Source organism: Paralichthys olivaceus, chromosome 2 (genome assembly GCF_024713975.1).
Source record: "Paralichthys olivaceus isolate ysfri-2021 chromosome 2, ASM2471397v2, whole genome shotgun sequence".
Classification (NCBI taxonomy): domain Eukaryota; kingdom Metazoa; phylum Chordata; class Actinopteri; order Pleuronectiformes; family Paralichthyidae; genus Paralichthys; species Paralichthys olivaceus.
In genome coordinates, this window is record NC_091094.1 from 19740220 (window position 1) to 20316935 (window position 576716).

The following is a 576716-nucleotide window of genomic DNA, read 5'->3' on the forward strand; positions in this document are numbered from 1 at the left end:
TACAAATAAAATACTTTGTCTTTAGTCCAGTCAAACCTTTGAATTTCAAACGTAATCAGTGCAGCAACATCTGTGCTGTGTTGCATCTCACTAACACTGTATCACAGCTCCGCTTCCAAAACCATGACAGGATCATTTAGCTTGAAAAGCTAGAGGCAGTGGGAGCTTCGAGAAAAACCTGAGTTAATCGAGGTTACAGAATATGAATGTTAATATTTTGATTTATTTTGTGGATGGAAACCCGACAAAAAAATGATGAACTGTATATTCCGTCCATATTTGGACCTATTTCTGAGCTGACTGTCCTACTTTTGATTACAGAGTTAACACAGAAGTGAGCACAACACCCAAACATCTGTTTCCATCTGTTTCCACGGGAACTTCCTCCATACGATGTCCTCAAGTGGTATAAACTATTCAATATTTAGAAATCTTTGATTGGCACATGGTTTCAGAGCTCCAAGCAGCCACTTACTCCTGGTATACGTTAACAGATGTGGTTAAATAGATTACATGTCCAGATACAGATCACGTGTTGATAACAGGTTTAAATGAATTCTTAATCTCTTTTTTATCAAACCTGTTCTGCTTATAGGCAACAAACCATGAAGATACAAGGCTCAAGACACAATTTGCACATTATCTGTATGTGGCAGAATTTCTTGGTTTTCACGTCTATTTCATATCATGCTGTTGCGCCATGTCAGCAAAAATAGACAGGGAAAATATCTGCAGTCCTACAGGCATCTTTACATTATATAAAACTGACCCCTATAAGTATAGGTTCAATGTCTGGACTGTAACTGATTAAATAAAAGACATGGCAATATAAATATACATATTTATGTGTTAATTGGCATCAGAGTGGAGGATGCACATGCAGGCATATTGTCATAACAAAAAAAAAACAATCATTATAGGCTGTTATATTGTGTCATAAAATGCAACAACTCTTTCTTCACATCAAGGATGGATGACATTTTTCAGTTCAGCACTCAAGTATGCACTGATTGTGTCATTGGTCAGTATCTGTCCCTCCTCCTGTTTTCACTATGTGGTTGTAGCAGCTGTGGGAACACTGTGAACAAAACTGGGGAAAATAGAGCTTTTGTAATATTCACTTTAATGTATCCAACCCTTTGTCCTGTGTGTGTGTGTGTGTGTGTGTGTGTGTTATTATCTGGAGCAGCCCCTTGAGAGAAGAGAAACATGGTAAAATAGAAAATCAGTATGTGGCAGTCATTGTTTATATTGCAAATCTGTGTGCAGGAAACACTGCAGCGACAGACTGGCTACTGCCACAGGTGAATGTCATCTTATTTTCCAATAAAACAGTAAAGAGGGCAATTATCAACCAACACTGGTGTTCATGGTTATATACAACATCTACTGCCAAGTGCCCTCGTCCCTTTTCTATCACCTCAAACCTTGTTCATGTTTGAGTTAAGACATATCTTCTTAATTTATCTATGACAATTATTATCGTTATTTATGTTACATACATACATATAAATACATCAGAAATAATGTATACTAAACAACAACACACACACAAGTGTGAGCTGCCGCAATTCAGAGAGTCAATTGTGACACACAAGCAAACAACAGAGAAAGTGTTTCTTAAACATCAGCGAAGCCAAGTATCAGTCCTCTACACTCCAGTGTCCGTATGGCTAGTGCTAGTCAACAGCACATTGTTCAATATTTGTCTATATTTATCAGTCTCTCCGTTAAGCTGGCACATACTGATTCTTCTTTTGAAATGAGAAAAGCATCCACACTCTATATCTCATTTGTGCACATTGTTTGTTTCAGCCTCATTATTTCCACTTCTGGACTCGACCCAGACTCGACCGATTAAAGTAATGAGTAATATTTTCCTTGAGCTCCATTCAGACTACAGTGATTGGTAGACACTACGACCAAGTAAATGATAAATGGACAGCACTTATATGCTGCCTGAAAGCAGTAAAAAGCACTTTACAAAGTACTTTATATTGCCTTACAATCACCAACACACACTCAATCACACACCAGGGGTGGGTGAGCAAACATGTAAAGTTCTTATTCATGGGGTTAAATGTTTTGCCAAACAACATTTAAAATTTCTGATCAAGCTTCAGGGCAGACAAAGGGATATTTCTGTTTTTAGCTCTATGTAGCAGGGATGTTCCCAAATCTGAATATGTCATTAAGTAAAGTACAAATAATGCAATGTTTTTTTTGTTTTTTATTCACTAGAAATTATTGAAAAGCATTATATCAACTATATTCTGTATCCGCCCCAACCAAATGAGTGGGTTGAGATCTGACCACCTCCGGGAATCTCTCACATCCAATAGAAGGAGTCAGAGCCAGGTAGACTAAAGCCTTGTGGCATCTACATTTCTTCCTGACCCCTGTAACCTCAATATTATTTTTGAGTACCTGTGTTAATGTCATACATTTTAAAAAAAACAGCCAAAAGTTGTCTCATTTACATTTACTGCACATTACTGAAAAGTGAGTGCTGTATTCTGTAGACGCCCCCACCGAGTCAGCACACAGCAGGCAGCTGGCAGAGAGCTGACTGGCTATCACTCAGAGAAAGTCTCACATCGAGGAGGGAGAGGAGGAGGCAGAGCTGGCGAGACAAACGCTTTGTGTGGCAGCTGAATTTCTGTCAAACCCCTGCAACCTATACATCTGAATGAAGCATACAACCTGGGGGGGGGTGATACATTAAACAGGAACAAATAGTTGATGTAACACTGTTATTCAATTACTGTTGTAAAGCAGTAACACAAATGTACCTATAGCGAACTGCTGCAATATGTATTTTAGTTCATTATTCCTTTTAAGTAATGGATATTTCCCTATGAAACAATTGTGTTAATAATTTATTTTCAAATGCAGAACTGAATCTTTTTCTCTATTAAACATTTAGTCCAGTTTCTGTTTGTTCAATATCTGGAATTTAGAACACAACAATTCCTGGTCTTCTTCGGAGTTTCAGAATTACAATTCCCCAAAAGATAAGGTGAAGTGGCCTAGAGAATAATCCTTGATGGGTTTAGTTTTCTCACAAACTACAGGCAGAGGTCTGTCCCGCAGCAAAGTCAAGGATACCAAATTTTGACCAGGATTGTAGACTGTTAGTTATCTGTTCAGTGTTGTTCTATTTAGTAGTTTGATTGTAGCATGCAAGCAAGAAAAAAACAATACAACACACAGAGACATTACACTATGGATGCAACCAAAATAAATAAATAAATAAAACTCATATCAACATAATAAAGACTTACCTAGCCTTAACCGTAATATATATAATTCATTTTCTTAAAGGTTAAAAGTTCAGATTATTAAAATGTTCTTAGACTTTTTTATGGCCCTGCAAAACCCCTGTCAATAGGTTGAATAAATACACTGTTTTCATCAGTGAGCACTTATTTTCCTGTGAGCCAACATGATTAATTGTATTTATTTCTCACTGACCCGGTGGGATTACAAATGGAAGATAATGACTGATGAATGTCAGGTAGCACAACCTTTGTCTTCTAGTGCCCTGCATCACTCGAATAATCAACGTTATCAAAACATTTTCTGAAAGCAGGCTGTTGAATTACATGGGAATAAAAAAGCCAAGTGATTGGACATTGTTTCACAATGTCTGTACACATGCAGCCACCAAACTTCCTCCCTCATACTGGTCATTCATACTGTGACATGATTTCCACAGTAATCATTTTCTCACTCGATTGAAACCATAGAATGAAGAGTTTTGATTGTTCCCCTACTACCTCACTCAGCAGCCGACCAGATGATTTGTTTCTCTGTGGGATTCACAAACAAGAAATTACCATTCGTTTACCAGCACACTGCAAAAAGGAGAAAAAAATATTCAACAACATAAGTCTTACTTTTGAACTGTGGACACCATTCCAGGGAACTGAAACATTTTGGTTACAAATTGACTGCTGGGAAATCGGTATACAGTGTCACAACCTGTTTACGGAGGTCTTCAGTCAGTCAAAGAACTATTTTACGCAATCAGATATGTTGAAATACATAATGTAAATTTGATAATTTGTTGATATGAATAGTTAAAATGAATTGACCCACAGTTTATCTTTGATCTATATACGTAGATGGTGCATTTCTCTTTATTTTTACCTCCCAGTAGGTTTAGTTAACATGGCAGAAGCGATGACTTTCTTCACAACCCGTCACATTGTGTGATTGCTCATTTGCTTGGCCTGCTGGGCTCAGTTGTGAATATGTGTCACTGCACGTCCAGATCTCAGCAGTTAGACCAGTCAATTTGTCATAGCAACTAAAACTATTAAGTAGGAAACAGGTTGTAGGAAAAAAAGTGTTTGAGTGGCCAAGGGTTCTTAAAAAGTATTAAAATTTATTGGATTAAATTTTACAAATTAAAGACTAACTAAATGTTATAATGTGTCTAAAATACAGATTGGATGGGTCTTAATTTTTAAGGCACATTACCATCAAAGGTTAACATAAGAGTATCTTTACTCTGCTATATTGAACAATTATTAGCTTTGGTACGCACTGTGTTAAGATAATGCCGTTGTAGCTAGTTTAGTTTAACATGGGGAAAAGCAAGTTTAGTGTCTTGAGGTTATAACAGAGCCTGGAAGTAGCATTGAAGCAAGGAAGTGGAGTCCAATGGACATAAATGTATTAATCTGGAACAAGTATATTTTTAACTTTAGGTGTACTGCAAGTATCGGTTTTACATTTCATTTTAAGTAAAGGTATTTTCAGTTGCTGCTAAAAGAACTACAGGGACCTGTTGGTTTGTATTACAGAGTAAAGTACTGTTAACTGCAGTTATTTTCTTATTTGACCTCTGTGAACAAAGTTGAACACTAAGTTGAGCAAACACTCAGTAAAACTAGATTCTGTAACTGGGACAACAGATACAATAAAAAAGAAAAACAGACAGTTGCGTGAGTGACTTAGAAGTCCTGTGCGCCTGTGCTGATTCTTACTTTATGAGTGCTGATTTCCTCAGAGGCACAGGATAGATGAAAACATCAAGGTGTGAAATAAATAACACATGATGGGAAGTGTGTAAATACTGCATTCTCTCGACCTACCCACACACACACTCTCTCACACACACACAAGCGTGGCATGTCCCCGGGATGAAAGCAGTAACTGGCATCTGAGATAAGCAAATGCCTATGAGGGGCGTCCCTCACATCCATGCCGATGCATTATTGATCATGACTCCCCATAGTGTGGGGATTTTACCCCAGCTAGCAGATGCCCCCAGGTGAACACCACCAGATGAGCCACTGGTTACGTTTCATTTCTGCACGTCACTCTCTGCTTCCTCTTTGCTTTCACTTGTTTCTAATTGATCTAAAACTGGATGAATGAGGGGGTTTAATGGATAAGAGTGTGTAGAGGTTTTACACTTTTACCTGTAAATGGATAAATATAGAATCAAGTGGGTGTAGTTTGGTTCCACAGGCCAGATGTGCAGTAACAATGGTGATGCAGGATTAAAGACCCACATATATTTTTGATGTGGGGACAATCCCAGGAGGTAAGAGTAGCAAACATCATAAGGTATGTTTGATACAAGTAACTTCTTCAAACAACTGTCGAGTTTCTTTGTAAGTTAATTTTTTTCCCCTTCTTTCTTTAAAACAGAGCCTTAAAGGAATAGTTTGACATTTCAGGACGAGAGCTTATTCCCTTCCCTGCAAAGGATTTGATAAGAAAAGTAAATATCTCTTATCCGTCTATTCAATATGAAGCTAAGAAATAAGTGAATACCGCAACATGTTGAACTGTGCGTTTAATTGAGCAATATACAGCTCCTTACTAATAAATAAATAAGATAAAGAGACTATGAAATAAATCCAAGGGCTCTTTATTAGTTTTTTTTAAGTTGCTTGTCCATTTGCCATTTAATTGCTGGGTTTGAATGAAAATCTCTTTCTTCCATTCTCAGTTTACAGGTTGAGACTTTATTGCCTTGGTCTCCCAGTGCTAGTACACTGGAATTCGCCTGTTCTCATTAGCTTGGTTAAGTAGTCCTGGCTATGCTTTAATTGGTGTGAAAAAATTAATGATGTGTAATTCAGTTTTTCTTTGAATGATATACTATATCAACAGGTTTAAGTTAGCCCAAACCCAACCCCACCACATAGCCATCTTAACCTAACACCTACTGTATCTCTCAATCCCTAACCTTAACACAAACTCCTACCTCTCTAACCCTAATCACCTGTTCCCTAACTTAATTTTTTGTGTTGGGGTTGGTCTTTTGATTGATGTGTTGCATTAGGTTTTTCTGAAAGGTAGGAGGTCTGTAGAGAGAGGGAGGGGACATTTCTCGGCTCCTTCCCCTCACCCCTTCTGCTGGGGTTGGGACCTGTGGGGGTATTTGAACCTGGGTCTCCTCGGGAGAGAATGGTGTCTCCACCACTGAGCTACCCATCCACTCACATTCTGATACACATAACCCCAACAATAGCCCAAGAGGGACCTTCCGAGTCACTAGGGCTGGAACATCACTTTTGAACTCTGTTTGACTGGTTGTTATAATGAAAATCATAATCTTCAGTTGTACCTTGGCATCATCAGGTGTTTCAGACTTTTAAATCTGACTGACTGTAAATTGGAGTAAGATAAAAATGACTTCAAATCTTTCATTTAGGCCTACCAAATAGTTTATATTCAGCAAATGAAGAGAAACGTACAGAAAAAGTTGTATCTCTCTAAATCCATTCTCCTTCCACAGGGTCTATAGACCAGATCCTCATCTCTCGTTTTCTGCTTACCACCTCAATACTGGACTCCTCCTCTCAAATGGTCTTATCCCCTCCTATAGACCTGCTGCTTTTCCAGCAGTCTTATCTTGGCCAGAGCCCCCAACCCCCAACCCTCAAGCTTGTCGCTATCTTTACCAGTCGGGGTAATCCACTCCTCCCTATGTGTCTGATGCCTGCTCCACTCAGTGGTGCCCAGGATTATCTCCCCCACAGCCCAGTGCCACAGCTGCAGGGGAACCCGCCACTCTCACAGCTACAGGCTGGTTGGTGAGCCAGATCCCTCCAAGACCTTCAAAGCTGACTTCGCGTTTTTTTGCTGCACATGTGGATTCCAGGAAACGAACAAATCAACCTTAGTGTGCTGAGGCCAAGGTGTTAAAAATGTTGGGGCTAAATATCCTAATTTGTTAACTACTATGCAAAGACTACTCCATCAGGACATCAACTAATATTTACAATGACGATACAATACAATTACTATTAGGATGCAATGCGATACGATTGCAATACAATATGATACGATAGTATATGATACAATAGAACTACAATACCCTATGATATAATACGATATGTTACTATCACAATATGATACACTGCAATACATTATTATTTGAATACAATACAGTACGATTAAAATGAAACAAAAGAATATGATATGATATGATTAAAGTAAAATACAATACATTTTATTGATATGGACATTTTCTTAGACTGCTATTTAACAAATGTCAAGTCAACGACATACGAGTATGTTGAGTAATGTGTATTAAAGTGCGTATCATATTACGTGGTAAATTGTCATTGTTGTCCATTGGAAAAATGGCTAAATTCCAATCCACATATAATGATTTGGTCAGTGGGGACCCCTGCAGTTTGTTAATTTTAAATTTGTACAGTATGTGATAAATAAATAATAAATGCAGTGTGTGCTACATTACAAAAATGTAATGCAGTATATATGATTATCAGACACTTATTAACACTGAATATTTCATGATTTTTTCCCCTGCTTGAGTATGATATCATCTACTTTAGTTCCAGTTTATCAGTCAGGCTTAATGCCACAGAGAAGCATTATGTTTGTCACCAAGGTAATGCAGCTTTCACATTGCAAAATGGCCCTTATACTGCACAATTGCATTTTTATACAATGTAATTTTATGTAACCGTAAACGATGGCACCATAAATTCAGCCTGAATGGTTGAGCTTGTGAATTATAGTAGTAATTATTATGAAAGTGTATAATGTTATGTGCTTTACTATAGGTGAAGTGAGGAAAAAAGAGGAAGAAATGTCCTGTGTTGTTGTAGCATTAGCCTATAGGCTGCAGTAAATTCACAGTCCATTGTGGGTTATATCTGATTTCTAATCCATATATTCCACTTGCTGCCTTCTTATTCAACTCTTTCTCCCCAAGACACTTTCCCATCCAATTTTCTCTCTTTCTCTCCCGTTCGCTCGCCTTCCTCCCTTCCCCCCCTTCCACCCCTCGCTGTTCAGTTTAGATTCGGGGATGGAAAGCTTCATAAACAATTTTCTCCCCTTGCCGTTGAGCCACTTTTACCCAGGCACTGTGTGAACGCCATGCCAATTTCCTGAATCCATACTTCACAGCTGTGCCCCCCCCCCTCACACTTTCTTCCTCTCTCACTCCTCCCTCCCTCATTCCCTCTGTCCATCGAAACAATGTCCATGTCAAGACAATTATACCCACTCTCTGCCACACACACTAACTCGCTGTGTTTACCACCGAAGGGCTGGTGGCAGCAAAGCAATTTCCTCCTGATGTGAATGCTGTATCTGCCCCCCCAACCCCCACACACCTCCTCTCTCTCTCTCTCATTCTCTCTCTCTCTCGTTCACAGTCTCTCATGGCTCCTCGCCCCGCAGACATCTGATCTCATAAGCGATATATCTGCTGTTATAGACACTGGCACCTCCTCGCATCCGGCCACCAGCTCTGCCAGTGCTGGTTATTTCTGCTGGGAGGTGGCGGCAACGTGACAGGCACAGCAGCAGCTCCAACCGAGGGGGCCCACCAGCTCTAAGCTCTGGGCTCAGTGTGCGTTGAGATTATCACCAAAACCCGCGGGCTGTACTAGCTCCACTCTGCTCCTGCTGCCGCCGCCGCTCTCCTCCTCTCTCAACATGTGGCCATCTTGGTTTCACAAGTCACATACATTCTCCTCACCCCCCCTTGCACTCCGGGCCTAGTTACAGAAAAGAACAGCCTCGGTCACAACTTTATGACACCGTCCATCATGGCTGTGTGTTGTGTATCCTCTCCGGGCAGACTGTGCCTCGTAGCTGCTGTGTGTGCTTGGAATAGGTGGATACGGGACATGATTTAGCCCGGTAGAGATGAGAGAATATTAAAAAGTAAAGAGGTTAGAAACTACGGCCTCCCTGCAGTTCATGGAGGCACATGATAGCACCATGCAAACACATCCACAGAGACCAAGTGTAGCCATAAGGCATAAACACACACAGATGCAGAGGCACATGCTGTATGTGAATTTTTTTCTTTGTCCTTAAGGACAAAAGAGGTACGTGTGTATACACATTTGTGTGTGTCTTGGGTCATTGGGGTTGCAGCTAATAAGGTAGAAGAGGTGAAGCTTAAATAAACCTAACAAAGGGGAATATAGACCTGGTCCCTTTATTCCATTTTACTTTGAATGTTCTTAATGAGGGCATCGTGGAAAAATAGAACAATGGCCTCATTATTAATAGTAAGGAATATACAATTATATGTATTATAATAAGTTATCTCTTCAAGCATGCAGTTTTATAATTGGCATCATGTTTAGTTTATAATTGGCATAGGGTTTAAGATTTTAACGTGGGTTTATTGCTTTCATGATTTTGAATTCAACTTAGAAGATAAGAGAAGTAAAAGGGGAGCGACAATCCAATTTCAGACACTGTGTCCACGTTAGCGGTGTGTTTGCACGCCGAAGCTTGTGGTCTGCAAATGAGTTTGATCTTGGCTGACAGCTCCTGAGAATTCCTCATGCTTGGGTCACATGCATTTTCCTCAGGGCTATCCCAGGCGGCAGCAGGAAGTATTTGTGATTCATGCTCTAATCCCCCCCTTCACAGATGTCATATTGAGAATCAAATTGGACTCAAGCATAAAACGCTGCAGCTTCTGTGATGCATTCTTGGTGGTAACTTTACCTCTCATGCAAACCCAGATTTCATCACAGGGATATAATGAAAGTGAAACATTTTAACTGAAATATTCATTTTAACGGCAAATGTGCTGATATCATTCCTTTTTTAATGTTTCTTTCTTGTGTTGCCATACGATTCTACTAAAATGTCCCTCTTTTCTCTGTATAGCCTATTCAAATCATACAGTTTATTGTGTATATAGATATTTTATGTACCATAAATGATGAAAGATTAGTTCTTGGGTGACATAGACTCAGCATATAATGGCCTTGCCCAGTTCAATCAGGAGGACTGCATCCTCAAATCTTTTGTCCACCTTGACTTCTGAAGAATAAATTGTACTGCTTCTCTTTGCAAGTTGGTTCAAAGTTCAAGGTTGGACCCCGTCTCTGTTAGTATCATGCTGCGCACACACCAAATATACAAGCAATGAGATTATTTACCAAGTCAATGCTAATACACTGATAGCCACAAATCTAAAGCAACATGATAGATGTGATGCCGTGAAACTCACATCATTTGCTTTATTTGATTCACATTCTCAAGTCAAAATATTTGAACTTGAGTGAAAGATGAGGGACGCCATTTTGCAAAAGATTTGAGAATGAAACTCACTGGAGACAGATCCTGGCACTGACCCAGGCTACTTGGTCATAAAACCGGCCATTAGCGAGCCTCAGGTAGCGCTGGAAACAGCAGTCATCCATATGTACTTAAGAAGATGATGAAATCCCCTGATTCCCTGATTCTGTGCCATGTCGCTCTCTGCGGCAAAGACCAAACTATTTACCCCTATCTTAAACTGTCGCTAAGGAAGTCATTTGGCAGCAAAGGAAAGGTTGCGTTGCTTTAAGGCTCTGTCAAGGTAAAGGAAATAGTCATGCCTCCCCTGCGTATCCTGCTACTTCTACCAGCTGCACCTTCAGAGATGCATAATCACCTTTATATGGTCTCACTTCAACTGCAGGATCAAGTGTTATTCCTACATCTTCACTGACTCACCAATAAGACCTGTAGTGCTAGATTGTAATCACATGGAAATATGACTTTGCAAGAAGGTTCAGTTGGCTGTATAAACACAAATGTAAATCATGAGTTTGCTGAGCTTCAGTTTTAATGATTCTGTGTACTTAGATGCAATGAAGATGGTAATGACTTGCTATCGGCTGTCTCCTCAGTTGGGTTCCAACCATTCACCTACAACACGCTGGCAATAAATACAGATCATGATAAAGAAAAGAAAATGTTTTCTTTCCTAACAGCTCTGCTCAGCGATAATACATCAGACATAGCACTCCACGCACTTATTGCTTCCAAAAAATATCTCTGAGATTGAGCTGTAATTGTTCCTCTAACAATCCGATCAGTCATGAAGCTTCTTAAATCAAACTGGAAACCTTGTTCATGCTCACTTACAAAGAGTGCAGCTACTTTAATCATCTTGGTAACTTACGCTCATCATGAATATTGCTGGTGACGGCTTCACTGGCCCTTCATCAGCCACTTGGCAACGTGGGACCTTCATCAAGCAGCTGGTGGCTCCGGCAACACAACTGCCAGCAGCACATGTTGTGTGACTGTGTCCATCTTAGTTTGTTGTCTGAAGTTTTATGAGTCTCTCTATTTTAACTTGTCTGCTAAGAAATGGATTCTCTAGAGGGTAATTGACGTCAGTTGAACTGAACTGAATCATTATGATGCATACTTCAAATTATTAATATATTTCAAACTCAATATCTTTGCTGCTACAGAATTAAGGCAGGATATCCCTTAAAATTAGAGAAGTATAACCTACAGTGTGTGAACTTGTCCAAACTTATTTAAGAGTAATTTACTTCAAGCAGAACACAAGTGTATGACTATAACTCTTTGATTTCATGAAAACCAAGGTATAAAGCCAGATTCATATATCACCAAATCAAGCAAACTAAAAACAGACTGCTCTGTCTCTCTTTCCCACCTGGGAGACAAACACCAATCATAGTGCCATCATCTGCTCCTTTATCTCACTGTCTCAGGCTCCTGACTAATAACCACTCACCACCATCAGCATCAAGAATCCTTTTAGAAACCGGAGCAGTGACGATAAAGAAAACAGGGCTTTTTCCCTGACTGATTATGGGCTTCTCATCCATTATTGCACTTTAGCTCCTAAACAGTCTATACCAAACCTTGATTTACATGGATGTTAAATCATTCAAAGTTTAAATTTGTAAACAGTCTCTCCTTATAGAACTGTCTTGACAGTAGAAAATGGGGTAATGGGGTAATATAATCCAACTATGTTGGATTTTATTGCTGCAAATAAACTCAAACCCATACATTCTCTTTACACTCAGTATGCTTAACAGAAAAAAATCTACTGCTTTCAAAGAAGGTGATTTTTCAATGTGCCTATATCCTTTTTTGAAATCCCAATGTTGCTATAAATACAACTTAGGTGAGTCAGTATTATTTCCCTTTTCTGTAAAAGGGAGCTTCAAGTCTTTTTACTGTGGGGCCTTTTCCTATATTCCACAAAGCCCATTACCAAATTAACAAATTACAAGCCCACCAATGTTCATGTTAACGAATGAAAACTTCTGATTAAAATACTGATTAGAGTGAAAAGTGTGAGCTTTATTATTGCTTTGATACATTTTAACAGACATAAATGTCAAATATGATTTGTCACCAAACTATTTTCAAAGAGGGCTTGTGCTGTGAGTGCAGGGTTGCAGAACAAAGTGGTCTTTTTACTGCCGCTTGGTCTGTGGCCTCACTCACTGAATGAGAACTTTCAGAAACTAATTACAGAGAAACCATCTTCATCACATTGCTGTTATAGGGGGAGAGGGGACGGGCCCGCTGACTCCCAGGGCTCCTGCAGAGCGCAAGGCTCTGATACACTTAGCCGCAACCCTGCTTTAATTGTGCAGAAAATGTGATTTGTGCCCCAGCTTCACTTTCTAGGGAAAGTGGTGCTCGCAGTTGGGGGTGTTCCATCGCATGAATAGCTCTGGAATTCAACCACCCAGGGACCCTCGTATATGTGTGTTTGCGTCTGTGCGTGCATGTGCCTGTTTTCTGTCCGTGTGTGTTTGTCAAAGTGAATGCTTAAAGTCATTTGCACATATTCTGTTTGGCCTTCATCAGTAAACAATTTTTCCACAATGTGATTACCCACTAAATGCTGAAAAATGGGCTGCAAAAAAATTAATTAAATCGATATAGATTTATATATCATGAACAAAAAATAACACGTGTGATGTATAATCCTTAGATGTAAATGCAAAAACAACAATATTCAATACCATGATCCAAACCTGTAAGCCATATGTTTTGAGGAGTGCCCAAAGAATGTCACAGATTGTTTCTCTTTTTCAGCTGCAGACAGAAAACCATGACAGAACAAAAAGCAAATGTAGACTTCAAATGTAACAGAATATGTTCACATATATGCACATAGTGTGGAACAAGATAGTTTGGGGAACAGAGATCGGAAAAGAGGGGGAGATGAAGCGACTGAAAAGAGTGATACAGGCTTTGAAAATTCTTGAGGGAGACAGAAAGAGAATTGTAAAGTGCGAGGAGGAGAGGGGGAGAACGAAGGAGAGACATATTGGCAGACGGTGAGAAAAACAGAGAGGCAGGGGTGGGGTGAGGAAGAGGAGTATAAGAGTGAAAGAGACTGATAGGGGAAAAGGAAGAAATCTTTAACATACACCCCTCACCTGGATATGGTGCTTGTGAGCTTCGCTAAAAAACTGCTGATGTGACACAAAGAGCGAGAGCTAGCTTTCCAGCGTAGAGAAAAGTGCTTACTGGCTCTTCTTGTAAAGAAAAAGGCTTGAGGTACACGCCTCACATATCCTCTTTGTTTGGAGACTTTGCAGTGGCCAGCACTTTCTATCTAGCCCCTATCTGTTCTCCATTTTTTTTTCATTTTCTTATTCATTCCGTTTGTTCTTCTTCTCCTCAACACTTTCCTAGGACACAGTTGAACCGCCTGGCAGGCTACTTTTGGATCGATTTGTTCCAGAATAATCTCTGGCAGTATAGCTTTGGCTAAAGTTGCTCTTCGTATTAACAGTGATTCAGTGTGTGGATGTGGCTGTGGATGGGAACTGAGGAAATGTTGTTGTTTGCTTGGAGAAGAGGGCGTCTCAGTGCCCCACTTAAAAATCCTAGCAGCATGTATTTGATTTAGAGTCGCTCACAATACTTTTACATACATGTTCTCTTACTTTCCACTTCTGTGATGTAAAGCCGATAAATTAAACCAAGTAAAAAGTAGAATGCCCAACAGTCCCCTTGAATTCCGCACCCAATCTGCTGTTTGTTTGGACGTAGTTCTGAAACTTTTGACGATAGACAGAAACTGTTGATTCCCTTCTGAGTCCATATTGTTTGAGCTACACTTTGTTGGTAGTTTCAGGTTTGTAGCCCTGTTTATTACCATACAGTGGCTGAACCCCAACATGAAGTCACATTTTAGGTCCAGACTTTTATTTGGAGCCACATCAAATTGTACACACTCATAGAAATTAGTCCCCTATGTTTCTTGTTTTTTTCCCATATCTTGCAATGTTAAAGAGGGTCATTTAAAAATGTCTGGATCTGAACCAAAATGTAATGGGTTCTCATTTGACCCACACAGCATCCTTCCACCAAGTCTATTGATAATCAATCCAGTACTTGTTGCACAATTTTACTTACAAACAAACACACAAGCCAACAAACAAAAGTCCTCTGCGGAGGTCATTTCTAATTTTTAAATAATGACCTGAATTCAGCAGCATATTGTTGTATGTCAGTAACAAAGCAAAGGAAATCCACACTTTTCCAACCTCTTACTGACTCATCTAATGATAGGTCTGTAGTTATGGAAATAGCATTTGTTTTTATGATATTTGGTTATGAACTTTAGTAAAGAAAAAGAATGTTCCTAAAGGAGCACTGTAAAAAAGGTCAGGTTATGTAGCAATCATCTTCTGGGGACCAAGAAAACTGTACTTGCAAAATGAAATGGCAAACCATCCAACAGTTGTTGAGATATATACCCTGGATCTGTAACACAACTTAGACTTGCTGGGGATACTCTGACCAAAAACAGCATTGTTAGCAGTACCACCTTGATAATGAACAGGAAGGCTGTAAATACAAATAAATGCCTTGATCCAGTCACTTCTGTTCTTCCGTCTGTCCCATCAAACACTGTTAAATCTACAGATTCTCATCAATTCAAAAGGTTTTGTTGGACTCAGTGTTGATTTTGGTGCGCGGCTTTATAGTAGCTAGTGTGTGAGGGGAAAAGTACAAGGGATTTATTCCATCTCAAGGTTTGTCTTTCCATTCCTAAACCCCTGTGGTTTTGTAATCAGTCTTTCTAAACCATCTTAAGCTCTTAATTCACTTGTATCACTCAAATGGCCAACTCTTTCTCTCCACCAGCGGCACTTTGTAGCTTCTAATCCTCTAAACTGCAGGAGATTTCCTGACCAGCACCAACGCCAGCACACATTAAGAGACATAACCAAAATATATGTTCACGAGGACAGGATAACAGCACTCACTGGAGGGGACATGGAACTGGCTTTGGGTCTTGTGGTCAGCAAATCTCCTGCAGTGATTCTGAGAGTATGTAATCCCATTCTTGTTGAGACAACCCGTTTTTTCTCCACAGAGATAATGGCTGATATTTGGCCATTAGTGCTGGTACACTTTGGTTGTGGTTACAGGAGATCTATTCTTTCAGCCGCTGACCTTGGACAAGTTTGACAACCAGTACAAGAAAAAAAAGGATGTGTATTGTATTATGGGCTTAAAAACAATGGAACTTGAGAGTTCGAATGGCAAAAGTTTTTGATCTACCTTAACAAGGTTTCTGTGTAGCCCTTAGGAAAAATCAATGAGCTTTTTGTCCACTTCAGCTGTTACATGTAGAGAGAGTGTAAGTGTATGAAAAACTCAAATATTTAGAGGTCATTATTTTTGCGTAATGGCTGCTTCAGATAATTCAAGACAAAACAAAACAATTCTTCGTTATTTACATGCTACATTTACACCAATCAAATTATTGTTTTCCTCACAGTAGCTCCCTCTAAAGAATAAACTCCACCAGGACATTGGGCTCAGGATTTTTAAACTACTGAATGGATTTTCATGGAATTTAGTACAGCCATTCATGGTCCCAAGAGGATGGATGATCATTTGAATAATATAATTAAGAGCTAGGGCTGGTAAGTCCTGAAAAGGTAGCAAGAGCAAGGAAAAATGCAACCAGCATGGGTAGTGAGAACACTGTCATGGTGTACACAGGCAGGCGGGTTGGTGACAGACAGGTTACCCAGATTTAATTGGTCCTAGTTACTACAGTCCTGACACAGACACTGTCCTTAATTTAATGATGCCTACACGACACAAAGATGATTTAAACAAATAAGATAAAATGTGTTTCCGAAACAAATTACCCGACCTTTAAAATGTGTCCTCCCCTTTTTTCTGTCTTTCATGTCTGTGTTTTTATGCATATATTTATTTGGAAGTGAAGTATAAAAGGAGTAAGACCCTTTTCATTTTCTTGAGGTCGACGTGTCTCATCAACTTCTATCTGTCCGGGTTGCCATTTCATTTGGTATGGAAATATCTGCTCCCTTTGGATGAACTGCAATAATGTATCATGCCATACACTCAGATGCTAATATTATTGTTATTCCATGTAAATAGACAGCTCTTTTCTAATCATCACCATATGAGCAGCCCTTATGTTTATTTTAATTTATTGCTCCATTTCTGACACGTCCCGTTTTTTTGTCTTCAACGAGTAAATGGCTGCTGATGTCTCACCTCTGCGGGACCTGCTCCCCCTCTCACAAATAGCATCCTCCTTTTATCTAACTGAGAGGGAGGGGGAAAAAGAGAAAATGTTTCAATGCCTGTGTCTGACGGGCAAAATAAATTGCACTTACAAGATCCAAATTACATTGTTTAACCTCAAAATGATTGGCCCAGGCCTCTCTCCTAGGGTCTGATCAGTTGGGTGATGTATGGCTTTAGTTTACTCCAGCACTGCAAATCCCACAGTACTCTGCAAGCCCCCAGGGCAAAGCTGGAAAAGGGTGGGATGTGCACACCGCAATGAAGCCTGAGGACATTTAATGTTTTATAAGCCCCTTTTCTTGCACTCCACTTTAATTTGGAAATATGAACCAGCACGTGTTGAAAGAGGGGATTATTAGCTGGTGCTAATCTTCCCCCTCCACCCTTGTTTACCGCAGCCCTCCTCCCCTGCCCTCGTCCTCAATCCTAAACAGAATGAAAGAAGAAAGGAAATGACAGTAAGGGGGCAGAAGAGGGAAAAAGAAAACTGAAATTGGTCTTCTTGTTTGTTGTGCTGTGTTGTGTTACGAGCATGTAATAAGCCTCAAAATGTCACTTGTTCAAACAGTCAGCCTCCGGCAGTGTGGGATTATGGGGATTTGTGTAGTGGCACATGTGTGCGCTGATTGGATGTGCGCATAATTTTGTAGGATTACGAAAGAATCAAATTATGTGGGAGATTGTTCAATTGATCTCCTCAGTTTTATTGTTGAGTGTAATCTTAACAGATAAATACCGCTAACTTGATCGTCACATGATGGATGTCTTTTAGATTGAACAATGAGTAAAGTGGTGAGGAACCTGCTTTAATATCACAAGAGTGAGAAGTTAGAGGCAGAATCCTACAGCTGTCATCTGGCTTTCCATCTTCACTGGGAAATAATTTTAAATTCAGCTTTCGGTTTTCCCTTTTTCACTCACTTTTGTCCCTGCCTCCAAAACAAGGCCCCTCCCTGTCTGCAGGCCCAGTGGTGGCATCTTTCTGCATTGTAGGAGGTACCATCTGGATGAGGGAAATATTAATGGCAAACCCAGATCCCAGCATGTCTTGCTGTTCTAATCAGATCGCTTTCAGTTTGACACTGCCCTGGGGAGTAAGGAGGGGCGTGGTGTGTGTGTATGTGTGTATGCTTTGTTATGTCCTGGTGGAGACTTCAAGCTAAACACATACACATGTTTTAGGGTTAGGGTTAGAATTAGGTTTTGATTAGTGTAAGGCATTTAGTTGTCTTAGTTCGGGGTAAGGGGCTCAGGAGTGTTTTATATCAATGACTCTGTGTGTGTGTGTGTTTGTGTGTGGGTGAGAAAGAGAGAGAGTGTGTGAGGGGGTTGGTGGGCGACACGATTGATGGTTTGTGTAGCGACTGAATGCAAATGAAGGATTTGTCAAACTGCAATATTTTGGTCCCAATAGATTACCATACGGCACTAGGGTAATTATGCACACAGTTGATTGAATGGAGTCAAAACAGGGGGAATGTGTAAACTTATGACTGCTGCCGGATTTGATTTCCATAAAAATGGAGGAGGTGACACACGCACATGCAAATACACAGACAGATGCATATGCACAAACACGCACACACACAGGCACGAGTAAATGAACACCTACTGTATGCACACACATACACTGGTTGATGTCTGCATAAAAACTGAATGAGATGTCAAGGCACACATTAACATGCAAATATGTATAGACAACTTTTCAATTAACAAACATCCACGTGAACATGCACACACACACATGTACACGCACTTGTGCACAGAAAGAAAGCAGCACCTTAAAAGCACAGGTGTTACACAGATTATAGTCGTAATTAAAATATCTGTTCACAACAGTCATTAGCAGTCATGTGCATGAACAGTAACACTTATGTTTAAAACATGCTTGGCTATTCAACTGCTTTTTTCATTTATTTGTTTTTACAAACAAAAAAATACACAGATTTTCTATTTAAAAGGATTTTTCTCTGGGCTGAAAGTTGTTTTCTGCAGCAAGAAGGTGCTGACAAGGACAAAATGGAAAGAACGTGGAGAAAATGCAAATAAGCTACTGATTATTGCTGGGAAGTGAAGAAAAAAAGAAACCAAAAAATGTTTCACGATAAGTTTTCAGCACAGATTTTCTCAAAATGTCATTTTCAGACCTTATTGTAAATGAACAAATATCAAGCCCTATATGTGGTACACACATGTGCTGAAGCAAACTGGGGGGTTGTTCGGAGGAAAAGCTGGTAGGTGCACTGGAGGTCATACGCTACAGTAGATAGGAGGGTGATTTATTCAGCCAACCCCCAGTTAGGGCTCAATCATTCCCTGTAGGAGACCAACAGCCCATTCCGTGGCTCTCTTTATTGTCTTCACACACATTTTGATTGTTTCATTTTATCATTATTCCGGCAGAATTAAACACAGCATGAAATAAATGCTACTGGCAGTTCTATTATGTCTTATTGTCACACTGCAGCATGCACTTACTACTTTTGCAATCATCATAAAGACTTGTTTTATATTTTAATTCTGTCACTATGCAGATTGAAGATTGAATTTGTCAATATATAGCGATTCATACTTTCATTCATATGTATTATGCAGAAATAAAAATTCCGACGTCATAAGAGAAAATAGCAGGGAAGACTGTCTGGCTCATTTTGAATTATGTAAATTTCACTGACATTTGTTCTGTTTCAAATGTTTGTTTTTTCAAAAATCCTTCCGTTACATCTTGGCCTTTTACAGCATGTGCAATAATTTCAGGCTTCACTGAAGTACAATGTAAGTATTGATCATGTGAATGTATGCAATGTGCAGAGAGGTTTAGGTCATGTCATGTTTCCCCTATTCAAAGTTTGAGATAATTCTCAAGTTCTATAATGCGTTAAATTCTTATTCAAATGCCATATCACAGGTGATATTTTCCTTCAGAATGGCATTCCTTTATACCCATTTTTATTCCTCCACAGTTGATTCCCTTCACACACTTTCAACAAACTCAATTTTAAGCCTGAGCCATTTAAATGTGTGAGATGTTGAAAATGGACTTGGGTCAGTCTGAGGACAGTCTTGTTTTAGACAAAACATTTATAATTTAATTTTACACATAGGTTAAATATAAATGAAGTGAACAGAAATTGATAAACTTGGGATTTCAAACCAAGGAAAAATAGTCCCTCTTAGGAAACAGCACAGAGATCAGGTGCACAAAAAGCTCCCCTATTCCCCTCGGCCGAGGAGAAGTTGATGTTGTCAGACGATGTCTCTGTCTCTCTGTGTCCTTGCTCTACAAAGGTTATTCTGTAGAATCAGATAGGAGGATGGCAGTAAAGAATCACTTCTGTGGCTGCTGCATCGCCCACGTATGGTCAATGCCACCTGTCCCCAGAGGATTATGTGTGTGTGTGTGTGTGTGTGTGTGTGTAGAAAAATGTGTGTGTCTATGTGCTTGTGTTTGGGTGTGTATGCGTGCATATGTGTGTAAATGGAGCAGGTGGTGTTCCTTGTATAGGAAACGTCTATACCAATCAACAGACACCCCCTCAACCTTGGGAGCCAGGGTCCCGCCCAAGCCTCAGTCACATTGTTTACAAAGTGAGAGAGACACACAGACAGAAGCTGTTATCCAGCCTTATTTACTCCCCCACTCAGCAACACTCTCACTCTTCTCACACCTTTGTCTAATAAAAGCAGGACGCCCTCAAAGAGAAAATCAGCTCAATAAAATACCCTTGGTCATTGTTATTAAACTTTATTCACTCGGTAAGTTAATTGAGAATACATTTTACAATAAGAGCTGGGTTTGTTCCCTCGGGGTTAATACAGACTGCACTAACTTTCTTATTGTTAAAGCTTTTTGGGGGCTGAATGCACACCAGGCAACATTCAATCCCTACTCAGGCCTGACAATGAGAAAAAAATATGAATTTTTAATTTGCACTTAACAAAATTTAACCATGATATTTTCCTACAGAGACACTAGAATTGAACATCAGTGAAAAATGAAGCTGTTCGCAACAAATGACCAGTAGATTTCTGATTAAGTAACAGAAATCTGCTTTAGACGTTCAGCAGCTGACAAACATCCCCTTCTTAAATCAGATGCAGTAAATTGATGTTTGCTTGGCATAGAAAAGACTCGAGTCTTAGTGGTATTGAGTTTATCAGACGAGGCAAATGATTGGTTGAGGCAAATATTGGCTATGGATATAACCCATGGGATTTCAGCCAGTGAGAGTGACAGTTCCAAACTCAGGACGAGTTGAGCAGTGTCACAGTGAACACGAACTCAAGGAGGAAGAGCACGCTTGTATAGTCACACCTTCACCACAAGGTTTAATATTGCAAGGTAGAGGTACAATCCCTGGACAGGTCGCCAACATACAGAGACACACTACCTTTCACACCTTCTGACCTATTCTCCAATCAACCAATCAACCAATCACCATGTCTTTGGACTGAGGAAGCCAAAGTCCCCTGAGAAAAGCCACCCAAGCACGAGGAGAACAGAAAGACAGAAGGACCCAGACTGAACCGGGATTCAAACACTGAACCTTCTTCCTGTGAGGCAACAGTGCCAATCACCATACCACCATGCAAAAAGTAGTAAGTTATAATGGTAACGATAGTAATCACACGTAAAATACAAAAAGGAGCAAAGAAAGTATGACAAAAAAATTAGGTTGAAAAAGAGTCTCACAATGTCTCCCCCTCTTCTTGCTCACTGAGTCGTCTCGGTTTCCCATCTGACCTCTGGTGCAGGTGTATTATTGGTTATTGCACCCACTGGGATCATTACACTATGTCACGTTTTCAAGATATTTCCTGAAGTCACTCGAGCATTCCTCATAAATAGATGGGTTTCCTTTAAGATCAAACATTATTTTTTCACAGGCCCGTATGAGGCCATTTCATCGAAACCACATGGAGGAGAAGGCAGGGTCCTCATTCTTCCACGTCACAGCTGTACATTTATTGCCAGCAGTTAGGGCCGTTTTAATGAATTGTGGCTTGAGCTTCTTGTCCCCTGGCAATACTGATTGGTCCCCAAGCAAAATGAGTCTGGTTAAGCAAGGCATATCAGCTTCCATGATCTACTTGATTGTGTCTCTGATGGAGCCCCAGCAGTGGTCGAGTTTTATGTAATCCCAGAACACGAGTCCCTGTTTGCTGTTTTACATCCAGGACACAATTTAGAAGCAATATTGTTCTATTGAAGTACATTATATGAAAGATGTTAAACTGCAGCATCTTATGGAAGAGACTGGGATTCTCTACATATTGATTTCTTTTTGCAATCAGTAGAAAACATGTCCAAACCTTTTTCCACGTAGCTTTCACTGTTTCACTTCCACTGAGTTATCAATTCAGCAATCTATTGAAAATGAAAGATAAGAAACCTCTGGTTAGTCGATTATCTTTAAGGACATGTGTGAGGTAGCACAGTTCTAGTGAATTACAGGCAAATGTCTTACCTAGATACATAAAGTGAGATTGTTGGAGGAAAAAAAAAAAAGTAAAGCAGGAGTCTCAAACTCGTGGCCCACGGGCCAATTGCGGCCCACTGGACGATAATTTGTGGCCCCCTACTTGACATCAAAATTTAGTGTCAGTGCGGCCCGCACGTTTTTCTCAAACGCACCTTTTTGTCCAGTCGTTGCGCGGGCCGTGCTTGCCCTGACAGCTTCCGGTGGCGTTTGTTGTAAAATAGCCAAAGCAAATTAGCAGCGTTAGTCACTTGATTGAAACGTGATTCCGTTCTGAAGAACCGTTCATGTTGAAGAACTGTTCATCATAAAGATTGAGAAGTTGGATAAGTTGTATGTTTTGGAATAACTGAAACCCTTTTTTTGTGGAGTACTTGATGCGGCCCAGCCTCACCCAGACTCTACCTCCAGTGGCCCCCAGGTAAATTGAGTTTGAGACCCCTGCACTAAAGGGAACAATGCATGAGCTGTATCACATCTTGACGATGCCACCTTAAAGAACAGGTACCTCAAGTGTTTTCCTGGACTTCTGATTCTCTCAGTCACATTTTGCATTTGTTCTACCAGTGGCTCAGATGTTGTTCCTGTCAACAACTTGTTGCAAATTGGAGAAACATCATCCAGCATCTCTGCAGGCAGGAAGCCAGTGACATTATTGAACTGTTTTAGAGGGAGAGAGATCAGGAGTCCTCAGACATTTTTGAGGTCAAAAGTTTAATCTCTGCTCTAAAGCAGAGAAATCAACCACATTCTGCACTATAGCTATTTTAGAAATATACTTAAAAATCAGCTAATCCCAAACTGTCCTATATTGAAATAAAATTGTCTGTTATTTTAAGTGTCTGAGCTGGTAGAGGAGAGTCAATTAAAAACCAGAGAAGCAGAACTGCTGAATTCATGATGACTACCAGATTATGTAAAATAATCTGCCTTCAAAATGCACCAAGACATGGTTGACCCAAATTTCCGCTAAAACTGGACTAAACCGAGACAAGTGTCTGAAATCAGAAGTGTTTAATGTGCTCGACTGTTACAAGGTAATATCCATGCAGGTTCAGAACTAATTCTTAATTTCAGCAACAAATGAAGCTTTAATGTGAAGTTGTTTGAGACACCGTTTTTGATTGCTTTTACAATAACTTGTCGGGATATAGCAAAAACTATGGATTTGTTGGGTGAGTTCAAAGCCACACTAGACACACAAGTCATCATGGTGTTAACTCAACATTAAATGCACGTATGGTTGTGATTGATTCGATTTTTACAAACATCATGTAATCTTTGCAGCGTCTCATTTCACAAATATGATGCAATTATTTGTCACAATTTCTTAATCTATTAAATGTACTCCAGAAATCTCTGTCAGTCTGTGGAACAGATATCTACACATATCTTCCGAAGGAAGTGCAGTCTTGAATTCGGTGCGGTTTAGACAAGCGATACAATCTGGCTGGGACTCATCGACATAAGCGACATTATAAATGGTGCTTTCACAACAACGGCCAGATCCACAACAACAGCAACGACAACTGATTATCCTTGGTTCTGCTTACCGGGTCAAGCTTCTCTGAATTTTAGTTAAACTGATGAACAGCTCTTTGAGCAGCTGTGGTGGAGCAGCTTCAGGGTTCTGCAGACTGAGTCCGGCAGCAGGTCCTTACTTGCCTCAGCGCAATTACTGCAGGACACAATTCCAGTTTCAGAAAGAAAACTGTAACCAGCATCACCACTGACCAAGCACACAGCCCATTCCAAACAGGCAGGTTTACAAGAGGCTCTAATCTAGTAGATTCAATTTCAAGCATTCTAAAATCTGTTTTAATTTTGGGTTGATTATCCCTGCAGCTGTTTGTTGCATTTGAATCTCTTTGGCTTGGCTCCCATTTAAGGTGCTTATCAGATGCTTTCAGATGTGTCTCTGTCACCTCCACACGTGTCTTCTCAAATCTCTCAGTTTTGCTCAGCACTCAGTACTCAGAGGGAGAAATGTACCTATGTAATGCTGAGCTCTTAATTCATTGGTGAGCAAAACATCAAAAAAGTTAGTGAACAAAGTTCTACCATGAAAAGGGTAAAGAAAAGAGACGCCCTCTGTCTGGGATTTCAATTATAATCTTTCTTCCTCCACCTTTGTTTCTTTAATAGAGGTCCTAGATTAATTTCTGAAAGGTTTTATCCCATTTTTCTCTCTGCTTCCTCATTTTCATTAAATGTCCCTGTTGGAGCTCTGCACACTGTGTGTCGCATTAGCCAGTTAGCCAGAAGAGAGCAGCTACGTTGGCTGAAGTTTTATTACAAGCGGTGTCTTTGAGATGCAATGTAAATCAGCGGGTCGGGGGGTCAGCAGAACACATTAATTCAACGCTGTGGATGAAATGATGAGATGAGCCTTGCCTCCAAGGCTGTGTTTCATTGCCCCGTGCTAATCACATGCAATAATATCTAACACTGAACAAGGACCTTTTAAAACAGTATATGGTTAACATGAAATGAATCCCAGCTGTAGATTCTATGACATTATAGATATGTGTCACTGGCACACCAGAACAAAAGATGAGTATTTGGAGAACTGCTATTAGACACTATTTGCACTTTCAAACCAGTTTGACTATAAACACATTTAACTGAAACAGAGTCATGCCTGTCTCTTTTAAATTTCCTTAAACCAGTTTGTTGCTGGCTCACATAATCTAGAATATTTCAGACAAACAGAAAAAATTAAGGAGAAATATTATTGGTGTTTGTTGCTTTTTGTCAACGTCTTCCAATTTTTTTCTGTGTCATCAAAGGAGAAGCTGTGCCGGTAAAGACTTCACATGTCACAAAATCTGGGGCTTTAACTCCTGTTAGCCGATTTCTTGCAATAAAAGCAAAATATTTTTTTCTACTCCATCTAGTGTTGCTCAGCCAGGAGTATTTCCAGGCGAGACAGGACACTTAAGATTTTTTTTCTTCATGGCCAAAGACAAGTTATCCATTGCATTACACCTGCTTGGTTTAAAAAAAAAACTGTTAAGATTTGTTTGTGTTTTTATCTCTAATCTCTATCGTATGTGGAATTTTCGCTGGAATGATGGATTGCAGGCGATGCAGTCAATCTGAGAACGCCCCTCACTGGACTATGGCATTGAATCAGAGAAGTGTGCTTTATGAAAGTGAAAAAAAAAACTGTGAGTTATAGGCTACACTTTCACAAAGAAGTATTTATTTTAATAGAAAGATATATGGGCATATTTCGATTTGAGCACAGAGGGAAAATATTTACACAAGACAAAATGACCACAGTGATTAGACATCTCTAAGTTGTCATTTAAGGGTAATTTACTCACACAAACTACCACCAAAACTACATGTGCTTAGTGCTGCAGAGAATCAACGGCTGTGATGCAAACTTACCTAAGTTACCAGGTTATAGACTGGGGAGAAAAATACAACTGTAAACTGTGCACCACCAATTCCCCAATGAGATCCTGTGACTTTAGAATCAGCCGTATATTTGATGGAGTACCAGGTGCAATCACATGAAGAGAAATACTCGTTTATACTGTATTCTGACACATATTTTTAAACTGTGTGTGCTGAATGAATATCCTGAGTGAATCTCAAGAATATGAAAAACGAGTTACCAGAATCTGCTTTTAATAACACAGTATTTATCAGGGTTTACGTGACACGGCAATGCTTCAAATCACAGCGGAGCACCACGCCCCAGCTCCGTAAGAAAGGATCCGTTTACTGACTCATCTGTCTTTAGGTAATGGAGGGTCAGTCTACACACGCAGGTTTATGGCTGCATATTTCGTGTGAAGGTGAGTAAAAACTAAAGGATCGTGTGACAGATCGTAGAAGAATTATGGATGTGTAGATGTATCATCCCAGCAAGACTTCTACTAATGTTTTCTTACAGCTGAAATGTGAATATGAGGAAGAGGATTTAAGAGGCTGTCAAAACAATGAATCTCAGATTTATACTCTGAGTTATTGTAATAGCTCAAAAATGCTATTGTTGATGGTATGAAAATAACAATTTTGATAAGATATGAAGATTCAAATTTTCACAAAAGTCAATTTACTATGATAAAATCCTCATAATTCCTAGATGTCATATAAATGTCATATAAACAGTCAGTTCCAGCTGCTCCAGCTGTTGGCATCTATACAGGTTAAGTATTCTGGCGAGCAGTTTTTCTTTTTTATCTTCAATTTTACTCCACTGCAATATTTCCCAGTCTTCCCTTTTCTTCTTTTCTCCATCAGAATATTACGTACCACAGAACCTGACACACTAGACACTTATAGTGGAACACAGATGCATTTTATATGAATGAGGATAACAACTGTGATGTGGGCACCAAAAAGAGCCAGGCTAGAGAAAACAAATGATGGAAACGGTGTAGTGTGTTCAGTCATCAAGCACGGTGCATTGCCTGTACCTTTGCGTGTGTGTATGTGTGGACCATGCAGCCTAATCACCCACTGCTACAGTGAGTTCAAACCCTCTCAGCAGACACCTCCTTTGGGCTGCCTCCACCAGCGCCAGCTCTCCTCTGAGTGCACACTTTAATTAATAATCAAGCTAATTGGATTGAGGTCCCCCACTGTGCAGCCGATGTGTGTGGGTCTGTGTGTATGTGTGTGTGTGTGTACATACAGTATGTATAACATGAGCACATTTGGCTGCATTAGACAGTGTGTTTCTGTGATTGTGTGTGTGCCTGAGAGGGAACAGCAGCTATACCGTTTAGGTTCTGCTCTCCTTGTGCAAGCTAAAGATGATAGTAAAACTTGATGGTGCTCAAAGGCAGCTCCCACTTTATAGAAATGTCTTCCTCATAGGTTATAAAGCATGTACCTTTCACTACCCTCCACATTCCAAAGGTACAAAAAAGTGATAAAGTAGCACATCTATTGCATTTATTGCATAAACACCCAAGGGAAAAAAAAACTGTGTTTTGCCAGCGAAGCTGGTTTGGTTTTTCAAGGCCTGATATTCCATCTCTTTTACCAGACTGTAAATACATTTAAGAAACCCTCCTAAACCAATTATTGAACAAAATTATCATATCAAATGTGAAATTTAACGCTAGTTGTTTCAGTAGCTGCTTTGTTGGAATCCGTTTTTATTATCTCCACCGAAGAGGTTATGTTTTTCACCTCTTTCCATTCGTGTTCTGGCTGGTTTGTAAGTCATGTGGTTTTTTTGTATGCAAGATTACACAAAAACAACAGATTACCATGAAACCTGGCAGAAGGATGTATGCCAGGGAAGAACCCAATAGGTGCATAACACAGTAATGGATGGATGGATCTTGATGAATAAAAACAGACGTATTTAGGGGACTGATTTCTGTAAGTGTGTGCAATTTGCTGCAGCTATTGGGTTATTTCCTTCTTCTCTGCCTGTGAAGACATACTATTGTGTTTGTGTTGTTTCTCTATTTCTTTCTAATTAGAGAGAACTACTCAGGATTTCAATTTCATAATTTCACCTCTTTATACATCCTGTTCTACCGCCTCTCCTCTTCTTCTCTCTCCCTCGCTCTTGCCTGTTCGCCCACCAGGTCATCCCATCCACTACCCCCCCTCTTTTTCACGTTTCACCTCATCACCCTTACCACCCACCCCACCTTTCTTTCTCTCTCTTTCTCCCTCTCTCTCCCGCTCTCATTCTCTGCGTGGACGTTTGGAAGGGAAGGCGGTGGGCGCTGCAGGCCAGTTCTCTATATTAGATGTCAGGCCTCAGACAGAGACTCAGGCCTGTGGGTAAACACTTTGACAGCTTCTACAGAGGATATTTTGTCTGTGAAATGGAGTCTGCATTACTCCAGGTGAAAAGAGACAAGAAAAGAAACAGAGAGGCACAGGAGCAGGGGGTCTCACTCTATCACAATGGCTCCATTTCTCCCATGAATGTGAGTGCATTTGTTTGAGAGCAGAGGACAAAAGGTAAAAACACATCTACAAGGTGCTGATTTCTTTTTCATTTAACTATATCATACTTTGTTCTGACAACATAGCATTGGTGATTCCACCAATTAGACTACACCAAGTTTCATGTTGCACTAAGGGATAATTGGTGGATTGACCCAAATGCTAAAAAATTTATTATATTTAGGAATCCAGCTTTTCAAATAACTTAATGTATAAGAAACACTAATTGAGAATCTTTGTGTACATCACAGGATATAATCACATTCTGCAACAACCAAACACTGTCAGTATATGAGGTTTTATATGTACACACAATAGCATGAAATAACAGCAGCAAACATCCCAACCCCACAGATTTGTGAATATAGGGACTTTATGCTTCACTGTTTATGATGGTATTAAAAATCATGAGCAGAGGACGCATTGGTGTGTGTATGAGTATATGTGTGCAACACAGGGGGGAGGGCATACAGGAAGATTTCCTGGATGCATGAGCTTCAGTATGGCAAATTAAATTCAAATGCAAATGCAGCGGTATTTCTTGACAGTCGGTGATAAAAACCCTATTATGTTTAATGATATGCTTTGTGAATGTGCATGAGTGGAGAGTGGTCTGCAACTCAGGGGGCCATCTTCAAAAGTCTGCCTACTCTCTCTGCGGTAGCTTTGAACAGAGGATGTGCACATACATGTGTATTGCACTTCTGTCCGTGCATGTTTTTGGGTCGATGGAGTTCGTAACGCAGCAGGTTTTTCTCATAACAGTGCCTCACCAGAAGGCTAAAGATTTCCTCCAAAAAACTGTTATATTTAGCCAAACTCATCCAGACCTCTGAAGAATTACACAAAGGCCTTCACTTTCTGAATAGCTCAGCTAAAGCTGTGTCCTTCACACACTTTCATGTTTTTGTTTTTTTTCTTCCATGGTGCTCTCTGAGTTTTCCTCGAGAATGATGATTCACATATTTCATGCTTCCAACAACGTGGCTTGAAACAGTTCCTTGAATTCATTTATAGAGTAAGACATCTTATTTGTCATACCTAGAGGCGTGAGTAGAGATGAACAGTGAATATTTTATTTAGGATTACTTATAATGTAGCTTTCCCGCTGGAATACTGAAAAGGGTTGGGTGTGTGTGTGTGTATTTTCTCTCTACCTACATTTGTAGTGAAATGTATTTGTGTGTGTGCCCATGTGTGCCTCTAAAATATGAGCTGGTTGTCTTAATGAGGGAGTGAGTGTTTAGTGACCTGTCCATTCACAGCCTATTGATTTGGTTTGATGTCTCTGTAAACAGCCAAGCACTTTGTGGAGATGCATAGCAGGCAGGATCATAAAAACAGACGCATCAGTCATCGCACAAACATACCCTCTTGTGTCACCACATGGCTGAACACAGCAACCAAATCCATTCCTTAAAAACAGTCCAGTGATTTTCAAAGTCCAGCCAGAACTGTAGTTAAAAATTCAAAGTTTCCAAAAGATTCATGTTCTGTCGGGTTTAAAAACTCCTTGAAGGTGCCGCGGATTGGTCATTTAGGTTTTTGTTTGAAGTTGTTCCAGGCTGCAGGAGTAGTATATCTGAAAATGTATATGTATATACATCCACTTCAGTTTGAGCCTTACTGACAGAGAACAAGCCTCTTAATGGCAGGAATTTGCTGTCTAAAGTAATGGTGTAGGCATTTAATGTGAAATATCTATATGGACTGCTGGGTTTCATTAAGATCTGCTAAATACAAAGACAAAGAACTTCGAAGTAGAAGCTACTAAAAACATTTATGTTCGAGTCTGAATTGTGCATAGTGTTTCTGTGTGGCTGCCCCTGTGTTTTGAGCTGAACACTAGCATTCCACATGCTTACAATTACAATGCTAACTTACTGGTGCTACAAAGATCACCAATCCTAGAGTGTAGGTACGCTAACACATTGCTAAGGCTAATGGGAATAACATTAGCTTTGCAGGTATTTTAGAAGAGAATCTTCATGAAGGGAATATGGGAGGCTTTACCAAATGTCCTGACAGCTCATTCTATAGTTGGTGGGACCTTTTGTTCAAAATTGAAAAAAGAGCGAGGGGATAACATGAGTAAGCAGGCTTCATCCTATGGGGACCATGAATGCCTGTGCAAAGGATTAAAGAAAACTTTGATCAAGTGGTGGCACGACAGAAAAAGTTTGAAGATTGCAAACTTGGTACTACGAGTGCTTGTACAAAATATAATTAGAATCATCATCAGTTTGTTGAGATATTTATCAAGATAAATGTGACCTGCTGTTGCCACTACAGGAAAAGGACGGATGATCAGAGTTTTCATGATTTATAGCCTTGGCACCATGAATGCTTGTATCAAATGTAATTGGAATCTGTTCAACAGCTTATTGACAGTCTGACCCATAGAGGTGGATTGACCAACCCTCCAACCCAACGATGCCATCCACAGAGTGAGAGGGAATCTTTGCTTCTTTAGATCATTTTCCTTTATGTTGTAGATCTCTACATGTGCAACACATGTCGCACCCACATGTGTCTAGAATAACTGTTGACATAGCTGACACATCTGCTCATTCCCCATCAGCAGTGGCCATAGCAACCATAAGCCCTCTGAAGGAAAGATGGAGGGGTGACGAGTGGAAGAGTAAACAGCCATAACCAACAGTCTTTGTGTCAGTGTCTCTTAGCCAATTGTTTACACAGGTTCTCTCTTATGAGGACAAAAGTACATAATATATATGTGAGGTAATGTTCAGGCGTTTGTATCTTCACACTCGACTCTCAGCACAGAGAGAACACAGCATACTTGTGGGGGCTCTTCAGTTAAAATCATTTTACATTCACAACTAAAAAATAGCTGATTCAGACACAACACCTAGGCTGGGAAATGTCTTCGGAAAAGATAAATTGGAGCCAAGCTGTCAGACAAATATGGTTTTATGGACTAAAAATGACAGGAGCTGGACAGTCGCATTCAAATGTTTCAGGACAGAACACAAGTACAACATGCATCAATTGACAAATGGTTCCGACAGTGATAGTCAGTACCATGCCTTTTCTTACACTCGTGTAACATGAATTTAAAAGACACAGTGGTACAACCCTACACAAACAAATCTAAATACAAAGGAGACAGCACCCCAGACAGTGACACATGCAGGGGCAGAGATGGACTTGAAGTTACAACAGATTAATGTAACTTTCTGATCATTTCTCCAGAGACAAATACTAAGATGATAAAGAATAATCATGAATGTTTCATGCTTGTTGTCCTTGCTCGGCTTGCTCAACCTTTGTATAGAACATATGTGTGGCCACTGACACCATAGAACTAAATAATCCAAGCAAGGTTAACAAACTGTACATACTGCTGCCCTTTTTTCATTGTTCACTTCTTCTTGGTAGAAAACCTGCCAACCTCTTTGTATTCATCATTGTTTATGACTCACTCAACACACAAGCAATGAGGTGGGATAATCGGGACTCATCCATGTCATGTTAGTTGTACGAGATGTAGGGTTGTGAATTGATTGTCTGCTCCATTGTCATTGTTTTGAAAGGAAGACAACAGTTAAACATGGCTTAGTTTGCATTTAGAGAAAACAGCAAATACAGTACATTACACAAGAGTAGATAAGGAGATGGGGAGGTGTAAAAATGTATAATCTAAATCGGCTAAATTAGAAATAAAGGTCTGCATCTATTCAAAAGATAAGCAGTAAAGATAATGGATGGATCTAAAAATGAAACCTTTGTCATTTGAGGTAAATGGAGCTATTAGTGGGATGACATTTTGTTATGTATATAACATAAAAATGTTAATATTTGCATCGTATTATTTGTACTTATTTTGGGGATTTTGTTTTTGAAAGCTGTATTTTATTTATTCACTTGGAGAATCAGTGGTTCTTGCCATAGCTTGGATGAACTGGACAGTGCATTAAGTCTTGGCTGACAATATGAATGAGAATGCTTTATTGAGGTGTGTGTTGTGCTGCTTGCACAGTAGCAGCTTTAACCCGTGGTGGGGCTCAGGGGTTGGCTCCAGCCAGGTGGAATGAGAACAAACAAGCTGTCAGAAGTAATCACATCTCCAAGACTCTGGACATGTGAAGGCACCAACATATCTGTCCATCAACGCTCCAGAGCCACTGGCCAGTGTCTGGGGCCCCCCAGGGCCACATCACAGACTGACAGAAAGGTTTGCACTGATGACGACTGTTATGTTCCGCAAGAGAGGGAATTAGGATTTTTTTTATTTATCCTGCCTGAATCGACTATGGACTATGCTATAAAAGAACTGTCTTCAGGTTTACATACGACAAATAGACAATGTAGATATAGTAGCTGGACTTTAGATCATTTTATCTTCAAAACTCACATCTAACACTGTCAATGATAAGGGTTTCCAAACAACACAAGGTGTTCAAGAGGAAGTCCTCCAGTTAAACATACTAATTTGTGAACAAACACTGCAATAATTCATAAATTAATCCCTTAAATACTTGTCCCTGGCCTTGTTTAAGCTACTTATCATTATTTTATGTTGTTAATTCATTCTTTTGCGTCCAAACAAGCTAATCGGGAGGGCGGGAGGACTGCAGAGAAACAAATCGAGTTCATAAACATCCTTCTCAGCTAAATCCACCAGGGAGTGTCCCTCCCTCAAAACCTGTTTACCAGTGAAAAAAAGTGGACTTTCTAGTTTTAATCCTCTCCTTTTGAATGACAGGATTATTTTTTTGTAGCAAAAAAACATTTGAGATAAGTATCACTATCTCTTCTTCCATCACTCCAACTGCAGGTTATTGAATATCCCAGTGGAGGGGAAAAACTAATTATGAAACGTGTCTGGCTAAGAGAGTTATCTGCGAGATAGCCCGCAGTGCAGCCATGTTTTAGCCCTTTGTTTTTTTGTTGTGCAAACTAATTAGTTTTTTCTTTCTTTTTTTTTTAACAGAGAAATGTTCAGCTGCTCCCCAAACTAGTAATGACCTTCCATCGGAATTATGACACCGGCAGATGCAAAGCTTTTGATTAAGCCCATTTACATGGAGCCCGCACTGGTTTAGATGTTCGGCTCTGATGCTCAGGATTTCAAGTCCCATTCTGTTTTGCCGTAGGTGGAGTGCTTTTCCAAATTGCTTTCATTATGAACATTAAATCTCTCCCTAAACTTTGATGAAACCTTGAGATGATTTACTTTAGTTTACATTTTTTACAGCCCTTTCTTGCAAACTTTGTTTAGAAGCTATCACTAGCAAGTTTCCTTTGCCAGTTATTAAAGTGAACTACTTCAAACATAAGCCCTCTATTTAAAACCGAAATTGACTTGGCGGGAGAAGGGTGTCTTAGTTCAGTATTTTGGTCCTAAACTTTGGGATAAAACAATACAATTAGCCGCTCCAGTGGATGACTGAACAAATCCCTGAAATGTGTTCTCTGTTATTAATACAAGGCCAAAGTCATGTTGACCATTTTCACACCCACCACAGATTACTTATTGCATGCTTAGGTAACTTAAACTACAGTATACTAATTAAGAATGTGCACTCTCTTCCCAGGAAGTTGAATTTGCTCTAATATATCTGCCTTTACTAGTTAAACACATGCAAGCAAAATAATTAAAAACCATAATCACTATTTCCATGAGAAAATATTTATATAGTATGTTGATCCACTAAAAGAGAAGAATCGGAGGAGAAGGGGTCAGTCGGTGTGTTTTCTTTCTCATGTTTTTTGAAAAATAAAAAAATAAGAGCAGATTAGTGATGATGCTCCTCTTGTAATGTTCGATGTAGTGAACAAACACAAGGCAAAGATAGAAGAGACAACTGAATGTTATTTCAGTGATAGTTTGCACAGATATGCTTTAAATCCCAACTAAAGAAATACTATGATGTTTAATACTCTAATTTATTCATTTCCTTGTTGACCTCAGATGCACTTTATTAACTTTACTATCACAAACTTATTATGGTATTCTGTCAGTGTCGCTTGACATGTATTATGTTGTTTGTGGCTAACTTGTAGTGTGTTGATTGGCTTTGTTCAAAGTTCAAATACAGGCTGCAGTAAATTGGAGATTTAATATGGAGCTTGATGTGAGACATGTTTCAAGTGTCGGAATATAAGATGCTCAAAAAGAAACATCTTTCTAATAATTCTTCCACTGAAGAGATTCCAATATGACTCCTTCCTAATTTTATTTTATTATATGCCTCATTAAATCAGACAATGAAACAATCTCCCCCTCTTTCAAAAGCGTACCTTAGCATGTGGTTTCCTCTCTTTCTGCCGTATCTGCTCAAGATTTTTTTTTTTTTTCATAATTCGTTATTTTTGTAATTTTTTGAATAATTGTTAATAATAAATTGTTATATCTCTGAGGCAACACACCAACCTGTATTAAGAGAACAGTTCTCTGGATTTGCCTTCCACAATATTTGTGCCGGATTACTGAGCATATAAACTGCTGTCATCTGGTTTCTCACAGTAAAAACCCAGTTGTCACCTACTCCACACAAAACAATATAGATTTAATTTTCCAAATCATTCTGGACAACATAAGTCAATAATGATCAATTTGAACGTTCTTGCCTTGACTCTACATGTCACATTTAGTCCAACAGAGGAATTTCCTGTTTCAGTGACCTTTACAATACTAAGGTTTTCGTCTCTTTCACTTAACTATCAGTGAAAACAGTCCTGCCTAATAGCCATCTTTTAATTTTTTTTAGATCAACCACTTAGTATAAAAACAAATTTAGCAACTCTCCAGTTGCTTCCTGACTCTAAAATCATTTTGTATCTGGATCTCAATCAAAGACATCTCACCTTAGCCATCTATCATTAAATATACCCTGTCTCTGTGATTCTTGAAGGAACATCGGGGGATGACTAGGAAATGTGACTGATGACAAATAGACACACATTTTAAAACTGGCTCATTGCAACATCCTCCTCAAAACTCTAATGCGGCTAAAATATTCCCAGATTTACATGACTGCTGCTACAGATGTAAACTATCACCTTCCATCCACATGCAGTCGCGTGCCTCAGGTAAACGGACCACTGGGCAGGAATATTTGAAACCTTACAAAATATATTTCACATTCCCTTAGTTCCCAACCCCCTGACAGCTACATTTGGAATTTCAGTGGAGGACAACCTTTCCATAGCAACACTGAGGCAATGCATTCACGATGCTGTTAGCCAGGCGCCTTATTCTTCTCAACAGAAACATGCTTCTCCTCCCAGCTATAGCAGATGGATCACAGAGGTCCTGCACTGCATTAAACTTGACAAGATTAGGTTCTCTTTAAAAGGCTCTCTAAAAACTTTTAGTGAGACCTGAGGCCAGTTTTCACACGACATATAGACACACTGTCTATGTAGCCTGACCATATTATGAGCAATAGTTTATGCCTTTCCCTACATTCCCACTTCTCCTGATTATTATCTCCACCAAGTAGGTCATATTTCCATCTGAAGTTGTTTGTATGTTTGTCAGCAGAATTACACGAAGCCGGGACAGATTACTATGAAACTAAGGATGATGTCAGGGAAGAAGAAATACAATTTTAGTGTGGATCTGAATCAAGGGACGGATACATAACTTTTATTTTCCCTTTCTTTAACATCGCATTTGATTTTAACATTTTCTTTGATTTTGACCAGAATTTGTGGATCTTGATAAAAAAAAATCAGACATGACATTGCACACACTCAATTAATCAGACATGAGTGTGTGCAATTTTATGTGAATCCAAATAAAAATCCAGATCAAGTAATTTTTAATGTGGTGCCATTCTAGTTATTATTATGATTTTCTCATTAATATTTGAATGTATTTATATTTTCATTGCTTTGTTTAGTTATCTATTTCTTTCATCAAAATAAATTTAATTGTATAGGTGTAGATGTATGCCAGGACTATGTATATGCAAGTACACCTTTTGTCTCCTGTTTTTTCTATTATATTTGATTGGGTTTGAAGTCTGGTGGATAGGAGGACTGGGTCGAGGTTTCAACCTTGATTGGAGAAAAACATGTACATGTCTATGCATGACAATATATTTGTTTTTGCACGGTAAAAAAATGTGCAAAAACAGAAGTCACACCAGAGACTGTGTTGCTGATCTCTGAGTGGCTGACATTAAAACTTTCTGCACAGAAGCTTTTTGCTGCAGCTCCTGTCACAGTTTCATCATTACGCTGATTCCTCAACACTTGGCAAGGAAACAAAGCAGCCCCCTGCTGGTGTGGATCAATCCTCTGACGCCAGGAGAAACACTGAGACTACATCCACAGCACTAACACAACCCACGGTAGAGTGGTAGACTGTAGCACTAATGAAGTTCTGTGAATCAGTGTGGCTGAGCTTTCATGACTAATCGATGGGACAGAATACTGGTTTCCAGAACCAAAAGGATCCTGTTGAGCAGACTAAATGCTGATGTTTTATCAGGATATGAACAGATAATCCATCCATCTTACAACACGGTCATCTGCAGACAGACGGCACCCGTTAGCTTCTGTTTGACAACTTCTGTGCGTTTGTCAGCAGAGGATTTCTTTGATCAGTCTTTGTGAAAATGTTATTCCTATGGGTTTGGTTTTACGTAAATTGAAAACTCTTACCTCACTGCACACTAGAAATGTGAGAACCTTTATATTGTAACAACGTTATCTTTTTATCTGCAGCTTGACTTTTGAGATCATGTTACTTAACGACTGTTGTCACTCGTGTTACATTCATCTGAATTATGCCAGTGTTTTTTGTACATCCCTCACTATGCAATCACTGTATATTACCATGATTTTTTAACAAAACATTTTGTTAATGTCTTCTGTGGCCATGTGTTGCAGCGCTGCCCTCAAGTCAGGTGTTTTAACATCCCTTTTTAACTCCTCATTCTTGAGCTGGCACAGTCCCAGTGTTTATTTTTTGGGTGTAGGTCGCACAGAAAGACAGACTGACCAACAGGGAGACTAAAGAACAGATGCCATCTTGCCTTACGTGGACTGAAGGAAGAAAAGTGACGCCAAGGAGACAGAATATTTTACCCTGCAATTGCCCACCAGGCTGCACACATCCATGTGTGATTGCATATTTATTATTGCAACAGGAAAAAGTGCTGCCCCGAAAGCCACTGTGTAATCTAAACACTGGGCTTCATCAGTTTTACAGACTTGTGTGAGTTAGTGTCACACTAGAGCACATTCATTGATCAGTAGAACATGCAGCTGCTTCAATGGATTAAAAAGCAGGTAGAGCAGGTTGTTCACCAAAAAGCATGTGTAGGAGCATTGTATGAATGTGTCGGAGCATTGTATGAATGTGTGTGTGGTTGGGTGAATACAACTTTTGTGTTTGCGTGGTCAATAAGACTAAAAAACCTTTTTATAAACAGTCCATTTACCATTACAAAACTCTAGTTGATTTCACATACTACCTCTTCATAACTTCCCTGCACACTGTCCTTTCTGTTTTGTGTCTTAATGCGTTGCAGTACACCAGAGCTACATTGTGCAGGAGTTAGTTTCCTGTGCACTTTGGGATGAGGCTTGTCAGTTGCTATCACATTTGGCTGAAGAGGTACTGCTATTAGTGCCCTGTTCTCAGCAGGGTCAGTGCCTCTACAGTGGTTTCCCCCTGCACTTACAAAGATTGCTGCGTTTGTATGGTCTGTTGTGGGAGAATATGAAGACCCGGACCCTCTCAGAGGACAAGACCCTGCATGAGATGGAGGTGACAAAACGTAATTAAACATGTGCTGTACCATCTGTAGGGCCTGGGAAAGAGCTCATATGTAGTGACCGGAATGATATGATGGCATGCATACAGTACTGAGGCTGCATGGCTGATGACTTAACTTGTTATCAAGTTAACCAGTGGATAATTCTGATTGATGTCACCGTGGGCCAGTTTTACACTGTAACTACTGCTATTCAGAAGCCAAACGGTCTCCGTAGAGTAATCTGTTTCAGTGCGGTAGGTAAGTTAAACAGGATTCGGTACATCTGTGCTGTTCTGCTCTGTAAATTGCTGGTTAGAGAGCCCAGAGACTATTCATGTTGTCAATGAAGCTTGCACAAGTGAAGGGCAACAGAGAGAGTTTCTGTCGCAAATCTCATCCTCTCCTGACACCTGTCATCACTCACTTTGCAGAATAAAAGCAGTTCATTCGTTGGACCCAGGAAGAAAATAGTATTGAATAACCCCCTTGGTCAAATTTATTTTTGAGGAACTTCAGGCGGTGTGATAAATTAGGTGGCCCCATAGATCGATAGCACCTCCTTTTTTCAAAGCTCAAGATGGGATTTGTCAAATTCAGGGCTAGAGAGAGAAGTCCATTAAGTTCATCACACCGGCTGACTGTAATTTGGAGGTAAGAGGAAATATAAAGATTGTGTGTATGCCCATGTGTGGGTGTGGGTCTGAGTGTGTAAGGTTGGGTTTTGTTTTATTTCTTTCAACTTTGATCCTACTTCAGCTCAACCATTGAGTTTTAATTGAATACCATCTCGGATCCTTCGATTTTTGTTCAATAAATAACTAGTCTTTTACTTCTTTTCCTACACGTCAAATTGAAAGACCCTGAGCTCTAAAATCTCACTGCAAGTTCATTACCCCGCTGGAAGGGTTATGTTTGCAGTGTTGTTTGTTTGTCTGCAAAAAGTCAAAACTAAAGAACCAATTTCTAAAGAATCGTATGGAGGGATGTAGCATAACCCAAGGAAGAGCTTATTCAATTTGGAAAGTCAGAAAATCAGGTTAATTGAATTCACTTTCTAGAACATGGCAAAAATAGGTTGTTATAGCCTTGGTCAAGGTAAACGCTCCATATCTGGTTATATAAAAGGCATATAGTTTGAGAAAAAAATTAAATAAACTGTCTGTAAATGTGGAACCAACAGTTGAGTTGAAAACTGGAGAGTTGGGCGAAAACTGTTTGGGTTAGTCACTAATATCAAGCCTTTATGTACATGTTTTACTTTCATCCATTGTTCATGTAAAAACACTGATTGTTACAACAGCAATATTTGCATTCAGCCATGTTCAGCCAATTAAAAATAATCATGATTTTCTTTCATCAAAGAGTGAAACTTGATTTGTATATATATATATATATATATATATATCTCGTAGAGGAGTAAACATTTGAAATAAGTGAAAAGTTTAATTAGATAAGTTATTTGCTTGAAAGAAAAAGTGATTGCCTATAACAAGAAATATTATCATCCACAGTGTACAACAGTTCAGAGGAGCACTGTATGCTGGGGCTGCAGCTTAGTATTGTTTTAAAGTGTGTGTTCTCATCAAGTATTCATGAACTCAGCTCAGTTAATGATGGAAAATTGAAGGGGAAACACCATAACAGGGAGGCACAATTAAGGAGAAGAATCTTTGCAGAATTCAATATGAAAATAAATGAATGTTTCTTGATTATGCAACATATACAAACTTGGCCCTTGATTACATAATGTATACAGTAATGTTCTAGATCACGGTCTGAGGAATACTGTTTTTTCAGTCCGCATACTGCTATCATATTGTTCCATATGTGAAAAACACAAATTCAACAAAAAGCGGCATCATTTGCTTTTATATAGGCTCCTTTCTAACAGTCCAACTGCTGGCATGCTAATGGCTGAGAGTCTTAATTAAAATGTCAAGGTGGCGTGATGTCCCATTAAGGCTCCCCTCCCCTCCCCTGTCTTTTCTGCTTCTGATCCTCCCCAGGGACCTATTAAGCCCAGGCCAAAATGATTGAAGTTCAAAGAGGTGAGACCGAAGGTTGGTCGCTCATCGCTTCGCGCTTCGTCGTCATCCCAGCATCCTCCAACCCTGACCTTTAGCAAGACAGCCGTCCCCGCTAATGTGCTTGCATATCTAATGAGAGAGGGCTTTAGACTCAGACCTCCCTGTCAGGCATGTCGGCGATAATGCCACCAAACTGCTACACACCCTCCTCCTGCAACTTGCCTCCATCCACCTCCTCCCTGACTAAACAAAAAAAAAAGGCTGGGTAATTTGTCGAGTTCCTCTGTCCCTCATTGTTGGATCATGCTTTGGCACTTTGCGTCTTTTTGATTTCTTTTTTTTTCCACTTTTTCTCTCCCTACTTCCCGAGCTTTCTTTCTCTTTTCTTTGCCTGTTTTGTCTCTCGCTGTCATCTTCCTTCCAAGGAAAGGTTATTGGAAAGGACAGGGCAGCGCCTGCTTTTCATAACAGGCTCCCGTGGCTGTCAAAGAGTGGCAGGGCAATTCTAATGAGCCTCTCTCTCATACAGATGTAATGGCACTTCAACCACATAAATCAGAGTGTGAGAGGGTGTCAATAATATTTTTGTTAGTAAAACGAGATAGACATCATCGAGCAATTTGGTCAGGAGTGTAAAAACTCAACTTACTGTCCAGTTAGAGCCGTGTACCAGGAGTCCAGACTGGCTTGTGCAGTCTTTCCTGTTAGAGAACATAATGTAATGTGGTTGAATTTCAGCTCTACCACAGATTTTTCTCTGTCCTTTCTGACGCAAGCAACATAAATGAACCACCAGATTAAACACAACATGGGTCTAGCTAATGAACTTGTGTCCATGTGTGTGTGTGGGAAACCTCTCTTCCCTGGAGAACTCCAGCAAGGCAGGCCAGAGTGGTTGTGTTAATGAAGTGTGTGAGCATGTGTGCGCGCAATTGTGGGCAACAACGTCTTTCAACGAGCATTGATTGCATCTCTTACCTTGTACCTCCAACCCATCTCCACCACAATGACCAAACAACGTGTCCACACAAACACTTTCTCTCTTGTTCCATGTGACTGGACACCTTTGGACCCGCCCCAACCTTTCCTCTTGACCTTCCCAGGCACAATTTCCCCCACCCAGCAGCCCCCTCCGCCCCCACTTCTTAATGGCTGTGGGTGGGATGGGGTCAAGGCAATCACTGAGCCATGAATATTTGTACCCACTCACTTCATCAGTATGAGATTACCAACAGGGAATGCAATGAGCAGTGCCCTAATGAAGGATCTACACTTGTGCCCAATGGACCTGTTAGTTTTTATTTTTTCTCCTAATATCTTATCAATGAGGTCCCCTAATACAGCAGCTCATGTATCATACAGTACACAGCGTTGGAGCGCACATCGTCAAGTAGCCGTTTTCAAACTGTGCAGAACCTCCATCATATCCAGGTTGTTTCAGTCCCACATTAGACGACGCATCAAGCAGCAGGGTGACTCTCATTAGCAATCAAGCAACGAGAGTTTCCACGAGCTGAGTGGGCCATGTTCCATTGATGCAGTAAAATAACTATGTAGTGTGTCAATAAAAATAATACAGCTCTGACAATGTTATTAGGGGATCATATCAGTGTTTTATGGTCTTTGAGAAATGATCTTTGCTGAAATAAGCCAGCAGACATTTTGTCACTGAACACAAGCTCTTGTAAACTCTACAGAATTTGTGGGTTTCCCAGTGTTGTGGTTGATAAATATCTCGTAAACAAAGACGCTAGAGAAATATTGCTACAAGAATCCCCGGAATGGGTCGGAGCCGTGATTTATATTTTCTGTCCGGTTTACATTTCATAAGTTCCAACAGTCTGTAGGCAAATGGACCTGCCTTCATCTGACGTGTACTGCACATGCAGCACATACACACACATTATGCACGCGCAGAAGCACTTAGATGGAAACGCACATTCATGCACAGTCCTAAGGTGCAAAATTCACGCACGCACACACACACACACACACACACACACACACACAGATACACAAACACACGGAAGTGCTCGGCCCCTCGGTCTGCTGCGCTCCAGCGACCCTATCTTATTAAAGCCTGTCAGCATAGCTAGCACTATCATAAGCTTTTTATTATTGACTCGGAAAATATGATAATTTGGAAATCACAGGCCGCCTCCTAAAGACTCCACCGTCACTTTCAATTTTAGCGGCTCTCCCTTCTTTTAATGGGAATGATGAGATAGCGGGAACTTCACAAGCTTTATGAGTTCGACACTTTCTCCCCTCTCCCCGTTATATTGAATAATTTATTTATTTGTTTTTTTTTAATTAGTACATTATAATTGAGGTCTGTCACCTATTGCACCTTCAAAGAAAGCTAAAACAAATTTAATTAAAAGTGGTATCTGCTTTCATAGGTGAAATTGAATTATGTTTGAAGTAGGGGAGATTGCTGGGTGACAGTATGTTTTCTGTATTAAATCAGTTTCTTTACCATTTACTTCACTTTTTATGGCTTCCTGAAAATAATCCCAGTGAGAATCCATTCCTGATTGTGCAGCGTCACTACCTTTTAAGATGTAATACGTGTTAAATAAGTACGTATATGCAATAGTAATTTCAGTCATCCAAATGAAATTGAGCATCACTGATCTGATGCTGAACACACTGTTTATATTGCATTGTGTTAAAACAGGCTTTCGAAAGAAGCGGTTGGTTTACAGATGAATAAGTTTACAGTTGAAAGTACATGAAGATGCCTAACTCTCATCCACCCACAGGTTTTTTTTACTTCTCCTATCAGCTCTTGTCTCCCTCGCCCTCTCCGGGCCCTCAGCATTCTGGGATTACCCTCCTATCTATTCTTTGCATTCCCAGAGGCTCACTGTGTGATCCATAATTCAACAGAGCCCCCTATTTCTGGCCAAACTAGAATTTGAACTATCCCATAATCTCTATCTGACACTTGGAGGCTTAATCGGAGTAAACACTGTTGCTTCAATATTTTATTGACCCTCGGTCTTGATAAGACATAATTGGCATTTCTAATCTGTGGCGAAGAAATCTCGGGAACAGGTCCACGGGTCCGCGGCTGAGTGGTGCGCCACATGGGTGGTCACTCTGAGGAGAGGCTGGAGCGGAGGAAGGAGAGATGGAACAGTATACAGTAGAGTAATCCTTCTCTCAGAAAACATTCATGTGTTTATGGCAGCACTGCTTCCTCCTGGATGGTCCAACAGTAAGTTCGCCCTGAACTTTGGTCGAGAACACTCAGGCTGTGTGATTGTGGCCATATAATCTTCTCCGTTTGAAGATGTTTAACCTGGAGAAGCTGCTCCAAGAAAAACGCTATAGGGCAAGAATGACTCTATAAAAGGCATTTAAAACAGTGGGGCAGTGGTGACCCTATTAGATATTACTCGGTCAAGACATAAGAATAACGTCTGTAATAGTTTAAATGAAGAACTGTTTTTAATCATCCCTAAAAACGCACTTTTAACAAATGGCTTTTACTCTATGGTTATTTCCTACGTTTCTGTCATTTCTTATGCCATTACTTTCATATGATATATTATTTTATCTGCTGTCTTTAATTATAGATTTTGTATCATATATTTTATTTTTATTTTAACTGACATCGTACGGCTGTTTTAAAAGGTGCTACATACATTAAAAAAACTGTCTAATAGTCCTATTATATATATATTAATGTGCATTTTGTGATCATAATATCTGCAATTTCATCTTGCAGAAATAGATCTTCACCAAAATAGAGAGTACATTTTTAATTAAACACGTTTGGTGACTGGTGGTGCCTTTGCTTTCATTGTGTGGGCTGCGGGACAAAGATATTACAAATATCACCTTAAATACTGCCACGCTTTCTGAGTCAGTGATGCGATTTGGAAGGTGGCTCTCCAGCACTTCACCCTCCTCTCTCCCCCACTTCCTTTTGATCTCGCCTGTTACTGTCATCTCACAATCCCAGTTTTTGTGGGGGTGGCTTTTTGGCCTCTCGCCCATCTACAAGGCTTTTCTGGGCAGGCTCACCGCAGGCGCAATTCCTAAAACTTCTCCAGAATGGGTATAAAACTTTTAACTGTGGATAAAGAATGAGCAGAGTGATATTCTGTTAACAATCCGCACACCTGCATACAATTTCACACCGACTTAAACAACAAAATGGGTTAGTGGGAGGGGGGAGCTTCCAACAGATATGTATCCATGGATATTTTGCATTGAAAACAAATTCCATTAGGGCCAAAGGTATTTCTCCCTGGGGCAGATCTTGTGAAAGTGAGAAAGATGGAAAATTGGCTGAGAGCTAATGGATCAAAATTACCCCCGTCACAAACTTTGGACGAGAGCTGACAAAATTGCTTTTTTTCGCTAACCCCTTTTCTCTCCCATCCGTCCCTTCCCCTCCTCTCGTACACCACGCATCTCAATATGAAACGCAGACAGAGAAATCCATCTGTAACGCAGGCATTGTCAGCGACTCGCAATTTACACCCATCTTTCTCTGCAGCTGTTCCTGTGCTTGATGGCGTGATAAATTAATCTTTTTCCATGCCACTGCGTCAATTCTTTTAAAAGAATACATTAAGACACGTTAGAGACAATTTTTTTTTCCTGAAGTAAACATTTTTTTTCTATGTCCTCTCTCAGTCACCATGACAAATCATATTCTCGGATGAAGAGGGAGAAAGCAGAGAGAAAAGAGGGGGAAAGGAGAAATGAGAAGCAAGAGCGACAGGGACGAGGAGAAAAGGGAGATTTTGGGTAGCCGGCGCACAGAGCTGCAGACTCAGGAAAAGCGTGTGATTTAAGTATTCGTCAACATTTCCTGCGGGCAAATAGTGGTCATAGCTGATCAAGCATAATGTCTGACATTCATTCTCGTTGCCAGAGATGACAGAATGAGCAGTGCTCAGGCTGATTCCCCCGGCAGTCCAGCCTACAAAAATCAACAGGCGACCACCATTTGTCTCCGTTTTTAGTCTAAGCACCACATATTGTCCCTCAACTACCATGCATCATACCAGAATTTATATTACACCTCCGATCCTCATATATTTTCATCTTATGGATCTTAAACCCTAAAGATACCACCAGCCAGCAAAGACTTGATTAATTCTTAAATGGCTATTAGCTGAAATGTATCATAAAAAGACAGATACAGGACTACCACATGCATTTTTAGGATTAATGTTGCTGTTATGACTGAACTCTCTGCATTTGTTGTATTCACAATACAACATACAAAGGCACTGTACACCGTGATTTCTTACTAATGTGTAATTCTGCACCACAAGGCCACTTCTAGTTGCCAGGATGGTTGTGGAAAAACTAGGGCTTCATCCTGACTTATATAATTTAGTGTTAAAATAACTTTTGCCATGTTTATGGCTGCTGAGTTTTGAAGACTCTAAAATTGAGAACTTTTTTAAAACACTGCTGAGCCCCTTTTTGTTAAAAACACCAGGGCTGCATTTAAGTCTGGACAAGCAGGAATGTAGGTTTTTGGAGACAATGATGACTTGACTAACAGCAGGGGGTAACAGATACACAAATCTGTGTGATCTGCATAGTGAAAAAGACCACACCAATGCTACTAGTTACAATATTATGCACACTTAAAACAGTACACAAACTATCCACAAATAAAACATAGCAAAGACTGATGAAGGCAAAGAGTTGCGGAGTTGAACAGCTAAATAGTAGCTATTAGTAGGTAGATACAAATGATAGTGTTGAGATAGAACTACCTTTTCATAATGTTAGAAAACATCATCTACAATTATCTTGAAAGAACATATGTGGAGCATATGGTGGAGTTAGTTGGTGTACATCTTATAAAATAGGTTGACATGATGACTGCAGGGGGACTACAAAACATTTAACTTAAAGCAAAGTGAAGTGAATATTCATCACATTTTGAAGATAGGCGGTATTGCTTATAATTTCAGTTCAGTAATTGAATTGAATTAGCTTTTTCAACACCATATCAAACCTTTGAACGTCACATGGCAACAGCGTGGTCCAGAGTTGGACTAACCAGGATGCACTTGGCTTTCAGTTCAGAGGGAGAGATGCTTTGAACAAGACAGTGCACAGGTGCACCTGGAGATGGATGAGAGAGGGATCAAGATACCCCAGGGACCCTGAGATCTCCAACTCCCCACTGAGCAGCCGCCCCTGCTGGGCACTCAAAGCACCTTAGACCACTTTAAAAAGAAAAACGGGCACATGAGAGCACAATAAATCTACTTCACTGAAGATTTATGGGCACACAGGAGACGGACACTGACGGCACAGTATTCTCCTACAGTAAACAAAGAGAGCTCAGAACATGTCTCTGTGTACGCTACACAGTTACACCCACACAGAACCTATTTAGAAAATGAAAAAAGTACCTGCTCATACAGTGTATTAGTAGATGGTATGTTATAATATATAAAAGTCATCTATTTAGACCAGTCTACCACACATAACATCTTATCTACCCCTCACCTATCAGATATTAACCTTTGGTTTTACTTTTAGTCACTCTTGGGTTCACATATGATTCACCGTAGGTGTTTTTGCCTCTTTACCTGATTTTAATGTCCTTATTTTTAAACTTGTGTTACATATGTTGTATTGATAATGGTTTGCATCTTCTAATCCAATTTTACATTTGGTTTTACTTTAAAAAAAAAAAAAAAATTAAAATACAAATATACTGCCCTGTGAATTTAAATGTATAATTAAATATAAATAGTGCAAGTCCCATGTAGTGTAGCATTAGACTGATGTGAATTATTATTATTATTATATTAAAATGGTTTTGTTGGAAAAAGGCTGTGTTCCAGAGCCAGTCATCATGGCAGAGTGAGCTGTTAGCACTTTGTACTGAACAGACAAAGTGTTCCCAGGAGACAATATATGTACATTCAATTCAGTGTCTGGAATTTACACATGTACCCTATACTGTATATGTCATATATTAATTTAGGGTCCTCAAATTCAGTTCATTGTGTGGTAGTGCATACATACAGTATTAAATTACCTGTCAGTTTGTTCCCCATCCGACTGAAATTTAAACTCAAACTCTCTTAAAAAGCAATTTTCCTAAGAATTTCTCACACACTGAGGATATGGTGCTGCAGCAGGGCAGGGCCATATGTGGATGTGAGGAACATGACAGATCTATAACATATCAGTTTAAGGTAAAACTGTCACATACACAGCGTGTGCTTTATTATTACATCCCTGAGACCACACAGATTGTCGGTATAGCTCCTGTACCACCACAGTACTAGTCTGAACTTTTTCCCCCTGAAGATCTTAAGCCCCTCTCACCTTAGGTGCTCTGGTTATGAGAAACAATTTCCTGTGTGCCAGTTCCCATGGAGACTTACTGAAGACAGAGGTGCAGGTGTGAGTCTCACAGTAAGGAGAAGAGAAAAATGTAAATCCTGCAATACTCAGATGGTTTTGGAAGCCTGCTGAAACACACAGCTCATCATAAAACATAGCAGAAATACATTCTTTCCTTGTTAAAATATAAAAAAATAGGTACGACATTGTAATAAAAGACACTGTTGACTACGAGATACTGTATTCATAGTCACGTTCATGAACTTGTGAGGTCTAACAACTCATGTGGGACATTAGGGGAGCACTGACTTTCCTCGCCAGAATGTATGCGTGCAGAGTATAGTGGGAGTCCCCCTGTTGTGACCAAATTAAAGGATCTTCTTTTGTTTGACAAACTCAGCGGGGGAGATCAAGCGTAGGCAGAAAATCCTTTTTTGCTGCTGTTTCTGAGATTTCTCTCTTTTCCTTTTCTGCGGAGGGAAGGATGTGAGACACTGTCAAGACGAGCCCCCCTGCAAGGAAGCAATTAAAAACTGGGCCCTGTGAAGGTCTCTCGGCAGTGCAGCCGGAGAAACAGCCTCATGGTCAGGTGAAATGGAAAATGAAAAGCTTCCATCAGTTGTTTGATAATAGTTGTTCTTTTTAGAAGTTTACCAAAACAGCATGTGAAATAAAGGAGAATCACACATGCTTGTCAATGATAAAATGCACAAGACTAAGATAAAATGTATTCTTCTGTGAAGACACAAACCAAAGTCAGACTTCAAAAAGCAGGAAACATAGCTTTGATACTGTAAGTAAGTATCTGACTGTTGCAAAGGAAAGGAAATATCCAAGCCAAGGTTTTTTATTTTTCACACCTTCCTGCAGATATTTGGTCAAAGTGTTCCTAAACGTGTTCCTGTGTTGCCAGGTTTGGTTAAAGAGGTCTGTTGCAGTTGATTCTGTACTCCTGATGCAATCCCGGGTAAGGCTTGCGCGCATTAAATTTCGTTTTGTCAGCTCCTTTCTTTGTTTAATTGCAGTGCCAATCACGGCGGGGAGTGTTCGGGAACATGTAGAACATTTATGGTAACGATGCTAAATTGCTGTCGTGGTGAATTAGCATTATTGTGCGGCCTGTGCGTAGGGTGACATAAGAGAAACTTGCCTCCGCATGCCGCTGCCAGTTGGCGTCAAGTAATGGGGTTCTGAGACACAGAGGAGTGTGGGATGGAAAAGAGGATGAGAGAGATTTAGAGAAGAGAGGGGGCACGATTATCGCAGCACTATGCCTTTAGATGGATGAGGATTCATAAAAGCAGACACGGGAGAGACAGAGACAGAGAACGGTACAAGGCTGCTGCATAAGCATCAAAACGTTGAGGGAAAATTCTCGGCAAGAAAAGATTCTGATGGAGGAATGAAAATCACTGATGTGACATAATGGATAAACCAGTGTGTGTGTGTGCAATGTATTATCATGGTGTGGGGACAAAAATGTGTTGGCACAGTTCAAACATGCTGATCTACCTGTGATCTGAGGACAAAAAGGTCTCCACAAGGTAAACTATCACATTTAAGGGTTAAGACTGAGGGGTTGAAGTCAGGTTTAGTTTTTACATGAGTGTATTCTCATCATGACTACCTCTCTGTCCTGCATTCATTCCACATCCTCACAAATTATTGCTGTGTCTGTGAGGTCAGCAGCACTTTTGGGTCCCAACATTAATCAGCTGATGTAGAAGTCTATGGATTTAACCTGCGATTGGCTGCATGTCTCAGTCCAACCAACCGATAAACATTTACATATCTTAAAAGTATAGATTTTTTAAAGTTAAGAGTCAGGGTTAAGCATGCAGGTGTAGTTAGCTTTAGGGGGAAACTCACCAGGGGGAGCTACATTGGATTCAGTGTCCTCCGACTGTAAAAATAGGTAGAATGTGTTTCGCAGCAATGATCAGCAGGTGAAGATAATTTCAACCCAAGAAATAACACTAAACAACTATGTAATCCCTCAGTTAACATTCAAGCAACACAAACACTCTGTGGGATTTCAATATTAAATTGAATGGTACTGTACACTGTCTTTGTAATATATATTAAATATTGAAGCACAGAGAACCTCGATGTTAGAACTGTATATGGGTGATTGGCCTGCTCCCCAAAAGTGAAGCCAAAGCGTCTCAATCACTACCTGGTGGCTGGCTTTTGTAGAGGTCATAACCCCCCCCCACCTTTAGAGCAGAAGGAACATGGACCAAACTAAAAGCCAAAGAACACGTCAAATACTTTTCTCTCAAAGTTGGTTTATGTCATATAAGGTAGTTCTCATCACACTTAACAGCAGAGACCAACTTGCAATTGGTTCAGCCTCTATAGGCGGGACATTGATACCGTGGCTCCATCCCCCCAAACGTTGGCTCTGGCTCCAAAAGAAATGATGACACAAATCTCACTCAACAGTGAAGTTTGAATAGTGATTTGTATGTAAAACTCAGCAGTGACTTATAGTCTATATTTGCCACAATTACTTAAAAGTGCTCATTAGTACTGGATGGAGTGAAGAACAGAGCAACAATCCCAGAGTAATGAAACTTATTAAATATGGTATTATGATTGGGAGGGTATGGCAGTATAGATGTAAAGTTTGGTAAACATCAGGCAGTGGTTGGTTGGCTCATAGTCGTATACTTTCTGCAGTGACTTTAAATTTGGAGCCGTGCCTTGAGGACACACAGATCTGTTGCTGCCTCAATGTGAACCTAACATCTGGTTGTTATTTTGAAATATGTGTATAAGCTGTGGGTCAGGTGAACCTGTAATTTCACTTTTATGTTGTGCTCCAATTTAACTGCCACTGTTTGTCTTATTTTCAGTCGAGTTCCAAATAATTCGATTTTAAAAGTGTTTGTTAGCAAGGGCTGTTTAGAATATTTTATCAATGTTTTCATAAAACTGTCTCTTTTGTCTCTGGCCAGGTTTTTCCTGATGGCAGCCTGTGGCTGCACCAGGGGCAGATTCAGAGTAGTGTTGTGGTTTAGAGTTGCTATATATCAGACCTTACTTGTTTCACACTGTAAACTGTATCAGTGCTTCAATTGGTCCCGTTGTGAAAAAGTTAAGCATATACACTGTCAAGGCCACTGTTACAACACTATTGGAGAACAGCAAGTATTTACATTCAGCTGTATGTGATTTACATGAATGGGAACTTGTGATGGTGAGCCACAAGTGGAATGTAATACATATAATTTCATATATTTACCTTTGCGTTAGAGGTTATGTTTCCGTTAGTTAGTTAGTTAGTTAGTTAGTTAGTTAGTTAGTTAGTTAGTTAGTTAGCAGGATTATACACATACTACTGAATGGGTTACCACAAAATGTGAGGAAGGATGTGGTATGGTTCAGGAAAGTACACATTAAATTGTGATTTAATGATTTCATTTAAGGCATTTAAAGGAGAGTGATATGTATGACTATGTGGAATTTGGTGCAGATCTAAATAAAAATCTGGATCTAATGAATTTAAATTTGGCTTCATAAGGGGACTGTGTGTCCTTGGCGTAGGTATGAACTCTACTGAGTGCCATTCTAGTTTTAAAAGTGAATGCATCTGCACTCTGTCAAGACCACTATTGAAAACTAAAGCAGAGCAGCTACTATTTGTATTTAGCTGTGTGCAGTTTACAGGAAAATGTTAGTGAATGTGAACCAATAAAATACAGAACACTTATATATAAATATATTTCTATTAATGTTTTCTTATTCTCATTGGCATAGCTTTACCTTCTATGAACCATCTATGAATGGTTTCTTTCCCTTCGAGGTCGCCTCAGTTTTACCATGACGATCATGTCTCTCCCATTATTCCAGCAATTGTAATTTCTTCCTATTCAGCATAATGCTCGACTTTATTTCTCAATGTATTGCAGCATGCAGACTATACCATTCCCCCAGCCTGCTTTCATCCCATTCTTCTCTGTTGTACACCAGAATTTCCTTTCGAATTCTCAGCTCAGCCCAACATACTGTATCATATGCCTTAAAGCAAATGCTACAGCGTGGGGAACCAAATTCATATTGCTTTTTGCTTTCCATGTGTCAAGTCGTTAATGGACGGTGAGTGGAAGTGAAAAGCAGGAGTGTTTTCATCTTTCCATTCTCAGTCTCTTTTACACTCAGCAAGGAAGCACGTGTAAATTGGCCGCGAAAGGAGAGGTAGAAAACAATTACGGGAGCGACGCGCCTGAGAGAAATGAGTCTATTGCTTGACCTGTAATGAAGTGGAAAGTTGACAAGCCGGCTTTGTGCGACTCGCAGATTTGAATGCAAGGAAATGACTCTTCTGTACTGTCAACCAACGGGAAAAGATTGCCAATTATAAGTGCTGGCCTTCTACTGGCACCTAGCAGGCATACTGATGGACGTGGATGGACATGAATATTCAGTGGACATGAATATTAATGCTAACATTTTATAATAATGTCAGGCATAACATCATAACAAACTATTAGTTAATGATTAATTAAACATGAAAAACAGTCATTAATCATACTATAAATGTATGAACATAAGTGCATCTTGACGTGATAAGATCTGTTGTAAACAAAGAAAATGCACAGTATTCAAGTTCAAATCTGAAAGCACCTGAATGCGTCCTTAATGCATCCTGCGATCCAATCACTCAGACCACATTCAGAAGTGGTCTGGGACACATGTGGCCACATTCTTTTTGCTGACCCAGCACAGTTGACATGTTTTTATGCCTCTCTGTGTCCATATATCAATTTGATACACAATGATTGATAATTTTCCTTAAATTGGTTCAATCTTTACTCTAGCTGCGTGAATTCATTTATGTAATCCATCCTGATTGCGCTCGCTCGTTCTATCTCTGTCTATCTCTCTTTTGTTCACCATAGCTGCAGACACACACGGACACACAGATCCTTACCATCATCATCGGACACATCTGTATACTCAGGTTTGGTATTAAAAATCGTTTAGTCTTTGCAAATACAAATGATGGTCATTTGCATATCGACTGGAGAAGTGAGATCTGATCAAAAGTGGCCACAGGAGATGTTTTAATGCCAGGTAGGAACAGACAAACTTAACGCAGTCCACTTATGATCAGATCTCTCAGGACAGATGTTAATGCTAAGTCTGAACAGGGCCTAAATTAGTTTTAACTAGGTGTACCTAATATAACAAAAAATGTGTTTCTATAATCAGTTAAAAAGGAATAATGCAGAAACAGTTAAAGTTCATTACTCAGTTAACCTGAAACAAAACATCCATCCATCCATCCGTCTGTCCATCCAATCATGAAGTACATATTTCCACTAGTGTAGCGAACTGTCTGTAAGAATTGGATGTGTTCCCTGGGATTCTAAAGGGGATTACAGTGATCACAAACTGGTCAGCTGAAGTGATCCGAGAGGCCTTAGAAAGTTGATAAAGTCCACTTTGCACCACATCCAGCCCTAGTTAACTGAGCTACTGAATATCTCTGAGTCACACACAGCTGGTGCTACTGCAGCTCTTGGGATGTGGCGCTTGCCAGATTCAACATGAGGTCCCTTTTTCTTTGCCAGAAAATTTCCCCCATGCAGCTCAGATTAAATATCAATTAATAAAACCCAGGTAGGTTCTTAAAGATTGTGTTTATTTCTGTTAAAATATGCACATCACTTAAATATTTTGGGATGTGTGGAGCCTGAACCCTTTGCTCACCTGGTTCTGTCTATCTGGAAGAGTGGGATGTAGGGATGTGTATGCGAATTTGTGTGTGTGTGTATGTGGGTGTGTGGGGTGCCTTTGTGTGGAGCTGCTGTAGGTTTCCAATTCCAGTGTATTTAACGAGATATCTCACTTCCTCCTTTTTTTATCTTGATTCCATTTCTTGCCAGCACTCAGGGGAGCAGAATTCATTCGCACTCGTCTTTTTCCCTTTTTCTCTGCTGTGCAACAAACTGTTACTCAGCCCTTTCTATGCGGCAGGAACCGTCGTCAGCGAGTGATTGTCATTCAGTTTCAAATGAGCTTGGGCTGATCTACCATGCGGTTAAAAACTCCACACGCTGGACAGAATGACATGCTATTCACTGTGATTGTAATAGGCTGAAGTTGACATGGGATGTGCTGTCATTGTCTTGGGGTTTGCATCACATTATGTTTCTTCAGGAAAGTTACAACATGCTTCCCTGTAAGCTGACAGCCCTGCTGTTTCTTCAGCATGATGAGTTTGCAAATGCACAAATATCTGTTTACGCATTCTGGTATGTTTGTGCTTGCATATACGTGCTTCCCCTTGAGTATATTAAGCGCATGTAGAATATACAGTAAGCTGGGTGTTTCTGCATGGCTGTGAATGTGCCACAGTCTGTCTGTCTGAGTGACTGACTGACAAAAAGCCCCCAGAGGATGATGGCATGACAATCGCTCACCCTTCCGGTGTCATTCAGCATAGTACAGGAGCCATTAACTTTTAAAGCCAGGCTTCTCTAACAGCGGGCCCCATGCCGTTTAGTCTCCCCTCTGCAACACTTCAAATGGCTGTGATGGACAGGAGTCAGACCTCTGTGTCTCAGCAGGGTTGTGGGGTGGAGCACTATGCCCCTGTCCCGCACTGTGGCACTGTTGGCACAGTTGGCACCTGGCTCTGTGAATGTGTGTATGCATGTGTATGCATGTGTGTGTGTGTGTGTGTAATCTGTTGGACACCGAGGTCGAGAGAATGCATCTTGATTGACAAGTCTCATCAGGGATAACTTAATGGCACCACCACCTACCAATTAGAAGTCATCAAGGTCCCCAATTGAAAGTGGTTAATAAATAATGTATAGCCACAGTAATACCACATAATCTGGATATCAGAAAGTCAAAGGTGGATGCATTATTAATGGGGCCAAATTGGACTTTAATAACTGTTCCACTGAATCCCACACCGCAGCAGAATTCACTTATGTTAATATGCCTTTATTATTAATGGGCAGCCATTTTCTAAAATGTTAACTGACTGGGGTGCTCGAGAGGCAGTTGCCAAGATTGACGAGCTTCGCGTCTGGGGAGAAGGAGGTGGGGGCAGCGGGGGCTTGCTTATTTATTTATTCACCTACCTGTAGCACGTCGGCCCACATCATTGTGTCAATAATTCCCTGGTAAAGCCATTAGGCATGATCACAGAGGCCCAATTAACTCTGCAATGTGTGAGATGACAATCATACATCATTAGCCCTATAATGGCATGCAGTGCCACAGCCTCTTTAAAAACAAACACCAAGGCTATTACTGAGAAAATATGCCATCGTCAACATTGCTGCTCCAACCGTTCTGACTTGTGCTCAAATACTCTGTTGGAGATGTGCATGTCAAGTGTTATGGGACATTACACCGAATGTGTTTCAATGAACTACTATGGGTTTTTCAGATTGAATGCATCTTCATCAATGCATATTTGGGATGAGCAAGGATGTGGTCTCTGCCTGCAATTGCTGCAGGGAAACAAATTAAGAGATACACTGTGTTGGCACTCATTTAAGTATGTTGTTTGGAATAAGAGGCCTATACATTTGTAAAGGGGGAGCGGTAATACAAAGTGTCAGAAAGGCTGCTCTGTCACCCTGATTTAAATTCACCCATTCCTTGGCTCAGTGGGAGCTCACTGCGGCTTCTGAGACAATTTGGTGGAGGCATCTCTGAGGGGAACCGATAGACTAGCTAATATGTTCTCTTATGGTTTTTGCATAATGTCCATGGTGCATCGCCAGAGAGCTGTTCTGCTCCAGTTCCTCCTTGTAATATATCTGGCAGCGCTTCTAAAATGCAGTTGTCGCTGGCACTGGCTTACAAATGAGACAGTGAAGGCCCATCCAGAATATGAAAGGCAACACAGCTTCAAAATATTCATTTACCATCTGCTTTTGGACGATGTCCTGCCCAAATCAACTTGATGAGACTGACTTGTTTTTTTCATGCTGTACGAGTCCACAATTTATTTTCCTTCACAAAAAGGTATTAAACCAAGAAGCAAAACACTGCTGTTGTTGACAGGAGAGCATACAGCTCTTTACATTTGTTGGCACAGTCAATAAAGATTCTCTTAAAAGCTCCCCTGCCCTCACATTCATTGAAATGTCTCTCCTCTAAATTGGTGGCAGAGGTGGGATCACTTCTGCATAAATTATATTGGGAATGCTCGTCAGTGTCAGTTTTATCCTACTCAGTATTTTGAAGTTTCTCTGCAGCGAGATAACCAACCTCATCCACATTTGTGTCTTTGTATCATATGGTGTCATCCCTGTGTGGAGCCAGTAAAAGCAGTTTCTACAGCACATGTCGAATGTTAAAATCCTGATCTTGGTTTAATGTCATCTACTTCCTTAAGATAGTGATCTTGCTATTTACCCAAAGAGGTAGTATCTATATTTGTCTTGCTGTAAGGTTGTATTGTCCATAAAAATAAAACAGAAAAAAGTGAGCTTTGTAATTGTTGTTTTCAGCTAAAAAGAGAAATAATCCAACAACACCATTTTTGCTTTGGAATGAGGAGGAGCCTTGCCCTTACCAGAAACTACAATTCTGCATTAAATAGCGCTATGGGTTATTTTTCAGTTGATATAGAAACTGCTTAAACAATTCCCTCAAATAACAGAGAACCCGCTCACTCACACACACACAGACACCCACACACCAACCATATAATGATGGTAACCACAGTCTGAAAACAGCCTCTTTGAAAAAAATAAGGTGGAAATACCAAAGTGGCACAATAAACAACATCTGAATTTAGTGGCAAATGTCCAAAATTGAGTTTCTATATTTGGAATGGTAAATCAGCTGTAAGTAATGCAGTATGTCAGAGTTAACAGGTTAGCAATGCTATATTTCCCTATATGTTAGAAAGACGCACAGTTATTTATCAATATACCTTTTTATAAAAGTTAGCCTGTACTCTATATGCTGATTTTTCTTTTTCAGACTCAGAGTAATTAATATATGTTAATCGTTGTGTCAACATAACTCTTATTGAAATGTTATAGCCACACAGAGACAGTCAGGACAATTTATAAGGCAACAGCTGCTCGACAAGGATAAATCAGGCCTTCCTTATTGTAAAGACAGCGATCGACAGGATGAAATCCATTATTATGGACAGAGACTCCCTGTAGTGTTATCATCAGATAAGTGAGTGAGACCTCCCTGTGCCCTACAGCTCCAGCATCAGATGAGGCAGTCCCTGGTCAACCCCCCAACTGCTCCAACAGTTTAAAATACTACCCATTTCAATGAACTCCACAATCTGGTCTGTTAAAATTTGTTGTGAATTTGAAGCATGCGCTTTCTGTGCAGCAGATAGGGGGGGGTCCTCAGGTTAGCTGGGGGTCTCACGTGTTTACATTGCTGTTTATAGTACATTATCACTGAGAAGCAATTTGATTGATTTTCTATCTCTTATACTGCTGCAAGTGTCCAATACGTATATATACTGTATGTTTGAAAAAGTCTGTGAAATAAAATGTTTTGTATGCTAGCTGGGCGCCCTTTGGAGGGCGGAGCCTATTTCAATTATAAGCAGTGAAACATGGCTAAGGCCACCAATTGCATGATGTAATGTATGATTGGCATCAACAACATTGGGCATCCAGGGCTTTAGCCAGGAATGCTTTTTGACAAGGACTAAATCTTTCAGACAGACGAAAAAAACCTATTATCATCACGAAAGGTAAACAATTTAATCCCTGACCACGATGAACCCTCGCTGCCGCCTGTGGGTGGATGGAGAGATACAGAGGGAGTGGCTGGGTCACGTCTTCTTGTATAGAAGCTCTCTGCAGAGTTCTTTTGGCATGGATGGCATGCAATGCTTCTGCTGTCATGTACAAACAGTCACAGTAACAAGAAAAGATGTATTGACTAATACTAACAAAGTAAACACTAACTACTGTTATTTCTGTTGCTGGTGAAATCTGACATCTGTTCCAGAGAACAGTATGACCTTCTTCTATCCTACTAATGATCCATTTTCTATAGCGCTTATCCTTTGAGAGGAGCCGGAGCCAATCCCAGCTGACAGTGGGCTAGAGTCTGGGTACACCTTCGACAGGTTGCTAGCATTCACACTCACATTCACACCTACTGTCAATTTAGCGTCTCCTATTTGCCTAACCCAAGCCTGCATCTCTTTGGACTGTGGGTGGAAGTTGGAGTACACAGGGAAAGCATGAAAACTCTATATAATAGTATCCACACACTCTATTGTTCCCATACATTTAGAGAAAAGTAGAAGAACAGGGGTTTGTCTCTAAAAACAGGCTACTACTGCTGCTGGTGGTTAGGAGTCACGTTAGGACATCAGCACTGGAGCGTGCCACATGGCTGTCATGTTCCATATGTAGTGTGTCAGGCCTGATTGTTAGATATTGATCTTGAAATGGTGGACTCTCCAAACGTCATCACATGGGTAGCCAAAAGCATGGGTGCTATTTACAGGTTAATATGAGGAAGCCAAACAGCCAGTGGACAGGCAGTGATTCCTTAATCAAATTAAATTTCAGAGACGTAAGGTTCTCAAAGCCACATATTTCCATTCTAAGAGCACTAAAGGTTAATGTTACACACACCCTGTCCTCAGCCCAGATGTTTTTCATATGTGGGTGTGAAAATCCAACTCACCCAGAACTTTCTTACAGAAACTCAGAGCCAAAAATAATCTGTATGTTTTTAAAAAGCAGGAAGCAGAAATAAGGTCTGTCCTCATTAGTATCTGAGTACTTTGGGTTTGGGAACTCCGTTTTTTTGATGTCTTCCTTTTGCTTTTTTTTCTGTTTCCCAGTCTTGCTGCCTTCATCAAAGAAGACTGCTTACTTCTCTAGAGACGTTCATATACTATGATCTATATATAGATATATTAGCACAGTTAAAAATAAACAGCCTCAAACTATTGCACTTATATGACACTCAAAGCCAAAAGAAGAGTCATGCAGGAGATTGAGAGGGGTCACAGACTGATTCAGGCAACTTGTCTACTGTGACAGTTAATCCGTTGTTTATCACAAACAGTGTTTTACTGCACGCTGCCCTGTCGCACTGCTAAAGCAGAAAATCTTGTTTAGTAACAACTAATGTATGTTCGGGTTGATGAACTGCCAGTATCGATGAAATAATTGACATAACACTCAGTCTCCTCCTCTGTCACTCCCTCCTCATTAGTCATCTTGCCTCAACACTCAGTTGACTTTGCTCCTCCTGTCAGTGGAGGCATCTAATCGACTAAAGCGGGTGTTTTCTGCCTCGGTAACAGAAATTTGCAAGGGTATGAAGAGACGGGGCGGGGGAGGAGGTGGAATTAAATGTACTGTGGAAGGTTTGCGCGTGACAAGGCTGGGCTGTGTAAGAAAATCCTGTTTTCCAACTTTTTGACATCCAGTCAATATATTGACAGCGTTTGTCACTACAGTGCAGCTTTGGCTGTAGAAGCACGATGCAATCCAACCCAGGCTGACCTGTCATGCTTCGACTGGCTGGTGCACCAGCTCTTTGCAGGTGGAAATCCTGAAGCATGGAAGACAGGTAGCACTGAGAATGTGGACAATTCTTCCCTTGCATCCATTACTGACAACGTCTCTTCGAGCATCACAAAAACAACTGTTAAAAAAAAAAGTCTCTTTAAACATTTTGGATGATTGTGCCTGAATAAGGTTTCCCTATGTGGCATTAATGAGAGAGTAAGAACTGCTTTTTAGTCCAAATAAAAATTAAGTTATGTTATTGCATTACATATTACAGAAACTAATAAATATGTTTTTATTAAATGTTAGAAGAAATTATTTAATTGTATCAGTAGGAAATTAACCTTCCACTGAAATGCATAGTTCCATTTACCACTGCTTATGTTTAAAGAAATATTTTGTAACATTTTGTCCCGGCTGAACACAGCCCAGGTTTGTCTTCCGCTTTTTGTATTGTGCATGTTTTGTTTTTTTGAGACTTTAGAGAGTAGTCTCTTTTTAGGCCTGTCCAAAACAAAAGACACAAGAGCAGATGTGTAAGGAATGTATAAACAGTGCTCAAATATAATCTGCACTTGCTTGTGTGTCCAGCTAACTAGCTTAGAGACCTGATGTTACTTCCAAAGATAAGGGTTTGCATATCATTAAAAACTACATGAGTTTACAATGTTAAGTTGAAAAAGCAACATTAATGACTCACACAGTCACTGTGTAGTATTTCTTCACTGTGTAGGAGAGGGTCCTGGAGGGTATGACATCAGAATATAAAGTAACGTTAAAAGGCTCTGTCCTGCTCATTGACCTCTAGACAATGTTATCTGGGATAGCCTTACATTTAGACCAGAGTATAACTTCAATGTCCCTGAGAGGCTATTTGCTTTTCAGGCAATAGTCCAAAACAATACATACAATACATCATACACATACCCAGCAGAGATTAATCATGGCTTCACTGTCATCATGAATCTTTTTTAACGTAAATTACAAAAAAACAATAGCAGAAAGAACAATCTGTATCCATTGGTTCTATAGACAGACTAAACCTCCACCCTGATAGGAGCTACTGATCATCATTTAATGGATTCCACAGGTCCAACGACCCAAAATATTGTTCCAGTAGTCTCACAGCACAGTTTGACAATTTTTACCAGTTTGTTCCTGCAAACCAGTAAATCATAGGACAGACTCAATTAAAGACGAATGAAACATTTTCATCACTGTCATGTCCACATGAAAACTTTACAACTCATTCAAAGTACTAATTCACTGCTGGGAGGATGGCCTTGGAATAAAACTGCGTATCTCTATGTTGTAGAAATGTGGAGAAAATAGTGCAATATGATAAGAGAAAACAGAGAAAGAAGACTGTGGTATTCCCTTTTCCAAAAAAGGTAGAAAAACTACAACACCCAGAATGCCCCAGACTCGCAGGTCTCACTCCTACTGGATTCTTGACCTGAGCTTCAGGTATGTTTACAAATAGCAGTAGAGCCTGGGTTGATATACCGCTCATAGGAAGAACAAATTCATAGTCAACGATACAAAGCACATGGAAAGTTTCCATTTAAAAAAAATATATACAGTTTATAAATATATTTGGCTGTGTTTACCAGAACACACATAGTAAACAGCAATCTGATTTTACATTTTAAGTTTAAAATTGGCACAACTTACAAGTTCATAATAATGTTGATACTTTTCACATCTCTGCAATCGTCTGTTGAATTTAGAATTACGTCTCCTAATTGAGATGCCACTCACAATAATGCATATCTGTCTCAGAGTAAATGAGGTTCTGACTTCTGACAAATGCACAAGATAAACAACTTATTTTGTAGCACACAAACTACTGCACTGGATGATTCTATTCAGATAGAAGTGGCTGCGTGTAACTTCAGAGAAATAATGGGTCTGTTTCATCTGTGTGTGGTGGGAGGTGAGACATTCAATAACTTCATTAACATCATGTACGATCAAAGGGTGAAACATGGATCATGAGTCACATGTAATTGAATTAGAGACAGTAGAAGGATGGAAAATGCAAAGAACCTGCCCAAAAAAATCTTACAAGCGTGTATGACAGCCTTCATGATGGCTCTCACATGGCCTGTGGTCGCAACACGGATAATTACTTCTCTCGGTGGCACCCTTTCAAATCATAACCAAAGCTCCTAAACACGAACACAGCGCGAGGTTGGAAATGTCAAACGCTCCTATTTTCTAACCTCCCTTGGTATTCCATCAATGTCTCACAACTCCATTTTTCCTTGCCTCTTTTGTGCCTGTCCTCTCTTCTTTTCAGTGGAGATGGAGAGGGTGAGGGAGGGGGGCCAGCAATGTCACGGCTAGAGAAAGCTTATCCTGGGTAGAGGGGTCTGTGTATAGAGTCAATCAGAGCTGTACAAACCCTTGATTGCCATTGACATTTACCGGGGGCCCATTTCCAATTAATCTTCAAGGGCCTCCACCTCTTGAAGCCTGATTACGATTTTCCCCCGACAAACTAGCTAATTTGTAATTGGCCATGTGTCTGGCAGAGGAGCCGCTCCTTTATCACGGCTAGATGGAGACGTGGGTAAAAAGGAGACAGATGGGGAAAAGATGCTTGCCCACTGAATCCTAAAATTATTTTCATACATGCAATTTATAAACTATTACAGATTGTTTAATATATATGCTACACATTCAAAATACAAGGATTTCATTCCGATCTATTGCTGCACATTTATAGGGGCACTATGTCTTGTTTTTATGTGATCATAGACTCTCAAATTATTCTGATGTATATGTTCTATTGGTGGAAAACCTACTCATCTTGCCTCATGTGTTTTCATCACATTTATCTCTAGCGACCCCAGACATGGTTTAATGATCCCTACAGATGAGCTCCACCTCCTGATAACCAAAGAACCCCCTGTTAGACATCGGCTATATATTCAGTATCACAGCGTCATCAACATTCACACTTTTGACTTGAACATTGGCTTTTTCCAAAAAATTTAGAATTTTGGTTCCTTCTCTTTGACTTGATCAAATATCGAGGCATCACTGCAGCAGGGATCCCACTCTTCAAACTGAGAGTGGGGCTGTGTGGAGTCCACGCATATGACACAGCAGCAGCAACTTCATACATTATTTACATCTTCTGTGTCTGCCTGTATCACCTTATTACCCTCAATGCTTTTCTGCACAGCAAAGAAGGTAATTTGTTGCACACAGTTTCCACATTCATACGAAGGAGCAGTGCTCAGGATGAGTCCGCCACCATCAAAGCTGTTCCTCCATTTTATTATATTTTCCTCTGGCGAGTAATTAGGTTTTTCTCTCTGGCATGTCAAGTGGATTATGAAAGATAGTTGTTAGTTCTGCTGCATAACTTCAATGTATATTCAGTATAGTGGCATTAAAAAGTACAAACCTATGTAATCACTGAAGTAAATACAAAATAAGGCAACAGATAGGTCTAATAATGAAACTCCTATTTACTCAGCCCAAATAATAGGTTATTGTAGATACTGTTGTTGCCTTGGAGCAAACATTATTTTACTGACAGGAAGTTTTATTTTTTTCTTGAACCACGAATAAAAAAAAGAGAAAAAGAATACTGGCAGTGATTTGGGGTCTATAGGCCTTTGTACTCGGGCTTCAAAGAGCAGAACTTTTTTCACTCTCAAAATCAGTTGATGGATTACATCATCCAAATAACAAAAAATAAATCGTAAAAAATCACTAATCGTTTCTATCCATTTGTAAAAATTTAGATAAATACAGAAATTAGATTTCGGTCTATGAAATTGTACCAATACAATGGAGGTGAATGCTGAACACAGTGTGATTGTGACTGTGTATATCTACACAACAGGAGGTTACAGTTTTCACTTCTGAAGAAATAGATCCTATGAAAACGCAAAAATACTCAACCCACTAAACTCATTGGACACGAGGCCCATTAAACCCTGCTCCCATGTCAGATCCATGGAGAGGAGAGCACTACAGCTTACATTGTACTCAGTGTTTTTTTTAACAGGCTACGAGTGGGGTGGTGTATGGTGTTTCTAAATTATAAACTTCTAAAATCTAAAAAAGGTGTTGTCAAGTAGGTGAAGATGTTTAGGTCTTTTGTTAGCTTTTTGTCTATTGACTCATCATTTACAAGCTCTAGTGCACCGACCTCTCTGCCATATTGTTAAAGATGGAGACTTAGACAATGATTTATGTTTTTTATTTCTTCACCTCACATCCAACAGTTCAACAGTTACGGTGGAAATGTTCTCTTGGGACAATATATGGGGGAAATTCATGTACCCGTATTGAAAATTAATTAGCTTAATGCAGTAAATTCCAACATAATGTCTCTATCTGCACCAAAAGCACATCAGGGCTGTGAACTAGATTTGACCTACATCTAGTGAGTCATTTTTAAGATTACTTGCAAACAAAAACAATAGAAATACTAGAGAGCGCACACCTTCACCACGGCCCAACAGCCCCCTGGAGAGCAATTTAGCTGCACCAACTTTCACACACTCATAGATGTGGGTCTTCTATATGTGCCTGATTATTTTTCATCAAGCTCTATGAATTATTCCCTGGGAAATCAGTGAAAATGTCAAAAACAACCTATATTGTACCGTGAAAGAAAAAAAAGAATCCTCCCTGACGCATCCTTCAACCAGGTTTCATGGAAATCTATGAAGTTGTTTTTGTGTAATCTTGCTTACGATCAAAGAACATTAAACAACATTATTTTTTATGACATTCACACTATAAAAGTTATTGTTTAAACTCTCTGTTGTGTTGCAGCGCTGCCTGCACAGAGCTATGGTGAGGCAGCAGGCTGCATGTTATTTGGACCCTCGCATATAGAGAGTAGATCATAACCTGCTGTGAACACAAGACACAAACATACAGGTGCACCGCCTGCATGCTGGGATATACTTATTCAGACTGCAAAGACATAGACACACACACACACACACACACACACACACACACACACATAACAGAAGAAGGAGAGAAAGGGCAGGATGAGTATGAATATATGTGAAGATTTTAGTTTCACCAGGGTCTTTCTCTCAGATTCAAAGAAATCTGCCTCTAAGTCTGTGGATAATATTTTGCAAGCTTTCCCACACACAGCACACCATTGTTATCAAAGCATCAGTGCGTTCGTTCACAGCCTGAACCTCTTTGTGAAACATCGCTTACGTTTTCTCTCTCTTCACACTGTAGGGTTAGAAAGGAACGTTACATCCTTCACTCATCTGTAAACAACATCACTTGCAGACATGTATACTCCCAGAATCTCACACATGAACCCCCTCTTTTAAAGCTCTTTCTTTCTTAATTTATTTTCATGCTGTTTATCCTCTGTCTCACCACCGCCACTGGATCACAGAGGGAGGGAGGGCAGTAGTGGAAGTGGGATTCCCAGACTGCCCATTTGCTCAGCCCAGCCCCTGCACCGGCTTGATAACACCGTCCCTGCCTACCCCCTCTCCCCCACTGCAACCTCCCCCTACTCCTCCCTCTGCCCCGGGCTGCTGTGCTCTGCAGACCGGTGCCCATGGCAAAGCCACCCAGGAATCTTATCTCCTGCCCAGGCTCATTCCTGGTCCTGTCTCACTGTCTGCCTGCCTGCTGCTATGCATGCCCTCTGCGTGCGTGCGTGTGTGTGTGTGTGTGTGTGTGTTCCCTTCTCCACCTGCTCATTTGCAACACTATCTCTCTCCCCCACTCTCTTTTACCTGTCTGTCCTCTGGTTTCTCCATCTTCAAGTTCTCAGTCTTCCCTAAATTCCTGACCGTCTCACGTGTCGTTCGGGTCCTGACCTGCTCACGTAAAGCGGTCACAGTGTGTCTAAATGTGTGGCTACCTGGATCCTATGTCTGTCTGTCTGTCGCTTGTCTACCCACATCTGTGTCTTTTCCTCCATCACTGTATATCTGCCCCTGTGTCTCCCTGCATGTTGTCTACCTGTCATCTTACTGTACATGCTTGGCTGTCTCTCTATCTGCCAGTGTGTTTTCCTGTCCACAGCTACCAGCTTGTGTATCAATCGTTCTACCAGTCACATCACCATCCATCTGTCTGTCTGTTTTCTTCACTTTCCTCCTAACTGTCTGTTTTCCTTTCTCTGCCTGTCAGCTAATGTTCTTGTCTTTCTCTCAATACACCTATTTTTATTTTGAATAATATTCAGAAAAAATATGTAATATTGTTATTTTTGTCATATTTATTTCAGTCTGCTTATCTTAGTATAATATTAGAAAGATACTGCTCTAGAGGGAGGTATAATATACACAGTACAACAATTGCTAGAATCAATAATTTTTAAATAACAATGATTCAAGTCACTACCATAATGGAAAAGTGGTCAATTGTAGTGACGAATGCACAGTGGGGTTTTTTAAATTTATAGAATAAGGCTTTACCTTTAGTTTTAGCTTTAGCTTTAGTTTTGATTCACTCTCACCAGTATTGTCAAAATCATTTTCAGCCACAACTGCTTTTGGCAAAGAAGCTCTAATTAAGCAACAGAAAAGGTTTACAGGTGGCAGGTGACCAAAGTATAGAAAGAGCTGGCAATATTTTCAGAAGTGGGGGGAGTGGAGACGAAAACAGAGCAACAACAAGAGGCAATATTAAACATACATTCCTCAAATAGATTCTGAGTCAATGGTGATGTGTCTGCTGGGCATGTAACTACGGCCGTGTTTGCTAATGTTTTTGCCATATCAACTTTATAAGACATTTAATTTAACTCTTTTAACTGTGCAATACTAATTTCCTCTGCAGTTCAATGAGTAATGTGCAATCACTTCACTGCATATAATCTCAAACGGTATATATATTTGAACTGTTAATATATTTCTATTCCATTTATCATTTTGAAATTGTCTTGCGTTTATGATGCATGTTCACTGATTGTTACTTGACTGATGTTTATTTTCCAACTGCTCTTTTTGCTTGTTGTCGGGCTAATAAAGGAGTTTCTCATCTTCTCGTATCTTATCTAATATATTTGATTGTTTAGTGATCTTCTCACTCAGGTTTAAAAGATAAGGCTGGTGCTTATTTTTGTCAACAAATGCTATGAAATGATTAAAATAGTAATACATTTGACCATCTCAAGACTCTGTACCCTGCTATGTTAGTGGCACTCAGCCCCAAGCTTATTTGTTCCAGCAGATATAAATCAAGAGATCAAAAGTACATTGTTTGACTCTTAAAAAGGTAAAAATTAAAGTAATTTCCTCAAAACTGTGGGCATGGGAGTATTTAGTAAATGTTGAAACAGAAGAAAAACATTTGTTAAGGACCATTTTCCCATTTTGTGAGCATGTATGGCAACACAAAGGCATTTGTGGGATTGACACAAAATACCATACAAAGGTTGTTTTCAAGGCAGCATATTAACAAGTCACCCAGTGTGACAGTGTGTCATAGAAGAATAAAAGATATATAAACTTTGGCTACAAGGGCAACACTATATCTGTTGACAGAAAATTTACGGAATAGCACCGGCTTTTTCTTTTAAAGGGCCAACACTGTCTCCTGGGACAAATAAGAGCTGGTGTGTTTCTGCGTGACAGCGTGTGTGTGTGTGTGAGAAACTAAACCAGCATTGACTTTGATTTCCTTGTGTCACTTTCACCTGCATGACATGTGTACTTCACCCATTATTCAATTACGACAGACAACAGTATGTAGGGTGTTCACTACCCCGCAACTCCTGGATATGACATGAAAAACAGCGAGAGCGAGAAAGAAAGAAAGAAAGAAAGAAAGAGACAGAGAGAGAGAGAGAGAGAGAGAGAGAGAGAGAGAGAGAGAGAGATGCCCCAGAGCATTCATCGTCTCAACAATTGACATGAGTAATAATCAACGTCTCCACCGACACGCCATTCAAATCTCCTCCCATCGACATCTTTGATATTGCTCGAGGCGCTATTCATTTGTTGTTCCACACGTCCGTCATGGTACAACTAGCCCCCCCTGCGACAGCCCACTTTCACCCGCCCCTAAATACACACACACACACACACACACACACTCCTCATTCTTCCCTGTCTGTGGCTGAAATGACTATTGACGTTTTGGTTTGGATTTGAAATGTGTTGGAACAGAGAAAGGTGCCGGGGGGTGGAAGTGGTGGTGGTGGCGGTGGTGGTGGTGGTGGGGGGGTTAGTTTGGACATAAAACAGCTCTACCCTAGGATGGCAGTGAGAGGGCCATTTCACAGAGGGTAGCCTCGGATATTATGTTCATTGGCTTTCTTTGTAATTTTATTAATGGGCAGAGCATTAATCTTTACTCAGACTTTACTGAGACCAGACGCTTGGCGGTGGAGCAATGTTTGGTGGTGGGTTTCAAGGATTCAAAGATTTGTTGTTCCTACCAAGAGGGGACTAGTTCTTATTATTTCTTATTATTATTGCTTTACATGGGCACCAATTTTGACCTTATTCAGAACAAAACATTGATATAGGGAGTTTACATGAGTTCTTAATAGAATATTTTTCCATCATGCTTCATCAAGTAGTTGGTACCTGCTTTATGTCAATGTCTCAAAATGCTCCAATGCAACGTTATAATGCGATTAAGACAAACGTTACTACATAATGCAGCTTAGATCGGAATACTCCACATGCATTAATTTGATTATTTCTCATTCTGAGGATGACCTTATTCAGGTAATGGAAATCAGATGATGCTGTTTACATGGCTGTGTCTTATTTAGACTATTGGTTTAACTAGGTTGGAATATTGGTGTGAAACATGGTGTGAAATATGAATCAAGAATGGGAGGCAATGAGGGGCTTTTAAGACACCACGGTGTGTGTGTGTATGTTTGTGTGTGTGTGTGTGTCTCTTGCCCTTGTCCTCGTGTCTTTGTCTTTACCTGTCTCTTTTGGTCTGTTTACTTCTCTGTGACGGAGGTCAAGCTTATTATTACTTAATCAAAACAGTGATCTCGTAATACCGATGCTTTCCCAGTTTCACTTCATTTAACAAGCATAATAGAGATGGATGTAAATATTCCATGTGACATAGCATCCAGCTAATGATGTTTGGTTGATTACCACATCAGCTGCTCTAATCCTACCTTCATGTGAAGAATTACAGCAGGTTCGATGTTAATATTCATGTCTGATGAGAATCCCTAGCTTCTATAGGTATTTCCATGTTTATTGAACCGTTCTTGTAACAGAGGAAAATTAGTATGGCTCATACTAAGGTCAAAGAAAATTTGACATCAATAAATCATTATTGTGCAAATTTTTATCATTATAAATTGAGGTAAACAAGCAGGTTCATCACCTAGAAAATTGGCAGGCTCTACTGCTAAAGCTCAGATTCTGATGTGACAGAACAAGTAAAAGTTTGAAAGTTTGATAGAAAAAAACTTTCAGCTTGTTTTAAATTGCAAGAAACAGTAACGGGATGGAATGAGGCTTATGGGAAACATGGTCTTCATTTTAGAAACTCAATTATCCTACTTGTAATGTCCTCATTTGTGATGGTAATTACACAGTGCTAAGGTATCGCACAGAGGCTCAGTGGTTAACATCACCAACGCACACAGAGAACGGCCTGGACTTGGACACAAGTTGTTGGTCGGCAGAGAACATCCATGTTCATGTTTTCCTATTGTCTTCATTTACTCAACTATGGTTTGGTACATTCTGAGGTACTTCTACTTGCTGCACATAAGCATTGCTATTTATGTTAGTGTACTGCACACTAAACTGTTACTTTCTGGTTCACAGTAAGATTTAGGAGGATCTATTGGCAGAAATGGAATAACATCATAACTGGTCCTCTGAAACAAGGATTCAAGTTATTTGTTAGTTTTTTTAAATCTTAGAATTAGCCCTTTATATGTACACCAGGAGCAAGTCCTCCTCACTGAGTCGGCAATGGTGCACCGTCATGTTGGACCACCCAGACTGCACAAAATAAACACAGGCTGTCGACAGTGTCTTCTGTGGTTTTTGTTTTGTTTTATTGTCCACCCTTAAGCAGCCACACCACTGTCTCCCACAGACAACTCGGCATCCAGCCATCTACTGGGAATCTGTTAAAGCTGGGGGACCAACTTGTTTTTAGTAATCTGGAGGAACAACAGCTGTGTTCAAGTGTTCGCAGCTTTTACCTTTCGCCTCAGAGATAATAAAATCAAGTTGAATTATAATTGAAACAAGTGTAAATTTCGTTGCAGAAAACTATGATAAAATGTTTTTGTTAACAACCTTCTTTTTCCCAACTAATACAAGAAGATGACAAGACACCACAGATGTCAATAAACACCAATTATGTCAAGTGTAATAAATCAGTGATATCATTGATAGAGTGACGGAATTGATAGTTGATTTGTCAGTCTACAGATTATTCAAAGTCACTCCATATAATTTATACGGTTGTTTCGGGCTTGAATAAAATCTATGGGGCAGCAATTAACTGTTACTTTGCTTGATTTTTGAGCAAAGAGGTTTCAACTATTTTAGTCATGAATGAATTTAAGTGGCAATGCACAGATGTCCTGTGACTCAGCACAGAACAATAAAGCTTAGTTAAAGTTACAGAAGAGCTCTTTAAAAGATGTTTATCTTTCTACATTGTTTCCTTCATTTAGATGTTGTGATATGATGCCCCCCCCCCAGACCTTTAACATGATATAGAGAAAAGATAGATAGAAGAGAAAAATCATACTTGCTACAAACACAATTAATTGATTGATATAAATGATTGATTTAAAATGTTAAATGTTTTTTTTCTTGCAAACATTAATTAGTACCAGTATGTTTTTTACTTACTTACATTTTACATATTAGGATTATATCATCACAAAGCTCTTAAAGTTCATAAATGATCTTGAACTTGACTTGTTGAACATATTGAACCCAATGGAAGACCAATAAATGCATTCACACTACTTCCTACTCTCCTACATCTTTTCTACTACCATCACGTTTCTTCCTGGACAAAGCAGAGACTCACGGCATCATATTCACATCTATATTCATTTGGATGGGAGTGGAAGCATCAATTCCACAACACGCCTCAGAGACATCTGGTTCCCTGCAGGCCTCGTGTCAGAGCCGCACTTCCACGCAGGTGCATTCCCTTTATGTTGGAGATGAGCAGAGCACAAGCGGTGCAGAGGAGATCGATCCGCCCTGGGAAACTCTGTCTCTGCATGACATGAGCTTCTAACATAAAGTGAGAGGTCACCCAGCCAGAGTCAGGCCGGCACACATGTGCCCATTAGACAAGCGTGTGCAATGACGCAAATGTAAACACACATGTACAAGCGTGATTCATCCTCTTAATCAAACTTCTGAAATTCCATTATTAAAACTTATATTCCTAACTCACCCATATTAGCTTCTAAAATATCTTAACTTTAACATTTTTCTGACAACAATCCCAATGTTGGATGAAGTTGCCTTGCAAACATCTTCCAGCAGCACCACACCCAGTTAACCTGCCTAAGTCTTAATGATTCAACACCTCAGTAATGAGGTCTAGGTAATTAACAACAGTATCACTCTTTTCTCTTTTTAAGCAGTACAGCTTGTAATTGGAGGAAAATAGGATTTCTCACATGATATTCAGCTTTTTTTAAACAAACGACATAGTCCTGCTCTAATCTGATACATACAAATGTAACTATACCACATTAGTTAGCATTCTTTAGAGGCACCACCTGAAAATGAGCAGCTCCCATCGAGCTGAACAATCTTTCTGTTCATGCACACCACTCTGAATTGTGATCTCAGGGTGTAGAGTCGGTATAAAAGTGTTACCGTTTATAACACAGTACTCTTGATACATTTTTCTTGTCAGCTGCATGAGTGAGTTGAACAGAGCGATAGTGGGAAGTCAACACTGAACCCAGCCCCTGTGATGTGTCTTTCCCCATGGGCCTACTATATCCAGATTAAGGGAGAGTTCACAGATAGGCGACAGGCTCCAGCACCCATATCCAATCAGACGGTTCCCTCAGGGGAACCATGTGCTGCACACATATGTGGCCACAGCCTCACAGCATGATACCATGGTGTCCTCCAGGAGTCCTCCACGAGGATCATGGGAGGCTGTGAGCGAGAGCAAAGCATTTCTGAGTGAACAGTGGGTGATGTATTTAAAGATGAGGCAAAGAATTTATGAACAAAATGGCAAAATACGCCATGGTTTTTATCATGTTCTCGCTGCAGCACGAGTACAAGAACAACGAGACAAGAGGAGGAGGGAGGCAGCAAGCTCATCTGCTGTCGTCTACTTTGCGAAGACTCGCACTCTTCAAGGCTTTCCTTCCTTCTGCTCAAAAGCCTTTTCTGAAAGTCTATTTGTAACACTGCTTACTTCTTTCCTGCTTCCTTTATCCAACGACACAGTGTGGGTCTGTATCACATCTCTCTACTTTGTAATGAATACGTGCATGTATGTCTGTGTGGAACTGCTTTATGTGGTATGTATGTATCACCGCCAGCTGTAGAGTGAGTCATATTTTCCCTATCAAAAGAAAGGAGACACAAACTCTATAATGTACATTCACCTCCTGACTAAGATATTTGGGAACAGCCTCTTCTTTTTCTCTACCTTTCTTTATGAAATTTCTTCCATGCATATACACACACACACACACATTTCCACAGTTTTAGGACTGCATTACCTTTTATGAAAAACCACACACAATGACATCGGGCCCCAGAAAACCAAATAACCCAGCACCACTCCCCGAGCCATCACACTTGATCCGTGTATGAATGAATCACACTATGCTACCATTTCCCTCTCATCTCCCTTCCTGCCCCCTACAGAACCAGAGCAAAGGCATAGCTCATATTTTCACTGACAAAAGAGGTGACAGTGAAAGGAAAGTGAAAAGGCTATAATAAATGCTACGGCAGAGGTACAAGGAAGAGAGAGCGGCGTTTGAAAAACGGTAACCTTTTTCAGATGCTGATTTAGTATTCATTATTAATGACCTTTCCGTACCTGAGCAAAGCTGTTGCCAGGAAGTCCCCTTCATGTTTGTGTCTGCAGAAGCTGAGGGCAGACACTGCAGCCTTGTTGGCTGATGGATTTCAACACTTTGTACGCGTCTTTCACACGTACACTGTTTAATTTGACCCAGTAAGTACACACGCTGAGTAAAGAATAGTATGAGCATAGTGAGCAAGATGTTAAAGTTCAGAGCAGCATGCTAAACACAAATTAGCGGTCAGTGGAGATTTATGTGTCAGTATTTCCATTGTCTGTCTGTACCTGGCAGGAGAGAAGACAGAACTGGATACAGGCAGACAGGATACTGTCTTCCCTCCGTTCCCCCTCACTCCTCTTGCATTTAACGCTTTCTGTCTCATCAAAAAGCATTCTCATGCTAATTGAACTTAAAGAGCAACGATGCGTATAGAGCACTGCGAGCGCACCTGTGAATGTGTGTGTGTTTGTGAGCTCGAACGATCCCCTCGATTGTGCTCATCCAAGCTCGATTTTCTATTCACAGTGCCTACACACTGACAATCATCCCAACACCGTGAAAGACATACTCCTAAGCACATTCAAACTTCACTGCCAGCCAGTACAGTAAAACTGATCTATCCATCCATCGCTCCACCTGTCTGTTTATCCAGCAATCCCTTCCGTCAGTCTGTCATCCTTTTGTCTGTCTGCCTCCATTCATCTGTCATTATCAGACCAAAAATGTAACTCATACTCCCTCTCCCCAGCCGATAAGACTCTACACATGCATCACTCAGGAGCATTCCACGGGGGACCCGCGATGACACACGCACCAGACTCTGCGAGAACTCAACTCACTTATCCCACTGTTTCTTTTGTTTTCAGTTTTCAGAGACATGAAACATATTTCTATGCAGCCTCCTTTGTCTCACCAAATGCCAAATTATTACATGCAATCATAGGCTCCTCTCTGTGCCGGGGATTTAACTGCACCGTCAATATTCGCTACCAATTCCCTATTTGCAGCCATAATTAGACTGCTTACTGGGATTGCAATGTGAAGAACTTCAGCTAAACTAAAGACTCATTTAGTTTTGACGAAAACAATTGAGAGACCTTGTTTTGCTGTCATCAAGTTATGGTTATAGTTATATAAAAGGCAGGCGCAGCAAGGCTAAACAAAAATGGTGTTTGGTTCTGCACTGTTAGCTAAGCAAGGCCAAGTGTATGAAAGGACTGCAAGGTAAACAGGGAAAGCTGACGATGACCATGCCAAAAAAAAAGACAATAAAATATGATGAGGTGTATCTCCCCCTCGGCTTCACCACTACAATGCATGGTGGGTAATGAGGAGACACCGTAGTGTGTAATGTCTCATAATGTTAGCGTCTGACAGTCACACAAATTAGGACGCTACTTAGAGACTTCACATTCAGAACACAAAGAGATTCTTGTAGAAATAAACCTACTCGACAGAGACGCTTCACTGAAGAAGCATCTCTACTCGCCTCCTGCAAAGTAGCCCACGACGATGCTCAGTGTAGAATGCAGCAAACTATAGCCGAGAGATTAACACTTCTGATTGATATGGTTTCAACTAGGCTTACATTTATGACATATCGAAAGCTAAATGTCTGCCAGCTACTTGCCTGATTTATAACTAAATGTCATACTTTCTTTTGTGTGCCCCACATTCACTCAAGGTCAATGGTTGGTGGTTGCTCCTCTTGCTAAGACTGAGACAGTTAAGGGTGAGAAAAGCCCAGTTTTTCACTGTCAACATTTTCACCATTGTTACCTTATTATAGTCCTCTGCGTGTTGCCATAGCTGTAGCACTCCATATAGTGTGTATCTACAGAGGAACGCAAATTAAGACACAACCTAAGACGTTCAGTCCTGTTTGTTTTGTGGACACTTGTGGTCATGAGGATAGTTTATCACTACAGGTTCCAGAATTCTGAGGTCAGGAAAAAATCTGAGAGCTTCTACTTTGTCAGAAATAGAAACAGGAGCCGGATGTACCATCTGATCAATTGTTCAGACTTAGCCTAGTAACATAATACAGTGTTTACTAAATGAAGTTTGATGCATCACCTAATGACAACCACACAAAGAAATTACTACATTTGGATTAGTTGTAACCAAATATTTGGAGCCAGTAACCGTCAGGTAAATCTGACAAACAGACCAGTGTAACATTAGTTAGATAATGTTTCTGCCCTCACACGGAGTTCGTGATCTTGTGGTTATGACGTACTGCGTACACCTTATGCTTGGTGCTGAAGTGATAAAGTCATGAGGAATCTTTTGCTCTGCATCAGCAGCATGGATGCTACTATCAGCGTCAGTGTTGCCATCTTGCCACAGAGGATAACAATTCAGAAAGCTAAAGCATAAAGTAATACGCTAACATAATGCAGGAAATGCATGATAAGAGGGGAAGTATGAGCCCTGTGGAAATATCAACATTTTTCTCTGACATGTAAAATTCCTAAGAGAATCTATACGAATAAAATGTATCCACTTACCATGTGACGAAAATGACCTTCCTTGGCCTCCACCATTTCTGAAAACGTCAGCAAACACGTCACAGCTCCTGAACTTTGACCTTTCAGATGTTCCAAACATGACGTTCATATGGACACTTCTTATAACCAAGGTAAACACGACTCCACTTGAAGGCAGCATTCAATCTGTTTAGAGTGAAGAGACAAAGATAATATGGAACACGGTTGAAATACAGTATCTGACCAGAAACTTATAAATGAGGTTTAATGTCATGACCCTTTGACTAAATTAGTAAATAACGTCTCTTTAGTTAACATAAGTCTATTCATTCCGAACTGTTTGAACACGATCTACTCTTTTACACATATTTCTCTGTGCACACAGACATAGATATATACATATATAAATATATTATACATACAAAAGATAAATAAATTGTAAAATTGTACTGTAGTTTGTGTACTCTATTCTTTTAGAGTTTCTACCTTGTGATCCTACAGTGACATCTTGTTTACGTTTCTTTTGATATTACTATATGTATAGATATGCATAATAAATCACCATTCTGAAACTAGTTTGTAGCTGTAAAGAATTTATTTATTTATCCATGTTTAAACTTGCACATCATAGCTAGTCCAGATGAAGGTAACACTGTTACTGATGATGAGAAATACTACAGATAAAGGAAATATGATATAAATACGGTGAATGGCTTAAGCTTATAAAAACACTGTCCACGAATAAATAAATAAAATAATGACCAAAATGCCAATGTACAAATAAAATAATGAATAAGAAAACACTCAACACACTACTATATTACCTGTCGTATGAGGACAAGTTTTGTCATATTATCACTATCTACGTATTTTTTTCTGTTATAGTTGTTTACAAATACATTAATAAACACCTACTTACAATGACAGTATACTATAGTGTGTTATGAACCATTTATTAAATGTTTTTACTCATTTTACTGCTTATATGGGCCTTGAAATAGTGTTGCCAGGAAAATCAGTGATGGATTTCGATTACTGTCCTGTTGCCTGACAATTTTTGGGGGCTACCGGCCTTAAATATATATAGCTTATCCATAAACCTGTCACTGCAGCATTGTTTCAGCTGTGTGTGTGTGTGTGTGTGTGTTAACAAATAAATTCTCAGTTGATAGAGTTTCTGGGTCACATGATTAAAGACAGGCTGTATTTGCTTTTGCATTTTGTTATTTTTCACTTTTCTGACAACCATCATAAGTGAATTTGAAAATTTGAAATATAATAAAAATACATATGAATAAGCGCATGCACAAAGTGTTCTCACACACACACAGTCACACACTTCCCCACATGCAGCGACAATAGACTATACCTCATCCTTACTCTAGACACTTTTTGCCCAAGGGTATACCAGAGAACCAGGTGTTATCGCGCTCCCCTGTGAGTCCCACTTTTCTCCTCTGAGCAATTAATGACACAGTGGAGCCAGAAATTCTGGCCCCAAAATGGCTGCCTATCTAGAATGGAGGTGTCAAATCACCCTGACAACCAGGTCAAGCCCTCTGAGTATCATCAGTGTGCACCAACAAAGCCAGGGGTCAGAGTTCACCTCACCTTGTGACCTCTCTGTGGAATTGATCTGTTGTAGTGGAAATAGGATTTTGGGGCTGCATAATTCAGACAGCAGCCAGACGCTGAAGACATTTTCTGTCTTGAATGAATGACCAGATGACTCACAACAACATACACGACTGTATGGTCTTACAGCCACAAAGGAGCTGCAGCAGATTTAGGTTGATTTTCTGTTGGTTGTTTTGGAGTCTGAAAGCCTGTGTGTAGGTGCAGCTATGTACGGAGTCACTTTCCCATTCACTTGAATAGGAATATGGTCTCAGACTTTTGGACTGTATGTGTGATGTTGTCACAAAGCTGGAATTTGTCGAGAGGCTTGTGTTTTCAGGGCAGGGAGTCAGTCGAGGAGAGGAGCTGTCAGCATGGCTGTGCAGCTGGCATTCAGCACGAGCAGGGACGCCCACCCATGTCAAATGTCACAGCACTAATCTCTTTCCAATGCAGCCCAGGTATAACCGCAGGGGCGAGAGACAGACACACCTCATTGCTCCACAGAATGAGATTCCCGGGAGGCTCTTCAATTCACAAATCAACAGGCTTTATTTGAATAAAATTCATAGCATCCTGTCAGTATTGTTTTGTTCTCAGCTGTGTGCTCATTTTAGGAATTTTAGGCAACAGATGTAATACAGCAATTTTCCAATTCTTATTTTCCTCCATTCTTTTGCATTCCTTCTGGTCACTGGAGTGTGATGCCGTGTATGATTATACAGTTTGTTAGATGTGAGCTACAATACTTTATATTTTTATAAGCATATCATTTTCTAGAGTATCATCTCTGTGTATTAAAATAAACAAATGCTGAAAGACATATTTTACGGGTTATAATGTGAGAGTGAGTGCATTTGTGGCTTTGTTTGTTTTTGCCCAAGGAGATAATATGCTGCTTCTCATCCCCGTGTCAACTAGATTCCACTGTATGACTGTTCATTCCACACATGACCCAATAAAATACATTTCTCCTCAGGAAATTAAGAAATATTCCATCTCCCAATTACAGGCTATGATTGTATGAGTCGCGCATATTTGTTTGTCCTTTCTTATTAATGCCTTCATAAACAAGTCATTATATACGTAAACTTGAGGGTTTTGCATTTAATGAATATGATAATTCCACATACATAATATGTAAAATCCTTTCCTTATGTCAAGAATGCTGTGTGCTTTCTATAAGACAGCACACACATTTTTTAATGGCTGCTTTATTTTTTTCTCGGTACATCCCCCCCAATCTCTTACAAATCGGTGCTAATCAAGTGAAAGGGGACGCTCCTGCCCTCCTTGTCCCTCTGAACAACCCGAGAATGGAGTCATGTGCCTGCCATTTCCTAAGTCCTTTGCGCTCTTCCCCCTAAATTACTGGGAGGTGATATACAGCCCGTGTGTCCCAAGGCTACAGGAGATTTAGAACTTTGTCCCACATGAAGGAGAGGTGAAAAAAGACATTACTATGCAGAATAGGTAATATTAAAAGGAGCCCTTTATGGTACCCCATGCAGATTATCAATCTATTTGTGTAACTTGGCTACCCGGATTTTCATTTCCCCTTTTCATTTATTTGCCTTACTGCAACCGTTTACAGTGCTGAAACTAAAAATTGAAGCCATGATGAGCGGGGGAGCAATATTTCAAGGGCAAAATAGACCTCCTCTGCTGTGTGATTGCAAAAGATTCATTGTGGGTGGGGCGGGTGGCGGTGTGTGGCTGAAGTGACCTCTTTTTTGAGGGGCTCAGTGGAATATTTTGAGAAAAGCAGGGTATCCACATAAGGCCATTTACACTTTGTTCATAGAGCCTTCTTATAGACCCTAAGCTTTGTTAAGTGTTCTTGGAAATTCATGCAGGCTCCTCGTGTTTTAAAGGAGCACTACTTGTCAGTGTTGCCTTGCATTTAATTCAGAACCATGGACAGAGGCTTACATTTGTTATCATTGCCGTATGTTAGCTTCAGCACCAAGGACAGAGGCACAGCTCCCTCAGTATTTCTCTGTATAATAGCTCTTTGACGCTGTCTTATAATTTCAATCTAATATGGCTGCAATATTAATACAAACCAACCTTGATTTATTTCATGAAGGAGCTTTGGAACCTAAATAATCATTTAGCTATCTACATAATAAATCATTTTATCGCATCACACAGATTTGGGGGGTTTAATGTATTGAGTTTAGAGAAGGAGAGAGTAAATGTGAAAATACTTTGACAGACTGGGGTGCTATATTGACCTCAGCACCACAGTGCTGTGAGCACAAATGATTTGCTACAGCCACACAGTCGTGTCTGAGTAGCCAAACGGATTGAAATAAGTACCATTTGGGGAGCGAGGACACACTGTTACAAGTCCTGCTCCTTAATTGCATGTTATTATTATTATTATGATTATCATTCTGATGGGCCCAGTCCCCATCTCACTTCAGGGTGACACTGAAAACATTTCACAGTGGCTCACAGGTAGGTTGTGTGACGAGAGAGACTGTGAGGGGACCATCATGGCACCATACCTTACATAATCATAGCGGCAGTACCCACTGAACATAATTACTATGATTTGTGCCCTCCCATTTCACGCTTGTATTAAAAAATATTGCTGAAGGTAAGTCAGGCGTGAGCGCGGCGAAGGCTGTTGTGGTGAATGGAGTGTGGCCCCGGGGAAAAGCTTGGAGAGCAGAGCACGGTGTCATGCCAAAGAAAGCCAAGTCCCCCACCACCACCACCACTACCCCTCCATCCCACCCCCATCCCGCTGGGGCCCGGTCATGCCGTGAGAACGGGATGACATTACCGGGCCATTTAGCTGGCGGAAGAGCAGTGAGAGGTGAGAGAGGCACTGTGTGTGTCGCTTTTGTTATTTAATGGTTGGCTAATGTCTAGGCAGAGGGGGGTGTGCCTCGTAGCCAAAAATGAAAACAAATAGGTCAACATTATGAGCCTTGGATGTCGCTGCTGTACTGCGAGGCCTTTAGGGTGCATGATTTAACTGAAGACACTGGAGCATAACTGGAGTGGCATTACCATTTAATTTTGCTCAACACTCGAGTATAGTACAATGTCTTGTGACTCATGTACCCTACACTTTACTCTGTGGTATGATATGAATGTGACATATTGCATCATCATACCTTCACTTTAGCAAGGACCAAATACTCTGTATGGTCTTACACGCGGTTTTCTGTGTGTGTTCCATACATATTGGAATTATATATATATATATATATATATATATATATATATATATATATATATATATATAATTCTTCTTCTTCATCTTTCGGCTGCTCCCTTTCGGGGTCGCCACAGCGGATCATCTGCCAATATATCCACTACCCCTCCTATTTGTGATCCGCATGTTTGTTTTGGCACAAGTTTTACGCCGGATGCCCTTCCTGACGCAACCCTCACCATTTATCCGGGCTTGGGACCGGCACTAGAACCACCCAAAAGAGTATCTCTAGTGGCTGGTTTATATATAAATATATAATTAAACATGTTTATTTTTATTTTTTGTGTTTCTGTGTGAAATTGGGGCCACATTGTAACCTATACCAGAAAGTATAATACTATTCTCAATAATGTTTTCAATACTATTTAAAAGGACCACCCAGTTTGAGACACAACTCCCAGGTTGTCATTATTCACCACTGTAATTGATTCAATTTCCATCGGCTGACTTTTGCTGTACTGCTACAAAAGCATTCATCAGACACAGTAGGAATATCAGCCATATCATCATTTACAAATATCAGTGACCCCAGGTCCTTTGGGAATTGAGATAAACAGCCTCCCGAATGAATACACCAGAATAGCCAATGATCTTCACTGCAAGGCCACACGGGTGTTGAGACATGTGGGAAATGAATTTGATGTATTTCATATCCAAAAATAGTTCCTGTCATTTTACATTTTATCCACTTTGACAGTGAATGTTCAAACCTAACCTCACTCCGTCCTCACCCTCTTCAGGTCACTCTATCCGAAGAAGTGTAACCTCACACATTACGGTTGAGACAGACTCCTGTTTGTGGCTATGGGAGTCAGATGGTGATCATTGCCATGAAATAAAGATCACTGTGCCCTTGGCGGGATGCTAAAAATGTGATGTCTTGGACCTAGGAAATAAGAAAGTTCTTTCTTTTTCTCTTGTGAAATTCTTATAAGGGATTATCCATATTCATGTAAATCAGTCACAGACCAAAACATCCTTTTAATTTATGTATGAAGTGTTATCATTACTAAGATTTTCATAAATGAAGGGCTGTGCTACAGTAATCTTACTGGCACGTCTCTAATTGATTTAGAAACTGTTTGTTTTATGCCTATAGGCTTACAGTGAGCTCAACATTATTCCAATGGTAACTGGCTGAATATTGGATGTCCTTCCAAATTAAATTAAAAAAATAAATCATTTATTTCTGCTTTGCATTTTACAGTTGAGCTGAGTTTTCAATCCAAAAATATAGATGAGATAGACATGTATGTTTTTAGTGTTGTGTTTTTCCCCTCCTCGTGCCTTTTTGACAACTTAAGAATAGGAATAATAGGGACCATCAACATCGCTAAATATGGATCTCTGTGTATGCTGTCAATTTGTCACTGGATTATTTCTCTTGTGTGGTTTTTTTCTTCCTTTCCGTGTGCCCCCTCTGTACGCCACTCGGCGGTGCTCACAGACTTCCCCTTTCTGGAAATCAAATCATTCTAATCCATATGCCTTTTTGGAAATGGCAGAGGAATCTGATAACACGTCGCCCTCATCGTTGTAAAAAGAAAAGTCTCTGTTTGCTCTGCACGATAACGAGCGGCCGGAGAACGTCAGAGGAAAATCTCCGTCAGTGCGTTTGTCCTGTGGGACCGCATTTCAGCACCACGGAGCTGTCCACCGTCCTGGAGCGGAGCGACTCGCTGCTGAGGATGAGGAGGATGAGGAGGAGGATGAAGAGGCTGTAAGATAACAAGAACTGTGATTTAAGCACAGGATCAAACCTGAAAGCGGCACACATCGTTTTTAACCTCATCCATATCAGCAGCGAATACTTATTTCTGCACGAATCTAAACATGGAGGGGTAAATTCTCATTGCACCGTTTCACAGCTTATTGCAATAGTTGCATGTGTGTGTTTCATTAACGAAGTGAGGCATTCTTGACTTCGTGCAGCTATTTGCTCCGAGTAAGAGCACAAAGGACCGTATTCTCTATATTTCTCTATTTATAGACCCCTCTCCCCTCAGTGGAATGTACCACTGTGTCCTTGCATAAGAAAAGGGGGGAGGCGAAAACGCTGGGTCCGACATATGCCGAGTTTATAGCGGGACCCTCCTCTCAAACCACCCCGCCGCTCTGCCGGAGACTGAACCGGTCCTGTCCGTTTAAACCGAGAAGACACCCATACCGACTCCTCAATGCAAAAAAAATAAAAGGGTGCCAAGAAGCTGGGACGAGGGAACGTGGGTGTAAATAGACAGTGAACGCTCTTGGTCTCTCTCTCTCTCCCTCTCTCTCCTCTCTCTCCCTCCCCCTTCTCCATCTCTTTCTCTCTGTCTCTCTTTTATGAAATCAATGAACGAGTTATTGGGTAGGACATAAATATAAGGAATCAAAGCCTCCACCGGGACCCTCGGCACCGCGTCCTCGCCAAACGCTTACATGTGTTTTCACATCAATGTAAATATTGGCTTTGATAGGACGAGAGCGGAATCAGCTCTGGCACGACTTGGTCTCGGAACCAAATTTTGACCAAGACTTGCACCAGCTTCTTTTTTTTTCTCTCAGCGTAAAAAAAAAAAAAACGATTCTCCACCATCACGATCTGCTGCCGCCGCTGCTGTGCTCCCATCCCAACTCACTGGCCGGTCCGAAGATGGCAACTTTAACCAACGGGCAGGTGGACGGCTCGGTGCACGGTGTCGGTGTGGTCTCCGTCAGCACGAACGGGCTCGTGAACGGATTAAGCCACAGCCACAGCCCGGCGGGCTGTCCGGCCACCATCCCCATGAAGGACCACGATGCCATCAAACTCTTCATCGGTCAGATCCCCCGCAACCTGGACGAGAAGGACCTGCGGCCCCTCTTCGAGGAGTTCGGCAAGATCTACGAGCTCACCGTGCTCAAGGACCGATTCACGGGCATGCACAAAGGTGGGTTGTGTCCATGTATGAGAGACAAGTGTGGCTCTACTTTATTTTTCTGTCACACATTGGTGAGAGTGAGGATCCCGAATCACGCGTGATTTGATGGGCATCCTACAACTGCACAATTGTTGGCAGTTTTCTGTAGCGCTGCAGCCAGGATGACTTTACGCACGGTATGTGTTGTTGAAAGCGTTGATGGCACCGAAAATATATTTATTTTTCTGAGACATGCCATTGGCTCTGAAATTCAGTGCTTTACCCTCTGGAGCACACATACCCAAGCATGAGAGTCACGAATCGGGAGTCACGACGGCATGAATTCATGTGGGGTGATATTAGGAGGAGCGATGTTCCTATTTGGGGGCTGCGTGCACGGGAGTGTTCACACGTCTGGTCCAGCGGCTGTAAACGTGTTTTCATTCACAGCGCCGCTAAATCCAGGCCATTAACCTCACGTTTTCCCGTTGCAATAGCGGGGAGGCTGTGTTTGATTGCCCGCAGCACAGAACACTCTGTTGCCCGTAACTCTCTCAGTGTGTGTGTGTGTGTGTGTGTGTGTGCGTGTGTGTATGTGTGCGTGTGTGTATGTGTGCGTGTGTGGGGGGAGTGGGTTCGCGCGTGCACGTGTGTACGCACATGTGCAACACAGAGGGGAGTAAGCCTATGAATGAATATACTGTACTTTAGCACACCCTTTAAGGGTTGTCAGTTGTTGGTCATCATGGTTATTCCTCCATGAAAATTAGAAATAGACAATAAACCACAGAGGATTAATCATTTATAATTTCTTCAACTTTACAGCCGTGCACAGTTCATCACCAGGGTTTATTTTTATAACTTTCCCTGTAATTGACACAGGGCTCAGCTCTTTGTTACAGTATCGGTGCCAGTGAATTATCATTAACTTTGAAGTGACAATGTAACACAGCCTCTTGGTGTTAATATTAACGACCGGCCTTGCACTTTTGGTGCAACGGGGCACGATGGTGCCTTAATCTTGTATTTTATTTTCTACTCTGAAGGGTCATTCTCTGCAAATCACCACCTAATGAGAGGTCACTAATTGATCTGCTGTACCTGCAAGACATCTCCCCGGGGAGCAAAGTACTACATTAAGAATGAGTGATCACTTTTTGGGCCCTCCACCCCATCCACCCCCGCCACCTCTCTCTCTTCCCCCCTGCCCCGTGTAAACAATGTGTGACATGCACCATGTGTCAGGAAATGATTATGATATAGAAATAATTCCAGAGGATGGAGACTGTCTGCAGGCACTGGGGCAAACCAAAGAGGGGAGGAAGGGTAAGGGGTTGGGGGGGTTATCTCTTATTAATAGCCCAGCTGTAGTAGCGACTCCCCGTTGGACAGTTAATCACCAGTGGGCCCAGAACTATAGGCACAGCTCACCAGCTGATTCTAAGAACTGTCTCCTCACCGCGATATACAGCCTTGCTTCCCGGCTTGGGCCCCTGCTTTCATTAGCAAGCCCCCGCTGCGCTCATATTTTAACTAGCTGCAGGCACTAGCTACTCCCCGGCTCACCAGCTCACTGGCTCACAGCAAGCTGTTTGAAGGCCGCGTTCCCTCCACAGACTCCTCACGCCTTCCCAAGGTTTCCGTAGATGATTCCCAAATTAGCAGTAAAAGACAACATGTCCCACAAATAACAGGCAAAGTGACTGACTGTGTGCACTGCCGTCACACTGGTTTTATTGAAGACGACACAGCATTATGTGAATCAGGTAGAGTGTTTAATCGCAGCAAGAGTTTGAAACAAAACTAAACACACTTACAAACAAATATATGAATATTTGAAAGAAAATCATTTGTGTTCTTTATACTTTTTTTTCTCTCTGTGAAATTCATGCCATTAAATCCATCTTTAATATGGATGACAATTTTGTGCTCAAACAGTCAGTGGAGCACTTGTACTCACACTGACTCGTTGCCTTTTCAGTGACAGTACATCATGTTCTGTAATGGCTGTGGGAGTACAAAGCCTCAGCTTGAACCAGAGATTGTGGATGCCATTTCCTTTGCACATTTGTTCTACCTGTGCTTTTTCAAATTGCACATTCTTGGTAACTGTCGTCGCTAACAATGTAATACCTTATCTGAGGATACTGTTGTGTTCATTTAACTTTACGCAAAGAGACAGAGCACTTTTGCAAAGAAAGAGGCATGGTTTTCAGCTTGATAATACAGAGCTTTTTTTTTCTCTGCGGCGGGTAATAAAAGGCCCTCGTCCCATTCTGCTGTACATCAACAAGACTAAAGAAACAGCCTTTGCTATGGTAATGCTACCTCTGAAGAAAGAGACGCCTATTATAGCCATTGTCAGCCGTGCCTGTGATACTATTGCCATAACCCTCCCCATAATGACTCCATGTATCACTAGTAATCTAGTCTTTAGGATTCTGTCCCCTTGGAATGGAGGGGTGGAATGGGGCAGGGAGGAGGGGAGCACGGGACGGGGGTCTGTGGAGGCTGGGAGTGGGAGCAGGGACACCAGTGCAGGCCTACATTCTCCCAATGATTTTATTTCTCCCCCCTCTGCGACCGAGCCATGCTAATAGAGGCCATTTATAATGGTCACCGGCTGCTGCTGCTGCTGCTACCGTGCACAACGGGGCTGAGAGGCATGGCTAGCACAAAGAGCCAGCCCTTTCTCTTTCTCCTCTTTGGCAATGCAGCATGGGAGGTGGGGATCTATTCAAGAGGAGGCTGTGTAGATATGACTTCTAGCAGATTTCATGTAATAATCACAGGGGACAATTGAGCTGTGACGATAAGGGGAAAACATGTAATAAATGAAGGTGTTACCTATTGTTTACGCCTCTCCCATCTTCAAGCAGTGTTGTGTTCCATGGCAAACCCTTATTGTCTACATCACCTTTAAGCAAATGCAAGTGTCAACAAGTTTGTTTTACTGCTATTGTTTCATTTGGTTTTAATTTAATATGATTAATGCATTTGTCCTTGCCCCGATTAAAGTCATTAGCAGCTCTCACCATAGAGAGTTGTTCAAAGTCAAAGCAGGTGGTCAAACTTGATGTAGTTTTGTGCCAAATACTCCATATTGACTCCGACAAGTAATGTAAACAAAATGTCACAGGACTTTAGTTCAGGTCACCGACTTTCCATTGGTCTTCTGATGGATACCACAAGCCCATACGAAAACGATGAGTGGTAATAAGCGATACCACTATGGCAGTTAAACCATTTTATAATTTCATATCAATACTTGAGAAAATTATTATTCGATCATATAAGGTTTAATATGTCTGAAATCAAACAAGTGGAAACATTGTAATGACCAATAGTAATCTTGTTTAAATTTACCCATACTGCAGATGGTTTATGCTACAGATGGCGGCTATAATCTGTGCAGGTCATAAAGGGAGTTATTTCCCACTGAACTCCTGCGCTTTTGATATTTCAGCTCTTTTAACTGATTATGTCAGGGAAGAAGAAGGTTCAGATCTGATCGTTGAGCTTAGTGTGTTTGGTGAGGCCAGGAAGTCATGATGCCAAAAACATGAAAAACTCACGCTGTGTTTCATTTCAGGCAATTAGATGTTACAGGTTGCCATCTGAGATCTGCAAAAAGAGAAAGGGATAAAACCAAATCTGGCTTTGAACAAGGACAGAAAGGAGGAGGGTGTGTGGTTTTTTTTTTCATCCTGCAGGTCTGCGTTAATGCAGCATGCGTTCCGGCCGAAAAATTTCACTCCAGTTGCATCATCCTCACCGTGGGATCCTTCCCTCTCCTCCTCTCACATTTGGTTTGGGATGAGTGTGTGTGTGTGTGTGTGTGTTTATGTACTCCTCCTCTCCTCACTGGCCCAGAATCCTCCACTCAACTCAGCTCAGCTCAGAATGCACGCTCAGGCCCCACATTGTGCCCTGTTTCTATGAAGACGCATCACAATCGATTCTGAGTGTTTTGTCAGGGAGAAAGGCAACATGTGTCACGGAGGAGGTCACTTCTTGAAAGTACACTCCACGGGCGCCGTGCCGCACCCTTGTCCTGGCAGAGCCCAGAACTGCCAAGCAACAAGAGGGAAACAAGAGGCGGAGCCAGAGCAGGGAGTACAGTGAGCCTAATTTGTCAGGAGGACCGTTGTCAAGGCAGCGCTGCTTCTGTTGTCCATTATTATTGGAGGGGACTGTCAGATGGGGGCCGGGCTGATGGCCGAGCGGGGAGCCAGTTAGTCACAGTGAGAGATGACCGCCCTAAGCCAAAGGACGGAGTGCACATAGAACTCGTGCAAGGATTAGCATGCTAACAGCAGGTTCGGAGTCAGGATAGCTGGAGTCCTGTTGCTCCTGTGACCTCAGCGGTCCTCTCATTAAAACCACTGGCCTTTACGTAGAGATAATGTAAAGGGATGGCTGTACCGACCCATTCATCTTATCTCACTTCCTACAGACTGACTGAAACTGGCTCTCGTTCAGCAAGCTCGCAAAAACTGGTGCAAAAGTTTGGAGCGCACATGAAAAAGAGTATATGCACATTTAAGTGACTGTCCACTTTTAGTAAATTTCTGATTCATTAACTTAGAAAATCCTTAGGAAGAGTTTTAAGCCTGGAACCCGGCCGACCAGCTACAAGATTAATCTTGATAAAACCAAAAAAAATTGAGAAACATAAAAAAGGCAAAGGTGCAAGGCTGTGTACATAATTATTCTGAGAGTAAAGGAACTACGCATCCCATAAACCATTGCAAATTATCCCTTTCCGAGTGCTTCCTTTTGAATTTAACCTTGTTTTTAATATGCTGTTGCAATATATTGTTGTTTGTGACTTGTATGTATGAATCTAGCTTTTCATAGTGTATAGTATCGTAACACACATGATTTTCGCTGTTGAGGTAATTTCCATGGTAACAGCGAGCTCTGCCAATAGATACTTTGCAGTTACACCTGGATTGTGGGTAGTTCAATACTTCTCCCTACCATTATGATCAATCTCGTAGCTTTTGGTAAGTCTACACTGGATGGTTACAACATTGTGGCTGATAAGCTGATAATCAGAATCTTCATTCAGAAGTGTGGAGATACTTGTTCCACATGGCAACATCATGATTGTATGTAGCTATTGTTACAGGTCATAGAGGCTGCTGATGCTGAAGTCAACAATTTACAGACAAACAGATATATAGATAGACAGATAGATAGACAGATAGATTTTTCGTTCGAAATTTGGCCATCTGTTTTCCCAAAAAAGAGGCTAAGCAGCCTGGTACCTTCTGCCCTTGCTCTTGATCTCCAGTTGCTGCCTTCATTGTCCTGGTGTACCGTTCTTTCAGGGGATAGTAGAAAAGCTTCTTTTTTTTTTTTTAAATGCTCCTAAATATTTTCTGTTTTCAAGGCTCTTGCATCAGCTACGTATTATTGTGCTTTGTGTTACATTTTTAAAACGTTGACGCTTTGGGCCCCTTCAATCCTTTAGCCCCCCCTAATAAAACACACACACACACACACACACACACACACACACACACACACACACACACACACACACTTCAAATGCCGGTGACTGGATCTGGAGATGGGGAATGCAATAGCTTTGAAATGTTGGAAAGTCTTACATGTTATCTCAGAGTTTACTTTTGTTCTACTTATGGTTGCAATTATTTGTGTCTGTATTGCTAATAATAAAACTACCTGAGGGGAAGAGCCCTGTTTTTTTGTCTTAATAAAAGAATTTCTTTACAAGAACTTGGAGGATGTAATAACTATAAACATGTTAATATAGTTTTACACGTACTGCTTCCGTTACAATGTACTACATGTGTTTTCTGGCAATATCTTACTGAACACCAGATATGTTTGTGGATCTCTTATCAGTGCCATGCATTACACAAGCACTGTACTCTATATGTTGTTATTCATGTAAAAGGCTTTAACGCAATTTATTTTGTTCAATAGTCAAAAGGTCCTGAATCTCTCTCTCTCTGTGTGTGTTTGTGTGTGTGTGTGTGTGTGTGTGTGTTTTGCCTTTTGGATTAGAGCTGCAGGCTCCTTTTATCAAGCTTTGCACAGTCAGAAGGCATTATGATAGGGAATATAATAATATCCATGCCTTGTATCTGTGTGTGCACAGTATATGTGGGATGTGTATACATTTTATCTGTGTATTTGTTGTGTGAGTTCATCCTTATGTGCGTATGTTCTGGATGTGTGTGTGTGTATGTTGTACTGTACTATATTATATGTGCCTATCATATACATATCAGCCATTTATCGTGGTCACCATTAATGTTTATAGTATAATAATAGTAAGATTTAGATTTTAAAACTGACTCAAACTCTTCACTAGCTGCACATTTAAATTGGTCCAGTTGCAGCCCGACTGCAGAGGCTCTCCACAAGGAGAGAGAAGCATGACACAGCAGCAATATGAAAAATAGAAGCAAACTTTGTCACAGCTAATCACGGCAGTGGCACATTAATGCATATCCAGCAAGCATTGATTTTTGTTACACACTCTTCTCCAAATCTCTTTTATTAATTTCAGACTCCATCTGATTACATGCATATTTTTTCCACTTGTATCCTTGTCCTTATAAGGTCAAGCAAGTTTTGCTGTATTTAAAAAAAAAAAAAAGAAGCAAATCATTGGAACAACAACGCAAACAGTTTAACACTGACTCACATTTTTTGCCCATGCAGAATTGTCTCATGCACACTGAACAAATTGTTTGGCTTTGGAGATTTATGGTTCATAGAAAGTTGAATTGATGTTTATTCTCAACCAAATTGCTAAACGTAACTCGAAGTGGCGTATCTGGGTCTGCCTGCTGGGATACTCTAAAGCAGGGATTACATGAGCCGTGTACTATTTGTCCCAGACAGAAACCCCGACAAAGACTGTTGTGCATGTGCCACTTGTCAGGCCGGACACACACAGTGTTTGGCCTCCTCTTTATATGCATGTATACTGTATATACAATCACCTATATGCTGTGTGATGACTGCCAGGTTTGAGTGTCCCTGATTCATTTCACTTTCTCCCCAATCTCCCTTCATGCCTATTTCATGTCCCCCAATTAAAAATGCACCACGTTGACTTGTAAAAGGAGGGTGGGAATGGAGGTTAGGGCTTTTCAAAGATCCCTCTCAATTATTCAAGGCCAAGTTTGATTCAGAAAATGGAGGATTAATAAGTCGTGCACATGTTTTTGAGGGTTTGGGTATAGCAAATGTAAAGCAAAACAGAAATGTTTGTTGTAGATTTAAGTTTCGACTTGAGTCCCAGAGCCAGCATCCTATGTTTAAATTACAATCTCTTTTTATCAGATGAAAGAGGCATATCTGAAGTTTGCAACCCAGTTTAAAGAAGCTCTGTAATTATATCTTAGAAACGTGGTTAGTTGGTGCAGCTCCGAATGACACGAGGCAACTGATCAGCTTTAGATTTGTCAAACTTTGTTTTTGTTTCTGCACACCCGTGGGGTTCACGCTGTTCCAATTTCATTCTCCCAAAAACTGTGTAGGTCAGTGTATTTTGTTTTCAGATATTACCATTCAAATCATATTGGCATCACACTGAGAGAAAGTACAACAAAGCTTTATCCTATCCTGCTGGTTGGAGAGCAGATAGACCAAAACATATCGCTGCAGAGGGAGATGGTGCAAGAGTGCGTAAAACGACAAGGAGCTCAAGACACAGAGAGAGAGAGAGAGGGAGAGGAAGAGAGAGACGGAGAATTAGAGGGATGTTGAAACACGGATGATGTAAGAGAATGCGTGAAAAGAGGCAAGGGAGATCCGTGGAAGAGAGTTCGGGTGGGGGGTGGCACACAAAGACAAAGGGAGAATATCAAGAGGCAGGGAGATATAAAAGAACGAGAGCAGAGATTGTTAAGACAGGTGCTGACTAAAAATGGAGGCACAGAGAGATTTTTCAATGACAGGCACCGAGTGAGCAGAAGGAAGAGAGGTAAGAGGGGCCCAGGCGCAAAGACTGAAGAGCAGGGAGGCAAAACGACAGACTGAGTGAGAAGTAAAAAGAGTGAGGGAGTCCCAGAGACAGATGTCGCCCTCACTGGCCCCAGCAGATTGATAGCTTCTGGCCCAGTTCCATGCCAGGCTCTGACCCCTCCGTCCTCTGCTGTAATTTATAGGCTGCGTTTAGCCAGATTTAAGCACTACTCTGTGGCCATCATGGCTCGAGAAGGAGAATGACCTTCCTGGGATCGGAGCAGAATTAAACCCCTGCAGCTCCCAACCTTCCAGGGGTAAATAAGCAAGTGCCCTCCATATTAGCAATCTCTGATAACATGCAAATAGGAAAGGTCTTACTGTATAATTGTCGATTTGGTGTGTTTGGAACATTTTTTTTTTTCTCCATATGTTACCTCCTGCAGTGTCTTAATGTATGGTATCACATTCATAGGTAGCCGGTAAGAGGATTAACATCTTTAATTCATTTTGCGTGATACTGCAGCTTCTGATTTTGACCTCACACAGTGACTAAGTCTCATTTTACTCATTTTGTTTTAGTCAGTTCTGATCAGTCAAGCAAGTGGACTCTATTCTTGACTCTGTCTGTCGTGGCTCATTTCAAACACCTGAAAACCAGAAAGGAAGTTCTATCACGTGATGTACAACAAGCATGTAATCTGTAAAGTTGCCTCTCAAGTATTTCTTGATAAAGTTAAATATGAAAGTAAATAAGTAATTAGACAGGAACATGTCTTACGATTGAAATATGACTTTAAAAACAGTTTAACAATCAAAAGCTCTTTCAATCACCCGCCAGGCAACTTGACTAGACAAATGTTGATATATCTTGACTTGTGCACAGTATGTGACATTTTCCAACAAAGCACTGCCCATTTAAAACCAGTAAGAGGAGCACATATAAAAACTGAGAGAGTGAACAGAGCGTTCTTGTCGGCTGCCATCCCTATGTTTTAGGGAGTTGATGGAGATATTTGCAAACAACGTAAAATAAAAGTGTTGATATTCTTCTAGATTTAGTCATATCCATGGGTTTATTAACACACAACTGAGGAGGTAAGGCACATTTTCATCTATTCTATTCAAAAACTATATTTAACTAAAAAAAGACCAGTAGTCAAACAAACGCATGGTCTGATTGCTTTATTTTATTTACCCCAAACACAGAGCAAACAAGGAGCTGTGGCTGTGGTTATTAAACTTAACCTGAACGTGGCATTGACTGAGCTGTTGATGCTTTGAGCTGACTTCATTTCAGTGCCTTTAGAATTTTAAAAGCAATCTCTTCTTTTACTAATTTCATTGCTCCTCATTACTAATTTCCTGAGAATTTTATCTAACTCATTTAAATTTGGCCAGAAGTAAAGATAATCTAAATAAACTGACATATTTTGTTAATTAACTTACAATAGATCAATTAATGTCTTTGCAATGTATGTCTTTATACATTTATTTGAACATGCCATCATTTTTTGACTATTATCTGCACCTTTTAGTGTTTTATAAGCCCTGCTTCTCTCAGAGGAGCAGCCTATAGTTGCTTATTGCATGATTAACTGCCGTCTTCATAAATCAGGCTCTAATTCTACACAGATTGTGGGCACAAATTAAATGGAAAAAATGCCCAGCACAAGTTTGCATCATGGTTTCGTGTAAAGTAAATACAGCCCTGAGTGAATGTAGAGCGTGCCCTCTGGTAGACTAACTTGGCCGACCAGCCGGTGGCCTCAGCTGGGCTTGTGCTTTGGCTATTCAAAGTGCTACCTCTATGTACAAATCAGCCCAGGGAATGATCTGGACAGAAAGCCTTCAGCAAATTATTACAGATTTGCAATTTAATGGCTTCTGAGGTCTCTCCCAGCCTCATGCAGGTTCCCAACGAGACAGAGCCTATTAGTTTGGTTCTTTAATCACAGAACAGGAGATGGGAATCCTGGCCAAACCTATACATACCCCGCTTCACTTGGCGTGGAATGATTTCACGGGGTTTAAAGATAGAGACAGAGAAGTCTGTGTGTGTGTGTATGTGACAGAGAAAGAGAGAAAACTGTATTAGTCGATGGATTGTTCATCAATACCATGAGGACACAGTGGGCAGTAGCAATTAATTTGGCATGGGTTCTACCCAAAGTCAACAAAGACCATTTTCACATGTAGAAAATTAGGAAACTGCTTTCCAACACTATGTCCCAAAAGTGCTGTAATTATAACAGTTTTTTATTTAAAACTCAATATTCACACTTGAATTACCTTTTTTTTTCAAACTACAGCACCGTCGAAGGAATATGGAATAAGCCATTAATTTACTGTCAATTATGCACAGCAAAGTTTCTATTTAAAAACTGAGTTTTTAGTTCAGGAGATACTGAGTGTTACAGACTTTGAGCTGTAAATAAAACATTTTCTTGTGATTTATTATACATTCTGTAAATGTATTGGCAGTTATTCTCTCCAGCTAAGCTCCCATGTTTTGGTCCATTATGGATTTACAGCACAAGACTCTACAGGCAGAAAGAATGCATTTGAGATAATGACGTAACTTTTGTGATACTATTTGCAACAGACAAATGGCCGGCTTTTCACGGGGCGTTTAGGCAAATCTTTTCCCATAGCTATAGTTGTCCTGATTAATGCGCCATCAATGCAAAATGTAAAAACTATCACTCCAATCTGCCTTTCAATGTTCCAATTTGTCCAAGAGGAAGCCAAGCTTTCTAAACGAGCTGGATAAAAGTGACTGCCAAAGGGGATGAATATATATAATTATCTGTGGTTGGAGCGCCAACAAGGGGACTTTGAAAATCAACTTTATGCGCCAAAGGCTTCATTAGTCGGACGACAACAAAATGTCTCCTCAACTTGGAGGCAGAAAGACACAGGTATCTCCAAAAGCTATTAAAATCATGCAGCCTGGTGCAGCCCTATCGCTATCTGTTTGGGATTAGAAGCGACTTAACACGCTAATGTTAATATGCTAATGTGTTAATGTTATGTTAGTGAATTATTAGGTGATTTGAGAAATGGCTGGCTGCTGTTTTGTTGGTCTTATAACACGTTGACGTTAGAAAGGACGGATAACTGTGTTTACTTTACATATGAAAATCCGTGAACGTCTTTCATCTGTCCTTCTTATAGCGACTACTGGTCCATGTTCGCTTTGCAAACATCTTAATTGTGTTAAATGGAGGAAAGGGGGGGGGATTAAAGCCATTAATGTGTGTTGTGTGAGGGTATGCTATTCCCGGGACGGTGCTTTTGTTCACTTTGACAAAGCAGATGAGAGTTTCACCTTGAAACTCAATGCACACCAGAAACATTGTCATTGTGTCTACCTAAAGCATCTCTCTCTCTCTCTCACTGTTTTATACACTCAGACTTGCGTCGCTCCTCTTTGCATTTGTTTTTGTGATCGCCTCTCTCCATCCTTCTCACTGTCTTTGTGTGTCTCTCCTATTTTCTCTTTGTCTTTCCGTCTCTTGCTTTTTCCCTTTGTAGGACTGTTCCTCTCTATCGCCTTCTCTCTCTCTGTCTGTCTGTCTAAGCGTCAGATAAGCTCACTGGGGGAGACTTTAGAGGACTCTCCATCTGTGTATAAATAGCTCTGGATGAATTATTGAGGGACCTGGGGTTGCTAATAATCCCGCAGGACCCATCTGACAATGACACAGAAGATGGAGGGAAAACAATTACGCAGGCTTTCTCCTTCAGAAGACTGGGAATGGGGTGGGGGGGTGGGGAAGGTGGCCTCTGGGAGCCTCCTCGTGGGGCCCAACATCTTGGCTAATAAACCCAATTAAGTCTCCGGAATCAATCGGAGCCCCGGGGGCGTCCTCTCTCTTCCTTCCCCGGACAGCATGCAACAACAGGAAGTGTAATGATTCATGTTCCCCCTTCTGTGTTTGGATCGTCCTCTCATCTCCATCTTGCAGGTTGGCAAGGCGGACGGGACAGGACAGGATGTCCGCCGAGGCCAGATAATAGGACAGGGAGAGGAAAGGAGAAGAGAGGAGAGTGGAGTGGAGTGGAGAGGTGCACAGAGGAATATTAATGGGAGTGTTTATCCTGTAAGTGTTTTACCAGGGGGACCAGACATGGGACCACTCCCATGACAGAAGTAAAGCACTTTGTCTTCTTAGTGATACATGATTATCTACAGGCAGATTTTTGATTAATCGGCTTTGCCAAGTGCTTCTCTTATATCTGTCTATCTATCCATTTATTCATCCATCTTTTCAATTATCTATCTATCTATATATCTATCTATCCATCCATCCATAGGAAAGTGCATTTCCTGTCATTCTACACATTTCCACATTCATAAAATACAATACATTTACTACTACAATGTATAGCACATTAACAATACTAGACTGTAAGTAACAGTTATTACGAGCAGCTAAGCTATTCACAGAAAGTTTCTAACACCATTCAAAAATGTCACACGCTTCATGCATGACAGATAAATTAAGTATACAGCCAGGTCAATATAAATATAGATAAAAAAACAGAAGACATGGATCCCACACTAACATTTTGCCACCAGTGAGTTAACTAACAGCACAATCACATCACCACCATCTCTGTTTCTCTCAGCGGGCATTAGTTTGGTAGCTGGAGAAAAAAAAGTATTTCTCTTTTCACTTCATTATTACAATAATTATAATCCATCTATACCAATTATCCTTTGAGGGTCTCGGGGGGAGCTTGAGCCAATCCCAGCTGACATTGGGCAAGAGGCAGCGTACATCCTGGACAGATCGCCAGCATATCGCAAGGCCAACATGCAGAGACAAACAAATGATTGTTCGGTTTAGAGTCTCGAATTAACCTAAACCCAACTTACATGTTGTTGGACTGTTGGAGGAAGCTGGACAACCCACTGAGTACATGCAGACTCCACACAGAAAGGCCCTTTGTCCAACCGCGAATTGACCCACAACAATTATAATAGTAGATATAATTAGTAAAACTCAATCGTAAGGCAGATAACTTTCTGCATTGTATAGATGTAATTCTTTTGATTACTGGGCTGGTATATTCTGTCTTTTAAAGTCCTGATGAATATGAGAGTAAAACAAACCACTTAAGTGATGAATACAAACATCCAGCCTCTAAGTGTGGAGTCTAGTTTTCAGAGGAGAGTTTTCATGTCCTGTGATGGTCTGAACAGTTTCAGAGATTTTTCAACTCTAAAGGTCCGAAACATGCAGGACCGTTGTAATTTGGGCATAAAAGTGCTGCAAAAACACAGTTAATAATTCAAATCTTGAAACGCTGAATTTGGGTCAAAATGGCTGAGGAGAGTGAGGTGATTGGTCTGTGTGTGTGTCTGTGTGTGTTTTTGTGTGTCTGTGTGTGTGTATGTGTGTGTGTGTGTGTGTGTGTGTGTGAGTTCAGTCACAATTTGTATAAATATGTTATAGACTTGTGTGTTGTTTAGAAAAGTGTTTTACTTTGTTGCATGAGAGCTCAAGCATCACATGTAAACCCATTTTATGTAGTGTGTGTGTGTGTGTGTGTGTGTGTGTGTGTGTGTGTGTGTGTCGGTATGTTTGAGTGTGTATTCTGTCCAGACCTTCGAGGGGCTATGGGGTGCTGGTGGTAGGTTTGAAGGGGTAGGTGTGTATATGTGTGTGTTCGGATGGGGGGGTGACACTGTCTTAATGATGCATTTTCTACTCCATTGATTCAGTGGCTCTGCTCTCCAGTAAATCCTTCACATGCAACACATTAAAGCTGGCCCTTTTTCCTCCTTCGCCAATCGATTAGCACAGCTTAGAGACGGCCACTCTGGGAAGCAGGGCGAGAGATGGGACTTGTTATCTTCAGGGACTCACACTCTCTCTCTCTCTCTCACACACAAACAAACACACACGCATGCACATATGTATCCACGCGCATATAGAGTACACGCATGATTTTTTTTTTATTTAGCATGCATTTGCTATTATTACCTGTAATTTCTGACTTACTTGTGCATTTAATTATGGAAGTTGCCCACATCCAACTCACTTGGTCCATGGTATTTTTTGGTTTAGTTTTGTTCTTTGAAGCCTCTTAAAGGTACCAGAATTTGCAGATACAGTGAAAGTTTTCAGTTTAATATACATATAGAATTCTCCAAATCAAGTTTTTATTTCAAAATTTGTTGTATGCTTTATAATTTTTTCCACAAATTAGTCGCCCACACATTTTTTGACAATTTTTTAGAAATTTGTTATTTTCAGTGTTGTGCTGAAAAGAACCAAACAAAAAAACAATTGTATTTGACACCTCTCAGTCAGTCAGAGCTTTGTATTCACCTGAGAAACATTAAACTAACTTCTACTTGATGATCCTCTTCCCTGAGAGTAATTTAGTTACAACTGCAGCCACTATTCTTCTAAATTACTTTGCCCTTTGCTTTCGAGGATGAGGTAAGAAAAAAAAGAATGCAAGAGTCGTGCTGTCCCTTTGAGTTTCATTTATCACATGGTTATTAACTTTTGATCTGTCTTCTCCTCAATGGCTTTCGTAGTGCACGTTTCTATATTACACATTCTTCTTGTTAGCCTGAAGAGAAGGAGTAGATCTGCATATAGTTGCCTATAGGAGAACTGGGACTGCTATTATACTCCATTATAAATGAATTCACCTCTTCTTTCATAGCACTGCCCCTTAGTTCTGGCTCACGCAGCTGAAATAATATCATACTCAAGACCAGCATTCATTAGTCCCTAAAACAGCTCCTGAATTTTTAAGGCCTATTTTACACAATGAGAAAAAAAAAAGCTTGATGTGGCCTCTGAACAGTAAATGAAGAATTTTTGCACACACACACACACACACACACACACACACAGTCCAGTGCCGATCTCTAAGCTCATATTGTGGACTTCAAAGTGTTTTTTTATTTAATCAGGGTTTACAGCTGCCAATTAAAGATTTTAAGATGATACGGGGGAGAAAGTTGGAGTGTTCCTGGAGACCTTGGCCATGTCCCCTAAAATAGCCTCCATCCTCTGTCTCTTTTTTCCATAGTGAGTAATGATCTGAAAGGTCAGCAAAGGTGAAGAGGATATGAGCGATTACGATTCCTCGCAGAACCAAAAGTGTGAGGGCTTGTCTGGAGTTTTTTGTATTACTTTGAAAGTAGAGTTAACTCGAAGCAATCCAAGCTATTTAAATATAAATATGAGTAAAAGCACTATATTCATTAAGGTTGAGAAAGGTTAAGGTTAAGAAAAACAGCTGTCGAGAACATATTTTTCTGTATTTTCTCTACTATCAACTTTCATTTAATAGTTTTTTGAACGAGACATGAAGTGAATAGTCCCAATCAAACGGCTCATACTGAGTGCAAGGGCAACCAGATCATTCTTGAATCAGAAACTCTGTTGAAACAGCACTTAGTATTCCTCTTTGCGTTCAATGGTACTTTTTTCATATGACTAAAAGACCAAGGTTTTATATGCACAATAATTTAAGATTTTTCATCTTTACTCTGACCAATTTCAAGATTGAGTAGAAGAGTGTTATCTAAGCCTTATGGCACTCACAAAAATCCCGTTCGAACAGTCTTGTCTTAAGGTCAATCTTTTAAAAAGGACGGAAAAAAACATTCCTCTGTTTACTGAGCAAAGGCTGTCCTTGGTGAACCCTTTTCAGGCGGAGATAAGTGTTAACAGAACTGAGGTAAGGGGGGAGACGTGGAGATTTCTATTGACTGACTGAAATTTTACAGCCTCAAACAAAGTTTCGTGCCAAAGTTTTTCGAGGCAGAGTTCCAGGGCTATGCAGCGTGGAGTTTCAGCTGCGCTGTGGATAAAGCTTCTTAATGCTATTGACTCTTTTTAGGCTCTTACCAAGATGTTCTGAAATATTTAAATGATCACTGGGAGTTTCTCTCCGTCTGGCTGGGAATAAAAAGATGGAGAGAGAGGAGGGAACTTTTTATGTCAGCCTTATAAAATCCCTGAATTAATAGGCACAAGATAATTAGAGAATTCTGTGCAATAACATTGTCCCCAAGCTTTCTAGTCGTGGGTGGCATCAGGCAATACATGCTAGTAGAAAGCGCTTTATGTGTCCAGTAGCGCTGCAAAGTGCTAACTCAGGAATGTGTTTGTAGTTTTACTTTTAGTCAAATTATTATTAGTTTCAAAGTAAAACTTGAAGATAGGAGTGTCCCTATCCAGAGCCGCATCTATAGCACGAAGTCCCTGGTCATGGTCTATGTTATGTTTCAGGGAATCTAATTTTTAATGATTTGAGGAAATATTTACACTCTGTGAATATGGTGGGACTAAATATCATTAAATCTGATCACCTTGACGTATAATCCTAAATTATAAACAAGTTTTAGTATTTGATTAAACACATAGCTACATATGGTAAAACATCATTATCACAGTGGTATAAAATAGTCAGTATTTTGGAAGTACAATGATTCACATATGTATGTGAAAGGTCACTCACACTAACAAACCCACAGAGACTCACCAGACTCTGCACTTCCCCTCCATGCTGTGTTAGTATTTCAGCATCTTCCTACTTGTTATTTGGGAATTAAAACAAGTTTACTGCACAGTGTTTACTCTGCTGCTCTCATCAGGACTGTTTGGCTGTGGCTCAGTCCACTAATCAGAAGGTCAGTTGTTTGATCCCAGTCTCCTCTAGTCCACACTTCAAAGCGGCCTTTGGGCAAGATAATGAACCCCAAATCACCCCAATGTTAGCATCAGTGTATGAGCTTATTGTCATATAGAAACGCTGGCAAAGGGGTGAATGTAACTCGTAGTTTTAAAGGATTTGATTGGTCATTAAGAATAGAAAAAGCACTAAATAAATGCAAACATCAAATGTTTTTAGTGAAAGATCAAAAAAACTTTAAAAAGTTGGACAGAGAAATTTAGCAACAAGCTTCCCTCTGAAGCTACTGGTGCAGGTATATTAAAAGTACCCACAGTTGGTGGGGACTAAACCCATAACGTAAAAGAAAAACTAAGGTGTTTCCGTATCTGTCAAACACATAAAAAGCCAACTGCATGCTAATGCGTTAGCCATATAAACTTAAAAGTGCTAGGTCAGTGTTCTATGTGCATCTTATTTTACTTTCCCCAAGTGTTCAATAAAATATTGGAGGTTTGAAAATCAAAGAAAAGCAAAAATAGCTGTAAAATCTTTGTTAATGTCCAATGGTCCAAATGCTATTTCAGCCAACCAAAGCTAAAATATCCATAGCCATGATATTAAAACCACTTTCTGGTTCCAGCGTCATGGCTGATTGGTGTAGATGCTAACACAGACACACACAGACACACACACACACACACACACACACACACACACACACAGAAAGTGACAGTCAACAAACGTTCAATTTATCATCATTGTTACAAGTCAGATGCTGGCAGCAGCTCTAGTATCTGACTAAGACCCATATTGGCCCAGGAGAGAGAGATAAGCTGTTTGTTTCTGCTGTCAATGCTGCCAATTTGGTTTCCCATCACTTCAAATTCAAATCAACAGCAGTGCAGAGGGGGTCTGTGGGAGCGAGGAGAGGGGAGAGAGAGAGAGAGAGAAGGGCAAGGGAGTAAAAAGAAAGGGGGAGGAGAACAGCAGAAGAGGAAAAGCAACAGAAGAGCAAGGGATGCTCGGTAAGACAGGGAAAGAAAGTAGATAAGATCACCTAGCTTCTGTGAACACCATCCCCCTGTGTCCTACACTCGCTTCTTATCTCAACCACTGCAGACACCCTAAAGGGACACACACCCACAGAGAGAGAGAGACAGAAAGAAGGGGAGAGAGAGGGGGAGAGACAGGAAAAGAGTATGGGACAGAGAGAAAGAGAAAGGGGGTATATAGGAAAGAAAAAGAGAGAAGATGAAAGAAAGCAGCAAGGGAATGGTGGAGACTATGAATACTTACTGGTGGGAGAAGAAGAAAGACACAAGCTGCAGTGGTGAATTCCACCAACTGTCACCAGGCCTCATTTCAACGACAGCTGTGTTAGACACAGAGCTTTGACCTTGTTTGCTATGTGAATCATTCACTTGATCATCCTTCTTTGCTGGATGTAGTTTCTCTAACAAGTTGACTATGGGCCCAGACTTACACCGTTAGTGAAGTGTCTTAGCCAGTTTCAGACCGAGGCAGGTGGCCTTTTCCCCGTCCAGGTCCCACTGTGTTTAAATAGCAAATTAGGCTTATCTTGAGTATATTTATTGTCACAGTAAGTACAACTCACAAGTATATACTTTCTATACTTAGTATTTTTGTATGGGTTTTTGCCTGAACTAGATTGTATGCAGTATAGACTTGACATGAAATGAGGAAAGGCAAAGATGGGGAAAAACATGTAACAAAGGTCACTAGCTGAACTGCATGGTCAGCACTTTGAACCTGGAGGTCAACAGGATGACCTCAGCTGTAACAGGCTAACATCATGTGCTAGAACCATGAGTGCATGGAAATTAGTAAATGAGCAGTAGAGTATAAATAGCTGAAAAATAAATAAATGATGGCGAGATGGTTGAAAAGCAGAACTTCTGCTACTCAAATGGGAGCAGTATAAATTTAGAACTGATGAAATGAGGATTAAGACCCTATAAGTCTAAACATCAACGATACCAGAATCACCATGTCTTGTAAACATGCGAAATATAAATGTAATCGGTTTTCGTGCACGTAATCAGTACATAAGGGTGTAGTTAGTTGGATAGCGGGTGTAGAGGGAGAGAAGCATGCAGTTAAGCTCAGTTGAAAAAAAAAAAACAATGTCGGTAAAGATTATTTAAAATATCGTGGCTTTGGTTTTGTGTGTTGTGTCCTCTAATGTCCTCAGACTTTCTCTAACCTTAACAAAGTGCTGCCAGTGCCTAGATTTAGCAATAACAATGTTAAATTATGCTTTAGATGCAAGAAGCAAGAATAGATGTTCTAGAAAAACAAATAAAATACACTGTCAGCGAGTATTTTATTGATGTGTTCGATATGAGCATATCTGACTTTGCATTGTTCCTTAGTAATCCTGGACCCCTGGATATATTGGATGTAGTGGGTACCTAGGCTGCAATCATGCGAGTGAGTGTCAGGCGTGTGAATCAGAGGCTCGCGTGTGCTTCCTGTGGGACGGCGCCGGCATGTAGCTTTAACACGACAGGCCCGTGGAGGATGAGGAGGTAGCCAAGCTGTCAGCGGCCAGCTCCCACTTCGCCTAATGAGAGAGAGGCCCGTTAATTAAAAACACCAACAGGCGGAGCTCCCCAGCGTCCCGCCACCAGAACGACCCAGGGTTAAAGACACGGAGCCAAGAGGATGAGACGCACGCTGCTTCTACATACAGTGCAGTACGGTGCTGCCCTCAACAATAAATAGCCCCCGGTATGCAAAAAAGAACAAAGTGAAACTGGGTAGAGCTGCGAGAGGGTGGGGGGCGCGCTTTTTATAAACTGCAGTGTTTGTATTTTGGGGGGAGGGGTCTGTGATAATCATCTAATGTTCAGTCCTTGATGTTCTCAGAACAAACTGTGGTTCTTTTGTCTCTTTGCGCTCGTGTGAGTTGCACGGCAGCAGGGAACAGTTTATCAATGTCTTCATGCAGACTTCTGTAATTCAAAAAATGTGATGTTCCTGTCGACTCAATTGTTCAGGAACAGAGCTCTTTTTCAAACGCTTCAAATGTCTGTTAATATTGTTGTCATTGTGCAAACACAGACACTAATCATCCCCTCATGCATGACTTTTTCTTCTTTCATTGAATTTAATTGAATTCTATTTAAATGAATGCTTCTTTCATTTAGAGTCTGTCTACAGTCTGCATCAGAGCATACCAGCACAACACCTGCATATTTAGTGCAAGGCAAATTTGCCTGAAACCGATTCACGTCACCGCAGCCTATTGTGCAATTGTATTTGTAAGTGTTTTATTAAACTGTCAAACACATGAATCATTAGCCTTGATCTGCAGATTGACAGTTTGTCAGCTCTCTGACAGTGGCGCGCGCCTCGCTGTCAACAGGGGGTGGCGAGGGAACGGCTTACACGTTCCCTACGGCTCCCTCGTCTTCTCCTTCTTCTTCCTTGCCTCCTGCGTCTCCATCTTCCTTTCCACCCCCACATGTCAGCCCAGGTGCTAACAAAACCGAGGATTGTGGGTAGTCTTGGAACATATGGAGCAGAGAGACGGAGAAATGAAGGGTGGAGGGATGAGCGGGGAGGGAGGGGTGCGAGAGAGAGAGGAGCTGTCAGGGAAATGTCTATCCCTGTCACAGCAGCCGGAGGAGCGCGATGGACAAATGGATAACTACTATTTCAGACTGCCAGGGAGGAAGCGCTTTCAGATGCAATGTGTTTTATGGGCAGCGGCTCTCACGCAACAGATCTCCAAAGCGCCACGGTTTTTTTTTTTGGTCCCACATCCATTTCTGTCTCCACATGTGTATGGATCATGTTTGTATACAGAGGAATGTTCAGTTTATTCAGTTGCTGAAATGCTGTTCGTTGTGCACAAACCCTCACAGGCACACACTCACAAACACAAGCAAATTCCCTGTGCGACCATGTAGACAGAGTGTCAGAGCTGTGGCTGCAGGCTGGTGTGTGTGTGTGTGTGTGTGCGTGTGTGTGTGTATGTTGTCTTTTGGCTGTTCGCTGATGATTGGTGCATCCCCCTCCCATGGCTGTCTCTGCTTCTCTGTCCCCAGTTTCCATCAAATAATTATCTCTCCCTCTCGCTGTATTTCAGGCTGTGCCTTCCTCACCTACTGTGCCAGAGAGTCGGCCCTGAAAGCCCAGAATGCCTTGCATGAGCAGAAGACCCTGCCAGGGGTAAGTTGTATACCAGGAAAGCCATGTCGACCCAGAAGCGGGATCTTACACAAAAACATTGCAGATGCAGGTTTCATTTTTAACATACAGTATAATGCTTTATATTTATTTCAAATCAAAGTGGACCCACAGTCTTCACCATGTCTGTCATGTGCTGTTTATCACTGGTTGTACACCAGAGATGAGCACTGCTCTTCTTTCTCTTAAATATCCCTCCTCTTCCTCCCCCCTCTGCCACCACTCCACAAACCCCTTTCACTGCCCCCCCACTCTCTCTCTCTTCACTTTGACAGTCACACACACAAACCCATAGGGAGAAACCACACACAGCATCACATCATAGGCATACTATTTATAGTCCTTCCTCCGTTTGTATAAATGAGTGTGTGCCTCTTTCTCTATCTCTCTCAATGTGTGTGTGTGTGTGTGTGTGTGTGTGTGTGTGTGTGTGTGTGTGTGTGTGTGTGTGTGTGTGTGAGAGCATCCATGTGTGTGGGCAAGTGTGCCAGAGATAGACAGAGAGGGATGAAAAGCGGGTGGGCGGGTGGATGTAGGCTATTTGTACATTTATGTGCACGCTCTGTGTTGTGCCCCTGACTGGCAACAACATGAGTGTGCATCGTGAATCACGACAGAATGTCCTCACAACAGATGCTGTGGATGCTCACATGTACGATGCAGCTCGATGTAACGCGTGTCTCGTTGTTACGCTCAGCTCCTGTTCATGTATGCTAGAATGAGGGAGCTGTGACATTGTCGTAGAGAAGTAGCAGATATTTGATTGTCAGCTATCGTGTGCGTGACTTTATATATGTGTGTGTAAGAGATTATATGCATCGTGAGCATTTTCTTGCGTGTACACATAATTGAATGATTACATATATGTGTGTGTGGGTGTGTGTGTGCATGCATTCCTGCAATCGTGTTCTTAAGGGTGCATGCACCTGAATGCACATGCATCCGTGCTTGCGCGTGCACATAAATGTGGCGCCCGAGCCTGACTGCGTGTATTCGTGTTAGGAAGTTTTGATGCGTCTCTGTCAGGCCTGGCTCAGTTTGCTCTGTTCGTTTTTAATGACGCCTCCAGGGAAGCTGACAGTCGCCGTGTTGAGCGCACAGCCTTTGATGTGAGTGATTATGACATCACAGACGTGCAGCCGAGAAGAGCGGAGGAGTGGGGATCCGTGCTTTCCTTTTTTTCACTTCCCAGTGGCATATTATTCAGAAAGAGAGAGGGAGGGAGAGACAGAGACACGCGCACAGAGAGAGAGAGAGAGGAGGAGAGATTAAATATTTGGCCAAAACCAGAATGCGATTTTGTGTTCACACAAAATGTGCTGCCGATTGATGTTTTTGCCTTTGCTGCTATTGTTTGACACGGACCAAAATATATGGGCACAAAAACAACCTCTTTAAGGATTCTGTCATTACATCTTCAAGGGAAAGGGAGTGTGTTTAGCTTAACATGCCACACAGTAATGCATCAACAGCAAATAAATTTAATCAGTCACTTGCGATCAACATTGTTTTAGAGGGAAATGGTAATTAGCGATGCCTTTGCCTGTCGAGGATGGTCTCAGGTTTGCATTTGATCGATGGCGAGCGTTAAGTAAACAAAGGTAATGCCACAGGACAGTCCTAGATGCTCAATAAACCCTGAAGCCGCGCGTTGAGAGAGGAAAGACCAAGAGACTGTCTTCTGTTGCTGGTGGAGGTAAAGCCAGCAAAACAGAATAAATGAGTTCATTAGAAACAGAGCGAGGACTTGGCCCTGGGAAAGGCAGTGGGACGTTTTATAGCACACGACTACACCCTCTTTCCTCCGCTTTTTTTCACCTAACCTTTTCTCTGCATCTTTCATTCCCCCACTCGCAGGCCAACACAACCAAAACCCTGCAAATGAAATCCCTTTTTTTCCCCTTAAAGCTTCTTTCCCCTTCACTTCACGTCCTGATGCGCTTTTTATCGTCAAAGTTGCTTCCCAACCCCTCACATTTAAAAAGTTTTCTGCCATCTTTTTTCTTTCGCTGCCAGGTGAGCCGAGAGAAGAGGGGATTTGGCTTCCTAGTGGAAATGCCCTGTAAGCATGGCTGTAGGCTGTTGGTGTAGCTTAGACAAAGTATTGAGGGCTGCCTTGTGTGTATGTGAGTGTCTGTGTGTACGCAACTGAGTGAGTGCAGTGTCAGGAGAGACTTTGGGTAAACAAGCGGCAATCAAAAATACTGATGTTAAAGTGACACTGACATTGACCTACTCCTGTAGATGACAAATTGTTTTCCCATCCCTCGTTCCATCATAGTGTTAGAAAGTACAGGTACACAGGATTATGCTGATAGAAAATAAATAGATGTTGGCGTAATTAAATCAGACTGGCACTGAAACCCACAATGAAAACAGCCAAGAGATACGTTTGAATGATAAACCCATACAAGCCATAACATTCATTCAATGGATGGATGAATGAGCAGATCTTCTCAGCACAGGACCAGGGACTCAGGGTTTTATTTGCCCTATTAAGCAAGAGCCACTCTTAATGAAATCTTTGGGTGAAAAAGACCAAGGACTCAGTATAAGTTTATAAACGTCTCGATTGTGTCTTTATGTTCTTGATCGCAATCTAAAGGTTTTATATACAATACTGACTGCCACTAGATGTCCCACATACAGTAACTACAACTCCGCCTACCTTTGTGTTCTCAGCAAGCTTTTGCCCTTATGGTCTTTTTGGAGAATTTTAACACAGCTAGCTTCCTGTGCGGACAGATGAAGTTGATCCGTTTGAACCCATTGAAAAATTTGTGCTCCTACCAGTGTCAGAGTCTCCACGTGAGATATTTAAGTTATTAAATGTTTGTTTTTAAAGCTTATTTTAGCGATGCACTCATTCTTGCAACACCAAGTACAGCATATCTCGTGGGCCTGCATGACTGTTTATAAATAAGGTGGAGCCAGTGTTTCTGGGTTCAGTACAGTGGTTGAACTCATTCATTTATTTTCTTCTTCGTGTAGTGTTCAATCAACTGCAGCACTTTAGAATACTGGTAAAGCTAAAAAATATTACAGGAATTACAGGAAAGAACTACCATACGTGACATGGTTGTGCCTCTTTCATCATCTGTCCATTCCTGGAAATAATCACAAAACACAAGCATGAGCATAGTAAATTAAATGCAAGTTATCACAAGTGAAACAGATTCTGGATTTGAAGTACACAACTGAGCTGATAAATTTGGTTTTGGTGGGGTTTTTTGGGATGGTATGTGAGACAGGCCAAAAATGGGGCGCGTCCCAAACGTCAGGTCCCTGACTGCTGTATTTGTGATCCCGCGCTCCAGTTTCAGACTCATACTACAGAGAGAGGCATTAAAGAGCCTCTATTGATTCTGGCAAAAATCCTCACATGTGGGTGGATGTGTTTTCGTGTGTGCACGTGTGTGTGGCTGTGGGTGTACATGCAGGTCGCAGGGTGGAGTTGCAAAGTTGAGCTAGCACAGGGTGCAAATACCCACCAGCAAATCCTCCCGCACACATATACTTTCAAATGCAAAAAAACATAAAAATAAAAAAACTGATCTGGCATTCACTCAAACACACTGTCAGATATACAATACGGTCCTCACTACTACCATATACCCCCACACAGTGCACAAAAGGACATGCACTATTGAATAGTTAGCAGTGTATTTCAAGTTTTTTGAAAAAGTAATGCATATAAATACACATAATCATGCACAAGTACAAAACATACCGCTGCTACTCACAACACATGCACTCAACACTCCAAACCCTACTCTTGCAGCAGGAATACCTCGTAAACACTTCCATTCAACTACCTGATACTGTGATACCCATAGAAAGAGAGAGAGAGAGATGGGGAGAAATACAGAGAAAGTAAAACAGAAGAAGAGAACGAGAGAGAGAGAGAGAGAGAGAGAGAGAGAAATACGGCGTCGATTGACTCGCACTGTAATAGTGAGCCAGATGAGAAAATATAGAACACTGTGAATCAATGCGTCATTTCAGAGCGCTTTCACACACACAAATACACACAAACACACGCACAGATAATGGAGCACATATACACACAGAGTTTTCAGCCCTGGGGCAAACAAACACCAGAAAAGACGGGAAAGCAAATGAATAGCAGGAGGGAGGAAAGAGGAAGGGGCTGATGAAGGCAGGTTGGAGAGAGTGGGTGGATTGAGAGAGTGGGAGGAGAGGTATAGTCGGGTGCCTCCATACTGACTGATTTGTGTATGTTTCTTTTTTCATCCCCCCCTCAGTTGAGATAATGCCAGGGCGAGAAATCCATGTCATTGATTGGCTCCTGCGACCCAGTTTCATGGCAGCTTTTTCTCAATAAGTTGCCCTTATCGGTCGATAACTGCCAGGCTCCCCAGGTGAAGTGGGTCAAGGGGTGTTTGGTGCAGGGGAGCTTCGGTGGTGCTTGGTTATGATTTGTTTCCCGTAAGCGTGCAAGTACAATATTTCGCTACTTCTTATAGATTCAGATTAGTGGTGCAGTGTGCAGCAGGCGTAGCTGCACGTCCACATGAACAATGCTGCAGGCCTTCGGAACTAAAACATCCCCTTTTCTCCCCACGCCGTCACATCTTCAACTATCATAATCACCCAAAAATATTTTTTTTTGCCAAATATCAAGTTCCAATTAATGAATCCACATTCACTGACAGGGTGCACAAGCAAGTATCAATAGGTTTCAAAAAACACAGATTTCTGTAACCTCATACACCTATTTAGCAGCTTATTTCACTCTTGCATGCCTAACAGCAGAAACTAGTGGGCACTGTCAGTAGCCGGTGCGACAAAAGAATAAACAGTATCCAATGTCCAAAACCGGAGCAAAGCTTTTAAGTGAGGCAGTATGCTGCCTGAGTCCTGGCAGGTCATAAGCCTGCAATAAAAATTCAAATGAGTCTCCACAACAGACAGTAGAAAGCCAGAAAGACTTTCTGAAAGTAGTGTTTGTAATAAATTCAGAGTTAATCACAAATTCTGTTCAATTCATGGGACATCTTAATGCTACAGCCTGCAATTATGTTTTAAACTAGTGATGAGAATTATTGCTTTCCTGAAACAGCTCTTTGTTTTTGTTTTCTTTCTTGACTGGACTGCAAACCAAGAGCAGCCCCATAAATGAGTGTCTCTCCGTGATTAAGTGATGAAGTTACACCATTGATTGGCCAAGTGTTAGTTTCCCAATTGGCTGCTGCTATTTTCAAAATGCACACACCCATACATGTGTAAAATTGGTTTAACCAGTTTGGTGTTGGAGAATCTTGACAAGACTACACAGAGCCTTTACTTCAACCCAACCAGATAACGAAAATAACAGCCAGCTTTTCGTCTCACTAATGTTATTGAGTCTGAATAGGAGCCATTCCCTGCAGCCAAGCCAGAAATATTATGGAAATCCTTCATAGAAGAGGAGTGTAGGCAGGTCCAGGGTTTTGGTTGAATTGTTTAGGTGATTGATTGATGCTTTGAATCACATGGTGTCCGCCGCATTTAGGCGTCTAGCAGGAAGTGAGTGTTTGTTGGATAGTTGAATCCTGCCTAGAAAACTTTTCAATGTCTGAATTGGGGGCCTGTACTTGTCAATGGAAATAGGAAATACACAAGGTGTAACTTTCTCATTCAAGCTTTCTTTCATTCTTGTCTGTCTAGAAGTTAACATCCATGAGTGGATGGAATGAGCAGCGATGAGCAGAGGCCTCACAACATAAGAACTTTGTCATTTCAGTCATAAAGCCCATACCTTTACAAGAGACTAGACAGCAACAACAATCAATATAAACCATCTGGCAAATCATAAAATACAGATCCCCAAATTCAAAAAGAGGCTTTGAAAATGCCCAGTTTATGAGATTACATATGAGTTTAATGTGTGGTTGTCTGCATACTTTTGGCCATCAAGCGTGTCACATGAATGTTGCCACAATTATAATAAAGATTATCACAGCCTACACACCATCTATTAAGTCTCCTATTATCTTTGGGCTTTAGACCTGATGTTACAACCTCACAACATTGCCATGGGGAGTTTGAGCAGATTGTACAAAAGTGAAAGATTCATCTGTCTGGAGGCAGCAGTTCCCTTTAGTCCAGTAATCCAACTCATTTCAGATGTGGTGCACGCCACTCGCTGGGTCAATAAATTGATGATCCAGTGTGAAATTACACACCTCAATGCCTCAGAGCAATATTGCAGTGAGCGTTTTTGATGTTAATCTCATTTAAAACAGAGAGCTTGGAGTTTCGGCCAGGCCTCTCCAGTGTAACTATACAAAAATAATAATTTAGCAAAATGCCCTTTTATCACACTTTAGGTGTTTAGTCAGGTTGTGATTCAATAATGGTTATATTTTCATATAACACATAACATATACCCTTGTTAAAAATCCAGTACAAATTGTTGCTGACTGAAGAGTCCTCTGCCAACTATCCGAAAAAGTGTGATAAGCTCTCTAAACGAATGGATTGAACTGTCAGAGCAATTCAAAACACCTCTGTTAAGTGCCATTATTGGGTGATCCAAAACTTGTTGTATTCTCTCTAAAAGCATGTCCCCACTACAGAAACTTCAGAGGTGCTATTGCTCCTTTCAGCATCTAATGCTGGCTCAAGTTATTGTCGCAGTCTGAAATCAACTTGTCCTTCCCTTGAGTTTATATTGATCCACAGAACTACAGCCTTACAATGCACGAATGAGACTTCATCCTCAGTATCACACTTGACTGAGCATTTACAAGTGTTAATGTCACTACTGGCACTTCAGGACTCCTACATGTACGATCCAGCATGGAAGGAGACAAAATCAAGCCCTTCCTGGACAGTACTTTTTTTTTGCTCTTTTGTAAAGAAGATATTTGACAAAAACATATTTTCTTTTCTTCTTCGAGAAAACATTGACCCTGGATTTCTTTCACAGCCCAAAGACATGCAGGTTGGTGTAAATTTAATTTACTAATAGTCTAATAGTTAGATAGTATAATAAAGAGGACAGTGGGCATAGCTGCTTTCATACATGCACTGCAAGCTCAAATCCAGACATTTCCTGGGGGAGCAGCGTGTGACAGTGCAAATGTCCAAATCAGTCGGAACGGGCATTAAATGGACTTTAACCTGCCAGCTCTCGAGCACAAACGCCAATGTAACATACGACTGAATAGAATGTGATTGGATTCACAGCAAGCAAGTTAGCGTGTTGATGACATTTCAATCATTTTCTCCTGCACGCTCTCGGCACTGCCCCTCCCTGCCTTAACAACATGGAGTACGTCTAGTAGGTGAGAAGGCGTCTGACACAGACAATCTCCGGTTGTGTGCTTCAAGTGTGAAAGGGCAACTCCAGACAATGGCCCGACCTGATTCTCCAGACATTATTATGTGAAAACGTCTTTTGACTGTGACTGGGGAAAGGACGTAGGCATGGGCCGCTGCAGCTGGAGCTATTTCTCAAAAAAAAAGGCTTTAATAGCATCCTAACCAGTGTGCGTCTGGCTTCAGCCCTGGTCATGCGAATACTTCACAGATTTAAGCATCTCCATAAGCTGGTTGTGGTAGTCATTCTGTCATTGTCATAGTTTTACCTCCTGCTGCTGCTGCTGTATTGAGTCTGCCTGACTCCAGCTGCTTTCAAATATCCTGCCAGTCCGAGGGTTTTTTTTCTTCTTTGTGAATAGCTGTATGTCACACTGCTATATTGCCTTATCTTTTTCATGCCCTTAAGCTCCACACACACATACAGTACACTTCGCCTTGCCACAACAGTAAGTGCGGTGTTGTCTGATCTTTTTATTGTAGCCTGTTCAGTTAATTTACCGTGCACATTAAATGTCGAGGAACAGAGAACAGATAACTGAAAACAATAAAATGCAATAAATCAGTCACACCTACAATATAATTTATATATTAGAGCAGTGTTTTATTGATCGTTGGAGAATATTATGGTCTGTACTGTATACCTTTTCTTTCTGTCATGCATTAGTGCAGCTTGACTACTCATCCTCTACGCCCGGTCTCTCCCTTAGTTGTCAGTGCGGTACGGGGCCAGGGCTTTGAAACACCAGAGAACATTTTCATTCAGTGATTTCCTTTTTTTCCTCAGGCTCTTGTAGCTGCTGTATCTTTCTATATTTCTCTCAAGGTCTTTCTATTAATCAAACTTTTCCCGTTTTTCAAATGAACCGTTCAATTCGGACAAACTGCCAGTGTGAGATTAGTTTTTCACATCCCTAACACAAATGATTTTATTGCAAGTTTCCTTAAGATACTTTGTAGTAGCAATGAAGATTTTTACAAATTGGTTTTTGTAGAAATTTGGAATAAAACTGCTCAAGTGTTGTAAAATGGATGATGATGTTGAAGTTGCTTTCTGCAATGCTGCCTCTCTGGTAGCAGTTTTTTTAAATGCTACTTTTGTCTTATACTATATAACAAATAACTTATTTCCCAATGACAGCAGAGAAAAAAAATCACAAGCCCAGTTTGAACAAGGGTTTTTATAATGAGAACAACTAAAAGAAAAATTATTGTGTCAGTTCAAAGCAAAGGGCAATTATCATGCAATGCTTGCATTGCTGTTTTCTCTGTCTCCTTTCATCATAACCCTGATGGCAGAAACTACTCGAGGAATGTATAAGTGATTACAGAACAGCTAACAGTGTAGCAAAGAGGGATATATGGGCAATGATTAAAAGACAGTGAGACGAAGCAGGTTAGAGGTAGAAACAGTGGCCCATGCTTTCGTTTGCTGGAATGAACGTTTTTTAAAAGTAAGGCCCAGCGGTGAGTCTCACTGCAATATTAATGTTGTTTTTCTACTTCTCAAAGTTCCTATAAAGCGCAAACTAACTGCTCACTTTTTACAAAGGGGGTTTTACTCTTCTGTAAATACAATTCTCATTCCAAGAGAAACCACAAATCCACTTTATTTTGTGACCTTCACCAGCCTCACCTTCGCTGTAGCCTTCGGAATATATAACACAGAGATTTCAATTTCTTCATTTGGCCCGTATTATCTGATATGTTCGACAGAGCGGGAAGTGGCGCTCGCAAATCTTGTTCCGGGCCTGGCTATAGCAGCTGGCGAGCTGGTGGCCGGGGGATGTGATAATGACACAACGCACCAACTGAGGCTGGATAGCGGGCCGCGACTCAGGCAGCTTTTAATAATTGATGGCAGCCAAGGCCCCGGATTGGCCAGTAATTGCATTACAGGTCACTTCTCAATAGCAATTTGTGAAAGTTGTGGTGATGTGTGCTGGGTGGCGATCAATAGGCACTGTCCAGAGATGTAGTCCCCCCCCCCCACACACATACACCACCTCCCCTCTCTTTCTCTCCCTCTCTCATGCTATCTTTCTGTTTGTACCAAAGCAAGAGGTCCGCTGGAAACACGTTTCTTTCATTGTTCTCTGCCACAGCAACAATGTCTGGAGATTTTCTTTAAAAATCAGATTAAAATACTGGCTTCAATTGAAGTTAAGTCGCTGTGATCAACTACTACCCACATTAACACCTTAAATACTCTGAACACAAATGGCATGAAAATACTATAGTTTTCATTAAAAGTATCCAAGACTGTGGAGAATACACAGAGGAGCTTGATTGAGGGAACTCGTTTTACAATATTCATTTTGATGTCATGCTAATGTCAGCCTTTTACTTATTTATTTATTGCATCTGGGGTTAGTTTGCCCTAGCACATTAGTAGTATGTGTAGAAGCATTTGAGTCGACACACTAACTGTGGTCGTGTTTTCTAGGAGCCATTAAATTAAATGAGTGTGTCACAGATTTATCATTGCATAACAACATTGTCTCTTGATGGACATGTTTTTAAAAACAAAATCAATGCTGCACATCCCAAGATACTATCCTTTTTTATTTATTGCATTTTTCTTTCTGGTGCCTACATCACCCACATGCAACTCAACCGCCAACAGTTTGGTCAGAGGTTTGGGTGTGTTCTACTAGTAGCTGACAATATAGCTTCAAGCCAGCAGCCTGCAGAAGAGTGTGTATTCCTGGCAGGCCTTCAGATTTTCCCTTATTTATCTTTTTTTTTTTCATCTATAATTGTTGCCACTTTTGTTTAGATAAACTGTTTTAATAATTGATGAAACTGCCATCAATGACCCCAATAACAGACCCTATACACACAAAATTCTAATTTTAAAAGAGCTATGGCTCTTAAAAAATAAGTGTGAGAAAATAACACGTGACATAATCATGTTATCTCAGGTGGAGATCAGAGATTTAACTGGGATGTGAGGTTTAACAGATGCTCACCAGGTACGGAAGGTTAAACAAAAGTACTGATATGCATGAACAGAATATAGGGTCTAAGTTTAGGTCTTTCTTTCTATCTTGACCCATATGACAGACATCTGGAGTCTCTCTGCCAGCGATATACATTTTGACATTATGTTTTTGGGCGTGAAGTAGAGCAGGTCGTCCACTGAGCAGAAGTCGGTGGTTTGATCCCCATCTCCTACATTCCTCGTGAAGTGAAGACGGCTGTGCCAGCAGTGTGAGAGTAATGTACGTTCGAGAAAGTGCTGCACATAGATGCACTGCATGAATGGATAAATGGCAAAACTGTACTGCACTTTGAGTGGTCATCAAGACTGGAATACAGACCATTCACCATTTAATCTGTCTCTTGTGAGACCAGTGGAAGAGCAATACTAAATCAATGCGGCGCCCATTTATAGTAACAATATGTGGCTGAAACATAAAGTGAGTGAAAGAAAGCCTCGGGTTCAGAAGGTTACAATAGCACAAGAGTTCAAATCCAGCATCATCACAATGCACAGAGTGCTTCACTTTCAACTGTAGTACAGACTCTGAGCCCTGTGCCCCCTCTGGCTCCCCGGTTGCACTCGTTCTCATGGAAGTTATTTACTGTTCCAGCCACAAACGCTCCCCTGACAGACTCACACACAGACACACACACGACTTTGCTTTTGTTTTTCTCTTTTCTTGCTCCTATTGTTGACATCTCACCCACTTTGACATTTAAACTATCACTGTCATCTCTCTACATCTGCTGTTCATTCGTTTTCCTGGCTCTCTGTCTGTCCCTCTCTCTTTCTGTGTCCCTCGCTCCCCTTTCCTCCTGCTTCCTTTGCTGTGGCGTGGAGAGGAGTGGAGGAGAGAAGAGTGGAGGAGACAGGAGATTTTGCATGCTCTAAATACAGCCTCTACGTGTGTGGGGTGCTGTCATCAGAGGAGAGAAGGGACAGGGGATGGTTCAGTTCTTTTGTGAGAGTGCATGTGCGGGTGTGTGTACAACTGTTTGCCTATGTGACAGAGTGCGCATTAATTCCAGCAAACATCAAAGATGCTCCCTCATCCATCTCTCTGTCTTTCCTCTTCTTCTCGTCCTCCCTCCCTCTGTCACTCCCTCTAATCCTCCTTTAACATCAATTTGTCTGCGTTGCCTTTTTGTGTTTTTGTCGTCATACCCTGCCTTTTGCTTGCCTGTCTGTTTTGGTGTGTCTCACCTCTCTTGCATGTGCTTGGCGGAGTGTGACAGCATTGAGAAGTCACCAAAGAGGTAAATGATGATAGGTCATCCATCATGCTTTATGGACTCTGTATGGCGCTGCTGTGGAGAGTGGCTGCACCGCGCAGTAACTCAGAACACTCTGTCCCTCCATATAACCAGGCAGGGGCTCTCTGCTGCTCGCCTCGCCTCTGCTGGGCGAGTGTTTGTGTACGCGAGACACGGGAAGAGCGTCGGTCTGACTCACCCACTTAAACTTTTCTCTGTGTGATTCAATGTGTGCGTGTGCGTGCACGTGTGTGTGTGTGGGTGAGAGAGGGGGGTAAAACAGAAAGAGTGTTTGGTCCGCACTGGCAAACTGTGAGTAACAGGCCTTCATTATGGCCTGATGTGCTGCTGCTGCTGCTGGGAGCATCAACTCTTGCATCATCAATTCTTAATAGAGTGTGTGTGTGTGTGTGTGTGTGTGTGTGTGTGTGTGTGTTGTGTTTGTGAAAAAGCAAAACTCAAAGATTTCTAAGTAAATGTAAGAAGGTATTTCTCAGAGTTTTTTAATGGTGTATGCTGCGTTATCTGTGTGTTTGGTCATTCCTCCTCCACACTCTGGCCCTGAAGTGATCTCCTCACCTGTGAAATTGAACCTGTTAAGTCGTGAATTGGCTTTTCTATACGATATTCTATCTTTTTGTCCCTCCTGTACTCTGTTTTCTTGCTGAGCCAGGGCAACATCAGATCCCATGTATGTTTGTTGCTGGGAGACTCAACAAACTTACACACGACCAAACTGAAAAACTTTTAGGCCCGGTCTATACTACTACAGACAGTTGTTTCAATGAATATTTCATTCTCAGTTAAAAAATAAAAAAAACAACAACCACTACAGAGGAGCATGTCCCACCCAAAAGTGGCAATAATAAAAGATACAGTATCTGTCAAATACCAGCAGAGAAGAACATGAGAATGCTCATTGGTATGTAGCCACTGTTGTTGTTCTTGTTTCCTGTGCCTGCTCCTTACGCAAAGCAACAGCAGGCATGTGTGAAGTACGCTGTGCTTTTCCTCAGCTCTCCATTTTAAACCAGAGTTTTTGAAAATCTGCACTTGGTAAAAATCTCTGTTTTAGAGATTTGAAACTTGCGTGGATGAGAGGCCCAAGCTCAGAGGGAAAGGTTTGTTGTAAAATATCTGCATTTTCATACACAGGGCCTATTAGTCCCCCATTTTCTAAAGTGTAGTCGTGTTAGGAAGGGATTACTAGTGCTCTCAACACACATGAACCATGTATTTTGTTATGAGAGATTTGAAAAGCTGATTTTTCTAACATCCTCAAACATACTTTCTTTTCTCTCTTTTCCTGCCTCTCCTACAACTCTCTTTCTCTATGGTGAACCTGTTCACACTTTTCTTTTGTCACCTTTCCACCTGGAAGAACAATTGCTCTGACAGAGTTCACTCTATCTCTCCTTCTCTCTCCCTCCCCCTTGTCTCTCTGCCCTCCTCTCCCACACTTCCTCCCAGCGCTATACCACTTTCTTAGATCCAGAGGGAATCACACTGTCTGAACCAAATGTGCCACAAACTTGTCAGATGGTGTTTGTTTTCCACCCATTTCCCATACTTCTTTTTCAGCGCACGGGTGTGTGTGTGTTTTAACGCCGTCTATGTATTTGACAAAGTGCTCTGACATGCGCCGCGCCCGCACGTCAACAGAATGAGAATATGCAGGGTCATTATTGAAATAGGAGTCTGCAAGGGGGAAAGGGGGTTGGGGGTGCGCCAGACTGAGTCACAAGGTTTGTGTGATGATAAGGTTTGTATGTTCAGACAGCTTGTCGGCATATATGTGAAGACTATAAGTAAACAACCTCTCCACCGAGGCTCCCTGGATACTTTGAACAGAGCATATTTCTGCTGAAACAAAAGGTGTTTAAGGGACTGAACAGCTGCGTTTCTGCCACCAAAAGTATAAAACGATTCCACAGAGGTACAAACTCTCTGCATAACAAAATGCAGCACAGAGTCTAGCACAGAAACACTGAGAACATTACATGCCCGCTATATAACCAAGATGATCCTGATTCATGAGGAGGGTTGCTTTACAGTAAAACTCGAATTGATTGGGAGACAAGGATCTGATATTTTAGACCCTACACTATTTAGCACAGTTTAGCTTCCAGTTCAGAGCCTTAATTATCATTACTGTTTGTTTTAACTCCAATAATCCATTTGCTTTGATCAACTGATATGCATAAACTAAAGCTAGACCCTGGCAGTGCAGAGAATGCGGCCTTCCAAAGGTAGCACCACTAAGGGCTCATATCAGAGTGGATCAATGGTCGAAAGAACTAAATGGTGAAAATGAAAAGAGCAGGGCAAAAGAAACTGGCAAGAAGGACACTTAGAAGGGTAAGTCTGCCGAGGAGCATTGTAACTCACCTCTGGCAATCCCATACTGTAAGTACACCTCTAAAACTCATCCCAAACTTTGGCAAGATGTGGCACCTGCACCAGCATCCTTTATGAATGTCACACCCTGTGAGAGGAAAATGATTACGTTGCAAGGAAGACGGGGGTGAAACAGGAGGAGGTGGGAGAAAGAGAGAGAAGAAAAATCACTTTGATGGATTATGCTCCTCGTGGGACAACCTTGTAACGTTTTTGGACAGGATTCGAACGCACACAGATTCTCTGTTACCTCAAAGATTCTCTTCTTTTCTTCCATCTCCTTTTGTCATCCCAGACGTGCACTGACTGTGACAACTGTGTCAGAGCTGATACCTGATGATACCGCTCGCAGGAACTAATTACAACCAGTAATTAAGAGATGTGACGTGGCTCCTACCGCACATGCTGTCTTTGGGTGGGGAAAATCTTATTTGTCGTTGCCACATAAATGATGGCCAAAGACGCATGGACCCAGGCTTGTTAATGGAATCTTAGTGCTTAGTAGCAAAGAGCAAAGACTTCAGGGCCATTGGCGCCTCTTGCACACAGATGGTGCTGCCTGTTGTTGATCGGTGCGTTAAGGGCACCTGTGAAATTAAACAGACAAATGAGTTCCCCGCCGGCAGCAAAACAGAACATCGCCCTTTTATGTAAGATGGCTAAACCGAGGCATGCATTAGCTGCTTTTAATGCTAAAGGGCAAAGCATTTTCAAGTAGTTACTCAAAGATTTGGTTCTGTGAAGGAAGCAGGGATAAGGTTGTAGTAGTGGTGTATTCTCGGCTGGATGTTGGAGATGTGGTGCTTGTGCAGTTTTCTTAGCCCTCAAGCACATCTAGACCTAATTAACAATCATGTTCCACAGCAAGGTTGTCTTTGGCAAGGATCCAGCCCAACCTATAATTAATTTACCTAACAGTAACACATATTCCTAGGCAGTAAAGGACTTAAAAGTTTGACATGGCTCTTGCAGGAGCACTTAGTGGTAAGCTACCTAGTGTATAGTTTCTCCTTTAATGGCTGCTGTGAGGAGCTCTTTCTGCACACTAATAATTAAAATGTCTGCTTCTTCACCTCGGTACATTTTTGAATTCTAATCTTCTAATTCCTGCTTATCTTTTAATTGATTTGGGGGACACCTTTGGTTGTGAGAAGGCATTGTGTTTGTATTCTGCCACTGCATTTCCCAGAGATTCATTGGAGACTCTGTCACCAGTTCTCTGATTGGACCAACTGCAGCGAACAACCTAACATAAAGGTAACTATTGACACTGCTGAGGCACGCAAAGATCACAATTGAATACGACCATATATACGGAGACATACAACATCTGCACTGCATCAATACATTTAACAAGATGACGTGATGATTGGTATTATTGCTTAAAATATGCAACAACTGCCTCAGATTCTTAACCAATAATAACATAACGTCAATAAGTTTGCACATGGAGCTACTGTACTGTACATTGTAGCAATACATCTGAATAACAGCATTTTAATCCAGGCACTTGTCCAAAATGATAATATAAGTCAGTATTGACTGCTGCTAAGCAGCGACAGTTCAGTCGGTTCAGGGGGAAATCTGCATCTCACAGTCACCATAGTGGTTTTTCTTCTTGTTAAAGAGAAATTCATCTTGACTCTTATCGCGAAGAGAACTGCTTCCCTTAAGTTTACCTCCCTCTGAGTAAATAATGTTATATTGCGATTTTCATGACAGTAGCTGGAGGAGTGATGTTCTCAGGTTTTCTGACTGTACATCCATCTGACTCATTCATATGAACGCAATATCTCAGCGATACCTTTAGGGAGTTTCTTCAAATTTGGCCCAAACCTTTTACTTGGACCCAATAATGAACTCTTTAGATTTTGGTGTCAACCTCTCATTAGTTTTTGTGTTTTTGTAAACACAATATATCAGGAACATCTTGAGGAAACTTAAATACATACACTAATGCCCACTTGGACTCAAAGATGAGATTTTAGTGGTCAAATGCTCAAAACTCAATTAGCTAATTACAACACAATTTAATGATAATATGATGATGTTGATGAAGTTATATTCAATTGGCCAAAGGTCAACTTCACTGTTCTGCAAAACCACATTTCTGGCCATTATCCAACTCAATGAGTCAGTAACAATAGGGGAGATTGTGACCATATTTCCATCAGCTCTTCACTGGTTGGCAGAGGCATGCAACCGCGAGGCAGTAATTATAGTTTTTCTATACTTCACGTGTGGGCTTCAGCAGATGGCACTCTGTTCTCCATCCACTCCTCCTTAGTTACCACCTCTTCTCATACTAACCACACAGTTGTAATTTAATTGTACCATCACAGAGGGTTTTTTTTGTGTTTTTACACATGAAACAGCTAACTACTCCAAACAGATGATTAGAAAATCCTGTTAACAGAGCTGTTGATATACAAATCCTTTTGTTGTGAGCTGTGAGCAGGCAGTGATTCTGGTGAATCAATAGCAATTTAAAAGTGAGTTCTAGCTGGGTATGTGCTTGTACTGGACAGCATGAGCACATTATCATTCTGGTGTATATACACAATGGATGCTGAGTCAGCAATAATGACACAGCATTTCTTTTCTTGTAACTGTCCCCCTTCACTATCCCCCTCTTTGGGATTTCGCTGTTATTTTTTCTATTTTCCTGATCTCATTACATCATGACTTAAGGGCTTTATTCATTAAAGTTTAAAAGTACAATGCACTCCAAAGTCACTTGCAGTGAATAACAGACCCTGTTAGTCATTTCTCAGGCTGCCTGCTCGCTCCATCTCCATGTCGTCACTCCTTCCTGTGTTTTTGTTTTTCTGTGGCATGCTGAGGACCTGAAAGTGCCAGTCTGTTCCTTTTGCTCTGTCTCTCCTTCACCGATGAGGCAGACCACTGAGAGAATCTGATGTTGACACTGGCAGTTGACTCCTGATGACGACACTCCTGTTCTGTAATTAAACTTTGAGAAAGTTTTCATTTCCCTCAGAGGAACCCGCACTGACAGTGTCATTTTATATGTGGGAGTAAATGTTTTGGCTCTTTGATAGTTGCTTTCCTTTTTTTATTCCTTAGGCCTCAGTAAAGATTCATTTTATCCCTCAAACAACAGAACTTGACTCATCAACTGTGGTTGGTTTTCAAAAGATAAACTTACGTAACATGGGCCTCGGAGCAAAGACATGGCAAATGAATTGCTTTAAATGGAGGCTGACAGAGTATTTGGCTTTGTGCTGTCACAACTGGGGATGTAGCTGAGGAAGACAGTTTCATATATAAAGTCTTCCTGCATTTAACCAAGACAATTTAGAACTATACTTTATAATTATTATTGCTATAATTATTATGTGACTTTCCAAAATGATAATAATAATAATAATTTCAAGACTTCATGTTGATTCTTTTATGGGCATGGCTACTCTCAAAATTTTAACAACTGCCTGGCAACTGATAGTCATCTTATTAAATCCAGAAATATTTGGCATGTATCTCTTTTTTAATCTATTTTCCAACTCTTTCATTTCTTAAAACTGCAGGAACAGCCCGGTCCAATTATGTGGCATCAACTGTCAGTGTATGCAGATCAGACAGACACACGTGTATAAAGCTATTAATCATTGGATGTCATCTTTGGGCAACACAAAATGCGTGTGGTGATGAATTATTGATATGATCCTGGAGATAACAGTTGTGCTCTAATTGCATGTCATCATTACCAGGTTGAAACCAGTCTTCCTGTCCCCTTAATGTGATTACACATTCATAATTGAGACATTATCAGCTTGGTTTATTATTCACAACAGCAAAGCCTACTAATTGGCATGGGTCTGCAGCATGTTGTCACTCAATTTCTCTAAAGGTATATGTTGAATTTTATATAACAATACATTTTTCATAGTCAATACATATCTGTTTGGGCGGCAACAAGAAGGGTAATTATTTTGCCCTATGGTTATATTAAGTGAGATTTGACTTGTTGGTCCATGTAATCATATAGCTTTACCAGATAGTGCTTTATGAAAAAAAAAAAAAACAGACAAAGCAGATAAAATGAGAATCAGACAAAGGAACATGAGCAGAGAAGAAAAATAAACCCAATACAATAGATAAGCTCAAACAAATATAGGAATAGTTATAAATAAAAACTGTTGTCACCCATTACCAAAAGCTTTCACAAAAACAAAAGTTTTAAGAAGAGATTTAAAAGAAGCTATAAACTTGCTCTAAGTCCATAAAGTGGAGGCTGTAACAACAAAAACCAGGTCACACTTTCTCACACGCTGTGACCTGGGAGTAACCAGCAGGGCTCTACCTCTGGATAAAAATCTAACAGGGAGCCAGTGCAGCGAGGGAGAGGTGATGTGGTTATGCCTTATTGTTGCGGTAATAGCTCTTCAGGCCATGACAAAGGTATTTTAAAAAGTAATTGTGGTAATTCCTTGTTTCCTTGCAGATATTCATGCTCCCCAGGGGAGACACCACCCTGTTGATAAGTGTAATATCTGCAACACTGTTGAGTTCTATAGTAGCAGCATATGATACCTGCTATGGCCATTTTCTACAGCTGCGTTCAGACATGCACTGGACCCCGCAGATCCTCTGTATTTTCTCTGGAGGAGGTGCATGTGTAAACGCAAATGTTCAAGTGAGACGCTCTGCAGAAATCCAGGAGAAGTCGATGCGAGAACACAGCAGGGGATCCCTTCTGGATTCACTACAACCAAGGGGGGGTTGATGACACTTCTAAAACAAGACATACGCAAAAAGAAAAAAACAAAAAGAAAACAAATATCTCCTGGTGGAATAAAAGTCACATACACGTAGAAGGTACCGATGAAGATGTGGAGAAAATTTGTGAAAAAGAGCTGACGACACTGTCGGGAGGGGTTGTAAAAATGATCATGTGAGCTACGCAACAGAGTTGCTGCTCCTGGCTGCAGACAGAGGCTGGATTTGTTGCTGTTGTGAATGTGTGAGAGAACCTCCCACTGTGTTAGGCAAACTCTGCGTAAACTCCATAGCCAATTCGTATTTTACCCGGAGGTCATGTCTGAAAACGGCTTATGTAATGTAAGCCCACACACTGGGGGTATCTTGTGCATCATTGTTGCTTCATGAGTGTAAATGAGTAGTGATACACTAATCTTTCACTAAACCCAACCATGTCAACTCTAATCAAACTAAAACCAACAGTATTGCCACCTCATTTAACAGATGAATTTCTGATTTTAAATGTTATTGTGTCTCCCAAAACAACAGTTGTTGTCCTGCCGACTGGGGCGTGGACGAATAACTTATTTTGTCGTTTAATCTTGGTGGACTTGTTGGACCTGTTGTATGTGTCTGGTCTGAGCTACACACACTTTCAATTGATGCAGCACTCCGTGACATTAACATGATACACTCGATGTATATAAGTTGTAAACTCATCAGCCTCTATGGCACTAGCAAGGCTTTAGATTGCTGTCATGTTTTTTGTCCCGCTTCACATTGTGAATTGAGGATGCAGATATATAATTTCGAGGTGCAATTTTCACTACTTTTTTTCCCCTTGTGTTGGGCACTGCACAGTCTCACAGGAGCCTCCTTGCAATTGTTTTTCATCTGTTATAGTAATCCCATTCCCCTTGCTCTTCCCCAGTCTTTTATTTCTTTTTGTTCTCCATCAGACCTCACTTGTTATTTCTTCTGAATATGTCCTCATCTTCAGCTCTCGCTCTGCTCCGAACCCCCTCCAGCTCCTCCATCTATGTCCATCTCCCTCTCCCTCTCTAGCTCACTAACCACACACCCTTCCAGCCTCCTCGCCATATCTCCCCACCTTTCCCCTCATCCTCCCCACATCCCCCTCTCTCACACTCCATCACCAGCTTCTTATCTGCCTCTCTCTCTGCATTTGCATCACCCTCACTTTTCCCCTCTCCCTTCCTCTAACTCTTTCCCAACATGAACTCTCTCTCCCTCTCTCTGTCCCTCTGAGGCATGTTTAATTAAGCGTAGGGCTATGTGTCAGAGAGTGAGAGAGGGGGGAGAGAAGGGGAGAGAACTAATGCTATCTGGAGCACCAGGCTAGACTAGGCAGGGTCTCCTCCTCTCCTCCTATTTTGTCTTCTCCTCCTCCGCCTCCCCCTCTCCCTTTGGCCTGGGCCAATCGTAATTACCCTGCTCATTAGCAGAGGGAAGAGGTAGGGGGAGAGGGGGAGCCAACAGGGGAGAGAAGGAGGACAAAAGGAGAGGAACAAAGGAGCAGTGGAGGACAGGTGAGAGGATAGGAGGATACCTAAGATTGTCCTTCAGGGCCATGAAATGCACAACTGGGTATTGTCAGTAAAGACAGGATGCAACTCAGGGATTCATATAGAACTTAATTCGTAATATCGTCTACTGCGATAAGTCTTACCCTGCAAACAGAAGTTTGTTTCATTCATATCAATGATGTCCACCAACAGCATAGACTGCAAATAAAGATGGATAACTGCTATCTCAGGCTTAGATGTCATTTGAAGCCAGTCTGTGCAGCATTGTTCATGGTGTAGAGCCGATACACATGTTCAACCAATCGCAGTCAGTCTGAGCTGTTAATTCACATTGTTTTTATAGCATCAAATAACTAATTACAACCAAACTTACCGAAAAATTAGCACTTGAAATGACATTTGTTTAATAACAACTACCTACCATTGTTGAGAAAAATGTATTTAACATGTAATTTATATATTTTCTAATCATCCAGCGACCCTTGTACTAATATGAATGAGGCATGTTGTATGACCTATTCTGCAGCCAGCCACCAGGGGGTGATCCATATAATTTGGCTTCACTTTTGAGGAACCATCACGTTGTCCATTTTATGACCAACATGTTTTTCGAATGCAATTTTTCTAACTTTTTTGCATTGCTCTCCTCTACTAGTTATATTTAAGTCCTTCAGGTGCTCGTATGACTTTTTGCACAATAATTCTCACATCAAAGTAGCCTTCAAACTTGCTGTCGAAACCGGGAAAGAATAAAATGACTGATTAGTGTATATAATAGAAGAGTAGGAAGCGTCAATGTCATGTATCAAGCTACATTTTCTTGTGCCTTGCCAAAACCTACAGAGCAGAGACCTGGCTGGTGTCAGGTGTGTTGATGCACAGACCTTACAAGCTTACTCTCTTGTTCGCCCAGGCAAGGTTCCAAGAGAGCAAGTTCATCTGGCCCACATGTCGGGAGCTCTTTGTCTGTTTGGCCTCCAGTGTGCGAATTTGTTCAGGTTACTATTTTTTCATTACTCCTCTTGAAAATTAGTGAGCGCAGGATAATCTCATTCTTGAAGTGTCTTGTTTAAACACATCTTCAGATCAGAGCACTCAAAAATTCCCCTTCGTCAAGTTTTCATGCTCCTTTGATTCATTTTCATTTGTCAATGAGGGACTAAGACAGGGAAAAAAATGTCAAATTTAAAATATTATGTGTCAAAATGTGTTCAAAGTTAGCTCAGCATAACTCAGCTGAGTCTTATAATGCATCTCACTTTTATCTGGGGGAAAGAACGCTGTTCCTATTTTCTTCTCCCTTTATTTCTCATTTATTACCAAGCATGTATCATCTCATGTCAGCCGCAGCTCTTTTTGCTCTTTCCCTTGAGTGCTTTCCTCTTGTTCCCCTCTCTGTCCCTCAGCTCTACCCTGTGCAGTTTTCGTCGTCTTTATTAAGATTCTCCAGTTCACAACAGTTTCCTAATAATGGCAAGTAAAATAACATCCAGCTATTGTCAGTTCTCAAACCTCTGCAGAGGCAAGCAGAGTTTATTTCATTCCTGTAGTTGTGCACACCATTTTTTACTCCTATAAGCTAAACTTCAGTTGACCTTTTTGATGTGGAGGAACATTTTGAGCAACAAGAGTTTGCTATCAAAAAAAAAAATCTCATCCATGCTTCTCTCTCAGCTGTTAATGAAATGTGACTTATTCAGCCCACATTGTCCTGTATTTAAAGGAGCAACAAAATCTCTTGAAGTAAGTTTTCTAATGCACTGCAGAAATCAAACATTTCTAGGAAAGTAAAAAAGTTGAAATTAATATCAACATATTATAAACCAGGCACGTGCTGTTTGTATCTCTGCAGGCTGGAGACATCCCATTAAGATAATTCAGAACTCTAAGATAACTGCATCCGAGTGTTATCAAAAAGGTAGTGCGGTACTCCGGCTCAGGATTGGCTCCAGCTAACCCATGATCCTCAAAGGACATATGATGATATATATATAACGTAAAGATAATGGAATTGCAATAACATCTTGCTGCACATTTGTTTTGTCGTAGAATTGTTTAAAATTGTTCATTACATGTTTGGCTACCTATACAGAGTGAGAACTCTTAAGTACACCAAAAGTTTTAAAACACCTTTTTTTTCAGCTGCGATAAAAAAGTTGGATTTACTTCAAATCATGATTTTTTTGTTTTATTATTTCAGCAGCCAAAAACACTTGTGGTCTTCCTATAAAGGAAATCAGAAAGTTTGACTCAACACTGTTCCAGAAAATGTGTTGCATTTGCAGGTTGTTTTGCCTTCACCTTCTGTCCAGTTCATCTCAAACCAGCTCAGTGGGGTTAAAGAGTGGAGACTTTACTGCTCCTCCATCCTACAGCCAACAGTAGTTCTCTACGTCTTTATTTCGCTGAAGGTTCAACCCTGATTAACCAGCCTGTCTTCCTCTGCTTGCTCTTTTGATACCAGTTTTGTATGGCCATTCACTGTTCTACTTCACCTAGTGTGTTATTGTCCTGATAATGGATGTTGTAGTGACACAGTTTGTTCCAACACTGCCATCGTACAGGGAGAGAGCTTATAAGTAGGCCAAGCATCAAAAACCAGTAGGAATAGATTGTATCAACTTCCAATGCTTTGTTTACATCCATTGCTGCAGGAAAGCTTTAAGTTTCTCAAATATCCAGAGTAGGTACTACATTGACTAAAGACCTTTGTATTTTTTCATTTATAATGTACTCATATTGAGCACATTCCTAAATAACACAGACCACAAAATAACTAACACAACAAATCAGAAATCTGGGTGTATAATTACAGCACATGAAAGCTAAGTGGTTCCTGGGTAAATCAGTAAGCCACCATGTACACTGGGGTTTGCTGTGACATTCTCTGCTAAAAACCAAGAACTTGGAGGTGACATGGTACATACGCAACATACACAGCTATTTTACCCTGTTTTCTTTTTATTCCTTACGTCCATGTATGTTACTGAGGAAGTTATAACCAAACTCCCCAAAGACCCCACAGCTGAATAGATTTGTCAAGCTCTCTTCATCATCTTCATTGATGACCAGATCGATGTTTGTATGATGGTGATGTGCTTTTAAGTCAATGACTTGACAGAGACGAGCCTGAACATGCATCTTCACCGAATAAAAATCTGGAACACTATTTATCCATCAACAGGAAGCCCATGGTACATCTGAGAGTAAAGAAAGATGCAAAATACCCCAAAAGCTAATGTTTTCAGCAAAGCTTTGAGGAGAGTGGTTATATAACTCATCAAGTGCAGAGTCAGAATCAGTGAAACAGTAGGGTTCAGTCAGGTTGCTGCTGTTACAGCCTGTTAAAAGACGCACACTCATCACTGCCTCATGAAGCTCAGACTTGTGTCCCTCTGTCAGCATTTGCACTGTGTCATATCAGGCCGTGTTCTCTTCCTTCCAGTCTCACGAACAAATCTCTTAGACCAAAGCAACCTCCAAACTGCTGCGTGAATATGCAATAGAGTCCCCTGAGGAACTTGTTAGACAATTATGAGACCCTTGATTCCAAATCCACTTACACCTCCAGGCCATGCCGCAAAACTTGCCCTTAAAAACAGCAGAAGTGTAAGCGAATTCAGCAGCTATGTCTCTACCACTCAGTGTTTTTATTCCTGTGAGCCTGCCCTGAAATGCACTCGCGTGAAGGAGAAAGGTACAATTTACTGATTACATGCAAGGTGGGCTTTCCGATGACAAGCAAACTGCTCTTCCAGGCCAGTGCGCTTGTTTGATAAATAGCATGCGTGTCTCCAGGCACGGACCACATTTGAAAACAAGGTAGAAAAAAGCCTCGGTAAATCTGTCCCAGTGTGTCTGTTTATCCATCAGCCGTCAGTGCTGACTGGCATCTACTCATCTAACTCAACACAAGAGTTGACTGATAGTTTAAAGTTTTGTTGCCCAAACCAGCCAAAAATAATTGGTTCACATCAGCCCTGAGACCCTGTGTGGGCAAACTAAATAACATTGCGCTAACGTGTTGAAATAGCTTGTGAGAGTGGGAAATGGAGAAAGAGCGTTCATACATCCCTCGTGCACTTCAACAGCTCAATGTAATCAGCAGCTTCTCTCTGTTATGTTATGTGTTTATATTATCCAGGATTAAAGATTATTGCACCTATATAGGAAGTGTTAATGCTTAGCGTTGAGTGGTAAATCACAAGTTAGAAATAAGAGATACTTGTTTCCCTTTAACTTGTTTCCCTTTAAGCTATGCCAGATATACCTTGAATATAACAATTATCACTTCTCCTGTATGTTAAACTGAAGCTGCATAACTTACCACATAACACGTTTAGCCTCACCCCCACTTAATTATTTATTTTTGTCATATTTAATTCTCGTTCTGTCACTTGGTGTGAGTGTGCGCTGACCTACCACAGCTTGGAATGAGAAACTCCAGAAAAGTTGTTTTTCTCTCATGATTTTATCGAACAATGATAAAAAAATGTATCTCCTGCAACGCTTACACTTAAAGCGGCGAAAATGTAATCTGCAGGGGTATTTCTTAGAAGTAACAGAAAAGTAATATAGAGGAAAAAGTAATACACATGTGGCTTATGTGACATATATGTTCGAATTACTGCTCCACAGTTGTATTATATACTGGTTTTAATAGGATTACAGGATCAGAGAGCTCTGCGCTATTAACCTTTCCTCTCCAGGTTTCCTTTAATAAGGGCAAAGTGGTTGTCCCTCAGCAAAGACGAGCCAGCGTTGCAGCGTTTTCAGCCATTGTGATTTTAATTAGAGAAATTTGGCCGCAGCCGACATCATCAGATCCTCTCATTTGTAATCTGAGTGAGTTGGCAGGTGTTGATGAGCTGACGTCCAAGACTCAATCGGACTCTTTAACCCCTCTGAGTATACAGCTTTTGTTTGACTCACCATCTTATGGAAGTGCTCTGCTGCTGGAGCCTTGTTGCAAAGTGCACGAATCCAAGAAAACAATAGACAATATGCTATAATGGAAAAAAAAGTTTAAAAAAGTAAAATACAGCTAAAATGGTTTTCAATGCATGAAAAGTGACAGAAATGTTTCTTTTACATTTACAATAAAATATTGCGGAGACAGACTTTGTTTAGTTTAGTCCCAGTCACTCAACAGATTACCCAAGGAATGTTCCAGTCAGTGGGTTTGAACTAAAGATAAAATGACTGTTCTTGCTGTGCGCTCTATACAAGTTATGCATCTCGTCTCTTCCAGCACTTGGCGGGGGATCAGTCAGTGCCACGGGGGGGTGGGGGTGACGCTCTGTGCCTGCCATCTCAGGCGAGTGGCAGGCTTTCACCACGTGGACCACGTCTACTTTATTAGATTAGACTCTGGCCCTCCTCGGGTTTGTAATTGCATTTGCCTGATGCTGTGTATTTAAGAATAGAACGGCCTTGGTCCCCGTGGCCCTCCCCTACCTGATTTCCCAGCTGCCTCCGGAGGGAGCGGACCAGCCCCAGGATAAGAAGTAGTCATGACAACCGGGAGGCAACTGGTGAGGGGAAAATGGAAATACTTACTTTAAGTCTTCCTGTCTCTCTCTGTGACTTTGCACTTTCTTTCCTGCTGTATTTCTACTTTATTATTCACTGTTTCTTAACATCTGTGAGGCAGTTCTTTTTGGTGCATGTCTTTGCATCCTTTGTTCTTGTTCTGAGAGGGACAAGAAATAAAAAAATAGCAAATGTTTCATTGTGCTGGGTCTCTCTGGGAGAGGGAAATGAAGGGCTGTCAAACGGGGGACTCGTATTTCATCCTGTCCATAATTTATGGAGAGACTAGGTTTAGGAAGGGACATTAGGCTAACATGGGGGATGCTTGTCATAAGCAACTGGAGGGGGTACAAATCGATGATGACACATGTTTCTGTTAGAGACTCCCATGTTTCACACACTTGATGCCATTTTACCATCTTAAGCCTTTGCAGCATAAGTTCCCTTCAACAGTCATTACGTGTCAGCGATACTTTGAGCCACTGTTTTGCAATCAACTTAAGTTCTACTCAACTGGGCTAGTTAGGGTTTCCTGCAAACATGCCGAAAACTGCACTATGCAGTGTTGGCATTTTGATCTCCTCCTCTCTGCTCGCGTTGGACAGGGACATTCTTTTTGAACTGGGAGTTGCACGGGCCGGGGGTACAATATATCATAAAACACAACCTTTCTGCTAATCACAAATTACAGCCAGCCTCTCTGCTCCAGTCGTGATTCAGCTCCCTCCAAAAGGGACGTAAAGCCAGGGCCAAGGAGAAGAATACTAGCCCCTGCCAAGTCCCCAGCACCCCCTCCCCACTACAAGGTGCTTATAAATCGGCATCCTCACAGATGGGTCAAGGTTTTGATTTGGTCGTGACCTTAGTTCATAAATCTGAATGATGTAGGGGCCTTGGTTAAAAGGCTGCTGGATCAACTCTCGGATGGGACATCCCTTGCTCGCTTCTGTCTCTTTCCCTCCCTCTCCGACTCTCTCTCCTCTTCCATCTTTCCAAACCTCACGTCCCTTTTTTCAGTCCCCGCTGCAGTCTCGAGTCCCCAGAGCCTTTATAACAGGCAGTGAGAGGGAGAGGGAGAAAGAGAGAGAGATGGCGAGGAGGTGAAACAGGCAATCAATAAATCAATATGTTTTGCGCCACTAAGCTAGGGAAAGCTCAGTCTCTCAAAGCTATGTGTGCATGTACACACACACACACACAGACCTATACACTCACTTACCATCCCTGGAAATTTCTTTCAACACACACACACACTCACACATATACACACACCGCACACAAACAAATGAAGGCCCAGGACAGAATGTCCCTTGCCAAAAGACATTTTGTTGTTTTAGGGACTTTCTTTTTTTCTCATTCTATTTCCTGTTTTGGATCATTAAGCCATTGATTTTTGTTTCAACGGGTAAGTGGTGGTGGGAACCCCCTGGGAGCTGGCTGAAAACCTCAACAGAGTGGCCCCAGCAGGAGTTTCTCTAGTTGTGACAGGCTGCTCCCAAGGGCCAGTAGGCCCTCTTAACTCTGCTGGGGGAGAAACTATCGTCTGAAATCAGTCATTCTGCCTCAGCATTCCCAGGCACTCCACCATAAGGGTATTCACTTAGATATTTATAGATTTCTTCTTGTTAAATTTCTTTGCAACCACTGGAGGAACAAACTTGTGCATTTAATGATAGATTTGGAATCAGGTTCTCAGAGAAATTGTTTGAAGTGAACAAATGGTTGGTTCTCTTCATGGATTTCAAAGGACGTAAAACGTTGGATGGAGCATCTGCTCTCCTATCATTGGGATAGAGGAAAGAGCTGGAGAGATACAGTGAGATACAGTAGCAAACCTGGCAGACCAAGATTCAGTTGGCCAACAGCCAGCAAGATATTACAGTTAGATATATAGTAACACAGATGGATGCACTCAGCCTAAAGAGGCTGACATATTGGCCAGCGCTGTCATAAGAATGACATAATACCTATCCTGACAGGTAATGAAAATAAAGGCAGCTCCACTGCAGAGTTGCATAAGCACTTTAACTTTAGCTCATACAACGTAAAACATTACCCCTGACATATGGGATATCCCGAGGGGAGTTTTCAGAGTGGTGGGATGTTAAAGGTGGAGGTCTGAAAAAGATGCTGAAGATGAAACACTTGATTTGAGCTTTCACAACCACAGCATCCACAGGTTTCCAGTATATCAGCTCCCTGGTGTAGAGTTATCATTATAAAATGCATCTCAGTTAATTGATTTGTTTCTCCCTCAAAAATTCCGGGAAACATATCCAGCCTGACTAATATTTCTTTAAGTGAAAATGCAAAACTATTAAAATATATGGAGACTTAATGCATGCACTTTTTATTAATTCCCAATTAGTTTTATGTCTTGTAGAGCAAGCAATTACTGGATATATCAGTGGTGTAAGGTGCAGAAAGTCTAGACTTTTTAAAATACAAATGGAACCACATTAAAGAAGAGAAGAACTCTAAACTATACATTTCTCATATGTAGTTGTATCTGAACTTTAAACCCTTCTGGATGGCCCTGTTATATCATTATGGCCAAACAAATCCATGAGGTGAATGGATTACCTATTCCAGTTTGTCTTTGGTGCATTTAAATAACCACTTTTAGCTCAGTCTAGACAAAATCATTTTGTGCCAGATGTGAAGCGGGTCTGCTTCTTAAGGCGAGATAAATATGAAAAACTGCAGCATTCCTCCTAAGTACATATAGGACTCAGTACCAAGGGAGAAGGAAATGAGATCACAAGCTGGGCTTATCACTTTAAGTGGGCTTATCATAAAAGAAAAATAAGTAAACTGATGAAGAGTAACTGTCGTAAAAACAGTAGTAGTACAGCTAACAAACAAATGCAGAAATTCATTCAGTACCAGCTGGATAGTATAATATCTATCTCAAGTTTGCTATAACATAGATAACATTAGCCCCCATTCAACTGGTCATACACATAGTCTGTATATAAAGATGGACGACATGACAGCTCTCCGAAAGTGAGGCCAAAACATCTTGATCACCCCCTAGTGGCTGGCTGCACTCCTGGTCATAAACTCCACTTCTTCTATGCTAGCAGATGGGACATGAACCAAATTAAAAAGTCCAAGTAAATATTTTTCTTCCCAAGATGGTTACTGGAATTTTAAGGTAGGTTTAATATTCAAGGTTATAAAAACAAGGCAAAATATCATGATTGACAGTTGAAATTGACTTGTGATTGGTCGAGCGGGTCTATCGCTGGAACCGCTTCACTCCACATTTCTGACTCTGGCTCCAAATAGTGTCACCAATGCAAGATGGCGGCATTCATACACGGAATAGTTTAGCTTCATTCTTGTAAAGTGGGAGGAAGTGGAGACGGGTCATCCATCTTTATAGACGTCTATGGTCACACCAGATCAAGTGAAGCCGTATAGCAGCAAAACCCTTGAACTGAGCAATGGTGAATTTTAATGCAACTTTTCATTTGTAAGTATAAAGTGTTATTTCCCTTTTTAAAAACTTAAATAGTCTCTGCTTTAAAGCTTCCTTTATGCATGTCCACTTATGATGCCTTCAAAGACCAAGACCACTTTGACCCCCTGGTTTGACTGCATAATAAGTGAGGAAATAAATGCCTCTTATGCAAAACTAGACTGCGCTAAAAGGAATGTAAATCTCTTTGACAATGCTATTGCCCCGTTTTCCTTGCTTCTCCTCGCTACTTCTTCATTCACCTCCTCTCCCCTCCTCCTTCTGTCCCAGTCCCCCTCAGCTCAAAAGGAGAGGCACCTGGAGATACTTTATAGGTTCAGTTTGAAGGAACTTTTCCCCCATCAATTATGAAATCTTATTCCCCTCCCCTGTCTCTCTCTCTCTCACTTCCACCCTTGGATGAAGGTATAGTGCTCCTACTTTAAAACTCTTTTTCACATTTAGTTTCTAAACTCTCTTCCTCTTATCCTGCTAAACATTCTTTTGCAAGAGGAAAGACAAAATAAATGTTGGTGACAAATGAAACAGGTGTTAATGAAGAAAGACAAATACAGAGAGAAAGAAATAGTCAACTTGCATTGTAAAATAGAGTCGAACAAGAAAATATGGAAACCTGCGGTCCGCATGGTAACCGCAGTTCAATTTCCTCTTCAGTGCTACATTCATTTTCATGGTCAGCCGTCTTCCTTTTCAATCTGCTCTTGGCTTTTTCTTGCATGTGACATTATAGAGGGAGCGAGCTTTGACATTATGACAGGCCGCTGAATAGCTGAAGCCATCAGTGTGAATATGTGAACGAGTAAGATTAATAAAAGACAAAGATGAGACAGTCTGACATTATGGCTCTCGCGTCCTTGGCGCTTGACAAGGACGAAAGATCCTTTCATGCTGTCGCGAGTGTGTTTTGTTGTTGGCATTGTGTCTGTGAATTCCTTCTGTGTGTGTGAGTGGAGGCAGGCTGGTACAGCACATGCAAACATCCGCGCTTGTGTGTGCGAATGTGTACACTGCATTCAATCACGTGCATGTGCATATTTTTGACTCTTAAGTGTGTGGGAGTGAGAGAACATTCACATCGCCCACCTGGGCTCTAGCTGGGAGCCAGTAGAGCTGTCTTACTGAAAAACTCCCTGTTGTTTCTTTGGCGGAGCCTAGCAGGCAGATCTGACTGTATCACTTCCTTCTTACTCCTCCTCCACTCTTCACTCCTCTCCCTCGTTCTGCTCTGTGCCTCTGTTACTGACACTCACCTCCTTCTCTCTTCTTCCTCTCTTCCTGCCTTTTCTATATTTAATCAGCCAGGGAGTGTGGAATTAGTGATTATTTGATGGAAAATTGCAGGCAAGAGAACGTGTATGTGTGTATGTGGGGAAGAAGAGAGAAGAGTTGATCTCTCACTCACTGTATCTGTCTAGATCTCCTCGTTTCAGAGTTTGCAGAGAGCAGAGGAGCACAGAGGTTAATGAATTGCATAATAGTTCTCAGAGTTCTCTTGCAGGGTTTTTTAGTTGGACACTCCAGACATGTATGACACCTCTGTGCTACTTTCCCTCCCTCTACCTCTGTGTGTGCATCACTCTCACTCTTCCTTTATATCTCTTGTGCCTTCCCACTCTTTACTCAGGCTTCGTTCACAAAAGGCCATGTCCAGACCGACATTAGCCGTGCATGAAAAGAGTTATTTATGTCAATTAGAAAACTACATTGAGGCAGCAGCAGTGAAGCCTGCGGACTCCAACAAAAAAGAGAGACAAGGTTGTCTGGCAAAAAAAGTCCCACAGTGCAATGCAACATCATTTGTAACATGCTATTGAATAACTGGAACTGTGCATCCCTGGTTTACTTTGTCTTGTGAATGTAGATCTACTGTTTCCAATGTTCACATTATACAGACCACATTAAAAGATTGGGATACAATAATTGTCTGACTCTATATCTATTAGATTTTAAATCTAAAAACTAAAATAGAGAGTTGGTAGTCATCTTTTTTGCTGGGTACCTGTTTGCTTGCTTTTCAACATCACCATTGAATAACATGCTGTTCAAACGGCTTCTGTTACCTTGCTGGTTTGGAACAGATCTGTGTGATCCTTTTTTCTGCCCTTGCAGTTGTTGTATGTGGACTGACAATGCATTTTGCATTTACATGTGTTCGAGGTGGTGACAGTGCACCCCTGACCACCTCCGGAGGTGGTTTGATCTCATCACAATCCATCCTGAGTGCATTCACACCGGTATTGTCATGTGGTCAAGCTCTGTCCAATTGCACACACACGTTTTAATTCCATGTGGAAATGGACTAACGATGATCAAACGTTCGATTGTATTTCTTTTCACAGACGTACCCGAGGCAACTTAGCCATTCTAATCTAAGGCTCTACGTGCATCGACAATAACCTTTTTTTATACTTAAACACCAGAACAACAGGAACTATTGGTTGTTAATCAAGAAAACCAACGCAACAGTCTCCTACATCTCTCAACTGGTATATTAGTACATACTATTACATTCAACAACCATCAGCAGCCAGTTAGCTTGTGTTAGTGAAAAACATGGAAACAGGGTGCAGAATCTAGCCTGTGTGTTTGAAGGTAATGAAATAGTCTTCTATCGCCTGTAAAGCTTCAATGTGTGGTTTTATGGAGATTTATTTGTAGGAGTAGCTCTTTCCCAGGAGAAGGGACTCCCTGACCAGTCTCCACTAGTGTGCACTTGATACAAAATGTCGAAGTATGTCTTTAAAAACTCCATTCTGCTCATGCTTGCTCTCTATAATCACGTCTACTGTGTTTTAACAAGGCTCCGTCCCAATTTAGTTGTTCTCATTTGCATTTTTTTTTTCTGTTCCAGTTGTTAGAAAACTGAATGAGCATGAAATAATGATTTGATCAGGGCTCAGATCTCCTGCGTGTTAACAAGGCAAACAGTATTTCCTGTGCTACCACGGTAACATGACAATAAAAGTGTCATTGTCGTCACATAGAACAGTAACAGTGGACAGAGTTGCTCTGGTAATATTACTCTTTTATAACTTTGCTGCACATTAAATGATGAGGCAGGCCTTTTCAGATGTAACCTCTATGGAGATCAGTATTGAACAAAAGGCATCTACATCTTTATTTTTGTTTTTCATAACTGTGTGTCTCTCTGTCTTTTTCCAATACAAGAGCAGGCCATTGTGAGTGACAGCTCATTACAACACCATCTTCTCACCCCCTAACCCCCTGAGACAGAAACAAGAGTGTGTGTGAGTGTGCGTGGAAAGAAAGCGTGCATGTTTGCATTTCGGTGTGTATCTGAACATTAGAGAAGTTGCATTACCTCGGCAAGTGTGTTTGCCCATGCTGGTATTTGAATCTATATTTACATTTGCATATGCTTTAAGGTATTCTTTCATATGCACAGGCCTTTCAAGTCAGCTCTCACTCTTCTTCTTATGCACACACTCACACATACACAGTCCAGCGATATGCAGCTCATGAATACTCCCGCAGCAATTATGGGAAACCCACTCATCGTCTGTACCTCAGTGATCGCTGTGGAAAAGGACAAAAGTTGTGAGGGGATGGAAGTGAAAGCAGTCTGCCCAGTTCTGAATATATGACAGCTTTTTGAACTTGTTTTTTTTTCTTCATTAGATAAGTGAAAAGCAAAAACCCAGTGATGGCACACCAGTAGCAGCCATGATTTATGTTCACCTCTGAAAAGAGAAAAGTAGAATTTATGGCTTTCTCGTCTGGCCTAATCTTTATTATATGCTGCAAAGCCCAGGAAATGCAGTAAGCTTAGAGCGAGAGCGAGCGAGAGAGGCTGAAAATTGTCCTCTACACCTTCTCTAGTTAGCCCCCCCCCCCCCTCCCCACTAACCAACTCTATCAAATTTTGTCCTTGTCGCTTTTTTTTTTTTCATCCCTCCTCCTTCAAGTCTACATACAAAGGAGAACCTCTATATGAGAGGTTTGAACACTTCTAATCACACACATGCAGGTGCACTATGCACATAGAGGCATGCTCGCACATAAAACGAGAGCTGCTCAGCCCCTCAGCGACACCTTCACTCCTTTCGCACCAATTTTCTCACACTTTTTCATTCTCTGCGTCTTCTCCTCTTTCTTTCTCTCACCGCCTCGCTCCACACCTCCGCCCTCGGCCGCCTCCACATATAGATCCTTGCTTTTTATAGTCAAAGCTATAGTCCCCATGGCAACATCAGAGTTGTTGATTGCCATGGTGCTGTACATCTAATTATGTAACTATCGCAAGGGGTCCTGCTGGTGTGTGTGTGTGTGTGTGTGTGCAGTCTGTTTCTCACCCCGACAGTGTCCTCTATTAGCAAAGCCTCCTTTTTGTGATGGATCAAGCTGTGGTGTGATAATCTGCCTCTGTTCAGAGTCAGGTGCAATGTTTTATGTCAAAAGCATCACAATATAACACTCGTACAAGCTCAGAACTGAATATTTGATGTGTTTTCTGTGTTTGCATCAATATGTGCGTCTCATTAGCACATGAGGTTTGAGTGTGTGAGGTTGCAGACTATCTACAAGTGCACGACACAGGCAGGTGCGAAGCTATAACAGGTTTTGATGAGGTAAAATAATTTGGAGGTAGAGATGATGTGCTGTTTCTCTCCTGCTTCGTTGTGACAACAGAGTTCTCAACTGTCCATTCCTATGAAAGCGTTCAAGGGAAGCGTTAACCCCATCCCCTCCGACTCCACATTGATTCTTATCCAGGAGGAGCATTGAAAACATGGAGGGAAACAGGGCGAAACGCTGTATTATGCATTAACTTGCAGTGGGGGGGGGGGAAATTGTTTTCCCACTGACACTCATTTACTCTATTTGACAATAAATCCGCGCGGAAGAGGAGGAGGGGAGAATAACAAGGGAAAAAATAACAAGACGTGGAACGAGAATAGAAAGGAAAAAGAGAAAGAGCACCGTATTTGCATTTTAACCTCTCATTCAAAACTGCTCGAAAGCCGTCCCACTACTGCGAGCGCTCAGGCTGCTTGCCAGTGAACGAACAAGAAAACAGGCGGAGGAAAAAAGAAGAGGTGGGCTGGTGTGAAATGGATCAAACAATGGATGTGATAAAAAGCGATGCTGATCTCAACCGACTGCAGGCGAACGAGAGGAGTGGAGGAGGAATGGGGGTGTGTGATAACTTGCAGCTTTTAAAATGTTTTGTAACATTTTTCCAACAACAGGTCTTGAGAAAGTTGGAGAAAGTACTTTCAGAGCAACAGTATTCAGTGTGCAAAAAGAACTACTCTTTAATCAGGAAGCAAAAGCAACATCTGCCAATTAAAGAAATAAGAGGAAAATGGCAAAAGATAATTAAAAGTTGTCTTGATTTGATATTATTTTATTGTAAAAATACTTCTCCATCACGGATGCATTTGATTTGTGTGCGTGTGTGTGCGTGTCTATCATTCTCTGTTGTCATGTTCAGTGTGTAAAAGCCATGTTGATGAAGGAGCCAGCTGTGATCAGAGGGTTGTTATGATCTCTGTGGGTTTCCCTCTCACCTGCCTTTGTGGAGACATAGTGATCTTGGAAAACACGACTGGGACAGCGGCACGCTGGAGCGAGCAGTAGCACATTGAAACAGGCTGCGTTTTTCATTCACACTCTTGCAGTTGACTTAGATTTCAGCGTTACAGACGGCAAATAAATTCATTATGGTTTGCTCTGCTTCAGGATGATATATTTTGTGGGGTGTGTGATAATTTAACATCCAACCTCTGCTGTTCAAACTCATCCGTCACTATTATTCAGTGTCATTAAATTTCTGCAATCAAAATCATGTCAGCCGTAAATGAGTCAGTAACAAGTCATTAAAACATTTGCATGTGCGCTATTGTTCAAGTTTTGGTGCAATACTTTATCATCCCGCAGCATTTTGAACTTGAAGAAATACTGATAAATGAGGCCTGATGTCTCATTTGCCATAATGCACAGTGCGGCCATGTTTTTCTCCGACAAGCCACCTCAATGCTGTGGCGTGATCGTCCTAAAAAGCACAGTCTGTGCCAATTCATAATTCATCTGGTGATTCGTTTTTTTCTTAGTATTTATTTTGCTCCTGTCCACTCAGCCTCACTGCAGCATGCCACTCAATTCCAGCCCAAACAACTGGGCCAGAACCTCCCATTGTCAGAAAATACTCCTCTCTTCCTCGATCTGACGTGAAACAGATTGCCCCTCTCTGTTTGTCTGTAAAGATGAGGGATAAAGGAGAAGAGAATGCAACAAAAGGAAAAAGATTGGGATGTTTTTTGCTTTACAGTTTTCTTTACCCTCCCACAGAGACATTGATCTCTCTGAAATATGTTTACCTTAAATATCTAAAGAGAGGTTTGTGTTTGGCCATATGTCAGGATGAAGTACTACAAGGGATGAAGGAAAGAGGAAAAAAAGCCACAGTAGAGCTCGGAGAAGTCCCGGTTAGATGGGCAATAAATTAAGTGAATTATACAGTAGTTTGAAGAAAGATAGTCTTGAAATATCCTGAACTCTATAAACAGATTCAGCATGTGAATATGCACTAAAAGATCTAAAAGATTTTGGGCCGGAAAGATTTCTAGTGACCGCTTCTCGTTTGACCAATCACATTTGGGCAATAACCGATTGGCCCAGAGATTGGAAATATCCAAACCCTGATGCAGCTTTATTTTAATGCAGGATTGTCAAGAAGACATTGATACAATAGAAAATTAAAGACAATGTTTTACACAGGGCAAAATTAAATGGAAAGTTCTTTGTAAGTTTTGCGATCTTACAGTGTCACTGTGAATATAAATTATAAATAAAAATCCCCTTTTATCCTGCTCGCTTTTACTATGCAATATTATGGGCCAAAAACACAAAAGGTCCAGGTGCTGTGCAAGTAGCTTAGCTCTTAAAGTAATTCAGTTTTGGAACAACACTGACTGTCAAGATGAGAAAATATGTAGTTTGCAGCCAAAACAAAGGTTATGTTTTTTTTCTGTCAGCTAAAACGTTCCACAAGCTTTGTTTTATAATATTCTGCACCTCAAAGCAGGATCTGCTTTACTGTTTAAGCTGTTTTTTGTAACTTGAGCTGATGTATTTACAAGTGCATAAAGGTCTTTGAGTGATCACTGCATCGGACTCAGCATGTCAACAGAGTGAGCTAAAAATATTTTAAACAGAAACAATCGTCTTCACTAGCTTTATTTTCATTTTTGAAATAAGTAAAACACTTTTCGTCCAGCATATATCAAGAAGTGCATGAAACAACAACTGCACCTCATGTCCTATGCAGCACTACTGAATAGGACATGAGTTAGCATGTTGCTAGCATTATATATTTCCCAGCCCTAATGTTTTACACAAAGATGCGTGCTCTGCTAGTTCTGTCTCCTGAGCGACTTGTTTGACTGGAAAAACATTTGTTGCCAAAATTAGCCCGAGCACTTGAGTGAGAGTGAGATGAGGAGATATTATTTGACTGACTGACCTGAATTTCACTCCTGATGAACACATCTCGTGCCGCTGAAAAAATAACTTTCCCTTTCCTCACACAAGCCACTTCCATTAGTCACATTACAGCTCTGCTCTCTGCAGTCTACAGTGGCCCAGTAATAGCGGCGGGAGGGGGTGTGAGCTGCCCTTTCGCTACAGATGCTGTAAAATACTTCTGTGACTCCAGAGGCTGCAAAAGTCAAATTAAAAAAAGGGAAATTATCCACGTAGTCGTTCCATGTAGGAGCTTTGCTGGGAATGTAGGAAGGTATCCCATGCGATTATAACGCTTCTGTGAACTAATGTCAAATCAATACTTTTAAAATAGGCTGTCCTCTTTGTAAAATCTATTACATACCTGCTAAATGTTTCTAGTTTGTTCAGCTAATCTTCCAAACAGGATTTTTTTTTTCTACTGCTCCATGCAAGGGCCCAGTTTCCCAAAAGCATCTCAGGGTTATAACCATATTTGTTCAGCTAATGTTTCCATTGGCATGTTTCCATCCCACGATGAGTGTTGTGTGTTGCATGCTGAGATACTTTTGGAAAGCAGATCTGGGTCGAGTGCCAGTGATTCATTTGACAATATGAATACGGGCATTCGGTTACACTTAGACCCATTGGTATTGTTCCAGCACAGAATCATAAAAAAACAACAACTTCTAAATATGTAATTTTGAGGACGAGACAAGTTGTTGTTTTTTTTAAATCAATGCCAAAGAGAGGAACTTCAACATAGCTGCTCCAGATGTCTTCAAAAACACTTAAAAAACTGTAAATATATGTATGAAGTGAGAGCACGAAAAAAACTCAACACACCTCAAATGGGACGAAGACGGAATGCAAGCATTTGGAATGTAAAAGAAAAAAATGGGATCCTTCAGCTGCAGAATGTAAAATAGAGCAAGTTTTGACAATAGTAGAGGGGGAACATTATGAAGGCAGCCTTCCTTGCTTCCCTGGGAGAGTTTCATGGAGTGCTTTCTCACTGTGATAATGAAATGACCTGGCCTGCACTGCTCCACTCTCTCTCTCAAAAACACATCTGCCAGAGGAGGGTGAAAATGAGAAAATCCTACCTCCTCTCCCGTGTTTCGCAAAGCATATTTTCAATATTCTGCTTTTTCACAGACAATGATGGCTGTGTGAGCGACTCGTGCGTGTCCCTGCCGGTGTGTGCTCTGTGTGTGTTGTTGTTGTGGATGCGAGCGCTTGCACCGTCTTGGGCAACTTGTAATAAACTGAATTTGAAGCACATTTGACATAACAAGCTACTGCACAGAAATTCAGCGGATAGAAATCCCATAGAGTTGTCATCATAACGTTGTTTTTGTAACTTTGTTGTTGTACTTCATACGCAGTGAAATCAATACAGTAAGCAGCAAAACTCGGATCAAGAACTTCAATTTTGTCCCGTTTCAAGGTGGAATCAAATAAAGCAAACTGTTTTCAGCTAATCTTGTGTCCCCTCGCTACACATTCAGGCCGTGCGAGACTGATTCAGAAGAATGACTCACCAGTTTGGTACAGCACAGACTGCGTGCAGACCATGAATTCCCTCAGCTTCTAGTTAGCAGAGAATCTATGGCAGCACTGAGGCAGAGCGCTGTCATTGAGTTACATAATCAACAGAGAAGTGTAGCTAGAACGTGCATGGTGTGTCTGTGTGCGCGCCAATGCATTTGTGTAGCCGCAGTTCTTTTTGAGCTGTCGATCATGTGGTACACCAAGGCCACTCTAACACAAGGCTGCTGAGGTGGACTTTGAGCAACAATGGAGCTTTGCCTGTGTTGGCGTGTGTGTCTGTGTGTGTGTGTGGAGCTCCATCCTGTTCTTAAAGGCATGTGTATGGATGAATAGACGGTCACATTTACGAGGCTGAGGTGGAAAAGCGCGCTACAAACAAGGTATTAGATCTGCATGCTGAGAGATGAGCCAATTTGCTGCTTGTGTTGACTTGCAAGAATACATTTACATATCTTTTGTGTGTGCGCGTGTGTACTTATGTGTTATATGTTTCCATGAATGTTTGCATGCATAGGCCTATTTGTAATTTTGCATGTTTGTGCATGGGCCAAGCTCGTGTGTGTGTGTGTGTGTAAGCTTGCATGCCTACTCATGTAAGGTTACATTCTTGTGCCTGTTCGTGTGTATGGGTCTGTCTCTCGGTGCCTTTTTGTGTCAATGTAGATGAGATTTTATTTCCATTCCAGCGTTAGGCTAAAGAGAGCTTGTCGTATTGTTTATATATTGTGTCGCTTCTGCTGCTCAATGCTGCCATCTGGCTATGGCCAAATCCAGCACAGACAATCCTTTGGGAGTAATCCGTGCTAGTCAGCGTCTGCTCTTAACAACTGTTTTGGGATCAGTTGTCCAGTGGGCTGGTGCTAACTCACCCTATTATGAGCAGGATGATAAAACTGACCATGAAGCAGTTTATGTGCCCGGGATAATGGAGGCCACTGATAGTCAGTCCATGAAAGTGCACTCAGCTGTCATTGACAAAATAATGGTTTAGACATTTAACTTTTTTTATTTTTGAACTGTATCTAAAAAAAATTGTGAGAAGACATTTTGCATGTGTCTGCTGAACAAGTTGTGACAAATGAAGGGATTCAAGGGTGAATATGTGAGGTCGCTTCACTGGTTTCTAGATATTAGGGAGAAAGAGGTGCACATTTATTTTTAGAAACGCTTCATAGCTGAAAACAGTTATAAGGCTCAGTACAAAACTTGCTAGGTGAAGGGAGGACAGACAATAGCGATGGTATTTTAATTAAAATTTTTGCTGACAGAAGGACAGTGTTTTTTGGGAGAGCAGGGAAGGGTGTTTTAAGTTTTTGGTATCCCATCCTATTCCATAGGGTAACTTTAACACGAGGCATGGATCACAAACGGAGTTGGTCTTCAGCACTGTTATGTTGTTTTTATGTAAAACCTTTAAAAAGTAAAACAAAGTTCATTTCACACATTTTCGTACAGTCCCTAAAATCTCGATGCAGAGATTAAAACCAGGACGAATTGAACAGAACCTTGGAGAGTTAGTGCCATTAGAGTGCAGGTTAACACCAGTGCTTGCATATAAAACCAGTGGCAGTGGAACACAATTAGGTCAGATTGAGGCCAGACCATTTGTATGGGTCACGGTAAAAGCGCTGATATGTATGCAGGCTTATAGGCCCCATGGGAGCACTGGGTTGACCTTGTCCCGTTCTCTGATCTATGTCCTCACACCCCCCCTCATGTCCTCTTTTCCTCATTCCTCTGCCGTGTCTCTCCTTTTACCCTCTTCCTTTTTTATTACTACATTCCTCTCTCCTCACACCCATCACCCTCATTTTTTTTTTTTTTTACTTTTTCCAAATTCGTTTCTCTTCTTCCCCCCCCCACCCTGCTTCGTTTCATCCTTCTTTTGGTCACTTTCTTTCCAATTCAAACTTTTTTTTTGATTCGCTTCCCTCTTTTTTTTTTTCTTATATTTTTTCTCTCTTCTCTCTTTTTAACTAATTTTTAACTCCCTTTCTTCCATTCCCCATTTTCTTTATCCGCTCTCATCCTTTTTCCATATCAACAGCCGGTCTGATAAATAATGCATCACAGCACATTAAAAACATTAGTAGGGTTCTCTTAGCTATCCAAGAGAGGGAGGAGATGAGGGAGAGCGAGGAGCGACTAACTCCATTTTAAATAAGCGTTATGGAGAATTATGAGATTTAATATTAGCAGCACAAAAGCTCCGGAAGAGGGAGAAGGTCTGAGTATTAATTGTGTTTGTGTCGCAACATCATGCCCTCGCGCTCAAAGGTTTTTTTTTTGCCTTTGGTGAATCATCTGAACACTTAAAGATTCATTATGAGGACAACTTTATCAGCAAAACCCAAAATAAAAAGATTTAATGACATTTAACAAAACAATGATGCTGCATCACACAGAACCTTGACCTTTCCCTCCTCCCTCTTCCCCCTCAGCTTTCTCCTCTCCTCGAGCCCTCCTACACCACAACCACCCCAACCCTCCTCCGCACGCACATACACCCCCCAACCCTGTCCAACCCCACTGCTCCCACTTCGCTCCCCCTCCGCTCCTCCTGGCAGTGTAGCGATTGGCATTATTAAAAATTGATTGCCGCCGAACGTTTAGCAGAGTGGAGAGGTGGAGAGGGAAGGTTTGACATGCAGGAGTGAAATGAAAGGAGGGCCTTGGTGGACACACTGGGGGAACAGTGTGTGTGTGTGTGTGTGTGTGTGTGTGTGTGTGTGTGTGTGTGTGTGTGTGTGTGCCAAGCTAAGAGAAGATGGTGCAAGGAAATTTTGTAGTGAGGCCCAGGAGTTTGACACTTTGTTTGTGTGTTGACTTTTCTGCATATATGTGGGTGCAAGTGTTTGTGTGTGTCTACATGTGTGCGTAGATCCACAACAATATACTATCTCATGCACATAAACCACATGAATCATGTTTTGCATCCAGAAGCAGCCACCAAGATGATACACAGTCACAGTAGCACCGCTGACCCAGAGTTACCTACACCATCCCTCTATCAGTCATTCCCTTCATCCCTCTGCTTATCCCCCCTTTCCAACCCTTCTCTCTCCTTTCATCTCAGATCAAATAATATTTCCAACCCATATTCCCAACCAGCTATCCCCCCAATGGCTATAAGTGCTACAGCTTTGGAGATTTTCAATACACTTTACCCGCAATTTGGCTGAGTGAAACCAAAAAAGTGATTTTAGAGGGGGGAGGAGGGTAAAAGCATGTGATATTATTTGAGTACTTGATGGTAACTGGCTTCTTTGTCTCTTGTTTCCTTCTTTTTCTATTATTTGACCTCTCTCTGTCTCTGTCACAGATGAACAGACCGATCCAGGTGAAGCCAGCAGACAGTGAGAGCCGAGGAGGTACTGTATGCCCTTCCTTCTTTTCCCCTTTTTCTCTTCTATTTTCCTCCTTTCGTTGAAGCTCTACAAACACACTGCCTGTACATGTCAGCCTCTCTATCATCTGTCCCATCACACGGTGCCCTGCTTCAACACATTCTGGCAGCATGGCTGGAAGCTCCAGTATCCACATGTTATTTTGCTGTATGCTCTTAGCTGGTATGGCCTCATTTCTAGCAGTTTCATCATATGCACTGATGCACATACATGCAACTTACACACAGAAACCTACACAAGTGTGTCTTGTCATGCGAGGGGGAGGGGAAACAAGTCACTTCTTTCCGTCAAACACCATCAATAATGATTAATGTCACAAGTTTGTATTGACCAAATGAATTCAAATGACAGATGTGGGTGAATGACAGTGTGGCAGCCTGTCTGGTGTGGTATATGTGTGTGTGTGTGTGTGTGTGTGTGTGTGTGTGTGTGTGTGTGTGTGTGTGTGTGTGTCGTGCTGTATTGACAGCTAAGACAGCTTAAAGCTGATTTTCAATGTCTAGACATATAGTGACCCGCTCCTGACACCAATCAATGGACTGTACAAGAGAAGATTGATGTAGTTTAACCGTTTTTGGCTGGAGACTTTCAAACTTTGCAGTTGTTAATATAATTGGCACCAGAGTGATTCTTCAACCACAAGAAAGAAGGAAAGCAAAGAGAGGGGGTAGGAAAAAAAAGATGGAGTTGGAAGGACCTGTAGGTTGATAAGCGGGGAGAAGCACAGGGACTGAAAGAGAGGTGTTAGCCTGTAAAAGAAAAAAAAACTTTTAAGGAATGGAGGGGAGATTGTGCAACATCCTCTTCTATTTAGTTTGGTGGAGCTGTGAGTATGATTGATGGAGTGGGATGGAACAGAGGCGAGCACCGAGTCTGAGGAAGCAAAGTGAGGGCAATGCAGGACGTCCATACCTCTGTCGGTTATTCGTGTCTATCTTTCTCTGCATGTATAACCTCAGCGCACTTCTAAACTACTCCTCTATTCTACATAGGGTCTTTTTCTTTGCTGTTCTCAATCCCTCCATCCAAAGATAGTGCCAGAGTTGTGCATTTCTAAATGGTGGACGTAGAAAAAAAAAATATATATTATTCATAAAGTTTACTCAAAATACAAGTTCTTTCCTGCGATTAATTTGACATTAGACTATAATATATTATTAGGGCATTAATACTGACACATTAGTGTAAATAGCATTTTACTATCACAGCTGGAGTTGGTTCTTTATTGAAATATGACATATGAAGGTATTTGGCCCAGTGGCTCTTAAATTAAGGAACGGGCTCGCTGTGGGTCAGTTAGTGGTCAGAAAGATGATAAATGAAGAAAAGAAAGAAGAAAAACACATTGTTATTTTGGGGGAAATAATTTATAATTTGACATTTATGGACCTTGAGCAGCTATTTTAATGTTTGAGTTTTATTTGGAAAATCCTTCTTGGGCCCCAACTAGACACTGCTCTTTTGTAATGGACACCAAACCAAAGAGATTGAGAGACAGTAGTTTTGAAAATCTTTTTTGGATCAAAAACATTAATCTGGACATTAACAAATAATTACTGGAGAAGTGCATTGGAATAAAAAGTACAATATTCCTCTCTGAAATGTGAATGATGCAAATGATAATGTTATGATAAAAATAACTACTGTTTACTACTGTGTTAAAAAAATGTAATCAGACACAAATACATTTATGATTCTTGGTAATACAACTGCCTCTAAATATTACAGTGGAGGGAAATCAGGGAGAGTCATTGTCAGATGCTGTCTCAGAGAGAGAGAGAGGTTTACATCGTTGTCAAGACTCTGGTGTATATTGATTTGCTCTCCAGCTGAGTGTGTGTGTGTACGTGTGTGTGTGCGTGTGCGTGCGTGTGTGCACGAGTGTGTTAACAGTCCTTTCCTGAGAAAGATGTAATGTTTATTGGTGTCTTCCCTGGGGAACTGTAGACTTTGGCCACCAATGAGGTGAATGTGTATGTGTGTGAGAAGATGAGGGGGGAGCAAACAGACAAAGATTTGTGTGTGCGTGTGTGTGCATCCTCCACACCACTCATGATGCGTGCTCCACTCTCGTAAACACCCCCCCCCCCCCACACACACACACACACACACACACACACACCACCATCCCCAATGCAAGGCCAGAGCGCAGATTAGTCTTGTTGACTCGGCAAGGACACCCTGTCAGGCACAAGCAGGGAGGAACGGACCCTGGGCACGCATGCATGCACACACATATTTACCCACACCTATACACATGTTAAGTCACAGAACGCATTCTAAGGCAATTGCACTGAGGCTCATTAATTTCCGAACATATACATCCATTTCCACACAGCTAAGAATCTGTGTAACGTAAAAACAGACGGTCCTGCACACTGACACATCTGCTGCTGTTGTGCACTAACACACTTTCACCATCTGCCTCACGATCTCCCTCAAACACTTATTCAGTGACTCAATCACGCCGTCATGTGCTCACACTAATGAACTAATGCTCGACCTCCGTCTGCTCGTATTTCATTTAAGCCCATGCATTTAAAACGTGTCTCTGATTATATCATTCAGAAATTATTTTTGACAGCATAAAAAGTTTAATTGTAAAGAAAAAAATGGGGAAAATAAATGTGGTCGAGGTTATGAGTTGCTTCCGTTGTGACTTCATGAAATGTTCTGAAATCTCCTTTTTAAGATCGAAGAAAGCTGCAATTGCTAAGTGCAAGTGGATGGTTGCTATGCTATGTGTATTAAACTGGTGATGTGTGACTTGATCATATGAACCATGAACATATGTAAATACATGTTTTAACTGATGCACAGAAAAGTGGGCATTTTATTCTAAATGTGGTGTGACCATGTTGTCTGATGGAATAACCTCTGACTTACTACTATTCTTCCACTTTCAATATATTTATTGTTGCCTATTTATCTGTTTCTCAGTTAAACTTGCTGTCACATTATTGTGTAACAGGCACCAGCATCCTTAATGTGATGCACATTTAACAATAATCACAACGACGACTGTGACGCTCCGTTTAAATGAAGCCTCTCGGATAAACTATGCAACTTAACTCACAGTTCAATTAAATTTTAATTAAATGTGGACCTGAGGACAGGCAGACCACCACATCTGTCTTATCTAATACCTGTGATGGGCACAATTCTTTAACTATAGGTGGTGTCCCATTAGTGTGACAAGTCCAACCAATGGATTGTCATTCATGTCAGTAGTTAATATCACGTCATGTCAATTCTGAAAGAGATACAAGGATGTTGTGCATGAGACCCTGCACCATATTGTTCTGTTATTGCCTTTTTCCTTTGTTGTCCACATCCATAGCTTCATGTCTGTTTCTATATAAGTAAACTGAAAGTCAAATTCCTTGTATGTTAAGACATACTTGACCAATAAAGCCGATTTTGATTTTCTGAAAAAACATTCACAACTTAGTAAACATTAATTACAATAAAATAAAGCAAGAAAATATTTCAGACTATAAGAGATTTACCTTTAGTACAATGCATGGTATCATTGTTCTTCTCATGTATGACATTTCCAAAAACCCTCAGGTTTTTTTTCTCTCTTATTAAGACCATAATATCGTTCCCCAGATCACACCATTGTCCACAAAAAAGAAGTAAATGCAAAGCCTATTATTTTTTACAAAAGCGAAAAGAATTGTTAAATTGAGGCTGCCTTAAATTAAAAATGAAATGAACAACCAGAACATTCACTCATTGTAGAAGTGTGTTATCTAAAACGTGGAGCTCTGCAGCTTTAGGCCAGAACTTGTTGGTAGCTCTGTGATTGTCAGAGAAATATCAGCTTTTAATAATATTTTTTCTCACCAGGGGTTAAGGCTCTTGGTTGTGAACATAAGTTTCCTGGTTCATGAATGAATATGATGTGAGTGGACATTGTGTCATTGCCATTAGGCAAACTTTGCCAGGCTTCATCATGAGCATCTGTGACAAGAGCGCCTGCTGAGGGCAAAGTGCCAACTGACCTCCCCGAGGATAGAAACTGAACTAAAGATCATTTTGTTGCCTTAATCAGACACTGATTCCATTTCTAATTGAAACACAGAAAAACAGGGGGGTGCGTTTTTAACATTAAATCACAAACCCGGAATGCAAAGACTCCTTCGTAAATATATAGTGGCCCACCAACAAACACCGCAGCAGCAACTCAGACCATCAGCGCAAATCTGAGCAACAGAGCCGACACAATTACCGCCATCACAGCACAAAGCTGAGCAATGCAACGTGAACGTCAACTCCCATCACTGTGCCGTTTCCCAATGCACCGTTACAGTCACTGTGTATCCGATGCACATACCATGTCGCTGCGCGCTCCGTGCGCGGCGTTTCCGTTTGGCACGGTGCGCTCCTGCTTTGGCACGGCTGTACTTTGTATTGCGTGGCTCTCCTGGTCCAGTGTTTGTCGCGACGGTGAAAGCTTATCTTTAATAATGTGCGCTGAAGAATGCACATCCACATGAAATCCACAGAATCCAACAGATGTTCCTGTTTCCAGTTTTCTTCTTCCAAAGTTCTTTTTTCCAAGGGTGGGATTTGTTTTACTTTTAGTTTTACTCTTAGTGGCTGTTTGTCCAAAGGATGTTTCTTCCTGAATAAACTTAACAAAAAGCCACTGAGGCACCAGTGTAGCTGGGTTGTACTCAGGCAATTAAAGAAGACTATTGTCCATGCTGAATTCACGATGTGGTAGATTTATTTTCCCATTGAAATACCAAGATAAACACGTGCTTCTCCTCATAAGAAGCCATTTCTCTTCCTGGTGCTTCCCCTCATTAACACACCTGCTACCTTTATTGTGAATCCTGCCTGGTCTAGTGCTTAGTGCCACCTAGTGTCTAAGAATATAAATGCAGTTATAACAAATAATAAGAATCACAATATATCAAACTAATGAAATAGCTCCTACAGTAATATTAATACACAAGTAACTCCATCCAAAGTTGTACTTTGCCACAGATGTTCAAGCAAGTACCACTGAATATGGCATGAGCCATTAGAGCCATTAATATTTGATGCTGAAGGTAACACATTTCAAATCCCACGTTTGGGCTAAATGTAAAATCAAGACCTGTATCTGTTGATGTTCTTATCGTACAATTGATTTCTGTTTTTCAAATGGAGCTGATGGCCTATAAACATAAAACCTTTGTTAACTAGAATAGCACTCAGAAGACCTCAGACCTTTGCCAAGGCTCAACAGTTCCCTTAAATTAAATCAAAGTGTACACACGCATCCATAATATCCTAAATATGCCTGATTATTTTGATCCAGTACCATGAATTTTTTCCCTGGGAAATTAGTGAGATTTTGCAATTTTAGAGAAAGTGAAATAAATGTCCTGGATGCCCATTAAAATTGAGTGAGTTCCTCCGTGATCCATATCCTTCAAGCAGGTTTCGTGGAAATCCATTTAGTGCTTGTGTAATGCTGCTATCTGACAGCAGACAAACACCAAAGAAAATACAACCTCCTTGGCGGAGGTAAAAATACTAAAACCTTGAAGCTGCACTCATTTGTTTTTTTGATGGAATTATTATGTGTAATGTGAAAAAGGGTCACTTAGACTGGCAAACGCAGAAATATCACCCAACTCTGCAGCAGCTCTACTAAGTGTTTGTCTTTCAAGTAATTGTTTCGGTTTTACAGTCTGAAGCTTTTCTGTTTAGGTGCCGTCTTTTCTGACAAACCTATTGCACTCTACACATCCGGCAACAAACAGCAGGTGGAGAAAGTTATTGACTAGCTGCTGAAAACAGTGAAGCATGTAGCAGCTACAGAAGCTGTGGTTTTTCAGGAAATAACATTAAAGTGCCGCTATAATGAAGTGCAAAGATGTTAGTAGCATGAACGAACAGGTGAACATGTCATCTTTCATTTCCACAAGGGAAATTACTGCACGATATAGAATCACAAATATTCTCCCTGAAGGTTTTTACATGTAACTACAGAAGAACACACCTCTGTTTTAGTGAATGTCGTCATGTAGAATATCAAAAGGCGCTGCTGCTCCTCTGATCGTGACCTATTCCTCTTCCTTTTAGAAGACAGAAAGCTGTTTGTGGGCATGCTCAACAAGCAACAGTCAGAAGACGACGTGCGGCGCCTCTTCGAGGCCTTCGGCAGCATCGAGGAATGCACCATCCTCAGAGGTCCCGACGGAAACAGCAAAGGTGAGTTTCTCGCTGTTTATGACTTTGAGCCCGCAGACGTTTTCACAAGCTGCCGCGCAGGAATGATTTGGCCTTTTAAAGATGGTGACTTTGCAAAGTTTTCTATGTCGAGCGAGGCCAAAAGAGGCTATTTTCACACAGTGCTTACATAAGTATACTGTACGATCTGTACGTTTCAACAGCAAGTGTCATCAGAAAGCTTTGCCCACAGTGATGAAGGACATGAACCAGCTACTCTTTAGAGATGAACCCTGTTCACCTCATGAGTCAACAAGCGCCTGATAAGGAGAAAAGGAAAAAAAAAAAACTAAGTTAACCTCCTTATTAACCATCAGGCTTAATGTCAGGCCAGAAAATTGTCCCTTCAAAATTTTTGTGCAACACAAGTTCACTGCACGAAGTTCATCAGTGGGCTTAGCAGCCAATCAATGAGGTCCGATAATAACTAAGCCTAATGATTACAGTGGGCTTGATCATTCTGATTCCTCCGTGAAGCTCCATTAACAAGGCCTCATCAGCCAGCTTACTCGGCTAAGTGGGTTTTAGCTCAATAATTACTGGGAACTTGATCATTCAAATTCATCAACGGCGCTTGTCAATAGTAAGCGACACCAGAATGCTGTGGCATTTTAAGCCCCATCAGAGGATCCCAAGTTGTTAATGGTGTCAGAGAGGCATGTTTAGCGTACTTACTGAGTGCTGATCAACTCTGGAACAAACCCGCTCAGCATAGAGGGCTTTGTTTACTTGTTGTTGTACAAGCTGTATAGGAAGATAATCCCGGGTGAGGAAAAAACAGGAAACTTTTTGCTTTTTGTCTTGTTACTGGCAATGTTTTGCAAACTTTTTCTCTTTTGTCTTTTTCATCCATTTTCCACTCTCTAGGTTGTGCATTTGTAAAATACTCCTCTCACGCTGAAGCTCAGGCAGCCATCAGTGCACTACACGGGAGCCAGACAATGCCTGTGAGTACGCTGTGTGTGAGCCTGTAGATTTATGTGAGAGAGGTGACTCACGTAGAGAGATGAGTCACACAGCGCTTAATTACCTTCTTAAAGTAAAGTTATACTTTATTAATCCCAGCCAGGAAATTTGTCCCTTATATATGACCAATCCTAACTATTTCATTGCAATGGGCACCGGCTACAGCACGAAGGCCGGTGCTTTGGCAGGATGTATAGGAGATGAGTGTGTGTCTGTGTGTGTGTGTGTGTGTGCATGGACAGGTGCAAGCTTATGTCCTGTATCTATAAGTCCACACTAACATGCATTGTTGTGCGTGTGCGGGTGTGGGTGTGTGCGCAGGGGGCCTCATCCAGTCTGGTGGTAAAGTTCGCCGACACGGATAAGGAGCGCACCATTCGCCGCATGCAGCAGATGGCTGGTCAGATGGGCATCTTCAACCCTATGGCCCTGCAGTTTGGAGCCTACGGAGCCTATGCTCAGGCAAGGCATCTTTTTCATCTCCAGTAATTCATTCAATGAACCACAGAGATCGAATTGAGGGCTCAAATCTCGCTCACTTATGAGCGTCTTATATCTCCCCAGGTTTAAAAACTCTTTGTTAATATTGGTTTGGAAAAATATAACACATTTCATAAGATTTAATACCTGGTTAATAGTGTCTGTTTCCTGCCTCTATTCTGTACATCACTTTCCTTTTGTTCACCCAACCCTTCCAATTTTTCCTTCCTTCGTAACTCAGCAACCTCTAAATCTCTTTCCTCTCATTATTCTACACCCGCTGTATGATCCCCTCTCTTCTGCTGTGCAGGTGCAGCAGCAGGCAGCATTGATGGCGTCTGTAGGCCAGGGAGGCTACCTCAGTCCAATGGCAGCCTTTGCTGCTGCTCAGATGCAGCACATGGCGACCATCAATGGCCTCCCAGGAGCACCGCTGACCCCCACGTCAGGTAAAACCAGTGGAGGACTAAAGGTTACAGGACCTCACTGTGTTTCCATTTCTGTGTGTGCCTTGAAAATAGGATATATTCTGCTGCACACATACGGTGCATTATCAAGGATTTCCTGAAGCATAACATAGATTTGAAGAATGCATTTTCCTTCACCCAATGCAGTCATTATGACAAATGTGATCTTTTAAAAGCTTTTGCTCTCAGTTGGCTTCCAATAGCTCTGCAATCACAAAGAGGGAACCTTATGATTTTTAACCTGGGTATAGACTTTTCAAAAACATTAAAATTGGACAAATTCAAAGTGAGGAGTAATTTATGCAAACTGGGACACAGCACACATGCACTAATCCTAAACTACAATGTAGGATTTACATTATTCCATTCAAACACTGGGTCTCTGCTGCATAGACTAATGCTGTTGGAAAGTAACTACATTTTATAAAGTCAGAAAACAGCCTTAGTTTACAATCTTCCAACTTTGGTGTTAATTCAAATGCCTCCTCACATTTCCTCTCTAATGGTATCATGATTATCTGTTCTCCATTCCAAGTTAGCAAGAGAACAAAAACAGTCTTGCAAGGCAACAGAGTAAGCAATGGATAAGAGTCCAGTGCAGCACAAGGTTCAACCTATTGCACTTAAAAACCTACAAAATATGAATTTGAGCAGATCGCTACGAATCAAACATTTTTTTGAACAGTGGTTGCAATTTAAATCAAACATGACTCTCAAAGTGACAAATCCAGGTTTAGTAATAACATACATTGTGCAGTTTCTCTGTCTACATACTGCACAGCTGCATTAGTCCCTGAAGAGAGAGAGTAATCTGTAAAGAATAAAAAGAAACCGTGTGTTGCAGTTGAAAATACAGTAGCAGGGAGCAAAGAGCAGTGGATTTAAATGGGCCTAAAAAAGAATCCATACTGTAAATGTAGATGAGTTTTAGGGGTGCAAATGAACATGATGCATTGTGGCACCACATCCAGTCATCTGAGACAGATAAAGAATCGGTACCAATTTGATAGCATCAACACTGTGTTCCCTGTTCTCATACAGTATGTCTGAAATTCACATCTAATAGCTGTTGTGTCACAGTAAAGGCTCTACTGGGACAAGAAATCACCCCTGACATTTAGTGTCTTCACCGGCCCACTGAACCGGCCCCTCTGACATTTCCAAGAGTTACTAGATAGCCGGTCAAAGTAAAACTTCTCCATAATGTCTTTGGGGGAAAAAAGAATCCGTGGAATGCTTCTGTTTCTCTCTCTCTTTGCCCATGTGACCCGTGGCTGCAGGTGGCAGCACTCCTCCAGGCATCAGCGCCCCCACAGTGACCAGCATCCCCTCCCCCATTAGTGTAAATGGTTTTACTGGCATGCCACCCCCCCAGGCAAATGGACAACCCCCTGCAGAGGCTGTCTTCACCAATGGGATACACCATTACCCTGGTAAGCCTGATCTATTCAGTTAGATGTATGGAAACATAAAAAGATTCTTAGAAATATGAAATGATTTTTTTTTTTAAAGGATAATGCAGTATACATTTGATACACCGTGCACTGTTTGATATGTAAAACCATGATTTCGTGAAACTGAAGCTTGAATCCCTATTATAAGAGGAAAGTGTGCATGCTGCTGGCCTACAGGCGTGACTCGCCTCGGAGCATGTTTAGGAGGCTGAGGCCAGACGTGCGTAGAACATAGTCAGTGCAGCATGTCGAGGAGATGAGTATTTGGCAAAGGTGCTTATGGGCTGCTGGAGCCTAAGTATGCGCTTGTGTCATGAGCTGTGGCTGGTACCTCATTGGTTCCTTTTGTGAAGAGGTGGAAGAAAAAATCTGTCTTTTTTTTTTTTACACTCTTGTCTCCCCAGTGTTGCAGGAGGTGGTTTTTAGGGAGGACTCGGAGAAAAACGGCTTGGGCGTGGCTCCGCGAAGTTGTTTTGGGGTTCAGGGTGGCTGCTTCCTGTCCTCTCTCTCTGAAGGTAGCGCTCCCTTGTCCTCCCCCAACCTTACATCCTGCCTATCTATGGGCTCAAATAAGATTTTGAGCTTGTAAAATAATGTTAAGAAGTGATTTCAAAAGCCTGGGGTTCTAGCTGGGTAAACTTGCACAAGAAATTGGAGTTTGTGAATGTGTCAAAAAGTTTTGTAGTTGCAGAAAACTAAAAAGTTAAAATTCAAAGCAGCAAACTTCAGCATGAGGTTGAAGTTAAACATGCACATTTACACCGATCCGACACAACATTAAACATCCATTGAAGTGGATAACATTGGTCATCTCATTACAATGGAACACCACAGGTCCTGACATTCATCCTGGTGTTACATGACCACCCAGTGGGAAAGTGCCCCCCCCCGCCATGCTGCAAAAACTACTCAGAAAAGGCTCAGAGAACACGACAAAGAACCCGCGGCTTTGACCCGGCCTCCAGACTCCCCAGATCCCAATCCGATCAAGCATGTAGGATTCGCCGGAACAAGCCACATCCACAGAGGCCCCCCCCAGCCACAAAACCCACAGGACCCTACAGATCTGCCGCCAATGTCCCAACACCACAGGACACCCCCAAAAGTCCTGCGTCCATTCTCCAATGGGTCAGAGCTGGTTTTTGTATCCTGTGGTACAGGGGGACCTACACTGTTTTAGACAGGTGGTTTTCATGTTGTAGCTGATCAGTGTAAATTACAAAGTTTTGACCCTGATTCTACATCTGGAATTACTGAGACTGACTGACACACATTTTAATACCTGTATTATTCCCAAACTGAATCAATATTATGTTTAAATTCAGTTTGCAATGTTTTGGTTACAAATGTAGAATAGAAAAGAGCCCTAAAAAAGTATAATTTATATATTTGGACCATGTGTAATTTCTATATAAAAAAAATAAAGAGAGAATTAGAAAAAAAAGATTATATAGACTGATGTTGACCGAGGCTTTTTTTATGTAAACTCCTTTTATTTGTACATTATTGCTACACTAGTACAGACAGTCTATCTTCTATGTTGCATTTGAGTTTATACGCAATGTGTCCATAAATATTCAGCATAAAAATAACAAGTATATAATATCTAACGTAAAGTAGTAGGTATCTATATGTAAGTGCATGATTTATTTTTTGTTATACCAACAATACCAAAAGCACAATTTAATTTCATCTTATGTCTGCCTCACGTGACCACTCTTCTACACATTCACAACCTCTCAATCTCTCATGCAAATGTATTTTCGCAGGTTTACGGAGAATGACACACAATCACAGCCTTTTGAATTTATTTCCGAACATGACTTCACAAGCTGTAAAATGTTTACAGACCCTTAATATTTGAGCCCCTACTTCTCCTTTGTTGGCTATCCTGCCGTCTCTCAGCACTGTTAGTACACGGTGTGTTCAGTATCTCTATGGTTCTTTGGTGACAGTGGGGTTATTGGTGTGTGTGTGTGTGTGTGTGTGTGTGTGTGTTTGTGTGTGTGTGTCTGTGTGTGTGTGTGCCTTTCTGTTCCCTCAGTGGTATACTTACTGTGCATGTACTATGTATACAGATGGGTGGTTATAAAGTGTGGCACAGCATCTGTGGTAGTTACCAGTGTGTGTTCAGGAAGAAATGTTCAGTTTTAATTGTATCTCTTACGTGTGCAGTCATAGCAACAGGTGCATCCAGTGTTGTGAGTGTGTATGGTACTTGTGCTGTTTTCCATGTTTTAACTGCACCAGATTGTCAGGGAGATAAATCCATCTCTTCTTAATAGGATTTGTGTATAATAGGTTTATGTTCATGAAACTTTCTTTTTCCTTTCCTGTGGTGACAGTGGAGACGTGTGTTGTTTTTCTTTGTTGTTTCGTTTTACCTGTGGTCCTTAAACGTGTGCAGTTTTTCTGCTTGTCTACCAGGGGTTGGGGGGGTGAGAATGCACTGGATGGCGCATTAATTAAAAAGCCCAGCAAAAGAGAGCGAGAGCGAGAGAGATTCAGAATTCAGTTCCTCACACATTGAAAGCAAGGAGAGTTGACACCACAGTGTTCCGTTCTCTAACCTTTCTGCTTTTCTTCTCCTATCTGTTCTTCTCTCTCTCCATCCCTCCTCCCTCTCACCCTTGTTATATATTACTCCCGCCTTCCTCCGTGCCCTCTCCTCCATCTACATTCTCCCTCCGTCTCTCTCTGTGCCTCACAAACCCCAACACTCTCACACACACACGCACACACATACACATCCATCCATCCATACTCCCCTCCACCACCACAACCACCACCTCCCCCTCTGTCTTCTCCCTCTCTGTGTCTCTGTTGGAGCAGCTCAAAGTCCCACTGCAGCTGATCCTCTCCAGCAGGCTTACACAGGAGTCCAGCAGTATGCAGGTCTGTCTGTCACTCTCGCCGCAGCACTGATCTGTGTGTGAACGTTCATGTGAGCAAGTGTGGGTGAGACAAAGAGAGAGAGGGAGAGAGAAAGAGAGAGAGAGGAAGACTGTGGGGATGACAGACAGAAATAAAAGCAGGGAGATAAATATTTGTCTTTGTTTTAATTTGAATTTTGATCATGTAACATTAAGTGGTTCAGTCGCTCCACATTAATGTATTCTCTATGTTGTGTTCACTTTGTGTGTGTGTGTGTGTGTGTGTAACATGTAGACTCTATTGTCTGTTATCTGATCGATTGCCTGCTGTGCCCCTGCATATATCACGTTGTTTGTATGTATCCAACTGTGTGTGTGTGTGTGTGTGTGTGTGTTAGTCATGACTGTTATCTGATCCGTGCTGTGTGTGTATGTGTCTCAGCAGCCTACCCCGCTGCATATGGCCAGATCAGCCAAGCCTTCCCCCACCCTCCACCCATCATTCCACAGCAGCAACGAGAAGGTAACGCATGCACACTCCCACCTTTCACTCCTAAATATTCATGTATGCTGCAAACATATACTTATATTTACCTCTTCTCTATCCATCTTTTATGTAGCCATGGAATAAACAGGCGTGTTTAAAAATATCAAGGGAAATCACAGTCCTCCCTTTGTTTCCATGTATGATTTCACATGAAAAATATTCAATACAGTGACACGAATCATATATAATATAGACCACAGTATGGAATTATTAGACAAAACTTGAATTCTTCATTTTTATATAAAAATTGTATAATCATTGTTTAAAAAATAACATTCAGAGATGATTGATTGTATAGTGTATATCTTAGTTGTCTGTGGGTAACTAACTTTACTAACACTCCGAGTGTTTCAAACTGAGCTGTAAACCTACTTGTGAACTCAATGACCTCAGTGACTGGATGCCTGGGACACCCATGCTCGGGGGCTTACTGCCCTCTTGTGGAAAATAAACAAAATAATACAAATCATTAAACGGCTGTGGCATCCCAGGGGTTTCCATTTAAGCATTGAGTCTTTCAATTATTTATACTTTAAAGCTGTAAAAATGAAAACTTGAGTTTTCTATTAAAACAGAAACTGTCAAACAACCTAAAAGGATTTTCCACTGATGACGGCATTTTGACTTGAAGTGCTTATTTTGTAACTCCCATGCCAAACATGAGGGAGTGATGATGTTTCAAGGAAGATAATCACAACGCAAACATAGAAGTCAGTGAACAAGGTATTTTAAAATCCCTGAAAAATTGGTTTCAAATCTTCATCTTCTTTTCTGACAGTGTTGGTGTTTGCTTGTGCAAAGGATACAGTGGTGTGGTGTTTTTTATGAGTTTCACAGGAAAGCAAATTATCTCATATTTGCAAATCAAAGCTTCCGCCCCTGCTTCATCAGAAAATAGAGGAAGTTACCCATCACACTTATTTAAAGCACAGTATGACTTTTCTAAATGTTTCATCCAACCAACAGTTCAAAACCCAAAGATATAATCTACCATCACCTAATATAGAAAAACTGAAAGGCATACTTGGCACATTTGCTTGAAAAATGCAAATAATAAATCTATATAATCTAACAGTTCCAGATTGCTTTTCTATGATTCAATAAGTCAATTAATTGGGTTGTTTAACTGTGTCCAAATTGGCCCATACTGCATGATATGTATATCATATCACACTTTACCAACTAATTGAATTCAGTGAGAACAACACAATCGATGTTCTATCCTTTTTATTTTTTTAATCTCTACTTTCAATATTTTCTTGTATTTCTATGATTTAGCATTTTCTTTCTGCTCCTGCCACGGTCAACCTTTTCCGATTTCTTTTTTCCTCGTCTCTCTTTTTCTGACCTTTGTCCTTTATCACTTTTTTTTTCTCCCCATCTCTCTCTCTCCATGTCTCCCTCTGTGTTTCCATGTGCAGGACCAGAGGGTTGCAACCTGTTCATCTACCACCTCCCTCAGGAGTTTGGGGATGGAGAGCTGATGCAGATGTTCCTGCCTTTCGGTAATGTCATCTCCTCCAAAGTGTTTGTGGATCGGGCGACAAACCAAAGTAAATGCTTTGGTGGGTAAAAATGAACAAAACCAAAAGATTATTGGTTATTTATTCTGATTATTCTTTTTACTAATCACCTTCTTTACTGCAGTCAACACCCCCTTTCCTAACCTCTCAACACCCTCTCTTTAAAAACTGAAAACAGTGGAGAATTTCTCAACAGTTGTGCAAAAGCTGGAATGGAGAATGAGCGTGTCTGGATTTCTCTATTAATCATTAAAGCTGTTTTCTTTTGAAGCTCTGACTAATTTTTTATTTTGATAAATATTTCAGTAATATACAGTGCACTCACAAAGTATTCAGACCCTTTCACTTTTTCTGGTTCATATTGCAGTCTTATGCTAAAATTGTTCATCAATCCAAACTCAACACCCAAAAATAGAATTTTTGGAAATTTATTTTAAATGTATTAAAAAGGAATAACTGAAATATCACAATGACATAAGTATTCAGAGTCCTAATTCAGTGTAAGTTGAAGAACCTTCTGCAGCGAGTACAGCCTCTTCTTTTTGGCTATGACGCAGAAAAGCTTTGCAAACCTGGATTTGGGTGTTTTCTGTCATTCCTCTCTGCAGCTCCTCTCCAGTTCTGTCAGGTTGGATAGGGACAGTGAGTGGACATTTTCAGGTCTCGTCTGAGATGTTCAAGAGGGTTCAAGTCAGGGCTCTGGCCACTCAAGGACACTCTCAAGGATAGTTGTCCCGATAGCCACTCCTGTGCTGTCTTGGTTGTGTGCTGAGGGTCGTTGTCATTCTGAAAGGTGAACCTTCAGCTCGGTCTGAGGTCCTGAGCGCATTGGACCAGGTTTTCATCAATTTTATCTCTGTACTTTGCTCCATTTAGCTTTCCTTCAACCCTGACCAGTCTCTCTGTCCCTTTAACAAAAAAACCACCCCCACAGCATGATTCTGCAAACACCATGGTTCACCTTTGGGCTGGTGTTGGGCTGGTGTTGGGCAGGTGATGAGCGGTGCCTGGTTTCCTCCCGACATGACACTTAGAATTGAGGTCAAACAGTTCAACCTCTGTTTCAACAGGCGAGAGAATCTTGTTTCTTAGTCTTGAAAGTTATTTTATGTGTCTTTCACTGAGAAGTGATTTTCGTCCATTTTGCCATTAAGCCCAGATCAGTGAGGTGCTACATTGATGGTTGTCCTGGAAGATTCTCGCATCTCCGAGCAAGATCTGTGGAGCTCAACCAGAGTGACCATCAGGTTCAAGACCCTTATCCCCTGTTTGCTCAGTTTGGCTGGGTGGTCCGTTCTAGAAATAGTCTTCTTCCATTTGGAATCATGGCGATCACTGGGACTCTGGGGAACCTTGAATGCAGCAGACATTTTTTGCAGCACTTCCCCAGATCTGTGCCTTGCCTATCCTGTCTCTGAACTCTGCAGGCACTTCCTTCGAACTCTTCGTGATGTGCATTATGAGCTGTGAGACCCTATAGGCAGATGTGTGCCTCTTCCAAATCCAAACCAACTGAATTTACACCAAAGTATAGAAACATTTCTATGGCAATCAAGATAATGGGAAAAAAAATCTCAAGGGTCATAGTAAAGGGTCTGAATACATATGTCAATGTTTTATCTATTTCCTTTATAGTAAATTTTGATTCAAAATTCTGTTTTCACTTTGTCATTATGGTGGATTGAGTGTGACAGATGAGGGAAAATAATAAATGTAATCTTAGAATAAAGCTGCAACATAAAATGGCTGCACTGTGTATTGTGAAATGAATCTGTTTTAATGTCATATTTGCACAGTCATGTTTGTCATTGTGCTCTTTATGACATGGTTTATAATACAAATACTCTTCATCTCTACCTTTGTCTCAAAGCACTGCATGTTAAGAATACTGGAGATAAAGAACTGCTGTCTCACTTTGTTCGGTGACAGCACAGTTTAGCCGAACATATAATTATGTGGAAAATTATAAATGGATTGTGGAGAGTATTCAATGGAGAGTCCGTCAGGTGCAACCCATTTGCAAAGTAGCTTTTGCTCATTAATACAACTCAACATTCGTGTTGTATTATTCATGTTGCAATTTTGAAATGCTGGTTTTAATTTGTGATTTGATGCTTTTTCCCTTTCAAGTGGGAATTAAAAACCGAAACTCAAAAAAACAGCACAACCATGTTGATGTTTTGGTTTTTCCCATTACCAAGTTCATGTTGTGATTATTTGCTGCATGCTCTGTTTATATTGTGAAGCTACTGTTGTTGTGATATTGTTTTTATGAATACAAATATGATTTTTGTTATATTAACGCTTGTAACTCGCACTGCATTTTTTTGTGAGAAAACATTTGATGTTCATTGTTTTTATTTGTATATACGTATGAGAGGATTTCATTCTTGTTGTAAAGTTTTATACATTCATGTTAAAAGACTGCTTCATCCTCATGACTCATTTTTTTGTAACCCTAAACTGTCCTTGCCACTTCAACTAAACTTATCCCTCTTGCTCTCTCCTTTTTGGCCTTTCCCCCAGGGTTTGTGAGCTTCGACAACCCAGGTAGTGCCCAAGCTGCCATCCAGTCAATGAACGGCTTCCAGATCGGCATGAAAAGGCTCAAGGTGCAGCTGAAGAGGCCAAAGGACGCCAACCGCCCCTACTAGCCCCCGCCCCAGCCAGCCACCGCCATCCTGGTGGCCTGGGGCAGCCGTCGCACACAGGGAAAAACAGGTCAGACATCAAGCTCGATGTTTCTGGAAAAACGTTTAGCTGTCGCTTCGGTTTTATAGGTGATTAACCAAGCCAGTGCATCCATAACAAATGCAATGTTATATTGACAAATGCTCAAATGGCAAGTCGACTTATGGTGCTGCCTGATGTGGTTTCAGTAACCTTTTATAAATGTCATAAAACATTTGCAGCTGCCCAATAACTAGCTGATCATCTGCAAAGTACTTGTAAAGAATAGTGATGAAGTTTCACCCCTGAGCTCATAGTTCAAGTAATTCCACCCACGTCAGTATGACTCATTATTGTATAAGATTTATTGTAGTGTCCTGTTAAGCGATACCAGTTATCTCAATGGAACTAGAAATGAAGCAACATAAAAACACAAGATATTAAAGTTAAACTTGCTGTGTGTGCATGAGACATTATGTGTTGTGAAAATCTATACCCTCCACCAAAAATTTGAAATGTCTCTGCTTTACTTCTAGTCCCAATCGTTCAAAACTGTACAGCATTTCCTGACATGCGGCCTCCTCTATTTGTAGAACAGCTTTACAGTAGGTGACCCTGTATGCAGCCTGTAGGTAAAAGATAATCAGGAAGTGGTTCAGTGTGTTGCACAGGGAAGGAATTGCTTCTGAGGGAGAAGCATTTATTACCCCTCAGGCGGGTAATTGTGCCGTTCCTCTTTGTCTCCTCCCTTCATCTGTGTGATGGAGAGTTTAGGCTGCATCGTTCATTCACCACTGATGACTTCATTCAAGGGCAACTTATCACCCACTCACAAACTAACTGAACCATACCAGACAGTGTCCTGAGGCAAATCACTGCAGGAAGAATAGTGCAATCTCATATGAATGTGTCACAAAATACGTAGCCCCATTGCTTTTGATATATCAAAACATTTTCAGCATGATGTCTTGGAAAATGCCTTTTTGATTCTTTTTCTTCTCGCCTGAGATTGACAGTTATTGCATTGTTTGAAATTACAACTGACAAACAAGCATATACCGCCATCCTTGTATTACTATTATTATATCCATAAAGAGTATTACTGTCTTATTAAGAGTTATCAGACTGATGGCTCCATATACAGAAAGCAGACTTGCCGCTTTAATTCTAATTTCGCAGAGGGGTCAAGATTTGTCTTGATTAAAATCCATTCATCATTTTAAAAATGGAATTAAACTATTTAATTCAAATGGATATGAAACTGATGCTCTCCGCAAAATGATCTTTGTTGATCAATTCTAATACATACTATGTTATATATCGCTTATACTAGTGATACTTATAATAGTGAATACCTGCAAAAAGACAGGCATCTTGTAAGTATGTTACCCTGCTCCTTCTGCCATAGAATAAAGGATCTCTTCAAATTACTTAACAGAGATTCTCCTTTAAACATACTTTAGTGAAAATGTAGCAACCAAAAACTTAGCAGCTGCAGCCACGAACACCACAAAACACAATGTCTGATGGGAATGTTGCATAGCAGTGTTACATGTGTTATTTGACATATTTTTACAATTCACCCTGAGGGAACATAAATGAATGTTCCAAGATCAGGACAATCTGTCCAATCGTTTTTACAACATCTCACTTGAACATAAAAATGTTTCAAGTGGCATCAAAGGAAAGGTCAGGGTATCTATCAAGTTATTAGGATTAATCCTCTGGGAATCACAAAACCTTGGTCCCTAAGCAGTATCTGTTGGGATATCTCACAAGATAAGTCCAACTTCTGACCCAGTCTTTGTGTTGTCTGGGAGAACCAGAGTCATTAGGATTAGGATTTGTCTTCTGAGTACCTTGAATATTCTTAAATATCAAACAAATTTGAGGGAAATTGATTCAAAACTCCCTTAGATATTCGATTAAAAGTTGCAGATTTAAGCTTATGGTGGCATGAGGCAAAAGTTGTGGGTTACCTAACATCAGTAGGATTCATCCCCTGGGGACCATGAATGTCCGTGCAAAATTATATGTCAACAAAGTGATGACGATCCGAGGGACTGACAGCTGTTTACAAGCAACACTAAACCTTTTCCTTTATATCACTCAATTCCTAATTCTTCTTTTCTTCCCAGGTTTTGTTGAGCTGAATCATATGTTGACTTCTTGCTACCCGAGTGCAAACTCAACATCTGGACCACTGAGGCTGCTTCAGAAACAGAGGAGAGAGAGAGAGTGATGACCAAGTCAAGGACACCTCCTTTTTGGATGTACTAAAACTTTGGAACTCAGAATTTGTACCAGCCTGGTTACCCCCAGGACCTTTTTCTTCTGCACACATATACACACTCTTTCCCCACAAAACCCTGCTTGAATGACAGCTACCTTTTCTGGACCACAAACAACTTTTACTTGAACAAAGGGATAAGAAGTAAAAGAAACTATATCAAATCTACTTACAATGACCAACCCCGCTGAACATTTAATGGGAATATGGATGTCAAAAGTCCAACAAGAACAAAACAAACTTTTTAAAAACTGAATAGAGGATTGCCGTAGGAGATCTTTCTGTAAGATGGTTTGAGTTTGGGGAAATTGACTTTTGAAGACCAATTTATAAGGCTTGAAACAAGAAGGGACTAATTCCCAGAGACAGAAGTTAAGTAGGGAATGTGATATTTTTCAGGACACAAATTGGCTTCGATTTGGGATGGCCATCTTTAGCTCGGAGTGCCTGTCCGTTTCCAGGGGACACCGTTGCCAAGGAGAGCCATAGCAACGGTCTCTAGGGAGTCTTACCTGTCATTCCTTAGTTGTTTTAGGGACCAAAAGACCAAACATTTTTATTGCTGAGGACTTGTAGCTCTAATATACTCGGACCACTGCATCTCTTTCAGTCAGTGTTAACTGGTTGAGCGGTTGCACTTAAAAGAAGTGTACATTTCGAATATATACAACACTTGTATATATACATATATATTGCTGATATGCTTTTTGAATACAGGCAAAACTATTTCCGATGACCAAATGGGGTCTCTCACTTCGCTAGTTTACAATTACTCAAAATGTTTATTTTTTTCTCTTCTCATTTTGTCTCGGGAGGGATGGCGAGTGCATGGGAGGGGCTGCTCCGTATCACAGCCTTATCTTTTTTAACTTGACATCCTAACCTCATAGATAGAATAACATCAGAAGCGTTTGAAATATAGGAACTTGTTTATATTTGCAGTACATATATATGTATAACAAGCATTCAAGCAAATGCATTCATATATACAATATATATGGATAAATAGATATTAATCACAAATATATGTATTTATATGCACATATTTTATATATGTGTGTCTGTATATAGAGCGGCTACTGACTATGTTGAGCTGTAATTTTTTGTAGATTTTAGCTGGAGTTTGAAACATTGCTCTGCTTGGGAAGAATCGCAAATCTGGCAGCTCCCAAAACTGCAGGCATTCCTATCTCTGATTACCTATATGCTGACACACAATATATTGATAAAAGATACATGTGTGAAAAGTACACGTATGGTGTAAATATTATCTGAAAATGCAAAAAGCCACATCTAAGTAGCAGGCTTTAAGAGAATCAGGCTAAATGATTTTAGAGGAAAAGGACAATTATCTTCGACTCTATTCCAAACATATCTTTTGCGCTTTCACACACACACACACACACACACACACAAGCTCACACAAACTTCTCTTTGAAACTTGAACCAAAACAAATACGTCTCACAACCCTTTGCTCTCTTTTGCATTCAGTAAAGTGCATGTAGCGTATGGGCTGTCACCATGTCAAGGTGTGCCTTGTCACCTGCAGAATCTGCCATCAAGCACTGTGCTCTCAGAAAACAAAGAAAAAAAAAGAAACACAAACAAACACACTACTGCAAGCAGCCAACGCGCTATTATGATGTCAAAACTACAGCCAGATCCATATCATTTCTCAGCCATGTAGAGAGCTGCAGTGCATGTCCTATATAACAAACCACCTGACCACTGTTGGTTCATTGCTGTCTTTGGGGAAAAAATACTTTTGGGACTCATGCATATAAATGTCAGATAAAAGCGGGCATTAGGGAACCTGTGAGCACAGGTGCTAACAATCTGCTGTTCCACTGGCTGGAGTCAAAACTAGGCTAAAGGTGAAGGTTGCGATTGACATGGCTTGATGAAAGTAGTGATCGAGCTTACTGGACCTGACATTCGCTCATTTTAATGGTTATGACGGTGATGTAATATTGATGAATATGTTATGACTGCAGAGCTGGCTTCCCACAGGGCAAGGGAGAAGGTTCTATGTTCTTTTTCATCCAGCAGTAAATGTGTGGATCTCTGTTGGTAGAACTTGACAGGAAGCATATTGTCTTTAGCAGATGTTATATTGCCTAATGTCATATGTCCTCATACAATTAAATACAAACACAAAAGCATAATGAAACTGAAGAATGAAGCAATAAGTGTGAAAAGTGAGTCATTCATTACAACTGTTGTATCAGAGGCTGGTTTCATATTGTTTTAGTGTAGTTTCTCATAGTAGTCGACAAAAATGGTACACCAACTACGTACCTGCAAGGTCAACAGACTTGGATTTATTGGAACTCGCGTTCAACAAATATACAGCTGGTGGAGATTACTCAATGAATATTTATACATATGAATATTTATAAGGCTATATGACACTTTAGAAGACAATGCTTCCTGTTGGGTGCTGTTACTAGTTTTCCTGTAAACTGCTCATTATGCCATTTCCCTGGTGTCTGTGTCTAACCTTTTTAGCAGATTGCATAATTTAACATTTACCTTCCAAATCCAGTGAGGGTAAAAGACGCCACAATCACATCCCCGGAGGCCTCTGTTTGTGTGTGCCACATAACAATGCTGTGAGCATGGCCTGTCGTGCCAGCCAGTTGACCATCACAATCTTCGTTTTCTTTCGCTCTCACAGAATCCATGGTGGGTTAGTACAAAGCATATTGTACATCCACCTGAGCTGTATTTGAGTTAACAATAACAACTGAAACTAAATGTCATATGTCTGGTATCCCTGATCGCCACACTGTGTGCCCTCTCTGACTGCCCCCCGCTGCTGAGAAAATTGAAAAATGTGTCGACACGGTCTCTGCTTTTCTAATGGTTTGTTTGAGCAATCACTCACGTCTTTCGCCAAACCGAGCCCACGTTTCCCATGTCGGGTGAAATAAGAAAAAAAGGGGGTAAGAAGAACAACAACGAGAAATAGAATGTCAAGCACCTCATCTCCATTTGCTCCAACTTTGAGCTGCAAGTTTACACTGGAAAAGTAAAAACAAAGAATAGTGGTTCAAAAACAACAAGAAACAGAGCAGAAGTTTGAGTATAAATATATATATATAAATATATACATAAACCGATGAATATACTGTAAATTGTTTCTTTTTTTGCTCTGTTTTCCTCTGTACATAGGTTTGCATATTTTATAGGACTTTTACTTCTATCTACAAGGACTGGATAAAGTACTTTAAATACTTAAAAAAAAATATATGAATGAAAACATGATAATGCTCATTAAAACCAGGTACAAAAAAAAACAAGTCACTAGGATACGGTACAAACTGTAGGACCTGACCAAGGCATTTATCCAGAATACAGTCAGGGAGAGCATTGACCTCAGTTAGAGCTTAGACACACATTGACCTATTTTATAAAAAAAAATACTTTGATGGGTTCTATTCATTTATTGATTTGTTTAGATATTTATTTCTTGTCTGAGATGATATGCATGCTTTCATGGCATTATTTTTTTATGAGTTGGTACGTGACCAAATAGTTTTTATATGACATGCATGGGCCACTGTTGTGGTCCACAGATGATCATTGTTCCTGTGTGCAGGACCATGCCTTCAGCACTTCTTTGATGACAGAGGGAAAAAAAAAAGCTCCAATTGACCAAGTGATGTCAAAGACAGATTTTAGTCATTTATTTATTTATTTGTGTGTTTATTTATTTGTGCATTTATGTATTTATTTATTTATTTGTGCTGTTTGACTCAAGATCTGAGCTCTACTATTTCACCTGCAGTATCACTACATCATGTTACAACTTCAAGAAGTGGCTAATTCTGATTTCAACAACCTCAAAGACTGATTTTACATCTGTCTGATGCTGATTAACTATTCACAACGATGCAGTACAAAACTAAAGCCTTATGTATATTTGTAATTATCAACTCACGTTACTCTGTTCTAAAAATATCTTTGTTAAAAGATCGTTTGAAAAAAAAAGATGCCAACTTGAGGTTCCTCTTTGATACAACACTCCCTGTTAAAACAACTGCTCAATCAGATACGTACTCAACAATGCACATTCCTTGAAGTCACTATAAATTGCTGCTAATTTGTAACGAGCCATCTGTGATTTATCTTTAATCTCAGATTAACTGCTTGCTTAAAATGTCGGTTTCGGTTTCTAAAACTTTACACCCCTCCTCCTTATTTTCCCATTATGCTGTGTATGGGTCAACAGAGCTCTGATCTTGTTCAACTGATGTGTTCTACCGAGAGCAAAATTCAATGAAAACAGCACTATGTCAACAAAAAGAGTTATACTATCATTTCTTTCAGTGCTGTTATCAGTGGTTTTATTTCTAAAGCTCAGTAGTGCTAGAAATCACATCTTACTTCATACGGTTTTCAAAGTATTCTGGAAATCTGTTTCCCAATTTCAGCACATATGGAGGGTGGGGAAATGAATGTTGCTTATTAAGCTTTGCCAGGGTCCTGACGAGCTAAGCTTCTGATTGGGCAGTGCGCTTTAGGCTCCCGCCCCCGTCTCTCCAGACTGCACCATTCTCTGGTCCCCTGGACTCTTTTTTTGTAATTTTAAATGAATGATGCGTCTCAGCTTAGCCCAATAATAAAGCACAGTCTAGAATAAAGTGCCCTGTGTCGTGTCATAATTACTGATAGAAACTTATCAATACAAGATCGCTCATGTTTCACTGTGGAAAAAAAAGTGTCCCCTTTGAGGGTAATGTCTGTCATCGATAGGTTACATCATAAATATATGATTTCAGCAGGAAGATGGGTGATGAAACCAGTGGCTGGATGCTAGTGGTGAATCTCTATAACACTATGCATAATACATTTTAGTAAGATTGACAAAACACATGAGGATCATTTAGCATTTATGCTTTCAAGGTCTTCAGACAATCACATAGCTCAGTGGTAAACAGTTATCCTGCGGCAGAAAGTGAAGATTTCAAATTAAAGACCAAGAGCATAACCTCTTAATAAATAATTGTTTATTTTTATTGAAAATTACAACATAACACAAGGTCATTCTTGATCATTCTGATTTCGAACGTGATTGGAAAAGTTAATATCAAACGGGCAAATGTCAGGTGACTGGAATCTTGTCCTTTGTACATTTTCTTCTTTGTCAGTAAATGAAGAAAATATCCTCCAGTATTTGGCTTTCCTCCAGGTCCTGCTGGGTACTTTGTGGATGAGGTCTAGCAGGGGTAAGCAGGGTTCTGCCCATTGGTTTAGGGGTAGCAGATGTTGGAATATGTTGGGAGATTTTGGTCCTTCGAGTGGACGGCTTGTTGTGCTCAGGGGCAGAGACCGGACTAAAGATATCCAATAACTCAACCAGAGAAAAATCCAACCTGAAAGAATAAAAAAAGCTGTTTTTGTTGCTTGATTCATTTTATCTCCACCCCCCTATGTGACTTCAGCTTATTTTCATGGTTAAGTTGGCATAGGCTTTAATACAGAATGCAGTGGAGCCCTGTTAACAGGCGACGTTGCAAATGAGCATCCTTGTGCCGTTTCATTGTAAGAAAAGCACACAGACCGCCAGTTACACTACCTTCCACTTTAAAGTGAGTAAGGGCAGGTCTAACAGACATGCACAAGGCTTAAGTCTCCTTAAAGATCAACGCTTGTTCTAAAATATTTGTCATTCACCTTTCACTTGTTAACACAGACAATAGAAAAGAAAATCTCTCTTCAAAATGTTAACAAAATCTTTGTTGTCGAAGTACCTACTGAACCTTAACAAGCAGCCTTAACAACTCAAAACCGCTGGGGCGTCCCAGCAGAAAAACAGTTTCTTGCAGGTGCAAGAGAAAAAGAGGAAGAGAACCCGGTGCTTTCTGCTCTGGAATAGAAATGAGGGAATGTGCAGTGAAATAAATAAACCAAAACGGGGGAGATTAAGCTAATAGAGATTCAATCCCTCAGTCTGGCTGGCTGATAAATTATTCAGTGTATACACAGTCGACAACGGCCATTCTAGATACAAAACATGAATTCTTTAAAGCACGCTCCACCGATGTTGCTAACATAATTCTCTGCTCGTTTAAAGCTGCATCGATTTGCATTGCGCAGCTCACCCAGGTAAGGGAGATCTTTGGCTTGTACTTGTTGATATGCATGTAGGTGGTCAGCAGGCAGCAGACACAAGGGTGCAACTTCCAAACAGGCACATTTGTGTTCCCCCACACGTAACTACAGACCTTGATATGTCATGTTCTTACATTGATCGGAGGAAGCGGCACAAAGCAGCGGCTGAGAAGCTTTAAAATGCTTTATTCGGCTTGAGAAACATGAAGTAATGTATGCATATGTTTGAGCGTGAGAGGGAGAAATTTAATGAGGGCGAAGTTGGAAGAGGATGATAACAGATAAAAAGAGACTGAAGCTAAAGTAAGTAAATCTGTCTTCCTCATTTGGTCTCCTGCCTGTCAAAAGCAAAGGGGATAGAGAGAGAGAGAGAGAGAGAGAGAGAGAGAGAGAGAGAGAAAGAGGGCGAGCGAGCATGAGCCAGAGTGTATGTCCTGCCTGTAAGAGAAAGACTGGGAGCGAGAGAAGCTTTGTGGATAGAGACGATGGCAGGAAGAGAATATGGAGGAGGGACTTTGGCTGGGTTCCGTCTCTCGAAATGTGAGAATTTGCATTTTTATTTGTTGATTTATTTAACGGACAGGGCTCTCAAACAGCCATCCATCAACAAACGACATGTTGGTAATGAATAATGCATCACTTACCGGGCGGTCACAATCTATAACAAGGGGAGAGCGATCGCGCGGGGAGGGGGGTACAGTTTGGGCAAGAATGGGAGTGGGTGGGGTGGGGAGGAGGAAGGGGGACACAGAGATTGCATGAGGGCTAGAGAGAATGCCAATGGATTTTTCAGGGTATACATTGCTGCAGTGAACTTCATTTCTTGGCGTAAAGTTGTGAATTGCTGCTCGATATTAATGTCCCTCCGGAGAATCCTGGCACATCTCTTTTACTGCCACATGCGACCAGAAACTGCAGGAACAACAGTAGCGTAAACACAAGATTCTGACACTGTAAAAGAAAACTGGGAGGTTGGGTCATTTTGAGAGTATCTAGAGACACTACATCACCAATATTTAAGTACTGTTAACTTCTTAAATCTTCTGTGCCCCACACTGGAACTGTAAGTAGCCTCAGGGAGAAACCCTGACTACAGACTGTGGATTTTAACAGTATTTTATTGATACTGCACAGACGCTTCAATCACAAACTGAACTATGATCCCGTATGAATTTAAAAAAGTCTTATCACAACTACTCCAAAACAATTATTAAGCATTCTGCCTTTGAATACTTTTAAAGGGCTTCAAATAAAAACCTTTGGGCTTCTTTCTCCCAATGCACCAGTACAGTAAGTATTTTTCTCTAACTCTGCAAGGCCACATAATAATCCACCACTTCTTCTTCCCACTCGTAACTTTCCCTGCATATTTGGCTCCTCTCTTCCATTAGAGATAGCATCTTAGCCTGCGCCCCACAACCACCTTTTCATTTGCAGTCCAAACAGTAAGATGAAAAACCTATAATGGCCAGTGTGTATATTCCGCATGTCAATTTCCCAACCAATCAATAGCAGGCGGGCAATGGCAGGAAGGATGGAGATGAGATGGGCGGGGGGCACTGGAACTGTCTCATTACTAACTAGCAATGGGATTCATGAAAGGATTAGGAAGGTCACTTAATGTTAACCCCAGCTTCGTTTCACATTTCAATATCAAGATTGAATTGGTTAACATTAGACCATTATAAGGGGCACGTGTGTGTTGCAGTCAAGGATTCAGGTAACATGACAAATCTTACAGCAAGAAAAACTATTCGATACCAAAGGAAGCTGCTTAACTTCATTTGCATTACCAGGTTAATGTTAATGTACTGTTGATGAAACTGAGAGCAATCAAAATAGCATGTAGTACATTTCTCTACACAACACAAAGCATCGACATTCAGAACCAAACAAGCCGTAACACAGCTGGAACACCAGCATTTCAGAATTCAAAGGCATGATGGGTAACACAGAAGCACTGGGGTTGGCCCCATCAATGTGACCGTCCTTTTTACACCCATACATTCAGCCAGTCTTCCTCACAACCCCTCCACTGCCAAGAGAACAACACCCCCTAGTTCCATGCTCCTACCTTTTATACTGATTAGTCAGGCAGAATCAAAGTAAAAAATAATTTCTTGAACAAGCTGTGTAAAAAGAAAAGTACTTTCTGCTAAATTGATTAAAAAAGATGAACCACAAAATATTGTAGTAACAGCATGTCTAATCCAAATCAGTGAATCACCAAAGGATTACAACTATCTGAAGAGATACACATGAAGAAACACAAAAGTATATATTAGACAGATCTTCTCATTACTGGCAGTAAAAAACAACAGTGTATCGCTAGGAGTGCAACGATTTAATAGGCTTTGGCTTAGGTTTTAATGGATTTCAAAAAGACCTGAAACCCAGGGTCCCCTGCTGGAATTTATTGGTATCTGCCAGAGCACACAGTTAAACTTGGACTTTGCCCTGTAAACTTTGAGCAGTTTTGAAAGAAGTACAGTTTAGAACAAAGAGGTTGTCATAACAGTTACTATGTTGCTTCTCAACCACCACAAGAAAAGAAAATATTAGCTCGACCTTGGGAATATTCATTTTTAAAAGTTCGGCATTATCATGGTTACAAATAGCTTCTCAGCCTCAGATTTTTTTAGCATTTACAATTCCAAAGCAACTTAGAAGTTGAAACACAGATGCAGGGGAATGCAGACACACACACACACACGGTAAGACGACACACAGTCAGGTTAATTACCTTTCCGTGTACTGGGTGTAAGAAAAAAAAGGTAATGAATGTTCTTTCCTTTTTAGGAAAGTCTGATGCTTGCACTCAGTTATTCATTCCTGTCCTCAGAACCCCCCTCTCCCTGCTTATGTCTTTCTCACCATTTCCATTTCTATCCATCTCAACCTGCTCTAACTTTCCTTGCTTCCTATTTCTCACTTTATCCAATTCCCTTACCCCTCACTCACCCCCAAACACACATTTAACATCTCTCCCTCACCCTTGCTTTTTCTGTCTCATTACTGTCGCAGAGAGAGAGAAGGGAGGGCAGTGTGTGCATCCAGAAGTCTGTTCAATTACACCAGCTGCACGGTTCCTGCTAGGCCGACTAATGGAACGCAGCATGTCACCTGACAGGCTGGCCACAGCGCTAGCTCGACCAGTAAAAAGCTTCATTTAGCTTCTCACAGCTCGAAAAGTTAGCTAGACTAAGGAAAGTCATAGCTTCTAACACTGCAGCGACTGCAAAACCCAGGAAAACCTTCAATATTCAAACTTTATATCAAAACTTATATCATATTGTGTTGTAAATATGTCTGGTATTTTGAGAACTTCAGTTATGGCCTTAAGGAGTTAATTAACTAATATTTTTTAATTAAATAATGTTTCAATGTTTGTTAGTCACTCTGTTTATCCAATGTAATTAATATATAAAATATGTAAATAGAATGAATGGTAAATATGTATTAAATGCATCACTGATGTTGAGTGTAGATTGGTTACCTGGCCTCAGGGGTCTTATGGATGGCAGAGACTGATGTGGGCTTACTCTGGCTTGCAGGGAACTTTGTAGTGGCCATGTCCCTTCTGGACGACTCTGGGGGCTCTGCAAGACAAAAGAGTTTCATTTGAAGCAAGAGCAGCAAGACAGTTTCAAGGATTGCCCCGTTGGTGCACATTGCCAAATTTTTGCATTCATATCGAAGTACTCAAATTTACACAGAAGAAAATCTAATTGTCAACAGACTTGATGTTTTGAGCTGAGATGTTCCTCTGTGTGTAGACCATTAAGCACATAACTCTGATTAACTGAGAATACAAGATTACAACTCACCATGTGTTTGTACACCATTATCTACAGGAGCAGGTGTCGGTTGTGAGCATTTTTCATGCAGCTTCTGTTCGGCAGGATGTACCTCTCCATCTCCACGCACACTGCATGCCATGCACACAACATATTAAAATGGCTTTCATGTGCGACTTGAGTCAGTGCATATGTATGAATTTGATCTGTAAAAGGTAGGGCTGAACAATGAAAAGCTTACAATAATTATTGCAATATTTATTTTCATCAATAGCAATATAACAAATATATATATATTTATACATATCAATATATTTTGTATGCATTGTGCAAGCATGTAGAGAAGGTATACTACAAACCACAACCTTCACTGAGGAGCAAAAATGTGTCTTTAAACTAATGACATGACATTTATCAGAATTACCCATAAGATTTTAGTTATATCAATGTGTGAGAAACAGTATTTGAAAAAGGTAGTTGCAGTTGGTCTGTCTGTCTTCCTGTCTACTCTGTTTACCTGGAGGGTAAATCTTGGCGGGAGGGACCCTCCAGCTGTGGATCTCCAGTCCCAGTGTTTGAGCTGCTGAGCTCAGCTTGAGCAGCTTGTTGAAACCTAACAAGAATAAAGGAGGAGAATAAAAAGAGAAAGGCCAGGTTCCACCAGTCTACAATGTCAAAGACTGAAGAAGGACAAGGAAAAGGAGAAAACCCAACATGGAGGAGAAGTTGCTCCTGTCCAAGAGGTAACTATCATATCTAACAACCAAGGACTAGAACAATAAACTTGTGTTAGCTACCAGTGTTGCCACATTAATTCTACCTGCTGTAATCGAGACGCGACTGTTGGAGCTGCTGACTCTGTCTGTTGAGCCTCTCTTCCTGCTCCTCCAGCCGTGCCTGCAGCTTCTCTCTCTCTATCTCCAACTGCATTTTCTGTAGCAGCAGCTGGTGCCTCTTTTCCTCCCAGTCCTCATGACCCAGCAGAGGCCTGGTCAGGGCTTCTTTGGTGTCTGAGCCCAAAGCAGTCCCATTATGCAGCCTGTGAGTAAATACAAATCTTAATTGCTTTACATACCAAGATTCTTTCAATATATATCTCGATAAAGTGCAAAATTTGGTTAAAACTGGAGTAATTAATGTAAATCATGTGGGGTGATAATGACAACATAGGCTACATCCATACTGCAACGTTATTCATCTTAGAACCCTGGTAGCCAATGCAAATTCCAATTTTTTTCTACCAGTAGTATGAATGGAGCCATAGAGTATTACTCTACCTTTCACAATCATGTTGGCAATTGTGTAGACTAGAGCTATTATCACTTCTCCGTTGCTGTGTTCCATAGCCACTGTCTTGACCACTGGCTATGCAGCGCTCATATCTGCAGCAGGACTCCACGTGTGGCGCGCTGCACTCCTTTTTGTGAAGCCTGCGCATATTGATTGGCCCATCATTTGGACAGAGCTCATTCGCACAGGAAAGGGAGGCAGGGTTGCTCGATGTCTGTGCTGCTCCTCTACCTCTATTCCCACTCCTGTGCACTTGAGGCTGTCGTGCTTGGGCAGCAGCGAGGCCGAGGTACGAGCCATCAAAGAGTGAGCCATTAGCTTTGCTTTCACTGCTGAGCACCTGGATGGAGAATAAAGAGGACAACAAATTCATTTTAGCCAACTCAGGAAGCCTCTGAAAAATGTATGAAGTATTTCAACCAAAAAACATTAGACTGCTCAATAAAACCCTAATGTAGCTCTGGGCAACACAGCAAAATTTACCAGCACTGAATTAGAAGTCACTTACGAACCTAATTTACTCATGTTGCCATGTGCAGTAAAAGCTTTTCCTGTGTGTTTGCAAGAGCTGTTCACATATCACTTGCACTTAATGTGGTTTACTGTGACTTGAAGATTCTTTTAAGGTTAGATTTTCTTTTCTTTTTTTTTTTTAAATGCTACAATGATTCTGTGTTGGGCTCCGAGCACTGCCAACATGCTGCTTTCACCGCACACTTTGTATAGACGTGTTGTTGGACTTTATAGCAGCATAAATGCAAATCATCCTTCAAAAGTGTGAACTAGACATTAGATATGAGCTTAAGACGACTGTTTTCAAGTGAGCATAATGGCAGGTAAGACAAGGTTAGGAGCATTATGAGGAGGAAAGCCCATCCCATAGTCGACTGGGAAAGAGACTGTGACTAATTTGCTGAGGGTCAGAGAGCAGGGAAACACACATTACTCAAGAGCCACCGCGGGACGACGAGGTTGGCCAAAGCATCTATTCTTACAGAGGCTGAAGCCAAAGAGGCGTCTTCACTTTCAAAGTGTCACCTTGACAGAGTTTTCACTACGCCGCAGTAATACCAAACCAGTGACTTAAGTTGATTTCTATAGTGATTTGTTATGCATTATTATGGCACTTGGCAATGGAACAATATGCTGTTACATATGGATGTTCCTGAGCCTGAATGCCTGATGGATGGCAGGCAGGGGAGTTCTCTGATGATATGAGCACATCATCTTTACTACACATCTTCCACTGCATGTGCATGAGCTAAAACATACTATACACTCAGCCTTAACCATACAGTACCTTGTTGTGGGCTGGTGCCTGGCTGAGCTGGGCGATGGACTCGTTGAGCTTCGTTTGTTGCTGAGAAAGGTATTTTTGATAGAGACCGAGCAGCTCCTGGCACTCTCTGTACTGCTGCTGCAGGCCTGGATGACCAAAGGTTAAGTAACTAACAACCAGAATTAGTAGAGGTACACACGTTCTTTAATGAAGCAAAGTTACTGACACTTACAACAAAGCTCATGTCGCATTAATTAACATAAACCACAGTTACTTCAAATATAATTTAAAAAAATAAGAACATGGGTCAAAGCAGAACATTTGTGAGCATGAAAAATACTCCAGTTGGAAATGTGAATCTTAATTCAAATAAGGTCATGGATTGGAAATGTTTTGTTGCTCTGCTTCATCATCGAGAAGTTGTCGACATTATTAGCAATTTTACATGTTGTTACACCTTGGCACCTCTGTTCAGCGTTAGAGTCTCCCTCTCTTGTCTGTTTCGTCTTGATAAAGCTTTTACGCCATATTATGTATAGTTTGCGTAATATGCACGGATAGCTTTACGACAAGGAATTGTCTTTTCTGTATTACTGTCCATTTAGTTTGAAATCAGTCTTGATGGGAAGTTGGCACTCGATGATTCCAAATAAAAATATAATATATATTACATAATTTCCCTCAGTTGCATTAAAACACAAGTAACTTGTCTGTTTTGGAAATGTGAGGATTAGAAAGTAGAGATATTTGTTTAAAAATGGAGCAGGTAAAGTAAAAAGTAAATATAAAAATAAATACTGTACTGTACTGTAAAGTCCAGATACTTAAAAAAGATCTACGCTAATACAGTTAAATGTATTTGTACTTTGTCTACTCTGCTAACAACCTCATTCAATAACAAAGAATAGAAACTTTAGTCTCAGGCATAAAAATACCTATTGATTAAATGAAAAGTACACCAAACCAAAGCTGGGTTAAATATTTTTGATGAAATGGGAAATTGTTTCATAAAGTAGGGATGAAAAGCATCAACTGAGAATGTAACCTTTTGCACAACCACCTTTTTGGCGAGGAAAAATCTCTCTTATGCAGTTTAAATTAAAAAACAATGACAATCTGAATTAAACGCTTGTTCTGCAATCGATTACACATTGGACGAGAAAAGTAGAGAGAACAGCAAAGTTGAAAATGGAGAAGAAGAAGAAGCCAGCAAAATCAAAGTTGTTGTTGTGGCACAGAGCTTTCACCATCTGGGTCGGGCCAAGCTGCGTTGAGCTGAGCTGGGCAGTGCCGTGCCGTGCCAGGCTATCTGCCAGACACAGAGCTGGCAGACACAAGAAAACTAATCTGGAGCGGAACTACTGCTGCGCCTCAGGAGCCCACTAATGACAGTGGCAGCACCACACCACACCAGCACATACAAAGATAATGAGCGAGAGAATGGAGAGACTACACACAGACACACTCGCACACGTCCAATAATCCACCTCAGTCTGACTAACTTTCTAGAACACACACAAACAAAAACAAGAATGTGAGTTCCCCCCCACCTGCACTCAAACAACAACCCACACAAAAACACTCCAATAAAGCAAGTAGTACACACTCTCCCACCAAAGCTGACCATAAAGTGTGTTCCTCCAGGCCATATCTTTTTATGATGGTGGCCCTGCTCCCCAAGCTGATGAGTTTCTCTGCATCCGTTTGAAAAAAAAAAAATCATTCCCCTATTTTAAAGAGAAAAATCAAAGTTCAAAGTGGAGTCTTATTGAAGGAACAGTTGGCGGAACACTTCATAAGAAAACACTTTGGATGTTAGGAGACTTCAATCAGGCTGTGGAAATGAAACAGAGGGAAAGAGAAGAGAGCCGGGGACGACTTTGAATTGGCGACCAGACAGCAGCAGTGAAATGCAATGCAGCGGCTTTCATAAACATTGGGAAAATGTGAGAAAACACTTTGATTGAACCTGCCGTCAAACTAAGGCTCCTCTACCGCTGCACTGATAATGTCCATGGAAGTAGGTCTATATGGAAAGCTTAAGGACATCACAAGGACATCACACCGTGTAAACCAGTGCTAGGAGGTCTGTTTATGCAGCATGAATAAGGGTCTTGAAGGGGAGATACTGAATATGTTTATACGGCTACACCTCACTTCAATCTAAGATAGAGGGCTGTGTGTCAAGTTGCAAAATGTATGCTGCTCATATTTTACCAGAGTCGCATAAAACAACATTTCCATGTGATTATTCAAACCTAAACAAAGTTCTAGACATAAATGTAGTATTATATGCTAATATACAAAGTCCAAATACCAAGTGGGTATGGTAGGATAAAGTCTATACTACCAACAGGACTGCAGCATCATAGTGAGCTAACACCGTAATAAAGGTAACGTGTGTTAATGTGTTGACAGGTCCCTGGACAGCGAAAGCTAGGTAATCTGAACCGAGTGGAGGAACACTGATAAGATTGCACCTCCCTGCCCGTCGCTACACTAAACATGCTTCCTCCATAGCCTTGGATGTCAGCCAATGGGGCCAAGCACTCGGCAAGCCCCTACTTTACATCAGAGCTGCAAAGTGCCAACAATGAGTTACTCCTCCCCCCTGCTCCAAAAATACTCAGAATCAAGGGCTCGGGTTGAAGAGGCTTCAGACGGGGCCTGTCAAAATGATTCACTTCCCTGTCAGGCTGAGGCTCAAATGAAATAATGAAATCCACTTCAAGGTGGAACAAATTTGCACAGGAGGGGGGAATATTTTAAAGCCTGTTTTAGCACAGTGTGCCAAACAGATTGAGCCCGAGCAGGAGTGTGAGGGGAAACGGGAGGAGACTGATGTGTATGAATGTGTGTGTAAGGAGGCAATGACGGGGAATTAATGGAAGACGACAGTTTACATAACTGCTTCAATATGACTGAATCAGGAGAAAAGACACGAGTGCAAGTCACACAATAAAGCAATAAATAACTCCACATGTCAGCGAACAATTATTTTGGAAACGGCTTTAAAATTCCAAGAGCAAACGTACAGAAAACCATTCTCATCAGAGACATTCTCAGCCGTCTTCATTGTTATGATCACAACTAAAATGTAATGCGAGTTGTCACAAAGTAAGTGGTGTCGGGGAGAATGGGGAGACATGACATTTGTATAAATTATCGTGTGTGTGTGTGTATAGAATATGTCAGCTGCAAGTTGACATATTCCATGCACAAGCCAACAATTCACAAAGCCAAGAATCCACACAATACATAGTAAAAGGTGTGCCAACACCAACTCCTTTCAATTTTGATTATTTTATGAGAGATTGAATGCATTATGTATTATTTATTCCACATTAAGCTGACAATAGTTTCACTTAGATTTGATTGCATTCATTTAAGCAGTTAAGCAGTGTCAGTCAACAATAGAAAACACCCATTCCATGAATAAATGACATTTACCTTCACAACTAAACTTCAGCTTCAAATGGCAGCAGCTCAGTGAATTTTTATATTTTCAAAAACTTCCCTGATATTCAGCTCAATATACTGGAAGGCTCACAAAAAAGTTCTTAATTCAAAAAGGTTAAACCCATGGCATCTACCATGCATCTTATCTGTGCAAACACTAGTCAGAAGGTAGAGCTTTGAAGGGAAGAAACAGATTAGAACTGGGTTTAATTTGTTTTTAACACCTGCAATAAATGAAGTGCATCTTGCACAGCTCACAGCTTTAAACACATAACTCATTCCTGCAATAAGGTAAGATACACAACACTCAGAGTTGATATCAAGGAATAATAGAAGCTTAATTTGTTGAAAAAAACTAAAGTGCTAGAATTTTCCAGAGGCAATCTTCTAATGTACGTTTAAAACAAAAAGCACACTTGATGGAACCAGATTTCCAAATCGTAAATGCCATCCAGCCGAAACCTGGGAGGTTATAAAGGGATTTAACGCTGGCAATCCTCTATCACAACATGTAGCACTTTTCAATGACATACCCTAACAGGGCTTTTATTCCCCTCTCTATCGCCTCAGGATTCCCTCCAATTATATCAATGCAATAAATTGCATTAGCCGCAGCATCTGCTGTGCCTTGTTCTGGATACAGCACGGAGAATGGTGCACAGCGTTAGGAACGCCACCTTGACTTCTGCCCATGCCAACATGCCTTGAAGTACAAAAGGCAACCTTCCTTTGTGAAACTCAATTTTCAGTCTTGTGTGCCAGTCGCTTCCAAATGTCAGCTGAACACCCCAAATATCAAGGGTGCTTTTTCCCTCTCATCCTAGATGGCTCGGGGCTAAAGTATAGCCATACATTCTTTATATCCCTGACAACCCTGAATCTTGGGTAGATAAGATAAGCTGGGGCGTAATGGAATTAGACTTGACAAGACCAATTCAGTGTGTTTGCCTTTGGTGTCTCCTTAACCTTTCAGAGAAGTGCCGGACCCCTCTGCCTGAGAAGAGCCTTCATGACTCTTGCATGCACTTTAAAAGACTACGTTATCCCCCGGAGGTGTTTGGATCCCAACACTTTTTCCTCTCAAATACCTTTTTAATGGAGTTTAGAAGTTTGGTGTAAATGCCAAGTCTCCGAGCCAAAGTGCCCTTAATTGAGTTGTGCTTTCCTAATTTTCCCCGCCGCCATTGCCAATCGTGCAATTTACCAGCCATGTCAATTACTCTTCATATTTCGCAGTGTTTTTAACCTAAATTGACTGCTGGCCATGATATGGTGTGACCTGAGCGGAATTGTTAAGAAGACAGTAGGTTGCGGGCTGCAATAAAAAGCATACTATTACTATAACTCTTGTGTCAAATCTTTTACGAAATAATCAATAAATTGGTGATAACTTTCATTTCACTTTGAAAGGAGGAACTGAAAAAATATCATTCAGTTAAAATGCAACATTCCCAGAGAGATACAAAACCATATGATGAAATGAAACACTGTCATCCTCTCAGGATATATCAAACTTTGTCTCTGGATGACGATGAGTTGATTTAGAAGGTTTGAGCTATGTCTCCAACCATGAAATTGATTCTGTACACAACAACAGATAAGCTACAACCACTCACAAAAGACAACTGCAAAAGCACAAATAAATTTAAATGCATCTGCTCCATTTCTCTGCCTTTTGTGTCAGATTGAATAGTTTCAGCCCAAGACTGTAAATAGCTTTACTTAAGACAACACTGCCCCCTGCAGACTACCCTGTGGAATAGCTCATTCAGCACTAGAACCATGTAGCCAGCAGCAAAACATTTGTGGAACTGTAAGAACATCTTCCAAGCACAGCCACCCATGGTTTTTATATACAGTGTATGATCTTTTTGGTTCCTCCTTTTAGGGTGAAGTTATCTTATCTCTTATCTTATCAGGTAGCATTATCAAACGTTATATAAACATCTTCCATAGCGATAGAACCATCACACCCTGGAATTCTCAAGAGATGCCTGGTTTTCTCAGTTGACCACAGTTTAGATTAGTCAGTAGTACAGACACTACAGTTAACTGAATAACAATCAACGCACCAGACAATTAGGTTAATCAAACAAAGTAAGTGTTTTCAACCCCTGTGGCTCAACAGAACTGCATTAGTTCACTGCTCTACTTTGAACCAGTCTGCAACTTGCAAATGAATATCCAATGCAGTATTGTTTCATAAAAAAACAATATAAATATAACAAATCATCTTACCCATTACTGTCAACTCACTGTTGAGTTTCTGTTTGTTTAGTTATTTTAAAAGGATACTCTCCCTCTCCTGTGCAATGACCACGTTCTGTTGCTCCAGTTGTTGGATTTTTTGTTCAAAATGTTCCTGCTCATCTTTCAGACGCTGCACTGACTCTTCTTTCTCCTCGCTCACTCTGGAGAACAGGACACAAACAGTCATTAAGGACACTGCAGTGGAAAATTAGACAATCTGGTGTCACTTTAAATTGTTTCATTATGCATCTATATCAACCTCAACACTATCTCAGAGTTCAGTGTGATAAATTGTTGGCTACCTGGCTAGTTCTTCGATGAGGTTTGCAATTCGACGCTTATCTTCAGAACAGAGGTCCTTCAGGCAGACCTGGCTGCTTCCTCTGTTGGTCACAGAAATAACCTAAAAAATGATTCACAGGTGTAAGAAGACATTAACACAAACTAATGATGATATTCATTCATATTCAGCTTCAACGCACTCCCTCGTTAATCAGATTATCTAAATGTCTCCCTCCATATATTCAAACATTTGATCCTACATACACAGGACAGAGGACAAAAAAACTATACAAGAAGGTTTACCTGTGGTGGGGGGAGAAAAGCATCAGATGCCAGGGATGGTGTGTGGCCTGACACTTTTTCCTGAGTATCACCCCCAGAGCGATCACTTTGTAAGTGGCCCTGTTTTTTGCTACTTCTCTTTAAAGTAACATCACTCTTGCCACCAGAGCTACGTCTCACTGCAACCCGCATCTTTGTGCCCCCTCTACTGAATGAACTGGTGCTTTCTGGTCCCAGGCTGAAAGGGGTCCGAGTGATCACTCCTCCATCCACTCCTGAGACAGTTGATGGGCAAACAGAAGTAGAGGATCCCATGAGGTAAAAATACATGCAAATCATCAGACAGTGCTAAAACAATGTTACTGAGACTCACCAGGAACAAAAGCCAATGGTTGCTCGTCATCTGATACTGAAGAAGACAAGACACTCATATTAACATGTAGTCAACTTTGATTAAACTTGGCAATGCATGTACTTTCTCACCCTAACTGTAAGATTGATCGTTTCCTACTCTGAGATACTACTCAGATAACTCTTCTTCTACAGTCACAAGAAGAAAACAAATACAGAACACTAGCTTTACTACACGTGGCCTTTGTGTTACAGCTCAGCAGCATGATGAGATCTCAGGGTAATGACAAGAGTTGATACTATTCCCACGGAGTTCCAATATAGCATAGGCAGCGATAAAGTCTAATAATAAATTAGCTTAACTCCACGTAGCTAACGAGCTCTCGCTTCCTCAGAAATAACAAACACGCATTGACACAGAGGTTATTTCTGTGAGACTTAGCTTTACCTCTCTTCGTGGGATATGTACGAATGTGCACTGCGTAAGAAAGTTAAGGGAGTTAAGTAAAAGTTAATATACCGTCATTCATCCAAAATATTCCCGAACTTCCACTTCTTGTTGCTCTTGCCGCCATGTTGAATCAACCGCCACCACTCCCTGAGAGCCAAGCGCGTTGCTAAGGAAGCCCGGCCCCGCCTCCCCGCTTCAACTTAAGAGCCAATTGGTTCTGCTGCAGAGAGGCGACTTTCCATTGGCTCAGACACCTGTCAGTTATGTGTCAAACCCGACTTGTTTCCCCATCCGAGGCGCGTAAAGACCCGCCCCTACGCTGACTCTGATTGGCTATTACGATAGTGATGCTGATGATTGGTTAAAAAGAGGGAAGAATATCAGGATAAGCCAATCAGATGCACTTTGAGGGCGGGTCTTCTCCTGCTTGGGGAAGGGGACCGTAAAGCGTTGTCAGCTGATGGAGCCGCAGCGAGGTGACAGACACAGAGCGGATAGAAGAATATCAATGATAATATTGTGAGGAGAAGCTCACTCTGTTCTCCCAATGGAAGAATCTAAAGGAAACCTGGCGTTCAAAGGTGTCGCTGAGAGACTGACGCTCGGCATCACAAGAATACTCGGTGTGTATCCGCAGTCCACGTCCACATGAGCTAGCTAACACGGTGGTGTCTTGATGTGTTCACTTATGATCTCCCTCATGTGTCAGAAAACATGCCTGGTGTCGTCGACGTGCGGTTCGCAGAGAGGGAGCCTGCAGAGAAGAGGAGCCTGTTGTCATGGGAACAGGTGACCAATATAGGGACATCTCAAATATCACTTCTCGTGGTGTGAAGGTGGTTAAACATTTGAGCAACATTGTGCTCTGTGTCTCTACCTTTTAGAAAAACACGTGTATTTTGCCAGAAGACCTGCGAGATTTCTATCTGACAACCGATGGATTCACTCTGACCTGGAGTGTAAAACTAGACAGTAAGTGACTATTAGTAGTTTCATTTTTTCATATTCCATCTCACAATTCTTCAAATTACAGCCTATTACTTATCCCTCAATCACTCTCTATCTTCCTGTGTGTGTGTTTCAGATGAGTGTGTTCCCTTAGGATGCATGATGGTCAACAGCGTGGCCAGGCTGTGCCCACTCCTCCAACCCGTGTCCCTATTCTCTCTTCCCAACGCCCCCTCCCTGGCAGACCTGGACTGGGAGGAAAACGACACTAAACCTGGTAAACGCTCACCTGTCAGAATGCTGATGTGGGCTTAACGCAACAATTACACCGTGTCCCCTTCGATTAAGTCTGTTTACATGTGCCCACTTGTGCAGAAAGCAGGCTAATGAATGGAATTTTGATTGGAGAGTAAATTGTTATTTAAGATTCATTAATGCTGCCCGCCAGGGTCGGAGCGAGCGCCTGCTGTGCCCCATTTTGATTCCCGGAGCCGCATCTTTGAGCTGGATTCCTGTGGTGGGAATGGCAAAGTGTGCTTGGTCTACAAAAACTGCACAGCAGGTCTTTTGTTTATTGCATCTTTCCCTCTCGACATCAATATTTTACCTCCTCGTGTAAAATAATTGCGCATGATAGATGTTTTTCTTTGTGTTTTCCAGGTGTAGTAGCCCAGCAGAGTGAAATCTGGTTCCTCGATTGCTCACTGTGTTGGCATTTTCTGACAGCAACTTTCACCTCTTACTACCGACTGATGATAACCCACCTGGGCCTGCCTGAGTGGCAGTATACCTTCACTCCATATGGCCCCAGCCCCCAGGCCAAGGTAGCAGAAGGCCCAAATCACTCTTAAAAGACAATCAGCCTCTGCATGAACCAGTCAAATGAAATGAAATGATTAGGTTTTAAGTGGCACATGAGAGCTGACTTCACAGGGAGGAAACACACACATATGACTTAATCACTGCATAGTGCCTTTACTTCCTCAGTGTGAATTAATTTATCATCAATATCACAGCTTGGCAATATACAGAGAGGATTCATTAAAATTGTATTATTCTCATCGGCAAATTTAGTCACAGCTTCATTTTAGTAGTTGGTGGAAAGATCACCTCACTTCTGTCGGTGCCTCAGGTCTTTATCCAGGTCACTGCTCAGTATCATAATCTGTTGCACCCATCACTGTAGTAGCACCTACTGCACGCTGCAATATGTCTAATATATCTAACTTCTCAGTGATTGTCATTCCCACTACTTTGCATATTACCCTTCAGAATTTCAAATAGCCTAAACCATTCCCTCTTTATTTCTGTCAGAGTGTGTAGTATTAGTCTGTTAACACATCACTGATGGATGCACCATTAACATTCTTTGATTATCTTATAATATGGTCGTATTCATCCGTCGGAAAGGAATGATATATTATAGGTTTTTGCGATAATATAACTTTGGTGAATCTTCCTCAAAACACTGGTAAGAAGAAGGAAGGAGGATTTTTAGGACATGAATACAAAAAAAATAATTTGGCCTAATGTGCAAATGTTCAGCCCATTGTGCTGTGGATTAAAACCTTCAATTTAGACTTTGTGTCTGTGTATTGAGAATGTATCATTAATAACACTTGGAATCATTGCAGGTGTATAAAATACATTTTATTCAGTTTTTACCTTTGCAGTATGTTAAAATATACATTATAATAATATAACAACATTGGTTGATCTAACATTTTAGAGACAAACAAGGGTTTTACCTTCACATTTGATTTTTCAAGTCTTCTTAAGTTTTATATGCACGGAATCCTAAAATTCCTGACATTGTAAACTATAATAGAACATAGAGTAATGTAGGTAGTGAGACCTATGCAATTTCTCTGTTGTGTTCCTATTGTTACCTCCAGTTCCTAATGTTTTTTTTGTCCAGATGACCAGGCAAGTGACACCCTATCTATGTGCTGTTCCCTATGCAGCAGTGGGCATCACTGTACCAGCCGCTGACCTTCAGCATTGAGCACAGCGTGGCTGATGCTGCGGGAGATTCTCATCTTAACAAACTGGATCCAACCAAGGCCTTCAAAGGGAAAGCAAAGGCGCCCGCACCCAAGAAAAAACCACCATCACAGTGCAGCTTAGGCAACGCTGCCAAGAGCCAAGGGAGCACAGGGAGACAAAGTGGGGCAAAGCGGTGAGATGGTTCCCTATCAAGGAAAATGTTGTAATCATGTGGGCATCATCAACATGCCTTTTAAAAAATTCATCTTGGACTGCAGAACGTCGGGACAGACAACCAGGGTTTTCCTGCCTCTACACATGGCTGAAGTGGTAACAGCTGTTGGAGGCAGTGCAGCATGTAAACAGTTATTCTAACCTTATATATGTGTTGGTGGTTTTTACATTTAAATCACAATAATTCCATTTTTTTTCTTTTTACCTTTCACTGATATTATGATAGAGATGGAGAAATTATGCTTTATGATACAACCAAAGTGCTTCAGCAACAGATTCATTATCTGCACCCTCATTTAACTCAGTGCTCACTGGGGACACCTGCTGGTAAAAACAACTCAAATCAGCCAAGTCAAGAGGTATGATCATGTGCTGCTGGCATAGTAATACTGACACGTAGCAACATTATGTACCATTACTATAACTACAAAAGGACTCATTAATACTCAATAAGGGCACTACATTACTTTATAACGGTCAGCATTATCCCTAGATTTGGTTTGCTGTTGTAAATATTTCAATTTGAATGTAATATACAGCAATAACACATATATATATAATATATACATTTATGAAAGAAGTTTGAAAAGAATTGTTCAATAAAATATCTGTGACTGTGAAATTGAAAGAGCAAGACTGAAAATAATACTGTTCAGTTGGTCATGCGAATCACTGCAATTAATACAACCCACAATTCAGAGCGTCTGGTGACTAAAACGTTTCACAATAAGTGTGTGTATGCAAAGACTGGTAACAAACCATCGAACAAAACATCAGGCATCTTGGATCCACTGTATTTCTGCAGTGCTTCACTCATACTGTGTTATAATCATGTAAACTTAAAATTTTTAAACATGTTTGAGTCGAGGCCTGTCGATATTAACATGAATTAATGACATCTGCCCTAGTAAAAAATGTTATTTCATTTATTAGAGCAGATAAAATGTAGGGGTTAGATGAAACCCACTAACTAAATTATACACACATTTTGCCTTGAGGCTGCTGAGTGCTGGATTGTTGCACAGAAAAACTTATGTTATGTTTGAAGCTACCATTCCTATTTTATTTTCAAAAGAATACATGTTTATTTTATGTGCAATGTATTGGGGCTGTGTGTTTTTCTTCACATACACTGTAATTTCCAAGCTCATGCAAGTGGTCTCCTGCTGATTGCTGTAATGGATGATACCAAGGTTACATATGCTGCTATAGCCTCAATAATATACACGTTTTCAACCTATTTTTGATTAGGCACCATAAATAGCATGGTTAGGAACAAACCATAGTTGATGTCAGTGTCATGGTTCACATTGTCATATAGTGTGTTCTATGTACCACTGTAGATGGTTATGGTAAATGTAATCTCATAAAACACACTAATTTTAAAATTGTTTGATAGATTCAAAATAAATTTGTGCCATCTTTTGTCGAAGTATCTCATTTTGGTCTCTAGTTTTTTTTAATTCCAATAATCATGGAATATTTCTCCTATTTACAGATATCCTAGCTTAGCCTTTGACATAGCTGAGTTTCTCACACAATTGCATTTTCACAATTGTTTTATGAACAGTGTCCTCATTCAACTCCTCCAGCAACCCCTCACCCTGTTCAGCCTCGTGTGGGTGGTGTAATTCCACCAAGGTCCTGTAGATCCCTGCACCCAGCACACCTCCAATGGGGGGAGCAACTAGGGGCACCCACCACCATCCATTTCCAGCCCTATAGATAAAGACAGAGAGGAGAAGACAGAAAAACATTTAGTATGTATTTTAGCTTTTTTCCCCCCCTTTGTTCAGTTAATAAACAACCAGCGATAACCTTGCTTTGTTTGTTGAAAAGCAGAACAGGTTATTTAATTATTAACAAAGATGATTGGGTGTCAAGTGACCCTAAGTTGGGGTGACATTCAGCGACAGCAAACCCTCCCCTTAAAGACAATACATCGCCCCTGTGCACCTGAACACATCAGTTCCCCAGCCTGCTATGGCAGTGAAGACCCTGGGTGCGATATCTCTGTTGGGGTTGATGGCGTAGCCGCTGTTGCTGCCCAGAGAGATGCCGATGAGCAGCACCAGGAGACCCACCACGGCAGGTTCGCTGCCTGCTGCGGCCGGCTTGTTCCTCTGGTCGGACAGAGCCATCAGGCACAGCAGCAGCATGGCCGTGCCAAACACCTGGCAGACACACACAACAAATATAATGTCATGAGAGATGAGTGTAAAATAATAAAATGATGGAGGTTTCAGGCAGAGTGATCTGTTCATCCAATTACACCATACCTGGTCAATGAATCCAGACATCACAGAGAGGTATGGTGCTGGATATGTGGCAAAGATACCAGCAGTGGCCCTGTCACCAGTTACTGTCAGGTTTCCTCCACAGTACTCATGGATAGCATCTGCATGTGGAGACAATATTGATAAGACAAATATGACGACAGATATTACAGCAATCATTTACCAGTAATCTATAAGATTTTATAGCAGTACAGGGTTCAGTGTTTCAGTGTGCTTGAACATTCAGTGTCCACTCACCATAATAGACAGCATAAATTGTCCCCGCTGCCAGAAATGATCCCAACAGCTGCGCAAAGACATACACAGGCAACATCTTCCATGCAAGGCGACCATACGTGCACATTGTGATCGACACCGCAGCGTTCATATGTGCCCCTAATAGATGAGAAACACAGTATATGAGCTTCACAATAGCTGTTATAATGTTTATGAGGTTCTGGACGAGGTCATCTACCACCCTTACCTGAGACTTTACCGCCAACATGTGCCCCCATAGTGACACCAAGTGCAAAACCCAGGTTGATGCTGAGGTACTGTCCGAACGCTCCCTGTCCTGTCACTACCTGGGCCACAGACCCCAGGCCAAACGCCTGAGAGCCAACAATAAACAAGGCAGGGTCACAGATGATGATTACAGAGAAGGGATGATAATGAACTAGGAAACACTCCAACAAGCAGCACATAAAAAACTACCAAACAGATGTTGGACACACAAACAGTTCAGCCAATTAATTCAGTGTTAGAGAGTGTTTTAGTTTAGAACAATGTTACCATGCTGCATTCAAAGAAGTGAAACGGAAGAATTTGATTTCATTTAAAGGTACAGTGTGTAGAATTTTGTGATATCTAGTATTGAAATTGCATGTTGCAGCTGAACACCCCTCACCTCACCCTCTCCTTCCAAACATGAAAAAGAACCTGTGGTAGCCTTTAATTGTCATTAAAAACTCAAAAGGTGTTTAGTTAGTCCAGTCTGGACTAATGTAAAAAACACGGTGGCCTCCGTAAAGAGGGTCCCCTCAATGTAAATATAAAGTATTTGAATATAAAGAGCCTTTTCTGGGGTAAAGAAAATTACAATTCATACAAATTAGATTAAACGAACTAGTGAAAACATCATGAGGATTATTCTACATTGAATTTCTGCTAATAGATCCCTTTCACCTGAATCTTACACACTGGACCTTTAAGTCAGTGAACGTAGGCAGAGTGGAAAAAAGCTGACACTGACAAACTGCACACAGGAAACAGGAAACGTGTAGTTCCTCTCATAAGACTCGAGCATATTAAAAAAACAAAACAAGTCTGGTTTCCAATGTGCAAACACAGCAAATATAAGAAATAAAATGTGACCATGCATGAGCTCATATGCTTATCAAGCTATCTTGTGCTCACTGGTTATGTGTAGTTCTTCCATCCTTCTAAGTATAGGGTTTTTGTAACAGCTGACAGATAACATGTGACTTTTGCAACCCTCTCCATGTGGCCCGTTGCCTGACCACTCCTCTGGTAACCCTACATTTCCTGGTTCACTCACTTGAATCCACCCGTCCCAACATACAACCCCCGTCATGTGACTGCCAAACGTGCCTGTGTTTGGACGAAGGCGCGCGTCATCAGGGTCAAGAGCATGACATTAGTAAAAGCTAGAGCCACAACGTGGTCTTAAGAAGAGCTTGACAGTTAAAAGTTAATAGACGGAGAATAGTTTAAAGTCACATACTATTACAACAGAGGCTGTCAAAGTAAACATGACTGGGAACATCTTTTATAATAAAGTCTTACCATCATGACAAACGTGCAAAGACATTCAGCGAGTCCAACTCGAACAAGGTTGTTCTTCAGCCAAACTCTGGGTCGAGTTACTTTAGCTCCTTTCCGCTGAGAGACCCCGACTTCTACTGACAAGTCCTTCATTTCCTTTTCCTCTCTGCTTTGCCCAAAAAATAGAGCTCAAGTTCAAACCTCCTCTAAGAATTATTTACGATGTTCCTCCCATGTCAGGTAATAGTCCACAAACAGCAATCTGCTCCTGTTTAACCCCTCTCCTCGAACTTCACTCCTCTCACTTTCTCTTTGTATAAGCCTGTCTCCCTCCCCCCTCTCTCTCCCTCTCTGTCACACATACCCATTGAGGTTTGTCCACAGTTTATAGCTCTGACCAACCCCCCACCCCTGCACAGTCACACACATCCTCCAATGGCTTTGCATTATCTGGGGATACTTGGCCAATAAGGGAAAAGGTTTAAAAAGCAGTGCTGTGCAAAACAAAAATATTTGCTGCCACCTTTAAATCGACAGAAATGCTAAGACATACTATCTAATTCAACCTTTTTCTTTAGGATGAAAACAAAAGCATATGCAAGATATTTTGAATTATATGCATCCTGAGTTAAATTCCTACCAAATGTAATGCTGACTTCAAGGCAAGCTGATGTTTTGTTTGAGTTATTTATCAGTGAATGTATATGGGCAACATGTGAAGGTTTATAGAAGCAATAACATAGACCAGTGTGCAAAGAAATGTATGTTGTTGTAGTAGAGATGATTTCAACCTGTGCATCTAACATTGTTTAATATGTCATATTCAATATACATTCTACAAAATGTTTTACAATATTAACTCGAGTTTAAACATTAAATTAAAAAACTTGGTTGATTGAGGCAAACATTCAAAACAACAGAAAGTATCATGAGCTCGCAGTCGAACACAAAACTGCTTATGCACTTGAAACGGGGCTCTTTTCATTTGCTAACAAGTTCACAGAGTAAACAGCAATTGATTTTGTAGACCTCTGCTCTTGGAAAGTCACTTGTCAATGTCACTTGATGGATAAATAAACCTCATTATCAAATCAAAATTTTTACACTTTGTGTTAAGGATGTTCTGATGTGTACAACTAAAGTAAAATAAGTTATTAGTGATAAGAAAAGCTGATGGACACCAGGGGTCTGATTTGAAGCAATTCTTGAAAGTTTTAACATTTGTAGTTGTATGATTCAAGGACTACAGAAGATACAAGTTATACATGTGAGACCAGTGAGTTCATTATTTAAAGTGTCTCCCGATATATCACATATTTAGGTTTTTCAGTGTGTTTTGCATCAGTATTTAATATTTGGTCTATTCAGTAACTTTTAACAAACATTATAACTGCTTAACATCAGCATATTAGCATATTAACATTAGCATTTAAACCACCCCTGCCTATAGCATGCCTTCATACTCTTTCTAAATGTGAGATTTGGTTGTCAAACAGGTGATGATCTCAGGTGATGATCTTCCCATCATTTGCCCATATCTTTTTACATGACAGTTCTGAACAATCCTACAGTGGTCTTCATCTCACCAGTCAAACAGGGGTTCTGTGTCTGCTTGTTATCTGGTGTACCCAAAGAGTGATAATGGGGACCCCTTTCATTTTGCATTCTCCCTTTTATACACATTCTTAGCAAACGCTTTCTTCCATGTATATGCTGCCTGTTATGAAACTACCAACCCTGGACAGCTGAGTCCAGGTATTGCTTGCCTCAAATAAACACAAGCAAAACAAACAGAGTGTTCATGGGAAAGCAGCATGTGACAAAACAAATTCTGCCATCTGCTGGTTCGCTGGTGGAATATCTAAGCCTAATGCAAGGAATCTTGGTAACCCTTATTTTAACTTTTAAAGACACAGAGACCATCTTGCATACCTTCATCTCATCTCAACATCTGGATAATTTTTATCTGCCTGAACCATACAACTATTGAGTGTATTTGGAGACTTGGAGTGGCCTCAGAGTTGGTTCTGACCCAGCGCTTTGCTGGGCACCACCCCCTCTCCCCATTTCACAATTACATGGTCATCTCAATAGTGGCAAAAAAAGCACAAAATATCTTGTGGCAATGGATGTTGCCACCGGGGTCTTGCCACAACAGCCAGAGTCAAACCAGTTGCTTTTCAACAACCTTTTGACTTTATAACAGGTAAAAACATGAATCAAAATAAACATAAACTTGCCAGCAGCTTAATCTCTCAGTGTCTCTTTCATCATGTCTTTACGTATGTCTCTTCGTGTGTCTCATGTGAGTTCCTCATGCATCCCTTACGTCTCCCTTCTGCAGTTCTGCTGCTGCCTTTTGTACCAGAGGATCGATCAGCTAACAGTCTTCAGCTGGCTGATTAATCTTCTGGTACAAGTGGAGGTTCTCCCCGGGTCACCTCCATGCCCACATACCCCCATCACCAACTTTAGGCCAGGGAGCCTTACTCCCAGCAAGGCAACAAAATTCAGTTTGATGGTGAACATTCAAGGTTGAATCTAAAACATTCGGTTGTGAGTTGAGCTAAACAAAGGCGTGAGAACAAAAAGGCAAATGCAACTCAGGAAGTCCTGGTTAGCCTTATTTACGAATAAGTACTCTCGCAGGTCCGCTTCCTGGGAAAGTTGATTCCATGTCTAACATGTACCTGATAATAAATGTCTCAGCACAGACCTTTGTTTCATGTAGAGAAAAAACGAAATGGATCCAGATGCTTTAAGAAAATATAAAATAAAAATGAAGTAATTGTAGCTGGGAATTTGACTCCATCCGGGCCCCCCTCAGGCAACTCTCTACACCCCTGATTAAGACGTTCACCGAACTTGTATTAGAAGTAAAAAAGTAAGTTTGTGCTCATCATAATGTTTATTTATGCAAAATTAGCCAGCTACAGAATTAAAACCAGTTTAACCTGCAGTTACTGTTTCCAAACGTACTTATGTATGATATGTTTACATTAAGCTACATTGGGTTTCTTCTCTGACTTTGTTTCAGTTTTTATTACGTATAAATTTAACAACATATGGCAGTTTCAATAGCATCATACAGTATATGGGCTTTACATAGAAAGATGCACACCATGTAGGCAATTATATAACTTACAGAGACAAGAAGACAGGTGAAGTAAATTGGTACCAAAAGAAAATAAGATAATCAAGGGGTTTCAAATTATTCTAAGGCATCAGTAAAACATGTGGCCTGCTTTTTTGCATTCACGAATCTTCTAAAATTGTTTGAAAATATTTTTCTAAATAAATATTGTAAATTGTTTAGAAATATTCAGAATTTAACAACATTATTTTAAAACATGTATTTAATTGTCAGTGCAGATACTCATTGGTAACACCTTGTGTTCAAAACTATTTCATTTCAAAATGCCCAGAGTCCACCCTGAATTATGAGAAATTTTGCATATGAAGTTAATTGAATTATTTATCAAGACGACGGTAAATGGGTTTTCATGTTAGATAATGTGGTGGAGTCTGTCGGAGATTGACAAAATCCTTCTCTCTGTGAGAAGTTTTTATGCTGTTGATTTCATCTGATAATAATAACCAGATGTCCCGAGCAGTGATGAGGTCTACAATGCTGTATATGACCTTTGCCTTTCAGTGACGCATTCCCCTCGGACTGGAACAGTTTGAATCACAGCTCCACGACCGGGAGGGGCATACCTACTCAGTAGTCACACCTACTTTGAGAGGACGCACTTCAGGAGCTGCTCTCTCGGTTCTCGGGGTCAGACGCTCTCAGCTCAGATAGTGAAATGGTTTTGCTCGATATTCTCTGTCACCCTCTGTGGGCCATCTCCACGGTGCTGCTGGCGCTGGTCGTGCGCATTCAGCGGAGAGGGCGCTGGGATCCACTGGCCTGCACCGTGCACCTCAGAGGGAAGACGACTATAGTGACAGGAGCCAATACAGGTTGGTTGTATGGGACACCGCTCTTCATTCTCACGGTCATATCCTGCAGGAGAATAACCGAGCTCCTCTGGCTGTCACAGCCTGTACATGTTGTAGGTGTAGTGGATAAAGTTGTCTCTTTCCTCCTGTTGCTGTGTGAATAGTAGTTTTGTTAAATTAAAAACAGATATGACTGAAAATATCAGTAAAAGTGGATGTAGTCTTTTTCTTAGACACACCTTTTACTTCCATACTAAATATATTATTGAATACAGCGTGTAGAGTGATATTTTTGTACTAAATTCCTATTGTATTTTTTGTGATGTGGAGTTTGCACTGTTAGATTTGTAAGATTAGACTGCATGCCCATATGCCACTGACACTCTGATGCCACATTCTTTAATCTGGAGGAAGAAAGGAGGAATCCTACCAAACAAGATGTTGCTCACTCTGACCTCTCAAATGAACATATATATATCATTTACTTATTCAACTTTCTTACAGCACCATTATATAAAAATGCAGCTCAGTGTGTTTATATGTTGATTTGAAAAAGCAAAGCAATGTACATCGTGAAAGTAGAGGAGCACAGAAGCACATAACAAGTTCAAGTAAAGACCAACATTTTAGTAAGATGCTGACCGGCCACAGAGCCACCAGAACAGCTTCAGTTTGCATTGATCCCACAAGTCTCTGTATCTCTGCTGGAGGGATTTAACAGCATTCTTCCTCAAGATATTCCCTCATGTGGTGTTTCAATGATGGTGGTGGAGAGCGCTGTCTAACACATGAGTCTAAAATCTCCCATATGTATTCAGTTGAGTTCACATCTGGTGACTGTGAAGGCCACTGCATGTGAGTCACATCTTTTTCATCCTCCAAAAAGTTCATAACAGAAGAATAAAGCCAAAATGCATGAGCCATCAATATAACATCACGGTGTAACAGCTCAGACACTACCAAAAAGTTATTAAAGTTAGAAATCATTCACCTGCAGTTTCTCAGGTTCTTCTCCACACCACTGCGTCTGCTGCTTAACTCTGAACCTGAACATTCATCCAGTCCTTAGTCCTAGACCTATAAATGAACAAAGGCTCAGTTACTCAATATTTTTGTTTGGACCTTAAACATGGATTTTAACTTTTTGGATGTGATGTGTTTAGCAGCTGTTTAGCATTAACCAAGAAACAGCAAGAACTGGTGAGTAGAGGAAACCAACTGTGGGTTTCTGTTTCGTTAGAATAACTTGGGTCCTCTCTTCATGTCCTTCTCTATCAATAAATACAGAACGTGTTTATCTAATCATCAAGGTTACACCTTGCACAAAACTGGCTAATGTCCGTCTGCGCACACAGTGAAGGGGGAGGTTGTTGTAGCAGTATGACCATACGACACTTTGACCTTATACAAAGAGAAGAACAAGGAGAAGTCCCTGTTGAAACAGTTATAATCAATTTCCAGTGTGTTCAGTGTGTGGCCATCTGGGACACCCTTTATACATTCACTGAACAAATTTGTGTAGGTTCACAAAAAACCCTGCCTCCCCCTCAAGTCATATGGGATCAAGCATTCAGCCAAGACACAGTACTTATAATACTATATTTTATTTTAGATTAGAAAATGTCTACATCCAGGAGAGCCAGTTGGAATTTGCCTAATGAAGCTGATGAAATTAATATTAATGTAGTTAGCTTACACATGTCCATTCCCATCCTGTGTGGATCCCTGCACTTATTCCTGTCATCCTGTTTCTGGCTACCTATATTTTGGATGTCGGATGAGTGGGTGGGTGGGCAGGGGTCTTCTGTGCCAGCTGGTAACACCTGGGCCAAGTGTTTCTGGGGTATAATGTTCTGGCTGTCATTCTCTCACTCCTTCCCTGTGAGCAGCTGCTGGGTTATGTTGTGTTGGTTCTCAGTTTCCATGCACTCACATCCGCACAAACATTTCCCTCTCTCATTTCCTACACTGCTGATTCTACTGACGACAGCCAGTGTGGAGGCAATGTGTTTTCAGGTTGAGGGAATGTCCTCAAATTTGAGTCGATTTGGACTCAGGGATGATCTGATCAGATTTTGGTGGTCAAAGGTCAAGGTCACGGTAACCTCACACAGTAACTATTTCTCCTTGTGAAGGTGATACCTCTTGAACGCCATCGAGGAATCCATTCACATTTGTCACAAACATTCTTTTGTCATGTCTATATCTTCTGTTTTCTAAGTAAATTCTATTTTACCATTGGAAATGATCTGGTGATCTTTCAGTGATAATGGTCTATCACTATTCGTCCCAACTGCACAAACCAGTTTGTGAAATGTTTTGCAACTGTATCATCCGATCAAGGTCGTAGATGTGATTATATTTTTGTCGGGACTTTTTGTTAGATAAAATACCATGCACACTTGTTTTCTTTCTCTCTTGTCTCATTCATACACACATGCTCACAAACACACACACATACATGTATACATAAAAAGCCAGACTCCACAGAAAGTTCACCTTAATTCAATGAAACAGTGAATCAGGAATTTTTTCTCTGCTTTTTTAAAATGAATTTTAGACTATTTTCTAATTATTATAAATCTTGACATTTATCCCAGGTAAATAAATGTATAAAGCATAACAGGTTGTGTTCTACTCTGTTTGAACCAACTATCTGCTCAGAGACATTTTCAAATCTCACCTTAAAGGACTGTCGTACATATGTCTGTTAATAAAGACAGATTGATCATATTTAGTAAAGATGTTCTAATTTAAGGCAAAACTTCCTCAAGCAGCCTATATGGGTTTATGTCGAGAGAGAGAGGTTGCTTGTTTAATTTTTTTTTTCTGTTTCTCTCTCTTAGGGATAGGGAAGTTCATTGCCATGGACTTTGCACGACGTGGAGCCCGTGTCATTCTCGCCTGTCGCAGCGAGGCCCGGGGGATGGGAGCAATGAACGAAATCCGGGAGAAAACGGGAAACCCCGACGTCCACCTGCGTCTGGTTGACCTGTCTTCTCTGGACTCTGTCAGGGAGTTTGCTCAAAGGATTGTCAAGGAGGAGAAAGCTCTGCACATCCTTGTCAACAATGCCGGTGTATCAGGTGATACATGCAGACATTTATCTTATAGCTGCATTGTGAAAGTACAAGACAAAGAAATTATTCAGTCAGTAATTGCCCATCTGCCCCACAGTAATTCAGCAATTAAAACAATCTATTGAAAAGTGGCTTCTGCACCAGCAAACTGTTTCCTAACAGCATTTAAAGGGATAGTTCACCCAGATAATAAAATTCACTCATTATCTTCTCACCACTATGCCGATGGAGGAGTAAGTGAAGTGTTTGAGTCACAAAAAACACTTTTGCAGTTTCTTCTTTTGTTTTTCACGTTGAAGAAGTGGTCACCATTTACTTCAATATTGGATTTGGCTGCAACACTGTTGACCTTAGAAACTCCATACGTGTTTTGTGGACTCAAACACACTTCAACCACCATTTCATCGGCATAGTGATGGGTAGATTTTTATCCAAAATTCTCAGTGAAAATGGAGCAAAACTGAGAACCACATTTAAAATTAATAAAAAAAAATTTTGAAAAGCGTTTCTTTGAGTTGGGTAGATATGGGTGAATCCTATTTTTTAGTTAACTATCCCCTTAAGGTTACTTCCACACCCCTGATGCATATGCACAATTAATGCCTGTAGTGTAGTCTAACATCAAATACTGCCATTAATATACAGAACATTATTCTGTCTTTATTGGCATTGTTACTGCAACGTCAGATTTTGGGTTTGTTTATCATTGTTTTGCATTCAACATTAACATACACATTTCTCCCTCATTTTCCATTTTGAAAAATTCACTACTCCTGCAGCTACTGTCCATATGTAATACTATCTGTAAAGAGTTTCTGTGTTTACTTTCTTATATGACTATCGATCTCAACCTTAACCTGACTTTCCCTTGTGTGCTGGTGTGTAGAATAGAAGAGCATAGAAAGCATTTATTGTCACTGTGTGATACAAAGTACAACAACACTAAGGCTGCTACTCCCCCGTTGGTGCATAAAAGTGAAATAAAAGTTACAAAGGACACATAACACACATTATATCATTCATGGTGACAGTCAATAAAAGCGATGTATACGTTTCTCTCGTCTTTTACAACCATTTCTGTTGTTGGGATTTGTGCAACTTTGAAATGACGGAAAAAGGAATCTCATATATTCTTGTCAATGTAGTCAAAAATAGCTCTTGTTACCTACAGTAGCCAATCTGACTAAACCATAACAGGAATTTTAAGTCTTTAAATGTCTACTTCGACATAAACAAAGCTCCATGTTGACCTTTGTGTCTGTGGACTTATCCTGTTTATTTAGAATATGCCTCAAAGGATTGAGTTAATATTTGTTCTCTAAACTGAAAAAAAGATGTGTGCACCAACATATAGATATATATTTTTTGTTTACTCTTTATCTATTTTCCCCCATCAACAACAAGGTTTACCCAGGCAGATAACCAAGGATGGTTTTGAAATGTCTTTTGCCACCAACCACCTGGGGCCGTTCCTTCTCACCAACCTGCTGCTGGGTAAGACTTTGTGGTCTCTATTTCTTAAAACAAGGATTTTAATGAATTTGAAATGTTGATTATAGACAGCTGCATAAAAGACTACGCCTTCCATTTTGTCTCCATGTGCGTATTTCCTTTACATCCCAGATCTGATGAAGCGCTCGGCTCCGGCACGTATCGTCACCCTCAGCTCAGTCAACCATAAGCAGGGTGTAGTGGACTTCTCTCATTTTCATGGCGAGAACCTCAAGTATTACATGGACTCAGTCTACAACCACACGAAGCTGCACAATATCCTCTGTACCAACGAACTAGCTCGCAGGTTAGAGGGGACAGGTAGGTGCTGCAATCAAGTTATTTCAATATTAACTATATTAATGTAGCTCATGCAAGTTTTTTTCATCAAACGAGAAGCAATGACAATGAATGGATAATGATCTGAAAATTATATTGTCCATTTAGATTCAAATGTATAGTTACAAGTATAAGTTTAGGAATAAAACTTTGGGTGTCGTGTTTCCACTAACTGATACACAGCACATGTTTTCAGAGAAATTTTAAAAACTTTTGAACTTCCAAATTCATGAAGACCACATGTGAGTCTGCTCAGGGCCTCCAGCTTTTAGCAAAATACTGCAGCTGAAATTGATTTTCCTCTTCTAAGTCATGAAAATACCAAAAGCAATCTACGTGTGTAAACTCTGCGTTCAGAGACTCGCTTACTGTTTCTCTCTACCACTCTCTATCCCTCTGAGTTTAATAATGTGAGTCTATATGTCTCTGTGTGTCTATGTGCATTTAGGTGTCACTGCAAACTCCGTTCACCCTGGTATTGTCATGACAGAGGTTTTGAGACACTATCCGTTTATGATCCGCTTCATGTTCAGGCTCATTGGATTTTTCTTTTTCAAGGTGAGTTTTGTTCTTTGTGAAGATCACTCTGATTTAGCGAGGTATGCTGAACTTGCTCACCAGATGTCAGCCTCAGTAGCTACTCCGGAATTTCTGCAGATTTTCTCCACCTGGCTCCCTAGAAAAAACTCTGGAGGAGCCGATGTGAGAACACAGCAGATCATCTGCAGGATTCACCACTTGCGAGTGTGGGGGTTAATAAGTTTCTAACACAAGACTTATGCAAAAATGTATTTCTTATCTAGCTAATCAAGCTGCAGACTTAATTTGTTACATCCTGTCTCTGCCTGCTGCACCACCCCTCATGTGAATCCTGCAGGGAATGTGTTGCTGTTGTAAGCAGATAATCTCCTGTTTTGTAGTATATGTGTGAAAGGCAAACTGAAAGAATGTCCGAGCCCAATTCTCCATCTGAAACTAGTGAGACTGGTGACACAGACCTGCTGTTCCCTTATCAGGGAAACAATAATCACTCCTTGACAAACAGGGGAGTTCAGTATTTTGATATACACCATTAAAAACATGTGGCCTGTTTGAGAGAGTAAACATTGTGTCCTATTTTGCACCAGTTGAAATAGACCAAATGTTAATGTTAAGCTCTGGCTGGCAGAGTTCAATGTGCAAACCAGCTCCTGCAATGGAAAACACAGGAAAACTGGAGTTGAAGTGTTCCCACATGTTTCACAAAACACTCATCATGAAACTAAATTTAGAAGTTAGGGCAGGCAGCAGGCATTGTTCCAGTAATGCCAAATGCTTCAGGAAAGTTACGCAGGCTTCCTGTGGTGTGTTTATCTTGTTTGAACATAGTTTAATGTTATTAGCTTTAATGTCCTAATTCTTGGCACTTTACTAAAGGGAATAGTCAGATACTCAGCCAGTTATGCTAACAAACTCAGCTGACGTCCTCTGAGCCGCTGTCTTCACATTACAGCTGCATGGGATTCATTCAGACTTCCCGGACTCATCTCTCTACCTCTCTTTCACTCACTCCTGCCTTCACATGAGTTAGGTAATGTGTTATGTCAATGAGTGTCCTCACTAAGACAGAAGTACAAACGTGTGTGTGTGTGTGTGTGTGTGTGTGTGTGTCACATTTGGGATCCTTTACCGGACAGGAGTGTTTTTTCTCAGAGTTTCTGATGTTGCTCTGTGATGTGGTCAACAACAGGTCTTTTTCTACCAGCGCAGATTGCAGAGATATAAAACTGCAAGTTTCTTTTGACTGTTATCTCACATTTCGTCTCCACCACCCTTCCTCTCTCCCAGTCTCCAGAAGAGGGGGCAGTCAGCTCTATCTACTGCGCAGTGGCGGAGGATACCAAGGGGATAACTGGGAAGTATTTTGACTGCGACTGCTCTCTGGTTCTACCCTCGGCTTTAGCACAAGACGCTGCCCTGGCGGTCAAAGACTTTGAGATATGTGAGAGACTGACATCAAAGCTCTGAGACTATTCAGGCAAATGGCAGCTCGATGACAGAAAAGTCACCAGGAAAAGTCTCCACAGTCGCCAAAGTGCTACTCTTTGTGGGAACTGTTGGGTCCCTATAAATTTAAGGTCTTGACCTTTTTTATGTAATTCATTTCTCATTTTGCAATGTTTTTTCTTTTGTGTAAGGTACATTGTAACCTTGTTTAGATAAGTGCTATACAAATCAAGTTATTACCATTATTATGTGGGCAAAGAGCTTTCTGTATACATTTCCATCGGTCATTTGCAGGGACATCATTTTTTAAGGGAAGTGCAAATGAATGTTAGAGTTTGGGTTGGTTACTCAAATGCAATTATTGGATATTCTTATTAATATTCTTATACAAAGATCTTTAATAAATGTCACCTGATTATGACCACTCTGTGCTTTCTGTTCATCAAAGAGAAGAAACATTTCCTAAAATGTGGCTTGGTGTGAACAACATGTCAAATGTGGTTAATCACTTTGTCATATTCTGCCCCTTTGACCATTTCATTATTTCCTGTTTTATATTGGGAGGATTATCTTCCTCATACGGCCGCTCTGGATGAACTTCCTGTTCCAGTCGGTTTCCCACCTTTGTTGTTACCTGCTCTCAGTGGTGAAGGAAGTACTCAAACATTTTACCCAAGTAAAAGTACAAATAATTACACAGGAATGTAAAAAGTAAAAGTAAACATAAAAGTACCACTTCAACTTTTCTACTATGACTGTGTCTCCGTCTCTTCTGAATCCTGTTTGGAGGCGGGGTCTAATGTTACCTGCCTGACGCCAATTCGATCAGATTATTCCCCTCTCATCATTGATTACTTTAAAAAATATAAGAACTCATGTGAACATGTAAACTTAATGCTCTCTTGGTGAATTGATGAATTGTTTATTCCATAAAACGAGGTTGCAACCCAAAGATGTTTAGGTTACTGTCATATAAAACAAAGAAGAGTCCTGACACTGGAGAAGATGTAACCAGGAAACTGGCAAGAAAAGAAATCAATCATCATCAAGAGTTGCTGATTGATTTTCTGGAGTAGAAAGCACAGATATTTCCGATATATGTAGTGAAGAGTACCAGAAAATTGGGAAACAGACAGACAAACTTCTTAGGAATTAGAAATTACATCAGAGTCTCGCATTAGTGATATGATAACTTCCCTTTATTGGTTGATTCATTAAAATACAATAAAATATGTGAGCATTTAGTGCATTCGTCCTCCGGTGTCGTCTGCCTCGCTACTTGGCTGCAGAGAGATAGTGAGAGAACATCACGTTTACAGAGAGGTTTTTTTAAATCAAATAACTATCACTTGTGAGTCTGTTGATAATAAAAGTAGTTACAAGGACACGGTATGGGATCTTCAACAAAAGTGTCACACCACTGTGTCATGCACCAATCAAATTCTTGTACCTTTCTCCTCAAATATTTCCTCGATATATTCTTCGAGCAGCGGGGCCACATGATCCAGCTGTTTGGGTGACAGATGGATGGCGATTTCCACTGTTTTATCCTGAGCACACACAAGAGAGCTGTAAGTGGCCGGCATTTAATGACAGCAGGACATTGGAATCCAGCAGGGTCATCAGCTGTGAAGGTAATGTGCACTCACAGGATTTCCACCATGTTCCACCTGAGGAAGCTGTTGCACAGTGACTTGTTCAAACTGACCATCCTCCGACCGAGGCCCCAAGTCCTTTGCACCCTCTCTATCCTGCAGCACAAGATAGTAGGAGAAAACAGTAATAGGGATTTTACAGCCTCCAAATATGAAGATCCACAGACAGTTTATCAGCCTCTTATCCTGATGTGACACTGCAGCGACCTCCTCCTCTTGAGTTTTGTAACTTTATCATCCAAACTAAAACATTACATTGCAGAATTAATGACAACTCTTACTATAAATGTGTCATTCCTTCTTTCCTGTTGGATAACGAGGACAAAATAATGCTGCCTTTTAAAAAAGTGGCTTATACTTATTATACTGTTATTACCAGCCAAAGGTGATTTTAAATATTTACTAATCTGCCAGTTAGTTTTGTACGAAAGGTTGATTAAAGTCATAGAAGCAAAAGTAGTGATACTGCCTGCTGCAACTCAATTTGTGTATTTTGTGATTATAGGCCAACAAACCAAAACCTAAAATATAATCAATTTACTGTTGCACATGTCGAAAAAATAAATAAAAAGTTGATGGGTATTTATGATTGAAAGATTATTTATGATTAATCATCAAAATATCTGCTGAGTAACAATCTTTGGATTCACCAATCAATGAGTAAGCTCATCATTTTAAATTATACGCAGCAAATGCAAAATCACTCTGTATAATCAAATGAATGCTCATCCAGTGGCACCACAGGACAAAATAATGTGAGATAAATAAAGTATTCAGTATTAATATGATTCCACTTAAAAGACATCATGCACTAGCATTTAATCGTTGCGCAGGTTCGGGGCTGCAAAAAAAAATATTTCAAACATCTATTAATATGACTATTCTTTTCTTGCCAAATTGAATATTGATTTTGAAGAGTGAAAATGCACAGCATAATTTAACATAACATGAGATTTTCAAATTTCTTGGTTTATCTTTACCCTCATCTGCTTCATCTCCTTTGGGCTGAAGAAGGTGATGTGTCCCTCTGTCCTCTCGGCCAGCAGTGCCACCAGGCACGCCAGCACCAAGCAACCAGCCACTGCTCCACGCATGCTCATTCTGCTCTGTCCTGGACGCACGCACACATACACACACGTATACACATACTGTACATGGGTATACAGGTGCTGCAGAACAGTATGGGTTCATGCAGATGTACAGTAAAGTCAGTGTTTCCACATGAGCAGGGGTGAGTGGCACTGAGGGCAGGTCGCTTACAGAAATTAGGGAATGGTTTTTTTAGCCGTGGGAAAGAGGTGGCAGTCAAAATAGGTCAAACATACAGTTTTTTACATGAGGTGCAGTGTGTGTGTGTGTGTGTGTGTGTGTGTGTGCGCGCGCACGCACGCCAGAAACAGAAAAAATGGAGTTCAGAAGGACACAGGCGAACATATGTGTCATTATGCAAGGGAGAGGTTGACAAATAGGCAGCAGATAGGGGAAAGAAAGCAGTGGGGGGAGTTAGGGAGAGATGCATGGAAGTAACAAACAAACTGCTCCACTGACAAGAGAGATAAGATGCCGGAGTGAACCAGCCATACTTACAACAGCAACACAGCTCTGTGCACTCGTGTTAAAGAATGAAGGCAGGACGTGGACGGGGAGAAAGACAGGAGCAACAGAGGGTTTTTAAGGTCTGAGAGACAGAGAACATGAAGGAGCTGTTTGTTACTCACTTGCTGTGTCAGCGCTGGTCAGTCACTTGGGGGAAGTGTGCTTTAAGATGAGCAGAGCTCCACCAATGTGAGTGTCAGCTTGTCCCAGCCAGCCTTTATATCAAGTCCTCTCCTGATCCCTAAGCTTTTTACTATCCTGCCTCACATCCGCTCCTCACCAGGCTCCATCCAGCACTCTCCACACTCCTAGAGACACACATATTACTCAGGAATCTGGCTTTTTTATTAGGGCACTAAGCTCACCACTGTGTATGTATGTGGGCCTGTGGCAGGACGGACAAAATGACACATTGATGGAGAAACCCCTGCGGTGTCTGCCGTATTATTAGGGGGGCTTTAGGGAACAACACAATGCAATGCCCTACACGTGCTGGATAACTGTGGTGTGATATTAGATTACATTTCATTTAGCTGACGCTTTTATCCAAAGCGACTTACAATAAGTGCTTTCAACCATGAGGGTATAAAACCTAGAAGAACCAGAATCAAGTAAATACAATTTGCTTCAAAAAAGCCAAACTACAAAGTGCTACATGTAATAAGCCATAAGCCATATAAATGCAACAATTTGTTTTTAATTTATATTGTATTGTGAATATGAGAAATCACTCTTCATTCAAATTCCTTTTATCACACATGGCAGCAAACAAATATATTTTCAGTTATTTGACCTTCAAACAACTTAATACGAAGTTAAAACTGCAAATTAACTTGATCTAAACTCTGAAAATGAGCAGCAAAGTTTAATCTGTGCTTTTTTTTCACTTGTGAAACAGTGGACACTTCACATTATGGGGACTTGTCTTCCTTATGGGGACAAAACGCCAGCCCTCAAAAGTATATTTTAAGGTTAAGGTAAAGTTTTAAGCTGAGGTTATGTGCGTGAGTGTGTGCATGTGTGTGCATGCATGTGTGCATGTGTGTGTGTAGCAGCAAGGAGACAATCTGCCCAAAGAGGTCGGTCATAAATTCTCAGAAACTAAACTACTATCCCACACAATGTGATGTTTATGACCCACCAGTAATTTACTTGTGCACAAACAGAGCCACATGCACTCGTTCCTTAGAAACCGTCATGACTTGAGAACTTTAATGATATTTCTCCCCCAAATATGACACTCTTTTTCCTGCCAAGTGGTGACATGTTATTGCAGGTTGGGTTTGTCGTCAGAATACTCAGCTGAAGTGGACAATTTTCAGTATTGTAGCTGCTTTATGTGGTTTTATTGTATTTATAGTGTGTAGCTTCCTCTGTAACACTTCATCATAACACTGCCACACTGACGACAAGCTCTTGTTGCATTTTTCCATCACCTAATGTTAGGTCTTTTATAATGCGTTGTTAAATCCCTGGAATCCCTGTCCTTTAGAACTTCAGTATCCATTTTGAATAGGGTATGAATTGCATATACCTCTATTATCATAGTTATGTAACTCATGTGTATAGATAAAGAGATATTACTTGTTATCTGACCCTATGCTGGATAAAATCAGCATCTACAGACACAGACAACTGTGACCCTGAGCTGGACTTTATAATAAGACTATATAAGGCTTTATAATGTCATTAATGACATGTTATTTACGTGGTCCAGACTCAATATTACATCCAAAATCATAAAATGTCTCATATCTAATTAAAATCACAGGGGTGCTTGTTCTAATACTGATATATTTCTATTTATTACCTCTGCCAAGGACTTAATGTTTTCACTCATGTCTGTTTGTTGGTTTATTATTTCCAGGAAATTTAATGGAATGATGAGACATAGGCCAAAAATGAACTCATTCAATTTGGGGAGGATTTGGACAAAGAGGCAGAATTCCTTTGGGAAAAGGTGAAAATGCTGCAAAACAATGTTGCAGAAAGTGATCAAAAATATTCCTGTATGCACATGATAATCTAATGGGTTTTTAACAAACCAATGAACAAAGACTGGAGGGAAAACATAACCACTTCGGTGGAGGCAATAAGGCGAGGCAAATGTATTTATTTTTAAGGACATTAAAAAAAACAAATAGATACAAAATAAAAAATAAGAAGTGCAATTTAAAACAATTTCCAAGATTATAAAAAAATACAAGATTAAAAAGAGCAGTGTGAAAGAAATGATAAGATTAAAATAGGTACAAGAAATAAAAAGGATAGATCTGTATCCAAACTCGAAAATAAGTAGAAAGGGGGATATAATAGAAATAAAATGGATAATGAAAATAGACTGAGCGACGATGATGGTGGGACCTTGTGAAAAGACCAGCGTGGATGCACAGAATCATGAAAGCATAATTTTCACGTATGTATCCAGCAGGTGGGGGCCCTCGCTGTGATCTCGCGGTGTTCAGCTGATCTCGCGGTGTTTGAGTCAGGTTAGGTTTGGCTGAAAAGAGTCGACGCCGTCTTTTCCCTGCAGAGGAGCAGCAGAGCGGCCACGCGCTGCCGCAGAGAGCCACTGATCATGGTAAGAACTCACGAACACCAGCGCAGCTCCATGTGTGGACTCACTGAGCAGCTGTGTCACACGGCTCTCTGAAGCCGCACACGGCTCAAGGCTAGAAAAAGCAGTTTTAATGTGTTTACCGCCGTTCAGCCGAAGGCCTCTCAGCATGAGTGCCGCAGTTAGCCGCCCATGATGCTAACTGTGCTACTTTCGTGTGAACTGCTGTCAGAACTGACGCTGCACAGACCCAACACCGAAAGCGTTACTTCCATTCATACAGGTTACATGCAGACATTTGTATTTTTTAGCCCAGAACGCGTGTTAGCGACAGTATGCGTCAAGCTAATGTTAGCTCGGCTACTAGCACAAGTTAGCTTTAAGCAACTTCACACGCGGGCCCAGGTCAACACGTGGGTTCAGCAAGACTACCACGTGGTTGCGTGTTAAAGTTATGGCAACACATTTAGGTCACTATACTGGAATCCGAAATAGTATTTGAGTGTTTTATACTTTATCCAGACAACACCAGCCTCCACTTTGCAACTAAAAAGATGCTAACTCGTGCCTTAGCGATCACCACGTGGAGGCTGCTAAACACGTAGCATCGAACATGAAGTTTTGACAAACGGGTTACCCTTGTTTTTTTGGGTATTCAGTGTTATCGATCGTTAGCTGCATGGATTTAAAATGTATTTTACCTCTTTCAGGTGTTGTTACACGTGCTGTTCGAGCATGCGGCGGGCTACGCGCTGTTCGCCGTCAAAGAGGTGGAGGAGATCGGCATGCTGCTGCCTCAGGTGGGTCCTCTGGTCTCCTCTACACGCGCTGCTGTGCGGAATCAGTTAGATTATTCAAATGGGGCTGACGTGGCCGTGTGTTTCAGGTGGAGGAGAGCGTGCTGAATCTCGGGAAGTTCAACAGCATGGTGAGCCTGGCTGCATTCTTCCCCTTCAAGTCCGCCCAGACTGCCCTGGAGAACATTAACGCCATCTCTGAAGGTGTGTTTGATTTTTCTTCTAGCAACTGACCCTACTGTTTATTTTCCTCAGCTGTAATGATGTTTTCAAATCTGTCAATCCACTGAGTCAAAGTGCTGACGCTTATTATCAACCCTGAACATCTGAGGAAAACATTTCAATATAAAATGGCGTGGTTCAAAATGCTGATCAGTCTGTAACAGAGAACTTTGATTAGCTGTATACATCTTATGTTGAGCATATTGTGTTATCAAATTTAATAATTGTGATACATTAAATTTACCCCAGCATAAAAGTGTTTTTCCATCTATTGCTTTCGATACACGTTTAATCTGCCTTTTCCCCAAGTTGCATGATAGCTAGTTAGTTGCTAGTAGTTGAAGTAAACGGGTCTGGCTGCATTATTGGGTACATGAGCACCACTGCCTTCAAATGGTGTTGCTGTGGAATCACATGCACATCTCATGAGTACACAGAAATAAAAGAACATCCTGTCTGTCACCCGCAGGTGTGGTTCATGCCGACCTGAAGTTGTTCCTGGAAACTAATCTGTCCCTGTCTGGGAAGAAGAAAGCCGTGTTGGGTGTTTCAGATGCCAAAATCGGAGCCGCTTTACAAGAAGAGTTCAGCATTTCCATCCAGACCAGTGGTGTGGTGGCTGAGATAACCAGAGGTGAGGTGCTGATTCACCCATGAACAACTTGCCCCATCGTGGCCTGTTGTGATGTGATCTTCTGATCCTGAAACTCATGAGGGTTCATACTGAAAATCTGAACAGCCACTGATCACACGCTGTTGTTCTCCTATTCCACATAATGCCAACAAACCCTTCTATCTGTTGTGTCTCCTGTCAGGTTTACGTATGCACTTCCACTCACTAGTGAAGGGTCTGACGGGCTTGGCTGCCTCCAAAGCACAGCTGGGTCTCGGCCACAGCTACTCTAGAGCTAAGGTCAAGTTCAATGTGAACAGGGTCGACAACATGATCATCCAGTCGATTGCTCTGTTGGATCAGTTGGACAAAGATATCAACACTTTCTCCATGCGTGTCCGGTAGGTTTCCCTGCATCAAGCCTCTACACAACAGTGCCTGTCTGTGCAGTTTTGGATGTTAATAGATTAACATGCCAGTCCCATAGAATGCTTGAGGTAGTCTTACATACCTTTTTTCTAAATTCTTTTAGTTTTCGTTCAAAGCATTCATCTGTACCATGCAGCCTCCTAGTGCTTACCACAGGTGGTGCCCCCTAGAGTGCTGGCTGTATAGAAACAGGAGGGATATTAATCTCACAATGCAAATCCTTTGGGTGACACCTCCATTGTGGTTCAGGGGTGACCAAACATGCTGGGGCTTTATGTTGTATAGTATAGTTTTTACTGCCCGTTTAAGACGATGACTTCCCAGGTGTAACAACCTCTTCCTTCTGTCTACAGTGAATGGTACGGTTACCACTTCCCAGAGCTGATCAGGATCGTGCCAGACAACTCTATGTATTGCCGCCTGACTCAGCTCATCGGAAACAGGAAGGAGCTGTCGGAGGAGAGTCTGGAGGGCCTGGAGGAGGTGGTGATGGACGGTGCCAAGGCTCAGGCCATCCTGGAGGCATCACGCTCATCCATGGGTTAGCATGAAATATTCTTACTTAATGCTTTACTGTAGTTATCTAAGTGTTTAAGATGTCACACCCTGCCCCTTTTTTGCCCACCCTGGATTAACAATTGTCCTTGGTGTCTAACACAGGGGGGCAAATTAGCTCTCTCATAAACCTGTAGTGAAGGAACAATTCCTCACTGCGGATCCTGTCGGGAGAAACATCCACACTTTGTTTTAATAACCATTTATAGAAATGTACCTATTAGTCGCAACATGTCACTGACCAGTTGTTTCTCCTGTTGCCTCCAGGTATGGACATCTCTCCCATCGACCTGATCAACATAGAGAGGTTTTCTAATCGTGTGGTGTCTCTGGCTGCCTATCGACTGGAGCTGCAGGAATACCTGCGTTCTAAGATGAGCCAAGTGGCTCCAAACCTGGCAGCCTTAATTGGAGAAGTGGTGAGTAGAAGTTTTAGTCCAGTTTGTTCTAGCATTACTCATGGGACCAATGATGTTATACCAAAATCTGTCAATCCACTGAACCTTTGTGTTGAACCATATATCCGGTGCTGATGGTCCTTTAATGAAATTGTATCAGTTCTCATTAAAAAAATCTATTCTTATGATATTTTAATCACTGAGACGGTCTGTTTCCTTTAGGTGGGAGCTCGTCTGATCTCCCATGCCGGCAGTCTGACCAACCTGGCCAAGTACCCGGCCTCCACCGTGCAGATCCTGGGAGCAGAGAAGGCCCTGTTCAGGTACTGGGGCGCCCCCTCCCTGCTGGGGAAACAAGTGGTTGCAGTGATGGCAGGGCTGGGCTGGAGCAGAGCCGGGTGACCGGAGCAGACAACTCTAGTCTTCTCCGGAGTGATCCCTCTCTCCCTATTGCACCCCCACAGTCTGAGCAGCCACTCACAGCACTGAGGTAGCAGATTGAAAAAGCTTCTTAGAGCTCATATTGTCTATAATTTATTTTTAATTACTTAATGTGATGAGGTGTTGGTTGTAATATTAATGTTTCTTCAACGCCAATACACATGATCATAGACTTTTGTCCTTTGAGGCACTTAGTATTACAGTTAACCTGATGTATAGCCATAGTTTATAGCCATATATTTTATTTAGACATGTATCATAATCCCCATGTTTTTATGTGCACTTAAATGCCACAAGTGTGTGTGATGACCTATTAGTTGTGTGAGATGCAGAGCCCCTTGTGGACCTGGCTTGTAACATTTGGTAGCTTCTCCACAAGGTGGTGCTGTTAAGTCATTGTTAGAGTTTTGAGTTTTCATTAACTCAGTGCATGTAAAATTTTAAACTTAAAATAGTTTTGCATTCATGTCACTACTATTGGATAATAAGTTCTGTTTCTATAACTTCAACCTGAATGTGAAAGGAGTTGTATTTTTGCACAGAGCTCTAAAGACACGTGGCAACACTCCCAAGTACGGCCTCATCTTCCACTCAACCTTTATCGGACGTGCTGCCGCCAAGAACAAAGGTCGCATCTCCAGATACCTGGCGAACAAATGCACCATCGCCTCACGCATCGATTGTTTCTCTGGTGAGTGACGGGACGTTTGCAGAATAATAGTGTTTCAGCTTCAGCACAAAATTCATGTGGTGAAATTGCTGTGATGCTCATATTTTTCGTCAACAGTATTCATCCCTTGGGTTGATGTTGAGAAGCTTTTTTCCCTGAGCAAAGCCACATTTTGTTAGAACACTGAGTTTATACTGAACCTAAACTGGATTTGTTGGATTTTTATTTTCTGTTATTTTACTTGTATTTCAGAGGTACCAACAAGTGTGTTTGGTGACCGGCTGCGTGAACAGGTGGAAGAGCGACTGTCTTTCTATGAGACGGGCGACGTGCCACGGAAAAATGTGGATGTCATGAAAGAGGCAGTGAAAGAGGTGAGCTCAGATCACTTACTATGGTTATTCAAATTCTCTTATGATCCATTCTTAGTCTGTCTATGCTGTGATTGATGAAAAGTCTCTTCCTGACATGACTGTGAGGGTAATACTGATTTAATGAGCCTGACACAGCTTTACCTTCTGTAAAAAAATAAAAAACACGGGTTATCTGTCTGCACTTCCATTGTTAAAAGATTTTCTTTTCTTTTCCACCTCATCGAAGGCCACTGATGTTGCAGCTGAGATGAAGCGTAAACTAGACAAAAAGGAAAAGAAACGCAAGAAGCGTGAGAAGAAGTTGCAAGAACTTGACACCAATGGTGAAGCTGAGGTAAGCCTTCGTTTTTAATTTGTGGCAACGCATGTCTTGATTTGAGATTTGACCCACATGGTCCTGTCTCAGTGTACCACATGCTACATCAGCCTGACTCCGAACCATTGACAGGCCCCAAACAATGGACCTGATCACTGAAGTGAGTCAGACATTGAAAAGCATTATTTAATGTTGGTGTTTTGTAATAAAAATGGCAACTTCCCCTTTTCTAACTATCTTCTCTTGCCCTCTGCAGGTGGAGAACGGAGACGCAGACGCCACCGTAGTTAAGAAGAAAAAGAAGAAGCAAGCAGCCGAGGAGATGGAGGTGGAAGCCGAGGAAGCTCCTGCTGCAGAGAACGGAGCAGAAGAAACTCCAGCCAAAAAGAAGAAGAAACGAAAGGGGGAGGCCGAGGAGGCAGGAGAAGCAGCGGTCACAGATAACACAGCGGAGGACACGGAGACTCCATCAAAGAAGAAAAAGAAGCGAAAGACTGAAACCGAGGAAACAGCCCCAGCAGAAGAGATCCCAGAAACACCTGTGTCTGAGAAGAAGAAGAAAAAGAAGAAAAAGGAGGCAGACGAGTAGAGAATATGGGCAAAGACTAAATCTTTATTTTTTGTACAGTTTTTTAATTCATTTTACTCCTTCAGAAGGTAGTTTGTCCACAGCGTCGTCTCATAACCACAAGAAAGAAGGCTATGCTTGTAACTGTGCCTTTAAAGTCAATAATATTTACTTGTATTTCTGTAAATAAATGATCAGTTCAACTTTTTGTCACAACATCTCATCTGTCGAAGGTCATTTTCAGCACCTACACCATCACTGATTCTGTAGTTCAGTTCTAAAAATTCTCTAACATTTTTTTAACAAATGGTCACTGATCTTTTCACATGATCTACTTGGATTAGTGTATCAGCAGTTCTATCAGCTGTTCTCTCAACTCTGGTAGCCAATGTGTGTTTCCACTGAATGTTGGCCACACAGTTTACACAAGTCCAACTCTGCAGACAAACCTTTGAGAAAGTACAGACTGGCCACAATGTCCTCACTCCATAAGATTTATGCTCAAAATGGTCATCACAAATAAAATAAGTATATGTAAGTGTATACACACTCTTAGAGGAAATGCTGGAATACTAACCTGATTCAATAAAGGCTCATCTAAATCCTAACCATCCCATCATGTTAATGTAAATTGTGCCAAATGTTTAGTTTGTATCCAACTGCATCTTGTGTTAATGGTGTAAAAGACTTTATTTTGATAGTGTGGATTTTATCTTAATTATTCAGGCTATTTTAATAATTGTTATTGTAATTCAAATGGCAGACTGAATCTTTTTTAGAATTAGGTTCATTGCTCTTTGAAAGGCTGAACATGCATGATAATACTATAATCTCAGTGGTATAAAATTATGACAAATCACATTTCTGGGACAAAATATTGTCCAACAAAATGTGTTACTGTGAGAGGTGCACCTTAATATCTTTAATGATGCACCATGTTAGAGGTTCCTTGCAACGTTCACAGCTTTAGATCTCTGAAAATATATATCCAGGAAAAGTTTACCACTTCTTCCAAAAGGGAAAAAAAATAGTTTTCATTAAAGATGGATATTGGTGGGGTGACAATCAAGTTCTGCTGGACCGAGATGTACTCTGTGTACGTAACATGGATCAGAAATGCGATACTAGATTGCTATGACGGGAAAGTTATCAAATGAGACCTTCAGTACTAGAATACTTGAGTGGAATTATTATGTAAGAGCATCACTGAAGAAGCTCTTCCCAGGCTTAATTATTTGTCAAAAGCCAGGTTGGTTTCCAGAGGTGCTGAAAGTTCTTTATATCCATGAGTCAAAGTTGTGAGAGATGGTACAAAAACTATGAAATACAAAAAGATGAAATGACGAGAATGAGATAATAATAGTCATGACACAAATGTAAATAGGTTATCAATGATGCGGCAGAGTATAAAGTGATACTGAAGCATTGCCATGGGTTCATTTTCACAGACAATAAATATTACTAACCAGCTCAAGATACTGTCAGTTGACCTTTGCCACTGACATTATCAGAACTACTCAGCTTTCTGGCCCCAACAGACAGTTTAAAGCTCGGCAGCCAGAAATGCTTAGTGGAGGTAAGATTTAGGTGAAAGGGATCTATTGGCAGAAATTGAATATAAAATAATCCTTTAGTGATGTTTTCACTTGTGTATTTCATCTAAATTGTACAAGGAGTTTTATTCTTTGCCCTAGAACGAGCCCTTCCTCTCCACAGACGCAGCCAGGTTTTTTACAGTAGTCCAGACTGGACAAACTAAACATCTTTTGAGTTTTTATGACAACTGAAGACTACCACAGGTTCTGTCATGTTTGGAAAAGGAGGGTGAGATAAAGGGTATTCAGCTGCAACATGACACTTCACCACCAGATGTCACTAAATTCCACACACTGAACCTTTAAGTTTTACTGTTTCTGGACCTTCCTAACTTGTCCACTGGTATTTAGAGTTCATACATTGTGTATTTTCAAGCCCAATGCTGCTGTGGTCCATAACTGTTTACACTGACCCCAATATTCTGTTATTAACCCAATTAAGACAACAGCTTGGATTAAACACTGCTATGTAATCAGTATTTTCTGATCATCTGAGTAAGGTCATACTAGAATAAGCATGATTATTCTGACCGTAGTGACATCATGTAGACATGTATACATCTTAAACACATTATATATATACATCAACATACAACAGTTACCAACTGCTTGATGACACTTGCTGTGTTAGAGTGTAAACAAGCAGTAGGACATAATGTTGGCATGAGTCATAATCAGACTCTGCAACATGTAAACAGGAATATGAATGGAATATTCTATTAGTGACTCAAGTGAACATCAACAAGTAAAATATCCCATTCAGAATATTCAGTAGTTGGTAAGTTGCTGTCCATGTAAACATGGTAACATACACCATTTGTTCATGTACTTGTAACCCTGACTGTTACCCTGTACTATCAGACACATGTATGTGAATGAAATTTCTGGGTCTAAATATAGAAATGTTGTGTAAATATTAATGCCAGACTCAAACAAACTGTTCAGAACTTTTAATTTGGACAACGAGGATTAAACCAATGTTAAAATGACATCAAATCCAAGGCCTGGCTGGTCAAACCAGCCAACTACTAAAAGTTTGAGAAATGAGACAGATGGAAGGAAATGGGGCAAAAAGAAATGTCAAGCTATCAACTTAAGTCACCCTCAATATAAGGATTCACAGATGCGGGAGACCAAAACTTACAAAAACGTATTTCTTCTAAAATAAAAAAAGGCCTTTGCCATGAAAACGATGCGTAAAATCTATGTACATCATTCTCAGTTCATGTATGCATACAAAAGAAATCCACATCACAAGATGCTTGTGTTCAAGTATATTCACCAACTTCATCTCCGTGAATTAGCATTCTTTTCTTTTCCACATTTTTTTGAAAATGTCCTTCAAAATAAAAACAAAATTCAGAAAACCACATTTTATGTCCTACCAATACATATATACTGTATAAATACATACATAAATATATTTTACATACAACAGCCATAAATTTGAAAAGGGGATATACAGAGCAAAGGGGAGGGGGTGGTAGTGTGTGTGTGTTTTAGCTTGTGTTGTAAAATGGTTTGTCCCTCTATGATCTTGTCAGTCAGATACGCCGGTGTGTGTCTGTTCGTCCATGCACGTACACACAAACACACATCGTAGGTTCTCGCCACCTCAGTTAGCCCAGTAGGGGGAGGTGCCATAGCTTGACTTGTTGACTTGGCTCTTCTGCTGCAGGCTGCTGGACTGGCCACGCTGGCTGGGACCACCCTGAACACAGAGAGAGAGACAGACACACACACACGAAGTAAACATCTGAGACACAAATCAGCTGTGAAACCTGTGAAGCTGCTGAAAAATACAAAGCCAGTTACAGACGTGAGCTCCCAAAAGTTGGGTCCGGACATTTTTCTGGACTTTCACATTTGAAGATCCCAGCAGGAGACTGTTCGGTCAGACGTTCAAATGTTTTTGTTTACAACACATCAACACTGCCCTTATCACCAAAAACCTTCTCATTGTCCTTCCAAGTTGACATCTTTGTCAGCGTCTTCTTCATGTATGACACCACTTTTTAATCCTGAGAATTTTACATCCATCACATTAGAAACATCATCAACTCACCTTCTCGCTCACTGCGAATTCTACTGTTTTCTCGCATGGGCTCACTTGGACATTTTACTAGAAGCAGTTCCATTAATTGGTCTAGAACAAATACCTCTGATCATGTTTAGCTCACAGAAAATTTCAGGAAAGTGTCCGAAAGCAGCTCTGGTGTTACCTGTCCATCCTGAGCTAGGTGATGGTGCAGCAGCTGGGAGTGTGGTTGCTGGTGAGGCAGGATGTGGAGGAATGGGGCTGGTGCATAGCCTCCAGGAGCTGCTCCAGGGTTCAGAGGGCCTGGTCCCCCCAGCGCTGATGGCAAGCTGAAGGGAGGAGGGGTGCCCGCATGGAAACCCTGCTTATCAAAAGACTGTACACAGAAGAGTAATGACACATTAAACTCCAAACTTGATTATTTATTGGTATAAATAAAGCAAAACTTCAAGGTAGATGGAGGGTTGAGGTGTCTGAGGCTCACCTGGGTCTTATTGTAAACACTTCCACTGATGTCTGGCACTCCCGAGTTACTGGATGTCACAGAGACGCCTAGCAGAACAGCAGCAGCATTAATACACTGTAAATCCATAAATTTTAAATAAAAGAAAATTATGAAATTAGAAACAGTGAACCATGTTTCCTCCTGACCTTTGCCAGGCCCACTAGCAGCAGATTTGGCATGTGCCTGTGAGGTGGAGTTGTAGCCTTTACTGTAGTCCACTCCAGCCGGCCCTGCTGTCAGCTCCTCATAACCTGCACAGGAAAACATCAGCATCAAAATTCAACCCTTACAGCAGCTTCTTTGCTGGATTTTTTTGAATCAGAATCAATTTGCTAAACAGCATAAATTAAAAATCAATGCGTTCCCCCAGTTTGCTCAACCAACCTGAGCTGAAGGTGTGCTGGCCGTAACCGCTTGGCTGCTGCTGCGTCTGCTGCTGGAAAGGACTTGCCGGGGGGTTTCCAAGGCCGAGGCCCATGCTGTGCTGCTTGGCCGAGGCTGGTCCCCCGGGAGGAACAAACATGGTGGGGCCATACTGGAAGGCAGCAGCACTGGGAACGGCACCGGGCACTCCGGGGTAGTAAGGCAGGCCTGTGTAGCTGTAGCCCGGAGGCAGAAAGGCCTGCTGACTGCTGTGGTGCTGCGGCTGGCCCTGGGGCTGAGGCTGGGCCTGAGGAGGCTGAGGCTGGCCCTGGCTCTGTCCTTGGCTCTGGCCCTGGGGAGCCTGTTGGGCCGCCAGGCTTGTGGGAGGTGCCGGGGAGGTGGAGTCGTTCCTACCAAACTTTGTGACTTCACCTGAGCAACAGGGGAGATGCCACGTGAGAAAAGAAAACACTGGATCTTTGGATGTATGAGGCCAGTCAATGGAGAGGGTGTATTACCTGAGTAGTGGTTGTTGGCTAGGCTCCCGTCTCTGCCAGAGAGAGTTGCTGTGGGACCGGGGAATGTGATTCCATAGTAATCCTGCAAAGAGGGCTGAAAGTACAAGAGAGGATCGACTTAAGAAACAAACAATAGCCAGACAACCTCAAAAAGTAAAATGTGATTTCAAGTTCACTCCCAAACATGTAATAACAGGTCTCACCATTGGCAGTCTGGACTGGAGCATGTGGAGGTCCTCATAGCCATAGATTTGCTGTGGGACACAAAGGACAGGCAGTGTCTAAGACCATTCTTGGGGTCAGACTCTTGGAACCTCATATACTTTCCAAAAATACTATTTTGACAAATGCTTCAACTTTATATGATGATTTAATTGAAGATAATTAGTGTATCAAACGTGTAGTTTAAGGACTGAATGCTAAACTGAAATGACTGCATAGATGAAACTGGCAAGTACATTAAAAGCTACATTACAATGGTTCTAGATCCTGAGGGCTACTTACTGGGTATGCTGGCAGCAGCCCCCCTGGGCCCATGATATATTGGTTGGGCAATAGAGGAGGGACTCCCTGGGACAGGTTAGGAGGAGCTTTACCTGGGAATTCATTGGAAAATCAACTCACTTTCATGTATTGAAACAGCTCCAGTCTGGGTCTATTTAACTTTCCTCTTATAGCAAGTATTTATAACTCAATCATTACAAGTGGTAATAAAAACTATCACACATAATGTGCCTAGTGTCTGAGGTGTGGAGGTGTGCGTGTTTGTGTACCAGTGGAGGAGAGCAGGGGCGTGGTCCTTGGTGCAGAGAGGTTGGACGTGGCAATAGCTCCATTGGAGCCAAGTCCAAGCGCTGTGCTGGTGGCGGCAGAGTGAAGTCCGCTGGTGCCAGCAATACCGCAGACTGCGCTGCTAATGTTGCTGCCCATGTGGGGCATGTGGGGTATGTGGGGCATGTTGGCCAGGTGGCTGATGCTGCTACTGTTGCTGCTGTTGTGGGTCGAGTGGAGTGCTGAGGCTGAGGGCTGCGATGACGTGTAGGGGCCAGAGGAGGGGACCAGGGAGCTCATGCTGCTGCTGTCGACACTGGTGTACTGAGGACAGAGAGAAAGGGAAACATTTGAAACCATTCTATATACATTTGAAATGTGTTTGTACAGTATGTCATCTCCTATTTTTTTTACACTGTGGGATCCCCTTCATATTTTCAGAGTATTGATAGTTATTTAATTTGGCTGTACCATTCTGAAAAGGTCTCCTCATTCAAATTGTATATTTGCATTTCATCTAGTTCTCATTCCCTCAAAAAATAAACACTTCTGAATTGCTCCATGGTGATCACACAACTAGCTGTTGGCTTAAACAGCAATGAATAAACAATGCTTGTTGAAGACTCTGAAAAATTAGTGATTCCTTGGCTGTGATGCTGATTTAAATTGTATGAATTGTTGTTTTCTTTATCCGAAAATGGGCCTTTTATATTTAAATACTTTATATTTACATCGGGGGCGGGTCCTCTCTGTGGAGGCCGTCATGTTTTTACTGTCGTCCAAACTAGACAAACTAAAACCTTTAGAGCTTTCATGACAACTGAAGTTCACCACAGGTTCTCTTTCATGTTGGGAAGGGGAGGGTGAAATGAGGGATATTCTGCTGCAACATGAAACGTCACCACTAGATATCACTAAATTCTACACACTGAACCTTTAAATGTGATTACAGAGCTACCACACAGAAGGTCTTAGCCATGAGGTACTTACAGTGACAGAGCTGGAGCCCAGAGCTGAAGCTGAGGAAAGACTGCTGACATGGCTACAGGCAGAGGAGACAGCGATAATCAGCAAGTGCACAATAACTTTGTAGTATTTCAATTTGATAAAAAACAAAACTCCCTCAATCATTACGCAGGAGAACAAATTTTACTTTGCCCATTGGCAGAAACACTCAAGAAATCTTACCCACAGTAACAGGCACTGACTAGGGTGCACTCTCTTGAGAGTTCAGTGTGTGTAAAAATAGTCAAAATGCTGGTACACCCAACTTTATCTTTTGACCAAACTGTTCAACTCACTGTGAGACAACAGCAGAGAGAAGGAAACACAAAGTTAAGATTTGCCTTGTGGATGTTTGTGGACTTACTCTTTAAAGAGTATGACTAAAGACTGAGTAGTGTGTGTGTGTGTGTGGTGTGTCACCTATTGAGTGAGTTGAGCTGGCTGGCAGAGGGAAGGTCTTGTGCCAGGTTGGAAAGAGTGGCGGAGCTGTGTGCAGGGAGGGAGGAGGTTAAGTGGGAGGAGGGTGCTGGGCCGCTGTTGATGTTCAGAGATGGCGACTCTGGCTTTGGTGTGGAGGACGCTGATGATGCTAGGGAGAGGAATGTCCAATGTAATTGAGTCAAAGTAGTATAGCCTTAGAACACATAATAAATCAGTCAGAGGCAACTTACTGTCGAGAGCAGCAGAGGTCCTTACACCATTTAGACCGTTCTGGGGATAAGAAAGAACAGCAAATGGTGTTTGCATATGCTGATAACAGATCAAACTCTACCATTTCTATCAACAAACAGAATGAATAAAACTTAGCTCAGGGCTGAAAATCAAACTGAATTCATGTCAATCCATTTATGCTGATAACTGTCTTTATTTCATTTCAGTCTGACTTTCCAATGCAACGCCAACAGGCAGGTATTTACACTCAGTGGTTGCACTCACCATGACTGGCCCTGAGGCCTCTTTGTTCTGTGAAAAAGCTAGTCGTGTGTGAGGGGGCATGGTCCCATCGTAGTTTCCTCCCACTGTGGAGAAGGGGGACGAGGAGGGTATGGAGGTGGAGGTGGTGGAGAGTGTGGAAGAGGACGAGGGTGGATTGGTGGAGCTGGCAGTCCCTAATGAGGAGGTGGTGAGGCTGGACAGCGCCACCGATGAGGAGTGATATACTGGCTCTGATGAGGAGAGGGGCGGAGGCAGGGTAACGGAGAGTGGGCTGCCCAGGGACTCACTGCAGGATAATAGAAGATGAGAGATGAACCAGATAAATCAGATGAGTCAAGAAAAGAATTAGTTTATCAGGAAATTTGTGAAATGATCATGTGAAAAAAGCAGGATTTTATGTTCAACTAACGTCAATCTCGTATTCTTTGTTTATGAAACAGCTTTATTGAGGCTTTTTGATTATATGCATCTTTTATATGCAATCTGTCGTGTTTTATAATTAAACTGTTCAAATGCCAAGTGTATGTATATTACACTATAGAAATGTAACTAGTTCATCAGCAGTGACAGTGGTACCTGAGCGGTTTGGAGTACAGGCTTGTTTGGCTCTGTGTCCCTGGTCCCGGTGCAGGTGGTGCTGGAGCGGGGGCCGGAGTCGACTCCCTGGACACTGCTCCCACACAATTGTCCACGACGCCAAACTCCGGCAATGCCGACTCTGAGCCAAAGTCTAGAGCTCCAAACTGGAGGTTTAGACCAGGTACGTCAGCTGAGCCTGGCATCTCTACCGCTGTGGAGGGGATCTGCAAGGAGTGACAGAGCACAGTTGGGTTTTTCAGAACCATGACATTCACTTTCTCAAGTTCATACAAGTACTGGTGCTAAGTCATATGAAAAAAGATATTTTCCATTTTGCAATCGATATGTCGGAACTTAGCTCTAAATTAGAGACTTATAAATTATAACTCCTGTGGTTAAAACTGGAGCTGCCACTTCCTGCCCACCACCATCCTTTCCTACCTTCGATGTGGGAGGTATCCTTCGTTTCTGGCCTTTGAGCTGTGCCCGTTGCTGCTGTGGAGTACTGCCACCCTGAGGGTCCAGCCCCACATTGGGCGCAGGAGGTTTAATACCAGAAACAGTCATCACTGTCCCTGCCTGTGCTGGCATGCTGGTGTGCTGGGGAGCAGGTGAGGCTGAAGCAGGGAGCGTTTGCTGTTGTGTGGGCGGACTTGACTGACGTGCCAGAGGCAACGAGGGGCCGTTGTGCCTCTGAACCAGCTGACTCAGCACAAGAGAGGGCTCCGGCTGCAAGCCAAACTCACCTGCAGACACAGACACACAACCATTTAAAATAGGTAAATATAGAAACAACACATAATAAAATTAGATTTAAATGCTTGCACATGTGCACCAATTGAACTCTTACGGCTGAACTGTGAGGACAGCGAGGTGGTGTTGGATTCTGAAGCCTTCATGTCCCAGCTAGAGGATGAGGGTGGAGGTACAGGTGCTCCCAGGCCTGGCAGTCGGCCGATGGAGGTGTTCCTTCCTTGGGTGCTGGCAGGAGGCACGGCCTGTGATGAGGGTAGTGGACCCAAGCCCGGGCCCTTCAGCTGTTCCAGTATCTGAGCTCCAGCGTTGGGTTGAGTCCTCTTGGCCTGACCCAACTCCCCAAAACCAGCTCCCAGAACTGACGACTGCCACAGGCAAGAGGAGAGTGTGTAATTATCGAAGGTTGTCTGTATTCTATTAACAAATGAGGAGTTTGTATGACAAGCAGGCTGTCAGATACAACTTTTCTTACCAGAGCAGCATGTGCGTAGCTTGTGCTGCCGGTGGCGCTGCGGCTCGGGGGTGGCTGGTGGTGGTGATGGGAGTTGGTGAAGACCAGACTCTGAGAAGATGAAGATGGTGGTTCTCTTCCTCCACCAACAGGCTTCTGCAGCAGAGAGGCGAGGTCCAGACTAACAAAGGGACGGTTGAACTGTTAGAAAATGCTTCTGGGGCAGACATCAAAAAGTTGCCAATGAAAAGTATAGCATCTGTATGGCATCAATTTTCCATTTCCAATATAATCTTGGAGCCCATTGGCTGACGACAAATTAGCCTCTGGGAGCAATAGCCAACATTTTGGGGATTGTGGTGTAGAGAGCAGATATCTGGGCCAAGACTCTGGCTACATCAATGCTGTTACGTCTTCATTTGAAAAAAGTGTTTTCAAACTAAAACGATCTCTTAATCTGTTTTAATCCCTGTTCATACTAACACACCAGAAAGCGCATATCAAGTGAACACTCACATACACTGGACATGCATGTAAACAGGAAGGCAGGCATGTCCCGCTGAACACAGAGGTTATCGCAGATTGCTCAAATAATAGCTTGTCTCCTACACATGTAAACAGTTTTATCATTGTAATATGATGCATTTAACTGCACAACAGCTGTTGTTAGCAAAGACGGTAACACTTGTTGCGTTCTACACTGGTTAGCAAAAGCTGATGCAGGGTGTTTTCTCCTAGAAGGGGGTCATGTGATAAGGTGATGAATCACCGAAGGCTACGTCCAAATGACCAAAAATAACCCAATCAACAAGCGGTTGTGAGTGTACACATCAATGTTTCCAAACATCTCCATTTCTGCCCATGCAGAGTAAAACACAGCCCCAGAGTTTTCAAACTAAAGTGAGGCCAACAGCATTTCCCAACATCTTCATTTTTGCCATTCTAATTCTCCAGAGTGGCGTGAACGCCAGGCATATCTGTAGCAGGGTTGTTGCCTTTTCAAGTGTGGATGTAGCCTCTGTCTTCCATTTGTCGTTTACAGTCTGACGAGTCCGCCAGTCGAACATTTCTCCACATAAAACACAAACAGTGATACTTGTGATTTAAGGTGTTTTAGGTCCAGATGACATTTTGATTAATCTCTATCAACAGCTATCTGCATATGAATGCAGACAAATAATGTATTTCGGTCAATGTGTTCCACCTCTTTTGTTCTCCACATGGACTCTTCACAAGCAGAACCTGTTTATGGACATTATTTCTCATACATACTTCACAGTAACAAAAAGATGACATCCATGATTATTTTTTTACACAGACCAACTTTATGAATGGATGGAACAGTTGGAAACTGCTGTGTAAATAAGTTAGACTCCAACAAGAGAACCGGGGGGTGTATATTATTAACAAGGCAGTTAAATACCTTTGCCCAGGTGTGATGTGGTTCTCAGCAGCAGTTGCACATGAGGAGGTGAACACTTTGGTCTCAGAGAGCTGCAGGAATACAGAGGCACAAGAGACAGAACTGTGAAACTAAAACATTCTGTTGCGATTGAAAAACATCTCCTGTAGAGTGATGGCCTTTGTGTCAACTCACACTGACATCCTCACTCCACTCCTCAGGTGTCCAGTCATCCATGGTGGTCCTCCAGGCAACTAGAAAACAACCAACCAGTCACAAATTGAAATAGGGTGGGGCATTTAGTTTAACAAGATGCAGGATACCTGGAGCTTATGTTCGTTTGCATAAAATATCACATGTAGAGCGGCCGAGTGCACAAGGCAAATGAAGTGCTACTATAAGTCAAGATCAACACGTGTACTGGAGCTCACCTGTCCCATCTGTACTGTTGTTAGCCACTGTGTCCCACACCTCACTCTGTGTGGTCCTTGTACCAGCCTCTGAGGTATAGTCGGCAGGATTGAAAGTCCTGGTGAAGAGTCAATAATCATTAGTTACAATGGAGAGTGGGTGAAATCAAAATGAGAACATTATTTTATTTGATAAAGGTAACAGTGTGGAAACAGTTGTAAGATAATGCAACTTTCATCCAGAAAACAAACACAGTTTTTCTTTTTACTTTTTTTTGGAATAAACACCAGCGTTGACGATGGTTATTGCACCATCTTCATAACCAAGGTGTAGTCGCAAGAGATGTGTCTATATTCTGCAGAAGAAGATGTGTAGACTTTCTGCTGTCCTGATTTCAATGGGGAGCTCGTTGGATGGGCTGGGGTGTAAGGTTTAACCATGTCATGGATGTAGGCTGGGCCCACGGTACGCAAGAACCTTCAGTTAACTGTGAGCCCTGTGACTGTGCGTGTGTTCTTGTTGCCATACCCCATGCCCTGGGCTGAGAACCGGTTCCCTGCTGGTGCTCTACCTCTGCCTCCAGATCCTGCATAAGATCCACACATAAATTAGCAACAAGTACTCAAACGTTTGACACAGTGATGGTGTTTTGCTGAGCAGCTGCTCACCACGGCCACCTTTGACTCTCCGACCTCGATCTGAACTTCTGTCCACTGGTGTCACCTCCACGCCATTCTCTTCTGGACGCGCTGTGGAGTGAAATTGAAATATACATTATTAACAATATGATATAATCAAATGTGATATTGAGAGGCTGAGGATTCTACAGTAGATGTGAATTCATATTAAGTTTAAACTCGTCCGTACCCTGGCGGCTGCGACTGGCCCCCTTGCCCCTGCGGTTAGCAGCCGCGCGGCCTTTACTCGCCTCCCTCTCTCCTCTCTTCTCCCTGTTCTCCTTGTTCTCCTTGCTTTCTGATGGACCCTCCTTCACGAGCGGCTTCTTCTTCCCCACCGTCTCCCATGAGGTCTAAACAAAGAACAAGAATGACATCAGAGAGGAAAAATCTATTCAGGGAGTTAAAACAAGTACATGCAACAACATAACACAGTTCCCTAGCATAATAGAATAATGTTTTTGATTGCATTTTCTTATAAATCTCTAGCCAGCAGCAAAACAGGATGTCATGCTGACAATGTGCTTTAGAGAGCAAAGCTGACAGAGAGGTTTTTAATGTTGAAAAACATTAAGTTGCCTTCATTTCCGTGACATATCACAGTTGTAGCATGCGGGAGTAGCCTCAGGCGCTCTGCTATTGGTTGATAAACACATTCGAACATAACTGGGATTAGAAAAGCTGTGATAGCAGCTACATTTTTGACCAACTTGTTATGTAAGTGCGCACCATACAGCTGTGTCGTGCAAAGACAGAAAATAACAATATTACACATCTTATTGACAGACAATCAAAATGAATTGACTTAGATTCAGAACATAGTGTGTTAATTATTTAAAAGGCAACTCTTCTCTGATATTACAGCTACTCTTACAGCCAGCCATGACCATTTGTTTTGTTTATAACAGTTAAGATCTTAAAGAGAACAGAAGAAGCAGATGTTATCAGAGGTTTGAAGTGTGTGCCAAAACAATAGTGTCTTCCATGTAAAAGGGAAAACCAGCTTCTTGCTATTTTTAGATTTCCATAAAACTGAACCAACAATGTGTTATGCTTCCTGGTTGCCAGTCACACCCTACAGCCTCTCCTTGCCATCTGGTATTCTACACAAATGCTGGGACACTCAGACACGAAGCACACAGGTAGAACACTCCTGTGTTTGGCAGATTTTTTGGGAGCTTGTTTGACTTTACACTCTGAGCAATGGAGGGAGAAAAGAAGTGCATCTGATGTTAGAAAGAGCAAAGTGCCAAAAAGTAATTGACTGATTTTACTGAATTCAATTTGAGTGCCATGTTTGTTATTTACAACCACATACACAGAACAAAATTAAATCTAACACAACTTTGGTTTTGACTTTTTACGAGACAGAATCCTTTATTTTTGGTTACCTAGGAAAACAGACAAACACAGATGTTTAATATTTCTGTAATTTTGCTCTTGGGCAGTTTCTGAGCAACTTTTAGAGATTATTCTATTTTAATCAATACAGATTTTTCAAAGGCTGCACAATGACATGTATTTTGTTTTATATGCAATTTATTAGTTGTACTATAGGGATTGTGTATTGGACTTTGAGCGCTCTACCAGAACATAGATTCCACTAATAAGAAAAGCCTCTTTCAACTTTATGCAGAGCCATACAGCAGTAACTTAATGTGAGGCATGCTGGACTTAAAAATAATCAATGATGATTAAAAATTGTGTGTGACGTTTGCCAGCGGAGCAGAACGTCTCCATGTAAGTGTGCGGAATAGCCGCAGTTTTCTGAGTCAGATGCTGCAGCTGCTCTTCTCCAGTTGCACCATCTGGGAGCCACCTCTATGATGACCATAATCTGTGACCATAATGAATTTAAGGGTTCACTGGAACGAATTACGTGTTTGTTTTTGTTCTAAGAACATTAGACCCATCATGTTTTAGGGTTATAGCTTCCTCAGGGGATGCAATTTATTCTTTGTTTATTCTAGCAAATTGTATTTTAACATATGCTCAATACACTGTTGGCCTTTTTTCACAGCAGATACTTTGACATATCACAATAAGAAAAGCATGTGTGTAAATAACAAAAATTGCTTCAGTTTCAAGGTCCTGGTATTTCTCAAGCCATCACTATTGTATCAGTAGAACTTGTGCTTTTCCTATTATGACATGTGAAATTTCTGCTATGAATAAAAATAAAGCTGTAAAGACTGTTTCTTCTGGAAGTTTTTTGTAGTAAAAATAAGTTATTACCCTATACGTCATAGATTTCTTTTTGGACAGTTTCTGTTTGTTGTCTCCTGTTAATATAGTGGAAATTAAACAATAGACTGGTATGGGGGACTTTTTTTTCTCTCTTTTCAATTAATTGAGAAGATGTAATTTACCATGTCAGAGGTACTCTCCAGGAGGAAGTTGATGGCTTTGCTAACATCCTCATTGCAGTCATGGAGCGCTATCATGCACTCGTCCTGGTTCTTCCCAGTCACCTCCATCAGCTGTAGAAAGCAATACACATGCATCACATTAGAATTGTCAAGTTTATCATTAAAAGTAGGACTGGGCGATATGACTTCAAATCAATATCATGATTAGTGTTATTATTTTATATATATGTGTTAACATAGAGAACCACAATTATGGAAGAATGTGTCAGCACAGCCTGACGCTGCTTACTAATCAGACAATAAGCCTTGTATAGGCCTTTTTTCCACAGAAGACCCTTTGACTTGTCACAGTAGGATAGACACAGGTCTTCCAGGTAACATTAGTGGTGTTTCTGTTACTTTCCCAGTAAGTCATTTCATTAGTTACACCTATGTTTTTCCTAATGTGACATGTGAAAATGTCTGACCTGGTTAACTTTGTCCTCAAAGTCAGCATCATTCTTGTCGTAAATCATCTGAGCAAGCCGGATCTGTTCTGCAGTAGCCTGCAACACAAAGACAATGAGAACAAAGGGTAAGCTTTTGGTTAACAAGAGAAACATAGAAGAGAAGAGAGTGTATAGAGGATGAATTCAATTGTTTAGCTTGCTTTTCATGGTCTAGGATCACTGACAACAAAGAAATTGTTACTGAGCAAGTGCCTCCTATTGATGCCATTATAAGTGTGTGGCACTAGCAAACAAAAAAGAAAGCCTTTTTTGATATTGACCTATTTATAATGTTTGCACTGCACTGTGGTTTAGTTGGCACGAGTAGTTGTGCCCACTGGTTTGCATCTCATTTTATTCTCACAATGTTTTTTTCCCCCATTATCATGTTATTGTTGTGTCTCACCTGTATCTGTTTCTGTGGTTGAGATGTGTGAGTGGCAGAGGGCAGCACCTTTTCCCGAGGGCCCCGGGCCTTGTCGCCGCCCAGCAAGCTCATCATATACAGTATATACAAAACTCTGTATGTACAAAATAGAAAAATCTGTAAAAGAAGGCAAGGAACATGGAAGGATTACTGAAATATATCCACAGATTATGTCAGACACATAGTTCCTTTACAATGTTTACACCACAGACTCAATACTTTCTCTTGTGGGAGTGTGAGCATAGCTAAGCCTTATTGCACATTAATGAATACTCCCCTTATTGAAGCTGAGAGACACACAGGTGGCCTGGTGATGCAACAGCTTTGCTGAAAATCTAGGTCAAGGAAGGAGAGCGACCCAGTGTCCTCTTACAAATACCACAGACCACAGTGTGTGTGTGGAGCAGAACAAACACTACACACCCTGACCCCAAGTCCCCTTGTGTCGCTTGATAGTTCAGGGCAACAGAGATTATACTTACACACATACACACACACCTTAAACACTAAGCTACTGCAGTGAAATGCTGAATAACTTCTCTGTATTTGACACTAAGCCCAGAACAATTTGTACCTCACTGCCAGTTGTGTGCGATCCAGGGTAAGCACAAACTTATAATTGTCAGAAGCAAATACTGAACATTAAAATGACAAACACACATGTGGCTTTATCCACCTGCAAATACATGGAATAAGTGGCTGCTCAACACAGTAACACAATATACCCTGTGGCTGAATTTGTGCTGCAAAGACTAACTGTGGTGTCCTTTAGTAAAATATTAACTATAGATATCCCCACTGACCCATTTGTTTGATATCAGCGAACAATAGCAATCCAGTTTACAGTGTCTGAGTGACGCTGCCAAACACTCTGCTCCCATTGGCTGCTGGGCGGAACAAAGCTAACTAATGCAGAAGGATCAAGTGGCTTTAAATGTAATTTCAGAGGAAAATCTTCGAATCCGTTTAATTTCCACGAGCGTGAACTCACCTGCAGCAGCTGCGGTTCACGGCTCATGAACCAAATGTTGACAAATCAGTGCAAGTGTGTGTCCGTGTTCGACACAAACAATAACAAAACAATCCATCAGTAAGTGTGAACCTCTCTATTGTTCATCATTTATCAGGACACACACAAAAAAACACAGAGTCCATTTCCGCCCAATTATATGTTGCTACGCTTTAACATAAACTTACATCAATCTGATGTTAGCTAGCTAGCTGACAGCTATTATAATTTAGTGCTAAAGCCAATGGAGAGTTGTTTTGAATCGATGCTAACGTGAGCATGTAGCTGTAAGGCTAGCCTGCTTGTTTTTTTAACCTGCCTTTGGGGCTAATTCTCTCACAGTTAACGGAACATGTCTGCCTCACAAAAACAACCCGCTTTCCCGCTGTGTCTCACGCGACAACACTGACCGACTGAGTGTGGCTGGTACCGGGGGTCCCCCTTTGTCCTCGCTAGCATGAACCGACGTTCGCCATCGACATGCTAACGCTGCTGCCGTGAATAAACGATGCGGTACGGCTGGAGCTAGCCAACGATGCTATCTAAATCTGCTCCGAGCTGTTAGCCGAGGACCTGGCTCGCTTTCTAGCCCCACGGGGGTATTAATAGACGGGTACGGTTATCTAACGGAGAGCAGGGACACCGGGCTGGTCCGCGACATCAACACATGCTAACAGGCTAAACAACAGAGCCGTGTCAAATGTGAGGGGAGAAAAAGGCCTCGCAGCGGAGCACAATCCCCGTCCCGACATTACTCGCCGGGAAACAAGACAACAGAAAAATTGCGAAAGACATCCCTCACAACAGCGAGGAAGCTCCGCGGATAAGTCGGCGTCCGGCCATTTCAGCCACAACACACTCGAGTGCGTGGTTTAAATGCAACGAGACGGAGAACGTAAAGTTTATAAACGTGGTAGGAATGGTGTTTTTATTACCTGCTATCACGCTTCAATCGCCAGCAGCAGACAAGGTGGTCACGTGACGTGCTCTGCCGCGGTGGATGCTCGGCTCCGCTCCTCGGATCACAACTTCTCCACAGTCAACACGCACCTTTTACACTTTTATTTAGAAATGTTGGTTTTTCTGTTGTGTTCTTTGAAAATGCATCTTCATTCATTCAAACTGCAGACAGAGCCAGTGGCGGATTCCAGGTTTTTTTCTAGATCAGGGGCCATAGAGGGGTCAACATCCATGTACAATTTCTGATTCATCACATGAAGTCATTCCTTTTTTTACTGAGCTCTATAGGCTGCTTCATAAAAGATAAAACATCTTAACAAATTGTCATATTAATTGTTAGAGAAGCTGCTTTCAGACAAGCACTGAACTCCTGATAGTGTCCTGGATAAATCCTGTGTGACTGTTATGTGAGAACACAAATGGCCGAGTGAGTTTCTCCTGCCAGCCTCCTGATAAAAACTCTGCATGTCAGTGAGCCCATGTTAGATTCTCCAGAGGCTTCACCTCTCGATGACGTTTCTAACACACAATGGATGCATAACTGGAAAGATAATTTAAAGGAATTCAAATATCTCAAAAGTAGTGACATATGATCCCTGCAATGGAATTTAGAAGTTCTTCCTGAACTCTCTGGAGGTATCTGTGTTGTTGTGAACGTGTCTGAGCGGAGAATCACCTGCTGTGTTGATCATTTGTAAAAGGCAAAATCCAAGGAAAGTCATTCAAAAAATAACAAGTGTAACATTAATATACATTTCATTTTTATTATTTACTCTTTTTAAAGATTTAATAGCTTGTTTTTTCCCCAGATGTTTATCTTACAATATCCTCAGTTTCAGTCATTTGTAAAAACATTCATGAGGCGTGTATAAAAAAAAACAGGGCATCACCAAATAGACATTAATCCACACACTTCCTCAGACATATACATACAAATGTATGCAATTGTCCCTATGTATTTTACACATACATATACACATTTATATATAAAATACACTTTTAAAGTGTTGGTTATTTGTTCAATTCGTGGTCATAATCCAGGGGAGTTTCTCTTTTTTCAATTCTGTCATTATCATGAAAACCGGTGGAAAGTTCCATGTAGAAAAGGAAAACAATGATCGCCTGTGGCAGTCTTTCACAGAAAGACTTGAAGGCAAAAAAAACCCAAACAGAACTTGAGTCTACCCTGCCTCTACCAAACAAGGAAAAGAGCAGAATACTCACTCCTTGAAACAAAAAGAAGGGGAAAAAAGGGAAACATTTACAACTGTGACGACAAACAGATATGTGCCTGTAGCCTCCAACTTCTCAGTACAGTCCAAACAATTCTCATTAGTTCTTCCTGCTTGGTTGACAAGAACAAAGTGAGCTACCACGTTATCATCTCCCCAGTTCCTGTGGAGGAGTCCCAGAACCACAGAGGGGTTTAATCCAGTGATTAAAGGCTCCTCTATCAGTCATCATATCTGATGACACTTGCTACCAAAACTTAAAATCTTAGGGCGATTTCTCTAACAACAGAATGGTACAGTTCAGAATTCCAGCACTCGACCAATCTGCTGAAAGCATTCTGGTCAAAGAGAGCAGGAATACAAGCAGAGGGCAGAAAGACGACATATCATTCAAAAGAAGCTTATATAAATACCCCTGACCATTTGAAAAAAGGTGAGGAAGGAGAAAATAGATACACAAAGAAAATAAGGATATCAGCAGGGGTACACCTGTCAATCACACAAAAATAAAATAAGCATTTGATGGGATTAAGTCATAGCATAACAGCAACACAGCATTTTAGCAATCTTAATATTTCTCCTTTACATCATCTCAGTGAGAAAAGTTATGAACACAAAGTCCCATTGTGATTGGCTTCTTCATTTTACTTCCGACAGGAGAAGAGAGAAGTTTCTCAGTGATTGTTGCGAAACTGGACAGGGGCTGTTCCAACCAGTAAATATTCTCCATTAAACTGCAGTCAGGTTCACTCCCTAAAAATGAATCGTCTCTTTAGTCCTCCTTCCTCTCTGCCTCGCTCTCTTATTGCCATCCATTTTCAGTGAAAGAACAAAACAGAACTCCACGAATATTTCACAAAGACACCGTCATTTATCACAGACAAAGCAACGGTAAACACTATCCTTACGTACAAAAGAAGGCCATAGCCTAATCCCTGTGCATGGGTTGGATGTTTTAAATTATGAGAATATGTATAACTTTATCCTTAATGTTTTCCAAAACTACTCATCAGTGGCAGACTCCGCAGCTCTTGAAAATTACTAGTTAAATGTTTGTACATTTTTATATGGAAAAACAAATTAACCAAAAAAAGCAGAGAAGTGGAGGAGGAATAACAAAAGGTATTACTGCAGGAGGAGGGATATAATAATGGAGGAAACAAACACACACAAGAACAATATTCATGCTCCTGAGTCCACGTGTGAGCAAAACAGAGTGAGAGTTAGCGGGATACACAAGGACAGTGATGTCACGTCAGACTGGAAGAGGGAGAGGATTGGAGGGACTGGTAAAAGTAAAAATCTGGACGAGGGTGAAGTGGCAGTGGAGGAGACGAAAGAGGGCTAACTCCACAGTCCTGCGTAGTTCCCATGCAGGCCAGAGCAGAGAGGTCCACCTGCTACAAACAGCTTGGTGCCAGAATCGTCGTAGCAGTGGGTGTACACTGCATTGGGGAAGGAATGAATGTCCGAGAAGTAACTCCTCCACGTCTCATCGTGATTCTGAGAATGACAAGGAGAGGGGGATGAGGAGGGAAGAAAGTAAAATGTTAAGAATCTGTAAGTAATTATCTCCGCAAAGGAAGGTTATGTTTTTATCTGCATCTGTTTGATTGATTTGTTTGTTTTGACATAATTGTATAGCAACTACATTTGTCTGAAACCCTGCAGTTCAGTAGCTCATCATCATTCCATGATAAAGAAGATTATGCAAAAAAATAAAATAAATAGATAATAAAATGTATACCAGCCAGCCTTTTCCAGTGGTGAGCTTGATGATGCCATCTCCTGGGCACTTCCGGTACCCCCCTGCTGGATTCAGAGGGTTCTCCAGGAATCTCTGAGCCCGGATGTCGTAGAAGAGGAGTGAACCTTGGCCAGTTCCAACTGTCACAATGTGCTCATAGAAACTCACTGAACGGATTCCTGCACAAACACACACCAATATTTTAAATGCAAAGCTCCTCAAAAGTAAACACCACCCCTCCCTGTTTGTTTGTGCTCTCCAACTTAAAGGCTAGATCCCATAACAGTTACTCTGTACTAACACTGAGCTCTGACACATCATTTATAAAACAGAGAAATGACAGAACACCCACAACTATTGAGCAAAAAAAAGGGACCAAATGGGAAAGGTATTTAATATGCAAACATCTTCATTGAGTAGTTGAGGGAGATCAGCAGCTCTCTGCTTGTGCGACATGTTTACAGATCACTTACCGCTTCCTCTCTCTCTGGAATTGACAGACTTGATGCTGTGTGTAGGTTGCCGTGGATCCAGAAAAGAGACATGGGCCTGAGAACCCACAGCGTACACCGACCAGTCCTGTCCATATGCCAAACACACATTCTCTTTGCAGTGAGGCAGCTTGGTGGACAGTATCTGGAGGGAAACACCATAAAATGAAGCCTTTTGAAGCATTTTGAAGTTTCTCTGTGTTATTTGAGCACAAGTTGGAAAAAGGAAACTTTTGCTCCATTAAAAGATGTAAGAAAATCTAAGGGAATCACAGAACTACTTAGTACTACCCAACAGGCATAGCTAAATGTTATGAAACTAAACACAGGCTGTAATCACCTCCTATTTATAATTAGTTGAATGTATCACCCCAGTAAGCAGGGGAGATGCGTCACCTCATAATTAGTCAAATGTGTAATTTACCTTGCACAAGCTGTGCTCAGCTTTCCAGAGGTGGAAGTAACCATCCAAAGACACAGCACCCAGTTCCTATAAAGAGAAAAATAGCATGAGAAGATGAGAAATAAGGTAAATGACTGAAGCTGAGGTGAAGCTGTGGAGAAGAAACCAGAAACAACAGCTACTTCAAATCAACTTTTGTTTTTATTAGAATGCAAATCACCCAAAACCATAATATTCCAAGATCACACTTCCCCTAATGGGCACAAAAGCTAATAGGCCTCATTCACCAACCGTTCGCATGTGCCCCAACATTCATCGATTCGAAACGAGGTCATTTACACAGTTTAAGTGTAAAGGTCCACTACCGGAAGTGGCAAAGCTAGTGGACATAGCCACACGGACGCACACCCTGCACATGCCCTTGGGCGAGAGTGTGTCACCTAAATCTTACACACTGAACTTCAAGAACAAATTTAAGAAAATTCATAAGAAGATATTGGCGGGTCAAATTTATCACAATTGGCTAATTCTTCTGTATGATACTCCTTGAACGTAAAGGGAAAGGTACCAGGGTTAAGATATAGATGATATCACACTGCACACTCGCTAACTCTCTCTCTAACGCATTGGCGAGCTGACGCACAGACACACAAGACACCGACTCAGCGGACATTTCTGATTCGCTACAGTTTAAATGTCGATTTGTTTGAAATGACGCCACAATATCAACACTGATCATCACATAATGATCAATACTTTTCTTGATCATGGTTTCCCAACAGCTGCATCAGAAGGAACCTTACTTTATGGTTGTTGTTGAAGGCCAGAGCGCGGACTTTACAGTTGTATGGGTTGGTGCACTCCTTTGGGATGTCCTTGAGGGCACGGTGGGAGATGTGGGCGTAGGAGGGTACTGCCTCCTCTGTCTGACTCCTTTCAGCCTGACTCATTACTTCATCGGTCACCTCCCACAAGCCCATAGAGCCATCTCTGGACCCTACGAATTTAAATATACACAGTGTATTACTGCCAAAACTGTTCATCTACTAAATACATCCCAAAGTGACATAAGAAAAGATAGGATTGTTAACATAGAGAACTGACTTGGAATCAGAAAACTTTGACCTGCACTTAGTATTACCCATTCACACACGGTAGGTCATAAAGACAACTCACCAGAAACCGCCATGCTGTCACTGATCCATGCTATAGAGAAGATCCAGTCATTGTGGCCATCCTGAAAAACAAATGTTACTATGAGAAAAGCAAAACAATAAATTGTGTTCAACGTTGTGTGCTTAGCTTGATGCCACCATGGTGCATGAATGATCTACCAATAATCTTCATATTCTATACTATTCCTGGAATTCTTTGATAAACCCCAGCTCTGCTTTGATTTAAATATTATCTGTGTTATCAGTGTCTTGAACAGCTACACAAACAATGGCCGACCTGAGTAACTCATCAAACATGAAACATAACTGCAAGTGTGTCCCATTTGTTACCTAGATAGTGGTGGACCTGACCCAGTTTCATTCTGATTCTTGAAAGTTTTTACTGCTCCTGGCAAGCAGGCAGAATTTGACATAACATTGGAAGCTTCCATTCTACGTGTGTGCAGTCCTGCAAACGGGCATGCAGATTTTCACTGGGCAATCACAATAATCAACGGTCATCGCCCTGACCTCAGTGCAGCCCGCCAATGGATGTTTGTAAAACCAAACTAATCCAAACCACTTACATCTCCAACACAGACAGGATCCAGTGTGGGCAGCTGGTAGATGGCCAAGCTGTTGGGGTTGTCTCCTCCTGTGGCGAGCAGTGTTCTCGAGGGGTTGAGTTCAATAGCATGGATTCCACAGCCCTGCTGGTCCATCCGTGAGCGAGAGCCTCCAGTGGGGTAGTAATGCCGGCCCGCCACCACCGCACCCACAGCTGCTGAGCCACCACCATGACACTCCCTGTCCTTCAGCATGGGAATGCGTGTTATCTGCCCTGTCAGGACATCTGCTACAAAAAGCTGTGGGTAAAAACAGTAAGACACATGGTTAGCATAGAGTTAACACAATGAAAAACCGTAAACAGGTAAATGATAATATGTGCATCAAACACGTAAGAGGTCAATAACTAATGCATGGATATTACCCTCATGTTAAAATTAGCTAGGAAGCTTGTCACATTTCTTTTTTGAATGCTAGAGCAGGACTACTATTAGACTGCCTTCATTATTCAAAAGAATATGCCAAAGCAAATCTGGATGTGAAAAACTGTGGACTACTGAAAGTTTTTAAATTTTAAAATGTTAAGGCCAATAAATGATCTCTGACTCGCTTTTAAAGGCACAATGTGGCTAAACTGGTGGTGAATCACACTAACAACTTGCAACTGAGTAGTATAACCTCGGAGAGAGAGAGAGAGAGAGAGAGAGAGAGAGAGAGAGAGAGAGAGAGAGAGAGAGAGAGAGAGAGAGAGAGAAGTTTTCCCAGCAGATTATGACGAAACGCTGTGTTTTAACTCATTGTCGGGGAAGAAGCAACTTCCCATTTATCCAGGGACATAAATATAAATCCAACAGGTTATTATTACATATCAGTTCTACATGTCATTTCCAGCATCAACCGAAGTCAGCAAGTCTCCAAGATGCAGGCGCATTTGTTGTATGTTATAAAACATGGCGCAAGGAGCAGTGGGCAGGTGGGGGCTGTAACAGGAGAATTGCAAGTAATCTCTGACCATAGCTAACAAATGCTAACATCCACTGTCGCCACATTGCATGCGTTTAACAAACGCTGATATTCTGTCCCAACGTCGGCACTTAATGTGACCTTCAATAAGTAATGAAAATACTATAAACTTTATTTATTGATAATACATATATTGAGTTTATGTAAATCTTGGTGATATTACAATAGTTTGTTTATCAGCAACTTTTGAAATTTGTAGCACATTTTAACAGTACCGCAATAATACTGAGAATCATGATAATTTTGGTCACTGTAATCATGATACAAAATGTTCATACTGTTTCACCTGTAACCATGACCCCAACCTCTTTTTGCTGAATGTAATGTTTTACTCCCTCATCAGGGTTTCCAAAAATGATTCATGATAGAGACTAGGGATGTCACGAGAACCAAGTCGATGGCAAAATTCTAAAATCGTCACGTTACTCTTTTTTTTTTTACAGTACCGGAGGTACCAAACAATACCGACCCGCTGCTGCAGGATGGTTGCCGCTGATGCTTTGGGATCTGGGCAGGTGCATATTGCATGTCCGGTGTCCTTGTACTGTCCTGTATTACCCTGCTGCATGTCCTGTGGGATTTGCTTTGTGTTTGTTTGGTTCGCTCTGGAGTTTACGAGACACGTATTTAAACAGAGAGACAGAGATAAGCAGACACACGCGTGCTCCTGTCTGCCATGAAAGTTGTTTACGCATGGGTATGCCTAACCAATAAATATAGGTTTGAACTTTAAGGACATCTCACCGTGTTGCACTTGGTCCCACACACCACCTGCCGGTGGTTGAGCCACTGTGAAGCAAACACCTTGTTGAGTCGTCCCAGAGAGAACTCCCTCTCCTTGAGGATGCCAGGGAGTCTGCCCGCTGCAAAGCCCCGCAGGCTCCGCTGGAGACGCAACTCATGCTGCTGCTGAGGTCTGAACTCCCGCCCACGGAGGGCACAAACCACCGAGTGCCGGCTGCACCACCACTGCTGGGCATGACGTGACGAACAAGAAACACGGCTCCGCTTGTGTGGCGCCTGACACCAGCCCAGCTGAGGAAAAAGAGGGGAAAGGTTTTCAAACCTTGAGATTTTCTACAGGGAAAGCAAAAGACCTTTGTCATATCTGAGACAATCATTAATTATGTTTAGCATAGAAATGTGGAACATAGCTTATGATTACATTGCTAACCAATAGAACATTTGATTCATTTTGAATAAAATTATTTTAATTAAAGAAATAAATAAGTATTCAAATAATATTATCTAATTCAATCACATATTTTAAGCTGTCTTTGTCCCTTTTTCATATGACAACTCCACTGTGCACACTAGCACAGGTTTAAGTGAATAAGCAGATCATGAAAGTAGTACAGCTAAAACACACACAGACACTGTCACTGACCCTTTATCTGACCGGTTCAATACAGACCTGACAGGACTGAATGTGATACTCTCCCTCATGTCAGTGCTATAGTGAAGGTGTAGACTACAGCTAACATTATACACCAGTTAGAAGACAACAAAATGTTTTTTAAACAAACACAAGCTTTTCTCTTCAACTAACTTCAGGCAACAGCAGTTGCAGCTTAGTTTTTGTGAGATATTACACATTAATATTGTCACAAAACCAATCAGTGTAAGTGCTACAATAATATGTTATGTGGTTATTCATATATATACAAAAGAGGAAACAAAGAAACTGACACAATCGAAAGAAAATATCATCATATGAATGACTTCCTTCCGTCATTCATTCTGCACTGACAGATGTGGACACAGTATCTCATCTCACAGATATAATTCTGGAAAGCAAACATTCAAAAAATCCTCGCTCTTCTAAATGGTCATAGTAAATATCACAGTTGATGTTGTCAGTCTAGCCTAATCCATTCCTGTCCCCTGCTGGTGATCGCATGTTGCCCCACAGGCCCCAGACAGGAGCTGACATTGTTGCCATGCAATGCAGTAAAACACAACGTATGACATTTAGAAAACACCACCACTAATGGTACCGGCTAGTTTCTGGTTAATGTCAAAGCTGTGGGACAGTTGAGCTCAGTGTCGACTGCACAGACAAGAGCGTCCCGCTGATGAGGACCGCTGTCTGTCAGTTCAGCAAATGTCCCCCGTTCATTACCTACGGTAGACTGCTGTGTGTCGCTAACAGCTCATCCTCCGGTTAACGTCAACCGGAGCTAGCTAGATTAAGTGGTACTCCTGCTAATTAGCAGCTTTGAAGCTAATTCAGTTTTCAGTGATGAGTACCAGTATTCTAGGTGACAGCTAGATAATGACATGTGATGAACACAACCAAACAAGCGACTGTCAGTGTTGTCTACCTACAAAATTGTTCTTTAATCACTATCGTATTGAATGCTAGCCTTTAGCTAGCGGTTTGGATAACGCTAGCTGTCGAACTGATAACGGGCTACCGTTAGCTAACGCCAAACTAACATTAGCGGACACTGACTTTCACATAGAAACACACTAGTGTTGAGTAAACGTGATCACATATACATTTATTCTGCGTGCGTTTTACAACAGTTCGTCTGTGATAACTACTACGAGCTGCAATTAGGTACTCAATGTGTCCAAACGTCATCGATATTCTGCCTCTGACATACAGTACACCAGCTAAGTCTGTTAGCCCAGTGCTAGTTAGCATGCTAACATAACTGACTGGCTAGCTAATATGGACCCACACCGGTTTCCGCCTACCTGTTGTTGGTCCTTGGGCTCTCCTGCCTTCCTTTTCCTGCTAACTGTTTTTCTCGCCATAATCCGACACACACAGCTCCCTCACCCACATGGAGGGTAAAAGTGACGCTGGACACTGGGTCATATAATGGCGATATGCTATTACTGTTCCTTGGCCCTCGCTGGCAGCGTCCGTCGACGAGGTGAGGGCGATCACATACGGGAGAGGTGGGTTCGTCGCTGGCTAAGATGATCGCTCCTGTCGTCCCCGAACAATGTCGCTCTGGAGCCGGCTGGGTTTGTAGAAGATGTTTCTCTGAGGCTCACACTCCTTTTTTCTTGCCAGCTCGCGTCAGCAACGGCGAAAGCATTGAGCAGCGCGCAGCCGCACTCACATTAGACATCAACAAAAACAAGGTCGTACTGGAACGCCAACGTCATGCGTGCTCGTTCACGTGAAACGCATGAGGTCATTAGTCAGGTGATCAGGAGTCAGTGCGAATTTGAATGAGTTTAGTTTCAGTGACAGAAGTGATGGTGCAAGTAAATTATTTTCTATAATGAATCATAATGTCCATTATTTAAATCCATTTTCCATTAATTAATAATATTTTACAATAAATTATGCCTTTGCATTTCATTATTTTTATATCAAATATAATTCTACCCAGAATAAGTGTAAATAAATTCAAATATAAAACAATATACTAATTTTAATCTCTTCACTAGTGTAGTTTTGCTGACTATTGTATTATATTATTCTATTGTTACGCATTATTCATCACTCAACGTGACGTCAACTGTGAGCATATAAGGCTTCACAAGCAACCTGAGCAGTTTTGGAAGGTCAACAGAAGACATCACACATTTGAATCATAAATTCTTCTTAAACTGGGCTTTCTCTTAAGATGGCCATCATTTGCATGAGCAAAGACACATGCCTGATGTGGAAATCTGAAATCATCATGATCATGATCCATTAAAAGGTACTTTGTAATTGTCTGAGATTATTTACCCTGGTAAGCACAGGCAGGGCAAATATTGTCTCTATTCTTATGCATATTCATCTTTTTTCTGCTGACTAGGCTGCACAGCTGGAGGTTTGCAGTTCTCACTGAATTAACGTGGATGGATCGTCATCTGTATTTTGGCTATCTTCTCAAATGAACAGAACTAAAAGCTGCATTTGCTGTAGAAGAGAAAATGAGGAGCAGGACAATTGCATTTCTTCACTAGCTCCATGTTACACATTTAAAGTTTTGTGAAATATCTATTAGAAAATGAAGCTCAAAAAGCAAGAACTGAGTCTCACCACTTAAAAAGATGTGCACATTTAATCATGTGGATTTTCCAGATGATCCAAAAGGAAAGTTAAAATTTTGCAATTGTTTGAGTAGCTTGGGAACAAACACTCATTTCACCCACCTTTCTTTATACTATTAAGATCAATGTTAATTTGATGAATTACAGCCCACAGTGTTCTACTACGAGGTGACTTGAAGTGGATCTGATAAATAAACCTTCAAATGCAACCCCTTAAATAATAAGAACCTAGTTGCACTTCATCCCCACAAAACTGAAAGGTCACAACAGAGGTGGAAGGGGGCATTGATGCAGAAGCTCCAGAACCTGCTGTACTGATCTCAGCCAAACTTCTGTGGCTGCCAGAGCAAGAGAGGCAAGTGGACATTAACTATGCTTTCGTAAGATCAACAAAACCAAACTTGAGTTGTGTATGAAGACGACAACACCACTCATGTCATAATCTGTGAGGTAAGAATGATGCTCTCCTTTATCACAGTAAATTAAAACAGAAGGTAATTGGTGACAACACGTATATGCCAATCATGGTGTAGAACATACAGGACTTGGCTGAAGTACAGAGATTATGTGAAACATGACACTTTACTCATGTCACATCTGCCTGCACCAGACATATAATTAAAATGTACTAACACACTTTTAAGAAAATAAGGGGAGTTTTGTGATATTACTTTCAGGATGCTTGGATAAACTAGCCAGGCTGTTTTAATTTAACTGAAAGCACATGCTCATCCCTCTGGTTTGAGTGGTAATGGGCATTCCGCAATCACGTGGTCGCTAATAATTCCAATCAAACAAATAGTGATGTCTGAATAGACAATAAACTGCACAATAATTTAATGTACCAAACACCCGGGCTTTTGTAAAATTCCTCAGAAATTAAAAAATATTCTATTTGCATTTGTAAAGCAGATAACAAGTGACTAGCCCAGCTCTAAACTAAGGACCAGTTCTCAAAGTCACATTTTGCCAACCTAAAGCCCTTAATCTGTTACCAAGTCTCTCTTAATTGTCATCAGTACCACAAGAGCTCAAGATTATGAAAACTTCTGCCATTTTTGCCCCTTGGTGCAGCTGAGCAGACATTATTTCTAAACATATAGGTTCACACTATAAAAAACAAAGGATGACACCCACTCGACACGTGTGAAAACACTTTTGGCATGTGGTGACTTAACTTTACATTTAAGACCGTGGAGATGCTAACACACATGAAATCAAGATGAACTCTCATTTCACATTTCCATGAGAAAAAAAGTGGACAAGTCAACAAATTTAAAGTCATGTTTGATTCGATTTTGTGTCATGAAATCCAATAACAGAGAATAAATGATAGAAACCACTGAAATCAAAACCTTTCTCTGGTTACATCCAAATCTCCAGCAAGGCTTGAAAATAATTTCCTGACCTCCCAACACTTACTTGCGGCTCAAAATGTCAAACAGTCACACAATATGAAATATCTCTATTGCACCGTAATGAGGCTGCAGGAAAAATCCTCGCTTACATTTTGTTTCTTGTTAAACCACTCACTCTTTTCCAGTCTGCAAACAGAGGTCCATGAAAGTTAAGAGCATCACTTTTGTAAGTTAACATATCTTACATCAACATATCAAACTCTGCAATTCTTAAATGAAAGTGTCAGTGTACTGTTTTAAATAAGTTGATAATTATGAAACGTGTGTGCAGTATGGGACACCACAGTGCCAGAGGGTTATGGGATATTTCTTATCTCTTGCAGAGGAACTTCCCCACTCCTTCAACAGGCCATTCCAGTGCAAGTCAAAGAGCAACACTGGGGCAGTAGTATCCTTTATGTTCTAAGTTATAATGACTAAAGCTCAATTATGTAGTTCCCAAAACAGAAAGCAACGAAATGGAATCTTTGAACTGACATGAAAAAAGTGCTCAAATGAAAAGGAAAACAGACGTGAATGAATGAAAGCATTGAGTCGAACAGAGCTAGTTGCAGGGCACCAGAGCAGAGAGGGCACTTCCAGAGAGTCATATCTCTGTCTGGTGACTGCCTGGGTTTTTTCCTCTTCCTTTCTTAATTTTTTTTAAATTCTTTTAATGTTAGTTGGTTCAGTTTGAAGAGAGCTTCCTCAGGCCCCCTATCCCATCCACCATTTACTAGAACTGCACTGATCAGTGGAAAATGGCAGCTTAATTGTTTGGGAGTTTCAAGAGTTCAAACTGGTCTGTCCGTGTGCACTAAGTGTCACCGGCTCCCCGTTCGGTCCTGAAGCTTTGCCAGCAGAAATATAAACACTTCCAAGTGGAAGCAAATCAGAATGGCATCAAAAACGCCACAGCCCACTTCTTCCAGTTTCTCCATCAAAGCTCAGTCGTTCTTGAATAATCAAACGGTACCAAATCCTGGAGCCCAGTATTTCTCAAAAACCAAAAGAAACCTCCACCATGAAGAATTGTTACACTTCAACCCCCCTCCAATCTAGGCACACCGTCTTTAAGAAGTGCTGAGACACAATACGTTTAAGCACAGAGAGAAAAACAACTGTTTCCCAGCTGTCCCTTCCACAGCCAAGGACAGGGCATGGTGTGACAGGGTAGGCAGAAGGAAGGAGGCTGTGTCAGGTGGTGGCGGGAAGCTAGCCCTGGGCTGGGCTCCGTTTGGCTGGTTAGCTTGGCTCAGCTGCCTGTGGCACGAGCCATCAGGTCCTCTAGAGCCTTGTCCTGATCATTGTTGTGGACCAGCAGCACCTCTTTGATGGCGTCCCGCTCAAATCCCATTTCACCAAATCTTGACATTAGTTCAAGGAACTGCAAGGCCTGGAAAGAAAAAAACATAATACTACTATATATATATATATATATATATCATATGATCTATGTATGTAATTTAAACTTACACAAAAATAATTAACACAGTGTATTGAAGCAATATCACACAAGGCATGTTTTTCAAATGTTCAGCTACCTAAGAACAAAGTGTACAGACCTTTTCCTCTGAGCATTGGTACATCTCTAAACATTCCGCCACTGCACTTGCATCAAAGCCCCGATCACACAGACGTCCAGATAAAATAAGATAATCCAGTACCTTAAACAAACAGTAATTCCAAGTTTATTATATTAATATATTAGTTTATTATTATAAGTTAAATATATTCAAAATGCATCTCCTTTAGTCATTACATTGATTGGCTAAATTAAACACTACATAGAAGACAAAGAAAAGATCAATGTGAGGTTTCTAGGGTTATTTTGTGAAAACAATCAAAAATTCTATCATAGACTGAAATTTGATGATTTCAATGTTTTGTAAGGTTAATTTACTGCCCTCTTGTGGCGTATATGGCTGATGTGTTATTAGTTAGTGATGCTCACTGCTGGTTAATCTTTGAAATGCAGTTGGTACAATTTAAAACTGGCATACCAACCCTGTGGAACTCGTTACACTCTGCTTTTATTTTACCCAATATTTCCTGCTTTTCATACATTGAACAATGGTTGCACAAGTAATATTGTTTAATATTAGCTGCACATATCACAGAAACCGATCCATTCCCATAACCTTTGAGACAACAGACTGTGCAATGCAACAACTTTATTTCAATTTAAGGCTTCATTTACAGATGTACGGGATTGATGTTTCACTGAAAACAAACACAGAAGCAAACACAATTAATTGTTAGGCATGTAGGAGAGAGAGAGTAAGCTAGGAATCCAGATGTCTGTGCATTGGGGTTAGAGGGAATCGCACCTGCTCCACGTTTTGTCCTTGCCTCTGCATGGCCCGTAGGACACCCTCATAGGAGTATCCCATGCCTACAAGGGTTTCCACACATTGACGCTCGCTGGGAGTCATGCTAAGCAAGGCCCCGCCACACGGCAGACCAGCGGATCCTGATCCTGGGTTAGTCTAGTAAAAAACAAAGTAAATACATCAATGATATTTCTCACTCACCATCTCTTTTTATTCCTTTAATCTTTATTGAGTCTTCTTTCTCACTACTAAACTACCTATCTTTATCTAATGGTCAGTCTCTGCTGTCAATCATGACATTTCATCCTGATTTACAAGTATAAAATAAGCAATGAGCAATTGTACAAACATCAGTGTGATAAGACCTAGCTAAAATGACAGAAACCATCTTTGGGAAATAATCATTTGTAATGAACATTGACTTTTTAGTTTGGCTCATTTCCCATTCACTAACATAGGAGTATGGTGTTTATGACCTAAACTGCAGCCAGTCAACAGGTGGTGATTGAGACGCTTTGACTTCACTTTTGGGACGCGGACATGTGAACCATTCTTGTAGGTCTACTCTATGGTATGGAATGACAATAAACATCTTGGATCTTAAGCCTAGTTTATGCGTCACGTCGACGGCGCACCTACGGCGTCAACGTGACGCAGTCGTTGAGCATTCGAAGTTCTGCGTCGAGGGAACGCGTTGCTCTGCAATTCACCGCCATAGGGGGGTGTGGCTGTGTGTTTGTGTGGTTATAGCCGAATCCTCGCTTTTTCTTCCGTAAAGTAAGTGCGCGTCAGGCTACGGCGTCGACGCGACGCAGAAGCATAAACTAGGCTTTACTCTGAAATGGTGTACCACAAAAATCTATACGTATAGAATTTGTCATACAAGCAGTCTGCACTCTTATACTCACCTGTTTAGGTGTACCACTCTTTATGTGGCTAGGTGGCTCAGGGGCAACAATAACTTGGGCCTTGGGAATGGTCGGAGGGCTTCCATTGGGGAGGTTCTCTCTGTGAGCAGGAATGGGTGCAGGGAGTGGGCTGTACCTCACTGGCTCTGGGTCACCAGAATCAGAGAGCTTGGGAAAAGTCAGAGAGCGGATGTTACAGGGTCGGTCATCTGTGTCAAATCCCACTCTCCCAGGATGCCCAACCCTGTCCATGTCCAGCAAGGCAACCAACCCGTTGGGTTTGTGGGAGAAGCCTTGTTTGGCTGGGAGGCTGGTGTTGCTGCTGGGAGGAGATGGGCTGTTTCCTCGAGACACAGACCCTATCTGGGACAGCTCTGGTGGGGATACAGAGAGAGGCGGCTGAGGTTGGGGCTGGCTCTGGAGAATGTTCCTAAGCTCCTCCTTATCGTCCAAAGTTTTGAGCTCCAGCTTGTCAAAGGGGTCCTCTTCCCGCTCAAAGTCTGCTAGGTTGAGGCAGTTCAGCTGCGGAATACTAGGCTGGGTTTTCCTGGGGCCAAGGCTTGGGGCAGGCAGTGGAGTGAGGATGGCATTATGGCTCAGCCCCGCCAAGACAGGGTTCAACGCTGGTGGTAGAAGGTCCTGGTCATCTGCAGCTGACCGGGGTTTCTTCCCTCCACCACCATCAATGTCCTGGGCCTGAGCCAAACACTCCCTGCTCTCTGCCTCTTGCTTGGCTGCTGCTGCCTCCTCTGCTCTGGCCTCTGCTGCTCTGGCCTCAGCCAGTTCAACCCCCCACCGCACGCTACGTCTCTCCAGAGAAAAATCATACTGTTGGGGGGGCATGAATAATTGGGATGAATAATTATGAATACAAGAGTCACATGATATTACAACTCCAGTTCAACAGTTAAACCATCAAAAAAGTGAAATAAAAATAAAAGGAACTTCAACTTTTCTGGCAGGTATGAAATTAATTCAGGGAACATATTATCCCCCATTTGGTAGACTAAATCTCTCCATCTAAATAAGTACAAGCAAGGCACAAGGAGACTTTCTGGCACGACTATTTCTGACAACAAATATCTTTCACTATACAGGACTGAGGGGAGAGCCCATAATAAGCTGTGCCATATATTTGTAGGTCAGCATTTAAGTGCATCATGACACAGAACACACCAGTAGAAAATCTTACCTGTGTGTCCACCAACAAAGAGCCACAGTCAGGCAAGCAGAAACCAACAGGCAGCCCCACTTTGGCTGGGCAGCGGAACTTCTCATTAATCTTGAAGGGAACTTCATCAAGGTAGCTGATGGGTCCTGTGTAGAAAAACAAAGTGCTTATGTGTTAGATATAGAAACTAATGGCAAGATCATGAAGCTAAACTTAACTTAGAACTCAAAACAGAAGAAGGCCCTCACCATTGTTGTATGCATCTGATCCAGACTTCCTCGCAGCCATTTAGAGACTCTGAAAACAGAACTGTGGGGAAAAGTTAATAAAGAGCAGAAGTCATATATTTTCTATTTGGCATCGAGTTGACAATACACAAAGTTTGAAACCATCTTAAAGTGAATTATCCCAGTCGCACTATCACCAGGCGTCATTGAAATTTTGTTGGATATTTGAATAATTTTGATTTACCTGACTCATTGAGCTCAGAAACTGGTCATACAGAACAGTTTTAATTTAAGCACACAAGTAATGACCAAATCACATTGTTGTACAAACTGTTCCTTCTGTTCCAATTATATCACTACCTCAGTGGCTTTGTAAATTCCAATGCTTTGCATTTGAGATCACATAATCTCATTATTTGGTCATGCTGTGCAACAATGGCTGACATTATCAACACAGAGACACCACTGTTTTCACATCTGCTGACAAAGAACTCTGATCTGTCTGATGTAGAGCCACATTCATTGATTACTTATACAACGGGAAGTGCCTGGTTTGTTAGTAAAAACTTCTTAAAGCTCAAATAACTGATATATAATTATATAAATAACACCCAGCTCTACAGCTGATTACTTTTATGTGCTTCTTGATTAAATTACAATCCAATCTCACAAATTCCACACGGGACTATAGCCAGCTATTTCCATAAAAAAAAAAAAAAATCACAATTGTACACTTCCCACCCAGCACAAAAAAGTACTAAAATAGACAAATACATCTACACATCAATGAAGCCAAAGGGACACAAAGCACTTTCAGACATTTCTGGGATCAAACTTTTGCTCAAAGGAAAATGACTCAATCTATTATGGATCTAAATGACTGCACAGATGCACGGCTACTGGACATGTGTGGGTCACAGGTTTTTTGCACAGAATAACAAAAGGCAACTGATAACCTAATATTTTTGGTTAACAGCTTTGTTTCAACTTCAGTCATGATTAGTCTGTCAAAGAGTTTTCAGGAGCTGCTTTAGTGCTGCTTCTTTTGTGTTAAGATAATCATAAAGTAATAGATTTACTACTTACTACTAACCTTTGAAACCTTTTCAGATTAGAACATCATTATGTGTATTAGTAAAAAATAAACAACAACAACATGGTTCTAATTGCTGAAATTATGATTATATGATTGATTATGGTCAAACTGAAGACATATTAGACATTAAAACAGTTTTCTGTCTGTAGCCTCTGGCAATATTCCCACATTAAATGCCTATGAGTATTTTGCAATACACACCAATCTGCTGATTATTCCCACCATAGGTCAGAGGTGCACACATGTGAAAACGTTTTACTCTGAACACATCTGTATAAGTGTGCATCCCACAGGCAGGTGACATGTACTACACTAACCAGGCAAGTCAACACGTCTACGTGAGAGTTGAGTCTTCAGACTTATCACTAACTACTGTTCTGTCTCTTCTGTGATCAGTGGGTCTTTCACTCTCTGCCAGATCTCCTCAGCATTCACTCATGTTGTTTTAGTGGTCAACCTATTGATAGTAGCTTACAGTACTTGGAAATCGAGTTATATAATAGTTCGTCACTTTCTGTTCTCCACAGCTATTTTAACTTAGTATAAGAGCACAATCAAGACGAACTAGGAGGAATGTTCCAGTGAAAAACACAAAACAACTCGTCATGGTGGAGTGTTAGCTCGCTGTCTTGGTGGTAGGAAACTGTTCTTAACTTAAAACGATGGCGAAATAACACCAGTAACTGTAGTTCGTCACATTTTCAGGAAAGTTGCGATAAATGCGAACATGTCGAGGCTCCAGACAGACACGTGTGGCTCGTAATATTGCCAAGAGACACACAGAGGTACATGTTTATTAGCGAGTATCACATAAGTTATGATAGCGTCAATTAGCACCAAGCTAAGCTACCACTATCTTTGGTTACTGTTAGCTCAAAGCGCTAGCAGCAAACATACAGGCTAAGAAGTCCACGCCGGGTTTGACATTCGTTGAATTTGAAGGAAAATCATAAAGTAAGACTGGTCTATTCACCGACACGCGCCACTAGCCACTGGCTAATGTTTTTGGGGAGAAGCTACCGTCCACACCAGCCCGCTGAGCCTCGGCCGTGGCCTGGCAGAAGCGCTGTGGAGCTGGACAAGACAGACCGCTGTCTCCGCTGCCACCGCCCCTGAAACGAAACTGAGTCCCGGAGGAAACACACGCTGCTCTCACCTGTTTCTGCTCCGTCCTGTTCTGCCGAAATACAACCGACGTCTCTGTCGAAGCGCCACTCGAGTCTGACCGTCCTCCCAATGAGCTTTATTTATCTGGAAACCTCTTCGCTGCTTCGGCGTGGGACGCCATCTTGATTTGTCAAGCTCCCTTCCACTGGTTCCTGTCTGACGTCACTCACCTACGTGACGTCAGAGCTTCACTTCCAGCTGAGTCAAAGGTGTCAGCAGCGCAGAGGTCCAGAGGTCCAGACACACTGCTTTACCAAACATCATTTCATCTAGAATCTCATCAATAAATGCTTCTGAAACTCCCTGAATTTAACAATAGGTGAATTTAAGGCAGAACAGGAAAATAAGAAGAACACACAACTCTTATTTTAAGGGAGCTAGTATTAGATAAAATACACAAGTAATGAAGATTCAAGAGGTTTTATCGTACAACGAACTTGTGTTTGTTAGCTCTCTGCTAGCCAACAGCAATAACAATACAAAATAAAACAAATATAAAAATACAAATAACAATGGCTATAAAAATGTACAGCAGGTTTAAAATGTGCAGATAGTGCAGTGTGCAATAGTGCAATGTAAACAGGACTGATTGATATGCAGCTACAGGGGTGTGTGTGTGTTTGTTTGTGTGTGTGTGTGTGTGTGTGTGTGTGTGTGTGTGTTGTTGTCTGACTATAAGACTGATTAACATCATGTTCCGTTCCCAACCTTGAAGGAAAGTTGGTTGATTTATCCCCTTTAATGAGTATAAGCATTGACGTAATATTGGTGAAATTGAATTGCAATTAATTCAATTTAATCTCTTCAGCAAAACAAGCTTGAGCTCAGTAAAACTTTCTAAATAAACATCTTAACTCACTGAAATATGAATAACCTTCCTAAACTTTTTATTAGGTCAAAAAAATCAATGGGGCCAACTTAGAGTTAAACTTAGGTTTACTTGAAGTAAAGTAAACTTCAAAAGCAGGAAGTAAAATGTGTGTTGTTTTTTTAATTGAACAATCATCAAATGTACAAACAATATGGCTCTTCGACCAAGATGCTGTGTGACAAATACGTTTTTTCAGGTTTTCAAAGTTATTTATTTATTTTGTTCAGCGTCGAGTGCGCGCACGTCACGTCGAGAGGCGTACGTGCTTTACGTTCTGCAGACACGCGCAATGATAGCCGGAAGCATCGATGGGAGGAAAATAAAAATCGATTAAATCCACCTGAATTCGCGAGTGTAAACCTCTCACTTACTGCTCGTTTCGCCGTAAATCATCGGCCTCTGGCGCTGCCAGTGTGCGGGAGGAGCCGGCGAGGAGCGGGCGAGCTGCTCCGTTTCAACCAAGTTGCTCGGCAGGGGTTTAGCTGACGTGTGGAGAAGTTGAGACTGCCACCGAGCAGATAAACAAACATAAACAAGTGGCGATCAGCTGAGCGGCGGTCCGGACCCAGCCAGCGGCACGGAGCGGTGTCAGGGAGAGCGGCTCCCCTCTGCTGGAGCCCCCAGCATGATCCACAGGAGACGGTGACTTTACACTGATACCAGGGTCCATGTCAACTGTCAACACAAAGAATATCCGAGGCTCAACACGAGGAGCAGCAGCAGCCACAGGCTTTAGCAGAAAACCCCACTGCTCCTGTCACTGTCTCTTTATCAAGACATAGCCAGGCTAGCATGGACAGCCGGTGAGGTTAGCTTCCAGTGTGCAGCTGTAACTAAACGAATCCATATCACAGTGCAAGGAGACGGAGGTAAACACTTTTCATAACTTTGCTGTTTTCTCCCATAGAGGGCCTGATGGCGAGCTGAACCACTGACCCGAGCTAGCCTGGCAGGCCACATATCCTGGCTGTGTTTGGATCCAGTGTGTGTGGTTCAGCTTGTCAGCAGGGCTGGGATCTGTGCAGGCTTCCTTATTTGTCTCAGAGTCATGTCAATGCAAACAAAGCTAACACATTGCAGGTGTTTGCTGCACAGTCCAATCTTGCCATTAAATAAAAAAAACATGCATTCATTTAAAGTAGAATGCTGAAAATGTAATTAAGCTCATTTTTTTCCCATTACTCTCTTTACCTCCTCTTCCTCCCTGATCTGTGGTCATCGGTGTCAGACGTGGGATCACCATGGCCCACCAGGCAACCCCAAGTTCCCAGAAGGCCCTGATGATGGAGCTGAAGTCCCTGCAGGATCAGCCGGTGGAGGGCTTCCGCATCACTCTGGTGGAGGAGTCAGACCTCTACAACTGGGAGGTGGCCATCTTCGGGCCCCCAAACACCCTGTACGAGGGGGGCTATTTTAAGGTGGGAAACTAATTCTGGATCTACCCCTTTAATCACATCTGCTCCAAAAGTTAATTGGTTCTTCCTTTGGCCATACTCCACCCTTCCACCTAGTTTCAATGGAATCTGTTCTGTAGTTTTTGCATATACCTGTGATAAAACAGACAAACAGCAATGAAATCACAATGTCCTTGACAGAGGTAATATTTATATTACAGGTGTGTTGCTGGGCAAGTTGTTTTATCACTGTGGGATACACAGTACACTCAGAGGCTCATGCTGTTTATGATAAGTTTTTGGTCAGACATTAATGTTTAATTTTATTTCTATGCTTATTACAGAAGTCTTAGTTAAAGGTGGTGTTGTACCGGACTACATTATGTTAAAGGTTCTTTTCCCTCCCATTTACACTCATCGAATATTAAAAACTACTCTGATCATAACGCCTATCCAATGGAAAACCGGCACTAACCATGACCTTACAGTTAAATTCTCACCTCTTTGACAGTGTCAGAAAAACCCTCTCAGTTATGGTAGAGGTTTGGATTGCATTGGTCTTATATGTGTAACCTAGAGTCAATTGCTGCGGTTATTTATGTCTTTTTTTTCACTCTCTGTCTTTCTCCCCTGTCTCTCCTCTCTCCTTGTCCAGCCCAGTCCCCTCTCACTGTGTAATGGTTGTGCCTCAGATGGCTATTTTTAGCTGCAAGACTGATATAAATGGCATCTTAGCACAGAGAAAGAGTAAGAGAGAAGGGCATGATGAGACTCCTCTTTCTTTTCTTTTTTAATATTACTTATTCACCAAATTGAGGCTGCCGTACAGCAAGAGCACAGCGGTCAAGTCAGGTCAATGCAGATGTCGCTGTAGCCCTCCAGGAACGCCAAAATCAGACAGAGCAGTTGTTGCTGTCGACTCACGTAGGTGGTCGCTGTTGATTAATTTGTTTAATTATTAATGTTTAGCCTTTACATTGGCGTCCTTGAGTTTTTTATTGTCATGTTAAGTCAGATGCATGTTTTTTTATAGCCTTGTATCACATGTTAGTTTCCGAGGGTTTTTACACTATAGTCAACTCCTTATTCTTAGACCCTGGGGTCTACTCGACCTTGAGAGGTTTCCAAAATAATATACAGCAAAAAAATTTAAACAAACAACCACATTCATGGGAAAAAAATAGCTTTTATCTAGCCTTCTCATACATTCTAATCCATGACCATCCTACTTTGAGGCAAATTCCTCACTGTGATGCCTGCATTACTACATCAATATATCATTTTTAATATACATTATAATCATATATTGATGAAAAGGTGTGAAAATTCAGTATCACGATTGTCACTATTATTGTAGCATTGTTAAATTTAGCTGAAATGTTCAAGAACTGATACACAATCTGAAGTAATTTCACCAAGTTTTATATTTAAATAATATATTTATTAGTAATAAAAAATAATAATATAGCACCAATACCATATCAAATGTGCAACATTAACGTTGAAGAAGGAATAATAGAATAATAAGCATGGTTTTATCTTGCTAAAGAAGCTTTTTGTTTGACAATGAAACCTTTCCATATTGCTGGTTTTAGTGAAAACTTAAATAATTAAATCAAGTGTACATATAAAAACAACACAACCATTATGTACATGTAACAACAATAGTTTGACAACTTGTTTCTTTAAGTGCAGCCTTCTGATTGACCTGTATGGCTTCTGTAGCACAGTGGAGTTAAAAGTGCACCATGCACAACCCTGTGTTTGTAACAGGGACAAGATCTTTTGGCATGTGTCACTGTCTATATACAGTATGAGTCTGGTAACTGACAGATATTGAAAAGAGAAGCTTGTGCCAGTTTGACATGACAGTGTGTTTTAAACGTCCCAGGGCTGCAGTTGTGTAGTGGCTAATTGTGGAGTGGTGATAGTCGTATCTGAGTGGCAGCAGTTCGTCGGAAGCATGGGCTGGTGTTACAAACACAGACGCACACGCACACACAAACACACACACACATACCCACCCAAGCCTACAAGCCTTTCACCTTGATGATTGTGCAATACATTGGCAATAAAAAATAACCCCAGAAGCACCTCATGTTACTTCATATAACGTCCAGCTCTGTTAAGCGTTGTTAGGAATTATTGATAAGCGAAAAGGTGCGATTGATTGATTAATGTAATTTTGTCTGTTTGGACTATTTCAAAGGAAAAGGTACAGGAAGATGCTTTGCTTCTTTGGTAAACACATATTTTAACCACCATCCTCTGTTTGCTCCTCCAGTCTCACATCAAGTTTCCAGTTGACTATCCATACTCCCCGCCAACCTTCCGCTTTCTCACCAAGATGTGGCACCCCAACATTTATGAGGTGAAACGTTAAGTCTTTGCCATTACTAGACTGACACTCAGCTTCTACCTATACAATAATAAATATGTCAGATCTTTCACATCAAGATTGACATGTTACTATCAGTTCAAACAAACAGACACAGATGACAAAATAACTTCCTTGATGGAGGTAATAACAAAGAGATATTCATCATTTAAAGGTCGTTTCTTCATGACAGATGTTACACTGTATATTTTTTCTCTATCCAGAATGGAGATGTGTGCATCTCCATCCTGCACCCTCCTGTTGATGACCCTCAGAGCGGGGAGCTGCCCTCTGAAAGGTGGAACCCCACCCAGAACGTCAGGTATATCCTACCTCACATCACTACAACATAGACAGGCTGTCCAGTTTGTCTTTTCATAGATCCAACGAATGAGCCAGTGCTCTCAGAGCGTTGGACCCCACTGAATATGTGTGTCCCTATTCATTTCAACACTGGTTTAAAGTACAGTGGGCTTAATTTAAAAACGTGCTCAGTGATATCATAATGCACAATAATTTAGAATTGTCAAATATAGAACATAGGATTAAAAAGCTGAGGTAGAGATATTGCCGTACTATATGGAACAAATCTAAAGAAAAACAAGAAATCTGATCTCTATAATTTTGAAAATAAAGAACACTGTTCACTTTAAACATTGCTTTGTTACCTCTAAAGAACAAGACACTATCGCAGGGAAGGTTTCAGAAATTATTTTAAATTCAGCGAGTCAGCAAGACACATATTTTCGAGGTGCAGAGATAAAGTGCTGAGTCTGTGTTTAAAAACCTGAGCAGATTGGCTGCAGCATGTCACTGGGCTGCTAATAGAAAAAAAGTGAGGTAACACCTCTGTCTGGGCTGTCTTACAGTTACTACAGTTTCAAAAAGACTGTGCAGATAGAACCACAGGATGTGATGTTGGAGTGTCCTCATCGTCTGTCCATCTGTGACTCTTTGTGGTGTTTTTGATGTTCAGGACCATCCTGCTTAGTGTGATCTCGCTGCTCAATGAGCCCAACACGTTCTCCCCAGCCAATGTTGATGCCTCTGTCATGTTCCGTAAATGGAGAGACAGCAAAGGCAAGGACAAGGAGTATGCGGAGATTATCAGGTAATAAACTGTACTTACACTTAATAAGTACAATATGGCGGACCAGAAAATATTTATAATTTGGAAATTGACCTCATACGCAGACTTTAATTTTATTGCTCTCGGCTTACAGGAAGCAGGTGTTGTCAACAACGGCAGAGGCTGAGCGAGATGGTGTCAAAGTGCCGACCACGCTGGCGGAGTACTGCATCCAGACCAGGGTTCCCTCCCAGGACAGCAGTTCCGACCTTCTCTACGACGATCTCTATGACGACGACATGGAGGAGGAGGATGACGAGGATGACGAGAGCGAGATGGAATCTGTAGGCGAAGCCGGGGGGTTCAGCAGCATGGAGGATGGCGGGATGTCCACCAGACGCTACGACAACCAGGACGACTCTGGCAACGAAGACTCGTGATGATCTGGATGATAACTCTCCCCTGCCAACTCCCACACCACTTCCCTTCTTTTATGTGTTAAGTTACAGTGTGTGTGTGTGTGTGTGTGAGTGCGTGCGTGTGTGTACGCGTGTGTGTTTGCGCACACACAGTGGGGTCAAAAGTCTACTGCCAAAATCTTTTCATCATTTATTAAACTAGTACAGAGGATTGGTCAAATAATAGTTCTGTCAGGTACTGTTTTCACTGAAAGTCAGATTTCCACCGTTTGCCTTAATTACAGCTTGCACTGCATCGGTCCAGCGTGAAATGTCTGGCAGAGTCTGAGAATGGAAATGAATCCAGTCTTGTTTAAGGGAACACAGGGTGTGTTTCTGATGCGTTATATTTTCAGATTTTTCTATGTGGAGGCCGAGAATCCATCTTCTGCCTCACAGTTTTAAATTAGAAATGATGGCATGCTTCTGCAGAGTGGAGCAGTGTTAGTTTATTAGGAAAAACATCCACACACTTTTATTTTCATCTCCATTTTCAACTCAAGGTTTTAATTCCCCCTTTTACTTTCTCATGCAACCAGCTCCTCTCATACTTTATTGTAAGTGGTTAGGTTGCAACCATTTTTTTTCTTATCTCTCAACATTGAAATTTCAGTCAGGTTGAGTCATAACCATTTAAGTTTTTTGCTGCAGTTGATTGACCTTTTAACTTTAGCTTTGTTGCACCGATATGCATATTGGATGCTGATGCAGTTCTTTCTAAAGATGCTGGGTAGGTCTGTGTGGTCCCTGTTTGGAGGAAAACAAAGGAAATTGGCATTAGCACGAGTAACCACCACAAAAATGCAACATTGTTGAGGAACATACAGGTGTTGATATTTGAAATTGAATTCAGCAATAATTTAAGAAAATCTTTCCATTGCCAGTAATTAGTTTTAGGAAATACCTAAAGAAATAAAATCACATTTTCAATATAATGTGTATTTAATTGGCAAACTATTCAACTTAAGTTAACAGCTCATTTTGGATTTTGATAAATGATGAAAACAAACTGTCTTCGTGGTGGTCTCTTGAACCCCACTGTACCTGGACGGCTCTTTGTCTCCTGACACATCAGTCTGTATGGTTTTGTGTTGAAAGGCTGTTATGTACATCTCTTATTCAATCGGTTGACTTTTTTTCTTTCTCAACTTGTCCCTTGTTTCCTCTGGGATGGCTCAGACAGTCTGGTTAATGGACACTTGCTGTGTCGGCTCATCAACCAGATGATGAACTGGGCACCTTGTCTCGTTACTGTCCCGTGTCTCTCATAACACCTTTCTATTCAACTTTGATGCAATCAACTTCAACTGACAAACACAGGCTACGCTGTGCCACCACCCTCTTGTACCCACCTTTACTTGTGTCCATAACATCTGTTCCTCATGATTGCTCCAAGCAGCGTCATTTGTTTTTGGGGGTGAACAAGGTAAAGACCTTTGTTAACATCGCCTCCTAGACCTCTCTCTGCCTCTTAAACCTCAGGGCCTCTATAGATTTTCAGTGAGAGAAAGAAAATAGAGATAGAGAAACTAAAGACACAAACTGCTACTCACCGGCACCATTTTTCTTATTTTCTGGGTGTTAGTAGAGAGCAGAGAGTGAACTGAAGTCTCCAAACCCACCGCCAGCGTGTTTACACATGACTGAGTGTTGCTGTTGGTCCTGAATAGGGTTATTTGCAGTTGTTTTCTTCTTGGTAGGCTAGAGTCAAAATTGAAGAAAAAAATAAATACACCTGTAGGGACTTTGTCCTCAAGCCAGTGGTCGCATTATGTTGCAATAGAATATGTTACATTTCGTGCTGTGACTCCAAATCATGCTTTAAATAGTGAAAACTGGACGTTGTTACTGTGCTGAATCACTTGCAAAGATCAACAGGGACAAAATCAACATGCAGCTTAGCTACACACGCATTTGAATGAATATGACACTGATTGCCTGTTGTGTGTGTGTGTGTGTGTGTGTGTGCGCGCGTATCTACATTTACTATTCATCCATTGACTGTGATGTCAGGGTTTATGTTCCTGTCTCTGTGGAATCAGTCTGTCACACGAGTGAGTTTGCCCAAATGACCCTTTGAGCTTTGTCCAGTTGAGAAAACATTCAGTGTGTTTTCCCTGTGCTGTTTCAGTGGGTCTGAATTCACAGAGGATTTGACTGATTTAAAAAAATCTGTTTTCAAGTATTAAACTTGTGAACACATTGAACAGACTAATATTACCTGTATGGCATGGAGTAAACTACACGTTGGAGCTGGGTAACAGTTGTGGGTGTGAATCATTTGCCCTGTTCAACACGACGGAGCACTGGGACAGACCTTTGATTCACACGGCTGGATTTTATGCAAAGTTCAAATAAAACCCCTGCGACTGCTCATGTTAAAGACTATGGAGCAATGGATGCATGTAGTGGATTTAACGCTGTTTGATTAAACTCTCTAAGAGATTCCTGTTGGATTTTAATGTGAAGCCAAAGGAGAGAAACACTTTCTCCCGGCCCAGCCGGCCGCTGTGCTTCGCCGGCTCACAGAGACTAGATTCTGTGAAGGACTCGGAGAGGACGTCTTCTGAACCGGATCTTACGTGGATTTGATATCAAGGCACAACAGGAAATGGAGTGATGCCAGAGATTCTGAACTTTTAACTTTTATGTGGTACCCATTTTTGCCCATTCATCACCATATAGAGATGTGAAATTATAGTCGTTAACAGAAAGAACCAATCTCATGTGTGCCTTCAAAAGGGATATTTTGAAATTTGGGTGAAAATGCTTATTTGCTTTCTGGTGGCGAGTTAGAGAGATCAATACCATCTCAGTTCTGTTTGTGTGACTATGAAGTAAGCAATTAGCTTAGCTAATCACAAAGACTGGAACAATCCAGCAGTAACAACATCCACAGCAGCACCCCTTCAACTCAGTGATTAATATATCTCCAACTTAGGAGCAAAGATTACAATTTGTCATTTGTCAGATCTGCTCATAGCCTGACCATTGCTTTGAGCAAAGAAATCGCCCACCACATAAAATGGCATAAAACAAATTTGGTTTAGATAAAGATGTTAATGATTGAGCTTTAGGTGCTGGGAGGCTGCTCGCTGTAGCTTTATAGGCCACAGGCAACCATGATGAGAGTGGTATCAGTCTTCTCATCTAACTCTCTTCCCAAAAGTGAACATGCATATTTCTTCAAAACTATTCCACTTTTTACCATTTAAAATTGAAACTACAGCCAGCAGCAGATTAGCCTAGTTTAGTCACAAAGACTGGGACAGAACTGTCTCTGTCCAAAGGTAACAACATCTACCAGCACCTTTAAAGATCACTAATTAAAAAAGCATGCAAGTGGTCTCCCTCTGTTTCCAGTACTTGTGCTAAGCTAAGCTAACCAGCGGATGGCAGCAGCATCATATATTTTACTGACACACATGAGAGGGGTATCAATCTTTTCATATAACTCTCTTGTAATCAAAGCGTGTCCCCCAAAATGTGGAGTTATTGCTTTAAAGCCCGTTTTTGCTTAAGTTAAAAAGTAAAAAATCTGAATCTGCACTATTTGTTTTTGTTAGTGTATAATCCAGGCGTAGTATCGCCCTCACGCTAGTATTTCAATGATCAGTTTAGAGCTCTACGATATTAGAATCATCCCCTTTTTGGAACTTTAATGTTTGCCTTGAGTTTTAATGAGTGCAGGTGTAGTAAAGATAAGGAGGGACACGGATTCCCAAACTCATCCCGAGTAATGACACACACTAAAAATGGATCACAGTCTAAGATGTTGAGATGTTATTCTATACACACCGTTAAGTACAAAAAAGACTGAATGACATCAGTTAGGTCATCTAACCTGTGTGTGTGAGCATGTGTGTGCACAGGTGTGTGTTTTTTGAAGTGGGGGGGCGGGTCAACACTGTGAGGTCCCATGAGGCCTTCACACAGTCACACATGTAAAGGACTGAACTGTCCACAATGCTACCACTAACGTGTACACACCTATTGATGTTAATGCTGTCCTTGTTGGTTTCAACCTTTGATTTTATTTCATTATTTTCCTCCAGATTTTGTGTTTTTGAGGATGAAAACATCACTCATAAAGTTTCTATTGTAAAAAAAAAAAAAAAAAATTCATTGTTTGGTTTGTTGCGAAATTGCTATGGTATCTGTTGCTGAGCCTACATGTCTTGGAGAACAGGCAACACAGCGACCTGGTCTTTGGGGTAGAATAAGGAGTGATATGCAAGTGGAGGGGTTTCAGTTATTGTGGTTAAGTTGGAAAATGATTCAAAAATAAATCAGTATGTCATTGAAAAATGCTGGAAGGGTTTCACCTTATTCTGCCATTGATTGCCACAGATTATTACCACAACAGACTGTAGTTAGTGGGCGACTGAAAATATATTAGCTGAAAGCTTGGTTCCCCTCAACTGCTGGATAACTTGACCCTTGATATATCTAGTCATGTATGCCTCATTTAGTTGAATGGAAGTTACACAGTGTTAGATAGATCACATTTATTATCCTACAGCACCGTGTTTCCAGAAATGATGGCCTTGTTGCTGTGGATAATCTATAGATATCAGTGTGAACAGCTTTTAATTGGAACCACTTCCCACTTAAGAAATACATCACCTCTAAAACAGTGCGACATTGTTCCCAGAAATTCATGCTGCTGCTGGATTTTTCTTCTTGAATAATTAAATTTCAAAGCTTTGTGTGCCACATTAAAAATCTATCCATACTTCCCTACTTTCAAATGACCTGTAACATTTTTATGGCCAATTTTATGCAGCATTATGGTCCATAATTGCACCCAATTTGAAACTAATGACGATGAATGCGTTTAATGATATTCAATAACTCATATAAAGACAACACAATAACGACCATGAAGATAGATGGTTATTTTAATTCAGAACTATTAGTTGTCTCCTATCATTGAGGGAAGGACTTAAAGTATCTTCCAGGCTTCATATGAATTGCTGCGTTGATGGTGTGGTGATTTTCAAAGCAATATACCAGCTTGTGCTGAATGGACAGCTATAGTATTTATATCATTTTTTTTAATAGTCTGTGTATCTGATGTAAGTCTAATGGCCACTGTGGGAAAGTTTACTGACCTCCACTTACTGGGCTTCCCATGTTCTTATAATAGCTATCAGTTAATTGAAGTGAGGGTTTCCGTTCTGCAGTGCGAGTAAAAGAGCACATGTTGTTTTAATTAATCTTATTTCATCCCTTCAGCAGAGGCCATCTGTAACTGCAGAGTGAAGTCCAGAGCAGAACAAGCAGTTATATAAAGAACAATGAGGCATTATGCCAATTACTATAGGGTAAAGGTTTTATGTCCCATTTAATTTCAACATTAAATTGATGTGTGTGTGTTACTTTTCAGGTTTTGACTGTTGATAAAGTATAATTTGATTACACAGCACTGCTAGATTCTTGTCCAGTATGATGTTGAGCTGACTGACTTAAAAGGTTTTCATTGTTATTACCTGGTCTATATATCAAACCACAGGATGACATATGTCAAATGACCCAATTCCTTTGGTCATTTTCTCACAGTAGATGATAAAAACGTCACAGTTATAAGGTAGCACTGCCTGTTTTCATCTCATTACAAAATGCTTCATGATATATAGTTTGTAAATCATCCAAAAAATTGGGTTGTCAATTGGTTATGATCCTAAATTAATCATGTAGAATCACTATATAAAAACAATTTATGACCATCATTTGTTACATAATAAAATTATCTCCACCACTGGCTGTTCATTTCTGAGCAGGAACTAATTTGCAACAAAGACAGTCATATCTAATTTTTATTATGAAGATAAGAGCTGGAAAGAAAAGCCTGAAAGATGTTAAAGGTCATCTGAGGTGAGTTGCTGCAGCCTGTAGTGTTGTACAGCATTGTGAGTAGAATTTAGTTTTTTTTTTGTCTCCACCCTGTGATAGCATCTATTTTTATTTTATCAAGTTACTTTTTTACTTGAGCAATAATACTTCTACCTGAGTATTGGATTCTGGTATCTGGTGTATTACTGACTTCTAGCAGGATTAAGAGTCCAAGTGAGTATTTCAGTTTATTTATGTTCAGATCAGCAGCATTTAAGAGAATTTAACTACATAGATAATCATGTTTTTGTGCAGTGACTTAACCTCAAATCAGTGATCTGATTTTCAACCGTTGATTCATTTCCAGCTGTGTTTTCACAAAAGACTACATAGCACAGGCATGTATTAACAAAGACAAAAATGCAGTTAAAGCAGAAAGAGACATTATTCAATTAAAAGCAGTCGTTTCAGACTGGATGCCGAGAATGGATGTTTCAACATGCCAGTTGACACATCATCTTGAATATGTAGCTATCTCTCAATTATCCCCTCTGTTCAGTCTAAACCCTGTCACATCACTGTTTGTCTCCCTGAGCCTGCAGGTGTCTTTGTGCTGATCTCAGTGTGTCCTGCAGGTCTTTGTACTGGGCCAGAGTGCAGGCCTCCTCCAGCCGGGCCCAGCGGTAGTCCTGGTGCTCGTCAGACAAAGTCACTGCTGTCCGTGGGTCTCTGAGCTCGGCCAGCCAGTACAGCACCTCCTTGGGTCTGCCTCGCACTTCATAGCGCAGCTCCTGCAAAAAGCCGTCAATCACCTGAAGATGATCTGCCCCAAGCCCTGCCTCCTCCTTGGTCTCTCTCAAGGCTGTGGTGAGGTCATCCTCCCCTGGGTCCACATGACCTGATGGTAAACATGTTGGGCGCAAACATATTTTATTATTCATCTATAAATTCAACATTAACAGAATCTTGCTGTGAATCTCAGAATCTAGTTTTTGAACTTGTAAACACCTTTAGGTGGAGTCCAGTGGTGCTCGCCATAGGAAGTCTGCAGGAGGAGGTACTCGATGTTGTCTGGTGGGGGAATAGAACTCGCCAGACGAAACACTATGAAGCCACAGGCTCGCACCGCCATCTCTCTGTTTAATAAAATTATGTACGCATGAACGCATTTTGTGTTCCAGATTTCCAGAAAATAAAAGACATTGAAGTGAAACGACGAGACACCTTTAAAGCTTCAATCTATTGAAACTTTAGTCAGGTTTTTAACTACTGATTTACAGACAAATTACCCACAATGCAAGCTTCTAAGGCATTGAATTAAAGCAGTATGTTAATTTGCTATCAGCATAATTACTAATTTTAAATTCATCTTTATTACTTCATATCTTTCTGCCATGATGAGGACATCTATTAGGCCACAAGTGGGAATTTCTATTTCTTGAAATATCTTTAAAAATCGAGGATAGTTTGAGAACCAGACTTTTGATTGAAACAAGTTAAACCTGCTGTGTTTGGACTTCCAGTTCAAACAGCACACTGGTCTAATTTGAGCTTTTCTCTGGTGTATTAAAGAAGCACAGTCCAGCAGTGAGTCTGAGCCCCGAAAGCAAACATTAATGTGAATAGAAAGGTAACTATTAGGGGCCAAACACTGCCAGACTCCATAACCAGAAAGAAATGAAATAAGTCTTAAATCCATGTATGAGCATGTTAGCTAGCTTTCTTTCTTTCTGCTTTCTTTCCAGCACACTGGATCTTTCCTAATATATTATGGTTTCTGTTGTTAGTGCAGATGTTTTAAAGACCACATTCTCTTCGTACACGAACACTTGTCAGTCTGACTGGTTCTTATTCAGACACTTCAAACAACCTGCAAACACTCAGCGACTTACCTTGCGTTCACTGTCGCTCTCTGTTTGTTTCACACGGACCGGGGACCGCGGTGCACAGCGGTACAGTGAGAAATGGCTCCGCCCTCCAATGAAGAGAGTTCCGCTTTGTATAATTACAGTTGCAAACGCCCCCTACTGAAAACAACTCGGTCGCATTGAAGGTGAATTAAATTACTTACTCTTTATAAAGATTGTATTAAAGTGTATTTTTGTATTGTTAAATGTTTTATTAATATATTTCACACGGATTCATTCTAGCCTATATAAAATATACTGCTATGTTATATTGATTGAGAATTTATATTATTAATGATTATTATAATGACTTTATATATTTATCATCATAATACATTTGATGTGTCTTTTGTATTTAAAATGTACACTAGGTGGTAGTATAACTGCACTGTCACTAAATGCAGTGGGGAAAATATATACTGAAATGTAGTGGAGGTATAAAGTAGCAGAAAATGTAAATACACAAATATGTCCAATAAAATTATACTTCGGCACAATGCTTGAGAGGATGTACTTGGTTTCTCAATTACTTTTATTACTCAGTCTGACGAAGATGCTTGAGTGAGGAAATATGATAATTGAAGGATACAAAACAGGTGAACTTATTAAAGTAAAATGGCCAAGTAATTTACAATAATAATAATATGTAAATTCTATATTCTTACTTTTGAATTGCGCTTCATTCTGTTGGAAATGTCTCCCAGTGAAAGGTCGAACACATGGTTTGGGGGAGTCAGATAAGAAATGTACTCGGTGTCGAGAGGACCAACTGAAGACAGCTTGTGTGTGAAGATAATGAAGAAGAGCCTCCCCCCATCACACACAACCCTGGCCTGTCAGACAGTTGTTCAGCTTGAACGGAGGAGACACTGCTGCTGCGTTCAAAGGTAAAGCGAGGAAGAGAATGTGTTATTTTAATTTTGAAGCAAAGACCAAAAATATTTAGGGAGAGAGATAGACACACAGGCAGAGATACAGACTGAGATGATAGATAAACATATCATGCTTTGAGAGGGAATTTAACAAAAACATTTCAAATTCAACCTATATTGTTTTCTTGACATAAATAACTATTTCTTCTTTCTTCCTTCAGATTATGTAGCTGTCTTTGGTTTAGCCAGAGGCTTCAGGACATGTGACTCTAGCTGCTACTACTACTGTGCTTACTCAGCCTGCACTGAAGTGCTCATTATTTCACTCCGCTATACATGAATCACACTTGGAATCAGGTTGCTCTGCATCCAGATATTTGGACAGTCACTGAGATTTTTTATTAAGATGATGTAGGACTGTGGTCTGTAGATGACCCTGATCTTTTCTACAATGATGTCAAATGTTTCATGCCATTTTTTTTGCCGAAACTGCAATCACTTGATAAGCTTCTTTGATTGAAGAATGATGCTAGATAAAAAAAGAAATCTCAATATTTGGATAGTTGAAATTCACATTTCAGCTCTAAACTTCTTGAGTCTTTTTAATATCTCAACTTGATGATGATGAGTCAGATATTGAGGGATTAATGTTGCAGGACTGTGTGTTTGGAGTGGAGCAGATCAGTGCCAGGAAGTGTCCCTGCTTGGATTCTTGAAGCTAAATGTTCTGGAGGTGTTGTGGATTTAGTTTAAGCTGACAGCTGTGATGGGACGTGCCAACACAAATTACGGAGACAAATCCAAAGGATCTGTTTTTCTTATGTAGTTAAAGTTTTAGTGAAAGTTCTCACCCAAGAAATGCAGTATGTTTACATTGCTGCCCATATGACGTTGACTGCTGGTGAACTGTGATTTGGTCATGAAAAATAACTTTCCTCAGTATGATAAATTGGTATATTTCCTGCTTCCCTCTCGACAGTGTCTCACAGAGCTATGGGGGACAAAGAGCAGTCTACCGGAGGGCCTCATTTCGTGGGGACTAAAGATGAACTGATTGCAGCGAAGCGCTCGTTCAGAACACTGGAGGGTCGGGACATACTTATCATCTACCAACAGGGGGTCTTCTATGCTTTGGACTCTTACTGTTATCGTGAGTACAGTTGTGTGACCATTATGTTTTAGTTACCTCCACCAAGCAGGATATGGTTTCACTCCTGTTCATTTATTTGATTTTCAGAAGGATTATGCAAAACCTACTGAACATTTTGTTACAAAACTTTGTGGAAAGACGGGATTTAGGTCAAAGAAGAAGCCATTCAAATTTCGGCAAATCTGGACAAAAGGCTAGATCTGAGAATATATATTTTTTTACTTTCTTTAATGCTGGGATAAAGGGCATTTTTCAGGGAAGAACCCATTAAATGTTGTTGAATCCGAATTAAGGAGCGGATTTTTTAATATTGAGAGACAGGATTTTTTTTTTACAGGAAATGATTCAAGGATCTTAATGAAAACAATCTGGTATTTTGGGGGACTGATTCGTATGAGTGTCATGTAATTTGGCGCGGTTTGATTTAATCAAAGGGGACTGTTATATTACAAACTGTTAAACCACTAGTATAAAACAATGTGTATTTTCAATGGAATTATGAATGTTGATGACAAATACAGGCCTCCAGTAATCCACTTCAAAAATATTTGGCTAATAGAAATCCTGTCAGGGGGTACTTAAAGGTACAGTGTGTAGAATTTTATGACATCTAGTGTTGAAGTTGCATGTTGCAGCTGAACACCCCTCACCTCACCCTCTCCTTCCAAACATGAAAAAGAACCTGTGGCAGCTTCAGTTGTCATAAAAACTCAAAAGGTGTTTACTGTGTCCAGTCTGGACTAATGTAAAAAACATGGCAGCCTCCGTAGTGAGGGTCCCTTCCATGTAAATATAAAGTATTTAAAGATAAAGGAACTGGGGTAAAGAAAACCACAATTCATACAATTTAGATGAAACAAACTAGTGAAAACATCATGAGGATTATTCTCCATTAAATTTCTGCCAATAGTTCCCTTTCACCTAAATCTTACACACTGGACCTTTAACACCAGGCTACCTCAAATTGTTATACGTCGTACATTAATGTGCCGTTAGCAGCTTGTTAGTGTGCTGTAAAGTGTTTTCTAAGTCTGTAACAAACTGCTCATTCATTGTTCCAACAGATGCTGGGGGGATGCTGCAGAATGGAGACATTGAGGTGAGGTTAACATTTAACTTAAGATAAATTAAAATACCATTAAAGTTAAAGAACTGGACACCTGTTTTTTTTTTCATGCATTCACACATTATTCCATCTGCATTTAACATTCTTAATAGCAAATACTGAGCTAAGGCCTGTAGGAAAACTGTATTTAAGATATAAAACCTGCATAATATTAAATGTTATAATTGAAATGTCAAAGAAGTAACACTTCCTTTGTTTACTTGTTTTCTCCTAACACACATAGGAAATAGATGGCAAGCTGTGCATAATTTGTCCAAATCACAAGTACAAGATCTCCCTTGCCAAAGGGGAGGGCATATACAAGGGCACCGACCCCAGGGAAAAGCCACCTGTGCCCAGATGGTACTCCAAGGGTGTGAAGCAGCGGACCCACGCGGTCACAGAGACCGACGGGGGAGTCTACGTCAAGCTCTCCACGGAAACAGACTGGATCGACTCAGACTACTACCAGGGAGAAAAGGGCAAAGTGGAAAGGGCCAAAGCCATGGCTGCTGAGAAGAAAACCTCCTCATGAGGAGGCAGATAGATGCAGATGCCAGTCTCTTTTTTTATCTCCCCAAACTTCCTGTAAAGGATGTGTGTATACAGAGGATGTCAGTTATCTTTAAACACTTGAATCTTTACGTCGGGAGAATCTGGAGTTTTTAATTGTTTAAATTGTGGTTTACTTGTTGATAACAGATTAAAATGTTTTCCTACAAGATCTGGTCAAATATTTTCATCTTACACTAACGATTCTTTCTTAAATCTATCCTGTAGTCCACTATTGAATTTCTTTAAGGATGAATTTAGATTTCTCAGTATCTATATATATTTGACAGTGGTACGAGGTAGCTGGATACAGGACCATACTGGTGCATCCCTGTACATTTCAATACTCTGTGTATTATACATACACAAATCAATAAGATAAAATGGTTAATGTGGATCAATAATGCCCTTGAGTGGTTAATGCAAAATTTAAAGCTCGTACCGTATCGACCACTTCCTGTAGTATCCATGTCTGCATATTCCCTCAGATATAATATCAGAGCACATAGGCTGCACAGGTTCAATCATTTGGGGTTTATGTTGTGACATGTTTCTGGTCCGTTAACCCTCATGAGCAGTCCGCTGCACATGGGTGGAGATATTTAAAGGTCCACTGTGTAAGATTTAGGTGAAAGGGAACTATTGGCAGAAATTTAATGGAGAATAATCCCCATGATGTTCTCAGTAGTTCGTTTCATCCAAATCGTATGAATTGTAGTTTTCTTCACCCCAGAAAAGGCCCTTTATATTTAAATACTTTATATTTACATCAAGAGGACCCTCTCTACGGAGGCCACCATGTTTTTTTACATTAGTCCAGACTGGACAAACTAAACACCTTTTGAGTTTTTATGACAACTGAAGCTACCACAGGTTCTTTTTCATGTTTGGAAGGAGAGGGTGAGGTGAGGGGTGTTCAGCTGCAACATGCAACTTCAACACTAGATATCACTACATTCTACACACTGTACCTTTAAGGTTCATTGTGAAAATTCAGCAAACATGTTATTCTACTTTAAATGAATTGTTTCACATTTTCATGAATGTGATCATTTGCCCTCTTGCTCAGAGATGAGATCTGGAGCAGTCCGTGACTTCATGAGGTCAAATCAGCAGCATTAGCTAAGAACACAGATATTATTCATTTGATTAATTTTTACTTTGTGTAGTAGAATTAATGGTGGAATGGGGCTGCACACATTTCTCTCCTCTCCGCTAAGGTCACTGTTTTTTTTCCTTTTTCTCCTTCATTTCTTTCCATTATTTTCTTTCTTCCCCTCTGCTTCTCTTTCTTTCTTTTATTTGCTTTTCTTTGACACACCCACACATAAACTTAGAAAAATAAATATCTTCATTATAATGTATAATATGAAGGGCTCTGTATGTACTAGACTTTCTATTCCCTGGTGACTGCATGTAAACAACTTTATTAATAACAGAAGATACGTACACACTCAGTGCTATTGGCCTCTTCAGTTTATACAGAGGGGACATTTAACCATTAATCACTTATAGAAATCTTTCCAGTTGTATTTGTGGGATCTTGCATATACGTACCTGGTGGAGGTAACTACCCAAGCCATGCAAAAGACATACAGCGATCACTATCCTTATCACTGTATTATTACTGATATGATATGTCGCAACACTCACATTTAACCTAATTTAACAGGTTTTATAGTTGTTGAGCAAAAACAAAGGCAAGTTTGTTTAATGTGTCTTTTCTGTGAATTATGATTCGTTGAATACATCTTTCCTGTTCTTTTCACGCACTGCAAGTTATTTGAGTTCTATCCTTTCTTAACCATTTGATGTAAAAGGTGCAGACAGCCTGTCACATTCAGACTCTTTCTCTGTTTCTGTGCCAACAGTGCAGGGTAACTGTGACATGGCTCCATGAATGTCAATGGCATGGGTTGAGCCCACGTGGGCCGTGGTGTAATGATGCTGCTGTGTGCATGAATGATGTTGGTCTGGCCCGCAGCGCATTCCCCACACAGTCTGAGGGGCCTCGGCCTGTGTGACGCTTTGAATACAATCAAGAAGTGCTCAGAGCCATGGGTTCCATGCAACTAGGGTGGCTGAGTTACTGCACATTAAATATTAAAGTGTGATTATGTAGTCAAATTGAGAATCTTGATGCAGGGCTTAGAGCATTAATGTGCAGGTGGTCATTTGCCGCAGGTCAAGTGGAGGGTGGCTGTTTGTCAGGATGAGGAGCAGACTGTCTGAGGGCAGCTGTTAGCAGGGCCAGCGTCTCTTACTCTGGGAGGGTATTGCACCGCATGTAAGCAGCTTGGATTTATAGTGAGGCCATTCAAACCACAAGGCCTCAATGCTCTCTGTTGCTTCTGTGTTGGATTATTTATTGTGGTGGTGAATGACACAAGAGGCTCTGATTAAACCTTTAAGGCTGAGGCTGCTCCTCCTCTCCTGAAGCTCTGGAGTTAGTCCAGGATCCAGGGACTGTAGATCTCATTATCACCTCTTATCAGCCACCAACTCCCTCAGCAGAACAACAAAGACTAAGTGTTACATTATCTTGCTGTATCAGGAAATTCTTCAAACTGTCATTTGCTCTGGGTTTACCTCTGGGTTTATTCCTTTGTGTCTATATATATATATATATATATATATATATATATATATATATATATATATATATATATTTGATTGTGTGAATTTGTATGCAAATATCATTTTGTATGTAACCCCACAACCAGGGGGGAGGTTAGGGCTGACATCTGATTGGCCCCCTGAAATGCCCCTGTAGTCTTTTCTTTTAGATAAACTAGTCTTTCATGAACAATAATAACAATAAATATGATAATTTTATATTCTAAGCTCTTTCGAAGTAGATATGTTTTGAATCAGGAATTCATATTCCTGATTCAAAACATATCTTCAATGACGGGGGGGGCTTTGAAAGGACTGAATGCAATGTTACTGAATCATGTGCACAGATGCTGGACATGTAATTGGGCCCCTTTATGTGAATTGTGACCCGTGATCTAGAAAAAACATATATCCGCTACTGTGAATGTCCGCGTGCGTGTTGCTGAGTCAGGCGCGACCTGTCTCTTTCTCTGTGTGTGTGTCTCTCTCTCTCCATCTCTCTCTGTGTCTCTCTCTCCATCTCTCTCTCTCTCTCTGTCTGTATGTGTGTGTCTTTCTCTCTCCATCTCTCTCTCTCTCTCTGTGTGTGTCTCTCTCTCTATCTCTCTGTCTCTATCTCTCACTCTCTGTCTGTGTGTGTGTGTGTGTGTGTTTCTCTCGTCCTATGCGTGTGTATCTCTCTCTGGCTCACTCTACCTTTGTGTCTCTCTCTTTGCCTCTCTCTCTCTCTCACTCTCTCTCCACCTCTGTGTCACTCTTTCTCCCCCCCTCTCTATCTCTCTCTACCTCTCTCTCCCTCTCCCCCCTCTCTCTCTCCCTCTCCCCCCCTCTCTCTCCCCCCTCTCTCTCCCTCTCTCTCCCCCCTCTCTCTCCCTCTCCCCCCTCTCTCTCCCTCTCCCCCCTCTCTCTCTCCCTCTCCCCCCCCTCTCCCTCTCCCCCCCTCTCTCCCTCTCTCTCCCCCCCCCCTCTCTCTGCCTCTCTCTCCCTCTCCCCCCTCCCTCTCTACCTCTCTCTCCCTCTCCCCTCTCTCTCTCTACCTCTTCCCCCTCTCTCTCTACCTCTCTCTCCCTCTCTCTCCCTCTCTCCAGTTGTTCTCCGCCGCTGGGACTTTTGTCTTATCCGCCGACGTCACCCTCCGCACGGTGTGGACCCACAGTCTGTGGTGTGGAGTCGGTGGTGTGACGCTGCCTCTCCCGGTCGGTGACAACTTGTGTGTCCGTTAGCGCAGTGTCTGCCCATGGGCGCTGCTGCTGACACGCGCCGCTGCTCTCGGTGCCCGGTGGGCTGCTGCGGTCGGTTCGGGACGGTACCGGGCTCCGCGCTTTTATGAATGAATAACGAAGGGGGAGGACATGCGAGTGAATGCGAAACTCAGCAGCAGCAGCAGCTCCCGGGGGGGCAGCCGCTGATGAGAGGGATTAACGACGGAGCGGAGCCGCGGCTCGTTGCGGAAAAAGCCGAGTCTGACTGCAGACTGGCGAGGAGACTCACCGTGAGGGGACCGAGCTCCGCAGCATAGAGCAGCAGCAGCAGCAGCAGCAGCAGCGAACACCGAGGTTACACCATGTAAGTTTCCCTGAAGCTGCAACTCCTCCAGACACGCAGGAGAAGCGCTCCCCGCTGTGGCTGCATGCTTTGTTTTTCTCAATGATCAGAAATAATCCCATCAAAGTGATTTACTCAACCATTACACACACTCAGATGCAACAAAGGCCATGGCAACCTTCCTCTCAGTCTCTGATGCACTGTCTCCGTGATAGACATGAATAATAAGCACCAGAGCTCAGAGAGGTGAGCTGGGGATCATCACCATCATCAACATGCTCATCATCCTCCACTTGTCTTTGCAGGTCCATCCACATCGTGGCTCTGGGCAGCGAGTGCCCCGGAGGAGTTGGGCCTGGGGAGGAGATCATGGGCCAGGGGCAGCTGCAGGGAGGCCTGCTGTGGAGCTACCTGGGTCACGGTGCCCTGGTGGGACCCTGCGACCTGGAGAGCAGCCTACACAACCCAGCGTTCATGGAGTACACCTCGCGTGTGTTCGGAGACGTCACCGTGGTGGTGCGGGATTGCCCCAGCTGGGTAAGAGACATGTGCCGGACAGCATGAGAGAAGCAGGGAGAGGTGATTTTGGATCATGTTGGCTCATGCACATGGCCATTGGCATATCTGGGTTTGCACAACTTTGTCTGAAGTAATGTGTGTGTTTCAGGGGCCATAAAGGGGTCAACATTTACACACATGGGCCATTTACATGTCCAGTATCCATGAACAGTTCCTGTTTCAGTAAAGCTGCTTTGACACATGCACAAATGATCTCCTGACATTCTCTGTAGTGGCTGTTTGTGAGAACGCAAATGTCTGAGTGAGAGGTTCTGGACTTCCTCCAGAATTTCTCAAGCCAGCCCCTGTGAAAACTGCAGATAGTGTTCAAATGAGTCCATGTGAGGACTCAGCAGGAGATCCTCTGGATTCACTGTTAGTGAGTGAGCTCCAACACGAGGAAGACGCAAAACTGTGTCAAAACAGGTGTCAGCAGAGCCTTTGGTGATAAAGGCTGATGCCAGTGTCGATGTGCTGTAAACATGTGATCTCAACAACAGAATGAACTTATTTCTTCCTCCAACACCTGAAAGCTTTCAACTGGGGTCAGTGGCCCCCTGATCCCGGCCTTGGATCCACCCCTGTCCAGTATACGTGAAAAAATGAACAATTCTTAAGTGTTGCTTTGGCTCTTACGTTACACCTCCCTACTTGCATGACACCAAATCACACTAGACTTGCAGAAGAAGGTCAGGACAGACCAATAGGAAAAAAGCATGCCACAAAAAAGTGGTGCAGTTTTGCTAATTGTTAAAGATGTTTACTTTTCCTTCGTGCTACTTATTCTCAGTACATTTAAACATCGAAAATTCGAGGCCACTTGCCTTCCAGTGCTGATTGCAGGCTTCATAAAAACTTCTCTATTCTTAGGCAGAGGCTTTTAACATGCACTGCACACAAAAAAAGAAACGATGAAAGAACTTTTGTTCTTAATAACATATGCATTTGAAATGAAAGCTCTGTTGTGATTATTGTAGCAGCACTGTATGCGTCCTATTATAAGGCTGTTTAACTCTGGCAGGGGGTGGTGCTGGGGAAAGTCTGTCAGTCGAAATCTACGACTTCTTCTTTCAAACTGCTCCAAGCTCTCTGAAGTGTTGTTTTTTCCTCCTGCCTAATGAGGTGAATCAGGCTGGTTCAGATCTGCTAGCCACACACATCCTTAGGGGCAAAGTCCCAAGAGCTATAATAAGGTGTTTACACTGAGGAAGACTCAGAGTGGACAGGTTAGGGTTATATGGGGTGAGATTCATGTACTGATTGGACACACGGACAATCCCACTCCTCTTCTCATCATGTTATATTTGTTGTCCTTTTTCTCACCTTTTCCAGGACTTGTTGGACAGCGACTGGGCCAGCGTGCGGAAAGTTCTCGAGCAGGCAGACATTCTGGTCATTAAGTATTCAGTCACTGACAAGCTGGCGTTCCAGCAGGTCAGGAACGGCTACGCCCCGAGACTGCGCCCGCTGCTGAGGCACTGGGGCGTACCAGTCATCCTCGTTGCAGTTGGAGCGCGTCTGAATGGTGAGGACGCCTTTTGTTTGTTCTGTCTTTTGTCAGAGCTGGGGTGAGCGTTCAGTTTTTTGCCAGCAGCGCCTTGACAACTGATGGCTCCTCTAACAGTTTTGTCTTTGTTGTAAGGAAACAATTGAGCTTGAGAGCGGGCTAATACAGAATGCCACTAAAGTTGATATCCTGGTATCTCTGGGGTAATTTGCTGTTGGCTCAGTTGTTGATTTTCAAGACAGTATCATGTTCTCTCTGTCGAGTTGGTGTGATGACTGTCTGAGTCTCGTGTCCTCCAGCGTGTCCTAGCAGCCACGAGGAGGACGCTCATGATTAAATCTCCTCATGGCTGCCTTCAGGCTGTCAGTGCTCATGTTTCCCTGTAGGAAACACACCAAAGACAGACAACAGATTCATGCTTTTTGCCCATTAAAGCCTCCAAAGTGAACCACAGCAGTGCTTAAACTCTAGTGTAGAGGTGTGAAGCCTCATATATGCTGCTTAGGCATTAATGTGCATGTGTATGTGCACCTTAGTGAGTTTACATGTGTTTTGCACACACACATGTCAAATTCAGATTCTGTAAACAAGCCCATCAATTGCACCAGTGTATATTTTTAGCTCGGCCTCTCAACATTCTTTGAGCTCCTGTCTTCGCTGCAGGATGATCACAGTGGAAGTCGACTCTTTTCTGGGAGAGACATATAAAGAGCGAGGCAGTGAGAGTTGGTATCTGTGGAACCGGGGCCTGTGTTCGTTTTTCTTGCTTATGGCTGCCGTGAGTGATATACAGTGCATGTTATCCCCTCATGACTGCAGAGAATGAAGCCTGAGCTCTGAGCGCTTCCTGCTGCCGGACTTCAGGCCACCTGAAGGCACAGCTGTGGCAGAGAGAGAGCGACACCACACATGCAGTAACTCAGCCATTAAAGAAGCGAACACAGGAGGACAAACTGCACACACACTAATGTTGCACTAATATGCCAAGTCACCCCCTGTGAGATGCTCACACACACTCTTCTTTTCCTTCTGCCTCACACACACACACACACACACACACACACACACACACACACACACACTTTGTCTTGCTGCGTCCCTGTGCCATGCCTGCAGGTTATTAGCCATATGATTTATCAGATGCCTCAGCTTTTAGCGGTATGTCCTGCTCTTTCTCTCTGGCTCGCTCCTCTTTTGTGCAGTTTTTCTGTCATTTTTTTTCTCTTTCTTCCTCCGAGCTAATCCTTCTAATTTAATGTCTGATTCCGTTTCTTTGGTGCCCATGCACACATGCCACAGTCAGGCTTGTGCTAGGGCACATGTCAGAGCAGATTTAGAAAATTTAGACAACCTTATCCTCATGTTGCTGTTCAAGAAGTTTCTTTATTTTTTGCTAAAAAACTTTAGTAAAGATCTAAAAATGAAGGCCTGGAAGTGCCACAGCAACATTAGAAACCCACAACAAAAATGATTAAGATAAAATCCCTTATTGGATATTGGCAGTCATTGTGAGAAAATAATTTGATGAATTAGTGGGAATCTGCATCATAAAGCCACATGTGGCTGTGGCATCAGGTTTGTGTTTTATGTTCATCATAAAACAACTTTTAGTTTGTGTTTTTTTGCCTAAACACAAACTATGAAGCACATTTGGAAAATAATACTGTATTTAGAAAATATGCTTCATAATTTGTGGTGGTGAATGACACAACATATAATATGTTTTTCTATGAGGTTTTCTAAATTGTAATTGGTGTTGGTGTTAGTATGATACTTTTGTCCTTAAGGAGTGTCAAACATTGTTACCCAGCACCGCTCTGATTGGTCTAGTTGGGTAATAGTTGATTTAGGTCACATGAATATGTGAAAAACAACAATGTATGAATCAACAGTGTCCTCTGAGTCTGTTTTGATCTCTGTCTGGTCACATTAACTTTATGAATTAAAATGTTGTGCTTGAAGGTGTTTTTGGAGGTTATGTTTTCACCACAGTCCGACTGATTGTTGCTTGGCTTGTTTGTATGCAAGATTACACTCGTAACTACTGGACAGATTAGCACAAAAATGTGGAAAGATGCTGTATGGGTCAGGTAAGAACACATTCAATTTTGGTGTGGATATGGTTTAGGGGGAGGAATGCAGGATGGATCTTGATAAAAAAAACTAGGCCCATTTAGGGAGCTAGTGTCTAAATATTCGAATAAGTATAAATGCTGTGTAACTCATTTTGTGTATCATAGTCTATTGCTGCTGATTTTGGAACAAGCATTTCCATTAGCTGTCTACAATAGATTCATGCATTGTGAAAAGCTGCAGTATCAGTGACTCATGTATTACTTCTCTTATTTTCTTATACTCCCAATAACCTTTTTTCTTGTGTACACATCTTACGATGTCAAATTCTCTGCCTGTCTTCAGATGAGGGTCCCCCCTGTACATGTCCCCTGTGTGCCTCAGACTGGAGCAGCTGTGTGCCTCACAGTGAGGGTCTCCAGCTGTCCCGGGACCTGGGGGCCACCTACCTGGAGTTGCCCTCTCTCAATCACGTCTTCGTAGGGCGCTACTTTGGCAGCGTGGTAAGTGATGACGCCAAACAGGAACTAGACGATCAGACAAATGAGACAGTATTTAGCTGCAGTGGTTATTAATTAAGAACTTATATGATCAGCGATGCTAAATTAGTTTTTGATTGTACGTATTTTCAGGTAAAAAAACATGTGTGAATAACAACAGGCTGCAGTGACAGCAGCAGCTCTTTCTGTCTGATCAACATTTCCACATATCAAGTAGAGGAGAGGAGGACAGGCGGCCACCTCGGTCCTCTCAGGAGGCTGTTTCTGAAGCAAAACCATGGAGATGTAACAGCTCTATATTTGCACACCTCTGTCTGAACTAATGTGTTTCTGTGTTGTTCAGCTGGAGTATTTCATGATCCAGTGTCTGAAACACAAAGCCAAAGAGAGGCCGGAGAAGAGGCGAGGAAACAAAGTGAACGAGCTTCGTCCCCCTCACTTAGAACAACCAGGTCAGAGGAGTACTATGGAATCTAAAAACTAATACTGCTGATGCTAGACAGCTTTTATGTATTTGTGTCTTATTGACTCCTATGAACAGTCAGGCAAGTTGGCTTTTATTCAGAAGATATTAAAATGAAAGTTATTAAACTGTAATTAATGATATGGATACAGTGTTAAGTCATTTTAATTACTGTCGGGTTAAATCATTTTCTATGTTGCATAGAGAGTATTCAGACTGACTGTGGCTCACACAGCCATAAAAAGAGCTGAGCAAAAAGGTTTTATCCAGATCGATATTCTCTGGTCCAGTCTGAAGATAAGGAGGAAGAGAAAGAACTCGGAGGACGTCTTTTATTCACTGATGTTTGATTCAGATTTGCTGCAACAACTGGCCTTTTGCAAAAACATTTAATTATTGACAAATCGTTTAAGCTCTATTATTTACTTCTAATATTCTTATTTGAAATTCAGAATTCCAGATTCAGTTTTAGTCAGGCTTCAGAACGAGCCATGCCGAAATCAGAAGAAGTTTTTGCTGGTAGCAGAAACACAGTCAGATTTATTGTTGACATAATCAACAAAAAGCCAATCAGATTCTGAAAATGCTTAATGCCAACAATGAGGAGAGACACACGACTATGCCTCTCATGATCAGAAAAGGCTAAAGAAACTTAAAGAGTCACACAGTGTCCAGCAGAGACACAGTAAATCTGATTATCGAGGCAAATCTTAAGAAACAAGAGTCAAGAGAAGACTGTTGCAATTCTGCTGCTTTTACTTTGTCGTAATGTTTTTTAGACTGTCACACTCTCCCTCCTAATTGACTGAAGGACAATCTGATTGAATCTGGAGTTGACGGCCGTGTCTGACCGCCAAATGTTGCCACAGACCGAAAGCTTTCTGTGTGCCCAATTTGAAATCGTACAATGGAAATAAATGATTTGGTGAATTTCAGTAAGTGTAAATGTGAATGGTTGTTTGTCTGTGTATGTTTGCCCTGTGATACACTGGCACAAGTCCAGGGTGAACCCCACCACACGCCCAGTGTCAGCTGGGATTTATATAGATAATGGTAAGATGTCCATACTGCTTATCATTTGAATGTAGCGGGGGACTGGAGCCAATCCCAGCTGACACTGGGGGATAGGTGGACAGAGAAAGCCCCTTTGTGACCTGGGATTCAAACGAGTAACAATGCTAACCACTGTACTGCCCCAAATAACAGAGCAGACACCACAGACGGATCATGTAGAATCGCTTTTTATTTTGAAAAGGAGGGAGTACTGTCTCTTGCTTTACAACAACTGGTACGACCACTAGTGCCAATTTTCCATGTTATTTTTTTAAGAATAAAACACCTGAGAAAATTAAACACAAACTGGTGTTAAATATTGAATTGGGCACTCTGCTGTGTGTGTGTGTGTGTGTGTGTGTGTGTGTGTGTGTGTGTGTGTGTGTTTGTGTCAATCTGATGCAATGACTGACAGATTTGAGTTCTGCCAAAAAAGGCAGTGAGTGCTGTAGAATTAATTAATTACTGACCCCTGCTTCTGGTGTAGTGTGCTTTAAATATGACAAGCTGTGATCAGGAAGCAGAGCTGTGTTCATGGTCAGATCTGAACAACCATAAAAAAGAAGATGAGGTACACAGAGGCAGAGTGTGTTAGGCATGAATGAGGATATAATAGGAAAATGTTTTGTGGAGACACCTCCCCCTCACTTTCTTCACTTTCCTGCGTGGTGCTTTTTCCGCATTTTTATTTAACTGAATTTATGAATAGATGCATCACTCAGCGTCATCTTTTTTTGTCTTTACTCTTTTTGTTTTTCCATGAAGTTTTTATTTATGGCTTGTTTCTGTAGACAGCTTTTCCAGTTTGTAGTTCTATCACTACCGTGTTGTCTTGTGGCTTCACTGCTCATCTTTCTGCAAATCATTTCTCTCTGATGATGTATTTTATTTTTCTTCCTTAAACACTAACCTTATTCAAAACAAGCTGGGTTAATTTTGTGGCTTGCTGACTAAACGTCAACTTTTTGGCGTCAGTTCCCCAAGATCAAAAGAAGCAGAAATAAATCCTCTGTCGACGTGAAGATTTTTACATTTCTTCAGTGGAACAGAATCCAGCTAAGCTCATATCTCTGCAGTTCTGCTGTTAGTGCAAAGACAAATATATCTGGCAGCATTTTCTCTAACTTAAAGGTACAGTGTGTAGAATTTAGTGACATCTAGTGGTGAAGTTTCATGTTGCAGCTGAACACCCCTCACCTCACCTCCCCTCTTCCAAACATGAAAGAGAACCTGTGCTAACCTTCAGTCATAAAAACTCAAAAGGTTTTTAGTTTGTGCAGTTTGAACTACTGTAAAAAACATGGCAACCTCCATGGAGAAGACCCACACCTGATGTAAATATAAAGTATTTAAATATAAAGGGCCCATTCAAGGGTGAAGAAAACCACAATTTGTATAATTTAGATGAAACACGCAAGAGAAAACATCACTAGGATTATTTTATATTCAATTTCTGTCAATAAATCCCTCTCACTTAAATCTTACACACTGAACCTTTAAGTAACATCTCTTTGCAATGATGTCTTGACAAAAACACCTCAAGACATTTTTGCAGTTAAAATGACTTTCTCCACATACAAACCCCATTTCTTTCTGTTGTCAAACGTCATTGTTGTTGAAAAAAGATGGATTAAGGTAGATGAGTCTGCTGCAAATGTAAATTACAACACATCTAGGGTGCTTTGAAAACTTTATATACTCATCCTACTAGTCTTTCTCACACCGTTTCACCATCTTGCTCCCTCTGTCCAGCTCGTCTTCCTCCCATCCGTGTGGAGGAGTCCAGCTTCTCCCAGGACATGCAGTGGTTGTTGGAGCGTGGCGTTCAGTTCGCCGACGTGGCTTTCTATGCCGGGGAATCCGGGAAAGAACTGGGTTGGGCACACGCGGCTGTGCTGTGTGCTGTCAGCCCCTACTTCAGACAGCTGCTCCTGGGGCCTAAGACCAGGTAGGAGAGATATTAGCAGCAAGTCCACGGGATGGAGCTTAATAAGCTATTTCACCACCTGAGCCTGCAGATGCCAGCTGGAGTTAAACACTTCAAACAAACTCATTTTTTATTTTCAATTTGAATTTCATCTCTGGTTGCACAGGGAACGCCCACAGTCACGATGTGTTTGCAGAGAGCGGGATGGAGGCCCCCACTCACTGCTCTCCACCTGGGATGGGGGGATTATTGATGACATGCCACGATCAGAGGGGCACCTGACGGGACGACTCTCCCGGCTGGTGGTGAAGGACCCCCTCCTGTGTATGTGCTTGTGGGAGACACTCATGTTTATTTACAGAGGTAAAAACAGCAAGTCTGCACTCATCCATTGTAAAGTTTACCTACTTTTCTATTCGCAGTCTAAATATGTGGATTTATGGTATCATCAGTATAATATTTACACTGTTGAGCATGTGGTCCAGTGGTTAGAGTTATCACCTCTTAGCAAAAAGGTTCCCAGTTCGAACTTCTCTGTGGGTTTTCTCCAGGTAGTCCAGTTTCCTGCAGAGACTCTTAATTGACTGTAGGTGTGAGAGCGAGTGGTTGTTTGTCTCTATATGTTGAGATGGAGTGGGGACCTGTCCCCCTGTAAACTGAAGGTGATTCAATTATTCCTACATCAACGTAAATCACAGCAGCAGGGCTGCCACAGAGATTGGTTCCACCAGAGTGACGTTGCCCAAACTGACACTCTGGCATCAGGATCAGTTGCACAGGAGGAGCCAAATAGAAAGTGGAGATCAAATAACAAAAACAGCCAACACACAGTCTGTCCTGATAAATCTGGACTCAGCAAGGATGGCTCTATCAGTTCACTCCCATCACTCTACATGGTTTCTGGGAAATTAAATAGTTGTGTGTGATACTAAATGCTGGTGCTATTGCTATATTGGACACTTTCCACACATTACTACTGAGATTTAAATACAGCTACCAGAGCCGGGCTGACATCCACAGCTCAGGAACACTACTCCCTCGAAAGGAGGAGCTCGATTTTTCCAATAGTTGAGATGTGATGATTAATGTCTGCTGGCAGCAGTAGGCACTTTTCTTGCCGTTGGGTCTGGTCCAATATTCCATTACGCTGAGGAATAGAGATCAGTCAAATTGAAAGTGCTTGATAGTAAGCAACAGTAGTATTTCTAATCTAGAGCCTGGTCGTTCATTGTGTAATAGTCTGATCTCACGCTGCTTTTCTTAACCCACATTTGTACTTGGATGCCTTGGACCGATCGGGTGTCCTTTATCTTCCCCATCTCGGCTCTATTAAACTCTATTGGACATAAGTAACAAATGGTTATGTGCACTGAGCGACGTCTCTGCAGAAACGGAGTCTCCATCACTCTGATGGCTATCGATAGAATCTGTCTCTGAAGTCCGTTGCACAAGCCTCATATTAACAACAACAAATAAAGGACAGGATAAAACTGCCCTGTAAAAATAATTGTATCATATATTAACCTGGCTTAACAAGGATCGTAACAACAAGAACATTTGCAAATTCCAATCGTGGCACTTTCACGCAAAATGTTCTCCCATCATTTACGTGAGTTAAACTGTGGTGTGATATTCTCTGCGACTTTAGTGCTGCAGTAAAAATCTTCATTTGTCTAAGTCTGGGGCTTAGACTGCTGTATGTTCGCTCACAGCGCCTGTGCATGCCAGCACTTCATCCCAGGCTGCCAGTTGTGCGTGAGTCCTCGTGGCAAAAAGCTGTGCCAACATCTGATTCATGCCTGCCTCTTTACATGTATGTGAGCAGCACTGATGGCCTGAATGAACAAACGTGCACACACACATAAGATGAGTGTGCATGTGCTGCTTGTGAAGAGTGAGCGGAGAAGGGAAGATGATTATACGGTTAGACCAAGTCTCTGTGAGTGACTCCATGAATAAGAATACGAATGGAGAGAGCAGTGCGTATTTTCACGCTCGTGTGGAAGATGGAAAAGTAAGGAGTGTAAAATCGTAAACAGGGTGAAAAACGAAGGTGGTGGGATGTGAAGGTGAGAGAAAGGAGGGGTGGAGTATAAGGTGCTGCTACTGTGGTGAGGGTGTTTGGGTGGTGGGAGAGCTGGGCATTAGAGCATAATGGCAATGCATGTGTGTGTTTGTGTACTTGTTGTCACCTATTAAGGACCTGTCCAGCGTAAACACTGACCTTGTCAGGACCAGTAAACCTCAAAAGGATGCAAAGGATAGCTCTGTGTGTGTGTATGTGTGTGTGTGTGAGTGAGATCCTTGTGAGGACCAGTTTCAGCCTACAACCTATGGAGTGAGGACATTTTGGGAAAGTGAGGACATTATCTTCACTTTCTGACTTTTAATAGACTGTTTGGGGGTTAGGACTTGGTTTTAGGGTCAGAGCTAGGGTTAGGTTAGGTTAAGGGTTAGGCATTTAGTTGTTATGGTTAAGGTTATGGTAAGGGAGTAGGGAATGTAGTATGTAAATGAGTGTCCTCACTAAGATAGAAGTAAACGTGTGTGTGTGTGTGTGTGTGTGTGTGTGTGTGTGTGTGTGTGTGTGTGTGTGGCCACAGTCACAGGCTGTGACTTTGCTTGTGTGATGTTAACACTGTGGGACTTTGTCTCCTTGTGTAGCTTTCTACTGAATTATTGAATTTGTCACTTGGTTGCTAATGTGTGTATGTGCATGTTTACCACGTGTGTTACATGTATGCGACACAGATGAATCATTGTGTCTCTTATGCTCATCCAGGCCTGATTTGAGGTCATGTTTTCTACCACTGACCAGTTGTTTTTCTTGTCTCACTTCTAGTTTCCTTGCAGCTGAGTTCAGCACAGGCGTCGCTGGTTTCTGTCTTTGTTGGCATTTGGTTTAAGTTTGGATGAGATTAAGAGTCAGGAATGCAGCGGTTTTGGATGAGATTAAGGAACAACGTTGGGGGAATGAGTGTTAATCTGTACAAATTGTTCCTAAGTGTGTTTGTGTAGGTGGATAAGAGGAAATACATCAACACTCAAACTCACAGCATTTTTGTAATATTATGTCATAGAAGCTTATATATATATATATATATATTGTGTTTTCTGATTATATGCCTATGAAAACATGCACCAGCCCTTTCAGTGCTGTTTCTTTGGTTCCTGGCTGCATCATGTGTCAGCACCACAGCTCCTCAGCTAATCTCTCACCCCGCAGAGAAGGTGCCTGCGCAGTGCGGTGTCATTATCTGCGACCGTGTGCTGAGGTATAATCCCTCTATCACACAAAATACTGTCATAATGAACTAATGATGAGCTAAATCCTGCCCAGTCCAGCTCCCTCCTTCCCTCGACAGTCTGGTTATGTCCCAGTGAGACAGAGAGAGCGCCCCCCCAATCAAGCTGCAGAGTGCTGTGCAGCCTTTGGAAAGGAGTATAACTATATACACACACTGAAATGCAATATTACTTAGACATGTCTGTGTTGTAATAGCTTCACAAGATTAAACTCTCATTATATGTCACAGTTTTAATGACATTAATTTAATGTGTATGACAGTAAATTTCTGTTTCCCATGTGACCACAGGGAGGGCAAAGTCAGTCGGCCATGATTCTACCGACTCATATTTGTGGTTTTTACTGAATTGTCTCAACAGCAGATTTTGGAGGCGTCATGCATCATTAGTTCAAAATTTCATTCAAAGACATGTTTTGCTTTTTATGGCAAAGCATGAAAAACAATTTGCTGAAATGTTGCAATCGCCGCTCAGTTCCAATGATCAAATATTAGCATGCTAACATACTAAACTAAGATGGTGAAAACATTACTCACTACACAACTGTGAGCATGTTAGAATGCTGGCAGTGCTGTGCCTGAATACAGTATCACTAATATCTGTGTGAACCGTGGACTGTATGTAAAGATGGATGACATGACTGCTCCCAAAAAAGGGAGCCAAAACATTTCAATAGGCTGGCTGCAGTGCAGGTCATAAATTCTGCTTTCAAATGCAGAAGATGGCAGCGTTCGAATCCGTGATATTTTGCCTTGATTGTGGGAGGAAGTGGAAACGCTTTGTCCATATTTATATACAGTCTATGGCTGTAGTCTGTATTTGTATTATTGTTGTTTAAAAGTCAAACTATTTCATTACACTTGTGACTAGTATTAATACTAAATTTAAATTGTATCAAAGCTTTAAATATCATTTGAAGCTTAAAAATACATTTATTGGGTTAAGGCTTTATTTGTAGCCAGCACCTAAATGGAAAAAGATTAAACCTGCATAAAACTATTAAACAACTGACTTGGATTCAGAGTTGCAAAGATCACTGGTTGCTGTTCAGAGTGGATGTAACTCCCATAACCACTATACATTACATAAAGAGACACATTTTAAAACAAGCCAACTCTGTCAAAACCAGGCTGTGAATTGGGTACATTGGGTGTACAGGTACGTGGGTGGGCTTTGCACGGTGCCAGCTCGAGAAAAGTTTGTTTCTGTGTTTCTGTAAACGAACCTATTGTGGGTCCACAGAATGTGTGTTTATGGATGTTTTGCAGGAGCGTGGGAGTGGGAGCACCTCCAAGAGGCCCTGGAAGAGAAGCTTAAGAGCTCGCTGGCTGTTGCTCAGCTTATGGAGCGCATTCGATCTCTTATCGGGAGAGAAAGGGTGAGGTCTTCCTCTCTTGTCTTTCTTTAGTGGTATATCTTATATATATCGTATGCTATAACAGCTCACTCCAGCGAAAGAGGTTAAATACCTTTAATGTGTCAAACTTGTTCTTTGAAGGTATAAACACATGTTTTTGCAGTTGCAGTGTAACAGGGCCTTAATTAGCAGGACCTTGTTTAGAAACAGTAATAATGAGGCTTTAATTAGCATATTTACTCAGTGGCTGTGATCACCTCTCACACACTGTGGGAATTAGCACAAAATTAAAAAAACATACTCTTAAAGGAGTTAAAGCACAACACAAGGTCTGTATAGGAGTTTACACTGGACATCAGTCATTAAATCTAACATTATAGAATAGAATAGGAAGCCATACTTGTATTTGTATTGAGCAAAATATGATGCGAGTCTAGGTTGATGCATAAAGATTAAAAACAACACATTGCATTTATTAAAATCATGCAGGTAATTCGATCTAATAAAGATTTAAAAATAACAAATATAATGTGCCACAGTCGAGCATTCACTCACCAGAAAACACACAAAAAACCACAGATTGTTAGAACTGCAACGTCACACTTGTAATCTCTTGTCAGGATTTAGAATTATATGAGGCGGTGCTCTGCGTAATAGGAAGTTGCCCTGAACACTTAGAGAGACAAGGAGATATGACACAGTTGTGTCTGACAAGCCTTTGCCACCGTGCATGCTGCACCCACCCATTTGTACAGAAGTAGGTCTTCACCTGAGGCAGCGCACTGAGATGTCACGATAGGGCCACTTTAATGTGAGGAGACACCCTGAAGGCCTGCCATGGTTTGATCTCATCCTCTGTAAACAGCTCCAGGACGACTGACTCCAGCAGACCAGCAGAAATGTGCTCCTCATAAGCTCTCCATTGTTTTACGAAATAAAAAGAGGCTGTTGCTGCCTCAACTGAAGACTGAGCTCAGCTGAGAATGTGGAGTTCTTTGTGCTTCAGTTGACTGAGAAAGGTCACGTAATGGTAATGGGAGCCTTTGACGGCACTTAACTGTGGAGAGAGGCTCCTGAGAACTTGACAAAGCATCTGCTTTTCATGCACTTGTGATTTCACCTGCAGTGTAATGTAAATACATTCGAATATTCTGCCTTTAAATGGCTTCAAATGAGCAGTAATGTGTTAATAAATAGTCAGCTTGGACGACTGTCTGTTTCTCAGTCTGTTCTCAGTGTTTGCCAGTTTCATCGTGTCGTTCTTGGCATTGCAGTTCAAGTATGTTTTGGTAGCACTAAGCAAGACTGGCAGAGAAGCCATTTGTATTCCACAGACAAGGTGGGAGAGATGCACTGAATTGTAATTGGGCTCGTAACTAGTACCTGACATCCAGCACAGGAATGTTAACTCTGTTTGTTTCTTTTTGGCTGCCTCTGCACTGTTTGGGTTTGTGTGTGTGTGTGTGTGTGTGTGTGTGTGTGTGTGTGTGTGTGTGTGAGCAGGGCCCCAGGGATACCCCGAGTGCACGGGCAGCTCAGCTCGGCCCCCAGACGCTTGTCAACCTCTTCAATTCTCCTCTCTACTCAGATGTCATCTTCATGGTGCAAGGTGGGGGGATCGTGTTGATCTATTAGACGCACACACCCTGACAAATACATGCACCGTCACACAGCGGAGGAAGGTCACACTTCAGTGGCTGTGATTGAATCGTGATCTCAGTCCCGGGCGTGGTCAACCACTTGGAAACAAATTAGGATATAAAAAACGGCAGGCTGCCTTCTCTACCTCTTGAACTTGATCTCTGGAAAAAGCTTCCATGAGCTGCACAGAGAAATACAGACATAATGACCACATGCCTCTACTAATCTATATTTATCTCATAAAAAGTGCAGTGAGCTTAACTTGTCCTTGCACCTTCGAACTGAGAGTTCAGCTCCTGGAGGTTAGAGGCAATTTCTACAAGAATTTTTGGGGAATTTCCCCCTAATAACCTGCTGATGATGTGTGATGAGAGCTGTCAGTGGCTGTTAATGGCATTTAATGAAAGCGGACCTGTGACCACATGTCACTGATTTCTTATGAAGTAGTTCATTTAGGTTCGGAAGCAGGGCCACACTTCAACCACACCTCTAATCACCTGTGGAGCCTTCATATACCCAGTCAACCCATCACCCTCAGTTTGTCTCAGATTCTTTGACCCACCCTTTCGCTTCACTGGGAAAAAAGAAAAAGAAGAAAAGGGTCAAAGCTACCCTCATCTCTTCATCCTTTTCCCTTACTCCCCACGCATTCCTTCATCCTCACCCTCATCCCTTCATCCCGCATCCCCACCCACATCTATTCAGCCTTCTTCTCTCTTCTCACACACATCCCTATAAATATCCAGTTTGGTGTATACCTCTTGCACGTCTAGTTGTAGGCATTGCCTGGAAGCACAGGTGAAATGATGCCTGTGACGGGACCCCCCACACTGAGTCTCCTGTCATGCATCCTCCCAATCCAGCCTATGAGACATCCTTTACCTCCACCCTTTATTTCAATGTCCATTGATTTTTCCTCAATATCTAATATATCAATTTTCATTCAAACCTTTAAGTCACATATTGTTGGGGACCATTTTATCACTTATCACAAGCCAAAGTCAATTATGGTCTCTGAACTTATGTGATTGTCCAGAACCACAGAGGTACATTGTGTTACTATCATTCAATAATCATTATATCGATTATGAATCTTTTATACTTTCTGGCATCACACTTCTAAACCTTTATTTTGTGTCCCAGGGAGCGTGTTGCCGGCCCACCGGGCGGTGCTGGTGGCACGCTGCGATGTCATGGCGGCAATGTTCAGTGGAAAGTACGCAGAGGCCCGGAGCCGAGTGGTGCCCATCCACGGAGTGTCCTCGGATACCTTCCTCTCCTTCCTTGAGTACCTCTACACTGACTCCTGCTGTCCTGGTGAGTTCACTGCACACAACCCAGGTGCATGTAGACTCATAAAACTATTACCACTGGTGGAAACAATAAGAGTGGTGCTAATTATAGTAACAGTGGGAGCCTCTACTCTTCTTTATCTTGTCTCGTGGATAAATTAAACGGTAGCAGATTTTGTTCGGTGTTGAGATATATTGCTCTCTATCTATAGTATCTAGTGTGTTTTTCATTCATCTGGTTTTAACTACATTCTCATATTTTGCTTGAATAAGAATAACTGGGAAATGGAGAAAAGACTGACCAACAGTGTTAGCCATTTATAGAAAGACAGTGGACCTCTGATTTAATTTTACAGAAACATATAACCTTAAATAAGCCTTGATCAACGTTTAACACAAAACACTGCCTAAAGCAAAAGCATGTTAACCATCTGCGTGAGTGCAACACGCTGTCAGTATCAGTCTCAGGATGCTTGCGTGAGAACTGCATTAAGCTTAAAATGAAATTAGCTTCTGAGATGACAAAAACCAACCAGTGGCTTCACTGCCTCATGTGCGTTTTTGATGCTCCCAAATCACGACCCCAGACACATTGTTGTTGTTGTTGTTTTCCTCTGTTGTCACTGTTATTCTCTGTTATCTGGCACATTGTGCGCAGCCTTTTCAAGGTAATTAGTGCTGATAAATCTCGGACGGCAGTGAGCTGCAGTAAATCAAACGAGGACAATTTGAGGAGCTGCTACCACATTAAAATTGCATTAAGGAATTTGCTATCATGTGAACGCTGCACTGATACTGTGGATCCTACTGAGAATCAACGCTCTGAGTTTAGCTCACAGCAGCTTTCAGCCTTGCTACATTCAAACCAATACATTCAAAACTAGATTAGATTCAACTTTATTGTCATTGCACATGTCACAAGTACAAAGCAACGAAATACAGTTTCAAATCCAGTAATCATATTATAGAGGAACATTTAGGAATATATTTTGAGGAGTTTGTTAAATCAAACCAGAAACATTAGTTAATATTGATCAGGTGGCTCGAGGGAATCCAATGTTAACGCTCTGTATCTGCTCCTTGTGTGAGAGGGGAGTTATTTGTTAACATATTTGCCAAAACAACTGGATAAACTGATATATCAAATTATGCTGTGTATATTTTTAATGATCTGCCCCCTAGTGGTTAAAGCTTACTAAATGCAGCATTAAATGGCAAGGCTATGCAGTGTTGTCAGAAAAGGCTTTGTGTGTGTGTGTGTGTGTGTGTGTGTGTGTGTGTGTGTGTGCGTGTGTGTGTGTGTCTGAGTATGTGTGTTTGTGTATGTGTGTGTGTGTGTGTGTGTGTCTGAGTATGTGTGTTTGAGTGTGTGTGTCTGAGTATGTGTGTTTGTGTGTGTGTGTGTGTGTGTGATATTGCTCAGTTTGTGGGGACCTAAATCTGTTGACACAGTCCCATTATGGGGACTTGTCTTCCTTATCGGGATAAAAAATATTAAATTAGATTAAGATAAGATTTTAAGGTGAGGACAGGTTTAGGTTAAAGTTAGGTTAAGGTTAATATTAATGTTAGGATTATGAGTTAGGTTAAGGGTTATGATTAAAGGAAATATGTCAGAGTTAATCCTCAGGAAATCAATGTAATGTCCTATGAGACAGGACTGTGTGTGTGTGTGTGTGTGTGTGTGTGTGTGTGTGTGTGTGTGTACTTTCACTACAACCATGGTGACATCACAGCTGGACTCCCTCTTGGTTTAAGCTTCACAACACATGATGACACATTCAAAAACCAGAGAAGACTGTGTCATGTTCATTAGTTTGAATAATAGATAATAAAAATCTTAAACTTTTTGTCACAGAATGATGACATTAATTATAACGCTTGCTGTCATCTTCATTTACAGTATTGTTACACAGTGAAGCTGCTGGATCGACAATGTAAAACTTCAGAACCATCATGTTGTGAATAAGTAGCTGACAATCCCACATTTCTGCAGCATGAGATGTTCTGATGGAAAACAAACAGCCTCTAAGACCCAGCTCAGGTATGAGGAGGGTAAACAAGCTGTTTCCCAGAGATACGGCTTCAAGTTGAGCCATGGAAACAGGAAATTAAAGCCATGAAGCGGCTCCAGAGGCTGCAGCCGCTGCACTGTTACGTAAGAGCTCAGTGCTCAAGGTCAAAGCAAGGTAACTCCACCAGCAGCAACGAGAACAAAGGGGGCGAAATCAAAGCAGGGGCGCGATCCGAGTCCTTTCATTCAGATCAATAATGTATTACGCAGAATCCGTTATTACTGCTGATTAAAATGTTTTGGCTGATTGTGCAGTGAAACAGAACGAACCCTGTGTAATGGATGCCGCTCAGCTGACGTTGCAGCAGCCTGTCAGAGAGTCAGTAAGGATGGGGGGGGGGGGGCAGGGAGGGATGTTGACGTTGGCGTTTGACTCACATAAATGTCAGGAAACATCAGGGGTAATTTGATTTGACGTGCCGGCATTACATAACAGGATTGGCACCACTTGTTTGACATTTGCATTTATGTATTTAGGGATGTAATTTGACAGCATGGAAAAAGAGCAATGAGAAAATGTATCCGTTTGTTTCATAAAGTGGGATTTGACAAGTGAGCTCTGACCAGAAACACACAGCTGAGATTGAGACCATGTAGTTGGAGGAGATTTCCACGAAATCTGGTGCACAAAGGATGTACTGTAGACGGTACTGATTGTAATATGATGAGAAAAATTAAAATGTCTTACATACATGATGTTTGTAAACTCCAGATGAGGCTGTAGCCAAGCCATATTTTGCACTTTGGTTCATATGTACAAGTGCATTAATTTTTCATTTAATGCTTCATTCATTGATTTTCTTGGCCACTTGGGAGCAGCAGAACAAGCTGAGGAGTCAGTATCGACTCATTTTCACTTTACATAGCTCCATACAGTTATTGGAAATGTGTTAGCAAACAATTAAAAACATATCCAGCAATTACAGAGCAATATTATCATTCATTTGAATTCATGTTAACATGTTAAATGAGTCCAGTATCTACTCTTTAAGCCCTGTAAGCTTTAACTTAGTTTAATTAAATACCTGCTAAATGCTCTGTGTTCTCCAGGCGGTTGCTGTGTCAGTCTGCCTGGTCAGGACATGTACACTTTGTTTATGTGTATTCATAAAAGCAGCTTACTGCTGCGACTGATGAGAGAGTGTGTGCTGAAAGGTGCACGACAGACACGTGATCTATTGTTAATTTTCATTTATTTAATTTGATTTATTATTTAAGATGATTTTGTTGTATATAATATATAATATCACTTTTTGTCTTCCATTAACAAACTTGAAGTATTTTGTCAAAGAGTTGTATTAACTGATAGGACTGATGTCTCATAAATAGACACACAAAAAACTTTTATTCTTATATGGTTGTTTTTAACTTTCGGTGTCTGTTCCAATTTAACTTTTAAAACGATAAACATAAAAACTCTTCAACATCAGACCTCTAATTCATTCTCGAGGCGTTTGTGTTTTTAAATGTCTTCATCTGCAGCACACATCAGGGTTCAAATGTGACATAGATGGTTTTATAACAATGTAAGTGCGTATATCACCTGTGTATCTCGTGTGTTTGTTTGTGTGTCCAGCCAGTGTGATGCAGGCCATGGCCGTGTTGGTCTGTGCCGAGATGTACCAGGTGAAACGTCTGCAGCACCTGTGTGAGGTCTGCGTGTGCGCGTACCTTCAGAGCATGCCCAGTAGAGAGCTGGCATCCACAGGGATCAGCGTGGTGCGACTACTCCGCAGGGCAAAGGTCCGTGAAATGGTTCATATATGAGGATAAAATATGGAACAAGAGAACTGTTGACTGCCTCATTATAATATACAAAATGCAGATGATTCGCATTGTAGAAATCTACTTTTGGTCGAAAAATTGCTCCACGCTGTTTTTTTGTGAGAGTAACTGTTATTTACCACGTTGTTTCTGTCGACTCCCAGTGCCACAACGCAGAGCAGCTGTACGTCTGGCTCCTGCACTTCATCGCCAACAACTACCTGATCTTCAGTCACAAACCTGACTTCCTGGAGCTCTCAGGTCAGTGCCAGAGCTATTTAAAACACGTTCGACGATTGTAACTGAGCCTTGTAAGTGATGATTATGCAAATTGAAATTGTTGCATTGAAGGAAAGCTAAATGAAACTGCTCATTTACACTTTACGTTTTCACTTTACAAATGAGAAGCATCAGAGGGACAGCTTTAGATTGTCCGTCTCCTTTGACTGATCAGCTCCAAAGCCCGATCTCTGGAGATATCCCTCCCAACTAATATTCACACCAACTATAATGAAAATCTGTTTTTGAATCGTCGAGTTAGGAAACACACACACACACACACACACACACACACACACACACACACACACACACACATCAAAAGGATATCCTGCCTTGGGCTATGCTGCGCAGAGTAATAATTAAGTGAGAATGCCTGCAGGCTTTTAACACAGTATGTGCAGGTCAGGCAGCATCTGTCTGATAAACGCTGTGAATGCCAGGCTTCTTGTTTTCTGTCAAATGGCCAACAGCATACAAAAATACATGAGGTGCAAGGTTTCCACTAATAATTGTCACTTTAGAATCAAACATGGTCGCACTCATCCTGTGTAAACCTGTTTCCTGCATTAGCAGATTTGTGAGCTGTCAGCCTTTTTTAGACTAAAGCCTCCTTATAGTGCTTATGTTGATTACTTGTTACTAAGTTTATGCTTGAGTTCTATTTGCCCCCTAGTTATTTGAGTCCTGTGTGTCAAACCGACCACATGAAAGCAGCTAAAGACGGAATAATGATCCACGGCAACATTGCTCTGGTTTGAAGCAGTAGAACTTTTTATTGACATCACAGACACAAGACTTATTTCAGATCATTGGACGGGTACTGGAGGGCACAAGCAAAGTCAAAGGTCAGATAAAGAGACAGCACATGATCGATCACTGTTGGTCCTCTGTGGCTTCTTGGTGTACACAAAATCCTCAGTCAGACATTTCAGTCTCGTTGGAGCTCATGGCAACAATCCAGGGAGTTATTACTGTATGTGTGTTTGAGATTACGTGCCGACTGCAGTAAATGTGGTTGTAATAATTTTTCCACAGTTGTGTATGCAGTAAATTATTGATAAGCGAATGTGTGTTCCAGATGAGGAGCGCGAGCAGGTAGAGAGGCTCCGCTGGCCATCCAGAGGCTACCTGCAGGAGCTCAGCGAGTACCAGCAACGACGTCGCAAACTACGCAAGTCCCGCTGCATAGTCATGTGACCCCCACATGTGGATTCCAGTGGCCTGCGGGAAAAAAAGCAGAGTTGGGGAATCAAAGGAGAACATAATAAACTGCTCATCAAAATGTGGGGGAACAGAAGAAACAGTGTTTGTGCTGCTGGATGAAGGGCTGACTAAGGGCGAGGAACATGTCACGAGACTCCTTAACCAATCGGACAGCATCGTATGTACAGTGTGCTGCAGCGGTGACGTGCACCGCTGCAGCACACACATGCCTCTCCTCCCCTGGAGGAATGTGTGTGTGCTTTGCATAATGACTATTCCATTGAGGGCAATAAGAAATGACTGATCCTTTAAAGCCAATGTGAATTTAAAATGACTGTCTGGTCACTGGCCAGTGGCTCCGTGAGTGAAAGATAATTTTTTTTTCTATTGGCTGCTGCAAAATGGAGGATTCTGAAGACGAACACTGACACAAAATGGCTCCATTACAAGTACAAATATACTGAATCAAACCACCACACATGAGTTAAGACAACAGACCGGGATCACGTGTGGACGTCAGTAACAGGTTGAATGACTTCAATGCACGCTGGACTGTTCCCTCTTGAATTAAACCCACAATGCATCTGTGTCCTGTTGGATCTCAAGAATGTGAACATCTGCAGCATTTCTTCCGGAGCTGAAATAATTCGTGAGCCGCTAACTTCTCAGCGAGTTATTTCATGTGAGCGGTGACCTACATTAACACAGAGAGCAGAGTGGAGAGCAACTGGTAACGCTGCTGCTCGCACAGTCAAACTCATTTTCATCTGTAATGTACCAAGGCCGCAGTTAAGACGAGCAGGACCAATTTAATTATAATTCTTTTATTAGATTCCTTCAGATCTATAGCAAGACATCAGTGAGCGCTTCAGAGTCAGACTGATGTTATTACAGCGTGCGGTGGAATACATTCTGCCCCGAGTCTTGTGTCAAACGAGGCAATTTCACTTTCATTGAGAAATGACTGGAGAATTAAACTCTGACATTAAACTGCACACATTTCCTCTGCAGGATGACATGAAATCATTTAGAAACTATTCCTTATATATCTGCAATAACAAATAATAAAAAGATCTGTCTGCGGCACAAACAGGCTCAAGCCTTTTGTAGCGTTTACTTGTACAGATTTAGGAAAAACAACCATATCATGAAGAGGGATGAGCGTAATCAGTCGACTCTGGTTAAACGCTGCTACCCTCACTACTCAGCACCAGAAATATGAGTCGGTTCAATGAATTATTACCTCAGTTAAGGAGGTTATGTTTTCACCAGAGATGTTCTGATACCAGCATTGAAAACGCCTCTGATCCGGCATCTGCTTGTACACAAATGTACATGTGATCCATTCCCATGTCTTTAAAGTATATAAGTTTCATCATGATACAACTGGAATTTTCTTTTCCTGGAAATCCCATCTTCTCCACAACTCAAGTCCCACAAGTAAAATGATGACAAGTTTTAACACTAGTGCAACACAATGATATCAATCATCACTTCCATACAGGATTAGAAGCATTCAGCGGTTTCAGTTTTTTTGAATACACTGGTATCAGGAAGGCAACTGGTATCGGAAAGGAAAAATGGTATCGGAACATCTCTTGTTTTACCCTGTTTCTCTTTGTTGCTTCATTTATTAGCAGGATTACACAAACACTACTGAACCAATTTCCCCCAAACTTGTTGGAGGGATGGAGCTGAGCCTTGGTCTGAGAAGAGTCCTTTACATTTTGTTACAGATGTGGATTAAGATCCAGCATTCAGGATTGTTTTAACATATCATGTATAGGATTGTTGGGATGTGGTGGAGGTATGTGGTCTACTGAGTGCCATGAGAATCTATACCGTACTCATGTACAACAGCGTCTAACTGTGGAGTCAAAGATGTTAAGCAGCCGCCTGCTGCTCTTGTAAAACCAACGTGGTTTAGCAGCAGTTTCATCTAGACAGTAAACTTAAAGTTGTGTGTTTGCTGTGACAGAATAAATTGGAAGGGATGCATCACTACATTCAGCACAGACACGTGCACGTTAACCTGCGAGGTGAAAAGGCTGCTGGTGTTAAACTAATATGAAGTCCGTACATGCTGTGATCCAGATTAAATCGTGTTCAATTTTGACTGTTTTCTGATTTGTTTTTCTAATCATGGACATGAACATGAAGTTGGTACAATAAAGCCAAAATGCCTCTGGGTGGATACGCAATATTTATTTTATCCTTTTGATTTTGAGACGTTGTTTTGAATCATAATGAGATTATGATTTCTTGGTGCTGCAGTTATTTTTGTACACTGTGCTGTATGTGGACATTTATGATTTTTTACATTTGGAGCAGACACAGTTGGGTCATACTACTTTACTGTCCAATGTTTCACTGACATTTACTTTAAAAGGATTGAGAAATTAAAAAAACAACACTGTGGTAGAGAAGACAAAAGAACTTTATAGAAAAACCAAAAAGAGCAAATGGTACTTATAGTTCAGAAGTGACTTATACAGTGGATCGGTATGAGTCAAACTACATTTAGACATGTGTTTATCCAGTTCTTGCAGCACACTGTGTAGAGACCACAATCACTGTCGGGTTCTGACACTGAAGCGACCCTTAACCAGTCAGTGTGTATTTAACCTTAGTGATAACCAACTGCTGCAGCACAACAGTGCAAGTGTCTAGTTCAAATGACAACAGAAAAAAAAAATTCCCGGTCTACTGTGAGTAAGTAGCAGCTGAAACACTGGATTGTGAAAGTAGTGAATCCACACAGGAGACACATGAGGCTCCACTGAGTCAGAGCTGTACAGACTGTAGATAACATGACGTCTGACTTTAAATAAAGACATGTTTTAGAATGAACAGAGACTCCATGATTAACTGCTGTGTTGGTTGATTTGTGTACAGGTGCAGCCGTGTCTTTGTGCACTTTGTCTACATTCACAACTTTACATAAAGTGCCTGAGCGCTTGGTCAAACAAAGGCGGATGTATCAGGTGCACACCTTGTGGCAAAGCAAATTGTCTGGAATCAGCCATGTGTGTCAGGGAAAGAAACACAGACACAGACAGCTTATATTAACTCCATCAGTCTCAGGGAGTGCCTGTCAGGTTTGGATCAGGCTCGGTCAGTTTCCTCTCGGGAGGGTTCAGACAGGAAAATGTGAGCTACAGACTGTTTTTGGTGATGGTGGTGATGATTATTGCATTTTAATTCTAGGATCAGCTGAATAACATCTTTGTCTTTCATACCAACAGAATATGTGTCATCAACTCCTACGGTGACTCAATCCAAAAACATTACAGATCAACCACAGCTTTTTCTCCTTAAAGATTGTTGAATTGCCATAAACCGACTGTTCCATCTGATAACTCTGACGACGACCGTTGTGTTGTCATTATGTTCGCAGAAGGTGAAGTCAGACCCACAGCACACCCTGTCAGGAAGTATCTCTGTCTGTCTGTTCATTCAGGTGTTTCCTTTCATTTGTCCTCTATCTGTACATTTCCATCAGGATCAGGTGCAGTGTGGGCTCAGAGCAGATCTTCCTCCTTTACTAGAGTAATTACATCTCACCTCTCTGATCAACACCTGAGGCGTCTTATTACCTGTTTATTTATTCCTCCACTAATGAGAGCCTACTGTTACTAATTTACACACTTGATGACTTGCTCTGGGTCTTTAGAGAGGTTCCTCCTTTTCTTGCCTGCTGTCACAAACTACATTGTATGAGTGAGTGTGTGTCAAGAGAAAGAAAGACGCATCATGAGGGTCTGTGTGGTATCCTGTACCTGCAGGGCTTGGAGCAGGTCACTGCAGGGCTCCAATGGACTGCAGCATGCCCTCCAGTTTACCTTTCTTGTGCAGCGCCTCCACATCACTCCCGCCGCCAATGCATTCCTCACCGATGAACACCCGAGGGACCTAGATTAACAATCGATACGAGAAAAGTAGTTGGCGAATATGCAATTGCAGATGATATATACCACCAGGACACATTATGGTAGCCCTGAAGTGCAAATCACAAAACACGACAGCAAATACATAAACACAAGTAAGAAAACATAAAATAAGACAAAAACCTTCTCAGTACTTATTAGTAATTTGTTGTCAATTCTGTCCTATTTGTGATACATTGTTGTGTTTTCTTATTTGTCGTTTTTGTTCTGTGATTTATAGATTTTGTCTTGAGATTTGTCGTTGTGTTTTGTATTTCGTCGTATTTAGTGATTTGCTATTGTGAGTTGCACTTCAGGGCCATCATACATCATACATTCGTCTACGATCACACATTTTACCATCCTGTTCAAACTACAGTAACGTTCGCTTTAACTGGATGTGTCAGATCAACTGACAAATGAATGAGCAGAACTTAAGTAGCAGATTTTAATTCTTTACATTAATGCGATGAAGTATTTTTTGTCAGGGAAATCACGGATGTATAAACAAACTTTATATAATTATATCATATTCTATCCAAAATTTGATGAAAATAATCATCTGCCAGGATAAAGTTATTTATCCACACACACACACATTAATAATAACTGAGCTGATAAGTTTGGAACCTCTGATCTGACAGAGCTGGAGTTCAGACACAGACTTTCAGACAAAAGGCTGAGTCATGTGTGAAGCTCGCGCAGTTCTTTTAGTGAAGACGCCCTGAATTCAAAACAGACCTTTATGGACAACTAATGAAAAATATATATTCAGAGTCCAGGAGTGTTTTTCACCATAGCTAACATGAATATCATTGCTTAGCTGTTACAAGTTATATTTTGCTTTATATTTAAATGTAACGAGGTTTGAATGACGTCATTTAAAAAAAAAAAAAAAAACATGTTTCACTTCCATTAGACAAACGAATGAAAGCTCTTTTCTCACACTGATCAAACTGACTCTGTTCTTTTGTTGTGTGATTGCAAAGTAAAGTACAGTGTTTACCGTGCGGGCTCCGGTGAGCTCCAAGAAATAGTCCTGCATGCTGCCCATGTCGCTTCGGCCACTTATGTCAATGCACTCCAGATGTCCGGGTTTGAACTTGTATTTGGACAAAACGTCTTTGGCCGTGATGCAGTAGGGGCACTTGGGCTTGATGAACAGCACCACTTTGTCTCCTTTGATCTTCGTTTGAACAAACTGCTGCGCCATGCTCGGAGCTGAAGCCTCACACGGAGGGGAAGGTGCACGGATTGGGGAGAAGAAAGATGATCGCTCTGCCCTTTGTCAATTATGCTCATGAGGATGACGTCAGCCAGGCCACTTTCTTCTTAAAGCGGCACTACACACCGCCGCGCGTGCACACAAGCGCGTGCACAAACGGTGGATTTTTCAGTGCTCAGTACTTGAAGTGATAAAGTAACACCACTGCAGCTCAGAATACACGGCCGGATTCACCACAGACTGTATTTTCAGATGGACGACGTGTCTCCACTTCCTCCCACTATCCAGAAATGAAGCCAATCACTGTGGCTGTGCCTGAAATCACTCACTAATCAATTTATAGTAATGTTGCCATTTTATAGTGCTGTCTGAAGGTTTCGTTTCCCACAATGCATCGTGAAAGGTAGTGCACAATCAATGCTCACTAACTGAGCAATATATATCATCATGCATTGCTGGTGGAGACCAGAGGAGAGAGGGAAGCAGGAGCAGCCCGACCTGTCGTACAAATGTAAATAAAGAGCAGCACAAGTTTATTTCTGCATCTAAATAATGACATTCAACTTGCTTTTTATTAAAAGTGTAAAATAAACATTTACAGTTTATTGTGGGATTTTACCCCCCTCCAACCCACACCCCTGTGCATTGTGATTGCACCCTGAAGACCGCTGAATCGAAAAAGACACTTCATTTAGTTGATACTTGAGTCATCAAATTATAAACCAACAAAAGCAACTGATATGCAGTTGGTCATGGCTGTCAGCTGCTTGGCTCAATAGCAAATCTAGCACTGATACCAAGTTATTAGAATGCTGATCAGACAGATCAATTTAATTTGACGATCAGTGAGGAATCCATCAATCTGTAATTGTTAAATGAAAAGCATTTTACCACCAAACAATGTTTCTATCACTTAGTATTTTTATTGGACAGTCTGTCAGTTCTTAACACTTGAGATACGACATAACTGTTTTCGCATGAATGTCACAGAGCCAGAACCATCTTCTAACTAATGACTGTTAACTCTGTTTGTGATCACTAACCAAGAATCAAGATAATCATAAGCTCCTGGTTCCTCCAGCAGGGACGTAAACTAACCACTGAGCCAAATGTTACATGAAAAAGACCATAATGAATCTGTCCAGACTTATAAAAACGTTCTGAGGACACGAGCTGAATTGGATAAATGACCTTTGTCATGTCTGTTGACAGCCAGAGCCTGAGGGTCTGCTAATGTGACACTAGAGGGCTCCCAAGACAGCTTGAAATGTTTGTAATTTATTTTGTCAATGGTATCAGGGCTGGATTTACTATTGAGCAAAGCAGCTGACACCAGAGCAACTGCATATCAGTTGCTTTTGTTAGCTGATAATTGTAGGGAGCCTCTGAACCACTAAAGTATTAAAATAATAAAGTGTCATGCAAAAACACAACATTATTTATATATATATATATATATATATGTGGTTAGTTTATGCAACTGGTTCAAGCAATCCCTGCTGCCTCTGTGAGATAAATGCATTTGTAACTTGTGTTTTGGGCCCTGATGACAAGTGGTGTTAAAACTCCATTCTACATTTTAAGTATACAGTCTATGGTTTTATCCTGTTATCCTGTTATTTTATTTTATTTAATATGAAACTTCCCTGCATTAAAATGTCTAAAACTCACTAAACTCAAATTGTATATTTCTATATATATTTTATATTTTGTTGAGTTATGTTAATACACCATACAAAATGTTTTCAGTACATTTCTAACCAGGATAATATGTTACTTCCCACACCTTGGAGCTCAGGCCTCAGAATGACGTCACACCCGAAGAACCCGAGTTGACTGCATTCCAGTTGAACAGGAACAATGGTTACCAGCTAGCCAGTGTTAGCAAAAACTCTTAATGTATTACGCTGCATTTCATGAATACAAACACTAATTAACAGTAGAAAGCTTTCACTACCTTCCAAGACGAAATTCCAATTTGAGGGGCGTTCCATTTTCAACTTTGGACTCAGGGTTTGGAAATTCCTAACTCCAAGGTTTAATGGAACGCGGCAATAGATCCCTCTCACGGCAGCCATTTTGACATGAAGTAGTAGGTAAACACAGGTGTTACTAATCACATTCATTAAGGTTGTGCTCTTTCTAGACAGAGGAATCTTTAAATACTTGTCCATTTCATTTGGTCGTCTGCTAATGTCCTCATAGACAGTGCACGCGATACTCGTCTAGTCCAGTTGTAAGCCACATTTTTACAATGGACCTTTTTTAAATGTTGGTGGTTTTAACGATAAACTTTAACAGGATCTAAGATGTCAAAGAATCACTCAAAGCCAAAAGTTCTGTGTCATGTGTCTGACTGAAGTGAGACCACTGTCACCATACCATCCTTTGAGATAAGATTTGGATAGTGAGACCTCTAGTGGCAGCACATTACACACTGTGCATTTATAAGCAATTTCAAAAACCGAATTTTATGAAGAATCTTTTTCCTCCAGTGTGCAAGTGAAAGCTTTGGATTTTGCTAACGCCGACATAAAAGTAAAGAAATAAATACAGAGCTATCTGCACAGTATTTTTCATCTTTATCTTTGACTTTTATGTCTAGAGACCTAATCAGCACGCAGGACCTCGACATCAGGATGGAGGTATTCTAATGTCACTGGCAATCTCAGTTCATAAAGATATAAGGAAAAAAAAAAAAAGATGAGACATTTTCCAGGTTAAACTTGTGACTTTTTTATTGAAATGTCTTCAGCAAACATTTTCAGCTGGGAAGGATCAGATATCACTTAGAATTCACTGGATTTTCAGGTGTCTCTCATCTGAGCAGAGCTGGAGCACCTCTTACTATCTCACTTCCTGCCACTGTAATAAATTACTGTAATTCCTGTTGTTCATCTGTTTTGGAGTAAAACAAATCTTTGGAGGGCTGAGAGGAGAGTGGGGATGGACAACACTTTGACAGCTTTATGCAACACCCCAGCTTCCAACGTTAATTCATTTTGTCACAGTTGCCCTTTGCGATGCTCTAAATTCTGGGAATGACCATTACCAAGGAAATCGGGACAAATAAATCAAAACACAGACCCTGTGCCCAGAGTGAAGCGTAAATCTCAAGTAGAGTCTGAACTCTAGTGGACATTTTTTTTTAACCGGCCGTTGACACGTCCGAGATAAAAGTGCCGATATTCATGTCCAAAACAACTTGAATGACATCAAGCAAGTTTGTGATCATGTTGCATTGATTCTGACAGCAGATCAAAACAGACCGTCTACTGCAGAGACGGACTCTTTGACTGAATGCCCCAATCAAAGTATGAGTGAATGTGGCCAATATTAACTTAAATCTCTAGTTTGTGCCACTTTTTGTTTCCACTACAGGACATAGACTCTTAGAACACATTTTATACTAAACTGCCAGGAAAGAACTGAAATGTTAATATTTCTAGGGGGAACATTGACTACGTTTCCTTTTCACATCTGTAAACTCAAGGGTCTTTTCCAATGAATTAAGAGGTTCTTAATGTCTCTTTCAATTAAGCCTAAATCAGAAATTTTACTCCATGGAAGCTATACCAGAAAAGTCTTTAATTTTTGGCAAACAATTCTAACACAGTTTTGTAAACAAATTTTCCCTTGTTGAAATAAAGATTAAGTAATTGAATCACCCATTGAACTAAATCTGCATCAATGTTGACCCCAAAAAAAAAAGTTACCCTGAACTCCTTCACTGCTCTGCAGAACTTAAATTGAGAGTCAAATAAATGAAACATCGTGATACAGATTAAAGTCCTGTGGTGGACGACAGGTTTTTGCTTCTTTCTAGAACAGAAATCACAGACTGTTTGCCGCAGGATAAAGCTGAAGATGCAGCCATGGTCCTTTCCAGGTTTTTAAGTGTGAAACAATCTGGAAAATCAGGATCTTCTACATCTCTTCAGTTAAGATCAGGTACTGTTACTCCAGCCAGGGTGATCCTGAGTGCTCTGGCTGGTTTCAACACTGTAGCAGCTTTTTTTGTTGTCTTTTTCATATTTCTCACTTTTCTCTTTTTTTTCTTTCACTCACATAATGCACAACCATACACACAGACAATTTGTAACACTCGTTCCAGACCTAACATCCCTTCCTTCCTCAACTGCTCTCGCTCCGTCACTCACACACATACACACGCACACAGACACATACACACACACAACCTGTTTCCAGGCAGTTGTAGTTCCTTTGTGTAGACTGTGGCCCCTAAGGGTCGGCCCAACTCGACATATTCGAGTGTAAACACCTTAAGGCACCCATAATGCACCGTGCACATTAAACACTGTTGGTGCAGGGAATACTGCCCCCCACTGATGGGAGGGATCATACTCCATTTATTCACCCCACCCGCCACCTTGTGGTCATTACAACTAAATTTACAATCCATGCACACATACTGTTGCTGCGTCTCACTCGGCTCTAGAGATTTCTCTGTCCTGTCTCATTTCCTGCTGCTTTAGCCTCAAACTTGGAAATGACAGCGATTTGTTAAAACGTGATCCAGTACAGTTTTATGTGAGGAGACAGGAAATGAGCCAGGAGAGACGTCTGTGCCCAATGAGAAGACAATTAAACTAGCGTGCAAAATGGCTTCACAAAGTCAAAACACATAAGGCCGCTGTAAATTTTTTTGCATTGTTTTCAAGAAAAGTTAAACAATATATCATCTGCAGACTCATTTTTGCACTGCGAGTCTCAAAATAAATAGATCTCCCTCTCTTTTTTCTTTTTTACTTAAATACATGTTAATATTTTCTCTGATGCTCAAAAATACTTTTTTTGTTCTTTTTTTTTTTGCCTCAGGATAAGTCCTTCAAAAGTTAGAAGAGTTGAAGTTTTTTTCCCCCAAAACCTTCACACATGCAGGCAGCTCCTTCCACTGATCCAGTGGTTTGAATTTCAACAGGAGCTCATTGTGAAAGCCAAGGACGGGGGAGGGGTGAAAATTAAAAGTGAGATTTTCAAGAACTTAGGCAACAATGAAACCTGTGGAATCAAAGATTCAGAAAAGGAGGAAGGAATGAAAAAGGATGAGGGGGAGAATGAAAGAGGGAGGGGGGGGGGGGGGGGGGGGGGGGTTGTGGAGGCAGCAACTGAAGAGGTGTTCATAAACAAGAGCCAGTAGAACGCCCCCTCCTGGTTCAACACTCCGTTCTCAATACTGATCAGTGAAGACGTCGTGTGCCATGCTCTCAGCACCAGGCCTGGGCTCTGCGCTGGTCAAAATCAGCTATTAGCCGCTTGATGTGAGCCAACTTGTTGTGCAGGTACTCGCAACGCTGTTTCTCCTCATGGTAGTTGGGGTTGTGCTGTAAAACAAACGTGTACAAAAGATTAGACCACATTCATCATCCCCCCAGCAGCTCCTGCTGTGGTTGATAAAAACAAACCTAATCATAAACAGACAGACGTATGTGTAACTACTTACTTGTTTCATCTTTTTGTACTCTTTCAAGACTTCCTCTTGCACTTTCTGTAAAATTCAAAATAGATAGAGTTTACTAGGTTTGAATGTTTAATGCAACTTCATACACAACTATTGCATTCATTCATTTTGTAACAAGAAACTTCGAAATTAACTTGAGCAGAAACTATAACACTAAAGCTGCTGTGTGGTAAACTGGGTGGGACTCCAGCAGGAGCCAAAGCACAGAGTTTTACACTTTTAACACTAACCATCAGTGAGCTGCTTGGTGGCTGCAGATGTCACTGGATTGCACAACCAGTCAAATATAACAACTACTAAAAATATGTAAAGCACGTACACAAAATTCACATTAACAAAAATGTGTGCTCAGTTTCTCATATTGAAAAAATGATCAGAAAACATGAGGACTTAATGATGCCATCTCATACAGTGCAATACAATGAAGCTATCTGTTAATATGACCTGGAATTCTTTGGTGCCAGGCGAGAGCTTCCGGCACTGGCTATCCAGCTGGGTAAAGCGGCGGGTGATGCTCTCCACTCGGGCGTGCAGCAGGCGGTACTCATCATACTCTGCATTAAAGTCATCCTTGTAGCTTTGCCGTTGGTCTGTGGACACTAAGGGCATGTACTTCCTGTAAACACAGAAAAAAACATTAATACCTCCCATGCTCATGAGGAGTCATGTGCAGGAAGAAAGCAGCAGTCTAAAAGGAATTGATTTAAATTGGAGGAAAGTTGGGAACTGTTTAAGAACAGCTGAGCTTCTGTTTCTGATGTGCAACAGATAACATGTCCCAGTGACATGGAAAGAACAGAACAGTCCATGTCGAGAGGAACAACAGACTGCACCAAGTCAAACGCATTTGGTTTTATTCCTGAATCTCCTGAGTCTTAGTTCTCAGGTTTGTGTCTGTTATCACCATCTTACTCAATGACAGTCAGATATTTCTGTGTCTTCATATTGTGTTGAATGTACAAATGAGATGCTTGAAAAGGGAACGAGGGTCACACTGTGGAAAAAGAGGAAGGTACTCACACTACATAGTCAGGCATCTCGATAGTGGAGGAGAACTCAGTGGCCTGGACCGGTTTGTCTTTGTCTGAAGAGTCTGAGGAAAAGAGAAACGTGTATGAATCTAAATATACATCCATAATTATCCATAATACACAGTATCAACCATCTGCAAAGATGGATGACTGTACTTATCTGCATGATCAACAGCCAAAATATAAAATAGTCAATAAATTATTACGCACATTTATCAGTGATTTTCTATATATTGATTTTGACTTCATGTAGTCAAGACATTTTTGCCAAATAGACTAACACATTAAAGATATACAGTAAATGATGCCATCATGTGCTGAAACCAATTCAGGTGAAAATATCAAACATTTTTCTTCCTCTACAGAATTTCGGGTATGAATGCTGTAGATAAATATTATGACGTCAAATATTCCACAGTCAGCAACTGTTTCAAACTCAACTGTCACAACAAGTGTAGTCAAATCTATCACCAACAGACAGACTTAGAACACACGTCTCAAAAAAGAGAGAAATACAAACACAGACTATCAGGAAGCAAAGTGTCACAAAATACAACCACACCATTTAAATGTCAGGTCAACCAGATCTAAAGACTACAGAGAGAAAAGCTAATATTAACATGTTGAGCCAAAATGCAGTGTAATCAAGGAAGCTAGTCGGGCTGTAAAATACAGAACTGAGATAAACACTGAAACCTGGTGAACAACAATCCAAAGTCTGAAAGATAAACTGTCTGAAAAGTCAGGCAGAGGAGGTATGTCAGTCACAAGACACGCCAATGCTGCTTGATTTACTGTCCGACACACACACACGTTAAAACAGCTTCATAGAAACAGGTTTAAGCTACATAATTTGTCTCATCTTTTCACATACTTCTCCGAAGCTTTCTCCTATGCTGGATTACATGAAAGGCTTATTTACTACATGTCTGACGTGTCTTCATGTATGTTAGCATTTTTTCTGTGGAGATAAAAACATTTTTCATTTGGTCACCACATGAGGCTTGAATGATCCACAGAAGTCCTGTAAATTCTCTGTGGGATGGTCAGTATGAAAACCCCCTCTCCATTAAATATAGTTGGTTAAATTCATTGTTGATATCCAACATATAAACATTCAGTAAAGTAGAAAGGGAGAAACTGTATGCAGATATGGAGCTGTTTCTCTGTCTTTCTCTGCACTATTCCAGTGGTTTGAGTGATGTTCACATTACATATGTTTTATTCAGACTGGCTGCCGGGTGATTTGACAGTTGTTTATAATACACTGAAGGTGTATAAATGGTTATTCAGCGTTGCTGACTTGGCAATTCTGAATGTAACCTTTAACATTTTATATTAGAGGCTGTTTGAACAATTTCTCTGAGAATCACTTTTGTATACAAGCAAACTTGTTATTGTAACTGAAATATTTTAAACTGAATTAATGTTGACTCCAAATGGTAAGTGAAACAAATTGACCTTGAGCAGCTCTACTACACATGCAATGAAAGAGCTGCTATGGTTGTTCTTGAGTATGATTGTGCAGGTAATTAATGAGCCAGAAACAAACCTCGATCTTTGTGAGGATTTTTGTCGATAACTTCTCTCTTGTCCTCCTCAGCACTGCGTTTCTTTTTGGCTTTACGAGTCTCTTCTGTCAGCTCTGTCACACTGGGAGGGCTACTGCTGCCTCGTTCCGTCTGTTTCCCTTTGTCCTTCTCCCGATCCTTGTCTTTGTGCTTCTTGGATTTCTTTTTGACCTTCTTATTGGTGCTGCTGGACAATGGAGGGCTGGTGATGACAGTGGAGGTAACTGTGAGTGAGGTGCGGGGAGGAGGGCTTGGTGAGGAGGCTGTTCTTGGAATTGGGACCGGTTGCAGAAAGCGGTCCTGCAGGGTCCTATCGGAGGGGAAGGGGCTGGGTGAAGGGTCTCTGCAAGAGGAACTCTGGTCCATGGGCAGATCCTGTGTGCCACAGCCCTCTGGGGTGCTTGGAGAGTTGGTGTTGGAGGCCGGGCTGGGCTGCTGGTGAGAGGGTGCGGGAGGGTGGGAAGAAATGGGGAGATGAGTGGGAGGGCCCGAGGAGATGGAGGGTAAGGATGAGCGTTTAGAGCTGGGACTGCCTTCATCCTCATGGCGGTCAGAGGAGGAGGATGAAGATGCAGCTGGCCCTCGATTGCTGAGGTGAGAGATGCGGGCTTTCTTGGGCGCCAATGGGTCGATGAAGTCAAAGTCTGGCTGCCGTTTCTGTCAGAAAATACCCAGAATTTAGCCGAAAATGTCACACTTCACTGCAGGTGTGTGACTTAGTTTAAATTTGTAAAGATACCTGAGGGGATGTGGGGACACCATCTTTGGGAGAACTGCTTGAGGACAGCGTCTCAGTGGGAAGACCTAATTTGCTGTAAAAGAAAGGAAGAGTGAGGTAAGCGGGAGCATTTTTATGTTGTTAGTTTAAATAAGTTTGTCTTTAAGCTGATGGGCGATTTCTGTACCGAGCTAGGATCCGGTCAACCTGGGTCTTCTCGTCTTCAGAGTAACCAGGCCAGTCTCGCTGGACATCACGATAAATAAAGTCCTTCAGTGAGTATGTGTTGTCTTTAGGGTTCAGGTTTGCCACCTGTGCGCACACACACACATTCAAAGTTAAAAAATGACAGAATGTATATAGAAAACATGAAAAGAAACTTCACATTTCCTGTGCAAACATCTGGGAATGCAAATAATGTTCAACGATCAAGTGGGAGTTTTCTTTTCAATGAATGAAGCGGGTTTCCTCCGGCAGATTTGTGAACCTCGAGCTCTAAGAAGAGTAAAAGGATCTCAGGGATCAAATTAGACACTTAAAGAACCTATGTACATGTCAAATGCCAAAATATAAACTTTAGTTAAGGTTTATTATAAGAGAGGATGTGTAAAGGCTTCCCTTCAAAGTTACTCTGGAAATATTGACAAGGTATATATTAGGGGTGTAACAATTCATCTACTACATCGATGTATCGATTTATATTCCTATGATCCAACTACATCGATCTGTGCTCGGCAAGTTGGCCTTCCGGACGACATATATATCGATCTAACATCGTTTTAAAAAGTAATAAATCGATTGTATCGATACTAGGAAATAACACATTGGATTTTAGCACTTTTAATGATAAAGGCATTAAACATTACTCGATTCAGTCTGCCTGTCTGTGACCTCATCGCCACGCGCCAGCAGCGGCGCAACTATAAAAACGTAGCATGATGGCGGATGGCAGAGGAGAAGCCGGCGAGCGAGAAATTATCAAGCCACCATTGCGGTCCAGTGTGCAGCAGCAGCACAAGGTGAAGTCAGCTCTGCAGAAGCCTCGCCAGCATGTTTAGTCAGAGACTAAATATGTAAATATAATGGATATAAACATGTTTATATCCATAATTTATACCTGATTCCCTTACAAGAAACAACAGGAATCTAGGAAACTTCACCTGCACTGTCCAGTATCCAGGTATTTATTTCAGTCACACTGGTTGAATTTTTGGCTAAGAAGTTACTGAATCGATTTCAAGTCACTGAATCGTTTCGAATCGTGTCGTTCTAAATGAACCAATATTGTCCTTGAATTGCATTGGAAACCATGAATCGTGATTTGAATCGAAGTTAAAACAAATCGTTACACCCCTAGTGTGTATATATATATATATAAAAACAGTACCTGTTGCAAGGTCGTCCCCAGTGAGTTTCTGTCCTTCTGGTTGATACCATCCCGCTGCAGACGGGCGAGCACTTCCAGCTTCTTGTAGGACCTCAGCGCCAGCAGGTGGATGATGCGGTCCCTGAATGGCCGCTGGGACACAGGGTTATTGGAAAGGCACTTGCGAATAGTGTTGGCTGGGTTGATGGGTGTGGAGCGCTTGCGTTCGGGGACCACCTCTGTGTTTGATAGTGCAGGCTTACGGATATGGACTCGTTTTCCTAGAGATAGAAGGTAAAGGTAACATTAAACTTCTCTGCATTGCAGCTTATAATCATACGTTGTTCTAACATTTGGACAGTTTCAGGCAGGAATTTGCTCAACTCTTCTGTTCACCATCTTCAACTGACTGATTGATATTGAGTTACACAAATGCACCTGCAAAAATGTACTATCACACGATGTGTAGCATGCCTGAAACTGCAGGCAAATGAAATAGGATTGAAATGACAAAGTCCTTTTTCATACTAGAATGGCACTCAGTAGAGTGCAAACCCCAGCCCAATATGAAACCACATTTAAATTCAACACGTCAAGATTTTTATTTGCATTGCACCAATTGCACTTATAAATACCAGTCCCATAAACATGCCTGTTCACCGCCCCCCCCCATCAAGACTCATTAAATATTCTGAGAAATCTATGAAAATGTGGCAAAACACGATCTCAATGTTAAATGAATTCCTTTTTGTGAATTCACCCCCTGATCCAGATCAGCACCAAAACAAGCTGAGCAGTTGTTGAGTAATCCTGTTAACTAACAAACAAACCTAAGTAATGCAGACAGAAAATAACCTCCTTGGTGGTGATTGGATCTACAGGTTAAGAAGCAAAATTATGAGTCGTTCCTAACACGTTAATTGAAACACATTTCACACAGAAACTGCCTGCTTTTCCTTCCTTTTTCTGCCAGTTACCTTTAAAAAAATGACCTTATGGTAAAGAGTCAGTCATAAGAAACAGGATCCCTCACCAAACTACAGTGAACTGTGATCAATGCCTCTGTTCTGTGTTGCTGAGCCATGTGCTTAGTCAGGGCGCCTTCACATTTCTTTATCTGCTTCAGGGTCATTGTGAAATTTTAAAGCTCTTTAAGAGATTAAGGTTAGAGAGAGGAAGAGTAAGGAAAAAGTCCCCCCCCCACCATCCTTGTCAAAATGAAATTTAGGAGCTATGTGAGGAGGCGTAGGCTTACAGACGCTGTTGACAGGCCAGTGACAGTTTGCTGCTGGCTAAAAGCTTAAGTAATTAAATTTCCTCCTTCAGAAATAGTCAGTCTATATTAGAACATATAGAACATATAGAGATCAAGAGCGAAGTAGCTTAGAATGTTAAGTGCCACAGCTTTTGAAAAGACACGAGTTGGAGCTCTCATTTTAAGATGCAGGCTACAGACAAAGATAAAAACACACGTTAGGGGCTGTTGTCTGAAATTAACAGCCTGTGAAAACCAGAAACTAAAAGCCCACTTCGCATTCGTAAATAGGGTGCTCGCGCAAAACCAGCTGCTACAAGCTCCTGTTCCACCCCTTTTCTCTGCTGCTCCTTTCGTTTCCTAGTTTCTATCTGGGGCAGTGAATGCAAATCTTTCTCCAGAGCCAAGAAAACCAGGCCCGAGGAGATTTTAAATTGTTATATTGCATTGAACGTTTGGTGAACTGAGCTAAACTTAATTTTTCGACAAGTGCTTGTTCTGGCTGACAAATGATATAGATTACCATTGATAACTTTTTATTTGACAGATATTTTTAGACCAGGATGTTTATAATAGAGTGATCAATGCCTGCCTATAGAAGAATAAACAGTGACCACAGGTTGTTGCAGCTTGAGGTTTCTGTTTGACTTGCAAGCATCAAACAGGGGAGGTTTCTTTACATTCATTAGCATTTTGACTACATATGAAATATGTTCCACTGTGCATACAGAGTTACTTTAAGGCGGAAACTTTATTTAAGGAGAGAGCCCTAAGAAGAATCCTTAGAGCTGAAGTTGTCAAACCAGCAAGAGATGAAAATAAAAACTGGAGAAAGATAAAAGAAAGAAAGAAAAACTTGTTTGTAAAAAGATTTTTACCTTACAAGTCTAGAAGAATGTCTTTTTATTGGTGCCCTTTAATCCAATCTCTTTATAGTAGCTGATTAACTTGACTGTGTAATATATGCATACTTAGTTGTAATTAACACAGACCAACAAGTTCTTGTGAGCTGTTTAAAAGATCTTTAACAACCAAACTGTTTCCATATGGTGAGCGATTAACTTACAATACCCAGATCTGCACCGAGTTGGATAAGACATACAAGTGAGTGTGGAGAGAGTGAAGCCAAATTAGATTATCAAAGATTAACTTTTCTTGTCAGCTTGTGTGACTCAAACCCAGGCACTGAGTGACAGAGCGGACAGGAAAGTGTTTTCCATGCACTGATGTTCATCAAGTATAAGGGAAACAAGTCCTAAATGGTTGCAAGTGACATTAAGTGCTGGTGTATATATTCTGGTCATTTCCACCCTTTAGTGTGTCATTTTGGTGTGTTATGTATCTATAATATGGAAAAACCTTCATATGCCACGCTTGGCCCTTATCAGTGAGACTGCTAATCTGGAAAAGGCTGAAAAGGCATAGTGGCTCAGTGGGTTGCAATAATGGCTTTGAATAGATTGAGGCTGTCAGCTTTCACCTATTCAGTCCCTGAAAAAGGGGCCGAGTCTGAAAAGAGAAGAGAGGTGCTGAGAGGTGAATGGAAAGCTGGGCTAGTGAGCTGGGATATAACTTGGCATCTGTTTGTGACAGTTGCAGATAAGGGAGACCTCAGTGACTGCCTTACCTCTGTACTGGCCCCCAGGTTTGATGACTTTGGTCCCACGTTCACGTGTATCCTCAACAGCCTGGGTCATGCGTTCCCGGGTCACCTGGTAGGAGTCATTTGTGGCGCACACTGTGACCTTGTCCTGTACAGTCGCCAACAATGCCAGGTGTGAGGCCCCTGAGCTGGAGACAAAAAGGGGGCATGAGAAAAAAATGTGAGGCAGAGAGGGATTATGTTCCAGCAACGTGTGGTTAAGACAGTTAACAGATGATTCAGCTGACCAGTGATTACCATTACCTCGACACATACTGATGGATGCACTCAAAGCTTCCCTGAGGGTTGTCTTTGCCCACATTAGACAGGTAGAAATCAAAATTGTTGAAGGTGTCAGATGAGGAATTGGTTTTGGGAATTTTAATGCGCTGTGAAAAAGAAAATTCACATATAAATAAAGAAAAACACAACACGTAGTATAAATGCACTCCTACGTGTCAGAGAAAATAACTTGAGCTGAGTTGGATGATCAAATACACACGATTGGTTAACCCAACTACGTGTTAAAACATGTTCAAACCTTGCCTGGGGTTTCTACTTAGCGTTAAATATGCTTAGCTTCACATACTGTCTACATCTGTGACATGGGTTTCATGTAAACATAGGAGTTATGAGACAGGGAGAGCTCAGCAGCTAAGGGAGTCATAATTATTGTTGAATGCAATCAGTGCAAAATGGTGTTTATACACTTCAGATGAGGTCTGAAATTACTTTGTGCCTCCTGCAAAAAGGAAAGAGCTCATTACAAATCCATAATTAATTCCTACAACTTCTTCTTCAACTTCATCTTATATAGGATAGTATCAAAAAACAATAACTAGTATCAAAAAAACAATAACTAGCTTTATAAGAATTAATCAATGAAACAACTTGGGTCAATGTAGTGGAAGGTTAAAGTCGCAGTACACAAAAATGGGTGTTTTAGTGAGTCAGTTCCACTGTACTGCAAGTACTGTTTTTAGAACAGTGAAGAAGTAGTAGTGAAGTAGTAATTTCCAGTACATTAGCCAGAGCTAGTTAAAATGTCAGCAAAATTCACTTTTTTAAAAACGCACTGTTATCGGACTGTACTCTGTATCGACCGTATTGGGAAGGGAAATAAATGTGTAGAAGGAACATCTATAATTTTTAGATATGGTAAACTGTTTCTGAATAAACACTGATAAATGGGGGGAAAAGTTCCAGGATGTGTTGTTGCTTATTTAATACTTTTAAACAAAATGTATTGGATTTTTCGACTTAATAAATAAGCAACTGATGCACTAGTGATCAAGCTATAATGGGCCAATAATGGTGACACTAACAGAGACAGTGATTAACTGAAAGTCAGAAAGAATCTGTGGTTTTATTTAGGACAATTGTGTAACAGCATCTCAAAGAATAATGAATGTAACTCATCAGATTCAAACTAAAACTTTACATTGCCAAATGAATATATAAATTACTTGTCATACTAAATTAATCTAGCCGCTGACAAACAAACAGAATTTGGGTTTTACCCATTCCACAAAGTACTTACCCCTTGGAGTCCCTTGAATTGAATTGTTGGCCGTGAAGAAGGTACATTCTGAAAGGGAAAAGATGCAAGAGTTTATTTGAACAGTCACTGTGAATGTAAAGGGATACATACATGGAGAGCAATGCTAGTTGGGTAGTAAGCAAACAGCTCCACCATATTGAGTAAAAATAGTGGTGTAGAAGATATTACAAAAACATTTGTATAAAAACATTCAGGTGTAGAACAGCCGAGCCTTGGGATCCCATGACACCAAGCAGGCCTCGAAACAAGCACTGACAAAAGCTGACTGCACATATTTTCTGTTAAAGTTAAAGCACTTAAAGACTGTGTAAAAACTGAAGCTAACAGCTACCTGACGGCTCACATGCACATACCAGTTTATGCTAAAGAGAAAACCTAAAGAACCAGCAGAGCAGACTGACAAACAATCTCCCTTATTTTGACCGGGCTATAAATGAGGTGACAAGCTGGTGTCATGACAAGGACATGAACTGAGGATGTGTCTGATGCAGGGCCACAAATAATGATTACTGTCATTATTGATTTATATACAGACTACTTTATTAATTGTTGAATTAACTGATCAAATAACAGCAAAATGTGGCATATCCAACTCTCTATAGCCAAAATTGTCTGTTCAGTCTGAAATCCTCACTATTGAGACAGAGATTAAGCCTCTTTATTGAAAAATTATTTAAATGATTATTAGGTTTCAACGAATTATATGTAATACTTACATACTTACAATACTGTAATAACAATTTGGCAAAAAGTACAAAGGATATGGAGGAAAATCTGACTCTGAGCGATATTTGCTAAGTAAATGAGTAATTAATTGGCATTCAACTGCTTTCATTGTAGCTTGTTTTCCTGACTTGTCATGCCACAGGTTCAAAATTTGAGCATTTTCTTCCGACAGGTGAAGCAGGATTAGATTCTTTTTTTCTTCAGCATGTTTATACAAGCAATGAATGTACGGTTCTCATTGACTTATGAATTCTAGAAGTAGTTATTTTTAGAAGACAGGAGTTGCCACGTTAGCCAACACAACACATCTGGACACACAGGCTGGAAGTGCTTTGATAAATTCTGACCAGACTGCACAGTTTACAGTAGTGGTGATTGGTTCCAGCTTGGTTTGGTTTTATCGTGTTGTTTTGTTAAAGCCTGATCTGAAAAAATGTTTTTCCAAAAGCTAATGACACGAAATGGAATTTTATTGACGCAATTTAACATTAGTTTGTATTGTATTAACTCATATGCAATATTTTAAGACTGAAAATGTAGATAATTGGATTTTAAACTTTTAAAAGGTAACCCTGATAATCAGTTATCCAAATGGGGAAGTTATTCTTCTATTGATCAATAAAATAATTAATCAAATAATTTCTGCTATAGTCTGATGCACTGTAAATAGGCACCGTTTACTTTGCTGGACAATGGTGAGAGGCAGACCACAGTTTCTCATGCACAAAAAAACAATAAAAGACCAACTAGTGCCGACCAGTGGTGCTGGAGAAGCCAGAGGTAACTGTCGGCCACAGACACCTAATGACAGTCCACTGGCAGCCAACACTGGGCTCAGTGTCTGAACGCTTAAGGTTTTAAATCTACACAGGGACCACTTGAGTAAGCTTCACCTGTATCTTCTTAGGTAGGAGGAAGGTAAAACTGTTTGCTTTTATCTGGCCACAAATAGAATTTGGACATGAGTCAAATAGCAAATATTTTCAATAGAGCATTTGTGATGGCTATGTGGGTTTGCAGGTATGTGTTGGAGGTTACTTGAAATGGAGATGACAGTCATAATTATGCTGTGGCAGCTCTGCTGAGGTTATAAATTTGGACAGGAAAGCACAGGACTCCTAACTTCTACACAAGCATGAAGCCGACGGAACAATGGATCATAGGCCTCTGAAACGTCAACTGGTTTGAGTGGAATGTGCATTTTATTAAGAACAGCTTCTCTGCATTCCTGGACATGCTTACCAACTCAAACATGAAACAAGATGCAAATCATTCAGGTTAAAATGTACATGTTTAACTGCACTGAAAGAACGGTGTTATGGTTGTTAAAGCTAGGCTACTTCAGGCCACTGACTGACTCCCTCCCCCACTATCCATACACTCACAGACACCAACCAGTCCCCACACACAGAGTTCTGATCACATTTCACATCGCCACAGAAAGACAAAGATAGCCAGCTTCCATAGTTCGATGACTGGTTGAGCTACGGCACACATTACTGAGAGGGAGAGAAACAAAAAGCAGGCGGTTTTGCCTGCTCAGTCAGCAAGAGGTGGCAGGCTGCCGCTCAATGCAGCGTTCAGACCAACATTACCACATCCAAAAAGGCTGTAGCATAGGCTGTCACAAAAGAATCCTTCAACTTCATGATGACTCAGGGGGCCCGTGGACAGAAAACAGAAATTATCATTGAAAATGATAAGCTAAATATCTACATCTCAAACGAGGGTTCCTCTGAGGGCATCTGATGAATTACACAGGGCTGACAGGGAGAAGAGCTTTCACATACATGAGGTGGGGGGTTGTGTGTGACATACATACAGACACACAACACTCCATGCCATAAAAAGCTGTGTTGGAGACCTCTGAACATGCTTAGCTACAGTGCATCAGACCCCAGTGGAGACCTGGGCCTTGTCACAGTTATGTAAGAGCGTTGTTGTTGGCAGAGTTGAGGTCAGGTAACTTGGCTTTGGGCCTCGTTGACTCAGGGCTACAGGGACCTCTCCAGATTAGTTCACCTGTGTGGCACCTCAATGAGATTACAGCATTTGTGCAGTTCAAGATTAACAAATTATATTTAATCTGCACAGTTATGCAGTGTCCTCTCGGCACAAAGGCTCCTCAGTTAGTGGTGTCGACGTGCTGAGATGGTTTGTTGAGACTTTAAAAGTGCATATACATCTTGTATTTAGACCATAATGTCAAAAGGTACCATTTAAGACAATATCTGCAATCTACTTGTTTTAAAACAAGATGATTTAATGTTAGCGGACGCCATTTATATATACCTGCAGGCCTGCAACCCTCATACAAAACTCAGAAATTTGTCAACCAAGTCCAAAAATAAATAGCTCACATCCTGTGTAGCCACACGACGGAGGCTCGTTCGACTGCAACATTTTTATGTTAAGATTTAAAATAAACTGGTTAAAATAAAGCTAACATGTGCACGCTAGGTTGTAATGTTGGGTTTTAGGATGGATCACAACTTTTAACCACCTGGTGAACTAGCTAGTCAGACATGATTGAATTAAGGCCACTAACTTGCTAGTAAAGTTACATTAGCTTTCATTGGTGAGGTTGGACGCTAACACAACCTCGGTGAATTAAAGTTCACTGAGCTGTTAAGATGAGTGATCTTACACAAACCACCACTTCCCTAATTTGATTAAAGTCACGTTCGGCAAGAAGGATTAAAAAAAAATGGACTTGGCCAGCAGAGCTAACACAGGCTAACCGCAGCGTCTAACTTTACCCACAGCTTCTCTGCGATAAATAACTCGTGTCAGTTCGTAAAACCAGGTGCGAATAGAAGGCGAAGGTCTAATGTACCTTCTCCCGTGTCTCTATCCACGGACACACAACACGAATGGAGAATAAAACAAGCAGAGAGTCGCTCTGTCACCAGCTTAGCTAACTTCCTAGCATTAGCTGTGCGTGGCAGTTGGGCATCCCCGGCTTCAGTCGAGCCGTGTCAGCCCGAGAGGTCCCGACTCCTCCGCCTTGTTTCTAAAAACCCTGGAAATGTCCCGCTTCACTCACCGCACAGTTTTGGTAGCTCTCTATGGCTTTCAGGGCTGTCTCGGTCAACTTGACGTGCAGTACGGTGACTCTGTCGGCGCTCTGCTGGCCACAATTTAGTCCGTACCTCCCATCCTCGGAGAGCGCCGCCGCCATCTTTACCAGCCCTCCACCATCGTCCCTCTGAGGCCGGAGCATTTAGCAGCCCAGGCTCCCTGCGCTCACTGCGAGCCGGGGAGGGACTACAGCCGCTGCCTCACGGCCCCGCTGCTCTGGATTGGTCTTAACTTGTTAACCTGTTCCAGTTTGTCACTTTCCACGCAGCCACAGTCAGTTTCGACTGCTCGTGCATACATTAGACTCACACACACTGCTGTGTTTTGAGAGATATATGGTTGTGCTTTGCAGGTTTGTTTCTGCAGCTCTGCAGATCTCTGCTGTGCTTCTGCGAAAACACAACAAAAGTGTGGGGGTCAGACTCTGTGTTTGAAAGTGGTTTTTTTTATTAGAAAACCAACTCTAAAGTCACTAGTTGGTCTTTCTCCTCAGACCCAAGGCTGTCAGACACGTTAACCTCTGAGCAGCAGGAGTGCCTGGGCCTGCTCCTTTCTGCTGACATGGAAGAACTAATTCTAGCCTGGTGAAGCTGTTAAAGGTAGCTTTTGTGACTGTGCACACACACACACACACATGCATGTCCCTCTATAGTTGTGAGGACACTCATTGACTAAAAGCATTCCCTAGCCCCTTACCCTAACCTTAACCATCATAACTAAATATCCAACCCTAATTCTATCCCAAACCGTCCAACAGTCCTTTGAATTTGCGAAGACCATCCAAAATGTCCTCACAAAGTCATAGTGTCCTCACAATGATGGGATTGAACCAAAAGTGGCCCTCATAAGAATAGATAGACATGTGCGCACCACACACACACTTCAGCAAACATCTAAATAAAGTGTATGAATGAACTAATCAACCACTCAAATAATCTTTTGAGGAATAATAATTGTCATCACTAGCAATATAACAGCGAGTTACTGTTTATTCAGATTTAGGTCTATATCAGTATGAAAATGAAATAAAATGAATAAATGACAAAAATACAGCGCAGACATATGGAATACATTTTTCACATTTTATACGTCCACAGGGACTTTTAAAGACTTCTGTTGTTTGTTGTCTGTTTCCAAAGACAACCTGAGTACCTTTCATCTGGGTTAAGGCCCTTAGATCTTGTTTTTGAATCAGTTATTCTAAACATAAAATGATGCATAAAATTCCTCAGCAGAGCATCAACCTTGTGGACATCGCTGGCCACAAACACGTGAATTGCACTTGTCCATCTTGGAAGCTTGAGTAAAATTCAGAATGCTTCATTATATGCCACCTGAAGCTGAAGGTTCAGCATTTAACTATGTAGAAGCATTGTGTAAGCACAGCGAGGTCCCCAGTCTTTAAATGTGATAATTATCAATATTTACTAATAATAACATTTTGTTCTGATATAATTTTTGGCCATATAGCCCAACCCAACTATAAACACATACATCAACCAAATTAAAATAACATGAGTCACCATGGCCAACTATTTTGCCTAAATGTTGCCCTATAATCATCTTTCATGTGGTTCCTCTAATGATATGCGATGTCACGTGCCATCAGCTCAGTGGGCACAAGTGTGTCCTCCAATGCAATGCTGCTCCTCCACTATCTCCCAGTGTCAGTCCCCTTGACCTGGTGATTAGGGCAGCGTGTTTTTGTGTGGCGTCGCCTCGGGCAGGGTGGAGAAAGGCCTGTGTGAATCCAGCAGATTACCCTAGCCCTACACACCCCACCCATCCCCCTGACGAGTGTCTCTCTCACACACGCACACACACAGACATACACACACACACACACACACACACATTGATATGTGTTCAAAACTTCTTGCACATTACCCTTCCACTAATTCTTCTTATCTCTCAAACATACCGCTCCACACATACAGTTGATGTAATGATTAATTCAGAGCATTTGCAGAGTGTAAAAATTTGAAACATGTATTAATGTAGCCTTCGTCTGGTCACACTGACAGACACCCCTGTCTGGGTTGAAAACCTTGCATTGTGCCTAGTTTCTAAGACAGTCACATTTTAAAAGCAATCTGTTTAATTCCAGAGGTCCACCAGTTTGTCAGACAGGTCGCCTGCTGTGCAAACAATTAAATAAAGCCTTTGGGGTGGATAGGACTCATTGATTTTAGTGCCTCTGTGTTTACAGAAGCCCTGAAGGTGTCACCCGATGCAAGATTAGGAGCACAGTGTAAAGACTAGGTTAAATTTACACATCCTTTGTTTAAGGCTAAAGGAAGATGACGGCTAACTTAACAGTGATGTTCCTGCTTAATGGTGTTACCAGGAACAATATTAATTTGTATCTTTTTTGTTCAACATAGAGGAGCAGTCACATCCTGCATTTTAAAGCACTTTTCATGGCAGTTCTGTGTGTCAAACCTAAAAGCTGCTCTGCGTGTCTCCAGAGGTTAATCATTCATAGTTGCATTATTTGGCCGGGCTCCACATTTGCTGCTAATCAGAGGCACATGTTTTAGTGGCTGGGGCCTGGAGCCTACAATCAGCAGCAGTGATAAAGATGCTCTTTTTTTCTCCAAAGGTTTTATATTTAAAGTTACAACCCATGTGATCCTTTAGCATATTGCTAATGAAGTAACTCCAACATGTACAAGTGTTTCTCGCACCAACTGAAGTGACCTCAGAGTCATTTCTTTATGATGAATATTCAAAGTTTCTTTATGTGTTAATATGACTGGTAATTATCTCGTGAACTCAAATTTCTTGCTAAATTGATACATTTTCTGTGAAACGTTGCTGCTCTTTCTCTTGGTTATATGCACAGATGTTTCTGTTGGGTCAAAAGAAAATGAACACAGATGTTTGCCAGAGGTTGAATAGTTTTTTTGTAACTGTATTTGCAGAGGAAGCCTATTTTAAAACATTATACACAAGGTATGGGCAACATTTGTCATAGACAAACACAAAGATGATTCAATTCAGATCTAAGGTCCTTCAGTAGCACCTGGGCTGAAAAGTCAAAACTGTAACTTCGATATGAGATATATACAGCAGATAAGAAATGAACTGCAAAGTGATATACATGAATTGTTTCACCGTGCATCTGTGTACAGTTAAAGACAGGAAAAGTAAAGTATAGGGAAATTGAATTATCAACAGCTACTTGGGGCTGAGTAATTGCACCATCATCAACAAGTCTCCGGCTGTTTAACTTACCTGTACGTAACCTGTAATTGACGCTAATAAGCAGGCGCTGCTGTGGCACAGTGGCTCATTAGCCGGCACTGTTGCCTTGCAGCAATATCCTGGGTTGGATTTTCTCCAGATGCTCCGTCGTCCTCATTCTGTCCAGACACAAGCAGGACAGTTGAGCTCCAGATCACACCAAATTTAGGATTACCTCTTAGAGTAATTGATAACATGTATGCTTTTTCTGCTTTATCTGTTCAGTCACACACACATATATATATTTCTCTGGATTTAAAATGATATTGTAGTATGTCAGTGGTGAAATAATTTGAATAATCTCATTGATATCTCTATAATCTTATATCTCTCCACTGGCTATATTCTTAACTGACTATTAGAGCCTATTAGCCACAATGTTTTATTAACATCACCCCAGTTTAATTAATACTCATTAATTAGGCAAATTACTTCTGTCTTACATAGTTACCCCTAAAATCCAACAGCTATTCACCATCTCAGTTTTAGTAGACTGGCTAACATAACTGCAGTTAAACACATGGCAGCTGGTGTTTAAGGGCTGTCTCTACATGGTCTGTGTATTCAGAAGAAACATGCAAAATCATCACCACATACCAGACACATTCACATGGGCAAATGCTAAAATAGACCAGAGGAGGTTCAGTTCAACCCTTCAGCACATCTTGGATGCTTCTTCTGCGAGATTCATTTTTCACTTATGATAATACAGGATTGCATGTGTATACATTCTCATATTAAGGACTGGTATACTGCCTCCTCATCTGCCTTAGGTCCTACTGACCACCAGTAAACCACATGGCAAGGATTAAACCAATAATTCTTTAAACTGCTTTGCATTGTGGCATTAAAAGGGGGACTCAGCATGGATCAGGCAGCCTATGTAAAACAAAGCTTTCAATACAAAACTACAGCATGTAGAATATGTATAGGAACATCTGCAGATGGCAAACACATTGAGCTGTATTTATATGCTGATATGTGAAAGCACAGTATTGAAAGATAAAAAGTTTTATTCTATTGGGAAATTCAGTTTACATTTGAAGAGAGATCATTAAGATGAATCGGTAAAGCTATGGTGTGTGGCAAACTGTAATCATTTAGATTTTTGTGGAAAAGAAAAGAAAAGAAGGAAAATTGGCTTCAGAGGATTTTCTGAAGTTCACCTCCAACTTCACTCAACGTGGCGATCTGGCCCTGAGGACAGATTCTCTCTGGCAGTGAGAAAAAGCCATCTGCTGCTGCTTAACCCTTCCATTAAAAAAAAACAGCACACACGGAAGAGAAAGCAGTGTGAACGTGGGAGTGTGTTTGTGTGTGTGTGTGTGTGTGTGTATGGGAAAAGCTGAGAAGACAGCTGACAACATAACAACCACTGAAATCAGGTCATATAAGTTTAACTTATTTTACTCCAATTCATAATGGGGGAGACAATCTTAAATGGTAAATTACTTCAGCACATCCTGAACCAGATTCTTCAGTTTGCTGCTCTTCAAACATGGCAGCCTCTGCTCATGTAACCCGACAGCAGCAGCATCTTGTTGTATCCGTTCTGTCCCCACCTGGCATTTAAAGACCTTGAAACAGCAGCCCTTCCAGTTAATGATTGCCCACTGTGGGGAAAGTGTGCACTCACATTGTTGACTCTTATCGCTGCTGACCACAAAGCCGCCGGAGCAGTATCTCCTGGGCTGACATTAATGGAGAGCACAGTGCTTGGTTTAAAGAGACAGGTCAATTCGTTTTTTTTGTCTGCAGTGGGAGATATAGCAGAGGTGCTGTTCACTCAAATGGGCTTTTAATTGAGACAAGGTTGTGCACTTTGCATCTGCCTGTCTGCAGACTGCATTTATAGAACATAACATTTTATTGGAATATGTGTTTTCTCTTTGTCTTCTGCCTTCGTCTTAAAACTACTTGCTTGTGTTACCAGGGATCTTCTTCATAGGAAATGTGAAACATAAGTTCTTCATATATACGCAAGATACTTTGGTTGATTGAGCCAGCACAACCCACCGATCCTTCTTTTTACGTTTATTCAGCATCTCCTCTCCTCTCTTGTCTGTTTATCATAAGACTCACATTGTCTTCCCAAAGAGACCAGTCTCTGTACTGGCACATCAGCAGCCAGCGCCGAGTCCCACCAGCTGTACTCTGGAGACAGCACACAGGTCGGCCTGTGGTCGATCAGGTAGCGGTTCAGGTAGCTCTCCTCGAGGCCCCTCGCCACCACCCCATTTGCCTGGTCTTGGAAAATGAGCATGGAGCAGGCGCGGGCCATTTTGTACATCTCAGAAACCAACCCACCATACAGTTCCGAGGTGTAGTAGTAGTCCCCTTCGTCCTCATCCACACAAGCAGATGAGGCCTCTTCGATCTCGTAAGGAAATGTATTTCGAGGCATCCCATAGAGCTCTGGATGCAATGTGGCCACCAGGTCTCCGAGGATCTCCTCCCCCACGGGGGCCACAAACTCTTGGTCAATGTCAGCGCAGAAGATGTATTCAACCTCGCTGCCAATTCGGTTTCTAATAGCATCGGCGAGCAGGGCCATGCGACGATGGGCCAGCCTGTCCCATCCGGGCAGCTCTGCGACGGGTACCACCTTCAGCTGTCGTTCAGGCCCCAACTTGACAGGGGGGTCCATAGAATGGGGGCTGTCTGTGAGGATGTAGTAGGTGACTGTCTGACCAGGGAGGAAGTGGGTTTCAGCTGAGGAGAGAAAACGTCGAATGAAGTGGCTGTACGTTCCCACCATGAGGACCAGCAGACCTGTGTGGATTCCACGTTGTGCCAATTTAGCTCTGCGCCAGGCGGAGTTGCGGGTGTCCCCCCACACTAAAGGAGCACCCCATGGTGTCTCCACAGGAGTTTGAGGCACTGCTGCTTTGACGACCATGTCTGTTATTACGCCTCCTCTGTCCATTCCCATGGCATTAAAGATAGGATGAGACGGCTTCACACCAGCAGCTGCTCTACGTCCATGGAGGAAATCTGAGGTAGAAAAACATTATTTTTTAATTATTTCAAAATAAAACAACTGTATTTTCTCTTTGGGAAAAATCTACCTTTTACAACTGGACTTATTTAAACTACTTGTCTGTGTCTTGAATATTTAGAGGAAATATTATAAATATATATTTATAATCTGTTATAATTAAAAATCATGCAAACATAGACATTTCAGCACTGCTTAAAATGCAGCTCAAACAACAAGGTTTTATTTTATCTTTACTGGGCCACAGGATCTTTTTTGTCTATGTGCATTCAGTGTCCCGGCACAGAATGTTAGAGTAGAATAAACCCTTCTGTACACTTACATATGATAAGAGACAGGAGAAAACAGTACATGACCAGTTGTATTCTGGTCACTCTGACCGGTCCTGTGTGAAGGACAAACACACACACACACACACACACACACACACACACACATGAAAATGTAATGACAGTAGCAGCAATTTGTACTGTAGCCTACCCTTCAAGAAAGCATGTGTTACTTACACGTGTCCCTATGAACCCTGATAGGTAAAAAAGCATAGACAAAATATGTTGCTAAAGAAATATAAACCTGTGACTGTACAAATAATGTCATCTCTGAACCATAGGCAGTAGTTGTTTTAAATATAGCCTATGTGATGAGATAATCACATAGAGTAAAGTCCTGTTCTCTATTTTGAGGAAGTTTGATAAAAGGACAAATAAACATGTAACAACTCAAATAAACGTCAGCTAGGTCTGCAGTATACAACATAATTAAACCATGTGGTCTAAACGTGCAGGGAGAAACAGCAGGAGTCATTGATGGATATTTTATGAAGAGAGATTGGTGTTGAACCAAAAGTGAGCCATAATTGCACGAGACAAAACCAAAGCAGAAGCACAACTGAGTGAATAATTCTCCACACGTGTTCTGGTGACGTGCATGCTCTTTGCGCAAGAGCTCTTGAAATAATCATGGGCTTTTTTTTGCCTCCTTGGACATATTTTGAGGTTTTGTTTGTTTGTAAAGGAGCACTGAAAGATTTAGAACTCTTTGGTATTTGCACTTCTTCCTCCCTGCTGGCTCAGTGCGACTCTCCTCGTCTTAAAAGCAAGCCGAGCTCTCACAGAGCATTCACAAACCAGTGATAAGTGAGGGGAAAACAAACCATATGGCACAAGCAGAAGAGGTGGAGCGATGGCTGATGGTATACTGACCTGTGGGCGTCTTGCAGAAGGGAAACAACGCCATACTGTGACCTGCTGATGGATAAGCACACAAACCTTTGTATGAGGCTGCTATTATCACATCCCCAAATAAAAAATGTCTGCCCCTCACTCTCTGTTTCTCTCATGCTCATGCTGTCTCTTCCTTGAAATGTGCTGTTTAACTCGCTGTGTTCCGCCAGTTAATCGTTTCTTACCTTGCCCCTCTTTCTCTCTCTTCTTGTTGCTTTTATAATATTTTCCTCTCACTTTTCTTCACATACCTTCCCTCTTGTCCCCCCTCTCCCCTCCCTCCCTACGCTCCCCCCCTCAGGCATTTTGCTGTATTCAGTTTTGGAGCAAAACCAAAGAAACCAGATGTGTGGGGAATTTGAGGGAATGGGCGGAGTTGAGAAGTGGAGAATAAGAAACGGACAAGGAAAGACACCATATGACGATTTACTGTACATGCAGTTAGTGTCGAGGTGGACGAACATTCTTTCCTCTTCACTGTGCATGTTGGACAAATGACTCAGATTTCTTCAGATTCATTCTCCTTACAGTAAACGCTGGTTTACACTTCTATAGACTTTTATACAGTACGAAGGAGTACCCTGTCGTTTTAAAACAGTTCAGTAAACGTCAGCAGAGTGTTGTGCTAATGATTTCCACAAGGTGGAAGCACTTTAGAGAAAATCCAGTGGAGAAAGCTACGGCCTGTCAGCAGTAAACATGACTGCAAACGTGCCAGTATTATCTTTTTTATCAAAGTATCTGTAAATGTAATATTATTATATCAATAAGAATATATAGAGAATTTGGAAAAGACAAAGTTATACAAATAAAAAGTCATCTCTTTCAACTAGTTCCTGAACTCTACAAGAATAGGTTTCTTCTGTGTTTTACTAAGTGTCAAAAGGTTGAAGTAGTGATTGAAATGTCATCAGTAGCACAGTAATACATATATTTATATATATATAATATATATATATCTATATATATATTGTACTTAGACATGCAGACACCATAGCATATGACTGAGCACTTGCTAGTAGCATGTTCTCCATTTTAACTTAGCTTGTTAGCTTACTGATTAATTAATAACCACTAAACACATAGACTGTCAGTTCTATTTACATCCATCAATTATAACTCAGACATCCAACCGTTAGATCCATAGTGTATAAAAAGATGGACGATGAGGCTGCGTCCCAAAAGTGAAGCTAAAAGCCTCTTAGTTCCCCTCTGATGGTTGGCTGCAGTATAAACCTGGTACTTCCATGTTAGTGGCTGGGACATGGACTAAATTCAAATGTCAAAGTACACGTCAAATACACTTTACTCAAGATGGATTATGTTATTTTAGCTAGGTCTTATCACTCTCATGCATTTTCAAGTGTTCATACATTTGGTTTTAATTATTTGATGCTGTAAAAATGGTGTGAATCTTCACGAGTGACAGCTGAGACATGCTGCTGTGGCTCCAATCCCCTAATGGCTACTGCTCAGGCTCTTCCAAATTTGCAAGATGGGAGCGTTCATATCCAAATTGTTTTTGGCTTAATTTCTACATAGTGGGAGGAAGATCTGCGCCGTCCATCTTTAGCTACAGTATAAGCTCAGAACAGACAGAAGCTGAAAGTCCACTCATTAATTCATCTATGACCTCTAAATTATCTTATCATTTTAATTTCCTGATACACAGTAATATATTAGACATTTTCCACATTGCTAAATTCATATGAATTAAATAACTTTTGTCCAGCCCTTTACTCTCATTCAACAGAATGTTGCAGTAGCAACAGTTGATGACTGCACGGTGTCAGAGACTCAAACTGACTCATGAGGTCACTTTGCAGTTTATTATGATAAATCTCAATATTTTTTTTGTACATCCATACATAATTTGCAACATAAATATTTGTTTATGTAAACAACTTTTGACTGAGGCATCAGTCAAAAACAAAAAAGAAAACTAAAGAAAACAGCACAGGTTACACTAAAGAACAGAAAGATTACAGGGTGCATGTAAAGCGTTGTCCCACACGTCGTCTTTCTCCTGTCACCTTGTTGGCAGAGAAGCGGGCCAGGCAGTTCCGAGCTGGAGGATAGAGACTCTGCACAGAGGCTTCATAACTACTCATGTCAGAAACACCTAAGACTAGCATCGGCAAGTGGATCTACACCGCGTGGAGATGAGTATGCACATTTATTACAGCAAATATTAAGGCGTTGAAGATAAATCTGCTTGGAGTTTGTCGTGCAGAGCCCCCATACCACAGAGTCTCTGGTTAGCTCTGATAGGTCCTTTAATATCAAACGAATAGAGAAGTGGCTGCAAACATTAAAGCAACGATATGTGTCGGACTCAAGGAACTGACTCGAGTTGGCTTATTACAGGTGATGAACAAACATGTTTTTCATTTGCGCAATCACTGAATACACAAAACTTTTAGACAGAGGAGATGTTGGCAGTGTTTGTCAGTAGTTATGAGATGTACCAGTTAGTGAGTCAACTGTGCCACGAGAAAATAAGGGTTTACTGTATATATTATTATTATTTCCGTAAACTATGAGGATCTTTAGAAAAATATTTCATTTAATGCAGCATTGTACTTGTACAAAATCAAAGAAACTGCACAAGAAGATAAATCTGTTATTTTTTTCCCACTTTGAATGTATCTTTACAACTTAAAGACTTTCCAGTGCTCCATTTGTTATCAGCAGAATCAAAGCCTTTTCATTTTCAATAGTTCACGTTACAACTGAATAGTTTCATGTGCATACTTTAATATAGTAATAATAGTTCATAATAAATATATTTCTCTTAATACTTAAAATCCACAATACAATTTTGTTTACTTTCTTGAGCTTTGCCGACACCCTGAGAATAAATCTTTAGTCAATATGTTTTCAAACTGCTGGTCAATTGAAGTTTTGTTTTTTTAATTGTTACTCTAATCTAATTTAATCTTTTTTTATGATAATCAATTCATTTTCTAAAATGAATAAAGTGAGGAAATTTCCTGTAAACAAAAATAATCAGGAAAGACATATGAAACATTTTTTAAAGTATAAATAGAAACATGATTGAATGTTGAGTGTGTAGACTTTTGATGTTTTGTGTTTTCAAAACCATATTACAATCATTGTCTTTGTATAATATACTGTATAGATAGATACTCATACAAAACTTAAATTCTAAATGTGGCATGCTAAAGCAGGCAGTGAAGAGAAGAGACACAAGGCTGCTTCCTTATTTTGTTATATGTTTAAACGCTTTCACTTTCATTTCATGGAGAAGATGCTCTAATGAAGTCCATGTTTTCAATCATATGTGGTCAATTTTCCATAACTGAAAAAAAGGGGATAATTGATGAATTGGGACTGGCAGATGAACTGAAGAGATCAGATATGCAGCATTTTGGGGTGAAAGACTGGAAGAGTTTTCTTTCCTGTATTCTTCTCCTCCACCTCTCCAATGCCTCATCCCTTCTCTTCGCTTTCTCTCTTTTCTTCGCCTGGTTCCCCTGCTCCCCGACCAACACACAACCACAGCTCCCCCTTATCTTATATATCTCTCCTCCTCTCTTCTTCTCTCTTCTCCTCTCCTCTCCTCTCCTCTCCTCTCCTCTCCTCTCCTCTCCTCTCCTCTCCTCTCCTGCAGGCCTTCACTTGCTGTCGTCATCGATCATGTCGAACAGGGCCTGCAGCAGTCGGTCATCTCTGTGCCTGTACGGCTTAGTGCTGTAGAAGCCGTCACTGTAGTCGCTGTAGACGCTGTCCTCTGGGCCACTGTACTTGTTGATCATGTCCAGAGCCTGGTACAGCTTCTGAGGGGGGAGTCTTGTAGCTGGAGGTGAGAGGCTCCTGTCCTGCTGCATCCTCCAGATGGAGGATCTGGATACGGCCTGGGGCTGCTGCAGGACTGGGGTCTGCCTGTTGAAGGCAGTCTGCAGGAGACGCAGCAGGGCCTGAGAGGGGGAGTAAAGTGGGTTTGAGGGTCTTTTGGGCATCTTCTCGAAGTTGGAAGAGGGAGCGGCATTAGCAGCTTCAGCCTTAGGAGGTGGGAGGGCCTGTGTGGGCTCCTGAGTCCACAGACAGACAGAGAGGAGACATGTTATTGGTTTATGTGACACACACTGTGAGACAAACATTATACTCAGAATTTGCATTTGAATTTAAAGTTAGATGAGATGATTGATAACGCTCTCATCCCTCTTTTAATATGCACAGTAGCTGAAGTCATGAAGCCATTTAGCTTAGCCCTGCAGGAAGACTGGAAACAGAGGGACACAACTAGCCTGGCTCTGTTCATTTCAAATCTGCATAACAGCCCTTCTACAGCTCACTGACCAGTAAACAACCTCAGTGACAACCCTGCAGGTCATTGTTCCCGACCAAGATAAATTCATACAACAAAACACTAGTAAAGACTTTGGTTTTAGTAAAATACAGTGTATAGTAGGAGCTGAGCTTTGTATGTGCTGTCTCTTATGATTTTCTTACTTATAGACAGAGGCAGGCAGCTTGTTCCAGTCTTGATAAGCTAAGCTCATGGAAAATACTCTAGCTTATATTTAGCAGACAGATATAAGTGGTATCAATCAATCTCTATTCATGAAGGTGAATAAGCATATTTTCAAAAATCAAAAAAACAAATCTTATCACTGTTTTATTATAATAAGATAAAAACAGTATCACACTTTAAAATTGTCAGTTGAAGACAGATATACATTTAACTATAGTACCAATAACACAATGTAATTGCATTGCATCAGATCCATTCATTGTCATATTTATCCCAAATTTATGTGAGGATAATTTTGTAACAGTTTGCAAGATGGACATCAGGTAGCTCATATTCCAGCACAGAGTATTTGTCTTGAATCGTTACCATATAATTCCTTGTCTTTTTAATTTAATTCATCATGCCCAAGTTTTTGGACGTCCACCTGTGGTTTACACTCACCTCCGTCATGTCGTCCATATGTTCCACACCACGTCTGTCATTCTGCACGGCGTTGTAGGGAACATACACACGAGGTTTCTTCATGTGCTCTGGTTTCTCTGAAGTTCCATGAAGAATCAACTTCCAATTCAAAATCCGACCCTCGTTCTCCATGCGGCCCGACTGTGAGGAAGAAGGAAATCATGTTGAAAACTGACAGAAGCTCAGTAATCTCATACTTTCAAGAGGATTTTTTAAGAGGTTTGTGCTTTATTGATTTAGCTTTTTGCATGTTACACTGCAGAATTAACAGGCAAATTTCAAGTGACACCTAATAGACAGTGTCCAACTCACGGTGTCTGTGATCTTTAGCGTCCATGTCCCAGCAGGGTCTTCTCCCCACGTATGGACAGACATGAAATCCCAGTTTCTGAACCCGTTAGAGGATGTGTCCCTCTCTCGCTCAGCCAACAGCACTGTACTGGTGCCTGAATGTAAAATTAGACACAGTAAATCCATATGTCAAATGAGAGCATTGTTAAATGCACATTTGTGTGTATGTGTTTGTGAGTGTGTTCTCTGGTCTAACCGGATGGGGAGGTGAGTGTGATGTGAAGGTCTCCTCTTCTGGTGTATTCGATGCTGGCCTCCACCTGCACGTGCTCCAATGAGCGGACTGCGTTGTCCTGCCCTGCACAGGCTTTGGTTGGGATCTCTATTGTGATCTCCCCTGCTGCTTTCAGCTCCCTGTGGGAGGCGTTAAAATAGCCGGGGATGAGACACACAAACAGCTCTCCATGACAACACCAGTCCATCATTTGTGCCATGTAGTCCACTGACATCTTCACGTTACCGTAAGTAGGTCCGAAAAAGTACAGGCAACATGGAACACTGCTCCATGCATTGCACAGTACAGACTATTCTGTCATAGTTCCCATTATTCGGAAAATATTTGCTACATCACACAAATTCATAAAATGCGTAGGAAGATTTGGATGCTTTTGGTCATTCATTTGCAAAAACAGATAATCCCCATCTCTCCTAGACATGAATGAAAGGATTTCTGTGTTCAAGCTGGCATAAAGCTGAAGGGGGGTTGTAGACCACTAAGCAAAGAGGAAATGACGAGCCAAATCCTCTGGATTAAACAGGGATGTAGTAAGGTAATGGGGAAAATGGGTGTCAGTGCTACTGAGTCTTATAATCCAAAGCAAATTGCAAAATGGACACTTAAACAAACTCAGAGCTCAGTGGCCTTCGCTGCCGTTCATACGCTAAGGAGTTGAAAGGTTTTTCATGTGGAAAGTATAGCATATTGGTCTGTTAATCCAAACACAAACTAAACATCTGGTTAGACAACAGCTGGGGGTACTCCCTCCCCTGCACGAGTTTCTGTCGATGCTCTGCAGATTTGCATTTGGATACTTAATCCTATTGTCTAGCAAATTGTAATTATCAAAAATGTTTGATATTCATCGACTGACCTCAAATCAAATGGATCGCAGATAATCAGGAAAAACTAAAAACTTTGTAATTAATTTTTATTTTCATGGCCCTGAAAGCCCCAACAGGCTTAGGACTGGCTTTTGTTACAACTCCACATACACAAAGCAACAGATGCATCTTTGATAACACAGATGGTTTTATCTGTTTGCTTCATTGGACCAAAAATCTCAGCACGGTAGCGAACAAACCTCTAACTCCCTCTGTCTCTCTCTGGAATTAGATAGTTTGTCCAAATGTTGTGTTTTTTTATTTTAAAAGACAAATTCACCAAGTGAAGCAGTTACAATCTCACATATGAATAAACTAAATGTGTAAAAAGATGAGAGGTAGAGATACCTTGGCAGGAAAGAATCATCCCTGACGATACACTGTTTCTTCTCGGGCACGTGCTTCCAGGTAGCTGGGTCGGCAAGATCCACGAGGGCTTTAGCGTTTAGAAGGCCAAATCCAAAGCGGCTGTTCACCATCAATCCTGCTCCGTTCCTTTTCCAGCCGGGATTGTTGGCCAGGGGATCGAACTCTGAGGTCCAGACTACAATGTGCTGCAGGTCTCTCCAGGTCAGATCCGGGCTGATGCAGGGAAGATAGTTCAGTGAGTATATACTGATATACAAGTGTCAAATCACAACTAATTGTTGTGTCATTAACAGGCGGTTCTTTTGCAGTGTTACATACTTTTGTTCCAGTGCCAGGGCGAATATCCCAGCAGCCAGCGGGGCAGAGGCCGACGTTCCAGTGTGAGTCTGAGTGCACTCATTGTGCAGATCGGCACTCGTCTGAGAGCAGGCAGGTAAAGAGTAGCACAGGGAAGAAATTCATAGATTGCCATGACCTTAAATAACCGTAACAAAACTACTATGGCTGTCACAAGATGTAATGTAACCTAGTGTGACACGACACAGCTAAAAATAGAAGAGAACAAGTGAAGTCACTCACAATCCTCTGGTCGGTGTAGTCTCCACTGCTGTACGCTGTGGCCAGAGTGGAGGAGCACTTCTCTGCGTACCAGGGGGACAAGCCCTGCTGGGAGGCGCTGCTGATTGAGATAGTGTAGATGCTGTCTGTGTAGCCGTCACAGTCGCAGTTATCGCCCTGACGCCCTCCATTACCTGACGCCCAAACAAAGATAGAGCCTTTCCCCCCACGGCCCTGCAGGAGGCACGATGGAGAACAGAACTGCTCATTTCTTATATTGAGAACACATTTTTATATAGAAAACATGCAAGAAAGGACAATATCTGAACATATATTCTGTCCTGTCTAAATATTACAACTACGACTGATGGCATTTTGTCATTAGAAGCTTTATTCCCAGCAGCAGTTCACATTGTCCTTATTGATTCTGTTCTATCTGATTCACATCACTGCTGCACCGACAGCTCCCATTAGATCCCACAACTGTGTATCAAAATAAATCGTATCATTTACCTTCTGGATCCCGTATTCAAAAGCCTTCTGGGCGAGGCGGCCGGGGCCCTCCACTGTCTTGCCATCATCGTTGGGTCCCCAGCTGGCACTGTAGATGTCCACATGGTCTGGATTGAAACCAATAGAACTGGCCTCAATGGCATCGGTCACAATTCCATCCAACATACGAATCCCTGAGAGAGAGAGAGAGAGATTGAGAGAGGGATGGGAAATGTTACCACAGTGCTCTGTTGCTCTGGATTTGCTTAAATTCAAACTCAGTAACCCATTGGCAATGCTTGGCTCTTCCAGAAATAAAGAACGTATGAAATATTATGTTTTATGACCCCCTCATTAAATAAAGAATATGTAAGTCTTCTACATGTGAGAAACACACTGCTTTGTTTTCAGGACAGTAACGTTCCTATGTTCCTATTTTAAGACTCAAGTTCTCCTGGGAAACTATAAGAACCAGCTGTCCACCCAGATGTTGCAGCCATAATATGCAAAACCACTGTTTAGGTGCTTGGAGCTGAGTGGAGAGTGACATTATGAGACCATCTGCTGGACAAAAAAATCAGGTCTCCACCAGGAAATCTTCCTTTCCTGCTGGACGTGAATTAAAATAAAACTGTAATCAGAAATCCATGTATGTGCAGCAATGATATCTAAAGGCAGAGAGATGGTGTCAATTCTTACTCTTTTCATTCTGTTCTTGTGTTAAGTATCTAACAACGGTGGTTGCACGAGCAGGTACTACACATGTTTTTGTTGTATTTAAGAATAACACATCAGTTTCTGGAAACTTTTCATTTTTGACAAGCAAACACATTAACTTCTATTATATTCCACATAGAAAAAATAAAATGTCTTACCTCCAACCTTCGAGTTATACGCCACTCCAACTCCACATTTATTATTGTCAGCCTGCATCGCGATTTCCCCAGCACACCTGGTCCCATGCCTGATAAGAAACAATATATCAAGACACACTTTTTGTGTGTGTGTGTGTGCGTGTGTGCACGTATGTATGAGTATGTGTGTGTGTGTGTGTGTGTGTGTGTGTGTGTGTGTGTGTTCTGGCCTACTTTATACTTTTTTATTAATATTTTATGATGCAACTAGTTTCATAAAAAAAGGAGATATACTAATGTCCCAATGTTGTTGACTTACTTGTTTTCATTAGTGGAGTCATATCTGGGGAAGGGGTCAGGGTCATTGTTGTTGAAGTCGTAGCTGGCTGCTGCGTCCTTTTAAAAACAACAGAGAGAAAATGATCAGACATCAGGACGGGATGACGTCAGTGCACATCAGTGACAAAGGCTTGTCACAGCCTATCTGCTGTCATGGAGACGTGTGCGATTGTTGACAGGAGGAGAGAGTGATGTGAACAATTAGTGAAATAACACATACTGAATAACTGTGAGGATGAAGGAGTGCTCGACAGCAGTGATCTGCTGAAAGCTCCAAATTGCTTTAAAAGGCTGTTTCTGCCTGGGGGGTTGTGTCATGCGTCGACAAAGTGCAGAGTTACAACGCTACTGTGTGTGTGGCATGACATGTCTGTTATTCCTCTGCACGAGTGGTGTTGTCATTAAATAGGAAATTAAAATGTTGTTTTAAAAGCTTCCGCTCAGCAACATGTTTACGATCTGATCTGAATCAGAATCCTTTAGCATAACTGAAGTTATGCAAATGCGGCGCGCTCATGTGACTTGATTGTTGAGGATGAGCATCTCGCTTGACTGAGCTTCTTTGATTAATCTGTGTTAACGTAATTACCCTGGGAGTTGTTTCCATCAGCTCTGTTGTCATACATCATTTCTCTCTCTCCCTCCCTTGTTCCTCCTCTTAAGTTCACTTGTGAAGCGTCAACGCTGTTTGAAACCAAACCACAGATGGGGACTTTTTAGGGTTCCCGTCTACAGGAGAAACTCCGCCGCAGTGAAACCTCATTAAGCTGCACTTCAGTCATGATTGCTCTCATTGGCCTGTAATTGTCTCCATCAACATGCAGGCTGTCAAAATATTATCGGAGGAATCAGGGATATTTTCACATCATGTACAGTGAGGAGGAATGAAATGCCTGTTTTTACTCCCTGAGATTAAAACCCGCTAATAGCTCCTAGGAGGTAGACATTATCATTTAGAAGACTTATTACTGTCGTCATGAATCGGCTTGTAAGGTGTCACCGACTGCGTTGCTATGACGACGGCGAGCCCAGAAGACGGAGGCTGTCTCCATGGAAACAGGGGTCTTACGTAGTTGGAGTAGATGTCTGTGTGATTCCACTCCAGCCCGTCATCCAGAACGGTGATGACCACTCCTTTCCCTGTGATGCCTTTCTGCCACACGGGGATCACGTGCAGGTCCAGCTTCGGCAGCGAGGATGACGTCCGTGTGTCTTGCTGGAAGACAGAGATAGAGATAGAGAGGATTTGTTATGGTGTCAAAAATCACATCAGTTGTTAAAGATGGTGGTTTCCTGCTTTGGATTGTGAGATTACACACACGTAATTCAGACTGAAAGGAGCAGTTTATCTGAACAAGCTTTTATGTGTTAGAAAGGTCAGGTGAAGTAGAGCCTCTCAGCCTGTTCTTCCACTGACCTTTACAGAAATTCATCACCCCATCGTTGGCTTTGTCAGGGCTTTGGTCCACTCCTGCCGTGTATGGCCACTTGCAGGCATGCTGCTGCCAGTGCGTCATAATGATACAGGCTTTTGTGTTTGTCCACTATGGCAGCTCGACTGATTCCATGAGTCAACCTACAGTTCCTCTGGCTCGAGCCACTTTCACTCCCTGTCGGATTGTTCACAATTCCATTTCTGAGGGCTACATGGTATTAGACAGGGTGGGAGGTGCTGCGATGGTTTCAACTTTAAATTTTATATATACACATTCCAGTTTTTACAGTCTCTTTCCTCCAAATGTACAAACCCCTTCAGTTTTACTTTCATCCATGCACAGGTTCACACTCTGCAACCGACCCTACTCATACACATCTTCACCTCCACGCTCAGCCTTTTGTCCTTGTCCCTCTATTGTCTCAATTCTGATGACAGGACATTATAATCCAAGGAAAGAGTTTTATACAATCCTTAGTTATGCAATAACAACAGTGGGAAAAAATAAGAAAAGGAAAGGAACGATAAAAAATACAGGCCAAACAAAAAGTAACGATACAACATATACACCAAATGAAGTGATAAAATCATACCACGGACATTAGAGGCCGCAATAACCGACACGTCGCCTTGATTGTTTTTCAGGGTGAAGGGGGATCCAGACACTGCCTGCTTTCTTTGGGGAAGATTATGATTCAGAGCTGGAGACAGCTAAGACTAAAAAAAGAACTGGATTTGCTCTTTCGCTCTGTGCGCATTATGCACAGACACTGCAGAACGCCACCCCAAGATGTGACTCATCTCTGTGATGTTTCGGCTTTTTTCCTCCCTCCCTCACTTCGAATCCCTTGTTTTCACCCCATCCTCTCGCTAGAATCTTATTTTTCTCTTTGCAATGTATAAGTACCAGCTCGCAGCAAGCAGAAGTCAAATCTTAATGTGAATACACGGCAGATTTCCAACTTTCACACAGAATTTGCTCACGCGTCATTTTCCTCCCAACCACCTCACATCTACAGTTCAGTTGTTTTGGTGTCCAAATGACTCACTTGTTGACGCTGGCAGTGGCCACATCGACACTAATGGTAAACACCAAAACTCACAGCAGCTTATAAAACCAGTGAGTGGACATGACACGACACAAGCACATGCCAGAGATAACACAAAGAAAGAAAATCCCTCGATGCAAGAGTAACACAGACTGACACTGCCATGGATACACACTCTCTCTCTCTATCTCTCGCTCTCTCTCTCTCTCCCTCTCTCTCTCTCTTTCTCTCTCACACACACACACACACACAGGGCCATGGAGGCAGGAGGAATTTCAAGCCCAAGTATGAGTCACTCCATGATTAAATTATCAGGCAGTCACCCACTCTTGAAAGATAAGACATTCATCAGACTTCCAAAGTCTACCCCTCTCCTCCATTATCGCACGTTTTTTCATTTGAAAATACTAGAGGTAAAGACATTGTAGTGCAGGGAGAGTCCTCTCCCTACCAGCGTTTTATTCCTGCTTGACTGTGTCCTTGCTGAGTGGACGAGGCGAATGAATCAGGATGCATCAGAGGGACTGTAATCGGGGCCTTTGCAGTGACACAGACATGGGCTCATGTGGAAATAGACTAAATGGCACTTTAAGGCCAATTCCATTAGAGTCATCATCTGTGATCAGCAAAAATGATTCATCTCAATTTATTTTCTTATTTCACGTAAGCTTGTGTTTGGTTAGAGCAGGTGCAGGGACAGCGAGACAGCGAGGCTCAGGGAAAGCATCACATAAATCTCTTCCTCTCTCTCTCTCTCTCTCTCTGAGATGCAGATGCAACAACAGAGAAACATGTATGTATATATATACTTCCTCATTTTCTGGGAAAGCAGGGGAAAACGAATGAGTGCAACAGAGCTGAAGATGATTCAGTGACTTCTGCCACATTAATTAACTCATCAGGATGGATATGTAAGATCAGGTCTTTCTCCGACAGCTTGTGGTCAATGTATTGTTGCCATGGGTTCACAAATATATCTGTACTTTACTGTGTTTGCTATGTTTCAGTATGAATTAACTGTCCCTGCTTGTATTTATATATGAATTTATTTATTTGATTGCTGCCTATCTTGACCACGACTCCCTGGCAGAAGAGATAATGTATCTCTAAGGAACTTCCTGGTTAAGTTAAAGATAAATACATTATCATTTGATTTTTTTTCTGCTTCTTTACAAATTAATGTGATCAACTGCTATATGTTAGTAGAAATACATAATTTAAAAAGAGAGCAACATATTACATTGCATTTTGTCAGAATTAGATTTTATTATAGTTTTCAAATGAAATGCCCTATTTCATGATCTTATTTAAGAATGAAATTGCTGTTGGTAATTTTTGTTTTGTTTTACTGCTGGATGTTTTATGGACCAGATGACTGGTCAATAATAGAGACAATAATTTATATGGAAATACTCTTTAGCTACAGCCCTAACTTTGTAACAGTGGATTAATGTTTCATACATTTTCCTTCAAACACACGCAGCCACTTTTACATCAGTATGTATGTACTGTGGTCAATGGGACAGGGCTCATTCTAATCTTATGGACGAACCTCGATGTCATTCAGCGTGGTAATGTTGGGGTCGTCCTGCGGTCAGGATAAAGTGAACGTGTGAGTAATGGATGTGGACGGGAATACACAGCTGACGATCTACTGTTCTCTGCTACTTGCTTGGCCTCAAAGGGCTAAAACATCCCATTCAGGGTAAATTGGGACTTAATGCACAGTGCTCTACTCTAGTCTACTCCATCCTGCTGGATTATAGTCTCTCCACCCCTCTCAGCTCCACATGGACTGTGTTACCAATTAAGCAAATAGCTCTCTTAGTTGGAACTGCTTGATAATGTGCTGTTGTTTTGCTGTTTTCATGTTTTTTCTCTGTTTATTGATTGAATAAATTGTTGCATTCTTGGAAGATACATTTACTGGATGCACGCATGCATGCATGTACTTGCTGGCATGGCCGTGCACATATACATAATGCACACATACATGAGAGCAGTGAGCGGTGTGGAGTACACACAGCATTCACAGGGCTTCAGTGCGTCTCATGGGAGATCAGACCAGCTGCAAGGTAACAGAAGGCCTAACCAGACACAGAGCACACAACATGTGAACAGCAGGGTGGACATCAGCCTAGATCTGTGGTTTATGGAGCAATGGGAAGTACACAATGTTCAGATATTTTCACTGTCAGCTAGATTAATTGTTAAATCACTTGTTGAATCTGTGGTTTATCAGCCAGACGAGCTTAATTCCCTGTTGCGTGTTTTTGTGTGATGTTCAATCGAAACTGGAGACTCACCAGGTACCACTGCTGGTTCCACATGGGATCATCAAACAGCTTATCCACAGGGCAGTCCCTGCACCCCCCGAGGGACGCTCGCTTGCTGCGAGTTTTCTCATACTGCTGCTCTGCCCACAGCACCTACATACACAGACAGGTGGAGACATTCAGTCTGGGTTGATGGCACACGGACCAGGACAAGACAATAGCTGAAAAGAGAGACCACTCACCCGATCATCCTCCGACAGCCGCCTGGTGATGTGGTTGGCACTTCGTTTCATTCTGCTAGGATGATTGCGGTGTTTGAACAAGAAATGGTCCTTCAGGGCCCCAATCTGCAGAGAGGAAGACGTGATATGAGACAGACTGAATATTTTATAGGAAATGACATAATACCAGCAATCTGCTCGCCAAAGTCTCTCTCTGCAGGTCATGTGTTTTCTCATTGAGACAGTAAATGATTCAAAATCTCATCTGGTGTGGACTTCTGCCCTTTATTTTGTCCAAGCGGTATCTCCTATCAAGTGGATAGTAAATTAAAAATCTGATTAACAGACAAACATTGAGTTCATCTGAAAACAAACAAAACACAATGTACAGAGCACACAGATGCGTATGCTGTTACTATGGATACCCTATGTGGATCTGTATGGAAACCAAAGTATGTAATATCCACTTTAGTTGATGGCATGTTCTTTGTTTGTATGGAGACTGAATACATGTATTGTAAACCAAACATAAAAGTCTTCCAAATTAATGCAATGTATAGAAGAAACACTGTGTCTCAGTGTCTGTGACATGTTACAGCTCAGTTAATCACATATCGTTATATATCGTTCCATAAGGAGTAATGGTCTGGATTAATGCTTCAGACTGGACCAATGTATATTTGTGAAGGCGAAGACAGCATTCAACAGACATATAGAGAGAAACCCAGTCTGTGGTTATTGATGTTCAGAAATGAGTCACACACTGATTACAGTAAAATCCTCAGGCTGTGTGCTTGTGGTCTATCATAAAGGAAATGAGTCTCCAGTCTAATGGCCTTATCAAGCACTGATACGGCTATCGCCTGGTGCTGCTGTTCCAACACAATCCACAGCTCACACTGTAGAAAGCAGGCTTCATTAACATCCAGTGATTAATTTGGCTCTTTATTGTTTTATGATAGGTGGCTGTCTGATACTTTAATAACTAATCGATAACAACTGTCACACACCTCCTTATAGAGTGATTTACACCCTTTACTGTTTTCTTTTTGTGCGTAAATCTGCATAAAACTGGTGCCGGCTTACCTGTCGGACCAGCTTGTAGTCCAGCTCCCTGGCGATGGCCTCGGCAGCAGACAGTCCGCCTGGGATCTCCACTGCCCACTCGTTCAGGTACTGTCTGTCCGTCAGGAGAGAGCCCAGCGACCGGGGCAGCGCGGAGCACAGGAGCGCAAGAACACAGCACAGCACCGCTGGAGGACATCTCACTTCCATCTCAGAGAGAATTCAACCAGATGAGGAAATGTATCTGCTCCCAAGAAGAAAATGCAAGAGGAAGGTCGTGTCGTGATAATGAAGAAGATGTCCTCGCTTGTACCAGTGTTTACTCCTCAGGACAGCTGGGCTGAGATGGAGAGGACTGCGCGGTGTGGTTTGCTCCGTCAAGGAGAGCAGATGCTGCTGATGGGGAGGGCGGGTCTGTGCGCTGGTGTGATGGGAAGGTGAGGGGGGGGGGGGGGGGGGGGGCTCATACGTCAACTTACGAGTGCTCTGACGTCAGTTTGGCTTCTACCTTTGATAACGTGTTGGTTTGAGTCCCCTGAAGGAGGGAGGAGGAGGATGAGGAGGAGGGAGATCCGACTAAAAATATCCCACTGATTGTCCCAGGAGGAAGAGGAGCAGGAGGAGGAAACAACACGAGGAAGAAGCATACAGTTTATAATCTACCATACAATACATTTTATTTACGAGTGTTTGTGATAATACATACATGGTGCAGATATCGGGCAGCCTCTTTCTCCTGCACGTCATCTGAGACAACCCTCTACATGTGTGTGAGTGCAGAGCTTCTCTTTCTTCCAAAGGTTGTTATCCTTAAAAGAATCGATCCGTACAAATCAGCTCTGTTTCCTCTGTACTGACGTCACACACACACACACACACACACACACACACACACACACACACACACACACACACACACACACACACACACACACACACACACACAAAGAGAGAGAGAGAGAGAGAGAGAGAGCTTCAGCACCGCGGACAGCTCCTCCTCCTCCTCCTCCTCCTCCTCCTCCTCCTCCTCCTCCTCCACGTCGCTCGTTCACATCAGGTGATGAAGTGATGAAACTGAAACAAACACTCTTATAGGAACATATTTAGACCAAGACAACACATGTTCATTAGCCAGTGATTAATAATGATTTGTATTACAGTCGGTGCTGTGAAGTTACAGCAATGCAAAGATTCAAAATGAATCCACTTATCCGTGGATCATTTGTACTGTTCTGTTTATCACAAATAATGTAGCCTGTTAAGAATGGATCCTGTTCATATGGCAGTGCATGCTGAGCTGGAGGAGGAGTGTGTATTCTGTTCCGAGACCCTGCAGCTCTTTTTTCCTCAGAGTCCTCAGCTGGTCGCAGCTGTTTGAGCTTTTAAAGGCTTCTTTCAGGGTCTCAGGGAGGATTTTTTTCTCTTTTGGTTTGTTTATATTTGTTCTAAAATACTGTGCCTAGAAAGAATGTGCACATTTACTGTAAATGCTCCGGCAGTGTGGAGCTGGTGCTAGTTCTGGAGGGACTGCTGAAGGTTTGATGGAGAATATTCAGGACTTCAGTTGAACATGGGGTGTTGGGGGTTTAACCTCAATAAAGGGACTTTTGAAAACCAGTATGAAATCATTACACGATTCATAGATGGCCATTTACGTACATTTAGGTAAAATTCATTTTATTTTATAAACTGATCATTTGTCACGTATGAGCAATCTGAATGGATATGTTCTAAAACATCAGGTGCACAGGTTTTGATTGCTATAACCATTTCTTCTGTTCGACTCATCCATGTAAACATCCCTGTAATGTGCTGTCACTTCAAGGCAAAGGGAACAAAGTCTGTTGCGTGGATTCTTTGGAAATAAGTTTTCCAGTTTATTTAAGCTTGTGAGGCTCCAGGAGTCTGAATGAGATAAATTGAGTTTGCATCTATTCTGTGCTGAGCTGCGATGAAAGGATGTTAAGAAAGGGAATTTTATAATACAAAGACTGCACCCTTGGAAGCTATAAATTTGATTTGTCAATGTCAGCTGAATATTATTGTTCATGTTTTTACACAGGACGGGGAAGATGGATTTTTTCCCACATCATTCACAATAACATTACTTGAGGAAAAGATCTTTTTAGAGGAAACAACAGGGCATGACATTACAGTTGAGAAACCCTTCACTGTTCATGGGCACCTGACCATTGTGTTTATAATTATAACAATATGGTGGAGGTGTGAAGTAGTGTTTCCACAGAAGTAAGTATACGTACAATAGCACAAAATGAAAATACACAGTTAAAGTACAACTGAATCCAACTTTACAACTTGTAGTAAATGTGCTGAATCACAGTCACCAGTGTCCTTGTTGATATGGTATGTTAAGTGTTCTTCAAAATCTTCATATGTTTGTTCATGTCTGTATAAGTTGGCAGATGTATTGATCGTTGTAGTACTGAGATACATGTGCAACATCTGTAGCTGTACAAAAATTCTAATTATTTAAATCAGTGGGGAAGGGTTACAAGTGCCATACATTATAGGTTGATATTCTAATAAGCCTTTTTTTTTACAGTCACGATTCATTATTTACTATTATTATTTGGAGATGTAAAATATAATTCACAAAAGAAAATGACATTAGGAATATTAATATACCAAACTGCAGAAAAAATACCCACATATCACACACTCATTAACTATTAACTAACTATCTAAGCTGCCCTGTTAAAAAATGTGTTCTCAACTTTGTGTGAATGGGAGTGATAATTGTAAGTCAGAGATAATGTAAAAGTGTAAAACATACAGTTTTTCAATCAAGCAACACTGTAGGATTCACATCATGAATGTTGGTGTATCCGGAGTAAGATAGTGACAGTCACAACATCACAAATGATGAGTAACACACCACCAAGACGGGTGACTTACTAATTTTACAGTTTAACAACCGCTGTTTAATGACGTCAAAAGGTTTGAGATTATAAAACAGAATACGGAAATTTTGTCCTTCATTTATAAAACTGCATGCTTTACTCGTACATTGTTTTTTTCTAACTGAAATGTAAAAATGAACTTGTTCTGTCACTTTCTTTAACCGTGTTTGCAGGCTGTTAATTTCGACAACCTCAGGCTCTGTTCAAGTTGTTCAGAGACGGGAGCAGTGGGCGGGGATCTCTGATGGGATCCACAGATAAAGGTGTTGTAAGAGAGGAGGTTATTTTCTTCCTCCCGGACACAAAGGAGGTGGTGTACGGGTGAAGTTCATCAGGGACAAAGTGTGTAATTTAGGATCAAACAAGCACGTCAATAACAGCTCTTCAGTTTAATTCAGACAGACAGTGTTTGTCCAGATGCAGAGTGGGCTTGTTAGTCATTGTGAGTTACATTGGGTGAACTGATGATGTCTGATACCTTTGTTCTTCTGGCCGTGTGCAAACAGCTCTGCACCAGATCTGCAATATAATCCACCTTTACCTAGCAACTGCTGTTTGCTTTGACCAAAGCACACACTCAGGAACACACACAGACACACACACACACAGCTGAGGAGCTGCAGGAATATCAGCCAGATGGACACTAAGTCTCAGGATATATTTTCATTACAAAGCACTGAATCTTTGACTTTATGTTTTGCTTGATTGTCAACATCTTCTGTTCTGAGTGCTGTGAGGTGTGTCTCACTGTGGTGGCCTGAGATCACACATCCACTGAGAACACACACACACACACACACACACACACACACACACACACACACACACACATGAATTTCGTCAAATGAGGTCAGAGGTCTTTCCGGGTTTTTTTCAGCTAATTATTTTCCAGCTCCGGAGACACAGGCTGAAGGAAAGTATCTGCTTTTAGCTGGAGGATGACGCACACGAAGCCAAAGTGACACGGAGCCAGCTCGACAGACACTAATTCAACCAAAATCAATGAGGGGAAGAAAATGGATGGGAGACTTCAACCGCACTTCCTATTGATATCAGAGTACATTTATGGATCACTTAAATTTTACAGTATCAGATTGTTTACTATATATTATATAGTTTATAACATATTACATTTAAAAATCAAAAAAATGATATTCAGTGTAAAGAAGAGAGCCAATGTTAAAATGTTTTGGTATTAAAATCATATGAAAAGTATAATTATATGCTTATAGGCTGTCATAGCATTACACTGTAGTCTATAAAGATCATGAAACCCATTGTGAAGTGAAAGAGACGTATAGTATTAATGTGAGAGTGATTCATACATTCCCGTATCACTCACCCGCCCTGTAGTAAAAATCTGTCGCCTGTGACACGACAAGGACACCATCACCATGCCAACACCCCCCATCGTCACTGTCACTGTGGATCAAAGACAGAGATCAAACGCATGAAATGTTCACTCACTAGTCACAGCATTTATCAAGAAATACAAGTGTTTGTATAAATGTCAGCGATGCAGTGAGTTTTCTTCTTCATTTGTCAGATCGACCCTAAATTAGAAAAGCTCAAACACACTCACGCTTTCAATGATAGCAAACATGAATTATGAATTGTTGGTATGAATTCTGTGGCCATGTGTGTAAAATGATGTATATATTATAAAATATCTGATGACCAGGCATATGATGTTGTATTCAAAACATGCAATCATTCTTAACAGATTACAGTACGAGAAGAAATATATATACACACACACACACAAACACACGGAACCTTCTGAGACTTTGAACAAGGGTTTATTTCTATAATATATTCTTAGACCAGACTGCTTTGTGATTAAATTTTTCTTAAAACATTTTTAAATAGAATCTTAAATATACAGGAAATGAATGCATTGATGCACAGATATATCTGATGTGGTCTCTTTCAATGAAAACACATTTCTGGCAGCTGAATCCTGAATCAGAGAGATGCTTCTAACCAAGTTATTTGTGTTTAAAGCCTTTTTATTTTTCTGATAGTTTTACTCAACTGACCAGTTTTGTGTGGATTTAAATTATAAAGTCATCGGAGGCTAATTGAGGATACAAAAGTTTACTATCTGTGGAATAACCCAGTGTATCAATGTTTCCCTCACTGACAATATGAGTAACAATGAAGGGAAAGCAGCAAAGGTTAAGAATCGATTTGTTTCATTCGTGTCACCAGGGCTCAGTAAACTCAGGACAAATGTCAGCTGTTATCAGACGGTTCTGTAGAAATGTCTCTGTCAGATTGGCATCACTTCGCAGGTGATAGACTGAGGAGGCGGTTCATGGATGTGGGGATGTTCTTACTGTTATCAGGAGGTGTGAAGGTCACGGGGACTCTGAAGGCCATCGCAGTGATGGACACTGTGGACTCTCATTCAAACATCAAGGTCACCAGAGCCCAAAGACAGAGATAAGTGATAATGAACAAACCTCAGACATCAGAAAGGAAATGAATCTCAGTAGGTTGATTGACGTTCTTTGCAGCAGTGATGGTGGCAGAAACGGAAACCACGCCCAAACAGGAACACACCTTCACCAACTGGCAGAGAATTCAAACACTATTCGTACAATAATTAAATAAAAGAAAGAGGAGAGGATAGAAAAGACAAGAAAAGGGAAGGAGAGAGGGGGAGAGGGAAGAGAAAAGGAGATGGAGAAGAGACAAAAACAGTAAAAAATTAAAACTGCAAAGGCTCATGACTCCAAGTAGCTTTCAAAATATACCAGACCACTAAATTAGAGGATGAAGTAGATTGTAGACTGATTACTGTTATATTTATTCCGATATTTTTGGGGCATTTCTTTTGACAGGACAGTTCAAGTGTGAGAAGAGAGAGTGGGGAGAACACAACAAAAGGCCTGGACAGAGCCGAACCTGTGGCCACTGCAGGAGGACTCAACCCACCATATTATACTACACGTTATCATTATTATTACTTCATCAACTTAAAGCAGACAAAAATGTATTTGTAATACAAATTTAATATTAGGCCTACACAGGACACATGACCAACATCTAGTGCTTTTAAAGACCAAACTGGGCTGCAGCTAGTTAAGATGAAACGCTCGTCACAGCCCAATGTGACAGCTTCATACTGCATTTAAATTTTTATGACAAAAGACAAAGAGAAACTTGGCAGCCTCTTGCATTTTAGAATCTGGGATAAGTGGAAAAAAACACACAATATAATATAATAATGAAATTATTAATTGATTAACAAAATAGATAATAATGGCTGAGATATGATTTTAGACAGATGGAGAGATAGATAGATAGATACAGTAGATAGACCTATAGATAGATAGACAGACAGACATATAGATAGATAGATAGATAAATAGACAGACAGACAGACATATAGATAGATGGACAGACAGATAGATAGATAGATTGAAAGATAGATAGACAGACAGACAGACATATAGGTAGATGGACAGACAGATAGATAGATGGATAGATAGACAGACATATAGATAGATAGATAGATAGATAGATAGATAGATAGATAGATAGATAGATAGATAGATAGATAGATGAGAAATATTGGTTTGATTTTATGTTTACAAAAAAGTTGCATCAGACCATATGTGTCTGCTGTGGCTTTTTGTTGTTGACATCTTTTGGCCATCGGGGGGCAGCGTTGTACTTATCCAGAGGAACCCGCTGACAGAGGAGAAGAAGAAGGATCAACAACATGAGCGGTGAGTCAACTCTTCCCTGAGGTTGCCACTGGGCTGTGAGGGTGTGTCCCCCTCATGACAAAGTAAAGGAGTCCTTCGTGTTCATCAAGTGCTGCGTGTTTGATCCAAGCAGAGAAATATCTGTAAATCTACACTGATGCAGATACACGACTTTATCCACACACCAGTTTTTCCTGTTGTGTGATGACACCAGTCTAGATCAGCCTGTAATGATCATCACAATGGCAACGTGGATCTGATAAAGCAGGATGTCACACACACATTCATAAACGCACAAAGCTGGTATTAAAACAATCGGTCTGAGCCAACCAGCACCTCCATCAATCATCTGGAGCCTTCATCAAAGTTTCCCCAGCGGGAGGGGCGAAGGGTTTTGTTTCCAGAGACTCACATCAGCCTGTTTCTGATTCTGCAGCAGAGGAGCGAGGACGCACACGCAGCAGGGAAAAGTGTCAAGATGCCCCATAAGAAGAGAGGACATGGTCACCACAAACACACGAAGGAGGAGAAGGAGGAGAAGGGGGAGAAGGGGGCACAGGAGGTGAGTTTTGACCGTTTATTTGCATCGCAGGCTCACTTCCAGGAAATGTTTTGATGCTGCCAAAAGCTCCAGAAACACACACACGTACAAGTGGGGCGAGAGGAAACATTTGCTTTTCATGCACCATCGATCAGCCACGACCCGGACACACGAGGCTGGTTGCATTTTTGTTACAGTGTCAAACTAATTCAAACTACAAAATAAAGTTTTTAAAATCACTTTCCTGACGTCAAAACAACCCCCAGCTTGAATCCAGTCACAGGGCTGTGGTCGATCTGGTGTGTGGGCTGTGCACAGGATGCTGCAGAGGCCGAATGCATTGATCCAAAATGGTTTGAAGGCTAATTCAGGATCAATAATCGGTGGTTAACAGTGGCTGAATAGATATAGTGGTGTGTGTGTGTGTGTGTGTGTGTGTGTGTGTGTGTGTGTGTGTGTGTGTGTGTAGTTTTTATACCAATTGTTGTACCACAGCAGCAGCATACAGTATTTTGGCCAAACCTACTCAACAGTTGAGCTGGGGACAATCATAGTAGTCCCTCAAGTTACTCCTCAGGAACTATCTCTCTCTCCCTCTCTCTCTTGTTGGGGGTGGTAGCTCTCACATTAAAGTTCCCCTCTTGAGGAATGTTTGGCTCAACTCCAGTGGTCTTTTCTGGATAAGAGTGAATCGACTGTAAGCTCACTGAGTCAGAGGAAGTGTGCAGCTCAGCCACCGTCCTATCTGTGGTAATCACCTGCAGAGAGCAGTGGGGAGTGGCAATCACTGTGTCAGTGTTTTGGGGAGGTTTGACAGCGCACATCTTGTGGTTTGGTCTGGAGAGAGTGGCACGGCCGGGTGGAAACTTTCCTTCTCTTGTGTTCACTCTGCTCCTGGTCACTCATGGCGTATGCAGCGTACTGGATGAGCCTTGTAAGTAGCCTACCTCTTTTTCCCCTCCTCCTTCTCTTTTCTCTTGTTTTCACCCTCTGGCGATAAACTTTTAATAACTCAAAACTATAGAGACGCTTGCATGTGTGCCATTGCTGTGTTAAAACCTGCACTCTGATCTTGGCATAGGTTGCGTAATGATAACCTTTGATTTGATAGTAAGTTAATGCTAGCTGGGCTTTGCCCACATTCTATCACATAAGTATTTGCAGTGAGCACAAGGGTGTGTGCGTGTTTGAGTTGAGATAAGCTTTACACACACTCAGGTTTGAATTAGATTCAACCTGAGGATCAGATGTATAAAACACACACTGCAGTGTTATGTGACGGTTTCAACTTGTTTTGAATGAAATCAGACAAAATTAAACATGTTGAAACATTAAAATCAGTTGCATTATGGCACAAATAGAGCAGCATTGCTAGTCCAAAAAGAGTAACTTGTACTAATAAGTTATATCTGTCCAAAACCTATAGTTATTGTTTATTACACTTCTGATAATAATGTCTAAAATACTAACCTGCATTTATATTTGCTTCAATTTGTGATATTAGACTTTTTTTCGAAAATGTAAAAAAGCAAGACTTGTACATGAAACCTTTTTCGTCAGATGTTAAAGGAGTAATCCACCAACACAATAGGTTGTAATCACAGCATCCTGTTCCATCCCTTCCATCGAAGTTAATGCCAAAAAACACTTGTTGGAAGCTTTGGCTTTTACAATAACATGCTGGTTGGTGTGTGTGTGTGTGTTTGTGTGTTTGTGTGCACATAGCGAGAGCAGGCAGGAGCAGCTGCCACCCCACTTGATGTCCAACATGGTAACAGGTCTTCAACCCTGGTGGGTCGCTGCTATGGCAAGGTACAGCCTCCACCTTCTACATTTCTCTCACAGACGAACTCCCAGAGGACAAATCTTTGTCAGACTGATTTAAAAAATGTTCTCCAGTTCACTGTGTTCACTGCTTTGAATCTCTAAACTGTATAAAATATACTTTTTACATGTGTATGAAAAGTCTTTACAGATTGTATTGTGTGGTATAATGATTGGGGCTTTACAATGCAGCCACAGCTGAGGAATGTGTAACATGTTGTACCTGTGTCGGGGTTGATTTGTGCATATTGTTCTCAGGTTATATGCCTTTACAGACAGGAAGGAAAATGAGAGTTGGTGTTTGTCTCCCTCTGGTGAGTGTGGTACTGCAGGAACGCTGTTTCCTCAGATAAGAGCTGTTCGGCTGTAAAGCTGCAGCCTGGGAAAGTTGTTTGCGTTCGCTGGTGAGGAGGCATCAAAAGTCTGTACCCTTGCCATGGGGTTCACTGAGCGCATGGAAAATGTGCGTTTACTTTGCCTCTCAGTGACCCTTTTCTGAATCCTAAGAGCTACTTGTTTACTTCCTCACTTTTCTTAGAGAACAATTTCTTTCTTCATTGTAAATTTATGTCATTGTACTGAGATTACATTCAGTATTTCACCGCGACAATAAAATCTTTCCTGACCTGTAATGATTTTAAAATTTACAGTTTAATTCTGCAAACTGTAAAGTGGTCAGGGTTTACAAAGTAAGTAATTAAAATAAGCCCAGAAATGTTTTCCCTAATTCGATAATAGTTATATTGTAGAGGATAACATTACATTGTAGAGGATTACATTACATTGTAGAGGATTACATTACATTGTAGAGGATTACATGATTTAGTCTGAAATCTAAAATCATATACTACTCATCCTTTCTCGATTATAAATAACAATGGTATCTAATAATTAGTGTATGTGACAGAGTCTCATAAGAGCTCCACTTCGTGGTGGGGGAAAGATAGAAGGTTCAAGCAGCAGCAGTTTCTCCCAAAACAGCCTCAATTCCTGATAAAATCACTTCAACATCTATTGTGTGCAGCACAATACCGTCTATGTGCAGGACAATTTGTTCAAACCTGAAATATCAGTATCTGCAAGAAACCCTACTGAACTTAAAATCTGTAAAAAATGGGAAAGCTATGACTCCTTCATAGTTAGGAATAAAATGTGGGATGATTTTAGCTAATAAATACTACCACTACTACTACTACTACTACTAGTAATAGTAATAATAATAATAAAACTGATAAAGACTACTGGTAAATAAAACTATTGGTGACAGCATCACGTAAAAGCAGCAATAACAAATACAATCAATAAGAACAATAACAACAAGAAGAAAACATTGCATAAGAGCAAATCAATACAAATAGAAATAAAATCAATAAATCATTCGACATGAGAAGATAAAAAGGCAACTTTACATAAGAGTCTGTAAAATGAGCTTTAAAGAGGTGACTGAAGTCAGTGAATCTCCTCGCCTCTTCTCCTCATGGTGGTCACTCTAAAGCTGAGCGTCCCGATGTCAAAAGCATGGCCCCCTTAGTTTAAAGTAATCCAAAAGAATTCAGATTAGATTAAATTCATAAACCATTACCTTCATTTGTGTTTAGAAGCTGACAACCATAAATCTGATCCCGCCCTGATAGTTGCTCATGATTCATAGATTCCCTGACTAGCCGGTGTAGCCGCCGGCTGCAGGTGAAGCAGCGTGTGAGGTGGTGACGGTGCGTAGACATCTGAACCACCATGGTGGAGACTGCAGCGGCTGTAGTGTGACATGAGTCTAAACATAGAGATGAGCTGCAGTTCAGCACAGGTGTCAGTTACATATACGTACTCATGTTCATACACCGGCACACAAACATGTTGATGACAACGTCTAGTATTTCCTCATTCACTTTCATTACACTAATACAGCTCATCGTGATCACTGGTCCCCATCACACAGGCTGAACCCCTGTGAGCAAAAGTCACCTCCACCACAGGTCACACAGGGGATGCAGGTTCATGGTGCTCGGTGGATTTTCAACAAGACATCACTTGTTGGTGCACCAGCTTGTTCTACAAGCTGGCTCTGTTGGCATTTAACATTGCCAAAGGTGTGTCTCAGTTTGGGAATGTGCCAGGTTGTGGGTTTGGTGGAAACGTCTGTGTGAACACAAGTGGAAGCTCGACCATTTGCATTAGAATATGTAACACTTTAAATACACACACACACACTGTAGAGCCGTGTTTGCGCTGTTCGTGCCTGGTTGGACATTTTGTAGCTGAGAGCTGAGGGGAGAGAAAAGAAGAAAATGCAGACTCGTGTGACTTCATTCCATGAGTGTGAGCACTGTGGCTCATCAGATTGATCTGCTGAGTTTATTCACGGTATGACTCTGTGAACCCCCCTCAGACAAAACTGAAACCCCTGGGATTATAAACCTATTTTACCTTTTATATGTTAAGTTTGTAAAGCAAGGCAAATCCATATCAATATTCTAGGAACATAAAAACCATGGAGTTAGTGCGAGAAACTACTGTTCCCATAATGCTATGGGGCTTGCAAACAGGAAGAACGACTCTGGTGTGTGAACAGTGGCTGCAACTTGAACCCATGACTCTCAGGCTGGTTACAGAGTAAACATAGTAATAGTAAGTAAGAATAAGTGTATAACTTTTTCATGAATTCTCAGGGTTGTTATGAATATTTATGTAAAATTACTGAAGTCAATATTTTTTTAAAGGCCCCCCATTTCTATTTCTGTTCTTTTTAAAGAAAGTTTGTATTCAAATTTCAGACCCTCTGATGCATTATCAGGACAATACTACACTGCAGCATAGTACCATGTATTGCCACCAGAAGGGTGAGATAAGGCATGAGGTAGGGGTGTACTGTAATAGATCTCTAGATCACATAGATCACTACATAGATCCCCCTCTAATCTAAGTCAGTGTACCATCAAAAGTTGCATAGTGATACTTTAAACCCCATGAACCAGCAACAAGAGCACATTGATTCATGGAAACGTCTGGAACAAGGTTGGGACAAACTTTCTGTTTTCCTTTCGGTAAGAACACCAGTGCTGTTGGATGCTGAATGAGTAAAATATTTAAGGGATAAGACTCCATGTTTACCTTTCTAAAAAAGTTAAAACTGGTGTTATAAAACTTTCAAACCTGTATTGTTGGGGACGATGATGTCCCCTGAAAGTGTGAGACACCCTGAATGTAAAAAGGTATATATATTCCAGTCCATGTGTTCGGATAGGATATGACTCAGAGGAGTGTGATCTTTTGATACAAACTGCAGCTTTGTTGCTTAGTGAGGGTTTTAAAGTGAATTCCCTTTTTGAGCCTCCACTGCTGCTGCTGCCACTGTGGACTAACTGACACAAATCATCAGTGCAAAAAGTGACTTCTGTGTTGTTTTTAGAACAGCCTGCACCTGCCTGTTCCCCCTCAGGTTTTATATTTGCTACTTGTCTCCCCCTCCGCTGCCTCATAGTTAAAAAAAAACCCTGCAGTGTGAAAATGTACATGTCACGTGCAACTTCAGCTGAATACACATGAAGGTTTCATCAATAGTTCTGTATTATGACTACCATAATTTTACAAGCACAACATATATTAGTGTGTATTTTAATAGTGTTTTATAATATCCTTAGCTATTTATTTAGTGTAGTTAAGTTCATTTGATTTTGAACATTTAGTAAAAGGTCGAATAAAATACATTTATTTTTAAAAAATCACAAAGTAGATATCAGCAACACAAGTAGTAGAAAAAAGCACAACATAGATACAAATAAAATAATTTACATCGATCATAATCTATTTTTCTGTTTGAAAATGTGTGAATGAGTTTATAAATGTGTTCATGTTTTGATTCTGTGAAGAAATCCAACATGGATGTGGCTTCACGTCGTTCAGTCTCAGTTTCACATTGCCCCTGTGCTGTGATATTGCAGTTTGTCGTAGCAGTGAATTATATTTGGCATGTTTAAAGAGACAGCTCTCCTTTCCACATGGCTTCAGAGACCACTCACTCTTTGAGCTGCGCAAACGGGAGTTTCATGTCAGGCTGGTTTGAACATTTTTTTCATATTTTGCTGAGGTGTGCTGTTAGAAAAAGCAAAAAGCTCGGCTGTTGGACTTTGCACCACAGTGACTCACTCAAAGACAGTATTGTCTGCTCACACCCAAGCACGGCCTAAAGGGACGCCCAATACACCCAAGTCACGGCCGGAGTACAGCCTTGGTGATAGGACTAGAGTTGCACTTTGCACGAGACTTTAAAAGACAGGAAACAAAGTGAACAATAAACTAAAGCCTTAGCTGGGTTTTCTTACACTGCCTCTCTATTTTCTTGAATGTGGTTGAGATAAAGTTTAAAATAAAACAGCTGTCTTAAAAAAACTGAGGTGAGGGTTCAGAAAGCCAACACCCATGCCTTCAGCTTGGGCAAATCTCGAAACACTCCCTTCATTCCTGCTCAGTAAATTCACTTTTTGCTCTTGCTCAGTCTGTTTTGATGCACATGATGACGAAATCCCCCCATTTCCCTCGGCTGGGTTTTCTTGGGCCCAGACAGCAGCTATTAATCGATTCTGACCGTATGACCAGACTTTGAAATATCATGGCTTTAATCATTCAGTGGTGCTGTTACTGTCACAGAGGTTTACGACTGAACGCTTTCAGCTCAGCCTGATCTCTCTTGGCCGATAGATGATGCAGATGTAATGTGAACCTAATGTCTGGGCCCCTCCTGTTATTCTCAAAGGCAATTAGTCAGCCGGGATAGTTGCACAACTTTTGTTTTACCACTGCGTGCAGATAAGAGGTGTGTAACTATACTCATGTCTCTGTGCCTGTGTGTGCACAAGGCCTGCATTTCATCATGAGTCTGGGTGTGTGCTTGCTGACAGTGTCAGAATAAAAGGAGGGTGTTTTACAGGAGGAAATCAGTTTTTCACATAGGCACACGTGTTCTTAGTCTTATGCATGCATGCCCTGTGTGTGTGTGTGTGTGTGTGTGTGTGTGTGTGTGTGTGTGTGTGTGTGTGTTGGAGGTGTATCTGTTTCCCTGAGAAGTGGCTCAGATGTGGCCCCCTCATTAAGTGGGTGTCAGTCCATGATCAGTGCACTTCCCTTTATAGCCCAGAGAGCCTCTTCAGACTTCCACGTCTGGTCCTTGCCCCTGCTCTGCTCTGCTCCACAACCACGCCCACCCCTCGGTCCCTCTGCCCTCCCCTTCTCGTTCTCCCTGTTCCCTGCCCTGCGCACTGGAAACATGCTGCAAGCCGACAGACAAGGCAGGAGCTGACAGACACACACACACACACAAACGCAGTCGGAGGCACTTTCAGCCAACATGGGCCAGATACTGAGCTGGATCCGAGGCCCACGGGACACCCAGGCCCTGCACGATGTGGCTGTGGAGGAGCAGGTGTGTGCACATGTGTGTATGTTTATGTGTGTGAGTGCTTGTGCCATGGTATGTGCTGAGCAACTAATCCAAAGAGCTTCCACGTGTGTTGTGTTTTGTTTTGTGGAAGTGAGACAGCGTGTCGATATAAAACTAGAAGTGCGCTGTTAGTTCTGTTAGTACAGTTTATACTGCATGTCTGAGAGAGGACATTTGGGAAAAGACATAAGTCGGAAAACTTTCTTGGCTCTAATCCAAGTCAGACCCTCCTCCTCTCTCTCTCTCTCTCTCTCTCTCTCTCTCTCTCTCTCTCCCTCTCTCTCTCTCTCTCTCTCTCTCTCTCTCCCTCTCTCTCTCTCTCTCCCTTCCTCTCTCTCTCGCCCTCTGGAATGTGAGAGGCTCCTGGTCAGTCTCTGAGAGTTCAGTGTGTGGATGTTTTCTAGCATTGAGATTTTAAACCAAGGCCGGGGCAATGCCTGCCTGTGTTTGTAACCAGTTGCTACATGCACCAACCACAGGGAAAATCTGACAGATGTGTCACTGATGTTGTTCTGAAGGTGGATGGTGTGTGTGCAGCTGAGAGAATCCTGTGTTTTTATTCCATATGAAAGAACATCAAGTTCTGTTTGGGAACGTTCATAGGGAAGGGTCTTGATCTTTTTCAGCTTTGCCCAAATAGCATTCTCTAGTTATTATCTACACTAGCAACCTTAAAGGGTACGTAGCTGCACAAATGAATCAATCTTTCTTCTTTGTTTTTATTGCATGATTTCAAATTTCTTGTTCTGCAGGCCCTTTTACATTTTCCATCTGGCAGAGAAACTGATTGCGTGTTGACATGCAGCAGATCAACAACGTCTGTCTTGATGCCATTACTTTGTTATCAGGGCTGTGTTCTTTTGCTGTGACTCACCTTTATGTTTGAAAGGTTAAATAGCAAATGTGTTCAGGGTGGAGTTCAGTGCACACAGATGGACCTTCAGTGGTCTCTGTGGTCTGAGTTCTGGTCTGTAGCAGTCTGCCCCCCCCCATCAGGAAATGGCCTCAGGGAAACATATCTTGACTGCACGATCATATCCATCAGGACAATGGCTGAGCACGCGCACACACATCCAGTACATTTCCTTACTGTCACACGCACACACACACACGCACACACACACACACGCACACAACACACATCCATTATAAACTGTAATGGAGGATGTACACGTCAGTCTTGACAGCCGACACTTGTTTTCACTCTGTAATGAACGGCTTGACAGTAGACAGCTAATTTCAGCTTCTTTTTTTTCTACAGTTTTTATAATTTCCAATAACCCCTTGCACATCATGTATTACAGTATTGTTTCAAATCAACTACATTTTTACGGTGTCTCTGAACTATGCAGCATTGTGAGTTAACAGTAGCACTTTTTAAAACAGTCTTTTAAATGAAATACATTTTTTATGTTATAAGTAAAGTCTTTGGAAAGCCGCTATAATCAATATGTTATAATCATTTATCACCTAAATCTGTTGCACTCATCAGCTTTATAGTTTCAGCTTATTGTTGAGCCTTAGCTCTTTAGCTTTAGCTGTTTTGGTTCAGTCTCATAACATTAATAGTGCTGCATCAGACACTTTAGCAGCTAATAGAGGAGTTGCTAAAGAACGACTAAAAGTAATTATATGATTAAACTCATCAGGTGGTGAGAAACATAACTGCAAATGAATAATACTGTTTCTGTTTCCAAACAAGTTGAGCGTATGTCAATGTTGTGGTCAACACAAGTTATTTTTTAGTACATGAGTATTATCAGCAAATTTTAGAACAAAATAAAACTGAACAAAAAAGACTACGATGTGCTGAGTTGTTGTTGTTGTATTATATTATTGGGTTACTGTTCTTTACGCATCAACATTTAAGCAGAATTAAATTTTTGTGTTTGAAGTAGAACTAATTTTAGCTACGTCGTTTACTGTCAGACCTTCACAGGATTTGTTTACACGTATCAGAGACTGAAGGCATGAGGACATCAGCTGTATTGATGGGATGCTTTATCACATGTAAAACAGTAATCAGGGCTGTGTGTGTGTGTGTGTGTGTGTGTGTGTGTGTGTGTGTGTGTGAGAGCAAGTTATGCGATCATAAACACACAGACGTTTTTGTTGACACATCCTGTACAGCTCAATATCATCCTCCCATGGCCTGTGAAATGTGCCCTTAAATGTTTGTCTGCTCGTGGACAGACCGTGTGTGATTATTTCCAAGCACTCTCTGGGACTTGTGCTGCAAGATTCCTCACTTCACTGCCAGTTTGGCTTGAGCTCAACGGCTGAACCAAACATTGCTCTCAGGTTGTCGTGTCATTAAAATCATGTGATTTAAAGGTAGCTCTGGCATACAGCCTCACCTGAGAGGGTGATTCAGCAGGACACTGTTGTTCAGCACGATGTGAGGAAAAGCTGTAGCCACTTGATGTTTGTCTCGATCAGTAATGAAGACCGAGCAGCCTGGCGGTTACTGGAAACTGTAATGTGATATTGTGACGAAGGTTCTTGGTAATTTCACATAAACACATGAAAGTGGGATCTGGTGATGACATGTTTGCAAAGGTCAGATTATTATGTGCTAATTTTCTAAATTGCTGACACAGTCCAACTTGATCTTGGCGTTATTCATGCTTTCCAGAGATTTATTCTGTCAGCGAGCAAACAGTTGGAGGAGTGTTCGCTCTGCACTGTAACTTTAAGACACAAGCCTCAGTATATGACAATGGATATTGTCTGTATGAAGACAAAGTCCAGATTGTCTTGTGTGTGTTTCTAGAGTGGGATGAAGTGTGGGTCAACAAACCAGGGGGGGAAGTGTAGAGCTAAATTAAGAGAAGGTCTTCACATGTGCAGCAAAGGGCGTCTATTTTACTGGAGGCTATGAGGGACACATGCCCACAAGGGAACAAGAGTTTCACAGTGGTCACTATTTCATCATTGTGTAGTTAATTGATTCACTGAACTTCTCCATTCTTGATAAGAAAACAAATTTGTAATGAACTGAGCTAGTTGTCATGGTCATGTTTGTTCTCTTTGTTGGATTTTAATTTTAGGTTAGGTTAGGATTTGTTGAGTGCTTTCTGCCACCCAGCTCTCATACCCCATATTTGTGATCAGCACCTGAACACATGCCCATGCTATGACATTTGAAATGACTTGAAAATGACTTAAAATGTTTCTAAGCAATGTGTTAACCTCACATGCCAGAAAAGAGTGCATGAAAAAATATGCATCGAAGTTTTTAAAGTATGTTTGATGGCGCAGGCCCTGCATTCATCAATGTATGAGCCTAATGAAGCAAAGGCTGAGAACGTAGTGGGTATTGTGGAGCTCAGCCTTGAATCGGAATTGTAAGTTATTTCCTGGCACAACCACCAAAGAGAACAAAGCTTCCTCCCAGTTTTATAACCATCCAAGGATTTTGTTTGCTGGAGGGTTATTAGCAGCACGGCCTCAAGGCACTACCATACCTAGTGTTTTTTCACACATAGGGTACATATTACTGAACGTAAAACTGTTTGATCAAGATTATCACTGTTATTTCCTTAAAGATAAGGAGACCCTCCTCAACATACTGATTTATATTCATGTTCCTTTCTAAACTATTGATGGTCTCTCCCTTCATTTCACTTGATTTTGCCTGTTGTTCTTTGGTAAGTAGGTTGTTACTTTTTTTTGTAAAATGCCAGAGCTATGGTTCATGTGAGTGAAGAGACTGAACCCTTTTTTTATTTGTGAGATTTACAGTAAATCCCCATATCTCTGGTGTGACCTCTCAGCTAATTTATATTTTGGTAAGTGATTATTTTAAATCGTCATTTAGAGCTTCAGAGTTTGGAATGGTCAGACCCTTCATGATGGGTGGGTCTGCTGTAGCTCATTAGTTGTCAGCAAAGATAAGTCTAACCAAGGGTTTCCAAGGAAGGACTTGCATCCAGTGTAAGCATGTAACCCCACACTCTCTCTCTCACACACACGCACACAAACACACACACACACACACACACAAACAAACACAATTAACAGTCACACAAAGCTAAAGCAGGGGGAAGGTTCTTGTACTTGGTTTTTGTCATTGAGAAACAAAGCTGTTAAAGAAGATTTATTTTGAAAGGTCCAGGAACAGACACAAGTATTTTTGCCATGGAGGTGCCAGGGTAGTGGATTGTGCAGTGAACAGAGACCTCAGGTCTGCATTCTTTTCCCTTTTGAAGATATTTTTAGACAAATGACACTGATGCTATTGATTTTCCAGGGTGATAATCCTGTGTAGTAACAATCAGCATGGTTTGGTTGATGTTTAAGCAAGACTGCCCATGTTCAGGAAAGAAATGCCTCCCAGACAATTATAGCCAGGGTTTATTATGAGATAATATAAAAAGTAAAGTGCGCATGTCATCATATTTTCAAATTGCATGAATTGTTCTTTTTGCAGTTTCATTATTTGTGATATAGCAGCTCATAAAAACTGTAAGAAGAATCACACTAGAGCCAATCATTGTATAGATATATTGCTAAAACTGACATGTTGTTCATAAGTAAGATATTGTGCCTTTATAGTGCAGACAACGCAAACGTGATCCATTAAGTTGTGGATATGTATGTTCTACTATAGATGTTAGTCTTGTGTCCATGAAGCATGAACACAGTCGGATATATAAGCTGACACCATCAGCCCACGGAACAGTTTCAGACCTCACACTGCACAATCGTCCATTCATTTACACCTATGTGCTATGAGTATGTTCAGACACAGGGGGGTGCTCTTTTCCAAACTCCTGCCCCATTAACATGTTTTACATGTATTGTTGTGTTAAATGTTCAGTCTGAACAAAGAAAGAATCTAATGATTTCATCTAGGAGGTAGTGAACTATTAATGGGTCAGTATTGTGAGCAGTGTCTAAGTGTGAAAGAAGGGAAATGTTACACTGATATGTGTTTTTATTAGTTTTGTGTTTGTACTCTTAAAAAAACCTCTGGCTGCTGTACAGATGCTGTGTTTCCGGTCTGTTCCTTTGTCCGAAGTCGACTTTAAAGCACTGCGGAGGCCAGGGAAGACATGTCTGAAAGTTTTGTTGGGGACCAACTTGTTCAATGGTCTCCTCCCTCCATCTTTGTCTCTCTTTAATTAGCTGTTTTTCTCCCTTTCTGCTCTGGTTGTCTTTGGGTGTGGATTAGACTTCATGTGATGTGACCCCTCCTCCCTATCTTCTTTTCTTTACAAACACACACACACACACACACACTCCGTGCTGTTGTTAGACTGGCTCTGACGTCTAGATTCCTGAGCAGTGAGTCTCTCTCAGACACACCCAGACTCTGCCAAAAAACACTGCTGCAGCCAGTCCACTTCTGCCTCATTACTGTTTCTAACTCTGCCTCCATTATGCCTCTTCCTGCGATCATCTTGCTATGGGTCATCGTGTCTTGTTATCAAACTGCAACCTCCCTCATTTAAAAAAAAAAAAAGGCCGGGCCTGGCCCAGCCCAAAGTTTCCCTCAAGCTGTCTCACTTATTTTTCCTGGCAGTCAGGGAGCAGTGGGAGGGCCTTTGTGCGTCTGATCGTCCAATCTGACGCAGCCTGCTCTGTTGCCTTGTGGCTGAGGAGGTGGAACCTGAACAGCACAGACTTGTTGTGCCTCTTCCAAGAGGGCGGGGCATCAAGTTTTTCACTGCTGACAGGGTGTGTGTGTGTGTGTGTTTACATGTGTGTGTGTGCATGCGTGTGTTTGACATACAGTGTGGACCCAAGTGTTTCCGCTGAAGGAAATCTAAGGTGAAGAGGCCTCAAGAGAGCGTATTGGTAGTGTGCACAGCAGCGTATAAAGAGGATACACACTCACAATCAAACCTATGGTATGTATCTGGGCAGTGAGCTCGCTTTTTTATGGATTGCTGTGCGTGGAGGGGCTTCCTGTTTAATTCTTGATGGCTCTTGTGTGGCAGAGCCACATTAGTAGTTATGCTCTGACAGTTGGAGGCTTGTTGATGCTTGTGTTTTGCATATCAAGAGAAGGAAAGCTAGGAAAGGGACTAATGATCACTGTGTTACTTTTATTTTGGCTTATATTGACCCAGAGAGGAGTTGTTACCAAGGTAACAACAAAATATAAGTATTTTTATCGAGGGGTGCTGCGCGCAAAGTTCATTTTTTTGAGAGTAAATTTAAACTAGATTAACCAAATTGTCCAGACCTGTGTAAGTCAGGGTTGTTTTCTGAACAAATGAGACACTGTGCTTCTGATACACAAATAAATGAAAAAGATCAGCGCCTCCTTTTTGTCTTTTTATCTGGCGTAAAATTCCCATGGATCTTTAGCTGCACCTTTGCAACGTGGCAATATTAGTTTGCAAGAGTGTAAGAGCAAGATAAACCATACTGTTGCCAAAGAACTATACACTATCCTTATGCAAAATGAGGCGGTGTCGTGGTTTCCCTCATTCAAGCTGGCTCTGATGTAATAAAATATATTCACAGCACGTCGGCACAGATAGACGATTGTATTGACCCATGATAACTTTTGAGTTTACCCAGTTTCCTTCCCTGCTGCAGTAACACTCATTCTTGTGCAGCTCGACAAACTCAGTTACACAACAACACTTAGCTTCCTTGCTAATGTTACACTTCTGCTCCATATTCTCTGCTCCTAACACAGACAGCAGCTTTTTTTCCATTTCCACCACTGAGCCCCGCTGATCCACATCATCGCCACCGACCATTTTGTCAGTGCTATTTAAAACTTGTGACAGCAGCTACAGCAACAAAGCCATTTCGTATATTCACATACGCATGTTTGTGGTGTGGACGGGTGGGGCCCATGCATTAGTCATCAGTTTTCTTAGCAGGGCACAGCTACAGCTTTAATTTCTCTTGGATAGATGAACTGAATTGTTTTGTCATGTTCGTCATGCTTGGTTCTGGATGATCTGATGTGCAGGCATCTTGCCTCCTTTATTAAAAATAAAGGAGGGTCATCAGCCGGTTCTGTCAGAGGACGATATGTCCAGCTGAAGAGTGGAAATCTGAAATGGTTTCAACTGGCACCAAAGTGCCAGAATCCACATTACCGTACTGCACAGTCATTGGTGCTCCAAGTCATATGACAGAAGAACGTCAGCTTTAAGATCCTGTGTCTAATCTTGGCTGAAGTTATTCAGTCTTCAGACGGCAGCATGCCCAGCTCTCCCAGAATGCTCACCATGCTGATATATCAGTTTCCTGTCACCAGCTACGTCAGTCAGTATCGTCCCCAGGGATAACCCCACAGAAGCCACAGACGGAACTGGTCAAACATTAACACGAGAGATTTTGGTTTGTGGGATTTTTTTGTCTGACTTGCAGATTCTGCTGACTTTAGGCCTCTCGGCTTCTGCTGAGCAATAGGTCGCAACTGATTTGAAGAAATCACTTTTGCAGCTGATTTAATAAACTGTTTGTTACTGTTGGGTCCACCAGTGTCCTGCTTCACTGCAGGACTGCATGAGCCCCCAAACTGATGCTACATGGACTCAAATGGATAGAAAACACTGGATGTTGGTCTCTATGTGCATGATTGTAAACTAATCATGTGTCTTCAAGCAAGGTTTTGTGTCAGCCCACAGATTTACACTGATTTACAGGCTGTGTACATGTCTGTGAGTTTAACTATTGTTTAATAACCTCAGTGTTTCCCTTGTGAAACAGATTCATGGCAACTATCGACCCCTTCCCTTACCCCGACAAAATTTCTATCAGGTACCTGGATGAAATTTCTACCGACTGCACACTCTTTTTTGTTGTTGATTTTGTCTGTGTATGGGGGCTGGACAAAATAACAGGAACATGAGTAATGACATGTAATACAGTCATTTACCAAATATAATATCCTTATGAAGTATTTGCACATCGGATACTGTTATTTTGTCCTCCCCATTTATGGCCATTGTCGGCTGTGCGAGAATGAACGGAATGAACCAGTTAGGACTAGCTTAATTTGCCAGTTTAAGGGTTTGGCATTTGTTTTTTGGAAAAGCTAACATGACTGTTCAGAAAATATATATAGATGTACTTTCCCAAAACATTTACCTGATAATGCTAACATGCTACACACCTACTATGCTGCACCGGCTCATACAAACTGTCAAAGCATTGAAAACTATACATATATTCTTTACTATGTGATCAGATAGTTTATGATTTAAAAAGATCTGAAGTGATTTTCAGACATTTTAGTTATTTTGTACAGCTGCTCTTGTAGATGAAATTTTGAAGAAACATTTTTTATTTTATTTAGATATTCCTAAAAATATTGTTTTGATTTTGGCACAGAAGCCTCACCTCTTACCTTGGAATATGTGAACTAAGTGTCATGTTACTGCTTTTCTGGAAAAACAAACTCTAACCTGGAGGAAAGGCCGGACTGTGTTTTTGATGAAAGCATCAATCACAATAACATAATATGTGAGGCATGTGGTTTTAAGAGCTGCCTGTAGTGTTTGTGAACTGTTTGCGGTGTCTGTGATGGACAGTCTTTGGTCTGCACAGGAGGTTTGAGGAATGGAGTAACAACTGCTGTTTCACAGAAGACATAAAACTCACCAAGCGTTTGGGTGGGTCTCAGGTGATATTTCAGTTCTCAGGTGAGCACAGAGTTCAGGCTGGTTACATAACAACTCTCTGGTTTTAACTTCAGCTGTTCATCATAAATAAGTTGAGTAGTACTGAACTTTCTCCAACATTTTTGAACGCAAGCAATTGCACTTTTTATTTCAGAGCGTAATCTGGGCTGTCGAATGGTAGTAGTTGTTGGTCATCTAGTTGTTACAAGTAGGTCATCTAGTTGTTACAAGTAAACGATATAAAAGGTAGGTTTGGTGAGTTTTTTCTGAAACATCCCGACACACATGGTGCTAGTTATCTATCAGTGACACCAACAAAAGCTGTAATGATTCAGAACATTGCAGAACAGAGAACAAGAGCATTCTGTTGATCTATTTCAATACATCACACAACCTATGACCTTGTAACATCAATACAACATAGATCGTACACTTGGATAAGAATGAGAGTGCATATTTATTCATCAATGTTGAATGAACAGCTATGCTAAGTGCTGTGATTCAAAAGATGAGCCATGTTTAAGATTATGATAGAAGGGCAAACGCTTATCTTTAGAATTTGCATGCGGCCTTCTCTGGGTCATCCTTTACTTTCTCAAAATCATTCCATTCTTTGGATATCCTGCCAGACTTTCCTACCTAATAATCTCAGCAACCACAGATATAATTGTCTTGCGACTAAGCAACCAATCAGAAGCAGTTCGCCGAAGACATACATGCATACAAATATCTAAATGGATTATTCATGTTTTCAGGGAGCAGCCCTACTTTTTCGAGGCCTTTTTGTTTTCAGCACAAGTCCTCTTGTTAACACGCTGATGCATTGAGCTGTGTTCTCTCCTTCTTGTCTGTTATACCATGCATTGTTTTCCTTTAATGAATTTAAATGCGATAACCGGCCTGTTTGTTTGCCTGTTAGAAAGTATGTGGGTGATTCACTCTATGTGCTGCCTAACCTGTCATCTGTCACACAGCAGTGGTTGGGCTTGTGGTTCACTTGTGCAATGGTTTTGATGTCAGACTGAGCCTCGAGGGGAGAATTCTTTGTGTTTGATTTTGAGGCATGGTTTCAAATTATGTCTTCTCAGTGACTCCAATGCAAAAGTATGTAGATGCTAATTAACACAGGAAAATGTACAGTTGTTTTATTTCCTAGTAGGAGAGCCTTTCTACTTTAATGGTTCTGTTACAGCTTCAGTTTCAGGACTGCTCAGCTCTCATATGAATAAAAGGCAATGAGTCACCACATCGGATCGACATTGAGCTCAATCATTGATTTGCAATGCAGTGTGATAATACATGTAGAGTATTGTATAGATGCAGTTTGTTTGGACACTGACAAGTGATTGGTTTGTTTCCGATGAGATTTCTGGAGTAACACAATAATCTTTTTATTTAATGAGACTAAAATTGCTTTTTCAGTCTCTCTTTAAATTATGTCAATGTTCTACCCATAGCTGGGTATCAAACCTCAGCATCATTTGGACAATCTGTAATAATATGTCTATTCATTTTCTTGCAGATCATTTGATCACTGCCATTTATAAATCTAAGCAAAACTCAGATTCATAAAAAAATCAAAAACCTTAGCTGCTGCATTTTTTCCACACAGTTTCAACCTGCAAAACAAACTTGAACATCATGAATATACTTGCTGCATGACCCTGTTTGCATTTTGCACTGTTACTTGGTGACAATCAATATTTATTGCAGTAACAGCAACGTGACTTCCCCTGTGGCTGGAGGATGCCCTGGCTGCTTGTGACATCACTTCCTCCTCTTTTCCACTTCCTCCTTATTCACCACAGTAATGTAGATTGTTCTGACTTATACAACTAGATGTAATTCTAGAATTCAAAAGACAAGACAAGAAGTAGCATAGGACAGGTAGAAGGAATGTTCTTTGCAGGACAAAAAATTCTATGAATATTATTTCTTACTCTAAATTCACTAGTTGCATAAGATTCAAATGTAAAGATATATTTAGAGAAACATTTTTTAACAAATAATGAGGGTATGTGGAAAAATAAAAAGCCCAATAGTTGAAACAAAGTTAGTGAAAGCAAAGATTGCAAACCCTGAGATGGCTGTATGTGTGTGAAATGTAACACTAGTGTGTTGGGTAATCACAATGATGAGCCGCAATCATTTCTAAATCTGATGTCCCAGATTTCACAGTGGTGCAATTCACTGTGTTCTCAGTGTCTCAGTGTCTCATATGCATCTGTTATATGCTTCAGTCACTGCAGTCATTTAAAGACATGCTGTCTTTACCCTTCATCCCCGCCCCCCCGCATGACGTCAAACTTAATGGTGCACAACTGGCTGAACAGTTCAACTCACTCAGTGAGAATTATCCAGATTTGGAAATCCTGTGTTTTTTCTTTTTGGGGTCATCAGTTGTTAAATTAAATCAAATTAATATTGACATTGAATACATTATTTCTATCTGATACTTCCAGTGGTTTTGGTATTGCCGGCTGTTTTGTGGATTATTCTGAGTACAAATACTTCAATCAAATTTGGCTCGCATGATCTCCCAATCTTCTGTGATAAGGGACAAACGGAAAAACAGAGTCATGTTCACAAACAGGCTGGCTCCGCCTGTACTTTGATACAACATCATACAATGCAATGGGCTGGATGTGAAACTAACAGTGTGGGGTGGAGGCTTTGTGCTCATTATTTATACCACCTGAAGGAACAGGGCTGGGCTCTGCAGCAAACAGGACTCTACCTTGACTCAGTTACTCTTAAAACTTGTTCAGTAGTTGTGTGTAGTCCTGCAAAACTAAAAATGCATACCCTTATTAGTTGAACTGGGTTAGACACTGAGTATACATACGATTTTGCTTGTCATTTCAAGTAATCCCATGGGAAACTGGATTTTTAATTTTTTTTTACAGAATATCCTCCCAAATAATGGAGTAGGTCCTGGATTTGATCAGCACCTGTGATACACTGGTGACCTGTTCATCTTGACCTGCTGCCTTTCAGTCAATACACATGGGATAAATAAGCCAGGTCAAGTAGGAGGTGCTGGAATCATCTGTCAGTTTCTAACGTTCAGAAGGAATATTAAATACACTTAATACACAAACATTTAAGAATAATACATTTTGGTTACCTGGAAAAAAAATACAAAAATGTGATAAGTTTGCAAACATAGGATACACAATGAGAGCTGTAAACCAGTAGTTCAAAGTCTTGTGTCTCTATGACGACAGATGTCAATGATCTCAGTGTTCATTTTACAGATGTCATCCAGTGAATAACCTATGTGTTGTCTAGTGTTGCTGTGGCGACCACAGACAACAATAATGCTCGGCCTCTTTGCTCTCTGTTGAAACAAACAGTCACACCCTGTGGTGTGGAATGTAATATTTGAATGTACTCTACCATCTCTGGCTGCAGTATGATGGATGGCTGTTTCAGCAGTAAATAACTTCTCTGTGTGTTTTCTTCCTCTACCTCCGTCTTTCTCGTGGTTTAAAGCTGCAGTCACACTTGCCCTTGCGGAGACGAGCTGCACTGAATGTTTGCCACAAATCTTGGCTCTTATGAATCTGAGATGTTCCTCTGAGTGAATCTTGAAATGATTATGATGGTTTCTTGTTCAGTGTTATTTTTTTGTCACTGCTCATGTGTAACATTTCTCTCTGTGGCTCTTGTTTCTCTCTGCAGTCGCTGCCTAACCAGGCCGCACCCAAACCAGCGGCTCAGGTCTCCACTGTGAAGCCGGCCCAGTACGAGGTATTAAACGTTCCTCTGTAATACCAATTAACCTCTCCTCACCCTCTCTCTCATTTGTTAACCGACATATTATCAGGACTATGTGTTACACAGAAAAGAAAACATTTCTCTTCCTTCCATTCAAGGACAGAGGTAACACCCAGTTTCTCAGTCAGTGGGAAGCAGCTCAAACTGTGAAATGCTCTGAAACAATGGATCAAAGTCATTCAGTTTGTTTATGACATGTCGTATCTGCAGGTTTATTCTAGGGATCTAATCGTGGTTCTAACATACCAGCATGATGTCTGTAGCTAGCCAACAGTTGGAAGCACACACCAAATACTTTTTGTTATATGGCTCAAACTCTATTTTAATTAAATGTCTCTCCAGTTCAGTTTATATGAGACAACACCAGGACAAACTGGTCTTCTCCTCTATTTCTCTACACGTTCCACTCCTGGATTAGTGAAAGAACAGAAAGTCTCTTCATGTTTTAGTTTCTGTGTTCAAACAGTATCTTAAACCTGTTCTTAGCCCGAGGACACAGGACGTCTGTTATCTTCTTAAAAACCATGCAGACAATTTTTCTGACAGAACAAACCAACAGTGACAGACTGAAGTGTCTTCACTTGGCTCTTAACACCTGCGCTTAGACATTGATTACTCTGGTGTCTGGCCTGTAGAGAGGGGCTTTACTAAGATATGGGGCCATTTTATTGAAAATAGTATTTAATCACAGTGTGAAAGAAATTCTTTTTGAAGTTACAGAGCTGTTTATAGACTGTGCTTGTATTACTCAGACAAGTAGACTCTTGACCCTTGTTAGTATTTGACCTTGGTGACCCCTCTCATGAGTGTTAGTGGGCTTAGCCATAGTGGGGTACAGCTACTCAAGTTACAAGCAGTATACATGCACACAATGTATAGTTTTAGTTTCTGCTATTGGACAAGCTGTGAGGACAATCTTTCCTACATTTCCCTTCATGCAGCACTAAGCATCATTTCATGTGACCCTCCCTGTCATCCACACACACCTATTTCCAACACAATCCCCAGTTTGTGACAAAGGATTAGACTTTTACATTTGCATACAAGTCCGAGTTGAGTTATCTCAATGAGGTCACTACGATGTCCTCATGGTCATTTTCTCAGCTCACTCCTAATGATGAGTAAACTGCTTTACAGAAGGCATCATCAGGATCTGCCATGGCTACAAAGCCTGGGGGGGGTTCCTCAACAACAGGTGGAGCCACAGGACGTGGTGTCTCTGCAGCAGGAGGGATTTCATCTAAACCGGAGGTAGAGAGACTCTGGATGTGTAACAACAAGTGCAGGGGGCTTCTGGCTGTTTGGTGTGATGTAACCTGGATCACCGCTTCTTTCTCCTGGTCACAACTCTCTGAGCGTTTCATCATCATGAGGCAGCTCACATTTCTTCTCCACTGGCTTCATCTTTCTTTACATCTTGCAAAATATATCTCTACCTCCATTTTAACCTCTGTATGCGTTGTCTCTCTGGCTCGGGCCTTCCACACATCTGGATCCGAACGCTCGCTGAGTTCTCATATTGTCAGGCTTGGGACATTTGCTCTCCACAGACTGTGACAATGACCATCAATAACCCTCTCATGGCTTCTCTTTAAATACATGCTCCTTGGTTTGTAGACTAACACTGCGCCGACTGGTGCTACTGTTATTGACATGTCGTCCGTTGGGGCTGCTGTTGTTGACATGACGTCAGTAGGTGCGAGTGGTGGTCCTCAAGCGATGCCAAAGGTAATGATGTCATTGTGTCCAAAGCGCTGGTCGGTGCTTTTTCATGGTTTTACCCAGATTATCATTTTAACTATAAAACTGTGGTTTTTACATTACTGCTGATTTGCTGGTACTTTCTATGGATAGGTATTCCATCATACTGGATGTAAATATCAGCTTTAGTGTCTGTAGTGGCTGCAGTTCAAATGCTTCCCATGTGATTGTGGGAAACCTCAACATACATGAGTGTCAGCTGCTCAACAGCACCCTTTTAAACCAGAAAACTAAATTCACATGACCCGCATGATTTTCACCAAACCAGAGTTTGGTTATTGTATTGCTTATAGTCTTGTGGGTTAGATTTCTTGGTAGCAAACTGTAATTTGTGAAAAGAGGTCCAAAATTCATGCCAGGGCTTCCTTTTGAATATTCACTTAATGTAAATCACTGTCATAAATGCAAATAAAAAGAAAACAGAACGTTTAGAACAAGTTCAGCAGTAGTGTAAAGCGTAAAGTTTGTTCTAAATGGGCTAACGGAGAAAAAAATCTTGAAACATAAACTGAACAGTGGTCAGATTAGTCTCAGTCCTGAATCCCATTAGACCTGACTGGATAATAAACTCAGCATATTTGTAATTATTTTAATATTTATGGGGCCACAGGGACAGATCTGATCAGTCATCACTGTATATTTTCTGTTCTGTTCACACATCCTTGTGTATGCGTAATCATTTGGCCACATGTTTGTAGACTGCACCTGTCTCCCAAGTCAAAGCTTCAGTTCCTTCTCCTGCCGTTGGAACAGCTGCAGCCGCAGGAGTGGCCGCTGCTGTGACCAAATCTAAAGATACAGCCAAGGTAGACTGGACTGCTGCAGGGATCTCTGACCCTTCATGACTCTCTCTGGGTGTTACATTCCAGGCTTTCTTCAGTCGTTGCAGAGTTTTGTTATAGCATTTTCTTTGAGAATCACTTCCTCAGTCTTCCCTTTCTTCTTCTTTGGAGATGACAATTCAGTATGAAAGGACAGATCTTAGCTCAGCATGTCTTTGCTTGTTGTTGTGTTTGCTCATAGTGCGTCTCCCCACTTGCAACATCACACATAGATCAGAAATCTGAGTCAGCCAGAGGAAACAAGTGGACAGGTCTACACTGTATCATAAGTGATCGAGCTGCTGAAGGCTTTTCTTCTGCTGAAATCTGCTCCTCACTGTCTTGTCTTTCATCCGTATATTTGGATATATTTATGACTTTCTATGCATAAAGTGGACCTGTAATATTAGTTGGTATGTACTTGGCTGATAATATATTTGAATTAATTGTATTTTAGAGTACCACTGCAACCACAACAGTCAAAGCTGATGTGTCTTAAGCTGCAGCTGCCTTAGTTTTGCAGGGTAAGAAAGAACAAGCTAAACCTACACAAACAAAGAAAGCAAACAAGGTGGAGGCCGTCTGATAGCTTTGTCCATATCCATCGATATGGTTTGTATAATAGTCATGATGCTGGCTGTCCCTTCTCTGTGGGGCCTGTAGGGAGTTTTCCTTTTCACTTTTTCACACACTTTGGGGAAATATCTTGGGTTTTAAGAAACGATCAAATCTCTTGTGTTATATTCTTCCTGGGGTGACAATATTATGAGGAAAATTGATTGTCTCTTTTTAATCAGGACCTTTTTTATTTCCACCATGCAAACACATTTGTTGTTGCAAGTTAAATTTCAGCTGATTCTGGATCTGTGTTACAGGTACAAGTGGAAGTTCCTTCCACAGCAGCTAAAGGAGCCAAAGCGGTAAACATTTTGGTTTGTGTTGGGTTTCCTTTGAAATGCATGTTGCTTGCTTCCAATGTGCTGACTTGTATTGCATGCTCAGGCACCTGCAGTGGATCCATTCGATGCCCTGGCCAGCATACTACCATCCGCTGATTCTATCGTGACCCCACCACCAGTGTACACAGGGCCAGAGGTCAAAGAGGTACAGCAGAGCTAGAGTGTGAATGCATGTGTGTATATTTATAAACAGATCGGGTGTGTGATTGTAGGAAGCTGAAGCATGGATCTGGTGTGAGTAACTGTGTGTTGCATGTGTCACAGCATGGCGTCACCTCTGTGAAGGGTCACAAGTGTGGAGAAAGAGACAGCACGCTGCCTCCAGGCTACAGATTTGAAGATATGGTCAGTTCTTCCCCTGTGTACCTGTCTTCATCACTTCCTCTGATTGACCAAATACATTCATTTTGACATGCAACCAGTGGAGGGAATTTTTCGTCCCATTGTCCCCAGACCTCACTGTCAACTGGTTGTCATGGATATTAAAACTGCTCACACTGAGGGCTGTGGATTATCCAGAGCAATAGGGACGTTCTAAAACAATATCATTGTCATATTTCATTGGTGTGAGCGCTGGAAATGAAACATCAGTAGTCGACTCTATTGAGATGGAGATGAACAGGGCTGAGTATCAAACCTAAATATTTTCTTTGGTACCAACTGATCAAAAACGAGACAAGGAAATCTTGAATAGTTCTGTCAGATTCATCAGAATAGTTCCAGATTTAAACATACATTTAACTTTGGCTGCTAGAGGTCTGGGTAACAAAAAACTTGATGTAATAAAGCAGCGTGGTATTATGGGAGTTATGGTCTTTGAAGTAAATTTACCTTGAATTAAATTAGGGATTTCTCTTGGTTTGAACATTGTTGGAAACATTTTGGATAATTTTAATTACACAAGTCAACAATATATATTAAGCCCATTGGCCAAAAACCCCACTAACATCTGAATTTTGTCTACAATGGCAGTGGATATAATCAGCATTCACTCCCAGGTCAAGTGCAATAGAAACAGGTTTTAATCGGCTCTGGCTTGGCAGTGATGGAAATATGTGAATGCGCAAATTTGGCAAGACAGCGAGGTTGGAGAGCATCTTGATGTCGAACATATACCAGGGTAAATAAACAGAAAGGCAAAGTTCTCTACCAGCACTGGGAAAGTGGGAAATCCTGCGTATACCTGCTAATTTTGATGTAAAAGACATTTAACAGAGGTCTAGTTATTTTGAGATATTTTATGAAGAATTGTTATATATTGTAGCTTCAAATTAAAAGTTTTTATATTTTATAAGAGTTTATATTGTTTATTGAAAGTGTTGAGTATTTGCTTGTGTTCAGAAAACATTTTAAAAGTCTGATATATATAACTTCTCAATAAGAAATTGAAAATACAGAGTCAAATATCTCAAAAGCTGGACTAAAGCTGCCTTCATGGCCAGATTCCAGTAGAGGAAATGAGAGAATGTTTTGAACTGAGCCTTTAAGGCAGCTTCTTTTTTCTTCTTCTTCCAGTCTAAAATAAATCTGTGTGTATTTTCTAGGCTCCAGGTCCTGCTGATGTGAAACCCAAGGACGTTCCTGTAAGTGAAGCCTTCACAACTCACATGTAGAGATAAGACAATAAGTTCAGACACTGTGGAACTCTTTCCAGAGTGTTTCAGCCAATGAGAACACACTGACACACACACACAGATACAGGAAGCTCTGTTTCCACTGATCTGCTGGTTCCTCTAGAGTAGGGAATGTTGCATTGCATCGGTGGGTGTTGTCTGAATAAACAGACTCACAAGACCCACCTTTTCTGCTCAAACTTGTTGGCTCTTGTCCTACCAAACCCCAAGACTTGTGTAAATACGTGCGCGCACACAAACACACACACACACACACAAGAATAAGCAGATACTGTAACACACTTTGATGTCCACCCATATGTAGGTTATTATTTACTCACCCTCAACACACCCACATTGGCCTCAGAGCCAACTCCCACTTTGTCGTCTTTTCTAACGCAAGTCTTGTCTCATGATCTGTTTTCATCTTCTCCACTGTGAGTTTTGAGAGTTTAGTTGTTGTGTATATCATATTTTTGCCAAATCTGCACAATATTATGTGTTAAATCTTTCTATTTTGGTAGTTTATTTTGTCTTCATGGAATTTTAAAGGTGTGTCCGTACTTTTCCTTCACTATCAGTGCATGTAGTCTGGTTTGTGTCTTTTGTGTAGTCGTTCATGCCCTCTAGTGGAGGATCATGTGACTGATGTGGAGCATTGAAATCAGTTTATATGAATTATTTTGTAAACAAAAAATCTGAAAAGAATGAGTTTTGTGTTGTAATCTGCTGCTGAAGCACGCCCTGTGTTTTTTCTCTCTCAGAAACCAATGAACACAGATGAGGCCCTGGATCTCCTCTCCACTGGATTCACAACTTCTCCGGTTGTACCTGCACCCAAGAAGCAAGAGGTCAGAGTCGTAAAGACAAATATGACATGCATGCAGCACCCAGTAGCAACTGGGTGTCCATGTTCTAACTTTGCACCTCATTTACTCCCTTGGAAAAAATACATATTTATAATTCTCAGTTTGTTGTACCTGGTATAAGCCCAACAATTTGTTCTTATATAAATTTAAAGGCATACGTAAAAGGCAAATCTTACAAATCCCCACTGTCTTTTTTTTCCTACATGAAATACTTAGAGGACAGTCCCTGTTGACACGGTCTGTGCAGCATCTGCTGGGCAGGCAAACTTTGCACCACCTCCTGTAAAGGTAAAGTAAAACTTACTTGCCTCTGTAATGGTGTTAAAGTGGCATCTGATTGAAGAAGCAGAGACTTGAATTGCCCTAATGTCCCCCCTGTTGCAGAAAGGTGAATGTCCTGCAGTGGTTCCTGCCGGGTCTGCTCCTCCTGCTGATAAGAAAGCCAAGATGGAGAAAGTCTCAGACGATTTCTCTCTGGAGTCTATACTTTCCTCTGCTCCTGCCACGGTACGTTTCGTGCAAGGGTGTCAGATCTCTGTCTTATAATTTAAAAAACAAACTTTGTGTGCTTGATATCCTGTTTTAATGAGTTGGTTTAAGATGTGTGAAAGTGAAGTGAAAAGGACCCTGATCTGACCTGGTATTAACAGGCGTCCTGAGATCTGATCACTCACACCACATTATGTAGGGATGCATGTGTCCACATTCTTCACAGGAGAGACATTCAGGACGCAGTTTAACGTTAGGTGTGAACAAACTTAGCACTGTCTACTTGTGATCAGAACTCTCAGGGCGGACTTTAACACCTGGTCTGAACAGGGCCATATAAAGTCACTTAAAGTTGAACTTGCAGTTAAAAGATTAACATCATCAATATGTATGCGTGGATCTGTAGTGTATAAATGTTTAGTGTTTTTTCTGTTGCCTGTTGTAGAAAGCAGCTCCACCTGTGGCTGTGTGCACTGCTCCCCCTGCTGATAAAAAAGCCAAGATGGACAAACCTGTGGTCACCAAGACCAAGACTGATGAGGTGAGATTTGCAGGATATGAAGAGGATATTTTATACTAATATCCACCACTTCCAGCCCCCTACTGTCTTATTTTTGTATGATGGAGAAGTAGATCATTCATTTCCTCTCCCGTCCTCTGCAGGGTGCGTCAATGTCTCTGGACGCTCTCAGTGCTCTTGGTGACTCATTGCCAGCAGCAGATCTGAAACCTAAATCCCCCGAACTCAGGCCTGAGGACATTGTCTCGGTAGGAGCACCAACAGCGTCTTGGCCTCACAGCATTTCATGGCCTCTCCTGAGAGCAGTGAAAGACACGTCTCATTGTCCTACTGACACCAACATTTCCTACCAGACAATATCTCATCTCTCCCTTCTTTTCCTTTTCATAGGAGGACAAACTGAAGAAGGAGAAGGGTGTGCGTGTCGGAGAAAGGGAGGATACACTTCCTCCAGAATACAGGTTTAATAAGGAGGAGCTGAAAAAACTGCCTGCTCCTCCACCTAAGGTGAGTCTCAGGGGGGATCTAATAGTAATAATGTGATATAGACACTATGATAACTTAATCTTATTGATGTATAATTACTCTTTCCTCCACTTTCCTCTGCCCCTCCCCCTGCAGCCCACCATGGGCACAGGTGAGGCTCTGGACATTTTGTCTGGAGACTTCATGACGTCCTCAGCAGCTCCATCAGTCCATGCTCCTGTCGTCCCCTCAGCTCAGGCACAGGTACACTATGACAACTGGTAACAGTAATAGTACAAAGTACAAAATCATACAAGCAAAGACCCTGAAATCCGTACCTTGTCGAATGACATCTATGTTGATTGTTGTAGAAAGCTCCTGTCGTTCCTCCTGTGGCTGGCCGTACTGCTGATAAGAAAGACAAGGTGGACGCTGTCTCTCAGGACGCGGTACTATCGGCTTCGACTGCTAAGGTAAAGCACAGCACACTCACACAACTCTGATACTGCAGGTGACTCTTGACTTGTCAAACGTCCACTGATGTTGATAATAGTCATCCTGGTGTTAATGCATACAGCTAAACTATAGATGAAAATAATAATTCAGTTTTCCAGGGCTGTGAATGAACATAGATATTCTGCAGATAGAACAACAAATATAAACAGCATCGGAATCTTAGCAGTGACATTCAAGGTATTTTTGCCTTAAATGACATCATACAGACTGATAGAGTCAGGGTAACTCACTCTACCACACTATACAGTGACTGCAGAATACAGACGTGTTGGTAGATTTCATTTTAATATTCTGATATTCATCTTTCCATTCACTCTGTCAGATTTCTTGTTCATTTGCTTTGCTGATGTTTGCTAGGTGTTATTTTTACATCATGATCCCTATTCACTCCTCCATGGCACCTTATCACCCCGGCAGTAGAACAGTGCATGTAAACATTGCAGAGATAACTTTCAAGCTGCTTCACTTGTCTTGAAGCTACAGATAGCTTTGTCAACGTACAATAATACTATAACTAATACTGCTATAATAGCCTTGTGCTCCACCACTACATTATCCATTTTGTTACAACTCATACGGTCTATGAATATAACCAATATTTGATTCCACAATTGAAAACGAGTACTTACTACACTACTTCAGAGCAGATTTTTTTTTAACCCTTAACTTGATGATAATTATCTCTATGCTTTTTAATCTAATCTGTGTTTTGTGTTGCAGAAAGTCGAATCTTCTGCACTTCCCCCTGCTAAGAAAGAAAAAGTAGAGAAAGCCCCTGCTAAAATGGACACCATTGATGGCAAGCTCCAGACTAATCCGGTGAGACACAGATTCACACATTACTTTTCTTTTTTCCCTCGACGTTTTTATTTTCCTCTGCCCTGTTTCGCCTTGTTGCCTTGTCAACTTTCGCATTGGGAGAGACCTTTTATTTCCATGGTTACGAATCAGATCTCCTGTTCTCTCCTCAGGGTGACTCCATGTCTCTGGACGCTCTCGGTGCTCTTTGTGACACGTTGCCAGCAGACGCACCAAAACCTGCAGCCCCCACACTCAGACCTGAGGACGTTGTCTCGGTAGGGGACAGATAGCTTCCCTTTTTTAGCATACCAGTTCCATTTGTGTTTCATAGAACTGTTTTCTCACTGTGTCATCATCTCCCGCCCCTTTTCGTAGGAGGACAAACTGAAGAAGGAGAAGGGTGTGCGTGTAGGAGAGAGGGAGGACACACTTCCTCCAGAATACAGGTTTAATAAGGAGGAGCTGGCAAAACTGCCTGCTCCTAAACCTGAGGTGAGACTGGCACAAGTTCTTAGATCTGTAAATAATAGTTTAGGGTTAAGAGCTCTTATTTATCACTGATGGATCCTTCATTGTTTCTCCTCCTGCAGCCCACCATGGCCACAGGTGAGGCTCTGGACATTTTGTCTGGAGACTTCATGATGTCCTCAGCAGCTCCTGCTGTCCACGCTCCTATGGCCCCCCCCTCAGTGCCACCTGCACAGGTATACTGTGAATCTGTTGTCAAGATGAATTTTTTATTTTATTTCCTTCCCTCTGTGTTAAAAATAAAAACTTTTGTCTCTGTTCTTCAGACCAAAGTTGAGGATTTGTCAGCTCTGGATATTCTCGCTGGAGACTTTGTGGCTCCAGCTAAAGCGTCTGGACTTAAAGCGCCCGTCCCACCTTCTTCCAGGAAGGCACCAGAGGTAAAGCTGTTGCAGGGGTGGCTGGTCAATAGAGGCTGATAGGGCACCACCCTCCCAAAGAAAATAAGGAAAAAAGATGATAGTGATAAATTTAGTTAATTATTATCATAATAGTCATTATTAGTTTTAAAATGTATTAAATTATATTAATTCTCAAGATAGTTTGTCCTGCCTGCTGCCTCTGAACATCACAGTCCAATCATCTGCACCATCACGCCCTGTTCTACAGAGTATGGGGCCATTTCAGTCTGGTTGAAAATCGCCCACCTCGCTCTCTTAGACTTTCATTGTAACACGTTTTTTTGTGCTCAATACAACATGAGATGTGACCTGAACAGCAGGACTCAGTGTTAAAGTGATCGGAGCGAACACAGATACATTTATTTACCCATTAAACAGGTAACCTTAGCCACCATCTCAACAATTGCCCACCCTGAGAAATTTGGCAGGAGCCGCCACTGCATAGTGAATGCATGTGTGTGAGTTTCCATATCTGTGATCCTCTGTCCTTCTACAGCAGAAGCACTAATATTTTTTCTTAGGGGCCACATGAGAAACTCAGATTGTTGCCAGGGGCCAAACTAATTTTGGCACACTGCACCTCTAATTAGTGCTCATTAGTAGAAGGCCCGGTCCAGCCTGTGTGCCATGCAAGCCCAGGTCTGCCCTATAGTATATGTTTCCTTACAAAGTTAAAATAAATGGAAGGAATTAAATTTCTACTCTCATCAGTTTATGTCTGTACTTGCAGTCTTTAATGTTCCTTGTCATTGTCTATGTGTCACACTGTATTTCCCTGTGTGTCTGCAGGTTACAGTTTGTCCGATAGAGGAATCCGCCCCCATCCAACGGAAAGAGAGAGAACCCAAGACTAAGACAGTAACCATGAGGATTCAAATCAATTTCTGTCTGAAATGCTTTAATTTTACTGTAGATCTTTGTTCTTTTACAATCACACTTCAAACTGATTATTAAATAAAAGGTAAAATTCAGATGTCTTACTATGGCCCCTCTTGCCTTGCTTTTAATGATTAACTTAAGAATATGACAAATATCACAATCTCCTGTTCTCTCCTCAGGGCGACCCCATGTCTCTGGACGCTCTTAGTGCTCTTAGCAACACGTTGCCAGCAGACGCACCAAAACCTGAAGCCCCAGAACCCAGACCTGAGGACATCGTCTCTGTATGTAATGCATAATCTCTCATCAACATACACAAACACAATCCAATTATCTACAGAGCCAATCTGGCTCATTGTCCTTTTTTCTTTATTTCTGTGTAAGAAAATGTGAAAATAATGATCTCATTATGTCTTCTTTTAACTTTTCATCTCCTTTTCATAGGAGGGCAAACTGAAGAAGGAGAAGGGTGTGCGTGTAGGAGAGAGGGAGGACACACTTCCTCCAGAATACAGGTTTAATAAGGAGGAGCTGGAAAAACTGCCTGCTCCTAAACCTGAGGTAAGACCTGGACAAGTTCTTAGATCTTTAAATCATACTTGAGCTCTGAGACATGACGAACCTTCACTGTTTCTCCTCCTGCAGCCCACCATGGCCACAGGTGAGGCTCTGGACATTTTGTCTGGAGACTTCATGATGTCCTCAGCAGCTCCGTCGGTCCAGGCTCCGGTCGCACCCCCCTCAGCTCCTCCTGCACAGGTACACTGTGGATCTGTTGTTTGCACCTGCAGCCAAAAAGCAGGGTGATGTACAGATAAATCATTTTGTTTGTACAGAAACAGCAGTGATGGTAGAATGACAAATTTCTTTGACCAAACTTTTTTTATTTTAAGTACTAAGACAACAGGTTTTGGTTGTACAGGGGGGTTTGTCGTATGGTCTCAACTCTGTGTGCTAGGCTAGGATTATATATATATACACACACACACACACCAGCAATGGCAAATAAGACAAGGCAATTTGAACTTTTAATATTGGAGCTTGGTGATGGTAGTGGTCAAGCGTCAGGTCAATTTTTTAAGTTCTCATTCAGCAATGATATTTTTATCCTCACCGATACAATTATAAATGAATGAATTATTCCAGCACCACGCAAATGCACATTTCATAATTGTTGTTCTTTCCCTCCTTCAGCCCTCTGCAGATTCTGCTCTTGATGCCTTGGCAGGAGACTTTGTTGCCGCCACTGCTGCTCCAGTAGTGAAGTCTGCTGCTTGTGCTCCCACAGAAGCTCATCCACAGGTAAACATACAAATACACTCCTTTTAACTAGTTAATCATTCCAAAACCATGCAGTCACACAACAATCTTTTTGTTTGTGTGTGTTTGTGCATTCAGCTGGCAACAGGAGCAGACAGTGCCCTGGACGCTCTATCCAACACCTTGAAGGATATCAAACCCGTCCCTCAGCCCGTCCCAGTTCCTACCAAAGACATTGTGAAGGTAGCTAGCATGCTTCAAGAGCACAGCCAGAGGGAGAGGGAATATTTTTTTTAAAACAGTCACTTCAGCTCATCTCTTTGGTTGTTGCAGGAGAAAAAGGTTGTGGAGGAGAGGTTGATTAAGATGGGAGAGAGAGATGACTCTCTGCCGCCAGAATATCGACTCACTGAGGAAGATCTAAAGGTAAACTGACGTCTACTTTATACACTATGATACATTATGTTACTTTTAGTATTAAAGGTATGTACTGACCCATATGACTTTCTGTTGTTATTTAATTCCAAACAGTAGACTATATTAACTCAGTTCATTAGTGTCTTGTCAAATAACATTCCAATAAAAGATAAATATAATAAATATAGTGGTGGCTGTGAGTACTGTAATGACCACTGTATATTTCTTTCTACTGCAACAACAGTAACAAAAAAATTAATGCATCGGAATATTTACTTAAATGTTTAATGGGACATTTTCATCATGCAAGACAGCGATACAAAACAAATATGGCTACTTAAGCATTACCTGTTATGTTACTTATGTTACTTGTTGTGGTCTAGCTTGTCTTTTACTTCAACAAAAAAGTATTATATTTTATGCCATCTTCTTTTTATTACACAAAAATATAATACATGGCCGTATACCCCTGATTTGTAATTGTTTCCTTAGTATGTGTCTAATTTACATCTCTTTCATTCTAAAGAATATGGCAGAAGCAAAGGCAAAAGCAGCTGCAGCACCCAAGGAGGTAAGTGTGTCCCAGAGTAGATTTATGATGGAAAAACCATATATAGAATATGCAGATAGTGTGTAATCTCCTGTCCTCTTCTGCCCTGTAGAAGGGCCTGGATGAGGCTACAGCCTTGGCCATGCTGTCCAGTGAATTCTCTGCTGCTCCTAAACCTGCTGCTCAGGCCAAATCATCTGCAGCCACGACAAAGGTGGAACCTCCTGCACAGGACTCAGAGCCACAGAAGGTAGCACAGACTCTGAACTGCAAAACCACCTCCAGTTAAGTGAGGGTGGTTTTGCTTTATATAACACATACCTCTGTATATTTTGACGTGGACGGAGTCTATTTAGGTGAGTCGGTTCCAATCATGTTTGATACATTTGTTTATCACCTTTTTCTTTCTTTCTTAGCCAATGACTGGTCCTGTTCTGGACTCCCTGGCCAACACCTTGCTCCCAGACGAGTTAAAATCCAAAACAGACCAACCAAAACCAAAGGTACAGAAAACAGATATTGCCATCTCTGTATCTACATTTGAGAGATTTTCAAGTTGTAAAAAAACGTTTGGGTAGCTATCTTGTTTTTGCAAGTTGGAACAAGAGGGAAATCTTTCACGTTCATGTCATCTTTGTAATAAACACAGTCCCAGATTCATATCTTTGTATAACCTGACATCTACTGATTAAAAGGCTCTTCATCACATATGGCAACTCGTAAGTGCAAACATGTAACTGATGTGAAGACATTTTCTCAGTTACATGGCGCCCTCTACAGGTTGTGTACTAGCATTTCCTGAGTCAGTGGTCACCACCTCCCAGAGTGACGTTGGGCTGTTGAGCCTAACCAAGGTGTTGACTTTGTTACAGGGCAAGAGCAAGTCAAAGTCAAAGTCCAAAGTAAGCAAAGTGCCTGCTGCATGGAGACCAGAAATAAACTGGATAGATTAAGCTGATGCATCATTTTGGACAAATAAAATTTGTGCACTTTTAATCAAGCTGAAGTGCAAACTCAAATGGTCACAGCTGCACACAGCTGCATGTGATGCACTCTATGCTACTGCTTTGCCTGATCTTAATTCCTTTAATAATTACATTCAATCTGTGTAATTGCATGGTCTTATGTCTTTGTCTTTTATATTGTATTTTTATACTTGCACTCTCTTCTGTTACGTGTGAGTGCACCTGTGGATTGTCCCTAATTTGATGTTAATCTGTGCAATGAAAACCTACTTATCAAACTACCAACCTACAAACCAGACTCCCTACCTACAGACCAACCTACCTACTTACCTAACTACCTACCTACTTGCCTAACTACCAACCTACCTACCTACTTACCTAACTATCTACCTACTTGCCTAACTACCTACCTACTTGCCTAACTACCTACCTACCAACCCACTTACCTAACTACCTATGTACTTACCTAACTACCTACTTACCTACCTATCTACTGACCTACAAACCAACCTACCTACCTACCTATCTACTTACCTAACTACCTACCTGCCTACTTACCTAACTACCGACCTACCAACCCACCTACCTACCTACAAACCAACCAGCCTACACACCAGACTACCTACCTACAAACTTACATACCTACCTACAGACCTGCCAACATATGAACATACCTAAAAATCTACCTACCTGCCTGCCAGCCGCCCTTCCTATCAAATGATCTCTCTAATTATTGCATGCAAAGGTGCTGCTCCTTCCATTCCTTTATACTTAAAAACAATTTTTAACTTGTGTTTCAGAAACATCATGCAGAGCAGCCATCTGCCACTGACCTGTTATCAGCTCAGCTAAGCTCAGACGTTGTGTCTACAACTACAAAGAAGGGAGGCAAGAGCTAAACCACCTTGTGAGGTCAGTTCTCATCTTTTTTTTACAATTTTTTCTTTTAAAATATGGGACATGCCACATACTATGAGGATAAATGTCTCCACAGCGCTCCACTGTCAGCTGAATGTGTCACGTTTGTTACAGGTGGTTGGTGCCTTTTGTCTTCGATGGCTGCAGGGACGCATCAGTGTGGAATCTGCTCTGTGGATAATTGTTCTATTTTTCTAAATCGGCAAGAATGTATACTGGATGAAAGACAAACCCATAACACACACACACACACACACACACACACACACACACACACACACACACACTGACACACACACGCTGCGTGTAGTGCCTTTCTTGTTCGGTTTCACATGTGTTCTTGGATGAGGAGCTTTTGGTTTCTGTCTCTGCAGAAAGTGACTTTTTGAAACATGAATGGATATAAAGAATGAGTGATGAACAGAAACAGAAAGAGACAGAGGGGAAACTGGGGAAAGAGGAGTTTAAGGCACATTAAAATAAAGTTTATTTTGCTGGTTGCTGTGTTGAGTGTGCTGATGGAAGGAAAGTGTTGTATATGCATCTCAGCTGACAATTCCAATTTTCCAAAAATGCACAGATATATAAAAACACACTGGTAATCTAAACCGGGTGATATATTGTGACGCTGGTTGGAGGAGTGGTGACTGTCAGCTCGAGTGGGAGAAGTAAGGAGTGGGTTTATAGTATCGGGATGTTTGTGCAATCTTGTACACAGAAAAGTCAAGTTTTCTATCACCATGTGGTCAGATGCCAATAAGACACTAGTGTACAGCTTCGTCTGCTTATATTTTGGACGGCAAGTAGTTTACATGATTAAATATGTGGAGGATTCACAGGAGGTGTGTTGTTTAATTGTTTGATTTAGTATCTGAGAGCTTCTTCGCAAATGCCTTTTACATTCTGAAGAGAAATATCTGTCAAGAGAAAAAGGGTCTTTTTTTATGTGTTCCGCCTTGCGTAAAAAAAAAACATTACTGGTGTCCAGAAGAGCACTTAGTGAACTGAGGTGGTTACAAGTGTGAACTGCCATTTTGTAAACTGTAAAAAAAGATTTTTGTTCCGTATAAGAAAACACTGTATAATTTACAAAAGGCTTTCAACTGTAAAGTCGAATCATATATATCATCATATCATATATATCATTTCCCCCCCGGTTCTTTTTTTCTTCCTGCCACAGGTTTTGTTGTGTGGGTATGTGTCAAAAGGTATGAGAGATATTTTAGATGTGGGAATACTAATTAAATTAAATAAATCTAAAGTTTTAAATTTATAATGTGTAGTTAGTAAATGAGAGTTTGGTTTTTACAATTTGTACAAAAGTTAGCATGAAGTGCCGTAAAAAGTTAACAGCAGGAAAAATATATCAAATCAGTCAACAATTATATTATCTTACAGGTGCAAGGGACGTATGTGTATGTATTCAACAGAATGGGAACAGAATCTCTTCTAAAGATATTTTTCTCTCTCCTCTCGAATTAGTGGTTTGTTAATTTCACTCTGCGTAGTTATAGCCCACTTCCTTCTCACTCAGGGGGCTTAACGACTAAACAACATGTGTTTCGCTCAAACTTTATATTTTTGTGCCAAGACCCTGAATGACTGATGGTGGATGCAAATGAGTGGGTTTGTTGTGTAAAATAAAGAAAAATAAGAAACCTAAATAAAGTCAAATGCAAGTCATTGTAGTCGAGGAAGATTGTTTTGAGTGGTATTATGATAAATTTTTTTAAATGTCTTTATTTTTCTTTTTACAATATTTAAAATAAAATGAAAAAATCAACCAATTCTAAAATACTGAACATCCATTTTCAAGAAGACAACAATTCAATATTTGCTTCTCATTAATTTGAAACCAGAGAAATTATAGTCACACCAAAAAAAAGGGTAACTAAATAAAACGTGTTATCTAAAATTTCATTTCAGCTTAGCCTCCTGCCAGATATACGATTCTTCTTCACTATGATCATTTGATTTTGAAAAAAAAAATCTTTAGGGCTGAAGAGAAGTTAAATCAGAAAAATTACAGATGTAAAAACAACTGAAGAAGTGTAGTTGAAATTAAAAAATCAATGCAGGGAAACAGAGAAAATCAGCTGTGAAAATGTGGCTTTCAAAACAAGAACTTAAATGTAAAACAATAAAAAATAAACGTAACTATCAATGGGATCTATACAAAAGTGAAATTAAATACATTAATTCATAAATTCTAATCTTGCTTTTGATTATTATCTGGATTGATAGTGATTGGATAAATAAACACTTCAAAACATGTTATTTGAGTAAAAGAGACCATTGAGATTGTGACAGAGCAGCTCAATCGACTGTCAAACCACAACGCAGATAATGTTGACAAAGAAAAGCTTTTAAAGTTTGATGAAAATTTTACTTGAAAGATTCTTGGTTTATATTTTCTGTCACATTCTGTCACTGAAAATGTTTTAAGTTGCCAGTAAATTACTCACAGTGTAAGTAAACTGTAAATTAGATTATTTTAGGAACAATAGCACGACAGTGTCAAAATAATTACAGTTTAAAGAAATAAAACAGCCGCATTTAGATTAAACATGTGTGTTGTTCTTCATCTGTTTTCCAGGAGCCATCGTACGCGGCCTATTCAAGATGAACAAAGTATTTAGAAATAATACTAAGTGAAAGGTTATTTCAGTGACTTGTGTCGCACAATGAAATTAAACAGGAAACAGGTCTACAAATACACTGAGGTCTGTTTTAAATGTGAAACCTTTTACCAAACATGAAAAACAAAAAGAATTCAGTTTCAGCAACAATAAATCCCTGAGAGTATTGAAGAGTCTTAAAACAGCATTGTGGAAATAAAACTAGAGGTTATTCAAATTTCTCTATAATTTCTTTATGAGATTCTTCCTTCCTTAATTAATGCTTAAAAATTGAAGTAGATATAAAAAAAATCTGGGGTAGGTTTGGAGGACTAATGACTTTTTAAAATCCTGGCTAGGGCTCTAAGTGGAAAGAAACCTTTGAATGCAAATATGAAAAAGAAAAACTTACTTTCTTCTGTGGTGGTGCGGGCATCTCCGTGTCCTTATGTCTACAAATCAAGAGTGGTATTAAAAACAATTCTAATCATTACACACGTAGTTTCAATCAAAAAGCAGAAAAAAATACTGCGCATTTTCAGGTGGATGATGTAGAATTAAAAATATCAAGTTTCTGGTTTCCAAAGCGTCGACGTTTATTAATCCACCACGTCACTGTGTGTTAAACCTCACTCAGCATGATAAGACGCAGGCAGGCACAGGTCCCAGATATTAGATGAACTTACGGTTACAGTACAGGAGGGTGATGAGGAGGAGGAGAAGGAGAAGGCCACAGCCGCCGGCCAGTGGTCCCAGAATGATTGTTGAACAAGGGATGATAGAACTGGTTTCACCTACAAAACATGTGCTCATTCACCAGCTGCTTCAGACACATTCTTTCTACAGAGGACTGTTCAACTTCCACGGTAACAAGTAGTGTTTTAACGCTCAATACCTGTGTTAGTGTTGCCCTTACAAACACAGGCTGAAGTGGTCAGGGATGGACTTCTTGTGGAAGCGATGACCCGTGGTGCTCTGGTCGTGACCTCAACTTTTTTCTCTAAGACACAGTAAGAATGTGATGTAAGAAAGAAACCCACCATGTCATGGTCGGACCAGACTTACAGGGAACTAATCTCACCTCCTATCAGTCGTGTTACTTTGCCAAATTTCATCTCGTTGCTTTGAATGATCGTGCAGCTGTAGGTGCCGCTGTCCCGAGCTTTGCTGAAGGACTTCAGCGTCAGGATGTGTTTGTCCACCTTTGAGGAATCAATGTATGGGGAGAGGGGAGATGGGTTCGACTTCATCTTGCCATCTCTGCCAAAAGAAGCGATGAATTCCATCCCTGAATTGTCCAGAACTCGAAACCAGATGACCGTGTTGAACATCTCAGCAGGCTTGCACTCGATATCGACCTTGGCCCCCTCTTTCACAACTAATTCACCAGCTCCTGAGGCCATTACTAAAAACATGAGAAAATGGAAGCATTAAATCAGATATATTACTTCTCTGTTTCAGTTTCCTCAATTCAAAGACAAGAAAAAGAGCATAGGGCACTTTAAAGCTCTGGATGAATTCACTTTATATCCAACTTACTTTGATAAAACACCAGAATCACCAGCATCTGAATCCACTTTTGGTCCATTTTCCACTCACAGACGACAATAGCTTGTGAACCAGGCTTTGTGGTGTTTGTTGGCGCCTGCCTAGAGATAATTCAGCGAGATATCAAACCACGCCCCACCTGTAACCCTCTTCTCCGCCGTGTCAAATGGGATCATTGCAGCGCAGCGTTTGCAGAGGCCTCCTGCAGCACGGTCGTGGTCTGTGACACGTTTTGAAGTGGAGCCCACCGATGTGCAACTCTTTCACTACTCTGGTGCACGAAGCATCGAACAGACTTCATCCACGGGCTACTGGCACAGAAATGACACAGTGTGTAGGCTGAGAGGGGGTGGGGTGGGGTGGGGTGGGGGCGCTGCTGTGTGTGTACAACACTCAGCAGCTCACTTTATACTCACTTTACACACACTTTACTCAAATACAACAATGTTGTGGGTGTGAAAAATCTTCAATAGACTTGACTTTATGCGCGAATGGAAGCAAACACGTGTGAAGGCTCTTTAAGTAAGAGACTTTGACCTTTCTCCCTCCTCCTGTATGTGACATATGTTTTTCACAATACTTCGAACACATATTCTTTCATATTCCCAACATCAGTTTTTGAAAATTTGAGAATGACAGTATTTTGAGAATGGGTTCAGACTGATGATGTGGTAATAACATCACTCTGACTGGATGTATTTATTCCAGTGTAACACTGCTTAATGTGAAAAAATATGTCGCTGCAAGAAAATTTAAACTACCAGATGGCAGCAAACGAGAATCTACAGCTCATGAGATTCAAATATTATCGTCCATTTTCTATTTGCACTGTAGGATCTGTTTGACTCATTCTTCAGTTCCTTGCTTCCCATTTTATTTTTTTAATTTTTGTTCTGATCTTAATCATGTGTTTCACTTCCCATTACATCCTGCACGTGTGTGTTTCCCATACAGTCTATGGTGTTTCCCTTAAGATTGCCCCCCACCCCGCTCACCACATGCAGCTGACAATCATGATGTTTCACCCTGTTTTCAAAATGAAAAAAGATTTGCACTTTAACAAACATCAGTGTCCTAACAACTAACTAAGATTACAGAAACCATCTTTGAGAAAAGTTTATTTGTTAACTTACATTTTTTATTTTGGGTCCATGTCCCAATCACTGACTGAGGCAGGGTTTATGATCTATACTGCAGTCAGCCACCAGGTGGCAATTAAACATATGGCTTTACTTTTGGGGAGCTGTCATGTTCTCCCTTTTTACTGTCTACTATATTCACACAAACAGCTCCTCTCTGTAAAGCCTGGACGAATTTTGAAACTACAGTGCATATGTGAACGTGCGGGCTACTGTCTTCTCAGAGAGCAGCTCAGGTTTGTCTGAAACATTGAAAGATTATTAACCAGTTGCTCTTTTTAAAAAAAAAAAAGCTCAAAGGGTCCAATAAAAAAACAGTTTGTTCCAATTTGAAATTTTGAAAGAGCATCGGCCAACAGGAAAACAGCCATTCATTCGCACACGTGGTGCCTTGGTTGTGACTTAATCTTCTCTTCTAAGACTAAGAGGAAAGATGACATGTTAAGGTCATCAGTCCGGTTACATTGAATATCAGTTTGTTATGTTTAATCGGTTGCTCAAGGAATTCAAAGGAAAATTCACAAATATTCTGGATTTATTAAGTGTTTGTTTTTTGGGTGACACGTCGCTCCACAGAACAACGGTGTGACTTGAATTCAATTCACTCACTCACTGAAACCTGGTCTAACAGTTGTGGGGAAGTGAAACTCTTCAGATCGACTGAGGAGAGCGAGAGCGACAGCAGCTATGGCGCAACTCCGGGCCCATCCTATTTCCTGTTCAGTGATGGAAAGTAAAATGCAACAATTTGGTGATGGGCAACAATAGGTGACATTTTGGCTCCAGTGGGCGAATTATTTGTTCCACAGGTGGGTGGAGAGACAAAGAGAGAGAATTAAGTAACAGAGAGGAAAAGACAACATTAACCTGCTGTTCAAACATCCTCTTCACCTTCTCACACAATTTCTTAATCCTTCATTATCTTCGTAACTTGAGTTTGACTTTTGATCTTCATTAATTACTTTGATTATTTTTTACATATGAAACCATGATGGGAACCATGTTGATTTCAGGTTTTTGCCTCATTTTCAGTAAGCAGGGGATTCTGTTGATGCTGTGTGTGAGAGGGGAGACCCAGTCAGAACGTTCTCAGTGAGCCCACCATCTTTCCATCCTCTGCTCCAGGTCTGAGTCACTAAAACACCTGCATGGGCTTCCCTGTCTTAGTCACACAGAGGGTATCCAACCTGAAACTCAAACTGTGAATGTGTGGGGCATGTAGTGGGTGACCAGGGAACGCCGGTGAGAGAGGACCCTTGTGTCGCACATCTTGAAATTCAAAAGCAGACAGAAAGGACGTCTTTACATTCTAACAGCTTCTATAACATCTAGGCTTCTTCTTCACTTGTCACCGTTCTGTTGCTGCACAGGCGGTTTCAGGCATTGTGGGAAATGGAGTTGCAAGAGGGAATCCAAGAGCAACAACAAGGGTAAGTAGAGATGGAGGAATGAACACTTGCAGGTGTCTGAGCACATGCAAGTGTTTGTTAGTGATTTCTTGTCACCAGGACTTCCTGTTGACACTCTATATGTCGGTTAGCAAAATCAGTTTGACAATTAAATTATTGTCTCTTGTGAAAAAGGTGAAATCAAATGTTGTTCTATTCTATTTACATTATGTACACATGTAAATGTGCACTTAAATAAAGGGTATATAAAGCAATTATCATGCGATTATATAGTTTGTGTCATAAACAGACTCTGTATGTATTGTATATTCATTCAGTCTCTTTTGTGACTTTGTTAAATTAGATAATGACTTACCCTGTCCTGTGAATAATAATTATTTAAGCATTATATTACATATTTGTTGTGTTGCAGACTTCACTACTTAACATTTTCATATTTTAAATCAGAAATTGTATCTTTCAGTTTTGACCTCGTATTCCGTGTGTGTATTTGCTGCATGATTTAAACACAACAGCTTAAGATGTAAACTCAACTGTATTTTCCTGATCAGTTATGTACGACGTAAGTCTCTCATACGTATTATACTTTCTCATTTATGTATATATATATATATAAATTGTACTTCAGTTCAACATCTGATTTACAGGATGTTATTTTCAGTTGAACTTGAGAAAGACGTTTTACAAGAAACTGAACAATTTATATCTAACTTAAACAATAGTCTGGCTAATGTATGTAAATTACATTTCAAACATTTAAACACTTAGATTACTTCACATTTATGTGTCTCTCTAAAGGTTTATAATTTGAACAGATAATAAAATGTGAGTGGGATTACTCAACATATATTAGGAGAGCAGTTTGTCATATGTAATTACTAAAAGAAAGAGCAGTATAACTCACATATATGGTTTTGATCAAATTTTCTGGTCTGTATTTCATTTGTACCATGTTTTAAAAAAATCATTATTTACACACTTATGTCATTATAAATAAGAGTTAATAAGTAAATAAGTAGAAATGAGTCCTCTGCACTCAATGCCTCCTGAATTCATTTATGGCTCATGTAAAATGTGAAAAAAACATCTCCAAAGAATGATGATAATGCAGTAAATAGTTTATACCCAAAAAGTCTCAAATTAAACAGTCCTGCTCTGAATCCTTCAGATTACTTTTCTGAAAACAGTTTGGCGGCTGTTTCTCGTGGTGCTGATGAACTATTGCGTTACACCGAGAGGTGTTTGAATTATCTTCAGTGAGTCAGTGTTCAATTAGTAACTTCAGCCTTGGTGGCTGAAGTGCAGGACATACACGACAAGAGTGAAGATACATGTTTGATTTTCGTTTAACTTAACAACTGAAGATACAAGAATCCATCAGGCATGTTCCTTCACTTTCCTTTAATTTACTGTAAGAAACTCACACCCATTAATAAAGATGTAGACATCCACTTGAAGACATGATGATGATGATGATGATGATGATGATGATGATGTATTACATCCAATAAAACACACTACAAAAAGAAAATGTCTTCACGTTTTTTTTTGTATAGTTTTCTCATGTCAAACATGTCAGGCTCTCTGTTGTTCTCTGTCAGTGCCTGTGGTTGGCTCTGTGGTGTGTTTGTGGTCTTTTTGTTTCAGAGGGGATGAGGAGCTCAAAGCTGAGTGAAGCGATAGCATCTCAGTGAAGACGGTTCTGTCTGTCTCCAGCACACAGGAAAAGGGTCGTGCAGAGACTACCCGAGACCTGAAAAACCATTAGTTTCTTTATACTCCTCCATCGAACAGGTGTGTGTGCATATGTGCGTGTGTGACAGAGAGAGAGAGAGAGAGAGAGAGAGAGAGATTAAAAAAAGACAGAAGATACAGTTTGCAGTAAAATGACTTTGGGATTTAAGACTGTAACATTGAAGTTAATTGTTTCCATCACTGGAGGCAGTTCAACAGAAACTGAATGTGATTCAAGTTTTTACATCAAAAGTAGAGGAAGAAACTGAACCCTGTCACTCACCTACTCAACATCCGCTAAACACAATATTGACAATGGAAGAAGAAAAGTATGACACCCACTCCCAAACTTCTCTCTCTCTTACAAGCACAGAACTCTTTTACACGTACGACACAACAAACATTTATAGAGTCAGACTTCTTAGTTACATTCGTCATTAATTGGAAACACGAACAGCATTTGATCTCTGAGTTGTACCTGTGTTATTATTACTAATGTTGCTGAAGTGCCCTTGAGCAAAGCACAAAAGCCTACAAAAGTGTAATTTATTCAACTGTATATAGGGGGCAGTGAATTTTTATTTTTAAAAAGTTAAATAGACAAAACAAATAGCACAATAACGATCCTAACTCGAAAAGAAGAGAGACACAACTGTAAATAATTAGAAATATAACATTTTATTAAATTTATAGATTTATCTTCACAGAAATGAAAACTTGAGAGAGTTGTCTTCTTTAATCAATCAATCAATCAATCAAATGTATTGATATAGCATGGTATCACAACAAACAGTTGTTTTAGGGTGCTGCACAAAAGTCCAAGATCTTAAGAGAGACAAAATCCAACTTGTAAGACTGTTGATTGAACATTTACACAAAATGTGAAATACAAAACAACAAAAATAAATAGCAAAGGGAGCAACAAGCAATTTCTATTAGACCTGTCTTATGATTTACCTGCTTTTTGTGTGTAAATGAAAGTTTCTGTGTTAATGTACATGACACGCACAGAAGTATGTATTCATAAAAATTTAAAATAAAACAAAGCCACTGATCACAAACCAGTAATGATAAATGAACAGAATCTGCATATTGATTTTTAACTGATGAATATTACAACACGTGTTTTGAATTAAAACTTGCTGGAGCTCTGTCTTAGGAAATATTGGTCGATAAATCACAATTTACATATATCACATATATCTGCTGCTGGAGTTACAGTCCGAGCGAACATTAAAGTGTAACTGCACACGATGGTTCGTCGTCAGCAGAGCAGATCTGAATCACGGCCGTCATTCTCCACTGGACATCAGCTAAAATGACGCACTTCAGTCTCTGTAGCAACAGAAGCAAGTTTATATGAAAGATCTTAAATAAACAGACAGCATTAACAACCTATGATTTACATATACCTGACAACATTTTATTACACAGACAATAAATCATTTATATAGAGTGGGTAACAAATGAACATACTGTGAGTCTCAGCTGTAGATGCAGTGCTTCAGGGCATCTGTCTCATCCTAAATGGACAAAAACAAAACGTATAGTAAATGAGATAAATATGGATTTTACTGTTTCTAATCTATATTAATTTTTTATTTCAAAGAAAACATAATCGTGTTGTAATCTACTTACTTCTGAAAGTGGTGGCGGCATTTCTTTGGTAGCCCTGTAAGCAAGAACAACAAAATGAAACCCACAGATATACAAATATATATCAATATATTTCTAACTCTATAAACCATTTAGCACTCTACTCACGACTGAAGTAGTGCAGTGTGTAGATGAGAGCCAGAGCCAGGCCCGCGGTGACTCCAACCAAGGGCCACAGAACCATGTAGTCACAGCCATCTAGAGCAAACACACAATATACACAGCAAGGTGTCCTTAAGTGTAATTTATTGCACTGTAGCCATGTGATATAATCAGACATTACTGATCTTCTGACCTGTAACTTCACAAAGTGCTTTCACATCATGAGGCGTATGAACTCCAGCGATGACATACAACAGACAGATTATGAACTGCGATTTACACAAGCTCTCGTTTAACTCACCCTGTGCAAAATTCTTCTTCGGGTGACAGGCACAGACGGGCTTGACTGGAGGTTTGAGTGTCGTCTTTGGAGGAGAGGTTGGAGGGGTCACTGTCAGAAAACAACCATAAAGACAGGTGACAACTAAACATACAAACTGAGGCTAGACAGTAAATAATCTGTTAAGGACCTAAAGAGATTTAGAAATGTTCAACCTGTCCTTATTTTTCAAGCACTTGTTGGACCACAGTCTAAGGCACAAGTTCTTTCTACAAATACGTCATGTATGTTGTTTGCGCATGACTTGTATGTACCTGTTGGGCCAGTTTGCAGTTTTTCTTTAAATTCAGCTCAAAGACATTAACATACTTATGAACTGATGTCAGTTTTATCACTCAAAAACTTGTAGTATTGTTTGTACATACATTCGGAGCATCCAATAACACAAAGCGTCTTGTCGCTGCACTCAGATCAGTGATGCTAACTTGAAAACATAGCCTTGCTCAGAACTAATAATTGAAGGGAAAGGATTAATACACATAGTATCCAATAAGATCATTTTTCCATTTTTAACTTTTAGATAGTAGAAAGTTGAGAGTTAAGAAAGATAACAAGAGAGGGACGTGACAAACTAAATCTGTGCACGCCGCATTGTACCTGGTGCTACATAAAGTCAAAATCTTCATTGTGCAATAAGTGTTAAAATATTGTGTTAAATGTCATTCAGATGTAAATGCGGATATTTGTTGAAGATTTTCGTTTGTAGCCACTTAAATCACTTTCTCCTCCACCTGCCACCTGAGCTCAGACAGAGTCCTTCAAACATTTGATTTTTGCCTGCATTCTTGAAATTTCAGCGTACAAACCTCCCGGCCAAAGGACAGTCCCAGGCTTCCATACTTCTGTACCGCTCTTGGCCTTAAGGACACAGGAATAAGTCCCTGTGTCCTCCTCTGTCACGTTCTCGATGCGCAGCACAAAGGCCGTGTTCCCTCTCTTGCTGAGTTTAAACCGAGCCTTTTCTACGCCAGGCCCGTAGTTAACACGCTCAGCATTGTTGCATTTGCCTAGGAACTGCAGGATGTTGGGATTGGGAGTATTGCGGAACCAGTAGACAGAGTCACAGGAGTTGTTGCAGTTGCAATCAATATTCTCCGGAGTGGAGATCTTAGGATACAGAACTTTGATGGGTTCTTGCAGGAGGATCTGGCTCACACCTAAGCAGCAGAAACAAAAGAACGCTTGAGACACTTTTAGTACAACTCCTACAATCTGAATTGGGGGTTTATGATAATATATCATTAACAGTTGAGGCTTTCGAACGCTTGAGCGCAGTCGAAGCCAAACATTAAAATCATGAATTGTCCTTAAATGGTTACTCAGTCATCTTTGTTTAGAAACATTTATCAACATCGTGCACGTGCAGTCTCTCTAATCCAAATTATGACTTTATGAAAAGTAAAAGCACAAACAAGTGATTGCGCTTCAATCAACGCAGAATAACGTAACATAGAAACACTACCACCCCTATCAGACTGGAGATGAAGCCAGAGTGTGAAGAAATCTCTTGAATATATTTTAAACTTGTGAAGGTGACATTTTAAAATGGCTTTAGGAGACGACTGCCTGAGCATTTGAGCAATGTTTAAGGGATGACTTCATTGGAAGTGCTGTTTAAAGTCATGTGTGTAGGTTTACGCCTGTTGCAATCACCCATCTTATGAAATATCTAAAAAGGCAGCCTGTGTGTGCGGAAAGGTTAAGACTGACTGAACTGTTGTATGATCATCTTGTTCTTGTCACGAAATTTACAAACTGCGTAGTGTACAAGAATTCACCAAACAGATGTTGTATTTATCTAATGAGTCTGACTCTACAACACAACTCCTCTAAATGCTTTGATACAGCGCTATAAGTAATATAAATGAAAGATTTAAAATCAACCGGCCGCAGAGCACAAGCTGGGTAATGACTGTAACTTTAATCCTCACCGTGCATTTTGCATCTTTGTACTAATAAACTAATTTACGTATTTACTGCATCAGTTATATATCGTATAGTACAAATCCTGAGATAGAAAAAATTAGGTGACCTGCACGGCAGTTTGGCAATTACAGTTTTAACAAATGAATCAAAGGCTGCTGGGTCGGCCAGTTCAAACTGTCCAAATCAACAGATGGATCCTTCAAAACTTATTTCCTTTTTTAGCCAGAACTATTAGGACTAGAATTGTTTTAGACATACTTTAACTTATAAGTGAGATACTTTTCAGTTTGAGAAGACAACAACACATCCCTCGCTACAGGCCCCTGACCGAGTGATGATGTCGACAGTGAGTCTCACAAACAAACGCAGATATTTAGAAATACCGTGGTCCTACCTGCTGTCCACAGAGAAACAGTCAACAGCGTCCATGCCAGCGGCAGCGGGTTCATCTTGTCTGGTCACCAGTGTGTGTGTGTACGCGTGTTTATATGTTGAGTGGTAGCTGAGGGAAACTGATGATACTTTCTTTTCCTGCTTATCTATCTGTCAGAGATGAGGAACTGAGCAGACAGGGCCCTGTGAGTCGTCAAGGTGAAACCCCAGTGTGACGCACACAGGGCCTATCAGAGTGGGTCACACAACGAGACTGCTGAAAAGACCATTTACACTGAAGCGTGTGTAAAACATGACAGACAGCAGGGGAAATGATTCCAGCATCAAACAGATGCTGATCACCTGATCCAGATGTTTGTGTCAAATGAACAACAGTTCACCTCAGAGATGTTTGTTCGTGGAGAAACATTCAGCTCTCCATAATAATGATTTAGTTTCTCATGGATGATGACAAAGTGACGAAAACATGGAGATGTTTCACCACAGCTGACATGAGACCACATATCAAGCACTATAAAAGTAATTTGTTACTTGCAGCAGTTTGCAGCTCTGCGGTCTCTGCCCAGGTGCATGACCTAGAGCTCAGCGGAGTCCTACATGTGGCAGCTTCACGCTGCGCTGCAGAGCACGGATAGGGAATACCAGTGTACGGAGCTTAAACTTTAGGTAGGAGCTGGAAACAAGGAGTCAATAGTATAAATGATGTATTGTATGTTCCTGTTATTTCTGTCCTGTTCAGGGTGAGTGTGTACAGCAACTTCACTTCTTTCTCTTAAAGGTCCAATGTGTAACATTAAGGTGAAAGGGAACTATTGGCAGAAACCTATTGTAGAATAATTCTCATGATGTTTTCACTAGTTCGTTTCATCTAAATTGTATGAATTGTAGTTTTCTTTACCCCAGAAAAGGCCCTTTATATTTAAATACTTTATTTTTACATTGAGTGGGTCCTCACTACGGAGGCCACCATGTTTTTTACATTAGTCCAGACTGGACAAACTAAACACCTTTTGAGCTTTTATGACAACTGAAGCTACCACAGGTTCTTTTTCATGTTTGGAAGGGGAGGGTGAGGTGAGGGGTGTTCAGCTGCAACGTGTAACTTCAACACTCGATATCACTAAATTCTACACACTGAACCTTTAACTGCGAGAATGAATACGGTTTTTACATGTGCACACTATTTTGTAAAAATAAACTGTATAAATGTTTCATTCTCTGTGAAAAAGTTCATTTCTATTCAGCAGCATCAGGAAATACTGCACTGATAGTGTCAGTGAATAAAATAGTTGAACAGTGAAATCATGAATTCTTAATCAACTATTATTATGTTTGAAATGATGTTTTTAAACAGGTTTTCCAGTTACTTTAATGAGCAGAATGTTTTGATACTAAGTGGGACATTTGAACTTAGGGTTGCAGCTACCAATTATTTTCAGCATTGATTGATTTGTGTTTTAATTGATTAATGGCTCAGTCTTTAAAATGTCAAAAAAAGTGTAAGATGTCCCTTTGCAATCCTCAAACGTCTTGGGGTATTTTCTTTAAATAAACTTTGCCAAATATCCACCAAAGGTACTTCACTTATGTAACAGAAAACAGAAAATCTTTGTTTCAAAAACTGGAAACAATGAACGACAGGATTTGTGCTCATCTATTCAAGTTATAACCCCAAATAACATTTGCATTTATGAGCCGTAATGACTCCAATGCATTATGAAGACTCAAGGAGCTGCAGGATATTTCATAGCAATTTATATGACTTTGAAAAACACATTTCAAATATGTTTATCCATGTTAAACTGGTATTTTATATGACTGTTCACAAGTTCTATCATCCACAGACTGATAAAGCTGAGCGTGTGTGTGTGTTTAAGGTTAGGGCGTAAAGCGGTCTGGTGGGGGTCTTAAAATGAGAGGATGTGGGCACCCTATCGCTCTACGGGGGTCGAAGCCTCGAGCGACACAGGGAACAAGACCACAGGATTCTTTGAAAACAGGAGATCTCAGGGGGGCTCAGACGGAGCTGCTCTTTACACATCGCTCTGCTACAAAGCCTATGTCGGTCTCTGTGCGCCGACACTTCAAGTCAAAGGCAACTCTTGTTGTTCTCATTTCACTTTTCTCCTGCTGTCATCAGCTATTTCTGCAAAAGTGTAGTTCAGGTCCATATCATTGCAAGTGCCACACATTTAGGAGTGTGTGTGCTTCTCATCAGCAGTGATTCAAACAAATATGATTTAAATTCATCATCTTCATCAACTTCTGTGGTTTACATTTTTCATTTAATAAAATAATAATAGTAATACATTTTATTTGGATGCTCCTTTTAAGTCACCCAAGGTCACCTTACAAAGACAATAAAAGATTAAATGATCAGAAACAACGTTAAAAAAAAGTGAAGTGCACAGTGTCCACTTGTAGGGAGTATGCCACTTTAAACAGGTGGGTTTTGAGTTGGGACTTGAATGATGTGATGGAGTCTGACTGTGTTATGTGTGGGGGGAGGGAGTTCCAGAGCCTGGGTGCTGAGCAGCTGAAGGCTCGGGCACCCATGGTACTGAGGCGTGACGTGGGGATGGTTAGCAGTCCAGCAGAGGTTGAGCGGAGGGTGCGGGAGAGAGTGTATTCATGAAGGAGGTCGCAGAGGTAAGTGGGGGCTAGGTTGTGGAGAGCATTTGCTATCAACACGAGCACTGAGCTGTGATCAAACTTCAATTCAAGTCTTTTCAGTGGTTATTTCACTTGTAACGTTTAAAGCATGTTTTTGGAATCCTGTGGCACACTAATTAGTCTGTCTAACCAGTACGTACTGTGCACCAATCTGCTCCAAGGCTCTTGAAGCAATAGCAATAGTCCTTATACTGAACCTTAAACTGACCCGTTACCCTAGTGGCCTATTAGAGCATGTAGCTTCTTATGGCACCTGTGTTTAGAGTCTTCTCAAAGTCCACAGTGTGTTCAAATTCGTTTGATCTGCCATAGTTCACGCAGCTGTCTACAGTAGAAGGTTATATATCACTTATTGGAAAGGTTTTCTCCACAAATTACCATGTTAATACTTTGAAGAAATTATAGAACTCAAAAACTGAGTCATGCAGGCAGAAGTGTTTTATGGGGAATGAGTATATAGATCAGTCAGATGCTCAGCCTGGTATTTATATTCTAGACTGGTCAGAAACTACTTTCCTTATGAATCAAGAAAATTTGGATTAAAGTAAATAACTTTGTCTCTTCGGGCACCTTTAACTATTGTCAACTGCTTCGGTTCAGTTCATCACAGATTGCTCCTGAACATGAATTCTGAAGTTTGTAAAAAGCTGCCCTCATTTGAACTATTGCACCTGTTTGACCACAAACACGTTATGTGCTATTTACATGTGCAAGTGTGTCACACATGCATTCTCAGACAATGCATTGTAGACTGGGGCAATGCCTCCACACACTCCTGTTTTCTTTTAATTGTTGCAGTGAATGTATAAAGTGCTCAAGGCTTGTTGTATCATATCATTTACATTATATTCAAAAAACACTTGAGTGTGCACTTGTAGCCTTGTCTGTGTCTTTCTGAAGTGAAAGAAGACATTACTTCACAAGAAATAAAATGACTTGAACTTCCAACATCTGCTTTACTTTGCTTTACTGATGCTCAACAGCGCCAACCACAAGCTGCTAGAGGGATCACAATCAAACACATCCTTGTCAGTAGCAAACACAAACATAATATAAAATAACGACGTGTTAATTAACAGGTCAAGAGGTCAATTATCTACGGAAGCCAACATCTGATGTTGACTGTGCACATTCATTTAATCAAATATATTAATAAGTGTCAAGGTGAAAAAATAGATATCCCAGCTGAGCTATATGTGTAATGTAAACCCTCCAAACACAATGAAGTAACATTTGATTTGTGTTCAGGAGTTAACACAGCTATGGAGAACAACACTTTCCCTGCAGATGGTGACATTTGCTTTGTTAACTGTAATCAACATGATTTTAATAAATGTATTAATACATAGTTTTGACATTTTCAAAATCTTGCTCATAATTCAGAGGAGTATTAACAGCCCAGGATGGAGTCATCCCACAGCTTCTCCTCTTCCGTCCTAGTGTCTACTCTCTCTTTCATCTTCTTCTTCTCTTTCCTGCATTTGGGTTTGGCTGATTCATCCTGCTCCCCCTCCCCCTCTGCAACATCAATTTCAGCCTGAATATGCACTTCAGTGTATTTTGTATTGTCCATATCTTCTAGCTTTACATTGTCCATCGCCCCATCTCCTCCTTCCTCCTTGAAGTCCTCAGTCTTTTTGTCTTTTCGTCTCCTCTTGCCGTGTTTCTTTTGCTTTTTTCTCCTCCTCTCTTGCTCCCACTCTCCAGATTCCTCCCGTTTCCTTAGAATTTTCTCATCGTCTCGTTCCTTCCTCATTTGCCATTTTTTCTGGCTCTCCTCTTTGTCGAAGTCCTCATCTCTTGCTCTCCGCCCTCTCTCCTTCTTGGATCTTCTAATCTTCCTCCTTTCTCTCCGCTTGTATTTGCTGTCATCACTGTCACTCATGCTACTGCTATCAGAAGAGGAATAAGAGGAAGAGGAAGATGATGAGGTAGTGTACGAGGAAGAGCTGGACTGCTTTCTGCGCCTCCTTCTTTTCATGGGCCGACTGTTGAACTGTGGAGAGCCTGAGCCGGGGAGGACTGGAGGAGGGCAGTTGTAGTCCCAGCTGTGAGGAGGCCACGCAGGGCCCTGAGATGGAGGACGCCACCCTTCAGCAGGGTAGTAACCACTAGGGCGGGACTGATGAGGGTCAGACGTGGGAGTAAGGTTGGGTATAGGTTTGTTTGGTTCAATATGGCTCTTATCAAACACTTCCTTTCCTTCATCTCCCTCATCCTCCATATATGTTTCCCCCTGAGGGTGGACTTCACCGGTCTTGGGAGTAATTCCACGAGCTTTCTGAGCCTGAATGTAATCTGCCAGTTCATCTGCAAACGTGCCGTAGACTTTCTGTTGGGCTTTGCACAGATCGGTGACCTTCTTCTCCCTGTTGAAGAGCATGTGAGCAGTAATTCAGATGCTGGTCAGTCTGGTGATAGATATTGACATCACACTTAAGGTTTTTTTTATCATAGACACCAGAAAAACATACATACAACAACTTATCAACTGCTTCATGTCAAACAATTCCATACTTACACACCCAGCAGTCACTATGCAGTTAAGCCATCCTGTGAGGTTGGATGTATGATAAAAGCAGACATAGTTTGCATACTGAACACTGGAGGAATACTGGAGACCTTCTTCATCGGGCTGGTGGTAATTATCACATATAAATGTATTTATATAGTGCTTTTCTAGTCTTGATGACCACTCAAAGTGCTTTACAGCACAGTTTGCCATTCACCCATTCATACAGTGCATCTATTAGCAGCACTTTTTTATTTATGTATCAGTGCCCAAGGACACTTTGCCATGCAGATGGGGAATACTGGGATTGAACCGGTTGGAGGACGACCGCTCTATCCCTCAGCAACAGCCACCCCTATTTTGCAATATTCAGGGTTAGGACAACTTTGTGTCCTTTGTCAGGCAATTTCCTGAGTTTCTCCTGCAAGCCCTCGGGTATAAACCCCGCTAATGTCCAGAGTGAGCCCATGTGAGAATACAGTCTGAGATTAGGAATCATCAGCCAGTGAGAGCATTGATGACGTTTCTAACACTCGACAGAGTACAAACACCTCAGGAAGAAAAAGAGGAGCCTTACAGGTTGAGCACACTGACGAACGCATCTGAGTGTAGAATCTCTGGCTACGTTCTTCATATGTGAAAGACAAACAGAATAAGTCTGGACCCAATTGTTCGGACATTTTCATCTTCATGTCTGAAAACAGCTTATCTAAGACAGCTGACTAAAAACCAAAACATACAGTGGGGTTGAAAAGTCTCAGACCACAACCCCAGTATAAAGTGGTCTCACACTTTTGGAGCGCACTGTAAGATAGCACAGATCAAATCTACAGAGCTGCAGAAATTAAGAGGTAATATTAAGTCAGTATTAGCTTTAAAAAAACTAGGCTTTACAAAGGGCAGTTGAGGTGTGGTGTAGGAGAGGCTACATTTATTATAAAATGAAGACACAGTGATAATGACCATGGTCTTTTGTCTGAACATTCATGCTCTTACCTAAGCTGGTGCTTGTTTCCATGAACGTGCACCTGATACATCTCCAAAGAGTTAAACTGCAGACTACACACCTGACACATCAGGGAGTTGGCTGCGGACAGAGAGCCAATATTGTTATAATATTCAGAGACACGATATGACAAACTAACTCATGTCAACACCAGTTTCTTGTCATAGAGCTAACACCTACCAGGCTCTGATGGAATGACATCTCCATGACATTTTAAACATCAGTGTTATTTTTAGAAAGCGTGGAAATTGTACTGGGTTTTTCTTCACTGTCTATTAATGAGGTTATGTTTTCTCCCCGTCTGTTGGTTCGTTTGAAGGCAATATTACACGAAAATAACTGAATGGATTACAATGGGACGTGCTGAAAGGATGTGAAATGAGTCTAGGAAGAAGCCATTAAATTCTGGGGTAGATCTGGATTCTTTTCTTTAACATTGTGAGATATGAGCATTTTTTTTTTGACATTTTCACCAATTTCCAAGGGAATAATTCATGGATCTTGAAAAAAAATCTGCCATGTTTCGTGAACTGATATCTCTGTGTGTGAAATTTGATGCAGCTTAATTGAATTTAAGGGGATTGTTGTGCCTTGGCTGAGATATGGGCTCTACTAAGTGCCATATAGTTTTTCCTCTTTATCTTCATTTATATGCTTGTTTGGGCTGCAGTGCTGTTGCCAGCTTCTACTTGTGTTATTTATTGTGTACAAGAACATTTTGTGCCTTTAGTGTCTAAAAAAAATATAATAGGTTCTTTTAATTCAATATTACCTCTTAACATACACGTAAAATCCCATTTGACGAAACTTAATTGTCGTGCGTTACCCTGTTGAACATCGTCTCCCAGCTCTTTGATCAGCTCATGTTTGGCTTGATTTCTCTGGTGTTTGCGCCCATTGTAGTGCTGAAGAGCCATTTGAGGGTTGTTGAAGGAAGCTGCACAAAGAGGGCAGTACTTGTGCGGGTCCTTCAGATCAACCTCTGTGCTGGCGGTAGTTATGGTGGCTGTTGGGGCCTCATGATGCTCCACATCCCCCTCTGGAGGTGACTTCTGATCAGCATTTTCAGCCTGGTGAGTCAGCCTTGGTAAAGTACACACGTCTGTGTGCCTGTGTAAGACTAGAATGAGAAGTTACCCATTTAAGTCAATGTGTGTTTTCCCACATGAGTTTCAAAACTTCAGTTGAATCATACCATAAAGAAAATTACAGTCTATCTGTTAATATTAAAATGAAAATAGTCTACGATGTGTTTCCATCACACAACCTACAATTTCCCGGGGACTGGAGACCTTGTTTTCGAAGATTTTTTGCATGGATTTTGCCTTCATAGTGACATTTTGCCACCAAGTGGGAACTAAACACCATGTTACACAGCTCACAGAAACGGTCCTTATCAGAAGGCATGGTCCTCTGCAAAAGAGCAGGCACAAGAACAGGCTGAATACGCTTTCTGGCACAAAATGATTCAAGTAGTAAACAAGCTATCAAGACATCTTAGATCAGTTTAACCAATGTATACAGTTTGCATACAAGACATTCAGGAAGAATCCAGATTCCTTTAGTGTTCATTTTGTTATGTTGTATCCGTATGATAAGATTATTTAGCTAAAACTTATGGGTTTCCACTCAGTACTGCATGAATTTTAGAAATGTTTGCAAATTAAAGAGGGAAAAGTAAAATATCCACTGACACAAGTATTCACATCCTTTAGTCAGTCCATTACAGTTTTGCATGACAAACCTGGATTTGATCTGGGTTAGATTTTCTCATTATTCTCTACAGATCCTCTCCAGCTCTGTCAGGTTGGATGGGGACTGTCAGTGGACAGCCATTTTCATGTCTCTCCAGAGATGTTTGGGCCACTCCTGCACTGTCTGAACAAAGATCATTGTACTGCATTGAACCGTCAGGCCAGTGTGAGGGCCAGTGTGAGGTCCTGTGTGCTCTGTCTGGACCAGGTTTGCATGAGGCTTATCTCTGTACTTTGCTCCATTCCCTCAACCACCAACAGTCTCTGTGTCTCTGCCGTGATACTGCAGACACTGTTGGAATGGTATTGGGCAGGTGATCAGCACTGCCTGGTTTCCTCCAGACATGCAATTTAGAATTGAGACCATACAATTTCATCAGATGATGGTTAATCGTTTTTGAAAGCAACATAACAAAATGTATAAAAAGTGAGGGAGTCTGAATACTTTCTGAAAGCAGTGTATAAACATCACTGCAACTTTTAGCTGCTTTCATTTAACACAAAATGCTTGTTCAGGCATCCTCAGATGCGACTTTGCTCCTCTAAAAGGACACAACTGCTTGTGCTCTGCTTTCCTTCCTATATATAAAATGAGTAAGAATGAAAATGAGCACTGACCTGGGGAACTGTAGACTCTTTGTTTAACTTCTCAGCTCTCTTGGTCTGAAGGTACACCTTGAGTTTCTGAGCATGCTTCTTTCCCTGCCATTGGAGGATACAGGATATGTTATTAATATTAATATTAATGTTCTGACCTCCTGAGGTGAAAATGGGCAACAAGCCAATGCGAAGCTGCACACACTTCATAGTGGGACAGCCGCTGAGATTCAAACAGCAGCACAGCCTCACACACGTGGCAGTAGTCGTCAGTGAGGAGGCCCTTTAGTAGCTCCTCTTCATTCTTGTCTCCTGTGTGGGAGAGCAAACTGTCACTGTCAAGAATAAACCCAAGTGAACAAGGGGAAAAGTATTTAAGAAAAAATAATGGTCTATAAAATAATTTCAACAGAAAATGGTTAAAGCCTTCATTTCACAGCCTTCTAGATAATGCAAACCTGTATTTAAATAATAAGTGTATATTAAAAACCATCTGACTGTTGCTCCATATAAGATGATTTGGATCAATCAAGGATTCATTTTTATTTCTGAATAAAAAAGGGCTAATTGAAATATACTTATTTAACATTAACCTCTTAACCACTTGTAGCATATATAATGACTGCCTCATTCTACTTGTTCACTACCAGATGCATGTTTATTGTTCACTGCATTGAACCTTTGAGTGCATGAAGAGGTCAACCACTTCGGCCTGGCTGCTTTAATACAGTGGATCACGCTCTGCTCATTTTCACAGTCATTCAGCACTGAAACATTTCTGACATCCTGCAACAACACTATGCTTGGGAACTACTCTTACCAGCTCAATCGTTTGAGCCAAGATGTTTTTATGAGCGTGGCTTTTTTTGTGAAGAAGCAATTTTTGAATGGGAGTTTCATTCTGAGAGCTATAAAGATAAATCAATAAAAAGAGCCTGACTTATAACTTCACACATCGTCATAATTTAACCATGATATGGTTTGGTGTGTGATTTGATATGGCATGCTGTAATCATAGGCTATAAATTATTAACGCTTTTATGACTGGTGGTCATATGGAGTTATTATTAAAATGTTTGTCAGTGCTTCAACTGCAATTGCTTTTATTCTATTCAAGCACTTTTTGCAAAATTAAGATTTATGTTTAAGGCGAATAAATCATTAATAGCTGCTGTATTTCTCAGTGCTGAAAACGGCCATCACAGCTCTGTCAGGTGTGAAACTGATATTAGGGAAAATAAGACGATGGCGTTAAGGACTAAGGAAAATTAAAAATTTTCACGAGTTCCTAAAATAAGGCAATTCTCTGTGTCCATAACTTTGGGATGCCCGACAGTACACCTGTGTATAGAGGCTGATGGATTCTTCCTGAAATATTCATGTCTGCTGATACATGTCAAATATTGTACTCACCAAATGATAATCACAGTAGAAGTTAACAAGACAACAGAGAGCGTAGCTGCTGTATCTCAAATCATGTTTCAAACCTTTAAATAGGAGCAAATGTTTCCAGGTCACACCCTCATCTCGACAGTAATGTTATCCCACCGCTGGGTGAGGCCACAGAGAGTGGCTGATTCTGATGAATGACGACTCAGCTGATGAGGGTGTGAGAGCCTCCACACTACCTGCCTACCAGAACACCATATGTTTACACACAACTACAGTCATAGCACTTAGTACTAAGTTATCATGTATCGGCAGAGGGGTGAGAGTCAATGTCACCCACTGACAAGTATGTATTTGATGACCGCCCTCCGCTCTCAAAACCTGTTCGATCCCCAACCAGAGGCTGGACTACCAGTATGAGGCAGTAGTTTAAATGGTCAGAGAGGTTTTCTGTGCAGGGGGATCGACAGCCACAGACCTGTGAACACGAGCAGCCCCTGACTCTGTGTGATGGAGCGATCGGGCTGCACTGAGGATCAACAGGGTCCCGGTACAACACAATGAGACATTTCCCAGCGTTTAAGCTAGCGTCGCACAGCTAGCATTAGCGGGTTTAGCTAAGGAGCTAGCTCACTCGGCTGCGGAGCTGGCTAGCCGGTTAGCTAAAGGCGCTAACGTTGGCTCGGCGGGTACAACGCCACGCGGTTGAATTGAATTTTCACATTCAACAAAACTCACCTTCAACCTGGGAACTATCTAGTTTAGTGTTTATTACTTTGTCAGCATCTGTCACAGAAGCCGCGTTAGGGAAACTAGTAGTGTTATTTAGAGCGTCTGGTTCCGCTAGCTGCGGAGGATAGACACTTCTGTCGTCCATCTTTATCTCTGGTAGTTCAGAGTCATGCGCAATGACGTCACTTCTTCTTCTATGGTTTTTATTTTTACACCCAGGATGTTGCGCCAAGGCCTCCTCCACTTTTTTTATTCTCCCTCATATTGAAAACTAATGTTGTCTCGTTTACTTTGATGACATCATATCAGATGTGTCATCTATAATAACACGTGATCCCCTGAGAAGATGTCATGCATTTTATCACATTATATGATTTATTATTTGGAACAGCCATAAACTACAAGCTCAAGCACTAGTTTTTATTGCATCTAAGAAAGTGACACCTGATGCATGTTTATTGTTCGCTGCACTGAACCTTCGAGTGCACGAAGCAACCAACCCCTGTGACCTGGCTGCGTCAATGCAGTGGATCACGCTCTGCTCATTTCACTTTCCACACAAATATTTAGCGCTCACATTTCTTACATCCTGAAACATCCTGTGTGTGAGAACACTACTCATAACAACATAACTAACACGGTTCAAGCAAAGATTTGTTTATGAGTCTGACTGTTTTTGTGAAGACGCTGTTTGTGAAATGTATGAGTTTCAGTTTTAGAGCTATTTAGGCTATTTAAATGTAATATTTAATAATTTGTGTTCGTTTTTGTTCTGCGTTTTTTCCCCTCTGAAATGTAAAATTACTGTCACAATGAATGAGTGGACGCCAAAAATTTGAGTTATTGTTTTGCCAAGTACTGGCATCACTAGAACAATGACAAGCAATGATATTGTGTTTTAAGCGTATCCTCTTCCTCCGACAAACATCTAACAGCCCGTGAAAGATTATTGTCCTCTCTTTGCCCCGTGTGGCTTCAAATCCTTTCTTTGTCCTTGATAAAAAAACAGGTTGGATCATTTCATGTTCGTAGAAAAAGTTCCCTTTCTGTTCTGTCATTCTCTAAAATGTAGATTCAGGTTTTCTGGGGTTAAACCATGGACTGTATATAAAGAGGGTTAAACAAACGTTCTCCTCCCTCCGGCTGGGGGCAGTGTTGTCACCTAGTCAGCTCTGCTGAACCACTGCAGCGCCGCAGAAGAAGCAGTTCCGTTACTGACCGTGAGACCATGGCGGCCGCATTGAGGGGAAGCTTGGTAACATTGGTCAAGGTGAGTGTACATATGATGTTTACAAGCTTATTCAGACAACGCAAAGGTGGCGAATGAGCCGCGGCACTTGAAGATGCATCTGGTTAAAGTCGGGCGCCATGTTTTTATAAAGTGTCAAGGGAAGAGAGTTAGTTTATGTGTCATTGCTAATCATGAGCTTCTCTCATTGACACATCCTCTTCTCTCGCCTCCGCATTAAAGATGACAAAGTGCTCTGTGGCTGCAGTTCTCTTTATCCGCTGCTTTAGGAGGAACCACAGCCTGACTGGCTTTGGTTTGTGAGTATCAGAGTCAAACTCATCAGTTAAAACTGTGTCTTTATGTTAGCTAAAGTGGCTAACTGACAACAGCACACTTCTTATAACAGGGGCTCACCATAGCTAAACCAGCTAACTGTCAGACCGGATGAGTCTGAGCAACCTCTGCAGATAATGTGCATCTGATGTGATCATTTAAGTTTATAAATGTCTCAGTCGCCTTAAAATGTCAGTAGGAACCAACACGTGTGAAACTGACATATATGAACTTGTTCACCTTAAAACCTTCGGTGATGATGACCTGAGGAACTGTCATTTGGATGTATGATCATTCAGGATCTCTCTCTGCCTCAGTATTATCTATTCCATTAAAACTGGGTTCATTGTGACAATGAGTAAATGATACAAATAAAGTCCACCATCAAATTATCACATTATATGTCATTTTAATTCATATTCTTGCCAATCAATTAATACAAACCCATTATATTTTACAAATGACTAGACAGCAGCCTTTGTTTAGGCAATTCCAGTAAAGAAAATTATTGATATTGATGCAAAATAATATGTAAATCCAGTCTTCCCCTAAAAACATCTCATATATTGTTTGTCATTCACAGTAACAGTGCAGGAAAAACAGAGGAAAGAAATTCCTGCTACACTCTTGGGTTGTATTGTAGTTATTTTCACTATCAATTAATCTGCCAGCAGTGAATTAATCAATTAGTTTTGTCTATGAAATATTATAAAACAGCTCAGCCATGTTTACAACTGTTATTTTCTTTTTTGTCTAGCTTTGTGCTGTGGCAAAAAGTCTTTATGATTTCAGGGTTTCCATCCGTCCATCTTAATGTTCTGAAAATACACTTAGTGGCTTTTATTAAAATACTTTTGCATAAAGTACATCAATCTGACAGAAATGGTTATAAACTGTAACTTGCTGGTGGCAGAGGTCAACATCTGTGAGGAGGATAGTTTATCTCTTCAATCCTTAAAAATTATAAAGAGAATAAATGTAAGGAGAGTTCAACTTTGAAACTGCCCACATCTCATATCCAAAATGTGTCACGAGTCGATACGCATTGTTTCATGGGGTCACACGTAAGGTTATGGCTTTAGTCATGTTCCAGATGTTGCTATGGTCTTACATATGCGTGTTACTCGTCCTCTTAAATGCTGTGACTGTCTTTTTTCCCCCGTCCTCCAGAGCCTGAGTGGCCCCCGGTGGCAGCAGCTGGCCTCTCGACCTCTGAGTTTATCAGCTGGTCTCTGTGGTCCCGAAGCCCCACCTGCCCGTGCAGATGCTACCTTCAAGGTTACTATGGTACCGGGGGATGGAGTGGGACCCGAGCTGATGACTGCTGTCAAGGATGTCTTCAAGGTATATTTGAATTTATTCATTTTTTTGTCTAATAAATAAAAAAAATTCCAATTCAATATCAAGAAATGTTCAAGTGTCAGATACTTATACAAAATTAAATGCATTTGCTTTTGCTGAATCTAAAGGGGTGAAGAAGTTAGAAATACTATGTATCAGACTGAACCAGAGCAGATATTGTACCATCTTCCACTTTAATAACCTTAAATGGCAGCAATGTTCCCAAACGAACAAGAGCTTAAAAAATGTACACATAGAAGCGATCTGGTGGGGATTGTTTCCACAATGTGCCACATGCAGCCAGCTGTGGACCTCTGTTACATGTCATGCCCATTTGTTACCCCATGTTTCCTGTCTGCCTTGTCAATGAAACAAAAAATGCCTTTAAGCAATAATTTAGCATGTCATTGATTTGAAAAAGTGTATTATATTATATTAAATTGTCACTCTTAAAGTCGTTTTTTGCTTGTTTCTGTTCTGTCTCCAGGCAGGAGATGTCCCTGTGGAGTTTGAGGAGTTCCACCTGAGCGAGGTGCAGAACATGGCCAGTGAGGAGAAACTGGACCAAGTGCTGAATTCTATGAGGACCACCAAAGTGGCTATGAAAGGTTGCTTTGCTTTTTCCTTTTTTCGTCATCCTCTCATTGTTCATCTTGGTTTCATACCCAGAGGGAATGTGAGAGCAGTTAAAGTGATGCAGTAATGTTCCTGAAATAAAGAACAATGGCTCAACATTTTAAGAAGAAGCAAATGAATCTAAAGTATATGTTTGTGGTTGTCCAGGAAAGATTCACACGCCCATGGAGTTCAAAGGGGAACTGGCTTCATATGAGATGAGACTGAGGTAAAACACTGAAGTTGGTTGTATATTTGTATATTTTAGTTTTTTCTTTTCTTTTCTTCTCTTTTAAATGAACCGTGCATGTCCATTCCGCAGGCGTAAACTGGACCTGTTTGCTAACGTGGTTCATGTGAACAGCCTGCCGGGCTACAGCACTCGCCACAACAATCTGGACCTGGTCATCATCCGTGAACAAACCGAGGGGGAGTACAGCTCACTGGAGCATGAGGTAAACAACACTCCTCCTCATCCTCCTCCTCATACTCCTCCTCATCCTCCTCCTCACTGCAGGCACCAAACAAACAGTTATTTTAAGTCAGTATGAAAAGGAAACATTATTTTTCCTTTGAAGAGAGATTTCCAATGTAGACAGCGATTTAGTCAACATTAAATTAGGTAACAAAACAAAGAAGACGAATTGTGACAGATGTGCTGAAATGGTTTTATTGAAGTTTTTATTTTGAACTTTATCTCACACATTGGCGAGTTAATATTTGTTGCGACTCACAATAATTTAGCTGTCCTGTAGACTCAGTATATTATTAGCTTGATAGCAATGTGATTCTTAAAACAAAACACTGATAATGTAACTCATTAACTATGGGTCAAATACGGGAATTTCATTGATATGTGATTCATTCATTAAAATTTGAGAGAGTGTGTTGTCAGACACGATATGAAAACTGAAAATGCATCTGTTGTTTTTAGGGTTAAACATTTTTTTCATTCTCTTCTTTCATCCTCTATTAAAAGTGTTTGTATTAAAATGAATGGACCATTTTCTTGCTCTGCAGAGTGTGACTGGTGTGATCGAATGTTTGAAGATCATCACCAGAAAGAAGTCACGGCGCATCGCCAAGTTCGCCTTTGATTACGCCACTAAGAAAGGGCGCAACAAGGTCACTGCTGTTCACAAAGCCAACATCATGTAAGGGAAAAGAACCCGGCCCTCCTTTTTTTTGTTTTTGTATAATATATATTTTGAAATCATACTCTTTTTAAATTTGTGTGTAATTTGGGTCTTGATTTGCATTACAGCCATGGCAATACTTGTTCTCCTCCAATCTTATTACAGGAAATTGGGTGATGGGCTGTTTCTGCAGAGCTGTGCGGAGGTGGCACAACTGTACCCCAAAATCAAATACGAGAACATAATCATTGATAACTGTTGCATGCAGGTACATACAGACTCATACAGTTTGCTTTCCTCACTTGATAAATAAAGATATAGTGTAATACACTTTTAATTATGATATGGGTAAATTCAATATATTTCTTTATATGTATTTCATTTTGTAAAAAACATGAAACTTAATTTTAATAATTTATTATTGTTTGTTTACTGTGTGACCAAACTCAGCGGATATCATATTTAAAATTGTCACTATCTGTGTAATTGCTGCAGTTGGTCCAGAACCCATACCAGTTTGATGTGCTGGTGATGCCAAACCTGTACGGTAACATTATCGACAACCTGGCAGCAGGGCTGGTTGGAGGAGCAGGAGTCGTTCCTGGGGAGAGCTACAGTGCAGAGTATGCTGTGTTTGAGACTGTGAGTTTTCACTGAGCTTTTCCAAGCTTTTCTTTGATTGACTTTAAAGTTTAGGCTGCCCATCATTCTCCAGTTTTCCTCCTTTTGTACTATGTTGAGATTTGTTATTAACACAAAAATACAAAAGTACTGCAGGATTCTATCTACAATGGATGCAGAGTTTTTGTCAGAATTATGTCAAAGTTTTTCTGCCACTGTCAATAATTTCCTCAGCAACTCTAATCTCAGAGATTACACAAATATAAACCAGAGATGTCAAATATATGTTTTAGATGTGGAAAAGAGGAGGGTTTGTTACATGTTCAAAGCTTAATACAGTCTGGCATGTGACATCATGACAAAACGCACACAAATGACCTTTCCTGCAAATCTGCTAACTGGAACATATTACAACCATTAGTGCAAATTTAATACACTTTTAGAAATTGCTTTGTGCATTGCAGTGCACCCCACAGCTAAACGGAAGAGAACAATCACATATACTGTAGGAAAGGACTATGATACCTTCCATAATATTTGACAGCCCTCTTTGACCTCATTGACAGATTTTCAGATCTGTTATAAAAATGTTACCAGAATTGATACACCTTAAGTCACCAGCCAAAGGCTACTTCCACATCAATACGTTTTTGTTTGAAAATGCATCAAACCTCCTGGTCTACCTTTAGTCTGGGTGGGCAGAAACTGTGATTTTTGGAAAAGACGAAGTAGGCATTGGCAACTGCTTCCTGATTGGGTCTTTCTATGGGTCATGTCATAGCCTTCGCTAAATCGTTAGGCTGTTATCACATGACCCCCTTCCGGAAGAAAAGAACCATCAATAGTCTCAGCTATCATTGTACAACACAACATGGATAATCAATTAAATGTTGCTGACCCTGTTGTCTTTGCAAATAGCTGATGTGCAGGTAAATTCTGCAAGCTAGGATTGCTCGCATTGTGTCTCTTTAATATCCCATAGCAATTACTTTAAAAAAAAAAACTATTTTACTTTAACGACAAACTGCTCCTTTTGATTCAGGTCCTCCTTTAGTCTTTTACTTGTCTCGTTAAACAGTCATCATATCATTCTTTATGCCCTTTTTTCCTTTTCTCTCTCAGGGTGCACGCCACCCCTTTGCACAAGCTGTAGGAAGGAATATCGCCAACCCCACAGCCATGCTGCTCAGTTCTGCTAACATGCTCAGGCACCTCAAGTGAGTCAACTTGTTTGGCCTTGTAGTAACAAGTCCACTATGTTTTACACCGCACCCTTCTTTTCATCTGTCCCAGTCTACCACACATCTCCAGCTTTAGAAAACAGTTTTAAGTGGCTGTTTGTGTGGAGACATGCGCACAAGACAGTTCTGCTCACCCATTAATCCTCACCGTATTGTGTTGCAGCCTAGAATATCACTCCCAAATGGTGTCAGATGCTGTCAAGAAGGTCATCAAACAGGGCAAGGTAAGTGAGTGTGCCTGTTACTTTGCCTTGACCCTGTGAATGTGAACATATCCATCTCAGACAGCACTAACAGGTTAAGGAAACATTCCTCTGTTTGTTGATACCAGTTTAACAACATAACAACTAGTGATCCTGCAGAATGAGGATATGTGAAGCCAACAGGACTTGTTTAACCCCAATGCATGTGTTTCTGAATTAACTTGCCGCTCATTGGTGTTGTGGGTCAGTAACTGCCATCTCACAGAGCTTTTGACAATAAGGGCTGAAGCTGCTGCGAATGTGCTTGAGATGGTCCCCCTGGCCTGAATGCGGCAGACATTTTCCTGTTGCTGTGAACATGTCTGACCTGCACAATCTCCTGCTACGTTCTTCACATGTGAAGAGATAACTGTAATTACTAATTACTAATTAATTATTAACTAATTTCCTGTCATTTTCTGAATTTCATGTCATATCAAAATGGCTTAAAGGTCCAGTGTGTAAGATTTAGGTGAAAGGGAACTTTTGGCAGAAATTTAATATAGAATAATGCTCATGATGTTTTCACTAGTTCGTTTCATCTAAATTGTATTAATTGTAGTTTTCTTTACCCCAGAAAAGGCCCTTTATATTTAAATACTTTATATTTACATCAAGGGGACCCTCTCTACTGAGGCCGCCATGTTTTTTACATTAGTCCAGACTGGACAAACTAAACACCTTTGAGTTTTTGTGACAACTGAAGCTACCACAGGTTCTTCTTCATGTTTGGAAGGAGAGGGTGAGGTGAGGGGTGTTCAGCTGCAATATGCAACTTCACCTGCCTATAGATCCCTTTCACCTAAATCTTACACACTGAATCTCAAAAGGTGATATTAGTAGTTCTTGACCCACACATGACTACAACTAACAACCTGCACACTACTCTTCATTGTGTTAGAGAGCCTTTAATTATGCTTTTAAAATTGTACACCATGAGTCTTCGCTCCTCTCTTATATTTCTTTTCCTGTCTCAATTGAACCTTGAATCTTTTTTTTACCAGGGCATTCTATTCTTTTTAGCTGCTTTTAGCACCTGATCCCTGTTGACACTAACACACACTGACACAAACACTAATATTAAGTGGGTCAATCCTCGTCCCTCTGCCTAAAGACATGGTGAATTCTTGTCTAGAAATTGCCTTTCAGTAGTGGCAGCTTTTGGACATTCTTTCTTTGCTTTTCATAACCCCTAACCCTTTAAGCTGGTTTCATCAGTGGGGATAGTGTTGTACTTGAAGCTTCTGTGAGAATGTGAGAGATTATATATGTTTTTTGAGGAATGCATGTTAAATGAAAGCAAAATTTGCCTCCATGTTGTGTTAAGTGCCACTCCTCTCCCTCTTTCCTCTCCTTTAACCCCCTCCTCTCCTTGTACCCTACTGCCCTGTGTGTGTGTGTGTACGTGTGTGTGTTTGTGTGTGTGCATGTGCACATCCCAGGTACGGACACGAGACCTTGGCGGGTATTCTACCACTGGCGATATTGTGCGTGCCGTTGTGGAAAACCTGCGTCACAGACCAGTTTACTAAGATGTTTTGTCTCGTTCTTCGCTGACTTTTCCTTAAATCCGGACGTTGTCTTAACATGAACTGAACTCATGTTAAGACTCACCTCCCCTCTCACTGCCCAATAACTGTCCTGTCAAACACCATCAGTTATGTGTATGTTTGTATTGGGTTTGTTGATAGATCCAGTGTAATCACATGACCTTGTGTTACTTTATTAAACTTGTGCAGCTCGGGCTTCGTCTTAAGGATTTATGTCAAACACCCTGATCCTCTGTCGCCCCTTTCCATGAACACATAGTTAGTGACCATCATGTTGCAACTTTTTCATTTTTAAATATTTTCATGGCTGAGGAAGCGCTATATCCATCTATTTATATGTGATTTTGCTTGATTGTCAAAATGTTTCAGCCTTATCGGCCAGATAGACTACCTCTCTGCTGTCTCACATTAAAACTCAGCTGTGGAAAAACACACCATCTTTGTCAACAGTTTATACATTATATCGATCATCTAGTCCTTCCTCACAAGTCACCAACAACTGACTTCACATTTGAATTCGTTATATTTCCTCTTTACTCTGAACAATCTGAAGTCGGTGATAGTGATATAAACTGATAAAAACCCATATGTTGTTTATGAATCACAGAGGCAAACCTGCCCTCATGCTAAGTGCTTGTTTCTTGCTCTGACACTAATACAACAGGAAGTATGTCAACATTTTAACATGAAACTGCAACAAGCAAATGTTGAGAAAACCAATAATATTTAGACTCAACATTCACAGAATTTACAAATATTGCTCCATTTATTGTGAAATCATTATCATGTATGATAATAATAAGTGTTAATAATTCTACACTTTCATAGCCACAGAAAATATAATGTTACACAGGTGCACACAGGCTCCAAGAAACTACACAAGCTGAATTATAAACTGGTACATTTTCTGTTTGTGTAAATGGATAAAACCACCATTGTTTCAATTAAAACAATATGAACATCTTTTGTCCTAATATGGTGCTGCTCATTCCCACAGATACTGTAAGACATTAAAACACTGCTCTCTCATCATGACGTCTGTCGATGCTTTTTGTATTAGTGAGCAGCAAATCATAGTTGTCAGTGGTTCACCACAAATAATAACAAAATAAAGCAACATTGAAGTAATTATACTCTTGTGTAGTTCATGACGGAGAATGTTCAGCACCCCCAGTGTAAACAGTGTCATGTCTTTTTATGTTTATCCTTTTTATTTCCTCTTTGACCACAGATCTTCAATGTAAATGTCATTCTTGCACATTGAAGCTGGTAACAAGCGTGAGATGTGGTATTAAATAAATGACATCATGTCTTCTTTTTTTTTTTATGTCAGCAACTGTGGTTTTGGATGCATGTTTTACAGCTGCGTTGTTCTCTCGTCTCTGAACCAAAGAGGTCGTGACTGATTCCTCTGAGTGCAGTTTTTAAAGGCTCTCTAACACACTGCCCATGATACTGTATGTGGACATGTGTCGCTGCAGCTGTGCACATAGTAACACACTGTCCTTATGTTTGCAACAGGTGCGCACTGGAGACCTGGGGGGCTACGCGTCGAGCGACGAGTTCACCCGGGCTGTCATTGCTAACCTGGCAGTCTAAGCATCATGTTTGTATGTCTGTCAGCTGCTGAGACGCACACACACTCTTTTTAATTTGCCTCCTGTTAAACAGATCTCTTGACTGATTGTACACACTCATTTTACAATATATTCCAGTGACAGCTCACACACATCGTCCTCTTAAAAATAGTAACATGCAGATGAAAAGCAGAGATATTATATCTATAACCACTGCTTTGCAGTTGAGCATTTCCTTTAAATATGTAAACTTTATCTAATGCAGGTTTAAGGTCCAGAGTCTTAGAATCAGCACACAACATAGTTCCATTGTGTTAAACTGGTTTAACATCAAGCAGTCACACTGTTCTCTGACCAGGGCCTCTTACAGGTTTATGTCTGGACATTAATCGCTGTTCAAACATTGTGTATTTATATTTTAAAATTATTTATTATCTTACAGTTTTATTGCTTCTTCATTTGTTATGAGATATGAATAATAAAGAGAGAGATATGACATCTACAGTGTGTAAAATCCTGGCGTGAACATTAATAGAAGACAGATGCAGTATTTAGAGTTATTCAATGTTCATCTGGGCTGCTGGTGGCTCAGTCAGCACGCATCACCACCTCGCAGTGTGAGGAGCTCACATCCGAGCCAAGACCCTCACTGAGACGTGTCAGGTGGACTGGAGGGTTGATAGAAAGTGTGAACATGAGTCTGTCCAGCTGTGTCACGAAGGATTGGTACTTTTTGCATGATGGCACCACACATGTACCATGATAAAGAAGATAACAAAAACCTGAATAAGCACAGTTTACTATACTTTTATTCACAGGCTAGGTCTTCATCTAATTATTACACTCTCAATTTGTTCTATTAATTAAATATTTGATTCATAAAATGGTCAAATTACTGGTATAGCCCAACCAGTAGTTTACTATGATGGAAAACTATGAAAAGCAGAAATTACTACAACTTAAATACATTAATACAACTTTTTTAAACATATTTACTTAACATATTAATTTCATGAGTTATGCAGATTTTTAACATTTGAATTAGTTAATGAGCTTATCAGTGTTTGCTTTATGGCCCTGCCTCATCTTTGTTTCGAGTTCAAGCAAGATTTAATATTTGATCACTTTTGATACAATATAAAAATTAAAACCTCTGACATAATAAATGTTGAAACTGTATGAAAGGAATTCAAGGATGCTTTTGAAATATTACTGTCAGCCCTTACTGAACTTGTTACTCTAAATATATTTGAATTAATTTAAGCCCTTTCCACCAGCTAAGCATTATTTGCTCTATTAACAATAAATAATAACTCTATGCATCGGTCACATTGTCACTATGGGATTATTCCAATACTCCTTCAGAAAGATGCAGCCTCACACACTTTTCATCCAGAGAAGTATACAGATCATATACTCCAGTAAAATTCACTCCAAACTCTGAAAAGTAAATGTATTCTCTATGCAGTGGTGGATGCCCACTGACATTGTTACACCATTAATTATTGTCAATATTGATGAAGGGTTTAAGGCGTAAGTGGTGCCATAATGTTGCAGTCGGCTGAAGTGGATCTAATTTGAGCTGCATTTAAATACTGTTGAGTGCTTTAACCATAGTAACGTGTAATAATTTACACGGAACATGTTTTATATGTTTTGTGTGTAAAATCTTTCTCTGATTTTACGTTGAAAAACACATTCTGGTGGAAATAAAAGATTTCCTCACTGTGATCACATCTGTTATTCAGACTCAGGATCCAGATTAAATACAACCCAACATAGATGAAAACAAATCCAGCAGCACACAACACATTTAAACACAAGAACATAAGAATAATAAAAGGTCAAAATAGGTCAAGAATAAGTTCACTACAGTGAGATGAAAGTCTCACCACCAGAACTACTACAAAGCTATCACTGTAAAGAAGCGTGTGCTAATGGAGATATTGACAATACAAATATTTGAAGGTGATTGAAAGATGCAAGTAACCGAGGCAGAGTACTGGAGCCAAATATAAATACAGATTTAAAGATAAACAACTGAAGCTATACAAAGTTGTGCATTAGACTAACTTGCCCTGTTGTCACATCGGCTGTATGTTAATCTTTTTTTAAAAAAATGTGACAACAGGGCAAGTGTCTGTGTATTTGGGGGGGGGGGGGTCATGTGAAGCACTTTGTGGTGCTCATCATGCTCATTAATGTATTTCTCTAGAAGTGTAAATCAAATATTCAATATTCAATAGCAGCACAGTAAATATGAGTAAGTGTTCGAGTAGAAGTTATGGGGTATCTGGGGGCCCCAGCATCATCATGGACCCCTCAGAGTGAGGGCTACAGTCTGGCCTGGTGTGATACTCGACTCGGCCTGAGGGTGTCGCTGTGGGCCGCGCTGGAACGTGCGCTGGGAAGAGACGGGGCCTGGGAATCCGCTGCTTCCCATTCTTCCTCCGCAGACACACACACAACATGGCGGACTAGAACAGTCGGCCGACGCGCCCGGATACAGCGGATAGAGAACCGTGGGATTTATTACCCAGGAAGGCCGACGAAATTAGCCCGCGGAGGGACGGTGCGTGAGGGCGACCGGAGGACTTTCAGGGCCGGGGGGAGCCTTCCCTGCCTGGATGTGGCGGAGTAACGCACCGCGGAGTGTTTGACTTGTGTGTCCCAGATCGCGCTTCCCTCCTCGGCTCACCCAGGTCCCCCCCACCCCGCTCGCTCACTCTCGGTTCCTGGGGTGTGGAGACGGGGGCCGGGGCCGAAAAGGCGTGGGAGAGACGGAGAGGACAAACCCCAGCTTGGCTTCACTTTGTCTTTCTGAATCTCCTCTCGGGCGCTTCGGGAGTTGCGGTGAGTTTTTCCCCTTGTTTTTGTCGCGCGGAGCTCCGGAGCACACTTGTTACAACGGCGCTGTAGCAGCGGCACGTTGAAACACGGTGTCACCCACAAACACACACTTCGCCCCCCTCACACATCCCCTCTCGCAGGCCACACTCACCCCTCCGCCTGCCTCGTATCTCCACCGTCACTATTGTGCAAGGAGCTCGGGAGTTGAACATTTCACAAGTCGCTCGGAGGCAGGGAGGGATTTTCCTTCTTTTGGGGGCTCTGGACTAAACGGGTCTTTTTGAGAAGTCAGGGGCTGTGATTCGGTTGTGTGTCCCCGGCAGTGGAACAAAAAGCCAGTGGGGGGGCTCCAGGTCGCCCCTGCCTCTCTGGAAAGTACACTTTATTGATCAACGCTTTGTTGTTACACGTTCAGAGAGGAGGGTGGGGAGCTCGCTGGATGGGTGGAGGGGGATTCATGCGACCCACAACAGGAATTAGGTCGCCCCCTGACTCTGAACACGTATGTTCTGTCAGATCACAGCAGCTGCTTTGTGTTGTTCCTCCTCTCAGTCTCCTGAGTGTGTATTCCCCCTCCACACAACCTCTCCCAAAGTTTTTTCTCTTCTTAATGATTAATATTCTCCTCTCTTCCTCTGTGTGTGTGTGTGTGTCTTGGGTGTAACCGAACATACCATTTCAATCTTGTGGGTGTTCAGTTTTTGTTTTCATGACTTTGCCTTCATCGTGATTTCCCCTCTCATAACATCATGGATTGTTCCTTTTGTGACATATGTGCCATGAGGGACTGTGGGGGGGGGGGGTTCTCAAAAACTAACGTATTTATGAATGGACGCTGCTGCTTCGTTGGAACAACAACAGAATTTCGGCTCCAGGAAAAGTCCTGTTAAAGGCCAGAGAGAGAAGCATCACCCAAGCTGAGGAGGCACGGCAGAGCCTGGCTTGTCATATTTCAACCCCCAAAAATATCTGCATGCTGTCTGCATGGAGCTTGACTCATCCCATCAGGATTCATTGAGCTGCAGCACATTTCCTCCATACCTCAGTTTCGGTGTCGTTTCGCAACAAGCTCTCCTCTTCACAGGTTTCGTCGTATCATGTTATCAGACGTATCAGTCAAGAAAACTCAGGCTACAAGTGATGTGGTCATCTCACTGTGTACCAGGAGGTACAGATGTTCCCGTAGCACTTTCTCCTTCCCGTGTCTGATACCCGGACTCTGCGTGTTGGCCGATACAGAGTACCGATCAGATGTTTGCTGTCATTGTTGTATGGCCCGGCTCAGGTTAAACCCTTTTAAAAGCAAATGCATACAGAGAATAAATGTCATAAGTCTTTTTTATGATCTAGTTTGACAGTCCTAACAGGAAAAATAATCAAATAAATAAAACTTACACGTCCCTCTTTTACTTGTGGGACTTTCAAGCATGAAATATTGCCAAACTGCTGACATTTAAGCTAGCTCGGGCTAATGCTATCAGAAATCACACCACTTGTTAGTGGCAGTACAGTGCTACTGCTGTTTTGGAGTGACAAAGAAGAAGTGATTTCTGGGAAAATAAGAAAAGAATCTGTTAAAAACGTGGTATTGGAATTGGCAAATAGATTTGCTCACACAACGATACCCAGGCTGGTGTTTTCTGCAGTATCGGAGGAATCTCTACGAACAGGCCTTCCTTGACCTCTGTGTGTCTGGCCTGCACACGTTCCACCTCTGTCCCAAACCACTGTCCAAGTATCTGGTTGTCAGGCAGCCCCATCTCATGACACCGTGGGAGGAGAGAGAAAAAAGGCGTGCTTTGGCAACATGGCAGAGAAAGGCAGACCTGTTATCATCTGCTCGCTCTGTCCATATCTCCTCCTGCCTATTTTGAGAGAAAGCAGTTATTTCTGTCTTGGGATCCTGAAAGGGTTTTAGCAGAAGTGCTCAAGTGATCCTCACACCACACTTTTCATGATCGGCCTACTTTCCAAAAATAAGAATAAAGTACAGCTTGAAATCGCCTCTGTTGCAACTTTTGCGTGATGTTTTTGACGAGTGGGTCTTTGAGATTAACTTTGTGTTGTGAAATCTCCCAATTTCAGGGTACTGACACAATATTATGAGTTGGGTGGGAGGTGTATTTTTGTTTCCACTGGTTGCACCATTACACTGCGGACGAGCACTGTAATTCAGCCTCTTGACGGGATAAACACGGTGACGTTTAGGGGATTATGAAGCATTATGGAGCTTGATTGCAGCTACATGTGATATGTCATTGGACCGTAATGACATTTATTTTGCAGTGCAGGAAATGAACCGATGTGATGACTAAGAATTCATAAATGAAATACCTTGCCTGGCAAGGAAGACTTCACCAGGAGTCATTCAGTTATGTTCTGTCCCTGTGTGGATGTGGAGGAGTCGTGATGTAATCTCTTCAAATTACTGAGTAAATCTTTGTCTCACATCCTCCTGATGTGGCACGGTTGATGTTTCTGGTTTATAATCACTTGTTGGATATGGATGAAAGTTTATTTGCTTTCAGTGGATTTCAGAGACTCGACCGGATTTAGTATTTTAGATGTTACGAGAGTTTTTTTTTTTTAATCTCATAAACTTCATGTTTGCTTCAGGTAAACTGAAATCTTTTAAAGTCCTTCCTTAAGGTACATTTTTTTCCTGCTGCTGTAAGGTGGGGTAGTGGTGCTAAATGTTGGACTGATAGATGAAGGGCAGGTGGGTTTGGCAGAAGTCAGTTTATTAACAGGATCAGGCTGCACCTCTCTATGTACCACATCTAGAGGTGCATCAATTCTTAGCTTGTTCTACAGTTTGTCTCAGAAACAGACTAATTAGCATTAATGTGAGCATCATTCAATATGTTGTGGACTTCAAATACACATTTTCTCACATTCAGTCATCTTATGTTGTATTTTAGTCGTTTTTTCCACCTGCAGACAAACTTAAATGTGCCATTTTTTTAAACAATGCCATCAGCGTTGAGGTCAAACTTAGTTCGAATCCAAAACCAGTTGAGAGCCTTTGTTGTAAATATTTATATTTGCCCTTGGCATCGGCCTCCAAGACTATGAAACCTTTCTTGCCCTGCTGTTAAAAAATGTCCAGAGAACGTGCGAACATGCCCGAGCATTGTTTCAATGCACCACATGAAAATAGACACAAAAAGGGGGGGGGGGGGGGCGAGTCTGGAGAAGCACTATACTGACACTGCTGTGAAGTTCACCCTCAGAGGATCTCTTCTTATCTGTCAGAGGAAGAGGAGGGATCCAGGGCAGAGGGATGGTCACTTCAGATATGGGAATCGTCCCTTTGGATTCTAGGTGTTACAGAACCTGGATGTGTTGAAAGGAAAGAATAAAAGTGCACCGGGTGTAAACAATATTACCATGGTCGATTTAAGTAAAAGAGGACACATATTCAACTACTGCACTGAGACATTTGACACACTTTCCATGAATATTAACATTTGCTGCCTCTTAATTCTTCTAATACACATTTCAGAAGTAAACTGCAACTTCCCTTCTTCCATGTTATTTTTCAGTTATCAGGTACTGGATCGTTTATAAATTAGAAATTCATTCATTCATTGCTACTTTTACCAAAGAGTCTGCTTCCCTTGGATATTAGTTTGGAGTGTTTATTTATTTAGTGCAATAAAAGCTATCTCTTTTATTCGAAAAATAATGAAAATTGTTATTTAAATCTGGAACCGTCTTATTAAAGTAAAGACAAGTACATGGTTAAGAAATTGACCCGCAGTGTTCAACACATTTTCAGTTAACAGAAAAACTTTGAAGTTTGTTGCCCAGCCTCAGCTGCATGCTGGATGTAGAACTCAGTTTCATTGATAGTGAGTCAGGTTTTGTTGTGGCACTTGAGCTGCCCCTTTGGCCCCACACTATGCTTCAAGGTCACAGTGGCTTCTGTGGGGAGGCCATGCTTTGCGCCTCCACATCCTCTCTGTCCAATGTGGGAAAGCTTGAGAGGCCCCTGGCATGCCCTGTGAGAAACCCCACAATGAGGCAGACACGGAGCAGCGCTTCACTGACTCACACACTGAGCTCTCTTGATCCGTCCAGCCTGATGGAACCAAATCATCATTACAGGCTTAATAACAGACACGGTGGTCACTCTTGCCTGTATGATTAGCCAGAAAAGTAATCCCATGCATCCCTTCATCTTTTCATCAACTCACCAGCTCATGAATGAAGCCAACAGGAACACAAACCACACCAGCAGGGAGTAGTATCCCTCAGAAAGGGAAGTCCAGAGGATTGTGGCTGTTGTATGTGGCACCGGGGACATATAATCTGTGGTCTGTTTTAGAGCAAGAGTCCTAGCGGCCCTGAGTTAGGTCTACTTCAGTCTCCCGTGAAGAGAAGCATTCACAGTATTCCTGCTGCCCCGGACCCCTCCCTCTCTCTCAAGACATAGAAACAGTATTAATATGCCATGAATGGAGACAGACAGAAAAGCATTATCTAGCGCTGCAGTGTGTAGTGAAGCGGGACACTTCATAGACAGCCAGAGGGAAATACTTGCCTGCATGAATGTTGAAGTCTGCTGGACCAACACTATGGGTGTCATGTTAGCAGGGCCTGCTGGGTTGGAGCCTGTTTGGTGTCCAGTTTACTCATTATTATGTCTCCTGTAAATAATCCAGAAGAATATTTAGAACGATATCAAAACAAGATTTCTGAAATTCTTGTAGCTGTCTTGTTTGGTTTTCTTAGGGTTTCATTCAATTCTAGTTTAAACAACACATAATAAATTGAGATTGAGATCCCTTTTAAAAAGAATCCATCTCCAGCTTGAGCTATTCAATCATTTTTGTCCAAGCAGTCAGAAAAGATACTCCTTACCTCACCTAAGGTCGCGAAAACATCAGTGAAATCCACAGACTTGAGCGGCAACTCTCCATATTAAATGACTACCTTGCATTGATCGCAAGTCTTGGCCTTTGGTTGTCATGGAGATGTAATTGGACTTCCTTTATGTTCCACCTATAAGTGTTCCTTTCACTGTGTGAATGAAATGGCATGGGAACAGCTCAGCCCATTCACAACTGTGCGATTTCAACCCTATGAGGTCTGCAGTTGGCCACAGGCATAGAGACAACTGTCTTCATTACTTAGGCAGGCTTGCCACTCGCATGTGCAGGAAACCAGTTCTGCACGGTGCTGCAGACTTTGACACAACATGAAGCAGATGTTAACAATCACTATGTTGTCTTATATGACTGGATATGAGATGTTTAGATTTTTTGTATTGAAATAACTGTGTACATTGTTACAAATATATGTCATGAACCTGTGTCTGTAACATATCTTTCCCTCTTACTTTGTATTGCTTTTTTGTGTGTTACTAAGAAACACTTGGCAAGATGATCAGGATTTCTTTTCAGGTCTTTTAAGTGTGCTTGTTCAAATGCAGCCAAATCAAACATGTTTAAATTAAACGAACAACTAGAATGGCACTCAGTAGAGTGCATGCCTCCACCAAGGCCCAGCAGTCTCTTTCAGTTCTATCACTGATTCTAGCACAGCTGGTTCCTACTGGAGCAAATCACAATGCAGATTTTGGTATCTCATTTCATTACCAAAGCTATGTACTGAAAAATAAGATCCATGTGCCAAGTTAACATTACACTTCTGGCAACACTATGGCTCTGGTAGCACGTAACTTAATATTAAAGTTAGCCTGTAGCCACCTAAAACTTGAGTCACATCAAAATCTGATGCCGGGATGTGCAGCGAATGTTTGAAAACTATTCTGTGTAAAAGTAGGAACTTGACAGAACTAGTGACACACAGAATACATTTGAAAGCACAAGGATGCACCAAGTTTTGCTGCATGCTATCAGCCGGCAGTGTGGGCTGGTGTATTTTGCTGTATTAAGCACTGAAACTCTTATTTAATGTTGAATTATTGTAGTTAAGTTATGTGTTGTGTTATGTAATTTTTTGAAGAGTTTTACACTTATTTATATTTAAGTTAAAGGTCCAGTGTGTAAGATTTAGGTGAAAGTGAACTATTGGCAGAAATTTAATGTAGAATAATCCTCATGATGTTTTCACTAGTTTGTTTCATCTAAATTGTATGAATTGTAGTTTTCTTTACCCCAGAAAAGGCCCTTTATATTTAAATACTTTATATTTACATTGAGGGGACCCTCTCTACGGTGGCTGCCATGTTTTTTACATTAGTCCAGACTGGACAAACTGAACACCTTTTGAGCTTTTATGACAATTAAAGGCTACCACAGGTTCTTTTTCATGTTTGGAAGGAGAGGGTGAGGTGAGGGGTGTTCAGCTGCAACATGCAACTTCAACACTAGATATCACTAAATTCTACACACTGTACCTTTAAGTATACTTCAAATTGTTATCAGTTGATATCTTAACCAATACGTACTGACTTACCAGTTTGGCAAAAATCTAAACAATACTCAACCCTACTAAATATACCAGATTTTATCAAGCTTCATGAATGATTCCTTAGGAAGTGGGTGCAGTGTCAGTGTTGTGCAATGCACGTGGGGGGAAAAAAGAAGAAGCTCAATCTGCCCCTATAAACGCATGCCAAAATTGTGTGGGTTCTTTCTTGGCCCTTGTCCCATCCTTACCAAAAGGAAATCCATTCAGTAGCTTTTGCGTAATCCTTCTGATAAACAAACAAACAAACAAACAGACGGGGCAAAAACATAACCTCTCTTGGCGGAGGTAAAAATCTGAAACAAGCAAGACTTTACTATAAGAAATATTTGACACTTCTTCATTCTACCCTATGCTATGGACAGATTTGTGTTGTTACTCAACAGGTATTAGGATTTGTCAAACCACACCTAGCTCTGTTGTTGTTCTTGTGCCATTTAAGCCAGTGCAGAAGGTTCTTATGCTTAAGCTTTTATAGTACTGAGGGGAGCTAAAGCGTGTTATTCATTTTCAATTTCATCAGAAGGTGAACAAACATCCTGTCACATCTCTATGCTGTTTCTTATTCCCTCCAGGCAAACCACTGATTTTTGTAGCTTGTTGCTTGTCACGGTGGCAGTTTTGCACTTTGCCACAGGCCAGCTCATCCCCAGTTGTGGCTGCTGTGAAAGGGCTTGCTCTAAGTGCTCTGCCTTGTCTGAAAAATATTCACATGGTTGCACAACACAAGCCCAAAGTCAGGACAGCAGCATGGGATGCATGACTACCTTTTGAGTACATTCATTTACTAATAGATTGGCATGTACATACTTCTTCAGGGAATAGCGTGATGAAAGAGCAGACATTTCTAATATTTGGCTGAGACACAACACAGAGCAAGAGGCTGGATTGTCTCAAACGTGCTTTGTCAATTAAATCTGTTTGTGACACATGAGATCAAATCATTAAGAATAGGTTGCGAGCTGTGTCTTTGTTCTGCTAAGAGGAAGGACGTCTTGTGCTGTCAACAAAGGTGTTGCAGAGGGATAAAAACACAATATTTATTGTGCATTTGAGGAGCATTATTTGAGCCTGGTCAGAAAATTAATCTGTGGATATATTGTCCTGTTTAGTAATGTTAAGAGAATTGCACTCTGTTCAGACTTGTTGGAGCTATGCAATCTACTATCATACAAGTGAGTGTCTACTTCTTATTCTAGAAAAATGTAGAAGAAAATATGAATTGAACTGATAACCTAAAGGTGTGTAGAATTTAGTGACTTCTTGTGGTGAAGCTGCATGTTGCAGCTGAACACCTCTCAACTCACCCTCCCCTTCCAACAATGAAAGAGAACCTGGTAAACTTCAGTTGTTATAAAAACTCAAAAAGTTTTTAGTTTGTCCAGTTTGGACTAATGTAAAAAACAAAGTATTTAAATATAAAGGGCTCATTCTAAGGTAAAGAAAAAAACAGTCGTACAATTTGGATGAAACAATCTAGTGAAAACATCACTAGGTATATTTTATTTTCAATTTCTGCCAATGGATCCCTTTAACCTAAATCTTACACACTGGACATTTAAATAGTTTATTTGTCATTAATCATAAATAAAAGGGGGAATAATGTTCCTGGATCCACACCTGAATCTGCATCTGGAAGATTCTTTCAGACAATGAACCCAGGATGGTCTCCTGAAATTATCAGGATGGGCTGCCAATGCAAATGTCAGAGTCAGTTGCTGCAGACATTTTCCTGAGTTTCTTCTTCTTCCAGTCCCCTAAACTCCACATTATGCCCAAATGACCAAAAACGTAAAAAAAAAACAATACTTGATCGACTGGTCGATCTCAGCAGTCTTCACTGTCGATCCCTGTAACTCTCTGGACTCACCAGCTGTGTCAGTTGTCTGTTGTTCACACGTACTGTGTGTCTGTAAATCTCCTGCATTTCCTTCAATACAAGTAAGATTAAGTACTAAACTAAATGTCAGGACTCTACGGTATGAAGACATGCATCTTCTGGTCTGTCGATAACAGTCAAAGACCTGTTAGAACGAATGAATGGATTCAGAAATTAAAACGCCAGAGTGCTTTTACTTTGAAATGGTTTCGGAAATACGTTTGTGATATAGACAGATAAACATTGTGCTTCACTGCAGAATAAACAGAGAAAATGATCTTTCATCTGTTTTTTAATGTATATCTGTTGAATGTTGAATTTATGTCACAAACATAAATGGTTGCACCACTTTCTGTAGGTGTTTTAAAATAAAACCAATCCCGCGTTTCTATTGACTGAATCCACTGTTATGTTTAAAAAGGGGCTTTAGTATGAAATATTTGCAGGAGCAAACGATGCACAGCTTCATACTGTATAGTACTGGTACTTATTTGAGTATACAGGAATATTTTTATAAAAGGAAATAGTCATATTTCTGGCCATATTTCAAGACAAAGCCTATAAAAAACATTGTGCTGCAGTAGCAGCTGCCCTGCAGAACATATTGTTGAACTGAAGCTACCCACTGAAGCTCAATACTGTGCATTGAACAGATTATGTAAATATAAATTTATATTAATGTGAATATTCTGCGTTGAATAGATAAAGTTGCACAACTGACTTTCTGTGTGTTTATTTATGCTCGTACATTCAGCCTTAAACAGAAATTGAAAAAAATTGTAAATATGACCCTCCTAAGTAAGTTTTTTGGAAGATATCTCGGCTAACGCCTACAATTAAATATTGATCTTGGGCTCAAAAATATTGGTGACCACTGCCCAAAAGAATACAAATATCTACCTGTACAAAACAGGTGTCTTCTACAGGTAGAAGACAGAGAAGAACTTGGAAAGACAACATGATTTAATAGGTTTTGGTGTTCTGTGCTGAATGGAAACAGGTGATCTCCATAGCAGAATTTATATACAGTACATCTTGCCTCCTCAATGCTTTTTGTGTTGTTGTGAACGCATCTGATAGCAGAATCTCCTGCTGCTTCATATATGAAAGGCAAAGTCTGGACAAAGTCCAGATCCCATTGTCTGGACATGTCCCGCAGTTCATGTCTGAGAATGGTTTTAGTGTGTGTAATTTGCTGCAGTCTGATTGAGTGTTGGCCTTGGTGGAGGTATGCACCCTACCGACAGCTATTGTGGCTTAAATGTGAATTATATGAGGCCATCAGCCCAAGTATCTTTTTTAAGAGAAAATACTGACAGCACAAAACCCTGAAAGTGGCACTAATAGAAGCACTTGGCAGTCCCTCTTAAATTAATGATGTCCTTCACCAACCAAGTCTCAGAAAAGAATAAGAGTCCTGTGCATTAAAAAAACCCACACTGCTGCTTCTTACAGTGCGGAAACACATTAAGATACACCTTGTGGGGATTGTACTCTTGGGTGTACACAGTCCCTCTCTGGCTCCGACAGCATCTGTGAAGTGACGGTTAGCAACAGGACCAACTCATATCACTTACACCAACGCAGTGACACGTCACAAAGCCTCCCCGGATGGCACGCAGAAAACAATGAGTCATGCTTCATTAAGAGAAGGTTACTAAAAAAGCTTGTTGATGTGATTAGTAACCTGTCTATCACATCAAATTTAGCCTAAAACACTGCTATATAACACCAACGCAAACAAATAGAACCAATTCCAGAGCTTGGTCATTATAGCTGAGTCACTCTTTAATAAGAACTGGAGGAGAGGGAAGCGGGGGGGGGGTTGAGGCTGTAATGTGTGTTCATATGACAGGGAAGAAAGGAAGCACTGCAATTTATGACTTAATCTGAAATCTGGAGAATCTTTAGGTACAGTGATGACTTGTCCAGGATATTGTCATTGCTTTTAATTATGTGAACACGTATAATTTTCATTCATTTCATCTATCATTTGAACATAACACATAATTTGTTTTGGTTGCCCTTATTAGAAACTGCAAAACAAGTACCACAGTTCTGAAGCTATTTTGATTTGTCATTTAATCAGTTCACACATTTTTGAAGGAGAAATATAAAACATTTACTAGATCCACTTTCTCAAATGTGAAGTTTTGCTGCTTGTTGTGGTCATAGATTTGATTTATGTTAGTAAATGAAATATTATATAAAGTTATCAACTGTTGTTCAGTCAAAAAAAGCTTTTTGAAGACGTCACTTTGATCTCTGGGAAACTATGTTGAGAATTTTCTTTTTAATTGATCAGTATCTTAATTGATTAAATAATCAAAACAGTTCACAATAATTTGAATAATCATTCAAACTGTTGTAGTCTTTTCAATTCCATAATTTTTGTTGCCAGTTTTTTTCCCCACAGTCATCTTGGATTGTAAACTAAATATCAAAAAAAGGACTAAAATATTTTGAATTTTTGGTTGAAGTTTTTTGTGGGTGTGTATTGTTTTGCTGACATTTGCTGTCTAAATGGACACAGGATGGATGACATAGAGAGGGAGAGCAGCAATTGGATTTGTAGGTTAATAGCCTCATTGACCACATAACTATCTCATTACGCCCTATTTCAGGCTTCAGTCAGAGCCAGATAGAGCTGTGCTAAAACCAGAGTGTAAGCACTGCAATGAATGAGCTCAGTTCAAAACATCAGAAGATTGGCAACTGGCACTATTAGAGCTTTTAGCGCCCAATTTATCCTCTGCTCACTGATGCAATAATCCGTGATGTAAAGCATCAGTTTGGGTGCGGGAGCGCTGCAGCCTTTGGCCGGGTGCAGCGCTGAAGTATCTCTGTAAGCAGAGGCAGGCGGGCTGGATTATTCCAGGGTCAGGACCATGGGATTAGGTCCAGGGATTATCACAGCTCAGTCAGGGAGACAACAGCCTTCTCAGCCCCTGGAATTGTACAAAAGACTGACAGTCAGCAGGACCAACCACCCGGCCGCCATCATGCTTTCTCCCAGTCTGTCTATCCTCTGTCCTCCTCTTGCTCATCCACGTATCAGCTGCAGAAGAGTGTCCTAAATGCTGATTCACTGCCACTGCAGGAATTTTAATGTGAAACTAATTCTGTTTCGGTCATGCTCCGGGCGATGACTGCTCTGTTAAAGATAAATGTTGGTTGAGGGTAAAACATTTGCGCAAGGTGGTGACATTATATGCCTGATTTCCCTCTAGAACCCAAAGATGTTCATTGTACAATAATGACATGAAGAAAGAAAAGGAAAAATCTGACAGTGGAGAAGCAGGAACCAGAGAAAAGAATTTAAACTTAAGAATAACAATGTTCCTTTGATGTTCCATGTTTCCCGTCATTCGACCATTCATATCAACTTGTTATAACACTATTAACTAATAACATTGTCCAGATATCATAAGGTAAATGCAGGTAGCACTTTTTGAAAACAGTTACAAAGTGTCTTAAAATAAACAAGACAGCAAATAAATAAAATAAACTAATCCGATAAAATCAGGAAGTAGATGTGTGTTTTAGGATGGGATGACACTGACTCATGATTTCCTCAGACAAGTTGTCTCGTAGCGTTGGGGCCCTGACAGCGAAGACAGTGAGAAAATTCCGCCTGAGGATCACAAACCACACAAAGGTTCATACTGGATTAAAAGATCTCAAATTAAATCAGGAGCTGTGACGGGCCTTAAAGGTGATCAACAAGATCCTAAAATCAACCCTAAAACAAATAGGGAGCCAGATGTAGAGAGACTAACACAGATGTGATGGTTCCACTAAACAGTTGAGCTTCTGAGCCCTGACCAGTCTGAAGAAAGTCTGTTAGTTTATCTACAGTTTCCAGTGGATCATAAGGACAATATGATATCAGCATGTCAACCAGGAATACCTCCACTAATGGTCAACAAAGTATAAATATGAAATAAAAAAATATATGATGAAATATAAAAAAATACTATGGATGTTGATGAGTTTTAGGCTCTTCAACTCCTCTGGTACTTCACTGCTTCACTGTTCTTCTGGATTCTATCATACATGTTGCATGCAGCAAGTTGTACTTCAAAATAAATGATGCATCATCTGCACAAAATCCTCCATACTAAATGTCTTCCATTTCATGTCTAGGACAACGCTGTGCGAATGAGTGATTGATGCCAACTCCGCTTCTTCAGGTAAACAACATGTAACACGCAGGCTATCATAATACAAGTATTTCATTTTCATTGACATGTATTATCTTCCAAAAATGAGCATGTCGGTTTATGATTGAAGAAGAAATATAGCTGGTTATATAACACATAAATCCTTAATCTTTTGGTCCTAATGCATAACATTTCTGGGTTCTCATATCTCAGTGATACTCATAAGTTTTGTTTTTGACTCATATCTTTGTGTTCCTTATGTAGGGCAGAATGGGTGTGTGTCCCCTGCTCCTGCTGCTTGGTCTAGCCCTCGGGGCCTCGGCCCAGGATCAAAGCCCCGTCACAAGTATGAACAATATCCATCTTAACAAATGCCTTCATTCACTCACCTTCTTCAGTTCACAAAGAAAATATGCAGAAAATGCTCCATGGCATATGTTTATGTTCTTTTTTTCCAGGTCCTCCTAATATCACTGCCAAACCCACAGACCCCCCAACCGCACACTCCCTCAACTTTACAGTCGCCCCCACTCCAGCACCCCCGGGCCCTGACACAACGCTCGCCCCTGCGGTCGTCCCGGTGACGACAGTAGCGACGACCACCACAACCTCAAGCCCAGCTGATGGAGAAAACGTAGAACCAGTGGATCCCAATGCCGCTGCAAAAGTGTTACCGGTTCCTCCTCCCCCACCTCCGGCTCCAACTGATGCCCCTCAGGCACCACCGAGCTCCGAGCCTCCCCCCGGAGAGGGGGGAGACAACGACACCACAGCCCAGACCCCAGACATCCCAACTATAGACACTTACACAGATGAGGAGCTATTCACTGTGGAGCCAGAGACCACCACAGAACCTGAATTGGAGTTCACCACAGACTCCAGCCCACATGGTGAGTACTGCACACTTTTTTATCCTAAAGTTATGAATATTCTCTTTTCTCATTTTGATGTGAGCATACTTGATGCATGATTCAAGTTTATACCAACTTTGGTCTCATTTCCCATATGTTTTCCCCCATAATGCCTTTCAGTACTAATTACATTGTACCCATCTCCAAAAAGAACTCTTAACTTTACAGAACAACTTCCTAGTTCTACTACAAGTTTAGTGGGTGCTCACAATCTGCTTGGAGATGAGGGATTACTGACACTGACATATCAGGTGCCCTCTGTGTTGGTTTAACCTACAAGTTGAATAAAGCGGTGGTTTGTTTACAACCAATATGATCAACAACTACTCACTTTTTTCCCCTCAGTTTGTAGTAGTGATGTCACCTGTTTCTCTGGTGTGTCATTATAATAACTAAAGGAAATGGTGGCCATAAGTTTTAGAATATAAGACAAGATGTTGAATTTCCCTTGTACCTTTGAAGGTCTTCTGCACAGTTTAAGTTACCAACTACCAGTAGATGTTAGCAGGTGTTAGCGACCGCCAGCGGATGTTAGGGGCATAGCCTGATATGTCATCAAGTATTTTGTACTTGCAATCAGTGAAACAGGCCCAACTTGAGGAGGGCTGAGGCTAAAGGTATATCTGACTGGCTAATGGCAGTACTATAAAAACCATGTTGCCAGCTCAGAAGATCAGACATCATTATCTCGATGCCTTTTCAAACTAAACACTGTCCCAATTTTAGAACATAGGACAAGATGAAGAATATCCTTCCTTGTATGTTCTACGCAAGTAGAAAAGTACAAAAAGTCTTCTAAGTACAAAAGTGCATGAGAGCCAGGTGGTAAAGGTATTGATGAAAACTAAATCTGACCGATATTAAAAAATATCTGTTATAATGATATATAAGCTGATATATATTTTTAATAAATTGCAATTATTCCTGAGTAGTCGTATCAAATCCTTATGCCAAAAAAAAGTGATTGTAGTAACAGTACACATTTTTACAGTGATCATAAATAGCTCTAGTCAAAAAGAAAATTCAAATAAATCTAAATATATAAAGTTTTAATTAAGGCCAAAACTTTTTTTTATTTAAAATGTAAACACATATGCAATTTTTTCCGGTATTGTTTAGTCAGTAAAATAAAATATGTGTCCTATAACGGCACATATGGACAAACATTTAAACCGATACCTATAAGTCTGTGAAAAACTAATATAGGCTGATATTATTGGTCAGGCTCTAATAAAAACATGTCAACCTCTCGTTGCGTCTATGGAGGAAACGTCAGCCCTGAAACATGATCTTCAAAGTTACGAAACAAGGGATTCTATTATCACGATGCAGCACCGTCCAACAGTAGGCTCAGAGAAGGGTGGGAAATCATTAATATGGTCAGACCCGGTGTGTGTTGAACCCAGATATTTGCCGATTGTGACTTGTTATTCACATTTTTTTTATACAAGCACAAAAACGTGCTGACTTTTCTGTCATGGCTAGCCTAGTAATTTGCTTCAGTTCCACCCTCTTAAAACTTATCCGACATGTTGCATATGACTGTCAGAGGCTTTTGCTGCTTTAGCCTCATTATAAAGGTCCTTTTAAAGTGTGCCTATCTTCCTCCTGCTGATTAAAATGGATGTTGGGTGCAGTCAGCCCTCCTACTTGTCATCAGATCACTTCTGATACATTTTAAGCTTCATAAGAATAACTCCCATAACATATTCATGGTATATGCTTTTATTTTTTGGTTCTGTGTATTTGTGTTATTCATGTTGGCCAGAAAAGCTGTAGCAACAGCTAGGAAAAAGCAAGTGAGCTCTCAGTTCAAGAGCCGACCTTTAATATTTTAGGTAGTTGAACATTTTTCTGCTTTTAGTGTCCGACGTAGCTGTGTGGGACATGTCCTTACGTGACATACCTGCATTTGAACAGTCATCCACACGAATAAGAATACCAACAAAACTGCGCCAAGGCACTGTCATAAGTGTCTGTTATTTTAATGTTCAGCAGTCCTGTATATATTCATTTTATGAAACGCTCCCTTTGATGTATTCAAGAAATATTCATTTGAAATTTGTTAAAATCTTTAACTTTTATCAGCTTTGAGTCTCTGTGCAGAGGATCCTAGTAATATCCTTGGAAGTGAAACACGACTCCCCCACCATTTTCTTTGACATTAATTATTCAGATGACATGATTATAGAGAGATACACAAATCACTATCAAATGTCACCTATTGGTTGTGAAGATGTTTTGTTAATTATTTTATTTTAGGTATGTTCTGAATGATCTTGGAGAGGGTCACTGTTCTGGTATAGAACCACTGAGAGTGTATCAGGGAGTTTATGATAAGCATACAGACTTCTGGTCAACAAAAATGCACCAGATGTTGCTGAGCCGCACTATATGGTATTTCTATTATATAACGTAATCACTCCGGGTTTGTAGGTGTTACGTAATTGCTCCATTGTCTCTCTCTGGATGGCTGTGGGCCTTGTGTTTGGAGCGCTGTGAGCAGTACGAGATGCAGTCAAGCCTGTGTCACTTCCACATGATGCCCACAGTCCATTGTTGTCCCGCTCTGTTCAATGTACACCTTGTCCCAGGGAGAACACTGAAAAGTCCTGGGAACTGGGAATGAAAATGCAACACATCTGGGCAGCGTTCCAAACCAACACCCCCCTCTCCTGAAAGCGCATATGGAGTCAAATGATGCATTCTTTGCAGCATATTTTTGTCTGCAGCGTTAAGAGCTCTCTTGAATTTCCGTGTTACTGCTGATATTGTCAATACATTGTCACCGGCACCATGCAGGTTTCTAGAAACACCTCTTCTTTTGTTGTGGCCTAACGTGTCTTACAGTCCGTTCATCAGCACACAAACGGCAGCCAGAGTTTTTTTGTGCGACACCAAACTCCTGTTGTTCAAATCTCGTGTCTTTTGTGCGAATGGCAGCAGTGAAATTTTACCAGGAAGACTAGAGGACTACCTTCAACCAGTGGCCAATGCACGTGGTGGAAACATATACAGATTGGTCAGCCATTGTAATCTACAGCATGCAGCATAAAGAATAGATAACTTGGCCTGTGTAATGTCTAATTTCCACAGTTATGCCTATGTGAACACAATCCGTTACCAGCAGTCAGCAGCATCACATTAGAGCCACATTCTCTCAGGATCAGGAGATCAAGTGTTTTAACATGTTCACTCTGATTAAGTTGTGTAGAATTCTCAGCAAACGTCTGAAATGTTTAAGTGCTTTATTCGATCCCTCTCTGGATGCTGTCATCTTGGGTATAACCAGATGCAGAAGCTCAAAGGTCAACCCTCTCGGTTAAACTGTGATTTATCTGCTCACTCCAAAGGACAGCCTGTGGCACTCTCCATTTGTGTTTGTGTGCGTTTTCCCCTCTGAAAGCCACTGAAATATTAACGTGGAAAAGAAACATACAGGCGGGTGTTGAAAGAGGCAGAGGTCACCTTAGACCATGGCTTTTTTTCTACCAACATTTGATCATTTTAACAGGATTAGAATCTGTCTTGTGTAAATGTAAATTAAACCCATCACTGAACTTCTATTAACATAATTATTAAATCTTACAATAGATATAAATATTCATTTGGGTGGAGCCCAATTTAATTTGTTTGAACATTTCTTGGCTTTACAAGTCTTACACACTGGACCTTTAAAACTAATCTATTTCAAATAATTGAGTCTTAGTGTGTGAGTAAAATCCCTCTTATATGTTGTGACTTGTTGTGTCTTATGTGTCATGACAAAACATCTGCATTTTACATAAAACACCCCCCTTTTAGGTGGCAAAATGGAACATGAGAATAATTTGATAATGGCAATGGAATTTTGTATCAGCGCCAAACCAAACTGCTGACACACCTGAAGTATTGAGACACATTTTTAATTGTTTTCTTAACTTTCTTTCTTTTTTTCGGTCAGTCATATAAATGATATGAAATCTTCCTTTCCGTCTCTGGTACAGACAACAACCAGTCAGATGACATGCCGATCATCGCCGTGATGGTGGCCCTGTCCTCCCTGCTTGTCATAATCTTCATCATCATCATCCTCTACATGCTCAGGTGGGTGATGCTCTGTCGATGGTGTGTGTGTGTGTGTGTGTGTGTGTGTGTGTGTGTGTGTGTGTGTGTGTGTGTGTGTGTGTGTGTGTGTGTGTGTGTGTGTGTGTGTGTGAGAGAGAGAATCTCTGTGTATTAATATGCACTTTGATCTTGATTGACAGGTTTAAGAAGTACAAGCAGGCGGGGAGCCATTCAAATTCCTTCAGACTGACGAATGGTAGATCGGATGATACAGGTAAGCGAGTCAAATGTGGTTTATTGTTTGTGTGTTTGATTGTATGCTTTGTATTCATCAGCAGATGTGCTGTGTCCACACAGAACTTATCATTTATTTGTAGCGGGTTGGATCAGCTGGTATAAACCTCCAGCCTGTGCAAACGTGTTACTCTGGTTTATTTTCTGATAAGACTTGATTGATCTTGCTTTCCTTACCGATAACATTTCACTGGTTGACTGTTGGCAGGAAGCTTTTGTTCACTGTGATTACCTAACCAACAAAGCAGCAGTTTGCTTCCTCATGTTACAACGTTGACTCACATCGCCCTCTGGTGGGCATCTTTAGGAAAGACAGTGAAAGATGAAGTCTGTGTTACTCAATGAGAGATGCTTCCAGTTCTCATGTTCTTACCTCATCTCCTGTGTCTTTATCTCCACCTGTCTCACTCCTCCTGTTCCTTCCCTCCTCTCCTCACTCCTCCCTTCCTGCTTGCCGGCACAGAGCTCCAGACTGTCCCGCTATTGGCCCGTTCGCCCAGCACCAACAGGAAGTACCCGCCGCTTCCTGTTGACAAGCTAGAGGAAGAAATGAACCGTCGCATGGCTGATGACAACAAACTCTTCAGGGAGGAGTTTAATGTACGCACTCAAGCACACAACCTCTGATAATGTACTGTAGCCGGAGATTCACCTTCACCCTAGAGAAGTGCTTCTGTACATCAGAGGCACCTCTATGTCATATTTTTATATATATAATATATAAAAATATTATAAGGTTATCTGATGTCAGATTATATTATGATTTAATGAACAAATCCACATATTTTTGATGAGGGGAAGATGAAACAACTAAAAGATATATGGCTAGCAAACAGAGGATATAAAATAATGTGCCGAAATGTATGTATAAACAGGTATAATGCTTAAAAGTAGTTCACAAAAAGTATATAGGAAGTACACAGTTGTCTAAAGTAATAAATAAACTGTTGAAATGATTAGTTAGTTAAGTGAATGGATGAATAATAAACAGTAATGTGTAAAAAGTTTAAATGTTTTGCAAAAGCTAAAGGATAAATGATCCAAATACTTATAAAGTAATGATAGAAAATATATATAAATAGATGAATGAATAGTTAAAACAGCCAGTTGACATCAAGAAAAACAGGTAAGAATTAGACCAGTGATATAGTGCAACTGTTCATACACTAGCTGGTTTGACACATTCTTACTAATTTGGCTGTTTTGCTAAAAAGTGTGACGTAATTCAGAATGAAACTGAATCGAGACACAAACCTTCCCATCAAAACATTAACAAAATTAAGGAGCCTCTAAGACACTATTGAGACACATTTGTGTGTTAAGTTTTGCTACAGCACTAAATACATTTGGGGTGATTTGTATTACATGACATGTTAAATACAATGTAAGTAGTGCAGTACAAGTCACAAGTCACTCAGACACTGGAAAAGCAAGCGATCGAACCACCGACTCTTGGATAGCCGATGGCCCAGTCTGCTTCCTGAGCCACAGCCCCCCATTTAGATTGACAGCAGACCAAAAGATGAAGCCAACAGAGACTGAAGTGTCGGGTCACTTAGAGATTTGACTGATATGCATGTGTCTGCTCTCCTCCCAGATATCTTAATTAATTTTTTTCTGTGTTTAGGCACTGCCAGTCTGCCCCATACAGGCATCATGTGACGCTGCTTCCAAGGAAGAGAATAAAGAAAAGAACAGATATGTTAACATCCTGCCATGTGAGCAACAACACAAATGTGACACATTGACACAAATGGACATTAACAATCCAGAAATGAGGGTTTCTGATATATTTATGCTGCTAATTCAAGTTTTTACAGTAATATCACAGTAAACATCAGATATTTGACAAAGCAAGTAGTGAGTTTTATAATATACCATGTGAAATGACATTTCCCTCTCTTAATGTGCTGCTGCACTTCCTCATATTTTCTCTCAATGCCTCCTGCTCTCTCTCTCTCTCTCTGCCTCTCTCTCTCTCTCTCTCAGATGATCACTCGAGGGTGCATCTCTCATCTCTGGAGGGTGTCCCCGACTCTGACTTCATCAACGCCTCCTTTATAAATGTGAGTACGAGTGCAGCACCTTTTCCACTGAACAAACAATTCTGCTGTAAACACGATGCACTCTTATATCAAATCAACCATCTCTCTTTGACCTCTTGTTGTTTGCAGGGTTACCAAGAGAAGAATAAGTTTATTGCAGCTCAAGGTGGGTGTTTGTGTGTTTGTGTGTTTGTGTGTCTGTGTGTGTGTGTGTGTGTGTGTGTTGGCAGTGGAGCAGAGAATGAGGTGCTCTGTGGATCATGTAATATACAAACATACTTAACTACTTGTCTGTTTTGTTGATGTGTCTTGGGCACTCAGGGCCAAAGGAGGAGACGGTCAATGACTACTGGCGAATGATCTGGGAGCAGAACACAGCGACCATTGTCATGGTGACCAACCTGAAGGAGAGAAAAGAGGTAAGAGGAGGCCTAATGATGATGTTTGTGTTTGTATGCTGTTCTTAATAACATCATACAACAGCTTTAAAGTACACCAGGGGTGCAGCAGAGCACAAAACTCGTGGTTTCATCGAATCCCACCACAGTTTAAAACTTTTCATAATAACACAAAAGAGCTCCATTGATTTATCTGTAAAGCTATTTACCTCGTGCTTGCTTCATCGCTCTGTCTCTCTCTCAAACTTGCACTATCATCATTTAAGTTTTTACTGTCCACACTGCTCGGTTGTGTGTGAGAAGGAACTCCATGCATGTAAAGGCGCTGCTCTGCAACTGCCCAAGAGTGAATCAAATTTGTAAAAAACAGTCGTCCTACGTGCCAGTTGCGTAAAATGTGTCGAGATACCAAAAGTTTAGTAGTCAGTATCGATACAATAACATTTCCAAGATTGTCGATACCCAATTTTAAGTAATAAGAAAAGACTATTAACATTGTAAAACAGAACAGTGGCATGTAGGGAAATGATGAGATTTCAGTTATCAGGTATATCTAAATAACTATACTGTCATTTAGCCGGCCACTCACCAGCAGCCACATGTGCTTTTCACGTGAACACACTACTGCTTGTCTCATGTAAAAACTTCACTGCTTTAATTTAACTGCATATGGGTGGGGGTCGATCCGTGTGCCTCATGGATCAACCCTGGTCCTTTACACCAATAAAGGAAATGTGTGCTTTAGTTGTATACACACACAGCTGTTAGTTAAAGAGTGCACTTTTTAAACATCCATCCACTCCGAGAGGCCCAGGGACAGCACAACTTGTTTTGACTCTACTCATTCTGTCTAAGATGTGGCACAGTATATTGTTGTTAATTGTACGTTAAATCTTTGTTTTTCAGTGTAAGTGTGCCCAGTACTGGCCGGACCAGGGCTGTTGGACATACGGGAATATCCGTGTATCTGTAGAAGACTCAATGGTTTTGGTGGACTACACCATCCGCAAGTTCTGCATCCAGCAGGTACAATACACCTCTTGTTGATACAGGAACATGCTAAAATTGCTACAAATGTATTTCTAAGCGTGAGATTAATATCCAATGTCTTACAGGGGGAAATGTACAATCCATAATCATTTCCAACTCTCCCTTTGTTGTAGTGATGGCATTCTTCCCATGATGCAACACCACTGACAAAATTCCTGTGTAGCTTGTAGTGTTTATCTAGTGCTTCCATTTTTTTAACATTTTAGTTCTAGTGACATAAATGAAAACCCTTGTGGCCTGGTCTATGACCTGGCTTGTTTTTGTTGCAGGTAGGAGATGTGTCTGGGAAGAAGCCTCAGAGGCTTGTCACCCAGTTCCATTTCACAAGCTGGCCAGACTTTGGGGTGCCCTTCACCCCCATTGGCATGCTCAAGTTCCTCAAGAAAGTCAAGAACTGCAACCCCCAGTACGCCGGGCCCATTGTGGTCCATTGTAGGTGAGTGGATCATAGATTTTTACCTGTTCATCTTGCGTCTTTGTCTGAATGCCACACAACTTACAAGAACTATATTTCTGTCCTGTCAGTGCGGGTGTTGGGAGGACAGGTACCTTTATTGTGATCGATGCCATGTTGGACATGATGATCGCTGAGAGGAAGGTGGACGTGTTTGGTTTCGTCACCAGGATCAGAGCCCAGCGCTGTCAGATGGTCCAGACAGATGTAAGTTCGATGTTGAAACACTCCACCCGGGCCTCACTGCTGAAAATATATCACAATAAAGCAAAGTTTTCATTGCAATGATTTTTTTGACTTCCACTTCACTATACTTTTTCCCTCTCTCCCACAGATGCAGTACGTGTTCATCTTCCAGGCATTGTTAGAGCACTACCTGTACGGAGACACAGAGCTGGAGGTTACGTCTCTGGAGTCTCACTTGGCCAAACTTTACACCCCCTCACCTGGAGCTGGCTGCAGTGGTCTGGAGGCTGAATTCAAGGTCTGTTTGTTTTTATTGTTATTCTCTGCAACTCCTCAGGCATCATACCCTTGCATCAAACTGTTTCACTGCAGTAGGAATGCGTCACTGTTTTTAAAAAGTGTATTCATATCTAAACACATTACTTCTAGAAACTGACATCTATCAAGATCCAGAACGACAAGATGAGGACAGGCAACTTGCCAGCCAACATGAAGAAGAACAGAGTCCTGCAGATCATTCCATGTGAGTCATGCATATGTGGATGTGTGTCGATGGTTTATACAGACAGTCACGAATGCCGTGATGCACATAATTAAATTATGGACTTATAGACCTTGTGTCTGCTCCTCAAGCTTTCCTTCTGTCAAGGGTAGTGTTTCTCTTTGCTCCTGACAGATGAGTTCAACAGAGTGATCATTCCAGTCAAACGAGGGGAGGAGAACACAGACTACGTCAATGCATCATTCATTGATGTGAGTGTAAAAGCATTTGAGTGGTTTGATTCATTAATGCTAGCAATCGATAAGATTTTGTAAGTCTTCCTCTGTCCCTCTCACTTTTTATTTTGTAACATACATCCTCCCTCATTTTTGCACAGGGCTACCGTCAGAAGGACTCGTACATGGCGAGCCAGGGCCCCCTGCAGCACACCACCGAGGACTTCTGGAGGATGATCTGGGAGTGGAGAAGTTGCTCCATAGTCATGCTCACTGAGCTGGAGGAGAGAGGGCAGGTATGTGTGTGGGTCCAGGATTTACACAGTCAAATTACAAGGACTTGTCTTCTTTAAGAGAACAATGTTATGTTCTCTTAATTCATGGAGACACACTTCATTCAATTCTACAACAGAGTGTCAGACTAATCAAAAAATCCACTCACCCACTTACATCTGGCTTTTGTCTGCAATGACATTATTTTGTGCATTAAACTAACTTCTGGGCGTTGGGTGAATAGCAGTGATTTCTGTGAACAGTGATTTCTTTTTCTTCATATCGTACAAAATGCAACACTGGCAAGAAAGAAAAAACCCAGAAAAACTTACTTTTTGTCATATCTTCAGATATCAATCATCAGATGTAAAGACTTCAACTTCTATGGAACTGGCTTTGATGCAGAAACCACTGTGCAACAGGTCAACATGACCAACATGAGGATACAGCCTCACATGGCTATGGTCATATACTCCTGGAGCCGATCTAATCCTCATTATGTAAATAAGTGCTGGAGCCCTCTACTGGTCCTGCACTGTAATATCATACAAACAGTCTCTTCATGAGGCTTCACTAGCAATTAGAAATGAGTCAATCGCTCTATATGGTGGGGTTACCTGTGTATACCCACTAACTTTGGTGTAAAAGGGGTATTAGTCGCAACAAACATGGTGGATTTGATCTGAGTTTCCTTCTTTGTTCATTTAATTTATGATTGAATGAATCTGGCAAACTAAACATCTTGCATACACACAAATAGATATCTAAAGATTTCCCTGAAATGTTCAGCTGTCATTATTTGACCATCTCCATCTTGTGTCCCACAGGAGAAGTGTGCTCAGTATTGGCCCAGTGATGGAGTAATGGTCTATGGGGACATTTCCATCGAGCTGAAAAGGGAGGAGGAGAGCGAGAGCTACACGGTGCGTGACCTCCTGGTCACCAACAACAGGGTAAGAGACGAGCAGACTCATAATACAGGTTCTAACACAACACAACAAAGTGAAAATGAGCCTATACTGATCATACATCAACAGTAAACTGTGAAGGAATAAGTATAAAACATTTTTTTGGGCATCCTCCATATTTCCAGGAGAACAAGGCTCGAGCGGTGCGTCAGTTCCATTTCCATGGCTGGCCAGAAGTGGGCATCCCCACTGACGGAAAAGGCATGATCAATATAATTGCTGCGGTGCAGAAGCAACAGCAGCAGTCTGGCAACCATCCCATCACTGTACACTGCAGGTAACACACACACACACACACACACACACACACAGCTTCACTGAGTAAGACACCTTATTTAAACTTTGTGTACCAGTGTAAGAAAATATAAATATGTATTTTTTTGTATTGTTGCACGTGAAAATGCTTCTGGCGATCCGTTGTGCAGGTGTGTGTCCGGGAAATTGCCACAGCTATGAAATCACAGGAAAAAACATCTCAGAAGAATTGTTCTCGTCTTCCTTGTGACATTTTAACTGCCCCCTGTTGACCTGTTGCTATGCCTCGTCCCTAACATGTACGCTCACAACAAAGCAGTGTGTGTTCCTTTTGCACGAAGTTACTGCTCTGTGTGTATGCTGAAGTTTACATTTTGCTCGCATGTGTGTTTACAGTGCTGGTGCCGGCCGGACAGGGACTTTCTGTGCGTTGAGTACAGTCCTGGAGAGGGTGAAGGCAGAGGGCATCCTGGATGTCTTCCAGACAGTTAAGAGCCTCAGACTGCAGAGACCCCACATGGTGCAGACACTGGTGAGGACTCTGAATTTCTAATCAATGAAAAAAACGACTTAACCAGCTAGCTAAAAGATCTCTTTTTAAAACTCCACCTTCTTAATAAAGAAAGCAAACAGCCTGATTTTTTAACACTGCTAAGAATATATTTCTTTTGCTGGTTGTGTATCTGTCAGCACATCTGAACAAATTAGCTGATGCCACTAATATGGGAAATAAAGTTGGGCTCTAGCCAATGAGCAATAAAAGAGACTAAAGCAAGTCCGCCTTCCAGCAGTTATAATAATTATCATGTTATACATTGATACCAGTTGCCAGGCAACCAGCAGAGATTATCGGTCCTAACCTAGTAAAAGTTCCATCCAGCCCACCTCAAGTTGCTGCTGGAACATTCTGTTGTCTGTGGACATCGATAGGCTGGATGTCTTTCCCTGTTTCCAGTCTTAGTGCTAAGCTAAGCAGCTACCAGCCCCAGCTACAAGTTAAAGAATGCTACCACATAGACTGTTTAAGTTAGACAACACAACAGCCCCCCCCAAATGTGAAGCCAATGCATATCGATCGCCCCCTGGTGGTTGGCTGCAGTATAGGTCAGAAACCCAAATGATATTATATAAATGTTTGTAAATGTTTACAAGTACAATAATCTTTGACTGTATATTCTAATGTGTTTCTCTTGAACATGCAAAACAAAGTGTTAGTAACTGTCACTGCCCATCATTGATTGTTGTGGTTTATGCCCAGCTAACGTTGCTGTTTCTCTCATCCCTCGCTCCTCAGGAGCAGTACGAATTCTGCTACAAAGTGGTCCAGGAGTATATTGATGCCTTCTCTGACTACGCCAACTTCAAGTAGGGACGTTCTATGGAGGCATGGAGAAATGGATCAGAACCCGGCACCAGAACCGACACCCACATACACTACCAAGCAGAAAACTCCATATTTCCATCTGATGGATTCAAAACAACGAAAAATAGCAGACTGATCACAACTTGATCTGATGATGGGATGAACTGCCCGGAGGAAAAGGGAACAGACATCTCGGCCCGGAGGACAGGGCAGTGCAGTCGGACAGAGAAATTAACTGAGATGCCTTCTTGAATATTTTGTAATATTGGTCTTGTCAATACAGCCCTTCACCCCTATTTCCTTACTGCCCACTCTCCACCCCACCCCATATGTATATATACTTACTGTGTTGCATCTTTATTACTTTGGTTTCGGACACAGTTTTGAGTTTGGCTGCATTTTTGGGTGGCACCTGTAATGTATTTTATTGGTATATATATAAATATATATAAATATATATGAATATAAATTGGATGCTTTGGAGGCTAATGTAAAAAAAAATCCGGAGTTAAGGTGATGATTTTTGGATTGTTTCTCTATAGGGACTGAGACTTAAGACGTTTTTGTCGTTGCCTGAGCCGCGCTGTAGCGACGTGTGTGTTAGACAAACTGTGGATTGTTTTCACTCCCACACACACACACACACACACACACACACCAGACACACACCAGACACACACACACACACACACAGTTGGAGCCATTTTTCTTCACACACGGAATTTGAAGCATCTACTCAACAAAAGCATTTTTCAGTCCACTTACAAGTTGAGATCAGAATCTCTGTGGCGTAGCGCAAAGTCTCAGGTCGACACACACACATACACACACCACACACACAAACACACACACCACACTAAATACCAAGAGCATTCATATTTTTTGAGCATTAGCTTGTGTGTGTGTGTGTTTGTTAGAGCTGAAGCATGCGCTGCCAGCGAGGACACTGTGTACTGTGACATCACTGTCTTCTCTCCACTGAGTGCCAAAGTCTCTCACTCCCTTAAATTTGCAGCTCTGGAGTCTGAGAGACTTAACCAAACATTATTAGTGCAACCAACACATTCCTAAACTTTAACAGGAAAGTAGGAAATAATAGATTTGTTTTATTTTGTCCCACTCAGTAAAGAAATAGGAGAGAGAAGAATCAGTCAAATCTCTTAAATGACTTTTACTTGACTTTAAGGTCTGTTACAGTATCAGCAGCGATGTTGATCATGTTGACCAGCCAAACAACACAGTCACAACTAAATCCACTATTGCATCACAGAAATCATCAACTCTTATGTACCCAGCATATTTCTTTTCCTTGTTTACAGACACACGTCAGTATTTCTTGTAGATCGTGTTGATGCATTTCTTTTCTTTCTGAGCTTCCTTTAAGTCTGCCTGAATTTGCTGTTTTTTGTTTTATATATCGGCTTCACATCACTACGCTGTACTGATTCCCTTGTGTTTCCCACCATGAACACTGATGCCGGCGAATGTTTCCTTTTATTCAAATGCTGTTGCTGAGATATTCCTCAAAGATGGATGCGTTGTTACTTTTGATAGTGGAGGTGTGACATGTGACATTTGCAATGATTCCCTTTTTTTTAAATGCGGATTAATTTTTTCTCCAAAATTGAGGCTATGCCCTTTATGATTGTATAATGAAAGATGAATGATGTCAGTAAAATGCATGGCTTCAGGTCAGTCCTAATTTCACCTCGGTCAGCTCAGGAAATGACTGACACCAGGATTGTTTGCAAACTGAACAAATGGAGCCTGAGCTCATCTTCGAGGCTGTCCCGCGTTCTATGGTTTCAACTCCCGCCGCAGGAGTCTCCAGATATCACGCCTCTCTCAGATTTTAATGCTGTGATTTTAAACAATTCTATTTCTTCTTAGGAGCTTTCAAGATATTTCTATCTTTCTAACATAGATTTTAACTGAAATAGCCCCGTTCTCGTGCAAACTTTACGTCACAATCACACACAGTCTAAATTACACTCCCCGTTACTCGTATTAAAAGAAGGAGCACAATCTGATTTAATTTATTCAGAGTCATTAAATGTACATGCTGAATTTTCAGGAAGGGTGGTGGTGTCAATGTTGATTGTTTGAACACTCATGCACTATTTTGCACCGAAAGCAAAGCCCTTAAATGTACAGAACCAAATGAGGTCAGACAGAAGATTTAGCCTTGATATTGACACATGGCCAATATGTTTGCTCTTGAAGCTCTTTCTGGTCTCCACGCCCCGGGTCGAGCCTCCTGCGAGGCCCCTGCAGGGACGTTTAGTAGCAGATCTTTCTAATTGACCAGTCACTGAAATTGTTGGCTGTTTGTCCATTATCATCATCATTTCAGGTCTTGTTTCATTCCAAAGCATCACAAGTGCCCGCACTATTAATTAGGTGCCATTGTTCATCGTGTATTTCGTATGTCACTTACTGCATCTTTAATGAATGAAAGAGGGGATTGTTTGGCTGTTCCCTCTCTCTCTGTGCTTAAATTATATGGGTTCATTGTGTGTATTTGGATCAAGTGTTCACTGTTTTTCTGTAATTCAACAACAAAAACAACAAGACACTGTGCCAACCCTTAAGATCCACTATTTTGCAATTATAGAGAACTTTAAAAAGTGCCTCACTGTAATTATTATCCAACATTACCTACGTTATGTGGTGGAACCATTGCGCTGTACTAGCATCGCCTGCAGATCAATGGCAAACCTTTATGTTTGATTAATTGATAAGAGTCAAAACCAAGACTGGGTCAGTTATCCTTTCTTTGACATTCCCTAGATTCCTTGATTGTGCAGATGAAACTAAACATGAGGTCACTTTTTTAAAATATTAAACTTCTTGATTTAATGGCTTCATCTCATTCCATATCACTCGAACATGGGATCCATGATAAGTAATCAATTGTGGGTGCCCAAATGTTGAACAAAAAGTCATGAAATCTTCCCCAAAAACAAAATTAAAGTAGCGTTTTTGATGCATTTCACATCCCTTTATTCCTGGAGCTTTGATCTAGTGAAGCATGTTGAATTCCCTTGACATGGAGTCCTGAGGAAGATGAGGCTCCATGCGTCCCTCTTCTTCTCTCCACCTTTATGTGTCCCTCTCATCGCTATATTTCCCTCTTTCACTTTGTCTCTGGACCATTCTTTCCCAGTGGTCACTGCCCACTCCCTTTTGTATATAAAGTAAGGTTATTTATATTTCATTCCTGTCTGCTGCCTTGCTTATTTTCTTTTCTTCTCCCCTTCTTTTCTTTTTTAAGATGTATATTGAACTGTATCGGGACCATTTTGAAATGTATTAGAGATGTTTCGTTTTGGCCATTTTTAATTTGGTATAATTGTCTTAAGCAAATCCTATTTTTTAATTTGCCTGTTTGTTTCTAGTGTTTTGTTATTCAACATTTGAATATATGTATATATAATTATATATATGATAAAATTATATATAATTATATAATGCCAAATGGCCTTTCTAAGCAAGATACTGTTCAAAACCTAATAAAGTGCTTGAGATTTTAGTATTTGTCTGCATGAATTGTCTTTCGAACACATCGTTGCAGTTGTGTCAGTCGACTCGTGTTGTGTCGATGCTCATTACATCTCAATGATGACTAATGGAGCAGTGGTGAAAAATAATTGCCGGTCGTTCATGTAGCTTATAGATCAGCAGCCTGTCTTCTTGAGTGTTGCTCTTGAAGGGTCTTCAATCAGCATTTAACCCCTCACCCTCAATCAAATACTAATGTGCTTTTTGCACCAAACAGTTATTAATGAATTGAATTGTTGTAGATTAAAGAGAACGACCTGGCTTACATTGGTAGTTGGAATACATGTCAGGACACATTTTGTTTATGTTTATTGTCGTATCTCTGCTGACTGGATCTGGTGTTTCTCAGTGTAGTTACAGTTTCTAATGTCGCTGTAACAGTTGAGCCTCTCGGTTGAGCAGTGGTTCAATAATCATTGGTTATAGATGGAAAGATATTAGTACAATTATTTTTTAATGAAAAGAAATGCAATGCATTTTACTTGGACAATGTATGATGTTAACTGTAACTCAGAGTGTGCAGGTCCATGTTGAGCGAAGAGGTTTGATGCTGCCAGCACCAATTAGAGAGGCACAATTTTTTATTTTATTTTACAACATACAAACACTCAAGTTAAATAAATGATGTCGAGGCTTTAGAGTATCTACAACAAGCGAGTACGAGAACAGCTTTGTCAACTTCAACTTCTCCATTAGATGAACTCTGTTGATTCCACACTGGGGAAACGTACTTGTTACAGCAGCAAATATAATCAGAATGAGATAAGAAAAGACATTAAAGTACAAATAGAATAAAATGGGGAAAAAAAAAGAAAAACATATTATGTAAATATTATAATGCTTTTACTACAGATATAAATATTTGTAGATACATAAACTTCAGTAAAGTATATTGGCATTAGGACAACAAAAACAGAAGATACTTACACTTGACTTAATAAATGAAATTACCCAAATTTCCACCTTTACTAACTACACAATTATAATGCTACACATACAGTGACAAGAGTAATGACCAAAATAATAAAACCTATAAAATCACGACACTCAAATAAGCCATTGTTCTTCTTTATGAGAACATTCATCCAAACTATTGCATAATTTAAGTCAATATATTTTCAATGCAGGAAGTTTCTCTTAATCACATTACATTTCACGATTACTACTTTTAGTTAAACAAATGATCAGAAGACCTCTTCCTTCACTGTCTGCTGTCACCTTAAACCAGAACTATAGTTATAATATTGTAGATATAATAAAAATAAAATAAACTGATACTGAACACCCCATGAAATAAATCAAACCAACTGGAACAAAGCAGTACAGACACCCATGTCCACCTGCCCTGACAAGACAGACAGGTACGTCTGGGTGCAGGGATCACATCTCCTGGGTGTCACATGTTGAAGTCATCTTCCTTCTGACCAATCCAGTGCCTGAGCTGGTAGATCAACTGAATCAATAGCCACGCGTCACACTGTCAGTCACTTCCTGTGTCAGAACCAGCTCTGCATGTAAAACTCTGTAAACATTCCCCCTCTAATTGAGAGTCGTCGCATCGTTTGTTCCTCTCGTCTCCAGATGCCCCTGAGTTTGCCCTGACTGAGGGGTCAGCGGGGTCACAGAGGGGGTGTGTGACTGTGAGTCCAAACAGGAGCAAAACAAAAGAGGAAATAGGAGCAATATATCTAATTACTCTTAGTCAATCATATCAGTCAACCAAGGCACAAAATAAAATATTAAACATTTTCCAACTCTTCTAGTGCATTCATTCTGATGAGTTATGTTTGAGTGACCCAGCCTCAAATTGAAACCTTTCCCTGATAACATAAGGGACCATTTACATTACATCTCCTATGCACATTGTTTGAATTGCCGTTATATTTCACTTTGATCGGTCACCTGTTATCTTATTCTTTATTTTAATTATGTTTATTTTTCATTCTACTTATATATTTTGCATTGCATATGCACTTTATATTTTATATTTCGTATTTTATATATATTTCTTCTGTTTTTCTTTTTATATTAGTAAGCACAGTTCTTTGGTCGGGCAGTTGCAAAGTAAGAATTTCATTACCCAATAATAAACCGCTGTGTCTGTTATTGTGTATATGACAAATAAACATCTCGAATCATGAATCTTGAATCATTTCTGAGACCCTCTCCTGGGCTTAGATAATCTTGGACGTCACCATGTTAGTTCATTTACTGACTCAGATTTGTTATTCAGCCAGAGTGACAGTATTTGAAGGTGGACATTAGTGATGCATGTGAGCAGATGAGGATTCTAGGGGTGTCAGTGGTGTTTGCAGGTGATAATTGGAATTGGCCAGGTCGTCTGTGTGTCCTGTCCCCAGCGTGTTGCTCATTTCACCACTGGGAACAGAGGGGTCACAGGTGTCAACGATGGGAGGGACATGTATGGAGTGACAACAGAGATGTGTCTTTGGGTGGGGGGGGCTTTCAGACTGGTACATATAGTGAGGAGCGAAGAGAGCCTTCACAGAAAAACACCTGTGAACCTGTGAGACAAATTCAGCCCTTGACCAACTGAAGGACGAGCAGAGGGAGCCTCTGGAGGGACGTCAAGGGACGACTGTGGTGATAAAGTTGTGAAGGTTGACACTGAGGTAAGGATACTTTACTTTCATCTCTTTATAGATTTACTACTCTGTCAAAAACTAATGAGAATATTAAAATGAATATCACAGTGAATATTAGTGGATTAGTGGCTGCAGTTTATAAAAGTTTGCAAAACTGCAGAGAAATATCACAACTTTAAACTTGTTACATGTGATGATATCATCACAAAAAACATTACAGCTCCCTGGTAACAACCACCTACAGTCAATTCTATTGTGTGGAGCTTTTATCGCACTGCAGGGGGAATTAAAACATTATGGACTATGTTAAGAATTAAACTTTCTTTTCTAAAACCACACTCGAGAGAATCAGGCCTCTGAACGTGCGTGTTTACCCACAGGTAAAAATATCATGTGTGCATCTCGGCTGGTTTTGCTGCTGGGGCTGCTTCTCTGTGTGGGGGCTCAGCTGTCCAGCGGCCAGCACTGGTCCCATGGTTGGTACCCGGGAGGAAAGAGGGAGCTGGACTCTTTTGGCACGTCAGAGGTCAGGACCACTGTTTCTGTTTGTGTGTGCAGCCTTCTCTATTTTGTTGAGCATTTTCTAGTGAGGATGGAGAAACTCTTTACCTCCTTTGTCCCCCCCCCCACAGATTTCAGAGGAGATTAAGCTGTGTGATGCGGGGGAATGCAGCTACTTGAGACCCCAGAGGAGGAACATTCTCAGGAACATTCTTGTGAGTGTAGTAACCACTACCCAAACCCTCATGTCCCACTGTTATCACAGGAACTTACCAGTAACCAGTAGAAAGAGCATTAATCTGATCAACAGTTAAAGGTTCAGTTTGTAAGATTTAGGTGAAAGGATCTATTGGCAGAAATTGAATATAAAATAATCCTAGTGTTGTTTGTGTGTAATCGTCTAAATTGTACAAATCGTTGTCTTCTTTATCCTAGAATGGGCCCTTTATATTTTAATACTTTATTATTATCTTATTTAAGCCGGGAGTGAGTCCGCCATGTTTTTTACAGTTCAAACTGGACAAACTAAACACATTTAGAGTTGTTATGACAACTGAAGGCTACCACAGGTTTTCTATTGTGTTTGGAAAGGGAGGGGGAGGTGAGGGGTATTCAGCTGCCTAAAACATCTTAACTGAAGATTAACCAAAGTTTTCTAACTTAACTCTGCACCAAAGACTGTTTATAAAAAGCTCTGCACACACACAATACCAAGTGACAGTATTGTGTGGAACTGTATGAGGAGGACTCGCTAATGACAAGGAATAATTGGGAAGCAGCTTTAGAGCATTACCACAGGCAAGAAAACCGCTTTGGGGCATTTGTGTGGAAGTCAGAATTATAGTATATGCTATGGACAAAGTTCTTTTTGAGAGACTTAGACAGAAGAAAAATACACTAGTTTAAAATCAGGGTTCGTAATAAATGATATTGGTTTTACTTTTTATTGGGGACAATTTTCTTTTCCAACATTTGATTGAAACCTGTCTCATATCTGCCCTTTAGATATAAAGCTTAAGCCAACACGATAGTTAGCCCAACCTAAAGACTAAAATCTATCAGAGACTCAGTAAGAAAGTTGTTAAGAGTGTTTCCCAAAGTGATGAATGATTCCTTGATGGTGCTGAGTCATGACATGATTCGTCACATTCTACTAGCCACAATAACAAAACGCTCTACTTTATAACACACCTGCATGTGTCTGCCTACCTGCCGCATGTCTTAACTCGATTATCTCCCTCCACAGTTGGATGCTTTGGCCAGAGAGCTCCAGAAGAGAAAGTGACAGTTTCCCACATTGCACTGCTTTTCTACCTGGTGACCTCTTCATCAGTGTATTTGTCTTATCGTGCAACTTTATGTTTATCCTCTGATCTTGTCTATTGGTTTTCCAGCTTCACATTGATTTTACTTGTGGCATACAAATGTTAAAATGATAATGTCTCACAATAAAATGTTTATTTTGATATGAACTTCTTGTCATCTTTGGTAGTCATTGTATCTGTGAGTATCTTTGGCTTTTGTGGTCTTGTTTTTTGCTCTTTATTCGAATACAATCACAGACACTTGATCTGCTTTTGGTTATAACAACTCAAAGTCTGAATTGATAAGTCTTTGTATCTTACAGCTACAAATACAACAATAGTGTCTCCAGTTCATTTGATATCCATTGAGTATATCAAAAATGTACAACCACTGATGAAAAAAGGCTAACTCTGCATTCAGATTTGTTTGATAATCTGCAACTACTACATTGCTTTACTTAACTAAATGGCTTTACTATTTGGTCAGCCAATGGCTGACGGGCACTATATTGACACTAATCAAACCCTTCCACGTCAGACAACTGAAGACAGGAGTTGAGAGTCCACCAAGCAGAAACGTCCATGGCAACCATCACAGCAGAAAGCTGAAAAATGTTCAGAATGACCAACAAGCTAAAGATTGAAAACAGTCACTGAACAACATTTTTGAAAATAGAATGCACACCGTAAATGTCATCAAAATGTATTTTAAAGCAGTCCATGAGGACTAAAGGAATCTCTGGCATATTGCATGAGCATGTTGCTGCAGAGGTTCAAGCAGGTGGACCCATCATTCGTGTTGCCGGACAATTGTAAAATCATACAATAAAAGTTTTTGAAAGAAGTGTTTCATGAGAATACATGACTGATAATATGCCCGTTAACAGACCCTCTGCACCTACTGGGCTCCATGAACTGGATCAATGAAATACATGGGTGATACCAGCCTGCTGAAGCTACTTTTATATTTATTATAGGAGTTGATGGGGTGAAGTAGTCTGGAGATTTTTCCTCTCGGTGTGCATTTATTGTCAAACTTTTTCTGGCCACAGAGAACTTCCGGGTATAGTCAAAACATCTGCTTTAAACCCCTCCCAGTGCCCTTGTTACCATGGTAACCCCACAGCTTCTTACAGGAATGAGTAACCATGCAAAGCACATAGTGCAAATCAAATACAGTGAAAACCACATCAACACTCTTTGATGAATTCTGTCTATCACATGTGTCCATGTAGGCCCCTACTAACCCACATGTATGAGACAGATGTATGTTGGTAACACCCATTTAAAGGCCTGATAGCAGTCAAAGTGGGGACTATGGTTGTACATTGTGTTGAGTTGAGGTCAGGGGGGACCCAAAATCTCGAGCGTCTCCCCTGTGTTCATCAGAGAACAGCTGAGGATGCACATTTCCGCAGTGATTTTGCCGTTTGTTGCCTTTAGCTTATGCTATTATATTTTCTTCAGTAGGTGTATTGCTGTAACATTACATTTGCTGTTGCCATGGGAACCCTCTGAAATGGGACCATCCTAAATAGGTCAGGGGATTCCCAATCCTATTCCAGGCAAGCATGCTCCGAACTGACTCACAGGGTGACATCAGGTTCTAAAGTCACCAATATGACACTGTGGGTCAGTGGGTTAACCTCTCACACGTGTGAAATAGTCCTTGTTGGGCATTTCGTTTGGTTATTCATGCATTCCTGCATAGTTTTCTCTGGTGGCCAAAGTAGTGCGTCTCATAATTTGTGATAAATCTGCCCTCAGTATGGCTTCTCAGGCAACTCTTCATGTGCACGTAAACCCCTTCTTTGTTCCTCTCATACATCATAAATACATTCAAGCCACCCAGCTAAACGTCCATTATTTGAATCAGCTATAAATCCCTGATGATCTTAATGATACACAGAAGATCTTTTAACAGTACTTACAGCAGCGTTCAAATTTATTTGGAAACACGTTGGGTTGTGAGTGTTTAATGTGTTGTCATGGTGTTCTGTGCATTAGGGCAGCAATATGTGGAACACCGTTTGAACCATAAACCATATATGTACATACAAGAGAAAAAGGTTGAATTCAAAAAGAGATGCACTGGAAATCGTTGTAAAGGGATCATTTGCAAAGGTTCATGGGATGCTCGAAATGGCATAATTTACACCATGTTTTTAGCCTGAATGTCTCTGATACCGAGTTCGCATCATGGATTACAGTGGACATTTAGGCTAAGAACATGGTGTAAATGACGTCGTTTTGAGTCACATTTGAATGTCTGGGCTTACAGATACCTGGATGAAACCAAAGGAGTAGTATGGAAGCATCTAAAAAAAGAAATTCTGTTGTTTTTTTACGTTTGAAGATCCTGTCACCATTTACTTCGATGTATTGGATTTGTCTGCAATGCTGTTTACCCCCGAAACTGCGAAAGTGTTCTGTGGACTCAAACACTTCACCCACTCCTCCATCGGCGTAGCAGTGAGTAGACAACGAGGGGATTTTCTTTTCTGGGTGAACTGACCCTGTGAAGCAGGTAATCCGTGAGCCTGACAGGCCGCGCTGAGGGAGGAACAGCTCCCGCAGCCTCGGCCCATGGCAGCGTACTATCTGAGTTGACTATATATGGGCAAAGCCAGGCTGAGCGAGGGCTGCAGCCGCTTCCGTGTTTGTGTGATCGGGGAGTGCACAGCCGGGGGAGCCTCACTGTCTCCACTCTTTCATTCATTAGGAAGTGTCACGTAGAGCGAGAGCCCAGCAGGAATAAAAAATGCCGTTTGAACCGAGTAAGTCCCCTTTTTCATTCTCTAACGCGGAGAGGAAGCTCTCATTCACGGCGACGCTGCTCGGCTCACCGACCTGCTCCGCAGCTAGCAAGTTAGCTTGTTAGCTAGCCTCGCCCATACAGATCTGCGCGACTTTTGACACTTCATCTCCCGAATGAGAGACGCACGGCCTCACAATAGCATCGATTAAAGCACATTTGTCACGGAGCCGTGTCTGGTTCACACGGTTTGTTGGGGAAGATACACCAGCTCTGATTTACAGCCCCGTCACAGACTGTTCCTGTCAGTTAGCATTAGCCCGTCGAGCTAACGTCAAAGGAGGAAATAGTTGCGCTCGCATCACATTGTTGTGACATGTTCAGACGGTGAGGAAGCGCTGCAGGGCGAGGAGCTGACAGAGCTGAAGGACTTTTTCAAACTGCAGGAAAGAACACTGATTTATTTCTTAGAGACAATGCGGAAGTGCAGTTAATAATCGATTATGATCCAATCGTTCACAATGCGCAGGAGAAAGATAATGCACAATGTATTCAAACGTAAGATAGTTATGTAAAGTTTACTTGTTATTCATTTTGCAGATCCAAAAGAGTAAAATAAGATTAGTAATAAACATAACAGTTTGACACAACTTCTAAACAAAGAATAAACCTCAATACATGTTATACAGTTTTTTTACTTGTTTCACAGGATTAAAATCACATTAGATTAAAGAGTAAAGTAAAAGTGTATTTATGTAGCATTTAAACAACTGCTTTTGACCAAAGGGCCAAATAGGCTTGAAACAAAAATAAAAGTACATAAATGCATGTTTTAAAAAACCAGACTAAATAAAAAAATGCAAAAGTATTAACATGTTTAATATCATAAATAATTGTGGATTAACATATTTCACAGTAACAGATGGAATCCAGGTCTTAAACTCAACTCAAAATGAAAGGCTGGAAGAAGAAGTGGATCTTAAACAATGGTTTAAACGATCCGCAAATGTCTTATTGATATTCAGGTGTTTGTGATGCAGAGGCACAACCATCTGTGAACCATTTCTTTTTAGACTGAAATGAACATCTCAATGGCACTGCTTTGACACCTCTGTACTAAATCTGTCAAATCACGCTTTTAACCAATAAGGAGAGACCTTGGAAAGGTCAATGACATCAAGTCCTCAGATTGACTGATGATGAATCAAGCAGCACTGAGTACCTCTGCATACTCTTATATCTGAAACTGTCAATGTTATTCTATGCAGAGCAAGCTGTGTCAAGGTGTATATCATCTCATGTTGCCTTGTTAGTGTGTGGTTCTTTCTGTCTGCAATAGTTCAGGTTTATACTTCAGTGTTTGCTCCTCTTGAGCTTATTAATCTCAATAGTTCACATTATCAGTCATCTTTCATGTCACTCTTTCAGAACATGTATTCGCCAGTCTCCCACAGATGGAGAGGGGAGTTGCAAAAGTGATTGGCGGCGATCCCAAAGGCAAGAACTTCCTGTATACCAATGGGAAGTGTGTCATCATCAGGAACATTGAGGTAATCATAATTTGTTCAAAGCATCATTCTATGAATTGTTTTGATTTGACTGAATTTTGGGAGTTCCCAGCAACTTAAAGGTGTGACTTCACTGAGCTCCTGGTCCTCACAAAGCAGCTGTGTAAGGTGTGCTCTGGACTCCAAACCCTGGGTAAACTCTGGCAAACACTGCTAGACTGCACCGGGTTAAAAAGGTTTCTATTTCAATGCGGCACACACAATAGCACATGCTGCTATTGCTGACCTGAACTAATGCCTTGAACATGATATGTGTGACAACATCAAGTTTTTATTTTGCAAATGGTACACTTTCTTATGTCTCTTTGTCTCTTACAAGCTGTTTCAGGATTACACTGCATTAAAATCGGACTGCAATGATAACTGAATAGGTTGCAGACAAAGAAGGATTTAGCATGTGTAGAATTGAGCACTTCTTCAAATGTAACGTTTTGTTTCAAGTAAGTTTCCAATAATCCGCTGCTAGAAGAGTTATTCCTGCTGCGGCTTGATTTTTTTGATGTGCTAGGGCTTCAGCTTCTGGTTTCAGTTCATGATACACGAAGACAGAACCACAACAGCCTGTTGCGTGTGTCCAATCACACTAATCCAATCACAACCCTGGGAACACAACCAGTGTAATCTGAACCAATACAGAAGTGACTAGTATATTCAGATCAATGAGTGTGGAAGTCGGAGCAGATCGTCTGTTTTACCTTTACAAAAGTGCGTTATAAGGTCTGCGTGTTGTCGCAGCTCTGGAGCAGACGCCTCGTCTCTAAAGTCTGAGTCAGGAGGAAATCATTGGGGGTGATTGCTTATTTCCTGTGGAGTTTCCCTTGAGCTGCCGGCCATCTTACGTCCGACTAACTGACCGACTTGACCATAGACGGTACCTTGAGTGCCCTGAACTTATTGTATTTAGGAACGCTGTTGTTATCGAAGCGACACAGTTGCTTGTCTTTCTTTCCTGAGTTGTTGGTTTAAACAGATTGTATACGTATTGAACTCTGGACGTTTAGACTGAGAGATGCACACACACACACACCCTTACCTCTTTCCTTATTTTTTTGGTTAGTTAGGTTTAGTTTCTTCAGAAAGACAATGAACCGAACCGTGGCTCAAAAACCTTATGGTTACAGCCCTATTATTTGTGCATTGGCGTCTAGTGTTAAACCTGCCATCTACCTCTCCACTCCTTTTTGACTACTACAATCAGCACAATGGTTTTACCAAATGGAGCCCAGCCTGCACCTGTTACTACACAAAAGGGTCAAGTCAGGGTGTGAACATTGTCAGCATTTGTGTTATCTTCAATGCCCATGTCCACTTAATTCTCTTGTATTAAGCAAACAAATAAAATATGTACAGAACTAATAGGAAAAAAAGTTAGAAAATCTGCAGATAAATCACAGAACCATGTATAAACCATTTGTCACTTCCCTGTGTTTCACAGAACCCAGCTATCGCAGACATTTACACTGAACATGCCCACCAAGTGACCGTTGCCAAGTATGCTCCCAGTGGGTTCTACATTGTTTCTGGAGGTAAAGAACCCAGATATGAGCTTGTTTGAACAAACATGTACGTGCAGTTACAACAGCTATGTGGACACAAAATAACTTTATAAATCCTTCAGACACATCCGGAAAGATCCGTATCTGGGACACCACTCAGAAGGAGCACCTGCTCAAGTACGAGTACACCCCCATTTCAGGCACGATCAAGGACATCGCATGGACGGAGGACAGCAAGAGGTTGGCAGTTGTCGGAGATGGACGAGAGAAGTAAGTGTCAGGGGTTTTCATGCCATGAAAAAATGTCCACTCATTTTCAAAAAATGAAAGTACTTCATTATTCTCTGATCACAATGAATCAATCTTAAGTTCCCCCCAACACACACTGATTAATGTGCACTAGAAACAAACCCAGTGTTTGTTTTAAATATTTTCTCCTCCCAAGGCAGCGTATTGTATTGCAGTTGTATTATAATTTTATTGGGATCCATGGTAAGTGCTGTGAGGTGCGTGAGTGCTATCTTATGTAATCATGGTTGAACACGTCAGCATGTCCCTTGCTTTACCAAAATCTAGCTAATTCAATTTTAGACTGTTTGTTGGTACCACACAAAATGTTGTGTTCATATTTTTGTGTATTTCATCCTAGTACTCATGTTTACACTGTGAAGGAGTGGCTCTATAATTTGATTGTACACCCTGTTCAAAGAGGATAAAGGCATTCTTATTCTTATTAGGAGTATTGTAGCCTTGTTTTTACGTGTTTTGATTCGTCTTCCAGACCTCACACATACCTAGAGCGACTGAATGCGTTCATCTCTTCCTGCAGGTTTGGAGCGGTGTTCCTCTGGGACTCTGGCTCCTCAGTGGGGGATATTTCCGGCCACTGCAAATATATCAACAGTGTAGACATCAGGCAGAAACGCCCTTACCGCCTTGCTGCGGCCAGTGATGACACCTGTGTGTCCTTCTCAGAGGGCCCTCCCTTCAAGTTCAAGTTCACATTACGTGTAAGTTTAGATTTTTTCTTTAACTTAATGCATCAGAGCAGCTTTTTGAAAGGATGTTTTCAGTTTAAACAAAGTAGTCAAGCCAAGTTGATTTCGCTGGACCTGCTGTTAACTAGTGAAGTAAAACCCAACACACCAACCAAAGGCTAAATGTCATATTCTATTTGCAGTCTTAATGTCAGTAACAAAATATTATCTTTAGTTAAGTGCAGCCTTAGCATCAGACCGAGAATTTTTACCTTGTGACTTCGAACATCATGCTCTGGTGGGTTTTGACACTGTTGCCTTGTTTGTCTGTTTCCACGTTACATAACTGACTTCCCCCGTAAATTCTTGGAGAATGTGTGAGTCATTTTCCTAAAACCAGGGCTTTTTATCTCAAGAAACGTGTTCTACATATTTTAGGACCAAACCTTTTACATTTTCGCCTTTAACTAAAGATCCAGTAAGTCAGTTTTTAAAATTCAATCTGGTGTTATGATATTCAGTGTTGGAGAGAAAAGAGCTTTCTGTAACACTGATTGACTGTTGGTTGTATTGGTTGCATGTCACACTGTAGAAATGCTAAATTATGTGCTTTTAATTTATGTTTTTGATTCCTTTTACTTTGTGTCATCAGTTCGTTTTGCAGCTTTAGAAGCAAACCAGCATACTTGCTCCTTTTTAAGACATGACCTGTGTGTTGTTGCACATTAATTTGCTGGTCCAGCACAGTTCCAATATGTGCAGGAGAGAGAGAGGGAGAGAGAGAGAGAGAGAATAAAACCCACACATAAATAATTCTTTTTAATCGTGTCTTTAAAATTTTGGCTCCATCAGCTTACTGCAAACCTTGTAACCATTTATATTGTACCGTTCTGGAAATGTTGGTGCTATTCTTCCAATGTGCACAGCAATGCTTTTTGTCAAAAATATTTTTGATATAGATATTTATTTTGTGTAAATAAACATTGACCATGTTTAGCCTAGATGGTCTAAAATGAGGAAGGCCTGAATTTCTGTTTGTCATGAGGATGAAATAGATGCATTTCATTTCAAATCAACCTTCATGTCATGTCTTTGTATAACGGACTGAAAATATAACTGAAGCGACAATGTTTCCATATTAATATGTGTTCCCTTGTTATTGCTAAAGGAACACAGCAAGTTTGTCAACTGTGTCCGTTTCTCTCCGGATGGAGAACATTTTGCCACAGCTTGCGCTGGCGGCCAGGTGAGTATTAGTTTCCTGAGTGTGTGTGAACCAATGAAAATGTATAATTAAGATTGACTAAATAAAGTAACCATCACTGTGATGTTTACTAAATTAATACAAATATGATCCAAGGATGTCTCATCCCAAAGATCACACTAATACAAAAATGAAAACTACACTTCTCTAAAAATAGTATCTGCGTTTTCTGTATTTCAGATTTTCATCTATAATGGAAAAACTGGTGAAGCTGCTGGCTCACTGGGTGGAGAGAAGGCTCACAGTGGAGGAATCTATGCTGTAAGTGGGGTCTCTTATGGAATGTACATTCAATATATACAGTATTTTGCCAGTCTTATGTCTCATATGTTTAATATAAACTTAAACACAGAATTAGATTCTAATATGTTCTATTATGTGGTTTTGGGGGGTGGGGTGACAGACTTGGGTTTGTTGTTTCGATTAGCCATTAAACCCAGTCCTGGCACATGCACACAAAATCTAATCACACACACCCTGAACAACAGGTTAACAGAGAGGCACGGTGTTATGTTGAGTTCTGTCGATGAAAGATAGTAAATACTTTTAGCAGTTTATTTGCCCACTGATGCGGCAGGATTTCTCCCTGTTTTCCCAATGACTACTATGACAAATGAATTCTCTGAAGTCAGCCTCCCTCTCTCCTCAACTTTTCTTTTTGATTTTTCTGTTGAATTCCTAAATTTCCAACTTACGTTTTGTCACATGCACATTAATATCATTATGCTAACTGTTAAATCTACCTGCTTTAGATCAGCTGGAGTCCTGACAGCTCCCAACTGATCTCTGCCTCAGGGGACAAGACCGTGAAGCTCTGGGATGTTGGTGCAGGTACGGCTGTCACCACCTTCAACTTGGGCACTGATGTGTCAGACCAGCAGCTGGGCTGCCTGTGGCAGAATGACCACCTCCTAAGCATCTCTCTGTCAGGATACATCAACTATCTGGACAAGAACAACCCAAACCGGCCTATACGCACCATCAAGGTCAGATTCTCCCATTCTTTAGGATGCTAATTTTGGATGTTATCAATAGAGCCCAGATTCCGATAAATCTTAAAATCCAAAAGTTCTCGTGAGAAGACAAAGAGCTGCTAAACTGCTGAAACACTATGCAAATGATTTGTGAAATGTAAATCAGCATGTTCAAATAGACTCTAGTCTTTACCCTCATACATAAATCCTAACATGAACTTGTTCATCCAACAGGGACACAGCAAATCCATCCAGTGTCTGACAGTTCACAAAAGTGATGGGCAATCGCACATCTACTCGGGGAGTCATGACGGACACATTAATATCCTTCCAGTGATTCAGTGCTGCCAGTAATCATTTTTTTATTAGCATGCTATAGCTTAGAGGGTGTAGTCAGGTGTTTTCAACAGTCATACCCACCCAACACAAACAAGGAGTAAAGGTAAGCTTTTTCAATAAAGCAGCCCACATGTGTAGATCTATATAATCTATACAATCCACTAACACAGATTTAAGTATTTTTGACATCAAAAATATTCAGTTTCAATTTTGTTAAAACTTAAGATGTGAAACAAAATGAGAGATTCTAACAATATCATTTCTCTTCACCTGCTCTAAACTGTATAAGAAGCTTCTGCTTCAGGTCATTAAAGCCCTTCAGACACGTAGAGGCAGCGGGACACGAGTAGTGATTCATCTCCAGCATACTTCAGCTTATTACCCTCTTTGATTGTTCTATCAGATTTTGCGATAACTGAACATCATGAGATTGGAAACAGGAAAAGGCTTAAAGCATGGGATTCCTGCAAATTGTACAAATGACATAATAAAAGTATTTAACTTCACCCTTCAGCTTCATCCGCAGACAACCAGCTACTGTTTCATAATGAACCAACAGTATTTTTGCACTAAGCAACTCCTGGTGTTTGTAGTGTTTTTCTATTCATACTATCAACATTTTTGCAGAATAAATTTAAAAAAACTTGTTTATCACTCGGATGAGAACTAGGCATTGTGTCCTCTGGTACAGTCAGTAACAGTGCTTCTCAGTAGAAATGTCTCTGCAACATCAAATATTAACGTCTAGACGGTTGTCCTTAACATCGACCTCACATTACTGGGATGCAGACACTGGCGAGAACGACTGCATCTCAGGGAAGGGCCACAGCAACCAGGTGAGCAAGATGGTGACTAACGAAGCAGGCGAGCTGGTGACGTGCAGCATGGACGATACGCTGCGCTTCACCAACATCAACAAGAAGGAGTACAGGTGTGTGTTTTGTCTGGTAATAATAATAGATTGAACGTCATTCTGGATAAAGCACTTGTCTGGTATAGAAGACTTTTGAGTCAGATCTTTGTTTTGATCCACTGATAATGGATTCGCTTCACTTTATAATCGGCCATGTAGAAAATCATGGATACTTTTCCTTCACATAATGTTTCATTGCAAAAGTAGAAAAAAACTTTTATAACTTGTTTTCATATTTAGGATTTTTCATAACAGGAACACTGGTTACCTCCACCAAGGCCTAACAGTCCCTTTTGAAACCAAATTTAAATTCACTAGATCCAGTAATGCATTTATTCATAAATATCAGTCCCCTAAACATGTCTGATTTTCTTTCATCGAGATCCTCTGAGAAATCAAAGAAAATTGAAAAAAACAACAATCTAGCAGTGTTAAAGAAAGTGAAATAAAATTCCTGGATCACCCCCCCATCCAGAGTCACACCAAGATTCATGGGTTCTTCCTTGAGTCATGCCCCACCCCACCACTAAAATTTCTCCTTGGTTGAGGCAAAATCAGTTTTGACCTGCATCATAATGTTTTAGAGTGTTTACATTGATGTAGAATCATAAAGAGAAATTCAAGTTTTAAGACCTCATCATTACATTGGGGCCTCTGAAGTTAATGATATCTTTGGTATCATATCTTTTATTGTTCATACCTGAAACCAGATAGTGGCTTTCATAAAAACTGATTTCACTTATCACCTGTGCAAAATGGTTAATTATAATGTAATTAACTGAAACTGGTGGTTTTCAGTGCCTCTGATGTGGTGAAGATGGATTTCCAGCCCAAAAGTGTGTCTGCAGCATCAGGAGGGCTGTCACTGGCTGTGTGCATTGGGCAGGTAATGTCTTCGTCTAAAGTAATCGTCCCTCAGCCACATGTTGAGTTCAGTGTTAAGCCTTTGAAAGGTTTGACAACACCACATTGTTTTTAAATCTGTCTTCTTGCTTTTCCTAGGTTGTCTTGCTGAAGGACAAGAAAAAAGTCTTCACATTAGACAATCTCAACTTTGAAGCAGAGGTGGGAGTTATCCACCCTGGTGGCGCCACTGCTGCAGTGGGGGGAGCAGTAAGTGGAATACACATTACATTATCTTAGGGATTAAAACCATCAGATCATCCTCCTGATGACATTGTATTTTGGATTTATTGTTGCATTACTTCCTCTCCATAGGATGGAATAATCCAGCTGTACTCCATTCAAGGCAACACTCTGAAGGATGATGGCAAAACCATCAATGTGTCAGGGACGATCACAGACATGGCCTACTCTAATGACGGAGCCTATCTGGCTGTCATTGACGAAAAGAAAGCTGCCACAGTTTTTTCTGTGGCAGACAGCTATGCGGTAAACACACTGACAGTATACGTCATTTAGGATCCAAAATCCAGAAGCATAGTTCAGGATGGAGTCATTGCCTCCTGTTATTATTGCTCACTCTTCGTTTTTTTTCCCCTCCAGGTCAAAAACTCGTTTTATGGACACCACGCCAGACCGGTGACCCTGGCATGGTCACCTGATAATGAGCACTTTGCAACTAGTGGGATGGACATGTTGGTGTATGTCTGGACAGTTGCTGATTCAGACAAGAGAATCAAAATCCCAGGTAGGTAACTATTGCCTGGCATGCATCTGTGCAGACATACACAGGTATACTTAGATGTTGCTTTGTGAGACCTAAACTCAATCTGGAGCCATATCAAAGCATGCAAAGTTATCTGTATGTTCTGAGCTGAGTGGAGTTATACATTTAGACCTGTGCTTAAAGGTGTAATCCTTAATACTTGATTGTTGGTTTATTTGAAAGCTCCTTTGGTTAATAGTGGTAAAAGTGAATGTGGTTTTAACTACAGAAAACACCACATTAATGAACTACTTCCATGAAACAATGACTGAGCAACTGATAAATGTCATTTCTTTTATTCATGAGGTCATCATAACCTTTGACAATTAATGCTGCCTCACATTTTACCTTCTTAATGCCTTCAATGTGACGAAGCAGCATTAAATATTTCGTTTGCTTTGGCAGTGTGACCGTTTAAGGACAGAGAATTTAACAGTGAGAGAAATGCATTTATAAACAGTTGTGCAACAGTATATACAACACAGGCATTGTTTCCTGTGAAACTTTGGTGTATGTGAAGGTATTTGAGTTAATTGTTGGGAATATGTAGAGACAAAATGTAAATATATGAAATGGCTATTATAAGATGTAAGTCCTAGGATTTGTATTGAATTAAAGCCTGATATATGATGAGTAGACAAAGTCAGTCTTTATATGCAAGTGTGTATTTTTGGATATTATATTATGTTTGCTGAAGTGAAATTGGCTTCAAATATTTGCACTTTTTACACAGAGTAAAGTCCACAGAGAGTTTTCTTTGTTATTACATCTTTGTAACAATGCTGTGATGTTTGCAGACACTCATCGGTTGCACCACGTCAGCGGCCTGGCTTGGATCGATGAGCACACTCTAGTGACCACCTCCCATGATGCCAGCATTAAGCAGTGGACTATAACATACTGAGCTGACAAACATCCACATCTCCAGAATCAAGGACTACTGTAGAAGTCAATCTTTTTTCTTTTTTTTTCTTCAAACTGTATTTTCACTTTCGCTGTTTGTAAACATCTGAATTGTAAATGGTTGTGGAAGGGAAAGGCTCCCAATACAATTATCCAAGATGATATCTTTGATGCAACTAATCACCACTTACTCTGTGATGAAATGTATAATGTAACCACGAGAGTGCTTTGACATCTCTTTGAGCGCTCTGACCCAGAAAATGATTTGTAAGCTCAACATTCCATAGGTAACAGCCTTTGCTCAGTTTAAAGAGAAATCCTTGTCTGCAGTTGGGCTCAATACATCCTGATGTAATGGATGAACCAAAAGTGAGTTGTTTGGTTTTTTTATCAGCAAATTGGGGAAATTTCTGAAATTAGAAGTAACTGGTCCTCACTGCAGTTGCGTATCACTTTTTATTTTCAAGGTTTTATGGGGGAGGGAGGGTGTTGTTGCTTTTTGCTTTGTCTTTGGTTTCTGTTTGTGGTTTCTAACTCTACCTGTTGTACTCGGGAGCAATAACTGGGACAGAAAGAACAAAGGATGTGTACAATGGAAATGGTGTGTGATCAGTCCTGTGTTGTTGCTGTGTTTTTCTTTGGGCCCACTATGCTTTTCTTACTTATTTTCTTTTTTTTCATATCTTCATGGATCTGCTTCAAAAGTGTGACTCATTCATAATAATAATTACTACACTTTTTATGCATTTTCAGTTTCATGCAGATTTGCACTTACTTTATTTTTCACACAACACATTTATTGCCCAGTGGGAAGCATCATTAAAATTAATGGTATTCAGGAACACACTGAATTGTGGGTGTTGACCAGAAGGGGTCCCTCCAGTGTGTTGCAAAGACTGAGGAAGAAATGAAAAAGCATCCTTAAAAGGACAACTCCTCCAGATTTCCCCGTGACTCAGAGTAAGTTGGCCGTTATATAACTGTAATTTATCCCTGGATTGAACTCAGACGTGGTCACTTCAGTGTCGCCATCTCCTCTGTCCTCTTTTGTTGTCAATTGTTCAATAAAGCAGAAATGAAAAGAAAGGCATCTTTAAAACGTGACTCCCAAAATCACTAGCAGTCACTAGCAATGCTATAAATGCTGAAGAAAGTTTTGTTATCACTTGCAGTGATATGATTGCATCTGTTCAAATGAAATAAATAATTAACTCTTACTTATAGCTCAGATTGATGTTCAATCCAAGTTTTATTAATGAAATTTGACCCAAGTTGCACTTAGTGCTCACAGTAGACAAAAATAGTTCACAATCACAACTGAATAGTTGTAAGGAGCAATTATTCATGACAGTTTGTTCTCAACTCACCACAGCTGAGAATAAACATGAACGTTTCAGGGATGCTAATGGCTGAGCTGACCGTAGCTCCACCTAAATACTCTAAAATATAATTTTCTAATTACATTTTTTCAAACCAGTATACACCGGACACAACTTATACTTGTTATCACCTACAGAAAACCTTATGTATAAATGTAACACCACATCATACAGTGATGTTAATGCATGAATGTAGTTGAGACAATTTCAGTATACAACCTGTGTACATGTAATGCTGTTAATGGGGTTTGCAAACATCCAGAGGGTCATATATTGAACAGTATAGAACAGTTAAACACTTCTCAGAAATGTTTTTGCAATTTCTGTGAAACAAGCACAAAATCAAACAATTCTTTCTGTAAGTTTAATTCAGCATCTGCAGATGGACTCACAGTACACATCACCTGAATGACATGCACAAGAACAGAGGAGAATCTGTGTACTTATAACTCACAGCCCCCTCCCACTAACCATGCAAAGATCCTGTCCTTATATGTCTACATGTTCTGTGGATGACCCCCCTGTGAGACCCCAGGTGTGAGATCCAACCAGAGATACTAAGAGATGCCATATCGAAAACCTTAAAGTTGCCCTTTTAGATAAACAATTACCATTTGGTCAGTCCTCCACATACACGTCTGCTCATGCAATCATACATACACAAAAGACAAAATTCCAATACCGAAGTTACCACACTGCAATGTATCTGCATCAATTTTCACTTGATTTAGTTATTGGTTTCAGATTCTGTTTCATCTTGTTAAACTAAAGGAACCACACAATCAGGACAAGCAAACAAAGCCACGGATGCTAAAGGGAATTATTTCAGTTTTCATATGTGGATCTGGTAAGAACTGATGTCTCGATGATTTTCTTTTCCTTCTCACTACACTTACTGGAGGAGAAAATCTTGTGTCACCACTTTGTTTTGTGCGTGTCTTTGAAGCAGCTGGTTTTCTCTGGGCTGATCTGGTTTGTTTGTGTCAGCTTCTCTCTGTGATGACTGAGCCTGCATGAGTTTTCTCAGTACTGCCAGCAGCACTGGTGGACATGTTCAACAGTGTAACAGCACAGCAGCCCAATCACCTCACAGTCAGCTGGCTGTACCCTGCAGAGAGGGCAGGATGAAATATGACACCATTTACCCATTAACAGACAGCAGGCACAGAGAATGTACATAATTGTACTGTTTTACTTTCAGGAGTCTTACAGTCCAGAGACCACAATGCTGTCTTTTGGTTTAGTCTAGACGCTGTATGTTAAAAACCCTGTAATCTGGTTGCATCGTCTCCGACTAGACCAAACCCAGTATTAAAATCACATGATCATTATCAGGGATCTCATGCACATACAAGCCTGACACTTAACGTAGTCAGAAGTAGAAGTCACATTTTCTCCATCAAACTTCACTATTATATTCATCAGCTAGTTAAGTGGTGCCTCTTGATATTGTGAGTTTCTTGAAATGGAATTTTCTTCTGTATTTCCATGGCAACAAGTTTGACTTGGCCAAATTAAGAGGAGACTCTCAACTCCATGCTCTTCACTGATAAAAACATACTGTGGATATCTGTCTCTAAAAATAGAAGCAGAAAATCTTTATTGTTCACTTGTGTGGGAGTTTGTCTGATATGTGACTGTAGGAGCCATTTCTATGTGAATGTGTGTAAGGTACCAACTTGGGCCAGTAGGTGTCCTCATGGTGTTTGGTGTACATTTGTATATAGGTATAAACATTCTATCAGGTGTCAGGTGTTGCTAGATGGAGGAGGACACAGTTTTTCGACCGCTCCGGTCTCAGTCACGTTTGTTTGTTGTATGTTGACACAGCTGAATGGACTTTATATGCAATGGCTATGGATTATTGTATGTTATTGAAGATCACTGAAACGGTGAGAAATAAAGAACGCATCCAAAGAAGGAGCGAATCCGGACGCTGTTTGTTTCATTAATCACAAGTTATAGTCGTGCAGAAGCCAGGACGTTGAATAGTTTTAGCCTGTCTATGTAGCCCCTCAGTGGCTTTAAGTTTTAGGCGTAGCCGCTACAGTAACCTTATCATGGTATCGCTGTCACTGAATTACAAGATTACTTAACAGATGATACCAATGGTGCAGGTTACAGGTAACAGCCCTGACATGACCTCCACTGTTAGAGGGATAGTTCACCCAAAAATGAAGATTCACTCATTATCTACTCACCACTATTCTGATGGAGGGGTGGGTGAAGTGTTTGAGTCCCTAGAAGGAGTTTCAGGGTTAAACAATGTTGCAGCCAAATCCAATAGAATTGGAGTAAATGGTGACCACGTTTTAAAATGTAAAAAAAGAACAAAAAACCCCTGAAATGCCTCCATACTGCTCCTGTTGTGTCATCCAAGTGTCTGTTAGCCCCAACATTCAGATGTGATTTAAAACGACTACATTTACACCATGTGTTTAGCTTAAATGTCCACAGTGATGGAGGAGGATATCAAAGGATATTTAGGCTAAAAACACAGACACGATCAAGATAGATCCCTTGTGGGCAACAAAGGGCCTCATTCACCAATATCTTCTCAAGAACTGTCTTTAATGTGTTCTCAAGAAATTTTCGAAGAGATCTCGACATCAGATGCACTTTCAAGTGATTAAAAGTGTTATCTTTTGCAGTGTAGGCCGAGTATTCTGAGTGTGTGTTTTTTCCTGTGTACAAGTTAATAACATGTGCACACAGGATCGTAAAGCTGTGTGCACAAGTTATTTGCTAGCGCTTACAAGTTTGTGGGTCCAAGATCACGTCTTTACCCACACAAAAAAAATACCATCACTTTGTGCGTCTCTGAGGAGACAGTAACATATTGATAGATGTTTGTGCTGTTCCAGCTGGTTTACCTGCAGTGAGGCCTGCCACGTGTTCCCTTTCAGCTTAAATGTTAAAATGTTTATGGTCAGTCTCTGAATGAGTTACTTCCCAAGCTTTACAGCTGTAGATAGCTGGTGTACAGTGTCAGCACTCTCCTCTCCTTATCAGGTACATCAGTATTTCATTTTATTAACTGGGCTTCTATTATTACACTTTGGTATAGTATAAAGAAACCTTTATCTAGGTATATAATAATAAGAAACTTTATCTATAGAGCAGTCAAAACAAGGTGCTTTACAATACAATAAAAGCAACGATCAAAAGATCACAACATTGGAGCAGAATTATAAAGATACAAATATGAATTAATATACAAGAAATATTTGAACCAGCAGAGGAAGGTTGAGAAAAATAACCCATAGACAGAAATAATAATTATATAAAATTATAATACGCGCCTTACAAGGTGTTTCACCGAATCGAATATAAGAGCAAAATCATTATTATTCAAGATATAGAAATTTAAATACAATAAGAAACATGGGAAAAAAACAGATTTCAAGGAGCCGAAATATATTCACTTGGATTTTCAATAAATTCTCTCTGACTTTTTCATTCATTACATGAAAGTATGGAGAGTGTCCAACAAACAGGACAACTCACACTACACAGGTCTTTCGTTGTTCTTTGTGGCATTGACCAGGGGGGGTGAAAAAGAGACGCACACGTGGTGGTGGAGTGTATGTGTGTGATCTCCATGTGGTAGTATCAATGTCTCTATTAATTATGTATTGATCCAGTCGTCTGGACAAACTAAACACCTTTTGAGTTTTTATGACAACTGAAGCTACCACAGGTTCTTTTTCATGTTTGGAAGGAGAGGGTGAGGTGAGGGGTGTTCAGCTGCAACATGCAACTACACCACTAGATATCACTAAATTCTACACACTGTATCTTTGACTCACTGTGGCACCTGATGTTATTTGTCATGGTTTTTGAGCTGGTCATGCGAGAGTGACAAAGTATCTGCTCTATTCATTCTGGATGAGAAGTTATTTTTCTTTTATCGGAGGACTCCAAAAAGAGACTTGGCTCTGCCTGGAAGCTCAGACAACTTCTGATGGGCACGGCACTAATATAAATTCCTAAGGGCTGCCTGGGAGACGGCAACACCAACTGGCTGCACAAACGTGTCTCAGCTATCACATGGAGATGGAGGTCAAGATAAGTTGGAAGAATCTTGGCACGTTTTTCTAAAATATTTTGAATTCCAGTAAGTGTTGATTGGATATCCCATTATTCTTCTCGTTCCGGTGTGCTCTTATTTTGAAGGGTTTACTCAGGACTTAAAGATGTCTACAGCTATGAACTTTTGCAACCCTGACGCTGAAGAGAAACTTTCTGCTCACAATTGAAGTTAGGTCAAGGTCAGAGCTTGGCCTGAATTGGTCAGGGTTATGGTTAGTGATAAGGTTTTGGTTTGGCTGTCCACAACGAATTGAGGTCTATGCAAAGGACATGGGCAAACCTGTGTGTCCATTCTCCTATGTTTAATGTTTTAGTTCAGCTTTGGGCATTTAGTTCTGTATGCTTTTTAATCAAAAGCATGTGTCATGAAAATAATAACAGAAGAACAAGCTTTATTTTCAGTGACGTGTAGAAAAGGTGGAGTGGAGTGTTTTCGTAAGTTCAGTTTCTTTCCTCTCCTGCTGCCTCAGGATGGAGGCAGGTGGATAAAATATCTGGGAGCAAAATAGCTGCAATCAGTGAAAACATGTGCGCATAGATTGTATATCTCCAACAATGTTGATGCACAGTCAGAGGCGGTATAGATTTTGACAAAAGTTAACAGAGGCCCCAGTGTCCCTCCTGCAGAACCATAGGTTGGTGAGTCAAACAATCATCTGCTTCTTGGTTAAGTACAGAGCATATTTGCTTCTCTTTGAATATACAGGAGAGATGTCAACAATTTGACTGAAACACAACTTCGTCTGGGCTGAACGACAGCTTACTAAAGGAAACTGTGAGAGAAGATAAGTGTGATACAAATATTCCTGTATATGGGCTGTAGGAGTAGAATTTAGCGTTTCACTATTAGATTTTACGCACCAGTGCTCTTCCTCTTTCTGCCGAGCTGCTGATTTCCTTATCCTTAGTTTGTATGGACGACCCTAGAAATGTTGAAATCATTGCTTAAGACATACTTATTCTCTCTGGCTTTCAATTCTAGTTGTGTTTGAGATCTTAATTTCATCATAGTGTTGGGCAATTTATATATTTTTTTAATATTATGATGGTTTTTAAAATATTTATTCTCAGTTTTTTTTAAATATTTCTTCTTATGTTCATTTTAAATTCATATTTTAAACTGGTTCAGTGCTGTTAAAAGTGGGATATAGATAAACTTTTACTTGACTTTGTCATATAATCAATTTGACCAAAAAGAGTTTAAAAAAAGATTTTCAACGTCAAGTACGAACTCTATATTAAATTAAAACAACAGAGCTGGTACAATGGAAATTGAGGAAATTCTGTTGCCAAATTAAAAAATTCTTTTTAAGAGGTTTTTAAGAGGTTTTTGTGGCTTTGCTAAAAAAATCATGCCAAATCATTATATCTTAAGTGATCTGCTAAACACTGAGTGTGTTTTAAAGAGCTACAGTCTTATGTCGGTCACCCACAATCCTTATTTTAAGTTACTGCTTGAAGGAAGGGGCCCTCTTTCTACACTTCTGGTTCATGTCCAGCCTCAGTAAATTAAGTTAAGCCAAATACTTCTCATGTGATAATGGCATCTTTTTAATTACAGTGCATGCCTGCTTGTTGCTTTGGTTGTTGGGATTCTGCCAGAAAGTCCTGGGTTTGGACGCTGAGAGTTGTCAGATTGGTGGGTGAGTTTCTTTTCCTCCTGTTGTTTCTTACAGAACAAACAAGCATGTTTAGAAGGAACTATCATTTAACCATTATGTATGGAGACGCAGCAGTGCAAACAATCCTCTGTGGTGAGTTCACGGGACGGTGGGTTTCAGTCAGCGAGGGAAAGTCAATGTTTAACACAGCTCCTGACTTCAGGTATAATGACTGTGCACAACGGCAGGGAGAAAAAACATGTGTGTAAAACAGAACTAGGACACGAGCTGTGGAAAGAACTTTGTAAAGTTTGTGAGAATCAGTATTAATTTTGTGTACTTGAACATGAGGACATATGACTAAACATACACTGGAGTTGACAGTGTTGTATACATAGATAATGATGCAGAATCAAACGGTTTTGTGTCTCTTTGGGGCCATTTTGCGTTGTCTCTCTGATGGTGTCTCTTTATGATCTTAGTGTGTCTCTCTGAAGTAGTTTTGTGTCTCTTTGGGGCAGTTCTGTGTCTCATAGTTGTTTTGCCTCCCTATGGGATCATTTTATATCTTTTAACTGACCTCCATGACTTTCAAACAGTCTCTTGACACAGAAGCTTCTTTGCTCCTTGCTCATATGTTATGACAGTCAGTAGACTGCGCACGTGTTCATTCACATGTGCTCATATAGATTAAGGAATCTGTAGGTGTGCATATATGAGTAGATAAGCATAGGATGCAGGTGTAACTGGCATAGGATCAGGTCTGTCACTGTTGTACCTGTACACAGATAAGACTCCGTCTTCTGTTTGGCAACTTTATTCTGTCAACACAGTTCAACATCACTGCCATAAAGTGGACTCATTACTGATCACTAATTACTGTGTCGCTCAAGTTCAATTTACCCCTGTAAAAGTGGTAATACAAATATAGGAGAGAAATAGATTAAAGGTACAGTGTTTAGAATTTAGTGATATCTAGTGTTGAAGTTGCATGTCACAGCTGAACACCCCTCACCTCACCCTCCCCTTCCAAGCATGAAGAAGAACCTGTGGTAGCTTCAGTTGTCATAAAAACTCAAAAGGTGTTTAGTTTGTGCAGTCTGGACTAATGTAAAAAACATGGCGGCCTCCGTAGAGAGGGTCCCCTCAATGTAAATATAAAGTATTTAAATATAAAGGACCTTTTCTGGGGTAAAGAAAACTACAATTCATACAATTTAGATGAAACGAACTAGTGAAAACATCATGGGGATTATTCTACATTAAATTTCTGCCAATAGATCCCTTTCACCTAAATCTTACACACTGAACCTTTAAATAATGCATACAAATTCTGCCTGACAGTCTGACCTCTTACTTAACTAAATATTCCTAGGCCGCAATATAGATTTAGTGTAAAAAATTATATAGATGCATACATACCCGTATATTGCAAAAATTGACAATTGAAAATGAAAAGTGAAAAAAACCCATCTTTATCTTGTTTAAATTCAGTGGTTTGATTTTCTCTACCTGTACCTTCTCTACATTCTTTTCCCACTGCGAGGTCTATCCACACCCCAGGACACCTTATACCTCTGTTATCTCCACTCCAGGGCTGAGGACAGAGGGGTCCCAAAGGGGGACTTCACCTTACATGCCTGAGTTTCATTATACGACCATATCTTTTTGTCCTGGTCCTGACCCAGATTTCTCCTCAGCAAAGTTAACAACAACATTTACTCAAGAGTTCTCCAGGCGCACACTGCTGCAATCAAACTCAAGCTATGTCACGCTCTTGGCTCGTGTTCATGATACTGTAGATTCTCCTTACAGCCGTTTTTTTAATATGGCAGACGCCCGGCTCACATGTTTGTAATGTAGAAAGCTGCCCGGCAGCAGTTTCAAATGTTATTTATGTTGAGCCAAGGGAGAATAAAGGAACCATTTATCTGAGGGAAAGCTGCCCAGGAAGAGGGGCCTTTGAGGGATTGAAGACGAGCCCGAGTAACAAGCTATAGCTCCACTGCGTTGTCACTTCATTTAAGAGGAAATAACTATCCTGCGCGTCTCTGTGAGATAACTTCATGCATGTTATCTCCACAGCTGGTGTGAGGATGTCTCCTGGACTTTGACTGTTGTGTTAATGTGGGGGGGGGGGGGGATTCCTCATGCTTTTGTTGAGCTGGATGGGTACTCATGTTGTTATGATAGAGGAAAATAGATTTTCCACCAGCAGCCTGGTGATTTGGCCTCCTCAGTGACATGCTGACTTTACACTACTCAAGGTAAGAAGCAGGATTTCTTCACAACAACTTTTACTTTCACTTTTAACTTTCTTTACAGTTATGCTTGATCAAGCTGTTGTCCACATGTCTGACTGATGTTAACATGCAGAAAGAAGATGATGATTTATGACTCAACAGACAATTTTTACTTAAATGATCTTATAAAATGAAGTGTTTGTGAGACAAATGTTCCATCCAATGTACCCTCTGCATGTGGACCACATCTGGCCTGTGATTGACACTGTGTGGACAGTGTTTACTTCCACTAACTACTTAAATAAGTGATGTCATTCAGTAAGGGGCAAAACATAAGGGAGGGACATCAGAGTTAATCATTTGTCAGTGTTATATAATCTTTGGCATGACTGCTTGATCATTAGTCCTCCTGAAACCATTGGACATTGGTGAACGAGTAAGTATCCACAATGATATTTGTGACCCAGTCTGGTAAAGAAAAATGTTTTGTAGGAAACTAATTTCTTGGGTGTGTGTGCTGACACTTGTTTGTCTTATTTTCTTACGGACATGATGTATGCATTTTGTGTTATGGAAATTGCTTTGCAAGGAACTGGTTGTAGGATTATATCAAACACTTTTAAACATATTTTTGTTTCAGGTAGTGCAACATGACTGTGAATAACTAATTAAATAGTATCATGTTCATTGTAAATATAAAATCATAGTGACTCTTGGTTGCATTGTTCTGGACCGAGGATAATACTGACGTAGACATGAGGTGATATGATGCTCATTTAGGTATATTCTCTTTGCTAATCACTATATCTTTAATATGTTAAACATTAGAATCAATGCCTTCTGCTATATCTGCTGCTGGATGTCATATTTGCAATACATGAGTTTGATCTCTTATGATACACAGCTGTGGAAGTGCTTTGGACATTATATGACTTCGTAGAGGCTTTGACAATACAATGACCTCTATCAAATACTTGTATTGAGTTCAATTACATCACTAATTTCATATGTTCACATACATAATTGAAGAATTTGAATGGAAATTGTATAATATTAAAATTGGAAATAATTTATGAGCAGGAACCTCAACTAAGATCTAATCACTGTTGTTAAATAATCTGTTAATCAGTTTTAGTATCAATGTTTGGTCTTGTGTGTGGAGTTTTATTGGGGACTTTACCCTGAGCTGTTTACATGTCAGTCACAGACTCTTCTAGCGAAGTAGCACCCTGTCAATGCGTTACTTTCTGAGACATGAGGAGGCTTTAAAAAGTTGGACAGTTGGGTTGTGTTGCAGCAGTATTGAAGGTGACAAGTCACTCACTAGCAGAAAAAGATTAATGCCTGCATTATTGTACAGTAAAGGTTTGAATCTGAATGTTACATTACATGGAAAGGAATGAATTTGGTCATCATTTGTTGAAATACCTCAGAATTAACCTGGAGATGCATTAGTTTCAGTATTTTCCAGCAGGAGAGTGTGTGGCACAGTAAATAGGTCACATTGTGTTCCCTATGCGAGGCCAGGGACTCCTTCGGGGAAGCCTTGTTTCATTCAGAGGTTATTCAGGGCCATGATCGGATAACAGAGACAAGAGGGGTGTATCCTTAAAGTCTTTCTAACTGCCTACATCAGGTTTGCTGTTTGTGTTGGACAAACAGAAAGACTTCTCCCTTTTTTGACATGAATCAGCATCTTTCTGTTCTACTGCAGGTATCGATATCTGATACAATCACACTGTGCACCCGCTGTGAGAAGGTTAAATCCGCGTCAAATTCAAAGACTAATCGTGCATTGTGTCTCATATCTCGTGAAATACTTACAGAATAGGATATTTATTGTGCCCAGATTGTGGCACAGGTGCAATATTTGATTTTACAATATCGCTGCAGTATATATGAGGTAAGATTTTCAAGGTCAGGGATGAAATTTCATGCTATATTAAATTTTTTGGTAATAGTGATCATGAATGGGAAAATAACAATAAACACTCTCCAATAACAGTCATCTGATGTGGACTGGCCTAACAAATTGTATTAAGCACTTTAACAACTCCAGCGTCCAGATTAGCAATGACAGTGAAGTGCTTTAAGGGAGGGAGGGTAGGATGAGAAGTTTCTGATGTGTCATGTGTCTTCTAATGAATCCACTCTGCAGCGTTGGCTGTTAATCCGGCTCCTCTGGACTCTGAGTCCTGCTGGTTGTCATTCTACTCATCCAATCAACTGGCTCATTTACAGTCTGAATGCAAGCTGACTGAATGCTATTAAATGTAATTAACTGTGTGGCGAGAGAGGAAATGAGCAGCGATGCAGCAGGAGACACCGACTCCTGTCTGTTAAAAAGGAACTGCTCAGTTCTGGATCTTCTCTTGAGTTAGTTCAGAATCCCCCAAACCTCATTTAAAAAGTTTAATTGACTTTTTTACCTTTAGAGAACAAAGACTTGACTTATATCTTGAAACACATCTTACAGTTAATGCCCTGCAGCAAATATACCAATGCATAATCATTCATCTGTCTTCTGGCTGTGTTACTGTTCTTTTTACCACTAGGTGGCAGACTGAGTCTTGTATTTGCTATATATGACAACTAGGCAAGGTTGTGGAGTCCTGTACTGTGGTGCGGTACAAATGCAGAACATTGTGTTTTTCAGTAAAGAATTGAATGCTTCAAACTCTAGTCGAGATTCTGCTGGTAAATCCTAAATTTGTGACCAAGTTCTAATCTCTAATCCTGTGTGTTCTTGTATAGTGTCTATGCTGCATGTCAGCACATGCACTGTTGTTTCCTTTTTAGCAGATGTTTTACAGCAGAAGTTTCTATGATCAATCCCATTTCCTCTTCTCATTGTGAAACATGTCTTCATGTCTGATGTGATATGAACTTCTCACTCCAGGTTGCTGAAACTTTAACATGGACATACCACAGAAGAACAACCTGTCCGACCACACGGAGACAGATGTCAGAAATAATTCTGGGAAGGTTAGTGTGATTTAACCCCTCACAACGCAGCATAACATTATGTCCTTTCATCTGCCAATTCATGATGTTTGATTAGTTTGGCAGACCCTGTCCTTAGACATCTTTGTAGGTCACCGCTGCCTGGCATGTTGTTGTTATTGGCTTTTTATGTCATACATTAACCCATTCAGATGATATGGGCTGTATATGGACTGGAAGTATATCTGGTGGAGTAAACATGTACATGACCTTTGTCATTAATGCTCAATTTCCGTGCTGTTGTTCAAAATCCTTCTGCTGCTTTGTGGAGCTTTGACTTGCTGCCGGAACAGCGGTTCAATCTAAAATCACATTGAACTTAGATTCAAGTAAAAAAACAAACACACACACTCAATTGGTTTCTAATTTCCCAAAGCATGATCTGATATGATCTGACCTGAACTGCAGGTTTCAATTGTGCCAACTGACTAAGGTTCCAGTGCAGATGCAACCTCATTAGTCCACTCACACCCCCCTCTCTTTCGACACACATTTGATTTCTGCATATTGCTGTGTTGAGAGGCTTTCTGATTTATTTTGCTTTTAAACATATAAGGCCAATTTTTCATATTCCTGAGGGGGTGAGTTGGGGGCTCTCATAGCGCTTTAATTCCAAGCATTAATCAAACAAGTCTCTATTCAGGAGGGTCATACAGTGATGTTGTGGTTAACGCTGAAGAGAAGGTGCCTGTTGTGAAAGTGAATTTTGATGTCCCTTAATAAAAGTGTGTTTGTGAATGATCAAGCTCAAATACACAAGTGAAATTTATTAAAGTAAAAGCTAAGTTATACCAAACAGGAAATTCATGGTTGTCTTTAGTCTCTAAAGAAGGCCAGCTCAGTCTTGGGTTGCCCCCTTGACTCAGTGCAGGTGGTGGGAGAGAGGAGGATGATGACGAAATTATCATCAATGTTGGACAATGTCTCCCACCCCATGCAGGACACCATCATTGCACTGAGCAGCTCCTTCAGTGACCGACTCCTTCACCCCAGGTGTGTGAAGGAGAGATATCGTAGGTCCTTCCTTCCCGCTGCTGTCAGACTATTTAACAACCAGGTCTGACCCCCCCCCCCCCCCCAGTAGACCACACACACACACACGCAATGTGCAATTAACCACTGCAATAACCACAGTACAATTTAAAATTTTTGCTATTTGCCCATGTACAACTGCTGCTATATATACTACCTGATATTGTGTGTTTCTGTTTGCTTGTTTGTTTGTTTGTTTGTTTGTTTGTTTGTCCTCTCTTTGGAGTTAAATCTTGTGCTACTGCTGTAACATGTGAATTTCCCCACTGAGGGACAATAAAGGAAATCTAATCTAATCTAATCTAAATGTCAGAGGTGTACAGTGAATGGTTGCAATTGTTTATGCACTAATAATAATAATAATAATAATAATACACCTCTTATATTTAACCTATCAAACCACAGTTACAACATGCTATACAAGTTGAAAATGACAAATTCAAGGCAATCAATAGGAAACTTTTTTCTAAAATCAAACAATAAGGAACAATTAAAGACAACTTGAAGATCACACAGTCATAACTACAAATCCATAAAGTGTTACAGATAATAAAATAGTTAAAACAAGATAAAGTAGCACATTGTAAAATGATTGAAATAGCCAGTCAGATCAGAACTAGCAAAAATATGTGTACACAATATCTGGGATACCGGGAAAGGAAGAATATTGTGGTGAATGATTTATGTGCATGAATTAAAAGGACGCATATACTGTACTGTAGTGTTGTGGTATAGATTATCTGTACATTCATTCCACCAACCCTCAAAAGACAGGAAAAGTACTGTGAAGGTTTGTGTTGTATGTAAGTGAAAGAATGAAGCTTTTCATAACTGGAATTGTTGTTGTTGGCTGTCATTCTGTAGCTCGACAAGTAACAATCCAATACCTCCTACTTGCTCCTATAAAGTGCTGAGACCTGCAGAGCAAATGTCTGAATGTGTTACTTTTCATGTTTGCTTTGTTGATGTTTGTAGTTTGGATCGATTGTCGGTAGAAAAGGTTTGTAATCAATAAAAACACTCTTAGACTTGGCCATGTCATCCGGGCCAATCAATCCAGAAATATCCATCTGTCTCTTGCCTTGATAATGTTCCCACGTGGAAGTTGACATGAGAACAGAATGAACACAGATGAACCATGACAATAACAACACATGCATGCTCTCCAGAGGATGACCCAAATGTCAACTCTGCTTATATGCATCTCATAATGTAACTGGCATGTTGATTCTTACTAATGGGAATTTGAATTACTTGACTTTCATCTCATTGTGACCTTTTCGCTTGCGCCTCCTGTGGAGAAACTTTCTGAAAAGCAAAATATAGGATAGGATAGGAAACAACACTGCTAGTAGTTGAAGGGACCTAGAAATTGTTGAGGATCTGAATGAGGTGAGATGAGTGGACTAAGCTGAGCTCAACCAGGACACTGGATATGGAGACTGGAGGTGACTAGGGAGGAGGAGGAGGGTTACAGCGATGATGAAATCTGATTGGATTACAGTAAACATCCAGCAGTCAGCTGATTAGACGAGGCGGGGAGAGCTACCAAGCATTGTCAGTGACTGGGTCGTAGAGAAAGTCTTTGTGATTCAATTTATTTTTAATTCATTACGGCCACCTGTAGGGAAAATAGTCTGAGATTTCAAAAAATCCCAACATTTATATTTTTCTTGTAATGACTTCACTTTAAACTACAATTGTATTTAACTCTGTTGTAACGACACTCTTTCAAACATAGTAAACTGTCACTGTTTGTTTAGTATTTGTTATATAATCAGTGACAGGGTCAAGGGCCAAGTGAAGGGAATAACCCAGTTTCCTGTGAGACACCCTCTGCTGAATTCCAGCAGTTCTTGTGTGACCTTGACATTGATCAGCAGCAGTGTGACGAGACCTTGACTGTGTCTGTGTTTGCATGACTCGAGTTTACCTGTGTTTTATGTGCTCTTTCTCTACAGCAGCCAGTCACAGCCTGTCTGTTGAATGCAGCCTTCTTTGGGGCCCTGGGGTCATCTTTCCTCTATGGCTACAACCTGTCTGTGGTCAACGCTCCTGCTCTGGTGAGTCAATCTATTAGGGTTCAACAAATATTCCTTTAAAACAATGCAGCAGAACTAGGTTTCATTAAAGGTGTTCTTGAGTGAATGAAAATTCAGTGCAGACCGATACGGCCTTATCTCTCTTTTTCAGCTGATTGCAAATGTTCAATCAGAGTTTGTAGACACTGTCATAGTTATGCTTATCCCATTATAAAGCTTATTCATCACCATAGAGCAAACTGTTATTTGTCATTTAATCACTGGACACAAGGCTTTGGGCAAACAAAGCTTGTCTTTGCCGTCTGCATTGTTTACTGACTTCAGTCCCGCAACCAGACAGACAATTAATATTTACCAACTGGGGGAATTTTTTTACCTTGTGTGTTTAGTTAAGGATCATCAAGATTCTGTGTGTACTGTTCTGGTCACTATCACATACTTTGGGGAACTAATTTACAAGATTCAGTTATGAAACTTGGCAGGTGTGTAGTTGAGATTAAAATGAAGGCAAAGTTTGAGGAGGTGTGGTCCCACCCATGAGTAATGATGTCTCATGTCACTAGAATGTCTCCCAGTAGAGCAAATACCTCCGCTAAGGCCCAGCAGTCCCTTTATGAAATATTCAAATCTGCTACATCCAGGTTTTTATTTAAATCTGCACCAAATTGTACAAACTCATAAATATCCCTTAACATATTTTTTTTCTGATTTCAAGATCAGATTCATGGGAAATTGGTTAAAATGGAAAAAAAAATGTTTTCTGTCACAAAATAATGGCTTTGACCTTTGCCCACGTGCCATCCCTCCACCAAGTGTCATGGAAATCCTTTCAATAGTTTTGCATAATCTTGCTGACAAACTAGGCAACGAACAGGTACAAGCATAACCTCCTTGCTCCTTGGCGAAGGTAAAAATACTTTCTCATTACACATGCATACAAACACTTTTGATTCCAGAAGTTGCATTATAAACACTTTCAAAGGTTTTCCTACTTGAACAAGTCCAGTAGCTGCTGGGGTTTGATTCATTCACTCTTTTTCTGACCAGATCTTAAAGGTACAGTGTGTAGAACATCTTGATATCTCGTGTTGAAATTGCATGTTGCAGCTGAACACCCCTCACCTCACCCTCCCCTTCCAAAAGTGAAAAAGAACCTGTGATAGCCTTTAATTGTCAAAAAACTCAAAAGGTATTTAGTTTGTTCAGTCTGGACTAACGTAAAAAACATGGCGACCTCTGTATAGAGGGTCCCCTCAATGTAAATATAAAGTATTTAAATATAAAGGGCCTTTTCTGGGACAAAGAAAACTACAATTCATACAATTTAGATGAAATGAACCAGTGAAAACATCATGAGGATTATTCTACATAAAATTTCTGCCGATAGTTTCCTTTCACCTAAATCTTACACACTGGACCTTTAAATCCATTTTGAGATGGAGGGAAATTCCATTAAAGTCATTGTGAGTGTGTTTACTGGTTGGTTGCTTTGATTAGCCTTTCACTTTCTTCATCTCTGATTGGAGAAACTGAAATTGCAGTTTTCTAGCTGTTATGTGCTGGAACAGTTGAGTTCTGCAGCTTTTGAATGAGTAATTTCAGAGGTCACATTTTTTAATCTGTCCGTTTGTTTCAAGGTAATTGGATGCCACACAGGTGATTGAATTAGTATTCAAACATTCAGCTCTGTCCTTACTTATACAAGTACAGGTTGTAATTATCTTGGAAAGTAGATTTTACTGAAGAGTTCACATTTGGACAGTATTAATTGAAACTTGTGAAACATAAGCACTAATGCTTTAATATTAGAAAAATAATATGGGAGACTGAAGGTTCCACAATTATTATGATTTGATGTGTTCAGGGTTCATGTTCTGCAATTAGTCAGCAATCAAATCAAGCTATACTTTAAAATTGTTTTTTTAATTTGAATTATTTTTTAAAAGCTACACTAAAGCCCATATTTCTCTAGGTTAAAAAAAAAACAATGTATGAGAGTTATAGTACAGATTGTAGTTTCTCCATTCACAAACACAGAGCAAAGTGTGTACTGCTTCTCTAATAACAATCCCATAATGCAATGCTGTCAGCGTTGACACGAAACAATAATCAGTAGTAAGTGTCAGAACTATATAAAGTATATATACTATGTATATCCAGTTAAAAATCAGGCATTAAAAGCTTTGCCCATTATAAACCACTGTGAACAATAAATATAGTCAAATCTCACACATGAAACAAACACAACTTTTCTCACCTTGACAGAAACCTTTTGTGTTCATGTAGGTGAACCATCCCCCACGGTGAGAAGCTGATGGAGAAACTTTGTTTTCAGGTCGTTTTTGGGGCATTTTGGTTAGTCTCAAGTCAAAGGATAAAGGATGGGCAGAGAAACGGTTCCAGGGCAGTTTCAAACCGGGTCATTGTTTGGTGCTTTTTGCTCCTCCAGAAAGTCCCCACAGTTTAAACCCAGTTTGAGGAACAGGATTAAGAGTCGAATAAGAACAGCAGGAAAACCACAGTGTGAAACTGAGATCAAGTCCCCACAGCCTCTAGAACAATGTCCGGCAATTAAGTTTGGCCTTGGGACTATACCATTAGATGGCGGACCAGAACAGAATCAAAGACTAAATCAAGACATTGATTAAAAAAAATGCATCCGGAATTAGAGAAAAATTGTGTTGTGCTGTCAGGAACATACAGAGCTACAGATGTGTGCTGTTATATAGGTTTTGTAAAGCATTAAGGGAAAGGCCCTCTTTATTGACCGCTTTACAACACTGACGTGTGTGTTGGATGCAGATGTAATGGTAACCAACAGGTAGCGCTGTGCAGTGAGCAAAGTCCTGACACCTCAAGAGACGTTCGAAAGGTGCCAGCACCCATGGGTTTTACACTCCTAGCTAACCCACCCGCCATGCGCAAAGTTGCGAGATCTGAGTCATGGATTTTATTTAATCACCAAAATTTGGAACAGTAAATTGAAGAATTCTGAAGAACACTTGACTTCACATTAATTAGTTCCGTACACAAGAAAAGTCTCACAAAACAGAAGAACTGGACTGGGATTATGATCTCTGTTTGAGAATTGTCACAACCCCAGAGTCCACACAACGTAGGTTACACAGAGAATGCATAAAAATAACTCAAAAAACAAAAGAGACAATGGATAGGCCCATAAATTACATGTACAATCTCTTTTATCTGTCTTTATGCGGAAGCATTTGCATTAGCACCTGCTAGTTCCCCCCAGCTGCTCTAAACCCTTACCATGTAAAGATTTAGCAATTAAATAAATCACTGAGGTGTATCTGGTCAAATGTCATGTTTGAGTCAGTGCGTGTTCCTATAGTAACATCATCTACTGCACAGAGAAAGAAATGTTGTCTGACTTACAACTTGTTTATAATGCCAGCTGCTTTCATGTCTGTATTAGATACAATGATGTGCAGGTCTTGAACAAAAGAATCACATCTTCACTGGGATCACGACAGAGCAATGTGGTCACAGAACAGTGGGGTTCTGCTTTTAATTAAGTCTTGACTAGTCAACACGAGTATTATAGTCACAATTGATGAGGTAAACTCTGTGAGAAAGAGGAGGATGAAAGTGAAAGAGAGGAAAACAGACATCTCTGACATGTGATCTCCAGAATAAGAATTGATTTGCTCTAATGCTGTGATATTGTAGCATGAAGAACTATACATCTTCTCATAACTGTGATGCCTATTAGGTGCTACTGTCGTCAATCCATCACCAGCGGCAGGAAAACGACAAAAGATGCCATCTATTGAAATTCTGCCCCCGGTCACAATCACAAAGAACCAATTCGTCAATAGCAGATCATAGGGAACATATCTCCACTGATAAACAACTCATAAATGTCTCTCACACTTCTTATAAAGATATAAACACATAAACTAACATCTAAATGACGTGATGAATGTTTTTGTTACCTCTTTAGGACATTTTAACAGCATTAAAACTGACCTTAGCTCTCTGGTATGCGTGAACACAGATTTCCGAGTGAGAGCTCCTCCTGCCCGCCCCCCTAGTAAAAACTCAGGAGAATGTCCAGCCCATGTGAGAACACAGCAGGAGATCCTGTGGAGGATTCACCACAAGCGGAGTGTTGATGATGTTTCTAACACACTACAGATGCAAAACTGAATTTTTTTAAAAATAATATAAATATCTCAGGAGTAAAAAGAGGTGCCATAAACCTAGAACACACCAACAAAGAAGTGCTGACCCCGGTGTCACAGTGCTGTAAACAAAAACGGGATGTCCTGCGTACTGTGCCACCCCTCCCCTGAATGTTCTGGAGATTTCAGTGTGGTGAACTTGTCCAAGCAGAGAATTCACCGCTGAGCCGTGTGAAAGGCAAACTCAGGAGAAAGTTCGGATCCAATCGTGCGGACATTCTCTGGGATTCATGTCTGAAAACAACTCTTGCCAGGACCAGTACACCTCATTGGGACCAAAGCCTGGTCCTAATGTGGCCAATCATCATTTCTGAGGTCCTGGTTAAGGCGAGTGGTGAGATGTGCATTGTGGTTAGGTTGTGTTAAAGCATGGGGATAAGGTTACAGTAATGCTGTCCACATTGAATGGAAGTCAATGCAAAGTTCTTATAAGGATCAAACCTGCCCAAGTGTGTGTGTATGAACGAGTGTTCTCCATCGGAGTAGGCATGAAACATCCATTCTGACAGGCAGACAGCAGGAGGCACACATTTAAATGCGCCATATTTTAATTACTTTCATATCAAATGTTGTGATCTATAAAAACAAACTTCAATGGGATAAGATGTAATACGACTCAAATCTAAAATTCCACTCAATATTTCACATTTTCCAACCCCCGGAGCTCAGAGGAGAGGGTGGACACTGCTGGTTAGTTGCTGCAGCCGCAGCTCCGCAGGCTCCTTTTTATGCCTCTACATTCATGAGATGCTGTGCGTTGCCCATTTATGGTCAGATGTGGACGTGATATGAAGCGAAATGTGCGCCAAGCTGGACTGTGATGCATAAATCGTTTTTAGGGCACATCTTTTTTTGGCTTTTGTGCGCACGTACATTTTAAGTGTGGATCCAACTGTTTTATAAATGAGGCCCTATTCTTCACAGGAGGCTTTATTAAACCGTTTGGAATGATTTGCTCTTAAAGGGATGACTAGTGCTATGCAGCCGTACACCTAAAGCATACTGTACTTCTCAACCTGGCCACACTCCTCTCCACCTGTCCCCCCAAAACCTGGTCTGTACTACCATCACAAACCTGCACTCTCACCAATCCAACAACTTTTTAATTTTACCCATATACAGTCTATGGTTTTACCACCTCTATGTGCTGCCCTGATCACCTGCAGCTCAGCTTGTAAACATTTTCATCATGCACTGCACCCTTTAACCCATCAAGACCTGAGGTTCCCCTTTAAAAAAGCACTAAAACCTAAGCATTGATTGCAAACCTGAGGCTATTCTGAAAAACCTCTCTAAAACATTAATTTATCAGCAGATATGGAGATGAAATCAAAACAGAAAGCTTAAATATATGGCTTTCATTGCAAATCACTGCTTTTGACTGGAAATATGAACCTTTAGTAGCTCCTGCTGTTCATTTAAATTCATATACAATGAAGCAACAAGCCGCTTTTTACTGAGTGTCGTTCATTACTGACATGTAAACCTGCAACTTGTCTCACTGTTGGAGGTAAACCTGCAACAGTGAGAATCTTAAAATAATGTGTAGCTGCAATGGTTAAAGGAATATTAATATATGCTCATTCAATTCTTATAAACCTGTTCCTCTTATAGTCTCAAGCACCACAAGAACTTGCTATTCACTCAGGCGTTTTGCCATCAGGTGCCACAATTTACACTCAGCAGCAATGACTTATTTCAATACTAAAATGCAGGAGCTGCAGTAAGTGGATTATGGTTTTCTGCTGGGATCTGTTTCCTTTCTTTCATCCAGAGCGTCATCAGACAAAGCCTGCAGATTTAGGGTAGAGTATCTTCTTTATTCAGAAATGAAAACGTTATACATAATACACACATAGTCAACATTCCCTGGTGTAAATGAGAAACCTGGTGTCTTACTGTGTTCACGTGTGCCCGACTTCCCACAGGGAAAGTACTGCAGTGGCAGAAGTGCATTGGGAGGAAAAGAAAGGACATTACAATGAAGTCACTGAGGTGGATCGTTTATTCTGATAAGTGTAGATGCATCCAAGAGGCTTTGAAGATGCTCAAACAACTAGAGATGGCATAATCTTTACTCCTCCTATAGTGGAACTATATTACTGAGCAATGTGAGGACATAGCTGCTAATTGTCTGACAACCACACACTGAGCTACTGTAGCACTCATCTGATCCTGGGTCAGTTCAGCCACTGGATGATCTGTGTGGATAAGGGAGCTATTGTTTCAATTCTCCACGAAGACAATTAAATATTTGTCTTTCTTATTATTCATTTATGTGTTTGTGTTATGGATACCAAGTTGTCAGGTCACATGTGTTTCTTTTAATCAAAGCAGTAATTACATAAGAATAATTTGTGCATATTCAGCATTTGAAACCCTCCATGCAATAAAGGCCTGGGTATGGAAATAAAACGAGACTACTGACCTGCACTAAATAATCATATTACAGGTTATTACAGTGCATAGAAGCACCTTTGAAACAGTTTTCTCAACATCCTGATTCATGCAGGTATTCTGGTTATGCTGGTATTAAGTGTTTGTAGAAATGGGTGATTGCTTTAATGGGTTAATGGGTTATGCATTAGAACAATATCAATAAAACAATTTATTATTATTACTTATTGCATACAAAGGTTCTTTTTATTGATGTGAGGAGGTATAACACATAATTGATCTACCGCAGAGTCATGAAAGTATTAATTTTGCTTTTAAACCTTCGCTTAGGAGCAAAAATTTAGTCATAATATGTAATATATGTAATAATGTGACATTTATAATCAACTTATATGAATTTTTTTTTATCTTGATGTAATTTTCAGGCATATCATACATTAAGTTATGATAATGGCTGAGAGATGGGACTCAAGGTAGAAAATTCACTGGAATCAGGTGAAGGTAATAACAAGTCACAGAGGCAACAATGATAGTCTGCCAATGGACGTTGGACTGAGGACACTGTAAAGTGTCAACTAGACAGACAAAGAGGCAGGTAACAGATGAGTTGTCAAGTAAGTTTGATTCAGGAGCTGAGAGGACAGAAAATGTTAGAATGGTCATCAAGTCTTAGATGTTGGCATGTGGCAGGCAGGCAAACCAAAAGGAAAGGAAACAGCAGGGAGTAAAACCGAAGCACAAAGACTTCCATGGATGTGAACAGACAAACTGACAGAGGAGAGACAGAGACTGACTCCCTATCCACACTGATGCAGATAGTTTGCATAATGAACCTTGTCCTCTGCATTTGGGTCTTTTGTCTGCAAGTGCAAGCTGCGTTTTAAGTCAAGACATGCAGTGAAGTGCATGTTTTCAAAAACTCCGGATAGTGTAGTCATTTTTGTTCTTATTATTATATTATATTATATATATATTGTAAATTAGAAATTTTGTAAAACAAAGGTCTTGTGGACGGAAGTTTGAGGGGAAAAAATATCAGTTCAAAAAAGTATCTGCAGTTGTGTAGACAAGGCCTTAAATACCCAAGTGCAACACATAAGGCAGGTACACAGCGGCTGTGTCTCAATTCGAGGCCCACATCCTTCAGAAGCTGCATTTGTAGACCAATTGCGTCATCATATCCCATGATTCATTGCGCCTCAGTGACAAGCAGTTTTCAAAGAAGTAATGGCGGCAAAAAGCGAGGCGAAAATGTCAAAATTCAATGTTTGTAATCAACTAAACAACTTTTTCATCCTTAGCTTTATTGTGAAGCGACGGCTGTAAGGGCGGGACAAGCTAGTGAGGCAATATAATATAAATCCATAAATCCAAATATCACACCAACTCCAAAGTTACAAGTCCAAACCGAAATATTACAAATTCAACCCCAAAAAAAGAAATTATAAAAAGTCATAACAAGATAAAAAGTCCTATTACAAATCCAAAGGTCCATAACAGTTTCCAAAAATGACCTCTAATGACACCATCAGAGTCATGATAATGGTGTCACATATGACATTTCAAACTTAACTTCCTGTTATTTACTAGCTGATGCAGCGTGTTTGAAGAATGAGTTATGGTCTTTTCAGTGCATTATAGTCATTGTCACATCAAAGTCTAATACTAAAAAAAGCTCTGTGCTCACAGTTATTCTGTATGACGTGTGTAAAGACGTCACATCATCACTCCTGAGCCACAGAAGACAATGAAAATGATTGTCTGCTTTCAGCTCTCGTAGGAAAGCATCCAAAGAAACCTTGAGCACTGATCAGCCTTTTGTCACTAGACAAGGCTAGTGTTTTAGTTCTCTTTGGACACATGATAATTCACCAGATTGCGAGCTGCCAGCAAACACAAAGCAAAATGCAAGATTAAAAAAAAAGAAAGCCACAAAGTAATTTTGTCTTGAATGCTCTGCACTGACACGTTCATCTGTGACAGGGACACTTAAGTCAACGCTTGTGGGTGATTTCAAACACTGGGCTCAGTGATTCACTGTAGCATGTGCTTCACTCAGTTAATTTTCTTCATGCAGTCATTTACAATTTGTGTTTGTGTGTGTGCAATTTATTTTAGGTCTGCAAAAATATGATTTGAGGGCAAAAGCTTGAGAAAGATGGATTACTGTTAACAATATATCACCAGTGCATTAAGACATAAAAACACTGACATCATTTATATTTATATATTTTTTCACATTTTATTACAAGGCAAATCATTTTGATAGTATGATTTATAACTTTGGTATGATGCGCACACATTTAAAGTGTCTTTTCTTGTCTTGCAGTTCATCAAAGATTTCTACAATGAGACGTGGATCGAGAGATATGGGGAGCCTATCGGAGCAGAGGCAGTCACCCTCCTCTGGTCCGTCACAGTGTCCATATTTGCTATTGGAGGTCTTCTGGGAGCAGTGTCTGTCTCTTTATTCCTCAAAGTGTTTGGAAGGTCAGTTGACTCACTGCAGATATTTGACTTGTATGATCAGGCACGTTTCAAAGGGCTTTGTGGATTTTGCATATTCTTTAATTATCAAAATAATCAGCGGTTCTCAGGGGGCTATTCAAAATACAGAATACAGCTCGAGGACTTGTGATTAATATTTATTAATCAATAGTGTTCATCTCTTAATTTGTCAATGGTAAAAATACATTTTAAAATGATAAAAGTTAAATATTTCTCAAAACGTAATAAGTTTCTTCGGCCTGAGACACATACGTGTAGTAATCCGTTTGGAGTTGGCAAATCGGTCCAGAGATAAAAATGAGATGTGCTTCACTACTGCTTTAAAAAAAAAAACAGCCTCCCTGGAAATCACTGCACTTCCTTTTGCTCCTCCACTTTCCCTGGCTTTGCTAAAACCCAAGGCAAGATTATTTTCCATCTCAGCATGACGTACACTACATGCAATTTTCATAAACATAATGCTCCGTCTTTTGGAGCTTCAGAGAAAATGCTGATACGCTGCAGTTCAATTCTTGTCTTCTTTTCTTCAGGCTCTCGGTTTTCACTTTCTTTTATTACCCCTCGGATCCTCACACACGCGCTTTCTCCTTTTGCTATCAGTCTCTCTTAATCACTGTAACTGATGAGTCAGGGCAGGAAATGTGGGGATTCACAATGTACACAGGGATTTTCCATCACACAGAACTGACAATGTGACTTCTCTCTAAATAGTCTGCAGATATGTCTCATTATATAGAGCAACCCAGCTACACATACTAAACATACTACAGCTCTTGTGAATCTTAGTGTTCAGAGTGACTCTGACATACTGATTGATCCCCCTTGAGGCAGTATTTAAGGTAGTGGATGTGAAAGTATGGAGGATTATAGACAATATTTTGTCGTATTCTAAGTTATTGATCAGTTATTGACTAATTGCAACTAGATTGTCAACTGATTTCATTTTTGCAGTTAGTGTTGCCATGGAAGTCTGGTTCCAAGTGTTAAACTGTGTTTAGGCACACACTGATTACATAACTTGTCCATTGCAGTGGTTCTGAGCTGGCGACCGTGATTCTGACTGTCCTTTGCCATGTGTGGGCTGAGTTGTTGGGCCGATGTGGGCCGTCACTGGGCCACACCTAATTTGCGATGTGGGCCATTTGTTTGTTGATTTACTAAATCAAGGACTGGAGCAGAAATGTCCAAAAAAAACGGTTTTCTCCCATTTGTGAGCCATGTGTTTCCATGTGAACACATTTAGTTTGTTTTTGCATATAGGAAATGTACCAGTTTCTGTGTTTGTCCTTGCTGTTATACTGATATTTTTCACATACTTCTGTTCACAAATCAGAGTTTAAACATTCTGTAAATATGTTCTGACTCAAAGGTTGTTTTTCTTAATTGCACATGATATTTTTCAGTAGTACCATTTCAGAAGTAACATTTGCATATATGGTCAGTTGTGATTCACCAAATTCTGCACTGAGATTTTTCACTTACTGACACCAGCAGTAATGGATGCTCATAATGAGCAACGTATTCTTGCTTTCATCCCCCACCTACCACACACAAGAGGTATCACGTTTTTAAGAAACTCAGGATTATTCCTAGTTTTGAAGTGACAGTCACCTGGTGATCCCCTTCAGACTGAGTGATAGTGCTTTGACAGCTCATTCTGCTTCGTAAGTTCCAGGAGTTCCATGTTGCGTTTTATCAGGTTTCAGGCGATCTGAGTTGTTTCATTGCTCGTGGTGCAGCTCTGCAGAGGTGTACACCCATCTGCTCCCCAGGGATGAACTGTGACACTAATGATATCACCTCAGTGCTCTACAATAATACACCTTCAAAGGGGTCTGTTATCCAGTAATGATAGGGATGTTGCTCTTGGAGCAGGGAGAGACTTATGAATTTTTTATTCTTAAGTCATTCAAGAAAATTAAGATGACCTTTAAGAATCACTTTGGGTTTCTCAGGTGGCGATTCTCACTGTGTTGACGAGGCTGAAAACATATTATTCATTCTCCCTCAGTATTCTCCAGCAGACATCTGTGGGCCAGCTGCTACTCTATCTATCTCACAATTTGAAAGAAAGTGAAAAACAAACAAACCTGGATCCAACCCCTCATATGGATCCTCGCCACAATGTAATGTGTTTTTCCGTGGGTCATGCTCCTCCCCTTCACCAAGTCTCTCAGACATTGCTTCTGTAGTTTTTTCAGAATCCTGCTAATTAACAAACACAAACAAAAACATGAGCACTTTTGGCGGCAATAACAAATCTCCTGTTTCTTGCACAAGAATCTTTCAACAAATATTGCCAACACAATAATAATACAATACCTTCATTGGATACATTGCAGATTTTTTTTTGATCATTTTGTTTCACACAGTGAAGAGTTTTAAATCAACAATCATAATGGAGGCCAGGTCATATCTTTGTGGGGTTTTAAGTGCAAATGTATCTCTTGTTTTTAAAGTGGTAAATTACCACTTTGTCACATAAATTATAAAATAAGGACAAAATAGCACTGAGTAAATGTGAAAATCATGAACACAGTTTGTAATTGTGATAATTCAATTGAACTTAAACTGATATATTTTCCAATAGGGGTGTAACAATTCTCCAAATTCATGGTTTGATAGGGTCTGAGAGACTTAAACCAGTCTAACTTTCAGTGCAGGTTTGATCTCTCAATCATGATTGGAAGAAAATTGTAACACCTGATTTCTGTCCACGTCAATCTACATTTCCTGTTTTATTTTGGTGCATGACTATAGGACTTCCTGTCGTTTAGTCCCTGCTCCCAGTCACTTGACACAAAGACTCACCTTCACCTGATGAGTTGTGTCCCTGTGCTTTACACCAAGAAACCCCTTATATACTCTGCAGTGTTCAGTGTGCAGTTGCCAGGTAGTTTGTCACCCTCATGTACACGTGCTCTCTCACACTCTGTCTACTGTCCATCTCTTTTGGATGACTCCAGCCTGCTCTTTTGGATTTTTTTTCTGGACTGATTCTCTGTGTATAACTTTCTGATCTTACCTTCACAATGGTCTCCTCCTGTGTGCTTGAGTCTGAAAAGCCCTGCCACTGTCACAATAAAAGTGTGACACATGCAGTTGGAAGACAGCAAAGTAAGTGTATTGTGCAATATTTACAAAACATGCAGCTGCCCTGAGTAGAATAAGAGTTTCCTGATTTACATGTAAATTTTACCTGTAATTGTGAAATGAAAAGTTAGTTTTATTATGGTTCTGTCCTCCTGTATTATGAGATTGTGGACATTTGTATCACAATTTTGTTTTCATCCCTAATGAACAATACGCTCCTCATTGCTGTTAACTCGGAACATTGTTTTGCAATTTGTGATAACCTGGTAACGTGGAATCTATCCTACATTTTGCTGGGTGATTGATGTCAAACATTGAAAATGTTTGATGTTAATGACTCAATGCATCATTAGTTTTAGTCTCTCATGAGGAGAGGAGGCCCAGATTCAGCCTGGCCTTCAGCTTCTTTTGAAGGACTTGTGTTAATAGGCTCTTTCCCTCGATGTGTTGAGTCTTTCTCTGCTGCCCCCAGGCCCTCAATAAGTCTCCTGCTCCACAAAGTTAAAGTCTTGCCTTTTTAATCTGCCTCTTAATTCAACCCCATTCTGTCTCATCATTCTCTTAATGTCTATTTTATTTACATTTTTTTTTAATCTTCTGTCATTTACTGCATTTCTTTCTTTAATTTTGACTTTATTTCTGTATTTAGTGATATGTTAAGTTAATTTATTTTCTGGTACTTAATATCTCTTCTAACCCTCTACATACTTACAAAGCAAGATGTTACCTGTTCACATTGTTGTTTTTTTATATGATCTCATTGGAGCAGGCAGTTAATTGAGGGTTATCACAATTACAAAAACCCCTTTCAATATGACAATTCTTTGATATTTCCAGTAGCATCACCTGTAATATTCTTCATAAATATAAACATACAATGTTCTTGTACTGAATATACAGTTTCTCAGATAATGATGTAGTAAAGCGTTGCATTAGGGAATAGGCTGCACTGGCAAGTACTTTTAATACTTTGAGTATATGTAAAAGTAAATACTTAGTTACTTTTATTCAAGAAGAAAAGTTAATATGGTGCCTTTACTTGAGTACAGTTTTGTGTATTTATTTATATTGAAATGTTTGAGAACTTCCTCCACTATTGCATACTTTTTCCTTTGACATTTTTATAAATCACTTTGGCTCAACTCCTGTTTTTAATTTTCAATATCAATAAATTCACTTGACTTTATATTTCACTGTGCTTTATTTTCTATAAAGATTTTTTTTTTTTTTAGTTTGACTTGTATGCATCTTCAAAACAGCTGTTAATTTCCTTATACTCTATAAATATCCTTGAATACCATTTTAAATTAGTCATTTTTAGTCAAGCTTTTAAGATGATTCCTGCCTCTGCTAATTTTGCTTTACAACAGTTAGATAAAATAACCTTGGTTTCTTTTTCATCGTATAGAATATGTGCAGGTTCATTTTAACCTGAGCCTTCGTACTTGATGATACACTTTTAACCATGTTCTCTCTTTGCCTGTAGGAAGGGAACCTTGCTGCTGAATAACATCTTTGCCATAATCGCTGCGCTGCTGCTGTCCCTGGGCGAGATGGCAAAATCTTTTGAGATGCTCATCATCGGTCGTCTCATCATCGGGGTGGACTCTGGTAGGAGCTTATTTACTCAGCAGGTGGTGCACAAAAGTCACTGTGCACCAACAACAATTAACTCATTTTAATCACGCAAATCAAGTATCTGTATATTGAAGTTTATTTTAAGTTTTATCTAAAGCTATTGAGAAACTTCCATGTGCTAAAACATGAGATTTGCTTTTGTATTTGTTTTATTTGAGAAAAACTTTATTGTTATTATTATGCCATATAAAGTTTCAAGCAGGATTGAAAAGTTTGCAGCTTGGTTTCTTGAACTAATGAAATAAAAATGTACAGGCGATGAATCAGATTAGCAGGCTTTTGGTGTAGCCCTCTAACAGCCCCCAGGACAAGAAGGAAATTCTGCTGAAATTGGCAGAGATCAAAGATTTCTTGTCAGACCTGAAAGCACGCATGCATCGGTAAAAACACCACTTAGATTGCAGGCATCACCTGCTCTTGTGGCTGCTCATCTATAATCACAGAGGAAGAGTGGAACCTCACTGCCCAGTCATCCCTGTGATTTGTGGGTTATATTGCCTGCAGACATATCTTTTGAGGAGCTTAAACTGCAGTTAAATCATCAGACACAGGCTGACTCTCACCTGCTGCTGGCACAAATAAAAAGTCACTTTTTCCAAGTCCGTTAGCACAAAACTGCAGATTAATTTGAGAAATTAGGGATGATTGAACTGTCAGGCAAATTTTTCATGTAAATGAACGTTGTTCACATTCAGATCATTTAAACAGTTCACACAGCACTGATTGGTGGCGAGGACAAGCTAATGTGCTAACTTGCAGAGTCTGCATCAGTAGCGATCGGTGTTGTAGAAAAACTGTGTGCATCTAGCCTTTGTGTGCTTATATGCTGTGCATCTGTAAAAAGAGCATCACTGTATGCAGCCTGACAGACACGGCGAGAGTCTCCAATCGGGAGGAAAATGTAATTAGTAGCTAGGCTGGTTAATAATGTTACAGCTGTATATCTTAGTCTTTGACTGAGACACATACAGCTGTAACATTATGCATGACAAAGACCCATAACACAGGTCAAGTCCATACAAATCAGATTTCTGGTTGCAACTGTATGCTTTCACAAGACAGCACAATATATCCAGCATAAAGAAATGTAATTATGTTTGCTCCCTTACTGGAATGGTTGTTTGTTGCATACATATTTAGTGTGTGGAAATGTAATCATTACAACAAATGCAAATAGACGCACGATGGAGACTCTAATGGAGTATGGAGACAGGACCTTCAAAATTAAGTAAGGCCTGAAACGGAGGCCTCCAAAACTCCCAGTGGAATAATGGTGTCAAAGTTGGACTAACAACCACTACTTTAATACACCATTAGATACCCCTGAGGTAACTTTAGGGCAGACAAAGTCAACTTGGTAAAAGTATAACACAATAAGGTTAGAGACGAATCAGAAGTTTAGAACCAGAAAAGGTGGTGGAGAGGTCCACCTCCTTATTGGTTGAACGGGCAACAGCAGAGACGAGGATGGGTATATAAACAGAGGGTTTAAAGCTTGGTCTTCAGTTGGGTTCCGGAGCAAGCTCGGGTAAACATCTTGTAAAAGAATAAACTCTACTTCATTGAAGTCTGACCATCTCCAGTGAATTCTTTTGACCAACTATAGAGACTCCAGTGATAGCAGCCACTTGGAGAAACATCGGTGTGTTACAACCTCAAATTACAGAAACCATATAGTTTAATCTTTTATAACAACCATCCAAGTACAACGCTTTCCTGTAGAACAGTCTGCTGTGCTTGAAAATGGGATAGGTTTCTGGCATAGATACTTACCTTCATCTGAGGGATGTTTTCTTTGCCCCTATTTGCATATGGGAAGACTTGCAAACCCTGTAAACCCCAGGGTTCCCCTGGTGAGTTCACCTGTAGGCATAATGTCCTCATGAGCATGTGTGTTAGTGTAATTACTCTCTGCTGGAACCTCTGCACTGCAGCTTTAATACTGAATCAGTTTTTGGTAATAACTCCTTGTGACGTGCTTCACTCTTACTATAGCCAACTGCAGTCTTAGATACACATCACTCCACCATATTATTACATTTATAAGGATGTCTGTGTGCATTAATTATCCATGTGGCTTCTAGGTCTTCTGTGCTTTAATGCCTCTATCAGACAAATCTGAGAAGTAGCTGCATTACTGTTTTTAAAATTTCTTTTCTTATCTGACAGGTATAGCTCTCAGTGCCCTCCCCATGTACCTGGGAGAAATCTCCCCACGACATATCAGAGGGTTCATCGGCCAGTTCAACTCCATCCTGATCTGCCTGGGAGTGTTCACAGGACAAGTGCTGGGACTGCCCGAGCTGCTGGGCCAGGTCAGTGTTGTAAAACTTGCTGAAAATATAGATACAGTTTTTGTCACATCACTCATTTGTAGTTTATTTTGTGGGGCTGATTCATGTTTGTTTTTCTGACTGCATTACTACTAAAAGCTGCGACCAAAGTGCATCCTGGATGGAGTTTATGCTGTAGGTTGACTTGTACTGATTCAACATTACATGTTGAAATTAAAGTCACTGTCAGTAAAATGTGAACCCATCGTGACTGTCAGTGATGCTTTGACTCCAAATAAATAGAAGTGAACCTGTGTAGGGAAAATATTATTTTTCCTGCTTTTTCTTCTGATGGGCAAATAAAGAAATCACCTTCTCGCACTAGCTATCCCCACCAAAGCTGTTTCCATTAAATTTCAGTGCTTAGCATTGCTGTGCGGGGCTCAGGGTTGCCTTTCTGAGGACACCTTTTCTCGGTTGACAGTAAGTTTTTTCAAAATCAACAACCATGACTTGATAAACATGGAAAACTTTCGAAGCAGTTGATATTTTCCAGACAGCTGGGGGAGTGAGTGATATTTCAAAATTTGAGGGTCAGTCAAAAGTTGAGGTCAAATAAACAAACCTCCATAAATGCAAGAAACAACAGAGAGAGGGAAACACAGATGTCATCCATTTACAGGACAGAGATTGAAGAAGTTGCTCTTTGGTTTATTTAAAGAACCCCTTATAGAACAGGAGAGCAGAACTGAAACAGTAGCTGCAACACTTTCCCTGTGAAAGCCCAGGACGACTGTGGAATACTTAAAGGTACAGTGTGTAGAATTTTGTGATATCTAGTAGTGAAGTTTCATGTTGCAGCTGAACACCCCCCACCTCACCCTCCCCTTCCAAACATGAGCAAGAACCTGTGGAAGCCTTCAGTTGTCATAAAAACTCCAAAGGTGTTTAGTTTGTCCAGTCTGGACTAATGTAAAAAAACATGGCGGCCTCCGTAGACAGGGTCCTCTTGATGTAAATAATTATTTAAATATAAAGGGCCTTTTCTGGGGTAAAGAAAACTACAATTCATACAATTTAGATGAAACGAACTAGTGAAAACATCATGAGGATTATTCTACATGCCAATAGTTCCCTCTTACCTAAATCTTACACACTGGACCTTTAATGTCTAACCAGCTGTATATGCTGTCCTGACATGTTTGATCAGTTTCACACCATCTGTGACTCACATACTTATCGTCGGAACATAATAACTGTGTTGAATCTCCTTTGTCAAAGAGGTGTGCTTGTCAGCCACAAAGGTTTGATTGCCAAGGACTTTCCATTAGTCAAGAGAGATGATTAATCCTCACGGGCAAGTTGCAGACTTCTATGGCTACAATCCAGAGGATCGGTAAATTTCAACTTGACATTCATGTCAAAATACTTACTCCTCCATTCATGTGATTTCCCATCACTTTTTTTTGCTGGAGAAATGAATTGTGGGGTTAAGTTTTTTTTTTCAACCACATGCTGGTTACCCTGGAGGAAATTTTATCCACCCCCCACCCCATTTTTTGTTAGCGTTGAAAAACAGACATTAGCCTCAGGAACATGTGCTTTGAAAAGCAAATTCAGTTTTGTCATATGTGAACCACAATCCAGTGATCAAGAGTGTGATACCCCTGGCACATTCTGTTGACCTTAGCTTTGGCACAGCACTGAAAAATTAATGACTGACTGGTTTTCCTCTAAATTGCTTTCCAAAATCTGAAGCATACAATTTTATCCATTGGCAGTCTTGTCTGTTCAGTATATGGGACGATTGTGATCTGAGGCATAAAAGTGATGGATGGATGTGAAGGTGACCTTGCATTTCTTTTGCTGATCTTCTATAGGTCAAATGGATATATAACTGAGCCATACATAAAGTCAATTGACATTTTTAAAGTTGAACTCCAACAAACAATGGCATAACTGTCCAGTAAATCTTTACATTTAATACAAGCACTGCTTGGAATGCTAATTCTTACTGTCAAACCAAAGCCATTTGGTGTCAGGGGCAATTAAAAGAAAAAAAAAAAGCCTAATTGCTGAAAATGAAAGTCAGTAAATTTAGGGTGTCAGTTGACCTTTAACTGCCCTGATTGTAAAACAAGTGGAAGATATTGAAAATAAAGCATAAAACATAATTTCCTTAGGGATCTCTTGATCTCTTGATTCAATTCTGCAAAGGTTGGTTTCTAATATGCACCCTAATGGAAAGCTGTTCTTTCTCTTTATTTGGCTCGTTCCTCCCCCTCTGGTTGAGGTTGTTTCTAAGCCAAAGGTCAGGATCTTCTGATGACATCAGGGTAACAATGCCTTAGTTTAAGCAACCAGGCCAAGATTCAATCAGTTGCACTGGATTCTGCATGATCAAGGTTACATTGTAATCATGATCATTCATAGGTGAAATGAACATTAGCTTCAGAGTACATTCTGCATGATCAAAATGTTACATTTCCCTTACAAACCCAATATTAAAATAAATAGTCCCCTTATGAAACCACATTCAAATTTACTACATCAGGATTTTTTTATTTGGATCTGCATCAAATTGGATGCATGAAAATGTTGAAACACCCTGTCTCACTGTTACAGAAAGAGAAAACAATCCAGGATCCAGCCTCTGATCCAAACTGATCATGCTCCACACCTCAACAAAACTTGATATTCAGGAAAGAGTTTAAGAGAACAGACTCTCTTCACACTGAGTCTAGAGCTCATCTTGACTGCACTTGTAAATGAGGTGATAGTGATTCATGAACATTCCAGTTTCTGAAATCTGGATTTGTGTATATAATTGTCTGCACATTGTAAACCCTTCAAAGTCACAGGCAGTTTGACTACAACCACACCCTGTTTTGTTTGAGCTCATCCTTTGTGCTTTAATATATTGAATGTGCAGACCACAGCACATTCCCAGCGTTGCATTTACTTTTATTCCAACCATGACGATGTAAGCACAGCAAACATATTTCTGAGCCAGTGAATCCAATGCATATACTGCATGCCGGATCGGGTGTTGTCGTAGTTAATCTGTTTTCTGTTTGCTGCTCTGTCTTCTTCATAGTTCTTTTTTGGATCTAATTCAGTGGAAAAGGACGAATATTGATGCATTTCTTCGCCTTTTTTCTTGCTGGGAGGGAAATCTTGCAGTTTCTGGTGATAGATGATGTTTTATGTCAATACCAGATGCATCAGGGAGAGTGGCAGATGAGATGTTAACACTTATATTGCCATCCACAAATCTGAGCTGTCCTTGCCATGAATTGTATTGAAAGCTGTCAAAGTCAAACGGTGGCCTATACACTGTAAGATAATATCTGGAGCTACTCTATTGTATAAGAGAGGCTTATGGAGTAAGACAAAACATATTGAAGCCAGAAAAGCTAAGAGCAGGCTACACTTGGAAAAAAAACCCAACCGATACATCCCACGCCCTCCCATTGGCACTCACCTAAAAGCTGTGCCTCCTAAACTGCTATCTTCTGGCTATTGTCTCTGCTTTGGCGATGTATGTCTCCCGGGTGAAGACTGGTCATGTTCAGTGAGAGCACAGGCAGGGAGCACACAGATACACTGACCAATCATTTCCTTTGGAACAAATTAAATGATTGGTCATGTGTATGACAGTTTTGCGAGGGCCACAGACACATCTTTTTTCAGATGACTTTATTTATTGATTTGAAGATGATTTCGACAAACGAGATAAAGTGTTTCTGAAACAAACTAAAACATACCTTTATTTAAAAAAAGAGATTGCAACCTTACAGATGGATCTAAATCAGGAAAATCTTCATTAGACTGTCACCTTTTAAACCATTTGACACTTAGAGCCACGTCAAATAGTAAATGTTTCCAAACCATAATTTATTCTGCCCTAAATTAATGTGCATTTTCATTTTTGAGCATATACCTTGAACTGTGAATCCCCTTGTCCTTCCTGTTATTTTTCCTGAGTGTTTTCTTCCACTGTCACTTTACCCTGACATTTACACACGGGCATATAGTGCTCGAGTGTTGAGCGGATACTCATTTTTAATTTATGAGTATTGGTTAGTCCCATCCATCATTTCACTCCGCTCACCACCCCTACAAATGTCATATGGAGTTGTATGTGTTCATGCAGCCATTGTTATGTATTCCTAACATCTCTGTTACACTCTGTCCTTGCCATTTGACAAGTGCGTCACAGCCATATGTGACATATCTGATGATAATGCCACCATGGTCTCTGCTGGCTATGAGTCTCAAACAGGTTTCCTGTGAGAAGAGGCCTCTGTTAATGGGGGCCGTTTCAAGATGTCACTTGTTGTGGAGTGTGAAATGGTGATAAGCTTTGACAAATTATAATTACTGTAACCTTCTTCCTTAGCCACTGACCTTGTCCCAATAGGGAAAACATGTTTTTCTGACATCACAGCAGGAGCAGGCTTTTAGCTGCTTTGTCACTGACCTCCCCCGAGTCACTGAGCTCATCGGCATGCCTCAAACGCAGCTCACACCCAGCAAGGTTACACTCAGTGGCCGTAATGGGCACTTCTCTATATCCTTCAGCACATCTGACTATATGGCTACTGAGGGTTGTGTAAATAGACCACAAAAAAACCCTTGTGATTTGTTGTATGTATCATTGGTCACTAGAGCCATTCATTTTTGATTGTTATGTACTATGGTATAACACCTTAATCATGTGGTGGTCTGAATGACTGATATTCGTCTATAGGTATGTGTGTGTGGTCCAGGTATTACATGTTGTAGGGACCTAGTCTGTCACATTGATGTGATTAATGGAAGGGGGTTCTGCAAAGGATGCGAGCGGCAGAGTTCTGAACTGATTGAAGTTTATGAAGGAGATCAAAAAGAAGGGAATCAATGCAGGATGTAACCAGGGTGTGGATGAGAATGGTGGGGGTGTTGGGTGTGAGGGATGGGCGGAGAGATTAATGTTGCTGAGAGTATGTGGACCGGGTAACATTATTGCTTGGCTTGGAAAGATACAGTGCTATCAAGGATGACACCCAGACTCCTAACCTGAGGGGAGTGAGAAACTAAAGAGTTGTCAATATTGATTTTGATAAGGTGGATTTGTTGCCAATAAGGAGAAATCAAGTCCCCATCATTCATTTTAGGTCAGGTTAAGTTTAGGCATTTTTGAAGTCATAGACACGCAGCTGTGTGTGTGTGTGCTTCCAATTCTTTGGTACTTAACAGTACTATATACTGTGCAGTGCATTCACACATCAGAAACACAGCCACCTCAAGGAGATGAATAATATCTATTTACATGCGTACAATTGATGTAATTGTGAGTTCTAACTGACTTGAAACAAATAACTATATGAAAAACTGCAGTCAAATTTCCTTTAAGCAGGTTAATACTCCATGTTGGCCCTTCCTGTAAAGTGTCGATCCCACTCTATCACTTCACCCAAAATAGTTTTAGGCATGCTCCTTTAATTTAAGAATGGGACCTGCACACACATCTACAAGGGCCAGCTATCAAAGTGTTCTTCAGCCAGAGCACAAGGGAAATGGGCTCAGAGAGAAGGTGACATTCATGACAATCGGCTCCTGGCAGAGGGATGATGGGGCTTTTCTTCTGATCTTGCCAGATTCCAAAGGCGGAGGTTCTGATGATGTGAGGTTTTTACCAACAAGCTTTTCAGTTTGTGAGCATTTACCGTGGATTGGGTGTTGTGGTTACGCACATTTTGATACTTTTTCATCCCTCACGTAATGGCTAGACTAGTGGGACATGACTAAAGACAAAGTGGAAAACACTCTGTAAAATTCTGTGCAGGACCTTTTTAAGTGGTTTTAGTTGCCTTAATGTGTCACTGAATTGATAGTGTTTTTATTTTTATATTACCTTACAGAGCACCTTCATAAAAAACAGGTAATGCAGCAGTTATATTCTTTAATTCACCTTGATTCAATCGTCTCTATAGCAACGTGCGTGACACCCAATTAAACCTGATTGCCCGCTGTGGAAAATAAGATTATGCAATTAGTAGTTTCCGCCTGAACCAAATTCAATAAAGATTAGTACAAGCAAGTTAATTTCTCACCTGGGTAATGATCTGGCTAACTTAAGTAATTAAAACTGATCTAAAACAAATATTGTCTTGTGTAATTGGATTAATTTAAAGATGCAATCCCCCTGAAGTTTCCATTACTGCTATCTGAGAGTTGACCTGTTGGTTCACCCCAGTGTTTTAAATATATATTACTTATGAACCTGAATTGATAAAGCTTTCAGTTAAGTTGGGATAAGAAAAAAACTCTGTCGGTGTAGTATACTGTTTTATATTATACATGAGATTTCCATAGAGGTAATACATTGAATTCCTCTAACATCTGTATAGTGTAGACCACACAAATCAGTGCTCAGTGCATGAAATAGATTCTTTGTCTGTTAGAGCATCCTCTCAGAGATCTAATGCAATCGTCCACTCTCATCTCCTGCTGAGATAAGACGTCCCCCAACTCTGCATCAGTGAAACCTTGGGATAATGCAGTACGCTTGCATTCACACAACTCACACAGGGTTTACACAAATGATCACATTAGAGAGTTGGAGTGTTACCAATTTAGACAAGCTTGTTTTATCAATGAGAAAGTCATACATTTTTAATACTTCAAGTAGGGCTGTGACTGTTACAGCAACATCGCGTTCAAGTAATGCATACCGTGGGATTAGGTTCATAACCATCATCACTGCAGGTGGTACTGGGGGGGTGCACCAAACCCTGGGCTAGTACCTCCACTGCCTCAGGCAGAGTGCAGAGAGCCAGGGTATGGACACAGGATATAGCTCCATAGCCCAGCCAAAGCGCCACCTCACCTGAGGCAGACACCCAGGGAGCCATGCTCAGCTCTGCTAAGTCCACTTACGTTCATTTGGGCTCTTTCATAGATGTTTTGGCAGTGAAAGTTATTTTTACAGATTTTATGGGCTGTCAGTAAATTCCGGCTTATCTGTCTCTCTATCATGCGCGCTGTGCATTGTCAACCGAATCGAGCCAAACCCAGCGCACCTCGCCATCTCCTCCTGCTCTCCATACACTCTCTAAGTTTACAAGTTCTGTAGTTTTACCCAGCCTGAGTTTACACATGTGTCCGATTGACACTGTTTGTGTGTGTCTGGATTACTCAGTGTGTCAGAGAGGAAGAGCGCAATGAGACTGCTGGTGAATGCACATTGGAGAAAAGTATTGATCATTACGTGATCAGTCTTGATATTGTTGCGTCATTTTAAACAAATCAGTGTTTAAACTGTAGCCAGTCAGCGACGTCAGCTGAGTGTGGGAGAGACAGAAGTGAGCAGTGGAGTGTGTGCGTGCGTGCGCGCGTGCAGTACCTTTCCCCTTAGGTTCTGGGACTATCATACAGGAGCTATGCAGTTCTTTTGCAGTAATCAACCGCTTAAAGGCATCAATTTGTCCTGGGACAAACGCTCTAAGCAGTTTTAACTGTCCTAGAATTTTGTCATGAGGCGGCATAAAATTAAACGGAGCCGCCTCGCAATTCTCTTTGCAGGCTCAAGCCCAGACAAGCCTGTCAATGAACTTCATATCTTTAATTTAATTATGACCAATATTGTTTCGGCTGTTTTAGTGGAAAAGTTGTGATAAACATAGTTTATGCTACCTGCCTCACAGCAAACAGCAAAGTTGGCAACTAGCATTTGCATAGCCAAATATTTTTCTTGGGTTTTGGTGCATAAAAAAAACGGAGCTAAAAGAGGAATGAATATTGGACTTACATTTTTCAAGTTGACAGAAAAATACAACATAAAGCATAAATACCACAGAAGATGGACGACGTGTCTCCACTCCCTCCCATTCTCCAAAAATTTAGCCAAATCGTTCGAGATACTATCTTCGCCATCTTACACATTTGAAGAGAGAGTCTATGTTGTACTGATCTAAGAATGGAGCCGTGGTATTGAGGTCCTGCCACTACTTGCACTTGGCCAATTCTGAGCCGAGCATCAAATACTTAATGCCAAACATACCAGACAATGAACATGTGCATAAACATTAGAGTGATAAGAACTTGACAAAAAAGCATTTTTAGAAAAATGTACTTGAGCAGAGAGGGCTATATAGTATGATCCATGTTTCATCCCCCCACCAGGTGGTAATGGAAATGCTTTGGCTTCACTTTTTGGGAGCAGTCATGTTTATCTTTATATACAGTCTATGATGAAGATGTTACTGTCTGGTAACATATTGGGTTTACAGCTGTTTGCACTAACTCCACCTGGTCAAAGAAAAGAGTAATACTATTCAATTTGCCACATTGATGGCAAGGTTAGTATAGCCCATGAAGAACAGTACTTTAAAGAATGAAAGCATTTGGTGGACCATGACTGTAGAATGTATTCACTAACTTAAAGGGATAGTTCACCCAGAAATGAATATCCACTCATTATTGAGCCGATGGAGGGGTGGGTGAAGTGTTTGAGTCCACAAAACACTTTTAGACGTAATAAAACTACATAACATGCCCCCATACTGCTCATGTGGTGTCATCTAAGTGTTCGCAAGCTCTGTCATTCATAGTCGAACTGAGGTCATTTATCATTTTTAAGCCTAAAAGTTCAATTGTGATAGATTCCGCTGCAACACTGTTTACCCCTGAAACTCTGAAAAAGTACTGAATAAGTTTGAATGGTTTCAGAAAAGTTAATTGCATAATTTAAAAGTTTTTTTTATGATATAATGAGATCTCAGAGTAAAGGCTAGGCAGCCGAATTCCCAACAGACCTTTTATGAGTTGAGAGCTGACATTTGCTCTCGAAAGGACACTTCTTTCCCCAGTCACTGCACAACTACAAATATGCCCCTCCCACTTGTGCCAGAGAAATCTGGAAGTTTAGGCATGCTTAAAAGAGCGGAACTGTATTCCTTATCTTTCTAAAGTGGAAAGGTTCATACAGTATGAGGTATATGTACATCCAGTTAATGATTTTGTAGTGTGTACTCAATGGGAGTGAGGCCCACTATTAGTCATGACTGTAATGTCAGACAAGTGTCTTTGGCCTTAGTCTGTACTGGCCGTGTTTGTCTCTTTCCTCTTAAATGTAAAAATAAGCCTTTTATGTAGGTGTTGTTTTTGGATAGAGAAACAATCCTGTGATAATGTCAGTACTAACATCATCAAATGTCACACTTGATGGGCACTGCATTAGTTCATAAAATAATGGTCCGCAAACCTTTAAAGGCTCAGGGTGTGGGGTTTAGTTGCATCCAACAGTGCTAATTTAACCCACTGAGTACAGTGATCATCAGGTAACTTACAAACACAAAGGCCCATTCTAAACCCAATGTTCGGTTTGTCCACCATAGGTTTCTGTAGAAAGATGATGGTGCACCATAGTGGTCTCATCAGGAGAGGCCCCAATGCAAATGTAATGGTCTCCCTCTAGGCTAACTAAAACATGATTCTTATTTTTAGTGGATTATACACTAATTAAAGGACAATAACTGATATTATATTCCATCTCTACTATTGAAACACATTCCTTCCTCCTCTAGCTCACCAGGAGAGAAATGAATGGGAATTAGTAAATTAGAATGAATTAAACTGTAATGTTCAGGAGGAATAGATTTTGGTGCCCCAGCAGGATGTAGAACATTATGGAGGCAGTCCTATGAATTAGGTGGTTTGCCCCTGAGCCTTGACACTAGTGGTGGTGATGCGAATGGAGTTGTGACATCTGATGAAGGCTTCTGATTGGATGGTTGCAGGAAGATTGTCAGGTTCCCTCAGTTGAGGTCGTGCAGTAAGGAGGTTGTTTAATAATTGATTACCATGCTGAACTCACAACCGACTGACGGGAGGGAGAGAGCACATCTTAAACTCTGACACATACAGGTGATTGGCCCAAGGTGAGCATGTTGTGACTGCATGAAAAGAGCTTGGTGAGCTGGTGGAGCTTAGAGATAGCAGAAACCATGCATGTAAGATAGGAGGCATGTGCAAATAATTTGTTCATGTTGACAGACTCTACTGAACAAGCAGCAACATATCTTGGCGGAAATAAAATTAAAGTAAATTTTCCTGCTTCAATTCAATTTCTGTGAAAAAAGGATGGGCAGGTATGAAAGATTATTTAAATTAGTTCACTTGAATTAAGTGGGGCTCCTGTTAGAATGAGTCAGTCTAGTCTATAGTGTATAGAATTTTACTTTGTGAAATCAATGTTCAATTGAAATACCCAGAAAGACAATTTGACTATAAAGCTGCAGTTTCCAGGAATCTTTTTTTTTTTAAAATCCAAGGTTATCTTGAATGACTCAGGTGCTCTATTGCTCTTGATGGCTGTGTTTTGAAAAGCAGGCAACTGAAAACGCCCTGTTCTATGCCAGTGTCTATGCATCTTCAGGCTTTGATACATATTTGGTCTCTCTGGCATATTATAAAGAAATTACTGTGTAATGGAGCCGAAGCAACCTGGATGACTAACAGCATATACAGCTGCCTTCATGTTTGTCTGTTTATCTTGTCTGCCTCCATGCAGCAGATTCACTCTGGAATTTCTCCATCCAAACTATATTTCAAAGTGTGATGATCTCATTGCAGCTTCATGATCAGCAGATTATTTCTTGCCAATGACTGGGAAAACCTGCCACGTCAGTTTTTGACTTAATCACGTTAAAATAGGAATGACCTTGAACAAAGTCAATCAGAAAACGTGGGGGAGATGGCACTTTAAAAATCTCTGAGACCCTGCGATAAAAATATTGTAACCACAGTAAAGGAGAATTTCCCAACAAGAATTATGATTTACTTTTTCTATCTGTTTGCATTGTTAGCAGGATTGTGCAAAAACTATTGGACATATTACCAAAACATGATGGAAGGATGCAGTATGGGTGAGGAAAAAACGCAGATCAGGAGACAGGATATTTTTTCACCTCATTCACTAATCCCACTCAACATTTCTTAGAATTGTGTGACAGTCGGGGGGGTAGTGATGAGTGCATATCTGAATAAAATCAATATCTTGTGGATTTAAATGTATTCACAGCACACCATACTGTTATTTTTTATTTTCAACAACACTGTCTTTATAAATCCGATAACCGATTTGCAACAGCAAGCAGCATTTAGCTCAGAGACATTTCAGTCTTTCTTACTTGAAGCAAATATATGGATGAAAACCACCATAAGTATTAGATCAAGCTTTGCCTTTCTAAGCGTTGCCATAAGCCTATAACCTATTTTCTACAAACACAACAATATATTATGTTGTATTTAAATAATAATCATCACCGCTGGCAGAAATTCTCAAGGTGGGAATGTACAGCCACTTATTCCATGAAGTGTTATATAACCAGTGGTGCTGCACCAGGGTAGGCAAAGCAGTTGCCTGGGGCCCCAAGCTGAGAGGGGGCCTCTGAGAAGAGGGCCCTGACAGTTTTGTGAGAACCCCTTTAAGTGCTATGATTGGTTTGGTTGAATGTCAGAATGTCTATCAAGTTTCCTGTGTTCTCGGGGAGGGTGTTTAGTCTATTTTGACATAGGGTCTCCTAGGGCCAGCAAAGTCCCTTGAAATGCTCCTGTATAGAACATCTCTAAAATACCATTCTGTCCAACTCCATGCTGTAGCTCTTCCACGTCAGAACCTTTGATTTATTTATCTCTGTCAATGTTTTGTCTACAGGAGTCCAGGTGGAACTACTTGTTTTCCTTCCTGGCGTTTCCAGCATTGCTGCAGCTGTGTGTGCTTCCCTTCCTGCCAGAGAGTCCTCGCTACCTACTGCTGGAGAGGAGGGATGAGGCTGGAGCAGAGAAAGGTATTACACACTGGTGTACAGTACATCTGCATACATTCCTAGAGCTTGAAAAATGATTATAAAGGGAGAGTGTGTTGCTTTAGTATAGAGATGAAAATGTGATATTGATTTAGTCTATATTTGTTTACACTTTTGAAGGGAACTCCTTTTAAGATATGCTAGATTAGCTGTTCCTGTTTGCAGTGTACCAATGGATGGACATACAAGAGTCAGTGGATTACTTTGCTACTGAAGAAAACTCTTTTTGTTAGGGATGTGCTTGCATGTGTTTCATGTCTGTGTGATTATATTTCACTACAGTATGACTCCAAGACGGACGATCCGAAGCAAAAACTGTTTTTTGTGACTGCTTTTAATCATCTCAGCCAATGCAGGCTTTATAAGAGTAACCACAGTGGGATCCTGTCAACTGTTTACATGCTCTGACATAAGAGGAAACAGCATGGGGTAGCAGCAAAGCTCAAAGTGCATGTGTTAACGAAGCATGTAGAAAACTATGTCAACTTCGACTTTGATCAGCTTTGTCTCTGGAGTGTTCGGAGCTCTTTGAAGTTCATGTCCATACATTATAAATGGGTGTTCTGGGGGATTTGTTCTTTGTAAAATGAAATATCCTGTTTGTCCAGCGCTCAAGGTTCAGTGAGCTTTCATTGTCAGATGAATCAATTTTAACAAAACAAATGGTCTTGATGCTTTGGTTTGCCTCACTACTTTTTGTAAATGCATTCAAAACCCACGACATTTAATATAATCTAAAACAGGGCTTGTCAAGAATTAACCCATGTGAACAGAGAAAGAAAACTTTCAATGTCTCGAATTTAATGCATTTAATCTATTATATTAAATTGAAGTGTGACATTAGGGCATATTGATAGCATCTGTATTCCTGAGATATATATATATATATAATAAAGTATCATGAATGACACATAATTCTCGTACCACAGGTGTCTCTTATAGAGCAGAGTTGTAATTAAATCAGATTGGCTCAATTTGGCACAACATAACAGCTTGACTTTATGAGGTTGGCTTTAAAGTCGTTGAGGGGAATGTCCTTATAGATGAAAGCTGGAAATTGGCCCAAAACTGTGTCCTATCGTATAAGTTGTTCTTGTGAAAGAGCTTATGTGTCAGAAACAGACAAAAGAGCTCTGGATGGTTCCTGACCATTTAAAAGCTCTCATAATTTTTTCTGGGAAAGAAATTATGTTTTCGAAATCCTAAAACATGTTTTCATTCAATCTGGCAAGTCTTTCTCACTATGTACCATAGATCTGGTGCCAAATTAAAAACATCAGAAAAACAGACTGCTCATGGCATATTAGAGCAATCATCTTTTCATTTGCTCTAAAAATCTGCACTCATTTAATCATTTACCATGATATCTCATTCACTCTGTTCTGTATTAACATGTTTTCTTCCTGTCACCTCCCCCCTATGACGTTTTGATGGCAAAGGTCGGAGCAGTGCAGCAACACTATGTTGCTGGTTTGTGTTACAACATTGCAGTTGAGGAATTCGTTGTCAACACACATAGTGAGGGGGGGGGGGGCCGCATTGTCCTATCATCATTATTCATTGTAAAAAAGGAGAAGCATGTTCTATTGCAACACATCTCATCTGTTCAAATATATCTGCAGCAGTCCTGCCCTTTGTTTAAAGGTACAGTGTGTAGAATTTAGTGATATCTAGTGGTGGAATTGCATGTTGCAATTTAACCTCACCATCCCCTTCCAAACATGAGAGAACCTGTGGAAACCTTAAGTTGTCATATGAACTAAAAAGGTGTTTAGTTTGTAGAGTTTGAGCAACTGTAAAAAAACATGGCGGCCTCTGTAGAGAGGACCCCCTTGATGTAAATATAAAGTATTTAAATATAAAGGGCCCATTCTCGGGTAAAGAAAACAACAATTCATACAATTTAGATGAAACACATTTGTGAAAACATCACAAGGTATTAGGTATCAGCTTTTTACCCAACATCATGTGTTCATGTAAAGTGAAGCAATTGGGAAACGATGTCACAGCTTACATCACACACCCACTGTTGCCTTTTGTAAGGAGCATGCTCCAGTAACAGTAATGGAGGCTCTATATTGGTTGACATGAGAATTGTTGACAGTGTTGTCTTAGTGTGTGGTACAACTGTGGTCGTTTCTGTGGGGGATATGTTTTCCCTTTTGTCTCATGGTGCAGGATGGCCTGCATTTTCAATTTTGGATTTTGTGTTGCGATTGGTGGACAAGGGAGACCTTGCAGTTTATTGGCCTGTTGCTACCTGAAAAAAGACCAAAGATGAGCTGCAAAAAGACATGCATCTTCCTGCTCCATCCCATATCAACATCATTTTTTTTTTTACTTTTGACCACATTTTCTCCTTTTTTTTGATCAGTTAGGAAGTTCATTGTAATAATTAATTGTTTATGGTTGTAGTTTTGGCTGTATTTTATAATTTTTTTATCTAGTTTTTAATTATCAATACATTATTTGACAAGTACAGAAATTGTTCTCTGGCTACTTGGGACTTGGTGAAGATGTGAAACTGGTGTTGTGTCTCAGCCACCGCTAGAAAAAACAAATAGTGTTTGTGTTCTCCTCAATTGTGGCACTGCGAGGACTACAACAGTGGCATGGTGAGGAGCCTCACTGTTCTCCTGCAGGGGAAATATAATGGTTTGCCTTCATGGGGACAACACCACCGTTGCCCATGCCAACATTCTCTGAAATAATAATAATAATATGTCACACCACTGACATTGACAGCCACAGCATGACTTCGGATTTGGTGGCCTGAAATGTTCCTATTTGGAAGGAAAACACAACACTTGTGTCTACTTCTCAGCGAGTGGTAATTGTCTCACACACTTGATGCCACAGAAATTATGTAACCTCAAAACTGCATATAGAACTCCAATACAAAATGTGATATCTGCTTGAGCTGTACTCGCTAAATGTTGAAGAAAAATATGAAACTGGCATTGAACTATGACACTTTTTTCTAAAAACAATCCCTCATGAGATTTATGTTTTACCAGATGTGTTTTCAAATGGTTGAGGACTAAGTTGATTTTAAAAACTAACTTTTAACTGTTGCAATTGACCATCGATGTGTGGTGCAGTGGTTAGCACTGTTGCCTCATAGCAAGAAGGTTCACAGTTTGGTCTGGCTCTCTCTGTGTTGAGTTTGCACTTTCTCCCTTTTTTCAGTGGGGTTTTTTCACGTGTGTTCTCTCTGGTATCTGTATGTCGGATCGGGGGTGAGGTTGATTGGGGACTCTGTGAATATGAGTATGAATGGTTATTTGTCTCTGTATGTTGACCTTTCAATGGTGTACCCCACCTCTCGCCCAATGTCAACTGCTGAGGTTGGCTCCAGCTCCCCCTGCAACCCTCAAAGGATAAGCTGTATAGATATGGATGGATTTACCAAAGGTTAACAAGCTTATAAATAAGTGCTTATTTTAGTGGAACTCTGCCAAAGCAGCAAAACATTAGTTAAAGTTATCATCTCTGTTTAAGAACACAAGATTCATTTCTGAAGAAACACTCCATTTTCAGGAGGCTGAAGAAAAAATCTTGATTTCTGAAGTTTTAATAGGTTTTCAGTCTTGATGAGCCTCAGTTTTCTTTGCTTGAATGAGTTAATTACAAGATATCAAGATAGAGAGATTATTACAGCAGTCAGGTCAAAAACCTTGAAGTTCAGCAGAAGTTTACAGGAGGGAGCAGATAACAGTCTAGGTCACTACAAGTCATGTCAAGATTGTTAAACTGTCTAGAGGTGCATCTCATCCCAATGCCAGGAGGCGACTCAGCACAAAACATAAAACATCTTAATCCAATGCATTCAAATTCAAGGTTCTTCACACAAGATATTCAAAGGTATCAAAAGTTGTACAAGTCTAAAGTTTCCTGACATCTTTCCTGTAAGTGTGCGATCGTAACCAGCAGTCTCTGAAAAGTTATCTATTTTCAATGCCAAAATCTACTACTACTGCCTGCAGGCTCCACAGTTATTTGCTTCTCACATATTTAAAACATTAAAAAACCTGTCTATTGTATTGTAGTGTGACCAGCTGTGTTTGTACCCACACACACATTCACCAGGCCAAATGCTGCATCACACATCCATTTAGTTTGTCACGTAGCTAAAAAAGGAGAAGGGTTAGACTTTATTACTTTATGATTAATATTTGGAAATGGATTTAGTCGACTGTCAGAGTCAAGAAAGAGGGCGTGCACATACTTTATGTCAGTTCCAACAAGGCGTCAATGTCTTAAAGGTTAGCAGATTCATCACTGACCATCAATAACATCAGGTATTCGCAAAGCATTAAGTTTGGCAGGGTTTCCTGTCTCCTGTGCCATAACGCTTCGCACTGTCTGCCACGCAACTCCCACAACACGACATCCTGCTTTCACTGTCCCCGTGTGCTCACATGTACTTCTCTCAGTCATGTTTTCGACCTGTACCCACACTAGACTCCCCATAACACCAAGGATTCAACCTTTACTGGAGACGAGATTAAAGTGAGAGAAGAGTCTTTGCTTCCACATTTTCCCTCCAGCATTTTCAAGTCCATGTTCACAACGCGTGCATTCGACTGAGAGAAGAATATATTAGTCAAATGCTAGTGGCTATTGTTCTTACATTAGGTATGATATATAACAACTGCAATAACTTGTTGCAGGAGAGCAGAGTTAAAGTTTCAATTCAGGTTTTCTGGTCAAACAAATCATGTTGCCCACAAACTGCTTAAGAACAGATAATATAGATTCCTGAAATGTATTTGTCACCAAAAAAGGTCCAGTCTTTGTCTGCATCAAGCTGAAGAGACAACGATACAAAAAAACATTTATCCTCCTAAAATCATCCATGTTGTCATAAGCTGTGTGTCGTCTGCACTGCTCTATAAAGTCACATTGTGCTGATGAATGACGTTTCCCCAAAGGAAACATTTAGAGTGAAAACATTAGTGGACCCGAATAAAACACAGGCACTTATGTAAACATTCATTTTTTTCATATAAAAAGCACCAGTTGGATCAGAGATTTGTTGAAACATCTCTGTCCACATTGAACATTTGAAGAGTTGGTTATTTAAAACATCAGCTGTGAGGAGCTCGACTAGTTCAACGAATTAGCCTTGAATAATGAAAAATGCTGGTTATTGTGGAAACATAAATGGGGACATTGTGAAAAAGTCAATTAGATGTTAAAGTGCATCAACAGACAAAGCTGTGCAAATATCTGAGTCTATGCAAGAAAGAGCCACTTTTAAAAGGTCTTTCAGTTTGCATACAAATTACATTATTCACATACGATTTATAATCATGTATTCTAAGTGAGTGTTAAGGTTTTTAAGAAATTGATTCATTTATGATGATGTATATATATTTAATTGGATGTGTGTGTGTGTGTGTGTGTGTGTGTGTGTGTGTGTGTGTGTGTGTGTGTGTGTGTGTGTGTGTGTGTGTGTGTGTGTCAGCCTTCCAGAGGTTTTTGGGGAAGACGGATGTGTCCCAGGAGCTTGAGGAGGTGCGGGGGGAGGCTCAGGCTCAGGGCACCCTGCACACAGTCTCTGTGTTACAGCTGCTGAAGACCCCAACTGTTCGCTGGCAGCTCATCACCATCATCATCACCATGGCCTGCTATCAGCTCTGTGGCCTCAACACTGTAAGCTGCAGCTCCCAGCTCTCTGCTTTTCTCAGATTTCTCATTGTAAATCTCCTCTTTTACATTAGTCCAGACTGGACAAACTAAACACCTTTGAGTTTTTAAGACAACTGAAGTCTACCACAGGTTCTTTTTCATGTTTGGAAGGGGAGGGTGAGGTGAGGGGTGTTCAGCTGCAACATGAAATTTCAACACTAGATATCACTAAATTCTACACACCTTTAACGCAACTAAAACTTGTTTGCAAATCACCATAAAAATAATTATTAAAGAAGAATCATACAAGTTTCTGTGAGATTTCAAGTCTCTGGACTCACCACTGTGTGTAGTCAAATGTGTGGTCTTACGTTTAAATCATCTAGTGAGTGTGTTGTAAGATAAGAAATCAGTCAAATTTGTCTTGAGAAAAAGCTGGAGCTTCCTGTAGCCAACATGAAACATGGCCCTATTTCCCTGGTAAATCTGCACAAACAAGTCAGTATTTCATTTCCATTTTCCGAAATGTTTGGAAAAAGCATAATCATTTCCAAGTCTTTAAAAAAAAAAATTAAAAAAAATCCCCATCTGGGCTGGCGGTTAACTGCTGAGCCGCTGGGGTGTGCTGTCTTATCACAGACCTGTCAGCGACAAAAAAATCAATACAATCACAGCCTTTCTGTCAGTGGACCAAGTGTGGCAACATATTCCCAACAGAGGCCCTCTGGGTCTGTGCCCGCTAAGTAGTGACCCTGCATTGGTGGTCTAGGATAGTATGAGTAGGCTCTTTTATTTAGTTCAAGTTTTAAATTATATTATGCATTTGTCCATTTTTCATCTGCTTTTTTAATTTAAAAAATGTAATCAATTATCAAAGCTTTTGAAACCAGTGAACTTGCTTTGTTTGTGCTCAACACTTCTGCGTATGACCACAGTGAGAACCCCCACCCCAGCAAGACCACCTTCACACACCCAGGATTAGCTGTGCACATAATCTCAGTAGTGGGAAATAGTATTTGACCAACATAGCTGGCTGCATACAAAGCCTGCTAATGGATGTGATTGCTTTCCCCCAAATTAATATTCAGGGTGTATATTACCAATAATAAAAACCTCATTTAATTTTTCATGATTGAGTTTTCATATTTTCACATTTGATAGGTTGATGGACTTCTCGATAAAATACATGATGCCCAGAAATCACAAAGCTCATTTAAATAATCACAGATATGAACAAGGCTTCATTTGCATATATTTTCATTCAGAGAAGACAGGGATGTAATTTAGATCACTCTGAAGGTCATATACTCTTCACACTCCCCACCATCACCATCAGACAAGTCAAATGATTTCAGTAAACATCACAGTCTGAGAGCGACACGCTGATGTTTCACTGAAGCTGATGTTTCAGCAGCTTACCTTGGTGCACTGAAGCTGATGTTAACCTGACATCTGAGAAACATCCCTGCAACCATTGTCACAGCCCAGTGCCTCATTTTGTCATAACTAATAATTTCTGACATTTGCCTTTATAGATATTATATAGCGTCTTTATCTGTCACAGGGACAGTTGGAGAGAATAATGCAGACCTTAGGTTAGAGGAGAGAATGCAGGGAAAACTGAGGCAGGGAGTTTCATAACTTTATCATGTGTCCAGGTTGTTGAGATTCTTTAAATGTCAGGTTTTAATTGAAGCGAATAACATTAATTTTGTTGCGTGTATGTTGGTTATGCCGATGTATGTGTAAAACCTATAAAGACCAATATAAGTAAGTTGTGGTTACCTTCTTCACAGATCTGGTACTACACTAATGGGATCCTTCGGGAAGCGGGCTTTGCTGATAACATCCTCCCCTACATCACACTGAGCACCGGGGCTGTGGAGACGTTGGCGGCCGTTATCTCAGTAAGTTGGGTGTGAAACACAGTTTGACAGCCGAGACCCCCATGATGCCTCAACTGCTAAACTTTGCTGTGTCTCTGGAAATATCCAAAGAAAGTTTTTGTTGCTTGCAATTGTGACGAAAACTATATTTTAAAAGATTACTAGAGCATTTATTCCAAGATATGAATATAGATAAATGTTGTTTCCTCTTTTGTAAAGATAACATAATGTATTAATCCACTTGGGGGAAATTCAGGTATAACAGCAGCCTTAGAACAGTAGGAAGAATAGAGCAAGAATAGAATGGAATAAAACATGTAAGAATACAAAACACAAAAATTCGTGACACTTGTCATGTGCTTGAACAAGTGGTGTAAAACCCTCTCAAGGTGGCATAGTGATGTTGCCATAAGTCCCTTAGTAAGGCCTCCTTCCATGGGTGGTGCTGTTGCAAATGAGGCAATCCAACCATATGTGCACCCTGAGAAGCTGTGCCTTATTTTTCTGCTTTGTTTTTCTTTTTTAACTGGCCTAAAATATTTTTTGTATCCTGCTATGACAGGTGGAAAGTTGCACATGGACAGTGTGTCTGTTGGGTTAGAGGCAAGTGCACAGTGATTGTGGGTTCAGTTGCAGGAGAGTTGTGTGTAGTTTTGTGATTGGCCTTATTGTTAATACTATTTGTAATGTGTGTGTGCAAAGCTTGCAGCCATGAAATCTTGAATAATACAGTTTGAGTAGAATTACACACTGGAGCTTTTCTTCTTCGTCTTCATACAATAATATTCAGAGGTTTGGTTTGACCACCAGCCGCCTGTGAATAACAGCAGATTCATGTAAATCTGCTCCACTCTCAGTTCATTACTGCAATAGATTTTTTTGCTGTCTATTCACAGTGATTATAGTTATTTGTAACTAGTGTTATAGACAGTCCAAATTGTTCTCACATGGGTCAAGACCTGTTGAATTGAATAGTTGCTCAGTCATTATCCTCATACTCCCACATGAAATATCGTCTGCTGAGTTGACGTGAAATGGCAGAACTGTCAGCAGGAGTTCATTCCTGCTCTGGCAGCTGATCTGTCATTGGATGACAGAGCAGAGAGCACTTTGTATCAGACAGCTCAGTGGACTCAATACCTGTTGGAGTGTCCCTGTTGGCATCCTGTTTATACTATAGTATTTCACACTTCAGTGTAATACAATGTTTGCCATGCACTAACATCACTGTGCATTAAACACTAATAAAACTACAGAACACCTTTCTGACTTTTATATATTTATATATATACTTATATATATTACATCCTGAAATCCACCAGCATCGTGTACCAAAGAGCTGAGTGATGCAGATCTATGCAGGTATATCTAACCCTCCATAATATTCCTCTACTGAATTGTCAGTCTGTCATAAAATGAGTTACTGTTGGTGTACTCCAACGGGGCGTAGTGATGTCTGTCTGTCCCTCTGTGATTATTTTATTTCTGGAAAACGAAACTTGAAAACTAATATTTTAAATGAAACCGTTAATCAGGCTGCAAAATGTTGCCTTTGTTAAATGTTTATTTATTTCCATTGCAAAGAGTTTGACAGTATGCTCTCAACCCAGAACTTTATTACCAATGAGTAACACAAAACAAACACACGCACTCTGTTTATGTGGTGTGGATATGAAGGCCAAGCCATCGACCTTGTTATCACTGGCAGTGAATCACAAAATAACAATATATTTTTATGATGCTCATTTAAAATTGAAATGTAAAAGTTTTCTAGTGTTTATAAAAGTCTAAACAGTAAAAGTCTTTATATATAGAGGAATATTTTTAATTATATAAAGTGATATTATATGCCTTTTAATGTGTATCTTTTCACTGCGGGAAATATTTTGACTTCAGGTTACTGTGACAGCACCAAATCATCTGCTCTTTCAGCTTTAGTGAGTGCCGGGGGCGCATGTCATCTCCTGATGACTCTTTAATTGTGATTTCCATCAAAGCTTCCGTTCATTCTTCCGTTCAAGCATCAAACGGCTACAAATGACTCTTGTTCCTGAGAGGTAGGCTGCTATGAGACTATGGATAATTGCATTTATGAAGCTATTTCAGTGAAAATGAGTTTGATGTATTCAGTGGAAATTCACATAACAGTTAGCTATAGGATTTCTATCGTACTGAGCATGATCCAGTTATACTGATCCAGATAACAGGATCAGACACGGAGTGAAGGACTGCATCACATTGAAAGAGCTTTTGGGATTTGCTGACTGAACTTCCTGAAAATGACGCTGTTATTAACTTGTAGTGCCAGTTTCCTGGCTGTGGACAAAACCTCCTATATTTGTCAAATCAAGCATGTTGATGGTCCAGTGTCTTTGCAGGGTTGTCTAATGGTTACACTCTCGTTTGAGCATTTGCAAATTTTGTAAAGTGAGATTGAAAGGGCTCCCTAGACGGTACGCAAGAACGGCACTGCTGTGCTCTAAAACGAATTCTTTTCAATGCACCATGAAATGTTTTTTCACACCACTCCACACTCAAGTTCCCGCTGCGACAAACAGTTGCATGTCCAATAGAAATGAAGCATCGAGCCAGGCAGAATGCACAATGGAGGAAAAGCGGATATTTTTTGAGTGAGACTCGGTCCTGTCTAAAACAACTAAGGCAGATGCATACGTAAGCTGCAGTGACATTTGTCTGAAAACAAAAATCCTGAATTCTATGACATGAGTTTACATGACACATTGTCAGGTGTGTTTTAACAGATGGATTTGTTGTAGTTGGGGACAATGTATAAAACAGAAAACTCTGCTTATTTAGCTCTGATTCCAGCGGCCAGTATAGCGCAAACCACTTTAAATCTGAAAAGACCTTAAAACTTGTGATGGAAATCTGAAAATACAAGAGGCTGCATTACCAAATTTGTGTTTGTGTATTTATTAGGAGCTTTGTGCAGAAAGGATCAACACAGAGAGTCACAGGGATCTCAGAGGGCTGATGAAGAACAGTCAAATGCAAGCATTTTATATAGGAGAACTAAGGCTGTTTGTCTGAGCCTCTTCAGACTAGTTCTGTAGGCACAGTTTGAGACAGGAATTATGACACAGGAAACTTATTTGAATAAAATTCCTTTAAAGAAAGAGCCTCGAGGTCATAAAGGTTTAGGTCACAAACAGTTCAGGTCTTAAAAGTCTTAGACAGGGATATCAATGTTACTTTTCAATTACAAAATAGTTTCCCACCACACTTAGTTATTTTTTACACTACACACTGTAAATGTGTCAAGCAACTATTGTAAAGATATTTATTTAGACACGGCTGCAGCTTCCTGTAGCCATAGTCAACTTGTAAGTCTGCACAAACACATGAACAATTAAGTCCTTTATTGCTGATTTTAGATATTTTAGGTAAACCAAAATTGTAGTGCCAGCCTGAAGTTTCTTATATTTGACTCGCTGACATATGCTGTCCAGGGTTTCTTCAGCATGGTCAGTCGTCAATGCGGCTGTCGTACAACCTACAATTATGTTGTCACCGTCTTGAAATCATAACATTTCAGCCATTTAATCATACAATTGTGACATACGATTTTCCACGATCACAGAAACAATAAAGTAACCTGAACAACTGGTCCTTATTAGAAAATGTATAGTGACCCTCTGTGTTATTTAAGTTTTTGTGCCCTTCAATTTTGGTCACTGGTTTTAGACTCTGTATCCCTAATGCCATATTACCAGAGGGGAACCAGTGTTCATGTCTCTGTCAACACACCGGCCAAATGATGATTAAAAAAAAACCAACCTGTGCAGTAGAACAGATAGTAATCCAAAGAAATGGCTGGCGAGAACATCAAATAATACATTTGTGGGATTGGGATTAAGACTTTGATCTGCAGCCAGATGAAGAGCGGGCTGATTGACGTAGCTGTCAGGTGACTCACTTCAAACGCCAACATGAATCCTTCAGATAAGAGTTTTCCCTCCAGCACAACAGCCTCTTCCCATAAGCCACAGCCAATTCACACCATCCATCTTACAACTGACTGTTAACAAGGAGCCCAGGGCTGTTTGACTGGCATTCACAGCAAAGACAGAACTGATCAGAATTAAAATCACATATCCATCTGTTGTAATACTGAATACGTTCATCAATCTAACATATTACTGGTGCTGAACTGTGAATTTTTAGTACGTCAGATGTCATGTAGTGTATATTAATAATTCATATTTGTTGAGAAATCTGTAACTACAATGCAACAATCGTTGAGAAAAATATATAGTTAAAACAACTGTATGTGATTTTTCTATGTCTATATTTAGCAAAAACAAGATAGAATTTTGTTTAGAAAATGTTATGCGTCTTTTTTTTTTTTTAGTTTTTTTTTGTGTGACCAGTGTTATTGGAACAGTGATATTTCAACACTGAGCAGATACCATTTGTATGAGCCTCATGTTTACAATCGGGGACGCTTTGACATCTGATAAGAACCATTCATTTGATTTGTGTTTTCAGGAGGTTGAAATATTTATGATATTCAAATCAGTGTCTGCGGCTTTGAACTGCCTTTTCTTTTGCTTTTTCATATTGTAAGCATTTGAACGGTGATGTTTAATCCCTCGATCCTGTCATACGTGCTTCCTAATATGTCAAAGAGAAGAGCTGCAGGGTGTATTTGTCTCTAACACTTGTAACAATGGCTTTGCAGTGCTGGCAACATGAATGGAATATATTCTGACATGTTATTCAGATATTTCACATGTTCCAGTGGAAGAAATGGCCTCAGTAGAAAACTCAGTATGTGCTGCTGAAGTAAAATCTACTCATTCCTGTAAGCACCACACAATTCTGCCAGGAAAGAGGAGTTGTCTTTTTGCTCTTTGCAGTTTAGTGCTAATGAGTTTTGGGAGTTCCCTGGCTCCCTGTGCACCCAGAAGACACCACCTCTCCTTATATCGTTCTTCAGGGAAATTAAGATTTGCTTCTTGATTAGAGACAAGACAGAAAAAGGCAGCTGTCACTTAACGATTGTGGTGTGAAAATCAGTATGACATTTTTTTATCAAAGTTGATAGGATGGTAGTCTGTTTAAATTTTATTTGAAAACAAGGAGTTTTTAGGACCTGTCGTGAAAGAGATGGAATTTTAACGTGAATTTTAAAGTATCAATTATTATTTGTGTCATTTAACAGTGGAAGTGAACATATAACTAATCATAAAGACCAGTGCAGTGTTTGCATTTAATCTGTCCACAAAACCCTGAAGCTAAACCACTGCTGTTGTACGAAAAGCTGTTCATTTTTGTATTCAAAGCTCCAAAGAACCCCGGATTGGAGAATCGGTTGTCATTGCAGCTGTTGTGATCAAGAATGTAGCTTACGCCCCTGCCAATGCTGCTACAGAGCGCTGTTTGACCTTCAAATGAATCACATGCCCAATTCCTTGGGCCCTTAACAATTCACATCTTAAGTGAGAATCTGATGAGATGAACGGTTCTTGAGATATGCGCTCCACGTACTGCGGAGACGTCTCACAAAAGCCCACAATAACAAAAGCCACACAACTGATACAGAAACAAAACCGGTTAGGTTGACGGTTTGTTTGTGAAAACTTAGTCAAGCAAGTCACAGCTTAAAAATAGCGTCTTTTCTATTTGAGGTGTTATGGTATAGGTCCGTTCTTCTCATGGCTGTTCCAAGCATCCTTACCATAACATCTCAAGTACACAAGCATCACATTTTAAGTGGTGGCACTATTGACCGGGTTTTCACAAAGTTCACTTTACACAGTAAGAAACTCTACTCGTATCATTGTCAGCATCCATTGTCGCAGATTTTGCAGTTGTGTGATTGCTTTTGTGTTGTGGCTTTTGCATTTGTGTTTTCCATTAATGTGCTTGTGTGAGAAGTCTCAACCCCCGAAACATACAGCCAGACGGATTTGTGGATACACAGACTGATCTTTGGATAGATGTTGCTTGTGTCAATTTGTCATCAGTGTAGCTGACATCATCTCCCACTCAGACATTGCCCTTGAACATCGTGGTGTTTCGTTTTGGTCACATTCAGTGCTTGCTTGGTATAGTGCAGGAATTCCAACCTGCCACACCAGCCCGTCAGGATGAAAGTGTTTGTTCAAAATCTTTTATTCAACATGCATTAATGATGCCGTCCAGTGCTGTCACTGTGCATCATGATCACAGAAATCAACCTTAAACAGAATATCAGAATAATACAAGTGCAAAGAAAATGTCCTCAACAGGTCTTTGCAGTATGATTGGTGAAACATGAGCTGCACACGCAGACAGAGGTTGCTTGTGGCAGTTTCACACCTCTGGTAAAAGGACATTAGTTGTTGCTGCACATTTCTATGATAAAACCGTTCCCTTGAAACCCAGTGGACTCCATAGCAGAGGCCTGAAAAAGAGGACAAAGATTGAACCTAATAGAGGCCAGACCCACAACATTTACTGATTATGTATCTCCACAGATTCCACCCACAACAAGCTGGTGGCCATTACACCCTGTGGATTTAATGATGTTCACCTGTGCCAAGGGACCACACAGATATGGAGAGAGCTCCATGTTTTGATGTTGAAATCCACTCTTGAATTAATGAGAATGGAAAAAAATAAAAAACTAACCACCCACTGACAAAAACAAAAAATACACATACACACATTTCTTGAACGAAAAGGAGCAGGAAGAAGAAACATCTTATATTGCCTGCCCCTTCATATAAATAACATTAATACAAAAGCCCATCCATTTCTTTGATTTCCCTTCCTTCACAAATCACATTACTAATCATCACAACATAAATATTACTCAATCATTTCATATCTTTGTTTTTCTTTATACATTTCATTAAGTGTCATTTGGTATTAATGTAAACAGCTTTTTCAGGTAGTAGTCTATTTTTGTCTTTCCACATAACCCATAATATCTTTAAGTAACTAAATCTATAGTCTGCACATATAGTCTGGCATAAATAAAGTAGGTGGTAGGTATTAAAGAAATCCCTGCGCACTGTCAGTCATATTTTTTTTGTTTTTTTTTTGTTCAATGTGTTTATTCATTTTACAGGCAAAAGTACATACAATGAGAACTGTCAGTCATATTTGATTTGTACATGTAATGCTATAAAGAAAAAAGTGGGGGTGGCCATGCTTTGTGTCCACTGCAATTATTGTACTCTGAACAAACACACACACACACACACACACACACACACAACCTCATGAGAGCACTGATATCATTACGAATAATATTCGTATCAATATAAGCTTTAATAATAATAACAATGATACAAATATATTATTCGGGGAGATATCTGTTTTTTCTGATCTTCTTTTGATCTGATCACACGCACGCACATAAATAAAAAAACATTAAATGTGGTAAATGTCATTGCCACCTGGGTTCCCACCTGACCCAGTTAGTCTGTGAGTGTCCTCCTGTTCACACGCACACACTGTGATCAAACTCCCTTTAGATTTGGCAGTTTACTCATCCGTCATGTGTTCGGGCTGTAGGAGGGAACCAGTGCACCTTTTATCCAGGTGCTCTGGTTCCCTCTCGAACTCATGAAGGTTAGGTAAACTGAAAAATCTAAATTAGTTTGACCCCGTGTGATGCACTGGCTACCTGTCCCTAGCGCTGCAACAGTGCATGCTGGGATAAGCCCTTTTGCGACAAGGCACAAAATAAGCAGGTGTGTCGGAAATATATGGGATGGGTGGATGAGTCAGTCCTGCCTGTTCAGTGAATGGCTGTATTTCTGTTGCAATGCGGACAACTGACTGAAGCATTGTCTTATTATAATATATGTAGTTATAGAAAATAAAAGTTGATTATAGAGCATGCAGGAATCTACCTTTTAAAACAGTGATTTTGCTTTAGGCTAGGAAACAATAACAGCGCTGTCACGTAACAGGTTTAGTGTGCTGCCATTTACTTACATGCACTGACTGAGTGTATCGCTGTGTGTGACAGTTTAGACACACAGATTTTAAAACTTACCACCGACTCCAGCTGTTCCTCATATTTTTCATTGTGGCCCTCACCTCATGTGTTCCCTCTGTAGCCTAATGAAGTGACGTCACACGCCGCCTTAATGTTATGCTTACAAGCCTCCTCAGCACAAATTCATGCCGCCTGGAGCGACCTGGAGCGACTTATCGCTTCATGTCTGTTCACATCTGCTCATATCTTTCCATTAGCTGTGTATGCATTCAAGCTGTGGAAGAATTTTTCATCTCATTAAATCTGAATGCATCATTAATCATCAATCAATGACTTACACTTTCTCATGTTTATGTAATTTATACTATATTTATTCAGTAGATTCTGATTCTTCTAACACAGCTATTATTACTCCTTTGTGAAACATATTATGGAAGAAAAGGGCATAATATATTTGTTCTTGATGCAGAACACTATCTGTTGACCTAATGCCCTCTTTTCTTTGTCCCACTGGGCTTGTTGCCTTTTCGCTACAGCGTACTTCTCACCACACGCCTGGCTAACATACGAGAACCATGGTGTGTGTGCCACCACTTATTAAATCACACATATCTGGCTGTGTCGTCACTCTGTGGCCCTCAGGCAGAACGTCTTAACACAAAAACCCTCATGATAATAAAGCAGCATATTAAACTACACATACAAATTATTTTAAAAAACACACTGGCGCTTTGATAAATTAATATTTGCTTCATTCTTTAAATTTGTTTTTAATCATATTTCAGAGATAAATACTCAGTGACAGAAGTAAATGATTGCTTTGTGGTAACTGTGATGAATTCTGTAGCTTGACTAACCTTTAAGCCCGTGGACACTGTCTGTAAATGCAGTACAATTATCTACCAATGAATATTCCTCCAAAGGAGGAAAGACGAATTCTGATGTAATCAGCTATACTTACAGATGCAGAGCATTTGTTCTCCTTTAAGTACCTTGTATAAATTGCAGATTTTTTAACCCCCAGACATCACAAAAAAAAACACATATACAGACAGAGGGCATGAAAACACAAAGGCAAACCTAAATAAGTAGATCTGGAGCTGTTTTTGAAGATTTCCACAGATCTTAAATCAAGAGTCCAGAGTTCAAATCCCCTTAACTGAAATTTGTCCATTAGTTTTTAAATTAACCTTGTGACATGTGGGGAACATAGGACTGCAGTAGACCTCCAATGCAAGCAGAAGCTGGACGATACAGAGCTCTTTAGAGCTGCTTTCAGTGAGTCGGAGTCTCCTGTCAGTAAAAACTCAATGAGCCCATATGAGAACACAGCCGGAGATTGTCTGGAGGATTCACTGTGAGGGAGTGGGTGTGTTGAAAATGTTATAAAACAAAAGATTGTAACTATCTCAGGATGAAGACAGGTGTTGATGTGTTGTAAAAGTAGACACGTGATCTCTAAAGCTGAATTAATACGTCACGTCCCACCCCCTGCATGCTAAACCACCCCTTGCCTGAACGCACCAAAGGTTTTCTTGTTGAAAATGCATTTGACTCCTGCTGCATTTTTTATACGTGAAAGGAAAACTCCAGAAAAAGTCTGGACCCCATTGTACGGACATTGTTTGTGTGTTTTTGTGCGGTGATTGTCATTGGTGTAAAAAAATAAACACAGCACCATTATCACCATCTGTGACACATTTCTTGATTCACATCCTCTCCCGAGGGTTTAACCAGGGATGGTGAAGGGTCAGTTGAGCCTTGAGCTGGTGCGATTCATCTTTAATGGCTCATCTGCTTCTTGATGTGATTAATGATGACCAGACTTAAGTCCTGCCCACTGGGGGGGGCTTCATTCGCCATGTCTGTCCTCCTTCAAGTCTGCCAACAAGTGGGACATTGGGTTATGTATTTTGACATTGAGAGAGATCGGTCATTTTTGGTTCAGTTTGTTATTTTTGAGCACAAAATAGACACAATCATTTTGATCAGACCACCATCTGACTAACTCACTGGTACTCCTATTCTGTGTGTCTGTGTGTGTAAAAAAGAAAAAAAAAAGGCCTACACGTTTTTGGGAGTGGTAAAAGCACATACTTTCCTGTCAACTGACACTACACTTCTGTCCCTGCTCTAGTCAGCCTCTTATGCCTAAGACCTTAATGAGTTGCGGCTTTGCTGGTGTGGATGGCATGACTTTGTGGGGGGGGGGTTGCGAGTTGTTTCTGTCCTGTCTCTTTAGGGACACATTCATACACTCACCCTATGACTATCTTGTTTCCTCATGATTAGGTTGTCCAGCTCCTCCCCCACACCCCACATACACACATTAAAAGCCCCTATGTTTTGTTTCCCACCTTGGCTCCACTCAGCAGCTCCTCTGTTCGGGGACACACACTGTAAAAACACCAGTGACCTTTTTCACAACCCCGTGAAATCCCACTGGTTTGGTGAGTTGAGGGCATGAATACTTTAATGTCCTGGGGCCATGAAGGAAGCAGACCTGCAGCTGAGGTTGGAGCTTTGCTCGGGGCTCAATCCGGTGCTGGCTGTGACTGAGTTAGGTCTCCACGTTATGCCTCATGCTGACCCAACCAGAGATCACCTGAGTGAGAAGGGACTGTGGAATTATTGATGAGCCGATCTGTATTATTATGTATGAGTAAATCTTTATATGTATGTCGCTGTGTGTACCATATAATACATTATATATAGGGTTTACTTCACCACCAAATTTGTTTCAGTAGAATTTATTGGTTGCTTGAAGGGTTTAGAAAATAAATTTGATAAGCTGCCTCTGCCTTCAGCAAACCTTTGCATTTAAATTCATGTGTCCCGGATTGTAAGTAATGCCAATATATATCACACACAGTATGACTTAGAGAGCTGAGGAGGTGGATTTAGATCACATATTGGTATGTTTCATGTTCTTTGTTAAAACAACTGGAAATGCTAACATTTGATAGAGCATACCTGGCCCATCTCTGATCAGGATTAATGGTTCTTATACCAACTGCATAGTAATCCTTCGAGCAGTTTTTACGTAATCCTGAAAACATACAAACAGACAAAAACGTAACCTCCTTGGCGGATGTAATTAGCTCTAATCTCAAATCAATGGCCTAGTAAATGATTGTTATAGGTCTGCAGGTATTTAGTTAAAAAACCTAAGTGAAACTTTGACCTGATGATGTATTAAACATTTGCTGGGCATCAAAGTGATTAGAATTCATCCTCTGGACACGATGAAAATCATCAAATTCCATAAAAACCCCCTCTAACTGTTGGGAAGTTATGACTTTAAGGTCTTTAAGCAAAACAAAATTGTTGCCAGCGTAGTGACACAGAATAAATGAGGAAGAGTCATTTGATTTCCAAAGTCAGCAAGTTTCATCCCCTTGGGGATGTTTAAATTTAGTCTGGACAAAGGTTGACGGACCAGCTGACCATCTGTGCGACCGACCCTCACACTGTCATCCCGAGTGCCAGTAGTAATATCTTAAGATAGGTCTGTAATCACACTACAGTGGCACAGACCCCCCTGGGAATGCATCTGATATTAAAATGCTATTTTTTGTCCCATCTCCAGGGTTTGGTGATAGAACGAATCGGCAGGAAGCGTCTCCTCATCCTTGGGTTCTCTGCCATGGCCGTGTTCTTCAGCCTCCTCACCGTGTTCCTCAATTTCCAGGTAAGCTGCTCTTCCTGTTCTGCATTGACCTCAATCTAGACACACTGCAAGGATGTGTCACATAGTTGCTCAACATTTTAATGTGAGCAAATCCCTGTCTGGAATCTGCTACTCTGTGTAAATGTTATAATTAGACACAACCCCTGTTTTTTAGAACAATTCAAAAAGAGGAAATATCTCTTAATATCATATGGTGAATGTTTTTACTGTATATAGTCTTATTGACCACTTGGAATGCTTTACAGTACAAGTCACCCATTCATGCACACATTCATTCAACGCTTCTATACACACTTTTTCTATCGCACTGTCGACAGCCATCAGGGGCAATTAAGGGTTCAATGTCTTGCCCAAGGACACTTTGGCATGCAGTCAGGAGGAACTTGGGTTCGAACCACGGACCATCTAGTTAGTGGACAACCCTCTCTACCTCCTGATCCGGTATTCAAATATCAAGCTTCATACGGCTTAACAAGGTGCAACATCCTCTGCCCTTAACCCTAGACTAGAGTGAGGAAAAACCACCAGGAGTTCCTTCACTCAGGACGGACAGAAGTGCAATAGATGTCACATGATGTAACAGAGAAGATCGTCATGATAACAATATTTAAAACAAATCACAACATCATCTCTCTCTCTCTTCTCTCAGGATAGTGTATCATGGATGCCCTACCTCAGTTACATCTGTATCCTGGCTGTGATTGCGTCCTTTTGCTCTGGTCCAGGTAAAATCACTGACCTACATTTCCAGCTTAGGGTTCGATTGTATTCTTCATTTATCCTTTTCCTCATCTTCTTTCACAATCACTCCTCAGAACCCCACTTCACTTGAAACTGCACTTAAAAGAGACTGAGCAAACACTTCTGTCTTCTTTTGTCAGATCTCCTAATTCACACGTGGCCCCCAGAATAATCAGCATCCTCAACTTTAAACTTGCAAAAAAGACACAGAGCCATAATTGCAGGGTCTTTCATGCTATTAGTTACCATCCAACTGGTGCGTCCGTAATTAGAATCACAGTGGAGGTGCTGTCATGTATTAGTGTACCAGATGGGGGCCATACAGTATGTCATAGCATGGTTCTGTATCTGCACTGTGGAGTGTGCACAGAGGATCCTTGTGGGACTTTGACTTTGTTTCAAGGTGAGGCTCTGGCTGTCGTCTCAAACATACACGTACCTTTAGAAAAACAGTCTCTCCAGGGAGCTTTTATCCAATCCAAGAGCCCCCTGGTATCAGGAGGAGATGAGCATTACGTGGTGTGTGTAAAAACAGACTTTTCATAGTGATCGCACACACTGAGTGTACATAGAAAGGTCAAACCACCATACTCACGCACATGAAATTGCAGGCTGCACAGTGCTGCCACTGTCCTCTATTAAAATGCCATCAGTGCAGCTTTTCATTCAGTGCCTTGCTCAGGTGCACTCGTGTGGGAATCGTTGAGGGAGGACAGATCATCTCCCGTTTATTTCAACTGCACACTGATGATTTATGGCCTGTTGTGACAAACGAAACCCTTTCAATGCCGAAGAGGGTTGAGGGACTGGGAGGGAGGAGGTGAGCAGAAAGTGCACATGAGGGATGACCCCAGCTGTGCTGCGAGCGTGCGGGTGGATAAACGAGGGGGCCACGGTTTCTCTGAAGTAATTTCCCCATGCAAACAGTGGCATTTCAATGTTTGAGGAAAACACAACGATGATGTGACTCTGTGAAAGTGAAAAATCTCACGTTTTGTTTTGCTATAACCTCCGGGACAAATGACATGATGCAGTAAAAACACACTGCTACCCAGTTAGCTAGTTGACTGTTTTTTCCTTCTGCTCTTTGTACTATAAAGGATCATGATCATTAAACCTTAATACAATACCTCATCTGTGAACATGATTTGTGACTGAGTCATGACAGTGGAGGAGAAAAAAACAACTCCCATGATCCCATGCAGCTTTCCGCCATGGCATCATCTAACTTGGTCTTTGTGATTGAGACCTCTAGTGGTCAAAGTTACCTATCGTACATTTAATGGAAGGAATGCAACCTACAATTTACTGATGTGCTCAACAAGTAATAACAATCATTTTTGTTGTCATCTGAGTGATAAGTTGTATTATATCTCAAAGTGTAAAAGACGACTGATGTTTCTCTGACCAGTATTGACAGTATAACAATAGTAGTTCTGTGACTTTGGTCTCAGTTCTGTGTGATCTCATCTGTTGTGGAAATTTGTTCAGTCGGTCTGACTAAGTCCTCATTACTTGGGATCGCCTGTAATGTATTGTCACTGAGACGCAACCTGGCTCATTAAACTGCAGCGTGGACCTTATGTGAGCGGTAAATCCAACACCTACAGGAGAGGATATGAGCAGTGGCATCTATAATGAATATTTACAGTCTGATTTCTTTGCGCAGTGAGGGCACGCTACATTCCTTCCTTTGCATCATTACAAGCCTGACATCAATAATTGGAGGACCAAACTGTGTTTTTCCATCTTTTTAGTTTTATTTCTTTCTTTTATCCCTTCAACTTTTTTTGTCAGACTGTACACAAAACTCTTTCTGCCAAATTCTCCTTGATGGTTTTTTTTCTCTGCTGCTCCACTCTCAACCTTGGTCCCTTTCTGCCTCGTCTTTGTGTGCATATTGTAAATTGTCCAGATGTAGCCATACCATACCTGCCCACTGGGCATCCTCGCTGACTGTCCTCTGTGAAATACCTGACTGCTCATGGAATCTGCCCCCTGCCAGCACAGCTGCTCCTGTTGCTCTTCAACATGGAAATAATTCAGTTTTTAGTCCTGTTTGCCAGATTGTCTCTGTTGCCTCAATGCTGCAGTATTCCATTGAGTCCAGATATTTATTGTATTCTTCCTAATTAGACTAGCTGTTGTAGATCCTGTCCACCTGCTGCCTTTCTGTCTTGATGCCTGAATCCTGGTGCGCGCGTGTGCGTGTGCATGCGTGTGCATGCGTGTGCATGCGTGTGCATGCGTGTGCGTGTGTCCCCTTGTTCTCACTGTGAAGGGCAGCTGTAATCACAAAATCAAACCCTTGCTTGTTTGTGTTGAAGTGGTGTATTAAAACATCCTTGTTTACATCAAATTATATCTAATGTAATTCTGACTTTATATTTTCTTTTTGGTTTTGACCTCTATAGTAAGACGGCATGTTAGTGACACAATGGGAAAAAAATTGATTTCAAGAATGTAGTCTTAATATTAAAGGTACAGTGTGTAGAATTTTGTGATATTGAGAGTTGGGATTGCATGTTGCAGCTGAACACCCCTCACCTCACCCTCTCCTTCCAAACATGAAAAAGAACCTGTGGTAGCTTCAGTTGTCAGAGTTGCCTCTTTAGAGAGGACCCCCTCCATGTAAATATAAAGTATTTAAATATAAAGAGCCTGTTCTGGGGTAAAGAAAACTACAATTCATACAATTTAGATGAAATGAACTATTGAAATCATCATGGGGATCATTCTATATTAAATATCTGCCAATAGTTCCCTTTCACCTTAATCTTACACACTGGATAAAGTCATTATATAGGTCTTATAGTTTCTCAAGGCACGATTTTTTTCTTCAATGAAACAAACGAAACACTTTTATCTATGTAGTCTATGTTTTTAAGTCAAATGGTATCAGTGGCTTGGGTGAGTGTCTCTTCCCTTGTACTGTTTTGCATTTCATTTCATTTCATCATCTCTGCACTCTGCTCCTAGTCCAGCCAACCAAATATGAGGTAAAAAATATTTGTTAGGCCGTAAAGGTCGAACTTGTCATACTGTCAGCAAAAATATGAATGATACACGTCACAAGTGGCACACTGATGCCAATGGTACCAGAGTGACTCTACTAATAAGTTCCAAATCCAAACTTTTTAGCCTATCAGTTTGTGTGCAGATATGCTGTAGTTCTATACAGTCTGTGTTGTGCCAACAAATTTCATCTACTGTATAAATTTGCATTGCAGAGACAGATTCACGGCTCAGTCCGCTGTTTTATGCTGTATTTCATGCTTTATGGATACTATGAATCACCATTAGTTTCATTTTGCTCTTATCAAGCTTTGTCCGGAGATCTCAGATTTACACTGAGAATAACCAACTGCAAGATTAAGGTCTGTCTTTATGAGTCTCCATGAGAGCAATTTTCCAGAAGGTAAAGTCTGAAGGACAAATGGCCACTTTGGCATCAGTATTAATTTCTTCACTGTTTCTCTCCTTTGAAGAGCAAACCCGTTTAATTTTTCCTCCTCCAACACACTTTGGCAGGCGTACCTGAGGATTTGTGACTGGCTGCTTTGTCACTAAAATGATTACAGGCTTGAGTGAAACAGATTAGATTAAAATCTGGATGCCGAAAAGTGTAATTTACTTCCAGTCGTTTCTCACTGCTCCAGCAAACACTGGAAAGTTGTCGGTGTTGGGTGAAAGTCTGTTTTGGATGAATTTGACTCATTTCACCTCAAAAGTGGAAACCAGCTTATATTTAGGTTTGATGATGAAAGGTTTATGTTGTTTTTCCTTCAGTGTGGAAACATGCAAACATTAAGAGAAATGCTGAGCTTCTACTGATCTAGTTGTGTTTTGGATGGATTATGTATATTAGATTCGAGAAAAACTATATACTAGTATATAACAAATCAATTGGGAACAAAACATTTCAGGTATCCACGGACACACGGGACTTGTGTCAGACAGATGGCAGATAATGATCCTACATTACAAAATCCGCCATTTATTACTTTATTGGTGCAAGTATTTAATTTCATTCTACCCACAATCATAAAAAAACCAAAATGTAGATTAAATATAAATTGCCCTTTTCAGTAAAAATCCATTGGCTATGCTTAAAGATAGTGCTTTGGTTGTTATGACTATAATGAATCCAGAATGACATAAACACTACATTCAGTGAAAGCAGGGATGTTTGAGTAATTGTGGCATAAAGCAGAAATGAGGAGTCAGGCTTTATTGTTAAGTGCACGACCAACGAGCTTCAATCAATCCACGACTGCCTGAGAATAATGATAATAATGGTGTAACCCAGGATGGTTTACACAGTCACAGATGTTCATTAATGGCATCGCCTGAAGCTATTGGTAGTGACATAGCTCCCTAAAGTCCCCTGAATGCATCACCTGCAAACTCTAGACAGATGCTGCTCAGCGGCTGCACACAGTAGTGCACAGCTACCACAGAGTTCATGGCTAAAACGTACACAGAATAACTGACTGTGGTTATGGTGGGAGTATCAATGTGACTATTGTCCTGCTACCACTGTCAGAGCTGGCGTCACCTTATGGGTAATTTAAATTTCTCTTACCAGCAGTATGAACTTGCCAGTCTGTTAACATAATACTGTGTATTAGTATGATTGCCGCCATTGACTTAAAACATTCTCATATATCATGAAAAAAAAATCAATCTTCCTTGTGGGACATTTCTAGGGCTCTTAGGGGCCCTCTGGTGGCCACGGGGGCCCCAAGCAGCTCATTAGTTTGCTTATGCTAAGGGCCGACATGCAGGAAATGTCGGCCTCCACTCTCACTTTACTTGGCTTTGTTGGGTGGCGTGCTGGCCAGTTGCTAGGCATGCATTATGAAAAATGTGGTGTATTTTGTCGGCCGAAAGTAAGTATCATCTAAACTACTGACAAAGCGTTTCAGGATGTTCAGGAGCTTTGTTGTCTGAGGGGACAGGAGCTCCCGTTATCACGCTCTCTGGGTTTTCTTACTTTGCAGACCGCTCACAGACACTAAAAACCTATAAGACACTAGAGGAAACAAAAATAATCATGTGTGTCCTTTAAGATAAAGTATGTCCAGTGCAACAAAGCAGGACTGAAACAGTTAGTATTCAGAAAATGTCAAAGAAATGTGTGTCTTTTGTGTGGTTCACAGACAAGCTCCTACTCAATGTCGCACTCCCTGCTTTCAACAATCAAAACTTATAGAGTGCAGAAAGTTAATTCTCTGCCCGATGTTCGAGCTGCCACGTCTGAGTACATGCTTCATTAACATCTAAGCATGTGTGAGTAATACCTACTCTGCCTTTATATAAGTGTTCAGCAGCTTTTTCCTCTCACCTCATAATCACAGTTCGTTTTACATGTGTTATTAAATATGAAACACATAGAGGGCCAAAGGTTTATAATTTCCCCTTTTTGTAGGAATGTTCTCACACATCAGCCCACACATAGTTGCTTTATGATAATACATGCCTGAACTGCAGACCCCTACATATTTATAAATATGTGGCTCGATAAAATAAGAGAAAATACTCACTAATATTTTTTGTCATGCAGCACCTCATTGTTGCGATAAATTGGCTTTTCATGCTGGGTCTATCTCATCATGTTGGATTCATTTATAGGGGACACATCTGTGTCACTGTCTTATCTTCAGATGCCCCAGATATACAGCTGCAGCCACATCATTTCAACCCTTTTTACTGAATGCTGTGTTTTTTCTGTCCATCACATTTTACAGTGGTACGATGAGATGAAAAAAACCTACCTTCCGGCTGAACGTGCTCTTTTAAAGGCCTCTGCACCTGGGAGATATATCCTAGGTGGTCACAGCTGCCACTTAATGATGGATGACACCAAGGGCTGACTGAAACAATAATTCAGGACTCTCGTCATCCATCAGGCCATTTATTTTGTGGACTAACCTCATTTGTTGACGTGATGGGCAGCAGACTACTTATGAACCTGACCAATATGTTCATCTGGGAGAAAGATTTCCCAAAAAAATGTTTGGGACAGACATCAGAATGATTGCATGTCATTAGAGAAGAAAATGGAGGCTACATGTGGATTATATAGTCGGAGCAGGAACCCTGTGTAGATCATAATTATTATAATTATATCAATAAGTTAATTACACATTAGGTGAGGAGCAGTATTATGCCTCTTGATTTACATAATCCCAGGCAAAGTAGATGCATGAAGAGAGAGGTGGCAGTAGCAGCGCTGCAGCTCAAATGTATAGTTCTATTAACTGGCCTCACACACCTGCTGCTGTTACACCTATAGCGCACCTTTCTCACACAACCCCCCCTCCTCTGCAGCCGACTGTATGGGCTGTTTTTGACATGCACCACTCACGCACTTGACTTTTAATTGGCGCGAGCAGCTGCCTCAGCTGTAGGTGTTTTCACACAGAAGCACATTTTCATATGGTTTCTGTGGCATGATTGACAAGTGGAACTCCTCTGCGGAGCTGCAGTGAGGAGCACCCATGATGCAGATATTACCAGTCAAGGTTCAACTGGATCCTTATACTGCTGTGAACTGTAACTAGGACTCACCACGTAGGCTCTGTGAAGCTAACCATTTGGACGGCCGTCTCAAGGATGAGATCTGAACAAATAGTGTGCAGATCATGCTTAGAAGATTTGGAGGAAGGAAATGGTGCATTACATTACATTTTTATCACACTGAACTCTGTTGCTGTTTCAAACAAAGAAAACCAAACAGTTTTTGATTTATATTTAATTCAAAGATTCTTCTCCTCCTCCCACCAGGATCACAATGTCATCTCATTAATTCTGAATTGTTGATTTTCTTACTGACTCTGTGGTTAAGTGTGTCAGATTCTGCCACCTTGAGACATCATCTCCCTCCCCGAGCTGTTTCACAACCCTCATAACGCTGCTGCCTATATATAAAATCTAACAAGACCATGTATAAGTGACAAATAATCGTATCTTCTTCCAGAGAATAATTAAAAATTTAGTATAAACATTCACTTATGACTCATAGATGTAATTATTGCAATTTTGTGGTCAAATGTCCCTGTGGCCTCACAAAATGTGACTTTGGCCATTTGAACATGAAATCTCAAGTCAAAAAATGCAGCCATCACTTGGTGTCAAGACTCAAGATTAACTGAGATTTCAGTGGTTTAAAAGTCACAGTTGCCTCATATGGGTCTGGAAAAACAAGCTGTCAACTGAAACTGCACTGGTTGTTGGAGGCATAAAGGTGCAGGGTAGTAATTAGTCTCTCTGTAAGTCCAATTTGAAGCTATGTGGTAAAGCATAGTAAAAACTTTTATCATCAATCCAAAATTGTTCCCAAATTTTTCAACCAAAACTCTTACTGTGGCAGAGTCTCGCTATGTAACATCTACTACGACCGATGTTTGCAAATTAACAGAATAATGGCCTATGGTCTTTTGCTGTGCATTCTATGTTTGTTGGCACAGTATTTACAATTTATCAGTGGCAGTGAAATAAATGGCACTACCTTGGTTAGTAGCAGTTGGCCCCATTTCACATCTTCTTCACAGAGCCACGCATAGTTGAAAATGACGAGGTGAAATGAAAAAGATGTTGAAGTTGATGTCTTGAGACATTCAGTTCACGTGATTTGATACAACCGTCCGTGTTCATACAGTATGTGGGGCTTGTTCAGTTTTCTCCTGCTCTGTCAACAGTGCAAAGATAGCAAGGAGAAAAGCAATACAAGACTAACACAAGTGCTATGAGGCACAGTGCCCACATTCATCAAGGTATCGCAATATCACATCTAATCATAATGTGCAATTGGTGTGTGCTGATTTCACGGCTGAAAAAATATTTTAATTAATCCCGGTGTCTCCCTTATCATGTAAAGCAGAGATTAGACTGCTGCCAAGGATAAAAATAAACATTTCACACCCGTGCTGCCATGCAACCTCTAAACTTAAAAACTTAAATGTGCGCATTGATATTTTGTTGGGTTTGTTGTGTAACTCACTCGAGGGAGCCTGTGCAGAAAGAAGCATCGAATAAGCTCATGTTCTTCCTCAGATCGCTTTGTGTTTTCTGCTCGTCTCCCTCCCTTCATCTCTTCCCTTCAGTGAGCCTGTTAGAGATGAAATGTGTGATCCCAAAAGAAAGCGAGTCCCCACTCTTCCTCAGCAAGTAAACAAGGGCAAGGGATCAATCGCAGCTTCCACCCCTCACAGCCAAAAAGAAAATGTTGTCACAATAAAGTTTTCTCACTTTGAGCAGAAGATCTCTAAAACAGAAGATGATTAAGTTCTTCTAGAAAAATGGTGTTAGTGTAACGTTATTAAAATCTAAAGCATTCTTTGAGTTTAGTTATCCTGTGCGAGATTCCTTATTGTCCTTCTTAATTACAGCTAATGTTTGCATCTGTCCCTAATTAACATAATAAAAAGTTAATTTCAACGTCAAATGACGTGTTGTGGGGCTGCGGTGCAACAGATGTATCCTGTATATACTGCTCTGTACAGTGCTTATGTGTATGGGTCAGACACTGTATACAGTGTCCCATACAACCCAATGCAGTGAATAGTTGACAAAATGCTGAAAACAAGCCTGTGCTGAAAAGGAAGGACAGGGAAAACTTCCATTTCTTTTAACAAATTGAAACTGAATCTAAATGTGCTGTCAGTGCAGATTTTTTCTGAATTATCTATTGATTTGAGGAAAGGTGACATCCAGGAAGAAATATTTTAGGTGAAACATAATAATCTTCCCTCTATTTTCTTCCTGCATGATCCTCCAGCCTGATCAGGGTTAGGGAGCTGCTCTGATCAAGGCCACTTTTTCGGGGGTTATCATACTTTGCAGACAATACTTAATTAAGATAACATAAAACTTTATTGATCCACACACCGGGGAAATTCAGTAAAACACTCATATCATATAAATTTAATGTGATGGCAGGAACTGCTTCTTTTTGGCGAGCCATCTGATGACAGATGACGATGATTAGGCTTTGGCCAAAACAACTTGCTCAAACAAATCCTCACATTCATATTGCAGTGCCCAGATTCCAAACCGAGTAATTCCTGCCTCTTGTCAAACTCTGCAGTCATCCCACACACAAAATTGGCTAGCTGAGTGCCCTTTGATATGTCTGTCTTCTCTCAAGTCAGAGAGAACAACAACACATTTATGATCCTTTCTCGCCGTGTCTTTGAGCGTCTTGTGCCATATCAGCAATCTGCTCTACAATTGTTTTTTTGTGACAAACTGACTCCGTGCAACACTTTCACTGTGTCTGTCGCAGCAGCTCCACAGCAGTAACATCAGGGCTCCTGCCCAAAATCTCACTCACCGCTGGCTTGTCTTTTAAATCGACAGAAACATAATCATAACCTTCTGGGTCTACTTTTTCCTGCTGCCGTGATGCTTGTCAGTGTTGACGTGTAACAGGTGTGTTTCATGTAGGAGATTTGTGTCATGTTTCTGAGGTGTGTTATTGGTGTTGTATGAATTGTCTTGCGGGCAAACTGTTTTGCATTGCTTTATCTAATGTAAAGTATAGACCATAATTAAGAGTTTAAAATCACTATCACAACAAAATATTACATTTATGGTAGCCCTCCAGTGTGCTCACCATTTAGTTTCAACAAACATAGTAAAGTAAACCTGGTCTGGTCTGTCATTCTAACAAGGCAGAATATGTTACACGCAGCATAAAACCCTCATGCACACCAAGAGAGCCCTGTGGCACATTGATCCGTTGTAAATATGATAATACTTTTTTATCTTTTTATATCCCTCCTATAACGTACCATTCAAAATATAAAACCAACTAAGAATGAATTTTGTATGATATGAGGAGAAACTGCAACACATCAAAAAACACATCAAAATCAAAATCACCAAATACAAAAAATATTTTACCTTGCTCTTATTTTGCTGCAGCTCCACACACAAGCATAAGCGTTGCCGTCAGTACAGGTAGAAATCCTGATTTTAATTATTCTGTGTATTTTTACCACTAATTCTTCCATGATGAAATAACCTATAGGATTATAGGCAGCTGGCATCTGTGCATCTTCAGTATGTACATCACCATTTTAGCCACCCTAAAAACAGAAACTGTAGCCTTCAGTCTTTTTATGCTGTTTGATACTGACGAGGTCTAGTCAAGGTAAACGGACATTTTCATTTCCTCAGAGATAATGATGAGGAGTCTGTGGTTTGGCTTTCCTCCCGCAGGATCAGGACGGCCAAACAAATAAGCCCACCTGGTGTTTCTGAATGGTATTTGTGAGATTAAATGCAAATGATATTGTTTTGTGAACCATGTTAAGAAGCTGCTTGCAGTGGAATATTGAAAGCAGCTGAAGCAGTCACTATAAATACCCATTGTTCATTGTTATTATTTAAGAAGGAAATAATTATTTACTGTCAAAGCGCCCTGAACCCATCATTGTCCTAATGCAAATCTTGCCTTACTGCGTAATTATGTTCATAGCAGATCACAGCACACTAATGCTCCCCCATGGCTTTGTTTTCATTTGTATCGCTTTTAAATACATTTCCCCTCAAAACATATGTCCCAGCATTCAAATTAAATAGCTGTACACTAATACTACTGCACTTATTTGGTTCCAATGGTTAGTTGGTTCATTCTAATGATTTGCAGCCGCCTCAGTCATTTAACAGTAAAGAAAGTGCCATGTTGAGAATTTTCCCCAACTAATGTCTTCATGATGAAGTCATGATAATATAGTATATGAATCATTGTATGAGTTAAAGACGGCACGCAGGTGATTGCCATGGCCACACAACAAGAAGGTTCTCATTTCGAATCCCACTGTCCAAAAATATGTTGGGATTAGGTTAAGTGACAACAAATCGTGTGTAGGTGTGAATATGAGTATGAATCGTCTCTGTATGTTGGCCCTTGATGTTACTGTAGTGTTTTTGTAAAACTACAGTAACATGAGGGAGCTGCAGGTTTGTAGTTAAGGTAAGAAAGAAGGCAGTATTACTTGGCAGAGCATTTTGAAGTATGCATCCATCCAAACAGCCCTCTGTCGACACTGAGAGAAATTACTTTTTTCAACGACCCTCAGATGCGTAAAATGAAATGATGACCCACATTTGTCTTCAAAATCGAGGATCATTCATGTGTTGAATCTATTTTCCTGAACATGATAGGGAAATAGATTTTAATATGCATGGTATTGGAACTTTTTGGGGCAGTGAATGAAATCACAGCTGTTGTGTGACTATTATTCATTGGTGTAGCTGTAATAAAGTGATAAAGTGTTTTCAATTATTTATAAATTACATTTTAAACTTCAAGTAGAAATGTTATGCCAGTTCGGACCATGAGGTCATAAACGATGGTGAATGCTGTGCACAAAAATTAGTTTCCTCCTGTGAACGAGCAATAAATTTTGTTTTCAGTCACTGTGTTCGCAGTTTGGTCGAACGGACCATATGGTGTCACAATTAAATCCCTGTCCCTATGCCAGTAGAGTGTGTGTGTGTGGGTGTGGGTGTGTGTGTGTGTAATGACTCAACAATACATGAATGGATTTTCATCTCACTTGGTGATAATGAAAAATAAATAGAAACAAAAAAGTGAATTAGACACTTTAGGGCATCACAACAAAGGAATTATGATGTAATGAAAATGTATCCGTCTAAATAAAACGATACATATTTTTTTATTAAAATAGAACTTTCCCCATCTAATGACTTCATGATGAAGTCATGATAATATGTAGTGTATATGGTTTAATTATGAAATGGCATTTTTGCAATCTATAAACAGTCATAGGTATAAAAAGTAAGCATTGCCTAATTGTGTTATATACAGCACAGACAGGGTATTCTTTGGCCCTTTGATGGTTTCCATTAGGTGGTGTATTAACTCAGAGAAGAGCCCATAGCAGGAAGATAAACAGAGAGAAAGAGTTGACAAACAGCCCCGAGGGTATCAGACAGAAGATCACTGAACAAGATGGATCACCTTTCACCTGGCATTGTGGACATAAACACATATTGGACAGCCAGACATGCTGCTGAGAGAGTTCAAAGTCAGCTTTATTGTCAATTTCTTCACATATACCAGACATTAAAAGGAATCTAAATTGCGTTCCTAACTATCCCACGGTGAATACAAGACATTTCCTAACAAAAGTAGACAATAAATAAGTTCTTAGTGCAAATGTATGAGGTAGCGGCAAAGTTTTATAATAATATATAATATGGTGATGTACAATGAGTTGTGACAGTCCGTAGTAGCAGCAGAAGTTTTTTCTGTGTATAAGTGTGCAAATGAGCAGGTAATGAGAGATACCAGGGGTGAGATGTGGACACTTCCTGACAAGAGTGGCATCTGCCCCTTATTCTGAGCCACAAGCAAAGTACAGAGGGACAGAAGTGATGAATGGAAACTCTGTGGAGTGAAATCCAGCCAAGGTGAAACCTAATGATGTGTGGCAGACAATGTTGGAGCAAGACGATGAACGAAATAATGAAGGAAGAGGTAAAGGCTGAGGACTATAGGTTTGTCAGAGAGTAATGGTCTTGTGTACCTGAACTTATTTGCATGTTGGGAGTATCTCTGCACAGACGCATTCACAACAGCAGCAAATCCTCTGCATTGATCAGGAGAGAGGTGGAGCTGCTGGTTGCAGCAGACAGACAGGAAGTGATATATTAACTCCACTGCACTCACACTCACCGTTTTTAATTGGCACAAACTTTTTTGACATCTTCGTCAGTGTCTTTTATGTGTGTCACTGCTTTTTCACCAGGAGATACTGTATTTTGTCATTTTTGCATCTGTTGTGTCATCAACCCCACCACTTGCCCCCACTCCCCCGCTGTTCTCATATCGGATTCTCTCGACTTTATACTAGGGAGCCAGGCGAAGAAAGTGTGGAGATAACTGGAGGCTCTCACTTTTGTGTTTACACATGCACCTCCGAGGAAAGTGTGGAGCATCTCTTAAGTTCAGTGCATATCTGAAAGCAGCTTTATTGTAATAATACACACATATGAAATTGCTACTGTTTAATTTGCCTATGTTGCTCCACTGTTCTCAGACTTACAGTATCAGTAAAAAACCTATTATCAAGCACCTACAGGATATAAATGTGCATTTTGCCACAGTAACATTTTGAATAAAAACATAAATCATCCTCGTAAATTCTCAGGATTCCCTGTAATTCTCAGTTCCCATGGTTTGATCAGATCCTGCATATAAATGCTCTTCCACAGGAGCACAGCCCTTATTGCTGCAATTCCTTGCCCAGTTTCCCCCGCAAGTATTCACATCCCAAGGCTGATGTCTCCTGTGGGACTGACATTCGCTATGGAAGAGTACACTGGAGATTTCCCCATTTTTAAATTCATCCCTCGCTCTACAGCACCAGCTGGGGCAGGAAAGACAGACTGAAGGCTCTGATAGTATTGACTATATTTGCGTTTACACAATACAGTCAAGAACCGTAAGCCCAAGCTATGGTTGCAGGCGTGCTCAAGGCGTGTGGACGAGAACATGAGATTGCAAAATGATTTTTGGTACACAGGGTATAAACATATTTTAATTTCCTCCAAAAATTGCTGGAATTCAGTAACCTAAGCAATTAGGGCTGCCAAAATTGAGCCAAACTAGTAGTGAAAACTAAAAATAAGGAGGAAGATAAATAAAATAGAATGTCACTCTGTAGAGCACATACCTCCGCCAAGGTCCAACAGTCCCCCAATGAAACCACATTTAAATTCACTAGATCTGGATTTTTTTTTGGATCTGCATCAAATTTCCTTCACTCATAATGATCAGTCTCGTAAACATGCCTGATTTCTTTCAAAGAGATCCAGGCATTACTTTGTGAGAAATAAGCAATGTTTCCCAAGCTTACACTTCTTACACTTGCACAAACACTATCTTCCTTAAAAGCTTCATCCGCTCCAAAATATAATGACTTCTTCCTTGAGTCATGTTTAACCCCATCACAAAACATAATGAAAATTCATAGTTTTTTGGTATTCATGCTATCAACGTGTATAAAACATGCTTATCTCCTGTATGAATGCCTGCTTTTGAGCCAGCTATCTACCAAGACATCGTCTTTATAAAAAAAATGTTTTTATACCACCTCTCCTGAACCACTAAATCCTTTCTGGCGGAAAGCCTTCATCAGGGTTGCACCCATGAACTAGCTTTATTCTTAGTATGTTCTCGAGAGCAGACATGGTTTGTAATCCCCTTTAATGCTGAAGCTGTGCTGGTTTAAACAAACCTCTGTTGCCCCAGAAACATGGGGGCAACAAAACTAAAAACTACATTCCTGCATGTTATGAAGCTACAGATGTGAAGGGGACACAGTGACAGTGTGTCGGTCAGTTCACCACAGGAGGAGCTGGTCATATGCTGATCCCTGCCGGCCCTGCTATCAAACCATTACAGCACAGGCTTGCACAGTAATCTCCTTCTGTGAGGGCGTACATGTTCATGGCTTGGTGTGATTTAAGCAGCTTAAACGGCCCCCGTCAAAAAACACATTAAGAGTACCTGGTGAAGCCATTTGGCCTCATCCACCCACATCTTGTTTCTAGCTCTGATAAATGATTCATTTAAATACACGCTTACCATTTTTATTTCTGTTGATCTGTATGGCTTCTCAAGCGACTGAGGCATCACTATACTGTATTTCAAACCACCGACATGTAAATGAGTGTGAGTGGTCTTCAGTTCTCTACATGTCTCCAGAGACAACAATTATGAGTGTGGAGAGTTGCAGACTGAGCCTGTCTGACCTTTTATTATGGAGAAAAAACTATTTACAATTCGTAAACTTCTACCAGGAATAAATCTCAGCTGCACAAATGAATGAGTGTTTCATACTGAGTGCAAACGCTGAACCAGTATGTTGAAGGGTTGAAGTGTTGCTAAACCGCCGCCCCACTGCTTTTTAACCCTGACCCTACAGTGTCACTGTAAAGGAATTTAAAATGTTATCACAGATGTTGTCTCCAGGATCTTCAAGGCTGCTCCTTCCATGCCCCACACCAAATGACCATCGCCATGTGAAAGTATCACTTTGATTAATCATCACATTCCCTTTCTCCACAGACTGTCATAAGTTTCTAATCAAGGCCACTACTTTGTCACAACTCTGCTCCCCTCTCCTCTGGTTTCCATCTACAATCTCTGTTCCAAGCTGAGTGAGCAAAGGCGACCTGGGGATCATGCTGCTGTATTTCTCTTCCGGCAGAGCTTTTCTCTGGGCACATTGTCCACACAAGAACTTCATGTAGTTTTCGACCACAGGCCTCTGTGTCTTCTGAGTGTCAGATGAGCCGCAGAGAAATTCGGCTGAACTGTTCCCATAGGGGGTTTGTCTCTTGTTTGGCCTTGGCGCGGGCAGTTTTTTGTCTCTGCCAGAAAACCAGGTACATCAGGTTAATGATGTCTGGCTGTCACCACGGGAGGACGGAAACTGTATTTTGTGAAGAATTAGTTCAGTAACCTTTATCTACCTGTGCCAGAAAACTTTTAACTTTTGATCAATGTACACTAATCGACTCCTACTCCCTACCAATCTGTCTGAGCATGTTTGCTTGGAACAGGTGGTTTGCTTGGCCAGTAGTTTGCATCTTTCTTTCTGAAACCTTATCCTTCAGTAATTGACTTGCTTCAGGATTGTGGCCCCACCGCTGCTCACAAAATGTTCACCCATTTATTCAGTTTGGTGAAGCTTACTCACTACACAGAACCCCGAAGTGGAGAATCAATTGTCGTCACAAGGTATAAATCTGTTGTCATGATCAACGTGACTTTTCTTGATAATTCCAAGCCGCCGCTGCAACAGAGCGCTGGTCACCTGTTTACACAGTTTATTAATATTGCACAATAACATTGTCCAAATTGCACCAAATTCAACTCTGCACTTCCTTGGACCCTTAACAATATGCATACCAAGTGTGAAGCAGATTGTTGAACCAAAGCCAAGATATGCGAGAGACAGATATCTTGAAGATAATTAGATAGATGCCATTGTTTGCATGCTGACATATTAGCTGTGGCAGATGGTAATGATGACGATGATGATGGTAATTCCTCCCCAGTATCAATTAATCCCACAAAAATGGTGACTTGAACAAATATTGTTGAACAAATATTGTTCAAGTCACCATTTTTTATGTTTTATCACAGGAAAGACAGAAAAAAACATTTCTTGCTGTGTCCGTCAGTGTTTTTCTATTATTTAGTGTTATATCAGTAATCTGTTATGGCTCCGATCATTGGAACAATTCTTTCTTTGTCTGGTATCTGGTGATCTTTGTAGAAATTAGTCTCCATTACCAATTCTCCCTCTATGTGAGGTTTTCGTCTCTGTCACATTGTGATCTTGTTCAAGCTTTTTGTCAGACAACTCTAAAGTATGTTATCTTCACTAAGAGCATTTGTCCTGGCAACTCATTCAGTTTAGCTGCAGATTTCCCTTTTTCATCACTGTGAGTGCATCCCCACTAACAAGCAACACTTCATCGTCCATCTCTCTTGAAGAGTGCTACATTGTGCAGCTACTTTTCTTGGTATCTCTAAAGAGCAGTGAGTGAATGTGGGGGTTTATTTCCTTTCCTTTAGTATAAATAGTTGTTTGTAGTGTTTTGCGATTTCCTATGCTATTTCTTTTTACAATTATATTCCTGTTTTGGAATAGCTTTTAGTAATTCTTTGTCTATCCTGAGAGATTGTTAACTGAAGAGATTAACAATCTCTAAAGTTCATTCATTCAAAGACTACAAATTGCTGATTCCTTTTGCAATATATTCTAACATCCTTATTGATTGTTTTATCATTTATTTCCTTAACTCCTTTTCTTCCTATCCTTGTACAAAGAATTGTTTTTCCTCCCTCCCACAGCGTAACAGGTTCAACTAACTTCGTATCATAACAATTTTTAAACAGTTGGTCTTATTTTCATTAGTTTTCACAAGGTCAAGGCCCAATTTCATAGTTATGGATGATTCATCATTTTTCAAGATAAAATGCCTACTCTTGTGTACTTATAGTTCCATTTGAAAGAGTTTTATCTACAGTTTTTTGCACATCTATCGGTCCTGTGTCCTTCTCTACTCCTCTTCTTTAAGCTCTGTTGTCTACCATTTTATGTGCTTGGGTCCATGATTCAGTTTTGATTGCCTGCAGATAGTTACTCCTTGATTTTGTAAAAGTATTATTTCAACAGCCTTTCTGATTAAGTCTGAACCGTGAAACAACAGCCTCCCAAAAGGAGAAAGCTGCCTTACTGTGAGGGTAGCCCTCCCCCTCCATATTAATGTGACCTACATCTTTGACATTTATTCCCTGTGGGGGTTAATTTAATTCCTTACATGACTTGTCTTACCTCCTCCTTGTTTCTTTTATTAGGCACTTGCAATGACATTGTTGCCTTCAGGTATAATCAATACACATGTAAGAGATGGAGAAGGACATTTGACAGTTGCCTGTGGAAATAAAGACTTATCTTCTTTATTCATGACATGTTAGCAGTTGTATGACCCCTATGAATCCTCTTTAGACATCACAAAAAATTACCAATTAAGAAACAATGAGCAATTTATGTCTTCAGCATGCACTTGACCCTAAGTCATCCAGAACTGACATTCTGATGGTGGAGCTTTTGTTTCTAGTAGGTAGTAGCTAGACGTTTGTGGCCTATTGTAATAGAGTAGAAGTAATGTTTTTTCAAAATAAATGTAGGAGTAAAAGTATTCTGCAAAACAACTACTCTCTGAAGTGCATTTTTTTGGGGGGAAAAAAAACACTCAAGTACATGTAACGGAGTAAATGTACTTGAGTAATGCGTTACTTTCGACCTCTGCATGTATATTTACATGACAGCTTACAGGTTAACCAGATCTAACAGCAGAGTACTTGCCACTATGTTTCTCATTTGCTTGTTTTTTAGTTTTCCCATCTGGGGAAATGCTCCTGATGCAAGTTCATGCAACCTCCCTCCAAAATGTAATTCATGAGCATTTTACAGCAGAAACTGTAAAGTTCTACCCCATTCAATGACGCCTCTCAGTTCACATTCTGCTCATCACATGGGGTTTAACAGTAACATCCTACTTAGGCCTTAATCTATAATAACATTTTAGCTTCCCTATCAGTATCAGTCTCTCTGCTAATACTGCCCCTTTTGAATAGCATGACTCATGACTTAATGCATATGACTCATCACTAACATCACTACACCGACTGCTCTTCTCTAGTTTTACGGTGCATTAGTTGAAATATTGGTTATTTTCTGGGCACTTCAAGGGGGAAAAATCTGGCTTGGTTTAATTAATTTCTTGAAAGCTTGAAAACTCCTTGATAATGCCCAGCAAGTTAATTATTGGTGGAACACAAACATGCTTAATCTATTGCTGATCCTATAGTAATAAGTCCAAACATGAACTCCTTATGAAATAATGCGTTTTGTTTTGAAATGGTGGAAACATCTTAGTGATGTAACAAAATAAAATATGTAAAGCATTTTTAAATCTGAATTGAAAATTCACAAACTGCTGCTAAAGGTCAAAGCTAAACTCTTCCTCACTTGCCGTGTCTGCATGGAGACCCACTGCACGCGCATGTTTGTGAGTTTGTGTGAGAGGATAATATTCTGTGCGCCTAGCATGATTATCCTATTATATAATTAGTATCTATTTAGAGTGTGTGTGCTGTTGTTAGATAATTCATCTGTGACCTGTGGAACAAACCACATGAGTCCCTACAAGGGCAAAGGCAGAGCAAATAGGAAATTCAGCAGATTGAGGGAAAAAGATATAAATCAATAATTGTTGTTACAAAACAATCTGATCAATAAAAATGTATCCAAACATTTCATGGACGGCAGCTTTATAGGTTATTTGAAACATGGTTTATGAGCCTAACCTTGCTGCTACATGATGATGAAAAATACAGATGATCTGGTTAAAACCTCTGTCAGAACAAGTTGCGAGTGAACTGTGGTGCTGCCCACTCACCACTGACCAATCACCTGTGGCTCTCTGCCCGAGGCACGACAGATCAAGGCTTTAACCCTGGTCGAGTGTGGCCAACCACCCGAAAATGTGTTGTCTCAGGAGGTTGAGCTGAGGGCAAAGCTGTGAAGTCTTGTTTATCACAAATACTAGACAAAAAAAATCCCTTTGTATAGCCGTCGAGAAATTGTTCCCAACCCACTAATTGTTCTTGGGTTATGTGATTGTATGCATACATTACCCATTTGCCCGCTGGTGCACACGATGAAGGAAGAGATTCTAATGTAAGTTGTAGCTGTAAATAAACGTTGACTTAAAATCCATTGTCAGTACAAAAGGCAATGCAGGAGAATTGGATTGCATTCATCCAGTGGGTATTCTGAGATGAATGGTGTAACAAAGCAGCCCTCTCTCTTAATTAGTCATTTACTCTCATATTGAATGTACACCAGTCAGTTAGCCGCTGTTGTCTTTGGCTGGGAGGCAAACCTGCGTACTTTCATCACACATCATTCAACACATGCTGTTTCCTCTGAGGCCCCCCACAGACATATGCTGGCCAAATAACATACATATCCTAATTAGTGTATCCCAGCCATCCGAGACTGAAAGTGCAATGAAAGGCTAAAAAGATAAATTTGGCTTGACATGGAACATGCTGTGCAACAAGTGCACACAATTAGCCCCTACAACTCAGTTAATTTGCATTCTGGAAATACCTCCACAACTTTTTACCCTCATTTAGAAGTCTTGATAGGGGATAATGTTTTGCACATTGCCTAAGCTGAATGAAAGGGAAAACATTGTGTTATATGTAGCGTTATGATGTTGCCTTGCTAGAGTATTGCTGAGTTAATTGAGTTGAAAAGTCATTGGTTGGTCCTTTGCAGGCTACATGTTCTGCTGCCAGAGGAAAAAAACAGCATGGGAGAAAAGTTATTTGCTTCTTGCAAGAAAATTTAAAAAACTGAGCATGAACCAGGAACAATCTGTAAAACATCCAAGGTTCAAATCTCTCAAAAAGAGTGAATTCTGAAGAATGTTAAGTGTCAGAGAATAAAAGGAATGGACTGGCTGTAGTCAGCTGTACAGGTACAGGCTGACAAATGCTGTTAGATTATCAAATGCTATGGGAGGTTGAGAAGATCTTATTTCTAGTCCTTTCACTGAAAGTCTTATTTAACCAATGGTACACAGTGTTAGCACAGACAAAATATGATGGTTTACTTCAGGAAAAAGCTCTCACTTCTTTAGAGAGCATATTTGTTTTGCTCTTATTTTCTAAGTCTGATGTCGTAATAATAATGACCAAAATTTATGCTAAAATGCAAATTTTCATATTTTCACAATGCCTGAATGACATCTTGATCGTATAGACTGCCAGATGCTGGGCCAGTAGGATCCCAGTGTGGTGCTCTACCTCCTCAGATTCTGCACCGGAATCACCAGCAGGACCTTCATTCTATATTCCCGAAAAAATGGGATGTTGTAGAGCTCTGTGAGACCTTTGTGAGGCAGTGGAACTCCCCTTCTTTGTCCGAGTGAGAAGGGCAAGATCTTCATTGTTGTCTGTCATTGAAATTGTTTGAACTGCCACAATTACGACAACTACATGTGGAGCTGGTCTGTTTGGACCTTTACTTGACTGCTCCTATAGAACAGACCACTGCTCAGACAGTCAGCCGCTCTGTGGCTGTTTAAGAAGAGAAAATTCTGTTTCTTCTGATATTCTCTTTGTTTCCTTTATTTTGTCAGACAAGCATTTAATATAGATTTCAACTGATGGTTTAAGTGCAGCATCACAAGACAATTTACACTGGTTAACAGGTGGCATTTATGAGGCACGATCGAATCTGTGTTTTACGCTTGTTCAATCGTCTGACAGCAGAAATATGTCAATGAAAACATCTAAATTGTGAGTCCAGCTGTCTATACTGCATCTTACTTAATGATGGCTTTAAAGCACAATTTTGTTTTTTGTCAACCAAAAGGGGGAAAATAAGTCTTTTGCCTTTGACGTAACTGTGGAAGAGCTTTCCAGAAATGTTAACAGCATTTTGACAGTTATCCTCCTCACTGAGCATGTGCCCTCGAGAGATGACACACACACAGAGTTACTTTTAATGATCCGGTCACGTTTGTTTAACAGAGAGGCATCGTATTCAAATAACAGGATGATTTACAGTCTTATCACAAGCAATTAAATCTCAGGACGCTGAGGGCTGTTGTGAGCCATTCCCTCCTTTATTCAGCTCTAAATGGTTTGTAGCTCGTAAACAGTCTTCTCAAAGGCAATTGTGTGACAGCAGATGAGGACAGAGCACCCACACATCTAGAAGACTACAGTATGCAGGTTAAAGCTCATTTTATGTTTTTGTTACTATTGTGTTGACTTATTGTAAGAGATGATAGTCCTTTTTACTGTACACAATGCTCCACAACTAATGGTTGTCATTATTTATACTATGGACAGGTATAAATGGGGCAAAGCATTCCTCACTCGCCACAACACTCTTTCATACACAACCCTCCGAATTTAGCGGTTTATCTATTCTGCAAAAATGTTCCATCACTCCCTCTGCTCCTCAAAGCCTCTCCAGGCCGGCTTCAGTTTTGCTGACTGTCGATTCAGACCCTCCACCAGCCCAGTGTCCACCTGTAGGCTCAGACAGGGGAAGTTAAAGATATTCACTCATCGCTTCCTGTTATATCAATGTAATCATATCTGGGGAAGTGATGAAGTAGCTAAGCACCCATCTATGTTTTTCAAATGTGAGTTTTCAGACTGAAATTGCTAAATAAGGAAGAGGTACTCTGGTGGCACTGTTGCGCTGCCGTGGCCAATGTCGCCTCACTGCAAGAAGGCTCAGGGCTCTCAAAATGGGTTTTTACCCAGGCTTCCTCCCACACCCCAAAGACATGCCGATTGAAGACTCTAAATTGTCTGTCGGTTAGTTTTTTCTTATCTTTGTATGTTGGCCTTGCAACGCGCTGGAAACCTGTCCAGGCTGAACCCTGCCTCCCGCCCAATGTCGGCTGAGATTGGCTCCAGTCCCACCCGGACTCTCAAATACGAAGCCCTATTGATAATGCATGGATGGATTGTGGGAGAGATATGTGGCTTCATGGAGCCAATTCACTGATATTACTTGCATACACCATTTCACATCATGCTTTCACCTGCACACCATTACTTATATTCTGTCAGGTCACAGTGTGGCTGCATTTGAATAACGTTGTCTTTCTCTTTGTGTCACTCCATAACTCCATAACGTTATCTTGTTGGGTTGTGTTTGTAATGTGTGTATTTAAACTTTCAAATACTCAACATAGGCAGTCATAGATACAAACAAATAATTGCATCACAGTTTAGATGTGTCATTATGATTTCCTGACATGGTTGCTCAGTAAACTGTGCTGTACATGGCAATTTCCCCAGCGTAGGATCAATAAAGTTTTATCTTATCTTACACACGACCGCCCTCCCTCTATCTGTTCCTGTGCACTGTTCAGAAGGTGTTTCGACCACATTAGCAGCTTTTTCTCACATAACCTCTGCAGCAGGGATTCATGCAAGAATGCCCCTGGGCTGATGAAATATGGCAGAAAATGTCACCAGCCATTACATTTTGAACAGTTGGCATTCCTCTTGAATCCACAATAAAGGGTGCAGAGGCCTTTGGAAATCGTGTATACACGGTATGTTTTGGAAAAGTTCTATAACTGCATTTGTCTCTGCACAGGCACGGAGTCAGACCTGGGTTGTTGGCATTGAGTGATGAAACACAACAACAGGGTCAGATTCTGAGTGCGTTTCCAGCTCAGGTCATTAGAGTCGGCTATTATCCTCTTATAAGAATGCACATTTTCCTTTCTTTCTCTGCAGTATGAGGGTGTTTATATTGAAAACATAATTTCAAAAAAATTTTAACGGCTTACAAACTTCACAATATAAGGCACAGTGCAGCGACTTCAGCCCACATTCTGATCTGTGGAAAATCTTCAGTATGTTTTATTGTTAATTTGGAAGAAGTAGTCTTTTGTTAGATAACTTTTCTTTCTCTGTGCAGAAATATTTGTTTAATTTCTCACAGATGGAGAAAAAAAAATCAAATGCCAACTTAACCATTTAACAGATGCTTTAAGTCATTAAAAAAGTATTGACTATTTATTTTGGACAGAGGAGAGCAGTCATTGGTAAATATGAGTAGAGTCATTAATCACTCTCACTGTATCCATGAACTATTCCTCATGTTTTGATTTAAACTTTCTATAAAAGAATATCTGTTGTAAAGAATTACTGTTGCTTTGAAACTCAATCAGGAACTGTGTGGAGCTTCAAAGAAACATTTTGGGGCTGCCTACAAATGGTTGGTGAAGTAGAAGCTTTTCATGTGTCTGAAGCAAACATGGCAAACAAAACTCAAACCAAAAACCCTGGAATAAATTGTTTCGGGGGCTCTTGGTTCTTGTATTTCTGCGGGATGTGATATTTTCTGACGAAAAAATGATTAAGGCAGATTTCTGGTGTTGAAGAGGAGGTGACATGTTTCTTTTTTAAACTTGACAGTTAAATTACGCTGTACCATTAGTGACCACAGTGTTTTCAGTTGCCCCTCAGTGCTCTCTACTGAGTTTGCTTAATTAATCAGGATGAATTACTTCCTTTTACATTTAAGTGTTTCAAGTATTTAGATGTCAATCTCATACTTTGAAGCCAACAAAGTATCCACATGTCAACATCTGCTCCTGCAGGTCCAGAAACACTGTTAAAAGTTTGACTTAAGCACAAGATAGGAAGTCCTGAAAAGGGCTGGCACCACCTCAAATAAATTGAGCTGTGTCTACATTGGATGGTTAAAATATTACGGCTGATCATCTAAGTCTCTATTCAGAAAATGAATCAGAATTTTATTTCTGGAACCACACTTTTCAGTTCTATTGAAACACAGTAACATGGCTGTATTTCCAAACTGAACTGGTCAATCATTTATTTATTCCTGAGTACTGTATTATTTTTTCTGAGGTACAGGATTTAATTTCAGCTACACATGTAGCTCATTGTATCTTCATATGACCGTTAAATGGTGAAATGAGCTCAGTTCATACTGAGTTTACTTGATAATTGTGTGTGTTGTGGGAGCGAAACAAGATAATATGGTTTCATTGAGTCAGACGGGTACTAATGCACATTACCATCTGGTAAAATGCTCTTATGTCAGCACTGTGCCAAAATTAACTATATCACTAAAAGACCATTTGCACCTCATCGGGTTTATGTATTTCTGTTGTACATCTGTTTTTGTTGTAGTTTGTTGTAACTCTCTTTTCTCTTTGTCAGGTGGTATTCCCTTCATTCTGACCGGAGAGCTGTTTGAACAGTCCTACCGCCCCGCCGCCTTCATGATCGCTGGCACCGTGAACTGGCTCTCCAACTTTACCGTGGGCCTCCTGTTCCCATTCATTCAAGTGAGTTACACCATTAGTACACGTTACCTTTTTATTAAGGGTCAGGTTCACCTACGTCTTCTGTGGAGACACAGTTTGACTCTTTCTAAACTAAAGCATTAGACACACAGTGAGTCACTGGCTGATTATCAGCCATGCAAACACAAACTATGTTTTCTTGCCTTAACCCGCTATAGCTGCATTAAAGATCCTCATTAAATCAAAACTATGCTTTTGCTTAGCAACAGGAGCCTCTGCAGTGACAAGTGCTTATTAAATGTATTGGTTCCTAGAGTCAGAGCACTTAATGTGGTTTTCATGTTCATACAGAGCAACATATAATTTGTTGAACTGAGCGCTGACTCCCTAGAATTTTCCAAATGGTTTATTTTCGTCATCATCCCAGGTTTCCTGAAGTGCTGTTACTGTAACCAACTTCATTTAAAGTGTTTGATTTGCTTCCTTGTTGAATTTCAAAGATGGTGCGCTCGGTGTAAGATGTAAGTAAAAAGTATTTTTTATTTATCTGAAGTTCAGCATTACCTGCAAAATGTATGGGCCTGATTACATCAGTTTAAACCACTGACTATAGTTCAGACTCTCTGGAGATAATACCTACTCGCCAGACCAGGAGTTCAGGGTGCAGAGTGGGATTGACATAAGCAGCATTCTCCCTATTAAAATTCTGTGTACCATCAAGCTGTTATTTTAATGTAACAATGTTGCATAATGTTGCTTTAATCCCTGCCGTGGTGACCTCCAACACCACGTTGTCGAGAGGTTGTGCTGCCTGCACTCCACTGCCACCTCCAGCTCTTCTCTGCACTCATTAGTCTGCATACTTATGACTTAATAATCCTGTAAAGCGCTAACATTGCCTGTTATATATGCTACTTATAGGCAACCACTGAGCTTCTCTTGGAAGGGTCGGATATCCCTGCAAAATACAACTTTTCACAGTGGTTTGAACGTTATTATCAGTGAGTTGCTTGCCGAACATGCACCATGCTTTGCTCATTTTTATTAGGTTCAATACCAGTACAAAGGTAGATGTTCTTCACTGAATCATTGTCAATTAATCATCTTTTACGGAAATTAAAATAGAGACAATTATGATAAAAAAGTTGAGCCTATTTTCAGCCAATAGCTTACCAAGGTCAGACCTGATCATAACCTTTGCTGAAGAACAGCCTTTAATCCATGGAGTGTATCCACTGGACATATGCCTTTGTTTTTTCCAACCAATGTTCATGAGACATTTGACTTCTTGAGATTTTTGCTACATAACTGTGAGATAATCATTGTGTAAAGGGGCACTCCACCCAGTTTATAAATTCCTCTCATAATGTGACAGATTGTTCAGACTGTTACATAATGTATTTTGGATCATCATCATCCGGGCTATTTTAATTCTTGGCTTTGACAAGCCTCAAAGTGAGGATTTCTCTGCCTCTGCTGCTTCAATTTTCACCATTCTTTCTGATGTCAATCTCTTCAATGCAGCGGCCTTCACAAGCTACTGAATGACTCGTACTTTGCCTTCACTTAAGATGTGTAATAATTGCAACCTGAATTGTTTCATGACCCTTAAGGTCCTTACCACGATATTTGTATTGAGAGGTCAGTTCTTTGTCCAAACAAATCCACTGTGGACATTGATTGCTGCTGTTGTGCTGCTTTTGCTGCTCAGCCTTGTGTACACAAGGTTACATGAAAGCTGAATATAGCGTCAGACACAGAAGCACTTTCACAGCCTCACAGGAGCTGCAGTTATTGGTTGCAAGCAAAATGTTAGAAAGTAACAATAATGGTGTTACTTTTGCAGCCAGCACAGAGGAAGAGGCATCCTTATCTGATGGACAGAGCTTTTTAAAAAGACCTGTTAAAAAAATCTCTGCAAGAAAAATAGTTGTTAGAAAACTTGTTTTTAAGAGACTAACGTGAAGTCTCTATTACAGAATCCTTTCATGTGCCTTTTCTGGCATTGCATTTCTAAATAGTTCATAACAGTCCCTTAATCTTGAGCATCTTAGAAGTGCTTCACATGGGACCCGAGAGGCTTCACTTTCAGGAGGATAAATGTGTTTTTTAATAATCAAATACAACAGTTTCAGACAGAGGAGCCTATTAGTGTCTCGAATTGGAATGTTTTCCTGGAAACTGCTGGGTCCTCTTTCAACTTCTAAAACCTGACTGTTGCCCCAGGCAGCTCCACTTCAATGACTTCTCATTTCACGTCCTCTGTTTCTTTCTCTTTGTGTCTCTCCCCCTCTTTCTTTAGCCCCACAGCCTGTGTTCCCCGTTTCTATCATTCTTACCTTAACTTCAACTTCAGGTGCCGTGTCAAAATTCACTTATGTCCAGGTTCCCACTTTCTTTTGTTAAGTGCATTCACACCAAGTGTGACAACATGCAGGGCACTCTCAGTACCCTGGTGGTTCACTCACAATGGTCAAACAGCTGAGAGCGAAACACTGAACTCTTCTCTGGTGTGTGAAACAGGGTGCACACAAGAAAGTAAAGCAGTCACAGTCAAATGGACAAAGTAGCCTGCAGATATTTTGGCAGACATCAATCCCAGTCTGGTGAGTGCACAGTAGCACAACACTAAATCATGCAATAAACCAGTGAGTACACTGTGAACACAGGGCACTACATGCAAGTGCACTAACTGATGTATCTGATCTGAGGTCCATTGGGATTATACCATTTTAAATTGCATTTAGTGGTTTACTTGATATTACCTGGTACCTGGTTTGGTTTTGGCTGCAAGTGTAAGGACAAAAACTTCTCTCAATTTCAGTCAAATATTGACTGACACCAAAGGGCACAGCACAGCATTTTGTGCAGGAACTATTCCTCAGCATCAGCTCTTCTGGATGTGTGCTGCTGTGGTCAAATCTGATTTCTGAGTATAATACACTTGGAGAAAAGAGGGGAGCAAAGTGAGATTTGGAAATGGCACTTGAGATAATAAAAAGAGCTCCGATGGTACCGTTGACCAATAATGACTGGATCTGACTGGAGTTTGAGCCTCACCCTCTTCTGTCCATATGTCAGTTTCCTGTATTAGTACTTTGAACCCCAAACAGCCAAAATATTAAATTAAATTAAATTAATATAATACAGTTCAATTCAATCTAACATAATATATAATAGATTCGTAGGGGGGTGAGAGGGGATGGACCTTTATACTAAAATTACCAAAAACAACATCCCCTTTAATAGCCTGACAATTCTGCCATCCCCTCAGAAGGCCGGTAGGCTTCAGCACTAACTCCACAGAAAATGCAACAACTATACACTTCTTTAGTTTCCAATCATCTGACCATCCTCCTGGTAAAAATTACCAAATTGTTCACTCAATATAACATTTTTGTGATGGTTTGAATTTTTTTTTTTGGCCTTTTTTTGGCCATTCAATGCCTTCTTGGTCACCTTTGTATATGTTCGATATGTTTTCAAATTTTCCTTCACTTACTGCCTCCCTTTGTTTCTCTCTGTGCTCATCCAGGTAAATGAATGCATTTGCATTTAAATAGCTGCTTTTCTAGCTTTAATGACCACTCAAAGTGCTTTACACCCTGAGACACATACACCTATTCGCTCACACACTCTCACAGCACTTCACTTCACACATACTTATTTGTACACATTTGTACAAATTTGGGGTTCACTTCCTAGGTCACTTATGAATGGAGACTGGAGGAGAATGACCTTTTGATTAATGGACCACCCACTCAACCTCCTGAGTCAAAGCCCCGGCTGCCCCTTTGTTGCTGTCTTCGTATCCCATTAATTGTCCTTATGGCCTCTGCTTCCTGTTGGTATTCCACTGATGTTATAAAGCATTCACAAACATACACGCACATAATACCTCTTTGGGTCTTTTTTAACAGATCAGTATAAAGGCTAATTTACTCCACTTATCTCGTGTTGAAAACAAGTACAAAATAGCCTGTAAGCGCAGGGGACTGCTGCCTTGTTGTAATTAGTTCCATTTCAAAGGTAATTCAATGTGTGTAGGAGATAGTGGCATCTCCCCTTTTGCTGCACTCCCAAACCAAGATGACCATTAAGACAGACAATGCCCGACGAGATTAACTACCCAGGGTAATCTGCTGCGAGTCTCAGAAGTCTAATGTCCTGAATTGACACCCCCTTTAATAAGGCCTGTGATGTGTGAGTAAGATAGGATCTGTGGCCCTTGAGGTCTAAATACTCGCTATAGCCTAGAAATTAATATCCTCCCCAACCGAGCTTAGCCTTGCCAGGAGAGAAGGAATGGACTCATCTCTTTGGGCAAATCAGTAAATCAGGCTCAGCTTTCAGGGACAGCGCAGACAGCCCTGAGACACACAGGTGGACTGATGTGGTCTGTAGTTAGCTGTGGTTTCAAGAGCTGGTCAAGACCAGAGCTGATTCCAACAACAACACACTCATATGGAGTTTCTCAAGAGGATGTTGACTGAGGGTTTAACACCAGCAGGTTGGGGAGGCCAGATCAGTATGAGCAGGTTTGATTATTAAGCCGTTTTCAGACATGACCTATGGGTAAAAAAATCCAGAGAAATGGTTACGGTGTTTACCCAGAGTTAGCTTTTCACACATGCACACAACACAGCAGGATGTTTTCTGCACAGAAGCATCACAACAACAACAAATCCTCCATTATGTAGATGAGAGGTGGAGCAGTTGGGTGCAGCAGACAGAGACAATACGGAACGTATTAACTCTCACCACAAACCTTCTTGACATATTTGTCAGTGTCTTCTACGTGTATGAGAGCGCTTTTTCACCAGGAGTTTTCTTTTTGTTCTTTCAGTTTTGTGTCTGTCGTGTTTTAGACTCACTTGCGGTGAATCCAGCAGGGGATCCTCTGCTGTGTTCTACGGACTTCATATTAGGAGGCCAGGCGTGGAAAGTCTGCAGAAACTACAGAGCGTCTCACTCTGACATTTGCGTTCACACATGCACCTCTATAGAAAATATAGAGGAACTGCGGAGTCCAGTGTATGTCTGAAAGCAGCTTAAGAGGCTGTGATATGCTCCTTTTACAGCACCACACAGGGTACAGGGGGTGATGTGGCAGTCACAAAGCCTCTGTTGAAAAAGATAATAGATCATTCAGATAATACAACTGCCATTTAATTGATAAACATGTGGCACTTGGTAAAGCAGTTATTAAAACTTGGAATTGTTTCCATCACACTGTGGGCCAGACTGTCGGGATGTATATTCAGCCTCTCCCTGGCCAGGCCCAGAAGGTTTACCAGTCTGAGTGATGGTGTTAGAACTCCTTTGTGTGCCTTGACTAAAAACTACACACACAACTGGAGCATCCACAGGTCTCCCAACAGGAGCTGGACGACCTCCAACACAATCATACACTGTGCTTTGTCACCGTGGCTGCGCTCGGGGGAAGCTGGGTGTCCGTTTGTGAGGAAAAGTTATTCACAGTGTCCTGCACATACTGTATCTCTGCCAAATCAGATTTTCCCTGGACAAGCAGTCTGCCCCCATGTCCATGGGTCCTGGGACTTAAGCTGTGTGCAGTGACAGAGGAACATGACCTGCTCCAGACTACCCATGTGCCAGATCACCAGGGTGACTGATATCAGCTATTTGTGGGATGTAGCCTGGTGTTAGGACTCAGTATTTTTAGTTTCATAATAAATCTGGGGAATTATTTCTAATATTTTTATTATTCAATTAAAATGTGTGACAATCAAGTGAATATCTTGCTGGAATAAATATTTATACCACTAACATCGTTTTAATAGCAGTGCCACTTGCTTTAAAAACCTTTCATAGGGTTTCTGGTGTTAAATCAACAACTTATTATTTTACTTTATCTTATAATCTATTAAGAGCTGAACTTTTTTTTATGTAAACTGCAAGGCTGAAGAAATAACTTTTAGATGTGTGAAGCCATAGAAACCAAGTGGAAGCCAGTTTAAATGAAAACAGCCTCCTAACCAAAACAAATAGACTTACCTCTTCATAAGTCTGGAATGTGAATCATCACTTCATTCCCAGTGGCATGCCCACCCATAAAGAAAGAATTTTCATAGCATTCATTTCTGAATGCTCGCAGGTTTCTGAGCCATCTGGTCAACTGTTGTGCTCTACTGCGTATGGATTTACGTCACAGAAAACATAGGCAGAATGAGAAAGCTGTAGCTGTTCTCTGACGATGCCAAGCCACGGCTTTGGATGCAGAGCTCCCCTTTGTTTCACAAAGTACTCGGATTGCGAACAGTTTTTATAACTGATGGGAGATAGTTCACCATATCTCTCAAATTAAATATATATCTCGAGGAGTTTTGGCTTTTCTTTGCTGTACTGTACGATTCCCCACTTTAGGAGCTGTTCATGCTAATATTTCAGCATCACACATACTGATACGCTGCAAGTTCTTATCGAGATGATTGCCCCTATGGTTTTACTGATAAAAATCGTATTTCCTCAGAGGGGTAGGCTACAAATTCCATGGCCGATTAACTTTTTTTCAGTATTCTCACTGAGATTTGCTGAAGGACTCGTGTCATTAAGTGCAGCCACATGAGAGAAACAAAATCAACTGTTTTTAGTGAGCTGCCGCCAACGGTTTAGAAAGCTGAGACTATGATGGGGCATAGTATGAAAGCAAAGTGAGGGAATTGCTCGCAACAAATGAATGAACATAACAAGGCTGATTATGTGTATTTGCTCATTACTGAGGGTTTTCATTTGGCTGGAGGGGGCTGGTTTTTGAAACGTTTTTTTTTCTTTTGGAAAACAAAGTGCACTATGTATATTCACTATCTTCCGTCTTTCTCTCAATCTGTCCTGTTCTTCCTCTGGCCGTCTCTTTGATGTTTTGGAGCAGTCGGTTCTTTAACGTCTCGGCAGGCGTCCTAAATGAGTGAATTTTTCATCTTAACTGCTCCAAGTTGGCTCCAGCTGGCTGTGACGCACTTTGAAGCAGATCTGTTTCATCTCTCCATGTCAAACCTTCACATCCATCTCGATCAGTGGGTGATGAATATGGGTTATATACACCTGTGAAGAATATCTTAAGTCTGCGGCCCTTATAAACATCACCAGTCGATATGCTAAATGCAGCTTTTTTAATTTTGTACCTTACCTGTTGAGTAAATCAGCTCTATCTGTTTATAAACTGAATGCAACTAGAGAAGCACAGATATTATAATTAAATTGCGGGGTGAAGAAAAATCAATATGACATTTTAGTTTGAAATGGTCACATCTTCGTTTTACTGCTCACATTGTTCCCCCGTGCTCCTCTCACTGTATATTTCCTTTGTCATGGTGTCATGGCCTCTTCCTTTCTGCTCCTCTGCAGTGCACTCACATCTTTCTTCCAAGGACTGTGGCCGATGACTCACTGAGAAGCTGTAACTTCATCTGCTGCTCTCTTCACTTCATTTACATATTCAGGCAACCATAAATATGTTGTGTGCCTTTCTGTCGCTCCATCCTTCACTGTCTCTTTGTCTTTTACCCTTTCACTCTATAATCTATCCATCCACCAAAGTCACGAACAAAGTCATTAGGTGTGTGTGTTTTAAATCAAACCTTTTATTGGGAGATTAGCTGTCTCCTTGCTGACTTATGTTTCCGTTACATAGCGTTTTCCTCTACTCTATAAGACCTCAGGTGTTGGTTAATTTATTGGCATGGTTTCTCATATCAGGGTGAAATATATTTTAACAGTTTTTAGAAGGAGGCTTTTTGTGTTGTTTTTCTGAGAGTTTGCCAAGATCCATACTACTCATGTTTCAGCAGGAGGGAGAAAAAACTGAGGGGAATCAGCTTAATTTAGCAGAAAGAGTGAAAACAAAAAGAAACAACTCAATTGGCAAAGTTCAAAGAAAATAAATATAAGCTCATTATTAACAGAATTAATATTTTTTGTGTAAATGTAAGACTGACAATTTGTTACTTTCCATTATGACCCTGAATATTAGAGAGGAGACCTGATAAAGGGACCACTGCTCCGTTCCAATGTCTGTTTTTGGAAAAAAGAGAAGGAAACACTATCCTTAGTTTTATAAGGAAAATATCCCTGAGATACTTTTAAGAGAAGATCGTTTTTTAACCTTGAAGCATTTTCTCTCAAAAAGTTGAAAGATGAATTTAATAATCCCACTTTTGTGTAACATTCCTGTATTTATACAGTATAAGGAGTATTTATATAATCTTTTTACAGTCTCATTTACCACTCAAAGCATTTTACACTACCATGCACCATAGTCCCATTCACCTATTCACCCTCACAATCATACAGTGATTCTATAGGCAGGGCTTTTTTTAATCACACCATGCACACACTGTCTGCAGAGCCCATGTCCAATTATTATTGTCTTGCCCAAGGACACTGCGGAATGCAGACTGAAGTAGCTGAGGATCAAACCACCAACTGTCTGATCAGTGGAAGAACATCTCTACTTTTAAAGCCATAGTCACCCCAAGTCATATAACCTCACATCAGGCGGCAAGGATCTTGAAAGTGGGTGAAAACTGTTACATTGTCTGCAACTGTGATGACTTCTTAGCACGAGTCTGCTCTGAGCTTGTTTCTATCATGAAGAGACTGAAGACATCAGGGAACACGTATTTTCATATGTCACATTTATTTCTTCCAAGACACCCACTCACAGTGAGTGAGATTGGTATAGATCATTTCATCTGTCTGTAAAAAAGCTTATTAGAATTATTATTTTTGGCTGTGATAAAAATGCTTCGACACATAGCACTATTAAAAAATTTTTTTAGAAGCAGTAGAAACCATATCATCATTGTCTGGGTAATTTAGATAAGATAATCATATACATATCTAAAAAATTGCATTTAAATTATAAGGCTGTGCTTCTCCGAATGTGGTTTGAATTTCAAAGATTCAATTTTATATTTGCTAGTGCGAGAGAAATAAATCCTCTGGTGTGAGAGAAATGAAATCTACTGTCTGCCTTATAATTGCCCTCTGTGCCGAGGACATAGTTCAGCACTGCTTTTTATAGAGGCAGAACTTTGCTCTTGGTCATAATGTCCCACTTGTCCCTCATTAGATACTAATGGCTTTTGACATTTCAATCTCCATGGGATGAAAGATATAGATGTATATGCTGCAGTTCATGCCCTCTCAAACCTACAGTTCTATCCACACATGTATTCAGACACTTTCTATTTCGGCCTTCATTTGCAGAAACAGATGGGGGCTTTTTCTCCCAGCTGTGTGCAAACAGTAATTTACTGTTAATAGAAATACCTGGTAAGGAGTTCAGGAGCTTTGCTTAAGCCTCTCGTCTTCCAGAGACATTTTGTTACGTATGTAGCAGTTTCCTGTCAATGATATTATTCTGCTGCATACCACAATGAAGTACGTTACAGGGGAATTGTCATAATAGAATTTAACTTTATTTATATATCACTTTATTTAACAATGTTGCAAAATGCTTTACAAGGAAGTAACCAGAATAAAACAATTATACATGAGGTGAGAAAAAACAAAACAATAAAATAGACGAAAGATTATAGGAAGCTGGTTGTTCTTAATTTAATGCAGAGCCAATTCCATAATGTGTAATATTAAATCTATGACTGAATGAATCCAAGGTAAGATACAAAAATTATAAATGTTCGCAACATCTTTTACAGACCACATTATTATTATTTAACATACATCACGTTAACCTCTCCAATGCAGTGGCTTGACCTGACATCAGATGGTAGTGATTCACCAAAACAACATGCTCAGACAAATCCTCACCTTTGCTCACAGAGCTTTGTGTTTGTTTCATTTACCCTGACCATGACAGCCAGAACAGGGCCCCTCAGGGACATGATTCCACTGAGTGTTATTGTCTTTTATCACAGAAAAAAAAAAAGGAATTCTTTGAGTAATTGAGTTGTTGTCTTTTTGGTATTTATGAATTGCCTTTCAGTCCTGATAAAACAGTCTCATGGGCCAAACAGCCAGGAGGTTCCCTACCCTATTTTGCACTTTATCATATTTCTTATCTTGGGAACATAATTGGAGTAGATGTGGTCAATTCATTTTTCCTACAGTGTGTGTTGGTGTTGCCCTCATTAGATCAATCATGGTAATCACAATGGATTATGAAAGACTTTGCTCTTACATGAAGCCCACTACGCATTATCTCAGAAAATTGCTCATGTCGCCACTTTAATGATTGATGGGACCTTGTTTAATTCAGGGATTGTCAGTGTTTCATGTGCCTTATCTGCATCTTAAGTCTTGTATTGAATTTTGACTCTCTTCAGTACACTGTGCTTACTGTAGCTTGCATGTGTGAGCCTCATAGCAGGAATTAATCTGACCTCTAGTCGATGCAGTTAGACTTATAGTCACACTCAGCTGAGGATGAGTAGAGACGACATGAGCACAGAACATTTCAGGCATAACCTTGTTAAGTTCTAGGAGCAAGCGCAGGGAATCAGAAATTCACTTAACTATCAATCTGCTGCAATAAAACTGATGTGATGGAACTACGTCGGAAATGCAGATTACCTCATATTACAATTCGTCTGTCACCATCATAGCCTGACTTTATTGAGCAAACAACATGTCGTTGTTCCGATTCATGCACAAGCACACACGTATAGATTCTAACGATGTAGCCCAAGGCATTAGATGGCAGACTGGTACGACCGCATGCTACATATACCACATAAACAGGCTAAACCATAAATGACACTAGTTACACTCTGTTGCAGCTACAGTTTGAAAACATGGTTAAGGTAAATGAAACACTGAAAGGTGCAACTAATAGCTATAGAGAAAAGAGCTGTTACAGGTTTAATGGAGATTTTAAACCAAATAATAATCAGCTGTTAAATATAATATGTTACATTTGTATATTTTGTATAAATACAGAGTTTTTGGGACCTTACTTATCACATGGCTTTTACATCCACACATCTCACAATTAAAAATATATCCTTCTAACTGCTTTTCTCCTGAAACCTTTACTTAATAATATTAAAATGAATTATTCCAGCCATACACACACAAGCAGTGTTTCTCTTAATTTCCCGAGGGGTAGACAGAGTTAGACGAAAGTCAGTGCAGAAGTTTTAGATCAGAATGAAAGTTTGCTCATGGCATGCTGGACAGAGCGATAGGTTGACCTCCTGTCAAATGTTTTTTTCTCTCTGCAGCCCCTGCAGATAAACCTAATTTTGTCCTTTCAGTCAGCTGCACCAATGTGTTGGAGGCAAAGAGTCAAGTGTGAGCTAAAATAGCTGACACTTAAACTTTTTCAAGGAGGTCATTTTTTGCATCAGTCTGGTTTTTTTCTAAACATTAGTCTTTAGTCCATTGTCAAAGGAAACACAAACAGGGCACCGAAATAAAACAATAGAACAGTTCAGATCACCTAAGGGAGCACAAAGTGGTAGTTTGGCTCATAGTCATTACAGGTTTCCTGAATGTGCTGGGTCAGCTCCCCAATTTTCACAGGAGGAACAGATGTGAGTAAGATTGCTAAAGCTTAAGTGCCCGGATACAAACTCACATTTGTTTTCACCCTGTGGAGAGCTTGACCACTGGTGTTGTAGAACAATGTTTTGATGAGCATGTCCTGTATTGCTTGTAGCTGATGTTCTGTTATTCACACTTTAGTCAGCTGCTGTTTTTATAGTATCAAATACTTCATTAAAACCAAATTTAGAAGAAAAATTAAAACTTAAACAAACAGTGTGATAAGAAACGACATGGAATGACAGAAACTATCTTTGAGAGAATGTATTTAATGTATACTTTGACTTTTTATGTTGGTCATGTTCCACCCACTAAGATAGAGGAGGCAGGGTTTATGACCTATACAGCAGCAAGCCACCAGGGGGCAACCAAAAACTTTGGCTTCATTTTTGGGAGTAGTCATGTCGCCCATCTTTATATTCTCCCATCTGTTCGCAACTGTTTTTTAAAGTGAATGGCACAATGCATTTGATTAGTTTATTGCATGCTGCATACACCCTAGACTGATCAAGATACCAACTTGAACCACACGACTGGTGCAGAAACCTTCTTTCTTCCTTTTCTTCTTCCATTGACGAAAAAGTAAAGCCAAAGTGTCTTGATTTTAGGTGTCTTCATTTTAGGTTGTCCTTATCACACTGAGTAAGTTTGGTTTCAATTACTTAATTTATTCTATAAAAACATGGACAGCTGAGACAGACTTTATTTGATGAGCATATGTATTGTGGCAGTACCTCAATACGGCAGCTTCATTCTCCTGATCTCTACTGCGGAGACTCCGGCTCCAAATCCACAAGATGGCAGAGGTTGTATGTAGGATATTTTGGCTTAATTTCTGAACAGTGAGAGGAAGTGGAGATGCGTCGTCCATGATTATAGACAGTCCTCAGCTTAGACCATTAAAATAGAACCATAGTGTCTACATGTCATACTAGCTGTTCTGTGAGGCTGAACTTGAGCACAGCAGTGTTTTTCGCTAACGTCACTATGTGAACATCGGTTAAAAAAATACTATAATACTGATGTATACAGCTGAGACTATTGGGAATGTCAGTAGGAGAACCATACAGTCTCAAACCACAGAACTATAATGCAGCATGCGAAAAGAAGAACAATTTTTACATTCATCTTCAGTAATTGAGTGATGAATCCTGTTTTCACTATAAAGCCCCTGTTTTATTTGGGTTACTAATTTTGATGGATCTAAATATTTTCCTGTTTTCATTCTCACCACGTTATCTTCTCCCCTGTGCCTAATTACCACTCACAATATAAACAGATAAGAGTGACAGTATCTGTCTCCATTGATTAGAAGTTCAGCTTAGTGAACTTAATATTAAAACATTGACTAAAATGTTTTGAACTCCCCCACTTTCAGCACTTCAGAAGATGTGTGGTATACGTCCTCATATAGGCTTTCACATCAGTGTTCATTAGTGTTAATGATTAGATGGAGCTGGTTGAGTTGTCGGGGAAGTGCTGGATTCACAGCGGTGTGAAAAACCTCATCTGGAGACTGTCTGCAGCACAGAACACCAATTCAACACCTCACCACTGTCTCCTCAGCATCTTGTCACCTCTAAGGCATCGGGCTGGTGTTTGTAAGGGTCAGTTTTTCAGTGGGGGGGGGGTGGGGCATTTGGGAAATGACTAAAATTGGTTAAAAAATCTTTGATCTATGAAGCGTTCAGGGGAAGGGTGGTCAGCAGGCTGAGGCAGGATGTAGGCAGAGGCACTCTCTCTTGCAGCCCCTCTGGAGATTGTCAGGAGATTATTTGCAGTTCAGTGCAAGTCTGAAAGCAGAGAGGCAAACAACCACCCACTTTCCCATGTTGCATGTAAATGTCCCCCTAAGACACTGAAACAGACACAAAATGTCTGCATGATACAGAGCTGAGATTGTTTTGTGTTTGTCTCTTTTAAGGTCATTCTCTGTGGATGTTTTATGTCTCTTTGTAGTCGTTTTATTTCTCCTTGCAGTCAAATCAAGTCAGTATTATTCATGTAGCCCAATATCACAAATCATTTTCCACCAGGGCAGCATTAATAATTGTACACAAGCTGATTAAATGATTGCCTTCTGCTCTGGAGCAGATGATTAACTGTCTTTATCTTTGAATTATGTCCAAACAGTACATAACATTATGATCCTAACGCAACAGTTTCTCTTTGCTCAATGTTAATCACTTTGTCACGGTTCTGTAAAGGGAATAGATTTAAATTCTGTAAATAGACCCTTCATTTATTCTGAGTGGAGTATTGGTGTGATACACAGTGCGTTTTTAATCCGGCCCACTGTTCATATTCTATCCTCATCCGACCCACATACCTTATGGAATGATGCCACTTGTGTGGTCCGCTCCCGTTTGTCAGTTCTGGGCCACAAGTAAGCCATAGCAATACTGCATGTCAACCAAAAATGAACCATATGAACTAGTTCTGGCCCAAATATGGGCCACAATCCTTTTTAGTCTGGCCCAGATTTGGTCCACATTATATATCTTTATCCACATACAAAACAACATAGTTTCTTTGCACAGTAATATTTTTTTCCCATGTAGAAATTATCAAGGGTTATTCACCAGCGGTGCACAAACAGCTGACCTCATTTAACTGTGTATGCAATTTATAGCCCTTTTTCAACTTTTGTAGGCTCCTCTTCTCTTGCTTTTATCTCAACTCTTTGTTTCGTTCTCCAGGCACAAATCCACATTTGGGAGAAGTAGGCTGGAAATAATGGAGATGGGGGATTGTTGTGTCTGTGAATTTAAAGAGCGCCGGCGAAGCAGACTTGTTGCAATTCTTGGTTAAGACAGAACCTTTCACAAGACATGACAGAGTGCTGCAAGCTATAGAGAGATTATGGAGGATAATGGAGGGGAAAAAAATATATAGAAAGATGCTGAAATTCTAAACCATATATGTCACAATTTAAATAATGACATGACATTCCTTGTGGGTTTGGAATTTTCTACTTATTAAACTCTGTAAATAAACTATTGACTAATTTTAATGAATAGTTGATGTTATAGAGGATGATGGTTTTTACAGGACCTACAGTAATGAATACATTGTCATTATCTCTAGAAATGTATTAATCAGTGCAATGAGTCGGTGTTGCCATTTAGCGATTTAGTGACTTGTTATCGTTTAATGAGCTCTTTTCATGTTCCTTCATTACATTTACAATGGCGCAATAACAACTGGCTCTATTATGTGACATCTGTAAAGACTACTGAGCCATCAAACTTGATCACATTCCTCCTAATACCGTGAGTTTGCATGAGATGCTAATGAGTTAAGATTATCAAAAAATGATTCATATACGTGATACAATTCGATTGTTTGACTTTGTCATGTTGTGCTCCCACACTGGGTCGGCATTGATGTATAATAATCATAAAACCTCTGAACATGTGTGGACATGTAATCTTTGCTGTGTAATCTCATGTACAACTCATTCTTTCATAAATCGCAGACTGCATCATTGAGTGTGCCTCCCATTAGGAGGATTATATATTATTGTAAAACAGCAAATGCAAATAGTCTCCCACCTCGGCAGCACCCAGCTCACACCCCCAGACACTGATGATCACTCAGTGTGGCCCAAGAAAGCAGTCACCGTGACACTTCAACAAAAAGTTGCTGAACAAGGACATTTTAAATGTCTCCGTCAGATTTATGTCCACAGTGGCTATTATTTTTATTATTATTTTTCTCTCCTTTAGTCCTGTCCTGCCCTGTGCTGTCCTCCTCTTTTGTCCTCTTCTCTCCTGTCCTTTTCTCTCCTGTCGTCTTCTGTCCTCTCCTTTTCTCTTCTCTCCTCTTCTGTCCTCTCATGTCCTCTTCTCTCCTGTCGTCTTCAGGCCTCTCCTCTTCTCTTCTTTCCTCTCCTCTTCTGTCCTCTCCTTTCCTGTGCTCTTCTGTTCTCTTGTCTTCTCTCCTGTCCTCTTCTGTCCTGTCTTCTTCTGTCCTCTCCTCTCCTGTCCTCTTCTCTCCTGTCCTCTCCTCTCATGTCATCTTCTCTCCTGTCCTCTTTGGGCCTCTCCTCTTCTGTCCTCTCCTCTCATGTCATCTTCTCTCCTGTCCTCTTTGGGCCTCTCCTCTTCTGTCCTCTCCTCTCCTGTCATCTTCTCTCCTGTCCTCTTTGGGCCTCTCCTCTTCTGTCCTCTCCTCTCATGTCATCTTCTCTCCTGTTCTCTTCGGGCCTCTCCTCTTCTGTCCTCTCCTCTCATGTCATCTTCTCTCCTGTCCTCTTCGGGCCTATCCTCTTCTCTCCTCTCCTGTTCTGTGCTTTTCAGTTTTGTACTTTTCTGTCCTTTGCGATCCCATCTAAGACAGTATTGTAAAACATACGGCCCACAGCCCTGAATCTGCCCACAAAAGGTTTTAATTTCAGCCCCCTGGATGACTTTGTAATCTGAGGCAGCTGAGAAGATAAATAGATAAACGATTTGGTCGGAGAGCAAATAGCAATCTGTTTTTAGTAGACGAGAGATCAAGCTAGCTACCTTATTGTTAAAGATACCTCATCAGCTTAAAATTCATGCAGGCTGTAAACATTACTATGTTACATTATAGCTATGGTAGGCTACCAGGTGTATAGCACTCTCACACACACACACACACACTCACAAGCACTGACTTTGAGTAAGTACTCACAAGCTGTTAGCTATACATATATCAATTGGCCACTTCTTATTGAAATAACAACAGAACAAAGCAACAGAAAAGATGGAGACGTACAAACAACATAAACTCCACAGCAGCTACAGGAGACAAACACAGTGCTGTAGTTGTCAACACTCTGCTCTTTACAGTGACTTATAATGACACAGTCTGATGTAACTCCAGCTGCTCTGCTCGTTCATTCTCAGTGTAAAATATAAGCAGATGAGTCAGGCTCATCCCTGTCTTGCTCTGTTCAATCCCTTTCTCTCCTCATCTTTCCTGGACCAATCTTTTTCTACCTTGTCCCATCCTACACTGGTTCTGTCTTATCCCACATCCTCATTTACTGTTCTGCCCTGTCTTTCCACATCCTGCACTGGCCTTGTCTTTCCCAGCTTGTCTTGCGATGTTCTAACTTTGACCATCCCGTCTTGTCCTTTCCTGCCCTATCGTGTACCTTTTAGTGTCTCTCTAGGTTTAACAGGAAATGCAAACATAAGATTTCTGCATGTCTCCTGCCTCTAATGGGTCAGTATTGTGTGCATGCCAAATATTTTGTGCATGTGCACCAAACTGAACGCAGCTGAGCCGCCACAGCAGATCAAAAGCTTATCCCCGTGTCAAAGAAGGGACTGTCTCATTCTCTTCAATCCACTGGGATTGCAGAAATTAGATTAATGGCAGACAGAGTGGGTGCACAAATGTGTTTGTACCCTGACTCATCTCCAATGACAACTGGGAGAGAATGGCTTTTTTTTGTAGGAACTCACTAACTTTGCAGATGCACGTTACGTCACTGGGTCGGCATGGAAAGTGGGCCAGGCTTTTTGCACGATGCTCTGTTTTTTAGTGCTATTATGAAATGCACTCAAAAGGGGAAAACAGTGTCCAAAGGGTCACAGCGGTGGTGATATAACCAGCGAAATCAAAGCAGTGAGTAGTTCTTCATTGAGGTTATGGCTGTTTGGACACTGCTTTTCTAATACAAGGTACATTGCACTACATTCGAGTTCTGCCCCCTCAAAGCGAGGGATTAGAGCTGAGTGACACGGTGCGAGGGGTAAATCAAGTTTCTCTGCCTCCAAAAACTCTCTCTCTCTCTCTCTCTCCCTCCCCCCCCCTCACACACACACACTCAAAAACTCTGTCCATCTCTAAATCTCCCTCTGGGTAATCAGTGTGTATTTTTAAATCTGTCACTAATCCTTATTATTGGCATAACACACTGGGCAAGGTTAGCTTTCATACTTTGGGTATCTGCAAAATAGTTAAACGCACAAATGTATACAAAGAGGAAATTTCTCCAATTTGGACACACACCCTCCTCACACACAGCTTTTCAGTGGAAAATCGGGGGCGATGTCCTCAGTGTGACACGTACAGATGACAAAACAGATGCCACAGACAACATCTCTGTGGAGTTGGTGGGAGTTTAGGTCGTCTAAAAAATGACAGAATGTGGCTGTGTGTGGGGGGGGTAATCATCCAATGGTTTAAATGCTACAATAGTGGGAAAAAATAGCACTGCTTTATATTTAATTCAGCAGTATAAATGAATTGTGCTTAGAAGTAATCTTGAAAACCACGAAGCTGCATAATCTGTTCATTTTATTCTGCACCTAGTTTTAATTGACACATTGTTCATCAGAAGATGTATTCAGTGTTGAAAAGAAAACGTCTCTAACTCGTCCCTGTTTTGTCTTGGTGCAGGAGACGCTGCAGTCCTTCGCCTTCCTTGTCTTTGTGGTGGTCTGCACCCTGGGATCTATCTACCTCTATGTCGTTCTTCCCGAAACTAAAAATAAAACGTTCATGGACATCAGCCAGAGCTTTGCCAAGATCAACAAAATCCCTGCCCCCTCCCCTAGCCATGAAATGGAGCTGGCTCTGTGCATTCAGCCGAAAACAAGTGAAAAAGTCCCAGATGTGAAAATGGAGAGTTCATTCTAAGTGTTGTATTGTGGAGGAATCAGGTTTGAAACTAAAACTGATATTTGTCATTTTTACATATTTATTTTATCACTGTGATGAATGAAATCGAATTTAATGCTTTTTTGATATTTTGTATATTTTGTATGTTTTGTATGACTGGACTATTTAGGAATATTACAGAATTTCAGTTTAAAGCAATTCATAAAATAAAAGGAACCAACTGGATATCATGCTCACTTTTTCTTAATTGACATACAGCATAAAACAATAATGAAGTGCAGCAAACAGAAGGTTTGCATAAAATGCTCATCTAAAGGGAGTCTCGCTACAATATTTGACTTAAAGCTACATTAGGTGATTAATTGGTGTTGGTATAACAGTAAACAAACAAACTAGAATAACACATAACACCTCCAAGGTCCAACAGCCCCCTTATGAAACCACATTTAATTTCACTAGATCCAGATTTTTATTTAGGTCTGCACCAAACTTACACAATATCAGTCCCCTAAACATTTCTGATTTTGTTTTTTATTCTCTGAGAAATCAAAGAATATGTTGAAAAACCATATCCATAACCGCACCAAAATTAAATGGGTTCTTCTCTGACCCGTACCACATCCTTCCACATTCCGTGGTAATCTGTCCAGTAGTTTTTGTGCAATACTGCTAAATAAATAATAAAGAAAACCAGACTAAAACTTAACCTCCTTGGAGGAGGTAATGAACTTAAAGAAATGAAAATGATCATTTAAATTCAATGCAAGTGACCTATTTCACATCACATATAGTCATTGTCAAAATAAAAATATTGTTGATGGTAATAGTAGTTTTTTAAAGAAGAAAACTTGCTGTTTTACTGCAAAACAGACAACTGCTTGATTAAAAAAAGCTGATTATATTTCATGAGCCAGACAAGCTAACACAGCATGTCTTTATCTCGGTCAGATTTCATCTTTGTTGTTTTCCCAGAGCAGCTTCATAATGAGAGTGTGTGTGTGTGTGTGGGGGGGGAGAGACATATTTTGCAGGATTATAACCCTAATGCTGATGTCTTACTGAACTTCCTAATATAGACAACGGGAGAGAGAGCTCACGTTGCGGAGTAAAGCTGACAGGGACAGTCTTTTGGAGCCTCTCCAAATCTGAAAGGAGCCAGGGCTACTTCCCACCAGATGGTGGAAGCCAGCAGAGGAAGTGATCTGAACAGAGGCAGACAAGCACAGCGTTGGCTAGCAGTCACAGTAGGGTGTACTCAACATTTCAAAGCCCACTGCCTGCAGGGCTAACATCACACCCACTCCACTCACACAGATGCAGATACTAAGGTGTGTGTGTGTGTGTGTGTGTGTGTGTGTGTGTGTGTGTGTGTGTGTGTGTGTGTGTGTGTGTGCGCGCGCGCGCGCGCGCGTGCGAGCTTTGCTGTGATAAAGGGCGCCCAAGTATTCAAATGACATTGTAGAAAGAGAATTTCATTGCATCATCACTTTCAGTTTAATTCCTAGTCATATCCAATAAGTTAGCAGCGCATATTACTGACACACAGGCATGGGAGTGAGGAGAATAACAAGTGTTGATTGCTGCTCTGTTCCAGTATGTGAATCTTGAGGAGTCATATTCTCAGCACTGTTAGTTAGTGGGTAATTGACAGGGAGCTTTGCTGGTGATTGCTGCTGTGAGAATAATTGCATTGCATCATATGCGCAAAGACATAAATTCTATATATTTAATAGGATGCACAGCTCGTTCATACTGTGTTTGACAAATTGTCCAACCTCTTAAATAACCTCCCAGGAAATTAAATGAGCTTCCCCTTATGTATTAAGGAGGAAGTTGGCAAAATGTTTGTCTGAGTGTGTGTGTGTGTGTGTGTTGTGTAAGCAAAGCATAGCCTGCCCCTAACCCTATGGCCTCAATGATGAGTGGGCCATTTTGCGGTGTGTCTTCTTTTCTTCTGTGAAAAGTGACAAGCAAACCGGTGCCTTTGCTCTGCTCATGATGCAGAAGGCTACCTCTCTGAGTAAATCACATGCTGGTCAAATAAAAAAGAATATCCAGATGCTTTTATTGTCCCCTTTTCTCTACAGTCATCAAAACCATTATTATTCTCCACAAGGTTTCCTACATTACAGCTGTCTCACGCTCAAAGCATTTTTCTGCTCATCTTTTATACTCACTGATATACTTTCCTCAGTGAGCCCATCTGTTACATGCCAACCAACATCCCAGCTACGAATCCTAACCTTTGATCATAAGCAAGTCAATGTTTATTTTTAGGCTTTTGCATGGTTAACTCAAACTGTTTTCCTCTCTTGCACCACATATTTGAGGAAAATCCTGGTTTATCACCTGGTTTTGTGGAGTACCTGGTGCTAATCAACTTGCAGACGACCTGATTCTGGGTCAGGGTTTCTTGTGTGGCAGATCAGCTCCCTTGTTGCGATCTATTGAAAGTCAGTCCTCGATCCAAGCTTTTGTTGTGCTTCTCCGGCGCACGACATTTCCCTCTCTCTGGTGCCTGCAGAGTACCGGGGGCCTTCTAGTTTTGCGCAGAGATCTCGTGACATATGGATGCATCAGGTTGGACGACCTCAGTGCTGGGGATGAAGTATGAAGATGCAACAGTTTTGTTACATAAAGTAGTGCCACTCATCAAAAAATCAGGATGATGTTTACTAGGATTTAGCTGCTGATTTGTTCATCTGTGTGTATACAGCATATTGTATATAGTACTTGTGTCTTTTCTGCATCAACTCAGTTCCCAGAGCAGTAGAGGATTAACCCACTTCAGTTTCAGCCTGACTGCAATAAACAGTTTATCCTCTGAATTACCAGTGTCACAACTGCAGGCGCACAGTGATTCAGTGTCCAGAAATTGCACCGTATCGTAATTTGTTTTGGGGAGAAATATAAGGTAAATTCAGGTTTCTCAAACCTTGGCTAGTTCATCCAGTTATCTGTGATTTGATATTTACATGCACATGAGATTCTACAAACGAATCTGAAACCCACACTCTTAGACTGATTTATTTCCATCACCATGATATAGTCTTGGAATTCAATACTACATGCACATCTCTTGTTGCAAAGACCTGCTGCTTCCTTTCCTCCCACACTTCTCTCGTCACTTTGCTATTTGCATGATATATTCGTCACCTGACCTTCATTTCGAAGCCTGACCAGAGAGTTGATTATTTAAACCTTGTCTGCCAGCAGGAGTGTTTCAGGCTCTCCTCGGTCCTGTGAGGATTTCAACTTTTTTGTGGTGTTTGTAGCTCCAAGACCTTTGTTGACATTTGCACTTAATAAAACAATGATTTGGCTAAAGGGCCCCTCAACTGGCAGCTCCATTAGAAGGCTGCTGCACCTGGAGCCTCTGCTTTCTCCTTCAGTGCAGCTGGTTTACCACAAGTGAGCTTGAGTACTTTAGACACCCTTGGGTTAATATTGAGACAATAAATGTGTCTGGGAGTTTGTTACCTGTGTGTTTGAGTGCGAGTAAGTGTGTAAGAGCACAGGAGACAGAGATGAGGAGAGGAAGAAGGGGCCTTTGCTTTGGTGGATTCTTCTCATGTCCCATTCCAGTTAAGAAGCCGACATAGAAAAGTTATATAGGTACAGGATTTCCCTTCATTATCAAAAAAAACCTATCATGTGAGTAACACAATAATGGGAAATGAATTATTTCAATAGAGCGATATCTCTGACACCACGTTAACTCTCATGCCCTGGTATCACAGCGCACTATGCTGTGTGTTATGAGTCATGGTGATACAGTCAAAATAAACCACTCAACATCCATCAGCGGAATTATGTTACTAAACCTTGCTCCTTAAAAATCTTATCTCATATATGCAACATGTCTGACACAAATACAAGCAGTTCACACAGAGGAGACATAAAATTACAAATGTGAATCATTTTTAATTGTTGTCCCATTTAAATTCACCCAAGATCTAAAAAGCCACACATAGAGGTGAAAGTTCATTAGTTATATCCTGTAACTCTTGTTCAGTTGGCACAGCTCAAGCCTTTAAATAACTAGTTTTATTCCACAGTTAAATAACTGCTAATATTTCAGGTGTTCTGCAATTTGAATAGATCTGGTGTTGAGCCAATCACTGTATATAAAGGTGGGCACTGTGATAGGTCCCCATAAGTGAAGCCAACACATCTTGATAGCCCCCTAGTGGCTGAATGAGGTATACATTACAAACCCTGCCCTTCCATGTGAGCAGATGGGACATAGAACAAACTTAAAGATATTTATGTGTCAAATGAATTTTAGGTGATTCATATCACACTGAAGTTAATTTTCTTGTAAGAATATGATTTGTCATTTGATGCTATGAACTGAGGGGTCATGATTGACTTGCTATGGGTCTGGAACATCAACGCGGACCTTTGTAGGGGGTACTACTCTTCTCAATGCAACTGCACATTGAAGTTTACATTCACTCAGTCACCAAACATGATAAATGAGTATACCCTACAGTACAACAGGAGTACTGGTCAGGTCCTAAGGCCTCACTCCTCTTGCACCAACTCGTTAACTCTCGTAAACACAAGACAAAAAGGTTGTACCTCATAGAACACGTTTCACACAGAATTAGCCCTCTCATGAGCTCTTAATACTCTATACTAGCTCATACTATGAGAGCCAAATGCTGTACTCCCAATTGTGACCTTAACAGAACAGCATTGACCATGTATTAGTTTCCATGGCAACATACCCCCCATTCTCCAACTCAACAACCTGGGGCAGGAAGGCAGAATCCCCTGCTCCATTTCACGCCTGATTAACCTTGTACAGTACGGGAAAGTCATTTCAGTCAGGGAGGAATATGGCACCTCTCCCCACTACTGGAGAAGAGAGAGGGGGTCGTCACACTAATGAGCCAGTCTTGCTAATGAGCATTGCGCTATCGGCACACAACACTGCTGCTCTTATTGTACAACACTCTGAGATGCACCAACCTCAAGACCTCTGGCCAGCAGGACGAAGGAAGCACCTCCAGTACGAAACACACAGGGTACAACCAAACATCTACGGTACCACACATGTGGGACGTAAAGCCCAGAACCCTTGGGCAATATAGGGAAATAATCTGTCCCTGGAGGAAAGTTATGCAGGCTCACATCCCCAACTTCACATGTGCGTGATGGCTACCCTTCAGAACTATGCACTTGTGTGTCCACACCACCAGTGTTTCTGCTGCTGCTGCCTTTCAGCACTGAGTTAGCCTTGGATGATAATAACAGAGTAATTTTCTATCTCCACAATGAGTTTGGTGTCACTAGAAAGCAGTCACAAGATTTTTGTCTGCCCTTGTTCATAGTAAGAGATGGAGAACATCATAAGCATAAATCATCAACACGTAAAGAGCACATAGGGATAATGAATAGCCTACAATTGTGAATGTAGAGATCCTCTCAATTAACTCGCCACCGGAAAACTAAAAAAGAATACTTCCCATAGTGTTGAAATTTCACTTTTTGTTTTATTTGCTCAACCTTATTATTATGAGATTCAACCTTGATCCCTTAATCTTTAACTACTGTAGTTGCCATGAGCAGATATAGAAGGTGAAAATTAAAAGAAATTTGGCACGTCGTCATTGAATGTGATCTGAGATGTTCTTCAATAGAACTGGCAAGTTTGCAAGACATCAAACCCAATGAAACATACAGATAAAACAAACCTGAGGCAGATTCATAAACTAATTACACATAAACCATTACACTTGACCCATCTGTTGATGGAGCACAGGTCCACACCAAAGCCATTAGCCATTATCGTCAATACCAGCAAACTTTCAGCACAATGCTTTATGTGCAAGGAAGATGCAGTTTATACAGAAACCTAAATTTACTCAAGCACTGCATTGAGGCTCTTTCCATTTTATACTTTCACTTGAAGTGGCTCAGTCTGATAGGCTATAGCTCTGCCTTATTGGCCTTATCTAGTATTTATATCTATTTATATGCACAAAAAAACACAAGAAACGTCATGCGACTGACAGTTCGGATCAACAATTCATGTTGTTATTGTGATTAAAAGCTGTTTTTGTGGGTAATGTTGCTGTGACCAGTGATCAATGAAATTATGTTAGTGGTTTTGCACCCCTGGCCCAGGCTATGGCCTATGTAAGCTTTGCCATTAGCCGGCACTGGACATGTGAAATAATTGCACAAAGTCAATCACCCTCTGTTAGGGAAGGAGCTTGCCATTAGCTCTGTTTTAGAACACAAGATCAGATGCTGTATACATCACAGAGAGCATGTTAGGCTCTCCTTAGTATGCCAAGACATGCACAAGATGCCGTGATGCAATTTCTCCCATCTCTCCCCACAGAGTTTATGGTGGGGGTCATTCAGCTGAGCTGTCTTGTACTTCCCAATATGTTTGGGCACAGAGCTGATTGAACGAGACAGTCTGTCAATTCTCTTCTCCCCAACAACCCTGTGTAAACACCCTCTATTCTGTATTTCAGTCCAAAATAGAAGCCTTAAGCATGTTTTCTTGGTCAGTCACACAAACAACCAGCCTTTTCCACTTTGGGCCCACGGTCAAGCTAATGAAGCCCATTAGGACCCAAGCCTGTGTGAGTTAGACAGAAATAGGCAGTGAAATTGAAAGTGACAATCGACAGAAATTAATTGTGCGGATTGTCAATTGTCAAGTGTCAGTTTTTCGATTTACTGTAAGCCTACAACTTGGGAAAGTATTTATCTTCTGATGGTATTTCATATGATAAATGTATATGTCTATTACTATAGAGAAAGAGTGCAATAGATAAGGCTAACACATGTTGTGGTAGAGAGCTAAGAGCAAGCAGGATTTGGTCATAGCTGTGCTCACAGCCTATAGAAAGTATTTCTGTTTTGAAAGAGTTAAAGAAAATTTGGTGCCAATCAATCCACAGCTCGGCTTTATTATAGAGCAAAGGATTGAGCTTTTGTTTAATAATTTGGCCCAAATGGAGTGAAAAGAGAGAAAATACAATTGGTCCTAGAGGAAGCCCTGAGGCACCCCAGTGCTGATAGAAAATAAAGCCACAACAAATTCCCTGTGAGAAAAGTGCAATGAGAACCATTGAGAGACAGTTCCGGACAGACCAACCCATACTCTCGGCCTATCAATCTTGATGCTATGATCCACCACTTATTAAGGGGATGGATAGCTAGAGATTCCCATTTTTAATGAATTGTGAGTAACATGGACTTAAATGGATGTGAACCCCTCCATGTTTACTTGTTTACAGACCAAACCAGGAAAAAAAAAAGAATGACAACAGATTGCAGTTCCTTTAATGAAAGCTTATTCTGCTGTGATCTTATGAAAAGAAAGATCTTCTCTGGACTGGACTATCATCTTCAACTCATTTCATTTGTTAATTCAGATACTGTTCTTTTTGCTAAAGTTCCTAAGTTCCTGTTGCAAGTACATCTTATGTCCATGTCTGTGATGTCTCAATCAGTCAGTGTTGTCCCAAAACTGAACCAGAACTGACAGGACCACAGTGTAGAAGCTTGTTTAAAAAAAAGACAACATCGATGTGGCCAAACTGATTTGATGAAGAGGTGTGTGTGTGTGTTTATTTGTGTGTGTATATATGTGTGTATTCCTGTGAGCTATTGTAAGAGTGTGAAGGTTGGGACTGTTGCATTGTGGGACAGTGGCCGTTCATTTCTCAGATGCTTGATTACTTATCAAACATAAATTATAGTATGTTTATACTTAATTCATTACATTAAATTACACAAGATTTAAACATATTTAAGAATCATTTCAAATACGTGTGTTCGCAGTATTTATTGTTCTTTCTTCACTGTAGTCTGCTCTGCTTCACCGTGTTTCACTCACACAGCTATAAGACACTGAAGCACAGTGAAGGCTGACAAAGTCTTGTTCACTTCTCCAGTGCACACATGCTGTAGATGAAAAATGAGCAGTGTCGTGCTGTTAAAAATGGCTGTACAGCACTGGACCATGAGCAATCAGCCACCCAGCCTTTGATTGATGAAGTGTAAGTGTCCAAGTTGTGTTGTACTTGTTTTGCCCCGTGTGGAATTCAAGAAGTGTCTGACCACAGAGTGTGACGCTGTCGAAACTTGTGTTAGGAAATGTAACACATGACCAATTCTGTAGCCCAGTGTGATGGATGTGTGTGATGGACTAAGTGCTTTTGCTATAGTATTATGGAAAAGGTTACACATATATATACTCTACTGTACTACATAGATTGTGTTAGGTGTCACAGCTGAAACTTTTTTGTATGCATGCGGCCACCCATGTTTACAATTGCTGAGTACATCCTTGTGCGAGCCACAGCCTTCTCATGTGGGATATGCTTTTGTTCTTCAACTCCAATCATGTTGCTTACACGGCAACTGTGTAAGAAGAAAGCAAGAAAAGCCAAATATGATGTTGCTATTGATTATTGATTATTTTTCACAGTTTTATACTCTCCTGATCCATATCAGTGCATTTGTTATCTGATTCTTGTTGGGTCTTGGAAGGGAGGAGAAAAGTAAGCGATGACATAATCAGATGTTTTAAATATTGATATTAGCCTTTAAACATTTAGTTGTAGCCTATATATGTATGTGTCTTTGGACGATAAGAGTAGTCAAAAGAATGTTCCTACCTCAGTATGTCCCCCATGGAAAATGCCAAATTCCGAATATCCAAAAGGAATATGCTGATTACATGACCTGTATATGGTTCTGAGTATTATTATAATCTGAATAATAGTGGAATATGTAAGTGTGCATGTGAGCAATCTGTGTGTTACTTTTAGAGTTTGTGCAGAAGCAGGTGAAGCATGTGGATTGTAGCTGCGGGAAAAGCCTGCT

At 40.7% G+C, this 576716-nt stretch overlaps 27 protein-coding genes, 1 long non-coding RNA gene and 2 other non-coding genes across 105 annotated transcripts; 15 read left to right on the forward strand and 15 right to left on the reverse strand.

The window, feature by feature from the left end:
* The first annotated feature begins 81626 nt into the window (after positions 1-81626).
* Positions 81627-164043, forward strand: celf4 (CUGBP, Elav-like family member 4). Of its 16 annotated transcripts, none has more exons than XM_069510858.1 (14): positions 81627-82094; positions 102787-102869; positions 144472-144520; positions 150641-150769; positions 151655-151734; positions 152057-152215; positions 152544-152682; positions 153981-154133; positions 154559-154669; positions 156987-157049; positions 157470-157550; positions 158996-159139; positions 161624-161818; positions 163906-164043. In XM_069510858.1, exons 1-13 carry the CDS (start codon positions 81818-81820, stop codon positions 161749-161751), a joined length of 1596 nt encoding a protein of 531 aa, XP_069366959.1. In that variant the 5' UTR covers positions 81627-81817; the 3' UTR covers positions 161752-161818; positions 163906-164043. The 16 variants fall into 16 exon arrangements, with proteins under 16 accessions (XP_069366959.1, XP_069366942.1, XP_069366908.1 ...); XM_069510841.1 differs by having other exon boundaries at positions 81671-82094; positions 158996-159079; XM_069510807.1 differs by having other exon boundaries at positions 81671-82094; positions 157473-157550.
* Positions 164044-169053: 5010 nt separating this feature from the next.
* Positions 169054-183807, reverse strand: kiaa1328 (KIAA1328 ortholog). The gene is made up of 12 exons (XM_020086365.2): positions 183686-183807; positions 183188-183223; positions 182836-183089; positions 182553-182653; positions 182296-182411; positions 176563-176687; positions 175250-175602; positions 174793-175011; positions 174490-174585; positions 174003-174103; positions 173672-173774; positions 169054-169436 (listed from the first exon to the last, which is right to left on the reverse strand). Exons 1-12 carry the CDS (start codon positions 183738-183740, stop codon positions 169208-169210), a joined length of 1788 nt encoding a protein of 595 aa, XP_019941924.2. The 5' UTR covers positions 183741-183807; the 3' UTR covers positions 169054-169207.
* On the forward strand, positions 172873-381158 carry cast (calpastatin). 48 transcript variants are annotated; one of them, XM_069510568.1, is made up of 38 exons: positions 344561-344588; positions 345004-345129; positions 346834-346920; positions 360050-360100; positions 364648-364716; positions 365881-365994; positions 366361-366471; positions 367203-367310; positions 368201-368245; positions 368328-368429; positions 368549-368629; positions 369829-369867; positions 370662-370748; positions 370983-371054; positions 371151-371273; positions 371701-371796; positions 371919-372023; positions 372166-372282; positions 372397-372504; positions 372612-372713; positions 373477-373575; positions 373728-373832; positions 373933-374049; positions 374148-374261; positions 374352-374465; positions 375276-375344; positions 375545-375649; positions 375810-375926; positions 376011-376124; positions 376560-376667; positions 376764-376868; positions 376959-377051; positions 377569-377613; positions 377705-377842; positions 378009-378095; positions 378465-378494; positions 379358-379469; positions 379590-381158. In XM_069510568.1, exons 2-37 carry the CDS (start codon positions 345046-345048, stop codon positions 379454-379456), a joined length of 3360 nt encoding a protein of 1119 aa, XP_069366669.1. In that variant the 5' UTR covers positions 344561-344588; positions 345004-345045; the 3' UTR covers positions 379457-379469; positions 379590-381158. The 48 variants fall into 48 exon arrangements, with proteins under 48 accessions (XP_069366697.1, XP_069366773.1, XP_069366834.1 ...); XM_069510583.1 differs by lacking the exons at positions 344561-344588; positions 345004-345129 and adding an exon at positions 345774-346042; XM_069510596.1 differs by lacking the exons at positions 344561-344588; positions 345004-345129; positions 346834-346920; positions 360050-360100 and adding exons at positions 172873-172889; positions 352240-352348.
* Positions 184030-188219, forward strand: tpgs2 (tubulin polyglutamylase complex subunit 2). Of its 2 annotated transcripts, none has more exons than XM_020087021.2 (7): positions 184030-184239; positions 184326-184405; positions 184501-184588; positions 184701-184841; positions 185013-185126; positions 185225-185388; positions 186483-188219. In XM_020087021.2, exons 1-7 carry the CDS (start codon positions 184164-184166, stop codon positions 186567-186569), a joined length of 750 nt encoding a protein of 249 aa, XP_019942580.1. In that variant the 5' UTR covers positions 184030-184163; the 3' UTR covers positions 186570-188219. The 2 variants fall into 2 exon arrangements, with proteins under 2 accessions (XP_019942580.1, XP_019942579.1); XM_020087020.2 differs by having other exon boundaries at positions 184034-184239; positions 186529-188219.
* Positions 186193-193208, reverse strand: aqp7 (aquaporin 7). Of its 2 annotated transcripts, none has more exons than XM_069510911.1 (6): positions 193086-193208; positions 189545-189671; positions 189319-189456; positions 189064-189182; positions 188741-188958; positions 186193-188503 (listed from the first exon to the last, which is right to left on the reverse strand). In XM_069510911.1, exons 2-6 carry the CDS (start codon positions 189573-189575, stop codon positions 188293-188295), a joined length of 717 nt encoding a protein of 238 aa, XP_069367012.1. In that variant the 5' UTR covers positions 189576-189671; positions 193086-193208; the 3' UTR covers positions 186193-188292. The 2 variants fall into 2 exon arrangements, with proteins under 2 accessions (XP_069367012.1, XP_069367006.1); XM_069510905.1 differs by lacking the exon at positions 193086-193208 and adding an exon at positions 190867-191212.
* Positions 194487-202107, forward strand: LOC109629195 (retinol dehydrogenase 12). Its single transcript, XM_020086746.2, has 6 exons — positions 194487-194811; positions 197637-197876; positions 199275-199364; positions 199494-199682; positions 200149-200258; positions 201528-202107. Exons 1-6 carry the CDS (start codon positions 194655-194657, stop codon positions 201705-201707), a joined length of 966 nt encoding a protein of 321 aa, XP_019942305.1. The 5' UTR covers positions 194487-194654; the 3' UTR covers positions 201708-202107.
* mlnl (motilin-like) lies at positions 202864-208332 on the reverse strand. Of its 2 annotated transcripts, XM_069510954.1 has the most exons (6): positions 208196-208332; positions 205060-205245; positions 204322-204452; positions 203336-203437; positions 203137-203236; positions 202864-202969 (listed from the first exon to the last, which is right to left on the reverse strand). In XM_069510954.1, exons 3-6 carry the CDS (start codon positions 204439-204441, stop codon positions 202962-202964), a joined length of 330 nt encoding a protein of 109 aa, XP_069367055.1. In that variant the 5' UTR covers positions 204442-204452; positions 205060-205245; positions 208196-208332; the 3' UTR covers positions 202864-202961. The 2 variants fall into 2 exon arrangements, with proteins under 2 accessions (XP_069367055.1, XP_069367058.1); XM_069510957.1 differs by lacking the exon at positions 208196-208332 and having other exon boundaries at positions 204929-205066.
* nop56 (NOP56 ribonucleoprotein homolog) lies at positions 207382-213080 on the forward strand. The gene is made up of 12 exons (XM_020086745.2): positions 207382-207518; positions 208205-208294; positions 208381-208495; positions 208983-209147; positions 209329-209527; positions 209909-210096; positions 210378-210529; positions 210731-210831; positions 211492-211640; positions 211872-211993; positions 212220-212327; positions 212566-213080. Exons 1-12 carry the CDS (start codon positions 207516-207518, stop codon positions 212896-212898), a joined length of 1725 nt encoding a protein of 574 aa, XP_019942304.2. The 5' UTR covers positions 207382-207515; the 3' UTR covers positions 212899-213080.
* LOC138406077 (small nucleolar RNA SNORA26) lies at positions 210173-210292 on the forward strand. Its single transcript, XR_011239741.1, has one exon. It is a non-coding gene; the product is annotated as a small nucleolar RNA SNORA26 (small nucleolar RNA).
* Positions 212060-212126, forward strand: LOC138406073 (small nucleolar RNA SNORD57). Its single transcript, XR_011239737.1, has one exon. It is a non-coding gene; the product is annotated as a small nucleolar RNA SNORD57 (small nucleolar RNA).
* Positions 215408-230249, reverse strand: ubap2a (ubiquitin associated protein 2a). 5 transcript variants are annotated; one of them, XM_020086815.2, is made up of 27 exons: positions 230113-230249; positions 228148-228285; positions 227721-227798; positions 227254-227364; positions 225075-225237; positions 224876-224956; positions 224736-224793; positions 224228-224325; positions 223992-224050; positions 223818-223888; positions 222416-222575; positions 222038-222308; positions 221629-221933; positions 221185-221411; positions 220609-220894; positions 220344-220383; positions 220093-220261; positions 219658-219709; positions 218670-218991; positions 218401-218492; positions 218100-218150; positions 217897-217990; positions 217400-217810; positions 217162-217266; positions 216995-217062; positions 216695-216886; positions 215408-216183 (listed from the first exon to the last, which is right to left on the reverse strand). In XM_020086815.2, exons 2-27 carry the CDS (start codon positions 228241-228243, stop codon positions 216088-216090), a joined length of 3756 nt encoding a protein of 1251 aa, XP_019942374.2. In that variant the 5' UTR covers positions 228244-228285; positions 230113-230249; the 3' UTR covers positions 215408-216087. The 5 variants fall into 5 exon arrangements, with proteins under 5 accessions (XP_019942374.2, XP_019942375.2, XP_069366657.1 ...); XM_020086816.2 differs by having other exon boundaries at positions 229588-230114; XM_069510556.1 differs by lacking the exon at positions 230113-230249 and adding an exon at positions 229588-229949 and having other exon boundaries at positions 224885-224956.
* On the reverse strand, positions 230877-239878 carry dcaf12 (DDB1 and CUL4 associated factor 12). The gene is made up of 9 exons (XM_069510888.1): positions 239458-239878; positions 237499-237789; positions 235752-236030; positions 235187-235247; positions 234814-235007; positions 234032-234097; positions 233590-233752; positions 233117-233295; positions 230877-232872 (listed from the first exon to the last, which is right to left on the reverse strand). Exons 1-9 carry the CDS (start codon positions 239515-239517, stop codon positions 232714-232716), a joined length of 1452 nt encoding a protein of 483 aa, XP_069366989.1. The 5' UTR covers positions 239518-239878; the 3' UTR covers positions 230877-232713.
* ubap1 (ubiquitin associated protein 1) lies at positions 240756-249485 on the reverse strand. Of its 2 annotated transcripts, XM_020086809.2 has the most exons (7): positions 249048-249485; positions 246817-246877; positions 246590-246714; positions 245398-246225; positions 244487-244645; positions 243722-243823; positions 240756-243552 (listed from the first exon to the last, which is right to left on the reverse strand). In XM_020086809.2, the coding sequence occupies exons 2-7, from the start codon at positions 246854-246856 to the stop codon at positions 243412-243414; spliced, it is 1395 nt and encodes a 464-aa protein (XP_019942368.1). In that variant the 5' UTR covers positions 246857-246877; positions 249048-249485; the 3' UTR covers positions 240756-243411. The 2 variants fall into 2 exon arrangements, with proteins under 2 accessions (XP_019942368.1, XP_019942369.1); XM_020086810.2 differs by lacking the exons at positions 240756-243552; positions 243722-243823 and adding an exon at positions 244316-244379.
* Positions 250121-259535, forward strand: ube2r2 (ubiquitin-conjugating enzyme E2R 2). The gene is made up of 6 exons (XM_020086719.2): positions 250121-250798; positions 251158-251347; positions 253608-253694; positions 253925-254022; positions 254677-254811; positions 254924-259535. The coding sequence occupies exons 2-6, from the start codon at positions 251171-251173 to the stop codon at positions 255207-255209; spliced, it is 783 nt and encodes a 260-aa protein (XP_019942278.1). The 5' UTR covers positions 250121-250798; positions 251158-251170; the 3' UTR covers positions 255210-259535.
* nudt2 (nudix (nucleoside diphosphate linked moiety X)-type motif 2) lies at positions 261298-262198 on the reverse strand. Its single transcript, XM_020086721.2, has 2 exons — positions 262071-262198; positions 261298-261960 (listed from the first exon to the last, which is right to left on the reverse strand). The coding sequence occupies exons 1-2, from the start codon at positions 262192-262194 to the stop codon at positions 261638-261640; spliced, it is 447 nt and encodes a 148-aa protein (XP_019942280.1). The 5' UTR covers positions 262195-262198; the 3' UTR covers positions 261298-261637.
* On the forward strand, positions 262991-266818 carry rfesd (Rieske (Fe-S) domain containing). The gene is made up of 5 exons (XM_020086720.2): positions 262991-263115; positions 263674-263856; positions 264821-264991; positions 266056-266090; positions 266341-266818. The coding sequence occupies exons 3-5, from the start codon at positions 264835-264837 to the stop codon at positions 266629-266631; spliced, it is 483 nt and encodes a 160-aa protein (XP_019942279.2). The 5' UTR covers positions 262991-263115; positions 263674-263856; positions 264821-264834; the 3' UTR covers positions 266632-266818.
* On the forward strand, positions 270292-294659 carry rhobtb3 (Rho related BTB domain containing 3). Its single transcript, XM_020087035.2, has 13 exons — positions 270292-270830; positions 271115-271346; positions 272700-272892; positions 275293-275450; positions 275791-275899; positions 278716-278911; positions 279057-279253; positions 283465-283574; positions 285057-285162; positions 286338-286511; positions 290137-290303; positions 290489-290585; positions 291685-294659. Coding segments are annotated over exons 1-13 (1860 nt in total). The 5' UTR covers positions 270292-270828; the 3' UTR covers positions 291804-294659.
* Positions 291355-297393, reverse strand: glrx (glutaredoxin (thioltransferase)). Its single transcript, XM_020087034.2, has 3 exons — positions 296742-297393; positions 295589-295721; positions 291355-291827 (listed from the first exon to the last, which is right to left on the reverse strand). Exons 1-2 carry the CDS (start codon positions 296946-296948, stop codon positions 295608-295610), a joined length of 321 nt encoding a protein of 106 aa, XP_019942593.2. The 5' UTR covers positions 296949-297393; the 3' UTR covers positions 291355-291827; positions 295589-295607.
* Positions 299672-315655, reverse strand: ell2 (elongation factor for RNA polymerase II 2). The gene is made up of 12 exons (XM_020086744.2): positions 315359-315655; positions 311566-311613; positions 310290-310414; positions 310011-310174; positions 307150-307409; positions 305950-306074; positions 305784-305856; positions 305026-305701; positions 303463-303535; positions 302887-303058; positions 302425-302469; positions 299672-302305 (listed from the first exon to the last, which is right to left on the reverse strand). The coding sequence occupies exons 1-12, from the start codon at positions 315533-315535 to the stop codon at positions 302189-302191; spliced, it is 2055 nt and encodes a 684-aa protein (XP_019942303.1). The 5' UTR covers positions 315536-315655; the 3' UTR covers positions 299672-302188.
* Positions 319635-323153, reverse strand: LOC109629071 (globoside alpha-1,3-N-acetylgalactosaminyltransferase 1-like). Of its 2 annotated transcripts, none has more exons than XM_020086550.2 (4): positions 323046-323153; positions 322840-322884; positions 321960-322022; positions 319635-321633 (listed from the first exon to the last, which is right to left on the reverse strand). In XM_020086550.2, exons 2-4 carry the CDS (start codon positions 322871-322873, stop codon positions 320678-320680), a joined length of 1053 nt encoding a protein of 350 aa, XP_019942109.1. In that variant the 5' UTR covers positions 322874-322884; positions 323046-323153; the 3' UTR covers positions 319635-320677. The 2 variants fall into 2 exon arrangements, with proteins under 2 accessions (XP_019942109.1, XP_069366610.1); XM_069510509.1 differs by having other exon boundaries at positions 322840-322881; positions 323046-323126.
* pcsk1 (proprotein convertase subtilisin/kexin type 1) lies at positions 324675-338778 on the reverse strand. Its single transcript, XM_020086314.2, has 15 exons — positions 338637-338778; positions 337952-338520; positions 336887-336991; positions 336675-336797; positions 332954-333100; positions 331865-331941; positions 331567-331655; positions 330713-330885; positions 330221-330433; positions 329960-330060; positions 329621-329854; positions 328368-328525; positions 328133-328266; positions 327800-327961; positions 324675-326915 (listed from the first exon to the last, which is right to left on the reverse strand). The coding sequence occupies exons 2-15, from the start codon at positions 338138-338140 to the stop codon at positions 326499-326501; spliced, it is 2322 nt and encodes a 773-aa protein (XP_019941873.1). The 5' UTR covers positions 338141-338520; positions 338637-338778; the 3' UTR covers positions 324675-326498.
* Positions 381159-381177: 19 nt separating the features above from the next.
* cd8a (CD8a molecule) lies at positions 381178-384048 on the reverse strand. Its single transcript, XM_020086552.2, has 6 exons — positions 383633-384048; positions 383175-383498; positions 382989-383093; positions 382780-382887; positions 382506-382545; positions 381178-382088 (listed from the first exon to the last, which is right to left on the reverse strand). The coding sequence occupies exons 1-6, from the start codon at positions 383679-383681 to the stop codon at positions 382037-382039; spliced, it is 678 nt and encodes a 225-aa protein (XP_019942111.2). The 5' UTR covers positions 383682-384048; the 3' UTR covers positions 381178-382036.
* A 4534-nt stretch (positions 384049-388582) lies between these two features.
* Positions 388583-392595, reverse strand: cd8b (cd8 beta). Its single transcript, XM_069510960.1, has 7 exons — positions 392342-392595; positions 390828-391178; positions 389983-390072; positions 389688-389777; positions 389562-389595; positions 389400-389446; positions 388583-389258 (listed from the first exon to the last, which is right to left on the reverse strand). The coding sequence occupies exons 1-6, from the start codon at positions 392394-392396 to the stop codon at positions 389428-389430; spliced, it is 639 nt and encodes a 212-aa protein (XP_069367061.1). The 5' UTR covers positions 392397-392595; the 3' UTR covers positions 388583-389258; positions 389400-389427.
* A 3368-nt stretch (positions 392596-395963) lies between these two features.
* zmat1 (zinc finger matrin-type 1) lies at positions 395964-403179 on the reverse strand. Its single transcript, XM_020086357.2, has 7 exons — positions 403010-403179; positions 401088-401194; positions 400904-400987; positions 399803-399944; positions 399358-399651; positions 398522-398612; positions 395964-397382 (listed from the first exon to the last, which is right to left on the reverse strand). The coding sequence occupies exons 1-7, from the start codon at positions 403146-403148 to the stop codon at positions 396404-396406; spliced, it is 1836 nt and encodes a 611-aa protein (XP_019941916.2). The 5' UTR covers positions 403149-403179; the 3' UTR covers positions 395964-396403.
* A 933-nt stretch (positions 403180-404112) lies between these two features.
* On the forward strand, positions 404113-413392 carry idh3b (isocitrate dehydrogenase (NAD(+)) 3 non-catalytic subunit beta). Of its 2 annotated transcripts, none has more exons than XM_020086909.2 (11): positions 404113-404273; positions 405738-405911; positions 406396-406516; positions 406692-406752; positions 406846-406978; positions 407544-407677; positions 407825-407927; positions 408155-408301; positions 409403-409497; positions 409685-409745; positions 411206-413392. In XM_020086909.2, exons 1-11 carry the CDS (start codon positions 404232-404234, stop codon positions 411293-411295), a joined length of 1161 nt encoding a protein of 386 aa, XP_019942468.1. In that variant the 5' UTR covers positions 404113-404231; the 3' UTR covers positions 411296-413392. The 2 variants fall into 2 exon arrangements, with proteins under 2 accessions (XP_019942468.1, XP_019942469.1); XM_020086910.2 differs by having other exon boundaries at positions 412835-413392.
* Positions 413393-413681: 289 nt separating this feature from the next.
* Positions 413682-417601, reverse strand: LOC138405063 (uncharacterized). Its single transcript, XR_011238724.1, has 2 exons — positions 417356-417601; positions 413682-417033 (listed from the first exon to the last, which is right to left on the reverse strand). It is a non-coding gene; the product is annotated as an uncharacterized lncRNA (long non-coding RNA).
* On the forward strand, positions 415323-444713 carry ptpra (protein tyrosine phosphatase receptor type A). Its single transcript, XM_020087125.2, has 22 exons — positions 415323-415743; positions 428204-428250; positions 428485-428566; positions 428679-429110; positions 433118-433217; positions 433379-433452; positions 433936-434072; positions 435100-435190; positions 435462-435538; positions 435647-435683; positions 435839-435936; positions 436822-436941; positions 437235-437401; positions 437491-437626; positions 437754-437903; positions 438035-438128; positions 438282-438358; positions 438484-438618; positions 439423-439548; positions 439689-439840; positions 440215-440350; positions 441113-444713. Exons 2-22 carry the CDS (start codon positions 428230-428232, stop codon positions 441185-441187), a joined length of 2517 nt encoding a protein of 838 aa, XP_019942684.2. The 5' UTR covers positions 415323-415743; positions 428204-428229; the 3' UTR covers positions 441188-444713.
* Positions 444714-447247: 2534 nt separating this feature from the next.
* gnrh2 (gonadotropin-releasing hormone 2) lies at positions 447248-449321 on the forward strand. The gene is made up of 4 exons (XM_020086540.2): positions 447248-447375; positions 447729-447874; positions 447981-448064; positions 449096-449321. The coding sequence occupies exons 2-4, from the start codon at positions 447740-447742 to the stop codon at positions 449132-449134; spliced, it is 258 nt and encodes an 85-aa protein (XP_019942099.1). The 5' UTR covers positions 447248-447375; positions 447729-447739; the 3' UTR covers positions 449135-449321.
* A 2462-nt stretch (positions 449322-451783) lies between these two features.
* On the forward strand, positions 451784-463097 carry wdr1 (WD repeat domain 1). The gene is made up of 15 exons (XM_020086881.2): positions 451784-451930; positions 453337-453458; positions 454912-455002; positions 455095-455242; positions 455802-455982; positions 457118-457195; positions 457394-457474; positions 457966-458199; positions 458422-458509; positions 459301-459457; positions 460238-460325; positions 460442-460552; positions 460658-460831; positions 460946-461090; positions 461906-463097. Exons 1-15 carry the CDS (start codon positions 451915-451917, stop codon positions 462010-462012), a joined length of 1821 nt encoding a protein of 606 aa, XP_019942440.2. The 5' UTR covers positions 451784-451914; the 3' UTR covers positions 462013-463097.
* Positions 463098-471243: 8146 nt separating this feature from the next.
* slc2a9l2 (solute carrier family 2 member 9, like 2) lies at positions 471244-568082 on the forward strand. 4 transcript variants are annotated; one of them, XM_069511007.1, is made up of 14 exons: positions 471244-471350; positions 474226-474311; positions 477323-477424; positions 486335-486495; positions 491093-491217; positions 493414-493559; positions 505222-505354; positions 510843-511030; positions 512803-512913; positions 524439-524540; positions 525190-525265; positions 549640-549767; positions 552249-552331; positions 567636-568082. In XM_069511007.1, exons 2-14 carry the CDS (start codon positions 474243-474245, stop codon positions 567853-567855), a joined length of 1644 nt encoding a protein of 547 aa, XP_069367108.1. In that variant the 5' UTR covers positions 471244-471350; positions 474226-474242; the 3' UTR covers positions 567856-568082. The 4 variants fall into 4 exon arrangements, with proteins under 4 accessions (XP_069367108.1, XP_019941870.1, XP_069367100.1 ...); XM_020086311.2 differs by lacking the exons at positions 471244-471350; positions 552249-552331 and adding an exon at positions 471729-471762; XM_069510999.1 differs by lacking the exon at positions 471244-471350 and having other exon boundaries at positions 474155-474311.
* Positions 568083-576716: the final 8634 nt, after the last annotated feature.

What these genes read in the sequence shown, in the direction of transcription:
- nop56 (XM_020086745.2), top strand. An exon ending in TGAAAGAGGCAGTGAAAGAG is followed by an intron (nt 211,994 to 212,219) that starts GTGAGCTCAGAT and finishes ACCTCATCGAAG; the next exon opens with GCCACTGATGTTGCAGCTGA. An exon ending in ACACCAATGGTGAAGCTGAG is followed by an intron (nt 212,328 to 212,565) that starts GTAAGCCTTCGT and finishes TGCCCTCTGCAG; the next exon opens with GTGGAGAACGGAGACGCAGA.
- glrx (XM_020087034.2), bottom strand. Translation starts at nt 296,948, where the DNA reads ATGGCGCAGCAGTTTGTTCAAACGAAGATCAAAGGAGACAAAGTGGTG. An exon ending in AGCTCACCGGAGCCCGCACG is followed by an intron (nt 295,722 to 296,741) that starts GTAAACACTGTA and finishes TTGTTAATCTAG; the next exon opens with GTCCCTCGGGTGTTCATCGG.
- wdr1 (XM_020086881.2), top strand. An exon ending in CAGCTTGCGCTGGCGGCCAG is followed by an intron (nt 457,196 to 457,393) that starts GTGAGTATTAGT and finishes TCTGTATTTCAG; the next exon opens with ATTTTCATCTATAATGGAAA. An exon ending in CTGTGGCAGACAGCTATGCG is followed by an intron (nt 460,832 to 460,945) that starts GTAAACACACTG and finishes TTTCCCCTCCAG; the next exon opens with GTCAAAAACTCGTTTTATGG.
- zmat1 (XM_020086357.2), bottom strand. Translation starts at nt 403,148, where the DNA reads ATGGACGACAGAAGTGTCTATCCTCCGCAGCTAGCGGAACCAGACGCT. An exon ending in AGCGGCTGTCCCACTATGAA is followed by an intron (nt 400,988 to 401,087) that starts GTGTGTGCAGCT and finishes CTCCAATGGCAG; the next exon opens with GGAAAGAAGCATGCTCAGAA. An exon ending in GGGAGACGATGTTCAACAGG is followed by an intron (nt 398,613 to 399,357) that starts GTAACGCACGAC and finishes CTCTGTCCGCAG; the next exon opens with CCAACTCCCTGATGTGTCAG.
- tpgs2 (XM_020087020.2), top strand. Translation starts at nt 184,164, where the DNA reads ATGGAAGAATCTAAAGGAAACCTGGCGTTCAAAGGTGTCGCTGAGAGA. An exon ending in CTGGAGTGTAAAACTAGACA is followed by an intron (nt 184,589 to 184,700) that starts GTAAGTGACTAT and finishes TGTGTGTTTCAG; the next exon opens with ATGAGTGTGTTCCCTTAGGA. An exon ending in GCCCCAGCCCCCAGGCCAAG is followed by an intron (nt 185,389 to 186,528) that starts GTAGCAGAAGGC and finishes TTCCCTATGCAG; the next exon opens with CAGTGGGCATCACTGTACCA.
- ell2 (XM_020086744.2), bottom strand. Translation starts at nt 315,535, where the DNA reads ATGCTCCGGCCTCAGAGGGACGATGGTGGAGGGCTGGTAAAGATGGCG. An exon ending in GTGTCCCCACATCCCCTCAG is followed by an intron (nt 305,702 to 305,783) that starts GTATCTTTACAA and finishes ATTTTCTGACAG; the next exon opens with AAACGGCAGCCAGACTTTGA. An exon ending in GAGATGCCTGACTATGTAGT is followed by an intron (nt 303,059 to 303,462) that starts GTGAGTACCTTC and finishes CTGTGTTTACAG; the next exon opens with GAAGTACATGCCCTTAGTGT.
- gnrh2 (XM_020086540.2), top strand. Translation starts at nt 447,740, where the DNA reads ATGTGTGCATCTCGGCTGGTTTTGCTGCTGGGGCTGCTTCTCTGTGTG. An exon ending in ACTCTTTTGGCACGTCAGAG is followed by an intron (nt 447,875 to 447,980) that starts GTCAGGACCACT and finishes CCCCCCCCACAG; the next exon opens with ATTTCAGAGGAGATTAAGCT. An exon ending in ACATTCTCAGGAACATTCTT is followed by an intron (nt 448,065 to 449,095) that starts GTGAGTGTAGTA and finishes CTCCCTCCACAG; the next exon opens with TTGGATGCTTTGGCCAGAGA.
- celf4 (XM_069510858.1), top strand. Translation starts at nt 81,818, where the DNA reads ATGGCAACTTTAACCAACGGGCAGGTGGACGGCTCGGTGCACGGTGTC. An exon ending in TGGGATACACCATTACCCTG is followed by an intron (nt 154,134 to 154,558) that starts GTAAGCCTGATC and finishes TTGTCTCCCCAG; the next exon opens with TGTTGCAGGAGGTGGTTTTT. An exon ending in TCCACAGCAGCAACGAGAAG is followed by an intron (nt 157,551 to 158,995) that starts GTAACGCATGCA and finishes TTCCATGTGCAG; the next exon opens with GACCAGAGGGTTGCAACCTG.
- slc2a9l2 (XM_069511007.1), top strand. Translation starts at nt 474,243, where the DNA reads ATGGACATACCACAGAAGAACAACCTGTCCGACCACACGGAGACAGAT. An exon ending in TTCCTCAAAGTGTTTGGAAG is followed by an intron (nt 486,496 to 491,092) that starts GTCAGTTGACTC and finishes CTTTGCCTGTAG; the next exon opens with GAAGGGAACCTTGCTGCTGA. An exon ending in CAGACATCAATCCCAGTCTG is followed by an intron (nt 552,332 to 567,635) that starts GTGAGTGCACAG and finishes GTCTTGGTGCAG; the next exon opens with GAGACGCTGCAGTCCTTCGC.
- ube2r2 (XM_020086719.2), top strand. Translation starts at nt 251,171, where the DNA reads ATGGCCCACCAGGCAACCCCAAGTTCCCAGAAGGCCCTGATGATGGAG. An exon ending in GGCACCCCAACATTTATGAG is followed by an intron (nt 253,695 to 253,924) that starts GTGAAACGTTAA and finishes TTCTCTATCCAG; the next exon opens with AATGGAGATGTGTGCATCTC. An exon ending in AACCCCACCCAGAACGTCAG is followed by an intron (nt 254,023 to 254,676) that starts GTATATCCTACC and finishes TTTGATGTTCAG; the next exon opens with GACCATCCTGCTTAGTGTGA.
- mlnl (XM_069510954.1), bottom strand. Translation starts at nt 204,441, where the DNA reads ATGAGCATGCGTGGAGCAGTGGCTGGTTGCTTGGTGCTGGCGTGCCTG. An exon ending in AGGAGATGAAGCAGATGAGG is followed by an intron (nt 203,438 to 204,321) that starts GTAAAGATAAAC and finishes CTTGTGCTGCAG; the next exon opens with GATAGAGAGGGTGCAAAGGA. An exon ending in TGGAACATGGTGGAAATCCT is followed by an intron (nt 203,237 to 203,335) that starts GTGAGTGCACAT and finishes GTGTGTGCTCAG; the next exon opens with GATAAAACAGTGGAAATCGC.
- LOC109629195 (XM_020086746.2), top strand. Translation starts at nt 194,655, where the DNA reads ATGGTTTTGCTCGATATTCTCTGTCACCCTCTGTGGGCCATCTCCACG. An exon ending in TCGCAGGTTAGAGGGGACAG is followed by an intron (nt 199,683 to 200,148) that starts GTAGGTGCTGCA and finishes ATGTGCATTTAG; the next exon opens with GTGTCACTGCAAACTCCGTT. An exon ending in TTGGATTTTTCTTTTTCAAG is followed by an intron (nt 200,259 to 201,527) that starts GTGAGTTTTGTT and finishes CCTCTCTCCCAG; the next exon opens with TCTCCAGAAGAGGGGGCAGT.
- ptpra (XM_020087125.2), top strand. Translation starts at nt 428,230, where the DNA reads ATGCCAACTCCGCTTCTTCAG. An exon ending in GGATCAAAGCCCCGTCACAA is followed by an intron (nt 428,567 to 428,678) that starts GTATGAACAATA and finishes CTTTTTTTCCAG; the next exon opens with GTCCTCCTAATATCACTGCC. An exon ending in TCAACGCCTCCTTTATAAAT is followed by an intron (nt 435,539 to 435,646) that starts GTGAGTACGAGT and finishes TGTTGTTTGCAG; the next exon opens with GGTTACCAAGAGAAGAATAA.
- rfesd (XM_020086720.2), top strand. Translation starts at nt 264,835, where the DNA reads ATGGGGGACAAAGAGCAGTCTACCGGAGGGCCTCATTTCGTGGGGACT. An exon ending in TTTGGACTCTTACTGTTATC is followed by an intron (nt 264,992 to 266,055) that starts GTGAGTACAGTT and finishes TTGTTCCAACAG; the next exon opens with ATGCTGGGGGGATGCTGCAG. An exon ending in TGCAGAATGGAGACATTGAG is followed by an intron (nt 266,091 to 266,340) that starts GTGAGGTTAACA and finishes TAACACACATAG; the next exon opens with GAAATAGATGGCAAGCTGTG.
- nudt2 (XM_020086721.2), bottom strand. Translation starts at nt 262,194, where the DNA reads ATGGCGGTGCGAGCCTGTGGCTTCATAGTGTTTCGTCTGGCGAGTTCT. An exon ending in CCACTGGACTCCACCTAAAG is followed by an intron (nt 261,961 to 262,070) that starts GTGTTTACAAGT and finishes GTTTACCATCAG; the next exon opens with GTCATGTGGACCCAGGGGAG.
- aqp7 (XM_069510905.1), bottom strand. Translation starts at nt 190,998, where the DNA reads ATGAAGGACTTGTCAGTAGAAGTCGGGGTCTCTCAGCGGAAAGGAGCT. An exon ending in AATTTATGCTGTCTATTATG is followed by an intron (nt 189,183 to 189,318) that starts GTGAGTGGACAC and finishes CTCCACATGCAG; the next exon opens with ATGCTATCCATGAGTACTGT. An exon ending in TGTCTGGATTCATTGACCAG is followed by an intron (nt 188,959 to 189,063) that starts GTATGGTGTAAT and finishes TGTGTCTGCCAG; the next exon opens with GTGTTTGGCACGGCCATGCT.
- idh3b (XM_020086909.2), top strand. Translation starts at nt 404,232, where the DNA reads ATGGCGGCCGCATTGAGGGGAAGCTTGGTAACATTGGTCAAG. An exon ending in ACAGCTCACTGGAGCATGAG is followed by an intron (nt 406,979 to 407,543) that starts GTAAACAACACT and finishes CTTGCTCTGCAG; the next exon opens with AGTGTGACTGGTGTGATCGA. An exon ending in AGTATGCTGTGTTTGAGACT is followed by an intron (nt 408,302 to 409,402) that starts GTGAGTTTTCAC and finishes TTTCTCTCTCAG; the next exon opens with GGTGCACGCCACCCCTTTGC.
- LOC109629071 (XM_020086550.2), bottom strand. Translation starts at nt 322,873, where the DNA reads ATGGCGTTGTTTCCCTTCTGCAAGACGCCCACAG. An exon ending in CTTCTGCAAGACGCCCACAG is followed by an intron (nt 322,023 to 322,839) that starts GTCAGTATACCA and finishes TCCTTCACACAG; the next exon opens with GACCGGTCAGAGTGACCAGA. An exon ending in TCTCCTGTCTCTTATCATAT is followed by an intron (nt 321,634 to 321,959) that starts GTAAGTGTACAG and finishes TTTCTACCTCAG; the next exon opens with ATTTCCTCCATGGACGTAGA.
- cd8a (XM_020086552.2), bottom strand. Translation starts at nt 383,681, where the DNA reads ATGGACCAAAAGTGGATTCAGATGCTGGTGATTCTGGTGTTTTATCAA. An exon ending in TAAGGGCAACACTAACACAG is followed by an intron (nt 382,888 to 382,988) that starts GTATTGAGCGTT and finishes CATGTTTTGTAG; the next exon opens with GTGAAACCAGTTCTATCATC. An exon ending in CCGCACCACCACAGAAGAAA is followed by an intron (nt 382,089 to 382,505) that starts GTAAGTTTTTCT and finishes CATCTTGAATAG; the next exon opens with GCCGCGTACGATGGCTCCTG.
- rhobtb3 (XM_020087035.2), top strand. An exon ending in TGCGGGATTGCCCCAGCTGG is followed by an intron (nt 271,347 to 272,699) that starts GTAAGAGACATG and finishes CACCTTTTCCAG; the next exon opens with GACTTGTTGGACAGCGACTG. An exon ending in GGCGCTACTTTGGCAGCGTG is followed by an intron (nt 275,451 to 275,790) that starts GTAAGTGATGAC and finishes TGTGTTGTTCAG; the next exon opens with CTGGAGTATTTCATGATCCA.
- ubap2a (XM_020086812.2), bottom strand. Translation starts at nt 229,186, where the DNA reads ATGAGCCGTGAACCGCAGCTGCTGCAG. An exon ending in TTGAGGACAAAGTTAACCAG is followed by an intron (nt 227,365 to 227,720) that starts GTCAGACATTTT and finishes TGCTTTCTACAG; the next exon opens with CTGATGGAGGTGACTGGGAA. An exon ending in CAGCTCAACTCACTCAATAG is followed by an intron (nt 219,710 to 220,092) that starts GTGACACACCAC and finishes CTCTGCCTGTAG; the next exon opens with CCATGTCAGCAGTCTTTCCT.
- cd8b (XM_069510960.1), bottom strand. Translation starts at nt 392,396, where the DNA reads ATGAACCCGCTGCCGCTGGCATGGACGCTGTTGACTGTTTCTCTGTGG. An exon ending in TGTTTCTCTGTGGACAGCAG is followed by an intron (nt 391,179 to 392,341) that starts GTAGGACCACGG and finishes TCTGCTGCTTAG; the next exon opens with GTGTGAGCCAGATCCTCCTG. An exon ending in GACTGTCCTTTGGCCGGGAG is followed by an intron (nt 390,073 to 390,827) that starts GTTTGTACGCTG and finishes GTTTTCTGACAG; the next exon opens with TGACCCCTCCAACCTCTCCT.
- pcsk1 (XM_020086314.2), bottom strand. Translation starts at nt 338,140, where the DNA reads ATGGAAGTGAGATGTCCTCCAGCGGTGCTGTGCTGTGTTCTTGCGCTC. An exon ending in TTGAATACGGGATCCAGAAG is followed by an intron (nt 330,434 to 330,712) that starts GTAAATGATACG and finishes TGCCTCCTGCAG; the next exon opens with GGCCGTGGGGGGAAAGGCTC. An exon ending in CACACTCACCTCCCCATCCG is followed by an intron (nt 328,267 to 328,367) that starts GTTAGACCAGAG and finishes TTTTACATTCAG; the next exon opens with GCACCAGTACAGTGCTGTTG.
- ubap1 (XM_020086809.2), bottom strand. Translation starts at nt 246,856, where the DNA reads ATGGCTGCGAGGAAGTCTGGATCAGATGCATACAACAATG. An exon ending in ATCAGATGCATACAACAATG is followed by an intron (nt 246,715 to 246,816) that starts GTGAGGGCCTTC and finishes TTTTCTACACAG; the next exon opens with GACCCATCAGCTACCTTGAT. An exon ending in ACCAATGCTCAGAGGAAAAG is followed by an intron (nt 243,553 to 243,721) that starts GTCTGTACACTT and finishes TTTTCTTTCCAG; the next exon opens with GCCTTGCAGTTCCTTGAACT.
- kiaa1328 (XM_020086365.2), bottom strand. Translation starts at nt 183,740, where the DNA reads ATGGCGGCAAGAGCAACAAGAAGTGGAAGTTCGGGAATATTTTGGATG. An exon ending in CTCATCGAAGAACTAGCCAG is followed by an intron (nt 182,412 to 182,552) that starts GTAGCCAACAAT and finishes CCTGTTCTCCAG; the next exon opens with AGTGAGCGAGGAGAAAGAAG. An exon ending in TCGCGTCTCGATTACAGCAG is followed by an intron (nt 174,586 to 174,792) that starts GTAGAATTAATG and finishes TATTCTTGTTAG; the next exon opens with GTTTCAACAAGCTGCTCAAG.
- cast (XM_069510568.1), top strand. Translation starts at nt 345,046, where the DNA reads ATGCCCCATAAGAAGAGAGGACATGGTCACCACAAACACACGAAGGAG. An exon ending in TGCCTGCTCCTCCACCTAAG is followed by an intron (nt 372,283 to 372,396) that starts GTGAGTCTCAGG and finishes CTCCCCCTGCAG; the next exon opens with CCCACCATGGGCACAGGTGA. An exon ending in GAGAACCCAAGACTAAGACA is followed by an intron (nt 375,345 to 375,544) that starts GTAACCATGAGG and finishes TTCTCTCCTCAG; the next exon opens with GGCGACCCCATGTCTCTGGA.
- dcaf12 (XM_069510888.1), bottom strand. Translation starts at nt 239,517, where the DNA reads ATGGCGAGAAAAACAGTTAGCAGGAAAAGGAAGGCAGGAGAGCCCAAG. An exon ending in AGCCCAAGGACCAACAACAG is followed by an intron (nt 237,790 to 239,457) that starts GTAGGCGGAAAC and finishes CTTTTTCCTCAG; the next exon opens with CTGGGCTGGTGTCAGGCGCC. An exon ending in TGACAGCATGGCGGTTTCTG is followed by an intron (nt 235,008 to 235,186) that starts GTGAGTTGTCTT and finishes TTAAATTCGTAG; the next exon opens with GGTCCAGAGATGGCTCTATG.